This window comes from Microplitis mediator, chromosome 5 (genome assembly GCF_029852145.1).
Source record: "Microplitis mediator isolate UGA2020A chromosome 5, iyMicMedi2.1, whole genome shotgun sequence".
NCBI classification, from domain to species: domain Eukaryota; kingdom Metazoa; phylum Arthropoda; class Insecta; order Hymenoptera; family Braconidae; genus Microplitis; species Microplitis mediator.
The window spans coordinates 26457741-27022759 of NC_079973.1; the positions used below are offsets into that span (position 1 = coordinate 26457741).

At 33.9% G+C, this 565019-nt stretch overlaps 75 protein-coding genes and 4 long non-coding RNA genes across 165 annotated transcripts in view; 39 read left to right on the forward strand and 40 right to left on the reverse strand.

Annotated features, from left to right (window-relative positions):
* The first annotated feature begins 2122 nt into the window (after positions 1 to 2122).
* Positions 2123 to 6683, forward strand: LOC130668021 (NF-kappa-B inhibitor cactus-like). The gene is made up of 3 exons (XM_057470005.1): positions 2123 to 3079; positions 3159 to 3514; positions 6277 to 6683. Exons 1-3 carry the CDS (start codon positions 2592 to 2594, stop codon positions 6669 to 6671), a joined length of 1239 nt encoding a protein of 412 aa, XP_057325988.1. The 5' UTR covers positions 2123 to 2591; the 3' UTR covers positions 6672 to 6683.
* LOC130668022 (uncharacterized) lies at positions 4995 to 13224 on the reverse strand. Of its 2 annotated transcripts, XR_008989944.1 has the most exons (3): positions 9609 to 9698; positions 6157 to 8306; positions 4995 to 5683 (listed from the first exon to the last, which is right to left on the reverse strand). It is a non-coding gene; the product is annotated as an uncharacterized LOC130668022 (long non-coding RNA). The 2 variants fall into 2 exon arrangements; XR_008989945.1 differs by lacking the exons at positions 4995 to 5683; positions 9609 to 9698 and adding an exon at positions 13176 to 13224 and having other exon boundaries at positions 7201 to 8306.
* Positions 9624 to 12258, forward strand: LOC130668020 (stress-induced-phosphoprotein 1). Its single transcript, XM_057470004.1, has 3 exons — positions 9624 to 9761; positions 10044 to 11581; positions 11669 to 12258. The coding sequence occupies exons 1-3, from the start codon at positions 9753 to 9755 to the stop codon at positions 11739 to 11741; spliced, it is 1620 nt and encodes a 539-aa protein (XP_057325987.1). The 5' UTR covers positions 9624 to 9752; the 3' UTR covers positions 11742 to 12258.
* Positions 13225 to 13323: 99 nt separating the features above from the next.
* On the forward strand, positions 13324 to 20721 carry LOC130668016 (ral GTPase-activating protein subunit beta). Of its 6 annotated transcripts, XM_057469989.1 has the most exons (18): positions 13324 to 13486; positions 13717 to 14137; positions 14274 to 14300; positions 14424 to 14638; positions 14717 to 15161; positions 15589 to 15783; positions 15892 to 15993; positions 16086 to 16226; positions 16295 to 16752; positions 16837 to 16987; positions 17074 to 17181; positions 17503 to 17604; positions 17762 to 17902; positions 17979 to 17993; positions 18056 to 18390; positions 18715 to 20098; positions 20173 to 20422; positions 20530 to 20721. In XM_057469989.1, the coding sequence occupies exons 1-18, from the start codon at positions 13451 to 13453 to the stop codon at positions 20645 to 20647; spliced, it is 4644 nt and encodes a 1547-aa protein (XP_057325972.1). In that variant the 5' UTR covers positions 13324 to 13450; the 3' UTR covers positions 20648 to 20721. The 6 variants fall into 6 exon arrangements, with proteins under 6 accessions (XP_057325972.1, XP_057325973.1, XP_057325975.1 ...); XM_057469990.1 differs by lacking the exon at positions 17979 to 17993; XM_057469992.1 differs by lacking the exon at positions 17503 to 17604.
* A 141-nt stretch (positions 20722 to 20862) lies between these two features.
* Positions 20863 to 36898, forward strand: LOC130668018 (multidrug resistance-associated protein 1). Of its 7 annotated transcripts, none has more exons than XM_057470000.1 (14): positions 20863 to 21239; positions 23459 to 23608; positions 24505 to 24804; positions 24895 to 25032; positions 25860 to 26173; positions 26258 to 26278; positions 26360 to 26542; positions 26615 to 28481; positions 28558 to 28777; positions 29532 to 29752; positions 33519 to 33699; positions 33779 to 33887; positions 33973 to 34869; positions 34942 to 36898. In XM_057470000.1, exons 2-14 carry the CDS (start codon positions 23564 to 23566, stop codon positions 35054 to 35056), a joined length of 4611 nt encoding a protein of 1536 aa, XP_057325983.1. In that variant the 5' UTR covers positions 20863 to 21239; positions 23459 to 23563; the 3' UTR covers positions 35057 to 36898. The 7 variants fall into 7 exon arrangements, with proteins under 7 accessions (XP_057325983.1, XP_057325980.1, XP_057325978.1 ...); XM_057469997.1 differs by lacking the exon at positions 20863 to 21239 and adding an exon at positions 22924 to 23253; XM_057469995.1 differs by lacking the exons at positions 20863 to 21239; positions 29532 to 29752 and adding exons at positions 22924 to 23253; positions 30779 to 30999.
* LOC130668019 (putative lipid scramblase CLPTM1) lies at positions 36758 to 39483 on the reverse strand. The gene is made up of 3 exons (XM_057470003.1): positions 39324 to 39483; positions 37901 to 38948; positions 36758 to 37821 (listed from the first exon to the last, which is right to left on the reverse strand). The coding sequence occupies exons 1-3, from the start codon at positions 39438 to 39440 to the stop codon at positions 37067 to 37069; spliced, it is 1920 nt and encodes a 639-aa protein (XP_057325986.1). The 5' UTR covers positions 39441 to 39483; the 3' UTR covers positions 36758 to 37066.
* A 761-nt stretch (positions 39484 to 40244) lies between these two features.
* LOC130668044 (protein mothers against dpp) lies at positions 40245 to 45642 on the forward strand. Of its 4 annotated transcripts, none has more exons than XM_057470033.1 (4): positions 40245 to 40801; positions 40986 to 41079; positions 41324 to 42622; positions 42710 to 45642. In XM_057470033.1, exons 3-4 carry the CDS (start codon positions 41373 to 41375, stop codon positions 42867 to 42869), a joined length of 1410 nt encoding a protein of 469 aa, XP_057326016.1. In that variant the 5' UTR covers positions 40245 to 40801; positions 40986 to 41079; positions 41324 to 41372; the 3' UTR covers positions 42870 to 45642. The 4 variants fall into 4 exon arrangements, with proteins under 4 accessions (XP_057326016.1, XP_057326015.1, XP_057326014.1 ...); XM_057470032.1 differs by having other exon boundaries at positions 40986 to 41023; XM_057470031.1 differs by lacking the exon at positions 40986 to 41079 and having other exon boundaries at positions 40246 to 40801; positions 42710 to 45641.
* Positions 45643 to 49394: 3752 nt separating this feature from the next.
* LOC130668810 (ATP-dependent RNA helicase bel) lies at positions 49395 to 54691 on the reverse strand. Its single transcript, XM_057471284.1, has 4 exons — positions 54308 to 54691; positions 53710 to 53788; positions 51754 to 53601; positions 49395 to 51670 (listed from the first exon to the last, which is right to left on the reverse strand). Exons 1-4 carry the CDS (start codon positions 54350 to 54352, stop codon positions 51564 to 51566), a joined length of 2079 nt encoding a protein of 692 aa, XP_057327267.1. The 5' UTR covers positions 54353 to 54691; the 3' UTR covers positions 49395 to 51563.
* A 319-nt stretch (positions 54692 to 55010) lies between these two features.
* On the reverse strand, positions 55011 to 56906 carry LOC130668811 (60S ribosomal protein L8). The gene is made up of 5 exons (XM_057471285.1): positions 56755 to 56906; positions 56312 to 56458; positions 55975 to 56116; positions 55592 to 55905; positions 55011 to 55247 (listed from the first exon to the last, which is right to left on the reverse strand). Exons 2-5 carry the CDS (start codon positions 56447 to 56449, stop codon positions 55068 to 55070), a joined length of 774 nt encoding a protein of 257 aa, XP_057327268.1. The 5' UTR covers positions 56450 to 56458; positions 56755 to 56906; the 3' UTR covers positions 55011 to 55067.
* On the forward strand, positions 55243 to 55869 carry LOC130668813 (uncharacterized). The gene is made up of 2 exons (XR_008990074.1): positions 55243 to 55389; positions 55490 to 55869. It is a non-coding gene; the product is annotated as an uncharacterized LOC130668813 (long non-coding RNA).
* Positions 56907 to 56964: 58 nt separating the features above from the next.
* LOC130668812 (sugar transporter SWEET1-like) lies at positions 56965 to 59144 on the forward strand. Its single transcript, XM_057471286.1, has 6 exons — positions 56965 to 57186; positions 57505 to 57582; positions 57992 to 58115; positions 58208 to 58363; positions 58449 to 58568; positions 58690 to 59144. Exons 1-6 carry the CDS (start codon positions 57110 to 57112, stop codon positions 58795 to 58797), a joined length of 663 nt encoding a protein of 220 aa, XP_057327269.1. The 5' UTR covers positions 56965 to 57109; the 3' UTR covers positions 58798 to 59144.
* A 440-nt stretch (positions 59145 to 59584) lies between these two features.
* On the reverse strand, positions 59585 to 62374 carry LOC130668814 (uncharacterized). Its single transcript, XM_057471287.1, has 2 exons — positions 62126 to 62374; positions 59585 to 61390 (listed from the first exon to the last, which is right to left on the reverse strand). The coding sequence occupies exon 2, from the start codon at positions 61242 to 61244 to the stop codon at positions 59865 to 59867; it is 1380 nt and encodes a 459-aa protein (XP_057327270.1). The 5' UTR covers positions 61245 to 61390; positions 62126 to 62374; the 3' UTR covers positions 59585 to 59864.
* Positions 62375 to 62602: 228 nt separating this feature from the next.
* LOC130668815 (sugar transporter SWEET1-like) lies at positions 62603 to 64547 on the forward strand. Its single transcript, XM_057471288.1, has 5 exons — positions 62603 to 62880; positions 63291 to 63414; positions 63507 to 63662; positions 63748 to 63867; positions 63989 to 64547. The coding sequence occupies exons 2-5, from the start codon at positions 63295 to 63297 to the stop codon at positions 64094 to 64096; spliced, it is 504 nt and encodes a 167-aa protein (XP_057327271.1). The 5' UTR covers positions 62603 to 62880; positions 63291 to 63294; the 3' UTR covers positions 64097 to 64547.
* Positions 64548 to 67865: 3318 nt separating this feature from the next.
* On the reverse strand, positions 67866 to 68617 carry LOC130668528 (uncharacterized). Its single transcript, XR_008990035.1, has 2 exons — positions 68313 to 68617; positions 67866 to 68242 (listed from the first exon to the last, which is right to left on the reverse strand). It is a non-coding gene; the product is annotated as an uncharacterized LOC130668528 (long non-coding RNA).
* A 3422-nt stretch (positions 68618 to 72039) lies between these two features.
* LOC130669180 (uncharacterized) lies at positions 72040 to 72889 on the forward strand. The gene is made up of 3 exons (XM_057471947.1): positions 72040 to 72293; positions 72374 to 72563; positions 72638 to 72889. The coding sequence occupies exons 1-3, from the start codon at positions 72207 to 72209 to the stop codon at positions 72766 to 72768; spliced, it is 408 nt and encodes a 135-aa protein (XP_057327930.1). The 5' UTR covers positions 72040 to 72206; the 3' UTR covers positions 72769 to 72889.
* LOC130669176 (GATOR complex protein MIOS-B) lies at positions 72889 to 75974 on the reverse strand. Its single transcript, XM_057471938.1, has 3 exons — positions 75641 to 75974; positions 75369 to 75566; positions 72889 to 75305 (listed from the first exon to the last, which is right to left on the reverse strand). Exons 1-3 carry the CDS (start codon positions 75759 to 75761, stop codon positions 73018 to 73020), a joined length of 2607 nt encoding a protein of 868 aa, XP_057327921.1. The 5' UTR covers positions 75762 to 75974; the 3' UTR covers positions 72889 to 73017.
* LOC130669179 (ras-related protein Ral-a) lies at positions 75947 to 79152 on the forward strand. Of its 6 annotated transcripts, none has more exons than XR_008990127.1 (6): positions 75947 to 76085; positions 77211 to 77322; positions 77535 to 77743; positions 77824 to 77998; positions 78654 to 78812; positions 78873 to 79152. XR_008990127.1 is itself a non-coding variant. In XM_057471942.1 (6 exons), the coding sequence occupies exons 2-5, from the start codon at positions 77218 to 77220 to the stop codon at positions 78278 to 78280; spliced, it is 606 nt and encodes a 201-aa protein (XP_057327925.1). In that variant the 5' UTR covers positions 75947 to 76085; positions 77211 to 77217; the 3' UTR covers positions 78654 to 79152. The 6 variants fall into 6 exon arrangements, 5 of the variants coding, with proteins under 5 accessions (XP_057327925.1, XP_057327929.1, XP_057327926.1 ...); XM_057471942.1 differs by adding an exon at positions 78164 to 78280 and having other exon boundaries at positions 78654 to 79152; XM_057471943.1 differs by adding an exon at positions 78164 to 78280 and having other exon boundaries at positions 76060 to 76197; positions 78654 to 79152.
* A 310-nt stretch (positions 79153 to 79462) lies between these two features.
* LOC130669177 (GATOR complex protein WDR24) lies at positions 79463 to 83251 on the reverse strand. The gene is made up of 5 exons (XM_057471939.1): positions 82956 to 83251; positions 82776 to 82892; positions 80886 to 82681; positions 80655 to 80816; positions 79463 to 80564 (listed from the first exon to the last, which is right to left on the reverse strand). Exons 1-5 carry the CDS (start codon positions 83050 to 83052, stop codon positions 80436 to 80438), a joined length of 2301 nt encoding a protein of 766 aa, XP_057327922.1. The 5' UTR covers positions 83053 to 83251; the 3' UTR covers positions 79463 to 80435.
* Positions 83252 to 83443: 192 nt separating this feature from the next.
* LOC130669178 (RIP-like protein) lies at positions 83444 to 84817 on the forward strand. The gene is made up of 3 exons (XM_057471941.1): positions 83444 to 83728; positions 83797 to 84028; positions 84333 to 84817. Exons 1-3 carry the CDS (start codon positions 83636 to 83638, stop codon positions 84668 to 84670), a joined length of 663 nt encoding a protein of 220 aa, XP_057327924.1. The 5' UTR covers positions 83444 to 83635; the 3' UTR covers positions 84671 to 84817.
* A 1407-nt stretch (positions 84818 to 86224) lies between these two features.
* Positions 86225 to 89775, reverse strand: LOC130668257 (ras-related protein M-Ras-like). 4 transcript variants are annotated; one of them, XM_057470452.1, is made up of 4 exons: positions 89366 to 89775; positions 88635 to 88949; positions 88249 to 88565; positions 86225 to 88168 (listed from the first exon to the last, which is right to left on the reverse strand). In XM_057470452.1, the coding sequence occupies exons 2-4, from the start codon at positions 88822 to 88824 to the stop codon at positions 88079 to 88081; spliced, it is 597 nt and encodes a 198-aa protein (XP_057326435.1). In that variant the 5' UTR covers positions 88825 to 88949; positions 89366 to 89775; the 3' UTR covers positions 86225 to 88078. The 4 variants fall into 4 exon arrangements, with proteins under 4 accessions (XP_057326435.1, XP_057326434.1, XP_057326433.1 ...); XM_057470451.1 differs by having other exon boundaries at positions 89084 to 89775; XM_057470450.1 differs by having other exon boundaries at positions 89218 to 89774.
* LOC130667376 (ankyrin-3-like) lies at positions 88909 to 92051 on the reverse strand. Its single transcript, XM_057468886.1, has 3 exons — positions 91452 to 92051; positions 90734 to 91037; positions 88909 to 88949 (listed from the first exon to the last, which is right to left on the reverse strand). The coding sequence occupies exons 1-3, from the start codon at positions 92049 to 92051 to the stop codon at positions 88909 to 88911; spliced, it is 945 nt and encodes a 314-aa protein (XP_057324869.1).
* Positions 92052 to 101809: 9758 nt separating this feature from the next.
* On the forward strand, positions 101810 to 105577 carry LOC130667666 (SNW domain-containing protein 1). The gene is made up of 3 exons (XM_057469423.1): positions 101810 to 102151; positions 102480 to 105001; positions 105088 to 105577. Exons 1-2 carry the CDS (start codon positions 102138 to 102140, stop codon positions 104110 to 104112), a joined length of 1647 nt encoding a protein of 548 aa, XP_057325406.1. The 5' UTR covers positions 101810 to 102137; the 3' UTR covers positions 104113 to 105001; positions 105088 to 105577.
* A 1198-nt stretch (positions 105578 to 106775) lies between these two features.
* LOC130667665 (uncharacterized) lies at positions 106776 to 112904 on the reverse strand. The gene is made up of 4 exons (XM_057469422.1): positions 112767 to 112904; positions 110827 to 111044; positions 109125 to 109282; positions 106776 to 108897 (listed from the first exon to the last, which is right to left on the reverse strand). The coding sequence occupies exons 2-4, from the start codon at positions 110978 to 110980 to the stop codon at positions 107119 to 107121; spliced, it is 2091 nt and encodes a 696-aa protein (XP_057325405.1). The 5' UTR covers positions 110981 to 111044; positions 112767 to 112904; the 3' UTR covers positions 106776 to 107118.
* On the reverse strand, positions 109315 to 110496 carry LOC130667670 (uncharacterized). Its single transcript, XM_057469431.1, has 2 exons — positions 110115 to 110496; positions 109315 to 110038 (listed from the first exon to the last, which is right to left on the reverse strand). The coding sequence occupies exons 1-2, from the start codon at positions 110256 to 110258 to the stop codon at positions 109715 to 109717; spliced, it is 468 nt and encodes a 155-aa protein (XP_057325414.1). The 5' UTR covers positions 110259 to 110496; the 3' UTR covers positions 109315 to 109714.
* LOC130667668 (uncharacterized) lies at positions 110488 to 116741 on the forward strand. Of its 5 annotated transcripts, XM_057469430.1 has the most exons (8): positions 110488 to 110767; positions 112474 to 112803; positions 113474 to 113730; positions 115120 to 115354; positions 115439 to 115648; positions 115712 to 115982; positions 116061 to 116398; positions 116463 to 116741. In XM_057469430.1, exons 3-8 carry the CDS (start codon positions 113718 to 113720, stop codon positions 116590 to 116592), a joined length of 1197 nt encoding a protein of 398 aa, XP_057325413.1. In that variant the 5' UTR covers positions 110488 to 110767; positions 112474 to 112803; positions 113474 to 113717; the 3' UTR covers positions 116593 to 116741. The 5 variants fall into 5 exon arrangements, with proteins under 5 accessions (XP_057325413.1, XP_057325412.1, XP_057325410.1 ...); XM_057469429.1 differs by lacking the exons at positions 110488 to 110767; positions 112474 to 112803 and adding an exon at positions 112984 to 113099; XM_057469427.1 differs by lacking the exons at positions 110488 to 110767; positions 112474 to 112803; positions 113474 to 113730 and having other exon boundaries at positions 114519 to 115354; positions 115715 to 115982.
* Positions 116742 to 116823: 82 nt separating this feature from the next.
* LOC130667667 (26S proteasome non-ATPase regulatory subunit 11) lies at positions 116824 to 118843 on the reverse strand. 2 transcript variants are annotated; one of them, XM_057469425.1, is made up of 5 exons: positions 118702 to 118843; positions 118225 to 118561; positions 117700 to 118094; positions 117292 to 117616; positions 116824 to 117222 (listed from the first exon to the last, which is right to left on the reverse strand). In XM_057469425.1, the coding sequence occupies exons 2-5, from the start codon at positions 118543 to 118545 to the stop codon at positions 116992 to 116994; spliced, it is 1272 nt and encodes a 423-aa protein (XP_057325408.1). In that variant the 5' UTR covers positions 118546 to 118561; positions 118702 to 118843; the 3' UTR covers positions 116824 to 116991. The 2 variants fall into 2 exon arrangements, with proteins under 2 accessions (XP_057325408.1, XP_057325407.1); XM_057469424.1 differs by having other exon boundaries at positions 118763 to 118781.
* A 74-nt stretch (positions 118844 to 118917) lies between these two features.
* LOC130667661 (pre-mRNA-processing factor 6) lies at positions 118918 to 122516 on the forward strand. Its single transcript, XM_057469415.1, has 5 exons — positions 118918 to 119076; positions 119197 to 119256; positions 119331 to 119457; positions 119917 to 122150; positions 122231 to 122516. The coding sequence occupies exons 1-5, from the start codon at positions 118982 to 118984 to the stop codon at positions 122508 to 122510; spliced, it is 2796 nt and encodes a 931-aa protein (XP_057325398.1). The 5' UTR covers positions 118918 to 118981; the 3' UTR covers positions 122511 to 122516.
* Positions 122517 to 122819: 303 nt separating this feature from the next.
* Positions 122820 to 130613, forward strand: LOC130667659 (serine/threonine-protein kinase mTOR). The gene is made up of 3 exons (XM_057469413.1): positions 122820 to 122960; positions 123039 to 130384; positions 130473 to 130613. The coding sequence occupies exons 2-3, from the start codon at positions 123048 to 123050 to the stop codon at positions 130486 to 130488; spliced, it is 7353 nt and encodes a 2450-aa protein (XP_057325396.1). The 5' UTR covers positions 122820 to 122960; positions 123039 to 123047; the 3' UTR covers positions 130489 to 130613.
* A 51-nt stretch (positions 130614 to 130664) lies between these two features.
* On the reverse strand, positions 130665 to 132640 carry LOC130667671 (cytidine deaminase-like). Its single transcript, XM_057469432.1, has 2 exons — positions 132499 to 132640; positions 130665 to 131726 (listed from the first exon to the last, which is right to left on the reverse strand). Exons 1-2 carry the CDS (start codon positions 132533 to 132535, stop codon positions 131323 to 131325), a joined length of 441 nt encoding a protein of 146 aa, XP_057325415.1. The 5' UTR covers positions 132536 to 132640; the 3' UTR covers positions 130665 to 131322.
* On the forward strand, positions 132641 to 136397 carry LOC130667664 (uncharacterized). Of its 4 annotated transcripts, none has more exons than XM_057469420.1 (8): positions 132641 to 132757; positions 133439 to 133498; positions 133572 to 134399; positions 134478 to 134817; positions 134879 to 135101; positions 135162 to 135443; positions 135506 to 135621; positions 135697 to 136397. In XM_057469420.1, exons 3-8 carry the CDS (start codon positions 133637 to 133639, stop codon positions 136079 to 136081), a joined length of 2109 nt encoding a protein of 702 aa, XP_057325403.1. In that variant the 5' UTR covers positions 132641 to 132757; positions 133439 to 133498; positions 133572 to 133636; the 3' UTR covers positions 136082 to 136397. The 4 variants fall into 4 exon arrangements, with proteins under 4 accessions (XP_057325403.1, XP_057325402.1, XP_057325400.1 ...); XM_057469419.1 differs by lacking the exon at positions 132641 to 132757 and adding an exon at positions 132787 to 132880; XM_057469417.1 differs by lacking the exon at positions 132641 to 132757 and adding an exon at positions 132818 to 132992.
* On the reverse strand, positions 136293 to 147203 carry LOC130667662 (protein FAM13B). The gene is made up of 10 exons (XM_057469416.1): positions 146962 to 147203; positions 145399 to 146285; positions 145129 to 145281; positions 144281 to 144668; positions 143919 to 144162; positions 140214 to 140390; positions 140008 to 140146; positions 139672 to 139905; positions 139370 to 139588; positions 136293 to 139236 (listed from the first exon to the last, which is right to left on the reverse strand). The coding sequence occupies exons 3-10, from the start codon at positions 145246 to 145248 to the stop codon at positions 138109 to 138111; spliced, it is 2649 nt and encodes an 882-aa protein (XP_057325399.1). The 5' UTR covers positions 145249 to 145281; positions 145399 to 146285; positions 146962 to 147203; the 3' UTR covers positions 136293 to 138108.
* A 345-nt stretch (positions 147204 to 147548) lies between these two features.
* On the reverse strand, positions 147549 to 152545 carry LOC130667660 (protein argonaute-2-like). The gene is made up of 13 exons (XM_057469414.1): positions 152327 to 152545; positions 151837 to 152213; positions 151586 to 151648; positions 151190 to 151522; positions 150797 to 151121; positions 150368 to 150726; positions 149907 to 150300; positions 149503 to 149842; positions 149338 to 149428; positions 149108 to 149274; positions 148756 to 149029; positions 148496 to 148680; positions 147549 to 148397 (listed from the first exon to the last, which is right to left on the reverse strand). The coding sequence occupies exons 1-13, from the start codon at positions 152334 to 152336 to the stop codon at positions 148301 to 148303; spliced, it is 3015 nt and encodes a 1004-aa protein (XP_057325397.1). The 5' UTR covers positions 152337 to 152545; the 3' UTR covers positions 147549 to 148300.
* A 1291-nt stretch (positions 152546 to 153836) lies between these two features.
* Positions 153837 to 159030, reverse strand: LOC130668521 (protein argonaute-2-like). The gene is made up of 13 exons (XM_057470856.1): positions 158803 to 159030; positions 157851 to 158665; positions 157665 to 157754; positions 157258 to 157590; positions 156857 to 157181; positions 156424 to 156794; positions 155952 to 156342; positions 155308 to 155647; positions 155140 to 155230; positions 154905 to 155068; positions 154551 to 154824; positions 154290 to 154474; positions 153837 to 154217 (listed from the first exon to the last, which is right to left on the reverse strand). Exons 1-13 carry the CDS (start codon positions 158810 to 158812, stop codon positions 154121 to 154123), a joined length of 3486 nt encoding a protein of 1161 aa, XP_057326839.1. The 5' UTR covers positions 158813 to 159030; the 3' UTR covers positions 153837 to 154120.
* A 413-nt stretch (positions 159031 to 159443) lies between these two features.
* LOC130668524 (uncharacterized) lies at positions 159444 to 161004 on the forward strand. The gene is made up of 6 exons (XM_057470859.1): positions 159444 to 159784; positions 159887 to 159967; positions 160047 to 160154; positions 160229 to 160515; positions 160590 to 160791; positions 160865 to 161004. The coding sequence occupies exons 1-6, from the start codon at positions 159724 to 159726 to the stop codon at positions 161002 to 161004; spliced, it is 879 nt and encodes a 292-aa protein (XP_057326842.1). The 5' UTR covers positions 159444 to 159723.
* Positions 161005 to 161080: 76 nt separating this feature from the next.
* On the forward strand, positions 161081 to 162513 carry LOC130668522 (tRNA-specific adenosine deaminase 1). Its single transcript, XM_057470857.1, has 3 exons — positions 161081 to 161793; positions 161866 to 162117; positions 162193 to 162513. Exons 1-3 carry the CDS (start codon positions 161081 to 161083, stop codon positions 162470 to 162472), a joined length of 1245 nt encoding a protein of 414 aa, XP_057326840.1. The 3' UTR covers positions 162473 to 162513.
* Positions 162514 to 162552: 39 nt separating this feature from the next.
* Positions 162553 to 164198, reverse strand: LOC130668523 (RNA 3'-terminal phosphate cyclase-like protein). The gene is made up of 6 exons (XM_057470858.1): positions 163927 to 164198; positions 163609 to 163848; positions 163372 to 163538; positions 162959 to 163284; positions 162784 to 162888; positions 162553 to 162703 (listed from the first exon to the last, which is right to left on the reverse strand). Exons 1-6 carry the CDS (start codon positions 164051 to 164053, stop codon positions 162553 to 162555), a joined length of 1116 nt encoding a protein of 371 aa, XP_057326841.1. The 5' UTR covers positions 164054 to 164198.
* Positions 164199 to 164283: 85 nt separating this feature from the next.
* LOC130668525 (B-cell receptor-associated protein 31) lies at positions 164284 to 166421 on the forward strand. 3 transcript variants are annotated; one of them, XM_057470861.1, is made up of 3 exons: positions 164284 to 164425; positions 165166 to 165460; positions 165878 to 166421. In XM_057470861.1, exons 2-3 carry the CDS (start codon positions 165193 to 165195, stop codon positions 166303 to 166305), a joined length of 696 nt encoding a protein of 231 aa, XP_057326844.1. In that variant the 5' UTR covers positions 164284 to 164425; positions 165166 to 165192; the 3' UTR covers positions 166306 to 166421. The 3 variants fall into 3 exon arrangements, with proteins under 3 accessions (XP_057326844.1, XP_057326843.1, XP_057326845.1); XM_057470860.1 differs by lacking the exon at positions 164284 to 164425 and adding an exon at positions 164438 to 164588; XM_057470862.1 differs by lacking the exon at positions 164284 to 164425 and adding an exon at positions 164618 to 164904.
* A 286-nt stretch (positions 166422 to 166707) lies between these two features.
* LOC130668526 (uncharacterized) lies at positions 166708 to 168094 on the reverse strand. Its single transcript, XM_057470864.1, has 3 exons — positions 167942 to 168094; positions 167251 to 167780; positions 166708 to 167184 (listed from the first exon to the last, which is right to left on the reverse strand). The coding sequence occupies exons 2-3, from the start codon at positions 167762 to 167764 to the stop codon at positions 167009 to 167011; spliced, it is 690 nt and encodes a 229-aa protein (XP_057326847.1). The 5' UTR covers positions 167765 to 167780; positions 167942 to 168094; the 3' UTR covers positions 166708 to 167008.
* LOC130668519 (transcription elongation factor SPT6-like) lies at positions 167971 to 173845 on the reverse strand. The gene is made up of 4 exons (XM_057470853.1): positions 173653 to 173845; positions 173454 to 173544; positions 173104 to 173372; positions 167971 to 173022 (listed from the first exon to the last, which is right to left on the reverse strand). The coding sequence occupies exons 1-4, from the start codon at positions 173689 to 173691 to the stop codon at positions 168772 to 168774; spliced, it is 4650 nt and encodes a 1549-aa protein (XP_057326836.1). The 5' UTR covers positions 173692 to 173845; the 3' UTR covers positions 167971 to 168771.
* Positions 173846 to 173985: 140 nt separating this feature from the next.
* On the forward strand, positions 173986 to 179580 carry LOC130668520 (transcription elongation factor SPT6-like). The gene is made up of 4 exons (XM_057470855.1): positions 173986 to 174185; positions 174292 to 174382; positions 174875 to 175149; positions 175214 to 179580. Exons 1-4 carry the CDS (start codon positions 174156 to 174158, stop codon positions 179399 to 179401), a joined length of 4584 nt encoding a protein of 1527 aa, XP_057326838.1. The 5' UTR covers positions 173986 to 174155; the 3' UTR covers positions 179402 to 179580.
* A 523-nt stretch (positions 179581 to 180103) lies between these two features.
* Positions 180104 to 187380, forward strand: LOC130667776 (transcription elongation factor SPT6). The gene is made up of 5 exons (XM_057469614.1): positions 180104 to 180375; positions 180534 to 180621; positions 181646 to 181965; positions 182177 to 186801; positions 186874 to 187380. Exons 1-5 carry the CDS (start codon positions 180337 to 180339, stop codon positions 187073 to 187075), a joined length of 5274 nt encoding a protein of 1757 aa, XP_057325597.1. The 5' UTR covers positions 180104 to 180336; the 3' UTR covers positions 187076 to 187380.
* Positions 187381 to 188098: 718 nt separating this feature from the next.
* Positions 188099 to 191156, forward strand: LOC130667914 (dentin matrix acidic phosphoprotein 1-like). The gene is made up of 2 exons (XM_057469846.1): positions 188099 to 188330; positions 188403 to 191156. The coding sequence occupies exon 2, from the start codon at positions 188411 to 188413 to the stop codon at positions 190958 to 190960; it is 2550 nt and encodes an 849-aa protein (XP_057325829.1). The 5' UTR covers positions 188099 to 188330; positions 188403 to 188410; the 3' UTR covers positions 190961 to 191156.
* Positions 191157 to 191165: 9 nt separating this feature from the next.
* LOC130667913 (uncharacterized) lies at positions 191166 to 195676 on the reverse strand. The gene is made up of 3 exons (XM_057469844.1): positions 195577 to 195676; positions 195344 to 195496; positions 191166 to 195273 (listed from the first exon to the last, which is right to left on the reverse strand). Exons 2-3 carry the CDS (start codon positions 195359 to 195361, stop codon positions 191302 to 191304), a joined length of 3990 nt encoding a protein of 1329 aa, XP_057325827.1. The 5' UTR covers positions 195362 to 195496; positions 195577 to 195676; the 3' UTR covers positions 191166 to 191301.
* Positions 195677 to 196418: 742 nt separating this feature from the next.
* On the reverse strand, positions 196419 to 200489 carry LOC130668973 (uncharacterized). 2 transcript variants are annotated; one of them, XM_057471579.1, is made up of 7 exons: positions 199994 to 200489; positions 199690 to 199753; positions 199409 to 199607; positions 199228 to 199322; positions 198999 to 199135; positions 198558 to 198926; positions 196419 to 198487 (listed from the first exon to the last, which is right to left on the reverse strand). In XM_057471579.1, the coding sequence occupies exons 2-7, from the start codon at positions 199735 to 199737 to the stop codon at positions 198124 to 198126; spliced, it is 1212 nt and encodes a 403-aa protein (XP_057327562.1). In that variant the 5' UTR covers positions 199738 to 199753; positions 199994 to 200489; the 3' UTR covers positions 196419 to 198123. The 2 variants fall into 2 exon arrangements, with proteins under 2 accessions (XP_057327562.1, XP_057327563.1); XM_057471580.1 differs by having other exon boundaries at positions 198999 to 199099; positions 199994 to 200488.
* Positions 200490 to 200846: 357 nt separating this feature from the next.
* On the forward strand, positions 200847 to 204420 carry LOC130668971 (uncharacterized). 2 transcript variants are annotated; one of them, XM_057471574.1, is made up of 8 exons: positions 200847 to 201426; positions 201493 to 201765; positions 201834 to 202643; positions 202716 to 202884; positions 203043 to 203257; positions 203333 to 203566; positions 203637 to 204010; positions 204103 to 204420. In XM_057471574.1, the coding sequence occupies exons 1-8, from the start codon at positions 201325 to 201327 to the stop codon at positions 204206 to 204208; spliced, it is 2283 nt and encodes a 760-aa protein (XP_057327557.1). In that variant the 5' UTR covers positions 200847 to 201324; the 3' UTR covers positions 204209 to 204420. The 2 variants fall into 2 exon arrangements, with proteins under 2 accessions (XP_057327557.1, XP_057327556.1); XM_057471573.1 differs by having other exon boundaries at positions 200854 to 201426; positions 202716 to 202938.
* A 152-nt stretch (positions 204421 to 204572) lies between these two features.
* On the forward strand, positions 204573 to 208916 carry LOC130668972 (ileal sodium/bile acid cotransporter-like). 3 transcript variants are annotated; one of them, XM_057471576.1, is made up of 7 exons: positions 204573 to 205099; positions 205913 to 206242; positions 206308 to 206517; positions 206882 to 207056; positions 207244 to 207506; positions 207586 to 207772; positions 207852 to 208915. In XM_057471576.1, the coding sequence occupies exons 2-7, from the start codon at positions 205916 to 205918 to the stop codon at positions 208019 to 208021; spliced, it is 1332 nt and encodes a 443-aa protein (XP_057327559.1). In that variant the 5' UTR covers positions 204573 to 205099; positions 205913 to 205915; the 3' UTR covers positions 208022 to 208915. The 3 variants fall into 3 exon arrangements, with proteins under 3 accessions (XP_057327559.1, XP_057327560.1, XP_057327558.1); XM_057471577.1 differs by lacking the exon at positions 204573 to 205099 and adding an exon at positions 205290 to 205486 and having other exon boundaries at positions 207852 to 208916; XM_057471575.1 differs by lacking the exon at positions 204573 to 205099 and adding an exon at positions 205690 to 205808 and having other exon boundaries at positions 207852 to 208916.
* A 2280-nt stretch (positions 208917 to 211196) lies between these two features.
* LOC130668974 (troponin C) lies at positions 211197 to 212822 on the forward strand. The gene is made up of 3 exons (XM_057471581.1): positions 211197 to 211355; positions 212005 to 212425; positions 212541 to 212822. The coding sequence occupies exons 1-3, from the start codon at positions 211353 to 211355 to the stop codon at positions 212567 to 212569; spliced, it is 453 nt and encodes a 150-aa protein (XP_057327564.1). The 5' UTR covers positions 211197 to 211352; the 3' UTR covers positions 212570 to 212822.
* Positions 212576 to 216010, reverse strand: LOC130668970 (hexamerin-like). The gene is made up of 5 exons (XM_057471572.1): positions 215867 to 216010; positions 215162 to 215790; positions 214151 to 215090; positions 213653 to 214075; positions 212576 to 213595 (listed from the first exon to the last, which is right to left on the reverse strand). The coding sequence occupies exons 1-5, from the start codon at positions 215940 to 215942 to the stop codon at positions 212928 to 212930; spliced, it is 2736 nt and encodes a 911-aa protein (XP_057327555.1). The 5' UTR covers positions 215943 to 216010; the 3' UTR covers positions 212576 to 212927.
* A 2401-nt stretch (positions 216011 to 218411) lies between these two features.
* LOC130667595 (mitochondrial Rho GTPase) lies at positions 218412 to 223994 on the forward strand. 4 transcript variants are annotated; one of them, XM_057469265.1, is made up of 11 exons: positions 218412 to 219653; positions 219730 to 220088; positions 220155 to 220196; positions 220615 to 220901; positions 220965 to 221157; positions 221216 to 221482; positions 221564 to 221776; positions 222028 to 222224; positions 222572 to 222610; positions 222900 to 222971; positions 223747 to 223994. In XM_057469265.1, the coding sequence occupies exons 1-11, from the start codon at positions 219455 to 219457 to the stop codon at positions 223871 to 223873; spliced, it is 1995 nt and encodes a 664-aa protein (XP_057325248.1). In that variant the 5' UTR covers positions 218412 to 219454; the 3' UTR covers positions 223874 to 223994. The 4 variants fall into 4 exon arrangements, with proteins under 4 accessions (XP_057325248.1, XP_057325249.1, XP_057325250.1 ...); XM_057469266.1 differs by lacking the exon at positions 222572 to 222610 and having other exon boundaries at positions 218413 to 219653; XM_057469267.1 differs by lacking the exon at positions 222900 to 222971 and having other exon boundaries at positions 218415 to 219653.
* A 758-nt stretch (positions 223995 to 224752) lies between these two features.
* Positions 224753 to 225805, reverse strand: LOC130667604 (coiled-coil-helix-coiled-coil-helix domain-containing protein 2). Its single transcript, XM_057469280.1, has 3 exons — positions 225646 to 225805; positions 225007 to 225383; positions 224753 to 224922 (listed from the first exon to the last, which is right to left on the reverse strand). Exons 1-3 carry the CDS (start codon positions 225684 to 225686, stop codon positions 224915 to 224917), a joined length of 426 nt encoding a protein of 141 aa, XP_057325263.1. The 5' UTR covers positions 225687 to 225805; the 3' UTR covers positions 224753 to 224914.
* A 505-nt stretch (positions 225806 to 226310) lies between these two features.
* Positions 226311 to 229124, forward strand: LOC130667596 (putative ankyrin repeat protein RF_0381). Its single transcript, XM_057469270.1, has one exon. It carries the CDS (start codon positions 226688 to 226690, stop codon positions 228602 to 228604), a length of 1917 nt encoding a protein of 638 aa, XP_057325253.1. The 5' UTR covers positions 226311 to 226687; the 3' UTR covers positions 228605 to 229124.
* Positions 229125 to 230515: 1391 nt separating this feature from the next.
* LOC130667593 (transducin beta-like protein 2) lies at positions 230516 to 258143 on the forward strand. 3 transcript variants are annotated; one of them, XM_057469264.1, is made up of 7 exons: positions 235136 to 236208; positions 240791 to 241021; positions 256340 to 256563; positions 256642 to 256828; positions 256916 to 257101; positions 257445 to 257621; positions 257701 to 258143. In XM_057469264.1, exons 1-7 carry the CDS (start codon positions 236070 to 236072, stop codon positions 257922 to 257924), a joined length of 1368 nt encoding a protein of 455 aa, XP_057325247.1. In that variant the 5' UTR covers positions 235136 to 236069; the 3' UTR covers positions 257925 to 258143. The 3 variants fall into 3 exon arrangements, with proteins under 3 accessions (XP_057325246.1, XP_057325245.1, XP_057325247.1); XM_057469263.1 differs by lacking the exons at positions 235136 to 236208; positions 256340 to 256563; positions 256642 to 256828; ... (1 more) ...; positions 257445 to 257621; positions 257701 to 258143 and adding exons at positions 230516 to 231063; positions 243778 to 246887; XM_057469262.1 differs by lacking the exons at positions 256340 to 256563; positions 256642 to 256828; positions 256916 to 257101; positions 257445 to 257621; positions 257701 to 258143 and adding an exon at positions 243778 to 246886 and having other exon boundaries at positions 235118 to 236208.
* LOC130667597 (mRNA-capping enzyme) lies at positions 253332 to 255603 on the forward strand. Its single transcript, XM_057469271.1, has one exon. The coding sequence runs from the start codon at positions 253557 to 253559 to the stop codon at positions 255321 to 255323; it is 1767 nt and encodes a 588-aa protein (XP_057325254.1). The 5' UTR covers positions 253332 to 253556; the 3' UTR covers positions 255324 to 255603.
* On the reverse strand, positions 257644 to 261101 carry LOC130667599 (uncharacterized). The gene is made up of 6 exons (XM_057469275.1): positions 260677 to 261101; positions 260266 to 260595; positions 259761 to 259952; positions 259361 to 259687; positions 259037 to 259296; positions 257644 to 258502 (listed from the first exon to the last, which is right to left on the reverse strand). The coding sequence occupies exons 1-6, from the start codon at positions 260944 to 260946 to the stop codon at positions 258310 to 258312; spliced, it is 1572 nt and encodes a 523-aa protein (XP_057325258.1). The 5' UTR covers positions 260947 to 261101; the 3' UTR covers positions 257644 to 258309.
* Positions 261102 to 261200: 99 nt separating this feature from the next.
* On the forward strand, positions 261201 to 263270 carry LOC130667600 (acylglycerol kinase, mitochondrial). The gene is made up of 7 exons (XM_057469277.1): positions 261201 to 261372; positions 261464 to 261583; positions 261651 to 262044; positions 262105 to 262220; positions 262486 to 262811; positions 262915 to 263045; positions 263129 to 263270. The coding sequence occupies exons 1-7, from the start codon at positions 261263 to 261265 to the stop codon at positions 263228 to 263230; spliced, it is 1299 nt and encodes a 432-aa protein (XP_057325260.1). The 5' UTR covers positions 261201 to 261262; the 3' UTR covers positions 263231 to 263270.
* Positions 262817 to 270275, reverse strand: LOC130667598 (protein peste-like). Of its 3 annotated transcripts, XM_057469272.1 has the most exons (9): positions 268971 to 269256; positions 267538 to 267708; positions 266204 to 266336; positions 265600 to 265763; positions 265384 to 265525; positions 265118 to 265324; positions 264532 to 265038; positions 264388 to 264461; positions 262817 to 264323 (listed from the first exon to the last, which is right to left on the reverse strand). In XM_057469272.1, exons 1-9 carry the CDS (start codon positions 269027 to 269029, stop codon positions 264059 to 264061), a joined length of 1722 nt encoding a protein of 573 aa, XP_057325255.1. In that variant the 5' UTR covers positions 269030 to 269256; the 3' UTR covers positions 262817 to 264058. The 3 variants fall into 3 exon arrangements, with proteins under 3 accessions (XP_057325255.1, XP_057325257.1, XP_057325256.1); XM_057469274.1 differs by lacking the exons at positions 267538 to 267708; positions 268971 to 269256 and adding an exon at positions 270039 to 270275; XM_057469273.1 differs by lacking the exons at positions 267538 to 267708; positions 268971 to 269256 and adding an exon at positions 266582 to 266809.
* A 481-nt stretch (positions 270276 to 270756) lies between these two features.
* LOC130667602 (intraflagellar transport protein 57 homolog) lies at positions 270757 to 273026 on the reverse strand. Its single transcript, XM_057469278.1, has 7 exons — positions 272720 to 273026; positions 272372 to 272650; positions 272123 to 272288; positions 271956 to 272064; positions 271528 to 271724; positions 271314 to 271458; positions 270757 to 271245 (listed from the first exon to the last, which is right to left on the reverse strand). Exons 1-7 carry the CDS (start codon positions 272875 to 272877, stop codon positions 271076 to 271078), a joined length of 1224 nt encoding a protein of 407 aa, XP_057325261.1. The 5' UTR covers positions 272878 to 273026; the 3' UTR covers positions 270757 to 271075.
* A 99-nt stretch (positions 273027 to 273125) lies between these two features.
* Positions 273126 to 275146, forward strand: LOC130667603 (protein cornichon homolog 4). The gene is made up of 4 exons (XM_057469279.1): positions 273126 to 273374; positions 273587 to 273655; positions 274393 to 274646; positions 274735 to 275146. The coding sequence occupies exons 1-4, from the start codon at positions 273294 to 273296 to the stop codon at positions 274799 to 274801; spliced, it is 471 nt and encodes a 156-aa protein (XP_057325262.1). The 5' UTR covers positions 273126 to 273293; the 3' UTR covers positions 274802 to 275146.
* Positions 275147 to 277094: 1948 nt separating this feature from the next.
* On the forward strand, positions 277095 to 290696 carry LOC130667592 (1-phosphatidylinositol 4,5-bisphosphate phosphodiesterase classes I and II). Of its 4 annotated transcripts, none has more exons than XM_057469258.1 (14): positions 277095 to 277234; positions 277477 to 277623; positions 278338 to 278609; positions 278689 to 278773; positions 280041 to 280461; positions 280610 to 280730; positions 281221 to 281416; positions 281571 to 282920; positions 283031 to 283144; positions 283630 to 283828; positions 283914 to 284133; positions 284210 to 284513; positions 284856 to 285047; positions 285507 to 290696. In XM_057469258.1, exons 1-14 carry the CDS (start codon positions 277130 to 277132, stop codon positions 285627 to 285629), a joined length of 3849 nt encoding a protein of 1282 aa, XP_057325241.1. In that variant the 5' UTR covers positions 277095 to 277129; the 3' UTR covers positions 285630 to 290696. The 4 variants fall into 4 exon arrangements, with proteins under 4 accessions (XP_057325241.1, XP_057325242.1, XP_057325243.1 ...); XM_057469259.1 differs by having other exon boundaries at positions 283031 to 283135; XM_057469260.1 differs by lacking the exon at positions 283031 to 283144.
* Positions 290697 to 293999: 3303 nt separating this feature from the next.
* On the reverse strand, positions 294000 to 295552 carry LOC130668404 (juvenile hormone acid O-methyltransferase). The gene is made up of 5 exons (XM_057470684.1): positions 295432 to 295552; positions 294999 to 295356; positions 294805 to 294937; positions 294592 to 294739; positions 294000 to 294486 (listed from the first exon to the last, which is right to left on the reverse strand). Exons 2-5 carry the CDS (start codon positions 295352 to 295354, stop codon positions 294293 to 294295), a joined length of 831 nt encoding a protein of 276 aa, XP_057326667.1. The 5' UTR covers positions 295355 to 295356; positions 295432 to 295552; the 3' UTR covers positions 294000 to 294292.
* Positions 295553 to 353570: 58018 nt separating this feature from the next.
* LOC130667723 (dachshund homolog 2) lies at positions 353571 to 504071 on the reverse strand. 6 transcript variants are annotated; one of them, XM_057469532.1, is made up of 13 exons: positions 502534 to 504071; positions 476163 to 476222; positions 442092 to 442222; positions 432460 to 432706; positions 430015 to 430074; positions 410493 to 410569; positions 409097 to 409267; positions 406597 to 406824; positions 387315 to 387398; positions 365923 to 366069; positions 364818 to 365117; positions 357857 to 357943; positions 353571 to 356326 (listed from the first exon to the last, which is right to left on the reverse strand). In XM_057469532.1, the coding sequence occupies exons 1-13, from the start codon at positions 503295 to 503297 to the stop codon at positions 356274 to 356276; spliced, it is 2409 nt and encodes an 802-aa protein (XP_057325515.1). In that variant the 5' UTR covers positions 503298 to 504071; the 3' UTR covers positions 353571 to 356273. The 6 variants fall into 6 exon arrangements, with proteins under 6 accessions (XP_057325515.1, XP_057325516.1, XP_057325514.1 ...); XM_057469533.1 differs by having other exon boundaries at positions 432460 to 432688; positions 442092 to 442228; XM_057469531.1 differs by having other exon boundaries at positions 442092 to 442228.
* On the forward strand, positions 394926 to 397317 carry LOC130667726 (uncharacterized). Of its 2 annotated transcripts, XR_008989879.1 has the most exons (3): positions 394926 to 396436; positions 396537 to 396729; positions 397094 to 397317. XR_008989879.1 is itself a non-coding variant. In XM_057469539.1 (2 exons), exons 1-2 carry the CDS (start codon positions 395384 to 395386, stop codon positions 397095 to 397097), a joined length of 1350 nt encoding a protein of 449 aa, XP_057325522.1. In that variant the 5' UTR covers positions 394941 to 395383; the 3' UTR covers positions 397098 to 397317. The 2 variants fall into 2 exon arrangements, 1 of the variants encoding a protein (XP_057325522.1); XM_057469539.1 differs by having other exon boundaries at positions 394941 to 396729.
* Positions 457483 to 460161, forward strand: LOC130667725 (uncharacterized). Of its 2 annotated transcripts, none has more exons than XM_057469538.1 (3): positions 457483 to 459280; positions 459363 to 459573; positions 459938 to 460161. In XM_057469538.1, the coding sequence occupies exons 1-2, from the start codon at positions 457823 to 457825 to the stop codon at positions 459366 to 459368; spliced, it is 1464 nt and encodes a 487-aa protein (XP_057325521.1). In that variant the 5' UTR covers positions 457483 to 457822; the 3' UTR covers positions 459369 to 459573; positions 459938 to 460161. The 2 variants fall into 2 exon arrangements, with proteins under 2 accessions (XP_057325521.1, XP_057325520.1); XM_057469537.1 differs by having other exon boundaries at positions 459381 to 459573.
* A 7443-nt stretch (positions 504072 to 511514) lies between the features above and the next one.
* Positions 511515 to 513489, forward strand: LOC130669175 (5'-AMP-activated protein kinase subunit beta-1). Its single transcript, XM_057471937.1, has 5 exons — positions 511515 to 511899; positions 511980 to 512330; positions 512408 to 512683; positions 512760 to 512987; positions 513058 to 513489. The coding sequence occupies exons 2-5, from the start codon at positions 512136 to 512138 to the stop codon at positions 513202 to 513204; spliced, it is 846 nt and encodes a 281-aa protein (XP_057327920.1). The 5' UTR covers positions 511515 to 511899; positions 511980 to 512135; the 3' UTR covers positions 513205 to 513489.
* Positions 513490 to 513613: 124 nt separating this feature from the next.
* On the reverse strand, positions 513614 to 515548 carry LOC130669172 (pancreatic lipase-related protein 2-like). The gene is made up of 5 exons (XM_057471935.1): positions 514863 to 515548; positions 514547 to 514695; positions 514311 to 514487; positions 513973 to 514248; positions 513614 to 513902 (listed from the first exon to the last, which is right to left on the reverse strand). Exons 1-5 carry the CDS (start codon positions 515099 to 515101, stop codon positions 513670 to 513672), a joined length of 1074 nt encoding a protein of 357 aa, XP_057327918.1. The 5' UTR covers positions 515102 to 515548; the 3' UTR covers positions 513614 to 513669.
* A 127-nt stretch (positions 515549 to 515675) lies between these two features.
* LOC130669171 (F-box only protein 22-like) lies at positions 515676 to 517858 on the reverse strand. Its single transcript, XM_057471934.1, has 5 exons — positions 517398 to 517858; positions 517138 to 517313; positions 516568 to 516904; positions 515920 to 516287; positions 515676 to 515855 (listed from the first exon to the last, which is right to left on the reverse strand). The coding sequence occupies exons 1-5, from the start codon at positions 517553 to 517555 to the stop codon at positions 515773 to 515775; spliced, it is 1122 nt and encodes a 373-aa protein (XP_057327917.1). The 5' UTR covers positions 517556 to 517858; the 3' UTR covers positions 515676 to 515772.
* A 161-nt stretch (positions 517859 to 518019) lies between these two features.
* On the reverse strand, positions 518020 to 520258 carry LOC130669170 (uncharacterized). Its single transcript, XM_057471933.1, has 5 exons — positions 519888 to 520258; positions 519659 to 519831; positions 518977 to 519346; positions 518309 to 518688; positions 518020 to 518230 (listed from the first exon to the last, which is right to left on the reverse strand). Exons 1-5 carry the CDS (start codon positions 520082 to 520084, stop codon positions 518124 to 518126), a joined length of 1227 nt encoding a protein of 408 aa, XP_057327916.1. The 5' UTR covers positions 520085 to 520258; the 3' UTR covers positions 518020 to 518123.
* A 129-nt stretch (positions 520259 to 520387) lies between these two features.
* Positions 520388 to 523627, forward strand: LOC130669169 (zinc finger CCCH domain-containing protein 3). The gene is made up of 6 exons (XM_057471932.1): positions 520388 to 521758; positions 521826 to 521926; positions 522025 to 522208; positions 522276 to 522434; positions 522616 to 522811; positions 522946 to 523627. Exons 1-6 carry the CDS (start codon positions 520620 to 520622, stop codon positions 523444 to 523446), a joined length of 2280 nt encoding a protein of 759 aa, XP_057327915.1. The 5' UTR covers positions 520388 to 520619; the 3' UTR covers positions 523447 to 523627.
* A 1921-nt stretch (positions 523628 to 525548) lies between these two features.
* LOC130669173 (uncharacterized) lies at positions 525549 to 527648 on the reverse strand. Its single transcript, XM_057471936.1, has 5 exons — positions 527107 to 527648; positions 526875 to 527036; positions 526463 to 526670; positions 526211 to 526406; positions 525549 to 525878 (listed from the first exon to the last, which is right to left on the reverse strand). The coding sequence occupies exons 1-5, from the start codon at positions 527287 to 527289 to the stop codon at positions 525686 to 525688; spliced, it is 942 nt and encodes a 313-aa protein (XP_057327919.1). The 5' UTR covers positions 527290 to 527648; the 3' UTR covers positions 525549 to 525685.
* A 1958-nt stretch (positions 527649 to 529606) lies between these two features.
* LOC130668155 (failed axon connections) lies at positions 529607 to 534710 on the reverse strand. The gene is made up of 4 exons (XM_057470285.1): positions 534039 to 534710; positions 531655 to 531993; positions 531389 to 531526; positions 529607 to 531305 (listed from the first exon to the last, which is right to left on the reverse strand). The coding sequence occupies exons 1-4, from the start codon at positions 534378 to 534380 to the stop codon at positions 530949 to 530951; spliced, it is 1176 nt and encodes a 391-aa protein (XP_057326268.1). The 5' UTR covers positions 534381 to 534710; the 3' UTR covers positions 529607 to 530948.
* A 347-nt stretch (positions 534711 to 535057) lies between these two features.
* Positions 535058 to 537579, forward strand: LOC130668154 (transcription initiation factor TFIID subunit 7). Its single transcript, XM_057470284.1, has 7 exons — positions 535058 to 535478; positions 535548 to 535676; positions 535743 to 535823; positions 535909 to 536266; positions 536354 to 536704; positions 537084 to 537253; positions 537438 to 537579. Exons 1-7 carry the CDS (start codon positions 535389 to 535391, stop codon positions 537477 to 537479), a joined length of 1221 nt encoding a protein of 406 aa, XP_057326267.1. The 5' UTR covers positions 535058 to 535388; the 3' UTR covers positions 537480 to 537579.
* LOC130668152 (ecotropic viral integration site 5 ortholog) lies at positions 537279 to 543489 on the reverse strand. 4 transcript variants are annotated; one of them, XM_057470282.1, is made up of 10 exons: positions 543135 to 543462; positions 542588 to 542844; positions 542156 to 542416; positions 541825 to 542089; positions 541384 to 541746; positions 540619 to 541296; positions 540058 to 540540; positions 539889 to 539987; positions 539614 to 539682; positions 538913 to 539052 (listed from the first exon to the last, which is right to left on the reverse strand). In XM_057470282.1, exons 2-9 carry the CDS (start codon positions 542764 to 542766, stop codon positions 539629 to 539631), a joined length of 2382 nt encoding a protein of 793 aa, XP_057326265.1. In that variant the 5' UTR covers positions 542767 to 542844; positions 543135 to 543462; the 3' UTR covers positions 538913 to 539052; positions 539614 to 539628. The 4 variants fall into 4 exon arrangements, with proteins under 4 accessions (XP_057326263.1, XP_057326261.1, XP_057326265.1 ...); XM_057470281.1 differs by having other exon boundaries at positions 538916 to 539052; positions 539633 to 539682; XM_057470280.1 differs by lacking the exon at positions 539614 to 539682 and having other exon boundaries at positions 537279 to 539052; positions 543412 to 543489.
* Positions 543490 to 543885: 396 nt separating this feature from the next.
* LOC130668156 (uncharacterized) lies at positions 543886 to 545168 on the reverse strand. 2 transcript variants are annotated; one of them, XM_057470286.1, is made up of 4 exons: positions 545019 to 545168; positions 544630 to 544740; positions 544286 to 544560; positions 543886 to 544211 (listed from the first exon to the last, which is right to left on the reverse strand). In XM_057470286.1, the coding sequence occupies exons 2-4, from the start codon at positions 544733 to 544735 to the stop codon at positions 543921 to 543923; spliced, it is 672 nt and encodes a 223-aa protein (XP_057326269.1). In that variant the 5' UTR covers positions 544736 to 544740; positions 545019 to 545168; the 3' UTR covers positions 543886 to 543920. The 2 variants fall into 2 exon arrangements, with proteins under 2 accessions (XP_057326269.1, XP_057326270.1); XM_057470287.1 differs by having other exon boundaries at positions 544977 to 545123.
* A 139-nt stretch (positions 545169 to 545307) lies between these two features.
* LOC130668157 (ferritin subunit) lies at positions 545308 to 548273 on the forward strand. Its single transcript, XM_057470289.1, has 5 exons — positions 545308 to 545693; positions 546869 to 546987; positions 547377 to 547538; positions 547731 to 547868; positions 547978 to 548273. Exons 1-5 carry the CDS (start codon positions 545621 to 545623, stop codon positions 548131 to 548133), a joined length of 648 nt encoding a protein of 215 aa, XP_057326272.1. The 5' UTR covers positions 545308 to 545620; the 3' UTR covers positions 548134 to 548273.
* A 244-nt stretch (positions 548274 to 548517) lies between these two features.
* On the reverse strand, positions 548518 to 549938 carry LOC130668158 (60S ribosomal protein L14). 2 transcript variants are annotated; one of them, XM_057470290.1, is made up of 4 exons: positions 549796 to 549938; positions 549231 to 549332; positions 548821 to 549015; positions 548518 to 548725 (listed from the first exon to the last, which is right to left on the reverse strand). In XM_057470290.1, the coding sequence occupies exons 1-4, from the start codon at positions 549796 to 549798 to the stop codon at positions 548555 to 548557; spliced, it is 471 nt and encodes a 156-aa protein (XP_057326273.1). In that variant the 5' UTR covers positions 549799 to 549938; the 3' UTR covers positions 548518 to 548554. The 2 variants fall into 2 exon arrangements, with proteins under 2 accessions (XP_057326273.1, XP_057326274.1); XM_057470291.1 differs by lacking the exon at positions 549796 to 549938 and adding an exon at positions 549608 to 549626.
* Positions 549939 to 550204: 266 nt separating this feature from the next.
* LOC130668151 (nuclear valosin-containing protein-like) lies at positions 550205 to 554564 on the forward strand. The gene is made up of 6 exons (XM_057470277.1): positions 550205 to 550638; positions 550983 to 551192; positions 551362 to 551646; positions 551720 to 553651; positions 553725 to 553946; positions 554177 to 554564. The coding sequence occupies exons 1-6, from the start codon at positions 550483 to 550485 to the stop codon at positions 554303 to 554305; spliced, it is 2934 nt and encodes a 977-aa protein (XP_057326260.1). The 5' UTR covers positions 550205 to 550482; the 3' UTR covers positions 554306 to 554564.
* Positions 554565 to 554566: 2 nt separating this feature from the next.
* On the reverse strand, positions 554567 to 556588 carry LOC130668153 (KIF-binding protein). The gene has a single exon (XM_057470283.1). It carries the CDS (start codon positions 556414 to 556416, stop codon positions 554620 to 554622), a length of 1797 nt encoding a protein of 598 aa, XP_057326266.1. The 5' UTR covers positions 556417 to 556588; the 3' UTR covers positions 554567 to 554619.
* A 1638-nt stretch (positions 556589 to 558226) lies between these two features.
* On the reverse strand, positions 558227 to 559613 carry LOC130668210 (uncharacterized). Its single transcript, XR_008989970.1, has 3 exons — positions 559459 to 559613; positions 558997 to 559125; positions 558227 to 558577 (listed from the first exon to the last, which is right to left on the reverse strand). It is a non-coding gene; the product is annotated as an uncharacterized LOC130668210 (long non-coding RNA).
* Positions 559614 to 563438: 3825 nt separating this feature from the next.
* Positions 563439 to 565019, reverse strand: part of LOC130667613 (microtubule-actin cross-linking factor 1) — a 100158-nt gene continuing 98577 nt past the window's right edge. For all 28 annotated transcript variants that reach the window (XM_057469296.1, XM_057469324.1, XM_057469300.1 and 25 more), the window contains one exon: positions 563439 to 565019. This exon is cut by the window's right edge and continues 283 nt beyond it. The gene's annotated coding sequence lies outside the window, so the exon portion shown is untranslated.

Here is a 565019-nt window from a genome sequence, read left to right on the forward strand (position 1 = left end):
TTAAAAGTCAATAAATTTTTATAAATAAGCGTGTTAACTATATTTTTAATCAATGAGTGTTATGTTTCGGAATTTTTATTATTTTGAAAAAAAAATATAATTAGATAATAGTATTACATAGCGTTTCAAAATTGTATTTATAAATTTTTATTGCAACTTTTAATTGGATTTTTTTAATCAATAAAAATAAATTGCTGATTGTTTCGAGACATTCTTTAAATTGCTCAATCATTGGTGTTAAAATAAAAACGTTAAAAATATTTAGGTTTTTTTGCTTTTTATAATAATAACTTTAATGTAATATTTATATATATATATACATATATATGTATATATATATATATATATGTATGTATATATTTAATTAATTAATAAACGATGTGTTTTATAAATAAAGCTTATCATTCCTAAAATTAATGATGTAAAGTATGTGCGTAATAAGTAGCATACCATAGATAAAATAAAGTCCACGTGTCATTTAAACAGTTGTCCAAATTACACTGTCATAAATTCAAAATTTTTTAGTTCACACAATCATTTTAAATTAAACGTCATATCACCTCATGTGTTTCCCCCGGCATTACAAATATTCTATTTACCAACGGTATCTTAATTCAGGATTTTCCCAGATTATTGTTACGTTTACTTGTTGTCATTCTAAATTTATATAAATATTATTTATATCAATAAATATTTATACATGTATATAAATATACAGCAATAAAATAATAATGAACAAGAAAATCGGAAGAAAGGGTAAAAAAATACAATTAATGATAATTCATTAACGATCTACTCAAAACAGCTCATTCGTAATCGATGCACTCGACGTCATATTTCTTATCGTTATCAAATCATCAGAAGTTTATTGAAAACTTGCTAATAATAATTCGTGTCAATAAAGAATAATCTGCAGTAAAATTCATGATCCTGAAGTCAGTAGACGATTAACAATTTTCGAATTCTTTCCAACAAATCAATTTTAAAAAAATACTGAAAATGTGCGCATGCAGAAAAAACTGTAGGTAGAATTTCAAAAAAAATTTTTTTTGTAATTTATCGTTTTTTTTTAAATTATTACGTCGGCTAACTTCAGTATCATTCAAAATGTAACAGTAAATAATTATAATAATTTAGATTGATAAAAATAAATTCGTAAATCGCCTGGGAAAACTTTTATTCGCCATTGTTTGACTATGTCATTACAGCACTTAGGTAATTGGTTGTTGTAAAGATTATATTGCTCCATATGGCATCCCTTTAAAATGGAGAATACCCTTGGGAAAAATAATGGGGAAACCCATACTTACCCGCAGGTAATATCTCAAACCGTAAAATAATATACATTTAATTCTTTTACCTTCCGTCCTTAGCCCTCAATACTTTTCAAGTGCCATGTGTTCTTCAAACATATACCTGCAGACCTAATTGCAATATATATATATTCGTAATTTTTACATTTTGGGAATAAATGATTATTGAATTTAAAAACCATCAAGTAAAGAGATAAAAATAACGAGTGTGGATGTAGCAGGCATCAGACAAATTTGAAATTATAAATAAATAGAGGAAATAATTTAAAAAAATAATATTTATAAAAAATGCACTTATCAATTTTTAAATTTTTCAAATGCGCACTTTTTTTTTCACGCGCATTTACTCTATTTATTTATAATTTGAAATTCGTCTGATGTCTGCTACATAAAAATATCATCTTGATTAACAAACAATTACCAATTTTCGAATTTTTTTTCCAATAAATTTATAACAAGAAAAAAAAATTAAAATTATGCACATGTCGAAAAATTAAAAAAAAATTAGGTGCAATTTTTTTTAATAATTTATCGTTTTTAAAAAATTCAAAAATTAAAACATATTTGTCATACAGCTTTTGACATAAATTCAAATTCTCATTATCGTTATTATCAAAAATTTACTTAAAATATCTACATATATATTAAATATATAATAGGTTTCTAGTTTACTGTATAATCTAACAATCGGTCTCGAAGTAAAGGCCAAGTCGCTCGGGTTTTTCCCTTGGTTTAAAAAGTTCAAACTCCGTCCGCATGCGCGCTGCTGTCGCTTTCGGGCCTCCATTACAAGCCAGCACGAGATCGCATTCATCCAGTCTGTTGTTGAACAGCAGCAAGTTTGTTTGGTTATGGTAGTATAGAAACCACAAAGTTTTTTTTTATAATTGTGCTTTAATAAATATTATTTTAGCAATTAAAATTAATTGCTTACATTTGTGAAAATCAAATCACAAGAATTTGAATTATTCTTAAATTATTACGAATCGAACGAACTAGATTGCGAAACGCAAATACTTGTGTTGTCTTGCCACTGGTCTTGCATAGGAGCCATTGATATTTGTGTTGAAAATTTGTGCGCGATTTAAAATTTTAAATAATTATTATTATTTACAACAACGAACGAATTAACTGCTGATGATATCGAACGTCATTTTAATTTTAATAGACAATTTAAAATAATTATATATAAATATATATATTTATTTATTTATTAACTATAAAACAAGTGTTTGAGCAATTTATTTATTTTTATTTATTAATAATAATAACATTAAAATGTGGAGACAATCAGGAGCAAAACAGTCAATGGACAAGAATGTTTCAGATAAAGATAAAAAAGTTGGGGAGCAGGACTCCGGAACAGTCGACTCGGGTTTCCTTTCATCTGGAAATATTATTTTGAGTTCTTCAGAGCTCAGCGGTGAGCTTCTGAGCTCATCTATTTCGTCTTACATCGACGAAAAAGAAACTGAGCTTGAATGCGAAGGACAAGAGGACGTGGACGCCCCGTTTTCAAAGTGTCAAGTTGCTGATGAAAAATCAGTTCAAGTTGATAGTGGTCTTGATCTCGGCATCTGCGAAAGTTTGAGTATGGATTTGGAAAAAGTATCTCTGAACCCGCTCCAGGGAAAAACTCTGACACAATCGGAGCCCGCACTTGAGCCCATCGAGGACAAAGAAGAGGATAATGAGGAAAAAAAATCATTTCCGCCCAAGATTCTTCAATGGGAGATGTACTACCAACAAAATAGCGATGGTGATACGTAAGTCTAACGTTGTACTTTATTTAAATTTTATTTTTTATTTTTAATTTTAATAATTTATTTTTTTTTCTATCTACAGACAATTGCACGTGGCAATTATTTTTGGAGGTTTCGAGGATGCTGCATGGAAACTCATTGAAATGGCGCCAGATTCCCGTCTGCTGGACATTCTAAATGACCATGGACAGAGTCCATTACACTTGGCCGTACTTACTAACCAAGTGAGAATTACTAGACGTTTGATTCTTGGGGGCGCAAATCCATCTGTCCGGGACATTGAAGGAAATACTCCACTTCACTTAGCCTGCATAAACGGGGATTTATATTCAGCTTACGCTCTAACTGACCCACTCTCAAACTTCGAGCGTTCTCACCTCGGGCCAAATTGCAAAATTCCTGCTTTACCACAAGATTTAGAACAACGAAACTATAAAGGTACGTCGAGTACTTTCTTTGCCTTTCTATTATTTACAGCCGGAAACATTTATCTCTCAATATCTTTCTTCTTTCCTAATTTTCCTTACCTGAGAGTGACTCAAAAGTATGAAGGATTTAATGCCCCCAAAGGTAGCAGACAATTAACAATTTCCGGATTTTTTTCCTGACAAATCAATTACTAAGAAAACTAAAAACGTGCATCTGTAGAAAATTTTAAGAAGCTCTAGCTGCAATTTTGTAAATATTTTTTTTAATAATTTATCGTTTCTAAAAAAAACTGAAAAATTATCAGACTTCGGCTAACTTGAGTTTCATAAAATTCGCTGATAAAACAAAAATACTAAATATAAATATAAAAACTAATTAAAATTAATATGATAAAATTATAATTGAGGATATAAATTAATAGAGATTGAAAAGTTTTATTTTAGAAATTACACTCACACAATTTAAAAAAAAGAACGTATACGTGTAAGTGTGGGAAATCCCCAAGTCTCCGATGCTTAACGGAATGATGAAACCCAGCGCTCTCATATTTTCGAATCTTCCACGTGTCTTACTGTTGTCAAGTTTATACTTTTAGAGCTGCTCATTATAATAATTATCGTCATCCTTATTATTAAATCTATTGATTATTTTTCGTGTAGAAACAACAATACGCGATGTCGGCAAGAAAAACAAAACAATAATAATAATAAATAAGCCGTGATTAATTTTACTATTCGTATTTTCCTCGTATTTTACGTCACAGTTAGACCTATAACGAATAGTCGTTATCATCTATCAGTTAAATGCCCTAAATAGTCTCATATTATTAACAATATAGATGTCTGGCGGCTTATAATATATATAATAGCTTTGGCTTATCACATTTGCAACCTTCGGACCGCGGAATTTCCACATGCCGTCACTTGGAATAATAATCGAGTTAATTATTTACCAAGAAATCGCCTATTACTGCGTTATTGTCATATTTTATATAAAACAATACGCGCATTGTCATAGTATTTAAGATTTATGTTATGGTAATGAAAACTAGTTGTCAATAATGTGATTGTAGAATAATGTTATATGTATGTATGTATATATATATGTATGTATGTATCTAACAGCAGAGGCAAAGCCAATGCCAATGCCCGGCCTCGATTTCACTTGCTCGTGTTCATATAAGTTACCATATATTTTACTCTCTCAAACTTTAAATGCCAAGGACCCGTTCTTAAGTTCCGTATACATTTTATTCTTCGTATTGACAATTTATTTCTCAGAATTTTATCTCCGATGATTAAAATACTTGATCGCTTCTTTAAATTGAGATTAAATTTCAATGCGTCATGATAAAAACACTTGTTTCTAATCAGTCTCGGATTTTTAAGGCCATCACTTTTTTTTTGGCATATATGTAATGCAGAGTAATTCATTTAAAGATATATATAAATGTATTGTCATTCAAGGCTTGTTTAAATATTTAAATTTTGGTATAAAAATATTTATTCAATGAGTGAAATGAAAAGAGAGAGGATACGCGTGTATGGGAGTTGGGAAAATACGCGATACAAAATTTCTGATGAGGTATTTCGCCCAAGAGTCTCGTCGGCTGGGATTTTCCCCCAGTTAAACGAGCGATACTTAAATACTGTCATAAGAAACTTTGCCATCAGCATTTTATTTATTATTTTTTTTTTATTTTATTTTATTTATTTTTATGATCGTTATTTTTTTTAAGAAAAACGGGATTCATATTTTTTGCTCGTTAATTTAAAATTGTAAAAGTCATCGGTAAAACTTTACTGATATTTTATCTGGTACCAAAAAATGATTTGCGTGAGCTAGTAAAAATGATTGTAAGACCAAGTTATTGAGATTAATTATGAATAGCAAAATAAGTTGTCTGGGCGGTTACATCACGCGACGATGAGACAGACCAGATGTTTTAGACATTTTAAAATACCTGTAGGGTTATTTGCGCCCGCGCTCGTCGGCATTCTCGACTTGGGAAAGCCCCAGCACTAGCGTAGAAGTCGGTGGATCACATATGCTTTTATTGCGTACTCATTTCGTCTCACATCTACTCTTCCTGCTCGCTTTCCAAATTTAACATTCACATATTGTTTCATTTAAAACTTTCTCGACGTCATTTGCATGCTCGGAAGCAATGTTATGAACCTAGAACATCAAATATTTGTAATTTTTTATTTTTTATTGCTCCTTTGTATTCGAAATTTAAGCGCCGTTGCAACGAACGCAATTACAATGTGGTGATGGTTAATTTTAGGATCAACTTTTATTTTCGCGGGCCTAGTTTGGAGCATCAAATACTAGCCAGTCCTCCGACAATGAATCACCACGTCTTCCTAGTTCTATCTATAAACCACCTTAGGCATGCGGCTATTTATAAAAAAAATAAGCGCCAGAAAAAATTCCCCAGCGTGTTAAAATTAGAGTTTTACGTAAATACTGTAGTAGTAATAATATTTAATGTCTATACAAAAATAAATAAGTGTATTAATTAAAGTTATCGTGATTGAAATACTCGTCTGACGATTCGTAGATTTAGAAAAATATTGGACAGAAGCCACGAAACGTAAGAGCCGTGATGTCTTTTCGCGAGAATATGAATGGGTATAGAAATAACTTACCAGCAGACGCCACCAGACACTCATTTAAACTTATTAGTTTTATTTATCCATCATAAAAATACTCAACTGCACTTATAAATGAAAACTCAGCTAAATAAATTATTAACTTTATTTTTTCAGGACAAATGTGCATCCATATCGCCGCCAAAAATGATCACGCAGACATCATGCGATTGTTGTTGCGGCTTGGAGCAAATCTTGAAGCAAGAGAAGGCTTGGGGGGAAAAACGGCGCTTCATATTGCCGTTGAATCCAACTGTCACTCTGTTTTAAATTTTATTTTGAACGAGTGCAGACCCTGTTTCGACACACCGAATTACGCAGGATTAACCGCGTATCAATTGGCTGCGTGTATCAATATGCAATTAGCAAACAAACTCGTACAGTTTGGTGCCGATCCAAAGTACAAGCCTGAATCTGATTCAGACATAAGTGATGATTCGGAAAGTGACGAAGAACTTTACGTGCCAGAGCTTCCAAGACATAGACATCAAGATTGCGGTCTTACTGTATAAGAAAAAAAATATCTACATATATATTATATTGAAGTATTGACCGGGTACACGAAAATACAAATGGTATTGGACCATCAGCCGCCAAAAAAGAGGGCCGGAACTTCTTGGAGGCATACGTATACACAACACACACTTGTTTCAACAGTAGTATACGTGTGCGCACATGGACAATATGATGTAATGATAAGTTCTTTTGTTAAAGTTAATAAAAGAGTTTACATTACTGTAAATTATTAATGACATTTCGTGTTTTTGCGTACATCGGTTACATAAACGATCAGCGTATTACTGGATTTATTATTCAAACAATGATCATCTTTGGCGCCGTGGACACTTAGTAAAAAATCGCTGTAATTTTAAACCAAACAAAATCGTTGAATTCGTTTTTTACTGTCGAGCTGTTTTTTGTTTGCGTTTTATCGCGCAGCGATAATAAATATTTTTTTTTTTTGCTATATATATTCTTAATTGTGGATAAAAGCATTACTACTATAAATAGCCAAGTTTTTATTATTTTTTAATAGATTTATTAATTACTGTGATTTAAAAAAAAAAACTTATCATATTTCTTAATAATTAAATCTATTGTTCTTTGCGTAATTGAGAGTATTCGTTTGTTATATATTTTAATCTATTTAATTATTTTATTTGTGATAATCTCTAGTAATTGGGCACATCCGTATAAAATAATCGTGTGTTCAAGTGCTGGGAATTTTTGTTATTGAATGCTTTTATCCTGTAATGTGAGGAATTTAAAAAAGAAAAAAATAGTGAACAAATGATGAAAATTGTTTTTTCCATTGAAATATGCCGATATGAACTGTAAAAATAACATGAAAATATGTAAAATATTTAAATATTAATTTTATGCCAAAACTAATTTGTTTTACAACAAATTTTTCCTTGTAAATAAAACCCTTAGACGAAGAATCATTAAGTATAATAATATAATAATTATTACTTTATTTTAATAATAAAAAACATGTTTCAAAAATTAATTCTGCATTTATAAATTTTATGCTTAGTATTTAATCCTTAAGGTACGAAGTTATTTTTAAAAATATGTAATCTTTTCCATTACAATGATGCCGCAGATTATTTATTTTAATATTTTGCACAAACATTTTTATTATCTACTTAAGAGCGGACTTAATAAAACCCACGACCAAGAGAATACTCGAGTCCCTTTGAATTTAAAAATTTAAATAAATAAAAATATTATAATTATGAAATGTAATTTAAAAATGTAGAGCAAAGACCTGAGAGGTATTTAAAGCAAAGCTGCGTAATGGTCGCGGAATTCTGGGAAGTTAAAACGACTTATTCCTTTTTGGGGGAGTTTGGTCTACGAGCCATCACACATGTGAGTTTTGAATTATATTTGGATGCTTCAGACACTCACTTTTCTTACTCTCCTCCGTTGGCTGTCTAGCTGGTCAGTAGTGACTGCGCTCACACACTCATACTTGTTATATTTATATATATATATATAAATATACATCTACTATTACTCTCTCTCCTTTCCTTGAAGTCATCAGCGAATCATCTTAATTAATCACTGGCGATGAGCCGCAAACGCGATCTCCTGATGTTAAATCATCATGACGTTCATTGGAATCGCTCGCATCGATGACTCTAAAATAAAATCCACTATATAAGACATATCTATAATTATAGTCACAAAATACACAAGTCTAGACTAATGTGTATGTAAGCCTTTAATCGTATTTCTCTACCGGGTTTTTTTCAGGATAAAAAATATTCAAAAACCCAAAATACCGGATCATACAGGAAAGTACAAAAGATATAATGTATTATAAAATTTAGTGAAACAATTTATGTAATACAATACTCAAACAGGATAATATATATTATAAACTCTACGGGAAATTTTCTCTTTCAAGACACAGTACAATATTTTAAATTGTCTGTTGTTAAACTATTATCTTCGTAGAAAATCCAGATAATAAACTTCAGGATCTTAACTACACTGGCCAGTTTACTTGTTCCAGGTATAAATTCTCATCCCTCATTTGCTAGACCTAAGTACTACTCATCTGTAACTTCCTATAGAAATATAATTCCCATGGGTTCAGAGTTTTCTTTGCTATTCGCTTTCTTTCTATCTACTAAGTACTTGAAAATAAATTTAAAAATGAAATGATTGAGTGTAGCTGACAATTAGCAATTTTTAAATTTTTGAATAAATAAAATGTAAGTACTTGGAATGAGTTTTTAAATAATTGAATATTTAAAACTTTTAAATAATAAATTAAAATTTTTATAAAAAAATACATATTTAGAAAATTCAAAATTCAGTACATGCATTTTTAAAATTTTATTGTTTTAATTATTTAAATTTTTTAATTGTAATTTAAAAATTGTCGTATGTCTGGTGCATTTACACTCATTTGAAAAATCAGTACGCGTATTTTTAAAAATTTCATTATTTTAAATCAATTATTCAAAATTTAAAAAGTGTCTCATGTCTGCTACATTCACATTCACAATTTTAACACATTTTATTTTTAAAAATATATATTTTTAAAATTTTAAAATAATATTTGACAGGTGGTCATATAGCTGCCGCCATTTTGCACTGATGGTAAAGTAAAATTAATTTATTAAATTTTATAAAATATAATTTAAAAAAATTAATTTAATTATAAAGTAGAATAAATAATATAATTTTTAATTAATTGATTAATTATAAATTTTTTTTTTCTAGACAACAATCAAAGACAGTTCTAAAAAAAAAATCAAGATCAACCAGAAAATTATTTATAGATTTACAAAAAAAAATTTTTTCTTGCCAGTGTGTGTATAATTAATGAGGATTATTTTTAAAAAATTTAAATATACATGACATTAAAAATAATAGTCACAGAAAGTGCGAGAAAGAATTCGAATTTAGTTAGCAATTATAGGTGGCGTTACCGAGATGCTTCCAGAGCCTTCTATATCTCCGATGTTGACCACCATGCGAATGAATTGCGACAAAGCATCACGATATCGTGCACAAGTCTGAGTAAATTGCAGTAAATATAACTCTTAGTATCATTTTAACTCAATCCAATAATCATGGACCAGGTAAGAAATATTTAAAAATTTTATTTACATAAAATACCAACTATTCAAACATTTTATTTATTTTATATTCATTTTATTAAACGCCGATAGTGACGTACACGTTTATCTTGGTGTCTTACATTTTGTTTTTATCTCGCACGTTTATCACCTCCCTTTTAATTCATTTGTTAATCAAATTTAAAGTTCAGTATTTTTTAAACAAAAATTCTAAATTTATTTATGAAATTGTGTTGCCGAAAAAAATTAATTTGAGTGTAAATTAAATGGTTGATATTTTTTTAGGTATCGGCGTTAAAGGACAAAGGCAATGCGGCTTTGCAAGAAGGAAAATATGAAGATGCGATTAAATTTTATACAGAAGCGATTGCTCTGGATGGTAAAAACCACGTGCTGTACAGCAACAGATCAGCTGCTCACGCAAAATCGGGTAACTATGAGAAGGCTCTCGAGGATGCTGAGAAAACAGTCTCATTGAAAAGTGACTGGGCGAAAGGGTACTCGAGAAAAGGCAGTGCGTTGGCTTATCTTGGACGTTTGAACGAATCGATAGCCGCTTATGAGACAGGTCTCCAGTTGGATCCCAACAATGCTCAGATAAAAGAGAGTCTAGAAGATTTGAAAGCCCAAAAAGCATCGATGGCCGCCAATCCATTTACTTCTCCAGATGTATTTATGAAGTTACGCAGCGATCCACGGACGAAGGACCTCCTGAATGATCCTGATTATGTAAAACTTCTTACCGAACTCCAAACAAATCCACGAGCTGTTGGATCCAAGCTACAAGACCCACGTGTTCTTACGACCCTGAGTGTTTTGTTGGGCATCAACACCATGGGCGAAGACGAAAGCATGGATGTGGATCCACCTAAACGCGAAGAACCCAAACCAGCACCCAAACCACAGCCGAAAGACGACCCGAGTATACCACCGGAGAAGAGAGAAGCCATAGCGGAAAAACAAAAAGGCAACGACGCTTACAAGAAAAAAGACTTTGAGACAGCTCTCAGTCATTACCATAAAGCTGTTGAACTAGATCCAACTGACATAACTTATTTATTAAATATTGCCGCGGTTTATTTCGAACAAAAAGAGTACCAGAAATGTATCGAGCAGTGCGAAAAAGCGATTGATATCGGTCGCGAAAACCGCGCGGACTTCAAACTTATCGCCAAAGCATTCACGAGAATCGGGCATTCGTACGAGAAAATGAGCAACTGGAGACAGGCTAAAGTTTACTACGAGAAGTCGATGTCAGAACACCGAACTCCCGAGATAAAGACGATTCTCTCTAAATTGGAGCAGAAGATAAAAGAAGAGGAGCGAAAGGCTTACATAGATCCAGTCAAGGCTGAGGAGGAGAAAGAACTGGGCAATCAGAAATTCAAAGACGGTGATTATGCGGCAGCTGTGAAACATTATTCAGAAGCTATCTTGCGTAATCCGGATGACGCAAAGTACTACAGCAATCGTGCCGCATGCTACACAAAACTAGGAGCCTTCGATTTAGGTCTTAAAGATTGCGAGAAGTGCGTTGAGTTGGATCCCAATTTCGTCAAAGGCTGGGTGCGAAAAGGAAAAATTCTTCAGGGTATGCAGCAACACAGAAAAGCATTGAAGGCCTACCAGACTGCTCTTTCATTGGACCCTAACAATGCCGAGGCTTCTGAAGGATATCGCAGCTGTTCGGTGTACTTTGATTCAAATCCAGAGGAAGTTAGAAAACGAGCAATGGCCGATCCCGAGGTTCAGAACATCTTGAGAGACCCAGCGATGCGGTTGATTTTGGAACAAATGCAAAATGATCCAAGGGCTTTGCAAGAGTAAGTTTTTTTACCTTCACCCATCAGCTTCTATTAAATTTCATTAATTTTAATTTATTAATTAATATCTTATTTTTTTATTTCCAGTCATTTAAAGAATCCCGCGATCGCCGAGAAGTTACAAAAACTTCTGGAGTCGGGATTGGTCGCCATTCACTAGTAAAAACATCATCAACTCGTAATTGGATAATGAATATTGAAGAATGCCTACATATAAGCTTGGATAAAATCAATCGCTATTGAGTTAATCATAACTTTTAAAACTTCGATTTTCACGCAATTTTATTTTACCATTTTGTATTTTTTAAAAGTAAAGAAAAGAAAAATGCATAAATATCACATGGTTTACAATAATTATAGTAATAGGCATCGTAAACCACCCGGCAGTGCCTCAAGATTTAAAATAAACGCCAACGAACACCAACACCGCAGCCATTGACAGTTAATAATCATATGTAAATTATCCATTAAAAAAATTATCTCTGCTAAGCAATTTAAAGTTGACTGATTTTCTATTTGAGGCATTCGTGACATTTTCAGCTGCCATTGTTAATATGTTGGTCATATTCTTTTTCTACAGCTCTGTTCCATGATATCACTCATAAAATGTAATGATATATGATAAATGATGTAAAATTTAGAATCCGTAACTAAAATAATATTAATTATAAATAATTCATTATTGTTTTCGTTTATTTTATCAGATTGTAAAGCCGTAATTTAATTATAATAATAATAATAGTTTAATTGAAGACACATTCGATTCATATCAAGTAAAAATTAATTTATTGGTAATAATATTTCACTGGTTCTAGGCAAGGTAAGAGGACTGATACCTGGTCAGGTACGAGTCCCTGATCGAGTACCAGTCCCTGATTGAGTACTAGTTCCTGATCGAATACTAATCTCTAGTCATGTACTAGTTTCTGGCCATGAATTAGTCCCTGATCGAGTACAAGCCCTTAGTCGGGTACTAGTTCCTGGTCATGTACTAGTGTCAGACCGAGTACCAGTCCCTGGTCAAGTACTAGTTCCTGATCGAGTACTAGTCTCTGGTCATGTACTAGTTTCTGACCGAGTACTAGTCCCTGGTCAAGTACTTGTTCCTAATCGAATACTAGTCTCTAGTCATGTACTAGTTTCTGGTCATGAATTAGTCCCTGATCGAGGACAAGTCCCAGATTATGTATTAGTCCTTGAACGGATATGAGTCCCTGATCGGGTTAAATCTTTTACTTTACCAGCATCTTTATAAAAAATTCCACAATATAAATTATAATATAAATTTTTAAAAATGGATGTTAATTTTTTACATAATTAATGTTCTAATAATTGCATTAAAGCAATTAGTTTTAACAAGTTGACAGTTATAAATATTCATGATACTGAAAGTACCAGAGCTCAGTAAATTCAGTAATTTAAATACACAAGTTACCCGTATGTAAAATAATATTTTTAGACCATGCGCAAAAAAATTTCTTAAGTTTTTGATATTTGATATGAAATTTAAAGTTTTTCCCACTAGTATTTTATCTGTTTATTTAAAAAAATACATTTTCCTGACTTCTTTCAGTGTCACAAATATTATACTTACCAACCAAAACATATATACATACATTTAACAAACAAGTATATTTTGAAACTTGAAACAATAAAAAAAAATAATTACTGAGTATTGTTTAGGAAGTACATGGAATAATTAATAATAAATTTAAAAGTAAAGCGTCAGTCGATAAAATAATTTTCGTCAGACATGTAACAGCTGACCGCGTATCAGTCCTTATTTGACAGTTAGGCACGCTGGTCATTTAACCAGACGTCAAAAGTTATATCCTCTTTGATAAATGTTCCACTAGCTCATGATTATCTATGAATTTAGGCGTATTCAACAGAGTTAATCTCAAGGTAATGATTAAATAATCCATATATTTTTATGTAACTCTGGTTATCTGAGTACTTGATAAATTATAACCTCATTAATTGACATTGTCAACAACAATCGATAATAATTACAATTAAAATCCATTTCAATTGTTTGTTTCGCGGTAATTATTATTTAAATATTCAAATATTTGAATATCGAGTGGGTAAGTGACAAAAAAAATGACAGGTGATAAATTTTTATTTAATTTCAGGATTCCGGAGGAGGAATGTATTCAGAATGGGCATCACTGAGTGCTTTGATACAGAGAGGCTCAGACGAGAGCCGGAGTGTCTTGGAAAAGTTGTCGCCAGGAGCTGGACGTGAAGTCGCTCTTCCGGTTGTCAGACAACTGGCCTCCAATTTGGGAATAACTCAGGCTGCGGAACCGAGTCCTCTGACAACAGACAAGGAGGTCCAGTGGTGCATGGAGGTGATATGTTTCGGGCTGTCATTACCTCTGGCTGAACATGACACAGTCAGAGACTGCGTTAATGTTTACTGCGAGTGGCTGTCGGCTTTGTACGCGTCACCAAAGATCTCGGTACCAAAACCCATAGTCGAAGATCCCAATTTCTATGCTAGAAAAATGATCAGTCATTTCCACAATTTGTTTGTCCCCAGGAAAGGTGAAGGTAAGAGACATTTTAATTAATTAATTTTCTTAATTTATCACGTAAATTACTAATCGATGATATTGTAGCCAGTAGACGCACTGATTTTTCGCAATAATTAATCCTCTAACACTATTATTCTTTTCCTTGCCAATAGTCTGGCCCTTTTTATATCAGGATTTAGGTAATTAAATTATTATAAGCTACCTGTAATTACTTTTAATTGCTTTTATAATTATCTGAGCTTTTACTTTGCTAGTAATTAAAATAAACTTGGGGAAATTTTGTTAAATGTTGATACTTTCAGGTGCTGATACAATAAATCGTCAAGCAGTTCTTTGCCATCGGGTACTGAGGACTCTCCAGCAAGTAGCAAGAAGTCCGGGTACTTTGGAAAGTGAAACCTGGGAAAGTTTGTTATTATTTTTAATTGGTATAAATGACGCGTTACTGGCACCACCTGCTGTAAGAGAAGACGCTGGAGAGCAACTTTGCGAAAGAGTTCTTGGTGTTTTACTTGAAGTACTTATTTTTAAAAATTACTTTCCATTCAATCAAGATTGACCATGTCCGGAATTGATAATAATATTCAAATTGTAGGTATGGTTGGTGGCCTGTGAGAAGAATTTCCCGTCTCCTCCGCTGTGGCGAACCCTCAGAGAGTCTTGTCTGCGTTGGCGCCATCGTCTCGCCTTGATAGAGCAGTGGAACCGCGTTTGTTTGGCTTTGACTGCAAAGTTATTGAACATAATGTACGGGCCGAGCTTTCCGGAGTTAAAAATAAGTGAAGAAGATGCACAAGTGGTACCACCGACGATGTCCGATGAGGCGGTAGCGCAAGCATGGTACCGACTGCTACGCACTGTTGGTGACCCAGTGGATTTATGTAGACCAGCTGTCATATCACAGACACAGGCGTTCTTACAGTACGCAATAGCCAGTCCCAATGTTGTCGATCCTTGTCATCATCCGTGTCTTCAAAGTTTACCGCAGATTTTTTTAAAAGCTATCAAAGGAATTGCCGGACAAGTTGATGCATTTCTCGGTAAGAATTTACCCTCAGACAGTATGACAAGTCATGCATAGTTCATGTAATTATTTTTCACCATATCTGCACCGAAAGTTTAAATTCCTGCCCTCTTTGGAGGGAACAAAGTCGTTCTTTTTTCTTGTGATGAGAAAACGAATGACAAAAATTAGCGCCTGCGCCATTCTTCCCACAAACAGGCAAAAGTTTAAACTTCCAGGTGTAGATCTGGTGGAAAATTGTAACGCAGTACGGAGGAAGGCAGGACGTCCCAATAACATACCCGGGTTGGAAAGTCCTATTTTCCTCCTTGATGTGTAATGTACTAATTGTTTCTTTTGGGAAAAAATTCACTCGATTTATCGTATCCAGCTAGAGCACAACTGTCAGAATTCATTTTATATATTAAGGTGGTGGTTGCATGTGTGGTTGGATTTTTTTCTAGGAATATCACAAGCCTGCTGCTGGGAAGAATGTTGCGCAACTAGCAGCAGCACACCAGGATCTAGCATACATGGAGTGGGAGGCGTTGGCGCGGACAGGATTAGCAACAAAGATCAGCCACAGCCGTCGCCTACGCCTCCAACGCAACGGCGCCTTGCCAAGAGTTTCAGCGTCACACCTTCTGCCGTCACTAAGGGTACTCTCAGCTCTTGATCTTCCTTTATCACACATGCACACTCTCTCATTATTCTTTTAAGTTTATTTTAAAATTCCGTAGAATAATAAATTATTTTATTTAAAACAGGAATACCCAAAGCGTCTCTCATTGGATTGACGAGCAGCAGACTTTCTAACACACCGCCCACTATTGCTAATTCTGGACCATCTTCTACGTCAAGCACAGCGTGTATGTTGTCTATAATTTATTATTTAAAGAAGACAAATTTTCATTTAAATTACAGCAGCTTTGATAATAAAATTTTAATGACAATCTTTCAGCCGTGACATCTCTTGGTCACGATGTGAGACCTCCTTTGGCACCAGGTCGACCTAAATGCAATAGCATTCTACATTTATTTGGCGAATGGTTATTCGAAGCGGCTTTTATTGGTACCGAGGGATGGTCACAAAATTTACCGCGTAAGTTTAATAATTAATTTGTCTCTTACTAAAAAAACTACATTATTATTAATGAAAATGAAATGCAGGTTCAAAGCGACCATCATCGGTGCTAGTTGATGGTCCCAGTTCATTGCAAGAGACAATAACTGAAATCCCATCGTCCCTTAGTATCGATCGTTACGAATCCGGTCGAGCGGAAGCTATGGGTGCACTTTGTCGTATTTTCTGTGCAAAAAAAACAGGCGAAGAAATACTACCAGTCTACCTGGCGCGATTTTATCAAGCAATGAACCAGGGTCTCAAAGTCAACGAGCCCCGAGAATGCGGCGAAACTCTAGCGAGTATTCTAACAAACTCCGCAGATCTGTTTCGATTGGATTTAGATGGGATTGAAATACTGGCACCCACAGTTATAAATGCTCTGGAATTAGTTCTGCCTGACAAAGATTTAAAATTAAAGTCAACATCAGTATCAAAAATTGATTTAAGAAGATCGTCAATTCAGTTGCTGATATCAATGCTAGTTTTGCCGATTCATTATCAGGTAAAGTTTAATTATTTTTTACTTACTGCCGATCCTGTCACTGAATCACTCAAAAATATAAATAAAATTAATTATTTTTCAAAGAATCTTCCAATACGTGAACTACCCACGCCTGGAAATATTAATCAAGACAAACCATTAATAACTTTTGGACAACTTAAGCCAAGGCTAATGAACTTATTAATTAATGCTCTGCAAGTAGAGACTGATCCTCTAAACACGCACATGTTACTTGGTAATGTTTTTTTTATCATGAATTTGAATCACTTGTCTTTTTTTTTATCAACAATTAATTGATTAATTAATTAATTAATTAATTAGGTGGATTATTGCTCAGCGTCCAAGACTCTGCAACGGTTGAAGAAGTAGAACAGTCGACAACTCAAGACACGTTGACTAACGAAACTCCGACGAATTTGCTGTCATCTGGTATGTTTTTTAATGTCTTCCCAAAAGCGCTTTGTACATAAAATACAAAAAAATGACCGCTTTAATTTTGAATATTAATAATTTTATTATCGCACCGGAGATCATACTAACAGCATTCGATTGAAGTGTACAGTAATAAGTTTTAAATTCCGGCACTCTTATTAATACCATCGCTTAATTCACAAAAAAAGTTATTATTAAATTGCAATTACAGCTTTTTACTTAATTATTTTATTTATAATTATTTTTATCAATGAATTATTTATAATTTACTTTGGTTGTGCATTTGCGATTGTGATTCATCATCACGCTGCTTGATAGTCAGCAGCGACTCGACCAGTCAGATAAGCATTTCAAGTGATCAACGATCGCTCAGCGAGACTTCTGACGGTGGTACTGTCCAAGAAGAAAGTCCGTCCTTTGGTAAATACTGAATGACAGCACTACTTTTTTTATTTTTATTTTTTATGGTGATTTTGTTAACCGGAAATTGCTTTCTTATTTATTTACTATCCATGTTTTTTTTTTTAAATAATTTAAAAATTATGTTTAATAAAAAAATGTCTGAAATTTGTTACAGATTCAGCTCACGCTCTTTTTTTGAGAGCGACTTATCTAGTATGTCATCGGTTGATCTCATCATGGAAGACAGATCTCAATATTTCTCTAGCCGCTCTCGAGTTACTGTCAGGTCTAGCGCGAACGAAAATACGCGAAACAGGTAACTGTCTAATTATTAATTATTCAAATTAACTTGAGATTATAAATAAAAATGAAATTTGTTTGTATTTGTGCAGCAAGACGATTGACAGGTGCGATATACTAGACCAGGATCAGTTGTTTAAGTAACTAAATAAATAATTTATTATTTTAGACGCCTTGGAATGTAAGAGAGCCGTGAAATGGTTGTGTGACTACATAACTTATCAATGCTGGCGACCACCTCCAGCTCACTCCAAAGATTTGCATTCCTCAATAGTCGCGGCTTTCGGTTGCTTGACGACTTGGCTTACAGCTCACCCCCAATTACTTCAGGACAAAGATTGTCTGACAACTGTTTTCGAGGTCGTGGAACTCGGCATATCAGGATCAAAGAGTGTCGGCAAACCTGGCGAGCCAATCAAAATGAAAGATAAAAAAGAATTGAAACCAGCATCGATGCGAGTACGGGACGCGGCGGATGCGCTTCTTACAGTAATTCTTGAACAGGTAATGAGTTAGTGATCTAAGGCAGAGAAATTGTCTGACAATTGACGTCAACGCCCAATTAGCACAGAGGCAACTTTGAGATGTCAAAACTTCTATCTTATAGATGTCATAAAGCCAAGTGCTACTTGGGCGGTCATTTTTTAAATTTAATGACAGTTCCCGCGCCAAGTTTATTTTTTTCAGAAAATTATTTCATAAAAAATTGACCGCAAATTTTTTGATGTCAATTGACAAGCAATTTCTCGTGATCTAAACATAAAAATGAGGGTAATTTCGCATCACTATAATGAATATATATAATTTATATAAATAAATATATCGCAGGTTGGATATTTTCCTAGTCCATGTGGTGCTCAGTCTCTTTCATCGCTCATAGATGAAATAGTTCTTGTGCAAAAATGTAAAAATAATAACAATGATCGTGTTGGTCGTCAAGCTGCTGTAGAACGTTTCCGATATTTTGTTGCGGAGAATGCAACGATGCTGGCTTTGCTAGAAGAACCACTGGCACATCAAACGGAGCCTCATCCAACAGTAACCGTTTTAATTCGCGGGCCATTTGGTAGACATGCCTGGACGATGCAACTCCGTCATTTACCTAGACATAAATCGGGCGTTCGTAGCATAAATTCTAAACCCGGAAGGCCTTTGCCTTTGTCGGACCCGGCACCTCGCCCGGAGTATAAACCAAAATTTTTCCCTGATAATATTGATCGGATACCGCACTGTAAAATAGATGAATCGATACCTACTCTTGAAGCAGTGATGAATGAAACGGAAGAACTGAGACAACAGCACCAGTTATTTTCACAATTACTGGAGCGACAAATAGAACTTGAGAAGCGACTTAATGAAGAACTTAAATCTAAAAAAGATGATAATTTTAAAGAGTGTGTTCCTCCGGAAAACTGCGAAGAATTTCAAACCGCAAGATTATTTTTGAGTCATTTTGGTTTTTTGAACTTCGAAGCAACTGATGAAAATAGTACTGGAGGATTAATAGCACTAGATCAAATGATTCCAGGTTTTTGCACGGATCTTGAAAATCTTGATCATATAAGTCCAAGAACCTGTGACACAGTTCATATATTTTATGTAAAAGCCGGTCAAAAAAATCCATCGGAAATCCTAGCAAACGTTCAACATCACACTGATGTGTCTCCACATTTTATGGAGCTGCTGAGCTCACTCGGCTGGCCTGTTAGTGTTGCCACGCATGCAGGTTGGACTGGTCACGTCTCAACATCCTGGCGAGTCTCTACGCAATCCAGTAATTCGCGGGCATTGAGTTCCGATCACGGTGGGGCAGTTTTCAATGGGGAGACACATGTTTTATATTGGGCAGACGTGAGTTCAGAGATTGCATTCATCGTGCCTACTGGCTCTGCTCTAACGCACTTACCAGACAACCTAGATGACGTCAGCTACAACAGTGATACCAGTGGTGGACAACCCTGGTATGAAAGAAGCATCAGCGAAGTTACTGCTCGTGTTGGATCCTCCCAGTCTTACGGAACCAGAACGATGTCTCTCGATTTGGAAAAACAGCCGCCAAGTTTAACTGGATCCGGTCCGTCAAGTGTTTCTAGCAATCAAGAACCCACAAGAACTAGGCGGACTGCAAAACATTCTCTTCCTTGGCAAACCGACACCAGAATTATGGTCGTCTGGCTCGAGAGCTTCGAAGATTGTTTCAATTTTCCCATCGGTAATTTAAAATTTCATCAACTCCTGGTTTATTAACTCGACAAATTTCTAACACACAATTTTTAAATCTTACAGCTGAACTTTTACCCTGCACTCACACGGGTCTAGAATCATTCCGAGTTTTGCAACCATCTGATGTCCATGTAATTTTCCTCCAAGCCCTAGGAAACGGATTACTTCGAGTCAAATTACAGGGTCCAGTGTCTAGAATAAATTTAGCGACGCCATTGATCGATGGCATGGTCATATCACGGAGAGTTCTGGGGACTCTAGTACGACAGACGGCTTTAAATATGGGACGTAGAAAAAGGCTTGAGAACGATAGGTAGGATTTTTATTTATTTTTTACAATAATAATAATAATAATAATAATAATAATAATAATAATAGTAAGTAGCAAACAAATAAATTATTTAATTTCCATTGTTTCAGTTATCACCCGCCGCACGTGCGTCGACGATTGAAGATTCAAGACATAGTACAAAAGTATAAAAGAGATTTATCACGGCCCGAGTTACTCACTCTTTTATTCAGTCGGACATCAATATAGATCAAAATATAAATATATGATAATTATAAATATATAAATATATAATATAATCAATTAAAATATTTTTCAATTATTTTTACGTATATTATTGTACTAAAAGCTTTAAAATAATTTAAATCAATTTAAAAAAAAAATTAACGTGTCTTTGATGTCTTTTATATTTTTTTTTATCTATCAATTTATACGATACTGATAAAAATAATTATCTGTAAGTTAATAATAGTGTCAGCTGGCAGTTCTTACACTACTTCAAGATATATATCACCGTTATCAAGATCATTAATCATCATTAGTTGCCGGGTAGTGATGTTGACACCAGAATAAGTGAATATTTAACAATAAAATCCAAACTTTAATTTATTATTTATTGAGTAAGAAAAAAAAAATTAAGTTTTAGTCAAACATCGGTAGATTAAAATGTGTAAATAGTTTAATCTCAATAGCCTTGTTTTGTTACAATAGTGTCAAGATTAATACAAACTTATAGAGACAATTAAAAAAAAAATCTATATATTTAAATTTACGCTACAATTTATAACTTTAGTATTTTATTTGTACTGTGGACTGAGTTAAGAGATAAAAGATATAAATGGTAAGTAAACACGTATATTTTTTTTATTGTAATGCTGGTCATTAATTTATGTAACGAAGCTCGACATGAGACGCAACAATTGGCAATTTAACTGATGATGATCCATCATGCCAATCAATTGTCGTTTCCAGTGTGAACAGCAAATAGACAGATAAAACTTTTTCTGGTGGGAGTTCATGTAATGACAATTATTGTTCTCTTGTCTGTTATCATCACAATAATTACAAAGGAAGGGATTATATCATATAAAATATATAATAATAATAATAATGACTTGTTACAAGTCTACTTAATGACTGCTCATTAAAAGTTACGTCAAAATGACAATTACTATATCAATGTTTTGTAGTATTGTGAAATTATTTTTAAAAAATATGAATATTAATATATAGTAATTAGATAGTAATGTGTAGGGTCAGCTATCTCTTGACATTATTTATTTATTGTCTTTAGTTACTACATATAAATTTTTTAAATTTAAATTATCGTGATCTATTTTTTAAATTTATGACTTATGGGCTGAGGAATTTTAATTACTGATATGTCTGATGAATTTTATAGTAGATAATGATAAATGTGTATATTAATATGAAAGTACAAGTGGTCAATTAAACTTTTATAAATAAATTCTATTATTATATATTTATTACTCTGCTGTAACTTAACTTCCGCGTTAGTGTCATCAGACGGAAACGGAGTATACACGCGTTTTTATACAAGAGGAGTAGATTCAATTGTAAGTGTTCAGTGGAATTAAATTGTATCAGTGGAGAGCATTAGTGTGAATTAAATAACAGCTTGGTAATGATCGAGATAAAGCGTAACGACTGTCAAAGCGATTTTTTTTTAATGTGTAATATAACAGTACACTTTTAAAAATTTTTATTTAAATAAATATAGATTTCGGTAGTTTACATCAATAAGTAAGAGAGTCAAATTTTAAAAAAAGTTTTGACAATTTGTTTATTTAAAAATTTAAATTTTTCCCGCGAATTTTAAATTATCGAGTGCGACAAAAATATTGGAAATTTTCCAAGTATTAAATTAATTATCATATTTAATTATTTGAATTTATGACAGTTTCATATATTTTTTGTCTGTAATCAGCCCACCGTACCCTCAAAAAAGTTTATACTTAAATTTTCAAAATTATGTGATAAGAATTTTTAAAAATTAAGATACTAAAAATAGTTGACATCAAAAAAAAATTTTTTTTTAAATGAACAAGTAAAATAAAAATTGACAAAAATTAACAAATGGATGTCAAAATATTTTTGTGACCGAAAAACAGTCAGATATCTGTCACCCTCAGTATCATTTAAAATTTATGACAGCCTAGAAAAAATAATCCAAGTAAAATGTCAAAGCTAGATAATTAAATATTTAAAATAAAATGAAATATATTTGTTTTATATATTAACCAATCGTAATCTTTCGTCCTTGGCGGGTTTTTATCCTCGACAACTCTCGATTATCATCGTGTGATCGTGATTGTATCTTACATCCAGTGAATTGCTGAACGTGGATCGAGAACGAGAAAACTATACCTACTTGTCAGCTTTTGTATTTCACAGTATCGATATCATATATGTATACATATATATATATATATAAATACCAGTGTTGTGTGGGTAAGGGTATTTGTCATACACTGTTACACCCGGAGTAACTGGACACTCGGCTACTCGGCATTCGGCCATTCGTAAGCAGTAACACCAGCAAGACACATCAGTAGCAATGTCTTCCAATAGTAGAAGACAAAATAATTATTTATCATCATCGTCGTTGTGTTCCAGTGAATGTTACAAATATTAATTTGAGTGAAAAAGGTTACTCGAGGGCAACACAAATAAATTACATATAATAAAGACGCGGGTTTTTTGTCTTGTCTATTTTTTAACGACCGTCTCTCTCACTTGGCCACGCTGACTTTTCACGATACGCCGCCACCGCTGCTGATAGTTTACAGTTTACTTACACTACCTCGATATAGGTTGCGAAATTAAATTACTCTGTGAGTTAACTCATATTATTTAATATTATTTTTTGTGTCATACATATATACATATCACTAATTTAATATTTGTCATTATGACACCGCAAGTTTCTTGTACGAGTCTACGGTTTGCCGGATTAAAAAAACGTGCAGTTTACTTAATTTTAAATTATCATTCATGGCATTATTTTATAAATTATATACATGTATATATTTTTTTTAGTTTGATGGTGAAAGCTATTGGGTTTGCTGCTTGTGAAGAAAACTTGATCAGTTAAATTGTTGATTTATTTATCGGAGAGAACTGGGATAAAGGTTAATCACGAAGATGGAGAATAATTCTATGGACCAGTTTTGCGGCTCTACATTTTGGGTATGATATTTTTTTTTTTTTTTTAATAGTGATTAGATAGAAATATGTAGGATTTTGTCTGCTTTTTTTACTACATAAGTGTGTAAAAAAATTGATAAAAGATTATGGAAATGGTAGAAATTTTATGATGCTAAAAGTAGCAGGCATTTAAAATAAACAGGCAATGATACTGAAGTTAGCAGACGTCTGATAATTTTTGGATTTTCCTTTAGATGGTAAATTTAAAGAAAAAAAATTTGAAAAAATTGCACCTGCAGTTTTTTAAATTTTCTACGTGTGCATATTTTTAGTTTATTTTTTTGCAATTGATTTTTTGAAAAACAAAAATTCAAAAATTTTTAAATTTTTAAATCATCTGTTATGATCCTGAAGTTGGCAGACAATTAAAAATTTTCGAATTTTTGTTTTTCAAAAAATCAATTGCAAAAAAATAAACTAAAAATATGCACACGTAGAAAATTTTAAAAACTACAGGTCCAATTTTTTCAAATAATTTTTTTTTTTATGGTTTATCGTCTAAAAAAAAATCCAAAAATTATTAGACGTCTGCCAACTTCAGAAAATACATGTGGAGAATTTTATAAAATTTTTTTTATTGCAACTTGGTCATTAAAAACTCGTAAAATAATTAGATGTCGGCAACTCTCAGTATTATGAAATTATGAAGAATTTGATTTGTAGACAAATCAGATAAATATTTTGTAATTACCGATGAGTGATTTTATTTAATAACTAAAAAAATAATTTTGTAAAGAATATTTGGACACCAGTTCGGTTTACGACTGCAATAAAATACAGATTATAATTTAATTATAAAATTACAGATCAGTATTGCGGCCCTGAAAGACGTAAATTCTCATAAAATAAAAATAAAAATTTATTAACTTTGTTTTTAGGATTCAAACTTAACTTGGTACACCGAGGACCCAGAGATAACGCCGTGTTTTCAAAAATCGGTGCTGGTATGGGCACCGTGCATATTCCTCTGGGTATTTTCGTTGCTGGAAACGTATTATCTGATAAACAGCAAAAGAAAAAATATTCCTTATACCTGGAAGTTTATTTCCAAAGGAGTACTTACAATTGTTCTTATAGTACTTAGTGTTGTTGATTTAGCAGTAGCGATACATAATAGCAATTATACGACAGTTTTCAATGTTGACTATTACACGCCGTTTATTAAAATCATTACCTTTGTAAGTATTATCAGTCTATCAGAGATAATTGAGCTGGAGTATTGCCGCGTTTACTTGATTCTATAAATAATTAATATTAATTACTTACAGGGTTTAGCATTATTATTGATGCATTACAATAGGAAATGTGGGATGCGAACTTCTGGATTGTTGTTTTTGTTTTGGTTCTTATTGGCCTGTTTTGGTGCCGTACAATTCAGAAGTCTTATCAGGGATTATAATAATCAAGTAAGTAAACAATAAATTTCAATTAATTAAGTAAATAAACAGGTAAAAAATATTTTTTCATTATACCAGCATCAAAACTCAAAGTTTCAGTGTCTCTACGGCCAGTAAAATCAAAACAATTTCAGTCTAATGCCGCAAGAGTATTAGAAAACGCCTAGATCATGAATGTCTTCAGTCAGCGGCAGAAACAAACTTGTTTTGTCCCGAGGGAACAAACAAATAGTATATTACATACCTAGGCCAGTAAAATAAGAAAAGTCTCGGAGCACATGTAATTGTTGGCCGAGGCGAAGCCGAGGCTGACAAACATGTGGTCTGAGGCTTTCTTTTTTACTGGCCAAGGTGCGTATACTATTTTTCTGCTCGACGAAGCCGGGAAGTTGCAACTTCGTTTAGGGCAGCGGCCCGAAAGTTGCCACTTTCCGGCCGGAGGGCAGAAAAAAAGTTTTTGCCTACTGACTGGTACTTGTCATTTTTTTAATAGTAATTTCATACCGTTAATTATATTTACGTAAATGACAGTTCTGTGACTGAGTTTTATAAAAATTTGTGTGAATAATAAATAGTATTTATAATTTCTGCTTAATTATAAATTACAAATGACAATTAACGCTTACGCTGATAGTAGAACTTGTCTCTGACTAGCTGCTGACACTGGAATTTTAAGTTCCAATGCAGGCAATCATGAAAAATCTAGTGTGTGACCCAGGATTGAACACGATTTCAAACTGCGAGTGATGTCAGCCTTCACCCTGGTCTGAAATCGTTTTGTTTCGTCCCCTGTCACACAATATACTAATAAATTAAATTATTTTTGTTTCTCTAAGCCTGAGCTGCCTTACTCTTTTGTATCATACATGATATATTATCCAGTGGTATTGGTATTACTATTGCTCAATTTTCTTGTGGATGCAGAGCCGAAATTTTCGCGATACGGGCAGGTGGAAAGGCCATGTCCGGAGCAAGCTGCGTCGTATCCATCAAGAATATTGTTCGCTTGGTTCGATGCACTGGCGTGGAAGGGTTTCAAAAAGCCCTTGACTACCTCTGACTTGTGGTCAATGAACCCGGAGGATACGGCAGCGGAAATCGTTCCTAAGTTCAATAAATACTGGACGAGAAATATTCAAAAATGCGACAAGTAAGTTTTTATGAATACTTCATCTTTATTATTGTCAAGTATTGTCTTACATTATTAATAAGTGTGTGTGTAATTGCTAACAAGGCTCTGTTGCAATTACTGTAGGTGAGAAAATATTTTTAATTATTTTTTTTTCGGTAATTTATCAGAGATCAGATTAAAATAAAATGACTTTTTTTTAAACAGCCAGGGTACCAAGGCCTCATTTCGCAAAGCCTCGGGCCAGGTCGACTTCGACAGTACCCGGAAGAGAAAAGTCGCGTCTGTTATTATACCTCTATACAAAATATTTGGTCCAACTCTTCTTTTTGGCGGGTTACTTAAATTATCACAGGATATAATGACGTTTATCAGTCCTCTAGTATTAGGGTACGTAATTTATTTATCAAGTAAATTTTAAATAAAAATACAGTACTAATTGTTTTTTAAAAATAATTACAGATTACTTATAAACTTTGTATCAGGAAAAGAAGAAATGTGGAAGGGTTATTTTTATTCCGTTCTTCTTCTGCTAACAGCAATATCTCAAACATTAGTCTTGTCGCAGTACTTCAACCGAATGTTTATCGTGGGCATGAGAATGCGCACAGCCCTTGTCGCGGCTATTTATCGTAAAGCGCTCAGAATGTCAAATGCCGCACGTAAAGAATCAACAGTGGGTGAAATAGTTAATTTGATGTCCGTGGATGCGCAACGATTCATGGACTTGATGCCCTACATCAACATGATCTGGTCAGCGCCTTTGCAAATCGGAGTTGCGCTTTACTTCCTCTGGGGTGAGCTAAATGCTGCTGTTTTTGCTGGTCTAGCTGTCATGATTGTTCTTATTCCAATAAACGCTTTTATCGCCAATAAAGTCAAGACTTTGCAGATAAAACAAATGAAGAGCAAAGACGAGAGAGTCAAACTTATGAATGAAGTATTAAACGGCATTAAAGTACTTAAATTATATGCATGGGAGCCGTCGTTTGAGCAGCAAATTTTGAAAATAAGAAGTAAAGAAATAAAAGTCCTCAAAGAAGCGGCTTACCTCAACGCGGGAACAAGTTTTATATGGTCCTGCGCTCCGTTTTTAGTTTCTTTCGTGTCATTTGCTACCTATGTCTACATTGACCCGGCAAATGTCCTGGACAGCAAGAAAGCTTTTGTGTCTTTGAGTTTATTCAATATCCTGCGGTTCCCGCTGTCGATGCTACCCATGGTAATAAGCAACTTTGTACAGGCGATGGTTTCTATCAAGCGAATAAATGCATACATGAATGGGGAAGAATTAGATCCAAATAACGTTCAACATGATCAGTCAGAATTACACCCATTGATAATTGAGAATGGGACTTTCATCTGGGACTCGGAGACTTCGGACAAGCCTACGTTGAAGAACATAAACCTCCAAGTGCAGCAAGGACAGTTGGTGGCTGTTGTGGGGACAGTTGGATCGGGTAAGAGTTCACTGATATCGGCTTTCCTTGGAGAAATGGAACGAATAAGCGGAAGAGTCAACACCAAAGGATCAATAGCTTACGTTGCTCAGCAAGCATGGATCCAAAACGCAACTTTGCAAGACAATATTTTATTTGGGAAACCCATGGACAAAGCTCTGTATGCCAAAGTAATTGATGCGTGTGCTCTTGGTCTGGATATCAAAATGCTGCCGGCTGGAGATCAAACGGAAATCGGCGAGAAAGGAATAAATTTATCTGGTGGGCAAAAACAAAGAGTTGCTCTTGCTCGGGCTGTTTACACTGACTGCGATATTTATTTTCTTGATGATCCTCTCAGTGCCGTTGACTCTCATGTCGGAAAGCATATTTTTGAAAATGTCATTGGACCCAGTGGTTTGCTAAAAAAAAAGACACGTGTGCTTGTAACTCATGGTATTACTTACTTGCCGGAAATCGATAATATTGTTGTGTTAAAAGACGGCGAGATAACGGAAAGCGGGACATACAAACAGTTGATGGAAAAACGAGGAGCTTTTGCTGATTTTCTTATTCAACATCTTCAAGAAGTTAAGCCTGAGGATGTGCCGGAAACTGAGCTGACGGAAATTAAACAGCAACTTGAGTCGACTATCGGACCAGAAGAACTTCAACAGAAATTAACAAAAGCACGATCTAGATTGTCGATCACTCACAGCGAGTCTGGATCCATTGATCAGAAATCATTGACCGGTTCTTTACACAGACAACAATCCATAGACAGTCAAAAATCGGTTAATATCATGCGCAGTTCTAGCATCAAGGATAATTCACTTACCGTCAAAGCCGGTGAGAAAATAATTGAAGCTGAAAAAACAGAAACCGGAAGTGTAAGTATTTTGTTTAAAAAATCTACAGCTAAATTTAACCAAACGATAATTTAAAAATTTTTTTTCTTTTATTCAGGTAAAATTACGTGTCTACGCTCATTATTTAAAATCAATCGGTTGGTTTTTGTCAATATCGACAATAATAATGAACGCCATTTTCCAATCGTTCAGTATTGGATCAAACATCTGGATCAGTGACTGGTCTAATGACAAGACAGTTGTTGTCAATGGAACAGTTGATGACACTAAAAAACTTACGTATGTCTCTGTGTACGGAGCTCTAGGTCTAGGTCAAGGTATGTAATCTCTCTCAGTATTAACTGGCAGCTAATTTGAATTAATTTAATTTAACAAAAAATAAAAGCAACTATGGTCTCATCGAGGTTCGATTCTGAAGAGCAGTTTCGTTGCCTTTAGTCCAAAAACTCTTATTCCATGGCCGGCATCGCTAGTTGATTTAATTAAAATCTAATTATGATGATCGCAACTCCCATTCTAACGAAAACATACCACAGGAAGCACGATAATTAATAAGCAGACGATAAATATATTTAATAGTCCGTTAAATAATTAACTCGTTTTCTTCCCACTCGAATTAACAATTACGATTAGAGCGAGTGTGGTTTGCTGTGTTTTTGAAGGCGCGGCCAGTATTGTCACTTACATTTATTTTTATTTATTTATTTATTTACTTTAACTGTAGTTTTGATAAATTTATTTACACATACCTCAGTAGTATTGTGGTATATTTTTACAAGTTAATATATTTAATGCAATATGCGCATGTCTATAAATATAAATATATATTCTTGTCATCTTGAATTTTATCCCTTAGGGACGTAGCTCTAGTAGACAACTAATTTGCTGCTTCTTGATATTAAACAGTTGACTCTATGCATGGTCATCTCTAACGGTATATTTTTATATACAATCATTTAAATCTATCACGATATTTATTGACAAAAAAATAATTTATGAAACTTTAAATTCAGGGAAACTAATGGTTACTGTATATATTTTTTTTATTATTATTTTGAAAATGAATTTCAGCGATTTTTGTGCTTGTGGCACAGCTGATTTCGGCTGTTGGCTGTCTGCGAAGCAGTAAAACGCTGCATGATGAATTATTATCTGGCGTACTACGTTTACCTATTGGATTTTTCGATACGACGCCGTCTGGCAGACTATTAAATCGTTTTGGCAAGGACGTTGATGTTGTCGACAATGTATTACCGATGAATCTTAGAACATGGTTACTTTGCCTCGCAGGGGTACGTGAGATTTTTAAAAATTGATCTCACAATAACTCTAAATGCCGTATCACACTTTTTATTTACATTTTTATTTATTTATTTTCGTAAATTCATATTTTTTTATTACACAGAAAAAAATTATTTCTTGGCGCAAGAGAAATTTTTTATTGAGATGAAAACAAAAATTTTCTACGGACCAGAAACATTTTTTCTTGGCTTAAAAAAAATTTTTCCCGCTCTAATAAAATTTTCGTTTTCAACTCATAATGCGACAAATTTCTTAAGGCAATTAAAAATTGTTTTGCGTTAAGAAATCCTTTTTTCTGTGGATAAATTCACAATTTAAAATATTGATACGACGTATCACGGTCCACCAATGAGTACTGTGTTTTGCCGTAGAGTAGATTTTATTATTTTGTTTATTTGTTAACTAATATTATTCGTTTTATTTAGCTAACACATACTTTTATTATTATTATTTGTTTGCATCCTGTTATTTTATTATTTTATTTATCAAATAATACTAGTTGCACCTTCAGCACGGTTAAATCCATACTCCTCATATCAGTCAATTTTTATCATACGTCAATTCATCAGTAGGTACCGGAGTCTAATCACTACCCTGATAGCCACTCTCTTTTAAAAAACTTGCTGTTCATTTTTGTCGGCCAGGTTGACGTCAAGTTCTGCTGTTCCCAGTTTTTACTACTCGAGCTGCAAGTTGACGTAAATCTGCAGCCGTAATAGGAATGCGTTTAATCAGAAAGTCGAGAGAAAAAACTTGAATTTAAAATTTTACTTATAAATTGACTGCAAGTTACCGTCAACTCTTTGCAGTTATCTCATTTCGATTGTAGATTTCCGTCAACTTGCGACAAAATGGCTATCAGGGCAGGTCCCCGTTATCCCCATTTTATCTATAATAATAATAGTGTTGAAAATAAAAATAGTGTAGAGATGAGAGTAAAAAATGACGTCAATTGTTTCAGCAGATCATCAATAATGTTACTCTTTTTCTTTATTTTTTTTTTAAACACTTTCTAGGTATTTTGTCAATCCTTATATCGGTAAATTTGGCAATAGGATCAGTTAGAGCATGCGTTAAAATGTTTCAACAATTATTGGTGCAAGTGCTACGCAATCCTATGTCATTTTTTGACAGCACACCGGCAGGTCGTCTGTTGAATCGGTTTGGTAAAGATACAGACGTCGTTGACAATATTATACCAATTAATCTACGATCTTGGCTAAATTGTTTTTTCTCGGTATGATCTCTCATATCAGCAAAATTTTATATATTTTATTCGTTGCATTTTGAAGCTTTGAAAAATTATATTTTTTTAATAAAGCGCGCATTGATTTTAATGAAAATGCGCTGGGGAAATAAAATGCTTGCGTTGCTTCCTGATTTTGAAAAAAACTACGGATTATATATAAGAAAAAAAAAAAAAATAGAATATCATTAAATCATAACTCATCACAATCATTATGGCGATTTTTTTTTGTTGACTAATCTCTCCAATGGGTTTTTTTTTAAATATTCCAGATTGTACACGCAAAGAAATTTACTTATTGAAATAACAGAAGATGGAGTTGCAAAAAAAATTATTTTAGTTACAAATTCCGATGAAATCAAAATTTTTACTTGATCCTAAAATTCTACACAAGAATCCATTAATTTAAAAAAAAATTAAAATTTCCACAACTCGTCTTCCGTTGCGTCAATAAATTTTTTTCTGCGTGTTATTTTTTGTACTTAACTTGCTAATGCATTATGATGTATGGCTAGTAATTAACAAATTGGTTTAAAAAAAAAAAAAAAAAGAAACGAAAGGACTAAAAGAAGAGTGGATGGTTGTTCTGAAGATGTAGTTATTGTGTTACAGTCCTATCTGTGGTATTCTCATCAATGTTTATATACGTTGGTACCCTGAGATCATCCTCAGCAATGATGCGTGAGGCTCTGCTCAACATAATGCGTGCTCCCAGTTCTTTCTTCGATACAGTACCCACCGGCCGGATACTAAGCCGTTTCAGTGGCGATGTAGACGTCATGGACTCAAAACTACCCTTATCCATTGTACAGTGGCTACCCTGTTGTTTGAGGGTAAGCTTTCATACGCGATCATTATCATGGTCTCATTATGCATAACTAGATCTCATTTATTTTACTTATATATTTTTATTTATTTACATTTTTATCTGTGTTGCATGCCAGTAGTTTTGGTAAAATTATTGCACTTGAGCATGCACTCTCATTTTAAATCAGCTGATGACGGATACAATTATACTCTTTATTATGCCTGATTATTTATCATTTCTAGCCAAGTATCTGCTTAAGTTATCATTTGCTATGAGAGTTTGAACCCTATCTAGTCTTACTGTATTTTTAAAATAATAATTTAACATTTATATCATTTTATTTATTTCCTACGAACTAAACTACAAGTTTCATTATTTTTAACTAATAAAAGTATCACATGGTTTAATTCATTTTGAAATTTTAAGGTCATTCTTAATGACCCCAATTTTTGAAAATATTCAAAGGCTTTAAACTGCCGCCCGTATTTAAATTTTATTAGTTAATTAAAAAATTAATTACAGGATATCATTTAGGAGTTGAATAAATTTGAGTAAAATCTTGATGTCAAATTTCATTTGATCCCTAATTGATGACAACTGAGTAATTTTTTTTCAAATCTAAATTTCGGCGGCAATAAAATTTAAATGCAGTGACGACAATTGAGTCAGTGAATATTTTTTAAAAAATGCGGGGCACTTTCTAAGAATGCACTTGAATAATAATAATAAAAAAAATTAGTGTAATATAACAATAAAAAATTGATATCTACGAAATGCATGGCACAGCAAACTTCACTCCCTTGCCTAGTGGTGGCAATTAATTTAAACTTAACAATTTAAAATTTAAGTACTAGTATAATAATAACATTTAATAAGACGTGATTCAAAAAATGATCGCTGTCACAGTGAGCGGAAAAAAAATTATTGTTAAAATGATGCTGCGGTTAAAATTATTGGCGGCGTCTTGTTGTAGCGGTGACGAGTTTTTTCTGCGATTTGGCTCCACAGCTGGGCTGCTGGCTGGCTGCACGTCAGATGCATCTGGTAATGCTTCGGGGGGTAATGCGTGCATCATTGACCTTCTTTGATACTACTCCTACTGGTCGCATTATCTCCAGATTTGCTAAAGATGTCGACGTGCTGGACACTTCGCTTCCGCAGCAAATTTCTGATAGCTTCTATTGTCTGTTCGAGGTAATTTTACACTAATGAAAAATTCAAATTTCAGTATCAATTGTAGAAACTCAAGTTTTATTTATGGGACATGCAGAAAATTACGATAGTATTTAAATATTATAATTTGTTAGTATAATTGTGTCCGTCTCATTTGGTAGCGGTATTAAAATTATTATTTAAGTGGATTATGCTTGGGCTTAATAATATACTTAAGGCATAAGGTGTTAGATTATAAGTCTCAATAATAATAATTAAGTATTATTTAATTAACTAAGCTACGATAAATATTATTGGTACATGTTGGTGGGCCTTAAGTGTTTTTTGTTCACTTTTTTACATCAGTAATTTATATCAAGCACAGCTTTGCATGTTAATATTACTATTTATTTATTTTCTCATTCATTAAATATTTTACGTAATGGTCTCAATATTTTGCTTTTTCACAGATTAGTTATTTTAAATGGTATCGTTTGTATAATTGCTTTTTTTTTTTTAAATTAATTCTAAATTAACATACGAATTACAGGTGATTGCTACACTTGTAGTAATAAGTTACAGTACTCCGATATTTATATCGGTGATAGTACCTATTGGTGTCATTTATTATTTCATTCAACGTTTTTACGTTGCGACGTCACGTCAATTAAAACGTTTAGAATCAGTATCCAGATCTCCTATTTATTCTCATTTTGGTGAATCCATAACAGGTATTTATTTTATTATTTTTTATAATTAATTATAATAATGCTAATTATTATTATTATTATTATTATTATTATTATTCAGGTGCTCAAACAATACGTGCATTTAATGTACAAGAAAGATTTATCTATGAATCAGAACGTCGAGTTGATTTCAATCAAATTTGTTACTACCCAAGTATTATAAGTAATAGGTACGTTAAAAAATATTTAAAAAAAAAAATACCACTTGTACAATTAGCGCTTTTGATTTATGATTATAAATTTTTTAATTCAAAGATGGCTGGCGGTGAGATTAGAAATGTTGGGCAACATGATAATATTTTTTGCCGCAATATTTTCTGTACTTGGAAGAGACTCATTGAGTCCTGGTCTTGTTGGTCTGTCAATTAGTTACGCACTTCAGATAACGCAGACATTAAATTGGCTCGTGAGAATGACATCAGACGTCGAGACAAATATCGTCGCTGTTGAAAGAATAAAAGAGTACGGAGAGACACCACAGGAAGCCGCATGGGAAATTCCTAGTACGGCTCCACCAAAAGATTGGCCTTCAGAAGGCTGCGTCGAGTTTCGTGACTACAAAGTCCGCTACCGAGAGGGTCTCGATCTTGTGCTCAACGGGATAAGTTTTGCCGTGAACGGCGGCGAGAAGATTGGAATTGTCGGCCGTACCGGAGCCGGCAAATCTTCTTTGACGTTGTCGCTATTCAGAATAATTGAGGCCGCTGGAGGTAAAATATTCATCGACGGCATCGACATATCCGAGCTCGGTCTCCATGCATTGAGATCAAGGCTCACAATTATTCCTCAGGACCCAGTTCTCTTCTCAGGCACTCTGCGTCTCAATTTGGATCCCTTTGACTCACACACTGATGAACAAATTTGGCAGGCGCTCGAACACGCGCACTTGAAAACGTTTGCCAAAACTCTTCCCAATGGACTCATGTACTCGGTGTCCGAGGGCGGGGACAATTTGAGCGTCGGTCAGCGGCAATTAATTTGTTTGGCTAGAGCTCTATTAAGAAAAACTAAAATTCTCATACTGGATGAGGCTACTGCTGCTGTGGATCTAGAGACAGACGATCTTATTCAACAGACTATCAAAGAAGAATTTAAAGACAGTACTGTTCTTACTATTGCTCACAGACTCAATACAATCGTTGATTCGGACAGGTACGGATTTTATTATTTACAAACGATTGAATAATTAATTAATTTAAACTAATTGCCATCTTAATTTTTCAGGGTAATTGTTTTAGATAAAGGAGTTATAACAGAGTTCGATAAACCGGAAGTTTTATTGCAAACACCGACCAGCGCATTTCACAGTATGGCTAAAGACGCCGGAATGGTCGCGTAATTTATCAATAAATTTTAATTAATATTATTTTTTATCATTAAATAAATATTTTTATTCACCAAAAAAACGCACACTCCATTTCTTCAGTGCGTTGGTAACAGATGAGATATTTCACACAGCATATGAAGAAAGTATTAAATTTAAAATACTCGGCGAATTAATTTTAAAAAATATTTAAATCAAAATTGTCATTGTATTTAAATTATAAATTTAACCTCAGCCGTTTAACTTAAATAGGCCAGATTGCTACTTAACCGAAAGTTATTACATTGACTACTGCCAATCTAGTAATTAAAAAAATTAACTACTTAATTAATTAATTAATATTATTGTTTAATAATCTATCACTGAGATTTCAAATAATTAGTCTGTCTTGTTTTTATTATTGTTATCACTTCAATTGTCTTTTATTGCCGACTATGTATAATTTTATATTTATTTATAATTTTTATTTGTATACTTACTTTTTTTTGTAATTTATAATTATCGAAAAAATATCACGAACTAGGGATAGATTGTCATAAATTTGTTTTATTTTTGGTATAATATAAATTATTATTACAATGCACATTTTGCCTTTTATCAAGTGATAAAATAAGAATTTTTAAGTACAATCTAGTAATAATTGAAATTTATGGGCATTCTCAGATAGTGCCTCCACTTTTTAAAATTTTAAATTAAGTGTCAAAATTTTATTAATTAATTAGAAAATAATTTAAGTATTAATTATAAAAATGACAATTTCGCGGACAGAATTTTTAAAAAATTTCTTAGTTTTTATCAAGTAGAAGTTAAACGAAATTTTTTGAATAAATTTAAACCTACAAAATTTGAAAGTTTGAATTTCCCAATTCCCATGATTTTACGGAAATTTATTTAAAAAATTTCCTTCAACTCCAAATTGATGACAACTTTGTAATTTTTTAAAATTCTATCCCAGCGGAATTGCAACTCCGTTGTCTTTTTTTTAATGAATGCTTCCATTTTTTTTTAATTATCTAATAAAATTTTAATATTTTAAAAAGTGAGGGCTGTCTGACAATGGTCTTAATTAACTGAACAAAAAAACTTCAAACGAATTACTATAATAATAATAATAACAATAATATTAGATAATTTTATTTTTAATGTAATTTAAAAAAAAAACGAATGTAGAATTTAATTACTAATTATTATTTACCACGTTATCAAAAGCTTGAAAATAATCTATTACACGTTATATTTTAATTACCTGACATGTAAATCCTTTTATTCAAAGTAGATAAGTTAAGTAGCGATAAAAGAAAAAAAATAAAAAAAATATTTGTACCTAATTATCATGTACTTACCTTTTATGTGGCAAGTACTTTTAATTAATTTATTAAAATAATACACTTCTATATATGAGCTCATATTTTATTTTTCGGTAATAAAAAAATTTTTAAAAAATATATTATTATATAGAAATATATAAGTTTTTAAAATTTAAAAAAAAAACAACCCATTAAACCATTTTTGGAAGCTCATTAATTAATTTAAGATTTTTTTTATACTTTATTGCAATTAAACATCTGACAAAGCGGTTTTAAATTAATTACACTCATTATCATTATTATTATTATTAATATTATTTATTTGTTCTTTAATTAAAAACTTTCAAAACTTTAATTCATTTTTTCTACTTTCAAATCTTGGCTAGTTGTCCGTTTATTTTATTACAGATTTTTTTTTTCTATATATATATATATTTTTATTTGTGTAAAAATCAACGCATTTTTATCTACACGTCGACATTTTTATCCTGGAAATTAATATGTACTCTGGCAGACATATAGAAATATTAATACCGCGGGTTTAATTAAATTGAATTAAAAAAAAAAGTTAATGAAAGAATTAAAAAAAAAATAAATGACGTAATTGATCTAGATTTTGTACTTTGGTACGACAAAGTTATAATGAAAATTAATTATAAAATCTATTTGAATTAATTAATTTAATACGTATTTAAAGAGATTATTATCGTACATAAAATTAATCAGTTTTCTTACTGACTTTATCTTTCGTACTCGCAACAGCGACTTGTTTTTTCGAAGCCTGATCCGCTTCCATTTCGCCCGAGTAACCGAACTCGTTAACTCTCGACAGATCGGTTTTGTAGATCCATCGCTGATATAAAAATATAAAGAAGACTATGTCGTCACGGAAACAACCTAGTCGATACAGCGTCGGCATTTTAATAATGAAAGCAAATATGTCGTCGATGAATGTATTTAAAAATTTGTAGGACAACATGCGCCAGGGAAGATGAGCTACGCTTTTTAATTTGTAATTTATAAATAATTGCGGCGTCATCATTATGAACCCGAATGTCAGCAAGAAACCGTAGAGCATATTGAGTACCCACGAGTACCAGCCTTTGTGCTCTAAATACATCAATGAGTAAATCGCGTATCCGCCGAGAAGAGGATACAGAGCCCAGGATAGATATTTGAAAGCGAGTCTGTCGTATTCTTTGGTCGAGCTCTCGACATATGATCCCTTGTCGCGGAAGGACACGCTGGGAAATATTCCTAGAATTTTTCTGCTCCTGTCTAAACTGATGTCCACGACTTTGTTGATCTTCCAGATTTCAATACACAGTCCGATACCGCAGCTCAGACGGATCAGAGTGTTGGTCTCGTTGTCCAGGACGTAGAGCAGCACGACCAGGGATTGAAAGACGTTGAAAAAGACTGAACGTACTGACAAACCTTCCAATGATTTTCTATTATTCCAGAATTGAATATCTGCAATAAAAAATTTTATAAGTTTATTGTCAAGTTCAAGTCTGATGTATTTTTATTAATACTTAATTTAAATCCTTACCATTTTTAAATGCCAGAAATTCAAAGACGCTGTGCAAAATCGAAACGAAAATGGTCATTCCCAGTAAGTAGGGATTTGTTTCGAGGATTGTTTCTTTCAGAGTGTCCTGATCGCTGTCATCTTCATCAGCGACGTCTCCCATGAACGACGAGGTCCATTTATTCCTCATATTTTGCGCCGAGTACAGCTGCCACTTGAACAGGGACAGTGGCTGGTAAGTGAGTTGCAATTCCAGTTCCTTTACGGTGTCATTTAGCGGCTGATAATCGCGCTGCATGTTCCAAAAATCATTTACATAAATCGGTGGCTTGTAGAACGAGCCTCCCTGTATAAATTCAATGTATTCATTCAATGGAGGCGGAACTTGCCCTGACACCCAGTTGGTTTGATCTGTCACGAGGTTAATTGTTAAATTAGGATGCCAGTGGGACACTATTTCCTGGTCCATCAGCTCGGCTTTTTTTATTTCTTCTTCACTGGCAGTTGTCTGTCCAGTCAATAAATTGTGCCGCTTTTGATATTTTATCTTTTTGAATTTATTTACCATTTTTTTAGTATAGCACACGTGAGTCGCCGAATAAAGTTCTTTCCCATCCTTTGGATTTATCGATTTTCCCGCCTTTGTGGTGTAAATGTGTAAATAAATCGAGCCATTGTTTTTCAGTTGATTCGATGCTTCAAATTTGTGGCTAAAGAAACGAGTGCCGTCATGATTGGGTCCACTTGTCCAGTCGCCGTACACCAAACCCTTTTCTTGCCATATCAGCGCTTTTGAATCTTCAAACGAATTGAAAACTTCCGCCTCGGATAAAAATACATACAAGTCAAATAATGTCCCATTATCGTAGACATTGACTGCTGGATACTTTGGAACAACGCCATCGGTTGTTGCTGCTGATGTCGCAGGATCTGCAGCTGGTCTTCGGAAGAATGACGTGATAAAATATATAATCAATGACCTAATGATAAGTGATTTAAATACTGCTAAGAATGATTCCCATTTTGTTGGTTGATATTTTTGTCTTTGGGCGTCGATTTCAGCATTGATCTGAAATTTAAAAATTTAATTATTCAATTGAATTTTTTTTTAAATAGTCAGTTAAATTTTTAAAGTTTTTAATTGGGGATTTGGGTCATTGTTAAATAGTAGGGAGTGTACCAAAAATATTACTGATATAAATATAGAATTGAGATAAATTTTAGCAGAACAATCTAATTATTTCGTAGAGTAAATATACACGTGTACATAGCGACTAAAAATTATGACACGCAATTGATTACGTGTCCTTCCTAAATCTACAAGGATCAGCTAGACCTTGTGAGCTCATGAGATCATAGCTATCTACCAAGTAAACTATTTAAATTAAATTAATCCATGGGTAATATGAGTAACTGACAAAAACAAAATTTATAAAAAACTTACGTCTCTCTCTGGATTTTCATCTACGACGGCAACTTGGCCGTTTTCTTGTGGATTTTCCATTTCACTTGATACATTTGCTTCTACACGATTATCACCGTCATTCGCGGTGTCCGCCATCTTTAAATCTTTTGAAGTTTACTTTGCGATAAACAGACACTTGGCTCGTCCGTTTGTTAAATTCCTGTCGTCGTGTAAATTAATTTTACCGACTGATGATATTTTTTTTTTTATTTTACATTTTGACTTTCAAACTTTTTTTTTTATAACAAAAAAAAATATTTTATTTAAAAATTATTTGATTTGCAACAAAATGGCGGCAACTAATTCGCAGACTTTTATTTAATTAAAATAATAATTAACCGGATGTAAAATATCTGTCACTTTCAAAAGTTCAATAAGTGTTCAATTTTTAATGATACTGAAGTTAGCCGACGTCTAATGATTTTTGAATTCTTTTTAAAATGATAAATTATGAGTTTTTGACCACGTGAGCCGTGAGCCAGTAAAAAAGAAATCTATGTCACGATTACGAGTAAAATGAATGATAAATTTCAAGGCCACTTGAAATTAATTTTCCAGGTATTTTACTCATCACTTTTCTTACCCGCTAAAATTTTATGAAATTCACATTTTCAAAGTGCGTCAGTACTTTTGTTTGTCTCTTTCCAAGTAGAAATTTCAAATTAATCAGTGCAGCCAACAAAATTTAAAAAGCCATCCATTGAAAATATTTAAAATTATTTCTGACAGGTCAATTTTTCAAATAAATTCAAATACTTAATCATTTTTCAGATTTTAAATCCACAGGGTTCAGTTTTAAAAAAAAATTTTACGAGACGACTAATCGATGTATCGAAGTTCGTAATCGATAGTCGATGTAAAGTAATCGAGTGTCCGCTGAATGGGAGGCGGGGCATGATAATGACTGGTGTGCCAGCCAACAGCAACGAGTACAGATAAAAGCGGAATTGAATTCCACGAGAGTAAGAGAGACAGCATCAAGTTCTTGAAATCATAAATACGGATATGATACATCGCGTCATCGTGATTGTGTATAAGTGTGTTATGTATAAGAAATAAAAGGGAGAGAGAGAGAAAAAAAGGGGAGAGACAAGCTGAGAAGTAGATTGTCAAGTGCAGGCAACACAGTCAGGAGCCAGGTTTTACCGCGTCGTGTACGCAGAATCACACACAACTTACAATTCATACAATTCAATATAACATATAACATATACATATATATACACATATAATATTCTTCCACTTGAAGCTGGTGATGCCAATATCCGCCATAACGTTGAGAAGGACGTAACGCCATAACGAAGCGCTCGAGTGAGAGCAGACAGCAACGCGGGATAAACATTTGTCTAGTGATTATACGACGATGCCGTCGTGAACGACTAGTATTTTTTTTTACTGATCGTCTGTTAATAAAACATTTGATTGGTGTATTTATAAATTACCGTGATTAAAAAAATGTAAGTATTGCTTTTAAATAAATTATTTATTACTGGTTATAAAGTTTCGGGTTCTCGGCGCGAATACTCCAAAGCCCTTAGCGATTGGGTTATGTAGTAAAAAGCGTCAATAAAATATTAAACGTCGATTTTTATTAATATTTATTTTGACTATTTGGTTTTATTGTTGTTATTTTTATTGTAGATTGTGGATAGTAATTATGGTGGGAATAATTATAAATGGTGTGTTGATATATATAGGAAGCCATTGGTAACAAGTACACACTGTTTATCAGCAAGTACTTATGATTTGCGACGCCCCCGTTCTTCTTACTCTGCCATTCACTCTTATTACTTTATGTCCTACCATTTAATTACCTTCGTGTTGCTTATCAATTACTAACTCACGCACTAAAATTATATTTAATTGCTGCTAAAATATACCTTTCGTGGTACCCCTCGTTTTTATGCTAAAAAATACACTCATAGTAATAACAATAATTGCAATAATGATGATAACTAACAATGAATTTATTATTACAGTGGAGCGTAAAAATTCGATACGGAGATTATCAATTGAAGATTGAGGGAAATGGATGATGACGAAGGAACATCAAGCTCTGGGCCAATGTCATCGTTAAATAGTCTCTTTTCTTTTACAAGTCCGGCGGTTAAAAAACTTCTGGGTTGGAAACAGGGTGACGAGGAAGAAAAATGGGCTGAGAAAGCCGTTGACTCGTTGGTTAAAAAATTAAAAAAAAGAAAAGGTGCGATCGAAGAGCTGGAACGTGCTCTGAGTTGTCCTGGTACACCTAGCAAATGTGTAACCATACCTAGAAGTCTTGATGGAAGACTTCAGGTGTCACACCGTAAAGGCTTGCCGCACGTTATCTATTGTCGTGTGTGGAGGTGGCCTGATTTGCAGTCGCACCATGAACTGAAACCCCTGGAACTGTGCCAATATCCATTTTCAGCCAAGCAGAAAGAAGTCTGTATCAACCCTTACCATTATAAACGAGTTGAGAGCCCTGTGTTGCCGCCAGTGTTGGTGCCAAGACACTCGGAATTCGCACCGGGACATTCGTTGCTGCCGTTTCAGCAAATTCAAGACACGACAATGCCACACAATGTATCCTATTCAACAAGTGGATTCAATTCGGGGCCGACTGGTGGGTCTAATATAAATCCTACATCGCCAATGTCCTCAATAAGCTCAGTACCGAGTCCCGGTAGCGCTTCAAATAATCCTCAAAGTCCGTACGGCACAAATGGTTTACCTGAGACACCACCACCGGCTTACTCGCCGCCAGATGACGGTTCACAAACTGGACAATCGCCCCCGCCTGATCCCGCTGCTATGGACACTGGAGGCTCTCCCGAAGTTGATCCCGTTTGCTACCAGGAACCGCCTTACTGGGCATCGATTGCTTACTACGAATTGAATTGCCGCGTCGGTGAAGTCTTTCACTGTCAATCCCACTCTGTGATTGTCGACGGGTTCACCAACCCCAGCAACAACTCTGACCGTTTTTGTCTAGGTCAGCTGTCCAACGTCAATCGTAACTCAACGATAGAAAACACAAGAAGACACATCGGCAAAGGTGTTCATCTTTATTACGTCGGTGGCGAAGTTTACGCCGAGTGTTTATCTGATTCGGCTATTTTTGTACAATCGAGAAATTGTAATCACCATCATGGTTTTCATCCCAGTACAGTCTGCAAAATACCGCCGGGATGTTCACTAAAAATATTTAACAATGCTGAATTTGCACAATTGCTCTCCCAGAGTGTTAATCATGGATTCGAAGCCGTCTACGAGCTCACCAAGATGTGTACAATAAGGTCAGCTTAATTATCATCATCAATAATCAGCAATTACTCTGGTCTTTGACGTAAATCAATAAAATATATTTTTATTATTTATTTTAGAATGTCTTTCGTCAAAGGATGGGGAGCTGAATATCATCGGCAAGATGTTACGTCAACACCTTGTTGGATCGAGGCACATTTACATGGTCCACTGCAGTGGCTAGACAAAGTCCTTACTCAAATGGGCTCCCCTCATAATGCCATAAGTTCCGTGTCGTAAAAAATTATAAATATCAATTACTATAATTGTTTATTATTTTTTTTTTTTTTTTCATTTTTTTTTAAATTACCTTTATCTATACATAATATAAAATTTAATTTAAGTAGAAAAGGAGACTGACTGTCAAAAACAATAATAAATTAGTGTGGTTGGTCTTATTTTCTTAAATATTCTCATGATACAAAGAGATTATTTTATTTGCAATACAGAAAAAACGTGAAATTATCAATTTTTTTTCTTTTTTTTTTTTTTTTTTTAATTACACATCTAATGACATTTTAAAATTTGAATGAAGTGCAAACATGTAGAATTACCGATGGCTAAAGGCGTTCTCAGACATTACCCCCCTCCCCCCAGTTGTCAAAAATATTCAGTGACTTTGAACTGTCAGCCGTAGAAAGATTTTATTAATTAATTAAAAAAAAATTGGAGCGTTAATTGAAAAAAAGGCAACGTGATGACAATTGTCACCGAGTTATAAAATTAAAATACGGTAATGACAGTTGAGTTATTGAATATTTAAAAAAGTGGGGGGCACTGTCTGAAATTACCCTTAAAAAAAATGTACCGATATTATATATTATTATTATTATATTTAAATTTTCAATGAGGAGATAATAGACAGCGTGTGTTCTGTTATTCGATACACCGAACTGAAGCCTTATAACTCATCGAGTTATTAATTGACGTAACAAAAAACATAAAAAACAAAAATAATAATAATAATATTCTCTATTACAATTATATTACTCATAGAAAAGAAATGTTAAATATTTTATTAACAACTTGATCGGCATAACGTTTTATTTTTTTATATAGACGTTATGATATATATATTTATGTGCAATTTAAAACAAGTTACTGTCAGTTTAATGATAACAATAAAATGCTATTGCTATTTTATGAAATAATAACCAGCGTGTAAGTGCGACTGGCGCTAAAAGAAAGTGTTTAAAATGAAAGTATTAAGATATATATTGACGACCATCGGAAAGCTAAATTAATTATGCTTATCAAAACTACTTTCTAAATCATGTTAAATTCAATGTTTATTATTATTACACTGTAAAAAATCGGGAGTAAATTCGGAGTGATTGCGGATTTGTTCTGCTCCGTTGATCGGAGTTCTGGAGTTTTTAGAAAAAAAATCACTCCGCAAATAAAGAGTTTTTTTTTCAACGGAGTAATTTGAATTTTATTTAAATTTGCATCCACTCCGATTCGGAGTTTAAAAATTAAAATGAATTCCGTAGTCGATTTCACTCCAAAAAAATAGAATAAATAAACAGTCATTCGGTCCGCAATCACTCCGGATTTGATCCACGTTCGCTACAAAAATTTTTTGCAGTCATACTCAATAATTATTAAAATCAAAATTAACAGTTTGAAATTTTAATCATCAATTTTTGAACATTTAAATTTTAAAAAATAATTATGAAACTGAAGTTAACCGACCTCTCAAAATTTTTGGATTTTTTTCCTATGATAAATTATAAAAAAAAAAAATATTTGAAAAAATTGCACCTGTAGTTTTTAAAATTTTCTACACATGCATATTTTTATTTTTTATTTTTTAGTAATTGATTTGTTGAAAAAAAATCAAAAAATTATTAATTGTCGGGTAACTTCAATATCATAAATAATTTTGCTTTCCGTATCGGTCGAAAAAAATTTTCGAGCCTTATTGAATATGCCTAAAAATAATCTGACAATATTAATAATATGAGCCTTTGAGAAGCATTATTGATTAGTTAATAATATGCTGTAGCTAAAAATAAAATTAAACAATAAAATAAAATGAATTTTGTCTATTATAAATTTTTTTTATAATAAAAAATCAATGCAAGATGTAAGCAGACGCCGATCTCATAAGAGTTTAACTTTAAACTGCGTCTGATAAATATTAAATATAATCAATTAATTAATTAAATAAAAACCAACAGTTTTTATTACTTTTTTTTTAATTACTTAGCTTTGAATTTTTCTGTCAACTTTTAAACTAAATGGAACATTCTCTATTGTAAACATTGATCATTACTATTATTATGTACTACGATATCGTTTATCTTTATACGTCACAAGTAAAATTAATTAAACATACAAATAGTTAAGCGTTAAAAGAATTTTAAACTAAACAATAAAAGACAAAAAACTGAATTTTTTTTTTTCAAGTGGCAGATTCGTGAGTGTCTACTATTAATTATAAATTCTAATTTGAATTAAAAAATATTGTAATTGTAATTATAATTAAATAAAAAAAGTTTATATATATATAAATATATATTAATATATGTACAAATAAATCAAGTGCCACAACTGATGACGTAATTATTCAGTTACTTGTTGAGAGTAACCGCATGATAAAAAAAAATCGCTTCGATTGTTAAAACGAATTATTAAAGTAAAGAGTGAATTGCTGATATTATAAATATATTAAATAAATATATTATTAGATAAAATAAATTTATATTTGTATTGTGCCTGAAGACGTAAAATAAATTTACGTCAACTTTTGCTTATTGTGATGGCTTACACTGCATTTTTTTAAAGTGATTGAACGTGATTTGTGCTGTTCGTTCAGTGATTTGTGCTATGAATTACTTGTAATGTATATTTTAAAAAATAAATAGATTGTAGACACTCACAGCACACGATTCATTCCACATTACGAGCTGCCTTTTAAAAAAAATTAACGAACACGTGATCGATACTTAAAAATTAACTGTGTAATTAATTAACTGCTCGTAATAGAGAAGTAAATAAATATATTTACACTAATGACATGCCATAATTTTATTTTGAATGAACATCCATTAATTTGATCCAACTGTAATTATTTAAGGCTCGGGAGAATTTACCGAATATCCGGATTTTGGATTTCTAATTAGAGGACATTCATAAAATATGTTGCAAACTTTTATCCTCAGACTCCCCTCACGTCTCTCCCTCCTCGTCACATGTCACATTTTCTGCGACCTCCCCTATCAATAATGCATCACAAATTATAGATCCCCCACATCCTATTATGACTCATATATTCGCAGAAGTATTTATATATTTACATATATGACACGAATGACTTTCCATTATTTTTTTTCAGCTGCGAATGTCAGAATTACATTTTAATAAGACCAATTTTTTTTTGGGGGGATCTATTGGCCTTCAATCCATCGGATGCCTTAATTTTCATCAGGATCGTCGTCAAAGAAATTCTATAGAAAAACGATAGAAAATCTAAACTCAGTGCTCGCTGCTGAGAGAAAATTTTTTTTCCTTCACTTCTACGGGCTCGCGTTCTTCCAGAAGACTTCTCTGATACCCCCGAGGTCTTAAAGTCTCCAAGGGGGCCTTAATTTTAATCAGGATCACCGTCTAAATCATCCGTGGGCACGAAAATGAGTCAAATAAATGCAATTGGTGGTCAAAAAAAATTTATAGGACTTGAATGAAGAAAATCTTACGAGGAAATTTGATTTCTGCATTTCTCCAGAAGCTAAAAAAATCGTTGTGATGACAATAAATTAATAAATCAATAGAAATTCGACACCTTGTTGAGTCCAGCCCAGCGTTCATTTCATTTCTCTACTCACCTGCTACTTAATTCGTTACGTTTCTAATTACTCGAGGATTAGGATTAATAATTAGGTAAAAATATTTATATATTCATTCATCATCATTATTATTTCCTTTATTCTTCGATACCGCGCACGACGTACAGTAATCTGTAGAATTAAATGTTATTTCATTTCCTAAATAATCTTTTTTTGTTTGTCTTTAAAGATTTTACTTTTTTAAACCATTTAAACTAGTGTAGCATTTAAATGTGTATTAAAAGACCGACTGAATGGTACATTCGCCGTTACAGTGATGCTCCTTTAGCGCCACATAATATTCCATTGTAAAAAAAAAAATAATAATAATAATAAATGTTTAAATAATAATATAATAATAATAAAATTTAATACACAAGTGTAATTGTCATCGACCATAATTACATACAGTTAATTAAATATATATATATTTTTTAAATTGATTCAACACGTGCGTGATTTAAATTAAATAAGGATACAGTTTTCCGGTATACGTTTGGAAGCATTATCCAATTATTATATTAATTACTTTAAACCCTTTTAATTATTTACTTAAAACCCTGACAAAGTAACTAGACAATTTTTTTTTATTTTTTCAATATAATTTTTTAGTAATTAATTATTTTTATTTTTTTAATTATCGCACTAAGCGTATCGACGGATTGCACTCGCTGTCGTACACTTTTACGAACGTTAATTATTTTTTTTAAATTTGTTTTTTAGTCTTCTTCAATTGAAGAAATTATTGCCATCCCTTGATTGGAGATTTAGATTTTTTTTTAATACTAGTACACAGACTTGTATTTTTAAATGATAAATTATGAATGAATTTGTTAATTAATAAATAAAATAAAAATGGATTAGCAAAAAAAATGAGTTTAGAGAAATAAATAAAATATTTAACCAGATATGTGTAGTCTGTAAGAGTTTACTACAATTTTTGAGTTAAACTATGGGTTTTAAATTTTTATTTTTAATTTAATTATTATTATTACTCTCCTTTGAGATGATTGCAGTCACAGTTTACTTCATCATTGTTCCTCGGCTGTTGTTAATCATGTTTTATTATATATTAATACGGATTTATGACGAACGCAATTGTGCTATCGAGCCTGCTCGATTTTAAATAAACGTTACAGACACTCAAGTATTTATTACTAAAGTATCTCATAAGATTATTTGTAGGCTCGTTTATTTATTTATTTACTTTAAAATCTATCATACGGCGCATTCATTATTTTAAATGTACTCGGTTATTTATTTCGTCACGTATGACAAGGCTGCTAGTCCGATGAACATTATTGAGGACCAAACATACAACGCAACAATAATATAATTTTTCTGATAATTATTTAAGGGCATTTTCCCACACCCTCCCCCCTTTTTTAAATATTCAATGACGAACTGTCAGAACCGCAGTAAAATTTAATCAATTAATTCAAAAAAAGATAATTTCCGATGTATAGAATTTTAAAAAATTACTGACAGTTTTTACCAATTGGAAGTTGAACGAAATTTGGTAAATAAATTTCCCCCTACAAAATTTCGAATGACAAAATTGACATGAAGAATTTGCTAAAATTTATCTAATAAATTTTGTTCAACTCCTAATTAATAACCGTCAGTAATTTTTTTTCAATTTTTCTCAGCGAAATTGTCCTTTTAATTAACGCTTCAATTTTTTCAAAATTTTAAAACGGTCATGACAATTGAAACCATCAAATATTTTTAAAAAGTGGGAGGCAGTCGGAAAATGTCCTTAAGAACCACACGCACATTTTTTTTCTACTTTTTTTACATTTAATTTATAATATGGATGAATTAAGATAATTATAATTATGACAATAAATACTAGAGTGAAAATAAATATATTTGTTTTTTTTTATTGGATCGTTGAAACCCCCCTAAAAAAGTTTTGATTAATTAATAGAAGTTTACATTAGTTTAGTAATTTTCGTTAATTATCATTATTTCCTAATTATCAGTTCAACAAACACCGAGAAGTTTAGCAATTAATTGTCCACTGACAATGAATTCTTTGCGATAGATTAAATACATCATCAATAAAAACTAATTAGTGTCAACACAATTGAATTGAATTAACAATTAATTATCAAATAATTTGTCATGTATTTTTCTAAAAAAATGGTGATAATAATTATAATAATAATCGATAATATATCGAATTTACGCGTGAGACGTTCGACTCAATAGTATTTCACAACAGTAATTAATTATTAGTAAAAAAAAATAATAAAAAAAGTCTAACAGTAATTTTCGTCGAGTTCTTGCAGCGTGAAAAAATATATACATCGTACAAGAAAGTTGGTGTTTAATTTGCCTCACTAATTTAATTATTAACTTTAATCATTAATTGTTAAAATAATATTTTTTAGTCTTTGCGGAAAAATAAAATCCATTCACAACTTGGTCCACGACTGCTGCTTCTGTCGCTGCACATTCCCACGCCTCACTTACGCGATTGCACTTTAAGTTATAAACTCAGTACACAGTAACAGGTAAAAGTCATAAGACATTGCTATGATTTATAATTACTTTTAAATTTTTTATTTTATTTTATTTAGTCACCTAAAAAGCCGTATCGAGTGCTTTACTCAAAATTTAATAAATTTGAATTTGTACTTTTCTCAGCCAGATTGATAATAATCTAGCGCACATACTATTTTAATTATATTTATTACAATATTTTTATGTATATCAATCACCCTACAAAGAATTCTAATGAACATTATTAACTACACAGAAATATTCATTACTGTTATTACATTATTATTATTATTCTCTTTTTTAATTATAATTTTTAATTTAATTTATTTATTTAAGTATAAACAATGCCCCGAAAACGCCTCATGAGATTTTGGCTGACGAGCTAGAACGTTCAGTCCTCATAAAAAAATCGGACAACAGCCACGTATTTTTTTTCAAATTTCATTTCCTTGATTTATTTATTTATTTTTCGTTTAATTATTTAACTCTGTATTATCATTAACGACTCAATATTCTTCTGTTATCATTTTTAAATTTGTTATCATCAGCCAGCTCCACAATGAACTGTCGAGCTCCATTTTTCGCTCCCCGACATTCAATTTAATTATCAATAAATAATTATTTATCAACTTTTATTATTATTTATCATTACCATCATAATAATAAATTCGTGTGTAGTAAATTGAATGTCACAAGATCGTTTAAATATCACAGTCGTTTTAAAATAACTTTAGTGTTTATTTTATTTTATTATTTTATGTAGTTACGAATATCACTTAATACCTTTTACATTTATTTATAATAATTAATAGGGCATATTTAACTGCTGTGATAATAACAGTTTTATCATAGTAATATTTTATAAAATATTATGTGAACGCGCCTCGATGCCTCGCGTATTTTTTATAAGCGACTCCAAGTTACGTTTTCGGCAGCTCATTATTTTTATTTATTTAATTACTCATTTTAGTTTTTTTTCCTCTAGACTTCTTACTATTCCCGTACTCAAATAATCGCACTCTCGTGATTATCAACTTGTCTATTATTTTATTCCTGTAACTGCAACCGTATTTTTTTCTTCATTTTCATTTTTTTAATAAAATTTATTCGCTATCTCTTCTCAGAAGCTGAATTGTTACCTATCATGCAGGCTAATCATGTGTACGTCTGCGATTTTAAATTCATAAACTGTTTTATTTTCCGTCTAATTATTACCTAAACTAATTAATTTAACACTGATAATTAATTAATTAAATAAGTTACTGTCAATGCGCGAGCGAGTGACAGTTTAAATACTACATGAAAATTTTATTTTATTTATTTTTTCGTTTGTTCTACGGTCTGTTGATTATTTAAGGATACAATAGACTTGGATACTATTTTAAATTTAAAAAAGCACGAGTTTTATTTTAAATATTTATAAACACGTTTATCCTGCAGAGTTTTTTACACTCAATTGTTGTTGGTGTTGTTGTTGTCTTCATTCTTGCCGACTAATGAATGAGCGGTCGCATGACCACAATTATTTTTTTTCACCCTATCCCTTATTTATTCCTCTATTTTTTTTCGCGCGTTTATTTTGTGGGGACGGCAAAACTCAGTACCATTCGTCGACAATTTTTTTAAAATCTTGTGGTTTAAATTGAGATTAAATTAAATAATATTAATTAAAGAAGATAATTTTAATTATAATATTAATAATAATAATAATGATAATTCATTAAATGATCAAGCATGCGTGCAATAAGTCTTCACATAAAAGACTTTAATTACTTTGCATACAGCTGATAAATGCAATTCAATTTAAAACAATTAAGTATTTTTCAATCTAAATTTAGTATTGGAGATTTTAATTTATTCATTTAATTTTTTTTTTTAATTATTTATCATTAATTAAAAGGCACGCTCGCCGTATCATTTTGTGAATGAAATTTTTTTTAATAGCAGAGCCAACGAATCCCGCAGAAATTAATTTTTTTAAAGTGAAAATTCTAAAAAATTCAACTAAATTTTATTTACCTACAGCATTATGTATTTTTTTTTTTGTTTATTCAGAATGGCAATAACGGTTAATGAAATTTGGTTAGTAAGCGGTTTTTTTTCTATGATAATAATTATAATAATAATAGTAATGTGAATTATCGAGTCAACTCTAAAAAAAAGATAAAAAATTGAGTAAACTCGGGTGAATCTATGAAATTTACCTAATAATCAAAAATAAAAAATCCCAATAATTCGTTGACGGTTTAAATGATAATCAAACAGCATACAAATAATTGGGACTTTTATTATCTCGGCTCATTGCGTAGGAACAAAAAGTAGCCGCCGAGTACACTGAGCCACGGTAGTCTTTTTTTAATTTTTTAAAAAATAATATTTGCGCATTTAAACTCGGCATGATACGCAATCAGCGAGTGTGAATGTAATATACGTCAATACACTGTCTTTCATTACGTTTTTTTTGTTTTTTCGAGTACCGCGATGTTTATGTGCCGCTCACTTACATATAGTTGAATTTTCATGTATAATAATTAATTAATTAATAATAATAATAAAGATATTAATAGTAAATAGCGACGAAATTTCTAATAATGATCTACTTTCCCCACCAGTCAGTACCACCGCCACAATTGCCACCATTATTAGCTGTATTGTATGATGAGTTGAAGTTGCCTCCGTATCCGCCACCACCTCCATAGCTCCCTAAAATAATTAAAAGTGTAATTGTAATTTCCATTCTTGTCCATGTCTGGATGAAATAAAATAATAAAAAAAAAAAAACTTACCTCCATAACCACCAGGTCTGCTTGAAGGGCCGTTGCGATTTCCCATTCCGGAACTGGGCTGCTGACGGTAATCTCTAGCACCGAATCCACCGCTGCCGAAGCGAGTGTTCTTGGTAGTTCCACCGGGTCGTCTAGCTCCTCCAGAGTGCTTAGCCTCGGAAAACATGTTGTCGAGCCACGGGGGAAGCTCTTGATTAGCCTCGACTAGCAGTGACACCAAGTCACGTACTAAGTTATGGTTTTTGCTGTTGAAGAAGGAGGTCGCGAGTCCGAGGTTACCCATACGCCCGGTACGACCGATACGGTGAACGTACTCTTCGACGTCACCAGGTAAGTCGAAATTAATGACGTGTTTAACATGAGGAATGTCCAAACCACGTGCGGCGACGGCGGTCGCTACGAGAATCGGGGTCTTGCCACCACGGAATCTACGCAGAGCGTCCTCACGCTCGCGCTGTGATCTGTCACCGTGGATACTTGTCACCGGGTAACCCATTGAGTGGAGAAATTCTTCGAGCATGTCTGCTCCCTTTTTAGTCTCCACGAACACAAGGGTAAGAGATTCCTCGGCGTTTTCATAAGAAGATGCTTGTAATAAGTCTAGTAAATATGATCGCTTGTCGTGCTCTTCCACCCACACGATTTTTTGCGTAATATTCTCGGAGGTGGAGCCGACACGTCCAACAGCGAGGAAAATATAATTACTGAGAAAATCACGAGCGAGCATCTGAATTTCTTTTGGGAACGTCGCTGAGAACATGAGAGTTTGACGTTCACCGGTGCCTGGCATCGTGTCCTCTTCGACGATACGTCGTATTTGTGGCTCGAAACCCATGTCCAACATGCGGTCAGCTTCATCCAGTACGAGGAAACGGCAGTTGTGTAGTCCAATTTTTCCACGGCTGAGCATGTCAGCAAGCCGACCGGGTGTAGCTACAAGCAAGTGACAGCCGCGATCCAGCTCGCGCATCTGATCGGTGATATTGGATCCACCGTAGACGACAGCAGGTCGCATGCGTGAACGATAGGCAAATTTACGAGCCTCATCATAAATTTGAGTTGCTAATTCACGAGTTGGAGCTAATACTAGACCTAGAGGATATTGTTTACGTCGACCACCAGAGGCCTGAGGTGGCGGTGGAAGTGGACCGCACTCATAAATCTGGTTTAATATTGGCACTAAAAATGCCGCAGTCTTGCCGGAGCCGGTTTGGGCGCAGGCCATCACATCACGATGACCAATAATTATTGGTATTGCGTACTTTTGAACCGGAGTTGGTGTATCATAACCAGCCAAGGTAATGCTGTTTCTTATAATTTCTGTCAGCTTGACCTCGCTGAATGATGTGATGTGGGGTGGTATGTTATCACCAGTTGCCTCCACCGGGATATCCTCGTATTTGCTAAAGTTAATACCCGTGTTACCGATTCCAAAGAGCTCTTGCTCGAGTCGTTCGTCTCGGGTGGTGGGAACTGTCCAGTCCACCTCGCCTCTGCCTCCTTTTCCTCCCGAACGATCGGAGTCGTCCTTCCATCTGCCTCCCATTGATCCACCGCGTGAGTCATTTCTGTTGTCCTGCCAGCGGTCGTTTTTCTGTTGCTCGTTCCACCGATCATTTCCCACTGGACGGTCTCGCTCGCCGTATCCACCGGAACGAAAGTCTCGTCCGTTCTCCTGTGGGCGTCTGTTGCGCCCGAAGTTACCGAAATCAACGTCCCGATTGACCCGCACGTCTCTGTAACTGCTACCATGATCTCGGTCACGATCCTGATCGCGTGAATTCCCACGGTCTCTCTCCTGGTAACGCGAATTGGAAGAGGGTTCCTCTCTGCCAGATGTCCCGTTAGCTGTCAATTTGAAAGACAATCGTTAATTTATATTGTCATCTTAATCATTACGACTCTAGTAAATCTATTAATTAATTAATTAATAATCTAATGCTATTGTTGACTCACTAGGTTTATTGCGTAAATGCGGTGGTACGTAGCGACCCCCACTTGGTTGTTGGGAGTCCTGCAAGTCCAGATCAGCTAACTGCAGAAAAAAACAGTGAATGTTTTATTTTCAGTGCTTTCTTAATTGAATTATTAAAATATTACTAATTAGTAACAAATAATAAATAAAATTTGCTATCGCGGTCGTCGTCCCAGATGACGAAAATAAATTTTAAATTATCGCTCAAGGTTGCGACTTGTAAAAAAAAATTCCATCATATTAATCCAAATAATTTTCCAAAGCACGTGTTGCAAAAAAAAATGAGTGAAAAATCACAGCGTGGAGAGCGTGCTCTTCCCGGAATTGATCGCCGCCATTACGCGATTCAGACGTCACGGAAATTTTAAGGTGATTTCCTTAAAAATTTCACAATGCAGATCAATTAATTCATGTCCATTGTGACATTTTTAACGCAACCATTAAGCGAAATAAATTAAAATTCGTCATAATAAAATTTATGAAGAAGCAAATTATTGAAATTAAAACCCAGAGAATGGGGAATGGCGGTTGTGTCAAGTACACAAGATCATACAATGATTTAGCTTTTTTATAACTTACACGCTGCTCTAGACCTGATCCATTTTGGTTGGCTGCATTACTCATATTACTCCGCCTCGTGCGTAGTTATTTTTCGTATCTCTTATTGCGTTAATTCGCTTATTTATTCGTTGTAGCAAACGTAAGATTAACAATTAAATTATTAAACTTAAAACTTCCTATATGCACAAGAGAAATATTTTAAAAGTCTGAGTCTGAGATTTACGAGTACTGATCACACACGCTATCGCTATTCACCCGTCGGCAGGCTTGCCGCTATTCCAACTTCCAACGACACACAAAGGAAGCTTTTGAGGGTAAGGGTACAAATGTCTCTCCAACTATAGATATACAGACACTGCACACAATTATCCTGGTTCGGACAAACGTTTGAGAGCAACTGAGACAGACGACCCCTGCCAGAGTGTCTTTAGTGTATGGGTGATGGTGCTGCTCTGCTGTTGGCCGTAAGTTGCAATAAAACTAAAAATAAAATGGCTGATAGTAGGAAACTCTGAGCAATATGGCCGTCCCACTACTTCCGGGCGGACTAGTTCATTTTGAATACCTTCAATTATTTTTTATTTAAATTTAAATTCAACTTCTGGCGGGTCTTGGAGATGACTGCTTGTATAAAATAATTGACAGCGTAAATTGGACTGGAGGATCAGAAAGGGGTGAAATTATTATTATTTTTTTTTTAAATAAATAAATGAACAATGTGTGATCTTTTTTATTTTTATTTATAATGATAAAGACAATTGACAAGATGGTTAACAGCCTAATCGTCTTTCTTGTTATCAGTTTTTCCTCCTCGTATTCTTCCTGTACGACGAGCAGCAATGAGACCAACTTTACGACCGGCACTTGTTCCACGTTTGACTGTGGATGCTTTACCAATGTGCTGGTGGTTACCTCCTCCGTGAGGATGCTCAACTGGGTTCATAGCAACACCACGAACCTGTAAATGGAAATTTAAATTATTTTAGATCAGTTTCTATAAGAAAATAATTCAATTCCATGGATTTTCATTTTTTAAATCAGTAAAAAAAGTGTCCACATGAAATTCAGGTTTCAAATGTCAAAGCATCATCTAGACTAAAGTATTTCACGTCACTAATTTCAAAAGGAATTTTTTTTTTAATTGCGAATCATAGTGTAGACTTATTCTAAAGCTGAAATTTTTTTTTTTTCAATTTTTAGCCATAAAACGATTGGCAAAAAAAAATTAAACGCCCTTTTGAAATTCGAAACGCGATTTGTTGGGATGATCATCAAAAGTAATTGATGTAAGTAGACAATTACCTTAGGCCAGCAGTTCCTCTTGGCCTTGTACTTGTGGTAAGCACGTCCAGCCTTCAATATCGGTTTGTCAATACGTCCACCACCAGCAACAATACCAACCATGGCTCTGTTGTTGGAGGGAATGACTTTCTTTGCTCCAGATGGTAATTTTACTCGAGTCTTCTTGCTGTCAGGATTGTGGGCAATTACTGTTGCGTAGTTACCGGATGCACGGGCAAGTCGGCCACGATCTCCAGTCTTTTCTTCGAGGTTGCACACGATGGTACCCTCAGGCATGGTGCCAACGGGCATTACGTTCCCGATCTGGAGGGTTGCTGCAGTTTCAATTACCCACGTTAATTAAATGCCATTTAAAATAATTCAATTACTGTGTTTTTTAATACCTTTCTTTCCACAGTATAAGAATTGACCAGTGTACATTCCTTCTGGTGCAATAAACAATTCTTTCCTGGTCTTGAATTTGTAGGGGTCTCTGAAGTGGACCCAAGCCAATGGTGCTCCTCTACCAGGGTCATGAAGAATTTCCTGGTAAAATATAAATTATCTGTTAATAAATTAGCAAATTACTGATTGGAAGATCAGTTAAAATTAATTTTCAACAATTGTCACATCAGAAAGAGCCTCTAAATGATCTTCAAAACCTTTCAGAGATAGGATAATAGAAATCATCATAAACAATTGACTTTAAATTAATTATCAAATAAATATGAGTCAAAATACCTTTACTACACCCTTGATGTATCCATGTTTCTCTGAGTAATCGAGAGATCGGAGTTTAGGTGCACCCTTCCTCCTCTTGGTGTGGGATTTGAATACGGATCCCGCTCCTTTACGTTGAGCGCGAATTACACGACCCATTGTTCAGATCTATAATTAAAAAAAAAAATAAATTTTTAGTAAACTTGTACCTGGACTGAGTTGAAAAAGTTGCGTGACATTGGCACACATCTTGACAACGTGAAATTTATCGTAATTAACCTCAAAATCAAGTCGGATTTTCAAAATCTACACAACTTTAAATAAATGAAATATTTTATGAAAATATTTAATAGAATAAATAACTCGATAATTAATAAAATATGTGGACATAATTTAAAAATAAGAAACAAATTGATCGCGTTATAAATAATGGATTTTAAAAAGCAATATGAGAAAACACGTACCAATGGAGCCGCTCACAAGTAAAAAGAGTCAGAGAACGCGACCGCTGAAAGGGGGCGGTCTCTCGGAAAATATTACGACAACCTGCGCCATCTTGCTGGGATTATTTTAGTTGGCTGTTGGTTGGTAAAGTTGGGAATTTTTAAGATAAAACAGCCGGGGGCTGGATGATGAAATAAATAATTTAATTTAATTGATAGAGAGAGACGGCTGTGGTGGATATGACGGCGAATACAAAACTGGTCTGCTGCTCCCGCATTCACTTGAACGACGTCGACGAGCGAACATTTGCTGCTTATCAACGACTTTAATTCAAATAATTATTATTCAGTCAACTGATCTGCATACATCAACAAAATGGGCTTGGAAGATTACAAAGAACTGGTGGCGAATGTTGCTTCCGTTTGCACTATGGGACACATGCTCTCTGGAACGTAAGATTTTTTACTTTTAAATTCAATTGTCTTACACTTAATTATATTTTTCAAACGCATATCTAATTATCTAATCATGACAAGTCTACTGATACACAATCTGACGTTAATGTCCTTGATAATCCGCATAACTTATTACCGGAAATAATTACTCGGTACTTTGAATTAATTATTTACTCATACTCATATTAATTTTGCCGATTAATTTATCAATTGAACTCCTGACCCCTGCACCCCATTAATTTGAATGAAAGAACAATTAAAATATTTATTTATTATTTGCACTGACTGTCAAATTTATAAATAAATTTTTTGCAGGCTTGTGTGCAAAGACATCTTCAAAAAAGGATCATCTGAGGGATTCGATGCCAAACCTTTCGTCGGTGGTATTGGAATGTAATTATAATTATATTTTAATTTAATATGAGTATAATTACCCAAGTAGCATAGAGACAACTTTAAGATGTCTTTTAAAAGGATGACAAATTTTTTTTGTCTCAGTCACCTTTTCTTGGTATAAATAAGACATGGAAATGTTGATTCTGGAGACAGAGAAAATTTATGTCGTTTTTCCTGTCTTATGTCAATTGAAAAGTCGTTTAGATGACTTATTTTACCACTAGTTGTAATTTACTTTTAGTCGTCACTTGGTCAAGTCTTTCAAGTAGATATTTTTTTATTGGCGCCTTATCGATAAGTCAAAAAACAGCCTAAAAACTGATATCTTATAGATGTCAAAAAGGCAATTGTGCTACTTGGGTACTTTGAGACATTTTTATTGGTACAATTATTTATTTATTTTTAGAGGAATGCTCATGTTTCAATACGCATTCATATTAAATGATCCGGCAATGATCAAGGTCAATATGTTTGGGTTGACGACAAGTATCCTCTACGTAACTGTCTTTTATCTTTATTCTCCAAACAAGGTAACGTAATTAATTAATAAATAAATAAACTATAACTCTAACTATTTGTTTATTATATTTAATTTAAAATTGTGCTGATAATATTTTTATAGACCGCGATGATGAAATTAATAGCCAAGACATTGGGATTAGCATCAATATTCTTAGCCTACGCTAAATTTGAAAACCCAGAGTACATTGAGTTTAGATACGGTCTGTTGACGACAGTATTATTGCTGATGCTCATTGGAACTCCGCTTATGAATCTCGTAAGCACAGATCTAATTACACGCCTTCATATTTATTTTTATTGGTTTGTATTTTATATAATAATATTTGACTTTTGTTTCTTAGGGTCAAGTCATAAAGACCAAGAGCACGGAAATTCTTCCATTTCCACTGATAGCCATGGGGACTGTCGTATCTTTCCTATGGTTACTTTATGGCATCATAATTGATAACGGATTTATTGTCGTAAGTAACTAATTATGATAATGATGATAAGACAACAACAAATACGGCTGATGAAATTTGTTGCTCAATCACTGAGGTATTCAACTATCAGATAAATAAATATTTATTTTTGACTTTACAGTTCCAAAACGTCGTTGGGTTGTTTTTATACATCGTCCAGTTATCGTTGTTTGCTATCTTCCCATCAAAGCCTGCGGAAGTAACTTCTAGCCATTCTAAGAAGGAGTAGAATTATAAATTTTTAATATTTCTTTTAAAAGACGTTTATTTTTTAAACTAAACTAGGTCAATTTGTATGTTACTACACGAGCTGGCCTCGGTTCAAGTTAACTAATAACGAATTTCTTTAAATCTTGTAATGCAATAATGCACGAAGCTATTTTTTATAAAAACAATTTATCAGATGTTATATTAATCAAAAATTTATTCGATATTTTTTATAGAAGCAATTGTGTACATCTAAAAAAATTATAGATTATATTAATCAATTATATTTTTATTGCAATATTTACAATTATATTAATATTTTTAACTGGTCTGTGTAATTATAATCCCTGTAAACTAATTTGTTAATTTGTAATTAAATAAATTTTACTTTATTTTGAATCAAATACTTTAATATTGCAATAGTAAATTTAAATTAACCGCTTAAATTTTACTTGATCATTCAACTATATTCCGGAACTTGTTACGGAGAAACAGCTTCGGTGAACGTGCTGTCAAGTTGAGGATAACATTCGACTATCCAACTGTTGGCTACAACTTTCTCTGAAAATTGATGTCAACATTCCTGCAACTCGCTGGCGTATGCCAATCAATTTTTAGTGGCAAGTTTACATCAAATTGTGTAAAGTATAGATAGGAAGTCAAAAAGGTAATCTAATTAAAAAAACATCGAATTTTATTTTCATTTTTATTAAACATATAATTATACATTATTTATTACAGTTCATCAACTATATATATCAACTATATACCATGTAACTGATAATAAAAAATAATTATATCTGTAGCATATAAAGTATATCATTTATATAATAAAAAAAGCGATTTTCAAACGAAAGTATAATTTTATCTCTCTCGAGATCAATTGAATATAATACTCATGTATATACTCAATAATTAAAGACAGCATTACTTATATCAATGCATAAAAATGGCAATTAGATTTTTATAATAGTTCAAAACTTAAGGTAATAATATTCTTTTAAATTAAAAAATAAAAATATATTTAACTTTATCATAACTTTTTACCTTGGATCGATTTTTTAAATTTTGTTGTGTAAAACGTAAAAATTAATAATGTATAAAAATTTGGTAATTTTTATATAGAATCGGGTCCTTGCTTTTTTTCCATTTCAGATTTGCCTTGAAAATTTTCCACACATCACTTTTATTGAACTTAGATCTTACTTCTAAAATAAGTAAATCATTAAAAAACTCATTTCTAGTTTTTGAAAAAACTTTGTTTCTTATATATCTATCCAGTAGATTATAAATGTATCTCAACATGATATTTTCTTCAGGTTCATCATTATCATCATCCGGAACTTTTTTTTCTGGTGGGACAGTTCCTCTGATGGTATAAACTCTCGGTAGTTTGACGACGTCATTAAGGTGATCGTAAGATTTGTTTGAATTTTTAATTATACGATCAATAGCCGGTAGCAAATAGCTGTGGTGTAAAATTATTATTTCTTCGTTATTATCTTTGAATGCTTCGAACAAATTATTAATGTGCTTAACAACTTTTTTAACATCATAAGATTTTTCAAAAAAACAGTAAAAAAATTCATGTGAATTTTTCATGTCGTTGATTTCTGCTAAGCGTTGTCTCAAATTTTCCGTTGCTCCGATTTTGAATTTATTCTCTAAAGCGAATGTCTTTGAAGTAACAACATAAATGAAACCATCTTTACGTTTACATTCAACTTTTTCTAGAACACGATTCATCCTTGCATTAACATCACGAAGTTCTTTCACTTGAGCTATTGTATTGTGTAGTTCTTGTTGTGCTTCTTGGCTTAGCATTGATATTTTTTTTTTATCTTTTTCCGATTCCTTCAATTTTTTAACGATTTCATCTTTTTCGTAAGAACTGTATATTTTATCCAGTTCGAAATAATACTGTGTAATTTTATTATCACCAAGGATCTTAATAATTTTTTTAAAATCATAAATACTGAGAAAAATTAATGATTTAGAATCACGTATTTTTTGTTTGAATTTCAAATTATTATCATTTAAAAGTTCAATAAATCTCATGCAGGCCTTTTGACCGGATTGAAGATTGTTATCATCTTGATTAAGAAATCCCAGAAATTTTAATATCTTAAAAGAAACATACACATCTTTTTTACCATCCAACGTGTTCCATAACTGAATAAATAATTCGTCAATTTCCAAGTCAAATTCATTTTCTTTTATTAAAAGAGCAGCATTTTTTATCCATGGATTTTGCTTGTATAGTAATAATTTTTTTTTAAATATCTGAACCCTATTATCATTACTATATCTTTCTAATAGGCCATCTAACTCCGTACGAGTAACAAAGTTCTTCTTAAAGATTTTAAACAAATCTCCATACTTGAAATTCATTTGATCAGCAATATAATCTAAACTCAATTCACCTTTTTTATTCAAAGTGATTTGAAAATCATTCATTATCAACCCCATGTTTAAATTTTTGTTAAAAATTTACAAATGAAGACAGATCTTTTCTTCAATATCGTTTCCTTTAGAAAGTTACCATTTGAACGACACTATTTGAATACAGGCTGATGCATCTCTTGTATAACATAAATCTTCGCTTTATCTGCGGTCTGAAAAATATATAAATTAAATTTAGTACTGAAATTAGCATTAATATTCAAATAATTTGTACCACATATCAGTCTGCACTCAAGAATTACTAGCATTCGTATCCCTTTTTTTCAAATATTCAATGACCTTGAGCTCCACGATCGTATCGAAGTGTTATTAATTAATTAATTAGAAAAATAATAGTAAAAATATATAATGGCAGCTAAATTTTTTATTAATTACAATTACGAAAAGAATTTGGATAGTGATTTTTAAAATAGCTCTTGCGACTAAAAATCTAAAGCTAAATGTATTAAGTGATCTTGAATAATTAGAGTTGATGGCTGTGAGATTAAAACTAATTGTAATTATGATTATAATATAAGTTAATTATTGTTTCAAAATAAATATTATTATTATAAATTATATGTAACTTAATAATTGTAGATTTATGATCATATGGAGCAGCAGCTTCTTGATCGATAATTTAAATAAATAAAAAATAATTTAAAAATTCCAAATTGATTGATTTTTTTTTAAATTATGATTATTAATAAAAACATAAATAAATTCGAGCCAAATAAGAAAGATCGCAGGAACTTGAGTTGGCGTGGGACGCATCATATACATATACAAAATTACCATTTGAAAATCTTGGAGTTTAAATAAAATTTTAAATGAAATTAGAAAATTTGAATAACTTCTACATCTTAATAAATAAAATAATTGTTTAAACAAAAAATATTTTTAAGTACCTTTAGATGTAATTTCACCGGGTCAAAAAATTTTTCTTCGTTCTTGCTCAGAAACAAAGGACTCGACAGTTACAACTTCAAATTAAAATGGCAGCATACATTAGTCATTTCACCTATAATGCGCAATTTGTTTTTTCACACATACTTAGATATACTTGATAAGATTAATTTCTGATGAATCGTCAAAAGTATTCCATAAGGCGGGAAAAAATGTCAACCGGTATAAAGATCAATATTATTTAGCTCATAACAAAAACGTAATTAATATTTGAATATTTAATAAATTATACATGCGCATTACGAAATAAAAAATACGATTTTTTTATTTACTCACCAATAATTAAATAACAATTTACTTTTTACAAATAAATTTTTTTAATTGCAACAGTCGGTAATGACGTTCTCCTGTCATATTTATTCATTGGATCCTCTCTGTTTTATTTTTCAAAACATGATACAGTTTGTGGAATTTATGCTATAATCCGTTTTTTTTGTCCACACGAGATTTGGCGGGTTTTTGTTCATCGTAAACAGCACAAATTAATAATTGACTATCAGACAATATATAGAACTATCAAGACTGATATATAGAATACTTGCCGCAAATTATTTCTCAGGACAATCATTTTATATTTTACAAAATACTATTATTTAAAAAAATATAAACAATGGCGAGTGGAAGACTTCATATTGGCGACAAGCATGTAGCGGAGAATGTAAACAAGAATGTGGCGATTGAAGGCTATCTAACCAAGGTATCAATAATTGAATTTTAATGTAATATGAGTACAATTACCCAAGTACCGCAGAGACAACTTTAAGATGTCCTTTAAAAGAATGACAATTTTTTTTTTGTCTCAGTCACTTTTTTTTGGTATAAATAAGACATGGAAATGATGGTTCTGGAAGCAGAGAAAATTTATGTCGTTTTTCCTGTCTTATGTCAATTGAAAAGTCGTTTAAATGACTTATTTTACCACTATTTGTAATTTACTTTTAGTCGTCACTTGGTCAAGTCTTTCAAATAGATATTTTTTTATTGGTGCCTTATCGATATGTCAAAAAACAGCTTAAAAACTGATATCTTATAGATGTCAAAAAGGAAATTGTGCTACTTGGGTACTTTGAGACATTTTTATTGGTACAATTATTTATTTATTTTTAGAGGAATGCTCATGTTTCAATACGCATTCATATTAAATTATCCGGCAATGATCAAGGTCAATATGTTTGGGTTGACGACAAGCATCCTCTACGTAACTGTCTTTTATCTTTATTCTCCAAACAAGGTAACGTCATTAATTAATAAATAAATAAATTATAACTGTAACTATTTGTTTATTATATTTAATTTAAAATTGTACTGATAATATTTTTACAGACCGCGATGATGAAATTAATAGCCAAGACATTGGGATTAGCATCAATACTCTTAGCCTACGCTAAATTTGAAAACCCAGAGTACATTGAATTTAGATACGGTCTGTTGACGACAGTATTATTGCTGATGCTCAATGGAACTCCGCTTATGAATCTCGTAAGCACAGATCTAATTACACGCCTTGATATTTAATTTTATTGCTTTGTATTTTATATAATAATATTTGACTTTTGTTTCTTAGGGTCAAGTCATAAAGACCAAGAGCACGGAAATTCTTCCATTTCCACTGATCGCCATGGGGACTGTCGCATCTTTCCTATGGTTACTTTATGGCATCATAATTAATAACGGATTTATTATCGTAAGTAATTAATTATGATAATGATGATAAGACAACAACAAATACGGCTGATGAAATTTGTTGCTCAATTACTGAGGTATTCAACTATCAGATAAATAAATATTTATTTTTGATTTTACAGTTCCAAAACGTTGTTGGGTTGTTTTTATACATCGTCCAGTTATCTTTGTTTGCTATCTTCCCATCAAAGCCTGCGGAAGTAACTTCTAGCCATTCCAAGAAGAAGTAGAATTATAAATTTTTAATATTTCTTTTAAAAGACGTTTATTTTTTAAACTAAACTAAGTCAATTTGTATGTTACTACACGAGCTGGCCTCGGTTCAAGTTAACTAATAACGAATTTCTTTAAATCTTGTAATGCAATAATGCACGAAGCTATTTTTTATATAAACAATTTATCAGATGTTATATTAATCAATTATATTTTTAACGCAATATTAAAAATTTATTCGATATTTTTTATAGAAGCAATTATGTACATCTAAAAAAATGATAGATTATATTAATCAATTATATTTTTAATGAAATATTTACAATTATATCAATATTTTTAACTGGTCTATGTAATTATTAATCAATGTAAACTAATTAGTTAATTTGTAATTAAATAAATTTTACTTTGTCCCAAGAGGAACATGGAGTATACGGAGTATATGGAGTAACAAATAATAATAATAATAAAAACAAAAAAGGTAATCAAATTAAAAAAACATTTAATTTTATTTTTATTTTTTTTTTCTTAAAATTCTCAAACCCTTGCGACCTTCAACCCACTCTGGAAACACTCTGGGATCATAGTCAGAATGTAAACATTATAAATCCAATATGTTTCCAGAGTGGTTTTGTGCCCTTTTTCCAGAGTGAAACCAAAGTGGTTTCAGAATTGATCCAGAGTAGAGCAAAGTGTCTTTAGAATGGATCCAACGTGAGTCCAGAATGGAATCAAAGTGTTTTCAAAATGGGCTCAAAATGAGTGCAGGATGAAATCAGAGTGTTTTCAAAATTGGCCCAGAGTCGATAAAATTTAAATACTAAGGAATAGAAAAAAATTGGTACATTCTAAACACATAAATCAATAATAATCTACAGAAAAACAATTTTTACCCTAATTTTTTAATTAACTATGCTTTTGTTAATTTTTACTTGTTGAAAGTTTACATAAAAACCCTGATTATTTCTAAACTAAAAACCCCGGATTTTTTTTACTTCTTGAAGCTATTCTTGAAAGGGTTTAGAAGAGATCGCCGGTGAAAAAATAAAAAAATTTCGATTTTATTAACAATCTAAACCATTGAAAAATAAAAAACGTAAATAAAGCAATCAAGAAAATTTATTTTTTTTTATTTTTTTGATTATTTTGTTTTTTTATTGCTGAAAGCTACATAACAATAATTTGAAAAAAATTTTTACTTGCATTGTTTAAATAATTGTTATAAACAAATGCATTGCTAATTAGATTTAATAAAATTTTTTTTTGAGAAAAAACGCTTAATAAAAATAAGGATATTTAAGAAAAAAATCGTTTCTTAAAAAAATTTTTTTTTGCTAAACAGCGCATTTGCTAATTAACAATTTTTTTTTTACTCAATATTGATATTAAGGAACCATAATTTTTTTTAAATCATCATTTATCATGTTCTGTTATATTAGAAAAAAAAATTTTTTCATTCATTTATTATTTGTTAATTAAACAAACTATTTGTTATAAACAAATAAATTTTTACGGAATATTTTTTTTCAAATACTAAAAATAACCTTGCGTTTTTTTTTTGTAGAAAAAATTTTTTTTTCATTTTTTATATAATTTTTTAAATTATTGTACACTTGGACTTGTCGCTACCTTTCTGTTCTTCTTCATTGTTATTAAAATAACTTATTGAAGACACAACTACAACACTTCCTTTTTTATTATCCATTAATCATTAGACAAATTGAGCTTGTAACCGAAGCTCTAATTCAATTGCTTAATGAATTGTGAATAAAAGTAATTTTTATGGCAAATTCGCTTTTTAGCAATAAAAATCATTTTTTAAGAAACAATTGTTTTCTTAAAAATTGTTATTTTCATTAAGTATTTTTATCCCAAAAAAAAATTTTATTAAATCTTATTAACAATGAATTTGTTTATAACAATTATTTAAATAAGGCAAGTAAAAATTTTTTTAAAATTATTGTTGGATAGCTTTTAGCAATAAAAAAACAAAAAAATAAATTTTCTTGATCGCTTTATTCACGTTTTTTATTTTTCAATGCTTTAGATTGTTAATAAAGAAGTAAAAAATCGAAATTTTTTTAATTTTTCTAACGGCGATCTTTTCTAAACCCTTTCAAGAATAGCCCCAAGAAGTAAAAAAAAATCCGGGGGTTTCAGTTTAGATATAATCAGGGTTTTTCTGTGAACTTTCAACAAGAAAAAATTAATTATTAATTAATTAATTATTTGATCTGTTTTTGATGTTTTATAAAAATTTTAAGCTGTTTTTGATCTATTGTTTTAAAAAATAATTGCGTTACGGGCAGACAAAACTAGATTAATTCTTGAACTTTAAAAAATTTTAGTTCTGAAAATTTGCAAGGACTAAACTAGATTATATTATGGACTTGTAATATTTTTATTTACGGGCAATATTTATAAAAAATATATTAAGTTACAGAATTGATTATGTTTTGTTTATTATTTATTTATCGTCTTTTGTTTAAAAATGTCGACAGTTAATGGAAGTTTTGACAGCTTTGACCCGGGTTTTAATGTGAAAGACTTAAGAGAACAATTTGCTGGGAGAAGATATATTGTGAAGGAGGAGAAAGTCACCGGTGCTAAGCAGCAGTGGGAGTAGTTCAGTGCTCGCCACTAGATCGCGCCCAACCTATTATTGTCCTGTTCCTGGTTAGATAGGTGTTTCAGAGTTCTTATATTCTATACTCAAAGATAATTCTAGCACGGGTACTTCTCTATGTAACTATGAAAATAATCAGTAAAAAAATAATCTGATAAATTATATTATATGTCTGATAAGTTTTGATTTTTTTTGAAATGATAAATTATAAAAAAAAAAAAAAATATTTTTAATAATTGCACTTCTAGTAGAAAAAAAAGAATTAAAAAAATTGTTAATTGTCTAATATTGTATAATATTTGCTTATTGTTATTATTTACTTACAATTAAATTAATTCTTTGGTCTTTGGTTTTTAATAAAATATCCATAAAACTATGAGTTTTCGGATTGTCACTAATCAGCCTCAGGAGCCTACACCATCCAATTTCCTTTACAAATCTTCTGTCGTGGCTGATGACGTCGATTGCAGTTGCATCCGCCTCGCAGCCGCATCAAGAGCTTCTTCCAGCTCAACATGTTTCTCGTTTTTACCGCTTATTGCTCTATATGTGTTTTTCGAGTGACTTATACACGGAGGTATTGTCCACTCTTTTTTATTTTTTACATTTAGTTTAAGAGCAGGCGAAACTTTTGCCGTTGGAGATGGTGGTCCACGAGGAATTTCTTGTTGATCCTGAATTTCGGTGGCTCCATCGGGTCAACTTGACCCGAGTAGAAATTTTGACCTGACACTAGCCAGGGCCGGACCCGGCTTTCCTGCTTCGTACCTGACTTGGCATGTAACGCAGATGAGTACTCCGGACCCAATCCGGCATGCCTGGCCCGGGCCCTGTTGGGCGTGCCGGCTATGAAACTGCTCCGGCAAGCCTGGCATAAGCCCTTAGAAATTTATTTGACCAAATTCTTATCGTTACATCGGGAGTTAAAATTACTTTTATAAAAAAAAAACTATTCTCGATCAAAAAGTTTACGTTTTACAAACATTAAGAATTTTTTTCACAAGTATTTCATTTCGCAATAATTAATTTGAAGACTTGCAATAAATTAATTTCTTTAAGGCAATAATACCCCACACGGAAAAATTATATCGGACACGCATATATGCGGCATATATTCAGATTTGCCCGAATATATACGGATATATAATTTTTCCGTGTGAAGAAGCAATTGTGTACATCTAAAAAAATTATAGATTATATTAATCAATTATATTTTTAATGCAATATTTACAATTATATTAATATTTTTAACTGGTCTATGTAATTATTAATCAATGTAAACTAATTTGTTAATTTGTAATTAAATAAATTTTACTTTATTTTAAATCAAATACTTTGATGTTGCAATAGTGAATTTAAATTAACCGCTTATATTTTACTTGATCATTCAACTATATTCCGGAACTTGTTACGGAGAAACAGCTTCGGTGAACGTGCTGTCAAGTTGAAGAAAACATTCGACTATCCAACTGTTGGCTACAACTTTCTCTGAAAATTGATGTCAACATTCCTGCAACTCGTTGGCGTATCTGGGTACCTATCAAAAGAAAGATATCAATTCTGTCGTTTTCTCCCTAGCCACCTTGAAATAATAAAATTTTACTTACCGCGAAATCATGAATATCTCTTCAAATTGCTTAGAGTCAAAAACGACAGATGAGCAGATCCTGATTTATGCTGGAGGCAAACGCTAAGAGGTTCTCTCATAAAGGAAGTCTGTATTTTTTTCAGAGAAATCGAGAGTTTAAGAAATATGTTGCCAGGGAACCTAAACCATAAAATTTATAGAGATATAAGTCGGAGTATAAGTCGAATATATACACTGAGAAAAAATTTCTCTTTGGACAATTAAATTGGTTTTGTTGAATTCTATTAAACTAAAAATTATTTGGGACAACTAAATTTTATTACGTCAATATAATCTATTTTATCATTTTTAACAAATGATTTAATAGACTCTATTTGGTTGACATTAATATTTCTCTCTCTAAGATAATAAAACCATATGGTAGAGTTAAGAAAATATTTATTTAATGGACAACTAAACTATTTTGTAGTGCCAACAAATCTAAATATGAGAGCAAAATATTATTATATTAACTCTAATAAATATTAATTAGACACAAAAAAATATATTCATTTAGAATCCCTGATTAAAAACTCCAATTGAAACCGCTGATTTCCGATTGAATCCGATTGGTTCCGATTGAAATCCGATAGACTTTCAATCGGAATTAATTGGTTTCAATCGGAGTTTTTAATCAGGGATAAATATATTTATTTGTTCGAGATTAATAAATATATATTTGAACCTAATGATTATTGATTTAAAAGTTATGGTGGAGTAGTTCGGTGCTCGCCACTAGATCGCGCCCACCATTTGTGGTGTCCCTGGTAAGATACTTATTTCGGAGTTTTTATATTCCGAGCTTGAAGCATTTATGGGACGAGTCATCCGCTGAAGATTTTTGATAGTAATATACGGGTATACTATATTACATTATGACATTAATGTTTAATATTGATATTTTTCCCGAACATTTTTTGTCATAGTACGAAAAAAAGTACTTGTGAAGGAAATAAATTATTTTTCTAAATATCCATTTATTGAACTGTTGAATAAATATTCTGTCATTTCAAAATAATACTTAATTATTATTAATAACTCATTCTCTATAATGATCGCTCATACATTTCATTATGACTACTTTATAAACACTACAGCTAATCAATTTGATTTTATGCTTGCTAATAAATGCGTAGTTATCTTTACTAAATATTTTATAGTTTCTAATCACTCGTTTTGTTGGTGGATTATAAAAAATTTAGTTAAAACAACCAAATATATGATTGGCAATGGGTAATCAAATTATTTTCTTGTCATAACTAAAATTTAGTTGTCAGGAGAAAATTTTTTTCTCAGTGCAATGATTACATACCTGAGGAATAAAATATCTATAAAAAATTTATTTTTAGAGGTAAATAAAAACAAAATTTCTTACAATATGCTAAATTTTTAACGACAAAGATTTTATATAATTCTAATAAGCGCTTTTAATAAGCCTGTAAATATAGTAATGTTAGTTTATTTCTTTATACATCTTATCTGATCTCAAATGTATATACCAAAAGTATTATTATCGTTACAAAATTTATTTATTTATATATATATATATATAACTACACTAACTACACTCTGCAATCAGCTATTCACTTCACAAGAGGAAGGTCGAGCCTCAAGTTGATCCGATGGAGCCACCGAAATTTAGGATCAAAAAAACAATTCCTCTTGGACCACCATCTCCAACGGCAAGAGTTGCGCCTGCTGTTAAACTCATTGTGAAGAATGAAAAAACGTGGAGAATACCTCCGAGTAAAAGTAGCTCCAAAAAAAAATTTTTAGCAATGAGTGATAATAAAAATGGTAAACTAAAAAAGTTAGAAGAAGTTCTTGCCACAACTGAGATGCAATTAAATCCAAAATCGACGTCAATAAAAAATATTTTCGTACAAATATACCATTCACATGGTTTTAATTATTAAGTAGAGACTCTATAGAGTTTTGATTAGAAATAATTTTTTTTTCAAGTTCAAGTTAAATTTTAAAGATAAATCATTTATTGAACCATTAATAATAAATATTAATGTCTTGATGTAATACATAGTATAAACTATAATACGATACAAAAATGTAATTGTCACTTTGTCAAATGACAGAGTTGCATTGATGCCGAAATTGTCTTTAACTTTGGAATTTAACAGTTCTAAGATATATATCTTGCCAGGGACACTACACAGCGGCTGGGCGCGATCTCGTGGCGAGCATCGAACTACTCCCGCTACTGCTGTCTGGTACCGGTGACTTTCCTCTCCTCCATACATATGTTTTCTCTCAAGAAATTTTTCTATTGGTTTAAGCAATTTTAATTTTTTTATGATTTTTTGCCTTAAACGCAAAATTTAAACATAAATTACACATATACACGCTTGACGGAGAAAAAATTTCTAATTCACACCGCTTAAATTTAATACAATACTTAGTGTAATTTTCACACCACAATTTTTACACAGACATTTACACTACACCGAGTCCAATAATATTTTACAGTGTAGAGAAACTAAAATTTGAAAGACGCATTTAAGTTTTGATAACGTACAAATGAAGAACCTTATTAGCTAAAGGAAAAACTTTTGTCAGCTATTAATATTGATCCTAAAGGTTTTTTAAAATTATCCGATATTTTTGCGAATTATAACTACATCGAAAAAAGTTAACTCGAATCAAGTAAAAATGTTCTTGATTCAAGAACACTTTTTTTTTTTAACGATTCGGAACATCAAAATTTTCTTGCACCAAGTAAATAATTATCTTACAATTTTTATCTTGAATCGAAATTTTTTTTCTCAAGTCAACATATTTTTATGCTTAAATCGAAAATTTTTGTACGACAGTTCAGTTTAAGTATTCCAATTTATCTTAAATAATTTATGTAAATATGTATTTCTATTTTGAAAATATTTTTAACCAGTGAAGTTTTCTAAAAAAATTAAGATAACAAATTTTTTGGAAAAAATAATTTTGCAAAAAAAAATATGTTTGAGAAAAAGTTATGTATAAAAAATTTCGAGTTTTCACTTTATGAACAGTTCGAAGAAAAAAAAAATTGAAAAAAATCAAGGAAGCTTTTTTTTTTTACAAAATGCTGAAACAATTAAATTTCAGACGAAAATTTCGCATTAGTTTGAGTAGGCGTGGGCCGCAATCATATAAATTAGAATACAATTTGAAAATCTTCAATTTTTTCAAAAAATTTTAATGAAATTAGAAAATTTGAATAACTTCTATTAATTGTTTTAAAAAAATATTTTAATGTAATTTTAGCGGCACAAAAAAATTTTCTTTGTTCTTGCTCAGAGACGAAAGACTCTACAGCTTCAACTTCAATTTAAAATGGCGGTATATGTTAGTCACTTCATTTATATTCATTTTGTCTCCCCTTGGATTGACATTTATGCTTCATAAATTAGCAAAATATAAGAACCATAAAAAATATACCATGGCTTTAAGACGGAATTGGGCGGGAAAAAAATCTTAAACGATATTATTTAGTTCATAAGTAAAATGTAATTAATATTTAATAATTTGTATATGTACAGTACAGAAGCTTATAATTTTGAGTTCACTCACCAATAATTAAATAATATAATTTATTTTTTTTAAATAAATAAATGAATTTCTTTAATTGCAACAGTCGATAATAGCGTTCTCACATCATTTATTTTTTTTTTTTTCCTTTCTAAAAGCATGATACAGTTTGTGGAATTTATTCTATAATCCGTTTTTTTGTCCACACGAGATTTGGCGGGTTTTTGTTCATCGTAAACAGCACAAATTAATAATTGACTATCAGACACTGATATATAAAATACTTGCCGCAAATTATTTCTCGGACAATCATTTTATATTTTATAAAATACCATTATTTAAAAAAATATAAACAATGGCGAGTGGAAGACTTCATATTGGCGGCAAGCATGTAGCGGAGAATGTAAACAAAAATGTGGTGATTGAAGGCTATCTAACCAAGGTATCAATAATTAAATTACTTATTATTACAAGTCCTAAATTTCTACATACAATTAACAATACATAACTCTTATCATTCAGCTCGGCAGTGACGGAAAAAATGTCGAGATAACGACATTCGATGAAACAAAAATAAATGTCGCTCTAAATAAGCCGTACTCTGGTGAAGCTTCCGGTATTATGCAGATACTTGGTAATGTTACATCTAAATCAACGATTGCTGCCGAGAGTTACCATCGATTTGCACCTGAAGAAGATGAAAGTGCATTCGGTATTATCACTTACTTATTTATTTATTTATTTACCCGCCAATTATTTATAATTTAAATTTAATTGTTTATCCAGATCCCAAAGACCACACGGATTTCATGACCGTATTGAAAGCTACGGACTTCCAAGACATTTTGGCAAAGTGTAATATCATAGATGATGAAGGCCCAAGTGATAACGCCATGCAGACAGAAGAGTATTACTGAGATAAGATTTTTTCCACCGACTTTTTATTTTTTTTCATGCCCGCATTAATTATTAATTTTGTTCTCCTAAGATATTTATATTAATTAAAGTAATTTTAATAATAATAAAAATAATACTGATTGGAAAAAATGTACAATATATTTTTGGGAATAATTACATAAAAAATTTCAATACAAACTAAATTGCATGATTGTTAATTAGCTAAGATATAAAATTTGTACATTATTTATTTTAAAAAACTACATAATTTATGTCGCGTTGACAAAAACATTAAAAGATGCATCTAGAGAAAAGCAGCGACAGCTACAAGAGGTGACCGGACATTCTGTGTGCTGTCGGAACCAGTGAGTAATATGGTCAGTGTGTCCGCCGTGTCTGCATGTCTGGCACCAGGTGAACCAGCTTCCAAATTCCGTGAGTTTGCTGTCATCGTCGTTTCTTGATGAGATCCCAGCCAATGCCCGGATGCCACTGGGGGTGCCCATGTGCATCAGACAGATGTCACATCTCGGAAGTGGCTTACGGCAGTTCGGACATGATGATATTTTTAATTGGTTTGAATTATTCACGAGTCTACTGAAGGGTCCACGTGTTCGACTGAGATTTTGCATGAATGCTGATATGCTTTTGCCGCAAAAGTTGCATGATATGAAGACTTGCTGAGGTGGTTTGTCGGTGGAGGGCAATCTCATTGCGATATCAAAGTGCGCACGTTGATTCCACATCTTCCAGGCATCCAGCAACTCTCTGTAACTGTCGATCCAAACCTGGACTTGATTTTCCTGCCGGAATTTAACTGGTAATGCACGAATAGCAATGAGACTGCAGCTCTGCACATCACCAGTAATTTCTAGGTAACGGTTCAGCAGCTGAATGCCGTCAGATGTTGCTCCAGTGAGTAGGAAACCCGCCAAATCACCCTCTTCGCTCAATTTAACTGTTAACTTTTTCAAGTACTCACATAATTTACTGTCTGACAAAAACATCAAAGCAAATGCAACTCTGTCTTCCACAGCAACACCATTTTCATTAAGTACATTTTCATATGAGTCATTGTCAGCTGTTAGAAATGCAAAGGTTGCCCTAAGATAAGGATCTGACAATTGAGATCGTGATTTTAAACACAATTCCCGCCACATGCTATTTCTATCTTCTGAAAATCCTGACAGTGCCATTGCTACGATGTGTAAATTTGTAGCCATTGACATTTTGCTGGCACCGCGATTCAAAATATCAATGGCTTGTCTTAAAGATAAATTAAATACAGATATTGCTGTTGCTCGTGCGTACTGTCCTTCTCGTTCGAGCCGCTCGAGAAATAAATTATTGTACGTAGCATTTGAGTCCTTGTCGAATCTCCAGCCGCAAAGCTGGAGGGCTTTGTCGCGATCAGTCGATCGATAAATTTTAGCAGTATGACTCGATCCAATATCAACCCACGGTCGATTTATCAACTCAGACTTCATAAATAATCCGTTGCCGCCATTCTGACCGTCCAGCCTCAAGACTGTTCTTACTCCAGGATGATAATTGTAAATTGACGGGATGATTCCGTCTTCAACTAACGACCTACTTAAACATAACCACTGCCATAAATTTTTTAGCGTTTCGTTTTCTGCTACTTCACCATTTTGCGATAAATCAGGAAGTAATCCGTAATTAGCAAGAGCACGTCGCTTTGTAAGAATAGAAATGTCATCTAGAGATTTATATACATTATCACTGCTTGATATATATTTGAGAGCTTTGGTAGCATGATTCCACACCAAATGAGATCTTGTGGACCAGTTCACGGTGACTCTTTCGTAGACAGTGTAGTCGGTAATTCCTTGGGGGGATATCGTCAGTAGTCTATTGGCATGAGTAGGATGCCAGGAAAAACTGTTGATACCCGTCCAATTGGTACCAGGTGTTGACCAAGGAGTTACCATCCGTTCTAGAGCTCCCGGCTCAGCATCTTCGCCACTTCCGACCCCGCTGTGCTGTATATCATGCAAATATAATACTGCTGAATCTTTCTGCAAAGATCCCAAGAGATTGTGCCGCGTTGGACACCACAGGACTTTGTTTATCTGCCGAGTCTGCGGCAACGTCAGCATCGGCTTCTCGAAGTATCGCGTGTCCCAGATGGTTATTTGATTGTCGACATGAGAAACCAGCTGACAAACATTGTGTGGGTTTACTGCCACACTGTACACGGCCTTTGTAGCTGTGGTATTTACAGTTTTAGCAGAGTCGCGAAAGTCAATTATCTTTAATTGCTTATTATTTACGCCGGCAACCAGGCACCGCGTCTCATTGTTGAACCAAGAAAGTGAATGTGTTGTTTCAGACACTCCAGCCTCTGACAGCGGTCTTATTGACTCCGGTTGATTGACAGTGTGGTGATGGGCACGATCAGTTATCGAAGGGGATTTCAAAACGTCCCACAGCAGAATCGAATGATCTGTACGATATTTATCAAGACCACAGACTATCAGATTCGGGTCGGCCGGATTCCATGCCACTGCGTTACATTGTCTCGCATGTTTCGGTGCTAAAAAATACAACCAGGATTTAAATACTGACACTATTTAAATTTTTTATTTTAAAAACTTACCCAATTCCTTTCCCGTTAAACTGAGGGAGTCGAAAGCCGTTGGCCCAAAAGTTGTCAACACTATTTTCCCATTAGCTTGACCCACTGCCAGCAAAATATCCGGTTCTGATTGCGGATAAATATCAACACACTTAACATAATGATGACTTGAATTTGTTGCCAGTAGCTGGGCTACTGTCGAGTCCGATATTTTGATGCCTAAAAAATGGTGATAAATTAAAAAATAAATTAAAAATTAAATAAATTAATTTTTGACAGCTAGAATTTATTACATGATTGTTTATCATTGTCTTTGAACTCAGCAACTTCATAGAGACATATTTCCGTTCCCCAGGTAATAAATTTATTTGAATGAACTGGCGACCACTGGACTTCCAGCTTTGAGCTGTTCATTATTTAAAATTCAAATCAATTGATACTCAACGCGTGTTCTCTCTCGCAATAAATTGTTATTTTTTTTAATAAAATTACACATGGAATGTAATATTGTTCGGCATATTTATTTTTTTTATTTAGACTCGAGTGCTTACACACACATGTATATTTATATTTATATATATTTCCTGACGAAAGCGCTCTGTGAATCATAGAACAGCCAGCGGCGAAAGAGGGAACCAACCGTATGACGGGTGGCCAGACTCGATTCTGTCCTGAGCCTGAGTCATATAAAAAGTTTATCGTGACTTTTTTACTGTTATTATATTAAATTTTATCAAGGTAATTGTTGTAGAGATAATAAAGTTATTGTTCATAAATAAGTGCCGTAATTTTAAAACAAATAATACCGGGAAAGTGTTCGCTGTCATTGTGTATTTATTATTAATTTGCGGTAAAGGTTAAATTAAATACAAAATTTTTACTCATACATCTCGGTAAATTTATCCGACAACGCGGCACCGCCTTTTTATTATTCATTTTATTGTTTTATTTTATTTCGTCTAAGTATTTTATGTACAAACTCTACGCCCTGAATATTTTCAAATTCCTGACGCTCGTGTTCTTATTTTATTTTTTAAATTTTAAAATTCTCAGTATTAATTAATCATCATCATCATCAACAATTAGCCTACTTTTATTAATCAAACAAATGAAAATTATTTAGAACGCGGTTAGTGTCAGTTTTATCCAACAATTCAAATTAAATTGACGCTGGAATTTAAAAAAATTGTTTTTGTAATTTAACACAAGTACTTTTTATTGGTAACTATTTTTTAAAAATATAAGAGTGAATGCAGCAGAAATCAGACAACATAAATTTTAAATAAGTATATAAATTAATTGAAATAATGAAATTTAAAAAAATGCGTGTACTAATTTTTCTGTGATCTAAATACGCATTTTTAAATTTTTATTCTGCTTAAATTTTATTTATTTATTCAAAAATTAAAAAAATTCCCACTTGTCGGTTACATTTGCACTCATTTTATAAATTCATGTGGAATTAATTAATGATCTTTAAGTTTTGAGGTGTAGATTTCATAATTTTGTTTGTTTTAATAAATTTGAAATTTAAATAAATGAAACTAAAAATAGAGAAACCGCTGAAGAAGTTTAAACAAAAAAATTTCAATTCATTGTGAAAGAAAAAAGTTAAGTACAATAAACAAGTAATCCTACATCATATGGCTTCTTGTTTATGTTGATTCATTCTTGGAGATAGTTCACATTGATTGCGAGACCCGTTATACATCCTCTTGTTTATTTGAATATTTCTTGATGACTTTCATTCTAGCGCGTGGGAAAATTTTGTTGCCGTATAATTATAAATAGATATTAATATTATTGAGTGTGATGGTAAAATTTACAATAAATATTTATATTAATGGTGATATATTTTTTTAGCTAAAAAATGGCGAAAAAACCGGGAGCAGCCCAAGCTTTGCACAAGGTGATAATGGTTGGGAGTGGAGGTGTTGGTAAATCGGCTCTGACACTACAATTTATGTATGATGAGGTTCGTTGCTTTGTATACATATTTTATATATATTTTTTTGTAATTTAAATAATTATGACACTAAAAGTAGCAGACATCAGACAATTTTTTAATTTTATCCACGAGTTACTCGTAAGAAGAATAAAATTTTTGAATATGCGCTCAAATAAATTTTTTAAAAGTCTGCTACTTTCATTATCATGGATAATTAGTAACATATTTTTTTTTAATAGTTCGTAGAAGACTACGAGCCAACGAAAGCTGATTCGTACAGAAAAAAAGTTGTGCTAGACGGCGAAGAAGTACAAATAGATATTTTAGATACCGCTGGTCAAGAAGACTATGCAGCAATCAGGGATAATTATTTTAGAAGTGGTGAGGGTTTCCTGTGTGTGTTTTCTATCACCGAGGATGACAGTTTTCAAGCTACTCAAGAGTTCAGGTATTTTATTTATCAAGTTATTCAAGTGAATTATTATTTTTGAATGTTTGATATAATAAATGTCTTTTATTTTTTTGTAGAGAGCAAATTCTGAGAGTTAAAAACGACGAGAACATTCCTTTTTTATTGGTCGGGAACAAAAGTGATCTTCAGGAAAAAAGAAAAGTTAGTTTGGCTGAAGCTCAAGGAAGGTCTCAGCAATGGGGAGTACCTTACGTGGAAACGAGCGCTAAAACTAGAGAAAATGTTGACAAGGTAAGAAAATTATTTATTTATTTGTTCATTTAAATAAATTAGCTGTTATTTTATTTGTTACCGCTGCTTAAGCATGGGTCTAAATGAATAATTTTATTTAGTTTTACTTACTGCTGTCACTGTGGTAGTTGTCTTAAGAATTAGCATCACTTGCACATTTTCCAGGTATTTTTTGACTTGATGCGTGAAATAAGATCACGTAAAATAGAAGACAAATCTGCGAGTAATGGTCGCGGCAAGGATCGTGCCAAAAGGAAGAAAAAGAAGTGCATTATTCTATAGGTTCGCAGATATATTTTTTTTTATTTTGCGCTTTTGTCATCTTGCTTTGCTTGATGTTTTTATCTTCTGAAAAATAATTACTGTGTGTTAATTTATTACCAAGATAATTATTTGAAAGTAAAACTCCAATCAAAACATCTTTTGTTTTTTAAAATAAAAAATGCAACAAACTAATTGAAGTAACCATTTTTCAAAATTATATCTATCAATCCACCGTAGAAATGGACAATTTTTATTTAAAAAACAAAGTAAAATATTTTTAATTTTTTACCGCCAAAAAAAAAAATGTACGGACTTTCAAATAATTAAAATTAAAAAAATTAACTCAATTGATTTATGTTCGCTTGAGTGCTGATAAAATGATTAATTTCAGGTGTTTTTTGACTTGATGCGCGCAATAGCAGCGCGCAAAGCCCAAGAGAATAAAATCGAGGGTGCCGAGCGTAAAAACAACAAACGATGTTGTGTTATTCTCTAACGAAATGGAGGCAACTTTATAGTTTGTTTATGTTTAAAAACAAAAAAATACAAAGTAGGTTTAATAATTATTATTATAATTATTATAATTATTATTATATAAATATTATTATAGTGTATTTGTACGTCCAACTAAATGCGTTTGTATAACATACCGGCGTTCTCAAACCCCTTACAGTGATAAAGCCTTGATACTATTTTACATCTATGACTGTATCTACAGTATACTCGAGGGACCTACGACACGACTTGATTCTGGATCAAATAAATCTTTAATACATATAAATATATATTATAATACATACAGTCGCTTATTGTTCTCTTACACGCCTTATAATACTACTCGTATTTGTATATTTTTGTTTTTACTTATATTTCTTATATATATTAATTAACATCCAATTGTATTTTGTCTATAAATCACTTGGTTAAGATTTTAAAATAACACAGAGCACCGGTGCTTTGATTAATACGCGCATAAATAAACTTTTCATTGTTATTTTATAATATATTAATTTTTAATTTATGTTACGGCAACTCAATGACGTTTAAATAAATAGCACAAATAATGATAGACGTCATTAAATATTTTCATTACAATTTTTAGAGCTGAAATTAAAAAACAAACTAAATTATTTTTTATTATAATATACATATATTGTATTTAGATAATTTTAATGATAATAATTATTATTTTGAGTATTTAATAATTTACTTTTATATGATAATTAAAAAGACAGTATATATTTAATTATTTTCGTTAATAAATCTTGTTAATTAACAAGTTATGTAAATTAATATAATTGAAATAATAAATAATTTATAAAAAAAACTATATATTTATTTTACCTTTTTAATTTCAGCACTTGACATGTAATGAAAAAAAAATAAAATGTCGAGATTGTAAGCCTATAAATTATTATTGCTATTTTTACACTCACTGCCACTTAATTTTTATGTTGCTTTGCTCTATCAATGAATTAATTATTGATTAATGTTAAAGATTAAAATACTTATCAGTTAATAATAGTTAAATATAAATGAATACTTAACTGCAGCCATGACTGATTATTTTAACTGCAGTTATTTTTTAAAAATAACATTATTTCTGTGATTAACTTTTCCGCAAATGGACATCGTTGAATTTAAATTTTAAAATATAAATAATAATAATTTAATAGAAGATGCTCAAAAGAATTGACTATTGAATATTAATTGATAAAATGTTTGGTTTTATATTTTTGTACTTTAGTAGTTGGTCGCATCTTTTGAGTACTCTTGCAAAAAAAAAAAATAACAATCAAATTAATTGTATAATTTAAATAAAAAAAAGTTTTTATTGTCTAATAATTGGTGCAAAATAATAATTCACTTTGTATAGCTGGCTAGCATTCTTCGGTATTTATATTAATATATACATACATATATATTAGGGGCATGCGAATTGTGTTCGAATCGAATCGACTTACAAATAATTCCAAGTTCGAATCGATTATTTCAATTCAATTCGATACGAATAATTTGTAAGTCTGAACTATTCGCACACCCCTTATATATATATGTATATATATAATTATCCTACTCTTATAAAACTTAACAATAAAAATTGTTTTATGTATAAATGTAAACGTCATGAAATAAAATAATAAAAAAAAATTTTTCTAACTATTTACAGTCGTCAAATATATTCACACATATGACCACATCCTGTTGGACACTGTCGATTATTTTGAAACCATTCTTTCATGTGTTTTATGTGCCCGCCGTGCGTACATCCTTGGCACCAGGTGTACAGTCCTCTGACCACCTGCAAATATTTATGACAGTTGCTAATTAATTTCATTTTCTAGAACTACTGATTAGTTTCAATAAACAAAATAAAATGTTGTATGTTTACCTGATGGCAAATCGAGCATAGAGACAGTTTAGTTTTGTTGCACTGGTCACAGAACCACGTGGTCGGTGGAAAAGCTTTCCCACATGAGGTACAACTCGCGTGGATTGTCGTTGACTGCTGATTTAACTGTGATATTGATGGTATCCAAGCGTTTTGAATAATCTGAACAATTAAATAAAGTAATTTAAAATTTTTATTGGATCGTACTGCAATTGATAATAATTCAAATACCTGAGTAGCCACGTCGTAAAGTTTGAATCTGCCTAGAAGATCAATGTACTCTAGAAACCAGCTCTCCTGGATGGCTGTCGATATATTGAGACCCTTTCTGTTGGACCCCAGGGCCATTAATATTGACACGGAGGTCTGGACATCGCGTATCGACACGTGGTGCATAAGAGCTTCCTCGACGAGGGGCGTGGGGTCGAAAAACTTTGGCTTGGGTACAGAATTTACAATTAGGTGACAGGGTTGATCTTCAACAGTCACCGAACCCGAGTCGTCATTAATATCCGAGGGATTAGAAAATTGTTCGGGCGGCGGTGACCTGTCCTGTATCTCGTGTCTCAGCGGAAACGCTTCCTTGGGCAATGACCAGTCGCTGTCATTTATCGTATTGTCAATATAGTCACCTGTATTGTACTCCAAAGCAAGGGATTCAAACTCAAATTCACCAAAAATAAAATCACTCTTAGGCTTACGTTTGTACCCATTAAGAGATTTTTTATATCCAGTAGAAATATTTGACAGAGGATTCAAATTTTCTGGCATTTCATCGGTTTCAGTCTCGTCGTCTCCACCACTGACGCCACCTAACCCGTCTCCCTGCAGTGACTTGACTTCATTCTCTATGACTGCGTTATTCTGCTCCGTTCCAGTCGCCTTGAGTGTCATCTGGGATATATTCAAAATTTCGTCTTTGTCAGGAATATTCTTGGGCATATTGTCCAGGGGGTCAGCATAAAAGGATTTAATTATTTTCCAAACATAGCAGATGTCAATGCGACCGCCATCTAAAGCAACTTTTGAATTGTGATCACAAATATCACTCAGTCTTCCGTTTAAAATATATCTTTTTGCGCAGTATACAAACCAATTAGACTCTTTAGAAGTATTGAGAGTAAATCTTTGGACAGTACTCAATGCCGAACAAAAATTATCACTACTCGTTTGAGTTTTTCTCATCAAAGTTGTCAAATGTTTTAGTGTTGGTGGGGTGTTGGTATTGACTTTGCTGGCAAACCCAACTTCGCAGTGCGGATTTATGTCAAGTCCCTGAGGATTTGCTTGAGTTGCTGGACGGCTTGCCTCCTGAAAAGCGTGATGGTACAGCGTACAGTCACGACTAGTTGATATAAATGAATGAGGATCTCCTCGCCATGCGATACCAGTCGTCACGTCTTTGTGTTCATTGAAACTCGCAAATGGAATATAAGGTCTGCGAATGTCCCATACATTTATGCTGCTGTCGACGACCAAAGCACAGCTCGCAATGTGATATTTTCTCTGCGGTCTCCATTTAATTCTACCCACAGAAGCAATCGTATGAATGGTGTATTCACAAGTCGGCTTCAACGTCAAGTCCCAAATTTTAATAGTCTTGTCCCGGGAAGCGGTTGCCAGCCACTGGTTCTCCGGGTGCCAATCACACGCGAAAATGGGTCCACTGTGAGCTGTAAAATGTTGGAAATAACGATCCGGACGTCGCATATCCCACTGCTGGACATGTCCGTTCTCAGACACGGCCGCAAATGTGTGCTGCTGGTGCGGAGAAAACTCAACGTCTCTCACAGACTCGGTGTTGCTGTAAAATGTCTTGGTAGCTTCTTTTATACGAATGTCGAAACACTTCATCGTACCATCCTGGGAGCCGGATATCAACCACATCGGCTCTGTCGTGTGGAAGCTTACCTTGTTTACAGTTCTTTTGTGGTCAGTGAACACATGTTCCTGTTTAGAACGTGTCAATCTATTCAAATTCCACAGCACGACTGCTCCATTCGTGGCCGCGGTTGCTATCAAATGATCTAGACATTTGAATTAAATATTTGTAAGTATAAAAGAAAGTATTAATTTTTTTATATTTAAAGTACTTGAAGGTAAATATATATATTTACTTACCATCATTTAAATTCCAAGTGACATCATTGCAGGAAAAATTTAAATTTAGATTTTTACCAACTCGTAAATTATAAATTTCTTCGAACTTGTCATCCAACACCGAGAAGATTTTAAAAACTGAAAATAATAAAATTTCATTTATAATTATTGTTATAATCAAATAAATAATTAATTAAATACCATTTCGTCCAGCAATGACAACTTGTGAATTATCTTTGTTGAGTGCTAGTGCATTGGCTGGACTCTCTTGAGTTATCATCACAGTTTTTGGTGGCATTTTAAAACTTGTATTTTAAAATATTTAAAACACCAAACTTGTATTTTTAATTATCCACATAATTAATTTAAAAGTTATTTAAACTAATTAGTAACCTCACTTTCGTATGTTTTGATCTAGTGTTTACATCCTACATAATTACATGTGCAAAATTTTATATAAATAAATGTAGTGCTGCCTCTTATATTTTTGTCTCTACTAAATATTTTAAATTCTCCCAGTCTAAGCAAAAGAATGCACTTCGGGTACTTCCGGTTTTTACTCCCGCTCGGGTGTTCTTTGTTTCAAATTTCCCCCATTCTTATTGCGCATGCGCAGATTTGAAACAATCAGTAGTGGGAGCGATTTCCGAAGTTTGTTCTCTATCTGGGACGAGTTTACGAAATATTTACCAACAGTTCATTTGTTATCAAATTATATGTTGGGTTACTATTGATTTTGATACAATTCCTGTCCTAGATCATGCGAATTTTATGATCTGACCGTTTGAATTTCTCCAAGTATCTTTATTGAAGCAATTGGTGTTGATATTTGATAAAATTATTGACAGTTGGGATTTTATTTTTTGAATTTGAATTTAAATATGCAGAGTCCTAGAACCAATAGACTAAATAACATTGAAGCTGCTAATAAACTCAGACATGGGTCGCCAAAGTTCCAGCAAGTATTGCGACAGGTTAGTGGGATAAATACGTATTGAGTTTGATGTCTGATAAATATTTAAATTATTTATTTTCAAATCAGAGATGCAGGAAACAAATGCAAGAAAGACGTCATAAATTATTCAACTCCAGAAGACTTGGTCTTGAAGATGATGAATCTGTCAAAGATTCTCTTACTGAAATAGTCAGGCGGGAATTTAGCAGCATGTCATCGATGCTTGATGACAGCTCTGATTCACTCGCTGAATTAATGACATGGCCAGATAATCAAGATGAACTGATGAGTATGGAAGAAGAAATGCTTAAAGAGGAAGGTATGATGATGATTATCACTAGTTATCAATTATTTTGTGTCTTATTTAAATGATACTGAAGTTAGCAGACGTCTGACAGTTTTTGAATTTTTTTAAAAACGATTAACTATAGAAAAAAAATATTTTGAAAAATTGCACCTATAGTTTGTCAAATTTTCTACATGTGTATATTTTTAGTTTTTTTTTTTTGTAATTTATTTGTTGAAAAAAAAATCCGAAAATTTTTAACTGTCTGCTAACTTTAGAATCGTCTTATTTAATTGACTTCAGTATTGATGATTTATTTATTTATTCTGGGTTGTAGAGCAATGGATTATGGAAGAGTTCCATCGTATGCATCAGTACGAAATGGATATGATGGAGACATACTTGGAAGAAATGATGAAGAATGAAATAATATGTCCGATTTGTGAAAAAGACATTGTCACTGAGCACTCTGGTCACTTTGTTTGTCCAACTTGCCAGCTCTGTTTGCCAGCAAAAATTACCATGGAAAGTTTTTACAGCAGCATTAAAAGTCAGGTGGCTAATCATGCCGTGAATTGTAATTTCAAAGCTAGTTTTATGGTTTTTCCGGAAAATAAGGAGCTCAGTCTGTTCTTGACCTGCGAAACTTGTTCATATTGGGGCCTTGTTTTGTAAATATTTATTGTCTATTTAATTTATTTATTTTTTATATAAAAAATTTTCATGGTACCGAGTACTAATTTAATTTCTGTTACAAGTATAGTTTGATAATAATATTAAAATTGTAAATAATCAATAAATTTTGTCATACTGCCAACTCTTCATTTCGACAAATGATTAATTAAATTTTAAAAGCAACAGATAAATTTCTGTAAAATAAAAGTATGTGGGATAAATAAATGAATTAGTTTTGTAAATATTTAATTATTTATTACATTGATTTTGTATGTAGTGTTTACAGTGTCCTGCACAAATGACATTTCAACAAAAAAATATATATAGGATTTTTTATTACAGTAATTTTGCTTTTGAAACGGCGGAGATTTCACTTTTTTTTTACACAAACAATTAATTCTGCGGACAAAACAACAAATTTATTCACTTTATCATAAATTAATTTTAATCATGATAAATTTTATTATTTCCTATTAAATATATCAATTATTTTATATTTCACTTTATTCACATTTTTATTGACTTTATTTTTTTTCTTCATCAAAATCGTGAGTTTTAAATTCTCTAAGTAACAGAAACAAATTTTATTTTACTCATAATTCATTTTATTTATTTTTTTTTTCAGTAACATCTTAATCTGGACGGCAATACAAAAATTTGTTTAATTAATATATTTATTTTAAATTCCAATTATCAACAGCAATTACCTGAACAAAAATTTCACCACTTAATCAATTATAATTTTAAATTTAACAATTAATATCTATAATTCATTGGCTGTGATATTATTTTTTCAATAACCGATACAGTTTATTAGCCAATTAAATTGATATAAATTATCTGAGCGATACTTGATACATTTACACATTATACATACATATAATTATTATTATTATTATTATTATTTTAATAATATTGTAGTACATATCGTTATTATTTATCATAAATATTTTTTGTCATTTGTAATTTTTGTTTAAAAAATATAGGTATATGTGCAACGATAATTTACTATTAATATTTATATTTATATGATTTAAGGGCATTCTCACACAGAAAAAAAAAAAATTTCTTTTCCTAAAAAATTTTTTCTCGTCTTAAGAAAATTTTAGTGTTTATTTCATAATTAAAATTTTATTAATTAATTCAAAAAATTAATGTATTTATTGAAAAGGAACACCGGAGTTAAATTTGTCGCCGAGATATAGATTGAAAAAAAAATAATTTACAATCGTTATCAATTAGGAGTAAAACAAAATTTGGTAAATAAATTTTAGCTTACGAAATTCGACATTAAAATTCCAAAATTGACTTCATAACTATTCATAGATTCACGGAGAAAAATGGAGATTAAAACGTATGAATTTTTATTATTTTGTCGATGAATTTTGAAACAGGAAGTTGAGCCGCCAAAAAAATATTATATATTTAAAACATATTGCCTGAGAATGTCCTTAAATAAATGCGATTACATATATATATATATATATATATATATATATATATATATATATATATATATATATATATATATATATATATATATATATATATATATATATATTTAAATCGCTTAGTTATTTTCGATATCAATTAGAGTTTTTTCAAAATAATTTTGAAGTCGGCAGCTGGCAAATAATTATTATCACAGCTGTGGCTACTGTTAACTTATATGTTTATTTATTGTTTATAATAAATAAATTTAAGCTAAAAAATAATAATAATAATAATTATTATTATTAAAAATACCAATTAAAGAGTGAGATCACAATAATTTAATATTTATTTTCTTTTTTATAATTAAATACTTAAACTTTTTTCTCTCGTTTTATTTCAAGGCAAATTTTTTCTTTTGTTTTTCATTGCCAAATTTCGATGCATAATTTACAGCAAATTTATTATTATTAAATAAGCTATTTTTAATTAAGCATTTTAATTAAGTGAGCCCTGAGTTTCGATGTGCTGACGAATAGGTACTCGAATTTAAATTTCGTTTGTTAATTAATTATAAATTATGTTTAAAATAAAAGTTAAATGGCTGATTTAAAATGCTATTCGTCTTTTATATTTTTTGGAAAAGGCTCACGTGGAACCGTTTATTGTCGCATTCAAACAGTACTTCTAATCTTTTCAGTAAAATTTTTTTAAATTCAATAATTATCGATTTGATAATCGATAATTTTAAACTCATAATACACAAAATTTTCAAATCTGGTTTATATTTTATGAGCGTTGGCATTTATTCACATTTAATAATTTATACAAATATATAATTATGTTGAGAAAATTTAAGTTTGATAAAAACATAATTTTTTTTTAAATTGATAATTAATTAATGACATTTCATTTATAATTTAAATGAAATGTTAAGTCTATGGATAAAATTATTTATTTCTACAACTCGTTTGTGCGTTGAGAATTAATTTAAATAAAAGTCTTTTATTTAAATTAAATATTTATCCGCGGATTACAAAAATATTTATTAATATTAAAGTAAAAATAGAACACATGCAGAAATATATATACATATATATATATAAGGTACCTCAATATGTAGTCCTGTACAAAATAAAATGATTTCTTGTCGCAAAAAATTGTTACTCGACCCAAGAAAATTATTACTAGACCTAATAAATTTTTTGCATCATAAAAAAATTTTCTTGAGCCAAGAAATATTTTTTTTCTGCATAGAACTAAATAATATTAATTAATTATCTAATTAATTTTAACAATCAATTGAAATTTTTTTTTTTTTTTTTTTTTTTTTTTTTACTCTAAAAGACATTTTAAATATTTTTTTTAAAAATCTCTCATTATAAAAATTATTATAGTCATTTTATGACAAAATTTATCATTGAAAAAAGCTTTATATTCATGCGAAAATATTTAATTTCGCTGAATTTATAAACGATCAATTCCACAATGTGTCAATGGTATAAATAGTATCATCGAGATTCGAGATAAAATACTGCAATAAATATACATATACATATATTTAGATGTGCGCTGTCGATCCAATTTAATTTCACTAATTCATTAAAATATTTTAATTTATAAGTTTTTTTTACCAATTAATTTAAAAGGAAACGACTATTGTTATTACAATAGATCGATTATTTAAAAATCTGTAAATATGATCTAGATTTCGTCCATTAGAGTTTGCTTTCAAGTAATGTTGAAATTTAAACAATAATTAATTTTAAAAATCACGTTTTTTTTCATTCAATGACATACTTAAATAATAATCGTAATCAATCGTGGATATTTCTATCAGGCAGTATAGTAATAATGTTTAAAAATACCTTTGCTGAACTTTTAAAATAAAATAAATGAATCCAAGCTGAACAGTAAATAATTTGACTCGTTGATTAAACATACTTAGTACTCAGTATTAAGTATCGTAATTCAGGCTCACAGTACATTGCACTTGCTGGAACGTCGTCGTTTCCGCCGTTTCTTATCAAAGTCCGTGGGTGGCTGGTTCCGTATAATACGTACGACCTAAAGACAAATTAAATAATCATTCCATTAATTCTGATTGAATAAAAAATTTTTATAATATTTTAGTCTTGAACAGTCACCTCATGAAAAGCCGCATCGACATTTAGCGGAGGATCTTTTGCTGATGTTTCAATGTACGGAATACCCAAACGATGCGCCAACTCTCGGCCCTGTTCCTCAGTAACTTTTCTCAAGTGAACAAGATCAACTTTGTTGGCCACCAGCAGCATGGGATAGACATCTCTGTCTTTGACCCGAAGTATCTGAGTATAAAAATTAACAATATTTTCGTACGACTGTTTATCAGTTACGGAGTAAACCAATAAAAAGCCATCTCCTTTTCTCATGTATTGTTCTCTCATTGCACTGAACTCTTCTTGGCCTGCAGTGTCCAGCACTAAAATAAAAATAAAAGTTTAAATATTATTGTTGATATAAATTTAAAGTGAGGGTATAATTTATTTACCATCCAAAATGCACCACTGCTTGTCCACTTCAGTGTGCTGGATGTAGCTGTCCTCGATGGTGGGGTCATAGTCGGTGACAAAGAGCTTTTGGAAAAACTGTATTGTCAAAGCACTTTTTCCGACACCTCCATCTCCAACCACCACCAGCTTGAAGGTCATAAGGTTATCATTGTTAGGAGGCCTCGTCATTCCGCCTCTTTGTTTTCTGCCCCCGCGGCTGCTATTTTCCCTATTCCTGCCTATTCTGATGGCCCTTTATTATCACCAGGTTAATTAAACCTCGACACCCGTAATGTCAAATTCGTTGCTCAGACCTGAAATTAATAAGTAAGATTATTCTACCATGAAATTACAAGATCCAAAATTTTCTACTGCTCCAGAAGACAAAAAAAAAATAAATAAATAAATGGAGTAACTACACATCCAATACAAAGCAAGCCATACGTACACACGTACCACAAAATAAAGCTGACAAATTTTCCGTTGAACATTTTTTTTCGAACCCACAAGATCAAGTACAAAAAAATATCAACACATGACAGAGACTAAGACTTTTTATTTTACTATTGAAGACTGACATACCAAAACTACTTGATAGTGTGTCACTATTTCTCCATCAGTCCTTTCGCTGATTGATGTCCCGTTCCCGATGCTCTGTCAGAACCCGTTGCCCAGCGACAACCGCAGTAGGTATAAAAAAAATTATATTAATAAAATATGACGTCCTTACATGGTGTATCTCAACGCCCTTTCGACATCAATTTCCTCTCCGCTGAACTCTGTCCTCCCTATTTTAACTCTAGCTTCGCCACAAACACCTCCAAGCCTCCTGTCCTCACTCACGAACACTTGCAAATGTGTGCTCTCATGAGTCTCTTCTGGAGCCCTAATTTTTCCTGTCCCTTATTATGTAGACATAGACACTGATAGACACTGCTTACAACTCGAGGCCGCCGCTCATCCCGGCTGTAAATTCTACTTGGTTTTGTCCTTGACCAAGCCGCGGAGAAGGAGAAACTAAAGCACACAATGGTCACAATAGACTGTGGGCTATGGCGATGTTTTTATACTCTGACTCTGGCTACTGTTTTGTCGCTGTTTCCATGCCGGTGGCTCCATCGCGACTTTTTTTTTATTCTCAGAAACCAAAACCAACTTCGTAAATGGTTGGTTTCATTTTTAAACTCGAGAGTAAAGAATAATTTTACTGTTCTCAATAATTAATTAAACAATCGATTTGATTTGAAAAATAATTTAAACTTCTATGATTGTAAAGTTAGCAGTCATCTGACAATTTTAAAAATTTTAAAATAATAAATTGAAATGTTTATAAAATAAAAACAAAAAAACGCATATTGAGACAGTTCAAAATTCAGTACATTTATTTTTTTTAATTTTATTATTTTAATTCTTTAATTGTTTTATATGGAATTGAAAAATTGTCATGTCTGCCATATTTACACTCATGAAATACACACGAAATAAAATAATAAAAATAAATTTTAGATAAATCAATTTTTTTTTCAAGCCCTTCTTAATAAATAAAGCAGTCAGTTAGAAAAAATAATGAGTGGAAATTTGTACGGATGTTAATTAGCTAAACTTAATCTAGCTTTATCGCTACATTTTTTCTGGGTGGCGCTCATGTTAAATTCTCATCACGTGACCGAATTTGACGCTAAAAAGCTGCGTCAAGCGTCAGCCTAAAAAAGCACCTTTAAGGTGCAATATATCTATATATCAGATTCGATAGGAGATGGAAATAACAAAAAATAATTTTTTTATCGTTTTTTTTATTGATGATCAAAAACAAATTTACTTATAAATTCATCACAATCTAAATATGTAACAATTTCTTCGCAACAGTCATATGGTAGTACATTTTTAAATAAAGAATAAACTAACTTATTACATTTTTCTATCGATAAGCTTTTTTTGACGGCATAACATACTTTGCCTTTTAGCTGATTAAAGTACATAAAATATTTTTCTTCGTAATCATCGATACATAACGCTCTAAAGTTTTCGTTTGATGCAAACTTTATTATTTTGTCCATATCAGAAATTACAATATGAAAAAAAGTAATATTACTGTTACCTATTTTCTCACGTTTCATTTCGTCCACGACTCCTTGAATATTGTTTTTAATTTTTTTAATTCTTTCTTCATGTTCTTCCTTTGTAACTTCAAGCCCAGTTGGAATTTTGGTAAGGTCTGCATAACTTAGATCGTCGGCCAACGGCAAACCTATCAAATGTCTCGAATATTTTTCCGCTATCAAGTCGTAAGCAAGTTCTTTACATTCGAGCTTGCGTTTTGTTATATACTCTGTGTCATTGGCAATCTCTGGGAATCCATGTATACGACTTTCTTTAAAAATAGCAGATTCTGCCATCACATCCTTTAAATTATAGAAATTGTAACCGGTATGATACAGAAGATAGTTAACAATTTCTCTGAATCCGTGCAAAATAGAGCGATAGAGAATATCCGACGAAAGGTTTACCGTCTTGCTGCTAGTTCCTGCATCAATTAGTAGTTTGATTATTTCTAATTTTTTATCGACTAAACTATACTGTGACGTACAATAAACTGGATGAAGACGGAGTCGGTTGAAAAATAGGAAATCTGCCGCTTCCTTTTTATAAATAAACTCGTCGTTCGTAAGAGCTCCGTTGTATAATAAGAGCTTAACCATTTCAATATTATGGTCCATTATGGTATCTTGCAATGGAGATAGACCAGCATTACTTAAAATATTTACATCTGCTCCATATTTTAATAATAATTTTGCCATAGGTAAAGAACGACGTACAACTATGTGGTGTAATAAAGTTAAATTTTCATCTGCATATAATGCCGTTCTTGGAATCCATAATGTTCTGATTCTTTTATTAACAGCCATATTTGCGCCATAGTTCAATAACAATTGAGTCATTTTTAAAGAAAGACGATAAACCGTAATATCAATCGGATGAGTATCATTAACGTTTGTTGGAATAACAGAAGCATTATGTTTGAGTAGTAATCTCGCACATTTAAGATTAGCCGATTCGCAAGTGAAGTATAGTGGCGTATATCCGTCTTTACATCTTGCATTCACATGTGCACCATTTCTTATAAGAAAATCCATAATCTTGAGATATCCATGTTCTGTTGCAACGTGAAGAGGAGTCAAACCATGTCTGATACTTGCATTTACATCAGCACCTCTTTCTACAAGTATTCTAACAACTTTAAGCTGCCCTGATCGAACAGCATCGTGAAGTAGGGTGTTCGAAGAACGATCCAATTTTTGGTGTCTTTTTTTAATGACATTTTTTGCCAATAATTCAGCCAGTTTTACATGTTTGCGCCTCACTGCCATTTTAATAAGAATATTATATTCACCACGAAGAATGGGACGTGGTAACATGTTTGCTGATTTCATTAATTTTTTACACTTTTTAGTATCATTTTTGAAAACTGCAGACATTAACTGGCCTCTTGTAGTAGATGACATCTCGATCAATATCTTCTTGATAATTATTGGCGCGAAATAAAAACTCAAATTCCAAAAAAAAATTTGTTGACAATAATTTTTTTTTATCAAGTATGAATAATAGAGGAGAGTTTCAACTGAATCAAAATATTAATTTTCAGCTTCTCAGTAGCTCAAAAAGTTTTACATATATTCAAAAACCACTTAATTTAAAAGATATAACTTTTAAAAAAAACGCACTAAAATATCAATAACTTGAATTCTTCTTATTTTATCACTCAACAATTAATTATTAACTTTTAACGTAATGTGTACGACAGAGGTAATTAATTATACAAGTTTATTGTTTTACGGTAACTGAGCCCACAATATTTTAAAAACCACTTATTCGAAAGACGTCCAACTTTTAAATGATCTCTGAACATCACTGCTACCAGAACACGGACGAGAAGTTCTCCTTCCCAAGCATCAGGTACTGAAGTGATGCTTTGGAAGGGGAACTTTTTCCAGGAAGGGGGTAGGCAAATTTTGGTACCCCTAAAATTTTATAAAAAAAATTTTTTTTTTTTTTTATCTAACTACTATAAATCCGATATATTATCGCATTTTTAGTCCTACGCATGACACCTGGGGTAAAATGGACCAGCCGAAAGTTTTGTAAAAATAATTCTTTCATTTTTTTTATCGTCAAATTAAAAAAAATTTAATGTATTCATCCATTTTTCGGTTGATCCTCTATAGCTGGGGCAAATTCGGCCGCTAAAAACATTCGAAAATAATATTTTATTCTTTAATTGATAAAATTTTTTAAATAATGCGCAAAATAAACTGTAATCTAAAAAACCAAAAAACACGTTTTTTGGGTTCAAAATAATGACAAATAAGAAATATAGAATTATTTTTTTTTATTAAATAACAATTAGTAATTGAGTAGAAACAATTTATTACACATAAAAAACTTAATTTAATGAAATTTGATCAACTTTCAGAAATTTTGTTTTTCAACTTGTCTAAAGGGTACTCCATTTTGCCCGCTAAAAATAAAAATTTTTTTTTTAACGGCAGATTAAAATTTTGTTTGTTTACCTTGAATATCATTAAAAACAAAATGATTTAGCGTATTTTAGTCCTCGAAAATTTAGTATTTTCTTAAGTACCTCCTTTTGCCCCCCCCTTCCCTATATATATATATATATATATATATATATATATATATATATATATATATATAGCAGACATACAATTTATAAATTTTTAGTAAAGAAATAAATAAATTAATTAAAATAATGAATTAAAAAAATGTGCGCAGTGATTTTTCAAATATTCAAATCCGTATATTTTTTATTTTTATTCTGGTTACATTTTGTTTATTTATTTAAAAATTGGAAAATTCCCACTTGTCAGTTGTATTTGCACTCATCACCGATAGGTAAATTTCGAGATATTTTGTATTACAGGTTTTGTAATATCTCATTATTATTAAACATTATCATTCTATTAAAAAGAGATTTTAAAAATTCTTCATTAAAAATTTCTATTTATGCATAAGGATTTATTTTTCTGTAATGTGCGAAGTATCTTTACTAAACTTTGGGATAGTCATATATATTCATAGAAGATCTAATTATCGTTACAGGCATCGGCGCCTTATATCTTAAGTGACTCAAGTAACTTAAGGGTAAAAGTAACTTCACAATACCAAGGATTTAAATGATAGGGGCCGAGTCTGTGCTTGCCATTTACTTATGCCGATTGTTTTCTATTCACACTTCGGGAAAAACCTATCCGTCAACTACTTAAAAAGTTTATTACCCATAATATGTTTTTCTTTGAAGTTTTATCTATCTGTGATCATGTCTTTGTCTATGTCTCATTTTTAGTAATAGGGGCATTTAAATATACGTAAATAAATTCAAAGTAGACAAAACTGCTTACAGATTATAGTAAGCCTGTATATTAAATTTAACTTATTGTAATATTATGAATTTTTCAAGTTAAAATAACGGCGCCAGTGTAAATATTCTGTATCGGTACCGAAAAAAATTCTGAAATTAATGAGTGGATTTTTTTAAAATTTTTTTTTCAAATTATTTACTCTATTTATTTATAATTTTAAAATTGTCTGATGTCTGCTACATTCACACTCATGATTAAAAATCTAATTTGAAATGATTTGAAAATTCTGCATTATTTCATATTGTATTATATCATAAAATTATAATTGGAAATAATTAAAACTCTTGAATGATTTTAAATTAAATCAAATTAGAAAATAATTTCGCAATTTCTGGTCCCTCGGACATCATTCCAAAGATTTCTTAATCAGGGTAGACAATTTAAAATTCAGTACATGCATTTCTAAAATTTTATTATTTTAATTATTTAATTTTTTTATATGTAATTAAAATATTGTCGTATGTCTGCAACATTTACACTCATGTATATCAGCGACGTTTTATATCGGATTTATTAGAGATGAAGGGTTTTTAATAATGAGATAATACAAAACTTGTAATACAAAATATCTTGAACTTCAGCTATCGGTGATGAGCGCGAATACAACTGACAAGTGGGAATGTTCAAATTTTTGAATAAATAAATAAAATGTAACCAGAATGAAAATAAAAAATACGGATTTAAATATTTGAAAAATCAGTGCGCGCATTTTTTTAAATTATTATTTAAATTAATTTATTTATTTCTCTACTTAAAATGTATAAATTGTATGTCTGATATATATATATATACATAGGAGAGGGGAGGGGGGAAAGGGGGTACTTAAGAAAATACTAAATTTTCGAGGACTAAAATACGCTAAATCTTTTTGTTTTTAATGATATTCAAGGTAAACAAACAAAATTTTAATCTGCCGTTGAAAAAAAAAATTTTTATTTTTAGCGGGCAAAATGGAGTACCCTTTAGACAAGTTGAAAAACAAAATTTCTGAAAGTTGATCAAATTTCATTAAATTAAGTTTTTTATGTGTAATAAATTATTTCTCCTCAATTAACTCAATTACTAATTGTTATTTAATAAAAAAAAAACAATTCTATATTTCTTATTTGTCATTATTTTGAACCCAAAAAACGTGTTTTTTGGTTTTTTAGATGACAGTTTATTTTGCGCATTATTTAAAAAATTTTATCAATTAAAAAATAAAATATTATTTTCGAATGTTTTTAGCGGCCGAATTTGCCCCAGCTATAGAGGATCAGCCGAAAAATGGATTAATACATTAAATTTTTTTTAATTTGAAGATAAAACAAATGAAAGAATCATTTTTACAAAATTTTCGGCTGGTCCATTTTACCCCAGGTGTCATGCGTAGGGCTAAAAATGCGATAGTATATCGGATTTATAGTAGTTAGATAAAAAAAAAAAAAATTTTTTTTATAAAATTTTGGGGGAACCAAAATTTGCCTACCCCCTTCCTGGAAAAAGTTCCCCTTCCAAAGCATCACTTCAGTACCTGATGCTTGGGAAGGAGAACTTCTCGTCCGTGTTCTGGTAGCAGTGATGTTCAGAGATCATTTAAAAGTTGGACGTCTTTCGAATAAGTGGTTTTTAAAATATTGTGGGCTCAGTTACCGTAAAACAATAAACTTGTATAATTAATTACCTCTGTCGTACACATTACGTTAAAAGTTAATAATTAATTGTTGAGTGATAAAATAAGAAGAATTCAAGTTATTGATATTTTAGTGCGTTTTTTTTAAAAGTTATATCTTTTAAATTAAGTGGTTTTTGAATATATGTAAAACTTTTTGAGCTACTGAGAAGCTGAAAATTAATATTTTGATTCAGTTGAAACTCTCCTCTATTATTCATACTTGATAAAAAAAAATTATTGTCACCAAATTTTTTTTTGGAATTTGAGTTTTTATTTCGCGCCAATAATTATCAAGAAGATATTGATCGAGATGTCATCTACTACAAGAGGCCAGTTAATGTCTGCAGTTTTCAAAAATGATACTAAAAAGTGTAAAAAATTAATGAAATCAGCAAACATGTTACCACGTCCCATTCTTCGTGGTGAATATAACATTCTTATTAAAATGGCAGTGAGGTGCAAACATGTGAAACTGGCTGAATTATTGGCAAAAAATTCCATTAAAAAAAGACACCACAAATTGGATCGTTCTTCGAACACCCTACTCCACGATGCTGTTCGATTAGGGCTGCTTAAAGTTGTTAGAATACTTGTAGGAAGAGGTGCTGATGTAAATGCAAGTATCAGACATGGATTGACTCCTCTTCACGTTGCATCAGAACATGGATATCTCAAGATTATGGATTTTCTTCTAAGAAATGGTGCACATGTGAATGCAAGATGTAAAGACGGATATACGCCACTACACTTCACTTGCGACTTGAATAATCTTAAATGTGCGAAATTATTACTCAAACATAATGCTTCTGTTATTTCACCAAACGTTGATGATATTCATCCGATTGATATTACGGTGGTTCATCTTTTTTTCAAAATGACTCAATTGTTATTGGACTATGGCGCAAGTATGGCTGTTAATAAAGGACTCAATGGATACCAGTCGTCTGAAATAGGATATGAAGATGAATCTTTTAGTTTATTACACTACACAGTTGTACGTCGTTCTTTACCTATGGCAAAATTATTATCAAAATATGGAGCAGATGTAAATACTTTAAGTAAGGATGGTTTTTCTCCATTGGTGGAAGCCATAATGGACCATAATGTTCAAATGGTTAAGCTCTTATTAAACAACGGGGCTCTTGTGATGTCCTCCGGTTCTGATGGTATTGCGGGAGTACAAAATGTTCTGTATTTAAACCGATTTGGTATGATTCCATTTTATTGTAAGTCACATTATAGCTTGATCGATAAAAAATTAGAAATAATGAAACTAATATGTGATCCAAGAGTTATCAGCAAGGTGTCAGTCCGTACGCCAAATCTTCTCTATCTCTGTATTGAGCGAGGATTCAGAAATATTGTTAACTATCTTCTGTATCATACCCATTTTAATTTCTATAATTTAAAGGATGTGATGGCAGAATCTGCTATTTTTAAAGAAAGTCGTATACATGGATTCCCAGAGATTGCCAATGACACAGAGTATATAACAAAACGCAAGCTCGAATGTAAAGAACTTGCTTACGACTTGATAGCGGAAAAATATTCGAGACATTTGATAGGTTTGCCGTTGGCCGACGATCTAAGTTATGCAGACCTTACCAAAATTCCAACTGGGCTTGAAGTTACAAAGGAAGAACATGAAGAAAGAATTAAAAAAATTAAAAACAATATTCAAGGAGTCTTGGACGAAATGAAACGTGAGAAAATAGGTAACAGTAATATTACTGTTTTTGATATTTTAATTTCTGATAAGGACAAAATAATAAAGTTTGCATCAAACGAAAACTTTAGAGCGTTATGTATCGATGATTACGAAGAAAAATATTTTATGTACTTTATGCAGCTAAAAGGCAAAGTAAGTTATGCCGTTAAAAAAAGCTTATCGATAGAAAAATGTAATAAGTTAGTTTATTCTTTATTTAAAAATGTACTACCATATGAATGTTGCGAAGAAATTGTTAAATATTTAGATTGTGATGAATTTATAAGTTAATTTGTTTTTGATCATCAATAAAACAATCGATAAAAAATATTATTTTTTGTTATTTCCATCTCCTATCGTATCTCATAGATTTATATATATATATATATATATATTAAATAATATCACAATTTTTTAACATCAACGTATCAAATTTTTATTCTGTCAACGATCAATCAAACTTAAATCCCCAATATTTAAGAAATGTTCAAAGGTTTCGGCAGCAGTTTGAAAGTATAAAGTATCGATTTGATTATTTGAGTTAAGTAATGATTCAATCATTGTAATTTCATAATTCGTACAAACGTCAATTTTTGTTCAAATGAATCATTATAAAATAATTGAAGCAACAACTGAGTTGGAGTTCTATTTTGCATTTTTATAATTAATATAGTTATGAGGTTGTTATTTTAACTATGTGACGGTTGCAGTCGCGATCATTAGTTTACTTATAATATTATAATTATCAGTGGAAAATTAAATTTTTAAATTGAATACCAAGAACTCAGCAAAAAACTATCGTAATGAGCTAGCTCATCACCAGTTAAATTCTCTGGAAATCCCAGATATATCTCATAGAAAATATAGACCCAGCTCTCGGTGTTGTAAGAAAAAAAATAGAATTATCGCCAGTTAAATTCTCTGGAAATCCCAAAGACATCCCATAGCAATCCATGAGCTTTTAAATCAAAGAGTAGGAATCAAACCAAAAAGATTTCTAAATGAAATTACTACAAATAAATTTATTGAGGGTCACGGGTCTTTCGAAAGGTCGGGAAAATTTCTTTTTAGAACTAAAAGCTTCGAGGTTTAATTACTATTTTTTTAAATATCCTTTAATTTTTTTGACCAGAGTATTATCAATTAATTAACCACTTAGATTTTACTACAATGATAATAATAATAATAATAATAATAATAATAATAATAATAATAATAATAATAATAATAGTAATAATAATAATAATAATAATAATAATAATAATAATAATAAAAATAATAATAATAATAAAAATTATAATAATAATAATGTTCATTTAAAATGAGTTAGTGTCCAACAAAAAGGACATTCACTGTTAAAACTATATGACCGTAAAGTTAGCCGACACCCGCCATTTTAAAAATGAAAAAGCTTATAACTTGAGAAAAAAAAAAAATTTTTCAATTGACAAAAACCGCCTTGATATCATGAAACGCAGCTGAATATTAGAAAGTTAAAAAAAAAGTAATTTAATTTACGTGTATTTTGAATGGGAAATCTTTAAAATCTAATGGCAAGTACTTAACATTGGAATTAAGAGCTCATATTTGGTGAGAAATTTTTTTTTCGATGAAGATTGCTCAATCTAGGACTCTAATATTTTTTTTCCTCGGGTATTATCGGTTACTTTCGATTGAAAGAGTCTCAGAAATCGCCAGTTAAATTCTCTGGAAATCCCAGAGAAATCCCATAGAAAATATAGACCCAGCACTCGGAGTTTTAACAAAAATAGAATTATCGCAAGTTAAATTCTCTGAAAATCCCATAGAAAATATAGACCCAGCACTCGGAGTTTTAAAAAAAATAGAATTATCACAAGTTAAATTCTCTGGAAATCCCATAGAAATCCCATAGAAAATATAGACCCAGCACTCGGAGTTTTAAAAAAAATAGAATTATCGCAAGTTAAATTTTCTGGAAATCCCAGAGAAATCCCATAGAAATCCCATAGAAAATATAGACCCAGCACTCGGAGTTGTAAAAAAAAATAGAATTATCGCAAGTTAAATTCTCTGGAAATTCCAGAGACATCCCATAGAAATCCCATAGAAAATATAGACCCAGCACTCGGAGTTGTAAAAAAAAATAGAATTATCGCAAGTTAAATTCTCTGGAAATTCCAGAGACATCCCATAGAAATCCCATAGAAAATATAGACCCAGCACTCGGAGTTTTAAAAAAAATAGAATTATCACAAGTTAAATTCTCTGGAAATCCCATAGAAATCCCATAGAAAATATAGACCCAGCACTCGGAGTTTTAAAAAAAATAGAATTATCGCAAGTTAAATTCTCTGGAAATCCCAGAGAAATCCCATAGAAAATATAGACCCAGCACTCGGAGTTGTAAAAAAATAGAATTATCGCAAGTTAAATTCTCTGGAAATTCCAGAGACATCCCATAGAAATCCCATAGAAAATATAGACCCAGCACTTGGAGTTTTAACAAAAATAGAATTATCGCAAGTTAAATTCTCTGGAAATCCCAGAGAAATCCCATAGAAATCCCATAGAAAATATAGACCCAGCACTCGGAGTTTTAAAAAAAATAGAATTATCACAAGTTAAATTCTCTGGAAATCCCATATAAATCCCATAGAAAATATAGACCCAGCACTCGGAGTTTTAAAAAAAATAGAATTATCGCAAGTTAAATTTTCTGGAAATCCCAGAGAAATCCCATAGAAATCCCATAGAAAATATAGACCCAGCACTCGGAGTTGTAAAAAAAAATAGAATTATCGCAAGTTAAATTCTCTGGAAATTCCAGAGACATCCCATAGAAATCCCATAGAAAATATAGACCCAGCACTCGGAGTTTTAAAAAAAATAGAATTATCACAAGTTAAATTCTCTGGAAATCCCATAGAAATCCCATAGAAAATATAGACCCAGCACTCGGAGTTTTAAAAAAAATAGAATTATCGCAAGTTAAATTCTCTGGAAATCCCAGAGAAATCCCATAGAAAATATAGACCCAGCACTCGGAGTTGTAAAAAAATAGAATTATCGCAAGTTAAATTCTCTGGAAATTCCAGAGACATCCCATAGAAATCCCATAGAAAATATAGACCCAGCACTTGGAGTTTTAACAAAAATAGAATTATCGCAAGTTAAATTCTCTGGAAATCCCAGAGAAATCCCATAGAAATCCCATAGAAAATATAGACCCAGCACTCGGAGTTTTAAAAAAAATAGAATTATCACAAGTTAAATTCTCTGGAAATCCCATATAAATCCCATAGAAAATATAGACCCAGCACTCGGAGTTTTAAAAAAAATAGAATTATCGCAAGTTAAATTTTCTGGAAATCCCAGAGAAATCCCATAGAAATCCCATAGAAAATATAGACCCAGCACTCGGAGTTGTAAAAAAAAATAGAATTATCGCAAGTTAAATTCTCTGGAAATCCCAGAGAAATCCCATAGAAAATATAGACCCAGCACTCGGAGTTGTAAAAAAATAGAATTATCGCAAGTTAAATTCTCTGGAAATTCCAGAGACATCCCATAGAAATCCCATAGAAAATATAGACCCAGCACTTGGAGTTTTAACAAAAATAGAATTATCGCAAGTTAAATTCTCTGGAAATCCCAGAGAAATCCCATAGAAAATATAGACCCAGCACTCGGAGTTTTAAAAAAAATAGAATTATCACAAGTTAAATTCTCTGGAAATCCCACAGAAATCCCATAGAAAATATAGACCCAGCACTCGGAGTTTTAAAAAAAATAGAATTATCACAAGTTAAATTCTCTGGAAATCCCATAGAAATCCCATAGAAAATATAGACCCAGCACTCGGAGTTTTAAAAAAAATAGAATTATCACAAGTTAAATTCTCTGGAAATCCCATAGAAATCCCATAGAAAATATAGACCCAGCACTCGGAGTTTTAAAAAAAATAGAATTATCGCAAGTTAAATTCTCTGGAAATCCCAGAGAAATCCCATAGAAAATATAGACCCAGCACTCGGAGTTGTAAAAAAATAGAATTATCGCAAGTTAAATTCTCTGGAAATTCCAGAGACATCCCATAGAAATCCCATAGAAAATATAGACCCAGCACTTGGAGTTTTAACAAAAATAGAATTATCGCAAGTTAAATTCTCTGGAAATCCCAGAGAAATCCCATAGAAAATATAGACCCAGCACTCGGAGTTGTAAAAAAATAGAATTATCGCAAGTTAAATTCTCTGGAAATCCCAGAAATTTAAATGCGCGCCAATTTGTTTTTCAAGTTCACTAATTAATTAACAGGTGGAGGTACCTGAGGCCTCTGAGGACACAACAATGCGAAGGAAGGGGAACTTTCGTCCGCGATCTGGCTGCACTTGTGTGTTGTCCAAAATCCAATATGGCTGATGGTAACAGCCCACTTCTAAGTTGAGTGTTTATTACGTTTTATTACGTTTATTTCTGACCGAGCAAAAAGTCATTCAATTCAATCTATTCCAGCGATTCTGATTTTAAATTGTCATTTATAACCAAACAGCGAATTGTTTTTGATCATCTATCCTATTTTATATTCATATGTATAAAAAGTTGTTCGTCACGTTTTAAAATCTAAAAACAACAAGGAAGTGCGGTTAAGTGTTCAACGCACCACATACGTTATCAACGTATTTTTATAAACAAGAATTTCATTTTGTTGAGAGCCAAAATGTCTTTAACGAGGTTTGTGTTACTTAATCATATGAATCTTTTTTATGATAGTAAAGTTAGCAGACATTTGAAATTAAAAAAAATTTTTTTTAACAGATTAATAATGAAAAAAAAATATTTCTAGAAAAATGCAGATGTCGGAAATTTCATAAACTATACGTGCAATTTTTCAAAATATTTTTTTAATATTCATTTTTTTGTTAAAAAAAATCCAAAAATTTTAAATGTCTGCTAACTTTATTGTCATATCTTTTTTTCCGCACTAGTATTTTAATTTTATAGTCAATTTTATGTTGAGACACACGTACTTATTATTCTTTTTTTTTTTTTTTTTTTTCAGTTTTTTGCCAGCACCCAGTCAAGTGACTTGGGACAGATCTGATGAAGCACGTGAACAAAAACTAAGGCAACGACCTGTATCAGCTTTGGTGAAAGCTTTTGTTACCGCACCACCTTACGGCCAACGAAAAGGATGGATTCCCCGAAATCTCGATGACTATGGAGATGGTGGTGCGTTTCCGGAGATCCACGTTGCCCAGTATCCTCTGGAAATGGGTCAGAAAGGCAAAGAGACATGCAACGCCTTGGCAATTCAGCTCGACGCAGAAGGAAAAATAAAATATGACTTGATCGCTCGGCAAGGTCATTCCAAAGACAAAATTGTCTACAGTAAACTCAGTGATTTGCTACCTTCAGAAATAGCAAATGAAGACGATCCAACCTTGGTACGACCGAGTGAAGAAGAGTTGGAAGAAATTACAGAACGGACAAGGAAAGCCCTGGAGAAAATCACGCAGTCAAAGATCGCTGCTGCTATGCCAGTTCGTTGTGCAGAAAAGCAAGGCCCAGCTCAGTATATTCGATACACTCCGTCTCAGCAAGGGCAATCATTTAACTCGGGAGCCAAGCAACGAGTCATACGGATGGTTGAGGCTCAAGTTGACCCGATGGAGCCACCGAAATTTAGGATCAACAAGAAAATTCCTCGTGGACCACCATCTCCACCAGCACCAGTTTTGCATTCACCTACCCGTAAAGTCACTGTGAAAGAGCAAAAAGAATGGAAAATACCTCCCTGCATAAGTAACTGGAAAAACGCAAAAGGTTACACGATTCCTCTGGATAAACGGTTGGCTGCTGATGGGCGAGGCTTACAACAGGTTCACGTGAACGAAAACTTCGCTAAGCTAGCTGAGGCTCTTTACATTGCCGACAGAAAAGCCCGGGAGGCTGTCGAAATGAGAGCGCAGTTAGAAAAGAAACTGGCTCAGAAAGAAAAGGAGAAGAAGGAAGACCATCTCCGTCAGCTAGCTCAGAAAGCCCGTGAAGAGCGTGCCGGGTTGAAGGCTTCTGCGGCTCTGGAGAAGTCGGAGGAGTCCAAAGAACGGGATCAGCTGCGGCATGAGAGGCACAAGGATCGTGCGCGCGACCGCAATCTTGCCCGTGCGGCTCCTGACAAGCGCTCCAGATTACAACGGGAACGTGAGCGTGATATAAGCGAACAAATCGCTTTGGGAATGCCCGCCAAAAATATAAATACCACCGGTGAGGCTCAATTCGACCAGCGACTATTCAACACCACCAAGGGAATGGACAGCGGATATGGTCATGATGACGAGTACAATATCTACGATAAGCCCTGGAGGGATTCTAATTCACTGGCTAACAATATCTACAGACCTAGTAAAAATATCGATAAAGACAATTACGGTGATGATCTGGAAAAGATTGTAAAGACGAGTAGATTTGTACCAGACAAAGAATTTAGTGGTACTGATCGATCGGCCCAAAGGAGTGGCCCTGTGCAATTCGAGAAGGATGAAGAGGATCCCTTCGGATTGGATCAGTTCTTGACTCAAGCCAAGAGAGCCAGCGGATCAACAACAACACCAAGTGCTTCTGCGACTTCTTCGAAGCGCAAAGACGACAAAGATCGTCCTTCTGTACCATTAAAAAAGAAAAAGAAATATTAATCATAAAAGTAACTAAAACTTACATTACTATAAGTAAATGAAAATTTATTATTAATTAATTTAATAAATCATTATAATTCCATTTTACTACCAACGATTTAATTGTTATGGTTAGCCACTTGAAATAAGGCAGTACGCATTATATAAATGGTAATACTCGTTTATTTTCTGACGTTTAAATTTATATAAATGATAGCAATGTTGATTAATGATCTTAATTATACATACAACAATACCAACATACAGTATCAACATTTATTTCACATAATTGTTTGTACACAAAAATTATTAACTAAAATGAGTCTACGAAAATGGAAAACATTGATTTATTTTTTAAATTTTCACTTTTGGTGCGGCCTTAAAGTTGGACGCTGATAATATTTATTTATTATCATCTAGTTAATTTATAATCAACAAAACCAATAACTTAATATAATTTACCAATATATAATATGATATGTGTTAGTATTTATTTTGACAATTGCACTAAATCCCATCAATTAAAAGTTTGTTAATTTAATAATTATTGATAAATTATCACAATAATAATAATAATAATAATAATATTAATAATAATTATAAAGTATAAATTTTCAGAGATTTTAAATGTTGCCAATTGATTTAATTGTAACATCTGTCAAATAAAATTTATTAAGATAAAGAATGGCCTAAAATTATCATTTCACAAATACACTGATCATAAAAATAAAAGGAGTAATTAATTATCAGCCGAAAATTAAATTTTTTCTTTGGATACCAGTAACTCAGAAAAAAATTATCTTACAAAGCTCCTGGACCTCTCAAATTAAAGAATAGGAATAAAACCAAGAGGGTTTCTACATGAAATTACTAAAAGTAAATTTATTGAAGGTCATTCGCCTTTCGACAGGTAGGAAAATTTTTTAAAAATTTCTTTTTAGAACTAAAAGCATTCAATTTCCATTTTTTAAAATATCCTTTAATTTTTTTGACCAGTGTATCATCAATCAATCAACCACCTAGATCTTACTACAATAATAATAACTAAAATATTCATTTAAAATGAGTCAGTGTCCAACATAAAGGACATTCACCGTTAAAACTATCTACTTGGATGGATTATATGCATCGGGCCACATTGGGCATTTAAATAATACGCAATCATAATTAACATAATTAATAATCACACAAAATTGGCTGGACAATATATACTACTAATAAATATAATAATCAAGTTCCGGTCCACTTGGACGTTTTAATTTTTCACATGCGTACGTCACTTCTCGCTGGATTGAGCAATCGCGTAAATAATTTTTTAGACAACTCGCATGATCTGGACGTATGGCATTCTTACATATTGAAATTAACTTTACTTTTTTACTCTACCCTGTGTCAGTTCTGAACTGAAGCATAAAAAATAATTTAGTTACTAGAATAAATTATTTTTCCTTTCATTTTTATTCATCATATCTTTTGGCATTTAAATCACGCAAGAACTTCTTACCCAGAAAAATAATTATTCTATAATAAATAGTATCGACTAGTTAATTAATTAATTAATTAATATTATAGAATATAGATCGAGTAGTTCAATATGAACTTGTAATTAATACCATTCTGTTATATAACACTAATTATATTTGTTTATTAGTATGCTTATTATTATTATCTTATTTAAAAGATATTGATTATCGTAAAAATTACTAACTACAATTATAATACCGATGTGTAAGTAAACAAATGCAATATTAATTGTAATAATACTATGCGCTAATTGCTAAATAGCTTTTGCGCTTTAAATACATTATTTTTTATCATTAAGGTCATTCTCGAACATTGTCCGCCACTTTTTTTAAATTTTAAATTACTCGACTGCTATAGCCGAATTCAAATTTTTAAAAAAATTTGGAAAAAGGACGACGGAGTTGCAATTGTCGCCGAGATCGAAATTTCAAAAAAATTACTGACAGTTGTTGTCAATTAGGAGTCAAACGAAATTTGTTAAATAAATTTTAGTCTACATAATTTGAAATTTTGAATTATGATGTTGGCATGAAGATTTTACTGAATCGTTCGACTTCCAATTGATAAAAACTAATTAATTTTTTTGACAGTTCGTCATTAAATATTTTCAAAAACTGGGGGTACTGCCTGAGAATGTCCTTAAAGGAGTAAAATTTTTTACAATTTTTTTTAAGGAATAATATCATCCAGTATACAAATTTGAATAATTCGTAGTAAGAAATTGCATATCGTATCCGAAAATATTGATTTGACTTTTTTTTTTTCATTGTATAGTTTGAACAATTCTGTTTCTATGGCAATAATATATCATGAGACATGTACTCAACATATATATATATACTTGAAAAGACATTTCGATTTTTGTTTTCGTGTTCCGTGTCTACTAGATCAAACGAAATGTCATATTTATATCATATGCATACAAATTGTATGTAATGTCTCTACAGTAGGCAGCAAAAATAAATACAAGACTTGCTTTATAAATTTTCTATACATTCTTACATTGATTTCTTTATTCTTATCGTCATATATTTTTAATAATATCCAGCTGTTTATATATTTACTTATTTTTATAGCTTTCTTAAATTGACAACTGACATTGCATCGTTACGGTTTCGAAATCACTTTTCATACATCAATCTCATTTTTTTTTTCTATAGATACATATATATATATACTTTTTTAAAATATTGTATAGCGGATTATATATTTATCATCAAAGTTTTCTCATAAGTCATAAGTATACATTTATTGCCCTTGTTTTATTTGATTATTATTTTATATATTATAAATTTCGTTTACTCGAGTGTATATGACGGTCTCAAATAGGTACTTTTGTTACGTTTTTTTGACGAAAAGAATACGAATAATACTCTGTTCCATTTGGCAAGTAATTTAAAATTTTTTTTACAACCACTATAATTATCAACACTCTAGTTGGTAAATGATGAGGAAACTGTCAGCAAAAACTGTTATTGGTTGATTAGATTACAGTGTGATTGATTAAAAAATATGCGGAGCTAATTGGAGCTTCCAGAGAGATACGGGTCGTGCAAAAACACCAGCAAGACCTTTTTCTTTACCGCCGACCAAAAAAACATAGAGGGGTGCTGGTGTAACAGCTTCACTGGCAGCCATTTTTTCTCTTTGTCTCTCAGCACGGGACGCGCTGACAGCTCTCCTGGATGGAGAACCAAGAGCCAGACTCTTGGGTGGTGCTCTTGGTTTTATTTCCTGCAACTCGAGTAATTCTGCGAAAGTCTGTGAGGCTGATCTGCCCGGAGCATCTTCGAGGACACTGTCAGGTGGACTATTGAGCATTTTTGCAAACTTATCGTCAGTAGCTTCAAGTCCTAAATAATTTGGATTGCAAAATCCGAATTGTCCTTCACGTATCGTTGGCGCGCGTTGTTTAGACTTTTTTCTGTCAGGCCAGTCGTCGTCTGCGAGTGGATCTCCGGGACTTCTTGCTTCTATACTCGCGTAATCCGAGGTTGATTCTTCACCTTCTTCTAGATCCGCGAATCGTACAGACGCTGAAGTAGGAATTTTAGTTGCACAAGGTGTCTTAGGACTCTGTACAGCTTCGTACAGATGAGAACTGTAGCTTTCCCCGCGCGTAGGCTGACAAGCTTGATGAAGTGTTTCGAAGTCGGCTTTTTCTTCAGCGACATCTATAAGTCGCGTGGTCGCTAATCCTTTCTGTTCATCATCGCTGTCTTCGTCAGGATCGACAAACACCAGTCTCGCAGCTTCCACGGGCGTAAGAACAGGCGTAGGCAGAGTCAGAGCACGGAAGTTTGGCACAGAAATAGGCTCGCGAGTCATACGAGCACTTTTAGCTTCATAAGATGAACTTTCAAAGCTGCATCTGTTGGCCTCCGCCAAAGTGCGCTGTCTTCGTCGAGCTAACGCATTAGCACTTCGCGATTTCACCATACCGCTTGATGGTTCTGCTAATTCAGAATCAACCTGCTGGAACGGATAATAAGAATTAACATCTTGCGGACACTCTTCAGTATCTTCCTGGCCACTCAATACCGAATAACTGCATTTGTTAGGATGACTCAGTCTTGAAAGATTTATTTGTGAAAGTTTCGATATTTCTTTGAGGAAACTTGGTCTCGTTGGAGCTTCACATGGTGACACTCGATTGCCACCACTTCCAGACAATGAAAATCTTGTTTTATTGCTACGCAATCTTGGCCGTTGATTATCTTGCATCCCACTGCCTTTGATAACAAGCTCCGAAACAGCAAGAGCAACACTTTCAGCTCTTGGTTGCGGCTTTGGCCCAGGTACAGTCAATCTCTCCCATGTTTCCGTGGCAAAATGAAACCGCCAAAGATCATTAGTCGCCAGTCCATTGGTTTCACCGCCAAATATCAGCATACAACTGGGCAATCTGCATGCAGCATGGCCATGTAGTGCTCCAGGTCCCGGTTTATTCTTCAGCATAGTCCACATTGCTGCCTTAACGTCCCACTTCCAGCAGTCATTTCTTTCCTGCAGATCAGTCATACCCCCGTAAATAAACATCGAGTCGCAGTGCAAAACTGCCGAGTGTTTATGACGCGGTGCTGGACCACATTCACTTGACGATAACAAGTGCCAAGATTCCGTCTCAAAGTGAAACGCCCACAATTCCGGTGAACTACCACGTAAATCTTGATATCCGCCGTAGATTAACATCTGCCCTCGATGCACCAATGCCGTGTGACCTCTTCGTCCTCTCGGCACAGCGCACCCCCTCTGCGCTCGTATTTTTCTCCACAAATTTGTCTAAAAAAAAAAAGTAATCAGCATTACTCCCACTGATATTTTACACCATGAAAATGCGCATTAATAATTAATTAAAACAAATAAAGAAAAAGTAAAAGTTTATAATTGAACAAGGAAGAATTTTATGCGATCTCGAAAGCGTTACAATGATTTTTATTTTCTCTAGCCGTCTTGATAAGTAGCCAAGTGCATATTTTGTAGTAGCTGTTGTAAATTTTAAGTTTTACCTTCACTGTGTAGACCCATAGGGGGGTTTCGGTGCCCGCGGAGAAGCCCAGCTCGCCTCCGAAAACGTATAAACAATCCTTGTATGCTACTGCGCTGTGTTCCTGAAGCGCTGGAGGTCGTTCTCCACTGGGGTGTAGCTCCTCCCATCGACTCTCAGCTGAGAAAACAGATAAAGTGGAAAAACAAAAATAAATTACGTTATTCAGATAATTGACACGTTGCTACGGGGAAGAAACTTAATATATGTCCTGGATGTTAGTCTATATACGTATATATATTTGTGCTAGCTCTCAGGGAAGAAGATTCCCTCTTCATAAAACATTTATCTCTTCTCAACGGGTTCCAAAACGTGCTACCAGACAATAGGGTGTTCTCAGCGAGTACTTTTCTCAGCGGTTGACCTAGTATTTCGCATTAAACGTGCTCTATCTACTTAAACGAACAAACTTTTGATAACTTAGACCACTAAAAATTTTTATTTATCGCACATACATACAAAATTTAATTTTATCTTAAAAAAAAAAATTTATAGCTGTGAGTTTAAGAAATTTATGAAATTTATTTAGTAATTGAATTAATGCTGGCAGTTTCATTTCCGACTGCGTCTTTCGATACGTTTATTTTTATTTTTCTTTCTCTCTAATCGTTTCCTCTTTCTTTTACGTCTTTGTTCAGCCAACCAACGACCCCTGCCACAGTGGGAGCATTTTTTTTTACCGGATTTTCTTTTAGCCACTTTGCCGGTCCGAGTCGGACAGTACCCACATTTACCAACGCAATCTGGGCAGTTACAGCCTGGGGGACGACTGCCGAGACCCACTGATGGAGATCCAATGTCATTCAACTTGTACTTCCCCTTATGATCTCGTTCAAGAATCCCAAACTCCTCGTAAGCTTTGAGAATTTCCGATAACTTTATTTTTGAAATATAAAAGTTAAATATCAAGTAATTTATTTAACTGTAAGTAAATAAAGTTAATATCAAATACCGGTCGCTTAATTAATTCTTCGTCAATACTGAGCCGGGATGAAATGTACTTCAATATTCTTTTGCCGACACAACTTGACTGTTGATTTAAATTATTAATCGCTTGGATTACACTATTAAACGTCTTTACTTTGTCTTTTTCCATTGTTTGAGTATAAAAAAAAATACATGACTCGTAATAATAATTATTATTATTAAAATAACGATTTCAAAAAAAAGGAGATTTAAATATGAATTCAATTGGCGGCAAAGTTGTGAGGATGGTTTGAATAAAAGAGGACGAATTAAATATACAAAACTGAACCATTATTGTAACGCTTAATTTTTCATTACAATTTTAATCCGATCCATCAATTAAAATTTTTTATATACCGACATATGACGTATTGTAATGTTGTGACAGAAAACAAAACAGCGTCAACTGCAGCCACCTGACAACCAATCAAATGTACATGTGTAGTAAATTTGAATCGAACACAGCAAATTCTAGTGTCAATCCCGTGAGATGCGTAATTGGGAATGAGCATCAAGGCAACGAGATGTCAATCAACGGACCGTGATAACGAGAATCCGAATGAGATGTGTTTGCTCGAGGGCATTCAACAGCAGTTCTCATCTGATCATTGAGTACACAGAAGTTAAGTCCTCATCCAAGTATGTGGGAATTTTATACACATATATATACAAATATCATAAATCAAGAGCACACTTACCCAAACTATACCTCCAGAGATCTTTCAGAGGGAGATTTCCATTTCTACCTCCCAGAAGATAAACATGACCTCCAAGTAATGTCGCACTATGTTTACTTCTCGACGGTGGTGCTGGACCATTTTCCGTTCCAGCAGCAGTCACTGAGCACCACATTTTCCCTCCGTTCAATCTTGTCTTCTTGCCGTTGCTCTTGTTCCCGTTCTCGGCTTTTTTTTATCTGAAAAAAAATGAAAGAGGATTTTGTAGTTAATCCGTTCATGCTGAAATTGAGTGGGATTGAAATTCGTTTTAAGGCCAGGATAAGAGTAGCAGTAGACGCCGTCGCCAAGCAACCGTTTCACTCTCCTCGTCGGTGCAGTGATACATCTCCTGCTCTCTTTCTTTCTTTCTTTCTCCCTTCCATCCCCTTATCCTCAGTCATCACTTAAATTACAACATATATGTACCAACTACATACAGGAGTATAAGCTATAAAGCTTGAACCCCTCGTGATTGCATTTACTTTTCACTTGTGGCGCCAAATCTCTTACGTAGGTCGTGGATTGGTCTAGGGTGATTCGGATAAAACGTAAATAATTTTTCATGTGACTGACAGCTATCTATAACACTAGAAAAATATTCGATGTAGTCCCTTTAACTGAGCCATTCTCGTACTATTTGTAATTCCATGTCAGAGGGGTGTCGACAGGACGAGCAGCAAGACCGCAAAAGGGGAGACTGTAGTCTCCAGCCAGTAAATAAAATATCGTTTGTTTCACTTCATATAAATCGTTACTTTTACAATAAACTCTGCTCCAAAAAATAAAAAAAAACGTAATAAAAAATGTACACATATATACGATATTTAAATTCAAATGCGGAAGCAACTCGAGGTCACATTCAATAAGATTTTATAACTCCCTTGTGCGCTCTTGATAGGCTTTATTTTATTCTTTTATCTTTTTTCATTTACCCTCAGCTCTGCTTTGGGAAACACGGAGAGTTTAATAATTTAATTGTTCAGCGGACTGACGCCCGACAATTCAATATATCTATAGAATTAAATAAAAAATTTACATTCCATTGGACTCTATACATTAAACATGTATTTTCGTTTGTCTAAAAAAATCAATGCTGATATTTCTTCGCTAAAAATTTAAATATCATAAATTTATTAATATTCCTCACAGCCGACTGGCTGTCATTCGCATTAATGACTTTCAAGTGACGACAATAAAACGAAAGATGAAAGTGAAGACTTAGAGAGAGAGAGAGAAAAAGTATCAAAGAAAATTAGATTATCATCGATAAAAGCCTTCATTCATCCCCTCTTATATCTTTTAAGCTTTTTTTATTATTTCCTCAGTACACACAACTCAGGCCTGTATACTTGATATGTTATATGTCTATAAAGTATTATACATATGAGTAAAAAGTGTCTGTGTAAAGCTTTAGCTTCGTCCGTATATCCCATTATCCGATGCAACTCGTGACCCACATGTGGGCTGCGATTATTCAGCCAATTAATTGTCTCGACGTGACACTCCAGAGTCATTCTTCCGCCAGCTTCACAATTAAGACGTTCTGTCCTAGTCTGCAGCTTATATATAAAAAAAATAAACCCCATCAGAGTACATGGACATTAATTATTTTATTTTGTATGATAGAGATGCCAGAGGAACAAGGATAGAAGATATATTATGTATGCGGTTGTTGTTACCTCCTACGATGACGGCACAGGCTTAATTCCAACGACGTTCTTGAGGATATATTTTTACGTCGTTGATAAATTAAAGACAAAGATGTGCTGTTTACTTGGTCAACAGTGACGGTGGTAAATAAATAATCAGTGGACTAGTTCAACAAAAGCCTAAAGTGGGACTAAACTAGTAACTTGTACTCATAAATTTATGCAATAAAAATAATAATAATAATAATAATATTTACGTATGAATCTCACCTGCTCATTTGCTGAAGTAAACAAAAGACCCGGGCCGGTAAGTATTTCAGTGGAGCATAACAACAGGAAGTAAATCTCAAATAAATAGAATTACCCAGGTTGTGAAATATTTATCCGGGACAACGGACCCGCTGGATTCAATCAATCGTACTGGACATGACATATTGTCATCACCATCAACACTCACACACACCTCTGCTGATGACATAAGTACTGTACATTTTATTGCTGTCACGTTTCGCGCGTTTGGAGCACACGTACTCACTCACACGTTTGTCGGTTTGTAAACAATCGGTTTGTGGAGCAACGAGGACTCGGATTATTGTCAAACGCGTATGTGAACCCAGATAATTTTTTATGTATGCGGCTTACTTGCGAAGATCCAACTGCGTCTGGGTCGAGCACCTAGAGGCAGCTCTACTTGTCATCATCGGGAACTCGACGCAGGCGCTGTCCTACGAGCCCTCCACCCTCACTTTTTGCCACCACCTGCAACTTTTAAACTGTTCATCCCTCCTGATAATAGCAATGACTTTGATTTTATTTTTTTCCCTACTCATTCATCCAGCAATTCGAGTTATTTATTTCCGCTCCGATCCGGTAATCATTGCACTTAATCATCAGGGCAATCGTCTTTGTTATTTAAGTATAATGATGTGTACTTAAGTATGTAATGTATGATTTTGTTTGTTGATATTTGCTTGCAGATCAATGAGAGAAAGCCGGAAGGACTCGTGGTCCACGAGGAATAGAGTCAAGTGCGTAAGGACGAGAGGACGTTGCCACAAAAAAGGGGAGATTTAATTTTTTTTCAGGGTAACAAGCATGCGCGGGCGTCGGTTGTCATGGTGACAGGATGCAAGAGAACCAGCCGCGCGTGAATACGTATTGATTACTACTTTCATACTCACTTGCTCTTCCATTGGCACACCATCTCCTGTCTCTACTATTATGTTTTGTCAAGGTATTTGATCTTCTCCTATGTACATATATGTACTGACGAGTCTGTTCTATGTACTGTGCTTAGATACATAGTGATGCATCATCTATTATAGAGCTGTATAGGAATATTCCCATAGGAGCCGTTCAACACTTGACAGGTTCCACGCGGTGACAGATCCACACGCGTGTTCAATGAAAAATTTACGGTTACTTGGTTAACTTGGGAAACTGGCAATACCAGCTTCCTGCAGGGAAATAAATAATAAATGATTGCTATCAATTTCAATATAAATATAATTGTCACAGTTTTTTTTCATATTTATTTTATACCTTTTGCCAGAGGATACGCTATTGCTGATGTATGTCGTATGTTGATCCCGTATACTAATCTCGAAGCGTAACTAATCACAGCAGAGGTATTTCATAACTTTCGATTGCTTTTCAGCGGAAGTTTAAAATTAATTTTTGGTTTACAAACTTTTTTTTTACTTATTATTAATTACAATCAGCACAAGGACGAAGTTTCACTATTTAAGTGACATCTTTTAGACAACTGGTCTATTGTTGGCTGGTAAATTTAAGGGAGAGTCCTTGGAGACTCTCGAGGTGATGACATGAGACAGGCGCGGGGATAAATTTGAATCTCTGCTGAGGGGTCCGAGATCTGAGATGTTGCTGTCGTGTCTTACAAATTTCGCTCGCGGGAAAAGTTTCAAGGGGATTGTTACTTTGTATGTTTGTTTGTTGTTGGGTGTAGATGCCCGGTGACAAAAGCACCGAGTGAGCTGCAATTACAATTACTGAGAGAGAATACTCCGTAACGAAGAGAGTTGCTCTATGCGTGACACTCTCGTTTTCACTTGAGCAAATTTCTGTCACACTTTATGAACTGTCGTATACTTTTTATCGTATATTTATAACTTTTTATATTTTTTAAATTATCATCATCATTGTTTTCATAATTTTTAGTTATTAATTTTTAATATAAATTAAATTTAAATGACTTTGCAAATTTACTAATTAAATAATAAGATAATTGCCTTAAGATAAAATTAAACAAAAAGCTATAACGAATTAAATAACTAACGAGCATGCAACCCCGAAGGGCAGAGTGGGTTCCTGTGCAATTGCTCGCGTGTGACTGTACCATATAAATAGTGAAACTCGGGAAATCAGAGAGTCATTCACTCTGAATTTTTTAAACAAACAACATTACGAGATATTAATTTAGTTTTTTTTTATTTTTAAGTTGTGCCGTAACTTTACAATTTTTTTTTATTTACAAATGACTTGAGTTCTTGATTACCATAAAAAAAAAAATATAAGAACAGTAGTAATTAAAAAATAAAAATGATTCGCTTAACGAGACTTTTAATATTTTTTTCCTTGGTGATTTATGAGTCCGGTTCAGTTGCAGTGATATCGGAAAAAAATACACTGGAGCCGCTTAAAGCCTCGCCAGTTGACGAGACATCAAACGAAAAACCGGAAAAGTTTATTTTGCCTTTAGCGGAAGGATCTACTTCTGATTCTGATAGTAAAGTAAACAAACGTGATAAAGCCTCAAAGGATGATAAATTTATGGATGATGATAAAAAAGATAAGAGGACTCACGGAAGATTTAGCGAAAGAGATAAGTCACCTTTGTAAATACAAACAACAATTAATTATTTATTTATTTGGATTTTTTTTTTTGATGAAGATTTTATGAAAATTATTTTTTCTTTAAGACTCAATTGCTGTGGCAGTAGATTCGAATCTCTCGGACGACCTGAGTCGACGTTACAGCCGACTACCAGAGCGACGGATACCAATCGCTACCCAGACCGATTTGGAAATCGTCCGGATGACAGATTCAATAATTGGCAGTCGGTGAGACCGAGCAGTTCTTCAAATTCAAACGGCGGACTCTATGGGAGTTCTGGTAATCAACCTGACAGGTCAGTTAATTATTTATATTATTATTATTTCAATACAGTAATTTATCTTTTAATTATTATCAGAAGATTTGGATCCCGTCCATCATACCACGACTCAGAATACGGAAGACCCGGAAACAGACCGAGCTACGGCTGGGGCTATGGAGGATACGGAGACAGCGGATCTTTTGGAAGTCAGGGGTTCGAATTAAATCACCGTCCAGGTGGAATTTTCTTCTCGGGAAGTAATAGACCCTCGGGTGGTTATGGTATTCATGGAACAGTTGGTGATCAAGATGAATTTCCTGAAGGCATGGCGGGAGGTAAACTGCCAGCTAACATTCAGACCCAGAAAGTAAATATTTATTTTCTAAATGAACCTGGCTGAGAACACAGTGATATTATTGATTGATTTTTTTTTTAAATTATTAAGGCAGTGGCTTTGAAAGCCTTGGCGGGAGTTGCATTGATCGGTGCCGCAGCAGCGTTGGCTGCCAACCCGGCTCTTTTGCCAGTCGGAGTTCTTGCTGCTGGACGTAAGCGAAGATCCGTAGAATCGGACCAGTCAGAGTTCAATCTTCTGCGTTTTCCTGAACAATTTATCCGAGATCGTATTCCTGGAGTGTACGAAGACGACGAAGCCGCTAAAATATTCTGGGAGTCTCCAAAGTGTGTCGCTCGTCTCACTTGCGAAGTTCAGAAGGAATATTTGAAAGCCATTACAAAAGATCCAGGTCTTCGTAAAGACGTTGAACGTCGACTAAAAGAATTGTCAGTATAAATTAAATTAAAATATAAATAATTTAAATGTTAATTATTTTAATTATTCTTTCAGAATTGACAGTGAAATCTTCAGCGCTGACTACGTATACAAAAGTATGAAGATGCTCACTAAAATAGCGCGCAATGCGAATCCCAAAGACGGAAAATGTGAAATATTCACTTGTAATTTTTTCACATCATAATTAATTAATTAAATTGAATTTATTATCAAATAATAATTAAGAATTTTTTATAAAATATATTTAATAAAGTAGTGAAATAAAAGCGAGTTTATATCTCACTGTATATTCATTTATTTTATCAAATAAATTTTCTTATTAATTTTTTCCCTCTGCCAATTATCATACTAATGATTTAATTAATTAATATTTACGATTTATTAATGTAATAAATTCAAATAAAAAGACAATTAAAATGATTACTTATTTTTTTATCAGCCAAACAATGGAAGTTAGTAAAGGGCAAAAAAAAATATGTTCTTTTTACGGATTATCATTATTCAATAAGTATAACTATTAAATTGTTAATCGTAGTAATTATATAATGAATTTAATTAATACAAATTTTAAATATTAAAAAGGCTATGTAAGTTTCTTCGCTTTCTGATAAAGTGTATCCACGACTTTTCCCATACTGTGTATCGTGTCGAGAGCTATTTCGTAAGTTTTATCACGTGGCGCGTCTTCAAATACAATCAGGACTCCTTCTCCTTGATCCAGTACTCCAAGTAATTTTTTATCCAGTATCATTTGAGACAATTTTTTTTCTACTTGAGCAATCGGCAATGCTATACATGTCGCTATGTGAGCAACCTGCATAAATAAATCATTTATTAGTCATACTTTTATATTTATTATCAGATCATCATATTAATAAATTACCTGAACACGAGAATAAGGTTCGACCAATCGGCAAAGATTCTGTTCAAGCATAGTGTCATAAAGTGAACCAAGATGAGCGCGGACGATAGGATCATCCTCCAACTCCTGTCGGTACTCTTTGACGGCTTTTTGAAAATCGGCAAGAGAACGTTTGTGACTGGCCTCGGCCACAGCCTTCATCGCATCTAGATCACGGCCAGCATATTTTACCGCCAGCTTTCCTGACATTATTGACTGGACATCGTCAGGCGTACGGAGCATTATCTTAGACAGCAGCATGTACTTGAGGGTCGTAAGTGCTTTAGGGTTGTCAACACTGTCGTACCTAAAAAAAAAATAAACAATCAAATAATAATTCTATTGATCGTTTCAAATTCTCCAGCCATTTGTTTATTTAAATTTATGTACCCCTCAAACGCCTCGTAGAAATAAGAGTAAGCAGTCTTGAAATCTCGTTCATCGGCAGCATGTAAAATTCCAGATTGTAAATCTAGAGCAGCTTGCATTTTAGGCGGACAATAAATAGCATTCGCGGTTGTTCTTGCGCTGGTCAATGCTGCTCTTGCTTTAGCTAAATTACTCAGAGCATGATAAGTCTTGCTTTCAAGCAACTGTACTTCAACTAACAGTTGTTTGTCATCGAGTTTTTTAAGCTCCTTCAGCAAAGCCGAGCTGAGTTGCAGTGCCTCAGTGTACATTCCAGTGTCGAAATAAAGAGCTATCAATCTCGCTTCCAGCGACTGTCGGAGAAACGTTCTCTTTTCTGTTTTCGCCCATTCTATACACTCTTTGATGAGTTGGACCTAAAAATAAAAGTTCGTCAGCGATGACAATACAACACACCCTTCAAGAGGTTATGATCACCATCATTACTGCTGTGTCATTCAGTAATAATAAAATAAATATAAATAAAATAAATAGAATCCAGCTCACCTCGATTCCTATACTAGCGTCCACGTCCAAGAAAAAGTCAACCAAAGACCTCACGAGTTTAGCAGCCTTGGCCTTGCTGATAAGACTGAGGAAAGGTCTCGTAGCTATTATGAGGTCAGCGAGTTCCTTACCCTTACCCTCTTTTTTGTAGAGCTCGCCCAGCTGAAGGATACCCTGCTCTTTGATACGGATGCTCTCTTCATCGTCTTCTGTCAAACCTATGTCTGGATTTGATACTATTTCATTGAGTAGTGATATTCCCTCGCCACGGTTCGTAAGACAGGCGGCTTGAGCACGCTCAAACAACATTGCACCGGCCATTTCAACTTTTTCAGACCTAACGGATGTATATTTATAAATCGTTATTTTATTTTGTGATTTTAAAAACTTATTGCTACTGTCAGTTTTGTTATTTATATTTATTTATTGTTAAATAATTATCACATAAATTTATTTAAATAAATTAAATTCACTCACTCAGTTGTTATTATTTATAGTTTAACTATCAGACTTTAAATGCTCACTTATAACTGCTTACTTTTGGTCGTTGGTAGTCGAAACCTCTGGCAAAACTCGTGTCATGCTCCTGCTAAAGTCAAATCAGCGTCTAGAAATTTTAAAATAACCCGCTGATGGTAAGAAATAATAAAAAGATGAGTCAAAAGAATGTTCTAGAAAAGCGACCTCTTGGTTGGAAATTCAAAATTTTGTCCCAGGACCATTTTATATTTTTATTATTGAAATTTAATTTTGAAAAATGGCTGCGCCATCCACTTCATTGTCGACTCGAAATAAAAAACATTTTCTTGGTGTACCAGCACCTTTGGGATATGTCGCTGGTGTTGGAAGAGGGTAAATATATTTATTTATTAATTGTATTGTTTTTTTTTTTAAATTATTTATTGTTCATTTAAAAAATGACTAACGAAATCTTGCGTTTAATTCTAACCTTGATTATGTTTTTGTTTTTAGAGCTACTGGATTCACAACACGGTCTGATATTGGACCTGCTCGTGATGCCAATGACGTTTCGTAAGTATATTTTATTATTCATTTTATTTTAGATTTATTTTTAATTATAATTAATTATTTTGTTGTGTTATTAGTGATGACCGACATGCCCCACCAACAAAACGAGCTAAAAAGAAAGAAGAAGAGGAAGAGGATGAAGAAGATCTGAATGATTCAAATTATGATGAATTTTCAGGATATGGAGGATCACTTTTCAGTAAAGTAAATTTATTTTTTTTTTTTAAATTTTATTCATGAATTTTTTACTGATACTCAAGTCCGTCGCCGTCTAATAATTTTTGGATTGTTGTAGAATTGGTAAATTATAGAAAAAAAATTTTGATTTTTTTTTTTTTTATGTCATTGATTTGTTAGAAAAAAAATCCGAAAGTTGTTGATTGTCTTTTAACTATGTACTTGAAGATCGCAATGTTTTTCGCGAAACGAAAATGAAATAATCGAAATGAAAAGGTAAAAATCTACTGGATCTAGATTTCGGAAATGTTTCGCACGTCAGCCGAAAATTGCAGCCTACCCTATTTACTTCTTAAGTCGAATAACATCAATTTTTTTAATTTTCGTTGCACGAAAAACGTTCTGATCTTCAGGTACATTTTTAACTTCAGTATCATAATTTTGTATTTTTCTAATGGATGTTTATAGTCGAAAATTAATTTTTAGGATCCATATGATAAAGATGACGAGGAAGCGGATGCTATATATGAAGCCATTGACAAGCGGATGGACGAAAAGCGCAAGGAGTATCGTGAGAAACGACTAAGAGAAGAGTTGGAACGATATCGTCAAGAACGTCCTAAAATCCAGCAGCAGTTTTCGGACTTGAAGCGGGACTTGATAAATGTCTCGGAGGATGAGTGGAAAAATGTACCTGAAGTTGGAGATTCAAGGAATAGAAAGCAGAGGAATCCCCGGGCGGAAAAATTCACACCTCTGCCCGACTCTGTGCTAGCACGGAATTTGGGTGGTGAGTCTGCGATGAGTATTGACCCAGCTAGTGGTTTGGCTTCGATGATGCCAGGAGTAGCGACACCGGGAATGCTGACTCCCACGGGAGATTTGGATCTTTGTAAAATAGGTCTAGCGAGAAATAAACTGATGCACGTTAAGTTGAGTCAAGTGTCAGACTCTGTAGAAGGACAAACTCATGTTGATCCCAATGGATATTTGACTGATTTGAAAAGTATGATTCCTAGTTACGGCGGTGATATAAATGACATAAAAAAAGCTCGACTTCTTCTTAAATCAATCAGAGAAACAAATCCTAACCATCCACCTGCATGGATTGCTTCAGCACGTCTTGAAGAAGTAACTGGTAAAGTTCAAGCTGCTCGTAATTTAATAATGAAAGGTTGTGAAATGAATCCAACTTCTGAAGACTTGTGGCTAGAGGCAGCACGTCTTCAGCCACCGGACACTGCCAAGGCTGTTATTGCCCAATCAGTGAGACACATTCCTACGTCGGTGAGGATTTGGACAAAAGCTGCGGATCTTGAGACAGAGACAAAGGCAAAAAGAAAAGTTTACAGAAAGGCCTTGGAAAATATACCGAATTCTGTGAGACTCTGGAGGTCGGCGGTGGAACTTGAAGAACCAGAAGATGCTCGTATTTTACTTAGTCGTGCTGTTGAGTGTTGTCCGACTAACGTTGATCTCTGGCTGGCTTTGGCGCGTCTCGAGACCTACGAGAATGCTCGTAAAGTATTGAACAAAGCAAGAGAAAATATTCCAACTGATAGACAGATTTGGACGACTGCTGCTAAATTAGAGGAAGCCAATGGCCACATCCAGATGGTAGACAAAATAATTCAACGTGCTATCGAGTCACTGAAGGCCAATGGCGTTGAGATAAATCGTGAGCACTGGTTCAAAGAAGCCATAGAAGCTGAAAAATCAGGAGCAATACATTGCTGTCAAGTGATTATCAAGTATGTTATTGATTGCAATGTCGAAGAGGAAGACAGAAAGCACACGTGGATGGAGGATGCCGAGATGTGTGCCGAGCAAGGCGCACTGGAGTGTGCACGAGCTGTTTACAGTCTCGCAATAAATCACTTCAAGTCTAAAAAATCTATTTGGCTGAGAGCTGCGCACTTTGAGAGAAACTTAGGGACACGGGAGTCACTGGAAGAGTTATTACAGCGTGCAGTTAAACATTGCCCGCAAAGTGAAATGCTGTGGCTGATGGGCGCTAAATCAAAATGGCTAGCCGGTGATGTAGCATCAGCAAGAGATCTCCTGTCTCTGGCTTTCCAAGCGAACTCAAACTCCGAGCAAATTTGGTTGGCTGCTGTTAAGCTTGAGTCTGAAAACGCCGAGTACGGAAGAGCAAGGCATCTTCTTTCAAAAGCGCGCGCTCAATGTCCTACACGTAAGGTCGTAATGAAGAGCGCCAAGTTGGAGTGGTGTTTAAATAATTTACAAGAAGCGTTGAAGATTCTGAACGAAGGACTTCAAGATTTTGATGACTTCCCTAAATTTTGGTTGATGAAAGGACAGATTGAAGAGCAAATGGGTGATCTAGACAAAGCTTTGGAGACTTATAATCTGGCTATAAAAAAATGCCCCCACTCAGTTCCACTCTGGAGATTGTTGGCTGATCTTGAACGTCGTAAGAATCATATCACCAAGGCAAGGTCTGTTTTGGAGAAGGCGCGATTGAAGAATCCTAAGAATCCCGAGTTGTGGCTGGAGGCTGTCAGGAATGAAATGAAGCCGGGCGGTATCAGAGACATGGCCTACACCTTGATGGCCAAGGGCTTACAAGAATGTCCGAACGCCGGGTTACTCTGGGCTGAAGCGATCTTCATGGAGCCCCGAGCTCAAAGGAAGACCAAGGGTTACGATGCTTTGAAGAAATGTGAGCACGATCCTCACGTTCTTCTTGCAATTTCAAAGTACGTTTTAAATAAATTTACAAATTACTATCTCTTAATTTAATTTTATTTTTTTACTAATTATTTATTTAATGTTACAGGCACATGTGGGCTCAACACAGACTTAGCAAATGTCGCCCCTGGTTCAACAAGGCAGTAAAAATGGACTCTAAATTCGGCGACGTATGGGCATACTTTTACAAATTTGAAGTAACCCACGGTACCCCAGAACAGCAGGAAGAAGTCAAGAAGAGAGCAATCGCCGCGGAACCAACTCACGGCGAGCACTGGTGCAAAGTTTCAAAAGATATTAAAAACTGGTGTCTAAGTATTGAACAAATTCTGTTGCTCGTCGCTAAAAATTTACCAACACCCATTTAATTAAATATATATTTTTATTTTATAATAAAAAATACCCGCAAAATGTAAATGATTCAAATTTAAAAATCTTTTAATTTGTAATTTAAAACAAAGTTTTCTTAATTTAAAAATAAGCTGGGTTCGTTTTCATGAATCTAGTTCTCATGACACACACAAGAGTTGTCATTGTCAATGCGATTGAATGAGGGAATAGGGCGAGTGAGTTTGATTTTGATTTGATACTGCGCCAGTAGCAAAAAAAAAATGCAATTAGACATGTTTGGTTGAAACTAAACGTAAATTTAATAAGACAGTATATTTTAAGACAAACAATTTATGTAATTATTTATAAAATATAAGTATGACAGCCAGTTAAAAGTATTTTCATTGTTGTACAGTAGTCAGTAGTGCCTAACCTCTACTTAACCTCAATCATGGTGTACTTTACTGTCTGAGCAATTTATTTAATTAGTAAGTAATTAAAATGTTCATTTGTTTGTTTGTTAAAAACCCAGTGAATTTATAACTCAATTATTGTTGACAATTTAGACCAGCAAGATGACGTCAAGTTTGGTCCAGCAGTTTGTCCAGCGACTTAAGTCGCGTCACGAAGATGTTCGTAATAAAGCGGCTCGGGACTTGTGTCATTACGTCAAAACAGAGCTACGGGAATCATCGCAAGAAGAGATCACAGCATTTATGGATGAATTTAACCATCACATTATTGAGATGGTAAATGGGTCAGATATGAACGAAAAAAAGGGAGGGATTCTGGCAATTGTTTGTTTGATTGGAGCCGATGTAGGAAACATCAACACGCGGACTATTAGATTTGCTAATTACTTAAGAAGTCTGCTGCCTTCAACTGATGTCGGTGTCATGGAGCTGACAGCCAAGACTGTGGGAAAATTAGCCCTGGTATCCGGTACTTACACTGCTGAGTATGTTGAGTTCGAAGTAAAACGAGCGTTCGAGTGGCTGGGCGGTGACAGGAATGAGGGGAAAAGACACGCGGCTGTTTTGGTGCTTCGCGAGTTGGCTGTTTCGATGCCTACGTATTTTTTCCAGCAGGTAACCCAGTTTTTTGACTTAATATTCAATGCGGTGAGAGATCAAAAGGCTGTAATACGCGAGGGAGCGGTCGAGGCACTGCGTGCTGCTTTGGTAGTGACAGCGCAACGCGAAACAACAAAACAAATGCTAAAGTCCCAGTGGTACAAGCAGTGTTACGATGAAATAGTCGCTGGTTTCGAGGATGTTTACAGCAAAGAAAGAGGATACAATCGCGATGACCGCATTCATGGATCTCTGCTGGTTCTCAATGAGTTATTACGCTGCAGTAATATCCAGTGGGAGAGAGATTACGAGGCTTTGATGGAAAGATTGAATTGCTCGAGTCAGCCGAGTGACAATGACATTCTTGCACTGATGCCTAGACTAAAGACAATTATTGTGTCAAAGTGGTCAGGTTGTCCGTCTGGAGAAAATACTTCTAATCCACAGCATACACTTTACCCGCTGCATGAGTCAGCAGCTTGTCGGCAACTTATGCAAGAGCGGCTTGATGATTTTTACAATGACGTTATGAATCAGCGGCACTCGAAAAATCCTCATATTCAACATGCATTGATGACTCTTCTACCCAGACTTGTCGCTTTTAATACTGATAAATTCAACAAAGAATACCGAAGAGAAACTTTGAATTATTTATTGATGACATTGAGAGGAAGGGAGAAAGATCGTCACGCTGCTTTCATGACTATTGGATTGATAGCAGTCGCTATTGGAGATGCTATTAAAACTTATTTACCTAAAATAATGGAGGTAATTAAAATCAGCTTGCCAGCGAAGGAAACGCCCAGTAAGAAAAGAAGCGCGCCTTTGGAACCCGCAGTATTTATCTGCATCACGTTACTGGGCTACGCTGTCAAGTCGGCAATCAGCGCGGACATTAGAGACCTTTTGGACTCAATGCTGGCCACCGGACTGAGCCCCATACTCACTACGTCATTGCGTGAATTAGCACAAAACGTTCCATCTCTTAAGCCAGATATTTCTCAAGGTTTGTTGCGAATGCTGTCTCAAGTGTTGATGCACAAGCCACTCCGGCATCCAGGAGCGCCTTGGACAGCCACCAGTCCCATAGTCACGCCGCTCAATGAACCGACAGACGTTCCTTCGACTGTTTTAGCTCTGCGTACGCTTGGAACTTTCAACTTTGATGGTAATCCGCTGCTGCAATTTGTCCGCAGGTGTGCGGATCATTTTCTTACTTCAGAGCAGCCGGAAGTGAGACTAGAAGCTGTCAGAACTTGTTCAAGACTTCTGAGACTTGCTTTGAATCAACCTGGACCTACAGTAACTAATACAGTGTCGTCGGTACTTGGAAAACTTCTAGTCGTCGGTATCACTGATACGGACCCAGATGTCAGGATTTCTGTTCTCGCGTCGCTTGATAATTCATTTGATATTCATTTAGCTCAAGCTGAGAGTCTTTCGGCTTTATTTATCGCAATGAATGACGAGATGTTTGAAATTCGTGAGCTAGCGATCAGGACAATTGGTCGGCTGAGCACAATGAACCCGGCGTATGTCATGCCGTCGCTTAGAAAAACTCTTATTCAGTTTCTTACAGAGTTAGAGCACTCGGGAATGGGCCGTAATAAAGAGCAGGCTGCCAGAATGCTAGATCATCTGGTCGTCAGCGCACCAAGACTGATACGACCGTACATGGAACCGATTCTCAAAGTCCTGGTGCCGAAATTGAAAGAGCCAGAACCAAATCCTGGTGTAGTACTGGCTATTCTCCGAGCAGTTGGTGATTTAGCGGAAGTAAATGGCGCAGAGATGCAGCAATGGATGCCAGAGTTGCTATCAATTCTACTGGAAATGTTAGTCGACGCAAGTTCACCAGAAAAACGTGGAGTTGCTCTCTGGGTCCTTGGTCAGCTTGTCGGTAGCACTGGACACGTGGTGAAACCTTACATACAGTATCCATCGCTTCTGGAGGTGCTGATTAACTTTTTGAAGACAGAACAGCAGCCAATAATCCGCCGAGAAACAATTCGTGTCCTGGGGTTACTGGGAGCTTTGGATCCTTACAAACATAAAATGAATCTTGGACAAATTGACAGTCAGCTGGACACTTTGACATCTATGGTGGATTCTAAAAGTGAACTTGAGAATAATCAAGATCTGACTACCAGTGAGATGCTGGTAAATATGTCGTCATCAAGCTTAGAAGAATTTTATCCAGCAATAGCTATCGCAACTCTGATGAGAATAATTCGCGACCCAACGTTGGCTCAACATCACACGATGGTCGTACAGGCAGTGACATTCATCTTCAAGAGTCTTGGTATCAAGTGTGTTCCTTACATATCACAAGTAATGCCAAGTTTCTTAAACGTCGTCCGCACAGCTGACGTAAACTTCCGTGAATATTTATTCCAACAGCTGTCTGTCCTGATCGCGATTGTTAAACAGCACATCAGAAATTACCTCGACGACACCTTCAACTTGATAAAAGAATTCTGGACAATAAACAGCCCTCTGCAGAGCACGCTGATCAATTTGGTACAAAACATTGCCATAGCTCTTGGCGCTGAGTTCAAAGTCTATTTACCTCAGCTGATGCCGCAGATCTTGCGAGTGCTGACTCATGATACCAGCAAAGATCGCTCTGTTACTGTTAAATTACTCGAAGCGCTTCAGACATTCGGCAATAATTTGGATAATTATCTACATCTTGTACTGCCGCCAATTGTCAAACTGTTTCACGCATCGGACTGTACCATTACCGTCAACAAAGTTGCTCTCGAAACTGTCGATCAGTTGGCAGATACACTAGACTTTACAGATTTTGCTTCGAGAATCGTCCATCCATTGGTGAGGACACTGGACCAGTGTCCAGAGCTAAGAAATACTGCTATGGAGACTCTGTGCTCATTGGTAATGCAGCTGGGAAAAAAATATCAGATATTTATTCCACTTGTCCAGAGAGTTATGACCAAGCATAAGATCAGTAATTCGCAGTATGATGTCCTGGTGGATAAAATACTGACAGAAACGTCAGTACCTGACGGAGATGATTATTTACTTATGAGACATCGTCATCCGCGTAATAAAAATCGTGATCTTTCGCTTGCGTCTTCAGACATAACGACAATTAAATATTTGCATGTATCAGCTTCGAATTTACAGAAAGCATGGACTGCAACTCGTCGAGTGTCTAAGGACGACTGGTTAGAGTGGCTAAGAAGTTTATCAATAGGTCTTTTGAAAGAATCACCGTCTCCAGCGTTGAGATCATGTTGGGCACTGGCTCAAACGTACTCCCAATTACCCCGTGATCTTTTTAACGCGGCTTTTGTGTCTTGTTGGACTGAACTCGACGACTCTTATCGCTCGGAGTTGATCCAGACGCTTCAGCAAGCGCTGATGGTACCAGACATTCCGGAAATAACTCAGACGATTCTGAATCTCGCTGAATTTATGGATCATTGTGACAAAGGTCCTCTGCCTATTGATTATAAAATTTTGGGTGAACGTGCGATGAATTGTCGAGCGTACGCTAAAGCTTTACATTACAAAGAAGATGAATTTCATAAGAGCAGAAATGGTGCTGTCTTTGAGTCATTGATATCAATCAATAATAAATTGCAGCAAAAGGAAGCAGCAGAAGGTCTTTTGGAGTACGTGATGAATCAGAATAACCAACAGGACTTGAAAGTACAAGTTCGTTGGTACGAAAAACTTCACAACTGGGACAAGGCTTTGAATCTTTATCGGGAACGATTGGAGACTGATCCAACTGATGTGGAGTCAACGTTAGGAAAAATGCGTTGTCTGGAGGCTTTAGGGGAGTGGGGACAATTGCATGAAGAAGCGACACGTGAATGGTCAAGTCAGATTGACGAAACAAAACAACGAATGGCGCGAATGGCTGCTGCTGCTGCCTGGGGTCTAGGTCAGTGGGAGAGTATGGAAAAATATGTATCTCTAGTACCAAAGGACACTCAGGACGGTGCATTTTATCGCGCCGTCCTGGCGATTCACAACGAAGAGTACAACGTAGCTCATCAGCTGATTGATGCCGCTCGGGATCTCCTTGACACTGAACTGACGGCGATGGCTGGTGAGAGTTATCAACGAGCTTACAATGCCATGGTCGAGGTACAGAAATTAGCAGAGCTTGAAGAAGTTATTCAGTTTAAATTAGTGCCCGAAAGAAGGACAACTATCAAGACCATGTGGTGGGAAAGACTTCAAGGAGGCCAAAGAATTGTCGAAGATTGGCAGAAAATAATTCAAGTTCACACATTGGTGGTGTCACCTCAAGATGACATGTACACTTGGCTAAAATACGCGAGTCTTTGCCGTAAAAGCGGAAGTCTTATGCTCGATCACAAGACCCTGGTTATGCTACTGGGTCAAGATCCATCTCTGACTCCACATGACCCACTTCCTACTACTCATCCTCAAGTGACTTTCGCTTACTGCAAGCACATGTGGGTCGCCAATCAACGGGAGGAAGCTTACAACCAGCTGCGTCTTTTTGTCGTCAATTCTCTCAAATCCAATGGCGGGTCGTCAAGTCAGTCAGAGGAAGAGCACCAGCCACATCAACAAGAAGCGCACAGGCGGCTTCTTGCTCGTTGCTACTTAAAATTAGGCGAGTGGCTCGAGTCACTAGAAGGTATCAATGAGCATTCGATTCCCGCTGTATTGTCTTACTATGCCGCCGCCACTGAGCACGATTCCTCCTGGTACAAAGCATGGCACGCTTTTGCCTACACGAACTTTGAATCTGTATTATTTTACAAACATCAGCAAGGAGAATCTGTACCAGAGACAAATGGACTTGGACTACCACGTGCTCAATCAATACCAAATTCTCAGTACATCTCAAGCTTCACTGTGCCAGCTGTCGAAGGTTTCTTTAAGTCAATAAATCTATCCCATGGTAATTCTCTGCAAGACACTCTGAGATTATTGACTCTGTGGTTCGATTACGGCCAGTGGCCTGAAGTTTACGACGCCATTATCGAGGGAATTCGTATGATTGAAATAAACACTTGGCTGCAAGTTATTCCCCAGTTGATTGCGAGAATAGACACACCCCGAGCACTAGTGAGCCGATGTATACATCACCTACTTATTGACATCGGTAAATCTCATCCTCAAGCTCTGGTTTATCCTCTGACAGTGGCCTCCAAGAGTGCAAGTCTCGCTCGAAAAACAGCTGCCAATAAAATTTTAAAAAATATGTGCGAGCACAGTCCGACGTTGGTGTCCCAGGCGATAATGATCAGTGACGAGCTGATCAGGGTCGCTATTATATGGCACGAGTTGTGGCACGAAGGTCTTGAGGAAGCGAGCAGACTGTACTTTGGTGAGAAAAACGTCACGGGAATGTTCGAGACGCTGGAGCCGCTGCACACGATGCTAGAAAGAGGAGCGCAAACTCTCAAAGAGACCTCCTTTATTCAGGCATACGGACGCGATTTGATGGAAGCACAGGAATGGTGTCATCGGTACAAAGTATCCAACAATGTACGAGATTTAAACCAAGCTTGGGACCTGTACTATCATGTATTCAGAAGAATTTCTCGACAGCTACCGCAGCTGACTAGTCTAGAGCTGCAGTACGTCAGTCCCAAGTTACTTCTCTGTCGAGATCTCGAGTTAGCCGTCCCAGGAAGTTACATTCCAGGTCAACCAGTGGTAAGAATAGCCAGTATTCATAGTTCGATGCAAGTTATTACCAGCAAACAACGGCCGCGGAAGCTCTGCATCAAAGGAAGTAACGGCAAAGATTACATGTTCCTTTTAAAAGGCCACGAAGATCTGAGACAAGATGAACGGGTCATGCAGCTCTTTGGACTAGTCAACACTCTGCTGCTCCATGACCCCGATACATTTAGACGAAACCTAACGATCCAAAGATACGCAGTGATACCTCTGTCAACTAACAGCGGTCTTATTGGCTGGGTGCCTCACTGCGACACACTCCATACTCTTATCCGCGACTACCGGGACAAGAAAAAAATTCTTCTAAACATCGAGCATCGGATTATGCTACGAATGGCTCCTGATTATGACCATTTAATGCTGATGCAGAAAGTCGAAGTGTTTGAACACGCATTGGAGCACACACACGGTGATGATTTATCGCGGTTACTCTGGTTAAAATCACCCTCAAGTGAAGCCTGGTTTGATCGCCGTACCAATTACACACGTTCACTCGCAGTGATGTCAATGGTCGGTTATATTCTAGGTCTAGGAGATCGTCATCCGTCAAATCTGATGTTGGATCGTCTGAGTGGTAAAATTTTACACATTGATTTTGGCGATTGCTTCGAAGTTGCAATGACTCGCGAAAAGTTTCCTGAAAAAATTCCATTCAGACTCACGAGGATGCTGATAAACGCCATGGAAGTCACCGGCATTGAAGGCACATACAGAAGAACCTGCGAATCAGTAATGTCTGTCCTGCATCGGAACAAGGACAGTCTGATGGCCGTACTCGAAGCTTTTGTCTACGATCCTCTGCTCAACTGGAGACTGATTGACAACAATGCGACCAAGAGCAAACGGTCCGACACCCAGAGTATCAATACCAGCTGCAGTCAAGAGCACGGAGACATTCTGGACTCCATGAACTCAACTTTACCTAAAAAAGGCGGCCTTTTGAGTGGCGAGAGCAGCAACGCCGACGTCAACCAGCCCGAGGCTTTGAATAAAAAGGCTCTGGCCATCACCACCAGGGTACGGGACAAATTAACAGGACGTGATTTCTCACACGATGAAACTCTGAGTGTTCAACGGCAAGTTCAGCTGCTTATTCAACAGGCGACTAACAATGAAAATTTGTGTCAATGCTACATCGGATGGTAAGTTCTGTATTTTAATTACAATTGTATTTAATAATACATGCGGCAATAAGTCATTACTGTTATTTAATATCCATTAACGTTTCAGGTGTCCATTCTGGTAAATTGATAATGATGATGTTTTATTATCAATAATACACTTGATGCTTGGTAACAAAAAAAAAGTTATTACTATTATTAAAGCAACGTTAAATTTACTCATGCACTGCAGCGATAATTGCTTACAAAAAAAAATTACCTCAATGCTGTAAATATAAATTTTTTAAAAAATGGGTAAGCCTTCTGTATATAAATTTATTTGTAATTGCATTAAAACAATTAACATTGTAAATTAGTTTATCTGTAATATTAAAAAAAAATTAATAATTAAATAATTTTTATTTAATATCAAATAAAATTAAATGCTTAAATATTGGATTTTATTTTTTTTTTATAAAATATTTTATCATGAAATTATTATGGCATAAATATATTATGCGTGTCTATTAGAGTGGTCGGTAAAAATTAAATTTTTTCAGACGGCCCATAAAAAGCTTCTGTTTAGTGCAAAAATACCTGGGGAATTTGTTTTTTTTTTTTTTGAGTAAAGAACACGTGCCTCAGGAAGATCCAAGTTGATTTTTCGATACAATCGCGGTTTTTTTTTAATATCTCATTAAATATGCAGATTAAAAGAAAAAGTCATAGGGACAATTTTGTAGGAAATTAAATTCTCGACAAAAAAGGTCATATTCATTTTTTTTACAAAACGTATATTTACGAAGATATTTCAAAAAAACTTTTTTAGATCTTATCAGTTGAGCATTGAAAGGATTACGAATGTTTGAAATTACGTTTTTAACGACCACCCTAGTGTATATCATACACAAATATGTATGTCGATTATGTTAAATAATTAGTGAGGAAGATTTAATTTATAAGTGGGACAAAAATGAGTATCAAGGACCGGCTTTATTTAAATGGAACGCCAGTGGCAGTAAATCTTTCACTGACGTCTCCACGACTTTGGTCATCGTTGGGTCTGTTAAATAAACTGGCATGTCACCGAACTCAGCTAATGTTTGCCGACAAACGCCGCAAGGCGAAGTTATCAAATTGTTAATCATCTTCGCGGCGACAGCTATGGCTTTGAATTTAAGTCTTCCATCGGAGATGGCTTTTGAGATCGCTGTGCGTTCAGCACAAATGGATGCTGGGAATGATGAATTTTCTATGTTACATCCTCGTGTTATTGTCCCGTCGTCGCATTTTAATGCTGCGCCTACTTTGAAGTTGCTGTATGGCGAGTACGACATCTTCATGGCTTCGATACTCTCGCGTATTAATTCTTGGGCTTCGTTGTCTATAATATGATTAACATTTTACTATTATTATTATTATTGATAATTATGTCAGGTATCAAGTTCAATATCCCGGATAAGAATCTAAGGGAAAATAGACTTTCAAAAATTCCATACTCCAATAGGTCATTTATACAAAACCGTCCCAGAAATAGAATTTTTAAACGAGTGTGAATGTACTAGACATCAGACAAATTTAAAATTTTAAATAAATGGGGTAAATAATTTAAAAAAAAATGCATTTATTAATTTGAAAATTTTTTAAATGCGCATTTTTTTAAATTTAATTTTATTAATTATTTATGCGATTTATTTATAATTTAAAATTTGTCTGATGTCTGGTACATTCACACTCATATTTTTGAATTTAGTTAATGGCTACTAAAAATTGGTAATTTTTTTTGATGGGTCTAAATGCATTCAAAAATTCAATTCGTAGAAATGAAAACTAGAGTGAAAATTAAGTCCAATAATTAAACTGTGTGACAGCTCATGTTTATTTCATTTTTTTTTGTTTTGTAAAATTTTTTTACATTTTTTAAATTTTGTAAAATTTTTCAAATTGCGGAAGGTGTTAATTAAATAAATAAATTATCTAATTGTTGTGAAATAGATAAGAATAGATAACCTAGTAATAAATAGTTCAATTACTGATTGATAGAAAATTAAAAAAAAATGGCGCGGCAATTTAAACTAATGACATTTAAACGGTGTGTGTGTTGAAGAACTGACACGATGACTTTAAAATAATTATGTTATATAAATAAAAATTACCTAGACTATCGAACTCAATGAATTTTTCAGCCGTCATTTTTGTGAGCAGATAAATATTTTTTTAAAATTTGAATACTGAATTTCTTTTGGTTTATTTTGAATGTTGAACTTGCGGTGACACTTGTGATGACGTAGTTGCAGGAGATGAGTGGATTAGTTTTCGTTGGGAAATGAATTGTGAAGATGTCAAGATGTCGATCTGGATGCGGTGCAAGTGAATGCAATACTGATACAAGTTAGAAAGACTTATATACATGTTGTAAGTTATAAGAGTTTATAAATCGCAGTGGGAAAGCTGCGCAGGTGTAGAGAGGATAAATTTTAATTAAAACTTGGGTGCCACATCAGCTTAAGATTATGAGATTTATAAGATTTATCAGAGGTATACTTATATATATAAATGATAGATCTTGGATTATTATTTAATGATTTGGAGCTGATGACGTTAGAGAAGATTTTAAAAAACGAGACGTGGATTTTGGTGCAAGGAGATTGTAAATATTTTCAATAAAAATAATAAGCGGGAATTTTGAATTATTGATTAGAGATTTGAATTTAAATATTTTATAATTTTTTATTTGTTAAAAATTTATGATCTCTGTACTTTTACTGTAAGATTTTATTCATATTTATTGTAAAATTCAAATATTTATTTTTATAAAAGTTAATTATCGATAGTCGGTTCAAAATGGCGCTGATGTTAAATTTTATTTATTTTTATTACGGATAAAAAATTGTAATTTGATTGTTTGTAAATTTAATTATTTTATTTAAATAAATAAGAAAATAAAGTTAACTTCAGGTTGTAATGGATTATAATTTATGAAAATATTTTTGACATTATGGAAATTATTAATGATTCAATTCAAAATAAATCAAGTAATTTATTTAAATTTTATTATTTATTCTTTTAAATTTAATTTGTAAAAATATTTTACAGGTAAAGTTGCAGAATCTAAAAATATAAACGTAAAAAAATCTAAAGATATAAAATTACAAGGTTAGAAAATTTTATTTATTTATTTATTTATAAAACTAGCAGACAATTTTTAATAGACGGTAAATTTATTTAGAATTGGAGCAACGGCTCAAAGTAGCGGGAAAATCATGTTCTCAAATAAAACATCGCCTGGATTATATGACGATGTTGTTAAAAAATTCTGGTCCATCTGAAATAGAAAGATCACTCATAAAATCTTCAACTGATTCACTTTACAGTCAGAAACGTCAAGATTTTTGTCTACCGGCCAGTGAAGAAGACAATTATCATGACGTTCAAAGTATGGGAGACAGTTATGAGCAAATTGCCAGTGAAATTTGTTCAGTTATCAGTGAAGAAAGAATTTTATCCGCTAGATCATTTCGAGCCAGATCTGATGAGTATTTTTCAGCGAGCAAACAAGAATCCCAGCATATTTTGACAGGAAGAGAAATTAATATTAAAATGATGGAAATTTTGCCTAAGAATGATTTCAATCCCATTGATATCAATAACAGAGAATTCGATTCATTCAGTGAAGATTTTTCTGACAGCACAGAAGAATCAGAACAAGAAGAAGAAGTTGAAAAAATTTTGCCGCCCATTCCTATGATGACTGAACGTAAAAAAAAGTCAGAGTTAAATTATAAATTAAATGGAAGTCGTCCGGAATACTCTCGCCGCCGGAAAATAAAGAAGAAAAATAATTCATGGCGAATATCGAATCGATTAAACTTTCTAGCGAGACCTAAATATCAAATAAAACTTAATGAGAGTTCAAGTCGGATTAAAATGAAGAAACGAAGGACCAGGATGAAAAAAGTTAAATCAAAAAGCGTCGAGTCGAGACGAGCAGTGAGTGAGGTTCAAAAGGAAGCTTCTGAGGAAGAAAACGAATGTTCAATAAATCATTATGAATCAGGTAAACTTTTATTTATGTAAATATTATGATAAATAATAAATAATAACCGTGTGAATTATTTTTATTTTCATAATTAAGTAAATGAACTGAAGGAAGATCCATCAATGTCATTAAATATTGAGCCAGCTGTTGGAAATGTCGAGATAATTGAGAAGTTAAATGAAAAATGGCCAGATGTTGTTGAAATTTATCACAATATTGCTGCGCAAAATATAAGTCCGTCTGCGGTGTCTAGTAAACAACATTTTAAATTAGATATTCAACAGAATTTTAATTCAAAGGATGATAAATATTTTGATGAAGCCACTGAAGAGTTTAAATCACACGAAATTGTTGAACAAAACAGTATCAGGCAAGAAGAATATCTTCGCGTGGACATCAAACAAAATGTCTTCAATCACCAGCACACCCATACTAGGTTACTAAAAAAATTATCAATTGATTGTAAAATATTTTTATGGAAAATTAATAACAAATAGGAACCAAGAGGCATTTAAACATGATGACTGTCAATCAACTCCGATGGACTCCTGGTGCTGCGAATCCTTTTCAGTGAGACGGTATCAGCAACCGACAATCGCTTCCCAGCTGAAGAAAGTCAACAGATGCTACTTCACGACGCGATTCGACATAAAAAATATTCCATTCGTCGTCGGAACTTCGGTCACTCGTAGTCATAATCTGGGATTAAATATTCAGCAAGTAAATCTCCGAGTTTATTTAAATCTCCGTAGCTCAGGTTCTTAAAAAATATTAATGCAGGTTTGGAGTCTTATGAAAAATCGACAGCCGGAAATATTGAATGGAATTAGGCCGGTACTTATTCGCAAAGTCGGTCAGATATTCGGCTCGACAATGAATCCAGGGTCGATGCATGTGGAAAATTGTCATGGTAATGAAGGATCGATTATTTCTTCAAAGCAAACGTTCCGTCAGGAATCAATTGAACATCCAGGCGGTAAAGTTTCATTGAAAAACAAACAATGCGGAGATTCTATTGACGCTGCGCATTTTACCAAAAGCTCATTATTGAGACAACGAGAAGTAATTTTTAAAAAAATAATTTTACTAGTTATTTGTTTGATGATTTATTTGAAATTATTTAGGACCAATTGAAAAAAAGTGATACTCTCATTTCAAAATGTAAAAGTTTTACTAACGACTCGGGAAATGTTCAAAAAGTTTTACTGCGACTGCAGGATCAGTTTGAAGAAATGAACAAGTACGTTAGGGCCATTTACCGGAAGTTCACTAACAAAGTTATGTAATTTAAATTAATACTTATGTTTGCCGACAGGAAGTACGAAAAACTTGAAGGAAAAATAAAGAAACTGAACGACGAAAGTGTCAAGGAAGAATTGAGTAAACTAGAGTCAGAGTTGAATGACAAAGAAGAAGAAATTTACGCCGTAGCTGGTCTGTACACAGAAGTCAGGGCTCTGAAACAGCAGATTAAAATGATGCATCAAAAGAAAAGTCTTCTTTACATAACTACCGAAAGTGCTGGGAAGCCATTGAAAAATTCTTCAATGCTAAGCCGGTCGCGAACTTCATACCCGCTCGAATCTTTTCATCGTCAACAGAGACCCAGGACATCTTGCAGTACAAAACCTCCGACGTCTTCTCGACTTGTGGGCCTCTTGCGTCACATCCAATCTGTCCAGCAGCAGCTAACGACTTAAATTAATCAGAGTTATATTTTTTAAAATAAATTTTTTTTGAGCCAAAGAAATTTTAGATGTCAGCTTTTATTTTTTTGCTGTTTTGATATACAATATACATAAATGTTTATTTTTATGTGTTATTTATATACAAATATTTGAAACACATTTTGTTTTTTAAATAATTAATGATCAAAGTTTACGGGTTTGTTTTTTTTTATTTTATTCGTATTATTATTATTTATAATAATCGTAGTGCAAATTTTAGTTTGCGTTATTTTATGTTTCTCAATTATTCTCTACAGGCAACAATTATTGTATAGGATTTTTTTTTTTAGACAATACAAGTCATTCGCGTTTTTTTTTAAGACTGATTATTTTATTTTATTTACCTAGTGTAATTTTAACGTACGTTAATCTGTTTCTCTTTACTAATTTATATACTAAAATCTATATACTATAATTTTAATATAAATTTAATTAATAATTCATTTTAATTGTTTTTTTTTTTTCGATGAGGATCACTCAAGATATGTTGACAATTTACAACCAATTATTCATTCATAAAATTATATAATTATAAATATATATGATTATAATAATAAAACAATTAAAAAGTTTAAAGTAAATTGCAAATATATAATAGAGCAGCTAAAAAATATTTATATTTTTAATTTATTGTTTTTTTTAAATCAATAAATTAATTATTAATTTTTATTGTAAATAAAAATCACAGCGTTTCAGCTAGTTTGTAAGTACTAAATAGTTTACATATTAATAAGCAATATTTTTATAAAATTTTTTTTTTCTTCCCAAAACTACATCACTACGAATTATTTTCTTTTTTTTCTCAAATTACAAAAGTGTTAGTAGAAAAACCAACAAAAATTTAATAAACAAATTTATAAATTTATAATTAAATGGAAATAATTATTAATATTAAATAAATTTATATTTTCATCCGTTCATGACACAAAATATCTCTCATATCACAGACTAAAGATGCTTTGGTATTAAAAAAAAAAACATGTGAGAACACGTATAAGAAAAAAAAATATTTAATAATAATAATAACTTTAAAAAACAAACAAACAATAAATATATAATTTCATTGTCAAGTTTATATTTTTGAGCATTCATCAACGCACAAGCACTTTCATTCAATGAAATGTGCAGAAAATATCATCATCATAATTATTTATCGTTATATTTAATAATAATATTTATTACTATTAATATTATTTTGTTTTTAAAAAATTTTTTCTTTCAAAGCTCAATAGATTTCTTAAGTATTTTTTTTTCTTTTTATTTTTTTTGTACGTGTTATTCAAGACGATAACAGTTGATAGGATTTCCACGTAATTATTATACAACGTTTGATATATCTTTCATAGATATTTCTACGCAATACAAAATAATCCATCTTTATTATTATTATTATTATTATTTTATTTTTTTTCTCTATATTATTCTCGCTAACGCCGAGCATAATATATAACTATAAATATAGTAATATATATTTATGTTATTGTAATTGTTAATTATTTACATATTTAAACTCCAAAAATAAACGAGAAAAAAATAAGTTTGCGACAAGAGTATATTCCATTTATAAATATCAAAGTGTAACAAATAACGTATACAAACAAATAAATCAATCATTATATATAGATATTTTTTTTTATTTAAATATATATATATGACGTGGAAACGTTATTTTAAAATTTATGAAAATATTTGCCCGTTTTTTTTAAACTTTTTTAATTAATTTTCTTAACCGAAGAACTGATCTAAATTTAAGCCGTCTTTGAATGCAAGTTTCTTTATATAATATACCGTCCAACTTTAAATAAACATCAATAAATAAATAGAATGAAAGCTCAACTTGATCAATAATATCTATGTAAATTAACATGACCTTTGAGGAATATTTTATCAATAATAAAAAAGTTTTTTGTCTGTGAGATCAAATAATAGTAATAATAAACCGTCAACATGATGATTATTCTCATATATATATTATCGATATAAGAACGTTAGAAACTACGTCAAGCAGTTTTTGATAAAAGGGCATCAATAAGTCGCAATTTGGCTTTAGTTTGTTTGTAAGACTCGTAGATTGTAGTGACGTGAGGTCCGCGGTCTTCTCGTTGCATGCGTCGGCCGGCTCTGGCTTCAAATTGAGCTTCAAGTTCCTTCAAAGCTCGTCTGAGACACTTTTTTTCCTCTCTCATGACTCGCTGTTGGGCGATGAGATCTTCTTGGGGAAGAGCGTGGAGACTTTCACCGGGACCACCTCGACTGCCTTCACTGCTGCTGTGCTGGCTGTCGCTGTCAGTGGGCAGTGGATCGGGCGCGTCAATGCAGTCCAAGATTCCGCGATGAGACATGTCAGGTTCACTTGCTCGTCTGTCGCCGTCACCGGCACTTCCAGGAAGAGATGATGATGTAAAGTCCATGGCTTCGTGCTCCAGAATCGTTGCTAGCTCTGAAATGCTGTCTTTGTTTTTGCTGGACCCAGCTCTTATTAGCAGTCTTTTTAACGCGCGGTAACGGTCGTACAGAGTCCGGACGACCGAGCGGTCCTCCTTGGAAACGGGTCTACCGAACGCACCTTCAATCTGTAGCAGAGCTTTCTGAACTGCTGTTTTTTCATCAAGCAATTGCTCGTAGGTCATTTCTTCCAAACTGTCCGGTCGTCCGTACTTGGATCTCTTTTCAGAGAGCTTCCTTTCCACGTCCTTTAACATATCCTCCATCAATATAGCACGAGATTTCTCCGGGCTGTTGTTGTTGTTTATCTGAGTGGCATTATCAAGTGAATTGTTTCGATTAGCAGTCGCTCGTAGCAGCCCGATTGGATCCTCCTTGAGCATTTTGTGTTCTTTACGCAGTTTATTAAGCTCCGAACACAGTCTCTTGATATCACGATTGCTCATCTTGTCCGAATGGCTTGGACGATATCCAAAATTCTCTTCAAACTCGTCCTCGTATTTTTTTATTTTCTTCTTTAATCCGTTTATGTGCTTAGTCAGGGTCTTAAGACCAAGTTCTGTTGGTCCTGGAACACTTGGCGGGACGTCGTTTTCAGAGTAAAATCTACGCGGCAACAATAAAGAATTTCTTGGTGACAACATCGCTTCAACATTATTAGTGTCACCCTCCTCCTCTTCCTCCTGATAATCAAAGACACGATAAAAATAAAATAAAATGATGACTCAGTAACAGAGATAAGTGTAATTTGAAATTTTACACTCACACTCCCACTCACACTCGCACATATACAGCAACATTTTATCTAATACTTACGTCTGTCTGTCTACGCTGAAAGCCCCAATTCGTTGGCACAGGATTGTTCAAATCTTCGTTATCTAGTGAAAGCGGTCGAGCGGGCGATGGCGATCTGCTCGGTCCGCTGCTCAACATTTCAAGAAAACTTTGTCCAGTCCCTTCATTACGACGATTCGAATCCGATATATTTATATATAAATTTGACTCCGGCTCTTCGTTTTCATTTGCATTATTTTCCTGTTCACCAAAAAATTCATCAGTTTAAAGAATGAAATCACAACAAACTAAATTACATCTACAGAAATAAAAGTACAACTCACCTTGCTGGAGTTGAGATCAATCTCCAGACCCTTGTGTGTTTTTTTATGTCTCATTACACGTCTCCCACGAGGGGCAATGCTTCTACTGAACCTCTCAGTGCTTCGTACTCGCTCTACATCACACTCAAGTCGTTCAGCACTGAGCAGAATGTCACAAGGCGAGGGTAATGGTGATGGCTTTGTTGATACCGGGGAAACGTTAGTTCTCTCGTGCAGAGGCAACCCGGTACATCTCTGAAATAAAATTAATAACAGGACGTTAATTTCTTCAATCAACTTCTCACTGCCCCGACTACGCAACAGCATAATTAAATTAAAATAATTCTAATAAATTACCACTCCATGTCCCATGTCTGGATCAGGATAAATAATATGCAAATGCTTATCACTGTTGAAATCTTCGTGACTGCTGACCCTGCGGATTGACTCCACACCATTCGGCGGGCTTTCTAAAATTTGCTCTTCGCTGTTACTCCTAGAAAAAAATAATGGTAATTAATTTAGTTACTTATTTAATTGTTTATCAAATAAAGTCCCAGTACCTTATGAGTTTTCTTTCTTGGCAACAAGATTCGCGACGTTCTTTACGTTTACGCGGTTTCAGCGCGCAAAGCAAACCCGTACTGGTTGACGATGAGTTATTTTTCTCGTCCTTTGGTTTGTTACAGCAAACTTCGCAGTCGTTTGGTATCACTGGATAAGCTGACGAATCCCTAGTGCTGCAAATTTTACTCATTATTACACAACATCTATTTTTAAATTCCAATAATAATTATAATTACATATAATACACTATATATATGAATAATACGTATATTTAAATTACTGGAATTATTTTCCAATCGATAATAAAAAAAAAAATTGTAATTTCATAATAATGTTTGCGGAGAAAAAAAATGAATGTTGTTTAATCAAGTCGATTAGTCATGAGCTCGTGGTTTAAATTAAACTCATTGAGTTTAATTAAAAAAAAATTCAGCGGTACATTTTTGTTTTCACGATAACATTCCGGAAACGCTAGTTAATGTAATTACTCGAATAGAATTAATAACAATAACAAACCCGTGTCAAATAGTGTCGCTTATCAATTATCAAGGACAAATATCAACAACACAACCGGACAATTAATAAAAGGTCAAAATGTAAATTAAAAACGTAATGAATTCATTGACACTATTACAAATTATAAAACACTTAGAATAATCGAAAAACACCAGCAGTACGTCATTACAAGTGTAAAATATTCCACTGGTTGTAAAATTACATGACATTGTAATTTTAATTTTATATTTTTTTATTTATTTTTTATTTATTATTATTGTCATTATTTTATGGTAAAGAAACCGGCCGGCATTTCACGGAGTCATGCATGTTAGCGTAATTATATATTTCACCTCGACAATAAAGTAGCAAACGAGGCGTAAAAAACGTAAATTATTATTTTATTAAATATAAGTATATTATTTTTACAACTTACTTATTATTAACAATAAAAAATGTCATCAATTGATAAATAAATATATCAATATAGCTGAGTCAGACTCTTATGACTTATTATGTGATCATAAAAAGTAACTTTCTTTTCCAATGGAATTCTACTGAAATATTTAATCTCACGGCGGTTCGATGATACATTTATTAATATGACGTTTCTTTTTTTAAAACCTCCGTCGGGCACTTAACTATTTTTTTTCGGAGCGACTAAATTTTTAAAACTGACAGCGGCCGCTATCAGCGGTAATTTAATACCAACAATAAATATATTTGTTGATAGAAAAAAAAATAGTTTTAAAAATAAAGTTGTACAGTGAACGTCAATAAAACGTAACAGTAAGACACAAGTAATGTGTGCATGTGTCTACTGGATAGGATTGAAGTGAAATGCGGCAGGCAGAGTACAAACTGCTTACTGACTCTCCAGCGGTTAAACACGCGAGTCTATATCCGCGTTGGCTTAAAACAACCAAACCGCGGTCGCGATGCTACGGGTACAAGTAGTAGTAGTGTAATTTTGGTCCGGTGTTTCCTATCCTTCTCGCGCATTCTCGCGAGTTCGCGGTTCTCGCGATGTACGGGTATTTAACTGCCCGTACGATGTATCGTCTCTCCTCTCTCTGCCTCCACCTCTACTTGCTCCAATCCACACATAACATAACATAATATAATACTTATATGACAGACGGTGTAGATAAGTGTAGAGCATGTATGGAGTATGTGTTACATTATACCGCCTCGGCGAATAGTACGTTCACATGCTGATGCTAAAGCAAAAGCATCAACCGCAACATGCAAGAAATAGTGTTGAGTCTTTTCTACGTGCCAGGGACGACGCTCGATACCACGACATCATACCATGATACCAGTTACAATGATGATGATGATCATGATGATGATGATGGATATTTTGTTACCCGATTATTGTTTTTTTCCGCCCATTTATATTTACGACCGATCGATCGATCTGAAGTTTTATCCGGCCAGCCGTTAAACTCAACTCTCTCTTCCATGTCATTCCTTTTTAAACTCAACGACTGAACTGACAATGTGTTTACATTGCTGGACGAATGAAATTACATGGCTATAAACTGTCTGATATTGGATATGAGGCTCCAGTAATCCGGTAGCAATACCAGGGAATCAATAATTGTTGATTGATCATACAAACTAGCTGTTAAGTTAATTAAATATCTCGGCAGGTTTAAAACTTGGGCTTGATGCTATTGTTGGTGCTGGTGTCAACATGCTGAGCCTAGACAATCGGCAGTGTATCCACGTAAATTACATGCCAGGGCCGTAACGTTTACTCAAGGATTGACCCTGATCAAGGTCCCATTATACAATGGATCTTAAATCACCAGACGCATTGTATTTTATCGTGATATATCTTATATATGCACTTGATGGATTATTTATTAAACGATCGAGTGACACTGATAATTTATTTGCTGCTGTCTTTAACACTTGTTACTCTGATCATTTTATTATAAGGATGCATGCGCTAGACCGTAATATTATTTACTAAACCGGTTATATTTTATCTATTCTATTTTCCAGCAGAGTGGAAACCTTTTGTAAATACACTCTAAGTGTCTATGGAATTTTTAAATAAGAAAATGTTTTTTTTATAACCGGGATGTAGGAAAATTTTGCAAGGATCGTGATTTATATGGCCGACATACCCAAGGCGAGCGAGTATTATTGTTAATTTCAAGGGTAAATAATTATAAAATAATGTCCAGTTGCTTTAATAATTTTTGTTTATATTTGTAAATAAAAATTGAAGCCACGTGGTCATTTTATTGGTTTGACATTCAGATGAGAAAAATAGATTTTGGCACAAAAACGTATTTTCGACACGTAACGATAATTTTAAATTTTTTTGCGGTAAAAAAAAGATAAAAATACATTTTTTACCCTAGAGAATAATAAGTATTATTTAGGAGCTTGTCAATACTATTTAAATAAATCAGTAATGATAATATTTGTTTGGATTCTATAAATAAGTACAAGAGGAAAAAAAAATATACAAATATATATATATATAGAAAAGTGAATGAACAAGAAATCGAACTGGGCAGACAGCCAAAATAGGCTCGCTCTTTTGCACACTGAGCCTCATATCCAACGGCACAGAGAATACTTTTATTCGAGAAACTGCGCAATTTATAGGTGAAATTTAAATAATTCAACAACGGAAATATTTTATGTACTGACAGATGGAATAGTGGTAATAACTAATTATTCAATGGTGGTTACAGCTGTGCCAACACTTCTACGTCTACAGCAACAGATCATCATCTTCAGCGCAGACTTGGTACATAACTGTTACCGGCGTCAATCTTTGTTACATCTCAGGGTATATTTAGGCTGATAACTCAGTGTATTTGACACTAAAATATTATGAGAAAAGTCTATATTCGAACGTCATCAGCGAAATTGCGTCAGCTTTTAAACTTCAAGTTAGACGCAATAACAAAATTCCATGTAATTTTTTGGTTCGCGTCATTAGCAACGGACATGTATATTAAAATAATATAAATGTTATTGTAAATAAATTTAAAATCGATCACAATCGTACGCTCTGCAATTGGAATGTCGCGATAAGAGAGATCGATGACGTTTTAAATGACATATCGCATTACTTGCAATTGCAATGGAGAAATTCAAATGAAAACAAATAAAGTAAATGGAGTGGAGACACAGACACAAGACAGTAAATATAATTAGTTGAATAATTGATAACCAACCAGTCGGGAAATAGTTTTGAAGCCTCGGTAATTATGTCCCGCAGAAGAGTCGTGGCCGGTGGGACGTGGGGAAGTACGACAGGTGCAAATACGCCGCACACTCCAGAACTTCTGCCATGTCGGGCCTCATAGCTGCTGAGATGGTGGACGAGGTAACCCAGAAGACGATAGTGCGAGGGTGGTAGGCACCGCAGAAGCTGTTGCGTTCTTTCGATCCATACTTCGCGGTGATGTTCATACTCTTCTGCAGTAACAGAAAAAAAAAAAAGTAAAAACGTTTCATTATAAATGGATTGGGTCAATAGAAGAAGAAAAAGTATAAGAAGAGGAAGATTGATGTAGGAATTATACAGTCAGCTTACGTGAGTGAACGTGTAAAAGTCTCGATACGAGTGAAGACGGAACAAGTGGTTGTGGTAACTCTTTCAGGTACTGTCTCAACAGTGTAGCCGCGGTTGAAGGACACGCAGCAGCTTCGAGATCCGCGTCCCCTTTCCTTTCGAATGTTGCTCTGAGCCGTTCAGTAAGTCGTGGACTCCCACCAGACAATCGAAACAACGTCGCACTATCAAACCCATGCTTCTCTATATAGTTACAGAGTCGATGAACAACATAGGGCACTCCTGTGTCTAGATACGACTCCACCAGCTCCAACCGTGCTCCGAAAACTCGGTTACAATTACCATTTCCAACACGTCCCAACAGTGATCCAGTCAGCGCACGTTTAACTCGTGCCAGTCTTGATTCCTCCTTAAATATTTATTTTTATAAGTTAATTATTAATTCAATGATAATTTTAATTCAGCCATCGCTGTTTTAATTAACGAATTTGTTACTTAATATCACGGGTTTATTCACGCGATTTTATTTAAATTATTCTAATTGAACAGTTTATAATTAATACCTCTGCTTTAGTTATTTATTCAGAAGGTTCTCACTAATTATACCAAGCTGACAAAAAATTTATTACATGATTTTTTTAATTCGAACATTAATTTTATTTATTCAATTGGGTCGTCAATAAATTTTTTATTATTTTTTTTTTTTTATTGAGTATCAGATCAATAAATCGCAATGTAAATAAAAATTGGGCAAATGAAAAGTTGATTGGAGACTAATAGAGAGGTACGTTAACCTGAATCGAATCTCAATGACCGGATATTAGGTCACTGAAGTGATTTGCCAATTAATTATTATGTTTTTTATTCACCTTATCGTTACGTCGCGGCTCTATTGAACATGACGGCAAAGTGCCTTGACAAAGAGGATGATGATGGTGTCGATGCTGGTGATTATCCTCTTGGAGAGCTTCTTGCTGCGGACGTCTCATCCCAGTCCGTCTTCCTCGCGACCCGCTGCCGCACTAGTAAATAATAATTTAAAAATTTTAACTTAAACATATAAATATATCACAGACGTCAATTCTATTTTTTTAAACTTTCCAAGGTTAATTGTCTGCAGAAATAGAACAAATACTTACAATGCACTCTCTCGCAGCTCTCCACAGATTGAAGTATAGAAAATTCAGTCTCAGCGCCGTGTTGTCCCGGCAAACGGCTTTAGGGACGAGCAACAAACTCGCCCGTCGTTTGAACAACAAACGGAAGCCCAGCTCCCAAGTATAATTACTATTATTATTAATATTAATCTTATTATTATTACTATTATTTTATAAATAAAAATGTTAATAGTAACTAACGGCAATTAATTATCAATAGTTGATAATTAATGGTAACAACGATGTATAGATGAGTTGTTTCTTCAACAAGCGTGAGGATTTCTTGCTATCAATGGGTATAAAAAAATTACGTATATAATAAGCTTGATGAATTATTATTATCCCGATGAATAAATCGTGGGATGATGTCTGCTATTTATTTTTAAATAAAATTTTTTTATTTCGCTCTTATCGACCAGAAGTACAATTCATGGAGGATTGAAAGGAGCACTGGGTTCATGTCCCTATCACGGCACATCATACAAAAGCTTTGGTTTTACGCTTCCGAGGCGGCGGATATCTCCCTATGGTTGCTTCAAGAAGTGCGTCGACACGAGGCGTAACGTAAGCATCGAGGGTACCACCACCAGTCCCAATTAATGCTCTTGCACCTTCTAGTCTGGCCGAATGCCTCACCACCAGGTAAACCACCACTCCCACCTCCACTATAACCACCACCAGTCACCAGCTACCGGTCACTTTTGTTTCTCGCATCCTCTTCCTCTCACCCACCAGCAACCTCCTTACACCTTCGTCTTCCTCTTGTCCAGCGACTTCCCTCGTATCCTTCAGCTTTTTCCCGAAGCGAGGATGCCAAAAGCCTTTGACTTTTTTAATCCGCCCGCCCCGATGACAACACCTTTATTATTCTGTCAATCATATATCAAAGTCAAATGTCATTAAACTGTATATGTATACGCATATATATGTTGTTTGCCTAGTCATTTAATAATTGACCACCGCTAAGTTATGGTAATAAATCGATACTAGACTCTATACACTACAACTCTATCATCATAAATTATTTAGCGCTCTTAGGGATCTTCATGCCGGTCAGACATTTAAATACGTTTTAATTTCCGGTAATTTTATTAAAACCTGTATTTAATAATAATATTATATTGTTTCTAAACAATTAATAAAAATTAACTGTCACTCAAATTCACTTGACGCCGACATCTTCGGAAGAAAGTTCGAGAATAATTTCCTATAGGAGCTCAGGGTATTTGCATATATATACATACATGTATATATACATATTCATTTAACGAGACAATTAAATTTAACGTTATTTTTATCTTTATAGTTTTAAAGACCGCGAGTTAACACTAGAGTTAACAATCAACTGTAAGATTTAATTTAAAAAAAAAAACTACTGATGGCTGATGACGATTGATAACTCCAAACGTTTTCTGCACGAAATTATTTTATAGTTTGAAATGTAGGTGAATGAAAACTGCAGCAAAAGGTTTGTCATGCGTGAAACGAGCGCCTGAGTAAATAATTACAGTAATTAAGGGATGAAAAATATAAAAATATATATACCTGTGTCCGCTGATGAAATTCATACCAGAGATCTCATGAGTTGGTACACAAATACTGAACTGGACACGTTACGGTATAAATATGTTACGTGATGTAGAATAAACGATCCAAGCTGATGATACGTTTTTTTTATTACACGGGGATGGATGTAAGTACCGATACAATGTATGGGAAAAAAGTTTACCAGCAGCACATTTACCGAGGACGACCGAACGGCCTCGAAACGTCCAAGTGTCGCGACGCAGCTTGCAAACGCGTAGCAATAACTTCCTTTGCGCATGCATCCCCGCAAGAACTAGAAGTAGATCAATAGGCGCGCTCTTACATGCGTCGAAGCACCACCAGGTGAGTTTATTACCTTTGGTACACTTTAAATACGTCTTTAGCAGTAATCTTATTGGTGGTGTCCATCGTAAATTTACGAGTAATGAGCTTACATGCTCATCATGCTCTTATTGCATTAAGACATCGATAGCAAATAAATTTTACTTTTTTTTAACTTTCATGCTCTCTTATTTTAATTATTATGTTTTGTTGGTTCATGAATGAGTTTGTTCATTCATTAAATGTGCCGAGGGGTTCCACTATATATTTTTATTGGAAACTCATCAATACATTTATGGAGAACACGATTTTAAAATTTTTTTTAGCTGCAAAAAATCTTGAGTTTATTTTGAATTTGACTCGGAGCAGATTTTCATTTTGTTTTTTCAAAGCTTAGTTTAATGACACACTAAATAATTTTCGGAGTAGATGCGGATTATATCTGGAGTAAATGCGGAGCGGATGGCTGTAATTATTTTTTCCGCTTGGAGTAAAATTTACTCCTAAAACTCCGAATCGGAGTGAATGTGGGTTTAAATAAAATCTAGGCTCCTCCAAAATCACTCTGCTAAAAAAACAAACTCCCCATTTACTCCCTATGCGGAGTGATTTTTTTTCAAACTCCGGAACTCCGTGGCGGAGTAAATTCGGATTTAAATAAAATTCGTAATCACTCCAAATTCACTCCCGATTTTTTACAGCTTAAAAAATATAAGATTGACAATTTGTACTGATAAAAGTATGTATCACACATTTAAATATATAATATAAAAATATTGATATTAATAAATATAAATATTTGAACTGTAAATATAAATATCTGAAGTATAAACATAATGTCGTAAATGTAAGTGTAAATATAAACGTATATAAAGTTAACGTAAATTGTAAATATAATAATAATAATATATATATCTCGAGTAAATAAGAGTAACAAGACAATCACAATGTAGAGGAATGACGTAAACACTCTCGGCAAACCACCACGCAGATGAGGAATATTGGAGCGAAAGTTTTAAACAAAGAACATGGGATTGTTGTTGAGTAACTCTGGTCTCAAAGTGAGCTTGGTTCTTTGCTCCCGCTCTAGATTATCCATTTGAATAGGGACTCTGTGAAAAAAAAATGAATGAATGCCTATATAATTATACTTGGATGTACTTAGCGAATGAGTTTAAATGTTTGTAATAATTTTGTTTGTTGAACTTACCCGCTAATTAATGCTCGTGCTCGGAAAGCTGCCAAGTGAGCGTAGTAAGTCGGGGCCGGGTAACTCACGGAACGTGTGCAGCGGGAGAACATGTGGCAGAGATAGTAAGTCAGGGTCTCAATGTCATCTTCAGACATTTTATTGTCATCCCAAAGGCAGCGATATTTCGTAGGCCGAGCTGTTCCCTAAAGTTTTAATGGACATAATAATTTTAAGGTATAAATCAAGTCGTGGGTAAGAGTTGAGTTTATTAAAAATACTTGAATGCTGGCGTGGGACACGAGATAAAAGTCAATGTGCGAGGGATGGGTGATCTTGGTGTCGACAATAGTGCCAGCTTGCACATTTCCACCTTTGTCGTCTGAGTTTTTCAAGTCTGTCGGGAACAATCGGATATGGTGACGTTTTTGAACGACCAGGAATGTTATCTTGGGTTCGTATTTATTTGGTTGACCAAAACGTCTGCATGCTGTCTTTATAGCTTGCAATTCAAAATGCATTACCTGAGGAAACTGACCTTCACTTACTCCGTCTCTTTAATTTAAAAGAAAAAAAATAATATTACAAAAAATACCATAGAATTTAATGAAATTTTAAAACGAATTGTTGTACCGGTAAAAGAAAATTTTTTCAGGTCTTTTTTTTCCATTGGACTCAGTAAAAATTTTTAGTTGATCGTAGACGATTTCTTCTAACTGCAGTATTATTTCCTGACGCGATGGCTGTAATCTAATGACGACGTTGTACTTGAATACATCAGAACTTTGACTTGCCGCTACCTAAACAAATTTGGAATTTTTATTTTTAAAAAAAGTTATTAGTAAAATAATTAACTTGATTACCGCAGCTATAGAAGGACTTTGAGCGGATTCGGCTGACGGATGAGTGACGTCAGCGCCGAAAATTATTGTGGGGACTTTCAAGCATTGCGGTCTGAAAGTAAATATTGTCAAGCTTATACCTTCTGAATAATTGTCAGCCGCCAATAATATTGCAACTAATCTTACTTGATCTCAGGAACAAATGAATGATTAACGCCACCTAATTTTGAGTTTATTTTCAGAAGAATATTTCCCGCTGTTGATCTGTCTGAATTTTTGACAATATTGCTCATCGTTTTGTCTTTAAGGCACTGAGTAAGTATGCCGATGTGCAATTCTGCTGTTTGTTTTACTTTAGGATAAATGTCCACAGGAGATTTTGGAATTACAACAATCACTAGTTTCAGCCGATTTTTTTTCTGTTGCTCAAAATAATTTATAAGTTCTCTGGTATCTTGTGCGCTTTCGATTTTCATAATTCTAAAAGGAGCCCGAGGCTTTCCTATTATCATTCCGTTATCTTTTCCTAAAATATTTTAAATATTAATATGCAGTCAAGTAATTAATTATAAATTTCTGTATTAATTTACCGAAGTTTTGCAGCAATGAAACAAATTTTCTGATCTCTTCTTCCTTACAATCCGATGACAGGTTCAAAACAGTCCACGAGTCGTCTGGTATATTTTGAGCTGTCAAAAATTTACCCGCCCGCCAAACACCTTTTTGAACTTTCAAACTTTTTATATCTTTATATTTCAACGAAGGCGGCTCCAGTACACGTGCGTCAACTTTTTCAAGCTGTCCGTTCAAAGAAATTCCAAACTCTCGCATCGTTAAATTATCATTAAAATTCATTGAGTGAAGAACAGATTCAATGCTCGTCATACGTTCTGACGCAGGCTTCGCAGCTTCTTTTATCATTTTGATAGTCTGCTTATCGTTTAATTTTTTATTTGTTATCGAACCAGCAGGAATCGTACATAACTAAGCATTAAAAATATAAAACGATAGTTATTTTAAAAACCGTTGTACAAATAATTGCTGGACTTACTTCTGGCGGAAGTAAAACTTTCTTTTTCTTGGACCCAACCCAAAGACATGGTAAATCAGGGCGCTGAAGTTTGTATCCTTTAGACCGAAGAAAGTAATTAGCAACAGTACATTGCTGTCCATTTTCTATAATAAATTTAGCATCTTTTGCAGGTTGACCTAGACCATTTATTCCAACGGTTCTTTTACTGCTTGGCTTGTTGGGTAGCTGGAATACAACTTTCAGACCTTCGAGATATTTACTGATCTTATTAAAGTTCTTGGTCACCATTTCCGCAGTCAATTCTTTTTTGGGATCACCGCATTGTTCTTTCATTGCATCTAATACACTGACGGACTTTGGAAATGATTTATGAGAAACTGAATAGATGATAAATATGGAATTAGTACTCGAATTTAATTATTAATTAATTAATTAATTAGCAGTCACCATCGACATTGAAGTACGGCTTCCACCCAAGAACAGCCGATTGGAACATTCCGACCCAGAGTTCCATCCCGTTATCTAAATCAAAGGGTTGAGATTGTGGTTGTTGGAAGAATGATCGTCCAATAGGAATCGCGCGAGCATATGGAGCACTTCGGAGGACAACATCAAGGACTTGGATGGACGACTGATCCTTTTCTTTTTCTTTAAATCCTGTAGATACTCTTGGCAGCCACGATAGGTCTACGACGTTAACTTTCTCCATCGTTACTGTTACAGCACAATCTTGATAACCTTCCTCGTCAGCAACTTGTAAAATATGTGTAATCTAACAAATTAAATTAAAACCATAAGAAATATGTTCAGTAGAAATAAAATTTCTAAATTTTTACTTACACTGTGACCAAATGGTAAATCGCCCACGGAATAAGCGTTAGCGCGACCATCAAATGCAGGCCAGTTTTTAGGAAATTTTTCTTCCCGCAATTTATTAAACGCAAGTCTTTTCAATAACTTTGGAGTGTTGGTACTAAATTTTACATCATAATGGGTGGCTGATACTTTAAACTTACTCTCAAAAATAATCTTCACCATGTTAGTAAATACTTCAATGTTCCTGCCTCTGGCTCCAGCTTTACCTGGATTTTTTCTTACAGGTATGAGACTACTCCAATAATTTTTTTCTTTTTCAGTGAAAGACTTCTTTTCAAGGTCACCTGAAGATCCAGCCTGAAAATCGATTCATTGATTTATTAATTATCAAACTATTTACTTACTTCCAACCAGACTTACTTTAGCGCCACTAGACTTGACAGCAGTATCTTCTGGTGATGAAGCAGCCGAAGGTGGCGATGGCTAAAATATAAAAGTTTTAAATTTTTTAAATAATTATCACACCCCTAGCGGTTTTAGATCACCCTGGAAATAGCCTGGAAACACCCTGGGAGTGGAAACACGGTGGAATCACGGTGTTTCCAGGGTGGTTCCAGGGTGATTCAAAACCGCCACTACTCAATAAATTGGAGTATTGACAATCTACAAACTTTTTTTATTTCTTCTTTTGATTCCTCGTCAGCTTTCTCATTCCCTTCTCCACCAGCAGGATTGTCACCTTTTTCTTCCCCACCAACTGCTATTTCTTCGCTAGACTTAGCGGAGCCATCTGAAACTGCAGCAGCACCTGCTTCGCATGAGAGTTGATGAGCTTCTTTAGGTCGAGCCCAAACACCTTGCGGAGGTTCAGGTTCTACTGGAATAGGTAGACCCCAAGTACTTTGTCTCTTCACAGAATTTTTTTTCTTTTTTTCTTGCTTCTGCCAAGGCTGTTGTGATTCGGACTCCTGTTGATCCTGAGATATTCCTTCTTGTTCTTGAAGCGATTCGTTCACTACCTGTCCCTTCTTATCCTTCTTCTTCTTTCCTAAAAATTAAATAAATCATAAATAATAAACAAAAATTCGTACTGCTGTCTGAATGAAAATTTTGTTTATCGCAAGACCATGAAAACTTTTTATAAGGAGAGTCTCTACTTGCCTTTGCCCATGATAAGGTTTTTTTTTATTGCTGTCTATTTAATTGACTAATATTAAATTGTATGAATAAATCGTCAGTTGAATTTACTGTGGAATGAATAAATTTTTCTAGACTATTCTAAACACCACGAACTTCACCGTCGAACTGACGCAATTACTTCGTCAGCTTTTACGGCTCTGCTAACAAAGTCCCGGGTGTCAAAGCACGAACAGGTGAAATTGCATCGTCCTAGATAATAGAGATTACAAATAATGGAAAGATAAATAAATAATGCAAAGCTAAAAAAAATTTTTTTTATTTTACAGGAAAAATAAATGATTTATTAATTTTTGCTATTGAAAGAATTTTCATTGGTTTGTATGATAGTAAATGGCGAATAAATAAATATACTTCTTCATAAAATGTATCAAACGGTGAAAATAGTTAGCTCCAGGTATATTTAAATCGATATTTATTGATCTATAGACGTTAATGCGCAACCGTGCAATTTTTCCAGGAAGTTTGATAACGATCAAACTTACTCTGCGTGTTTGGATTTAAAGATATCGATCCGTGAAAAGTTAATCGAGTAATTAGAAGAAGCGAAACGTGGATGAACATAATATAGTAAAATAAATGAAGAAATAGTTATGGTTATTATATTAACGAAGCCATTAAAAATTGATGGAAGAAAGCGGTTTACAAAAAAAACAGAAAGCAAATGACCCATAGAGCAATTCTTAAACTTCTTGCTTTTTTCGAGCTGTCTGAGCTCAAAGGAATCTTCACCAATCTTCTCTCCGACTAGAGGACATCAAAAGGAACAAAAAATGTTCATATTGTTGGGAGTTATTCCCAACAGGGGAAAAGTTACGGGCTACTGTTCGTAGAAAGACGTAGAGACCGTCATCCTCATTCATCTTCATTTATCCTAATATGGGTCATAGATCAAAAAATAAATTTTTTCCAGGACTTTTTTGGGTATCTCCGACTAGAAGACATCATTAGGAACAGAAAATGTTGATATTGTTGGGAGTTATTCCCAACAAAGGAAAAGTTACGGGCTACTGTTCGGAGAAAGACGTTCAGACCGTCATCCTCATTCATCTTCATTTATCCTCATTTATCCTAATATGGGTCATAGATCAAAAAATAAATTTTTTCCAGGACTTTTTTGGGTATCTCCGACTAGAGGACATCAAAAGGAACAAAAAATGTTTGTATTGCCAGGAGTTATTCCCAACAGGAGAAAAGTTACGGGTCACTCTTCATAGAAATGTATAGACAGTGTGATCTGCCCGCATCTGCCCGACGCCAATAACTTGGAAAATAAATTTTTTCCAGGACTTTTTTGGGTATCTCCGACTAGAGGACATCAATAGAAACAAAAAATGTTTGTATTGTTGGGAGTCATTCCTAACAGAAGAAAAGTTACGGGCCACTCTTTATAAAAATACATGACCGTCACTCTCCCCCATTTTCCTTGCTGTCACGCCATCATACTTGAAACCAAAGATTTTGAAACTACAAGTTTTATTAATATTAATATTTATTGATATCTCTTGATTACATATTTTTTGGTGTACATTTGTGACAAAAATAAAAACAAAATAAAATAATAGATAATGATAAAGAAAAAATAGTAAAATCACCCAATTTTCCTAACAACTTGAGAGCTCAGACAATTATAAATATAATATAAAAATATCTTAAATAAGCAGCTATCAATAGAATATACGATAATATATATCTATAAATATTTAATATAATCATATTATTATAATAACAGTCTCTTAGAATCAGTGGAAGCGGGCATCAAACAAAGAACATGGGGTTGTTGTTGACTAATTCCGGCTTCAAAGTCAGTTTAGTCCTCTGTTCCCTCTCCAGATTGTTCATTTGAATAGGAACTCTGAAAATAATTCATTCAAATAAATAAAAAATCAAATTCAATGATATTGAACAATTTATTTCTACAACTCACCCGCTAATTAATGCTCGTGCTCGGAAAGCTGCCAAGTGAGCGTAGTAAGTTGGGGCTGGGTAGCTCACAGAACGTGTGCAGCGGGAGAACATGTGGCAGAGATAGTAAGTCAGGGTCTCAATATCATCTTCCGACATGTCATTGTCATCCCAGAGGCAACGATATTTAGTAGGCCGAGCTGTTCCCTAAAATTTTAATAAACATAATAATTTTAAAATACAAATCAAGTCGTGAGTAAGTTGAGTTGGTAAAAAAAATTACCTGAATGCTGGCATGGGACACGAGGTAGAAGTCAATGTGTGAGGGATGGGTAATCTTGGTGTCGACGATTGTGCCAGCTTGCACATTTCCACCTCTATCATCTGAATTCCTACCGTCCGCTGGGAACAATCGGATATGGTGACGTTTTTGAACGACCAGGAAAGTTATCTTGGGTTCGTATTTATCCGGTTGACCAAAACGCCTGCATGCGTTCCTCATAGCTTGCAATTCAAAATGCATTACCTGAGGAAACTGGCCTTCACTTACTCCATCTCTGCAATTTTAATTAATAATAAAAAATTAGAGTTACACTTTCAATTAAAATATTTTTGAGATGAAAAATTAGTAACTAACCGGTAGTAGAAAATTTTTTCAGGTCTTCTGCCAGTATTTTTTTTGAAAATATTCAACTGATCGAGGACTATTTCTTCGAGCTGTAAAATAATTTCCTGGCGAGCTGGTTGCAATTTAATTTCAATGTTGTATTTAAATACATCAGCACCTTGACTCGCTGCAACCTAAGCAAATTTCAAATTATTGTAACATAATATCTTTTATTTGTATAATTATTATTAATAATTTCACATACTGCAGCTATAGAAGGAATGTCAGTTGCATCAGGCGACGGGTGGGTGACGTCAGCACCGAAAATAATTGCAGGTACTCTTAAGCACGCAGGTCTGTAATTAAATATCAATAGTTGTAAATATTTTAAAAATTATTAAATTTAAAAAATTAATGATTTTGTCTTACGTACTTTATATCAGAATTGAACGTATGATTTATTCCATTTAACTTGGAATTTATTTTTAAAAGAATATTTCCCGCGGTCGATCTGTCGTTCCGATCGACGCACTTACTTATTGTCTGGTCTTTGACACATTGAGTTAGTATGCCAACTTGCAATTCTGCTTGTTGTTTTACTCGAGCGTAAACGTCCGCAGGGAATGCAGGAATCACGACAACCACGAGTTGCATTTTATTTTTTTTCAGACCATCCAATGTTCGTGAGAGATTGGCGATGTCGCGAGGATTTCGGAACGGCATAACCGCAAATGGGGTGCTTGGATTTCCAATTTCCATTCCATTACTTCTTCCTAATATATTTTAAATTGAATATAAATATTTGAATCATTGACATAATTTATCTGTAGAATAGACGTACCGTTTTTGGCCACCGGGTCCAGTTTCGGACATTCGAAAATTTAAATAAAATGATTTGTAAAATACGAAGTGACTATTCAGGCCATTCTTAAACAGTGTCCTGGATTTTTTGAAAATTTTCATATTAATTGAAAAAAAGACAAAGGACAGAAAAAATTTTAAACGCCCAAAAACGAGCAGTGGCCACAAATGGTACTTCTCCCTATTACTTTATAATTAATAATTATAATACTTTACCAAAATCTTGGAGCATCCTGACAAAATCTCTGAGACAACCTTCATGACAACGCGACAAATTTAAAATAGTCCATGAATTTTCCGGGATGTTTTGAGCTGTCAAAAATTTAGAAGCTCGCCAAACACCTTTTTGAACTCTAACATTTTTGATATCACCATACTGCAGTGCCGGCGGATCTAACACACGTGCATCAACTTTTTCAAGTTGACCATTCAAAGATATACCAAATTCTTGCATTGTTGGATCAGCATTGAAATTAATTGAATGCAGCGCTTCTTCAATTCGTTTTTTACGTTCAGGAGCTGGTTTAGCTGCTTCTTTAATCATCCTACGAGTCTGTTCATCGTTTAATTTTCTGTTTGTAACCGTACCAGCGGCAATTGTGCATAACTATTAATTAAAAATTAAATAAATATTATTTTAATGAACTAAAACTAATGAGATTATTAAAAATAACTGAATAATTATTACTTCGGGGGGAAGTAGAACGTGTTTCTGCCGTGATCCAACCCAAAGACACGGTAATCTTGGATACTGAAGCCGGTATTGTTTAGATCCAGCAAAATAATTAGCAACAGTGCATTGTTGTCCATTGTCCAAAGTAAATACTGCCTCATCTGCTGGTTTATCTAACCCGTTAACTCCAACAGTTCTTCTGGTACTGGGCTTGTTGGGTAACTGGAACACAACTTTCAACCCTTTAAGATATTTTGTTATTTTATCCAAGTTTTGGGCCAAAATATCAGGAGTCAAATCCCGGGGAGGCCCAGTACGACGATCAGCGCATAGATCTTTCATTGCCTCAATTACGCTGATAGATTTAGGGAAGGCTTTGTGCGCAACTGTAAAAAATACACGAAGATTACAATAAATTAACTTATTTATGTTATTAATTGATTCGTACCGTCGACATTGAAGTACGGCTTCCAGCCGAGAACCGCTGATTGGAACATTCCGACCCAGAGCTCCATGCCGTCGCTCAAATTGAAAGCTTGGGATCTTGGTTGCTGGAAGAATGAACGTCCAACGGGGATCGACCGAGTAAATTGGGCGCTACGAAGCACAACATCAAGAACTTGGATCGAAGTCTGATCCTTTTCTTCTTCCCTAAGTCCTGGAGACACTCTTGGTAACCATGACATGTCTATCACGTTCACTTTTTCCATCGTCACTACGACAGGACGCTCTTGCTGACGTTCTTCGTCAAACACTTGCACGGTGTGGGTGATCTGTTAAATTAATTCATAATTTGAGAAATGATGGATATGTAGAATGAAATTTAAAAGTATCTAAGGCGCTACTTACGCTTTTCCCAAAAGGCAAGTCTCCTGCGGAGTAGGCGTTAACGCGACCATCGAATGCCGGCCAATTTTTAGGGAACTTCTCCTCGCGCAATTTATTGAACGCAAGTCTCTTCAAAAATTTCGGCTTGTCGGGATCAAATTTGACGTCGTAGTGAGTAGCATTTACTTTGAATTTGCTGTTGAAAATAATTTGCACCATATTGGTGTAGACTTGAATTCTCCTGCCTTTTGTTCCGGCTTTGAGAGGATCTTTACGGGTAGGTATGAGACTCATCAAACGATTCTTTTCTTTGTCTGTTAAAGACTTTTTATCCAAGCCACCGGGAGATTCTTTCTAAAATTTGCAAAGTTTTTCATTAGTTGATCGGTATTTCAAATGCTTATTACGTATTTCAATAGTAGACTTACTTTAGGAGTTCCTTCGGCTGTACTGCCGCTAGACTTGACGGAAGCAGCATCTCCGCCTGCTGACGAAGCAACTGAAGGTGCCCGTGATGGCTAAAATACAAATTTATAAAAAAAAAAATTCATTAGAATATAGAGTTACTAATGTGCTGATAATTTTAAGATTTCTTTAACTTCTGTTGTACGTACATGGCCACTGTCTGCTTTAGTTCCTGGTTCACCTTTTCCTTGTTCACTTACGCTTATGCGTTCCATAGATTTAGCTATTCCGGCAGTATCTTGTGCTGGAGGTGCTTGTGGGTGAGATAATTGCTGTTGTTGTTGTTGTTGTTGTTGTTTTTGTTGACCCCATGCTGCTGCTGGAGGTGGTTGTTGTTGTTGTTCTTGGGGTCTAGATTGTCCCCATGCACCTTGTCCTCCTTGTTGAGGTCTACCTCCTTGTTGTTGTTGTTGTTCTTGGGGTCTAGATTGTCCCCATGCGCCTTGTCCTCCTTGTTGAGGTCTACCGCCTTGTTGCTGACCTTGTTGAGGTCTTCCTCCTTGGTATTGACCATCTTGTGATCTTCCACCTTGATGCTGACCTTGTTGTCTACCCCCTTGTTGCTGACCTTGTTGTCTACCCCCTTGTTGCTGACCTTGTTGAGGTCTACCACCTTGCTGCTGACCTTGTTGAGGTCTACCCCCTTGCTGCTGACCTTGTTGAGGTCTACCCCCTTGCTGCTGACCTTCTTGAGGTCTACCCCCTTGCTGCTGACCTTGTTGAGGTCTACCCCCTTGCTGCTGACCTTGTTGAGGTCTACCTCCTTGCTGCTGACCTTGTTGAGGTCTACCCCCTTGCTGCTGACCTTGTTGAGGTCTACCTCCTTGCTGCTGACCTTGTTGAGCTCTACCACTTTGATCTTGTTGTTGTCTAGGTTGTTGAGGCTGCTCCTGTCTTTGTGCTGATCCTTGTCCCTGACTGGGTTCACCACCACCTTGTCCTCCTCCCCCTCCCTTCTTTTTTCCTACAAATTAATTAATACACCAATAGTTAACAATAAAAATTGCAATATGTTACTTGTCAATTGCGAATCACAGATTACATTTAAAATATTTCAAAGATGATGCAACATCGATGCTTACAAAATATGTTCGTGCTTACCTTTTCCCATTGCAAATTATTTTAAAAAATTCAACGCTGATTACAATATAAATATATAGATAACCAAATGTATTTTATTTTCAAACAATTATAAATTCTATTTATTTAAATAATATTAACTTTAATTTCTCAATATAAAAATTCAGTGTTAGTTTAGCTCGAGACGCAATTACATTATGGCCTCTTGTTTCGCTGGTTATATACCGAATGGCGTCAACAGTTTTGGAATTTACTGAGTTTCATGAATTGTTTGTCTTGTGTAATGATACAGTCACCACTAAAAATTTTTAATCCCCCAAATATCAACAGAACTTCCAGGTCTTTCTATTGGTCCATGACAGCTCTAAAAAACGATTTCATTGGCACGCTGTCACTTTCTCCAGAGCCTGTCAAAAAATTTTAGCAGCACCTGTACTTGTCAGGATTTTCACTGAAATAATTTTCTCAACCAATACCTAGTGCACTTGAAACGAAATAAATTTGTCATTGGTCCATAAATTGCAATATTGAATGATTACCAACGAACAGTATCTTAAAATTTAAATGTTGCCAATTTTAAAAACCAAAAGTCATCAATTGAAAACTCAAACCACAGGTGCGCTCTGTCTGTCTCTGTCATCATCAACAAATTACAGGTCACCTGTCACTTTATTTAAAAAATTAATTTACATGCCATATTTGTCAATGACTTTAAATTAAATATTAACATTTACTCAAATACTTTATTTGCTCAACCAATGACATTACACCAAATCATTATCATTTATAATGTCAGTAACCTTTAAAACCTCAATTGATAAAAAGTAGATAACAAGTGACATATTTCTAGTTTTAAATAAAATTTTTTAAAAATTTAATAGTAAAGTATCAAGTACTGAGTATTTAAAAATAAATAGTAATTATAATTTTTTAAATTTAAAAATGAATTCCGCAAGTAAATACATTCGCTTGTCAACTGGATTTAATATGCCACTTGTTGGAAGTAAGATTGTGAAAAAAAATATTATTTTATATTTTTTAACACCAACTGTTTAATTACTGATTAATAAATTAATTAATTATAATTATCGCTGATTGATTTTAGTCGGGACTTATAAAACAACAGGGAGAGAAAAAATATACAACGTTCTTGATGAAGCACTGGGTGTTGGCTATCATTCCATAGGTAATTTCAAAAAAATTTCCTGCTAATTGATATTATTCACAAAGTTCGATATATTCAATTATCTTTCTAATTATTGCAGACACAGCAGCAGTTTATAGAAATGAAGAAGATATAGGTTATGCATTAAAAAGTCTATTGAATAAATATGCTCTTGAAAGAGATGATATTTTCATAACTACAAAGCTAGGTAACAATTAAATTTTAAATAATTTTTAACTGGTAGATATTTGTACCGAAAATTTATTTATGAATTTAAATTAGCGCCAAGTGACAACGGAAATCCCCAACGAATAAGAAAAGCTGTTGAAGCATCACTCAAAGCATTGGGAACATCCTACATTGATTTGTACTTGATCCACTGGCCTGGAACTGGAGGAATACCTGAAGATTCAATAGACAACATCAAGTTGAGATCAGTCACCTGGCAGACGCTGATTGATCTGAAGTCTCAGGGATTTTTGCGATCTATTGGAGTCTCTAATTACACTATCAAGCACTTGCAGTTGCTGCTAGAAGATTGTCATGGAGAAAGTCCTGCTGTAAATCAAGTGAGCTACTGCCTGATAGCTTGAATTTTTTAAAAAAAATTTTTTAAGTTGAAAAATTTATTTTACTGCTCAAGGTCGAGTGTCACCCTCATTACAGACAGGAGAAACTCGTGGAGTTTTGTAACAAAACGGGGATTCATGTCCAAGCGTATTCATCACTAGGAACAAGTAATGAAACGACTTTACTGAGTGATCCTATTGTCTGTAGAGTTGCTGAAGAATTAGACGTATCACCAGCACGTGTGTTGTTAAAGTGGGCACTTCAACAAGGAATTGGTAATTAATTTCTTAATAAATTTATTTTTTTTGTATGATTGTAAGTAAAGATTTATTTTTTATTGGCTTGTAGGAATAATACCCAAGGCGACGTCAAAAGAGCACATTCATGATAATTTCAAATTAGATTTTACCATCAATGAGACTCAGATGAAAGCGCTTTGTTCATTACCTCAGAGAAAATATGCCTGGAGCCCAGACAATGTTGTCTAAAAAATAAATTTTTTATTTACTTATATTATAATTAACCGTATTAATTATCTAGTTTTAAGTATAAAATAATTAAAAAATGAATTTTCAAGATAAAATTGCCAAATTATGTATCGATAAGTATAAGTCTTTAAAAAAAACCGGGAAACCGCGTGACAATGAATGGACAGTTTTAGCTGGTGTAGTATTGAAAGATGAGGGTGATAATTTAAAAATAGTCTCATTGGCAACGGGAACAAAATGTCTGGGTTATAAAGAATTGATGAATACTAATTTATATGATATGGGTAGTAGATTAAGTGATTCACATGCAGAAGTACTTACACGACGTGCCTTCATAAGATATTTGTACGATCAAATCGACCAATTACTTTCTTTAAATAAAAGCCAAATTTTTGTGATTAATGATGGATCTATTGAGTTTAAATACGGGGTGTCTTTTCATTTTTACGCAAGTCATACTCCTTGTGGTGATTGTTCAATAATTCCGAAAGAAAAATTTAAAATGCGAGTTGCTGATAACGGAATTGATGATGTTGATGATGATGATGGGAATCCTGTGCCAAAAATTTTAAAATTAAACGATGATGCAAAAGCAGACAATGGAACAATTGTAGAAAATAATTCATTCGTTGATGACATTCATCGGACTGGTGCTAAAATTATTGCCACGGAAGAAAAACAAGACCTTTATTTACCTGGTGTTAATTATCATACCACGGGGCCGTTGAGAACCAAACCCGGACGTGGAGATCGTACTCTAAGTTTGTCTTGTTCAGATAAAATGGCCAAGTAATTAAAAATACTAATTATCGTTTTATTTTATTGGAAGGGTTTTGCCTAGATAATTTTTTTTAAGCACAGGTGGAACTTTGTCGGCATCCAGGGAGCGCTTTTGTCATTATTTATTCCGGTATTGAAACTTGAGACTATTGTTATTGGTAATGGATGCCCGTTTTCAATGGAAGCAATGGAACGCGGTTTGGGCAAAAGGTTCACTGATGAATCCACTTTGCCGAAAATTTATCAGAGTTCTTTGATGTTCATGCATGGGAAAGATGATTACAGAATCAATCCTTGTCCATCTAGTGTTATCTGGTGCTCTACACAAAAACAGTACGACCTTTCTTGTTTAATAGAAAAAAAAAAAATTTATTTTTCTGAAGTGTTGAATATTAAATTTATTTTCAGAGATACTGAAATCGCAGTCGAAGGACGTAAGCAAGGAGCAACTAAAAATAAAAAAGTAAATTACTTGCTTGTGACAAGAAAAAATTTTTTAAAAACTTTTCTTAGTCTTATTGAAAAACACCCGAATTTTAAATCAATACCGAGACATCCGAAAAAAATAACTTATTATGATTGCAAACAGTGGTCTAGTAATTACCAAAAATCGTGGAGTAATTTGAGAGCCAATATTATGAAAACATGGCCGTCAAAACCGATACTGCTTAAAAAATTTACATTGTAACAATTTGTTATCGATTTTAAAATATCTATTTTATTATAAAACTTAAATAAATATTTACATAAAAAAATATCAATTATTTTTTATAATACTCTTCTACTCAAATTGCTGTATCCGATTCCAGTGCAAGTCAAAACCACTTGGTCCAGAGTACTTTCGTCTTCTTGGTCTCTGGCTGGGTCTAATTTGAATACTATCCCGAAGAAGTCTTTCAAGTCACGTAGAAATTGGATTCTAGAAGATGAAATATTTTTTATTGATAGAAATTTAAAATAATTCCAGAAATTTGGGGAAAGATTTTTATTTTTACTTACGTTGCTTGGGATAATGGACCCACTAGCACTTTGGAGACGTCTTTTTTACCGAGTGCCATGAAGAGGATCGCCATTCTTTGGAAAACAGAATCTACACACCCATTCCTAAATAAAAGTAACGAGTCCATAAATTTGTTCCTTACAACAGATGTATTTAAAAAAACAATTTAATCACCTGTAAATTTCATCTAATAATTTCATGGCAGCTTCTTTGCCAATATCTTCAGGATTACATGGCAAAGAATTATTTTTCATGACTGACGAGCATGCTTCGCCACAAAGGAATATTCCAGTAGTAGTTTCAGCAGAGATTGTGATCCCAAAACCAGGAGATTTCCCACCATTGCCTTTCCGACAGTGATCTGTGTGAATGTAAATATCTGGAAGGAATTTCAACAAGACTCCTTTCGCAGACTCCACCATGCGGTTGGCGATAGCTGGAGATACCCGCAGACTGCAAGCTACTCCTCTAATTCTTTTGACCATTCCACTGTCCAACAACTAGATTCAAAAAATAATTCAATAAAAATTTTAATTTCAAATCAATCGCTACTGAGAGTGAATAATTCGCAAAAAAAAATTGCTTACGTGGACAGGCTTCAGAGCGCGATTGACAGGACATGTGAAATGAACTTCACCACCTCCTTCGGGCGCAGCACCTCTTTTAGTGACTTTCAAATCAAGATCACAATCACCGATCACGAATTTCGCGAGTACTGGTAATCCTGCTGCTTTTATTCTATCAACCGATGGGTCTGTCAGAAGCAAATCACAAATCAATAAATTTTTTAAATTTTTAGAGTATAAATTTCATCGTTTTCTTACCTAGAGTATTATTGGTGATTCCTCTCAGTTTAATATTGACAGGATTCTTGCAAAAAGGCGCGAGGATCATGACAGCTTCAAGATAATATCCAATACCTCGTTCTAGATTGCAGTCATGCTCCAATTCACCTCCGACCAACAATCCTGGACTGTAATAAAGACTCGTTCCCGTTTCATTTAAATCTATTTTCGACCCGTTGGTCAATCGGTCCAGCAGTCGTATCAAATTAACTTCATGTGCTGCCAAAAAAAAAATAATTTATCACTCAATAAAATAAATCCTCACCCACAAATAAATAAAAAAATCAAAAAACTAACCTCTCACTCCCGGATCATCATTGGTAGCTCTGATATTATCAATTTTTACCGGTTTCCCAGACAATGTTGATAACAACAACCGTTGTTTCAAATAATTACACCCTTCATATGTGATTCCGTTCTTCATGACTGGATTTTTAATTTAATTACTCAGTTCTTCACGCACGTGGTAAACAAACCACAGACATAACTTTTGAATGCCGCCTATTTTCTGTCCTTGTCTCTCTTCTCTACCTGTCTCTCCTTGAAATCTTCCATTCAATTTTTCATTTCCACCGGACTACACTTGAATATCATTGGCCGAAAATAATCCAATTAAATTTTTACTTGACAGTATCCACAAATAATTGCAGACCACGGGTTTAATTTGCAAAACTACCAATCGGAAGACAATTACGCACTTAATTCACTGAAAAAAAAAATAAATAAATACAAATATTACAATTCTGTGTAAAATCTTTTTTTACTCATCATTATATTCTTCGGTCACGGTGTCTGAGTGAGTATATATATAAGACATAAGTAAAGTACATTACGTGACGTCATTATTTGCAAATTATTTATAAATTGTACATGTATACCGCACTTTGAACAGAATAACTGGACTACCTGCCTACCATCGATTGTAATAACATTTTTAGAACATCATTAAATTAACACACGTGTGTATTAATAAATTTAAATTATATTATTATTATTTTTACCTGCGTTCGTAAAGTATGTCACTTACCAGCAGTCAAAATAAAATATATATAAATATTTTTGCAATTACCGGTTTATAAAAATATAATTTGAGAAATTTATTTTTCATTTTATTTTCACTTCATTATCAGCAAAAAAACACGTATGTCATTATTGACATTATTTCAGAATTCAATTGAGAATTTCATACGATTAACTTTTGTTAAATATATATATGTATATATATGTTGAGTATTTAATTTTTTCATATTCACTGTACTGGTAGCAGGTTACATTGTAAGACAAATTATTGGTATTAATTTTATGATCATGAAGTTGACAGACAATTCAAAATTTTTGGATTTTTTTTTCAAAAAATCAATTGAAAAAAAAAAAAAAATATGCGCATGTAGAAATTTAAAAAAACTGTAGGCGCAATTTTTTAATAATTTATCGTTTTGAAAAAAATCCAAAAATTATTAGACGTCGGCTGACTTGAGTATCATTTAATTTTTTTTATTATCGAGGCGTAATTATAATTATAATTTTTTTTTACAGGTAGCAGATTGATAGCAATCATTAATCATGAGTTTACAGTGGACATTGATCGCTTCATTTTTGTATGCCGAGATATTTATAGTGTTGTTGCTGGTATTGCCGGTAGCATCACCAAAAAGATGGCAGTCATTATTTAAGTCAAGATTTTTACAGAGTCTGAGTAATCAAGCTTCGTTTTACTTCTTTATGCTTCTTGCTATTCTAGTATTGTTTTTACTTGACGCTATCAGGGAGATGAATAAATATTCAAAGTTAGAACATACTGAACATGGTCACCTAGATGCTGAAATGCAAGGTAATTTTATTGATGTCAATTATTATTTATTAGAGTAATTAAGTGGAAAATTAAGCAGAGTCATGATCTAGGATAAATATGTGGCATTGAGATTGCAGGCGCAATCATCGCCTGATTAAATCTCATTACATAAAACATTTGCTAAAATTTATTGATATTCTAATAGACATGACAGTGCTAGCAATTGAAGTGTCGCTGATGTTGATAATAAATTTTGATAATTAAATTTAAATCCTGACTTGATTTAATTTCTTACTTAAAATTTATATTAATCTTTTAAAGATAAATATAACAGTAATTAAAATTTATCAATGACTCATTGTCACTATCAGAAAATATATGATGTCAATTCTGAGCAGGATTTCATCATTTATTTAAAATAAAAATATTAATTTATAATTTTGTATTTTTTTTTAGGAAGCATGCGATTATTCCGAGCCCAGAGAAACTTTTACATTTCCGGGTTTGCCCTATTTTTGAGTTTGGTAATACGACGTCTCGTGCTTCTAATTTCTACACAGGCGACTCTTTTAGCACAGAGTGAAGCAGCTCTGCGCCAGGCCCAGTCAGCAACCACTACCGCAAAAAGTCTATTGTCACAAAAAGGCGAGACAGCACAAAATGACAGCAATGAAGCTCACGACAAACTTGTCACTGATTTGAAGTCTCAAGTGTCCGAGTTATCGCAAAAAAATACTGAGCTCGAGAATGAACTCAAGCGAGAGAAAAGAGATAAAGACGCGCTAAAGTCTCAGGCTGAATCTCTCGCCAAAGAGTACGACCGGCTTACTGGAGAACATGCTAAATTAGTTAAAGCTGAGGGCGGGGATAAAAAAAGTGATTAATTATTAATATGTTACTCGATCAATAATCATTTTCATTGTTTTTAATACTACATACTATTTTTACTTACTCCCAACTGATATATTTTAAATAATTAATTTAATATCTGATACTCATCGCATTATAAATCTTCCCAAGTCATTCATTAAATATTTAAAATTTTATATTTATAATAATACCAATAATTATATTTGCAGCATATTTATTTTAATTGTAACTTGATGATCAAAATAATTATGTTTGTAAATAAATAGGTGGCACGGTTGATAATCATTAATATATATATGTACGAATGGATGATAATAAAAATATAAAGATTTGATTTACATAAAAATAACTGTAATTATTCATAAGAATATGTAGTTATATGCAGAGGAAAAGGGCTGATTGATTTAAAATAATAATTTATGTACTCCATACTTTATCAGATATCATACAAGTTATCAATAATCAGTACAGATTAGCAACAATAATTTAAAATAACATTTGCTCTTTTTATTACTGTACATTTATCAAACTAAACTCAGCATTTATCATCAAAATGAACAATTGAAAATTAATAACGCGAATTATTTAAATAAATAATTTTTTTTTCTATCAAAATTATTACATCATTGAGAACTAGATTTTTTGTTGTCAATCTTTAGACTGGATTTAGTTGTTGATGTCGGCCGCGTAAATAATAATCAGACATGATGTTGGATATTAGCATCTCGCAGCAATAATATTAGCCCGACATTGATCCACGCAACTGCTGAATTCTTCAACTACACTCGCACATTTTAGTATCTCACGCGGATGTTCTTGATAGCATTGAATTACCTTTTTCTTTTTATCACTACAGGGTGCTACTGTTATGTCAATATTAACATTTTTGTTGCCTACAAAAATTACAATTATTATTTATTATTCCCACATAATAAATTATTTAAATAATTAAATTTTACCTGGAGCATTTGCAATTTGTTCCTTGGCACGATTGTACTCATCCTGGAAAACCCTATTAATTTTTTCATACTGCCCATGAAGTTTTTGCAAACGCTGTCTCCAGTAATGATCTAGAACTTGTAGCTCATTTTCTTTTTGATGTAAAACTTTCATGGCCGTCAGCGTGTACTCGGGATACAGCTGACCTGAGTATTCAGGATTTGGCAAGCTTTCGTGACGTGTAGGTAGACTACGTATTGGTGTCACTGGAGCTGGAACTGGAGCAAGAATAGGAGCAGGAGTAGGAGCAACACTTGGAGCTGGTTTAGGAGCAGACTTTACGTGATCATCAACATTATTATGAATAGTATTGTCAGTCCTTGATGATTCCGCTGTCTTTACGTCACCGGCAACATCAGCTGTGACACTTTTCTCGCTGTTTCGTGCCAATCGCTCAACTAAATCTGTTGATATCTGGATAACTCCTTCTTCGTTATTGATTGTGAGCTTACGCGCACTTTGACTGGAGCCCATGCTCCCTATTTCCAACCTGTGTTTGGAAAAAATTTATGTTAATAAATTAATTCAATGGTTTTAATTAAATTAAATTATGAATAATCTGGCACTTGCAATACATCTTCACGTGCACTAATTTATTTATTGAGGTCAAAAAATAAATCGATTTAGATAAATAATTTTATTGGTTATTACCTTTGGATTTATACGTTATTTAATTGTTAAAATATATTTTTATTATAATAATGTTACATAAATTTCATAACACATGCTGAATTTAGAGGTGCTCAGTTACCCAGAATTTATAATAATTTTGGTAAAAAAAGTCAAAAGGTTATTCAGTGGTGACCAACATCTTGAAGATGATCATGATCCGCATTTTTTTTTACTCTCAGCGCCTCTCGCTCGAGATATTCAAACTATTGCGCGCGAAAATAATATTTTTAAATTTTAAATAAAAGAAACTAATTTGATGTTTTAAAAAAATTATTTTATTGGTGAAAATTAAATACAAATTATTTTTATAAACTATTTTATTTAAATATTTATTTTAATTTGCACTTGGGATAATTGATCACTGACCCGTTGATTGATTTCATTTTATTAATAATTGTAATTATTGATATCATTTTATTATTAATTGTATACTTGATTAAAATTATTTCTAAGAACTACTTTATTATGCTTTTACATTACAGCCTTTAGAATGATATTCTAAAACGTTCAATAATTAATTTATAATTGGACGTTATTTTTTGAAACTAAATTAAAAACTAAAATAAACTTCATTTTTAAAAGTTAAATAAAAAAACAATAATCAGATAACTAGAGCGATAGTTAAATGTTTAAATGTGATAAATTTTTTAAATTCAATTTAAAAAAATGCTTGGCTCGTTTTAATTTATCACTTTTTAAAAAATAATAAAATAAAAATTGAATTGTTTTTTAAAAACAAATAAAACTTATTTGGTAAATTTTCAAACAATAATTAACAGTTTATAAATAAATCCAGCTGGCGGATTTTTTTAGTTGTATAAAGTACGAAAACTAGGTACGGCAAGTTTTGGGTGCGATTGATAATCAATGACACTGCCAAAGTCATCGGCACTTATAAGATATCTAATTTTATTATTATTATTGTTGTTGTTGTTGTTGTTGTTGTTGTTGTTGTTGTTGTTATTATTAGTACATTTTTGTAATTCATTTTTGAACCACTTTATAAGATCATGAAGACTTTGAAAATATGTTTTTTGGAAACTAAAACCATCTGGAGTAACTGTGATATGAAGATGATGGCACTGATTGTTAGAAAAATATGACAATAAAAATTTACCAGGATAAATTTTCATTGCCGATATAATGTAAGGAACTTTATTTGAATTTTTTTCTTTTTGTATTTTTAAATATTCCTCGGCTTTGGCTTCTAAGCCATCGATACCAGGTACGAAGTACTTGAAGTCAAGTAACTCAGCGGCATACAAAGCCATGGGGTTGATGTGCCGAGCTATTATTTCATCAAGATCCTCAAACTCTTCATCATCAATCCACAAACTTTTGCCGAGAGAAAAATAACTGTAATTACCCGTCTCTTTTATAGGAATATGCTGATAAATATCATCAGTTACTTTCCAAGTTGCTGATAAATAACCAAGTCCTCTGCTACAAGGTCTTATAATAGCTTCCCCTTGTTTCATAGTCTTCATCATTCGCTCAGCCTCAGCGAAACTGACGTTACGAAATGACGGATGATAAATAACGCGTTTTAATAAAACCTGTTGTTTAGCTTTTTTCTTTTCCTCCTCTATTTTTTTATCCAACTGTTCTGTCTCTGTATCGTAAAACGGGTCCTTCGTTGGACGCAATTCGTTATTCAAATCAAGTAGATCACTTTTTTTTAATGAACACTCAATGAGAAATCTTTCTGTATGAATAAATATCACGCGACACTGAAATGAATTCCCAATGGCAATCATTTTTTCCGGATTGTTAATATAATTATCAGATAAATTTTTAACTGAAATAAATCCATGTAGACCATTCTCTAATCGCAATTTAATGCTTGAGACTGTGGAACAGTTGTCAGTATCAAAGTGTTCCAGAACATTAAATGAGTCAGCAAAGTCATCTTTCAAACAGTGCGGACACTTCCACAGTCCAGTTTCATCATTTTTTACAGGAACTAGTTGATTATCAGACTGATCATCAGCTTTTTTTCTATAAATCATACCAATTACTGTAGCTGACACTAATTTACCGACATAGAGTGTCTGAGGTGTCTCTTTAGTCAGCAAATCGAACAATTCTTCAGCATTCAGAGATTCGTAAGGTGTCCTGGAGTCTTTATATCGACAATTAATTTCCGCCTGTATGTCATAGAGCGTATTAATTTTTTTACCGAAGCCCCGCTTCTCTAACTCTTTTGCAAACGCATCTAAATCCAAGTCCGTAAGCTTTTTTGGGGACTTAAAAATTTCTTCAAGAGCCGCATCTTTATCTTCGTTATCATCGTCGTACTCTAGAGCATCGATCGCCATTTTAACTGCCAGTTTGTAGGTCTCAGGATGAATTCTCGTGCTGTCTAGAATTTGAATATAAGTATCCGAATCATATCTCAGACTATCAGTATCAATTTTAATAAATCCAGCGCAATTAAGAAAAATCTTTGGACCCATATGACACACTGTTACTAATTGCTCTCTACTTGCGAGCTTCTGGTTTGTGTTTTTAATTGTTTTCAACAGCGCATGACTTTTTCGAGCTCCTAATCCACTGACGAACTGCAGTAAATTTTCAGTGTAAGTCCGAGGTTCATTTATATCGACACCCACAGCATTTACTACATTAATAAATTCGGTGTAAAGATGATTAACAAGTTCTTCCTTCGACAGCGAGTTTTGATATGGATGAAACTTCAAGCAGAGTAAGTCTTCATCTGAATTACACAGCTGAGAAAATTCACCCAGAGGATTTTGTATACGTCGTGCTAGTGAAATAGCTTCTCTCAATTGTGGAGGATAATCACGAAATTCAGTGACTCCTCTGGTGTTTGCATAAATTTTAGCAACATTAGTATCAGATATTTCTACTCGTATCAATGGGTAGTCTTCTTCCTCAGACAGGGTGTCAATACACTCAGTGATCTCTTCAGATACCTGAAGAGCTTCTCTAGACTCACCGCCAATCACAACAACATGCGGTTTATTTTTGTTTATAAAGTCTCTTAAAGTCTTGAGCTCTGCTTCTTTAGTAATACTACCAAAATTATTATTATTATTATTATTATTATCATGTCTTTTTTTTAATAAATAAGGCAGCTTCAAAATGTCTTTACACTCGCCGTTGGGAGCAATGATGCACGCGAAGGCTGCTTGAGAATAATCCGGAACGTAAGAAATTCCCATCACGCGGATCCCATCACTCGTATTCCAGACTTCGTCTTCTTTACCAGGAAATTCACATGAGATTGGAGCGACGTTAATCCAATCATGTAGTTTTTTGCAACACGCTTCCATGACAAATGACTTAGCTTCAGCCAAAAGTCTACGACTCAACTCTTTTTTTAAATCTGGTATTACCAAGTGTATGAGAGCATCTTCAACACTGTTGGTGCGTAATTTATTCCACTCGTGAACTACATCACTGTTGTTGTTTTTAACGAACAATAGCTTCATCTCGTCGATGTAGTTGTCGGTGGTGTTGCCTTCAACAATATCACTGAGATGAATTGTAATTAATTTGTCTTGCTCAGCAGTCACCAGTTTCAGCCACTGGTCTCCTACTAGTTCACGTACTGGTTTTTCTTTTAAATACTGCATTGTGTACATCTCATGATTCTCGTCTATTTCTTTGATGCCTTTTTTTGTAGGTCGTACTGTTAACTTAGCGCGCTCCATATAAATTGCACGAACGCACTTTCGAAGAATTGGTTCCCGCGACAATTCAAGTGCCATCATAGCTTGTGCGGCTTTCAAAACTTCATCAGTCGTTTTTAAATTTTTACCAACATAATCTCGCGCTACTTCGTTCGGTTCAATCAACACTTGACCAATTCTGTGATGCTGATAATTCTCTTGTAAATTTTCAGCGAACTCCAGTGGGGAGAGACCAAATTTTTTAGTCAAATTATCCAGTCCAAACTTTTTAAATAAAGCATAGGAACCATTTCTTACCGCCTTTTTGCGAGTTGGTTTTGTTTTAACTTCTTGATCGCTTTCATCAGAAGAAAGATCATCTCGATATTCTCCAGCTCCGCGACCTGTTAAGCGATTCTTCATTTTTTCCTGCCGCTTGGCTTCTTTTTCTTTCCGCTTGACGGCTTCCTGCATCACAGGAATGTCTCGGTTGTAGTACAGCATTAAATGGTGATGAAAATCATTCAACTCTTCGTCGGTTTGTGCATTTGTCAATTGCTCAATATACTTGTCATCAATAACTCTAATGTTGTCGCAAGAATTTTTCATTTTATCCAGCAAATAATCTTTCATATTTTTAAATAAACGAAGTAAATTTTCTTTTCTTTGATTCAATTGACACCATTTTTCATCAAATTCATATACTTTCCACAAATCTTTTATATCCAGCTCTGGAAGAACGTATTCCTTTCGATAAAAAGCTATAAAAGGTACATCAAAATTTTTATTACGAATAAAATCAAGTGCATTTTTTATTTTTTCCACTGTCTCAGGACTTTTCTTTCCAACACCATCAATGTTCTCATTAATGTCTAGTTCAAAAGTTTTACGTAAAATTGTCGGTCGACAGAATGCTTGCTGATAAATCCACAGCGCCTCTTGATCCAGCTCAAAAGAATCATCAGATACTGGAGTAACTGGGATCGAACGTAACTGCATTCTCTCCGGAATGTCTTTACACCGAATTTCCTCATCCTTATCCGTAAAATGTAAACGTTTAAGTTCACTGGGTTCGTAAATATCAAAAATACTTCTTACAGTTTTCTTCTTTCGGTGATTTTTTAGCGGTGATCGTTCTTCATCATAACCCTCGTCTTCATCTGAGTCTTCACTGTCTTGCTTAAATTCGCTGTAGTCAAAATCGAATCCAAATATTTCCTGAGCTTCTTGATAAGCTGCATTCGAGAATAATTTTTCTTTCCCTCTATCAGCAGTTGAGGATAATCCAATATCATCAACGATAAAATCATCAACTCCAGAAGACTCTTCATCACTGCCACTGTCTTCTTTATCACAAACTAGAAGTTCTGTTTTGCGATGATCTTGACTTTCAAGAGGTTTCTGAATGTTTTTATTCTCGTCTTCCTAAAAGAAAAATAATCCGTCATAGGAAATAAAACCAATGCTCGCTAAATCCAACATTACATTAAATAAAAGAATACTTACATCATCAGAATCTTCTCCAAACAATTCATTAGCAATAGCAGATTTGACATCACCTTTACTCTGGACTCTATCATCTCCATCTGATTCACTGTCTGATAATTTTTTCACGCGCTTAAAACTTTTTCTTTTTAAACTGACACCAATATTTTCTTCAATAAGATCATAATCATCATCATCCAATCTGTCATCAAAATCATCATGAATTTTCCGTTTATTTGAATTGTCTTTCAAAGCCTCAGTTTTTTTTCTTTTCCTCACTTTTTTTTTGTCTGAAAAAAATCACCAGCACTCGAAAAAAAATTCTACAAAAACTAAATAATTTTAATTTTAAAAATATGACCACAATTTACCTTCCGGATTTTCATCATCGCTCGATTCAAGTACTTTGCTAATCTTCCGCTTTTTTGAAAACTTGGCTTTTTTTTTATTTTCTGTCTCCATCTTAAAAAAAAATCAGCACGTGCCATATTAATCTTTTAAACCGCGATCCAAGACAAAGAAAAAAAATTTAATTTAAAATTTATAAATAAAAATAAATGTCATCTTTACCTGATTTTTTTTACCACTCGCCTTGACTTTGACCCTCATGTTTTTTAAAATTTATGAAAAATCCTTTTATTTAATTATTTAAAAATCGATGCTCCATTAAAAACATTTAAAACGATTAAAATAAAATGAAGACTTGTGCCGTTGACGGTCGTGACAAACAATAAAAAAAAACTTTAAAACTTTGGTTTGATTTAAAAACTGTCCGTTAATCCTGAGGGCGTTGATTGAGAAATAACTCTGCTCTTACTTCATGCAACATCGCAACAAATAAACAAAACGGCTGGGAAATCTGAAACCTATGAGAGAATATATGTGACCTTGAGGATGTTAAAGAATATTTTTATTATACTCATATATGTATGAAGCACTCAAGACATTACAGTCAATAGTCATCCATTTAAAATAACGAATTTTATGTCGAATCTCTCATTAATATTTTTATTTATTGTTTAATATATTTCCCATTGTTATTTAACCGTTTATTTAATTATTCTACAAAAAAAATGGCCGACTTTATTAATTATACCGCAGAAGTAAGTGAACTAATTAAATTTAACCCCTAATATATTTTGCCGCTAAATTTTTTAATTTATTAATTCAATTATAAATTTTAATTTCAAATATTTAATTGCGTCGTAGGAAATGGAGGCAGAGACTGAGGAAGATGAAGAAATTGTCAGCAGAAAGAGAAAGATGGGGAAAAATTTAGGAAACAGTGACGAGGATGAAAGTATGCGATTCTTTTTTTAATTTATAATTTATGTTGATGAGTGTGAATGTAGCAGACATCAGACAAATTTAAAATTATTAATAAATAGAGTAAATAATTAATAAAATTAAATTTTAAAAAACGCGCATTTGAAAAATTTTTAAATTAATAAGTGCATTTTTTATAAATATTTTTTAAATTATTCCATTTATTTGTAATTTTAAATTTGTCTGATGCCTGCTACGTTCACATGATCCTGAAGTTAGCAGACAATTCAAAATTTTTGAATGTTTTCTTCAATAATTTAATTTAAAAAAAAATAAAACTAAAATATACACAGGTAGAAAATTCAAAAAACTGCAGGTGCAATTTTTTTGAATTTTTTTTTTTTTTAATTTATCGTTTTTAGAAAAATCCAAAAACTATTAGACGTCCGTTGATTTCAGTATCATTACATTCACACTCATTTTGTTTTCGAGTCATTTTTTTTAATTGATGATAATTTATTGATAGATCTTGAAGATAACAGCACAGTAGTGGAAAGTGATGAAGATGATGAGGTTGATGGAGGAAAAAAGAAAAAAAACTACGACAAGGACTTTGACGACCGTCTAGAAGACGACGATTATGACTTAATAGAAGAAAACTTGGGTATCACCGTTGAGCGCAGACGGTTTAAGCGACTGAAGCAGATGCCCACTGGTGGATCTGATGATGAGGACCGTAACGAAGATGTGGAAGTTGAGAAAGAGAACATTGCCAGTGGATTATTCGGTGATGGTGTTGATGTAAGTTCAATTTTTAATTGTTTTACTTAATCTTACAGACTGTAATTGGTATTTTAATTAACAGGTGGGAGAAAGCGCGAGTCGGGAACCAGATGAAGTCTTTGATCTTGATAACAGTTACGCAGGTACTTCTTCAGATGAAGACAATTTCATTGTCGATAATGATGACAGACCGTTACCTAGAAAAAAACGTCATTCTGGTGCCAACTCGGCGTTGGAAGAAGCACAAGAAATTTTTGGCGTTAATTTTGACTACAATGACATCAATCAACATGATGAAGATACTTATGAAGAAGAGGAAGAGTATGAAGAAGCTGATGGTGATTTAACACTGGGCGGTGTATCTACAGGAAGATGGAAAAAGAAACAGAGTAGAAAGTCTACGAGAAACAGTATTTTTCATTTGTATGAACCTAGTGAACTACAACGTTCACATTACACGGATTTGGATCAGGAAATTCGTAGCAAAGACATTCCGGAAAGAATGCAATTACGCTCGACGCCAATTACTCCTGTAGCAGAAGGATCCACTGAACTTGATGAAGAGGCTGAGTGGATATACAAGCGTGCATTCACACAGCCAAAAATTTTGCAACAAGTTACAGATGATTATTCTTGCGGTATGGATGATTTTGGATCCAAAGGTCCAGAAGCAGTGGAAAAAATAAAAAATGCATTAAATTTCATCCGTAATCAACAATTTGAAGTCCCTTTCATAGCTTTTTATAGAAAAGAACAAGTGGAGCCAGAACTGAATATAAATGATTTGTGGAAAATATACAAATTTGATGCCAAGTGGTGTCAACTGTATCAGAGGAAAAATAATCTACTTGCTTTATTTGAGAAGATGCGAAGTTTTCAGTCAGATGAGATTATGAAAGATCCAGAAGCTCCTCTTGCTGACGATATAAGAGTTATCAAGGAAGATGACATCGATCAACTAAAGAGTGTTCAGACTGACGAAGAATTAAAAGACGTTTATAATCATTTCATGCTGTACTACAGCCGTGAACTTCCAGCGATGCACGAAGCCGTGAGACGGAAAGAAAAAGAAGCTAAACGTTTGGAAAAAATAGAGAAGCGTAAACGACAGCTGCTGGAGGCTGAGGAGAATGGTGAAGAGCTACCACCTGAGGATGAAGACGCCGAAGAGCCTGAAGAAAAAGATACACTAAAGCCAGCTGTCAGACGCGGACCTTACGCACTGTATAGACGAGCTGGGCTCAGTAGTTTCGCTAAAAAATTTGGTCTTGCTCCTGAACAATTTGCGGAAAATTTACGAGACAACTATCAGCGTCACGACGTCGACCAAGATTTGGTTGAGCCGAGTGAAGTAGCACGAGATTATCTCGGTAGATTTTTTCAGTCAACTGAGCAAGTTCTGAAGGCTGTCCAACTAATGGTAGCTATCCAACTCTCGCGTGAACCAATCCTACGTAAATCTGTTCGTGAAATGTACATGGAACGGGCAAAGCTGTCAGTGCGACCCACTAAAAAAGGAATTAAAGAGATAGATGAATACCATCCCATCTATACGATGAAGTATTTAAAAGACAAACCGGTCAATGAACTTGTTGATCATATGTGGCTTAAGTTATTGACAGCTGAGACCGACGGTCTGATAAAAATCACACTCAGCGATACTGTTGACGGCACCACCAGTTCTGACTTTATCAGCGAATTTAAACAATTGTACATCAGAGATGAATTTAGTAAAACCGTACAAGAGTGGAATGATCTACGTACTGCTAGTGTGGAACTGGCTTTTAATAAATTCGTGATACCCGATTTGAAAAATGAATTACGAGCAAAAATAACTGGTGAAGCAAAAGAATCTATTATGCAGTCGTGCTGTCGCAAGTTAGCAAATTGGATAAAATTCGCTCCATATACATGCGAATTTTATAGCGTCGAAAATGAAGATGCTGAGACTTGGAATACTAGCAAAGGTATCCGATCAATGGGGATTGCGTACGTTCCTGGTTACTCTCAAGCTGCTTTCGCTTCGATCGTTGCCCCGGATGGCGAGTGTCTTGACTACTTAAAATTGCCTCACTTATTGAAGCGAAAGAATAGTTTCAATGAAAATGAAAAACTTCTCAAAGAAGCCGAATTACTTTGTCTGAAGAATTTTATCAGCCAACACAAGCCTCACATTATTGTAGTAGCCGGGGAGTCCAAAGATGCTCAAACAATTTCATATGATATTAAGGAGTGTCTAACAGCACTTGCTGATGAACAACAGTATCCTGCTATCCAGGTAGAGATATGCGATCCAAATGTCGCTAAAATATTTTCCATGAGTAATAGAGGAGTTGCTGAGTTTCGTGACTACCCGCCACTACTGAGAGAATCTATCTCACTTGCTCGGCGATTGCAAAATCCCCTCGGTGAATTTTCACAGCTGTGTACTCCAGACGAAGACCTGCTGTGTTTAAACTTCCACCCACTTCAAAATCTTCTTTCAAAGGAAGAGCTTTTGGAAGACCTGTACTTAGAATTCATCAACAAAGTAAATGAAGTCGGCATTGATCTCAGCAAAAACCGGATCTACAGTGATACTCTTCTGCAATTTGTTTGTGGACTAGGTCCTAGAAAAAGTCGTGGATTATTAAAAATACTAAAAGACAAAAATAGTAAACTAGAAAATCGAACTCATTTAGTAACTACATGTCATATGGGTCCAAAGGTGTTTATAAATTGTTCTGGATTTTTTAAAATAGACACAACTACTCTTGACGACAGCACAGATGCGTACATTGAAGTATTAGATAGTACAAGAATCCATCCAGAAACTTACGAATGGGCGCGCAAAATGGCTGTCGATGCTCTAGAATACGACGATGAGAATTCACACCCGGCAAGTGCTATTGAAGAAATAATACAAGCTCCCGAGAAGCTATTGGACTTGGACCTTGATGCTTTTGCTGCTGAATTAGAGAAGCAAGGTTACGGAAATAAAACAATTACTCTGTATAGCATCAGAACGGAACTGACTGATCGTTACAAGGATCCGCGAGTGCCCTATGAACCTCCATCTGCTGAAGAGATGTTCACTATGTTAACCAAAGAGACTCCAGAAACATTCTACGTGGGTAAGTTAGTTCACGGCACAGTTACCGGGTTCAGGTTCAAAAAACCCGAAGGTGAACAGTTGGATCAAGCTAATCCTGTTAAAAACGACGAGACTGAACTCTGGCAGTGTCCGTTCTGCTCTAAGAATGATTTTCCCGAATTGGCTGACGTTTGGAATCACTTTGACGAGGGGACTTGCCCTGGAAAAGCTGTTGGTATCAGACTGCGTTTAGAAAATGGACTGTCTGGTTACATTCACGTTAAAAATATATCTGATCAACGTGTGGAAAGTCCCGAGGACAGGGTCCAGATACGACAAGTATTGACATGCCGTGTCACCAAAGTTGATATGGATCATTTTAGTGCTGAGTGTACCAGCAAAAGTAGTGATCTTGCTGATGAAAATAACACATGGCGGCCTGCTAAAGATTCATTCTATGACACAGAAGCTGAAGAGGAAGATAAGAGAGTAGAAGATGAAAGTAAAAAAGATAAACAGCAGACTTATGTAAAACGTGTTATCGTTCATTCTTCATTTTACAACATAAGTTTTGTTGAGGCTGAAAAAATGATGAAGACAATGAAACAAGGAGAAGTTATCATTAGACCTAGTAGCAAAGGGAATGATCATTTATCAGTTACTTGGAAAATTACAGACGACATTTATCAACATATTGATGTACTTGAAGAAAATAAAAGCAATATTTATACACTGGGACGTAGTCTGTTCATCGGGACAGAGAATTTTGAAGATCTCGATGAAATAATTGCCAGGCACATCAACGTGATGGCTGGATATGTAGCAGAAATACTTGAGTTCAAGTATTACAACAGCCAAGTACTTGGTTTTAGGGATAAGGCTGAAAAAATATTGAAAGAACAAAAGACAAATAATCCTAATAGTATTCCTTACATCGTATCAGCTGCCAAAAATCATCCTGGTAAATTTTTACTCTCATATCTTCCTCGGGAAAGATGTTACCACGAGTATATTGCCGTTACATCCCAGGGATTCCAATTTAGGACTGAGACGTTTAATAATCTCAATTCGCTGATACGTTGGTTTAAAAAACACTACAGAGATCCGGTTGTTGATCAGTCTGTTGTTGAACAGTCACAGTCTGAAGAGTTGACACCAAAAGACACTCCATCTGATTTCAGCTGTTTAGCTGCTTAGCATATTTTCAGTTTTCATGTTTACTATTTACAAAAGTATTACTATTATTACTTGAGATTATAATCTATATATTCGTTTCATATAATATATATTTGTACTCGTTTATGATTTATATATTCGTTTATTATATTTCTGGATAAATTAAATTATCTGTTACCATTATATCCAGTTATATATTTTTTCTATTAAAAATTTATTTAAAAAAAAGTCCACGAGTTTTTTTTATTTAATACAAAATTTTTTCTGGAATGCGCTGCAGCATTCAAATAATTTATATAAATATATATATTTTTTTATTTACATTTACGATGATAATAAATAGTCAGCATGTGATTTCAAACGTAATCATGAAGTTTAAATGAGTTCTAAATAAAAACATTGAAACTTAAGTTTTTGAATTTGGCGCCATTGCACGCAGCGCATTTTGGAATGTCTCTTTATAATTAATTTAGTTTTTATTGTTAACTGTAAGAATTTTTGAAGTAAGAAGATGATAGATTAGAAATTATTTCACAAAGATAAGGAAATTTGCTGCAGTGGACATTTGAATTTCGGCGGGAATGGTGGCGCTAGAAGTGAAAAATATTTCTAGAACAAATCGAACCAGAGAAATGGGTTATGGGTAATTTAAATTTTTATCAGTTTCCTGCTTGAATAATTAACATATTTTTTTCCTAAAATCACGGAGGCGTCATTGCCAGGAGTTGATCATCAGTAACTACTTCCAATCCAACAAGAAATGATGGCAAAAAATAAAAATTAGTGTTAGTGATTTGGTGATTTTCTAGTCCACGTTTGGGCACAAGTTTTTAATTATAATTATTTTCAATTTATTTATTTCGAATTGTACATTACCACGTTTTTAAATTATACATATACATATATACATATAAATTTTAATAATTGTAAATATCATATTTAATTATTTGTAAATAATGGCTGATTTTGTGTACTCCGAAGCTGAGGAAAGTGAGGTAAATATTACAGATCATTTTTTTATTTATTTTTTTGTTACATTAAATATTTAAATATATTTTCATAATTTATTATCAATCGATTATGTAATTATTATTGACGTGAAAGTTATTCAAATTTTTTAAATGGAGAGTTTAATTTTTTTGACTTTCAACAGCATGACGACGATGAGGAAGAGCAAATTGATCATGGGCGTAAGAAAAAAGTCAAAAAGACGCTAGACGAAAGTGAAGAAGAAGAAGACGGTAATTTTTATTAATTATTATTTTTTTTTAGTCTTAAATTTGGAGAAATTGATTTTTTCTCCAAAAATCAATTGAATATTTTCAATCATGGAAAAAAAAACTAACCTACATTAATATTTTTTTTTTATCCTTATTGGCCATCATCCCTATTGGGCCACGTGCCACCTACATTAATATTGATGTTTGTAAGATTTTATTTGGCGTTAGTTGTCCTCTTTTAAAGCCATTAAAAAATGTATCAAGTTATACAATAATATCATATTTGATTTGAATTTAATTTTTCCAAATGTGTGTTACTTGTAACGACAAATAATTTTCCGTAAAAATCTTAATTAGGGTAAGAGCACCAGTACCCAGCCACCTCATGTTAAATTATATCTATATATATTTTGAGCCAATGTTGAAGTATATGACCGCCCTCATTAAAAAAAGCGATTTAAAAAGATTTGCAATGTTGAATTCCCATTAGAAGAGGGATTCAAAAGTATTCAAGGTATTCAAAAGCATTAAAAAGTGTTTAAAATTTTTTTTTTCGAATCGTTTTAAATTGCTTTTTTTAATCCGAGCGGCTGGCTACTGGTTAGGAGCTGGGTACTGATGCTTACTCTACTAGGAAATAATTAAAAATAATATTGTCTAGTGTAGTCATGACGCAATATTGGTACTAACGTAAATAAATTTATGTAATGAATAAGGAGTAAATAAATTTTTACATGATAATACTTTAAATTAATCAAATCTATATAAATTCAAAACGTGATACCCTGGTGAAAATTTTTCGGACTTCTGTCTGAAAAACTCAGTTCTAGAGTTCTAAAGACTTTTTCGGACGAAAGTCCGAAAAATTTTCACCAGGGTACTTTTTGAACACACATTTAATTTGAATTGTAATCGGCCATTTTGTTGATAGAAATTGCCAAAAAAACTTGAATTTTTATTCAACTGTAGCTAAAATTTTATATTTAATATTTATTGTAATTAAATTAATGAGAAGTAAAAAATTTGGATGTTTATTGATGCGCAGATGATGAAGATCGGCTGAGAGAAGAGTTGAAAGATTTAATTGACGACAGACCGATTGAGGAAAGTGATGGCGAGGACAGCGATGCTTCCGGTGGCTCAAAAAAACGTAAGAAGAGTGACGATGAAGACTTTGACGACAGACTCGAGGACGACGACTACGATCTTATCGAGGAAAATTTGGGTATTACCGTGGAACGGAAACGGTTCAAAAGACTCAAGCGTATAACGGATGCTGAGTCTGATGACGAAGAAGAGCAAGGCGGCGAAGCTAAAGATGCCATCGCTCAAGAATTATTTACCCATGGCGAAGGCTCTGGTGATGTAAGTATTTTATTTAATGATATTGTTTATTAATTTATTTAGTGTAGTAATTATTGTATGTAATTATTCCGTGCTATCGTATTTTAAAAAATAAAGGACAGAAATGCGGTAGGTTTAAATTAGAATGTTGTGTAACGCTAGCTGATAATTAAGTAATTAATTAATAATGAGAGTAAGATTATTTTGTTAATTTAAATTAATAATTATTTAGGAGGATGAGCGGCGAAGCGAACGAAGCCACAGACCAGAACCTGAGATACTCGAAGGAGAAGGCAGTGAAGGAGAGTACTCAGAAGAGGATGATTTCATTGTTGGTGACGATGACAGACCGATCCATGAGAAAAGACGGAAGAAAAAGCACATTTTTACAGACGCAGCGCTGCAAGAAGCCCAGGACATCTTTGGTGTTGACTTTGACTACGACAACTTTGAAAAGTTCGGTGAAGATGAGTATGAAGAGGAAGAAGACGAAGAGGATGATTATGTTGATGATGAAGGTGGAGAGCGACCTAGAAGACACAAGAAACAGTCTAAGAAAAAACCTTCGAAAAAGACTATATTCGAGGTTTATGAACCTAGTGAACTCAAACGTGGACATTTCACTGACTTGGACAATGAGATACGTAACACAGATATACCTGAGAGAATGCAATTACGTACGATGCCGATTACTCCAGTCCCTGAAGGTTCTGACGAATTGGATCATGAGTCAGAGTGGATTTATCAGCAGGCATTCTGTCGGCCAACAATTTCAAGTCAAGATACAAATTTAAATAATGATATGGATGATGGCGGTGGTAAAGGTCCTCAGACAGTGGGAAAAATAAAAAAAGCATTAGATTTCATGCGCAACCAAAACTTCGAAGTTCCCTTTATATCCTTTTACAGAAAAGAATACGTTCTTCCAGAATTAAATATTAATGATTTATGGAAAGTATACAAGTTTGATGCCAAGTGGTGTCAGTTACGTCAGAGAAAGGAAAATTTACTTCGTTTGTTTGAAAAAATGCGGGACTTTCAATTGGATGAAATTATGAAAAATCCTGATGCCCCACTTCCAGATGACATTAGAGTTATCAAAGACGAAGACATTGAGCGATTGAAAAGTGTGCAGACAAATGAAGAATTGAATGACGTTCATAATCACTTTATGCTTTACTACAGTCATGATATTCCAGCGATGCAAGAATCTGTGCGACGTAAAGAAAAGGAAGCTAGACGGTTAGCGAGAATTCAGAAACGTAAGCAACAGCTTCTGGAGGCTGAAGAAAATGGAGAAGATCCACCACCTGAGGAAGAAAATCCCGATGAGCCAGACGAAGCTGAAGACACTCTTAAGCAAGCTGTAAGAAGTGGACCCTACGCACTTTGTAGACGTGCTGGACTTAACAGCTTTGCCAAAAAGTTTGGTCTCTCCCCTGAACACTTCGCTGAAAATTTGCGAGACAATTATCAACGGCATGAAGTTGATCAAGAGCCAGTTGAACCTAGTGTGGTCGCACAAGATTATATGGGGAAATGTTTCCAATCAACTGATGATGTTTTAAAAGCCGTGCAAGTCATGGTCGCTATTCAGTTGGCACGAGAACCACTCGTGAGAAAATGTGTCCGTGAGATGTATATGGAACGTGCCAAGTTGTCAGTACGACCAACTAAAAAAGGGTTAACTGACATCGATGAGAACCATCCGATCTACACAATGAAATATTTGAAAGATAAGCCCGTTCGCGACCTCGTTGGAGATCAATGGCTCAAGTTGGAAATTGCTGAAAAGGACAAACTTATTGTAATAACGCTCAGTGAAACTTTCGATGGTAATACTAGCAGTAATTACATTGAAGAGATGAAACAGCTTTACATAAGGGATGAATTTTCAAAGAACGTTCAAGACTGGAATGCGTTTCGGGTTGGAAGCGTTGAAATGGCTTTGACCAGATACGTCATTCCGGATTTGAAAAAGGAACTTCGTGCAAATCTTTCGGCTGAATCAAAGGAGTACGTGATGCGGGCTTGTTGTCGGAAAATGTACAACTGGTTAAAAATAGCACCATTCACGTGTGAATTTCCGGATGAAGAAGACGAAGAATGGGACACGAGTAAAGGCGTACGGGTAATGGCAATAGCATACGTTACAGGCATAAATGAAGCTTCCTTTTCTTGCATTGTTTCTCCAGATGGCGAGTGCGCAGATATTTTACGTTTGCCTCATTTGCTGATGAGAAAAAATAGCTACAGAGATGATGAAAAATTTAAAAAAGAAGCTGATTTACTTGCAATAAGAAATTTTATTCGTAAAAATAAACCTCATGTTATTGTTATTGGAGGTGAGTCTAGAGAAGCGCTTATGATATCCACGGATATAAAAGAGTGTTTGACAATATTAGCTGAGGAAGAGCAATATCCAGCAATAAGTGTTGAAATATTAGATAATGATTTAGCTAAAATTTACGCAGCAAGCGAAAAAGGTAAATCTGAATTCCGTGACTATCCGGATTTACTTCGTCAAGCTGTTTCTTTAGCTCGACGACTCCAAGATCCTCTGGTCGAGTTTTCACAACTGTGCACTGCTGATGATGATATCATGTGCTTGAAGTATCATAGTCTTCAAAGCCAGTTATCGGAGGAAGAGTTGATTGAAAATTTGTACTTGGAATTCGTAAACCGAGTGAATGAAGTAGGTGTTGATATAAATAAAGCTGTACAGCAAACTTATTCCGGCAATTTAGTCCAATTTGTGTGTGGTTTGGGACCGCGTAAAGGTCAAGCTCTGATAAAAATGCTCAAGCAAACAAATCAACGTCTTGAAAATCGTACTCAGTTGGTAACAGCCTGTCATATGGGTCCTAAAGTATTTATAAACTGCGCTGGTTTTATTAAAATCGACACTAACAGTCTTGGAGACAGTACAGAGGCTTATGTTGAGGTACTGGACGGCTCAAGAGTACATCCTGAAACATATGAGTGGGCTCGTAAAATGGCTGTCGATGCTCTGGAGTACGACGACGAGGATGCTAATCCAGCTGGTGCATTGGAAGAGATTCTCGAATCACCTGAGAGGCTAAAAGACTTAGATTTGGATGCATTTGCTGAAGAATTAGAGAGACAAGGGTTTGGTAATAAATGTGTTACGCTCTATGACATCAGATCTGAGTTGAATTGTCGTTACAAAGATCTCAGGACACCGTACCAATCTCCAACTCCCGAGCAACTCTTTGACATCCTGACTAAAGAAACACCAGAGACATTTTACATTGGTAAACTTGTATCAGCAACTGTAGTTGGTATCAGTCACAAAAAACCACAAGGTGATCAATTGGATCAAGCTAATCCAGTGCGAAATGACGAAACTGGGCTGTGGCAATGTCCATTTTGTTTGAAAAATGATTTTCCCGAGTTGTCTGAGGTATGGAATCACTTTGATGCTGGTGCGTGTCCTGGTAAAGCAACCGGTGTTAGAATTGTTTTAGATAATCCCAATATATCCGGTTATATTCATATTAAAAATATATCTGACAGTCATGTTGTAAATCCTGAAGAAAGATTGAGAATCCGTCAAACGATACATGTCCGTATTATTAAAATAGAAGTTGATAGATTCAGTACGCAGTGCTCGTGTAAAAGTTCTGATTTAAGTGATAAAAATAATGAGTGGAGACCAACTAAAGATCCATACTACGATACCGAAGCTGAACAGCAGGATACTCAATATGTACAAGATTTCAAGAAGAAGAAACAGCAGCAGACTTATGTTAGAAGAGTTATTGTACATACGTCATTCCATAATGTAAGTTATGATGAATGTGAAAAAATGATGAAAACTCTCAGACAGGGCGAAGTGATAATACGACCCAGTAGCAAAGGATCCGATCATCTAGTGGCCACGTGGAAGGTTACTGATGACATTTATCAGTATATTGACATCAAAGAGGAAGATAAAATAAATGACTTCACTCTAGGACGTCGTTTGATGATTGGCAATAACGAATATGAAGATCTTGATGAAATCATAGCAAGTCACATCAATCCAATGGCTGCTTACGCTGCAGAATTGCTCGATTTCAAGTATTACAAGCGTGGCATCGACGGCATAAAAGAAAAAGCTGAAGAAATACTCAAAGAACAAAAAAGAGAAAACCCCGGGAGTATTCCTTATATTATATCAGCATGTAAAAATCGCCCTGGTAAATTTTTACTATCTTATCTTCCACGAACATCCTGCTCTCACGAGTACATCACAGTTTCGAAAGACGGTTTTCGATACCGATCAGAAACATTTGCGCGTGTCGATAAACTCGTCGGTTGGTTTAAGAAAAATTTCCGTAACCCGATACCAGGTCAAACTACCCCGAGTACTCCACGTGGAGCTGTTACTTCCCGGACACCGTATCATTCTACTCCTGGAGTTGGCAGCATGAATCAAGAAGCAATCCAGCGAGTTGCACAGAATCTTCCACATCATATGTTGCACTCGCTTTCGCAAGTCGCGAACCAGACGCCACACTATCCACCACACACTCCCGGTGCTACTGGTGCTACTGGTTACGGCATGCATACATACCCTAACACTCCATACACGCCTTCAGGTCAGACGCCATTCATGACACCCTACCAAACGCCCCATCACACTCCCCATCATTCCCAGCCAACTCCACGATACGGACAGCAAACTCCCAGCCATCAGTTTGTCCATCCTGGACCACCAGTCAGTCAGAATACTCATCACAGGGCATCCATGTCTCACCGATCCTCTACTTCTTACGGCCAAGGTTCTGAAGAAGAGTGGAAGAAGGCTGCTGAGGACTGGGCGAGACAAAAACAGTCCACACCAAGGGGATCGTAAGTTTAATTTTTATAATAATCATATTTAAATCCTGTAGATCCTATGATTTAATATTTATTTTTATTTAGGACTCCAAGATACGATGACATGAGACAACCATCTCGTGAATATGCAGACACAGGCAGATCAACGCCTCGCAACCGTCATTCATCACATGGTTCAGCACGAACTCCATCATACCGATCACCCCGAGGAACGCCAAACACTAACTCAAGTCCTCGGAGCATGTCGCTCAGCGGTGATGGCACACCTCTTTACGACGAGAGCTAGATATATTTTTAATTATGTTATACAATCGATTATGTATAATTATTATTAATTTAGTTATTTTCTTTGTTTAACGACTAAATAACTAATTTTATTGTATCAATTTTTAATCGAATTTTTTTAGGATCAAACGAACGTAATGTATTTATACATTATTATTTATGTATATTATTATTATAATTATTGAGAATTTTAATTAATATTGATATTAATTTTTAATTTATGTATCTAATATTCATACAACTAATTTTTATTTTTTTTTCTCTACAATAAATATTTTTAATAAATAAATAAATTTATGTCCGTCAACCAAACAATGCTTTTGTTTATTAAACAAACATTTCCTACTTATAAAAATAATTAACAATTATCAAATTTCCGCGGTAATATTGCGCCGCTTTTAAATGACTTCCGAAAAAACTAATTGATTTAACTTTTCAAATTTACCGCGCGTTTCAAAATTACCCACTTTCCTTAAAAACTATTAAAAATTAAAAAATTTACTTACAAAATTTTCTTATTTTACAAAAATCTCCTAATATATCTCAGCTGTCTTCATTTTTTAGTAGATTATTTTAAAACTCTTGCGTTGCTCAAAATCTTCTAGTTTTTATTCCTTCTACCATTACTATGTCCAATATTTGTTTAAATTCTTTGTCCTAAGTCTTTCGTATCTTTTTTTTTTATGGGAGAAAGGGACGAAAATTTTCCCAGTTCAAGTTTATTTTATGGCTCTAGTTGCTAGAGTATCGCTAGCACGTGTTAAATTTTAAAACTCAAGTGGCTGTCCGCAACTTGTTGATTTCCAGATATATATACATATATATAAATACATATGTATATAAATGTGTGTGTGATGCATTTCTATACCTAGAATACCTCCTACGTGTGTCTGTTTTTGACTGTTTGACATCTAGGTCTCGGATTGGTTTATCCATCAAAGAGTAAATACTTCCGCCAATGGGATTCTTAAATTTTGTTTCAGTTTTCTCCCCCTTTGGTAAAATACTCAGCCGACTAAACTCAAACATACCATTGTTCATTTTCTGTTCGAACGCTCAACTGTTTATATTAATCAGCTATCATTAGGATTTATCTCTGCATATTTATTTGTAAACAAACCTGCATACTTAATATATATATTATATATTATAGACACATATAATTCTGTAAAAGGCAGAATAATTTTATTATCCTAGTGGAAATTAAATCTTTATTTATTAAGTTGTCATTCAGCTGCAGTTGATCTGAATCGCAAGTAAATATTTAAATTTAAAAATTATTTAATTAATTAGTGGACAATTGTTATGTATATTTATATTTTTTTTAGTTATCAATATGGAGACCGGGCTGGCAGATACCACCACCATGACATCAGATTCATCAAATCCATCGGAAGAAAGTGATGAAGAAAAATTAATGGGTGAACTCGATAATTTTTACAAAGAAATTGCAAGCATGGAGAGTGATGAGGACACATTTACTTTGAGAGTCAGTGAGGACAGTGGTGTTGAAGATAATCTTGATGACAGTTTTGCTGATAAGAATAATACGGGAGAGTCTAAAGAAGCTGAGTCGTGTGAAATTTCTGGTAGTCGAGCTAAGAAAAGTGATAGGATTTTAAGTGATGATTACTATGATGGTGGTGATGATGATGATGATGATGATGATAATAATAACAATACAGAAAAACCCGATGAAAATGGGCAAGCTCTAGTCGTTGATACCCAAGCCACGGATAGAGAAATACAGAATAATTACGTGGAAAGTTTGAGTGAAAAAGTTTTAGCTGAAAGTAATGAACAGGATGATGATAAAATACGAGATATTTACTTGGAAGGTTTGAATGCTTTCAGTCAAAATGATAACCAGCAAGGGGACAATGAGGTAGATTTTAGTTCGGCGGAAAAACCGCGAACAGTTTCGCAAGATACCAGTGGTGATGATAATCAAGTGAAAGTTAGTGAAAAAAATATTAATTTGACAGACGAACAGTGTGAGAGTTTACAGCCTGAACCTGTCGAAAATTTTGATCTAGAAGATGGCGAGCTAGTTATTAGCCATGAAAGAAGACAGTGTCAGAGTAAGCAGGTTAACGTTAATTCTGATCTAGAAGAAGGTGAAATAGACGAAAACGACAAAGACGAAAATGACATAGAAGTAGAATTCCAATCTCTGCGACATCAGCGAGAAGGTTCTGTTGAGTTGATTGAAGTGCGCAATGAAGTAAACGACAGGTTATTTGGTATCGATGTCAGTGATGTCTCATCCGATATAAGTACAATAGTCTATTCAGATCATGACTCTTGTTATGAATATGGTACGGAGAGTGTATGCCCGACAGAAAATAATTTTTCTACCAGCGACGATGACCCGTGGGAGTTGATAGCGTCCCCGTCAGACGACTGCGTTATTGTAGATGACTGTGTTATTGTAGATGAAATTGAGAGCTTGCCGAAGTCTAATGATAATAATAAGCGCGGAAGTGACCGGCAAGATGAGACTAAGAAAAATGAAGATGATAAAAGAAAGTCTAAGAAAAGGAGACTGTCGGATTCGCCAATTGATTGCAGTTATTTTACAGAAGCTGAAGATGAATCGAGAAGCAGTGAAAATGTCAATGTGGACTACAATGATTTAGTCGGAATTTGTAGCAAAGAAGAGGTCGCAGAGCTGGCTGATAATGAGGCTGACGATGATTACAAGCCGAAAAAAAAAAAAAATTACGCGGGTCGCGAACACAACCATCCACTTTTCCGTGATATTGACGTGGAATTGTGTGAGAGGTTGATGCGAGTTAAAGAACAGGGTACGATTATCATTCGTCCAAGCAGCAAAGGTTCTGATTACCTTAAAATAACCTGGAAAGTAACTGATGATATTTATCAGCACATTAAAATCAAGAAGAAACTTCGCGCGTCTCGAGCAGTCAGATATTATGTAGGCAGTAAAGATTTTGTAGATATTGATGAAGTTGTAAATAAGTACGTTAAGCCAATGGCAGTTAATGCCCGTACGTTGCTTGAGTTCAAGCATTACAAGAGTGGGATCAATGGCGTGAAAGCAACTGCCGAAGAATTACTGACAGCGGAAAAAAAAAAAAATCCCAATGGTATTCCGTATATAGTGACGGCTGTAAAACGATCACCTGGTAAATTTTTGATATCGTATTTGCCTCGAGTTACTTGTTATCATGAGTACATCAAAATAACACCGGAAGGTTTTCGTTTTCGTGATCAACCGTTTGATAATCTTAATGAATTGTTTATATACTTTAAAGCAAACTCAAAAGAAGTTAAAAATGTTTCATTAAAAGATGAAACAGTAACATCTACAACTGCTACTCCACATCCACATATGCCGAGACCACCGACACCACGTCCTCACACACCAAGACCATCAACACCAGGAGCAGAATCACCAGAAATAGATATGACTCCAAGAATTCTGGAAGCTATCCAGGATATTCCGGATGAGAAATTAGATGCAGTTCGTCTTATCCTCGAACGTTTTACTCAGCCTACTCTTGATCCAGCATCAGCAGCAGCAGCAGTTGCTGGTTACGGTCGTAATCCAGCTCCTTTTTTTAACCAGAATCCAGCTCCTGTACCAAGACCACCGCCGCCCAGTATCTACAGTGGATTCCCTCCTTATCAGCCTGTTTACTACCCAACAGTAAATTACTCAGCGTATCCATCAGCATTCAGGCCATACTTGCCCAATACCAATGTGCATTTTAATCCACAACCTGTGCCATATCCAACCGAAAGGAATCACGATCTCTCGGTACTGAATTACGGGAACAGTGAGAGCGTAACTGTCTGCAACACTACGAGTATATACAACAATCCTGGAGATGACTTACCACCACCACCTGGCACAAATTAGCTTCGATTTAAGTAAGACTTGACTTCGAAAACTTTAGGCAGCCAAGTGCAAGTTCCTGATGCTGCCATTGATCTCAATTTATTTTTTTTACGTATCTAGTTAATTTTGTATCTTTATATAACTTAAATAGTATATATTATATATGTTGTCTTCAGTTAAATAAATTCTATATTCTTTCTACTAATTATTATATAAATATATTTTTTATTTTACTTAAATATAAGAAATAAAATCGGCGATATAAATAATCTCCATGGTTAAAAAAATGTATAAACATAATGGCAGTACAATCTAATAATTTAAATAACTTTTTTTTATACTTATATTTATATAATTAAAAATTATTCATCTGAAAAAAATTTATCACGATAAGGAACTGTCCGGTAGCAATAGGAAACTCCTGGAGGAGTTTCATCCGAACTTGACATCTCATCGCTGTCATGCTTCGACTTATTTTTCGACCCGCGTTTATTTTTACTGTCACTGGATCTCGTAGCTCTCTTATTAACACGATCAGGTTTTAATTCACAATAATTTACTACCCTGCGTCTTCGCTTGGACCTCGAGTTCCCGGGATCTTCACCAGGATTACTGGAGTCGCTGCACGGCGATTTAGGATCACGCGATGACTTTCTTTTTGCGCTTCTGAACCTTTGGCTGCGTCTACGATTGTCTGATGACACCCGAGGACTCACTGCTGTCTTGCTGCCAGATTCCTTCTGCGCATTTAAATTATAATTGCTGTTATCTTTTAATTGTTTAGTTTTGATAATTTCCTTTCTCGGCGAAGGGCTGGAACTTTTGTTTTTCGGATCACTTGAATTTTTTTTAACTGCTAGCGAGTTGTCTTTGCTGGTGTTGCGTTTCCTGGACGAATTTTGCGAAGTATCTTTCCTGGAAGTTTCATTAGACGAAGGAAGAATCGAGTCCTGCAAGTGACCTGGACTATAGTAGACGTCATCGCCTTTCATCGATAGTCTTTCGCCTTCCCAGTAACGCAGGGTCTGTACCCTACGACGGCCACGTGAGCTCGTCGGCACACTTGACATGTCTATCGACGCGTTCAATGACTCGGCTGATTGAAATAAACTTGACTCGTCATTTTTTATCTTTCTCCATTTTTCACAGAACGCTGATATCTTGGCAGGGCAGCCATCCATGCAAAGCTTCTGGAGTTCTCGCGGGACCACGTACTTGGCGTTCACTAAATCTCCAGACAGTTCATAAAATTCGTTGTTTATCGTCTCTACTATCCGTGGGGTCACTCTGCGAACTATCACATCAGTTTTATACTTTTTCGAAGTAACATGACCGGCTTCGTTGAGCAGCTTCCCTTCAAAAATAAGCCCGTACTTGGTGTTGGCCATTTTTTTTATATTCGGCATCCAGCAAGTCAGGACTTTAGGATTGTCTTCAGATCCGAATTTTATTCTCGACTGATTCCCTTGCAATTTTTCACATCTCGTGTCCCGGGGATATTTTTCACTGAGATTTTTACCGCGAGCGAGAGCTTCTGATTGTATAGCTTCGGGTGTTTTTAAAGCTGGCACTGGCACTGATACTTTTTCCCTGACATTTTCATCAGTTAGCCGATAAGATTTTTTCATTAATTTATCATCAGTCAATTGCTTATCAACTGACTTGTCGACATTTTTCTTCGGTGACTTGACTTGAAGACACGGAGGAGATTTCATTGAACGAGGGTGCAATTTCATTGATACATTTTCTATACTGACGACGGAAGGTTTTTTAAATTCAGGAATTATTTTGTTTGATGACTCTTGTCTTTCTTCTCTTTTGATAATTTGTGGAGATGCTGCACGCAAAGTTTGCCTGCTTCCGTTTTCTTCATTTTCTTTGTCATCAGTAATCGCCATTTTAGTAGAAACTGTTTGAGAAAATTCCGGTGGATTTTGAACATTTTTCAACAGACTTGGACTAGTTTTAGGATGTTGATGCTGATAGTCATCATTTTTATCAACTTGCTTAAGTTGCTGAAGAGTCGTTCTCTTCAGTATCTCACCAAAGTACTGGGCGTTTGTTTCCTGAAGTACCGGCTTCTTAAATTTATTTCTATTCGTTGCCTCGGTAGTAATTTTATTCGATTCATCTTCGGTGACACTCACACACGAGTCATATTGCGCTGAGTTTTTACTCACTACCGGTTGAAGAACTTTGCCATGTCTGTTATGATCTAGCTGGAGTTTTTGTCGATTGATGCCCTGAGCCCTGCGCTCGTCTTCAGTGAAGCTGGTGCACGAGTCATAGTTGGCAAGAAATCCTGTGATGGTTGAAGCAGATTCAGCTCCCCGACGATCATGGAGATAAGCAGGATATCCTGGAGGCTGTAAGACTGGCCGCGATTCTCTCACCACAATCGGCGGTTGCTGGGTGGGTATCCTTCGGTTGTCGATATTTTTTGAATTGCGCCGAGTTAATTTTTCTTGTTCCGGTTCAACGGCATCGATATTTGTCCTTCGATCATCATACGCAGGACCATTGAAGGCTTTTTTACTTTTATGCGGGAAATTGTCATCTGAATCACTGTCATCATGATTGTAGGGACGCCTACGTCCAACAGACTTCAATATTTTCTGCCGATCGTGCAATCTTTTTCTGGAAACTCGAAGAGATCTTGGTTTCAAAACGCGTCGGCTGTCATAACGCTCATCATTATCATCATCATCATCACTACCACGGTCATACTCATCAGAACTGTCGTAGTCACGATGAGTTAACTTTCTACAAACTGGAGCACGTTTCAAATTGTCTTTAGCATAAAAATTACTTGGTGCTTGACCACCGTTTCGTTCTTTAAGAATTTTATTTGATGCAGCAGATAAACTTTTATTTGCATCAGTCATCGTGTAGGTGGTACCGAAATTCCTTGACGAGTTTCCACTTCTGGGTGGTACAGATGAAAGCTGGTTACTTTCTGCTAGTGGATCATCTACTCCCGCCCGAATTATGGTATTCTTTAAGGAATTGGACATCTTAACAATCCCGTCCAAGTATTCCACGGAATGTTTTTTATTTTTCAACATGATTGAGAAGGCTTTCGCAATATCTGAGCTTTCTTCAGCGCTTGGAGTAAACTGTGCGTTTGAACTATTCAATAAATAATGCGACATCTTACCGAGAAACATATCAATGACATTACGTGACTCATCACTAGAGTCAACAGTCACTTCTTCAGACACTTTTTCTGCTTCACGATTATTATTAGTGGCTCTGGATCCAGATCTAGGGCTTTTGATCAATTGTTTTGGTGCTGACCGAGGTGCAGCTGGAAGAAGCGATTCTCCGGGTTGATGCTCCGGTGATAAATGCTTCGGGTTCACTGGTGATTTAGTCACGAATGACTTTTTACTCGAGTCTTTAGTTTTTTCGATACTTCTTGGAGGTCTTTTACGTGGCCGTAAACGACGCAGAGATTTAGACGGACTGTACACTTCAGTTATTTCGCTTATCAAGTCGTCATCGCTGTCAGTGATTGGTGTCGGCCAGCGAAAATTAATATCGCAACCACCTTCAACAAAACTTTGCCAAATATTATAAACATTTTCCCAATCATCTGGAAACCCGTTGTAAAATTTACCGCGTACATACTCCGGCAGTTCATTTTCCTCGTCGTGAATCCTTCCTTGGAGGCAGTAGATGTTTGAAAAAACAGATCTTACTGTTGTCGCATCGATACGTTGGACTACCGGCTTACTTCGAACAGATCTACCACAATCCAGTTTACCTTTGATAAGTAATTCGCGTTTATCATTCAGAACAACTTTCCACTGTTTGAAAATGCGGTCAGGTTTGTTTAGATCCAAGGTCGAGTGTAAAATACCACATGTTTTTTTGCTAAAATCAGATGGTGTTGGATAATTTATTGACGAAATAATACTAGCATTTGATTCAGTACCAGCTGGATTTATTTTTGTTGGAATGTGAGGGCTCGCTAGTGAATTTCGACGCGACGAATGGGCCAGGATTCCCATTGTCTTTGGTGGCGGCATGATCACACGATCTTCTACAGTATCTGGTGAATTTTTAAAACTTGATGTCGTAATGCTGCCGTGCGACTTTAAATTTTTCGAAATAATATTACGCATATTTGTGCTGGATGAGACAACTTCGCTGCCAATACGAGAGTTTGTTTCTCCAATTGTGTTGTCTAGTAAATTTCCATTGATACTCGAAGCGCCAGATCTTGACTCATTATTTGTATGATCTTTTTCTAGTTCCTTCAATTGCATTTTTTTAATCGTGCGTTCAAGATTTTTGTATCGCTCTTCCATTTGTAAATATCCGAATGTTATCTGAACAAAGAAGGGACTCATCAGCATTTAAAACCAGCCATTAATTATTATTAATTAATTGCTTACTTACATTTGGTGGAGATGACATTTTTTAAAAATATCTTCATTCAAATTAATGATTATTTTATTATGTAGATTTTATATTATTATGTTTTATTTATGTTTATTTATAACCTAACAACGTCACTGATTATCCTTCACATGCTGGTATTTTAAAATAATCCTGTTGATAAGAAATAATAAATTATTAATAATTATCAGTTGCATGACAACAAAAAGTTGCGAAGTTTCAAATTCACTTACAGTAATTAAAGTTTTGTTTTTTTTTTTTTAATAAGTAAATAAATAGAAGCAGCGGCAAAACAAATATTTTTTTTTGTAACGAAAATATCGAGACTTCGAGCTATCGATTACTGGCGGGAAACATAAAAAATTTAAAATCATAAGAAATAAGTTTATGAAAGTGAATGTAGTTGACAATTGTGAATTGAAAAATTTTGAAATAAGTGAATTAAAAGTACATCGAATAAAATTAAAAAAATGCGCATTTATAGAATTTGAAAATCAGTATGTGCATTTTTTAAATTTTTAATTCGTTTACTTGTAATTTAAAATTTGTCTTATATCTGCGATATTCACATGAGTGTGAATGTAGCAGACATCAGACAAATTTAAAATTTTTAATAAATAAAGTAAATAATTAATGAAATAAAATTTTTAAAAAATGCGCATTTAAAAAATTTTCAAATTAATAAGCGCATTTTTTATAAGTGTTATTTTTTAAATTATTTATAATTTTAAATTTGTCTGATGTCTGCTACTTTCACAGTCATATGAAGTTTTAATTTAAAAAGGAGAGGATAATTTTGTGCTGAGAAATTATTTTATTTAATATTTAAAAATTTTAAAATTAAAAAAAAGGACGATCCTAAAGTTAGCAGACAATTAAAAATTTTTTGATTTTTTTTTGGACAATTAAATTTGAATAAAAAAAAAAATTATAAATATGCACATGTAGAAAATTAAAAAAAGTAAAGGCGCAATTTTTTCAAATATTTTTTTTTTATGGTTTATCGTCTAAAAAAAATCCAAAAATTATTAGACGTCTGCTAACTTCAGTATCATAAAAAATGGACATAATTTTTTTCAATATATTTTTATTGTTCATACTTAGTACAAGGAATTCAGTGCAGTATTCAGTATTATATTTAATAATTTTATCACCCATTAAAGCGTACAAGTATTGTACTTTATGATTATAAAGATTTTTATTTGTTTTATAACATTATACATATATATAATGTGTATATATATATGTATAATTTTATAATTAACATGAGGCGTATTTATTGTATACTAATATGTCGATGACTTTATCGTTGGGAATATCATCCATGCAGACCTTTGTGATTATTATTATTAATTATTTAATATCCTGTTTTTTTTGTAGTACGATTGTTTATTATTAAATGACGCTAAAGCTAAAAAAGTTATTTAAAATTTATAATCATCAATCACTGCTTTACGTATTTAGTTTGTTTTATGGTTCATAGAATATTAAATAGAATATATAAAGTATCTTCCAGATCTATAAAGTTTAAAAAAATCAAAACTTCATTATAAAAGTATCATATACATATATAATTATGTAGCAAACGATAGAATAGAACAATAAAATAATTTTAAATGTCAAGAAAAAAATTATCACAATAAGCATCAGTATTTTCCTTCATGGAAGCTGAGATTAATGCCGCTCACATAAAATAAGCGTTTTAAAATGATCAACAAATAAATTTATTTTTAACTGACAGTTAATTAGCATGACAAAAACAATTAAACATTGAACGATGAACAATAAGTATGACTGGATTTGAATTCACAATATTATTAAGCGCCGTGCTTGATACACAATCAATATAAATATGTTAATTTAAAAATTACTAATAAAATTTTTTGTCCTTTAATTTTTATTTAGTTTTATCCTCCAAAGTTATAATGATTTCAGTCTCAATTTCTACTTGTTATATAGCAACTGTCAGAGTATACATTTTTTCTGGTTCTTTTTTTATGTTTTACTTTATTTGTTATCAATTAATTTAATAAATTACTCATTACGGAAAATCTATAAGAGTGTAAATGTACCAGACATCAGACAGATTTAAAATTATAAACAAATGAGTAAATAATAAAAAAAAAAAATTGATAAAAAATGCACTTATTAATTTTTTAATTTTTTAAATGCGCATTTTTTCAAAATTTAATTTTATTAATTATTTACTCGATTTATTAATAATTTAAAATTTGTCTGATGTCTGGTACATTCACACTCAAAATCTATTACAATTAAAATTTAGATTACACCGATTTTAATTCATCTAATACAATATTTGAATACCTTTATAATAACATACCACTTTATTTGATTCTTATATTTTGGTTTCATATTTTTTATACCGAATATTAAATACCGCTATTATGTACTCGTCTATTTATTATGTAATCATGCCCGAGTGTAGCTCATTTTAGTATTGAATAGTTACCAAGCTACGAGATGAAAATCTTATAATTTTTCCGTTAATAATAACAATAATAATAATAATTTAAATATTGTAAATATGCCGCTAGTGAGTTTTTCCATTAAAGGGTTAATATTAATATGACAATCGGTTCTTTTACACGTAATATATAAATATTTAACACGAGGATTCTCATGCGTGGTAACTAAAACACAAAGTCTGCTGTTTAAAGCCACATGTATATCAACATGCATATATGTTTTTATATAATTTTCATGTTAGTAATAATCACCATCATAATGCAAATAATTATTCATCGATTTTTAAAAATGCATTACTGTTTCTTGGACATATGTGCGCCGTCGTTAAAATCCCTTGATTGATCTCTGGAATTTCTATCACGGTAATCACGATGATCGCCTCGCGAGTCTTGTTGCTCTCGACGGTCTCTTTGACGTCCTTGTCCTCGAAATTTGCGATTACCGCTGTCCCTGTAATAGTTACCGCCACCACTACCACCGCCCCCGTTGTGGTATCCCCGGGATGAGCGAGGGTAAAATTGTGGGTAGCAAGGGATCTCGGGTTTTACGTTGCTGTTAAGTAATTCTGGCAGAACAATACGACAGGACATGTCAGGTTCGCTCTCCTCTTTATCTATGCGGTTGCGACGGTGATGTTGTCCTGATTGACGATCGTAACTAGGGGTAAAAAAATTTATTTATTTATTTATTATTAATGATAAATAGACAATATGGAAATAAAATAAACCTGGGACGTCCTCGAGCAGCATTTCGCCAGTAACTTTCACCTTCTAACGGAGGAAATTTATAAGAATTTCTACTGGACTGTCCAGGGTCACCAGATGATCCGCGACTGTGATGACCATTTTCGTTATTTCCTCGTCCTCGTCCATGTCCACTGCGATTCCCGCCAGGGTTTTTAGCTGATGACGCTTTTATCGTTGCTATTTCACGCTGCTGATCTGAATTCTCACGCTGCAATCTCTTTACCAATGACTCTGCATCCTCTAGACGCGCTGCCAGTTCGCTATTTACTGCATTTGTCGTTTCTCCCACTTGTATAGCCGCATCATTGACTTTAAGTTTTTCTTTGTCCTTTGCCGTTTGTTCTAATTTCCTGAATAAAATAACAATAGATTTAACTTAACATTAAATTTCGATTGTATTTCCAACTCGAATTGGTAATTACAATTTCTGCTGCTCAATTATTTCAAGAAGATGGACATTTTGTTTCTTAACGTCACTGAATGATACTCTGAGCTCCTCGAGATCACGTTCAAGAAGTTCAATCTGCAGAGGAGTAACATTGACACTAACTGGGCTTCCCTATCAGACAGACATCGGAATCGTGATCGAATCATCGATGTCTGAAAGTTTATCTTAAAAATAATAAATAAGTAAATAACAGTAATCAGTACCTTAGGTTTCGCAAACCCGTTCGAATTATCTTCTGGTGATGACGGGCTATTTGTACACGCAGTGCCTTTGGTAAATACCAACTGAAATTGTAAATCTAAAAATTCAAATCACCAATAAATTAATTCTATTTCAAAATAAAGTCAATACCTTTATTAATTTATTTATAATTATTTTTTATACCGCGATTTCGTTGCCGCAAAGTCTCCACTTCCTGATGCAAAGCAACGAGAGTTGCTTGATGTTGTTCCTGAAGAAACTTCATATTCTGTTCCAACTGAGGTGTCCTGTCTCCATTAATACCCGCCTGCTGAGATCGCAAGGGCGTTGCAACCCCGTCATTTCTCGCTGGCAAACTCATTAGCTCCGTTGATTTTTTCCCCTACAAAATAAAAAGGAAAAAGAAAACACTCGATAAAAAAAAAATTAAATTATCTCCACAATCAAATTTAAAAGTCACCGACCTGAGAAAATGGCACCGTGGGTAACTTGACTAACACTTTCGACGTCATCTTACGATTTATTTTTCTAAAAATAAAAATATAATTATAAATTAACTGATGATTGATCCGCGATTATCTTTTTGCGACTCAATTCTTGAATAATTTAACACCGCGCAATAACAACTCATCAATATAATTGTCTAGACAACCTATGAGCCAGTCTCATATATTAACTTTACTGCAAAATAATGACTAAGTTTATTAAATCAATAGATAGTAATTATATTAATAAATATAAAATAAATGTTTTAAATAAAGTACGTACGTTAGACGTTTAGAGGTGAGACCGGAACTCGTTGCGAGGTGGCGAACCAAAGTGAGGGAGGAGGGTGAAGAGATACGAGGGCACGATGTCTTGGATTTAATGCCCTCGTTGATGCCTTCCTCCCCTGGGTGGTTCACCCGGTTCAGCCGAGGTAGTCGTCGAGGCCGCGTTATTTACGTCAATTATTCAAATCTCCTTATTGCTCCGCTTTATAGATCAATATAGCGATGATTGACAGACTGACAACTGGAAAATTTTTTTATTTATAAACAGCAAAGTCCGACAACTCGGTACGCAGCGCGTTAAATTTCGCTCAAACTGACACGCCGGCGAAAATCTTCGGAGTTTCTCGAGGGAAGAAAGCCGGCGTAGCCGTCAGTATTGATCGCGGACTCATACCCACAGCATTAAACATTACATAGACTAGACCAACACTCTCCTACCGATGGCATACGAGTATGCCTTTTGCAAACTACACTGACAACCAGTAGCCGGAGACTACTCGGTTGCTCGGTACTCGGTCATTGGTGCTGGTAATTCTACGACCGCACCCACTATATACATCCACGTACATACACTTGTTTTTTTTTTCTTTGTTCACCTGACAATTTTATGTACCTACGTATACATTTACTTTTTTATATCCTATTTTACTTTTTAATATACATGCAATTACAAAAAACGTCTTGTCTTGCTGTAAAACCACCAGGTTGATCATTTTTTTGTGATGCAGAATTTTATTTTTTGAATTTATTTTGAATATCAGACTTTTTTCAGACTTGAATATTTAAATACTTTGATCAAGTCTGAGTAATTATAAATTGTTAAAAAAAAGTAATTAAGAAATTACTGTCGGTAATTTTATTATTAATTACTGTCGACAATTAACATGATTTCAAATTTAAAAAAAAAATCCCGCGCAATTTGATGGAGAAAAAAAATTCAAAAATCGCTAAAATGAGCGGGAATCAATAATTGGTATTTTAAAATAATAAATATATGTAAGGTATCTAAATTCATGTTATAAAAAATATGAGGTAATTATTGAGTAATAAATAATTTTTGAATGAATGCAGCAGCAGCCGGTCGTTCCCCAACGACGCGTAAACAAACGCACTTGCATTTTTCATAATTGGCTGTTTGAATTTAAAAACTGTTAAATTAAAATTGTTTTTAGGAATAAATTAACTTTAATTAAACCCGTTATAATTTATAAAAATATAATAATAACACAATGGATTTTGGTAAACTAAAATAACATATTGTAATAAACAAAAAAAGTTTAAAAAAAAATTATTTATTTTTGATGACAGACATAACCAAAAACGGTCATGTCATCCGTCATCAAATCCATGAAATTTAATTATTTAAATGATAAAAAATCTTGTGAAAATGTCTACACCGATGACGATGATAATGACTTTAATTTCAAGGTATATATTTACTTATTTTTATCTATAATTATATTTTTAATTCAAAATTTTAAATATTTTTTCAAGTACGTGCCTTCAAATCAATTCAAATATATCGTGAAAGATGTACGAAGACAGAGATCGAAAAATGATGAGGAACGAGTCTGGACTTCTTTTGTAAATCAGCAGGAACATCAAGAAGATTATCACCTTAATTGTTATCGGGACGTTGATGCCAAGCAAATTCTACGCGCTAATTTGCAAGAAGTTGATCAAGAGCTCAGGAGGTTTGACGAAGACTCTGAACATACAGAAAGACTGACTACGTGTACAAGTGATGACAAAAGACATGATGACTTGGTAATTATTTATTTATAATTATTTTAAATGATAATTTAATCATCATCAATCATTTTTCCCGCGCTCAGGTTCCTAGAAGTGATAAAAAGTCACTGAAGTTTGATTATGAAGTTGAAAACTATGATGATGATGATGACAATGACTCAGAAAGCAGCAGCACACTGCGGGCTGTACAGAAAGAAGACGAGGATCAGTTGGTCTACGAGCGCTCGCCGGTATCTCAACTGGATTTCAAATCCAAATCAACAAAATTGCGCTACGAGCACACAATAAGACATCGTCATGAACGTCCTTGTACTTTTTATCGTGACTACAATTGCCGTGAATGCAATTCAACTCCTGAATTGACATCACAAAATGAGCGTGATCAATATTCCGTCCATGCCGTACGTATAGACCCAGTGGTAGCTCATAAAATTTTAGGTATTCAAGCTAAAATTTCTGAACTTCTGGATGAAATATCATACCGTCTCTGTCGGATACCCCAACCAGACGGCGATATCGATTTAAAACGACGTCAGCAACGAGTTATGGAGTTCGCAATACGATTTTCACGTAATTATTTGTATGATTTGAGACGTCAAATGTCAGACGTCCAAAGACACGTGAGAGTTATGTCACCCGGTGCTAGACGACCTACTAAACGGGTGCTGTCACTGCACATGCAAGCGTTGGAACAAAAATTATGCTCAATTCATCAATTATTACTCAACGCTTTGAGTGCTTACTGTAAGCACATACCGAGTTCTATTTTAAAAGGACATCCGGGAAAGCTCAAAGAAATTTTACAAGTCGTTATTGATCTGAGAGACGTTTGCTCAAAAATGAATCTCACTGCTGAATTATTCGGTGCTGGCGATACTGCTCCGCTTCCTTTGGTAATTTATTTAAATTTATCGTGATTAAGTCGCTGATGGTCAATGATAATTAACTAAATATTTTAATTGAAGGGTAAAGATACGCAGAAAAGGTGCTATGCTATTTTATCAAAGCTACGTTTGACTTCAGACCACGAATCAGCTTACAATCACACGGCACCGACACTCATTGGCGCATCAACATCCGAAGCTAAAAGACGAAATCGTCTGGACAACCGTAAAAATTATCCAAATCGCTTTAGTATGTACAGCGTTGATTCTAAATATACAAAATGCCTGAGAAATCGACGGCCTGGTATCAGATGATTAATATTTATAGAAAAAAATTGATAAATCATTAGATTATTTGTTTACTGATAAATTATTTATGCGTTGAATTATTATTGAATATGTGTATAGTTACTGTCGGTGTCTATCCAAGAGACAGGAGAACTACTGTCGGCAGATTGCGGTTGAATAATCCTGCCTCGGGTCCAATTGAACCTCATCAAAGTATCCCGATGCAAAAGCCTAGACGTGAAGTACTGAAACGAAGCCGTGTTAGGACTAGAGATTATCAAAAAGAGGATGATATCAGAACTGTGATGGAAATGATGCCAACTGACTCGGAAATTGTATGATAATTTATTTTTTGAAATTAGTATTTTTAGTTTTTTTTAATTACTGATGATAAATATTTCATTTTTTAGGGGAGCCGTGGAATATCATCGCGTATTTGCCACTCGTCAATGTCCAATGTCACCAAAATTAAAAAAAAAAACATAAAGCGGGAAAATGATACGCAAAGTAGGCCACCAACAAAGTCCAGCAACCAGATTGATGTCAATAAAAAAAAATCATCAACAGAAATTGTTATTAAAAATAAACAACTGTCTAGTTTAATTCCAATCATAACGGATTTGATTTCTTTAGCTGCTAAAAAAGTATATGCTCGTTTTTATTTTATATATTTATTTATTGGGATTTTTGTTGATAGTAGAATACAAATTTTAGCAAAAAAATTCATCATTGAAAGAAGCCACGACAATGGAGGCTCTCCTGGAGTTTCTGCACGAATATTTAGCAGAGAAAATGAAAAGCAGTCGGAAATCTTCGATCACGTCGCCCGAGTCCCAGGACAATGGCAGCAAGTCTTCAGAAACTCAACGGACTTCCAAAACCCAGAGTTCTCGTGAATCTGAAAGCGATCGAGAGTCTACAGAATCTGCTCCAAGTGACAATAAAAATTCTGGACTGACTAAACTCAATGTATCCCATGATTCAGCGGATCGGCTCCTCAAGTACCGAGATGAGTACCAACGTCTCTGTAGTTTGAGTCCCATGTACACCAGCAACAGCTTAAACAAACCCTGGGAAGTGGTTTCATGGTAAACCTCATTCTATTAATTAAAATATATCGACTTTATATTAATTTTACCTCATTACATTTTACTAAATTTATTTATCATTTTGATGACAGGATATCTGACAAGCTGATAGACGAGTTGGTTGTAGAAATATCAAAAGAACTTCAAATGGACGATGTCATACAAAAATTATTCGATTTAGAATTCCAAGATTTTTGAAGCCAAAATAATAATTTAAAAAATATTTATTTTTAATCATGGAGATGAATATTTTTATAGAACAATTATCTGTATAAATCGTGTGATACTAAAAATAATTTATTTATTTATTAATACAAGATTTTTTTGGGGAACCAGCGACCGATAAAAATAATTAATAATTAAATGTATAATTTAAATAATTAATACAATTTTAAAACCTTACAGAATTTAAAATTAATCAATTTATTAATTTAAAAAAAAATGAGTTTTTATGGCGAGTTACATAGATGCCGCCACGGAAAATAGTCAAAGTTACGTTACGTGATCGCCTACATATATTTACACATATACATCCTGAATATATGTAAAATAATGATAAAATCAAATCAAGGTTACTGTTACTACCAAGAGGAGCAGCGGTCAAACCATTGTAGGAATTATTTTCGGAGTCAGAAGTCAGGTATTTAGTGTCTATACCACTGACGTATTCTACTCCAGCTAATTCAATACTTACGTATACCTTAAAGGACAAATATATACTATATATATATATATATATACTATGGGTATATTTATATCTCAGTGACGCGGAGCACATGTGCCTATGTGACTAAACGCACGTTTATATATTTTATTATTTTATTTTATTTATTCGTTATATTATTATCGTTATATGCCACCGGCAGTAAAATAACTACTCGTCTATCAGTACTGTATTTACTTAACATTAAAGTGAAATTGCTCCTAAATCCGGTTTCACGCACAAATGTGGATCCACATAAATTTTTTTTTTTAAAACAGTCTATTCCTTTTCTCGAAACTAGCGCACGTGAAAGTATCTCCAGTCAGTGACTTCAAATTTAATGAAACGTGCGTTTTATTTGTCGACAATCATTTTTTTATTTCAAGGTAATTTATAAACTCTTTATTACTTAATATATACATGCAATTATTACCTAATATTGTTTATTATTTTGCAATACTAATTGCAGGTAACGAGTAATTATAATTCCTTAAAAAAAAAACAAGATTTTACGATTAAATTGATGATAATTAGTGTTATCATCCGTCTACTGATTATTTTACTGATTTGTAAAAATTTTTAATGGCCATAGTACTTTGGTTTATCAGCAAGTTATCAAGTTTTGAGTTTTTAATCATTCGAGTGCTTGTCTTTAAATACCACGTCCATGTTAATTTTAAATCAGTTGACTTTTTTTTAAATTTCAGTACCTGGTTTTATTATTTTCTTGCTATTTAAAAGTTCTCAAGTATTTTGTAATTATTTATATTTATGTAAGTCGATATGTTATATATGTAGGGATTTAAAATTAATGATATGAGGAATAAGCGAGAGTGAGTTGCATAAATGATACTCGGCTTAATTATAATAACAATTATTGAGCGTCAAAGTGGATAATTATAAAAGTAAATTAATTTACTAAATCCCATATGTATTTTGAGTATTAATATTTACTTATAAATGAATTAACAATAGAGCCAGTTATTTAAATTATTATGATTGAATGTAATCACGCAACAAGTTAATAAAACTTTAGTCGTTAATGAATATTTAATATTTTAAATTATGATGTCAAAACATTCATATCTCAAATCGGTAGTTGAGTATAATTAATTATTTTTAAATTACTGTCAAAGATAAATTACTGTAATAATATTTTAAAAATATAAATTTTGATGTATTGTCATTTTTAATTTTAGAATATGCTGGCGTACATTGGAATTCTGTTGCTGGGACTGACGAGGATACAAACGACCCAAGCCTGGCAGTTATCTTTTGCAGGGAATCAGTCGGTCAAGCTTCATCTTGATGACGTAATACGTGTCCCATTTGAATTGGTAATTCCTGAGGGAGTTGACAGACCGGGGCTTAAATTTGACATCACTAATACTGACCGTAATATTGTGAGCGTCAGGGAACCATGGGTTGAATCTTTGCCCGCTGGTGCCGATCGCTTCAATGGTTCTTTAAATATTACGGGTCTTTTTCTTGGCAAAGCTGACATTGTCCTAAAAGTCACTGAAAAAGGGGTAGGTATTTTTATAAATTATTATTGTCAGTAATTAAATTAATTACTCAATTTTAATCTTCGCAGAAAACTTATGAGCTGAACAAATTAGAGGTAATTGTCATACGTCCGGAACGTATAATCGATAGATTATTTACTGGAAGTGTTGTAGCTCTTGTGTGCATATTGTATATTAATTTTGGATGCGCTATGGATTGGAACGTGTGTCGTGAGACGATAAGGAAACCTGTCGGGCCAATTATTGGATCGATTTGTCAATTTATAATTATGCCTCTGGTAATTTATTTGTATTTTACACACCTAGGGAGGAAAGTAGGACATTCCAGCCCGCGTAATTGCCTATTCGAGTCAAGGAAGAGGGTGGAAAACACGCAGATTGGGACGTTCTCCTTTCCTCCGTGGTGTATACGATTTTTCATTAGACCTGCACCTGAAAGTTTAAATTTTTACCTGTTTGCGGGAAGGATAGCGCATGCGCTAATTTTTATCATTTTTTTTGTTCTCTCAGAAAAAAAAAGAACGACTTTCTTCCCTCTAAACAGGGCGGGAATTTAAACTTCCGATGTGGGTTTGGTGGGAAATAATTATTCATATTCATTGTTGATAAAATAAATTAATTTTATTGTTTATTGACAAACAGTTGGCGTTTGGTATCGGACAGTTATTGTTCCCTAACAAACCAGAAATGCAAATCGGTATATTTTTTACTGGGATAAGTCCCAGTGGAGGAGCGTCAAACATATGGACTTTGCTTTTGGGTGGAAACCTTCCACTTTCTATCAGCATGACAACTGTATCAACTTTGGCTTCTTTTGGTAATTACATATATACTATTTTTATTCTTTTATCTTCCCATTAATTTTAATTCCGAGCTGTTGAAATATTTTAAATCAAATACATAAATTTAAAGTAAATAGTCTGCGTGGTCTGTCGCAGTTAATTTTTGCAATGACACCACAGCTTTAAATAATAAATTATAAATGTTTTATTTTATTTTATTAGGTACCATGCCACTGTGGATATTTACTCTGGGTAAATATATTTTTGACAAAGGAAATATAAAGATACCTTACAGCAGAATAGCATTTTCAGCTGTAGGTTTAGTACTTCCATTAGGAATTGGATTTTTAATTCAGCGTAAATTCCCACGACTTTGTAAGATAATGGTCCGAATAATGAAACCTTTTTCCGTAATCTTAATTTTATTTATTGTTATTTTCGCCATCGTAACAAACTTATACTTATTCCAATTATTTTCCTGGCAGGTAATTATTTTATATTTAAATCTCAACTAAAGACCGAGTATTTTATTCATAAATTTAAATTCAAATTATTTTTCACCAGATAACTCTAGCAGGAATGGGTTTGCCATGGCTAGGATTCATATGCGGTTTGATAATGATGCTGGTCTTCCGACAACCGCAACCTGACGTTCGTGCTATTGCCATTGAAACCGGAATTCAGAACACCGGAATCGCTATTTTTCTTTTAAAATCCGGTATGCAGCAGCCAGCCGCCGATCTTACCACCGGTAAAAATTTTAATTTTCAATTAATTAATCACTTGCATTCTATTTTTATTCAAATAAATAAATAAATAATTTTTTTTAGTGATTCCTGTGTCTTGTGCCATAATGACGCCGATTCCACTGATGATTTTATGGCTGATAAAAGTTATTTACGACCGCAGAAAAAACAAAGATGAAAAATTATCTGAAAAATTACAACCCGATGGGATGCCTATCGTCATATCAAATTTATCAGCAATACAATCACCATAAACGGCATTGATACTTAAAATAACTGGTAGTAGGGTCCTTTGTAATTAGATATAAATATTATATTTTATTGTTAAAATATAATTACTTAGTTATGCATTAATACGTAAAACAGGCTCCTAATTTTTTTAGGAGCTAAAATATATAAACTCGGCAGCGCCGAGTTGAATATCTTGTTATAAATCGGCAATTCAGTTGAATATCAGCTTTAATTTTTTTTTATAGCCGACTAATGCGTACACAAACATTTTCAATTGAGCCAAATAGTGTTCATTTAAATCAACTGAAGATCTCTAGGTCATCAGTGGTGTTTTGAGATTACGTCACTCCTAACAATAACAATATAATTTTACTGTCCATAGACAATTTAAAAATTCGGTATATTTTTCATTAACTTCCAGTGTACGCATTTTTGAGTTGCCTTTAACTTAACTGATTTTTTTTTACTTTAAATAATAAATTAAGTAACAAATTTAATGGTATTAAATTGGATTATTCCACATGTATTCTAGTCGGATGAACCGAGGTCAGGTTATCAACTAGGCGTCGAATAATCCACCGCTCAAAATTATTATGTCGATTATGAGTGATGATGAATTTTATTGAACGACATTATTTATAAAATTTATTATTTTTTTAATTATTATTTTTAATTCTGCTGTATGTTATGGCATGTGATATTGAATATTAGGACATATTAATATTGTTGTCATTACGTTTATAAGTGTCAAATAATTTCAACTTTTTTTTTATAATATATTAACTGTTAAAACTTTTTTATTTGTTTAAATATAAACAATATTTTTTTATAAATAAAATATTAAAAGTGTCTGTTTAAAAATATGTACAATTGAATTTTATAAATATAAATATGTACAAACAAATAGATTATTAAAATAGGAATACAAATAATTGATACAAAATGCGTTATTTTAATTTTATAACTTTTTCTTTTTATTTTCTTTTATACAAAACCCGATGAAAAAAAATCTGAGCTCGAAAACTTTTGAGCTCTTCTCTGATATCCTGCCAGTGAATTTTTTTTTCATAATTAAGTAAATTTGATTTAAATTAAAAAATATTTTTCCTGTAGAATAAATTTCCCTAAATGTTTAATTTAAAATATTGTGATAACTCTGTAATCCGGATTTCCGTGGTAACAACATTTATTAATGTTTGTATAAAATGGTTAATCATTTTGGAATGTATAAACCTCGAGCAGAGTATAAATTCCAATGTAAAATAAATAGTTTAGTTTATTTATGTTTTGTTACATAAAGACGTTTTCAGAAACTGTCATACTGATTTATTTTTAGTAAGAGTTGTTGATGACGCGTAACGAACTATCCTCAATTGTAATAATAATAATAATATTAATAATAATAACAACAATAATAATGATAATAATAATGTGGGTAAAATATTTAAAACCCACGGGATATTTATTTGCGTATAGTTTTGTGATATGATGGGCTCAAAGCCAATTAAATGCAAAACACTTAACTACAAACATTTAAAAGGACCACAACTGGCTATTAATCATAATAACTTACAGCGAAAGATCTAATGCTGGATCAAAAGGTCAATGAACCTGAATAAATAAATAAATCATCAATGTGTTGACAATGTTACCAGTAAATTTTAAAAATTTATTTATTATTTTTAAACCGCGAAAATTAAAAAAAACCGCCAAGTTAATAATAACAGACATAAGGAAATTATCCAATGGTTATTTAAACATTGCAATCAATTTCAACCTTGAGTAATGTGTGTTTCAGGTCAGCATCTGTTTTTAATAGTAAGGATAATAACCAATGCATCAGCATTAACATCAACAGCGTACAATCTAACTACCGTTGATTAATTATTCACTACAATTCAAATTACTCGTTACAAATCATCGTACATACGTTTGTAATATAAAGTGTGGGTTGCAGATATTTAAATACTCGAAAATTTCGCGGGGATAAAATAACACATCATTATTATTATTGTATTCTGTTAAAGTGGAATGCGCGAAAAGATGAAACAGAGGATAGAGATAGAGATGGAGAAGAAAACACTTCAGTGTTAGCGAATTTAAGTGCACAGAAAAAGGACCATCAGCATATCATCATCTTGCACTGCATTGCATTCTCTTCAAACGACTCGTATCACAGACAAGTCGGTTGCCAGATAATAGTGTTTTTAAAATTTGGCACATGCTGTCCGTTGATGGGTTTCATACTTTTATTAATATATTATATTATATGTATATATTTTTATTGTCGAGGAGAAGAATATCATTATTATAATCCATTTAATCTGAGCAGACAAAGTTTAAAACAAGTCCACGAGTTGGTTTATATCTTCGGGTAAACGAGCCGTTAAACAACGAGCAATCCAATTTTCTCTGCTCCCGTTTGAATTAACACTTATTAATGTCTATTAACATACATTTTATTTGTTACAATTCCATTGTCAAGTGTCTGTTTAATCGAGGGTACATTGGAAGGTCGTCCAATTTTTTAAATTTCGATAAATTATATTCTAAATGTATATAATATTGGTACAAATATATGTATGCGCTCTTTGTAGTATTTAAAATAAATAATAAAAAAAGGCATAGCATTATTGAGCCAAAAATTTTACTGGAAGATAATTTTGTACCGGCCTCATCAACGTTTCAACCCAATTACGCAATTGCTTGCGACACCTTTTTACAAAACCAGAATATGTATAGACTAGTCTGGTCTCTCCTTTATTATTGGAAAAGATGAGACATATTAAATATTTAAGTAATTTATACTTCAATAAAGTATAATATTTGCCAACCAGGAAGTATGTAGGCGGGTTATAATTTTTTAATTTTTTTATTGCCGCGAATAGTTTGAATTTAAAAGTTAAAACGAATATTTATAAAAGCAATCAGTCATGTGCAGCGGAGCTGGTAAATAAAATAAAATAAAATAAATGAAGCTTCCGATGATATTTTTCAAAGTCTAAGGAGTGAAATTGTTAAATTAGTAAGCGGATATAATTAATGAGATTAAAATAAATAGGCGTAATCCATTAGGATGCTGAGGCTATTAAGATTTTTAATAACTATAAAAATATGAGTTTAGTGTCTGTGTATAACTATTGACCTTCTGCCGGCGTGTAAACCTCGGCGGAAACTTATAACATATTTCATTTTTCGTTTCTCTTGTGCGTCGACTATTTTTGTGCAGACTTGTGTGTAATTGGGTAGTGGCTTTCTAGCTGGTTCACCCCACGGGCCTTTATATCTCCCCGAGAAGCTGCAGGTTCGCGTCAGGTAACTTTCGTCCGTTTGCAACGCAAGACATCAATCACCATGGTAAGATTTATTATCGCGACTAATCCCTTTTTATCTTCTGATCTTCTTATTTTTAAAACTCTTATCTCTTTAAATTTACTCATTTATTTTTTTTTTTTTTAGTTTTTTTACTTATCAATTTTTAAAATCTGTGACAAATATTAATGGTGACCAAGTGATATTTTTACTTTTAAGTGAAGTGTGGGGGTGTGCAAATCGTGTACGAATCACATCGAATGATTCGAAAATTTTCTAATTACCCGAAAGTTTTCGAATTATTGGTAACTTTTCAAATTACTCGATTCGAATCGACAAAATTTTGATCAGCTTTCAAATATTCAATTTCGATTTAGTGGAGCGCGTAATTTTTAAAATAATTTTTCGTAGTTTCGTGTCTGAGCTCAACTTACCCCGTATAAAAATTTGAATTATTGGAAAAAATATTACAATTTTAAGTCATTTACAAGAAAATTTTGAATTATTCGTAAATTTTCAAATAATTCGTGAATTTACAAACAATACGGAGAGTTTCGAACTATTCGAAATTTTATGAATTATTTGAATAGTTCGATTCGATACGAATATCTCGTAAAGTCGAACTATTCGCACACCTAGTGGTGTTTTTTAAATTTGAAAAAAATTTATTTATTCTGTTTGTGATAAATTTCAGGAAGAAGATGAACAAAAGACCGCGATAATGCGCAAAGCATTTCAAATGTTTGACACCACCAAGAGCGGCTTCATTGACACCATAAAGATCTCGACGATATTGAACACCATGGGCCAGTTGTTCGACGATGCCGAGCTGAACGCAATCATCGCGGAAAACGATCCCGATAAGGTCGGAAAAGTAAATTTCGACGGGTTCTGTAAAATAGCCGGGAGATTCCTCGAAGAAGAAGACGCCGAGGCGATGCAAGAAGAGTTGAAAGAAGCTTTCCGTCTTTACGACCGTGAAGGAAACGGTTACATCACAACGGCTACGCTTAAAGAAATTCTCGCGGCTCTTGATGACAAGTTAACGAGCTCGGACCTCGATGGTATCATTGCCGAAATTGATACCGATGGCTCTGGCACAGTGGACTTTGACGGTTAGTTTTATTAATAATTAATATTTTTTATGTATATTTATATATAAGGCAATTATATTTAATGAGCTTGTCTTTTTTAAGAACGCGTGACTAAACAATTTAAATTCTATTTCAGAGTTCATGGAGATGATGACTGGTGAATAACTCGTGTTCAAGTTAATCTTCACAAGAATACTAGCACCCACGCAAAAGACAAAATTTAAAACGACAACAGTCAGCTTTGTCATCATAAGAAGAAATTAGATGTTCGCATGCGATTTGATAATTTTCATTATACATTCAATCAGTTCTCCACATCATCATTAACATTATTTAATTACTAATTTTAATAATAATAATAATAATTATTAATTAATAGATAAATAGAATAAAAATATTATTTTCTAGTATCAAATAACGGATAATTTATTTTGAGTATTACCAATTACAAAGTGAGGGCTAACATAAAAAATAGGAAAAGAAGTAATGAAAGTGTGAAAGAAATAAAAAATAATTATTTAGCTTAGTAAGTCATGGGGTGGGTTTCGTGGTGGTGCTCATCTTGGAAATGGCCGTCGTGGTGGTAGACGACGAACTCTGATACCATCATGTTTGGAATGTAGTAGGCGCTTGGAGCAAGAGGTCTGTCCAGTGGGTAACCCAGAGGCTTGTAGTCCAGGGAAACGGCTCCACCGATGATCTCGCTGATGTGCTTGCCTTGGTAGTACTTCTTCAAGTACTCGATGTTGTGCTTGTAGACGTCGTAGCCAGTTGTCTGGTCAGACTGGACTTCGTGGTGCATTCCTTGGTGTGCTTCGGTGTGGACTCCTTGGTGTACTTCTGGGTGGACTTCGTGTTTCACTCCTTGTACGGTACCTCCGACGACGTATGGGTAAACTGCGGCACCGTGTTGGTAGACACCTTCACCTTGGTATACTTTGTGTTGTCCTACGGGTAAGATTTGACCAGCGGGTACTTGGTGTGGGTATTGGTGTTGGTATTGGTATGGTCCTTGTCCTTGCCATTGCTGGTAGACTTGTTGTTGTCCTTGGTATTCTGGGTGGTGGATTCCATGGTATTCTTGGGTTGGCCAATATTTCTCAGAGTGTTGGTGGTAGTGGAAGGGGTAGTATTGTGGGTATTTGTGGTAAAGGTAGTGACCGTAGTAGTAGTGCATTTGTTCAACTGAAACTGAAATTGAAAATAATGAACTTAAGGAAATAATTTTATTAAAATAATGATAATTACCATCTTTGCCGTAAATTCCGTGTTGGTGGTAGTGGGGAACAACATCAAGGGCGTCGTAGAGACCTTGTCCAGATCTTTGTTCTTGGACCCATGGTTGGTAGTGTTGATCATCGACAACGTGGTAATGGGGTTTCTGGTAGGTGCGGTATTGGGCAGGTACGACTGGTCCATACTGAGAGCTGGTGTGTTCAGGAACGCTGATGAAGGCGAGAACCTGGAGTGGGAATCCACCGTAACGACCTTTAGGAATTGATAGTCTGGCGGGGAATCCGAAGATTTGGGATGGCTCAGTAACGTAGAACGGGTTCTGGGAACGAACTGCGCTGTCGATGTATGTCTTGATGTGGTGGACAGTTGGGTAGTCGTGGCTCAAGTGTGGTGCGTGGTGAGAGTCTCTGACGATTACGTTCTTGCCTTCTTGGACTGTAACATTAAATTAGGTGATTAGTTGGTTTATTTGATCTAAAAATAATTATTGATAGTTAGAAATAAACTTACAGTCGTAGACAAATTGGTCAAGTTCAACGAAGTAATGTCTGTGGTGGCTGATGTCGACTAATTTGCCATCGTAGTCGTATTTGGGTGCAAGGTAGACACGTACGACTGCGTTGGTGATGGGTTTCTCGGAGTTGACAACAATCTGGTATTCGTATGGCTTGTGGTTGATTCTCTTAACCTCGGCCTTTACTTTAAGGTTCTCCTGCTCGTTCTTGTTGACCGGTTGGTAAATTCCGTTGTCGAGGTCGACGATTTGGGTGTCGAAGTAGGTATTGAGGTCGGGGAAGATGATTTTGTCGATGGTTACACCAGGAACGATTAGGTCGTTGTATTGGTAAGCTGGAAGAGACTCCTGGTAACGTTGGAATAATTTTATCACACGTTTGTAGAGTTGGTAGAAGGCTGGGTCGCGGACTGATGTCTCATGGAGATCAAGAGCAGATGGAGTGTACTCCCAGATGGTACTGAATTCCGGTGCGTTGCCAAGAAGTTGGTGGACTACGGCCTGGTAGCTGCCGTAGTAACGTGGGTTGATGGATTTTCCGGTACCTTCAATTATTTCTCCGAGGATGTTGAGTCCTTGGGAATGGAAGAGGGATAGGAAAGATTGCTGGGGTGTGATTACGTAGCCGGAGTCAATGGCATCGACAATTCTTTGCTCAAGAGCGTGTGCGTTTCTTACGAGGTCTGCGTAGTAGGGAGTGAGGGTGATTTCGTGAGAGCGACCAGCGAACTGGAGTCCGTTGGTGCAGTACAAGTGTGGGTGGTATGGGGTCTTGATGTGTTCGTAGTCGACTTCATCGATGGGTCCAAGACCATGGGACAGACGTTCTAGGTTGTAGTGAGCCAGAAGTTGTTGGTGGATGTACCAGTAGTGTGATCCACGTCCAATGTGTGATGTGTGGTGGGTTTCACCCTCAACACCATGTACTTTGTAACCCTAAATAAATAATTAAAGGAATCATAAATAAATCGTAACGATTTCTTTCAATGTAGTAATGAAATACTTACTTCAGGGATCATGTAACCAGCGAGTGCGAAGTACGCATGGTAGAGAGCAAGACCAATATCGTGGGTGAAGTAAGAGAGTTGGTGCTCTCCGTGAGGAAGGTAGTCAGTGTAGTTTACTGGGATGACAACTGTCTGTTCAGTCATTGGGTTGTCCATACCGTAGATTCTGACATTCTGGGCTTCGTGGATGACGCGAGCGTCGAAGTAATGCTGAGGTAGGATTTCGTACAGAGCTGGTGGAATAACTCCCTGGGTCTCTGGGTGTTGGAGAAGAGCGGTGATGAATGCCTGGATGAACTGGTGTTCATTTACGTGGATGCGGGCCCAAGCAGCAGTCTTGAAAAATACTGAGTAGTTCTTGGCTCCAAGGAACATACGAGTCAGCAGAGAAACTTCTTTACGAAGTTGGCTGATGGTCAGTGAGAAGGCAGTTCCTCTTGGCTGGACATGTCCATGTTTGACGAGACCGACGTAGTACTCTACTATGTGGGGCTCGCTGTAGTCAGCATAGCTCTGCTCAATGTCGTAGCTTATTCCCAAGTTGTAGACTTGTTTGTCGGGAGTCTGCTGTGTTATGTGCTCCAACAAGTGGATGATGTCTTGCTGTTTTTTCAGGAATTCCTGGTCGGCTGCCGGATAAATTTAAGAAATCAATTAACGAGTTAATTATTATTTATTAATTTATTAATTAATGTTAATGCTTACCAGCATGCTGTCTAAGAGGAGTCGGGATAGCGGCCACTGCAGCCGCGAGGGCTACCAGCAAGAAAAAGATGCGCATTCTGATTCGAAATCAGAAAACTCTTCTGTACCATACTGCCAAAATATTTTCGCTTTTATACCAAATCCATATCGGCGCTTTCGGCCGTATCTTCCTGACCTCCATGAACTTTGTTTGTTGACTTGTTGTTGTTCGAGGGGAGTACACTGTAATAAATATTATTCAACTATCGTCTCTTTCACGCAATCTCAGGTCATCGCTATCAAATATTTATATAGTTGAGGGATGATGTAGTCTAGAATTTTCCTACATCAATAAATCCACTAATTATATTATTTATTTTCCCATTTTACTGTCTCAGTAATTTGTCAACTGGTGCGAAAAAAAAAAAAACAAAAAAATATTGTAATGCTAAAATTAAAAGGTCAATGTACTTTTAGTTTTAAAAAATGTATTACATGATCAAAAATTATATGGATAAGAATTAGCACATCACGTTTGCTGGGTATGATATTTTTAAAAATTATCTTCATTATATATTTTTTTTAATTGCATAATATTTAATATTAGTAACTTATTTCGTCTCTGTCGTTCTGATAAGTTGTATCAACATCTGCAATTAACAAAACCAACACGAAAAAATAAAACGTCACGCTTAAACGAAATAAACAAAATAATTTATTACGTTGATTGTAAACTATTTTTAAATTTTTTATTTTCTTAAAAATTACCGCAAATTATTTTCTTTTTAATTAAATTTTTCATTTAAATTAGAAACGAAAAAATGGAGGCATTTAACGTTTTCTCAAAACCTATGATAAAGATATAGATTTTATTTTTTTGAAATTTTGATTCACAGAAAATTATCATTTCTTCTCCATGAGTGCAAAAGAAGAAAGAGAAGTGACGTTTTCTCTAGAATCTCAGTTAGAATACAAATATCTATGCGACATAATTTACAGGCTTCAAAATTTTATTTTTTTAAATTTTAATCGAATTTTCGAAAGATAATTCAGTTATTTTCTTTGAGTATGAAAAACAGCGATGACGTTTAACCCTCAGCCCAACCTCCAGATGTCTATAAGTTATCTGTAATAATTATAATTTAAAAATAACATTACTTATAACTTATAAGTTTAGTGTATAAATTAATTTTTGACATTTAAAAGACACCTTGAAAAAAAATCAGTCTATCGGTTGACCCTGCGGGCCAGCCCTAAAACTTTCCGCTGTTTTTGAGCTCCTTGAGCTCGAAAACTTTGTCGAGAATACATTTTCGAGATCTAAAATACTTTTGTATGCCGTTCTTTTCGAAAAAAATAGTTTTTTACCATTTTTTCTCCAACGATATCTCTTAAACGAATAAACCGATTGAGACGGTTGAGGTCGCAATCGACGCGTTTTATCAAGTTCTAAAGCTGATCAAATTTTGAGTTCGATTTATCGAGTCGATTTTGAGATATTTCAAAAAACTAAAAAAAAAAAATTTTTTTTAATTCTTTCGACAACGGTTTCTCTTGAACGAATGAACCGATTTTGATGGTTGAGGTGGCATTCGACGCGGCTTATAAAGCTCTCGAGCCCAATCGATTTTGAGATCAATCCATTGAGCACATTAAAAGTTATAAAAAAAAAACATTTTTGACAAAATTTTATTTTTGGAATATCTCTGAACGAGCCCTACCGATCAAGCTCAATTTCTCACAGCTTCAAGATATTGACAAGCCGCGCCGAATGACACCTTAAAGTTCAAAATCGGTTGATCCGTTCAAAAGATACAGGTATTTACATACGTGCGTACGTACATACATACATACATACATGCATACATACACTCGGACATCATCTTGAAATTAGTCAGAATAGTTTCCTAGGACCTCAAAACGTCGACATCTGATGGAAATTTGATTTTCGTAAATTGGACCAAAACCAATAACTTCCCGAATTTTTGAAAATTTACAATTTTCTTAGCGGGAAGTTAAAAATGTTCATTTTTATAACGGAATAAAATTTCAAATTGAATTTAAAAATCAGCTAAAAAATACTTTTCAATTGATTTAGTAAAACAATTATTTTTTAAATTCATAATTTCAAATTCAAAATGTCTTGACCGATAACTTTTAACTTTTACAATAAGATATCTTTTAAATAACTTTACATGAGATATCGCTCTTGGCTATCGTTCAGTTTATCTTCAAGCTGAATGAATTATTTTAAAATCTCATTCTCAATATTTATTCATCAAGTACATGTTAATTAACATTTACAATAATTAACAACACTCTAATCAATGATAATTAGCAGCAGTTGCCCGACTTTCATCATCTTACATCTGCATCAATTTAAAAATATTTTTCCACGCCATAAATTTTGAACGCAATTATTAAAAGTAATAAAATCCTTTCACCGGAAGTAAATTTATTTAAAAAAAAAAAAAATTTTACTTATTTAAAATTAGAATTTTAAAACGCATTTACTTTTCGCGCTAAAAAATTCAAAATCAAAAACTGCGTAGAAAATTCAAAAGATTAAGATTTCGAGTCTTGGTCCTGGACCTGGTGAATAAAATAAATAGCCATTGTAGGATCGATGGATTCGCGCATAATCTAAGTAGAATTTTACAAAAACGGTAGTAGTGTGTGTACTTGACATTATACAACAATTGTCCATCTCTCTCCTTCATCATAATTTATTTTCCTACTTCTCTCTCTCAATTCCTAACCTTGAAATACTCAGACCTCTACCCAGACCAAACTACCCCCTGGATGGTGTGTGAACCCTACCCTAGACTCTACACACTGGCAACGTTGGCCTCTGCCAGTATTCGCAACCACCCACGGTGTTCTCTGCATGTGGGGTGTGTTTTTCTTTCACCTACACATCCATATGTTCATATGTACATATATACAAATATCTATAGTATATGTAACCCGCGGAGATGTGTTGGTTTGATGGCTTTGGTAGCTGCTGAAACTGAGTGCGAGGAAGAACATGACGGGCTGGTAGGTTACCGAAGTAAAGTGAGTGGATAAAATAATAAAGGTTAAAAAAAGGTCAAACTTTTGGGTCGGATAACAGTAAGGGTGATTTTTTTATATGTATATTAAATATATGTGGACGTTTGGATGTTATGTGTAAGTTGATTGATGATATACTGGAATTTAGTGTATGGATGACTGACAATGCTTTGGATTTGCGCGCGTATTTTTCCAAGGTGCGTTTGATTTTGGTGACGAGCTAACAACAGAACAGGGACAACGGGAGTCAAAGGAAAGCATACCCACCACCACCTACACTGCATACACTGGTGCACTAGTTCGTTATCATATATCAGTACCATCATTACATTATACTGCACAGTAGACTAGTATAGAGAATCCAGTTGGTTGGTTGTAAGTTAAAGTAAAAGAGGTTAGATGTGCCGAGGTTAACGAAACAGAGTTTGAGTGAGTGCTCAATACTCCAAGGACAATGGAGTTGAGTGACAAGTAAATAAACCTGGACTTGATACACTTGGAGGTTGATGGGTTGTTGGTTTAGTCACTAGTGCCCGGGGCAGAAAGCTAGGAAGCATGGTCCAGCGACCGGTTGCACCGAGACGTAATGTCAGGATTCTCCTGATTGGTGACCAGGGTGTGGGCAAGACATCGCTGATACTGTCCTTGGTCAGTGAGGAATATGCCGAAGATGTTCCCAAGAAGGCTGAGGAAATTACCATCCCTGCGGACGTAACTCCTGAGCAGGTTCCCACACACATTGTTGATTACTCTGGTGAGTACATGTAACTGTTTATTTTTTTAAAGTTCATTGCTGGAAAATTTATAATTTCTTTTGTTAATAATTTCAGCTACGGAGCAGACAGACGATCAACTGAAGGAAGAAATTCAAAAAGCTCATGTTATTTGTGTGGTGTACGCGGTTGATGATGACGACACGCTTGACAGGGTTGCTAATTACTGGTTACCTCTCATCAGAAAGTGTTCCACCAGCAATAGATGTCCTGTGGTATTGGTTGGAAACAAAATAGATCTAGTTGATTACTCAAATATTGAGGCGTACCACGCGATAATGAAAGAGTTCTCTGAAGTTGAAAGTTGTATTGAGTGTTCAGCCAAAACGCTACAAAATATTTCCGAAATGTTTTATTATGCACAAAAAGCTGTACTTCATCCTACTACGCCACTTTACAATGACAGTACACAAGAAGTAATTATTATTAAATTTATATTTTTATTTTTGTAACTTAAAATTTATTTTATTTTCATTTTACAGCTTACTGAGGAGTGTAAAATTGCTTTACAGAGAATATTTAAAGTAAGGACATTTCATTTTATTTATTATTATTATTAGTGTTGATTCAAATAGAATAGAAATTAATTTTCGACCAATGATGTGATCAACTATTAGCGTAAGCGTAAATTGTCATTTGCAATTTATAACTAAGCAGAAACTATAAATACTATTCATTAATTACACTAATTTTCTAAAACTTAATCACAGTCAGAACTGTCATTTACGTAAACAAAATTGATGGTCTGAAATTACTATCAAACAAATGACAAGTATCAGAATTTAAATAGCGAATGTCTTCAGTCAATGGGTAGAAACGTTATTTGTTTTTTCCAAGGGGTGAAGGCATTCGCAATTTACGCATTTGCTAATATGCTGGATGTAGAAACCCTGAAACTTTGAGTTTTGATGCTGATATAATAAAAAAAAATGATTTATTTAGATTTGTGACTTTGATAATGACGGTTTACTAAATGACATGGAGCTAAATGCGTTCCAACAATCATGTTTTAATACGCCGCTGCAGCCACAAGTACTTGAAGACGTAAAAGCTGTGCTATCAAAAAATATAAACGATGGTACTTGCAACGGGTGTGTTACTATGAAAGGTTTTATGTATTTACAATGTTTATTTATACAACGGGGTAGGAATGAAACAACATGGGCAGCACTGAGAAAATTCGGATACGATAATGAATTACAAATGTCCAAAGAATACATTCATCCACCGTAAGTATTTTAGCATAATTTAATTGATGTATTATTTATTAATTAATTATAATTAAATTACAGCCTTAAAGTACCGCAAGGATGTACGACAGAATTGTCTCACAAGGGGCAGGAATTTTTAACAATATTATTTATGCAGCATGACAGAGATCGTGACGGTGCTCTGTCGCCTTCTGAAATGGAATCATTGTTTTCGCGTTGCGTAACTCCGCCATGGGGAGACGAGTTCAAATATACAGTAGCGACTAATGAAAAGGTTCGTTGGCTGATTTTTATTTTATTAACATATACTGAGCTGGTAATTTTTATCGTAGGGCTGGATAACGTATCAAGGATACATGTGTCAATGGGCACTAATAACACTAACCAATGTACGTAAAACACTTGAATACATGGCGTATCTCGGGTACAATATTTTTAATGATGAATGTCAGACAAGTGCGGTGACTGTTACGAGAGAAAAAAAATTAGATCTCGCTAAAAAGCAATCGAGTCGTAATGTTTACACTTGTCATGTAATTGGACCAAAGAGTAGTGGGAAGACGACACTGTGCAGGAGTTTTGTTGATCCTAAGCTTGAAGTAAGATTTACTAATTTAAATAATTATTTTAATTTGTTTTATTACATAAAGATAACTTATAATTTTTTTTATGATTTGTAGAAATTGACCGATGAGAAAGTTCCATCAAATTCAAATGTCACAGTAAATACTGTGCACGTGTATGGTCAAGAAAAAACAATAATACTGCGAGATATAAATATAATGAACGTTCAAGATGCCTTGACTCCCGCACAAATTCAATGTGATGCAGCAGCACTTGTTTATGATGCAAGTAATCCGAAATCTTTTGAATACATTGCGAGAATTTACATTGTAAGTATTTTTTTTATTTATACCAGGGATGTGCGAAGTTAGAATTTATGAATCATTCGTATCAAATCGAACGAATAATTCCGAAAATTTATTTTGAACAAAAAAATTGTGATTTTTTCCAATAACTCAAATTTTTGTCAGGGTAAGTAGAGACTGATTGAAAAATTTTCAAATTATTCGACTCGCACACCCCGAATTCGTACGTAATTTCAATTTAAAATAAATTTTGATTGGTATTAATATTTTTTTAGAAATATTTTGCCGACAGCAAAATACCTGTATTAATAATAGCCAACAAAAGTGATTTGTCGGAAGTTAAACAAGAGTATTTACTACAACCAGCAAGCTTTTGCAACAAGTACAAGCTGATGCCACCGCAGCCGTACAGTGTTACGCGCACTGTCAGACCTGAAATATTTGTTAAATTAGCAACAATGGCAGCATTTCCGTAAGTATATTTATATTCACACTTAACACCGTTACTATTTATTATTATGAATAAAAAAATTCCTCAATTACGCCACGATTTAATTACTGCCTAAGAATGCCTCGAGATAACTAGATTGCTTTCTTACGGCAATGGAAACAATTGTTCGATTAGTCGTAGATTCGTAAAAGTTACCCCTGAATTTATTTAAATAAAATTTATTTGCTCTTCCCTTAGTACACCAATTTTTTTCTCTTTTCATTGGCTCATAAATTCACCTTTGAATGCCTAAATATTTAGTTTCGCGTTTGAATTTATATTAAATAAAGTAAACAATGAGAAGAAACTAACGGAAATTTCGTGTTTAGCCGCTTTCAAGCAGCGTGGGTATTATTTTACAAACACAGGTTGGTTTAAATTATACACTGTACCGCTAATTTATTTTTTATATATTAGGCACGTTAGTAAACTTACAAGCAATCACTAAAGTAATTGTGTATTAATTTAAAAAAAAGTATAAATAAAATACAATGAATATTTTGTACGCTACTGGCTACTGTACAGGCTTATTAAATTGTTTCTTTAATTTTTGTTTAACAATCACACACCCCATGTCATATATTAATGAATAATTAAAAAATAAAATCATTAATGCGTTGGATGTATCATTGACTCAATGTAACTGACTCTTTTCAGCACTTTTCGACGTATGGTCTACATGTTGCTTGACAATCCTTCACCAAGACAATGGTGGAGTTCTTTTACAAGGTCTCTGTTTGCCTTAATCATTTAAAAACAGACATATATATTAATATTATATATACATTATAAATTTTTATTTGTAATTATAATTCGTGGGTGTGTGGCATGTGCATGCCATCAACTCGTCATTGGTTTTCTTTTATTAAATTCACATTTTATTTCCCAAGCTTACAATTTAATAGAAACAATTATTTTTTACAAGCCTGAACATCGCTTATCAATAAATAATTAAGCGCATTCTCAGACAATACCCCCCAGTTTTTTTAAATATTTAATGACCCTGAACTGTAATGATAATGACCGTATTCTTTTTTATCAATTAATTAAAAAAAAAATTACTGACAGTTATCAATTGGGAGGTAAATAAAATTTGGTAACTCAATTTCAGTAAAATCTTCTGTCACTTTTGAAATTCGAAATTTTGTAGAGGAAAATTTATTTATCGAATTTCGTTTAACTCCCAATTGATAGCATCTGTCAGTAATTTTTTTAAATATCTATATCCCGGTGACAATTGAAAACTGCTGTCATTTTTTCAATTGATGCTTTAATCTTTTTAAATTAATTAATAAAATTTTATTATGCTTATGATTGAGTGATTGAATATTTGAAAAAGTGGGACACTGTCTGACAATGCCCTTAAATAATTAAATGATTTATTTAAAATACCAATTGCTATTCTGTAATAAACAGCACGTTGATTACACAGTGGCGTTAATTTGTTTTATTATTTAAACAAAATGAAAATATTGTGATTTATTGTTTGTTATTGTTATTGCAGACACATGAAACAGTTTGGATTGATGCAAGGAGACTCAGTAGTCTGGTGGAAAGCTGGATTAGGACTTGCAGCAGCAACAGTCGCTGGTTTTATTATGATGAAAGTCTTCAATTCAGAAAAAAGATAGTCTACCATTTATATTTTATTTTATTTTATTTTTTTCCTCGTAATCGTACAGTCACTTGTTTAAAGATACCTTATCCTTAAGCACGCGTTAAGTTAATAAAGTACTCTATTACCCAACGTAACTCTTTTTTAAATTTTACTTTATCCCCAACCCCATCAGTCCGTAAATCATCAACTTACGTTTTAACTTTTAAGTTACAAACTAATGGATTTGTAATAACAATTAATTGTCTACTAAAAATTTATTTATCATTATCCATAAATAAAATACAAGCATATTTTTGTTTGTAAACAAAATGATTGGTACAATTAATTATCTTTTAGATTTCACCTTGATATTGTGTCGAGATAATTGTTCGTTGGTACTTGGTTTTTTTTTTCTTACTAACTCATCTTCATTTTTTTTATCCTTGTTTACGTTGGATTTATTCAGTGATAACATGATTTTTATCAGGACTATTTCAATGCTAACAGGCTTGATAATTTTATTAATTTAATGCACTGAAAAAAATCAGGAGTAAAAAAGATCACTCCGAATATGGAGTAAATTTATTACGGAGTTTGATTTTTCCAGATTAATGATTCCGAAGTGATTTGGATTTTATCTAAATTCAAAATGAGTGTGAATGTAGCAGACATCAGATAAATTTAAAATTATAAATAATTAAAAAAAAAAATATTTATAAAAAATACACTTATTAATTTGAAAATTTTTTACATGCGCATTTTTTTAAAATTTGATGTCTGTTACATTCACACTCATAATTCGAATTGGAGTAAATTTGAATTTGAATAAAATTCGTAATCACTCCCGATTTTTTTCAGTGTCGAGTGCCGATTACCTTTAATTGAAGCAGGAGTAATAACTGATAACTTATGATTAATTTACTCTAAATTTTATTAACATTTTCAAAGTCTAATACAGAACTCGAATTATGATTATTTAATTTAAAATATCATCAGCATTTTAATAACTTGGTTTGTCATATTGTTTATTGAAGATTGATATTGATGTGTCTATTTCCTAAGATTTACTATTGATTTAGATGTCTGTAAAAAACAAATAAAAATATAAAGTTATTGATTGCATTTAAACAGAAGGTGAACGATTGATTTTAATTTAAATATACTGACGATTGGCCATCTTGCACTGGCGTAAAGCCTCGTTGAAGCCGTCGCAGAGAGTGAGATCTGACTGAGTCTGGGCGCACTCCAAGAATTGCTTGACTTCCCAGGCACAGGCGCCTCCGGCTGGTGCTGATCCCTGCTGGGGAACTGCCGCTGGAGCTGCTGGTGCTGCTGCCTCGTTGGAGCCACCACTGAACATTCCAGTCATTGCGTGGCCGATTGTGTGTCCTACAGCTGATCCAATGGCGACTCCTCCAGCGGTAGCTGCCATTTGTCCCATGAGTGATGGCCCCTGAGATGGAGTGGCCATCATTGGCGCTGGTGCTGCAGCTGGAGCGCGTGCTGGCACCTGAGCTGGTGCAGCTCTTGCTGGTGCCCTAACCCTAAAAAATTTTTTACAATAAATATTTTAATCAACTTCTGCATTGAGCAACATGATGAAATTTTTTCTACGTCTAGTTTTTTGAAAATCACTTGTAGGATTTCGTCTATTAGATTTTTGTTCGCGACCATGGACCTTGTAACTGTGACGTAATGAGTCATTTATTAATTTACCAAGAATGAGATCCGTTCATATTTTTTTATAAATTTAAAAAAAATTTTGAAGTCTAAAAATTTTGAATTTTATTTAAATCTGATACTTACGTCCTTGGTGGAGGTCCAGATGCGCGTCCTCGTCGTGGCATTTTGTCTGATTTTATTTAATTTATAAAAACTCAAGTTTACGTACTGACTCTTCTGAATTCTCGTTAAAACTGAGGGCTTACGCACACTTTTACTCAACTTGGTCGATAATGTTGCGTAAGTGTGGGAGAGGATTTCCAAGTGTAGGTTTGAGTCGGCGCAGTTCTTTTTTACCCACAAAGTTCTCGAAATTTCTCTAACCTTAAATATAATTTTTTAAATTCATACTTCACCTGAAGTTTTACAAAAACAATTGACAATTAAATTATTAATTATTAATTTAATTCCTCTGTTATTTTAAATTAATTTGTTAATTTTTTATGATAAATTTTTTAAATAATTTTGTGGACCGGAGGTCGCTAGTGGACATTTTCTGAAAGCGCTTTTTTTGAAAAATATATGCAAGTATTTATATAATTTGTTTATTTATACAGCTGAGAAAAATATAACTTTCTGATGAAAATTTATGAAGAGTGAAATAAGATGTCGCAGTTTGTTGCAACATTTGAAATATAGATAACATATACCACCAACCAATCATGTGATAGTGACGCATTTATATTTTTATTTACTTCGTAATATATTTTGTTCTAAGAATAAAAATAATTATTCAGTTTAAATTCAATTAAATAAAGAACAGACGCTTAAATTTTTTTAAAAATGCGACCTTTCTGTTTACATTCAAATTTTTAATTAATTTTTTACTATAATTTAAATTTAAAAAAAGTGTAATTACGTATAAAAATATAATTTTTCAAATCAGTTTATTAAAATAAATTTCCTTGTTTTTTAAAAATTTCATTCTAACAGAATTTAAATTTTTCCCGCTTGAATTTTAAAATCCGGATATTGTCGCTCAAGTTCGTTAGTCACCGGACTGCTTCGGTTGCCTCCGTATAATTTGAATTAAAAGTTCGTTAAAATATTCTATGGCGTATTCTGAGCGATTTTAAAAATAATTACAAGTGTTTTCAAAGTAATCAGTAAATAATCAAATGTAAAAATGTCAAGTAAAATGAAGAAAGAATGTCATAATAAGAGCTATGATATTATTTGTGACATCCGTCGTGGTGAAACTAACAAAGTAATAGAACAAATAAGAGAACATGGTCTTCAGTACTCGCCATCATGGTTACAAGGTTATGTTTTATTGCGGGAAGCTTTGATAAATAAAAATATAGCGGTAGTTAAGTTCCTGTTATCAAAAAACCCAAGAGTAAACCATCATAACAATCTAGCAACTAATACTCCGCTGCATCTAGCAGTTGTCAATGGGTACAGAAGCATCGTCAAGGAATTGCTGGAACGAGGTGCTGACATAAGAGTCGTAAATTCTCAAGGTAAAACTCCACTTGATCTTGCCGTTGATAAAAAATTCTTATCGATAATTGAATTAATTATTAATAAAAATGTAAATGATGATCTGTCACTTACGTTTTCTAAGTTGGAAGATCATAAATTGTTACATATCGCTGCTAAATCTAGCGTAATTATCGTTAAGAAATTATTAGCTAAAGGTCTTGATGTTGATTCGGTCAGAGATGGAATGACTCCCCTTCATCGCGCGGCTCAGAGTGGCTGCTTGTCGGTTGTCAATTGTCTTATAAATAACAAAGCGGATGTCAATGCCGTATCAACTAATAAAAGTTATCTTGGATACTCAGTTCTTCATTTTGCGACAGATGCTGAAGTTGTTGAGCTGCTCATTAAAAATGGCGCTCGTGTCAATGGAACCCGTAATGAATTATCGCCACTTTGCTGTGCAATAAAAAGGTGCAACGATGACCAAGTTGTCAAAGTTTTGCTGAGCAATGGGGCCAATGTCAATGCTGTAGTAAAAAACAAACTTACAGCACTCCACTGTGCTGTCACTCACAAAAAAGAAGCTGTAGTTGAATTGCTACTAGACCATGGAGCGGACATCAGTGTCAAAGATAACGAAGGTCGCAATATTTTGAATTTTGCGTATGGCTGTTATACGTCATTAAAAATATGGGAGATTCTTGTAAATCATGGAGCTGACGTTAACGCATTAGATGAATCGACAGCAGAGAATAAACAATCGTTACTCCATAAAGCGGTCAAGCACAGGAGAGTTGATTTGATTCAATTTTTAATTGATAATGGCGCTGATCTAGATGCTGTTGATTCCACAGGAGTTACGCCGATATTTTATTCAATAAAAGAGTACTTCCCTTCTCGACTACTTACACTGACGTTACTCCTGGATGCTGGTGCGGATGTAAATTCCAAGGATTTGAAAGGCAGAACTCCACTTCATCTTGCTTGCAAATATCGCCGCGTTGATGAAGCTAAGATTCTTCTTAAATTTGGCGCTGATATAAATGCACTGAGCAATAATAAATATTTACCTGTTCATTATTCCGTATCAAAATTAGTCAATGGTGTAGAAAATGAAACTGAAGTTATGAATATAATAAATTCATTGGATATTATAGATCATATTAATAAGCACGCTGCTCTTCTGAGGACGGCGGGTCTGCCTGTTGGTAAAAAATATCACAAAATGAATGTCGTTAAATGCTCATGCTGCAAAGAGAAGTTTGATTTTATTCGCGATTTTACTAACGAGCTGAAAAATTTAAGGAGTAGTTACATCACTTGCAAAATCACATTTCATGATCTGCTTACTAAAAGCGTCCAAGAGTTAGCTGTCTACAAAAAAAACCCAGCGATAATGAAAGCTATTGAATCTGTTGATATTTTGAAAAATTATCCTTATTACGGGGGTTTAATCAAACGTAATTTATTCGATGCTTCAATCAGAGCTGAGTTAATTAAAAAAGCCAATGAACTTGATGTCTATCGAGTCTTCCCAGAAATTCCGATCGATTGCTCAGATCACATTTTTAAATTTCTCCATAATAAGGATTTTAAAAATCTTATTGATGCTTTGTAAATTATTTTTTTTTTATTTATATAGACTATCAATTGAAATTTGTTACTCGTTGCTGGCGACGATTATTTTTTACTATAATTTACAAAGTTTTATATTTACATATTATTTATTACCAAGTCATGTTTTCTTTATGTTAATTAATTAATATTTAATAATTATTGTCAATTATATATTTTTAATTAAAAGAATCCATTAGTCAAATGATTCTATTAATTAAAATTTTAAAAAGTATTAGCAAGAAAAATTTTACCAAAAAAAATTAGAGCCCTGACGGTTTGAAGTACTGACATATATATTTATAATAAATTTAAATCACTTTTTCTTATTTCTTTAATTAGAAAATTTATAAATAAAAAAATTGTACTGATAAAATTTAGCGACAGTTATAATTAAGTCTTTTATATTTATATATTTATTACGAATTTATGTTTTCAATTATATGTTTCTAATGCAGATTACTAGTAGTTGAATAATGATATCAATTAAAATTAAAACAAAGTATTAAAAAAAAAAAAAAAACTAGTACCTTGACAATTAAATGTGATACTAAAATATAAGAATCTATTAATTTGTTGATATTTGTGATAATTATTCAGTGATTTAAATAAAAAATGTTCAATATTTTAATTAAAGTCTACACAATTATTATTATTATTAGTTTTTCTTATTTTTTAAATAAAAAGTTTAGTAAAAAAAAAAAAAACAAGATGTTTTATCGTGTCTGAAGGCCGACCTTGGCGGTCTCCAAACCAAGGAACGACTACTAAATCGGCAGGTCCTTTCAACAGTGGATCCTTCCCATGCTGCCCATTAAACCGAATATATCTTCATATATATCTCCAGATATCTACACGGGAATCAATACCACCCATGATTACAACGTACGTGCACTCTGCAATTAAAATAAAAATAAAACATTAATACTTCAGCATTGTCATTTATTATGTATCCGTACGAGCGAGACGAGCACTCGTTGCTTCCGTGTCTGATTAGCCTCGACACGACTTACCGAGCGTGTCAACTCGAGGTCCTTAAAACTATCGATTCTTTTTATTTTTTTATTCTAACATTGAATGTTAAATTAAAAATTTATCTCTAGTACATTTGCCTCAGACCTATTATTGTTATGCTTTTATGGAAAAAATTATTGCATCATAACAACAATGAGTTTTTTCGTTTAATTATCAGCGAAATAAAGTCCGCTCTTATTTACCCTCGAGATTTAACAAAACATTTATCATTTATTCATTTTTTCTTTTATCCAGACCGAGTTTCCGATGAATAATCAATCAAAGTGGAGAATAATGAACGCATTGATATTGATGACGCATCAACTTCTTACTGTTCAATCGCGCATCAGTAAACAAGGACATCCGCTAAGAAGAAAATACAATTAAATAAATAAGATAAACTAATTCAACTTTTTAGCTAAAAAATTTTTAAGTTTATTTTTATCGCAAACTTATTATCGGTTTAAAGTCTACATAATTTATATATTTAGTTTGTTTTATCATCAGTCTTGACATTGCGCGCCAATATCATTCTTTTTTTACTGAATCTTCTTTGTCTTCTTCACGACCTACTCTTGTAAACTCGTGCCAAAAAAAATAACCCAGTAACTTAAAATTACATTTTCAGTCTACTCCATAATTTTTAAAGCCATAACATAAACAATTAATTTGTATAAACATAACATCACTTTAAGTCTTTACTATGAGTCAGATTAAATAGAAGCTGATGCATTCGACTCCATACAGCGTTCGTTGCATTACATACATTGTATGCAGCCAAGCAAGCGAGTGAGACAGCATATATATACATATATATTACCCACGAGTTGCTTCTCTCTTTCTAATACGTCATATATTTTATCTCTGTCAGTTGACATGACGCAGAACTTCGCTAGCAGCAACATCAGCACTAGTAAGTCAGCTAACAGCTAGAAGAGCCAGCATCTACGTCGCTGATCGTGTTGCTACAAACTTCTACGTGTACAGTACATACGTCGTCGTATACTACAGTTCTTCTTCTTCTTCTTCTTCTTCTACTTCTTGGTCTGCTTATACATACCCACCACCTCCTATAAAGTTAAACTCAACTGACGTAGTTACGATTCAATGAGTCTTTATCCTCGGCACTGGTACAATAACGTCAACCGACGACGAGTACCCCCAAGAAGAAGAAGACTTGAACCTCGTAAACTTTTTAGTTCAGTTTATCTTGTGTTTTCAACAAATGTGGATCAATCAATGTCACAATCATTATTTGAACACAATAAATTTGAAACACGTGCTCATATACCAGTTACTTGAATAAGTGGAACTATTTCAGATAATTATTTATGTTTTGATAAAAAAATAAGAAGTAATAATTCAAGATATTGTTTTTTTTTCATTATCTAAAAATGATTTTATTGGAGAGTTTGGAGTACAACTGTCCTGGGATTTTTGAAAGCTCAGGTGAGTCATAAATCTTATTCATGATAAAGTGACAGTTCGGTTTAAATTTATAATTAATTATCATTTATAATAATGTATTTTGCATTTTAAATTTATAATTAAGCGGTTTGTTTATTTATTACGACACTTAAAAGCGCGCGTTTGAATACACGTGGCTGCTACTATGATTATTTATTTTTGTAGTTGATAATTTTGCGTCTTCGTTTGGTTAAAAATAATCAGAGCCACTTGAAGATATTTAAATATTTTATTTAAAATATTAATGAATTCAGAAAATACCTTTTAATAATTCGGGTTTACTAACAATGACTCAGTGAGTTGACTAATACTCGATAAAACCGGTGAATCATAAAAAAAGATTGTGATCCGCTTATCGTGATCTAAATTTTGTAATAAAATAAATATTTTTATCAGTTATCAATAACTTAAATATTAAAGGTGTGCTAATTATTATTTTTAGGATTTATAAGAGGTAAATTTGTGATACATATATTTATATATTACATGTGTAGATATGTAATGTTATGTGGTAATTATAATTTTAATGTAACGGGAATAAGACAGGAAATGAAGATAGAGACCCAGTGAAAATTGCGCACTTATTAAATTATGGCGATCTGCCAATGACAAGCTTCAGATCTTTAACTGCTGGTTTTATTTTTTTTAAATCAACCATCGGATTAGAGACCCGCACATACGTAATTTACATGTGGAGAAAAAAATTCAAAACCTGAATTCCCGCGCTTTTAGTTGCTCGTATAAATTAAAAAAAAAATAATTATAATTATCGGGATCAGAAGATCCAGTTTGAACAGATTATTAAATATTTTATCAGTGGCATTAATGCGTACGAGGAAAATAATCTGAGGAATAATGACAATTGTTATCAGAAAATAATTTATTGTTTTTTAAAATTATATTTCTTCACTTGTGTAAATTAACCATTTAAAAAATTCCTTATTATTGTGATTAATATTTTTTAAGACAGCAACTTTCAGTGAGTTTATTAAAATAAAATCTCGATGGCCTTCGTAAATGCAAATATTTATATTTGAATTATTGTATTTTGGATATAGACCTCGAAAAACTCAAAGGCTCGTCTTCGTTTTTAAATTTCTTTATACAAATTTATCGTGTCCTTGTAAAAATATTTATTTTTTTGTTTTTTATTTATTTAAAAAATACTGAACGACATTGCGGTTGCATGAACCCGGGTAAAGTTTCGCGGGGCCAATAACCTTAACGATAAATTTAGAAATATGGTCCACGTTCGATGACTTGGATTGATGCCACAAAGAAAGTAGCCAATATAAAAAGAATATATAAAGATATGTACATTTAATTAAACATGCAATGTATATAAATACATATTTTTAAATATTAATTCTTTGATATTTGTTATCGCGCTTACTTATAGATCTCCAGATAATGAGAACAATGACACCGATTTCGGTTGTGAAATAAATTTTCCCATTACCAAATCCTATATTTGATAAAATTATAATTTCAAAATTTTTTTTTCTATCTATCAAAACAAAATAACAAATAATAATAGTAAAAAATATTAAATACGCATATTGACTGCGTAATTTTCATTTTTATCTTTCCAACTTTATAAATTTTTATGTTTTATTTCCTCTACTTTTTTTTAAATGCGTAGTTTCAATGATACGCATTTTTTTTTATTGCTTATGTTTAATTATATCGTTCATTGTCGTACTTGTCACTTCCTCTGGTGCCATCGAACTCATTTTCACGACCTCGCACTGATAAAATAAACGTAAAAATAATATAAATAAAGAAAAAATGCATGTAAAATAAATATACAAATATATATACAGTAATAATATATAGTAAAACGGGAGCTGATAATTGGTATGAATTATTTCACAAAGCAGAGAGACAATGATATGATTCGCGATCCGCGAGGGTTTGAAACTCTTCCATGTCAATGAATTTTTCGTTTCTTTGACAGTAACAAAGAGCCCACGAGAAAATTATTTAAATACGGTTACAAAAATATACTATACAAAAAAAAAGGATTTCTTGGCGCGAAAAATTTTTTTTCGCTCCAAGAAAACTCTTCGCATTACGAATGGAAGACTAAAATTTTTTTGGAAGAAAAAAACTTTCTTGCGTCAGGAAATTTTTTTTTTCTGCGTACGTCTTGCAGTGGGCGTTTGAATCCGAAAAAAAAAATATATATCTCAAATTTATTGAACGCTTTCATTTTCAAAATATAATTTATAATATTTAAAATAAATAAACTTTAGAAAAAGTCATACCTTTATATTCTAATAATAATGAGATCGCTAGCATTTAAATTAGTTAATCGATAAAATTTGAATAATTATTAATTCAAGATTTATTAATACACTGACATTTAATCGATTTTGAGTATTTAACAGTCGCCCGACGACTTTAGGTATTAATGTTAATAATTAATTAACTCTTTACAGTCAATTACGTCAGGCGCATTAAAGAATGACAGCCTGTGAATATTCCCTTCAATAAAGTAAACAATATATCCATTGATATAATTTAATGAACATATTAATTATATAATTATTGCGTCACCGCTGAATTTATAAATCGTTTATTATTGTTATTTATTAATTGTGCTAGTGATTCATTTTTTTTCTAAGCCCGCGGATAATTGAGGCACTTTGTATATGTATATATTGGGGACGTTACAAAGATTCAAAAGGAGGAAAAGTAACGGGGCGAATAACGGTTCCAAATTTTATTCATCATCCTCATACTTTATTGTAAAAGTATCATGTCTCTTTTTCTCTCGTCCTCAAAGCAAAGGCTCATCCTCTCACGTATTCATTCTTCTCTACATCTAGTTTACTATTTATACAGTTATAAGTAAAGTAGTATCACATATATCACAATCAACAATAACAATAATAAATAATAACACGTTACTCAATTTGTTTTAGAAAAATAATCAACTTAATGACGTAGGCCAATTTTACAAAATAACAACAATTTCATTTTTTTTATTATAATTATCAGTCAAATTTGTTTCGTGTTTGCGTAATTAAGTGTTGATATTACACGTTATTATATCAAGGACTTCACATAAATTATTTACTGTATATATCATATACAAATATATAAAAAAAAGTAAGTAATGATAAAGGCAAAAATAAACTCATAATTGTTTGTAATTTTAGAAGAGTAATTATTTAAGTAATTACTATTGATTCAATAACTTTAAAGAGTTTCATCATTCGTCATTAATTGATAGCGGAAAAATAAAAAATAAACCGGTGATAATTTTTAAGTTTTATCTCGGTCGTTTATTTCCTTCTGTACGTTTTTTTTTCTTTTTTCAATCCTCAATTCTTTTTATTTGTGTTGTTTTGCCTTGAACTACAAATGACGCGTTCAATTGCCGCGGCTTATCCTCAAGAGTTTTCCTGGCGTCGCTTTATGATTCACGTGGTCTTCTAGGAAAATATAACTTTATTCCAGCGACCATAGTCATGACTGATGTGTACTTCCACGTGGTTTTATGTCATACGTCACGTATATATAAATAAATATGTGGATTTAATATTTTATAATAAAGATTACATGATGTGAGGAAGATAAAAACTGAAACCTGAGTCCGCAGATTTGAATGATGATACGGAAAAAATAAATTATAGATACGGAATTCTGTAGATCAATAGTTTTTTAATTACTGGGATAGACCATACATATGATTAGAATTAAATTGATCGTTTTTTCCTTGAAATTATGTGGTACACGTAGACAATTCTATGAGTTTTATTGGACATTTTCAGCACGTGAGGTCCCGCCTTCCCATGTGTGTTTTATAAATCTGTCTTTATTTATTTCCCTGTTTGTAAAACTCGCGTCTCCGTCTGGGTGATAAAAACGCGCGCAACTTTTCAATTCCTCCCGCGCATGCGTTCGGGCGGCGCGCACGCGCGAGCAAACCGCGCATGCGGTCAGAGAGAAATTAATTAGTGGCGGGGAAAATTAAATCGCCGTGTAAATAAAAATGATCGGGGAGCTGGTGGTCAGAGTGGGAGTTTACGTGGGTTTGTAGACCAGTGTACCGGTAGATGATGCTCGTCTGCAAGACGTACAGTCAGAAACTTATAGAAACTCGTCGATGAAAGACGAACAGTGTGCGCCTCTTATAATTCTCATCACCGTTTAATTAAATCACCCGCTAATTTCAAATAATTCTAATAAATAAATAAAACCGTCAGCTTGAGTCATAAAATTCAAAAATTACGGAAATGATAATTTATTTTTGTTTATTTGTTAATCATTCGGACGCGGTAATCGCGGAGAATGCAAGTGATTTTATATTATTTAGTAAGAATAAAAAAACTAAATTACGTTGATATTAAAAGATATATATTTGTAGCGACAATTTAAAAATACAAAAATTAATTTTCCCGGTTTTCGATTTTTGACTTCGGACAAATAAACCAGACTACTGCTTTATCGACGTTTTTAGTCTCGTGTGCGATTAATAAATGCCTATCGGGGATGACCCTCTTGTAAATTTAGTAAGTTTGTGTTTTGGTTAGTGCAGTAAAATAGAGAAAAAAGAGATTATTCGAGACAGAGAGAGAGAAATAGAAGCAGTTAGATTTCAGAGCGTGGAGGAGAGCATCACAGATCGTGGTGTGTCGGTTCGAGGTATCGCCGCGTGAATAAAATACCGGGAGATCACTTAACCCGACGTGTTTCCGCGAGGATAAGTGGCCAAAATTTATAAAATTGTTGTTAAAAATCAATACTTAAATTTTATTATCCTTTGGTTTTTTTCGTTCGTTAAATTTCCACGTGAGTGCTGGATTTTAACCTTAAAAATAAAAGTTTTATAAATATTATTGCGTACGAGTTTGCTAAAAACGGAGTGTAGGAGTTACGTGATTTCAAGTGACGACGGTTTTATTATATACAAATAATATATATTTATAATAAATAGTACGTGTATAAATAAATATACACGTACAGAATAAAACGGAGCGATGGGTGACGCGGTGATTAAAATGTTTATGGGAATTCGCGTAACCGATCCCATGGTTATGGGGACTTTTTTCCTGGGTGCTGCTATTGTTTTAATTGGATTTATCATCGGACGACGTTCTAGGACTTGCGAGAATACAAGTAAGTAATCATTTAAGTCATAATTTTAATTGTTATGGTTATGAGATTAATCAGCACATTGTTAGGACACTGGCTCCGATTCTGCGCAACCTGAAAAACCCGCGAAAATTTTACTATTTTTGATTTACCGGATCACTAAATTATAATCATCGGTTTCACTTTAATTACCCGGTGATGATATTTAAATGATTATCATTTTTTATATTTTAGTCATCGGACACGTAATTTCCCGATGAAATCACTCGGCATTAAGAAAAAAAAAATATTAAGTCAGAAAAAAAACCTTGGAGCGGACAGAAAAGGTTTTTTTTAGTATTAATGTTACTGGGAGCCTCGGTTCGTCTTTCTCGAAGGATTATTCTGCTTTAGCAACCTTTTTTGGCGGCAGCTGCATGAGAAAGCATGAGGCTGCTAAACTGGAGTGAGAGAGAGAGAGAGAGAAAGGAAGAGCGAGACCGAGAACCGGCGTGTCCAAGTGGAATGTGAGCTGAGTGCATGTGTACTGGAGATTTGGCTCCGAACGGAAGTAGTATAGAGAAAACATGAGGGCCCACGTGTATTCCCATGCCCGTTTTCAAATTTTATTTCTTTTTAAATTTACGAACAATGGGATGTCGGGCTGTGTAATTTGAAACTTCGAACTCTTGCGTCGACTACCAACATTATTTATATTTTTTAATCCGAGTTTTATTTCGGAGCTGAAAAAAAAATATAAAATAAGGTATTGATTTACGATATTTGGTTTAATTTGCGTAATAAATATTAAAACTAACGTGTGACAGAAAAACATTAAGAAGTTATACTAGCTAAGCTCCCTCGATTCAACGTAGCGTAAAAATAACTCGCGATGTGTTATATTTATCCTCGTTGCGACTCACACATTGCATCGGGTTGGCTCTTTTACTTCTTCTATTTCATTCGTATTACAGTACCACCAGTAGTTTGAGTAATCCAAGTAAAGGTCTATAGAAAAAAAAACATAAAATAAAAGCAAGTACATAAAAGACACGAGGGCTGTAGAGAAAATTAGCAGCTTACATGTCTGGAGTAAAAATACTATACCCACTGTATGGTAACAGATAAGATATAGAGTACAAAGACTGAAAGTGAATCGACTGTACTTTGGGTGTATTACGTTCAAAGTATTTTTTATTTAAAGTCTAAGTCCAAGTACAGAGCGACAGACTGCTCGCCACGTGGTGCAACTTAAACTTGTATGCATTTGAGAACTTATTTTCAGCGCCCACGTTGTTGCATTTTAAATATCATAAATGTATATCGCTTTACAATTGCTATTGTCGTTGGTTTTGTAAAGAATATGGATGCCTTCAAGTCCATATTGATTCACTTGTTGAAAACGAGTACTGGTAATTAGCCGTCTAATTGTCGGTATTGTTATAGAATTTTTTACCACGGCTTGTACAAAAATACTTTTTTGTCTCCTTTGTTTATTGTTACAACCCATGTACATGTGTATTTGCGATCGTTTTAATGTACAAGTTGACTTTGGCTTTAAATGCTCAACTCAATTGGCCTTCCAGCAGGTCAGGGAGCTAAATGAATCAGCAAGCCTGAAGAAATAACCGTGGAACGGATGAAAAAGATGACGAACCAGAGGAACAAGAGGAAGACGAAGCTAAAGCAAATGCACACGCAAATGAATATAAATATATATTATATTATTTCAAGGCGAAATATCAGTATTTTATTTATTCACACATTTTTGGCGACGATTGCGTTGGCGTCTTGACTTTGTGAATAAATTATTGCTTCACTGAATTTTTATTTATTTACTTTATTTATCTTTGGATTTTTTTATATTTATTTGGGCGTAGGGCGTAAATGGAATGATGACTTTAAATATGTATAATATATATTTAAGCAGGTAGTTTCAATGCTGAGTATAAATTAGCTTTTGGAAACGCCGATTGAATAGAAAATTGGCTTCCTATTGGTTAAATTGTCAATGGAATAAATGTATGTTGGAGGTATCGTCGTAATTAATAAGAGTTTTGAAATATTTGAACATAAATTATGTGGATTTGGTATCACGATTCATGGGATAGATTTTAAATAAAATGGTATTTTCAATTGGTTGTAGAACCCAAGGAACTTGAGTTTCTTATTAATTAATTGAAGATAAAATTTTTCATATTTATTTAAATGATATGCGCCGACAATTGTCAATAAGAGAATGATTAAGAAGTCGTGGATATATTTGTTGTCGTCTGGGTTGTAATTCTGCGGTTGTAAAAACAAAGAGAGCAAAAAACAGTGAAAATTTATGCTTTTACTTTATGATGAGTTAGTAAACAAATGTCATAAAGCGACAGTCTTATCACGATTATTTAACAAATTGTTAAATTATAAACTTCCTAAATAATATTTTTTATCTGTTGAAAAACTTGAAAGATAATTTCTGACTGATAGCATTTATTTTATTTGAATGCTTCCATAATTGCATTGGGTCGTCGTAAAAAATATTGATGCAGGTGCAATTTATTGTCCGCGGTTATGGTTTAATTTAATGAAGTAAACTTTAAAATAATCAGTAATTAATAATTTGCTTACGTAAAAAAAAATATTAATGACGAGCAGATGAAATGCAAGTAAATATTTGCCCCGTCTGATATTTAAAATTTATATAAATAATTTAAGTGCGTCGCAATTTCAATTATCAGTAAAATGTATTTTTAATCCGATGAAATTGAAATAAATTATTCGTTTATTCTTATCAGCACGCTTTTAACCGCGTAATTTTATGAAAAGGGGAAAGAAATAGATAGGATCCATAAAATATTTGATATGTCTACAAATATTATTTTTCCTCGACCTATAAAAAAAATACATATATTTATAAAAAGTAGAGAAATATATTAAAAAGCACTCTGTGTTGCTGATGTTCGAATCGATAGTTACCATAGGTAACTATTTCACAACTTTTATTTTCTCCTTCGTTTTCCACGTGTCCTGAAATTATTGCTGGCGTGTGTGTGTACATACGATCCTGTATCGCTCCTCTTTTCCACACGGACAAAGCTAATATTAGACACATCTATATACTTTACGTATTTATCTAGATGTAGATAGCGATTCTAACTCACGTGACACAATAAAGGCTTCGCTGTATATGCATATCAGTGAATAAAATATGCACATATAATTTGTTGTATTAATTAATAAAAATTTATATACTAATTATTGATTATCACGACTGATAATTTTAAAGATGAAACATTGCACTAATAGTATAGGGGAGGGAGGGGCAAAAGGAGGTACTTAAGAAAATACCAAGTTTTCGAGGACTCAAATACGCTAAATCTTTTTTTTTTTTAATGATATTCAAAGTAAATAGAAGAAATTTTCAGATACCGTTGAAAAAAAAAATTTTTCATTTCTGCGGGCAAAATGGGGTACCCCTAAAAAAGGTAAAAAAAAAAATTTCTGGATTTTAAACGAATTTGATTGAGTTGAATTTTTTTTAAGTAATTTACATGAAGAAAAATTATATTTTACATGTTTATTGAATACAAAAGAAGAAAAAAAAATTTTAATAGTTTTTATCATAAAACGAACGTCATTAATATTTTTCAATTGACAATTGATTTTTGAAAAAGTTTATCAAAAAAAATTCAAAGTAACGCTTAATTATATTTACAGAAGTGATTTTGGAATGTTTAAAAACCATTTAAAATATAAAATTTTTTTTTATCAAATTTTGGGGATACCCTGTTTTGCCCCCCCCCCCCCCTTCCTCTATAACAATAGGGAATAACAAATTTAAATAGTGATTTACTGTCTATTGGAAAATTTCAATGACACCGACAATTATCAGTAAAAATCTAACATCTCTCATTTCTACTAATTACTTAATCCTCTGTAAAATAATATTTGACTTCACACTTGGGAAAATTTTGTTTCTCGCCAAGCTTACAGTATATATTTTAAATTTGGGAAAAACCCATCCTAATTACGTCTGACGACTTCAGGTACTTGGGTCCATTGAAGGACATTGTAGTATAATGAGACCCAAGTAGTTTGTATTTGGTAATGAGTTTGTAATTTAACGATTGTCATCAATGCGAAATGAGTGTGAATACATTCAAAAATTTTGGGTATAGATAGGAGAAAAAAAAGAAGGGGTTGTTAGTCTCACCTTAAAAGTTTTAGGGAATAGATCAGTCTTCAAGTTTGCCCATCACGGACGAAGCTGCGACATTCAAAATATTTCTATAACTTAGCTAACTTTACTACAGTGATCATTGCTTATATATAACTTATAAAGTTCTCACGATTGATAGTTCTCGATACAAATTATTACACAATTTTAATAATAACATCAGGTAATAAAGTGGTTCAACAATAATTTATTTTCTATCGCGAGTATAAATAATTTAACAGTTCAATTCTTCATTAGCAGTATGAACTTTGTCATAGTTTTTTCCAAGTATATTAAATAATCCCACTGAAAGTAACATTTATTTATGAAGATTTGAATTGAATAAATTATCTATTGAATAAATGAGCATATTTGAATATATAATATTATTTTATCTAATAAATTTTTTTATTTGATTTACAGATGAGCCAAAATCTGATGAAAAAATTCAAGAACCTGAAATCCAGAAATCAATCAACACCAACAACGAACGGAATATCGGTGGTCATAAACGTGCGAAGAATAAAAAACGTCGTGAAGCTCAGCAAGAGTTCACTCATTCCTGGGTAGTTGGTACTCTCAAGGGCCATACTGGACCAGTTTTGGACATAAACTTCTCCAGTGACGACAAATTTCTCGCTAGCTGTGCTGAAGGTATTTATAATATTCAAATTCGCTTGCTTGTTATTTTTTTTAAATACGTACACACCACGTGCCCTTAAATTCCTCTATTTACTTTAATAAATCTCACACAGTTTGATGTCCCGTATTCGGACCATTCGATGCATCATTTAGCACTTAGACTAGAGCTTAATTAATTCACAATTTAACTGCGGTTCGCTAAAATTTTATAACATCCCCCTTTTAGCTTTTAGATTGTACTATTAATTTTAATGAGCAACAATTGATATTTAAATGAATTCCTAAAAAATTAATTATTAAAACTGTACCCACACTGAAGTTGATGAAGAAATCGGAAATGTATGATTTATTTACCTAACAAAAATTACTCAATCATGTTAATGACACTCTTTTCGCGCTCTATTTATTCTCGATCTGAATTTTTTAAAATTACCACTGTACTTAAATTGACTTGTTTAATTTCAAATGAAACCATTCCTTGATTAAAAATCAATATTTAGATTTTCCATAAAATGGTTTCATGAATTTTCAATGTACCTGAAGATCGGAACGTTTTTCCCGCAACAAAAATGAAAAAAATCCATGTAATTCGACTATAAGATTTTTGGCTGACTTACCAACATCTGTAAGCGAACATTTCAAAAATCTAGTTATTCCGTAGATTTTTTACTTTCCAATTTTTGTTTTTTTTTTCGTTGCGCAAAAAATGTTCCGATCTTCAGGTACATAATTTTCAATAATTTCCACTTAACAAAATATATAAGTATTTGCCTTATTGTTCTATTTAATAATACCTTCAATGCTAAATGTTTTTTATCTTGTTACCAAGAAGTACACTCTATCTAAAAGATCGTAATAGGCTTCAGAGTAAGTACTTCGGCCATGAAAAAAAAAGTGCATTCAATTGAAATAGAGTTTCTATTTATATAGATATTTTTTGTCAACGATGCATTTAGTTATCGTTATCATCCAATGGCGGTTACGTGATTTTGAATTTAAAAAAGTAAATATGCATAAATAATAATGCATTTGAAATAAATTGTACAGTTAAGAGTATGAAAAAAAAATTCAGTTCATCTTAACCCCTTAAGATCTCTGAACTCGGTGGTTTGGGTCATGAATGCTCACCTCAGCTGTTCATCTTTTAACGAATGACTCTACTACTAGTACTAGTTCTTACATTACATTGCATTACATTAGACGGTCTATACGAGTCCACGGAGAATCGTAATCGTGAGTAACGGTAGTCCAGAGTGGGTTACTGTGGCTCCTTACATTAGTTACACGATAGTACTTTGCTGAGACCCCGTTATCGTAAAGATACGAGGGAATTATTTATACAATAATTTACAGTAATCAAGTGCAATGAAAGCAAGTTTATTTTTAAATTAACTACAAGTACATTTTAATGTCTATGTATTTATACTTAAAAACCAATCGAACATTTATTTGCTTTGAAAATTTTAAATCATGTAGATTTTGCTCCTGTGCATGGTTTAATCTTTTGAAAAAAAACTAAAGCAGCTCAAAAATAGTTTAAATGTATACATTTTTTTTGTAGAATAAAATAATTCTGAGGAAGAAAGTGATTAAACAGAATGATTTAATCGCATTCTTCCTGTTCAATTCCTAAATTACGTACACTGTCGAGACAGAGAGATCATGAGAGATTATGTTGAACACCCGAGAAAACATTTCATTTCCTCACGGGTAAAATGATATATACAGCTAGCTTAGTGTTATTTAGATGGCGAAGAAAAGAAATGAAGGAAAGAGTCACTACTTTTTCTTATTCCTCTTCTTCTTCTACACTACTCTCTCAAACGATGATTTCATAATAATCCAACGGTATCAAACAACCGTGCGAACAGGAATCGTCTCTCCCGTTATCGTACTTTCAACCTCATATTTATCATTTTTTTTTTTTTTTTTGCTGTTAATAAATTTTATAGTCAAAACATGAATCCAGCGACCTTGGCACATGTTTCTAAGGTTATCAGCCTGGTTAAATAAATGTGTGTATGCCATTGCTGAATTTTATAACTTATTAGCAAAAAAACAATTGTCAATGATATCAATCATTTGTTATAAGAACGGCAGTTACATACATACATTTTTTATTCAAACTCTTACACGACCTCTTGAGAGACTTAGTGTATCTACTTGACCTTGTTTATACCTATAATTCTTTTTTTTTTCTTTTTTTTAAATAAATTTTAGCAACAGACATTGACTTTGAGATCGTCACACTTTGGAAAAAAAAAATTAATTTGATCGCTTCATTTTATTAGTCAAAAAAAAACTCGACGAATTTCACATGTCATGTCCCACTTCCTATCATAGATTTCGTTTGAGAACTATTCCTCTAAAAAATTTCGTACTTAACGGGTTATTTTTTACAGAAAAATTCTCCGCGTGTAACGCTGGAATTTTTTAAATGATCTATCTAAATAAAACTAATCCTTTATGTTATTATAATAGTCATTACAAGAGTGCTGAATTAATCATGAGTGAATTTATGTTTTTTTTTTAATACGTAAATAATCAACTTCAAGGTCGGGTACCAAAACAAAAAAATTCTGATGCATGTGTTTTGTATACGTGTGCCTAATTAATAGATTTACTACTATACAAAAAAAATACTTATAAATATATACATACTCTATGTAAATAAAATAAGAAAATTTATAAGAATTCAAAATAATGAAAAAAAAAAATTAAAAATTAAATAGCCAGGTGAATTTATATTTTCTTTGTGTATAATAAAGATTGCAGCCTGTTGCCGAAGGATACGCTGAAGGACAACGCGGACGAAGTGATAAATAGTTCCAGAAAATCATCACCGTCAGTCATTCATTGCGGCAAGAAGACCAGCAAGAAGACCGGCAAGAAAGACACTACAACATCCAGGAAAAAGAACTCCAGTCGTGTCAATAAACCTGCAATGATTAGAAGTTGTAGTAGCGGTGGCAGTAGCATCAGAAGCAGCAACAGCAACAGCATCAGCAGTAATAGCAGCAGTAGCAGCATGGAGTCTGTTTCTTCAATAAATGATCAGACTGTATTGAGTCGCAGACAGAAAAAAAACCGACGTGCATCTGGCGATCCAGATCTCGTGGTTTATAATCGTAATCTTCATCATAATGTCAATTGTCTGAATCTACCGCTCCATCATTATCCGATTCAATATACTCCAAGGTTTGTGGATGATTTTCCGCCACTGATAATGTCGCCATATGAGATCCAAAATCAGGAACTCATACATCAAACAATCCCGAATCACATAAACAACAGCTTTTACGGAACCACTACAGCAAACAGATTGAATTTCATTCCTTTAAGCAAGCCAGTTTCCAATACTTATGCGAAAACTTATCAAATTGTAGGTAATTCAATGAATACAGTTCAGTACTGTAAATATTTCGAGTGTTTGAAGTACATGAGTCACTCTACATTGATATTTAAATTAAAAACTTTGACACACCCGACACATTATTTACAATGTCTGGGTTATTTGTATAAAAATGACCTCAAAAGTACTGGTGTTTCTTTTTTATATACACCTCACCAAGAATTAATACAATACTTTTATGGTCATGCCGAAGAAGAAAGAGAAAAATTCTATTATAGGCGGCGAAAATGTTTGAACGTAAACGCAAAAATTTTCATCCCTAACAGTTTGAATCACAAACCAAAAAGTGCCACAGGCATTAGTAATTCTGTCGAGAGTTCGGATTTGGAGTCAGAGTGTTCTTCAGACAGTGAAAAAAGTGAATCTTCGGCTTCATATTTGCTGTACTCTGATGGAAAAGTCGACCCCATGCTGCTGATTCTGAGTTATTTGGACGCAGTCGACAGAAATAGAAAAAATACTGCCGAACGCGAATGTGTAAGATGTTCCAAAAAATTCTCCATTGATCTATCAACTGGTGAATACAATTCAAAGGAAAAGTGTAGATATCATTGCAATAGTGAAATGGACTTATCCCCGATAAATAACAGCAAAGTGCGTAAATGCTGTCGAAAACCAAGAGATTCGAAAGGATGCATTGAAGCTGATTTTCATATTTGGAGTGGAGTTGAACCAGGCGTCAACGGTCCATTTCACGGGTACATGACTACACAACCTTTGAAATCTTCAGGCAGTAATAGAAGAATGTTTGACGTGGTTGCTTTGGACTGTGAAATGTGCATCACAAGTAATGGTTTTGAACCCACAAGACTTACAGTGGTACAATTAGACGGTTCAACAATCTACGACGCGTTCATCAAGCCGGACCACGAAATAATTGATTATAATACCCAATTTTCGGGTATTCGCGCAGAAGATCTTCAAGGCGCTAGAACACTGCATGACGTTCACCGAGATCTGCAAACATTCATCCATGCAGATACAATTATAATTGGACATGGCTTGGAAAACGATCTCAGAAAGTTGAAAATCTTGCATGAAACCGTACTTGATACTGCATTTATATATCCGCACAGGTATGGGTTTCCAAATAAAACCAAGTTGAAGATTTTAGCAGAAACTGAATTGCACCGAACGATACAAAGCGCCGAACATTGCGCCCACGAAGACGCGCAAGCGGCAATGGATTTGGCACTTAACAAAGTTCTCGAAGACGTGGGAAAACGAAAATAAATAATTTAATTAAAGACTTAATATTAGTGTGTGTACAAGTTAAGTGAAATCTGTGATACATTTATATGTATGTATACTAAAAGTGATGTTTACATTGCCCACCTTTACTTATATATACTTGTCTTCATATTGATGGAGACATTGTAAGCAAGTGTTATTTTATGTCATTTTAAATTCAACTATTCACAGTATTCCATAACTAACAAAATTATTTTCATTTGTTTACTGCGTATTAGATACTCATTTTATTTGTCATCTATCACTTGTCACTCATCAGAGACTTTTGGATGTTTAATGATATTAGTATTGATGAGAGGTATTGTATGTAAATAATTGTATATAAATGTATGACTGTTGCGTGAATGTGGTGATAAATTTAAATGTGATTTTCAATTTGTACAAATTTATCATCTTAATAATCATTATTCGCTCTAGGATTATATTATTTTTCACTCATTCTTATCGGCAGCATAATGTATTTATTTAAATAATTTAAAACTAAACCGTATAAATCACCACACATCAATTCATCGAATATAAAATATTCGAGTTTATTTTTTCTACTGATATACGGAAGTATTTTTCTCTTTATCTCAAAACAATTGTTTTTTTTTTCAATTCAAACGGCTGTGCGCTTCCATGAATCTCATGTTGCGATTATTTAATTGAAAGGTGATTTAAATGAAGAAAAAAATTTAAGAAAAAAGTGTCTTAAAAATATATGACGTATTGATTTATCTTTTTATTGTTTTGTCTTCCGTTGGATTACTCCTGCTTTGACAAAAAGACTTGTTACTTATAAGTTTAAGTACTAGGCTATTATTTATTTTTTCATTGTTTTTAAATTATTGTGTACAAGATCACGCATAAACTTGACCGCAATATTTAAAAATTATCGCGCTACAATAATTAAGATATTATCAAGTGTAGATAATTAATGAACGGTCTATATTGATATTGAAAGTAATGGTTCTTAATTACATATTTTTTAATTAAAACAACACACTTTCACGTTCCACGGAAAAGAATTTTTTAAATTTATCATTTCATAAATTTCAGTCATCGTAATTTATTAAAAATACCTCGGTTTATATATTTTGTATATACAAACGAATGTTGCGTTAAAAATTTAAAAAATTTTTAAGTCAAAGATAAATCAATACAAAACGATATTAATTAGTTGTATTACGTATAAAACTGTACATATAAATCGCTAAGTTATTAATGTAAGATTATTTTTATAATTATTGTATTAAGACTTGATATATTTATAATATAACTGTAATATACAATCATATTAATATACGTTTTTTTACTTAATCTATAAAAAAAAAATGTTTTATTTATCAATCTATACTTAACTATTTATATTTATTTAGTTTTTATTTTAAAATCCTAATTCCCTTGTAAATAAAATCCTAAGTGTGAAATTCATCGAGAGTCAGCTCAGGTGTGACGTATCTCATCGGCCTTTAAAACTGACCTAACCAGCAGTTGTAGAACTTGGTCTGAATCAATTGCAACATAGAATCCATTATAAATGATAATAATTCGCCAAAGTTGGTGAAAACATCAAGAAAAACATGTCTTGAAATTTATTTTCGCAATTGAATTTATACTGCTGAGGACTACGTATGTAATTTTTATATCCTTAAATTGGTGAAGACGCGTTCCCGTCTCTTGTATTTCTTAATTTTTATGTCTTTTAATTTGTCAACATCGTTTCCTCAACTTGAATCAACTTTTTTTTTTTATTTTTTTTGTCTTAATCCTTTTGATTTCTATATAAGTCGTGATTTTAGTCACAGGTGATCTGAAATTATTTTACTACTTTCCTCGAATAAATTAAACGTTCTCTATATACGGGCCGCTAATTTTTGAGATTAACGCCGTGTAGTCACTTAAATTCATTCTATCAACAATTAGTGTTGCATTAATTCGCCTCACACTTTTTTCCGACATTTCAATTTGTAAGAAAAATTTAATATGATTAATTAGAAAAAAAATACGTTGTTTTAAATAAAATTAAATATATACTTACCAAGGAACAATTCTAGATATACTTCGAGTCAGGGACACCAGCAGCTGTTTTTTCTATTTGTTTTTTTTTAGTCAAAGCTGCTACGGTATATTTTACAGGTGACAAATAAATTTATCAGTTATATATTTAATATTCTCAAACAGTTAACTTGGGGAATATTTTACGTTTCTTATCGTTATTTATTAAGATATACAGTTTAAATAAAAGTGATATTCCATGAATTTTATGTATAAGTAATGTAATTTTATAAGTAAATATTTGATAGATCGCTAATAGAATATTTAACGACTATCTTTAAGTATATATTGTTCTTTTTCAATTAACATTAGAGCATTTTTTTATCGTGAGTAATATTTTATTTTAAGGAAATAATGTTTTATATAACAGTAATATACGAACTAGATATATATTTTATTTAAAAGTGTGTTAATCTACTTTTAATAAAGACTACTATTAATTTTTTATAAATTTCTCTATTTACTTATCGCACTTGCCGACAATTTAAATATCCACTTAATAATATTTAGATAAAAATGAAATTTAATTTTTATAAAAAAAACTACCAGGTATTTTACTACATTAAGTTATTCATATTTTTTTTATTCACATGAACAAAAAAATTACTTTTAACTTTTACACTTATATAAACAATAAAATAAAAATAAATGATCGAGCATTAAAAATGGAAATGTTTATTTTTTGTTGCTCAACTTTAAAAAAAAAAAATTTTAACTGAAGATCTGAAATGTGAATTCATCCGTCATGGCCATCGTTCTCCAGGTGAACGAACTTAAAATTTAGCCGAAAACATTAAAACCTAAGATCTATAATTTATAATTTACTTGATCTCCGAAAAAGTAAAATAAATTCGAGCGCAGAGTTGATCTTGATATTAATCTTCAGCGAATCAAGGTTTCCATATAAATTAATTCCTGTGAAAGCGAATAAACTCAGAGGATCTAAAGATTCATTATAAATGACTCATGTGTAGTTATATATCCTCATAAACCCACTCTCGAATTGAATAAAATAAATAAATAAAAAAAAAAACTAAATGGGAAATGAAAAAAGACCACGAGTGTATATTTGTAACTAGGTCTTTAACTGGGGCAGTCAGCCAGTGTCAGTTGATTTTAGAGGTTTACACCCATGTTAAACATAATAATGATAACAACCACAGCAACTCGACTGAACGGATTTAAAACGGTGAAAATACAGCAGTATTATATATATATATATGTACAAGTCGTTACAACTTTCTTTCTTGCTCTCTCGAGCTATCGTCAAAAGCCACAACGAGAACATTTGCCTGGCTTATTGGTCTGTAAACCTATAGAAACGACAAGTTTACGAACTTTCTCCTTGTAGACTGGTCACGAGCTGGAAATCGTCCGACCGCCATCATCTGTATTTAGATTTTTTATCATATTTCTTTAAGGACATTAACACCCACACGTCAAGAGTAATCTCCGTGCATCAGCATTACAACAAAGAAAGATGCGTTTTCATGCCTTCACTCATTTCTCTTTGTAAAAGTTTTATCCGATTGTAAAATCCGCTTAATTGTCGATATTATTTTTTACCGGGTAATTAAATTTTTATAATTAACCAGTAATTAAATCTAAATGTTTTATTTTTTATCTAGCAGGTAACAAATGCCGGGTTTATTTATCACCTCAGTAAATGTTTAGCTACAAAGTCACGTTTAAGTTATTTGTGATAATTTTGTTATCGTAAAGAGAAGCTTATAATATTTTTTTATTCATGTACGTGACCAAGTAATTAACAATGGCATGCTCGATGATACGAAAGTGAAGATTTTAGTTTCGTAATTATAAAACAAACGTCGGCGTATCCAAGTTGACAAGACCTCCTTATACCTTTGATTTCCCAATCGGTTTTAACTGAGACGACCCCTCACCTGGCCACCTACCACGTAATTTTTTTTTTTTTTATGTGCAAATAACTCGAGCCGATACAAGTTGTATTGATGTGTATCGATTAACACACAACTATACAGGCCCGTGTTAAAGCGATTACAAAATATATTACGAGTCTTTAATATAGATTGACATTAGAAATTTTTTTTTAGAAAGCTCATCATCTTTCGAACCTTTGGTTTAACTTTTATTGTTTTTTTATTTTTATTTAAATAATATATAAATTATTTAAAATAACGATGCTGTCATTTGCATGACAAAGCGGATGATCCTGAGATGCCTAAAAAAGTAATCGGTTGCGAAGGTAAAAAAAATAAAACTCATGACACAGTTACTGAAAATTTTAACTCTTTATAATAATAAAAAAGAGAAACAATAAAAATATAAATATATAAGGCCACGTCCAGAGATTTTTAAAAAGCCTCAAGTTGCTTAATTTTTATTTAAGCTGAATATGAATACATGGATTTTAAATTACAATTTTTAAAATTAAACAGAATTAACGTTTTTTATAATAAAAGTGTTTTGTTACGCTTTTTTTTATTTATTTATTTTTTTTTTTTGAGTACAATAAGGAAGCAAAAGAAAACAAAAAAACAAATAATAACAACAATTGAAGAGATGAGTATTGAGAAGAATAAAAAGTGATGACTGTAGTTCTGAGATTGTCCAATCCAGCAGAATGACTCATTAAAGTGATCGAAGCGTTTACAATGACGCTTTCTCTTGGAAACGAGTGACTTCTTCTTGGTTTTTAAATAAATAATTTAAACACTCGATAAACCCCAAGGAATTTCCCTCTGATCGTTACCGCGAACCGAAGAAAATAAGAAAAACTACACTGATAATAATAAATAAAAAGTAATTATTGGGTACTCAGGTACTTTTATTATTTACTTTATTAGTCTTACGACTTATAGAGCCACAGGGGGGCTGCACTCGTTTACTCTCTTTACATACCAAGGCCGTCTATAATAAAACTGGGAGCTCCCATCCGTTAGAGCTCAGCTCTTCTGCTTTAATAAAATTAATAATCAAATAAACCTAGACCCTTTTACTAACTATTTTAAACCCCTATTCATATAAGATATGTGTGTATATGTTTCCACATAACACTATTAATCTACCCCTGATTAAACAACTGAATTCGATCGAATTAAACAGAATTAAATTTTTAATTCTATTTAATTCAGATAAATTCTGTTAATTCGGTACCTAACTTAAAAATGAATTCTGTCTAATTCGGCAAAAAACCAGAATTTGTCAAAATTAAAACGAATTTAAATAATTCTATTCGGTTTAATTCTGATTAATTCGAAAATAATTCTCCAATTTCTGGTTCTGAATCCGAATTGAACTGAATTAAAAACTGAACAAATTTGAAATTTTTAAATCGGTTTTATTCTGTTTGATTCAAATTTAAATTTTCAATTCAGTTGAATTCTGTTTTGCAAAATTCGACAGAATATAACAGAATTGAAATTTTTAATTCGGTCGAATTCATTGTTTAATCAGGGACATTATCAGATAACTTGTACATAGTTATCGCAAGTTCTATTTTCGCAGTACGTTACGAATAATCGATTATAGACTTAGTAGCTCACTGACTTATAATAACATTACTGTCCTTGACTATCCTTAATCTTCAATAAAATAACATCCGATTTAGACAGTTTTGAGTTTAATCCGCAAATTGTTATTTCAAATTCAAGGTATCATTTTATTTCCCGCCTAATAAAAATAATTATTCTTCATCAATTGTAATATTTTTAAATTACATTTACCTTTTATTTATATTGTCGAGGATAAACCAATATACACAATTCATATATGTATATATATATATGCTACAGACAACTTTTTCAAGGCTGTCATTTGTCAAACTCGAGAGGTAATTGACCGAGGTTCAATGCTTGCTCATCTTTATAATTTAATAATTTTTTTTTTAAACTTTATTAATATATGGAGTCTTTATTAACCCAATGATACTTTATTTTAAAAATTTATTTCATTCTACAATGAGCTAAATAAATTATAATTAGCATTAAAAAACGATAATCAGCCTGATAATCTAATCGCGAGAAAATTAACCGATAGATATTCATTTAAAATATATATTAATTCAAAATATTTAAGTTATCTTTGAATATTTTATGGCATGCTTGTGAAATATTATTATTACTATTTACATATTATTTTTATCTAGATAAAAAAAATCACATGTAGTCGTTTATCAAACAAGTTAGTTGTGTATTGATGTCATTCTGGATAATATTAATTTTATCAAATTCAACTCAAGGACAATAATCATTAACGAACTATTCTCTGTAATATTTTCATCACCGCGTATAGTCACGGATTCACTGTCTCATCTTAAATATATATGTATATGATTATAAAAATACATATATAGTATATAAATCTCATAGATTTCATTAATTATAAATTCACAAGTTATATTTAAATGCATTTAATGAAAAATTAATAATGCCAATTACGAAACTTGTCACATTTCATTACCGTTACGTCAACAATATATTAAATTAATAAATATATACTTATATTTATAAATAGATTTTTTTGCATCTGATAGTCGCTCGTAAAACTGCTAAATGTCCAGCGAACCAATAAAAAGTTTTAATAATTATTTATGTTTCAAAGCTATTTGTCTATTTTAGTGTCGATTATATAAAGTTACGTCTTATTCAATCTGCTTTTATGTAATCATAACAATTTATACCTTACAATGTATCTGGTGTGATACATATATGTATAATTTCATATTTTATCTCACTTATACATTATATCAAGGTAAAATAATGCAGAATATAATTATCGCCCAACTTTTAATTCAAAATTTGAATTTTATATTATTTTATTATTAATATATATATATATATATATATATATATATATATATATATACATTTTTTTATTATAATTTCTTATAAGTAATCAATAATAAAAATTAAGAATTCCAGTAATAATTAATAAAATATTCACTTTTATCGACAATTCAAATTCAAATTTTTTCGCGCCACTAATTTCGCCCAACTTTTAACTCAAAATTTGAATTTTATATTTTTTTATTATTATTATTAATATATATATTTATATATTTTTTTATTATAATTTCTTATAAGTAATCAATAATAAAAACTAAGAATTCCATTAATGATTAATAAAATATTCACTTTTATCGATAATTCAAATTCAAATATTTCGCGCCGCTAATTTCGCCCAACTTTTAATTCAAAATTTGAATTTTATATTTTTTTATTATTATTATTCATATATATATTCATATATTATTTTATTATAATTTCTCATAAGTAATCAAAAATAAAAACTAAGAATTCCAGTAATAATTAATAAAATATTCACTTTTATCGATAATTTAAATTCAAATTTTTTCGTGCCACTAATCATAGCGCGAAATTCAAATCACGAGTTAAAATTAAAAAAAAATGTATAATTAAATAAATTTTACTGTAATTACATTCAATTGCGGTTATAAATAAATAAAAATTCCTCGATTATTTATAAGTATCGATTTCGAAACAAAATTTCAAATAAGCGCGCGAAGTTAAATCGTCCGGTTGCGCGCCCGGCGGACGAAATGTAAACTAAAAATAAAAGGTTGTAATTCAACACACTTGATCGCGATTGATCGTAAATGAGAACGAAAAAAAAACCCATCTGTTATTAGGTTAGTCTACCGTCGAACTTTCATTAGCAACACATGCATCACATAACTGTATTTAAATACTTACACTTAAATAAATATATAAATGAGTAACTTGTGATTTTAATTTTAACCTTTTTGGTTTTAAAACAAATATAAATAAAAAAATATAAATATTATAAATAAATAAATTAGTGTAAAAATAGTAATTTAAAAGTTTTAAAAAATAAGTGAATATGTCAAGTGTTAACGGTGAAAGTAGTAAAGGACCAATACCACCAAGGTGGCTTCACTGTCCAAGAAAATCAGTTAAATTAATTCACAATAAATTTATAGCATTCAAAACCCCGTTGTCGACAAATTTTGACGACCAGGTGTCGGAAGAATGCCGTTTCAATGTCGACATGCTCTTTGCCTCACTTAAAAGTGAGCGTTTAAAAATAGGGTTATGGATTGATCTTACAAACACAAACCGTTTCTACGACAAAGATGACGTCGAGGCTTATGGATGTAAATATTTTAAATTACAATGTCGTGGCCACGGTGAAACTCCTTCCCGAGAGCAAACAAAAACATTTGTCGAAATATGTAAAAATTTTATATCCAAGCATCCTCTGGAAATAATTGGAGTTCATTGTACCCACGGTTTTAACCGAACAGGTTTTTTGATAATAAGTTATCTTGTGGAGACTGATCAGTACAACCTCGACGCTGCGCTAAATATATTTGCCGCAGTAAGACCTCCAGGTATTTACAAAGACGATTATATTAAAGAACTTTACCGTAGATATGACGACGGAGATGACGCCCCGGCGGCACCACCTAGACCAGCCTGGTGCCTCGAGTACGATGACGAAGATGTTGATGACGATGTTTACCAGTCTGCCAGCAGTAATCAGTCCCACGGTAAACGGAAGCGGGAGTATGTAAATAAAAATCCAGTCTTCATGGCAGGAGTTCCTGGGGTCGTCGTCCTCAATGACAACGTCAAAGTGTCCGGTATTCAACGACGTGTCCAAGAAATTTGTAGCTGGAACAGTTCCGGTTTCCCCGGCTCTCAGCCTGTCTCCATGGACAGAAACAACATCAACAAATTGAGCGAAAAACCTTATCGCGTGTCATGGAAAGCTGACGGCACCAGGTACATGCTCCTGATTCAGGGTGGCAACGAATTGTTTTTTATTGACCGAGACAACAGCATCTTCCAGGTCTCCGGACTCGCATTCCCGCATGTTCACGACACCACGAGGACTCTCAAAGACACTCTGCTGGACGGGGAGATGGTTATTGACCGGGCTGATGGTAAAGAGTACCCTCGTTACTTAGCCTACGACATTATTATGTACGACGGCAAGGATGTGAGCAAGAAAGCATTTTTTCCTGACCGCTACACCCTCATTGAAAAAGAAGTCATGGGCGGACGTTACCGCGCACTGAGAGAGGGACGTTTACGTCGTGAACGAGAACCTTTTTCCGTAAGGTTGAAACAATTTTGGGACATATCGCAAACAGGCAGTTTGCTGAGTGATAAATTTGCCAAACAACTGGGCCACGAGCCCGATGGACTGATCTTCCAGCCTTCAAAAGAGCGATACGTAGCAGGAGTGTCCGAGGACGTGTTAAAATGGAAACCTCTGTCGCTTAACTCCGTAGATTTTAAATTAAAAATAGTTACCGACTCGGGTCTCGGTATTCTGCCAACAAAAAAAGGTCTTCTGTATGTCGGCGGGCTCTCAGAGCCCTTTGATAAAATTGACAAGCCCAACAAAGCACTGAGGGAGCTCAACAACAAGATCATCGAATGTAAATACGAAAACAACAAGTGGGTCTTCATGCGAGAGAGGACGGACAAGTCATTCCCCAACTCGTATAAAACGGCCATGTCCGTTTGTCAAAGTATCAAGGAGCCTGTAACGACAAAATATCTTCTGGACTACATCGAGCATCACCGGTATCAAGACGACTCAGATCTGATGCCACCACCGGCCAAACGCATGAGATGACAATTTACTAGTTAATTTAATCCGGTTAAATAAATTTGTTTCATTAAAATTTAATTTTATTTTATTTAATTTTATATTTTAATGAGAATTTTGTAAATAATAATAATTATGTGTAATTAAATTTTTAATAATATTTTTATTATTCAATTGTGTACTTCGATTTTGAGTGATGGTTTGAATTTTAGACTTAAATCTTACACATGATGCATCAATCAATTAAAAGTCAACGCTGTCATTAAATTAAATAAAGACTTATATTAATTACATTTAATATTTTTTATTTTACAATCATCTACTCCCTTAATTTTAATTATTAATTTTTTTTTGGCCAGAGTCAAAACTCCTTGTGGATCCAAAATACATAATTTTACATATAGCACACAGAAAAAAATTTTTACTTGATCTAAGAAATTTTTTTCATTATAAATTGGAGTAAAATTTTTTTTGAGGCAAGAAATTTTTTTTTTTCGTTTTTTAATGCAATTAATTATTTTTATCTGTGTATATATATAGTAGTTGAACAATACACTGATTAAAAAGTTGACTTGATTCAAGAGAAAAAATCTCTAACCATTTTGAAGAAAATAATTTTCTGTAGTCCAGAGAAAAAATTCTTGAGCCAAGAAATTATTTTTGGTTTAAGTAAATTTCTCTTGGTTCAAAATTTTTTGAATCAAGTCAACTTTTTTATCAGCGTTGACATAAAATTAATAATTCGATTAGTTTAATCATTCCATTCATCATATCAATCAATTAATTAATTAATTAGCAATAATTTTATTTAAAAAATAATTAAATAAATGTAGGCTGCTGCGTGCAAGTACTAGATAACTTATTCCTTATAATTCCACTAATTAAGAAAAATTTGTCGTATTTCATTCTGTGGCAGTTTGGTAGGATTAGAAAATCACTTAATTAACTAATTAAGCCTTGATACATTTACCTGATGAACGTAAGTTTTGTTGGACGTAAATAAATAAATTTATACTGCAAATTAATAAATTTATTTATTACAGACCGCACGGTCCAGATTTGGTGCACGAAAGACCTGTCGTCAAAGGAACGGAAATCTCTGCGTGTGAATATTGATTACGATTTTGCTACCAATGTCAGAGTTTCTCCTGATGGCAAGGCGTTTATTATCCACAAATCGCAGAGTAATAATGTCGAGGTCTACGGCCTCAGAAAAAAACCAAATGGGTTTTTTGCATCTGCGACACTTGTCCTCGAGTTTCCAAAAGTAAGCTCTTGTTTATCAGCGAACAATTAAACTAAATTATCACTATTATAATATTACTTGATAATTGAATTGTTAAAGCGGCATGAAGAAGACATTGTGGGAATGGAAATAGCATGCAGTGGCCGTTTTATAATGACTTGTGGGAAAACAAATGATTTAATTGTCTGGGATCTCAAGGGAGAAGTTCTTGCTACTATTGATACTTATTTAGGATCGACGCATATGGCGAAAATTTCACCTTGCGGACGATTCGTTGCTGCTTCTGGTAATATGTCTAATAAATATGGGAATAATAATATTGTTTTACAGTCACATGTATAGGAAATTATATATTTTTTATTTACCACAAAAGGTTTCACGCCAGATGTCAAAGTATGGGAAGTTGGATTCACTAAAACAGGAGAATTCAAACAAATTACATCGGCCTTCAATCTCGGTGGTCATTCATCGGGAGTTTATGACTTTGATTTTAATGCCGATTCCAGTTTGATGGCTTCTGTGTCAAAAGATGGCACCTACCGTCTTTATGATACTAAAAGTATGTTTGTTATTTAATATAAATATAAGACAGCACTCAGCCAGTGTCCAGTTTGTCGGTTAATTGTTTATCAGCAAAATCATTTAAAGACCTGATTTATTTTTTACTGATAAGATTTCTCGCTGAACCAGTTTTGTAAAATTAATTATCATTTTTAAAAACTGGACACTGGACTTTACCATTCTGCTGAAAATTTTTTTTTTTGTTATTTTTAAATTATTCTAGACTCTGTTGAAAAAAAAATTTTTTTAAGAGAACTGAGGACCAGCTGATAAATTTTTTTTATCAGTAATTAATAAATTATTTATTTATTGATAATCATTAAACTAAATTTAATTTTCAGTTGAATTTGAAAAAGGCGAAGATCCACATTTTATTTTATCAGGAACTTGGGAGAATGTGACCCCAACTAAAATGGTAATGTCACCAAACGGTGAAGTGATAGTAATTACTCACGGATCATCTTTATCATTTTACTCAGGGATCAGTGGAAAGTTGGACACTACTATCGAAGATATCGGTGGGTATTAATTTCAAATAAATTTTAAATAATTATTATTATTTTATTTAATTAATTAATTAATTTTTTTACAACAAAGGTTTCGTGTCATGCCTAACATTCGACGCGTCCGGAGAGTATCTCCTGGTGGCTGTTGATCGTTTCATTCGAATAATTCGCAACATTCCGGGCTACCGCTCGGCAATCGAGTCAGCGAAACGTAAATTGGAGCAACGTCAGACTTCAGCGACGAAGGAACGACTTGAAAAAGTTATCGCTGACTCGGAAAAATTCCTGAAGTCGATGGGCGAGCGAATTTTATGATAATTTGCTTGACGATGACGCTAATGATTAATTAACTAATTAATGAATTAATCATTAAAATTTTTATACAATTGCTGTGTAAATTTTATAAGTACATTTAATCAGTTTTTTATTTTTGAATCAAACATACGATTGGACGTTTGATAAATTTTCTTACTGATGTTTTGTAAACTAAAATATACTTTTGCAATGTTGTATAAATATGAATGCATACTTTGACACTTTGTTTTAATTATTTAAATAATCTCGAGTGGTAACTGGTACTTTAAATTACTACGAGTAATTTACAAAACAAAACACGGGTTTAATTTACATTTAAGTTATATATACAATTGAATCAGGTATCAAATTATTTTGATTAAATAATATTAGTTGTTAAATTAATTTAAATTTGAATAGCAGCTAAATTGTAAGTTGTTTTTATTTTATTCTGTTTATCCCGGAGGATCAACAGACGACGACAGGCAACACTGGCAGTCATTGCACGATTATCGCCACGTAAAATTTGATAATTCGCCCGTAAACTTACTCGGCGTAAATTATTTGGAGCTACTGGTCTGCCGCCAGCGAATGCGAACCTGAAAAAATTTTTTAGTTTTTTTAGACAAAAGTTTATTGCAATGGAGACATAAAATTTTTTAACATTTTAATGACGTGTCGGTGAAATCACTTATGCGTCATATGTGACATTTTGACCCCAGCGTAAAAAAATTACCGATACTCCAATTTCATATTCAATAAATTCTGGAATATATTTTTTACTTTCACAAAAAATTTAAATTTTGACCCTGTGGAATTTTTTAAACCGAAAAATATTTTTTTAAATTCAAGTACGCGAAGGTTTTTAAATTTTTATAAAAGAAAAAAAATCTGGGTCTTGTGTCAAAGATAAACTTAAAATTTTGCCCCGTACGTAATTTTTCTAAATAAAATCATTCTGAAGGATGAGTGGTGAATTTTTGTAAGAAATAAATTGAAGGTCTCAGTCGGCGCGAAAATTTTTAAAAAATTGATGCAAAATCGCCTGGAGTCAAAATGGCACCCGCGTTATTTAAAATTTCAAAGAATAGAAACAAAAAAATAATAAATATATACAAGGTAAGTAATAATACCTTATTTCCCGTCGAGGTCCACGTAAAACAGAATCAGGAAATGTATTGAGTCTATCACCAGGTGATTTCGAACTGGGACGTACTTTGGCGTACCGTATTTTACTTCTTACAATGATAGGAAGTAACCGTGGCAAAATTTCTTTACTTTCTTCATTGTCTATTGGTCCCAAGTAAGGCAACAATGAGTCGCCATAATGTTCACTTAATAATTTAAGGTCTGGTAATTTATTATTCGATCTCACTAGAGCGTTAACTGAAAGCTATCAATTAAAACAATTAAAATATTTATTAATCAATGACTTTTTAATTAAATAAAATACTCACCGCGACTTGGTGCCACAGTCTCGAACCCGAAGGCGCCTCGTTCAGAAGATTTCCCAACGACATCAGAGGGTCTGACGGCTGAAAAAATACCAGAGGCTGGATCCCCACCAGCAGCTCCAGAGCAGTTATTTTTTTCTTGTTCATTGTACTGCCGGGTTTGTCGTCTTGCGACAGAACGTTTTCTAGCATCGGTAGAAATTTGTCGGCAGTTGCTGGCCACCTGAGCATCAGCTTCAACGCACAAGTCTTGAATAATGTTTCTACGTTTGAATCTATGAAACTTTGCCCCAGTAACAGTTCTAGTAATAATTCTGTCAACTTTTCCACCTGAAATTTTAATTAATAACGATAATTAGAAATTAATTATTTATTTATTGATGTATTTTATAAAAATAAGTACCGAATTTATGTGGTACGGGTATCCAGTTCCAGTGTTTGATGTGATTGCAATAATGAGTTGACACGCACGTGTTGTAACACGTGTGTACTGAGCGTTATTTGAAATCACAGTTGACCTCGCTATCGAAACTAAAATATTTAATATCCCTTCCCCGTCAAAATGACTATTATTTGTACAGTCGTTCAGTAAAACCTGTAAATAAAATAAATAATTAATTAACAACCAAAAGCAAACAAATAAATCTGCAAGATGGACAAATCCACCTGGTCCCCAGTATCCTTAAAAATTATTTTTTATAGATTTCTGTCTCAAAAGCGTGATAAATTTTTTTTTTATTCTTATCAGTCATTAGTAAAATATCAGAATGAGAAGTAAATAAATTTTTCAGCAAAATATCAATCATCAGTTTGATCCTTACTACGGAGTAACAAGTCAGTTAATTAGGGAGCAGAATAAATTGCGATAAATTTTAACATCAGAATGCTGACATTCAAAACCTCTGTACCTGAAATGTTTTTTTGGATCCATTAAATAGAATTTTTAAGGCGCGTTTAGCGTAAGCATGACGAAACTCGGTATTTTTATCCTCCATAAGTTCGTCTTCATCACAGAGAGGTTCGCTGGCTTGCGACAAATTAACCGGTTCCAAAGCAACGCTGGCCACATCAACGACTTCTTCATGTGGTACAAACACTTGGGCTTCTGTGTGGTAGGATGGCATTGGGTCTGGCGACCCGTATACTGGGTCAGCATCACAGAGAGTCGTGATGACAGAGTTGACATCAGAGGAAAGGAGTTTTTTCCTGCAGCTGTGGCTCAGTCTCGTCACACATTTCTGTAAATAAAATTCAGTTTAATTTAGTAAATAAACCAGTCGCGAATAATTAAAAAATATTGACAGTAAGTTCATGCTCACGTGTAAAATTTCTCGCAAGCGGTAGGAAGCATCCTCGGCGAGTTTCTTTGATAACGAGTCAGGAAGAGGGTGAAGGCCCAGCTCCTCGCCGATCGCGGATATCCAGTCAGTGCTCAGTACTGCGTATCTACGCTGGTTATTACCGTTGGTGATACTCGTGCTGTTATTGCTCGTACTCGTGGTTGTTGTTGACGAACTATTATTGTTTTTCGACGCATAGTTGTGATTTGTTGACGATGACAGGTTAGTTTGATGAACTATTTCTTTCATTATTATTAAATAAATTATTTTAACTCAACATAACAACATTTAAACACTCACGGAATTATTTAAATAATTACTTCATTATTATAAACAATTATATTTTTATTTCAACGTTTAGATGATCGTGATCATGAGAAATGTCACATACTATATATGCAGTTGTACATTAACGTAAATTTGTGTTTACTTTAAATATTATCGACTGTTGGATAAAAAACTATTCTGCATTTTTCAAAGACACCTGAAATCTTCATAACCTGAAAAAATTATATACTCTGATTAGATCAAAGTGTAATGATCGGAGTGACATGAAAGCACAAGAATGTCACGTGTAATTAAATTTTTTAACACAATTAAGAATAATTGGAAGAAATCTGTAGTTGGTGCAGCTGCACTATCATATGGAGTTTCTTATGCCAATCAGAGTTATCAGTAAGTGTTTTTTTAAAATAAGATTATTTTTTAGTTGATGAACTTCACTACTCCACTTGTTTATTTACTTAATTATTTATTTATTTTTTAGAGCAAATCTGTTGATGACAGCTTACTGCAAAGAAGCTGTCAAATATGGTGACGAAATTATCCCACCAACTCGAGCACCCCGGCACATTACAATTATTTTGAACCCGGTTGCCAGGAAAAGGTTTGTTAATTAATTAAGTATGATAGTTATTTGGTAATTTATTTTATTGAATTTAATTGTTGTCTAGGAAAGCCAAGAAGTTGTTTGAAAAATACTGCGAGCCGCTATTTCATTTGGCGGGAATATCAGTGACGATTCTCCAAACGGAGAAGGAGAGTCAAGCGAGGCAGTTGATTGAGAACTTGAATACCAGCACAGATGGTATTTTAGTTGCTGGAGGTGATGGCACTTTGCTGGATGTCGTTACCGGGTTGATGAGAAAGTGCAACGGCAGTACATTTTGCGCACAGCAAATTCCTATTGGTATTTTGCCTCTAGGCGAAGCAAACAGAATAGCTAATTCAATTTTTGGTAGCAAACATGATGAGCTACCTCACATACGCCAAATGATTGACGCTTCCATGGCCGCGGTTCGCGGTATCACCAAGTTCATTGATGTCGTTAAAGTTGAACCACTTGAGGTATTTGTTTTTTTAATAAATTATTTGCTGATGATTTTATTGTTCTTTTTATGTTGACAGCAAGACGAGGAGAATTCAATAAAACCAATTTATGCACTAAGTTCTATCGAATTGGGCGCGTGGAGAGACGCTGATTCTAGAAAAAATAAATACTGGTACTGGGGAAACTTGAGAAGGTATTTTAGTTTTTTTAAAAATTATTTACTCATTGGGAACTCGAGTAACTTTAGACCGAGGGTCAAAATTCAATTTAAATCTCATTCTCAAGAAAAAAATTCTTTGAAAAGAATCAGAATTTTTAAAAATTCTCTTATAAATAAATAAAATTTTGATCAGTGAATTAAATTTAATCACCAATTATTTGCTGTCATTTCTCAATAAATTAAACTTCGATTATAAAATAAAAAGAGGACATTTATTTTAGAATAAATTCTGTTGCAGATATGTGACGTATGTATTTAATGGATTTAAAAATGATCTTAATTGGAATTGTAACGCTACAATAAGATACACGGATCCATGTCCCGGTTGCTCAAAATGTTACCAGCAAAACCAGTCACCCGGGCAATCGGATGTTAGATGGTGGCATGTATTTATTCCTAAAAAAATAACCTTTGGCCAGAGTAATCAAGTCGATTACAGTAAAGTCAAAAATGATGACTGTGATAAGTTCAAAGAAACTCATGTTGCAGCAACTGAGCTAAGTTTGGTAACAAATAATTTAAATAATTCACAGTCAGGTCCGCCGGCAGTCAAATTACAAGTCGGTAAGTTATTAGTAAATATTTATTATTAATTATAAACATATTTACAAATACAAATTATAAAAATAATATTAATTAATTAACTAATAAAAATGATTTTTGGAAGGTCCTGAATCCATAAATTACATTGAATTTGTCACTGAAGGATGGAGGCGGATCAAAGGTAAAAAGAAAGTAATAGAAAATATATTTGAGGCTAAAGAAATTGAATTTCTTCCCGACTCAACAGAAGACTCTGTAAGTATACTTACTAATTTAAAAATTTTTTTTAATTAACAAAAGTTAATTACTAAATAAAAAAATATTCTACTTTTTTCCAGAATAAAAAAGAAAATTATTTTTCAATAGACAACGAAGAGTTTGAACTGAGACCGATGAAAATAAAATTAATTCCTAATGCTGTAAAAATATTTTGCCCGTAATACATGTTAACAATTGATATTGTTTATTTTTTAAATTTTATTTTATATATATAATTAATTGAGCTACTCTTTAAATAGACTTTAAATATGGTAAAGTATCACTGCCGTTCCTATTTTATTTAAATATTTGAATCTTTAATGAATTATATAATTTTAATACTTTTAAATCTGCTAACAAGTCTGATTGTTATTAATTTCGAGGCACTTAGTATCACCAATACAAGCTTAACTAACATCAATTAACATTATAAATTATGTCTACATTATTTCTTTCACATCAAAGTATTTTAACAGCTGAATACTTTTCAATATTTTTTAAATTATTTAAACCCACGATTTATTTTTAACTGTTACGGCCGTACTCAAATTACGTAAAAAATTTAAGGCCAGAGGGAGTCAAAGTTTGTTACTGTTAGTGTCTGGGGGAGGGAGTTTCTAATTTTTAAAAGTAAACACAAAACTTAATAATTAAAAAAAAAAATTAATTAAATTTGCCGCGCCGGAATTCGCCTATGGCTAAACGTAATTAATTTAAATAATTAAATACATCATAATCATAACAATAATTTTTCCAATCCACCATAGATTTGTATTACCGGTCTATCAGTCGATAATTATAAATATATTTTAAATATGACCTATTCCAGGATAAAAAAAATTATGTACAATATAGAGGGGGGGAAGGGATGTTTTGATACGAATTGTTAATAAGAAGGTGGGGGTAAAAAAGAGATGCTAAATGTTTACGCAATTTAAGTACGACCCCTTACCTAAAAATGCGATTACTCGCTTTCTTTGTGATAAAAACTATTATTTTATTATTTAAAATCACCCGTTACTTGACGGAGTATTGACTTCCGTTTTGGGAATAAGCCGTTGATTGTCTTCGGAATTTCTGAACCTTTTTATCAAAAGTCCCGTTCCGATGAATGCCAGTAACAATCCAATGCAAGCTATTCCATAAAAGGTCACGTGCCCCAACAATGGCAGAGTCGCAATAAATTTAATTTGTTTTCCATATGATTCAGTCAAATTCGCCTCCTGTTTGAACCACAGCACAGGCATGTAAACACGCGGTATGTCTGTATATATTCTGTAATTAAAATAAAAATAAATTAGCAATCAATAAGTCAACTTATCATCTTAATTTGACTTACGACAAATGTTTGATCGGTTGAATTAATAAATTTAGTTGCAGACGAGCTTTGACTTGTAGCGGGATTCCGAAATTCTAAATAAAAAATTATCAGTTATGCAATTAGATATTTTTTGATAAAGAAATATAATAATTAATTACGTACTGGTTCAACGAGCATAGAAAATTCATGTTTATCTTTCGAGGGACTCAATCCGTCGACGGCGTTGAGATAACTCGGGTCCGCGAGATAAAAATGCGGCAAACTGATAAAAGCGGGAGCGCCAAATTTGCATGATGACACATTGAGCGCACCACTGGGTTGACACTCGACATCCTGACAGTAGCAAGCACGTGATGGTACATCGGTACCATTGTCAAGCATCCTTGCAGTAGAAACATATTTTTTACCGACCAAACCTTCGTGCTCTTGTTGCTCGCTGTAGTCCAGGTTCAGCAGAGTGCAAACGTCTGGCGCGAAAATGTTAACCGACTTGTTTTCAGCATTCGTCGGCCATATGTCACCTAGTGTGCCATTTATTGAGCCACATTCGTGTTTGAATATCTTCGATTTATTGCTGTAATTCCACTGCTGAATTATCCCCGTGTTCCATAAACCTGATGATCCCGTTAGCATGTTGAAGGTTCCATCATAAGTTTCAGAATTGTTCCGCTGTAATTAAAAATTTTAATTTATTTTACTTATCCCTGCAATTAAAATATCTAGTGACAAATTTATTAAATTAACTTACGTTGTAAAACCAACCGAATCTAGAAAATGGTAAATCTTTAGTTACGTTTAATTTGTTAACTAACTCGAGTAATTCATCATGATAACCATCGAATAATAACTCGCGTACTGTCTTAGTAATTGTTTGTGTTTCGTTGAGAATTTTCAGGACACTATTAACTGCAAGTAGTGCAAATAATCCTTTGAATCTTAATTTGTATCCTATTGACTGAAATTATTTGTTTGATTTAAATTACTCATTAATTAAAAAATAAATATGAAACTTACGGCAGCTACTGGATTAATATTTGTTATTTTATCACTTAACGTTCCGTTTGATTTGGATGCTATGAAATGCCAGACACGTTTTTGTTGAAATGTTATCGTGTCATTTTCATTCCACACTTGATTTACTTTATAATCAACTTCACTGTAAGTTAAATTAATTAAGTAAATAAATCATGCAGTAGATTTATAATCAAATGGACGTTTATAAAAAATTACCTGAAAACATAAGGACCCATTTCATTGAAATGAGGTTTGTACTTAGATTTTAATGAAAAGTCTTTGGGGTTCGTCCAATTAAAGAGATAAATTTCTAAGTACATCGGAATAGGTGTTTTTTCCCACATGGTGTAGCTTTGTGATGTTGGAGACAAGACAAGCTCCTGTGGAAATATCGAATGATTTTTATAGACAAAACTTATGATAATTTTATTGTATTATCCCAAGTAGCACACGGTTTTATGACATCTATAAGACGACAATTTGGAGGCTGTTCGATCTGACGATAAGACAAAAAAATGTTGGCGACAAAGCGATCAGAAATTTGTGACCGGACAAATATCTGCTCAAAAGACTTGACATGACGACAAAAAGTAAATTACAAATAATTGTCAAATAAAATGACTTAGGATGGAAACAAGAAGGCGAATTTCCTACGACGTCTAGGATCTCTGGCTGTGATATTTAGTCGTCACCAACATCTGTAGGTCTTGTTGATGTAAAAAAAATTGGCTGACAAAATAAAATTTGTTTTGTCGTTTGAAAGACATCTTAAAGCTGTCTCTGAGCTACTTAGGATTTTATTGATAATATGAGTACTGACTTTAAAAAGTATTTTATAAAAAATGGAATTCCATAGGAAGCCAGCAGTTATCCCAGAACAAATAGCAGCGCAAGCAACCCCGAAGATGATGCCCAATTTAAATCTGGAAATCCCCATTTTTTTGGGCTGCTGTCTGTAACAAAAATAAATACATTTTTTATTAACTAATTAAAATCTACTTGACTTAAATAAAAATTAATAATTAAATTGCGGATTAAAAATTATTTAAAAATGGGCGCGCAAATATTTTATTTGTTTATTTAAAAATAAAAAACTTGTCTGTTGCTGTCACTGTCGGATTTTTTTACTTCTTAATTACTTTGAATATTTGAAATTAATCCTGATTAATTTAAAAAACAAACAATTAAAATTTCTTACAATAAAGGTGTCGTTTCATCTTCTAACCTCGTTGAAACTGATTCAATTGACATATTTACAATAAATTATATACAATAATTATATATATAATTAAATAAAATATTTATCATAACTACGAACTTAAATAATTATAAAAAATATTAGGAAACACTTTTTTTATTAACATAATAATCATTTGAGTGTCTCCATTTTTGAGATAAGACTCCAACTGATACTTTTTACGCACACATCGATGTAGATATACATATATATCTATATATATGTGTGTATACAAACATCGCATGTAATTACACTTGAATTTTTATGTGTCATTCCTCGAAGTTATAAATAATTAAAATTTCTTCTTCGAAATTTAAGTATTTTTAAGAGATTTGATAAGATTAAATAAATGAAACATATATTTATTAATTTCAAATATATATATGAAAAATCTAGTGCGAATGGGTGACCTAATTATCAAAAGTATCTCAGCCCACGATGAAAATAAAAAAGTTTCCTTATTTAATCACATGACCTTGACTTTTCTCTTCTCGTACGTCATATATATGTATATATACACACACACATATATATGAAAACATGTTTACATTGTCATTGGTCAGTTAATTTAAATTTGAATTCCTATTGTTACTCCATTCGTTATTATTTAAAATAAATATATAAATATAAATAAGTACCCGTTATTATTATTTTTATTTTACTTATATAAGTATAATAGTATATATTATATATAATAATATGTTTTCAACAAATAATGTATCATGACTATGATTATTTTTTGTTTTTATTGTTACACAAAAGTCAAAAGGGTCAAAAGTATTTCAAATAAACAAAACTTTAATTGAAATTTCTTTTTTTATTTTTCAAAATTCAAAAATGGCGGTCTTATATTATTTATAATCCTAAATTTATTATATAACTTATAATTATTATTAATAATAATTATTAAGTCTTACCGACTTTGCAATCCACTTTTATTTATTTTATTATCACCAGAATTTTCTAACTTTGTGTCAACAGTCTCTTGATTTTTAAAATCACTTTCGTCATTACGCTGATCATCACTCATTTCACTTGATAATGCAAGTAATTTTTCACTGACTTCAATTATTTCTCCTCTGTACTCGCTATATATTCAATTTTTTTTTTTTTAATAACTGAGTTAAGGAAATGTTCGAAGTTAGTAAGTAATTTTATTTCTTCTATGGACGTAATGAGTAAATATATGGTGCGAAATGACTAATTTTGATGGAATATTTATATTTTAATTTTTGATAAAGGTGATATATACATATATATACTACATTTAGTAAAGATTCCCAATAAGACTAAATTTAAAATCATACGACTTGATTTTTATACCAATGATTAAATTTTATACTTTTTTTCGTATTAAGTTTTAGATAATATTTTTTTTTTATGATAAAATCATTGTATATAATTAAGTATATATATGTATATATGTTTGTGAGTATATATGTATTTTAAATCTGATTAGGACAGCAAACGATTGATAAAATTTAAAAACAAATGTGGAAAATTTAAGTCTTCTCCCAAATTTTATTTATTTTATATCTTATCAGCAATAAAAATAATCATGACAATAATTTATGAACCAGGGGTCTGTGAATAGTTCGAATTATTTGTAAGTTTTCAAATTATTTGAAACTTTTCAAATTGATGGTAAATTTTTGAATTGCAAAATTTTCTTTTGAATGAATTAAAGTTGTAATATTTTTTGAAAAAATTCAAGTTTTTGTCAGAGGTACGTAGAGCTCAGACACGAATCTACGAAAAAATTTCTCCAAATAAAAATTGAATACTTGAAAGCGGATCAGAATTTTCTCGATTCGAATCGAGTAATTTGAAAATTTTTGAATTATTCGTAAGTTTTCGAATTTAAAATCGAATCAAAATTTTCTTTTGAATGAATTAAAGTTGTAATATTTTTTGAAAAAATTCAAATTTTTATCAGAGGTACGTAGAGCTCAGACACGAATCTACGAAAAAATTCTCCCGATAAAAATTGAACACTCGAAAGCTGATCAGAATTTTCTCGATTCGAATCGAGTAATTTGAAAATTTTTGAACTATTCGTAACTTTTCGAATTTAAAATCGAATCGCGAAAATTCGAACATTCCTATTAAAAACTTTAGATTTATTGAAAATTATTTGATAATTTTTTTTTATAAAATTCAATTTTAAAATGAATTTTTTCCATTCCAATTAAAGTTCATGAATATTTCAAATGATTTGATTTGGAAGTCAAATTAAACTGATTCATTGACTTTCATCTCGAATTGTTAGTGCGATGCAATGATGGCGGGAATAAATTTAAAATAAAACAAAAAAGTTCTATTGCAAAAAAAATGACAATAAATATCTCACTGCATCGGTACAAAATCCACGTCATCTTGGTGTTCATTATCCATTTCCCGTTGTATCATTCTTGTAGCGCAAATTAATATATATATACTTATAATAAATATCAAGAAGATAAAATTCCATGAATTATATTGAACTATAGACACCGATAATTACATAAACCCCAATTATTTATCTCACATTACTTAATTTTAAATAAATATCGTTATCTGATTTATTATTTCGCTCCTGATCACTATCTATTTATTATTTTATTGGAGACGTTGATTTGAATTGTAGGTGAAGATATGACTGATGGACTAGGCGATGCTGCGTAATGATTTGCGTGATTTAATTAATACAGAAGATGGTGATAATAATAAAGGACATTGATTTAAATATCAGTCAGCAATCACGCGTACAAAGTTCATAATTATGTCTCATGATCATGAACCTTTTTGATTATTATATTTTATAAAGATTTAATTATAAACATTTAATTAAAAAAAAAAGATTTTTCTATTGATCGAATCATTACTCACTTCTTCAATGACTCAGTTTTCGAAATCCCGTGGGTGGTTTATGATAATGAGTTGTTTTGCTATTCCGTCACTCATTTAATTATACATAATTTATATTTTTATTTATTTTGTAAACAATTTGTTTTATTATACTTTTATAAGTTATTACCATTGGTAATAGTTTCCATTTAAATCTACGTAATAATTATTGGAAATTATATATTTAATACGTAAATTAAATGACCCAGACATTTTTATGTCAAAGGTCGACTAGTCCATTAAATGATAAAATAAAATTGTCATTGATAGAATCTAGATTAATATATAAATTATTATTACGTTGATATAAATAATTATACAACAGTAATTAAAATTAAGTCATAAAATATTAAATAGTGAGAGTTATATTTTATTTATTTTAAGAAGTGAAAGTGTCGAAGAAATTCACGGCTAATGATTTTTATACTTTCCAATCATTATAAAAAATCTATCACTCATAATAATAATTAAAATTACTCCTATAAAATAATTAAAAGTTTTAACGTAAGTTTAAAAATTTAAAAATACTTACTAGTTTTTTTTGCTTGACTACTGTTTTAAAATATTTTTTTTGTATTTGTTAATTAGTATCACTGGTAATTATTTAATTGACAGTACAACTGACGTTCAATGCACTTTTGTACCGCGATTGTTAATTTATTTACTGATATGTAACTTTACAAGGAAAACCGGTACGGTAATAAACTCGATAGCAGAATAATGTATACATATATTTGTATATATATGTATTGTATGAGGCCGTCGCGGTTTAAGCGAACGGACAAGACTGACGGTTAAATATTTAGCTTCACGTGGTATCTATGTACTGGCAGTTCATGCGAGTTTAAAGTAAAAAATCTGGTGGGGAGCTAACAGTTCATGGATCACGTTTTTTAAATAATAAATTTTTACAGTATACTCTTACTCATCCTTTCTTAAATTACATACTCGATGCTTGTATTGATTGCATTACTTTCTAGTAAAAGTAATTAAACAATAAAATTTATCTTTGAACCCGACCATCGAAACTCTTCAACTTGAAGAATTTAATTTTTAAGGTCAACTGATAACGAATTGGTTTATTGAAAAGAGATATTAAAATATATATCACTTAAATAAAGATAAAATTAATTAATTGTACGCGTAAATATTTTTACTTTTTTTTGGGTCAAAGTACTGTAGTTAATTGCGAAGAGATGAATTTTTAGTTGCAATTTAAAGTATAGAATTCAAGTAAAACTTCTTTGCACGAGTTCGGATAAAAGAAATATTCTTTACTAATGATGTCGCGTCATTAGGGAATACATGAATAGACAGAGAGCATCATTGAGTTGAATAAAAATATAGTTGAGATTTTTTTTATTAAAAAAAAAATTGAATAGATTTTTTTGAATATCGTGCAAGAATAATTTATTAAAGTGATGATTAAAATAAATATGTTTTAAATAAAATAATTGTAGGAAGTATTCGGTAATAATTATTTATAAAAGACTAGTTTGTAGGCTGGTTTTACCTGAGTACCAGTTAATAGACGGACGTATTTTTAAAAAAATAAATAATTTAAAATGTTTATTTAATTATTAATGTATTGGTGGTATTGTTCATGTCCTCTTGCATCTGAGCCCTGTCGCGGATTTTCGTACACATCAGCGTGTACTCGAGCACTCCGACCCTCACGTTCATTTCCGCTATCTCGGATTTCAATTTCGTGATGGTTTTCTTAATGTTTATAAGAGGCGCTGGTGATAATTTTTTAAAATTAATGTACGACTATAAAAGACTTTTATAAAATATTTTAAAAACTCACTTCCGTCAGTCATACTGGAGCCACGTTCGTCCATTTCTTTCTTCACTTGCTCTAGTTCATCGGTCAATTTATTTAATGTACGGGTGCGCTCCGTTACTCCGCCGCTTACGTCACGATAATGTTCTTTTATTTTTAATAACTCCTCCTGAAAAATTTTTTTTGTTAATGACAAAGAATTTTTGAGTCTTCTGCAGAGTAAATTTATAAAAATTACTTGAAGAACTCGGAATTCATTTAGAGTAGGCTCCAATTGTTTATTGAGATACATTTCCCGCATTTTTATTTTGTCCAACGTGTTACCGATGTCCGTATGTAATTTATCTAATTGATTCTTTGTACCATTCAAACCAGTTGATATGTTTGCTCTCAGCTGTTTCATCTGTTCTAGATGCGATCTCCAATCTCTGGAATCTAAAATAAAATTTTTCATATCGAAGTTTAAACTAAACGATTTAAATATTACCCACACTTTGAAATTTTTCCCAGTCCCATAATTTTATTTAGAAAAAATACTATGGCCGAAAATAGACCGATTCAATTATCGACCAACTTTCGGCCTGTCAATAAAATTTTACGGCTTCGACGTGATTTCGGTCAAATATTTTTACCCGGGATTTTATTACTTATTTCAAAATAAACTACCAGTTTTTATGGTGACTTTTAGCTGAGGAAGAACACGTTCCAGCTCAAGCTTCCACTCTTCAGCATCTGTTTGAGATTCCAATATATTGTCCGGCTTCTGTACGTCTTCCTAAATTTAAAAAAATACCCAGTATTCAAATAGACAAATATATTTTTATAAAAATTACCATTGTCTTGCCATATAGTTTAGTAATGTCATCAATGTGCAGTATGTCATCATCCTCGTCATCATAATCAGCCATCATTTCTTCCTCAACTTTTTCTAAAATCAACTCAGCCTCATCGTCTTCTATTTCTGGCTCCTGATCCGGCTCATCCGCTGGAATTTCAGCTCTAAAAATAATCAAATATTCATTTTTGTATTTAAATTTTTAAAAAACTAAATATTTAATCCCCAATTTAAAAGTATCACATACTTTTTCCATTTGAACTTCGATACTTTTATCGCCTGGTCAGCCAAATTGTCCAGCACATAAATCGCATGTTCACCAACACCCTGCTTTAATTTATTCGGGGGAAACTCAACTGCGGCTATTTCTTTGACATGATCCAAGATCAATGCTATCGTAGCATTAGGATCGTCTGATTCTTGGGGTTGTTCAAAATTTTTACCAGCTTTCCTTACCAACCAGGCAGCTAACGATGAAAATAAATAAAACTGCTCGCCAGGATTTGTCGGTATCACAAAATAATGCCTGTTTAAATAAATATAAACTTATCAATAAATATACTAAACAAAATAATTAAAATAAATAATAAATTACCTATTGATTGGTTTCATTTTTAATTCTTGAACAAATTCATTGTCATAATTTAATATTTTTAATTTTTCTATCAAATCTTCCATACGTACATTACTAATATATGACGCTGATGGTGCATCATTGTCATCAACAATTATTTTAGCTGAATCACGAAACATATTAATATTAATTATGTCTGGTATATTAATAAATTACTTGAATTTATTTAAAGAAAATAAATGTTTGACATGACATGGACTGTCATCAATTATAATTCATAACAAATTGATAACTTGGTATATAAAATGCATCATAAATCATCATTCGATCACAACAAACCTAGAAATAATAATATTTTAAATGTTGGCAATGATTTGTCTCAATTAAACAGTCGGTACAATCGTCGGCATATTCTTTGATGTTTACTGACGTTAAATAAAATAAGGGTGTAAATGTTAAGTGATGTAATTAAAAAAAAGAAATAAAAAAAATAGCATAGTAAAATAATAAAAATAGTTGTTAGTAGGAAATAATATATATAAATATTTAAAATATATGATTAATATTTGAAAGTTAAAACTTAATCGAGACTAGAATGACTTTTTTACCTGAGGCACTTCTGTTTGCAATCGCGCTTCTGGATACTGGAGCTATACTTTTTTTGCTGGTGTATTTTGTATCCTTTTTTAATTGTTAATTTATTATTCATGATTAATTAGCTATTATTAGTAATTAATTACTTTTTTTCATTGTTTGAATACGAGTTTTTTTAGGTTAATGAGTTAAAAAACTCTGGTGACTTCTAGAGTTTTTTTTATTTATTTTAAATTTTACAAAAGCGCGCGTAGTTTTGAATTTTTAAAATTGGTTTTTCTTAACAAGTTATAGGTAATTGCATTGTCTGATCTTGAGTGTGATTATTTGAATGCACGACAATGCTGTTCGAGATTAAATAAGGTATTGATTTATTATTTATTATTAATTGTTCAAATGAAGTGCGCGGTATTGATAATTCATATATTTATTGACATGATGATAAAATGTATGCATAAGAAAAGGCGGTAGGGTAAAACTGGCTTGAAAAATTTTAAAATATTAATTATTTTGAATAAAAAATTTTCAAATTCAATTATTTGAATAAAATTGTTCTTAATGTGTTTGAAATGCCTGAAATTGGACGGAAAAAAATTGTCCATTTTACCTCCACTTTCCAACTACAAGTAATTAAATTCATACTTACAAGAAATAGATTTTTACTTATAATGAGTAATAAAAAATGGTTTACGTTAATTAATATATGAATTAGAATGAGTGTGAATGTGTACAAATGAGTGCATTTTTTATAAATATTATTTTTTAAATTATTTACTCTATTTATTTACAATTTTAAATTTGTCTGATGTCTGCTACATTTAAGATACCGAAGTTAGCCGTCGTCTAATAATTTTTGGATTTTTTTTAATCAATAAATTATATAAAAAAATTGCACCTTAAGTTTTTTAAATTTTCTACACGTGCATTTTTTTAGTTTTTGTTTTTTCTTAATTGATTTGGTAAAAAAAAAAAAATCAAAAAATTACTAAGTGTCTGCTAACTTCAGGATCTTCTACATTTACCCTCATGAGTTAGAAATACAGCCGACGTTTAATCAAAACAATGAGTTACAAATACTAGTAATTAATTTTTATTTCCAGTGGATAATACCAAAGATATTCGCTCATAGTTTTTTGGATGTTTTGATGCTGATACACGGGCAGTGGTTACTTGCACTAGTAAATCTTCCAATGACCATGTGGCTGTGTTATGAATATTTTACAATACCCCGAGGTAACCTTGGTGTCTTTGATCCTACTGAAATACACAACAGAGGTCAACTAAAAAAACATAATCGAGACTGTATGATTTACCTTGGATATAATCTTATATTCTTTTTCATCTATCTTTACTGGTAAGTTACCTTCACATTAAACTTTATCCTCCCCCTGTAATTAATAATTCCTTGTCATTAATAACACTAAAATTATTTTTAATTACAGCTTGATAATAGCGCTACTGAGAGGCGATCCGATAAACAGAGAAGACGATGATAATGTTCAGTTTTAGAGTAGAGAAATTAATCAAGTTAATACTTTTTATACATTTTTCAAATTAAAACATCACCTTGTCGTCGAAATATCTAAACCACCATATTTGTACTTCATATTTTTCGTGCGTGCATCTACATAAACTAACAAAAATTTACAATTATTTAGGTAGTAAATATATTTAATTTATTCAAATGATAACTAAATGTCATGATACTGAAGTTAGCCGGCGTCTCATAATTTTTTGATTTTTTTTTTAATAATAAATTATAAAAAAAAAAAAGATTTGAAAAAATTGCACCTGTAGTTTTTTAAATTTTCTACATGTGCATTTTTTAAAAATTGATTTGCTGAAAAAAAACAACCGAAAATTACTAATTGTCTGCTAACTTCAGAATAATATAAATGTCTACAATTATAAAATTTGATTTACTAAAAATATTCATACTGATATTGAATAATATTTATATTTCTAGTCCTATTGATTAAATAATATTCATAAATATATATTTTATTTTAAATCCTCAACACGACAAGTTAATTAACTCATAGTCATAATTAATCACAACTTCCCTGGCATTAATTTTATTTATTAACTTTCTATTTAAATCCACTAATTATCATATCAATTAAATATTCAATTTTTTTAACGTCTGGTAAAATGTTAAATGCGAGTGTTACGAAGGTCAGCGAGTTTTAAATAAAGTAAAAAAAAAAACGTTATAAAGTTTAAGTTAATGTTACAGTAAAATTAGATTTCTCCAAGAAATCGATTCCCAGATAATTTAACTCGATGATGATAAGCTTTAGTTTTCTCAAGGACTTATTTAAAAGCGCGCGCGCTTCCATCATTTTTAAATAATCAATTTTTTTTTTTTAAAAACCAACCGCGCGCGCTTATCACAACACGCGCGCCTCCTACCCCTTAAATATAAGCGCGCGCATGCGCAGTCGCTTACTGCGCATGTCAAAAAATGGCGCCGGCGGTACTGTCATGCGCACTCTGCCGCGAATATCTAGTATAACTACAAATATATTTATATACATATATGTACATACATATTCATCTGCATATATATGTATATACGTATATATATACACTATCAATTTTATTTGGCTTATCCTACTTGATCCAGCGTGATATGTGAGCAGGCTCCGTGAAATTACATATTAATTGTACATATACAGTATATATGTATATATATGTCAAAGTCGAGTAGTGACAGTAGTGATTGTTGACAAAGTATATATTCTACCACACGTAGACTTGCGCACGCTGTGTATTTAATTTTTATTGGTGTTGGTATGTAATGTAGTAATGGTTGCTTGTTCACTCGAGCTATCAGGGTAAAGTAGAGTTTTGTGTGTAGGTGAGAGTATCAAGAGGAAACAGAGGAAACGGAGGAAAGAAACTGCTGGTAGTTCTGCCGCGAGTTGCCAGTGCGGGTGACAGTGAACGTCGTGTGTTCGTGTTACGAGCTGGTCAGTCGTATCAGTTTCAGTTGCCCTGAAGATCTATCAGCAGCAGTATCAGGAGCAGCATCACCATCAGTATCATAACAAATATAAACTAGTATCCAGGTGACACGTAACGTCATTTTTAAGTAATAGCTAATAAATAAACGTTAATAAAACGTATAAATATCTTGTACCCATGTACATAGATAAGGTCTAGGTCTAGGTCTAGGTCTAGTCATCGTGTCATCATGACAGTTATCGTCGAGCTTAAAAAGACAGTGGTATTGACGCAGAACTGTGGGGTTTATCGGGTGACTTTGTTGATGGTATAGAGCTTATTTAATTGTCAATGTCCTTCCGGGTTGAGGAGCTGGAGGTACTTACCTCGAAGTCGTCGTTATCGTCCCCGCAAGGGTACTGTCAACACACGATAATAATAAACGAGACAATTGACAAGGCTTTACCCTCATTGTTATTCCACGTCTTGTTGTCATACGAGCTCAAGTTATTTCGACAATTTACCACCGAGAGAAGATAAACTTGATATATTGTTCCGGGAAGTCTCCTGGAGATATTTACGTTGGTATATAAATAAATAAATATATATCAATAAGTAATAACACATCTATTAATATTTTTTAATAATGATAACAATCATGTCAGTGATCAGTTATTTTTAGTAACGCCCTAAGGTTCATTAATTACCTTTATCTACTCACGTGATTACTTACTTGGCATTTTCTATTCACTTTCCCTACTGACCAGTGTAGTTTCCTCGGTCTCCAGGTAACGTCAGTCTTCTGGCACCGAGTTGTCGTCGTTGTTAGGAAATATAACAGCAACGTGATCAGAGTAATCGGGAATAAATCGGGAGTAAATAGACAGCAAGATGATGGCCAACAATAAACAGCCCTCGATAAACGCGGTCCAGACAAAACCCGTGGAGGTTTCGCCGCAGCTGCAAGCCGGAGAGAAATTTATAAAATGGGATGAGGTATTTTTTCATTTTTATTACTACGCAAATATATACTTTTATATTTATCTTACACTCCAATGTTTACTTAACGCTGATAATTCTAATGAACTATTTACATAATTTGCTTGTTCAATATAATTATAATTATCATTTTTATTGTGTAAGAATATATTTATCTAAGCAAATACTCGATTAATGTAATTTATAATTAACTAGTAAAATTATCACTCAAATAAAAAAAATTTTTTATTCAATTGCAGGACTCCGGAGTGGGTACTCCGGTTACGCTGAAAGTTGATGAGTTTGGATTTTACTTATACTGGATCGACCAAAATAACGAAGTAGACATGCTGGACATCGCGGTGATAAGAGACACCAGGACTGGAAAATATGCAAAAGTACCGAAGGTATTTTATCCAACAATTAATATCGTTAATGTTTTTTTAATTACATAACGATAATGAGCATGAATATGGTAGACAATATTTTTATTTTATTATTAATTAACGTCCAGAGTCTCGAGTCTAGACACAACTAAGATAAAAAAAATTACAAAGCTCAGCAGAGACATAATTTAAATGCCAGCTCAGAGTTTTATCAGAGTCGTGATCGCTGCTAATGGGTAACTTACATTAAAGTTACCTGGAATCTCTATAATTATATCGTTATTGCATAGAGACGATGCCGATGACGCACATCACTGTTATGCGACATAATAATTATTGATAAAATTATAAATAGAATATATATTACCTACTTTACCCTTTATTTATTTATTTATTTAATGTACATGTATGTATATACATTTTTTATATATTTATTAATCTTACCTACTTAGACAGTAGGTCACGAGTTTAAATGAATGAGAAAAAGTAATCTTTGAGTTGTTTTACAAGTAAACTACGAGCAACATCCATTGTAATGTCTCTTATTCAGTGTCGAGTTGTCAATTTCAATACAAAACTTGTGACAATGCATTAAGATATTATTTATCAATATATATATATGCATATACTTATTTAATTGTGTAGCTCAATAGTACTTCTTGTATAGGTTTACATAATATGTTTGTTTAGAAATATATATATGTATGTATGTAATAATAAAATATAAATTTATAGGATCCAAAGTTAAAGTCACTAGTGACAATGGGGTCGCAAGACTGCCTAGAGGAAAAAACTTTGACCATCTGCTATGGATCAGACTTCGTTAATGTCCAATTTATAAACTTCTGCACGACAAAAGCGGAAATAGTGCGGCATTGGACAGATCAGTTGCTACAATTGGCGTATAATTTAACTTCACTTAATAGCAGTGTCACTGCATTTTTACAAAAAGCCCACACGAAATTAGTACTGGGCGCTGATAAATCTGGTAAAATTTCAACCAAAAAGTAAGTTGATTTTTTTTAAATTTAGTTTACATTTAAAATTATGATGGAATTTTAATTATGTAAATATTTATTTCAACAGTATAATTAAAATGTTTACGACAAATAAAGAGGACCGAAAACGCGTTGAAAAGGCACTTGATATTTCTTCTCTGCCATCTGCCAAGGTAATATATATATATTTATATACAAGTTTGTAATAATAATAATTATTGTTAATATTTATTTAAAGACTAATTGTTTTATGGCCGGGTAATTAGTCGGATTGGTTTAAAAAAAATATTATGTGTCCGTAGCATGCGTTAATTTTTTTAGTGGCACGCTGCCAAAATTACCATTAACTTTTATATTCGTGCATTAAAATTTTTGAAGGCGACCTTGGGTGCACTAAAGAGCCATATGTGTACTGATATGAGCTTGATGTCTTTTAAAATGTCGTAAATCAAGTCGATGGGACATTTATAGTTATTTAATAAAAATAGATTAATTATAAGATTGCTGAGTAAATATTATTTTTAAAATGTCTGTTTAAATTGTGATTTGAATATATAAATTTTAGTATATACATATACAAGTAATACTGGATTATCTTGGACACGCGCGATGTAGGTATTGTGTAACTTGAATTATAAGTTACAAAACATGCCTGAATACCCTTGAAAATTATCGGTGTTTATAAGCATTACGAGTAATGTCTATTACGTGATGAAAAATATTTTGTCTTTTAAATTTTTTTAAATTACGTTTACATTTTTCTTTAATGTCACTTTGTTTTTATTAAAGACCCTCGTATTGTGTTATATATTTATTTGTTTAAGTATATGTCTGAGTGTAAACTCTACACTGTAAAAAATCGGGGATTACGGATTTTATTTCGGTTGAAATTCACTCGGAGTTTGGGTACGGAGTCAATAGGGAGTTCGTGATCTAGATTTTATTCAAATCCGCATTCACTCCGATTCGGAGTTTCGATATTAAAATAAGTTCTCATTCGGAGTAAATTTTACTCCAAGAGAAATAAATAATAACACGGTCATCTACTCGGGATTTAATCTGCGTTCACTCTGAAAATTTTTTACTTAAGGAGAGATAAAATAATTGTCTAGATATTTAAAAATTTTACCAGCTACAGTGATATATTTTAAAAAATTTTCTCTACTATAATTCGTATAAGAAATAAAATTAAAAAAAAAATAAATAAAAAATTAAACCGGTGAGACTGCACAATATATTTAAGAAGTTAAATACAATTGGCATGACTCCAAATATATATGACGAATAAGTAATGAATTAATTTTATCATCTTCAATATTTTATTTTGACACGTCAGTTATAACTTTAACGAGAATTAAAATATATAAAACCAATGATGCAGACTAATATTTAAAATTATATAATAATAAATGTTATTATTATTTAATTTATCGTTTTCAGACTGACTCGGTCCCGCTGCAAAAGTTTCAATTTAAAGACTTCTACAATTTCTACAAGTCGCTAACCCAGAGGACGGACGTTGACAAAGTCTTTGATGAGATAGTCGGCGGTAACAGCAAACGCCGATTGATGTCAACATCGCAATTTGTTGATTTTCTTAATAAATCACAGCGTGATCCTCGACTCAATGAAATATTATATCCGTACGCGAACGACGCCCGAGCACGAGATATTATCAATCAATACGAACCGGATAAAAATAACGCCAGTCGAGGACAGTTGAGTTCCGATGGCTTTCTTAGGTATTTAATGAGCGAAGATAATCCAATTGTTGCTATGTCAAAGTATGAGCTCGACGACGATATGGATCAACCTCTTGCTCATTATTTTATCAATTCTAGTCACAATACTTATCTCACAGGTAATTTATATTTAATGTCTAGTCGTTAGTTTTAAAAATTACGCACTTTCTTTTAAAAATTTTACGTCAATGACATTTAATATGACGTTAATATGACTAAGTATTTTTAGTATTATTATTATTATTATTATATTTATTTTATTAACAGGCCATCAACTTACGGGAAAAAGTTCCGTGGAAATATACCGGCAGTGTTTACTCTCAGGTTGTCGCTGCGTTGAATTAGATTTCTGGAATGGAAAATTTGACGAGCCTGTAATAGTTCATGGGTAAAAAAAAAGAGAATTATCATTTAAACTTTTAAATTATTTTCGCTTAATATTTTTTCATCGGCTAGTTTATTTACTTTTTTAAATTTAGAGTACGCAGTAAAAAATATTCTGTAGAATTAAAAATTAAATTATCACATAAAAATTATAAATCAATTTTTTTTTTAATCTTTAAAAATTAAAAAATTTCGAACTCTACTGAGTTAAAAAGAAATTAGGAAGTAAAACATAAAACATATTTTTAAAATGTCAATTTGACACAATTGGTCTGTGTAAAAAAAAAATTAGCGGACCATTTCCAACTAATATAAATTTTTATTATTTTTTATTGCATATTTATTAAAGTAGACGGGTTACAAATTCTAATCAATTTAATTTAAATGCAAAAATTAAAATTTCGAATTTTTTTATACGCCCCCATAATTACCGGGGCATTCCCGTATTCGCATCACTTGTAATGCGATATAATTATCTGTATATATTTTATCAGATACACATTTGTGCCTGAAATATGCGCTCGGGATGTAATCGAGGCGATTGCTGAGAGTGCCTTCAAAACATCCGAATTTCCGGTTGTGCTCAGTTTCGAGAATCATTGCAATCCCCGTCAACAGGCTAAGATTGCTCAGTATTGTAGAGAGTATTTTGGTGATATGTTGCTTGACTCTCCCCTCGATTCGCATAAGGTATTGCTAGCTGTAGTTGCTAAAACATATTATTATTATTATTGTATAGTACTCACCTATAATTAGATTTTCAGCTAAACGCCGTAAATAATTCATCTATTTATGTGTCAAGTGTCTGTTTATTTAAATAAATTTTTTTTTATTTGTGCTGTAGCTGTTGCCAGGTCACGTGCTTCCACCGCCGTCGCTGTTGAAGCGCAAGATAATAATAAAGAATAAAAAGAAACACCGTAACCACAAGAAAGACAAGAAGCATCACCACACGGACCAGGCTGCTCAGGGTGTTCAAGTGACTGAGAGCAACGGCGTAAGTCAGCAGGTTGACGGTGAGAATGGACCCCCGCCTGACGTAGTCCCGCAAACTGAAGTTGAAGGCGAGCAGCCGATGGGCAACGGCGTGTCCCACAGTCCGGCGATGCTCCAGCAGCGACAGAGCAGCAAAGACAGCAACCAGGATGATGATGATGACGAAGATGAATCCAGCACCGAGGAAGACGAGTCGAATGTCGAAGACATAAAGCTGAGAATGGATGACAAAGTAGCAGCGACTGACAAAGTCGCATCTACTGCTAAAGAAACCGAAGCTGGTGCTGAAATATCAGCACTCGTAAATTATGTACAGCCAGTGCACTTCAATAGTTTTGAAATTGCTGAAAAAAAAAATCGTATGTATGAAATGTCTTCGTTTGATGAAAAACAAGCGACAACTTTACTTAAAGAAAGACCAGTGGAATTTGTCAACTACAACAAACATCAACTATCTCGTGTGTATCCGGCTGGAACGCGATTCGACTCGAGTAATTTTATGCCTCAAGTATTTTGGAATGCCGGCTGTCAGTTGGTAGCTTTAAATTACCAAACTCTCGATTTAGCTATGCAGCTAAACCTCGGAATCTTCGAGTATAATCAGCGTTGCGGTTATTTGCTGAAGCCAGAATTCATGAGACGTGAAGATCGTCGTCTGGATCCGTTCGCTGAGTCAACAGTCGACGGCATAATTGCAGGGACCGTTCAAATTCACGTGATATCTGGTCAGTTTTTGAGTGACAAGCGTGTGGGCACTTACGTCGAGGTTGATATGTACGGGCTGCCAGCAGACACCGTCCGCAAGAAGTTCAGAACTAAAATAGTACCAAACAACGGTATCAACCCAGTCTACGACGATGAGCCATTTGTATTTAAGAAGGTCGTATTGCCCGAGCTCGCGTCTCTCCGCATCACCGCTTACGAAGAGTCCGGGCGGTTCATTGGCCATCGAGTGCTTCCAGTGGTGGGTCTCTGTCCGGGATACCGACACGTGACTCTGAGAAATGATTGCGGTCAGCCACGTCCTCTGGCCAGTCTCTTTCTCCATGTCATTGTTAAGGACTACGTACCTGACGGATTCAATGACTTTGCCGAGGCCCTTGCCAACCCCATTAAGTATCAATGCGAGTTAGAAAAGAGAGCCAAGCAATTGGAGCGGCTGATGGACATTGATGAGGGATTGGAAGGAGAAACTGACGTAAGTATTTTCTTTATTTCCATTACATTTACTATAGATTTTTATATTTAATTGGGAGTTATTACTAACAATGTGTGTTGGTGTGTTTGTGCTTACTAACATTCTTCTAGGAGAAAGATAAAGATAAGGATAAGGATAAAGACAAAGAAAAAGATAAAGATAAAGACAAAGAAAAAGATAAAATTGTTAGTGGAACAAGTGCTGCTAAACCCGCCGTGAGTTTTGTATGTAGCTTGATATTTATTACTTCTAGTAGTAGTCTACACGGAAAGAACTTCTGTCAACTTCCGTTTATTATCAATGATAATTCCTGAAATGTAAACACTACTAAATGCGCATATGCTAGAAAAAAAATATCTCAAATGTAACTAAGTATAATCTGAGATGATACTGAGTTTAATCCAAAATTCCGGATGTATGCGGTCACCATCTAGGATGGTAACCAGTATAATCTAGCGCTGTATAATTTGATATATTACTAAGTATAATGTAGATACAACTCAGTATAATCTAGACTATACTGCGTACTATCTGAAATTTTGATTTACGTCGTATGTAACTGCGTAGAGTCCGGAATGGTAGTCAGTCCCAGTCAGTCCGTCTTTCTTGTTCTTTCCGTGTAGTTCAGTTTATTTTAATAGTTAGAATTTAATACCTCGACTTTTTTTTTTTTATTGGAAATTATTGAGGTGTAATAATGTCTTTTAAGGACGATACGGCAAAAGCTAAGAGATTACAGTCTTCCGGGGATTTATCTGGTGCACTGCCGGCGTCAGGAAGTCCACAAGGTCGAGCATCATCTGCTGGTTTGGAAGTTCCTGAAACTCCTGATACGGAAGACGGAGTTGGTTCGCCAACAGTTTCTGTTCTCGATGTTTCGTCTACTAAAAGTTCTACTGTAGTTTCAAGTAATTTTTTTATCATTATTTATTGTGGTTTTAGTAAATTGAACAGATAATACGATATTGATATTTTTGGTTTTGTTAAATTTAGTTGGAGAAAACATCGTTGCGGAGAGTTTTGAAAAACTTATGAACAACAAGCTCGTTTTGGAGAAGAGAGGAGAGTTGGACAAGAAACTTGAATCTTTGCGTCGCAAGCACGAGAAAGAACGAGCTCGCCTTCAGCCGGCGAAGAGCTCCGTCGATGGGGAGAAACATAAATCAAAATTTTATACCAACAAATTGGTCAAACGGCTTTCTACCAGAAATATGTAACTATTTTTTTTCTTAGACGTTTTAATTGGGAACTAATAGACAGTCATAATTAATTAACTTTTTTTCTAATAGATTTTCCAGTGACGTCGCTTTTAGCACCGTAAATCTAGCAGAGACGTCGGAGAATCCGGAAGAGGGAGTCGAGGGCGCAGTGGGAGGCCTCCCCAGGAGTCAAAGCGAGCGATTGCTGAACATCTACAAAGAGCAGTTGGATCAAGAAAGAGAACTTCAGGAAAAATACCACGAGATTGTGTATTCGATGGTTGAAAAAGTTATGAAAACATCTCAGACCAATCAAATGAAGACACTCAAGGTTCTTTTGGAAAGAGAAATAAGCAGCGCCATGAGAAGGCTACAAAAATTACGACACTTTGAGGTTTTTATTTTAATTTATATACAGTCGAAATTCATTAACTCGGATTCCATTATCTCGGAACTTCCCCTCAATCTTGACTCCCACTACGAGCTACGCTGTCTCCCACCCGATGCTATACATTTGTATGTTTCTGTATATGGATATATTTGCATGATACATGTGTATGTAAGAGCGCATGTGCCATAGTTAACTTTTTAAGGGAGAAAGGGCATCCGTTAACCAGGAAATCCTAAGAAATTTCCGCTCCTCCGTAGATTAACTGTCCGAGTTAATGGAGTTCGACTATAATCAATTTATAAAAGAAAAAATTATTTTAAAATGAATTATTGTGTTGATTAATAGGTGAAGCAATTAGCGAAAGTACACAAAGATAAGGCGGAGTTTGATCGCATGAAACGAGAAGTCGGCAAGACGACCATTCAAAAGGGAGTTAACGAATGCGGTCGACTGACGACTATTTATGACAGGAAGAAAACAGAGCTAGAGGCCCAGCACGAGGAAGTTCGTCTGAAGCTTGAAGAAGAGAAAACTAGAGTAATGACTTATTAATTTATAAACTTTTATTCCCGCTAAATTTTTTAAAATAAAATCCTCGCTATCAATGAAAATTAATTAGCGTTTAGTGTCGGGTAATTACGGCAATTGAGGGTGGAAATTAATTAAAAATTACTATTGTCCAGTCGAATCGCGTTATAAGTCTGCCTACAGGGCTGTAGGGGAATATAATTCTAAGAATTCCCGTACTCCCACTTCTGCTCAGCAATTGAACGCCGTAACTTACACTTCCCCTACTTTGCAAGCGTGTGAGTGTGTACATGATTATTTTCGTAGTCATAGAGGGGGAATGTCTTCCAAGAAATATAAGTCAGCGGACTTATAACGCGACTGGACTGTATTTGATAACAAAGATCGTTAATTATCCGCGGGTATTTGAAAAATTTAAGTATTTTTGTTCATTTTCTTTACTTATTTATTTATTTTTTTGTTTTTCAGGTAAAGGCGGCGTTACAAGCCGAGTTCACTAGTCGTTCCAAAAAATATGAGAGTAGTGAGCAAGCAGTAACGCCTTCAGGTAGTAAAAGTATTGCCGACACCTTGGGAAGAACACCCAACTGACTCCCCGCTCAGGATCGCGACCAGATCCACGAGCTATATCGCAATCGACCTTTTCACGTCTAGAGTATGTTAAGAGAGACAGATAAGACTTTTTAAAAATATAATACTCCGAGTACGAGTTTTAAATACGGAAATAAATAAATATCGGAGCGACCGAATGACTTTTATGACAAATGACAGGAAATACTGGACGTAAGTACACTGAGGATTAATTTACCTCAGGTATTTTGTATTGTATCTGACAAAAGACTCGCTTTGTCAACAAAGTAAACGTCTTTGCAGTTTTGTGTCTATTACGAGACAGGTATTTTAGAATATAAAAATAAATAGTACACCGTACGGTGAACGACACGTCATCGCTCTTCTCATACTCAATTTATTTTATTTTTATTTTTATTATTATCGATTTTTTTTTTCGTTTTTTTTCAACAGTATTAAAAGAGTACAGATAAATATCCATTACATATATTCAGATAATTATTATTTTTAAATTCAGTATCTCAAGGATTTAATTTAAAATTATCTGACCGTACATTATTCTAAATAAGTGTAAACTTTTTGAAACGATTGCTCTCCATCTTGTTGTTATATACATAAGAGTTATTTATTTATTTTATTCTGACGATATATTAATATATATATACATACATACATCCATACATACAAACACATATTATTAATATTATGATTCTTACAATAAACAATTGGATTTTTTAAAAAATTCAATCCACGTTTCGTAATTTTTAAATACTTGCGCAAATTTGTCTGGCCTATAAAAATAAAAGTAAAAATAAATCGGTTCATTTTTCGGCTATTGTAAAATTTGACTGAAAGTATACATATATATAATATATACATTAAAAAATTTGGAGTGAATTCAGAGAATTCTGGATTTTATTCCACTCCGGATTTTTAATCCGCGTTCACTCGCAAATTTTTTACAGTATATATATTTGAGAAGCCGTAAAATAATAAATAATATTGATAATAATAAAATAAGTCTGGTGTTGTAATAAAATAATAAATAATTTCGAGTAATTACACGAGACGTGGGTCTGATATAAATTTTTTTTCGGTTATAAATATGATAATTAATTAAAATCGTGTAAGGTTTAGCCGTAAATAAAATATCATCTCTTACATGTTTTGGACGGTGATATGATCAATTGGTTTATCGGTAACTTCGAGGAAGACAATCAAAAAAAAATTTTACACGATAAGCATTTAGCGGTAACACTTTTCCCTGTTATTTATAATCTAAATTAATGAATTAATTAAAATTAATGATAATAATTATTGTAATCGAGTCTTTATTAATTGTGAATTTATTTATAGTAATGGGTGATGTGTGGTAATTATTATTTATTTTAAAAGTTAGTCACAAGTTACCAATCGTCTACATAAATATATAACAACATGTATACCTATATATATTTATTGATATAACAATTATAAATAATAAGTGATCAATGTCTTTTAAAAGAAACATTGGATGAGGCGGTTAGATCTAGAGTGTTTTTAAATAAAATAATATATAATTATAATTTTAAATGACCCAAAGTTTTTTTAATGCCAAAAGCACTTTTTAAATAATTCATGTTTGCCGTTACGCTTATTTGTTTCTCGGCAAAATGAATAATAATATATAATATATATGTAATTATTGTACGAGACCTCAATCAAACCGCCAGTCGATGTTGCGATACGCGTTTGTGATAAATAATGGATCTCAATTAAAGCAATCGTATGATTGACAATGAAGTTTAAAATCTACGACTAAGGGGAAAGGATTTTTAATGAATGGACACTACACAGATAAAGATTTTTTGGCGCGAAAAATTTTTTTTCATTATAAATTGAAAACAAAATTTTTATTGTGGCGCGAAAAATTTTCTCAGACCAAATTCTTGTCGAGAAATTTTTTCTGGACCTAAGAAAAATTTTGTTTTCTATTTGTAAGAAAAAATATTTCTTGTGCCGAGAAATTTTTTTTTTCTGTGTAAAATTAATAATAATATTAATAATAATAATTGTAATAATAATAAAATAAACAAAGTACAATGCTTCTATTTCTCACTGAAGTTGCTACAATCGTACGAAAGTCGACTGAACTATTTGCTAATAATATTGTTAGAAAAAATAAATTAGTAATATTTAAAAAAAAAGTAGATTGATATCCGAGACGAGTTTCAATAAATTTATATCGGTGAATAAAATAATTTTAAAAAATTAATGCTCAGTTTTAAATCGAGTTTTAAATAAACTTTATCAGCTAAATGAGCTTACATACATCTGAGCAATAAACTGGACATTAAATGACGATACTGAGTAATTAAATTGTGAAACTTGTATCAATTATACCGATCCCCAAAGTCCATTTAGTCCATTATACTTATACTTAACAAATAACTGCATTTTATAGATAGTAATTGTATTAATTTAATTGTAAAAAAAAGATAAAAAATGCAGGAGAATAAGCGCGAGTTTATTATTTTAAATCGGCGACCAGTCACGTCAAAGTCGCTGTTATTTATTATCATGATTTACTTATTACTCTGTTTGAACACTTCCATATTTATGTCTTCGAATGTTTATAAATAAACGTAATAAATTATAACTCTTAAAAAATAAAAAATTGTAATAATTCCATTTAATTATTTTGTGCATTTAAAATTTTATTCAAATATTTCGCGGGTAATAAAATGTAAATTTTTGTTTGTGTTTATTAATTAAAATTAATTCATTTACTTTCTGGGTTATTTTTTTTTTTTTTGTTAATTAAAAATAATTAAAAAATGGAATTATCCAGTTCTGTTTGTAAAATAAAAAAACGCGCATTTAAAATGCAAATTTTTTTATGAGAATTCTCTCTAAGAGATTTTCCGGATGCATTATAAATACGAGTATAGATCTGAATTTTTTTTAAACTAAAAATTGTGTTCACTAATTTTTTTTTTTGAAAGTAATCTCAGTACTTGCGATTTTTCTTATACATTTTCTTCCATGCCATATACATATACATATATAAATATATTTATACAAATATGTGTATGCATATATCTATATATACACATAGAAATAAATAAATAAATAATTGTAATAATAATAGAGATAATTATATTCGTGTTGATATATTATGTGTTGTTGCTGTTGATGTTGTTAATTACAAATGTAGCGACCAGTAGCTAGACAAATTAAAAAAAAAAAAAAGAAAAAAAAATAGTAATATTTGATATCTTAATCTTATTCGTGTCATAGTCGTCTATAAATTTCCATGCGCTGACTTGCCAGACTTAAAGCGCGTTCCTTAATTATTTATAATTAATTAATTAAGTCTTCCTTGTTGATTGGAAGGAACAAAAGTAAAGCATTGTATTGTAATTTATTTATTTAATGTTTACTGTTAATTAACTTTAAATCAATTATATATTTATTAAATATTTTCTGAATGTCTACACACAAATGTCAGTAATTAATTTTTATCAATGAATTTATGATGTACATATATATATATATACATATATATTTTAATAATTTTAATTGACAAATTTGCTCCTTTACAATTCGTCTATTTTAAATGATATATATTTATAAATATATTGATGGATAAATGGATAATTGTAAGGCTTGTCAGTCGCGTAATTATGCCGCTTTTATTTTTATCTTCTCAATGTACGATTTCATAAATGTCTTTAAATATATTGTATATTGTGATGAAACAAATTTATTATTATTATTATCATAGTGATCCTGAAGTTGGTAGACAATTCATAATTTTTTGATTTTTTTTTTCAACAATTCAATTTAAAAAAAAAAAAAAAAAAAAAATGCACGTGTAGAAAATTTTAAAAACTATAGGTGCAATTTTTTTAATTATTTTTTTTTTTATAACTTGTGTTTTTAAAAAAAATTTGAAAGTTATTAGACGTCGACTAACTCCAGTGTCATTAAAATATGATTCTGAAATTAACAGACAGTAGAAGATTTTCAAATTTTTTTTTCAACAATTTAATTACAAAAAAAATGCACATGTAGAAAATTTAAAAAACTATAGGTGCAATTTTTTAAATTATTTTTTTTTTCATAATTTATGTTTTAAAAAAAAATTTGAAAATTATTAGACGTCGGCTAACTCCAGTATCAATTAAAATAAATTATTGGATGATTGTAATTTAATGATAATAATAATAATTATTATTGTTATTATGATAATAATAATTATGGAGAAATTTGTTTCATCAATGAGTGCCACTGAATGGTAATGATGATAAATTATGCTCACGTGCTTCTAAATTTAATCTCTATTGATAAGACACCAATTAATGTCTTAACTATAAGTATGTAATATTTATAATAATAATTAAGTGTAGTGCAAACGGCCTATTGACTAATCGTAGCTTATTTCGCTTAAATTGTGATTATGTGAAAAAAAATAATAAACGAGAACGTCAACGTTCTCTATATATTTTTTTTCCTCTCAATTATAATTTTGCCATAAATATAAAAATTTGTTAATTAAAACCGGTTTCAATTTCGGCTGGATATTTCGGGTAAATAAAACCAACTTTTTAATTAACAAATTTCGATAATTTAAATATACGTACAAATGTTGACAAAGTTAATAATTTTACAACGATTTCCGGTACCTGGCCGCTGTCAAAACACTCGAGTAAATTATAATATATGAGAGAGTCGAAACCGAACACTAAAATATTTATTATTATTATTTATACTTGAACTGTCACTCGATCGGGCTCGGAATAAATTTTAATTTGTTACTCAATTTATTTAATTAAATTGAGCACAAACTTTTAATCAACTGGTTATTAAAAAACAATAAAAAATGAAGGTTCTTCTTCATGACTCTATGATAGTATCAAAGCTACGAAGTCTCTTTAGCTAATTAACAATATATATAAATAATAAACTTACTCAATATGCATTAATGAGACTCGCACTTTAATCTCATCTAATTCTACCCATTAATTTATTAATTACTCATATATGAACACGTATTAGAGTGATTCGTTTGGAGCTACAATTTTTTTTTTCATTCCCACTGGAAAACATCGTCATAGACAAGGAAAATAAAATTCCCTGCAAGTTTCAGCCCTTAATTTTCAATACTTCATATTTGATTTTGAAATTTCCCATTTAAAATCCATAGGAAAGTTACGATTATTTTTTAAATTCTCTATAACTCAGCCGCATTTTAAGTTATCGGGTTGCCGTCTGCGGCATTTTGTAGAAAATTTAATACTTTTCAAAAGTCTCCTTAGTTATTTTACTCGAACTCTAATTGTTTTGTTCTCTATTGGTTCTGAAAATAATTTTTTTTAATAACAATTTTGGTTTTTACTTGTCATTAACTAAATAACGAAATTCACAGTAAAAGTGCAGATAACGATTTTTTAGGAAATTTCATTCTCTACAAAAAAGGTCCTCTTAGTTAAGTGGCTCAAGTTCTTCGTTCAAGTGATATTTTAGTAATTTTGTAAATAAAATATTTGTCAAAAATTTTTCCAAAGCTCATTAATTTGAATCCTTCTGATTATCATGAATGGATTGAATTAATGATAAGAAAATTACTTACTGTCACTCGGTCGAACTTTTCAAAAAATACTTTAATTACAAAATTAATAATACGAATCACCCTAATATGTACAACTAAAATATAAAGTATGAGTGAATTACGATTAAGAATTTTACAATTACAGCATAAACTTTTTTTTAAAGCTGATGTTTATTTACTGCGGTAATTTAAAAAAATAAATTTGTGACGTCGGTAATTTGTCATTTTTTTTTAGTCACTGACAATAATTTTTGCTGTTCAATATATATGTATATATTATTATTATTTGAAAAATGTCTTCCATTCCTTTGTTTTCAATTAAAATGACATAAAAAGTATATGCATATATTTATAAATATGTTTTTTTTTACATCTTTGTATTGATATAAAAATATATTTATAACGAGGGGATTTTTCCGATCGGATTCATTACATTGATTGAACTTTTATCTTAATTTAGATGTTTACAGTCGACGCTTTAATTATTATTGTTATTATTTATTGTTTATTATTATAATTATATTGTTACATGAAAGGACCGACAATAAGTTAAGCGTTTTACCGTTGAGCGAAGGAATTGCTTTGCTGTGCAGTTATTTTAATAAGTGTCGGTAGAAAAAAAGTAATATTACAAAGAAAAGGATAAAAAAAAGTCTATAATTCAATAAATAAATATGATATATAAATAACACACTGGTTCTCACGTGCTCTGTAGTCACACAGATCTATTTATAATATATATACACTACGTAAATATATGTATACTTTACATTAATTAATTGATTGATTGATTAATTGTAATGTTGATTATTAATTATAAATTCATGTAAGCTTATATATATTTTAAGATGAAAGTACATAATCGTTATATTGTTATGGAAAAAAATATTGAAGGGAGTTAATAATTTGTAATTTTAATTGGGAGTAGGGAGAGATTTTGAGAATTTTATTTTGAAAAAGATTTTATTAATAAATAGTTGATTTTTTTTTTTGGTAATTAATGAGTACTATAAATTTTTAATAATAATTAATCTAGTAATTTTTATTCAAATTTTGAATTCAATTATTTTTATCAAAATTTTGAGTGTGATAATTTTTATTTAAATTTTTAAATTGATGATTTTTGTTTAAATTTTGAATTTAAATATTTTTTTTATATTTTGAGTTTGATAATTTTTATTTAAATTTTTAAATTGATGATTTTTATTTCAATTTTGAATTCAAATATTTTTATCAAAATTTTGAGTTTGATCATTTTTATTTAAATTTTTAAATTGATGATTTTTATTTAAATTATGAATTCAAATATTTTTATCAAAATTTTAAGTTTCGATAATTTTTATTTAAATTTTTAAATTGATGATTTTTATTTCAATTTTGAATTCAAATATTTTTATCAAAATTATGAGTTTGATAATTTTTATTTAAATTTTTGAATTGATGATTTTTATTAAAATTTAAAATTCAAATATTTTTATTAAAATTTAAAATTCAATTATTTTTATTAAAATTTTGAGTATAATGATTTCTATTAGAATTTTGAGTTTGATTACTTTTATAAAAATTTCGAATTGTATAATTTCAAATAAAAATTATGATTAATTATTTTAATCGTAACTATTTATTAATTAAAAATTTTTTATGAGAGTAATTAAAATACGAGCTTAGTATCGATGTGTATAATTTAAAAAAAAAACATACTTATGAAATTATATGAATGAAATTTAAAAAAATAAGAAAAATTGGCATTTTAAAAGTACTTGATAAATACAAAATTTGAAAAATAACTCAATATTCATGCATATAAATTTTTTAAAAAATAATTAAAATTGTAATTAAAAGCTTGTTATTATTTGAAGTACTAATTAGATGCCAATTAGATGCTGGCAGCCTTGTAGATATACAGGCAAGTATATCGATAAGACAAAAGTATATGTGCGAAAATAAAAATAAGTAGTTATCATCCTATAATTTCCTCTGACTCACTTGTGCCTTGCCCTCGAGTATCTCATACTTTTTCCTTATACATTATATGTACGATACTAAAAATTACTCTCTTTGTCGATCTGTTTCTCTATAGGACAGTAACAAGAGTAACTAGATAACTAACACCCATTTTAAATTAAAGATTAGAGTAATTTATAAACAAACATACAAAAAAAAAATAAAAAAAAAACTTGTTCGATGTTCGATGTTTGCTTCTATCGTAAGATTACTCAAGTAAATTATTTTATGAAAATACTTAAATGAGTGCGTAGTCACTAGTAAATTAGTAATTAAATAAAAACATATGGCATGATGTAATTAATTTAGTTAATTATTAAGCGAAGTGTCGGCAAGGCGCGATTTCAATTAAAATTTATAATTTGACCCGAAATTAGGGCTTTTAATTTTTGAATTATTTGCTGTAGACTAGTTTTTTTTTTTAAAGAAATATATATGATATATATGAGCCTGGTTTTTGTGTATGAGAATTTTAAAACGTCTCCAAAGAGATTTAATCAAATTGGTAAATTACAATTAGATAAATATTTAAGTAGATTATTGTACTGTTAGTAATTAGCATAGTCTAGATATTAAATTGTTACCTGCTATATATGGGAATAAAAAGTCATACCATAACTTCTAAATATTATAATTATAATTACCACTACTGTGTACTATGTAAGATAATTAATTACAATGTATATTCAATATTATTACGATGTATTGATAACGAAATATTATATAAATGGCTAAATCATACTGTAAAGTCAAAACTTAGCATTTAAATAAATAATTCACTGTTGTAAAAATTTTATCTCAACAATTATTTATTTTTTTTTACAAATATCCACAAGTCCACCTCCTGTCTGTTAATTTTTTTGACACCCGCGGAAATTGAGATTTTGAAAAAATTTTATTTTTCAATTTTACCGAAAATTAGAAAAAATTTGAATCAACATTTTGGTTTGTAATTTTTTTTCAGCTCTAGAAAAAAATCAGTTCGACTCAAGATTAAAATCAGAAATTCAAGAAAAAAATACAACGAATTTTGACAGCTGTCAAAAAAATCTAGACTCCACACTTTTAAATTAAAAAATTTTTTTATTTACAAAATATTTGGTTTTCTAAAGTAAGCAATTATCAATGCGTATCGATCAAGGACACTGTAACCAGACTTATTTTTATGGCTCTCGAATAATATTTTATGCTCAGCTATTTCTCTCGTCACTTCCATTTTGTACTCGTCCTTCAACTCATCCGGGATTCTGTTAATAAAAGGATTCACTGCAATAATGTGTTCTAAAAATAAAATAAATTAATTCTTATTAAAGCCACCTCATAATTTATTACTCTGTAAAATTCCATAAATAACTAAATAAATAAATAATTAATATTATAATTTACTTTGTAAAATCTCCATACTCTCGAAGACGAAAGTTTTTTCTCTATTACTGCAGTGTAATACTTCAAAGCCGACTTCTTCCAAAGTTTTCTTCATCATAGCTCGCGGATTAGGACAGCTGTGATAAGCCGGAATGTATTTCAATACGTCCTATTTAATTTCATTTTTTTTATTACTAATTAATTTTGTTTTTAACGTCAATATTTTTTTTTTACCTCCATGTAAGGTTTGTAGCGCGGGTTTCTCTGTAACCGTTTGTAAGCATCGAAACCATTATTGTAAGACAAGAACATGACCAGAGCACGTCCTCCAGGTCGAAGAAGCTGGTGAATATTTTTCAAAGCCAGTCTGTAATATTTTCAAAATTTTTACTCCCATTATTTTTCAATCAAAATTTAAGACTAATTACCTCATATTCTGACACCAATGCAGGCAATAAAATGACAGAACGTTGTCATATCTCTCGATTTCCTTGATCGGCAATTCTTCGGCCTCGATATTCAATTTTATAAAAGACAATCTTTCTTCATCCTGATATTTTTTTTTCGCCGAATCGATCATCGACTCCGAAATATCGGCACCGACGACGACACTGTCGGCGGGTAATTTCGGTAAAATTAATTCCTTAGTTATATTTCCGGGGCCGCACCCAATGTCGATGCACTTCCCGTACATTGATGACAATTCATCTGAAAATTCTTCAATAACTTCACTTGCATCTCGCCGTTGTAGTAAAAAACCGTCGATATATTTTTTACTATCCATTACTAAAAAAAAAAAAATAATTCAGAAAAAGAAAAAAAATTATTACTAATGCTGACATTCAAAATTTTTTTTAATACCTAATTATGCAACTGCGCGCCGGAATTTTCGGGAAGGGAAATAATTATCTTGACGTCGTAGTGTCAGAAAAGAAAAAATTTTAACTGATAATTCACTGGCCCGGTCCTCGGTATATATACTGAGCCCCCTCTTATATATTTTAACAATCATTATCATCTACAATACTTTATTTTTGTAGCAACCAAGGACTTGTGTATGAATAACTATTAAAAAATATATACTCAATAGAACTAAAAATATTTTACATACTAGATATTCAACATATCTTACGATCAATTTTTTTTCACGATCATATTTAAATTTAAATTTACTGTTTATAAAAAAATAAACAAATATATTTTTTATCCTCAATTTTATTTAATAAATTATTAAATTCAAAATTTTAATCTGGGTTTAAAAAAATTAATTTAAATAGAAAATGGGTGGGTAATATGGGACGTAATGGAAAAACTAGAATTTGAATTTTCTAAATTGGATAAAAAATTTTTGGATATCGGATTTATTACCGGATTGAACTTATAGAAAATTACTAGCTGAAAAAAAGACCAAATACCGAATTCTCGAAATTAGGTCTGCCAAATTAATGAAATAAATTTTCAATTTAATGCAAAGTAGTCTAGTACTAAGAAGCAAATTCCTGAGTATCGATAAAATATGAAAAAATTAAAAGAAAAAAACATGCATAGGCCTCCTTTAGTCCTGCCCAGCTCCTAATATTGCACTAGGGAATTTCTGTATCCCTTCTATGAGTAATAAAAATTATTATTATTTATTATATTTTGTTTCCGCTTTCTATTGACAATGAAATTAAAAATAAAATAAATTTTTGAGTAAGGTCATATCTCAACTATTTATTTATCTATTTAATCATAAGTGACTATCGCCCTCACCACAGTCAACATTTCTCATAGTGCGGTATCTAATTTGGTCTTAGTCATACATCAAACATTCTCACTTATCTTCTGTAATTCAATTTAATTTCTTAATGCCCTATTCCATTGTACCCGAATAAGTAACAATAAATTAAGCTTCAGTTCCGTAAAAGTACTAATTCAAAATATTAATAAAAAAATTATTTATTTGAACATTAAAATGGCTGTCAAAAATATGAAATAGAAAATGTTTAATACGGTAGTTGGTAAATAAATTAAGGAGGTATTATAAATAAGATAATTGGCATTTATGATAAAATTTATATTTAGACAGAGAGAGAATTTAGTGTACAAACCAAGTGAGTGTGGGTCTGATAAACGACAAGTATGGGCACACTAAAGCATTTTCACCGGATAGGAGAAGTGAGACTGCGATAATCTCGTTTCCACCCAGTAAGTGCATTATAACTCCTGTAGCTGTTCCGGGGGTCAGACCTTATGCGACTTGTGCAATATGTTTGATTAATAATTAGAGCACTTTCCCGGGTATCCTCAACGCTTCCTTCATACCCTTATAGACTCACTTTAGCTTTCATACTTCTCATGCCCGCCCTCCGTTCTCACACTATTTTAAACTATACATTACAAATACAATATAGAATACTAGACTAGTCATGTGCTCTAGGGTGAGCCAAAAAAACCAACCTATCGAATTTACGTCTTAAAAAGGACCTATATATCGAGAAAAAATTATCCCATTGGGCAAAATTTTTTGCTCAATTTTAAAAGGTGTCGGTAGCCATTTAAATAACATGCAAAAAAATTTTTTTAGATTAAAAATATTATAACTTTTGAACCGTGTGAGATAAAAATTCGGCTCTAGAATATTCTTGTATGGCATTAAATTTCTTAAAATAAAGTCCTGGGAGTCGAATTTGTAAACTTGATATTTCGTATACTAACAGGCCATCAAAGTCTAGAGTAAACAGAATCATACAAATTTAAGGCTTTATTATTAAAAATATCAATACTACGAGAAAATTTGTTCTACATGTAGTGCAATGAAATCATCAACAATATCCACGTTGTAACAAATAATATTTTGTTATCGATCACAATAAAAGAAAAGTTTTTGGAAAATCCAAATAAAACCTTAAATTCGTATGATTCTGTTTACTCTAGACTTTGATAGCCTGTTAGTTTACGAAATATCAAGCTTACAAATTCGACTCCCAGGACTTTCTTTTAAAAAATTTAATGCCCTACAAGAATATTCTAGAGCCGAATTTTTGTCTCACATGGTTCAAAAGTTATAATATTTTTAATCAAAAAATTTTTTTGCATGTTATTTAAATGGGAAATTTGAAATGGCCACCGACACCTTTTAAAATTGAGCTAAAAATTTTGCCCAATGGGAGAATTTTTTTCTCGATAGCTTGGTTTTTTTTGGCTCACCCTAATGTGCTCCTTGTACTTTGTCTCTCATATCAATATATATTTACTCATAATGTATTTATACTATTTTTTTTTTTTGATGGTGATATTTAGACGAAACCCACGCGAGTGTTTAATGTTTGCTTAGGATTAGATAATAGATGATGGTCGAGTGACTGTGGGTTAATATAAATAAGTATGGAAACGTTTAGGCGACGGTATATATAAGTGTGGAAGTCAATTCGTCGAGTTGTACATAACACGGTGGGTTCTTCCATTCCATTGTGTTCTATTCTCATGTCTGAGTTGAGGCCGAGTCTTATCTCGCGTTTGCATGTATTTGCTTTTTGGACAGAGGCCCTAATCACGTATGCGTTGGCACACTCTATACATGTGGACGCATTATGTCCCGGTTATGACCCTTTTGCTGATAAATATATTTATATAAACTATTACTATGTTTTATATTTATTCAAATTGTCAATTATTATTTTTATTTAAAATTAGAATACATTTTTTTTTTTTTTGATTCCATTTAATCTTTCGTTATACTCAGCCCGTACTTAAACTCGTATCGTAGCACTAGAGCGGACAGCCACCTTTTCAGAAAAGTAACAAAGAACGCCAGTGGCTCCCGGGAGGCAAAGCTCCACGGGTGCGAGTAGCCGGGAAAGCTCTCTGCGATGTCGACGTAGCGGCGGGATCTCTAGGTGGGGTGGAAAAAAAAGAGAATTTCAAGAGATGGATATATAAAGAGAAAGAGAATGAGAATAAGAAAAGAGGTGAGGGCTGCCGGGGATTTATCCCGTTCGTTCGCGCGAGAACCGCAAGCATCCGATACTCGATCAGCCGGCAATATATCTATAGATCGTACGCCAAGGGAGAAACTTTCCACACAAGCTAAAAAAGTGTCTGAGAAAGATGGATTTTTTTACGTCACAAACATTGATGGATGCTAATTTTCATTGCCCATTAAATCTACACTCTATTTTAATTTTTTTCCTTCCTTTTTCTTTTAAATTTTAATTTAAAAAATTTTATTTAAAATTAATTATGCTAATGAGATTAAATCTAATCAATTGAACCGATGTTTACTTGACTCGTCACTTTCTCCATTTAGTGAGTATAAAATTCACTCGTTAGTCATTTGGAAATTTGCTACTTTAATCGCAGCAATCTAAAGTTACTCCTCGGCGCCATGAATATAGATGACGAATACGGCATCGCCGTGGAAAACAACCACTTCCGGGACACATCCTTCTGACGTTTTAGTCAATGGCACATCTCTCCCCATCCTCGTAACGTCTTTTTAATTGGGTTACCGCAAAGTATATCCTTCTTTTTCTTCCCTACTCCCGGTCTCGGCGCTGCCACTACAAAACTACCACTTCCACTACCAGTACCAGCACCAGCACTACTACTACCCTCCACTTTTTAAACTAATGGGAAAAAGCTTTTTCGAGTCACCGCCGCCGCAGTATTTTCTTTGGATATTTTGTATGATTATATAAACATTAGGTTATTAATTCAATTTTTTTTTCTCTAATACTCACGACAAGAAATTTAATAATGATAATTATTATTTTTAAATATTTTATCGGGTGTAGAAAAAAAACATATGAAATTTATTTATGATATTTAAGCTTGTGAGCTCGAAGGGAAAATATGTAAGAGATATGATGAGAATAGAGAGTATGAAATGGCGTTTTAGAGTCGAATGGGGGAGGCTATTGAACGCTCTGTCAATTATGATAATTTTTATAAGCGAGAGATTAATGAAATACGGCAATATCATATACATTATAAATGTATATGTATATGTATATGTATGTATATTACACGTATGTATACTTGAGTAGAGAAGACGCTGGTGGTTTTGCTGGATATAGAATATAGAAGAGAACTACAAAGATGACGTTCTCGTTTAAATTTTCCCAAGTGTGAATAAATCTAATCGACTAGATCAGAGTTTTCTTCGAACCCTTTGATACTAAAATAAATTATCAATACTTGTAATATTTTTTTTACTTTACCAAAAAAAAAAAAATAAATAAATGAAATATGATTTTTTTTCTTTAAATAAATTGTTGGAGGCGAGTGTTCCCGAAGCGAATGAGTCGTAATTTATTTAGAATTCAAAGGATTTTTTGAGTAATTTTAAAAAATAATGAACTATGAGGAAGTTGGAAACGCGCATAGCAACATTGGATTGCTTGGTAGGTAAATGTTTACTAGATACGTATATAGCGATGCAGACGGCTGGGATTCGTGCCGGAATGTATCGGAAACTGGAAGACGCAGTTGGGTGTTGGTGGGCTGGGAGGGAGAAGGGGGAATCCGTGAGCTGAGGAGAGGAAGTAGTAGGAGAGCTAGAGTCTAGTCGAGTACGATCGGTACTGTACCGAGTACGGAGGAAACTCAAGAGTGGAATATGAAAGTGAGAGAGAGAGGGAGGAGTGTAATAAGAGTTGAGAGATAGACGAACCAGAGAGGGCATTGGTGGAGATAGAAATAGTACAGAGAAGGGAGCAAGAACTGGCGACACAGCCACATCAATAATACATGTCGTCTGCCTTACCCCTCTTCTTCTTCTTCTTCTTCTTCTTCTTCTACTGCTGCTTCTACTTCTTCTTTTACTCCTTCTACTTACACTATTCCGCGCCACCTCGGTATCTTCATCCCATCTTCAAGTTATAACTGGCTCTGACGTCGGTGACCCGACCTCCCCCTCAAAGTTTCGTATTTTTTTTATTTATTTTTACTTTTTTCATTGTACAGTTATTTTAAATTTTTTAAATTTGTCGTTCCATTGTTGCCCAAAATACACCGAATTTTTTTTCTTTATGAATAATTATAAAAAAAAACAGGAATTTATTTTTAATTTTAATTGTAATTCCGGAACTCGAAATTCGAGTGATCGAAAAAGTTGGCTTAATTTTTTTCTGAAGCTTTGATAATTTATATAAAGATATTTTTTTTTTTTTTACAAAATTGCTACGTCACTCTCAAGTCAGACCCTGGGTTTTATTCTTCCCCAGAAAATATAAAAATCCATAGAGTCGCTCGAAGAAAATATCCGTCATTTAAAATGGATGGATTTAGGTGGATATAAAAGTGAGGGAGAGTACTGTGGGGTGGAGAGGTAAGAAAAATATATATAAAAAGAATATATAAAGTGTACTGGTAGTAGATATGGCCGTGGTCGGGCGCTAGCGATACTTTTACTACTGCATTTCAGTTATGGATTTTCAGGCGCGAGTCTAAATAAAATAAAAAAAATCAAGTATTTTTAAAACAACTCAACTTTAAAGTTATCGTGACATTTTTTATACATTTCGTTGGACAAATAATTAATAATATTTTTGAAAATATTTAAAAAATTATTCAAATCAGTAGTAAAAACTTTTATATATCAGCCATCGGACTTGTAATGCCCTAAAGTAAGTCCGCCATTTTATCGGATTCAGGATTCCAGGAATCGAATTGCAGTGGAGTAAAAAAATAAAAAATTTAAACATTAACTCCGAGGAGGAGTCATCCGGGTCCAATGGGTTTGTCGAAATGAAACGGCGGAGCCAATGAGAAGGGAAATAGTAATCGACCAATCGGATAGTTTCGAGTATTTCAATGTAATTGTGAATCCGAAAGCAGGTGAACAGAAATTCTGTAAGCTCGGAGTAGGGATACGTGAGAGTGATACGAACACACAATTCGTCCGTCTGTGGAATCGTCCTGCGCTCTCAGCTCTCAGAGTTTAAATTCGTTTCTCTTACTCTGAACATTATAGTTTCCAGTATTTGCGCATTTCATTGGTCTCTGACTGTCGCATTGGCCAATGGCAATGGGAATGCTCTCGGATAAACGGAGGGATGTGAGTCAGAGTTATGAGAGGGAAGTTGAGTGCAACTGCGACAGACGTAAAGCTCAAGAGAGGGTTGTTTGAGGGAGGTGGAAACGCCCAGGCTGAATCTGAGGGTATTGGCATACATATATATGTATAGAATGGAATAAGAGGATAGAAGAGGGTAAAGGAGCTTGTGGAGAGGGTCTCGCGAGCGTTTCGATCCGAGAATGAGACAGAAATGCTGGAGAAAGAGATAGAAATCCTGGAAGCATCGATGCCACAAGGAGGCGCAGACACTCAGCAACCAAGCACTTAAACCCTCCTCACTCTCCTCTATCCTCTCTTTTACCTCACTTTTACCTCTCTTTTACCTCCCTTATTCTCTTTTTATTCCCCTTCTAACTCAACTCAACATCCCTCTGGGTCTCCCCGGCCCTCCGCCGCACTCTCAATTCCATTCTCTGCTACCTTTTTATCTTCTTACTCTTTCCCTCCCGTGTTTCTTCATGCAACTTCTCTCTCTCTTTCACTTGTACGGCCCATTCTCCGGACGGCAACCTCGGCTGGTTGCTTGGTTCTCTTATAGAAACCACCCCGGAGGCATCGTCGCGCGAGTTGCTGGAATATGAGGATCATTTTTTGTTCCACCAACAGCAGATGCTGCTGCGTTTCATGGGTAAGCTATGGATGAGTGCAACAGCAACAGCAAAGTGCTTCAGAATGAGAACAACTGAATTTAACCCTCTATATGTGGCTAGCTAAGGCACTAGTGGTTTTATGCATTGAAAAATTTTTAAAAGCTTTGTTGTTGTTAAACTTTTTTTTATCTATTTTAATTTTGTTTTACTGACAATCATCTTAATGCACATCCGGAATTTACGCAACAAGATCAGACGCGACCAATGCAACAGAAATTTTATTTCCGGTAGTTTAAAATCTTTATTTTTCAGACATGGCTGAATATCTATGAAGAGTGGCCCGTAACTTTGCTCCTGTTGGTAATAACCCATCACAATATAAACGTTTTTTGTTCATTATGATGTCCTCGAGTAGAAAGGACCCAAAAAAGTCCTAAGAAAAATTTATTTTTTGATTTCAGAGCCATATCAGGATAAGTTAGGATAAATAAAGATAAATGAGGATGAGGCTGATCATGATTTCCTATGAAGAGTGGCCTGTAACTTTGCCCCTGTTGTGAATAACCCATCACAATATAAATGTTTTTTGTTCATTATGATGTCCTCGAGTAGATAGGACCCAAAAAAGTCGTAAGAAAAATTTATTTTTTGAGTTCAGATCCATATGAGGATTAGGTGAAGATGGGTGGAGATGAGGCTCTCCATGTCTTCCTGTGAAGAGTGGCCTGTAACTTTGCTCCTGTTGGGAATAACCCATCACAATATAGACGTTTTTTGTTCATTACGATGTCCTCTAGTAGGAGAAACCATAAAAAGCCCTGAGAAAAATTTATTTTTTGAGTTATCGACGCCGGGCAGATACGGGCAGATGCAGGCAACAATTATTTTTCTACACTTCATGTGCTAGCGTTATTCCAGAAGATTTCTCTGAATATCCTAGAGAAATCTTATACATGGAAAGAAAATTATGAAAACGTTTCTCATAACTTTATAAAAATTATTCCTATACAAGCATAAGAACTATGACCATAAAGATATGGGAATAGTTCCCATTATATTATGGGAACCATCCCTATAATGGTATGGGTACAATTCCTATACTATTATGGGAACTATTCCCGTAATACATAGCGAAAGTTCCCACAATTTTCTTTCCGTGTAGCAGTTTTATGGATTGAAAAATTTAAAAATCTTTGTTGTTGTTTAACTTTTATTTATCCATTTTAATTTTGTTTTACTAACAATCATTTTAATGCACATCCAGAAATTACGCAACAGGATCAGACTCGACCAATGCAAAAAAAATTTTATTTCCAGTAGTGCAAATCTTTATTTTTCAGACATGGCTGAATTTCATCTGAAACCAATTTGTTAATTTTCTGGATTTATGCACGTGTGCAAATAATATTCGGGTTTCATTGTTTGACGTTCGAGATCACGCAATTGTTGTACTGCAAACAAATGATTTAGCGGGATTCAAAACATGTTAATTGACTCATTAAAATTCAAACTATTTTACGAGGACGCATCTCTTTAAATACGCGTTAAATTCATCGTTACATTTATTTATGGTGGCTGTAACGTAAAAAAATAAGGCCATGAATTTTTTTATTTCGCGGATCTAAAATAACAGTCAGGGTTTTTTATAAAATTTTTTTTATCGTAGTGTAGATACTTTTTTATGCATATTGATGTAAGGAAGCTTTGAAGTGAAGAAAATTGTCAGTGAACGTACACGTGGAGAAGCCAGCAGCGAACTGGAAAACTTTTATATCGACAGTTCGTTCTAGGTATTAAGAAGTTAATTATAATTGGAGTGGGGCAAGATCGTAACCAGGTAATGAGCACTTTACTACCGAGAACAAGGCTAGCACTTAATTTTTTTTATACCTTTTATTTCTCAAGCTTTCTAGCCCCAATAAAAAATATTTTCTGTTTCGGCATTCAAACAAAATTTCATTATTTATAAATAAAATCAGGTTGTTTATGTTTTTTTCGTTACTTTTATAATTTAATTTTATCCGAGGGAAAAATATTAATTCGCGGTCATTGCAGTAAGTGGAAGAAGTAATGCTGGATTTTTAAACCCTTTAGTCTAGACCACAAGATCCCGGGCGGCGTTGAGGTGAGATGTCGTATAAAATCACAAGAAAAATTCTTTTAAAAATAAAATTTTTAATAAAAGAGTAAAAAGTAAAGGCGAGTTTCGCGAAAAAATCAAAAGAGAGCTCGCAGTTTTCTCTTTTTCTCTCGTGTCAGTGTATGTGTGGGGGCGGGGGTGTGGGTTGAACAAAAGAAGAAAGAAGTGGACACAAAGAAGAGAGAGAGAGAGCGAGAGGTTAACAATAAAGGCAGTAGGAGTATACGTACCGAGATTTTCAGTATCGCTTTGCCGTGAATAAATTTACCGGTGGCCTTTCGTCCGTCGGTCGGTCCTCCAGCAGCGTTAAGACCGAAAATAAAAGCCTGGGTAGAGAAAAGCGCGTCACCCACCCCCTCGCTCTCTCAGTCTCTCGGTCTCTCTTTGCAGCCGTAGTAGCAGCCCATCTAGCCCCCAGCCTCCGCGGGGGAGGAAGGGGGGGGTGTCACGTCGTGTGAAAAAGGTATAGGAAAAGAGAAGCCATCAGAAAGGATAAAAGAGAAACCATCGCAGACCAAGATAAAAAAATTTTCGCTATAAAGACAAAGCGGGAGAGCGAGATAGTGAGAGGAGAAAAGGTAAAAGTGGCCCAGGGCCGATTCTGCCACCTCTTTTATTTCTTCCCATCTAAAAGCTCCAGTGGAAAAGCTGTGGAAGCAATGACAGATACAAATAAACGATTTAAACTTTAAGTTCCAGCGCAAGCGCGACGATTTCTCCACCGACTCAGTTCTATTTCCCTCTCTGCTAAGACCTCTTGTATATATATATAAATATGTATGTTTTCCTCTCATCTGTAGTCGGCAGTAAAGTTGCATGTGGATGTCTGTATACGTCCTTTACATAAGTCCTCCCGTGGAGTGCCGCGAGACTCGGCCACCCCTTTCCTTGGGTGGAGCTTCGGTGCGTCATCAGACAAACGTACAGACATAGAAACCAATACGCGAGCTGAGGAGCGAGTGAGACCAAGCGAGATATAATTGAGGGAAAGGAGGAATAGAAAAGCACTGAGAGGAAACCGGGAGCCACTCGCGAGAGCACCGACGTCTGCGTACAAACAGTTCGACCTAGCCCACCCGAAGAAACGCCCTGAAGTTACCCCCTTCGCGATCGGAACCTATTCACCTTCCATTTCTCCTTTTCTGTCCTCTTCCTCTTCCTCTACCTTTACCTCTTTCTCCTTCTCCTCCTCCTTCTTCTTCTTCGTCTTCTACTTTTAGTTTTCAAAGTCTGTACTCCCGTTTATCGTCGCGAGAAAATGTACCAGTCCCCAAGGGGTTGAACTTGCTTGCCACCAAATGCAATTGCTTCGAAAAAATTACCATTTTTTATTTATAATTTACTTTAAAATTTTTTATTCATGTAATGTAATTATTTCCAAGGGATTTTTTTTATCGGATTACGAGTTTTTGTTATAAACAATAAAAAAAAAAGAAAATAGTACAACAATGGCTACTGGAATTGTTGAGACGGAGGATGAGTGGAATGAGGGCTGGTGTATACGAACATAGAAGAAGAGAAGACAGAGGGAATGGAGCAGATAGAGGTGGCTTGGAGTCGAGTGCCCGGGGCTGAATCGACCGGGCCACAGCACACCCTCAATCTCCTCCAGACTCTCCTCCGCCGACTTCACCTACAACTACTAGTTCGCTTTTCTCTCTTCTCCTCTTTCTAGCTCTGTCCCACTGCATCTCGCCTCCTTGAAGTTGCAACCATTTCTGCTTTCTGCTCTACTCTTATTTACTTGAACAATTTTTTTTAAAAAAATCCACAAAATAATATCTCGCCGTCGAAAAGTACCTTCGACTCGACTCGAGGGTCCGTGTACATATTTGTACTGACAACGATAAGGATCCAGTGACTCGTGACCGTTAGCTCTCGACTCCTGACTCTCGAGTCGAATTATCAAATCGAAATAACAGAGATGGAATCGGTCCCCCGTAAATCGGATAAGAAAATGAAATTCGTGAGATAACGCGATACAGTTGAGCGAGTAAGTAATCGCAGTAGACCCAGGGCTCTCTGGTTGGACGTAACAGCAAAGTCGGGTGGTGTCCAATCGACCGTTTCATTTAACCAAACAAACCGAGTAGTCGAGGGTGTCTTTCAACGAGACATTCATTCCCCTTGAGTGGCGACAGTGGACTGGGCTGTACACACCTAGCTCTCTTGATACACTCGAGACTCTTGTCTCTGATGTCTTCTCTCTTATATATATCTCTTTACATATACATCAACATCTACCGACATGTATGAATTTATATCTCAACTCTTTATGTATTTTTTTTGCTCTCACCTCTCTTCTAAAATATATTCCCAGAACAAAACCCGTCTCATTCCCATCTCAATCTATATTCGCACGTCCAACACACTCGAGTTTATGAATGCGTGGGGTTAATGAAACTTGTGTGGCAACCAAGGCGTCTGCTTTTACACCACCACCTTTTCTATTCCCTGCAACACTCTTACACCTCTTATGTATTAACTATAGACCAGACACTTGCACGTAAACACTTTTCCGTGGCAACCCAAAGTTGTATCGCGACATTGTCGATACACTGGGAGCGAGTCTCACGGTCCTTTCTGCCTTTTACCTTCACCTTTACCTACGTCTCGGGGTGAAAAAAACAAAACACTGGATACTGGACTGCCCATCCCCAGCACCCGTGTCGTTTTATTTTTAAAAGACCGCCGGACGTGTAAAAGCCCCGGATCTGGGGATGAAAGTGCGGGTTCGTTAGCTCGAAGAAAGTGATAGAGGGCGAGAAAGGCTGAGGGCTTACTATTTTTTATGTCTAGTATTTTTAATTATTTCCCGAGAAATTATTTTTATTTAAGTTTTGAGTAAACTGAGAAACTACGTGAGGTTGAGGTCTATGACCTCTGTACGCTCTCAAGGTTTCTGCATCTAATGTTGCCGAGCTCCTTCCTAGATGTCTCTACCTGCCTTAGTTATAAAATTTTTCTTGCTGAAAACACTCGAGGTGATTTACTTTTTTTTATTTATTTGAAAAACTATCTATAGAAAGGTTTGATTATATATTAAAGGACGTTAGCTCATGGGGTCAAGATGTGTCGTAGTTCCCACGGGGAATATACGCGGGGATCGCGAGCGGAATAAAATGAGTAGAGTAAGGCCATAAAGATTTTTATTCCACGGGTTAACGCGTTATCCTTAAAGTTATGTGTTGCACTAAAGTTGACGGTTCCGCGGGCCCCGGAGACCGGAGTTGAGAGCCGGCTGTCGATAAACCCGAAGCTTCTTTCTAACTTTTAAAATTTCACGGCTCGAAAATGTTGAGACGTATTATCTCGAGTTTTAGTTGTTCTCATAAATAACTAGAAAAACAATAATAATAATAATAATAATAATAATAATAATAATAAAATTTTTAATTAAAAAAACAAACGACAAAATAATGTGAGTCGGATTAGATCTGACAGTATTGATTTTTATCAAACTATTCGTCCCTTAGCATGCGGAATCGAAGAGGGCGCGTGATGACTGGGGGACGCATAAAAGTTTTAGGGAAAGTGTCTATGCAAATATGGGGGTGGAAAAAATTACGGTAAAGTGCTAAACGATCACGGTGGAGATGTTAAGATCTGTTGAGGAAAAATATTGTATCGATGGGAGTGTCGATGTTACGGTACCTTTTTTGGTTACAACCTTATGTCGACTTATAAGCTGACACAATGGCAAAGGGCAAATCGACTAAGAGAGAGACAAAGAAAGATGATAAATAAAAATAAAGAAAATGAGATCAGGATTTTTAGGAGCATGCAAATAAGCTGGATGTGTCTCGGGGGTTCGATTTCCTTTAAAAGTTATTGCTCTTGCGGAATTACCATTTCGGTTGGATGCAATTTTTCTGTTAAATGTTTTCGCACATGTCCTGGTAATTTTACAGCATCTAAGTACGATTAAAATAAAACCTGGGGACGAACAAACGTCGTGGTATCTCTAAATATTTGAAGCAAAAGACCACAGGGAATTAATGAAGCTTTGGGGTGGAATGAAAATGAATATTGATTACCCGGTTGAAAAATAAAAAAAATCGGGCGTCTGACAATAATGGTATCTCTTATCCACAAGCGAGTGGCTTCAAATGTTAAATCAAACTGATATCTTTTTTTAACTTGACATAATAGACTTATACACTCGAGTCTACACTCTGGAGTCTATCACTCTTATATTATTTAATAAATTAAATCTCGACTGAAAGTCCGAAGCCTAAGCTAATGAATAAAAATTATAATTACATTTCTTTACGAAGAGTAGATGCAATGAAAAAAGTTAATCAATCACGTGTAAGAAAGACATTTCTCCCCAGTCTTAACTTGATAACCATTCTAAAGAGAATCTTTAAAAAAATACTCGCCGCAAGTGATTCAGCGAGACCCCATTAACAATATCGAATTTTCACGATAATTACCTCTTAAACACTAAACTTTTTTCCGTACTTTTTTCCTGTGGTAAATCTCATGGGGTAGCGACGGCCTCCGAGGGTTAAAAATCGAGCTGCGAGTTGTTCGGAATCTACAGCCCAGCCAGCCAATGAAAACGATTTACATTCGATTTGCCCCGTGAACAAGTTAAACGTTAAATGTTTGCATATATATCTATCTATATACATGCATACATATATTCTGTACTTTACTCTTTTAGTGTAGTAAGAGAAGGAAAGTTTATCGTAAATGGTTTCTTCCATACAAAGAGAAAGCGAGAAAGAAAGTGAGACAGAGTGGAAAAGCCCATGCATACAAATGGTATGCTAACAAGATACATTTGTCTATGGCAATGGATTCGGCTCAGCTCAGTGGTGTGCCTCTTGCCGTAATATTCGACCGCGTATTGCTTCAGGATACGTTAGCTCTAGGGGAGGTAAACTAGAAGCATCATGAGTTAGGGATGTTACTCTCTCTATACATCATCCCACGTATTTATTCTTTCCATATATATAATATATATAAAATACATATATCGAAGAGCTCGAAAATGTATTCACAACAATTTTTTCGAGCTCGAGGAGCTCGAAAACAGTGGGGAGTTTTAGGGCTGGCTCGCAGGGTCAACCGATAGACTGATTTTTTTTACTTTATTAGCATAAAATGTTTTGATTTTTTACCCAGTAAAATAAAACTCATAAAAGTTCCTAATTTTTTTTTTACTCATGATCACCCGCCAGGCTAAAGAGGATCAGAGAAGATGCCTGTCAATGTATTTTTACGAAACGTGGCCTGTAACTTTTTTTCCGTTAGTGATAATTCCACACAATATAAACGTTTTTTGTTCATTACGATGTCCTTTAGTAGAAGAAACCGCAAAAAGTCGTAACCCGGGGAAAACGATTTAGATCTGACCATATATAATTATATCTGATCAGATCTGATTTGTCAGATCTGGCCAGATCTTTAAATTGTCTCTATCTGACGAGATCTGGACAGATCTGATCAGATATAATTATATGTGGCCAGATCTAAACCTTTTTTCCCGGGATCCCTATTAAAAAAACAAAATTAAATTGCAAAAAAAAAATAATATAGTTTTCATTCGATCCGAAATGTAATCTAACGTATTAGAAACGTTACTTAGAAGAGTTATACATGAATTTGATTGATGAAAAAATCCCGATGACTGCTGGGCTCGAACCTGCATCCTTCAGATCCAAAGTCTTTAACGCTATCCACTGCGCTGCTCCACGTATGTGATCGCGTGAATGTAAATAATCAGATATGAAGAATTTTCATGATTATATCTGAGCAGATATAACAAGATCTGATTATGTTAATTGTTGTATTTAGTTCAGATATAGTTATATCTGGTCAGATCTTACGACATATACGCCGATCTGACTAGATATAATCATGTCTGACAGTTTATCTAGCCTAGATCTAATTATATTTCATTAGATCTGACCGGATATAAACGGTGGTTGGCCAGATATAATAAGATCTGATCATGTGTAATTATTAGTTCTGATCAGATATAAATGATTTGCAAAGATATAATTTTATCTGGTCAGATCTAAATCATTTTCCCCGGGTAACTACTTATATAATCAGATCTGATCGAATCTGATGCTGTTGACAACTTCGATATAGTTATATCTGGCCAGATATGATAAGACCTTTTCATGTCTAATGTATTTTGCAATCCAGATATAGTTATATCTGTTTAGATCTGGCCAGATATGATAAGACCTTTTCATGTCTAATGCATTTTGCAATTCAGATATAGTTATATCTGTTTAGATCTGGCCAGATATGATAAGACCTTTTCATGACTAATGTATTTTGCAATCCAGATATAGTTATAACTGTTTAGATCTGATCAGGTATGACTAGATCTGATCATGTCTAATGAATTTTTTAACTCAGATATAGTTATATCTGTTTAGATCTGATCAGATATGCCTAGATCTGATCATGTCTGATGGATTTTTCAACTCAGATATAGTTATATCTGTTTAGATCTGATCAGATATGACTAGATCTAATCAGATCTGATGTATTTTTCAATTCAGATATAGTTATATCTGTTTAGATCTGATCAGATATAACTAGATCTTATTATATCTCAAATCCCATATCTAACCAGATATAAATAGATCTGATCAGATATAATTAGATCTGACCAGATATAATTATATCTGGTCAGATCTAATCCGTTTTTCCCGGGAAGAAAAATTTATTTTTTGAGTACAGATCCATATGAAGATAAATGAGGATGACACTGTCTATGGCTTTTCATAAAGAGTGGCCTATAACTTTGCCTTTAATGGAAATAACTCCACACAATTTTTTCCTTTACTTTTATGTGCTGGAGTTAATACAGAAGACTTCTCGATTAAAGCTCGAAAACTCGAAAATGAACAGCGGGAAGTTTTGGAGCTGGTCCGCAGGGTCAATCGATAGACAGATTTTTTTTACTGTCTTCGAAAAATTTTGTCTTTGTAAAAAAAATAGTATGCAATTTGATTTCTTTTTTATTAATTTACAATAAAGGAACTCCCACCCGGGGAAAACGATTTAGATCTGACCATATATAATTATATCTGATCAGATCTGATTTGTCAGATCTGGCCAGATCTTTAAATTGTCTCTATCTGACGAGATCTGGACAGATCTGATCAGATATAATTATATGTGGCCAGATCTAAACCTTTTTTCCCGGGATCCCTATTAAAAAAACAAAATTAAATTGCAAAAAAAAAATAATATAGTTTTCATTCGATCCGAAATGTAATCTAACGTATTAGAAACGTTACTTAGAAGAGTTATACATGAATTTGATTGATGAAAAAATCCCGATGACTGCTGGGCTCGAACCTGCATCCTTCAGATCCAAAGTCTTTAACGCTATCCACTGCGCTGCTCCACGTATGTGATCGCGTGAATGTAAATAATCAGATATGAAGAATTTTCATGATTATATCTGAGCAGATATAACAAGATCTGATTATGTTAATTGTTGTATTTAGTTCAGATATAGTTATATCTGGTCAGATCTTACGACATATACGCCGATCTGACTAGATATAATCATGTCTGACAGTTTATCTAGCCTAGATCTAATTATATTTCATTAGATCTGACCGGATATAAACGGTGGTTGGCCAGATATAATAAGATCTGATCATGTGTAATTATTAGTTCTGATCAGATATAAATGATTTGCAAAGATATAATTTTATCTGGTCAGATCTAAATCATTTTCCCCGGGTAACTACTTATATAATCAGATCTGATCGAATCTGATGCTGTTGACAACTTCGATATAGTTATATCTGGCCAGATATGATAAGACCTTTTCATGTCTAATGTATTTTGCAATCCAGATATAGTTATATCTGTTTAGATCTGGCCAGATATGATAAGACCTTTTCATGTCTAATGCATTTTGCAATTCAGATATAGTTATATCTGTTTAGATCTGGCCAGATATGATAAGACCTTTTCATGACTAATGTATTTTGCAATCCAGATATAGTTATAACTGTTTAGATCTGATCAGGTATGACTAGATCTGATCATGTCTAATGAATTTTTTAACTCAGATATAGTTATATCTGTTTAGATCTGATCAGATATGCCTAGATCTGATCATGTCTGATGGATTTTTCAACTCAGATATAGTTATATCTGTTTAGATCTGATCAGATATGACTAGATCTAATCAGATCTGATGTATTTTTCAATTCAGATATAGTTATATCTGTTTAGATCTGATCAGATATAACTAGATCTTATTATATCTCAAATCCCATATCTAACCAGATATAAATAGATCTGATCAGATATAATTAGATCTGACCAGATATAATTATATCTGGTCAGATCTAATCCGTTTTTCCCGGGCAGTGTCAAATTATTTCAGATGTATTTCGATAATTTTTATGATAAAAAATTGAGTATTTGCTTAAATACTCTATCCCCCCTCCTTACCGTCCCTTAGTTATTAAAAAAAAAGGCCCCTTGTTTCTCGATCCTGATTCTGGTCCCACAGTTTTGCTCCCGTTCAGATTTATAGATCGATTATATCGACTCGGTCGTTTATGATGAGGATGACGATCGAGCACAAGAAGCATTTGCATGACGATATATGTTGTTACAGCCGTTACAGGGAGTAAAGATGAGAAATAAGTATTAAGAGTGTATAGAACACGAGCGATCTAACCGGCCATGAATCATACGTCCCAACTGCTCTCTCTATCTCATGGTTTCAAGCGATAATCGTTCTTGATTCTATAATACTACCATGTTACACACTGTCGGCAGTCGGTGTTTAAACTTGTCGTATCTTTTCTTAATAATTTTAACCTCAGTTTTATTCACACGCTCCAAGTTCACGAGCGTTTCTATTTTTTGCCGTATAGTTAAAACTTTAGATTTTTTTTTTTAATCGATTGCTCACTTCCCCGGGGAAAACGATTTAGATCTGACCATATATAATTATATCTGATCAGATCTGATTTGTCAGATCTGGCCAGATCTTTAAATTGTCTCTATCTGACGAGATCTGGACAGATCTGATCAGATATAATTATATGTGGCCAGATCTAAACCTTTTTTCCCGGGATCCCTATTAAAAAAACAAAATTAAATTGCAAAAAAAAAATAATATAGTTTTCATTCGATCCGAAATGTAATCTAACGTATTAGAAACGTTACTTAGAAGAGTTATACATGAATTTGATTGATGAAAAAATCCCGATGACTGCTGGGCTCGAACCTGCATCCTTCAGATCCAAAGTCTTTAACGCTATCCACTGCGCTGCTCCACGTATGTGATCGCGTGAATGTAAATAATCAGATATGAAGAATTTTCATGATTATATCTGAGCAGATATAACAAGATCTGATTATGTTAATTGTTGTATTTAGTTCAGATATAGTTATATCTGGTCAGATCTTACGACATATACGCCGATCTGACTAGATATAATCATGTCTGACAGTTTATCTAGCCTAGATCTAATTATATTTCATTAGATCTGACCGGATATAAACGGTGGTTGGCCAGATATAATAAGATCTGATCATGTGTAATTATTAGTTCTGATCAGATATAAATGATTTGCAAAGATATAATTTTATCTGGTCAGATCTAAATCATTTTCCCCGGGTAACTACTTATATAATCAGATCTGATCGAATCTGATGCTGTTGACAACTTCGATATAGTTATATCTGGCCAGATATGATAAGACCTTTTCATGTCTAATGTATTTTGCAATCCAGATATAGTTATATCTGTTTAGATCTGGCCAGATATGATAAGACCTTTTCATGTCTAATGCATTTTGCAATTCAGATATAGTTATATCTGTTTAGATCTGGCCAGATATGATAAGACCTTTTCATGACTAATGTATTTTGCAATCCAGATATAGTTATAACTGTTTAGATCTGATCAGGTATGACTAGATCTGATCATGTCTAATGAATTTTTTAACTCAGATATAGTTATATCTGTTTAGATCTGATCAGATATGCCTAGATCTGATCATGTCTGATGGATTTTTCAACTCAGATATAGTTATATCTGTTTAGATCTGATCAGATATGACTAGATCTAATCAGATCTGATGTATTTTTCAATTCAGATATAGTTATATCTGTTTAGATCTGATCAGATATAACTAGATCTTATTATATCTCAAATCCCATATCTAACCAGATATAAATAGATCTGATCAGATATAATTAGATCTGACCAGATATAATTATATCTGGTCAGATCTAATCCGTTTTTCCCGGGTCGAGACTGGGAAAGATGTTTTATTAAACTTGCTGGACAGGATATGTTTTTGCACTACAGACTTTATAGCGACAGTTAAAATTTTTTAAAAAATAAGATGCAAAAAGTCGCGTTGCAGTTTAAGCTGTCGGATTTATTATTAAATTTCCTTTGTAGAGTTTTTGATTGGCGTTTAAATTATAAATGAATAACACAAACATGAAGTTTGTCAGCAAGAAGAAGGACAACTCTTTGGATCATTACCAAGAGATTTAATTAAACTCCTAGAGTCTTTGATAATTCTTAATTTTAATAATATCCTAATTGTTGGTGTTTATAGTCGCGATAATTCACAGATTTAATTACAATTTTTTGTTGTCTCGGCAATTTATGGGCGAAAAAAAATAATAAAATTTACGTAAACTAAAAAAGGTCCTTAACAGTTAGTGCAGATCCAGTGATAATTAGTTTGACGTTTTGGTAATGAGTCTTTTGCTTTAGCGGCGATTTTGTTCGATGCAATTTCCGCGGATTTATGTTCTATCGAAAAGTCCCAGTGGAAGGTATAACTGGAGTTGGGCAGAAAGGATAAGAGAGCAAGAGTGCAAGAGTGGTATCGAGCGAGAGTTTTAAGAGAAAAAGACGACGACGTGGAAACGGAAAACCTCGGCCAGTACTATATCCCAACTAGACTCTCAACGAAGAAACGGAGGAACGAACGGACGGGGGCGTCGGTTCTACGAGAAATTAATTTTAACTTTAAATTAAGACTCGAGCCGATACCTGGTTGGTTGGCTTTGTTGCCTTCTTTGCCGTACTACTATATACTTTTGCGGAAGGGAAAGACGGAAAAAGAAGAGGGCGCTGAATCCCGAGCTCTTTCTCTGCTTGAGGATGGGGTAGACAAGTTTTCCCGCTCTTTTGTCTACTGTAAACGAGTATATTGTTATAACGACTTGAGCTGTGCGCTTGTTCGATATCATACTTCAATTATCATCATATTTTTATTCATTTTTTCGTACTTTTATTAATCATTCAAATACACATAAATTTTTTAACAATTTTTTCTTGGTTGAAAAGTGACCGGAAAGAGGCTCAGCTACGCCGAAAAATGGCTGATAGCTAGGCTTCAAAAAACCGAAAATAGGCTGACTTAATTAATTGGTCTTTTTATGAAGAATAATCAAATTTCGGGGTGTTTTCGACCAAATTTCGACCTTTTTCAATAAAATTCTACAGCTCCAGCAAGATTTCGGCCAAATTCAGCCTCTTCGGATAAATATTTGTACCCAGGACTGATTTTCTCAAGCATTTAAGTTGTGATGCTCAGAAATAATATCCACCATGTGTTAAAGACAACTGACACCTCATACAAAAGTTGATAACAGACAATACCGAAGATACGCGTCTTGGTGAACTTTGCCAGCGCAACTTCCGGATAAGCAGCCAAAACTTGAGTGAGGCATGATTAATTAATTAGTAGACCAGTCCGGTACATAGACAAGCTCAGAGAAATGGATTCAGGATAGACGTTAACCTACGTCCTGTCTGGCTTACCAACTTCTACCTATTATAATCCATGTTTTATTAATTACCTCTATGTATACTTATTATTATTAGTATGCAAAGTAAATTTATTATAATACAGACTGCAATTATTAATCCTCGAGATGAAGATAAATTTTTTTGTTTCAGAAGAGGATTTTTATTACGAGTCGAGTGGTCTCTTCATAATGCAGCATTTAAAATACACCAAACATACGTAGAGCCGGAAGATAAAGAATAATAAGAGTACGCCGAGCATAGTAATCCTGAATGGTATCACAGATGATTATCGTCCGGCAAATATGACATGAATGACCACAGGACAATTATAAATCTCGATGGTACTCTCGTATCTCGACTCGATTCCCGAGATCCCTCCGAGTTTGTTCAAGATACGCAAGACTGGACTGTGTGTCCACACTCCACTTAGTTTGATCGGGAGTTGAAATAAAAACTGTACTCAAGTAAGGATTAAAAAGTCTTTTCAGGAAAAAAAAGTATTTTGTTTCTGAGAGATAAGAGATAGGAGAGAATTTGCTATCAAGATATCATGGAGCTGAGTACACGGAGAACAAAGACGTGAATTAAGATACTTAAGGTAAACGAAGACGGGAATAATGTCTTTGACAATAATGTCGTGTGCTACGAACTCTGAGTATCGGATTAGCAAGGGTTAAACCTCGGGATTGTACAAGTTTAGTGAACAAAGTCGAAACCGTCCAAGTAGTATCCTCTTCTCAAGAAGTATCCAAGGAAGCGTAGCAGAACCAAGACCAAGACAAAGACAAAGACGGGGATGGAGAGTGAGAAGAGCAGTACCTTCGATAACTAGAGATCCTATTCTGTGCTTCGACATCGCCAGGAGATTGGTTGTCCGTTCCGGATCCTTGGTAAACTTGGATCTAATACATTAACCCCCCAGCCCCTCGAGCTTTAATTCTTGGGCTCTACGGCGCTGTGCTCGCCAGAGGTGAGACTCCTATACCATCACGTCACTTCAACTCATACAAGCAGTCGAGCGTCTCTCAGTATATAACTTGTGTAAGATAGTCCAAACATCAGGAACAAACATTCGGGGGGTTGAATTCACCCGAGGGAAGTGGATATACTTTAGCTGGAGTTCGCTTTCTCTTTCTCATTGTTTTCCTTATTCTGTCCTTGGCTACTTACTCCTGGTACCCGGGGTTTAGATATAGTTTGACCGTGAGGCTGGGTTACGTCTCGGGACCGTGGCACATCATACATTAACATAATGCTAATTATCTTGCCAGCTCATTAGCGCTGGCAAACTGTCCGACGAAACTCGGCTGCTAGAGATAAGGAGTTTGTCTGTGGAATGGCGCCCACTTGCTCTTATGTATATTAGCTCATATATGTATTGATATATATAAGGGTGGCTCAAAGAAAATTTTTTCTATTCGCTCTCATCTTTTGAAAAGTTTATGTATAGCAAAGACATTTTTTTAAACAAAGTGTGGGCTCAAAAAATTAAGAGATCACTCGAAAATTTTGAAATTCTTATTAGTCGATATTTGGACTCGTTGTGCCCCGGTCTCCTCTTCCCGAATCACTTGAAAATCACTAAAAAGGATTTTATTTTGTTGTAATTAAAATTTTTTTATTTTTTGTATCTTAAACAAAAGACGTTGAAGCTTTTGTTTAAGTAGGACGGCCATCTTGCCTGCACTTGAATTGTTTCGACGTTAATTGAAGCTGTAAGCTTGTCTTGGTCCAACAAGAACCAGCAGAAGGGAAGTGTAAGTGTAAGTTGAAGTTGAAGTTGAAGTAAAAGCGTCCTTGCTTTCTTAACACAGTTATATAAGCTTCGCTCTCGTTCACTTGTCGGTACTCTGGTGATTTTAAATCTGACGTACAGCAAATGTCCCAAATAGTATAACAGTATTGATATTTATTTTTAAAAAAATAAATTAAATAGGTTTTTATAGAGGGAGAGGACATCTGAAGATACTGATGTGAATGCGAGAGAGTTCGTCAGTAAAATATAATTCCCAAGGAGGCCAAGAGCAATCGGCTTGGGCTGTCCGCCGGTTGACATCAAAGAGGGCACGAGGCTTCCGTGTTAATTAGTGTCAGCCGCTATTTGCATATTGATTGAAGAGAACGTGTCGCGAGACGAACGAACTAGAGCCCCTCGGATGCCCGCTCTAATTCGCTGCCCTCTTTTTTCACCCCCTGTCTCTCGTAAATATTTTTTTTTCTCATATCACTTAATTTGCCGTATGTCTACTTAATGATCTTATAAGACAATACAAGTGTCAAACTTATCTGGTTTTGTGACATGACGTGGCATTGAGTTTGCTTGCCACCTCGACCTCAATTTTACTTTGTATTTTAAAGTGTTAAGAAGCTTCTCTGAATTTTAGGTTACTTTACATTTAATTTATTTCAAGATTACAATTTTTTTTACCCACTTTATTTTAATTAAAATTATTTTATCTAGTTCAAGAAATTATTATTGACCATTTTTAAAAAAAAATTATGTCCTGTTAATTTTTTACAGAATTACCCCCACTCTTAAAAAAAATATCTTTAATTTACTCATATCTTGGACTGACCACAAAATTTATATTGTAAATTATTGAAGTAGTTCTTGGCCCTGATTAAACAACTGAATTCGATCGAATTAAACAGAATTAAATTTTTAATTCTATTTAATTCAGATAAATTCTGTTAATTCGGTACCTAACTTAAAAATGAATTCTGTCTAATTCGGCAGGAAAACCAGAATTTGTCCAAATTAAAACGAATTTAAATAATTCTATTCGGTTTAATTCTGATTAATTCGAAAATAATTCTCCAATTTCTGGCTCTGAATCCGAATTAAACTGAATTAAAACGAATTTGAAATTTTTAAATCGGTTTTACTCTGTTTAATTCAAATTCAAATTTTCAATTCAGTTGAATTCTGTTTTGCAGAATTCGACGGAATATAACAGAATTAAAATTTTTAATTCGGTCGAATGCAGCTGTTTAATCAGGGGTAGGATTAAGATAAAAAATGAAGACTAATAAAATTGTGATTTTTACGCCCCAGTATAATTTATAACTTTAAAATATAATTTAATAATAAAAATATTGTAAAATACTTTGGTAAGATACTATGAGGAGAATTTCCAATCAGAATATCCTCTTACATTTTCTCCAAGCTGTGTTGAGCAGACGGAGCGTAAAGTCACCCTCCGTGTCCACCGCATGCCAGAAAGTCTTAACATATGAACGCAAAGTGACTTTGCAGTTTTGACCTTTCTGCATGTCGATGTTGATACATAAAAATATCTGCACGGCTTAAATTAAATCGCTCAACCGGCATGTGCCAGTACCAGTACCGGTCTCAGTGGAAATGGAATTGCTTGTATACATTTTAAAGTAAAAAACATAAATGAGCCGCAGACGATAAGTCAGTGACGGGAGTCGCAAGTGCGAAGGAGTAAGACGAGCTTGGGACAATAGTTTCGAGGGGGTTAAAGTCAGGGTGGAGAAGAGTCTAACAATAGAGTGCAAGTCACTAGGTAAACGAGCCTCGGGAAATTGTTAGAACGCCCCGACGTATCACAGCCTGTTTTGATTTTATACTGCGGTATTTCTGTATACTGCGTTTAGCTTCCAAGGGGTTGATATATTGAGATTTTTAAATTAGGGGAATACTCTTTATATGTGTCCAAGTCATGATTTTATTTATCATGCCCATGACAATCAACTTTTTTTTAAATAAATTAAAAAACATTTTTGTCTTTAATTCCAAGTTTAATTTTTTTTCTAATGGGGAAAAAGTAGCCCGTAAAAAAAAACTTTTGATTTATTCAAAAAAAAGTATTTCTACAGATATTTCTCTTGGATAAAATATCGTCTAATATAAATATTGAATGGGAATAAAAATAGTGGGGAGAATTGAGGCATCTCACGGCTAAAATCGAGCAATATCTCCGGGGCAAAGTGAAGCAGCACAAGTCCGAGGGAGAGAAGTTGTGGGAGATAAAAAAAGTAAGAAAAAGACATATCCCGCGAGATGTGGACACAAATGCCAGTGAAGGATAGCCAGGGGTCAGGGGGCTATCGGAGTACTTTTCATCCCGGTCGGTAGGTGCTTTCTCGTCTCCCATTCCATCAGTGAACCAGCAACATCTATAACACACAACACAACAGTACCTCAAACGGTTTCTGAGGATAGATCGAGCCCCGGAGACCTCGTCGTCCGTCACGAGGAGTCGGACCTCCGGGCTCCCTCGGTCTTGTGCTCTATATTTTTATTGATTTCGATTAGGGCTTCCGAGGATAGGAGGCGAAAAACTCAAATAAAATAGACTAGACAAGACACCTCTCGCATCATGATGAAATATGTTGCCTCGTGTCCTACGGCCATTCATTCATTTTTATCATTTTATATTTATTCCACTATTTTATTTTACCTTTACTCTATTATTTATATTTCCACGATACATATTCGTTAAATATAAATTCAAATATCGTCCCGCCTTTTTTTAAACTTCACCTTTTTATGAATAAAAAAAAAATTGCCGTCGATACATTTGATCTTTGTCGTTTTTTTTTTAGAACAACATGTTCCTACAAAGCGCGTTGTTTGCCTGTGACTAGGACCGACACCTGGATGATGTAGAATGTATACACGAAACTGGTGTGGAGCGAATTGAAGGACGCGCATAAAACGGTAATGCTGTCGTTGGATGGATATCGCGGACGAAAATAAGCAATTGACCTGGGGGATAGGCTGGTACGGGGGTGTATGTGCCACCCAGTGAGTTTATGCTGGGCATAGTCCGCTTCGAGAACCAGCATCAGAACCAGCAGTGGCAGTGGCAGTGGCAGCTCGAACGCCCGAGCCAACAAAACCCGTTGGTTCGGTGGTCCAATATGCGGCTAATTTGCACAACAAATAAAGCTTATACTACGAATTTGCATGTGTTTGAACTGCAGTGTAATTGGGTGCTAGGCTCTCTCTGGCCGTTGTCCGATCTCTCGCCGCACTCGCCTCTCGTCAATCCTGTCACTGTTTTATCCACCCCGGTTACTTTCCACGCTTACATTTGTCTATATATATTTATATACGTGGGTGTGTTCCCTGTCGCGATGAGTACGTCCAATATCGCGGATGGATATCGACGCAGCCCTCTCTCGATTGTCTCTCGTTGTCAAAGAACACTTGGGCGTAACGATTACACCTCGACATTTTAATTTTTGCAATTGTAATAAGACGTCAGTTGAAAAAAGTTTTTTTTTTGACAGTTTTTTCTTGGTTGCAATTTATTTTATTTTACTTTAATTTCATTACTTTTTTTTTCTTCGAAGGAACGCAAGTCGCCATCTTCTACTCAACGTCACCGGCGAAGGCCTTTGGCGACCAAGGGGTCGCCGTCACGCGTCGCTTAAACCCGCAGGTGTTCAACCCTCACACGGTATCGGTTTGATCTCAAACTTGCAAATTCCCGCCATTTTGGATTTTTGTATGTCGGACTGCCATGCGAGGGTAAGAAAAAATTCTTAACTTATTTAAATATTTTTATTCTATTAATCTTTCCAAAAAAAAGTTTTATCGAAATTTCGAATTTTTAAATTGTTCGAAATTTAAATTGTTTTTATTGCCATTAAAAAAAAAACTTGACACAGATTGTATCTGCTGGCATCTAATGAATCTTTCTGATTTGGTAATGAGAATTGTGTTGCTGTAGATGTAGATGTAGATAAAGAGTATGGAGTGCACGGTGAAAAAAAAAAAAATAAAGGCAACTAGTTGGGAAGCTCGTCAACTAGAGACTGCAAACAATAAACAAACGAAACACGTGATATCTTGTTGTATGCGTCTCATGGTTATCATGTGAGCTTCTAATGACGTCATTGCGTCTGTGTACTACTCCATGTCCAAATTGTATATCCTCGTCTCTTTACTCACGTTCTCCGTTTGTCTGGCGTCTCTTTGATGTCCGTTATATACTCTCTGCTGTACTCTGCCCCCGGTATATCTGTATCTACATGAGCTCAACAACTTCACAGAATCTAGTTTGTAGTAACATACATGTAACGGGTTACACACGGCGTGTAGTAGCCTCTACTCTACTGTAATGTACTCACTCACTCACTCCCTCTCTCTTTCTCTTAGTGCGGCGGTGCCAGTGGAATTTCAGTCCACTTGAGTAAGAATTTTCATGCCTCTAGGGGCCCGTGTTTTCCTTCTTTCAAGTGTCGGTTCTCTGATGTGTCTTGAGACTCTCGAGCGCTTAAATTTTCGCTCCTTTATTTCTTTATTTATCTTCCGGGCGTAATTATTAACCAGAGACTCGAGAGTTAAGAGCAGAGACCAGAGCTAAATACGAAAATAGAATAAAATAAAATCACCGGTAAAGAGACGAGTAAATGAAAAAGTAGCGGTGGTGTCTTGGTGAATTTATAGGTGATGAAGCGACTGAAAACAAAGAACTCTATATATAAATATATAGAATAGGTGGGAAAAGATCTAAGAGGTTTTATAAGAATGAATATAACCCTTCTCGTGCTCTAACTCCTCGTGCGCAGAACAATTACATTTTAATTAATATTTCCTAAGAGCCTGAAAAGCCCTCCCGTCGAATTTATGATCGTTTTATCCATTATTAGGGGTGGCTAAGGAGGTCGGTGTGTACGCGACGGCAAAGAATAGACCGGGAGCTTGTGAATCTCCTGGAAAACCCATAACTTGGACTTTACGACTCCTCTCTACAATTCTTACTCCCACTCTCTTGCTCAGCTCTCCGGGTTCAGTCCCTCGATTATTTTCTCTCTCAGAGATATTTTCTCAGATATAAAACAATATCTCAGCCGAATTCCGCAATTATCTGTATTTGATTTAATGCCACTGTTTAATGCTCGCTCTAATCTCACCCTCGCAATTAAGGATCCTCGCGCGCCCATTTTTAAATTTTCAAATAAATCATTTCTCGAATAATTCAATTCAAAATAATCTTGATCTCCATGATGTCAACAGACTCGGCGGAGAGTTTAAGGGTATCAGGTTGTGGAGTTTTTAAGTGCAATACGAATAAGTAGAGATGACGATAAGGGTGAAGTTGTGGTAAGTTTTGTATAACGGTGGTTGGAACGTTAAGTCGTGCAAGCCGTATGGGATTCGCCTGAGGGTATCGGTTGGTCAGGGATTCCTTAGTCTCATCGCTCTCGGGATGGTTTAAACTTGGCAATCCACGACGAGAATGTCTTTGAGTTCCTGCAAGGCATCTACCGGAGAAGCCGTGTCCTTCCGAGTAAACTTCACTCGAGTAGCTTGTACGTAAGCAACTTATACTGACAGCATCCCACGTAGACGAAACAAAGTTCAGGGTGGGTAAGAAGCCGTCTAGATTCTGAAAGACCCAATGGGGGACTAGTGCCCAGAGGATGATGTGACTTTCCTCTTTGGGGGTGACAAAAATTATATTCCGTTGGTCCAAGTATGCCGAGGTTGCCCTCAGTATGTTAAGTATCACCAAGTCTTGGAAATTTATACGTCACGGTCTTAGACAATAGCAAACAATGCGTCTGGCTGATATTGATATTTTATGTCATCAACTTCATTCCTTATCTGATTGTGTCACTTAACACTCGCATTCGTCAAACCAGAGTCATATTGATGACTCGAGTCCAAGGGTGAGACTGTTGACGGCTGTCTCACGAAGTCATCCGACTCTAGTCTAGTGAAATGATGACACCCAATGACGTTGAGTTTTTTGTCCGTTTGATAAATGGACCGGCTACGGTATTTTGTGGAATCTGTTCTAGGGCTCGGACTGCTCTGTTCCAAATAAGATTTCCGGAAAACAGCCTCGGAGGGCAGAGCTTCGGACACTGATTGATAAGCCAGATAATTGTTTCGATAAAAAATAAAACGGGCAGAGTTGTTTCGTATATTTTATTAGTTAATTTAAATAAAAGATAGTAGTTTATACTCTGGTGTGCAAAGTGCCGGACAAAGATGATGGCGAGTGGGAAGGGAAGGAAAGGGAAAGTAAAGTAAAGGAAAGGAAGGAAGTGGTGTAAAAAAATTTTAAAAACATGACGGAAGGAAAAGGCGAATGGTAGGTAGGTGCGATCGAACGACGAATCTGGAATGAATTTATTCATGGCCGCGATGCACGATGGGTGGCGTAGGTGTGGATATAGATGTGGAAGTGAAAGAGCCAGAGACGCGGGGGGTTTAAATGCAAAATTGGCAATACATACGAAATCTCCGGGGTTTCAAGTAAAAAGGGGTGAATATATTACAGCTACGGGAATTAACCCCTTTGAACTTGCTCTGCAATGGAATAATTGGAGGATGCAGTGCAATAATTTTTTTATTTTAACTTTTTTCTTCAGATAAGAGACCGTATTTGTATCGGATATTTTTGCTGACTCGAGGACTTGAGGGTTTAATTGTACTCGAACTCGAGTGAACTGCATTCGAGTGTGAATTTGCGTGCATGGATTATTTATATCCAGCTGATATTTCATTAGAATAATTATATATGTAATTTTTACAAAGTGCAATTGTCAAGTGTAAATGTATGCATAAACATGCAGACATCTTGAGGCCGGGGTTTAATTTATTCCGCGCATGAGATCGAGTTTTCATTTGTGTGTTGATTTCATTATTTTTATTGCGCGAAAGCCTGGAGATGAGATGCATATATGAATGTATGAATGCATGAGAAGTTAGTGAAAAATTTATTGTTGTGGTGATTGAATAAGTGGGGGAGCGCGAGCACGGAATTAAAAAAGTAAATAAAGTTTAACGGCACTCAAATTAAGGCAATCGAGTATCGACAGATTTACATTACTGGATCATGTATCTCACTTTGTAAATCTGCATATCACCAGGCGTTTCCAGTTTAGTAATTAACAAAGTAATTGTAAATGTATGGGATAAAAAATGGTTTGATGAAAAAATAAAAAAAGAGGGAAAAGTTTTGGCAAAAGAGAAACATAAGAGAAGTTTGTTCATCATTAATCATTGCGGCTCTTGAAACATGGATACACAGGTATCAGATTGCCGAACCCCAGTTATTTGCGAAAGGGTTGAATCACCCTACGCTACTGGTCAATTTCCGAGTGATTTTTCTTGCCAACGGTCATTCAGATGACCAGTAAATTTTTAATTATTTTTTTTTTCAAATGTTACTAGTCTCTGTATATTTTTTTATCTCAGATCTAAAAAAGGAAAAATAGGATTTCTTAAATTTTGCCCGAATATTAAAAAAAGTTTTTTTGGTGACAATTAAAAGTTTCTGGTTTTATTTGAGTAGGAATAAAAAATAAAAGCTTTAGATATTTAGAGTCAAAATAATTAACTTTTCCTGCCCCTCCTTTCCTAATTTTTTTTTTTTTTTTGCGTGAGAAAAATTAATAACGATTAAATTTATTTTTTCATGAAAATAAAAATAATTTGAACACAGCGTAAAAAAGGAATTAGCTATGGTTAAGAGCTAAATAATATAAAAGCCTTTTCTCACCACGAGATTCAAAGAATTCGGGCGTAAGTGAGAGCATCGATCACTCGGTGAAACGGTGGCTTTATTCTTTATCGACATACGGCGCGCGCCGAGTTTTTTATATTTTTATTTTTTTATACACGTATATATATTTTTTGTGACTCCCAGAGTTCCTCCGGACGTCAACGGAGCGTGATTGATTTTTCTGCCCACCCCACTTCATCATATTACACATGTTGCTAAAGTCTACGTGATGCCAAGTTCACATTCGTCTCAGATTCTCTCTCAATTCGCCTATTTCGCTATTAAATGTCCCAGCCAATGGCCAAAATCGCCCTTAAAAATTTGCAAATAAACAAAACCAAAAACCCCCAGTTCAATTGCCTGAAAATTTCAATTCACACCTCAGCAGAATCGCCCTCTGTTTATTTTAATATTTTTTTCCCTCGGCAAATCCATTTGATTGATACTCTCTCGAAATTTCTCTGTGCATCGGACAGGTCAGGGTAAATTTGATTTATTATGACGTTTCGGGCAGCAGTAAGCGCATTTCGTAATTAACCACAAACTTAAATCCACCCATTTTAGTTTCAACAATAACGCAGTAGTTAGTTTTAGTGCATAAAATTTTAGATGCCCGAAGCTGAGCAATTTTTGGCAATTACCAAAAAACATCTAATACACCTCGCGGCAAATGATTTCTCATTACAAGTTATAAATCTCGCGATCCATTGAGAAAAGAGTAGACTCATCTGGACGTTAAATGCCGCAGGATATGTCGGGAGCGTAGTAGTCAGACTAGTATACACATTCTGATAATAATAATGTATATATAAATAAATAAATATATTAAAGATATTTCTTGGTCTCCAACGATCGAGCCTCCGAGTCCTCAAAAGGTTTATTGCATTACCTCCCGACCGAGAGACAGTAATTATTCTATCGATCCCGACGATTATCCAGAAAAATTATTTATCAAAAGGGTGCCCGATATTATTATTATTATGATTCGACCCCCTCGATGGGCAAAGGATTGTGTCGTTAAATCACAAGAGCTCGTTATTTTCCAATTATAATGAACAAGGTAATTTTAAGTTAAATATAAAACTCTTGTTCTTTAAGAAATATATATTACATATATATTTTTTTATTGTCATCTACTCTATACTTTAACTGTCATAATGACAAATATATTCAGAATAATAATTTTATGTAAGGCAACAAAATAAGTTAATTGCACTTAATAAATTATTTATTTATAATCCTACAAATTTTTTTTTTTTTATTATTATTGATTTATTAAAAATAATTTTTTTAATGCGGCTGTAAAAGTATTCGCTGAAAAAATTATTATCTTTATGTTCCAACTGGAAATATATATATGTGTTATTTAGCTTTTTCATTAAAAATAATAATCGTAATTATCGCCTGAGCGTAATTTAATTCTTGTATATTTTGAACCAGAGGAAGAGAGAAAAAGGCTGTAAGGGAGAGAAGAGAGTGAGTGGGTCCTTAACTTACACAAAGCGGCTCGAGAGACGAACGAATGACGGTTTGTAAAAAGAATCCTTTGGGTGCATCAAACTGCCTATAATTACAAAGTTCCATAGAAAATTGGGAGCATTAGAATTTTTAAATGGACAGAGTATTGTTTCGTTGCGGGTGATGTAGAATGAGACCGTCGTATATTAAGTATCGGAGTCTGTAACAAATAAATGGAGAAAGTGAGCAGGTTACAAATAAACCCGAGGAGGAAACACCGAATCGGTTATTCGAGTTGAGAGCCCAGTCCTGAGAGCAAGACCAGTTTGATTTATGGCTTTTCGCTTTGGGAGTAAAAAATACGAAATAGTTTTCGGGATGATGATCACACGGAGATAATGGCTCCGATTAAGAATTCGTTCATCGAGAATAGGACCAGCCAACGCATAATATTTAAAGAAACAAAATAAAATAACCGTTTAAAAAATATATCCCATAAACTTTTTTACTTTTTTATTTTAAATAATCCACGGTTTATTTTTTATATCGAATTAAACTGACTCGAGATTGAACAGCAGATCCGTTAAGAAACGAGTCCGAGTAACTATCGCTCATTGTCGTCATCGGTGTTATCAATAGAAACGTTTAAATTTACTTAATAGTCGGCTATTAACATCCTGACGCCATTTTATCGGTATCTGCAGCCATTTTGAATTTATTTTCTCATCCCCGTTCTCGTACTTCAGGTTTTTCATTTCTCCGACTGTTTATTATTTTTTTTTTTAATTTATTTACTGCCTCTGAATAATTATCCGTTATTTTTTTCTAACAGCCTGCCTTTCCATACATAATAGTCTTTAAGAACATTATTCTGCCCTTTTCCGCGCGACTTACATATGTATATACATATGTGTATGTGTATATAAAACGACTGGACTCTGAGGCGTCTCGGAATATTTTAAACGTTACTACTCTCCTTCTCCTTCCTCGCGAACGTATAATTTTGTTGCGTTTAAAACTGTAACCTAACACCATTACTACATTGTATATATATATAAATGTATGTGAAAACAACTTATAAGTGTAATATATTGATCCAACATGCCAGACTGTAAAATTAGACTCGAGGAATTTGACGATGACGTTCTCGTACCAAACACTTATTCAATCCATTTAAACTTCCGGTATTATTTTTCATACTTTTCAAAAAATAACTCGATGTTTATTACTACGAAATAAAATAGAGTCGTCTATTTAACTGCCGAGACAAAAAATATTTAAGGATAAATGTTTGTAGAAATAAATTTTAACTACCGGTTTTTTTTTTGGGAAATCCATTAAAATTTTTTGTTGCTTTTGAACAAATGAATGCAGAGTCGGACGGAAATTGTGGAATAAACTAGTGTGGAATGCGGTGTGTAAATAAATTTTTATAAGTGGAAAGGTAGTTTTGGGTCAGACAAGTAAACGGTGTAAATAAATGGTTAGAAAACGGGTGAGGACAGGGATGGATGGAGGAGAAGGGTTGATCAAGGGCTTGCCAGTGGAGTGTATGGAATGAAATGAGCATGGAGATAGATAGGTTAGGGGTGGAAAGTGGGTGGCAAGTAGAAAGGGACCGAGAAGACGGCAGAGAGTGAAGAGAAGAGAAATCACGGTGCAGAGTGTAGTGAGTGCATGGAGGAAGCAATAACCCGGTTATAACTTGAGAGATTAGGTCCGGATTCGATTACCAGCAAGGTATCAAACCGTTAAACAGTCTCCGTGCTAATCAAAATCAAAGCTCATTACTGACGAAATATAAATTTCTATCTCTTCCTCACACTCTGCACACTTGAGAGTAAGTCTATTCAATTTACTTTAATTATAATCCCTAGGATTCCTCCCCCTCTAACTAAATCACCGAAATTTTGTCAATTAAATATTTTTTTGGGTTCCATGCGTTTTGAGCACCTGACAAAATATCCCCGACAAAATATCTCTGGACAAAATATCCCCAGTTTTGTGTCAGTTTTTTTGGCTTTTTTCACTATTTTTGCTTTCTTTTCATGGGGATATTTTGTCCGGAGATATTTTGTCAGGTGCTCAAAACGCCTGATACCATTTTTTTGAAATTCGAGTCATGGGAGTCTGAAAATTAGTGAATGAATTTTTATTTTTTCGGAGTTTAAATGGCGGGAAAAGAATTAGATTTAAAGATGAGTAAATATTGCAGAATCAAGCTGAGCAGTTGAGCGTGTCAACAACATCATCGGTTTCTCTAAACAACCCTAGCTCGCGTAATGAAGCAATTTACGCGGGCCCGAGGTCAGTGCGACATACGTGTCAGTGTGCAGATGTGAGTGTCTATATATCCAGATGTGGGAGTGTCTGTTGCGTCGCCTATAGCTCCACATATGCTCTATTAACACGGCTCGCCGGGTATTCGCACACTTTAAACCTAATCCGATGATTTATAGATCAATGACTTAAATACTTATCCGTCTCTGCCCGCATTGATTGATTTTAAAATAATCCAGGAAAAAATAAAAAATTCATTTAAAAGTAGTACAGTAATTTAAAAAAATATAAATAGTTATAGACTAGCGTAGCAAGACAATCAGCAGTCGTGGCATGTCAGTAGCTAATGCAGTTAAGGGGAGAAACCGGATCCGGTGGTTTGCCAATTAGGAAGAAGTGGGTGGCTCACTTGTGGTTGGTTGAATATATAAACGTCTGTACTTATCATCTCTCTTCCTCACTCACTCGTTTGTTTAGTTACTATCTTGTTGTCGAGGTTTAATAAACAGTCAGACGATTCGCGTGTTACGTTTCCGCGGTCGAACGTGAATTGTATGCAGGTTGTCGAGTAGTAAACTCACTAGTACTTCTACAGCTAGATCGTGCGCGTATTAGTAAAAATTAATCCTCTTCGTGTATTTAAGACATTAAAGTTATTATATAGATATATATATATATTTATAATAAGATTATTCATATTCAGTACACAGAAAAAAATAATGGCGCAAGAAAAATTTTGCGTTAAGATATCATTTTTTTTTGTGTACACAGTAAATAATTTGAGGAGTGAACGCGGATTAAATCCGGATCGAAATAAAATTTGTAATCACTCCCGATTTTTTACAGTAGCCAACGGCCACTTGATTGCCAATTAAACAATAAAAGTTAGATTACTTTTTATTTACAAATATGATATTAAAAAATATATATATCTGATTTCAATTACTGACTTTTTATGTAAACTGTCTCGTAAACTAGATAACAATCAGAATTGAGTCGTCTTCAAACTAGACGTCCATTAACTGCCGAGATTGAAGTCTCAGATATTATTTTTCTCGTGTAATTAATTTACACAAAAGTAACTCGAGGGTAAAAATAATCTTGATAACTGGGTATATTATATATTAAAATTTAAATAAATGACTACTATTGATATTCATTAGACTAAAATATTCTCGTAATAACTTTTTATTTAACAAAAGCTTCTTTAATAACTTTTCCTCCGAGCTCTCAATCAAATTAAAGATTTTAAGTGCGAGTTCGTTTGCATTAAACTCGCATCAATGTTTGATTTATTCAACGTATCGAGTCGTACAATTTGCTTACCGCCGTAATATATTCTCATAAAAATCTATACTCAAATTATTATTTTTCATGCCAGTAATGATACGCGTAATTAAAATAAGGCATTAAAAAAAAAAAAAAAAGCGGAAACTGGCAAGCCGGAAGGTGTCTAGCTACAAGTAAAATAACTTTCTCCCCTAAGGAAACCGTCACTTGTTCGCATGAATTAACCCACCCAAGTTAAATAAAAAATAACTTATATACATATATATGAAGACTAGTAACGACAAATTATCACGCGAATATTTTCATCAATAAACTTTTGTCTGAAAGTTTTAATAAGAATCTCCGAAGACCAGAGGAAAACCACAGAATTGATAGAACCCTGTAGTGATACTTTTGTTTTCCCTCACGACTAAAACAACTCGAGAGCAGATCCACCAGCACTCGCGTGCTCGCCGCATAACGTAAACAATAGATTATGCTGAAACTAACGTTACAGGTTATAGCGATGGGTAAATGAGTATAGAGCCCACGTAGACCCATGGCATGGTAGCTGCTAGTAGCTGGGAACTCACACCCTCGGTGATATTCGTCCAGCTCGCACATAACAACAAATATATATACATGTGGTATATATATATATATGATATAACAAGAGCCAGCGGATGGAAAGGGTGTGTTACAATGTTGGGCAAACACGCCGGTCTCACTCATCCCGTAGGACCCGCTCGAGCGATCGAGTCCAATGAGATTCTATTGTCTCGAGTAATTAATATTGATTACAATAGGTTATACCTGGTTTGCGTCACCACTCCTATAACGGCGCTTATGTGTGGCTTAAACCGAGCTTCATTCGACGCTAGCTCACGACCACCGATTGTATTAGGATTTCCCAGGTGCTATCTAACTCTCACTCCCTTTTATGTGATATGCTAGACTAGTCGTAGCTTCGGACCTCAATCCAGCCACTGCTGTTGCTTCTGCTGCTTCTGCTGCTGCTGATGATGTTGTTGTCGTTGATATTCGTCTCTAGTTCATTCCATCCCATCCACATCCACATCCTCATACTCCGTGTCATGATTATCGCGTTAACGCCCTTGCTGCTGGATAACAAACATCCTTCAGTCTATGCCTTTCCGCGGATAGGGTGACTAAATAATATTCGAATCTGTCTAGTCATCCTGATACCACATTACGCCTAGCTCGTCATTAAATAATTTATTTTGTAACTCGGTTACTTGGAGGTAAAACGACGTCGAAAAAAAACTTATTTAGAGAAGGAAAGAAACAAATTTGTAAAGATGGTGGTTTATAATCATTGAATCGCACATCACGGATTGAGATCGACGGATCCGCCTGGCCTGCCGGCTTTTTCTTGTCTGTGTTTTTGCATAATGTTTTTTTCGGTTCTGCCAGCATTGCTGGAGATGAGGAGGAGGCAGACGAAGAACAAGAGTAAGCCGATACCGAGTTAATTCGAGCGAATCGACCGGTATACTATTGGGTTACGCCTGAGGATACAATACACTCTCTTGAGATGAGTGTGTGCTGTCTCCGTTTATATTTGTCCGCATCCAATCCTTCCCTTTATATCCTTTCTTACTTATACTATATTTTGTTTTGTTTCATTTTATTTTTTTTTAGTATCGGCGTTTTATTTTTTGGTCTTGCTGGTTTTGTTGGCTGTAAGGGTGGTTTGCGTCGTCAACCTCAACCTCCAGTTTACCTGATATATGTAGATGCCGACTTAACCCGAGCAGAAGTACTTCTCTTGTTACTTAAACAGCACGCGTACGTATTTAACGATTTAATCGCTCTGGATGTTGTGGATTGTATTATATTCTGGGAGATAACGGGCAGCGAAGGAGCAGGTGTGAGGTGACACCTCAAACAGATCAGATATTTCGAGTAATAAATAAATTAAAAATAAAAATAAAAAAATGTGTGGATATTTTTTGTCTGAGTAGACAGATAATAATTTATTTTAAAAGACTTAATTATTTGTATCACGGAAATTTAACAAGAGTGGAACTAATGGATGCATTCCACCCGCAGGTCTGCTGACCTCACTCCGGATCCCGAAACGATTATCCGATTTTTAAGACACAGGATCGGAAATCACTTTCATACGTCACGGAACTCTTGCTGTGGATGGCCCAGGGCCTACTTTTTTCATCATTTAGCTAAAGATTTTATTTATAACCAGGCTAGAATAAAATTGCCAAATAATTGCAATAAAATAATTCCCCAGCCATCAGACGAATTTTTATTTTCGAAACCGAGATAACCTTCATTTATTTAGATCGCTCTGCATAATTTTATAATATTATAGATTCACATTTATAAGCTTTATAAATTCAATATGTTATACGATCCTACCAGGATGAAATCCCGGTTTATTTTAGCGAAAATAAAAAAATATCTCAGGGCCACCTACGTGACGCCCGCATGACATAGATACAATTCAAGGCTTTCATCATTTTAAACTCCCGTTATTTTTATTTTATTTTATACATTTACCCAATAAATTGCCCATCCAATTGCTTTTTAAATTTTCAAATTTTACTTTTTATTTTTCTCTATTTAATTTTTCAACCAAAATTTATTTTTTGTACGCAAAAAATTTTTTTTTTAATCACTGAAAATAAAAAAAAATTCGCAGTGCACCTGCGCGCCCGCATGCGATATTCGAATCCCGATGTAATTTGATAATAAAAAAAAATCTATTGTTTCTATGGGGGGGGGGGGAGTGACAGAGGAAGCTGTTGAAAGAACTTTGTATTGTTTTGTTGTATTTATAATAACAATACTAGTGGTATTGTATATATGATTGTACTCAATATATATCCGAGTCTGGTGTGGATTAAGTGTGTTTAACACGCGATTAATTAATTCGCACTTGGAGTAGTCAGGCGCAGGGGCAATAAGCCCACTCGCAAGATAAGCCCTCGTCACATTCAGTTCTTTCGCTTGACGCGGATAATTTAAAGTTACTTTGCTTAACTTATATTATACTTCTACAGAAGACTTGATCCTTATTCGCATGAGGAAGGCGGCAACACAGTCATAACTCGCTCAGCTCGCGAGATATCGCACACGCGCCCACCCTCAATATCACACCGCATATATATCAACTATTTTTTCTTCACTCGGATGTTATTTTTCTCTTTTATATTTGCGTGAATATTTTGTAAAAGACTAACTTCAACCCTTCGATAATCGGGATTCGAGACGCGAAATCGATCACTTCCACCTCGACAAGTCATTCATCGTCGACTCAAAGTTCCGGCGAATCGTGAAATAGATTCTAGCCAATTTTTATCCGCTCAAGTTTTTCCATTCATGTTAAAAAATTTATTATTTTTTATTGTTATATTAATTAATTTTTTAAAATAAGACAACATTATCTAGTAAATAATGATAATAATTTATTGAAGGAAAAAAAAACCAGAGAAAATATTAAAATAATTTTTATAATAATGAGTAATGACATCAAGGTATAAATAATGAACAATAGCGTACAACTATTTAGCCTGCGGCATCACAAGACAGGAAACAAAAGGCTGAAACTCCCGCTGGGTTTCATTCTTTTATTCTCGATTCTTGCTGAGCTATTATCTCGACTCATCACTGCGTACGCATTTGCGGCTTTCTTCATCACAGTCTCATCGACTTTCTTCGTCAATCATACTCGACAGTTTTCACACCGAACTTAACCACTGAGACCGCAGACTATTTATTTTTTTTTTAATAATAAATAAATTTTTTTTTTTTTTTTTTTTTAAGCAAAATTAATTAAAAATAAAATAATAGGAGAGCCGGGAACAGGAAAGTTGACATATTGAAATATTTGAACCGTCCATGTCCCATAGTAGATTAAACTTGTAGCCGCGATAGGTTATCGCGGAGTTATCTCGAGTCATGCCCTCCCCATTTCCTTCATCATTTATTATTTTTCTTCATCAGCGATAATCGCGAATCGCAAGTATTTACTCACGTGATAATTGCCGGCTGCGTATCTCGAGCCTCGTGATTGAGGAAGCAGGTGACCTCTGATCCCTGAGGGTTGTGACGTGATCGCTGGCCCTTGGCTATTTAGATACGATTTGTCATTAAACATGTAGCATATAATTCTTACCAACAAACGCCAGCCTGATATATATATATATATATATATGTATGTAAATTTTTTTTTTTAATTAAAGAAAAAATATTTATATGCTGGGCAATCTGAGCATGACTGGGCTGGAGTATAAAAAATAAAACAAACAAGAGATCAATTAAAAAAATATTTTTTTATCCATGGGCTTGAGTAAAATGAATATCAGAATACGCTGAGGATGATGAAGATATTTATATATGAGTTGCAGTCATCCCTAATTTTCTCATTGGATTCACATGAGTAAAGATGAGGAGGAGCTTCCTCCTGACCTGGAAAAATTTATCGGTGATCCTTTTCTCGGACACGAATTAAAAAAATAAAAATTGTGGCTTGGAAAAAAATGGGAAAAAATTGGAGATGAACTTTGGAGGAAATTTATTTGAGGAGCCGAGTAGGATGTCAGTAGGTGACAGCCGACAGTGGCGCTGGAGTGTTGGAATAAATATAAATATGAGAAGGAAAAGTATAAGTAGAATAAGAAGATGGTGGGTACAAGGGTTGCTCTTTTCTTCCAGTTCTTTAATGGCTTCCCCGCCTTAAGGTCTTAGTAAGGATGTAAAAGGCTCTTAATGACATCTCGCTCGGTCTAATTTAATTTTTGTGAAAACTGAAGAAACAAGTGAATTAAGTCTCTTGATGCTAATGACATATCGGATTCCTCTTATCCTTTTCGCCCGGAATTTTTTTTCTCAATAAAGGACGGGCTCAAAAAAATCATAAAGTTAAAAAAAAAATTATGACATTAATAAAATAATTTTGTATCATTTTAAAAAAATAAAATTCTCAGCCGGTCCATCTTGATACCACCCCCTTATTATTTATGAAACTCTTGACCACCCCGAATATTTATTATCCTTTAAATAAATACAGTGGGTACATGCGATGAAAAATATCGTAATAATAATAATTAAAAAATATTATTACAGAGCTAAAGAGTATAATTTTCATAAGTCATGATAGGTCAGGGAAAAATGAAAATGTCCAAGGATGAGAGTAACAGCAGAGGCAGAGGAGCATTACGTATATAAAAGTCATTGGCTGATATATATATGGCGTATGTGTAGTCGACCGACAAAGGATTTTAGCTCGAGCGTCCTCTCATTATTTTTTCTCTCATTTAAATATCTTCATTAATATCCCTCGTCGACTTGGGCAGGCAGCGTTGTATACATGCATCTTCTTCAATCCTCGCTCAAACCTCCTACTCGTCCCTCACTCATTCACTTTCTCGCTTACTCATATGTACATATATATACATACCCTCGACGTCGATTTAATTGATCTCGTGAGTAAATTACTCATGAGAGTCAGCGTGTGAAAGACGCGGCGTGTAATGCATCACGTAGATAAAAATCCTTTCAAGTGCACGTACATTTTTGTGAGATTGTCGATTGCCGATGTGCCAACTATACTTCTTTATTATTATTTTATTTTATTTATTTTCAATTACTCGTTATTTATTGTGCCTTTCCCGTCATCCATCCACTTTTACACATATGTATTACATATTTGTATATTTATATATCTTTATATCTGCGTAATAAAATCGATTGGATTTAAAAAAAATTTTATTAAGCTCTCAAATATATCATTACTGCGTGTAATTACAAAACTTAATTATTTCTCAATAATAATAATTATTAGTGTCTAATGAGTAGATTGCGCGTCTGCAAAAAATATAAAAAAATAAAGAGTTTTTGTGTAATTAATTTTATTTTTAAATAATGAAATAATTTTTGGCAAAGTATGAGCAGGTAGCGAGAGAATAATCTGGAGGCAGAGAAAGACGAAAACAAGAGTAAAATGAAATAAAATAAGACTCGGGAATGAAAGAAAAAGGTGGGGGGAGGTGGCCGTGGTAATAATCGCCCAGGACCATTAAACTAAACCGGGAATAATATTATATCGAGCTTATGTAGGGGGATGAGTAGGCGGCGAGCTGAGGACCGTCAGGGGGAGAGAGAAAAAGGTGAGGGAGGGAGAGGGTGAGTGAAAAAAATATCGGGGGATGGTATGTAAGGAGCATGGCGTAGGATAAAAGAAGAGGACGAGTAGATGACGGTCGATCGGAAATCGTTGGAATGGTGGAACGGGGGATGCCGGAGCCGAACCATCTCGTTGCTTTGGCTCCGGCTCTGGCTCTCCGGTATATAGAGTTTGGGTATACAGGGCTCTACTATATACTACACTCTCGCAGGGTTCTCAGAACTAAGTAGATTCGAATTTCGATACGGATGATCGGGCTGAATACAAATTACTCATATATGCCCCAAACTAACTCCTCACTCCATCCTGGCGGGTAATCACACGGTGGCCCGTCTCGTCCTGCCTGCTGCTGATGTTCTCCGTCTCCTGGCAAACCGAAAATGCGTGCTGGACCTAACAGAATATAATGTATTTATATATATATACATATACATTTATTTATTTTTTTTTTCGACTCTTATATTTTTATATATCGAATATAAAACAACCGGCGATCGCCATTCCGGTCGCTTCTTTCTTCTTTTGCTGCCAGAGATCCTTAAAATTTATTTATTATTATGTTTTATATTTTTTTTATTATTTATTTATCCTGGTCCGCTTTCGCTCGTACACTTACACTCGACATTATACAAATTCCACTGGCAAAATGACGTTATAAAATTTCTAAACCAAAATTATCGTAATAATAATTTTATTGCAATCGTGACTAACGACGAAGATCAATATTATTCAATAACTACCTTTGATAAAATAAAAAATATAAAATAAAATTCCTGTAGACGAAGGCGTTCCGACTGTACGGCAAATCCAATCATAATCATAATCATAATCATTGGAACCAGCTCTCGATGGGATTGGTCCGCGGGCCAAAAGAATAATCGTTAGCTCTCACAAAGTGCATCTATTTAAAGTGATTTAAACCAACTCGCGGATCATGACTCAATGGAAGCTGGTAATTGAGTCAAAAATTTAAAAAAAATATCATGGCGCATACTAATGCTGCATACATTGTAGTAATTTATTAATAAATAATTATAAATATAAATACAAAAGTTGCCGAATAAAACCAGAAGGCTCGCGAAATAAGTCGACGGGTGTTTTGTGGTCAGGAAGCTCCGCCCAACAAGACCTCAGACCTCAGAGACTCCTCCCTGCCCTTCGCGAATTCACTCTTTTACTCTTTAAAACAACTTTTGCCCAGCATTTTTCCCCCTCACCGAGGCTCGACAATATATAAATATACCGAGACTCGTATCAACAAAAACACATTCAACTGAGGTACAATCACATGCTCCGATCCTGTTACCAACACACGTATGTTTATATATTTTTTCGGATGTATGTGTGAGTTAAGTTTGGACAAATGTCCGAAGAGAACCTCAGACGTTACTACATTGGTTGTTGCATACGCAGTTCCACCATGTTCGCGTGCTACTGCATTATACTGTGCAAAAATATATGTATATATATATTGAAGAAAAAGTACCGTGGAATAAGAACCCGCCCGGATGATCCGGTTGTTTGAAATTCTCAATCAATATAAGCCAAGATAATTATATTCCTCGAATATATTGTTTTTTATTGTTATTATATTTTTATTATTTTAAATGGAATATTTTTTATAAAAATTGCGGTTGAAAAATTACATCAAATTTAATCGCTTCAATTAGTGCATTAATTTAAAGTATTTAATTACTTGGATGATAGGTAATTATGTGATTAATATATTTCTTATATTGCGCATCACTTTTATCGATTGAGGTAAAATTTTTATTGGAGAACGGGGACGAATTATTGGGAAAGAAAAGAGGGATTTAACGGCTCAGGCGAGGACATCTTTAGGAGCTTCTGCGATTCGAGAGGACATTTATGTAAAACAGAGGGGGTTTGGGTGGGAGGATCGGCTGATATCGAGAGCAGAACTTGAGAGTTTTGGCGAGGAAGATGGAAAAAATATGAATTGAGAGGATCTCGGCTGGGCTTAACTTGAATTCACGATGGCATCGCGAGTTTCTGGGCGCAAGGCGCTAGGGCAGAGTCTCCGATAAGGGCCGTAAAAAATAATGACCGGAAAATTAATCGAATTCGACGTCAGGCCGTCGCTTCGCGTTTACCCGACTCGTCAATTCGGACTCGTATGTTTTTTTTTATTCTTCGATATCTCGATATGAGAATTTATTATTTGGGTAAGAAAAAGATAATTTTTCTTCCAACTTTTGAAATTCCGAAATTTTTGAATGAAATGATTTTGGGCTTCAATGAAAAATCGTTTGTAAGAGTTGTAAAAATTTTGTACTCGACATTACAAGCCAATTAAAATTTTTTCTGCTGTAATTTTTTTTGTCTATGGGCAAAATTATATTTAGCGGGAATCGGATTAGCGCTAAAGGTTTTAAAGTTTCTTTAGTTAAGTTTAAAGGGCGTAATGTTATTTTTTGGCGGTATTAACAGTAATGGACTGAGAAAAGAGATTAATTTAAGTTTAAGAAAGGAAGAATATTATTTAAATGTACTGAATGAGCGAGTTTGCCGAAAAGAGACGAGATGGCTCCGACTGATGGAAATAAAGGGTTGGGTCTGTGAAGGAGTTGCCCGCGATTCAGCAAGACCGAATCACTTAAATGATTAAGAAGAAGGGTTGTTTGTTTAGCAGCTCCGAGTTTCGGGTTAATTCTTCTCCGTTACTCACTCCCTCGACTTCTTTATTATCTTTTCCATCCTTTAAACTCTAAAATAATCCGTTTTGTCAACATCTTAATACGCTTAGCTCATTAACCTCCGATACTTGCATTAGATTTATCATGAAAAATATTAACAGGAGAATAAAATATAAAAAGGCAGCTCGCGAGGTGTTGAAAGATGAACCAGGATTTAACCCGAGGGTTTAGAATTTTATTTAAAAGCATCAAGCTCTGTGATCGTGAATTCTCCCTGCGCTGCGCGAGTTCTCACTTGGGGCACAATATCCACAATATTTGCAGTTTGTTGTACCAACTACTCGCCAGCCAACACACGACGTCGACTTGCTCGAGCAAACATCCCAAGAGATAACGTGCTAAGTATTATAGAATATAATAAGAGAAGAGTACCAGCATTGCACGGGCATCAGCTCACCTCTACTCCAACTTGGCTTGACTCTACTCTCGTACTCTCGTACTCGGGCCTGGGCTCTGTACAACCGCTTATTAGGACGAGACTTTACTCAACTCCGTTTAATATCGCCAACTCTTTCGTAATATTATTATAACACGAATAAACTATAGCTCAATAAAAAATATATGTAAGGTATATTATATATTATATATTATACATTGTATATTTATATAAATATTTTTCACACGTTTCATATTACACTCACCCATGCTCTCTACTCGTGTTCGGCTTTCTCGCGGATTTACCCCCGGGCTATATTTTATTATTATTTTTGTTTTAATTCAATGAGACTGAGCTATAATTTTATCGTTTTTTATTTTAGGATTTTAATCGGAAATTAGGTTGACATGTGTATAATTAGTGTGTGAATTGTGTTCGGAACATAACGAATATTCTTCGGTTAAAATTTCGAATTTTTCGAACTGAGTGTTTTCGGCTCAAATTTCGAAGATAAAATTTTTATTTTACGTGCAGTAAATTTTTTTTTTCAATAGTTTATGAATAATTAGAATTTTTCAAATAATTTTATAATCAAAACATAATTAGAATTTTTTGAATATTCAAAAATTTGAATTATCCGATTTGATTTTAAAATCGAATATTAATATTGAATTCGACCCGAATAATTCATAAGTTCAAATTATCTGCATACCTCCGGCAATTAATTTATTGTCTGAATGTGATACTGAAGTTAGCCGACATTTGATAATTTTTGAATTTTTTTAAAAATGATAAATTATAACGAAAAAAATATTTTTAAAAATCTACCTGTAGACTTTTCAATTTTCTACATGTGCATATTTTTATTTTTTTTTTTTTGCAATTGATTTGCTGAAAAAAAAAAATTCAAAAATTTTTAATTGTCTGCGACTTCAGGATCTTTGTCTGAATGACAAATAAACCGCAGATGGATTCAAAAATATGCGAGACGTGAAAGTTATTAAATTAAAAGCGGTGTCTTATTGTCAAGATGACAGTGATAAACCCGTGCCCGAGTCGCGGGAGGTCTGTTATTTTTTTTCTCATCGACATTGCGAGTGCAGCATACGGAAATTAGCTTTGCCGGGTAAATCTGGTACTTGCTCTTACTCTTAGTAGAGTTTGTTTCTTAGAATAAGAGGCTAGGCCACCTCTTTGAGGAAACATTTATGGGATAGGCCTGCTCGTCTTGTTATTTTTCTCCTCGCGGAGATGCACGCTCGTATCGTTACAGTTTATTATAATATAATTATGTATCCTGGTAAGGTAAAGGATACATCGATGGTTCCAGTGGATAGAAAACGAGCAAAACGTTGAGACTGAGACTGAGACCGAGACCAAGACCAAGACCGAGGACGCGGGACTCCGGACTCTGAATTCCATCTTCGCTAAAAGGAGCAAGAGAAATTTTTTTGTTTCTTGAACAAATACATTGAGTCACGAAGTTGCCGTTATGAGTTTTAAGTCAACCTACGATCAGACTCTCGATTCCCTCCGACCCATACTTCTTTTTTTTCCGAGACTCTTATCAAATTCCTATAGATTTAAATAGCCGACATACTCGTTCGTGACATTTATTTTTTTCCGTCCGTTCAAATAATTATAAATTACATATTTTTATATTTTTATTCATCTAATTATATAGTAAACAAATATTAATTTTTATTACCAATTAAAATATTTATCAGTTAATTATCTCTTGAGAAAAAATCTATTTATGGAGTCTGGGTATGAATATTCAGTAAAAAAAAAATGTCAAGACAAACAACATAATTATAAATAATAAAAAAAAATGAATGTTGGTTGGGGTTGGCGACAATTTATTTGTTGATTAAAAATCGATTGGAATTGAAAATAATTTAAAAATTAATGCAGCCGGAGTAAGGCTTCGTATTAGTCTTCAATACATTGGAAGGTATGATGTCTGGTTATAATAATTCGTCGATATCAGGTGCCTTTAATCACCTTAAATCCACAGTTCTCTGGCACTGGCCTACAGTTTGGTTACCTTCAGGGTTATCTTAATCTTTCGACAGCTGCCCAGCGTCTTCGACGATCATTTTTCGTTTACATATTAAATATATATATATATATTTATCCCTTTCCGTTGTGCCTGATCGATCCTTGTATATTTATATATAAATTCAATACCACATCTGGATGTGGATGCACTTTAAATTCCCAAAATTATAACTTGTAGAGCAGCCAATAATTTTTTAATTTAAACGTACAAACAAACATCGTAAATTTTTATGAACATTTTCAAGTCAACAGTCAAAATTTTTATTGAATTAAATATTTATTATTATTTTTTTTTTTTTGACGTAAATCCGGAGTGAAATAAAATTCGTAATCACTCCCGATTTTTTTTAGTTTACATCTATATCATATGTGTAGTAAATTTTTAGTTTTAGATGCAGAGGAAATGATAGTGAGTTGGCTTGTTGACTCCTCCTTTAATTGCCCACGGGTTTTGATCAAACGTCACTTGGATATAAAAGTCGCGATACCGTTTCCGCCTTCTCTTCACGCGCCACGAGGAAAAATGGATAAGAGTTGTGTGTTGTATATAAATATAAATATATGTATCGTATATTTAATATTGTACATAGAGTGTAGTATAATAGAGCACTGAGTAGAGAGTCGAGAGAGCACTGGCTGTTGTTTCATTTCTTATCGGCATAAAACGGTTTAATGGTTAGTTTATGCAAATTAAGAGAAATGTGTTACCTTACACTTGCTAACATTTTTTTAATCGTCATTAAAAAGTACTTGGGTTGTTTTAATATATTTTTTTTCGTATCAAGAACAAGCTACAGTTTACAAAAATTCATTTATGAGAGGAGGGTTGGGCAGAATGGGATAGTCTAATATTTTGACAAATTTGTTTTTTAATTTTTTGAATCCATGCCACTTTGTATAAAAAAGAATGAAGTGAAAAGTACTTTTTTTGTTCGATTACGTTTGAAGTATTGATGAAAAAAATCAGAACTGGATTGAGACGTCACAATATTGTAAGTAAAAAAAAATTATGAACGCTCGAATTCCCGCGGATGGGGGAAAATCACAGGAGGGGACTAAACGGACCCAAGGGATGAATACTTTTGGGGCTATACCTTAATAGATCGGTGGCTACACAGATACTTGGATTCACGAATCCATCGACTGGTATATAAATTCACCCTATTACGTAACCCACCCTCATATTAATAAAAATTGAAAATTTTTTATTTTAAAAAACCCGCCACTGACTTCTGATTAATAACTTATTTAAATATTGGCTCGATAAATTCAAAGCTCAATAGTTATTTATAAATTGCATATATATCTATAATATTAAACAATAACAAGAACAGCAGAGTTGTAAAATGGCCAGACATTTATATTTAATATCGAGTGATGCCGCGACGTTGTGAAATTCCCTTTGTGACTGTGGGAGGACAATTTCACGGCATTTACCCGCGACAGGACCCAGTCCAGCTGAACGAGCAGAGCAAGGCGAGAGAGAGCCCCAGTTGTCGAGAGTGTTCGTACCGAGTACGAGGCGAGGGCCAGAGTCCACCGCGTTCTGGTCTCCATCACCCTTTAACTATCACTCCAACTCCATTCGCTTTTTTTCCTCCTCACCCTCTCCACCCTCCAGCTTTTCCATTCCCTCTTCACTTTAACGCGCGTCAACTCTTTTTATTGTTACTTAAACTTGTGTACATTTGTTTTTTATCGGAAACAAAAGCGTTATTGCGGAAATAAAATAACATACTAAAAGGAAATAAAAATAAAAACACAAACATAAAAGGTTTTAATTAAATTGCTGACAATTACCAACAACTAGTTATATAAATATTTAATTCCCGGTGATTTTTATAACTTTTTAAATTACTTGAGAGTACAAGGTCATACGTTACAAAACAATGCGTTCACCTCGGCCTTATCTCGGCTTTATTTTTTCTCGCCCGAGTTCACGACTAGAGAAAAAAATAAACCGTCGACACCGAGAAAAAAAAAGAAATATAAAGATTGCAGTAATATAAGACGGTAATTTGTGTAATTGAATTAATTGCACATGCAAATGGGCTTAGTATCGCGTTTTAAACCGCGTACACATCAAAGAGTTCTACGGGATAAAATATAAATATATGAGAGCAGACTCTTTGATGAAGGCCAATTCTATTGTCTGCGGTGCTCTGGACTATTCTATTCTACTCTGGATGATCCACTTGGTAATTGATAGATACCATCGACATCCCTCCCCACGGCCGCGAATTTTTCAGGGCATGCTCTCTATTATATATCCCACATTGCGCCGCTAAAGTATTGGCTCATCGGCAAAAGAATCTCTCCGGCAGACTTGGATCGCCAACAGAAATATATAGGAGGGCTCTAAGAATGACAGGTTACGGGTTAAGATACCGGGTTCGCATGACCCTACTTCCCGGGCCGTGTTATTAGTTAATTCTTACAATCACTGGTCGTCCCTGTGGTTATTCCATTACGCTCTTTCTCCCTCGCTCTCACTCCTGCGGACTATTACTTGCCATACATTCGCGTCGTGTCCCTCCAGCGACACGTTTTTTTACTTTTTCTCCGGCTGCTTCTTTGTTTTTTACCTCAGGTTAACGTACTGCCTTATGCCGGGCTCTTTTATCGACAAGTTCATTAAAGCCTGGTTTTAATTTTTTAAATCGTCATTTTTGTGGTATTGCTCTTGCGGATGCAATTAATTCCTCAAATTTCACAGATTGAATAAATAATAATTATCGTTGTTATTTTTAGTGACGTCTACTTCAACTGCTGGGTAAATGATTTGAGTCGATGCAATTATTTGGCTTTAGATTTTTTTTTTATTGAAGTTTTAAGAGCCGGCGCCTTGGGATCTTGATAACATTTAAAGATCGGTAATGCGGCTTTTAACCCGGCGGCGCCACTCGCGATTATTTTATTTTAAATATTATTATTTTTAAAATCTCTAATGGATTGTGTTGTAGAGAGTTACATGCAAGAATGCAACCCGAACAGCGGTAGTAAGTAGCCAGGGCTGTTGTGTTACACCTCGAGCTCATAACGATCATCATCGACGGATGTGGTCGATGCTGTTTAATCGTATTCTCTGGAAAAATTTTCTTTCGTGAGAACTCTCAGTCGGTTGTGTATTTTCATCAGCGCCCTCGCAACTCTTTCATTTTTTTATTACCTATCTTATTATTATTATTATCAACTTTTTTATTTTATTTTTTACTAATGTCGGGCCATAACACATGAGAGCTCATATGGGAAATTACTGTATTATTTTTTCCTTTTTTTTTAATGGAGTGAAAAAATAAAATAGAAGTAATGGAGGGTAATTTGTAGGCTTATTGTCAATAAAAACCGATTGATTGTGGAGTTTGCTGTATAAATTTTTTATCTAAAGCTTTTTTTGTGTATTTATATTCATAAATTGGATGAAATATTTTATAAAGACTTTAAGAGAGTGAGAGTGACGTCGAATGATATTTTACTAAATTGACTTTACGCTCGGGTGCATCCAGAATAAAATTTTCCCGAGGCTAAATGCGCATTGGATTATGTTGCAATTCGATTACCTTTGCCATTTCAACTTTTCTCAAGGGTCACGACCATTTCAATAAATATATACAAATATTTAAATATATTTATTTATTACATTTAAATTCAAATGGAATTAAATTTTTTTTTTTAATCAAAATTTTTCTCAAATATTATGAACAAAATTTTGTGGTGTCCCATTTTACCCCAGCCTTTCCCATAACTTTAAGAATTATTTTAATTCATAAATTATATATTGCGACCCTTAAGGAATCTCGATTCCAGGGTCGAAAAATTATTAATAAATAAATAAATAAATTTGTTCAAAAGATTCAAATTTTAAATTTAATTTTTTTTGTATCTCAAGATGTTCATTAAAAAAAAATTAATTTTGATTCTTATCAAATTTGGATATTATTTTTTAATAAGTACTTGTATTAATATCTCATTAAATCAAGGTCACCTTACAATCTGCACTGTCATTTAAAAACCCTGTGTAATTTATTGATTAACCAGCCTACAACACGTGTTATTACACACAAAAAAATAATTAAAAATTTACAAACGAACTAATAATCGAGCTCTTACACAAAGATAATTATTTGACAAAAGTATAATAAGGCTCCAGTAATAAAGCAATCATGCGCGTAAGCAGACTTGATATCTCACCTAAAAAGTGTACATCGCGACACTTTAGTTATTCGTATTATCGTTTTCGCGAAGAAGATGCACCGCCCTCTTGCAGATAATCTTTTCCCTCACGTACATAACGAACTGGGTTTCATGGTCCTTTTAATGGGTTCCGAGCCCGACGCTACAGCATCAACATCAGTACCAGTACCAGCACCGCCCTCAGTCCTTTCAATTCCACTGGCTGCTCAGAGTTAACTTACAAGATCCACTTCCACGCACATTTATATATTCATATTTATATTTATATTCATATTCATATTCATATTCATAATACAAGTAGGCAATAATAACACAAGAATAAAGTAACTCTGGATCTTCGTCAACGTTTCCAAGACGAGAGTCGCATACCGTTTAAATTGCAGTAGGCACGCCTGAGGCGAAAGATTTTTGATATTCTTACATGATAAGGCCTCCTTCTGATACGGCTAACGCATTCAATTATTCTACAGCTCACTACATGTAAACTTATGCATGTTAACTAATGTAATACTATATGTAATTATATTCAAGATATTCAGTTACACATGATACTAAACTGATCACACTCTTAAAAATATGTCATTTGACATTTTTTTTTAGAAATTTTTAATTAATATTGATTTTGATAAACGATAATTTAATAAATAAATAAATGGCCATAATAAATAATTTTTTATTAATTGAATTTTAAAAAGATTTAAGAAAACAAATTTTGATTTTTAAAGAAATTATTTTTTTTAATCTTTCAGGTAAAAGACCTAGTATCCGATCAGGGAACTAGTACTCGAACACTCCATGCTATTGTATATCTCTATATTTAAATAACATGAGAAAAAAAATCTTTTATTTTTTTATTTTACTAGCTCGGCATTCGCACCTCATATAAATCAGTCCATAGTATATTCTTATAGAGAATTTAACGCTCTACAAAAAAGATCTCTTATCACTTTTTGATAAATCTATCCGTTCGAAAGTTATTGGAGCTGGAAGTCAAATTTATAATAAATTTCCAGATCTTTTTACTTTTCCAGCAAAACTATCAGACTTATCAAAAAATATTATAAGATCTTTTTTATAGACAATTTTATTCCCTACAAATTATTCTTAATGAAGTTTTTTGAAATTCTGCATCGTTTTCTAGTTATTTTCATTTCATCCGCGACCTGTAAATCTTCAAATTAAGAACTCTTACTTTGACGAGGTCCTTATTTTGGCATTTTCTGAAAGAATTTGCTGGCCATTTGAAGAAATAACAAAAGTCAATTTATTTGAAACACCCTAATATACATACTATATATAGTAAATATACAAATACCTAGATCGAGTACTGGGTCTCTTACCTTAGGCTTCGTTTAAATTCATGATGAGAAAAAATTTTTGTTTAAATTTATATTAGAGATATTTTTAAATCATCTTTGAAAAAAAAAAAAATTAGGAGCTTTTTTTTAAGTTAATGGAAAAAATGCAGAAAAGTTTCTTTTTAATTTTGTTTGTAAAAAAATTGTGTTATATATTTATAATATTTTTTTTTTTTTACAATTATGTGAGAATTATTATATATTATTTAAGAGTAATGTCATAATAGTAAGATAAGTGGTGGCATCCCAAGACGCGTGACGAAAAGTTAGTATTATGAAGTATTAGTTATGTGCGAGTTATGTTTTAACGAAATTACACGGAGCCAGTACGTCCGTGAAATTATAATTGTTTAATCATAATATAAATTTAAAAAATTATCCAAACAACTATTATTATACAAATACTCTTTGTATACAAATAATAATACCAACAATAATAACAATATTTTTCTTTGCATAAATATGAAAAGAAAATGAGCTTAATTTTTTTATACTTTTTTTTTATATTCAAATGTAAAGCGTGAGATTGAAGAGAGCATTGATTTTCGTTTAACCGACTTGTGTGTTGGTATATCTTTTCCGGCCCTAGCTTCGCATCCAGACTAACACAAGGGATGTTTCGTTATTTAAGCAGATTAGCGATAGGGCAGGCCGGAGGGAACGTCTTATGTGTTTCCGATGCGTGGCACACAACTATGAAAATTAATCCTCCTTAAAATTCTCTACAACTTGGAACTTGCTTCTCCTTCTTCTTCATCTTCTTCTTGGTCTACACCCTACTATACGGAGTACAAGAGCACAGAGTTGATAGAACAGAGTCTAGAAAACGGAGCACAGAATCTTGAGTACAGAGTATAGTAGTATAACTTTAAAATTAAACAGAGCTACAAGGGGATGAATTCGTGGATCCCAGAGCCTCGGGCGAGATAAAAATAATCCCAATAAAAACAAAACGGAATGAAGATAATTATTTTTATTTGTTAATTTTTATTTTAGGTGTAGTAAAAAAATGGAAAATAAAAAAAGTTTTAAAGGTTTCGGTGAATCGTTTCCGAGAGACGGGTTAAAAATTCTAATCCAAATTCATGAACTCGAAACGTTTAGCATCGATTAGAGACAACAACTCGACTCGCAATCAAAGGACCCAAACCTTCACAGCCCTCTCACGCGTCTTTATTCTTTATAGCCCGATTGTAAGACAGCTGTAAATCAAAGTACCGAATTTTGTCTGTCTACTGACAGTCTAGACCGCTCATACTATTTTCAGTGTTTTGATCCTACGGTCTGGACTTTTTAGTAGTCCTCAGACCTAGTTGCCTCTAATTACTATCGTGGAAGACCAACTGCCTCTGGCGGTTTATTTTTTAGTTTAAATAATAAGTATTTTTTATAGAAATTTTTATTTTACCCTGATTATTTTTTTTTAATAACGTAATAGCTTTTGGAATTTTTTTTTTATCAATATTCAATTAAATTTAATAATAATTTTAATTAATTAAATTCTTTAATAAAAATTTAGTTAACAATTTTCAATAAAAATAATTTACCATTTAATCATAGTCAATAATAAAAAATGTATCGAGCAATAAAAAAAAATGAAATGAAATTTTTAGGTAAAATAACTCGAGCAAAATATAGAGGTGAGTGCACCGTAAAGGGACACCAGGAATGAATAAGAGTGTCGGATTCCGTATAAGCATGAAACCGGTAATCAAAGTGTCCAGACAAACGAGATGAATCGCCATATGCGAGACGCGTCTCGTCACAACATCGTGTGTCGCCTCTCGAGCACATCCGCGGAGATACGTAATGCCTTTATGCAGAATCGTAAGACAAATTCCAGCTCGTCCTTTCGATGGAAATCGTCTCGGCCTCCGGCAGTCCTCGCAGTCTATCTGTCCTCCTCAATAATTTCCTTTCTCGCTCTCATTATTATTTTTATTTATTTTTATATATATATATTCCTACTATACTTTTGATCGTTATTGCTCCTGGGCACGTCCTGCATTTAAATCGTACGTATCATCCAGAATTAGCCCCGATCCGTCTCTCCTGTCTTATATATGTATATCTTTAATCTCTCAGAAGAAATTACTCTCACGCGTCGCGTGGATTTTTATTCGCCCTCGCGTGTCTTTTTGATTGACGTTACACTTTTTATCGAATCCTTTAAAATAAAACTCTATAAATAGCCATAGAGTTTTACTCCACTAGACTGTTTCTGCTCCTACCCAGCAAATAATTTTAAAAAATCTTAAGACCGCCTGACCCCGTGGGCCAGCCTCAAAACTCCCCACTATTTTCAAGCTCTTGAGATCGACATCGAGTGCCCTCGACATGGATCTGTGGAGGGTCTAAGGCTCAAAAAAATTTTTTTCCTTCTATAATTTCTATTACTTTACATTTTAGAAGCCTCTAAAATAATTCAAGATGATAATCAGAAGTCAAATTGAAAAAAAAAAAAGATCTGATGACTTCCAGCACCAAAACTTGCCGCTTTTTTCGAGTTCAAGAGCTCAAAAATTATAAAAAAAAAAGTTACTATTTCGAGTTCCGTATTTTCATTTATCCGGGCGTGAAAACAAAAATCTATAAACTGTCATAGAGTTTAACTCCACTTGAATGTTTTTTTTCCGTGTGCCCAGAAAATAACGTAAAAAAAAAAAAAAATTCTTGTAATTCCTGCCCATAAATGAATAAATAAACGAATTTAAAGGACTGAAATGTGTTCCTAGTGATTGCAATATAAAATCTGTCCCGCTGTACCGAATCCTGTCAGTCCCTATCTGAGCAGTCAGTATCAGGAGCTGAATAACTAAAGCGGGAACAGTAGCAGCAGCTGATAATATTCAGCTCTCAAGTATTTAAAATTTATTTGCATCAATTAACTCCTCAGATGACGTCGGGTAATTGCATTCCGAGTCGCTGTGAAGGATCGCAGTGTAAATGGAGCACCGATGGCCTTTTTCTCAGCTCGTAGACCCAGAAAACTCTCTAATGATATTATTGTGATATAAAAATAAATATGGATTTAATAAAAGTTATTGTGTTGAGTGCGTACGTGTTTGTGGCGGTAATGATAATAATAACAGTGCTGATAATGGTAATTGATTTGAGCGAAGGGGGTCGAGGTTATCCGTGTATTTAAATACAGAGAAAGAAAAGAGTATGAAAAATAATTCAAGGTTCTCAAGAAGGCACTTCAGGCGCTAATGGCTCACCTAATTACGTTACCGACGAGTGCACATCGCGTCTTCTTCTCTCCGCTCCCACCCAAGAGGAAGCAAGAGTGCCGTGGAATCCTGCGTACATTATATTCCATATCACATATATGTGACTATGCTTTAAATAATATTCTAAATGTATATAAAATAATGACGGTAATAAGAGCTGTCGGATGGCTAGACTACCACTACAAACGCTCGTACTACTTCTTACTGGAGAAGAGAAAATTTTAAGTCTCTCCCATCGCTCAGCTCATGAGATAGATTTAAAAACACACGGCTCATAAAATTACACTATTGCGACTCTAATTAAAATTAGAATTGCATATACTTAGTTTATAATGTGCTTGTTAATATGCATCTGGTTGTAGACCAACGTCGGTTGTATATAAATATAAATATAAATATATGCATAATGTCTGTTAACTCTTTAAGAACTCAACCATTTCATCAGAATTATTAATGTTATTTTTATTATTATTATTTATCGTTATAATTTAATCATTTATTTAACTTTAAAAATTTAATTATGAAAAATTTCTTGTTAGTCGTCTTGCTGTAATTATAATACTTATTAAATATATATATATATTTTTTTTTTTTAATTACTATTTGTAAACGGGTTATTAAATTTTTTTTCATTTTATGAGGAAATTATTTAAATTTATTCGGCGACTCAGTAGAATGGGAAATACATTTTTTTGAAAAATTTTTTTGAATTATTTGGAGTGTGGATTTTTTTCTCAGGCTGTCCATTTTACCCAGCTGAGGTTTACGTGGTAATTAATTAGGAGAAATCGTGATTCCGGTTTGGAAAAAATGTTTATTATTTGATGAGTAAATTAGACGTAATCTGTGATTTTTATTTTTTATTCGGATAAGGGCTGCCAGGAGAGTCGTAGCTTGAGAAAAACGTAATGAGAGTGGAAGTGAAAGGACGATAAAAGATGAAAGGACATTCGAGGACCCTCGTAAGAGTATAAAACAAAATGAAATAAAATAAAAGGAGGAGGAATAATGTAAAAAAAGTAAAAGCATGAAATTAGTTGTACTCGCGAGGTATTAGATGGCAGGAGCCCCGCCGGCACCCTAAATTTTATTCGATAATTATGTAAATTCGGGAATGATTGTCGGGCAATATGTCCTAAGAATAAAAGTCGAGCAATTCGGTTATCTTTATGATTTGAGGGCCAAGTTGAATATTTTTTTTCGCGACAGAAAGATGTTGGGGTTCCCGCAAGTGAGGCCGCAAAGTCAAGCCCTTAATTTGCATCCCGTTCGTTTTTTCTCTCGATCTTCACGCAGATATATAACTCGCTGACAGGGCGACGCGTTTTGCATTTTTACGCCGCTCAAGAGCCTGGTGGTTAGGCCGCCGTGACGGGGGTGGAAATTATTCTTTAAGTCATCGTCAACGCTCTTATATAGTCTACTAGACATTTTATACATTTTTTAAATAATAATTCACATTTTTTTATTACTCCGAAATATTCTTTCTCGTGAAAACTATTTAATTAAAAGGGTAATTTATAATTAATCTTAAGAGTTTCTTTTATGCGCCCGTAAAAATATTTAGGGAAAAAAAAGGTGAAAGTCACCTCCAAGTATTTTTGAATCCAAAAAACTACAGGAGTTTGATTTATTTTTACTGTTATGTGGCTTGAAAAATTTTTTTCATCCCGGAATTTCTATTATTTTACATTTTGAAAGCCTCCAAAATAATTTAAGATGACAATTTGTAGTCAGAATGAAAAAAAAAATACTGAATGACCCATAGAGGAGATGGACATCGAGATGCCCTCGACATCGACATGACATTTTTCAATAAGTTTTTTGGTTTTCAAATTAAAGAAAATTTTATGATCCTGAAGTTAGCAGACAATTAAAAATTTTATTCTGAACAATTAAATTTGAAGAAAAACAGAAACTGAAAAAATGCACATGTAGAAAATTTAAAAAACTACAAGTGCAATTTTTTAAAATATTTTTTTTCTTATAATTTACCGTTTTTTAAAAGATCCAAAAATTATTAGATGTCGGCAAACTTCAGTATCATAAAATTTTATCAAAATTTTAGATTAACAACACAGTAAATTTTTTAATTTTTCCAGCCTCCGAACTTCAAAAATTGAATCTAAATCAGATTAAACATTGAAAAAAAAATAATTCCAAAATCTCAATTTTTTAACGAATTGCAAGTTTTGAACCCGAAAGAAAAAAATTCCGCATGAGCAAAGTTATTAAAAAAATAATTTAAATAATTAATTAAAAATTGATGAATGCAAAATATATGACGCAGAGAATTCAATTAATAAATTTAAAAATAATGTAACAGAATTATAGTTATTTATTAAAATGTATTCAAAGTTAAAAAAGGGTGGAGCTTGTTATGCCGACCAATGAAATATCGTCGCGTGCCTTATGTCGTTACCAAGCCAGCTCAGTAAATTGATAAGAATGCATTACTTCGACACATGACTAACTACAGCAAACCTGAGTAAAAAAAGTACTTACCCCTCACCACACACATAAATATAAACATATATGTCCATATTTTAACTTACTCCTCAAGACAAAGGAAGCACTTTTTAACACTCGTACTTTTTATATCATGTAATTAGTGTAATTATATATAATAATAATAAAAATAATAATAATTATAAATTTCCCTTGAAAGCCAAAAAATATAAATTACATATAATTACCCCCGTAATTACTAATAACATATTTTTTTATTGAATTAAATAATACGCTTGTGGAAAGGTTTAATAATAAGCAAATTAATAAAACACTTTTTTCTTTTTTTTTTTACAATAACAACTATTTATTCATACGTAGTAATGCTGAATTACATGAATACACTTCTAGCCTCGATATTAGATTGTTTATATGTCCAATTGGTGAGTCGTTATCAAGTTCAAAATAAAAATTACAAAAAAAAAATAATTATCATAATAATAATAATAATATTTATTATTTTTATAATATATTTATTTATATTTATATATTATTACACAACTTAATAGCTGACTCATTATTTTATTTATTTATAAATATCAAGAAAAGTTCTAATGCGCTGATGAATTTAAAAATTTCCACTGACAATTTAACTTTATATTTATATATTTATTATTTATTTTATTTGTTACAAAATATTTAAATAAATTATTTAAAATAAATGTGGAAATAATTGGTCGATAAAAATTTATTATATCAGTGGTTAGATTATCGGCACTACAATCAATTATTTATATTTATTTATTTATTATTTGTTATTTCATTTAATAGACTTAGTCTCTACCTAGACGCTACGATTACGTCAACTTTACAACACAAGGGTCTTAAAGGTAAAAGACTGTACAACCTTAAAATAATTCACGTTCGAAGGGAAAGACTTTTTGTTGTTTAGATTTTTATTTTATTTATCAGCCAATTTTTATTTAGAATATTTTACTTTTAGTTTATTATTTAAATTTAACGTGAGATTGCACTCCACCCACTGGAACAAAAGTATTTCACTTCTCGTGATTTGTTTAACGTAATATTAAATACACGTACAATGTATAGTTAAAGTCAATTGTTCGGTAATAGCTAAATGTTTATTTATATAAATAGAAGTCGTTAGAGTCAGGAGGCTACAGTTTATCATTTTTATTGAGTCTACGTATGATACAGTGGGTTTAAGAATTCATTTACTTTTATTTATTTATAATTTAGTAATTAAACGTCCCACATATTTATATATTTGTCAGTACGAGACTAATTTATTTGCCAGCAAGTCTACGACATTTGTCAATCAAATTTTTATTTTATATGGAGAAATTATTCGCGGCTGAAATTTTATGGCTTTACGAAAAAATTTATATCCGGAAATATATGCCGGTAAAACAGCATTCATACGACAATACTGAAGATATAAGTCGGATATATATTTTTTCTAGCCGTAGTACAGTCGGGCCGGACCATGTCGGCCATCTGCAGAAATTTAAATCAACATATCGTAAAATTACGAGATTGTAAAAAATCGGGAGTGATTACAGATTTTATTTAAATCCCAATCCGTCACTCGGAGTTCTGAAGATTTAGAAAAATTTACTCCGCATACGGAGTCAACAGGAGTTTTATTTTTCAGCGAAGTGATTTCGGAGTGATCTGAATTTTATTTAAATCCACATTCACTTCGAACCGGAAGTTCAGTATTGAAATTAAATCCACTTAGGGGTGAATTTTACCTCAAGGAAATTAAATAAATATACAGAAGTTCCGCATTAATTCAGGATTTAATCCGCGTTCACTCCACAAATTTTTCTCAGGATACAGCCATAGTAAAATTGACGTTTATATCACAAATTACTGTAACTATTGTAATTTTTACTGCGGCTATAGTAATTTTCGCAAGTGTTTATCTCAACTTCCGTCAGATGGCCAACATTGGCCGGCTCTACTATAATACCGTAACATTTCAGACGAGAATAATTCCCCGTGCATGAAAGACAATAAATAATAGTTATTAAAATAAATTAAAGCTCTCGTACTGACCGATGAAATGACGTGCGGCAAGAGATTGCCCCCAAGTATTTAAATTTTAATTCGTATGCGACTTGAAATCTCTTGCGTTATAAAAACCTCAATAATTCCGCCAGAGGTTTTTTTATCGCACGTATTTCTATACGACGACTCGATCACTCGTTTCTCCATAAATAATATAAACAATAATTAATCAGTTAATTAATTAATTAAAAAATACGATAAGAGTCAGGAGTAACGAGGGTCGACTAGCATTCGTCGATTACGGACTTAAAAATTATCTACTTACTCTCGCTCATCGATATTGATATTTATTAATAATAATAATAATAATCATTCTTAAATTTATCTATAAGATTCATATCCACACACACAAACACTCACAAGCAGTCTTTATAAATTATTATTTATTTAATTCATATCGTGTCATTATTCTGTTTGCTCTCTCTCTTTTTCACTCCGATGCCGTCAATTTTTTCAAATTTATTAATAATATTTAGTTTTTTATTAGTAATTTATTTAAATGATCGAACGATACGACGAGATTTAACAATCATGTAGTGTAAAATACAATCGCGTCGCTGATATGTAATTAATATACGCTCGCATGACAGTTCATTTATACAGTACACAGTTTTAAATATTTTCTTACAATTAATTTATCATTAGACTTGTTTATTGTTGTTACAACAATAAATACAATAATAACTAATAGCAAATATTTTATATATAATTTACAGTTTTTTATTTTTTTACTTTAAATACGCGAGTATTTAAATTTTTGAATCCTTCCCGCGCCACTGGTCTCTGGTCTCTGGTCTCTGGTCTCTAGTCACTCGGGTGAGTACTTACTCGCAGACATTTTTAAAATATCATGAGTAGACATTTGATATTTTTTAAGAGACGCATTTTAGACTTTACCCGGGAGTGAAGTCGAAATTTTGATTTTTCAATCTGTTGGTAAATTTTTAAGACTGCGCATCCTCTTGGATTTTTTTCTTCTAGGTCGCACTTGTAAAGAGAACAGAGTTCTTGTAGTAACCCGTTCGGGATTCTGTGGATCAGAAAACAAAAAAAATGAAATTAAAAAAAAATTTTTTTAATTTTGTTACAAAAAAGAGGGGAAGGAAATTTATTTTCACCAAATTAGTTATTTCGCATTAGTGTGACGTAATGAAAACATGCATTTGGGGCAAAATGGGCCGTCAAAAAAAATTAAAATAAATAATTTAGGAATAATTTGCTGGTAATCTGAGCGTAAAAAATTAAAGCTGGGCCATTTTGGGGCCTTTGGCTCGTTTATTATTTTTATGATTCTTATAATACTTTGAGAGAATTGTTTTTGATAAAAAATAATAATTTATATGCATGCGTAATTTAAGTGAGTGATGAAGATGGCAAATGTCGAGGGAGCGAATGAGGGAGGGCATAAAAAAAAGACCGAGGCTTCAAGATGAATAAGGACCAGCTGGTTGAATTTTGTTTCGTTTAGCACAAGGCGCCGCTCACTAATTATCCTTCGAGACTGCGTAAGACAGGACGAAGCGCTAAATTAAGACCAAGTATATTGGAGTTTTGCTGGCCGCTGGGATAAGGATTGTCTTGTGTGCAGTATCATCCGCGCCGGACAAAGTAAAGGTGAAAAGATAGAGGGCCAATGTATGGAGGATAACCTGCTAGATATATATAATACATATACATATATATAACGAGTTGTGAGGAAGCTTTGGAGGTGTGCTGCAGAGCAAGACAGGGTGGATCTGCCGGTAAATCGGGACCAGTCAAGTCATCGGGGCCTCGTTCACGGTTTTAGCTTTGAGATCAGCCGACAATCATACTTTTTATTTTTACTCTGTCGTTTATGATTTTAAATACATTTATATAGTCTATATATTTAAAAAAAAAATATAACTCCGGTAATTCAGCAGTTGGGTATTTTTTAATTGATGAGTAAAAATAATTATTCTAAAAGTAAATAAAGTCTGGTGAGTAATATTTAAAATGCGGTATAGCTTTTTGTGGCTAAATTGATATTTTGTTTGAAAACAAACCCGATGAGTATGAATGCAAAATAAAATAAAAAGATGAATGTAAATTAAACAAAAACGCGGTAAACTGGAAGCCACAAAATTCTTTATTACGGGATGCTAAGCATCTTGTGGATAAGAAAAGGTGGAGATGCCAGTAAAGGAGAGAAGGGAGAGAATGAGATTATTTACGATCACGTCGTCATGGCTCTGCCAGTCAAGGCGCCAACGTCAGGGGATTTTTTAGGAGAGGGTATAGATCACTCGCATTTTTCAGCGTTACGTTTGTTTTTGCAGATACAGACTCTTAATTTTAAGATTCACATAAACCATCTTACAAACATACCATTAAATTCATTGCAAATACATAAAGTTAAACTAATTATCATTTTTCGCAAATTCGCGGTTTTATTTCTTCCTAGACCGTAAATAGAATTAAAATTTTTTAATTTAGTTTTGAAGTCTTTTTTAAAGCAAAATTTTGAATTTTCAGTTTAGTTGGTTTGAATAAATGCCGGTAAATAAAATAAATAATAATTATAATATTTAAAATTTACCTTGAAGGGGAGATTTGACTTGATCCCTCTCAGCAGCCTGATGTTGGCGGGACTTCCTCTCCTGCTCAAGCTCCTGGGCGAGTGATTCTGCGACAGAAAAATGATAAAAAAATTTAGTATTGTCTCAAAGAAGTCACTTGTGCTCTGGAAATTGACATGAAAAAAATTAATAAAGTAAAAGAACAAGTGTAAGGATAAAAAAAAATTAAAAAAAAACAATGAAAGGGAAGGTGACTGTTAATTTTCACATGGTCAAACCTTTCACCCTTTCATCCTTTTTACAAAAGGCTTGTATGCCTACTTGTTTTTTTTTTTTTTCTTTTGCGTTCTCTGTTAGAGAGGAGTAATTGCAGTAGCGAGTCGTCACTGAAGGGACGGCGGATCAATGAGTATCCATGCACTCTTTTTCTTCTGTTTAACTGAGTACTGGTATTTCCCACCTGAGAAAACCGAGTTGGTTTTGCGGCGGAGCGGGTCATTGGGGCGTGAAAGCGCAAGGAGGATAAAACGCCCGAGTAATTAGTGGAAAAGCGGTCCCGGCACACACCCCGCGACCCGCGACCCGCTACCCGCGTTCGCGTCGTTCTTCGTGCGGTCGTCGGTGTAAACGGGGATTTGTGTGATGAAATGAAACTAAGGGAATAGTTTAACGGCAGAATGAGAGAGAGAATAACGACAAGTACGACGACAAGCGTCGCAGACGAGAGCTCGGAATATAACGGGTGTAGGCAGGCGTGAACGGACTCTACGGGGAGAAGCCACGGGTTTGCTCACTGAATTCCACAAGGATTAGGGTGAAAACTGGAAAATGTCTCTTTAATGATATTACGTCGAATTAACCATGCCACGGAGGCGTCAACTTTTCTTCTCTTGGGTCATATATTCCCCATTAAATCTCTACGTTATTTACATTACTTTTTACTTTTATTATTATTATTATTTTCATATATTTTTTACCCTTTTTGTACTTCATTTTTATTCATTACATATTTCGCGAATACTTCATTCCTTAAATAACTCTTTCCCCGATATCGGTAACCAATAAAGTTTTTTTAGTTTTTTCCTGTTGTTGCGTTATCTAATTTGATATCGAATATTTTTTATATTAACTAAATTTTTTTTAAAGTATTCAGTAGTTGTAACTTTTGGCTGCATCTCAATTATGAATTTATTTAAATTGCGAAGAATCTAAATTCCAAATAAATTATTTAAGGTCAAATTTTTTCACAAGCGAAATTATTTTTAATCAAAATTTTTTACTAAATTCAAACTTTCATTTGAAAAAAATTTCTGGCCCAGAAAATAATTTTTATTTCAACCGATTAATTTACGAAAAATTTTTTCAGCCTGCGAAGATAAAAGAAAGTGATGATATAAAATTTGATAAGATGTTGGAAGAGATTAGAATTGACACGTTGAATCAGATCAGTAGGCGTGAAACGGCTCGTAGTTTTGGGGTGTCGAGCAATGGTAAAATCCAATTGTAAGGCCATTAAATCCTGGTTAACTGGCAGCTCGTCTTGTCGATGTATATGGAACGGTTAAGCGAGAGAGACGGGACCGAGATTCTATTATGCTTTGAGCAACAATAGCTGAGGGCTGTATGTTCCACCAGAGTAAAGCTACGGTACAGAAAGGGAAGTGCGAATTGTGATGAGACAAAGACTAAGACAGTACACACATTTGGATTTAGCCAACGTAAACGGTTGTTTGCCTTTTCACTCACCCAAATTACCCACTCATAAGCCTCCTAAACGCTGTTCTCACATCGGGCGCGTCCTTCCTTTGTGATACCAAATGACAATTTAACTGCTCGAGCCGACGCCCCGAGCGGAACAGAGACAAAAAAACAAAACGATCCCGCAATCAAACCGATTACGACAGATAGTCAGAAAAATAAAATAAAGTTTTGACTTTTTAGTAGATTTCATAGAAATCTATCTTTTGAATTTGTCATCATGGTGGAATTTTCAAAGAATTTTGCCATAATCTATCATAATTCATCGAGTAGGTTCCAAAAATACCATTGGTTCAAAAGTTTATATATATATGTAATATAACGCGGCATGCTGCGACGATAGCGTCCACAATTTTTAACGGATCTTAATGAAACTTGGCACACTTATTCTATGAACGATTACTACGGTTAAGTTCGAAGATGAGCAAAATCGGTCAACTAGTTTAGAAATGGTGGCCATTTGAAATTCAAAAAATAACGAAAAATCCTACTTTTTCGGCTTTTTTCGAAAATAACTTTTTAACCAGGATATCTATCCTAATTATGTAAAAAGAACTTGATAGCCGATAAAAACAGCTATATTTTCCTTTTTTTATTTTTTGTTTTACGATAATTGTTCCACTTTTCATAAGGGTTCCAAGTCACATAATTGACTCATGTGTTATGGTGATAATGCCATTGCTTATATCTTTGAAAATTTTCATGGGTGATTATTAAATTGTAAATACTTATTCTTTAGATAATTATCTCGATCAAGTTCAAAAATTTATAAGAATCGGTTAAGCATTCGAGAAATGGTGGCAATTTTTAATTTTCTAATAAATGAAAAATGATGTACCTGAAGATCCGAACGTTTTTCACGCAACGAAAATGAAAATAATTGATGAAATTTGTGTCTAAAGGCGAATTTAGGGATAGTGGGGGTGGCCTTTCATTTTGGGTCACGTGCGAAACATTTCCGAAATCTAGATCCTGTAGATTTTTTATTTTTCATTTTTTTTTTCTTATTTTCGTTCCGCAAAAAACGTTCCGATCTTCAGGTACATGAAAAATGCTGTTTTCTGTGTTATTTTTTTCTAAATAACGTTGTAATGGGTACATCTATCATTAACGGTTTGATTGAAGTGAGAAATCTACTTCCATTTCGGATGCCGGCCTTCTTTTTTTTACCTCAGTTGGCTCTTGAACCACCGAAATTGCGTGTTCACTATATGCAATTTAAACTAAACTCCTTTTTGCCCGGTTTTATTTCTCAAGGGTCACAAAAGGACTAGACTAGTCAGCGTTAAGGAAATCCACTCGGATAAAAACTCAAAGCGTGCGATATTTTTTGCCGTAAATAGATTAATAAAGAAAGAGGTTTGCTACTTGTCTTACACCCTGACAAATTGACCGGACAATGAAAACGATTTAAGACCGGTTCGAGCGAATCTCAGTAGTCCCAAGGAATTTATAAATCTTTTCCATTTACTTTTTATTCGACTTTAGTTTATTCATTTCATCTTTTCAGGGTGGAGTCCAATCGATGACTGGCACTTCTACACATAATTAACTCCAGCAGAATCCAGTCAAAGTTAAAAAAAAATGTAAATAAATTTTAAATTATATCTTGAATATGTTTTTTAACCAGTGACATAAATATCAAATGATTTATTATATTTGAATAAAATTTCCAGATGAATTAATGGAGACAAAAGCAATTAAGACGAGTCACTATTGGTTTTAATTTTCGCTCGACTGGGTTATGCAGAGGTCTTGTGTAAAAAAGATAAAGGGGTTCGAAGACGAGGACGAGACCAGAGATATTGCCCCAGACGGGGGGTAAATTTCGTGTAGTGTGCGTTTTTAATTCTCTGATCTTTATGTAAAGCACGGCAAAGCATAAAGTGACTCTCTAAACAAAATATATATATATATGTGTATATATATACATATATATATCTTTGCACACGCTTGACGCTTACTCAAGAGCGTTAAGCCAACCGTGAAATTGTATGAATCGAAATGGGCGCACAAGTGGAGAGACACAAAAAGCTAAAGAATAAGTTTAAGAACAAGAAGAGGAATAATAATAATAATAATAATAATAATAATAATAATGGTAATATAAAAAAGATGAATCCGTGCATGGTATTGCGATGTACAGAACATTACTAAGCTAACTGGAGGTTGCTCTTTCCAATCCGTTCCTGACAGTTCACTCTTTATAATTTCAAATTTCCTTAGGCGGCAGTCCCGTCTCGACTCTCGAGTTTCGATCTCGCCTCTTTTTTCTTCACTAGCTACACGCTTAATTTTTCCATCTAGGGAATTGCCATTTGTACTTTTTACGCATAATTTTTTTTTTTTGAAAATTATCTGCTCCGTTTATATTTATATTTATATATTTTTGTATACAAAAAAAGTAATAATAAATTTTTTATTCAGAGATAATTTTTTAGTTTCAGGGGAGTAAACAGAAATGAAGCCTCAATAATATCCAACCCCTAAAAAATTTTTATTTAACATCTCGGATCCCTATCCCACCCTCGTTACATCTCAGACTCAATTTCGTCCGAATCCTCGGTAGCTTCACGTCCGGGTAACATTTGTTTTTATATGATAATCCTCAAGCCATGTCGGCAGTATTATTATTACGTTGCGTGGGGATCGGAAAAGCGCTGGTGGCTGTAGGTGCCGGTAGCGAGTACCGACTAGGTGCTTCGAAATCCGCTTTTTATTTTTTCTTACTCCCTCGCAGACTCGTGTCTTTTCGCGTTTCCTCTCCCCTTCCCCTCCTCAAGACATGTGTGTTGTAAAAAAAAAGGAGAAGAAAACAAGGGATTGACGAATAAGATGACACCTCATAATCACCAGGACCCTCGTTTTGTCTACACTGTAATTTTTTTTCCCCATATCTATCTGAATTATTTAAATTGAATTTTATTTTAAAAATAATTTCTTACCCACTTGGGGGTTAAAATTTAAATGATAAGAATTTGAAATTTAAAATAAAAGGAATGGGTGGTAAGATGCAGTTTTATTTTTGTTTTGACACCTTCTCAAGCGTACCAGCAATCATTTCAATTCCAAAGAAATTTTCAAAGGCTCCGCCCATGAAATATTAAGCCCGCCCGGCGATTTAGAGTGATTGCGGTCACGAGTTGCCGGCCAGGAGAATATATATAAATGATAGTATAAAGTGTGCGTGCATGTTGAGCCATGTGTGTGCGCGTGTGTTGGCGCGAGTACCTACATAATATTCCCGAGTACAGGTGAGATGTGTGGGTGAGTGGGTGAGTGGATGAGAGTACGTTGAGTGCGCGTGATCCGTAAAACAGAGGCGTAGAGCAACACGACGGATAGGAGAAATAAAAGTTACAAGAGTGTGAGTAAAGGGGACAGAGAAGGAGTGAAGGAAAGACGGTTACGGTCGCTATGAAATTATTGCATATAGTCTGAATATTAAAGCGCTTTAGAGTGGTTCATGTCGTAGTCATAGTCATAGTCGTAGTCGTAGTTGTAGTCTTCTCCTGGTAGGGGTTGACGGTAAATGTCGCGGAATCACTAGAGAGAGCCAGCTGCGGAGACACTCGGGCTTAGTTTGTGTCGGTGGGAAATAGACTGGGATAGAAGCTGTAGAGAAGACAGGTAACGGCAACAGCCGCGGAGGCCGCCGGGGAAATAATACTTGCTAGAGATGTGCATAAACTCTGCATTACATGCCACGGTTCTCATCTCAACATAAATATATCCCCGACTACTGAATAAATTCGGCGACGTAAAACAAGAGAATATTAGCTGGCAATCTTGTTCGTCCTCAACACACAACGCACACACCCACACCTGTATTAGCAGTAACTTTGGCCGGAACTACCACATCCACGTGGTCAATTTTTCCCAAGTTAATTTTGTTGAATCACAGACGGGAGGCAACAGCAGACTGGGGAAATAAGACGAGAGCCACTGCTCCTATAGAATGCATGACTTTAAGACAGCAGCCCTCTGGGGCACCTACTCTGAGGTCTCGGTAAGTGTAAGTACCTACCTCAGACGACAACTACCTTGGCAACGGTTCGGGTCTTTGTTTTGTCTCTGTCCTCACCGTCTAAATCTCAGTTGTTTATTGCAAATGGATTCCGCATGATGACGCTGTTGATGTTGCTGTAGTATAATGCCCCGGTGGTACTGATACAACACCAGCAGTCTACTCTACCCTATTCAAATACGTATTTCCCCGTCAAGTTACTTGCTGAACACACGTATCCTGAGATCGGCCCCTGTCTCGGGCTCGCTGCAGTTCCCGTATGCCCGTATAGTGCCAGAGATGAGTAAAGTAGTGGCGGTGATGGGCTACACATACTGCTGGGGATGTTATTGCCACGAGCGTGATTGCTCTCGCTCCGAGTCTTTCGAATAATTTATTTTCGCGGATATAACAACTACTCCCGGTGGAGTGAGAGTTTATATAGATATAGGTATCCCATGATACAGAGACGTGTAGGAGAGAATATTCGGGACGAGATTTTCTTTATAATTGAAGAGGATCAGTCGGTTCGCGTGGAAGCTCAGAAAAATTGAGTGGAGTCTGATACGCAGATGCGATTAGCACGTGTGAGTTTGTTTGAAAAGGGGTCAAAAGAAGAATAGCAGACGATTCTTTCGATTCGGGCTCTGTTTCTCTTTCTGTTCACTTTTTTTTTTATTCTCTTTCTTCATTCTCTTCTAAATGACTTTTTTATGCCTTTTTAGTTATAGGCTTATTGTGCTGGTATGTATATAATCTAAAAGTAGAGGGTCTTGGCATAAATGGGTGTCACTGTAGATTAGCCGGTGGATCATTACTTTGGATGATGATAGACTTTGAGAGTTAAACACAATGATCAGGGATTAATTTCCCAGTTACATTTATCCATGAACCGCAATTCTATAAACATGTATTTACTCTAGTGTAATATCTACCAGGATGGCAATCAATCATGTCTAATTGTGATCTCTCGGGACCAGGTTAGAATGCCTGGGAGCTATGAGCTATCAAGGCAACCCAACCCGTCACAGCCCTCCGAGAAACGGATAGAGACAGTAATATAGATTTAATAATAAGCGAAAGGCTGCTTCAGAAATAAAGACAAAAAGAGAAACAGAGATAGAGATAGAAATAGAGATGAAGAGGTTGAGTGAGTCTGGATTACGGAACAAGTGATTCAGGGAAAGAAAGGATTTAAGAAGGTGCAAAAGACTTACCTTGGTAATTTTGCCAGAAGGCGGAAGCCTGACCACCGATGAGGTCTAATCCGTAGCCCCAGCCTGGTTTTATTGCATCGGGCGTCGTGGGTTGCTGAGGCGGGCGCGGCACCTGGGACTCTCGATATTGGGACTGTGGCTGCTGTTGCTGCTGCGGTTGCTGATGCGACTGCTGGGATGACTGAGACTGCGAGGACTGCTGCTGCTGCTGCTGCTGCGATGACGATGACTGGGACTGCGAGTGTGCTGGCATCTCGTCACATGGTTCGGTTTTCGTGCGAGTTTCAGCCGTTACATTTTCTGAAAGACAATGAATTATTTAAATAAACTGGAGGCACCTGGTTCGATATGACTATCGTAAGCCCACCCGCGGTGTTGGCAACTAAAACGCGGGACGTCTTGTTTGATTTGAAATTAATATCACGACTTCCTGATCCTGACAGGACTAATCAGCAGCAGTAAAAGCGTAACTGGGAAAAGCACTCGCGAAAGCTAGTGTAAGACAAGCGAGGAAGGAAATACCATCCAACCAACTGTTCTATATGTATATGTATATGTATATGTGTATATATATAACGAAATAAGAGATTTAACTTAAAGGGTTTCGTGTTTGAGTTTTGGTAGTGACAGGGCTGAGTGAGTTTAAAGTTTAAAGAGAAAAGGAATAAATGAGCAACACGAGGGCGATGATAGCAATAACGGAAACGTAAAACTGAGGTGTGTATTAATATAGATTGTTGAGTTAGGATTTGATTGTATTCAAGGGTTGAATTGAGATTACACTATCACGCCGTACTGGTTCGGATAAGTAAGGAATCATATTCTGGCGGGTGTCAGACTGTTTGCTTTGCCTCGGCGAATTAATTAATTTATTCCAAGATCGAGCCAACTTGCCTCGGGCATCTTACGTCCCGAATACCGCTAACCCGCCCGATACACCACCGAGAGAAACTCCTGTCGTTGTAATCAACCCAGTGACGTAAGAAAGTATCCTTATTCTCAGAAGGACACGGTCTTTGTTTGCTAGATCGCTATTCTGATTACACATTTCAAATTTCATATCTAACATTTTATTATTATTATTATTATTATTTTTAGTATTTACCAGCTATCGCTCTGACTTGCTCCGACGTGGCCCCCGTAGCCTTCAGTGCTTCTTCCAACTGCGTGCGTCTCTTTACCTCCAGGTCTAGCTGCTCTTGGAGCCGTTTCCGCGCCCGTCGCTCCTTCTTCAATCGTTTTTGATACAATACTGGAACAAATAAACAAAACATTCATTATTATTATTATTTTAAATAATAATTCGGCTCGATAATTTCAATAAACGATATTCGCTGTTTGAAAATAATTTAAAGCAACGCCTTGTTATGGAAGCTTCAATCAAGTGGATGAGATTAAATCCATGTCCGATGGACAGAACAATAACCGAGAGCACACATAGACCGACTGATGATCAATGCATTGTCCGTCGTTTCGGTTCAGTCTTGTATCGAACCAGTACCAAGACCAGTACAGGCACAAGAACAAAAACAAGAAGCAGTACCTCAACTACTCACAAGAGTCACAAGATACTGCCCGTCAATAGCACATATATAACCCGAGTAGTTCACGCATGTGCTCATGTTACTTGACCGCACAAGAAGACAATCGAAAGAGACTGTAGCCCAGAAGGATCCAGTTGCCCGATGATATGCATCCTTCATACGCGATCGATCTGATCAGAGTTCGGCGGCTTCTTTGAGCTCTCCCTTAGCCTTAATTATTTTCCATCACTCTGATTCACCGTGGCCAGCCTTTGTCCTTATAATCTCTCTGGGTCTTTTACCTCTTTTTGCCCTGACAAATGATCAACTTGATTGAATTGAAAAAAGAACTCGACACTAAATCGAAATAAATAATAAAAATAAACAAACAACAACAACAAGGCAGTGGAATTATTTTTTATCCGGGTTGGCGCTTTTATCATGAGCTTGTAGAAGGACGTGGACTATTTTTATGGAGGATAAATTTCTTGGGCTTGGTCTTGAAGGAGATCATGCAGGGAAGCGACGGTAGCCAGCGTTCACGTGCGAGCCTGCTCGATCTGACAGGAGAAGCTGATTTAAGCGTAGGTGCAACGTCCCTCTGGGCGTCAGAAGTATCTGGTACACTGATGTGTGCACATTCAGCAAAAAAAGGAAGCTATGCTGAAGATTAATACCGCGTCAGGCTCTCCATTGCCGGGAGGACTGGATCTAGATCTGGATCGCAAAAGAGCTGTAAGGAAGAGCAGATAAGCGTCTAGGTGTAGAGTGGAATTGTCCAGAATGCTGATGGTAAGTTGGGAGCCACTGTCACGTGATTGATTCTTGGCAGACAAGGCGCAGACAACCCCTTCTCTCTTTCTGGAGTTTGCCACCATGGCCGTCCCACTCTCGATCTCACTCTACTGGGTTTCTTGGCTGTTTCCATCAGTAATGCCGGCAATCTGCTTCTCTTCTCTTCTCTTATTTTCTCTCCTCTTCTTTCTTCTTTTACTCGTTCAATCATTTCTTTTGTCTGGCTCTCTTTTTCTTTCTCTCTTTCTACCTCCTTCTTGCTTTAATCTTCATCTTTTTCCATCCGAGTTTATTATTTTTCCTGCTTTTTCTTGCCGCTATTCCATAGGTAACTACTCAGAACTCTGCCAGCGAGTCCTCGTGGGACTGTGTTGTGCACGTGAGCAGACCTGGGAGTATGTGCGGACGGAGAGAGAAAGAGTAACTGAGGTGGGTCGGTATATACAGGGGGTACGCAGGGGGACCGCGAGCACAGCACAGCATTATGATGCAAAGATGGCGAGGCGGCGGCACCCTAGAATTAGCCCGAACACTCGCCATTGGCCGGCTGGCAAAACCACTCCTTCGGTAACAACCGACTGCTGCATACATTGCATACTAAGGATATACGTACAACACGCGAAAGACCAAGACCCAGCAAAAGAGAGAGAGAGGGAGAGAGATAGAGAGTCAAAAAGCCAAGTCCGAGCCTCGGAGCGAAAGAGACCGATTTAAATTATTTTATTAAGCGAGAAAAGGACAGAGTCGCTTTAAAGAATAACTCGAGAAGAATTGGCTGGGGACTCACACCCACTTTGCCTCATATCTAATCAAAATAATTCAACTATTACACATCAATTTTATTTTTTTAATCATAAACATTTAGTTAAATAAAATTATTATTGAGCTTTCATAATTTTGTATATTCGATCCTCCCACAAAGAATTTAAGTATCAATCGGCGCCAAATCTCACATTCATCGGAATATGTCCCAATATGGAATTTATCCACTCGACTTATTTTACCTATTCCGTCCTGTTTGTTATTATCAAATGCACAAATTTATTGCACGCGGATAAATATCAAGTGCGTCGTTTGTGTGTCACTGGAGTAATAAATTACCAGACCACCGTGTTCAGTTGGCCAGTAACCGACCGCGAATAAGTCCACCCCCGCGCGAAAACAATTAAGTCACAAGCTATTACTTGAATTGATTACTGATTAATGTTAGTGAGTTGTAAGAAAGAATTAGCGGTCAGTTGTGAAACGAAACCTCCACCAGGACTGTAGATGTTACAGAAAATAAAAGAGTAAGTCAAGGAGGGCGGCTGCGGGGGTGGTCCATTAGATAATGCAGTCAACGCAGAAAAGGTCTCTCTCATCGGACACGTCAAAATACATCAGCTACCGCTGTGCGCTCGGTCAGAAAGCTTTAGCTCTCTTATACGCTCACCAGCGGACTCCCCACGTCGTCCAGCCACCGTCATCATAGCTGTCCTTGCTCTCCTTACTTCTCGGATCGTAGAGGGTCTGATCGTCATTTTCACCGATTATCACACCTCAGTGCTCGCTATTTAGTAATCCGACTCAATACAAATAAACTTGTCAACAAATCTCAATCATTATATTTTTTTTCCTCTCCGATTCAATTTCATCGTTTTCGTAAACTTTTATAGACATGAAGCGCCCGCGTTTATTTAATATGCAAATCCGACTGCGATTGGTTGTAGAAAATCCTCGTCCTGTCGGCAAGTCTCGGTCTTGCCCTCAGTCTGCCCGAAACAATCACAGTCCGTTCCCTAGCCCGCTTGCTGGGGAGCAATGAAGACAGCACTACTGAATCCAATCATGCCTTGAACTAATATTACATCCATATAGACGAAGCTTGTCTTATATACAAAGTCCGTAGTGGCGTATTTGGCACAAGAAGCTACACCATAACCACTAATACTAGTATATAAGTACAAGTACTAGTACTAGTACTAGTACCTTCTCCACCCGCAGACGATATCCACCCTCTGGCTTGATAGTTCGCTATACACCAGCGAAACAGCAATATGATTTACATTTTGCGGTTATATTGACCATTTCCGGCACCTGCAGCAACCTTACGTCTGGCTACTTTCTTTGCTAAATGACCAGGTTCTTCCGGAAAATGAATTAATAATACTTTGCTGATCTTATCCAGTCTCTCCTTGCTTTCCAGAAATTTTACTAAGTACCTATGCTCCAGATTACTTAGCAAAATTACCCTAAAGTCTAGTATCATAAATAAAACCTTGTAATTTTTATCCTTTGTTCCGTCTTGAAGGAAATTAGAAACGGTGATTAGAATTCATAACCTACAGAACAAGGGATTTAGGTGGTGCAATCTGGTGGCAGTGGATCAAGGTAATAAAGGGCTTTGATTGCTAGATTGTGGAGATGAGATACTTGGACACCCACTTCAGAAGCCTTTCTCTCTTGGCAGCATCTGATCTTGGAGACTATCGTGCTTGCTCGTTGTCATTGCGGTCTTGGTTTTGGTTTCGTCTTGGTCTCGGTCTCGGTCTCGGTCTCGGTCTTTGTCATTTGGTGGGACGTAAACGGACAGCATCTGTGCCTCGATGTACACATCCAGGGTCTTCCTCCCTCGGATATATCCATACAAAGCTGTCTGTTGAATAATATTACACTTAACCCGTACCACTCGGATGATTATAGTTGGAGAGCCCAACGTCGATAGTAGTTAGAGCGTGCATCCTGTGTGAATGCTAATTCGCGTGCCAAGCAACAACGCCAGCACCCGAACCAGTCATAGGTTCGTTGTCTGCTGAGTGAGTATTTGTGTCGAGGCGAGATAATTTTGGTTATCATCACAAACAAACAATATCAATAACACTAACAATAACAATAACAATAACAATAACTCTGCTGATGCGTTAAAGTTTAAACAAAAATATGCGTACGTGGATCCAAGATTTAAGGATTGAGGACAAATACAACCCAGCAAAAGTTTGTTTCGACGGAATATCAATTTCGTACGGACAACTTTGCACCCTTAAAGTGTCGGGGCAAACAGCCCTCAATATATTTCCGCTTTGGGTGCCGCTTCCTCCTCGCTCACAGGCCATATGGAAATGGAGATGATGGGATTCAGTCTGTGAGTGGAAACATCCTCGAGAGGGTCAGCCGTATCGTCATCCGCTTTATGCCAAACTGGCTTTACATTTCACTGAGTATTTGCCATTTCAGTGACACACATGCCTGTAGATATGATATATATTGTATTGTGTTATGAAGCCTCCCTGATATCGGATGTAAACTGAAAAGCTTTCGAGTGCTCTCCAGACCCGTAAGATTACATTTCATTGTCTTACACGTGTGTGTGGTCCATCCGCAAAAATACTTTTTACTTTTTATTTTATCTAAAAAAATTTTTTATTTTCACTCACTTTTGTTTCCATCGAGTGAAGGAGGGTTTTTATCTGCAGCATTATACTCGTAAAATTATATGAAAATATTTACTGGTCCTTGCACGTCATTCGAGACAACGGCTCTAGTTACCTGTGTCCGGTTATCTCAAGTGTATCCCGAAACGTAATAGCTGGTAATCCGGGTTAAGTTTCGTACACAGAATTTTCGTCTACGGGAACTTTCTTGCCCCTTTGATTTTTGATTGTCCGTTTGTCTGATGCCAACAAATACTAATCGTACGTTTAACAGTTGTAATAAAAAGTGGGGGAGTTTTATCTGAAAATTTTTTTTTCCTGCTTTATCAGCACAAAGCAGCGGCAGTTTTCGGCAGGACTCCCTCCTTGCCCAGTACCGTACAGAGCAGAACAGTGGAGTATATAAATATATATAGAGCACAGAACGCGTGTTTTATTGGCCGAAAACCAATAGATATCGGGATTATATGCTTCGTCATAGATTGATGAAATGTTTCGGGCGGCAGGGAACCCAGTAGGCAGTAGGATTGCGTACAACAGACTACACACCAAAGGGGAACAATGTTTTTTCATTCGACTGGGATACGTGTATTGTATGGATATGGATATTCATACCAACTCTCGACCCCAATGAGAATTCCAAGTCAAAAATTTTCATCGTGTTTTTAAATCTGTGAGAAATCAATTGACGTAATCGACAAATATTTCTATCATAATGAAATATTTTTTCAGCAATACATTTTTTATTTTTTTTTTACCCATGTTGGAATTTGTTTGGTCCTTTTTTCGCAGTGATCGATAGGAAAAAATAAGAAAAATAAATAAACCGATGAATAATATCGATATCCCAATTTAATATTTTTTTTTTCACTCATTCTCGTTATTTTTTGGCGAGCCATTAAAAAAAATAACCCGGCATTAGCAGCCGTCCCTATTTTATTTTATCGAGTTTTGGGCTACGATTACTTCTACAAGTATTATATATATGTGTAAGATAACCATCGATATAAACCCATGTTTTTTGAGACTACGCATCATCACTTTGTATCGTCTGTCTAGAATCACTATTATATATTATCATCGTCACACATTACCCCTAAAAAATATTAATATGCCCGACCAATTTATTTTATTCACCCAGTACTTTTTTTCTTTACCTAAAACTACATTCCCAATCCACTGGCATTTAATCCGATCCTCCCTTTAATACTCTCCTTCTTCGTCTCCTCACTCTGACGATCACAGAGCTCAGGATAAACAATTTCTCTGTATTACAGCCCAATAAACGTTATTGCCTTGTCGCAGACATCAGCGACACCAGGGAATCGCAGTTCCAATTTTCTCTGAAATGTCTTGTTCAATTTTTTTTATTTTGTCGCTCATGTGGTTGTTGTTGTTTTTGAAAAAAAAGTAAACCTACACATTAAATAAGTGAATAAATGGCGACATAATGTATTTATTCTGTTAAAAGGCGATAGATTTTGTTGAGATACTCGAAAACTACCCCCTAGTGTTTTTTCTGATGGACTGCTCGGGAGATTTAATGGTGATAAGGTGTATGCATCCATGATATTTCATTTTTTTATTTTTCCTTTTTTATATACGTAAATAAAAAAATGTGTAAGTCGTTGACAGAAAAGTGCTGGAAATAAAATAAGGGACAAGATGTGGGGTGTTTATCACGTTTGCGTTTATGTGTCAGGGTCCATGGGAAAGAAAACGTCGTTATTCTCGAGGGATGTCATATGATATTTAATGGTGATTTTTTTTGTCACAGTAATTTATTTTTATAATAATATTTTTATGGATTTTTACTGTTAAATACTCGAGTCAGAAAAGCGCGTCTCTGTTTTTGTTGGAAATTGTCGGGAGAGAAGAAAAGTCCAATTTGCATAAATAGTCGCGAGGAATTTTCTTTTTTAATCTTTATCGAATAGTTGTGTCGCACTTGGTAAGCAGGAAGTGTAGATACGTAAGGAAATTGAAATTGTGGGAGACGAAATTGGCCGAGGAAGTCTTTAAAAATAAAAATAAAAAAATGGAAGCAAAGTGAGAGTGGAATACTGAAGAGCAAGTATATAATGTGTACTGTAGAAATATTATACGGAGGAAATGTAAAGAACGTAGATGAGGAGTTTAAAGCAAAGCACAAGTAGAATATGAGCCAGGGTTACTGCAGTGTACGAATTAAATTCTTAAAGTTCCCTTCTCATGTATGGTGGAAAGTCGCATTCCGCGGGTCCCCGAGGCCACTGGTTTGCCGTTTCCCGTCCTCTCGGTACCTCCACCACCTCCTCGGGGAGCCAATATTAATTCCCATAAATTTCCTTTCAACAACTATATGGATGCCTGCTACTATACTCTTAAAAACCACCCCCGGCATCACCCCAAGTATATTCTCCGGAGCAACTGTTTGCCTTTTAATCCTAGAATATGCAAAGAACTTTATTTTTTTTTTACTTTCTTTTCTCGTTATTATTCTCGAGCTTCCACAGATCAAGTGGCTGAAGAAAAACTGCGGTATGAATTTCTTGGGAAATATTTGTCCTGGAAACGCTATCAAGAATTGCACATTTTTTACTGGCCAGTGAAAGACATGAAAGATGTGTGTGCAGTCGGTGAAAATGACAGAAATTTAAAACGCAGAAAGAGAGTGAGTGAAAGCCTCGGCAAAGAAAATACTAAATGCTGAGTTGTAAAAAGAGAAATGATGTTTAATCGTCAGGTGGACATAGAAAATGTTGGGGAAGCAAAAAAAAATAAGCTCTGGAGACAGAGACTGGATAAAGAAATAGAAAAGGGAAAAAAGTATTTCCTAACCCCGAGTCTTGTTTATACAAAGTAATAGCTCGTGTGTCGCATTGTGGTTACGAGTCAGTTACTTTGCCATTCCCTTTCGTCGCCGACGTTTGCGCCGCACTTTATCACGCCCCGAGATTGCTGCATTAAAGATCCAGCAAAGAGAATTTCAACTGCACCACTCAGCGCATACTCCACCACCCCAACACTCTCTCTCTCTTTTTCTTAAGCTTTTTTGCACTTTCATTTATTCCGAGTTCAAACGGTTTTACTTCATTCACATATGAAAGGATCGCAATTAACCTTGCGTCGACTCTCGAGAATTGTACCGGGATTTAAGTTTCCAGATCTACAGATTCAAACGACACCGCCGCAAGTTATCTCTTTGATTTGTGTTTCTTTTCAATCCCATATCCACACAAAAAATTTTACATATGCATACTCTCCTTACATTTTACTTCTCGTAAACTCTATTTGACACAAAGTATTTATTACCATAAAGTTCGGCATTTTTTATTTGACGCTGACAGAGGGAAGACGGAGTTTGAGACCCCAAGATATCATCTTACCGCAATAACCTCGTACATATTTTTATATATATTTAGAGAGAGATATTTTGTGGCAAAATAGTAAGCGCAGATGGTTAAAGGAGTGCAGAAACAAGAGAAGCCCTTCTAATCGCCCGAGTCGAGATATTTTTGCGGACGTGCAGAATGATTATTCTCAAGGTACAGACGCAATATTAAATATATAACATGATATAACAATAACATCAAGGATCCATTGATGAATAAGTCCGGTGAGCAGTCGTTAAACCAACTGAGAAAGGTTTCTTATAATATGTACCAGGTTATGGCTTCTCGGTGACTGTCGCACAGTAATTCTTCTCCCAGATGTTTTTATTTGTTTTATATTTTTTTTGTGACACTCTAGTGGGACTAGACTGTGAAGTTGTTTCATCACATAAGCTCTAGTTTTATTTAAAAAACCTTTTTCGGTGTAGAGCGAAGCTGTAGAACAGACGAGTGAGTGGTATTTTTTGGGGAATGTTTTGTTCGGAGAGACAGGCCGATATTTTGGGTTGATCGAGTCCGTGTAGCGTGTAGCTTCCACTGCAGTGACTGAGTCTCGATAGCCAATAATTGTGAAGCGAAAGGCGATTTTGGTACATGGTTCCTCTCTTGTGTTTGCATACATACACATCCGCTCTGGTGTTTTAAGGACAGCGACGACGAGGGAAACCAGACAACAGAGATATAGATAGAGAGGGAAGGAGGTAAATTTGTGTACAAGGGGTTGAGAAAATACACGACAAGCTATCATCGCAGCTGGTACTACTACTGCTGCGATATCTCCGTCAAGCAGAACGACCGTTGTGTAATTGTGTCAAAGCAAGTTTCCAAATTTCAATCACCATCGGCGTATTCGCGCTTGCTAGCCTCTTACTCCAGCCATCAGCACACTCCCGTTAAACCCCAGTAAACCACCACCAGCTTCCTCGCTGTCTCTATTCCTCCCTTTTCTCAGCTCTGACAACTCTCGCTGTCCTCTCTGTTGTCTACTGATCGCCGCGAAATCATTCACCCATTATACATTTGCTCTTAAAGGCACCATGGGTTTCACCCTCTATCACAATCACTTCCGACTCTTTGAATACTTATCTCACTCCCACTCATTACCTCTTCCGTATCTTCCTTGTATTCTCTCATCGTTATTAATATTTGCTGACAATTACCGTGGCTTCCCTTGCTATCCACAGTTACCCCTTTAATTCTACTGTCTCAAGACCAAGACACGTTTCAAAGAGAATTTAATTCACAGACTTCTTAATACATAATAATAAAATAGTAATTAAAAATATTTTCTTAGATGATTAATTGAATCATTCAGGTGATTAATCGCTCCACTCTCAACTCCGGAGGTCAACACATCCTTCAAATTCCAATCAATTCCATAACCTCTTCCGGTTATGACAAAAAAAACTTGGGCGTTTCCTTTCGGTCGTCATCAATCTATAACTTTCTCAATATTCCGAATAATTATATTTTTTAACCAGCGCTCTAGCCTCCAAGTCATAAAGTACTTCCGGGTGTAGAAGCTAGAAGGTATTTTCTTCTCATGTTATCTTGTGTTGAAAAGTTCTATCTGCGCCAGGGCGAGCATGAGCGGACTCTATACGAGACGTCAGACAGAGACTTTAATTACAGGGTATTTCACTAGCTGTACTTGTACTATACGTTTACAGGCACCTCGGTTGGCCTAGAGTCAATACGCTGAGGGAAATCTTCCATGTGTCGTTGTCATCGCTATCGGTATAGAGACCAAGAGAGGCTGTGTACTGTAGTGTGTTTTACTCAGCCTTGGGCGTGTTCGATAATAGAGTAAACGGACACTGCGTTTAAGCGCATCCATTGCACAGACAAACTCAGCAGAAAGATGGACGGTGCCCTCGATGACCTCAGGACGCCTTTTGCTCAAGATTTCCACAGACGGCACCTCCAGGTGACTCCGACACTCGGTGTGTGTTTCGAGTTCGCCAACCCGGTGGATCTTACAGAGACTACTCAAATATCCAAAGGATACTGATCACGAGGAAACGATTTCAAAGCTCCAGGCGACTCGACTGATATCCCGATACTTTGCCAAGTATTTATTAATTGGCTATTTATTAAAAACTATTGCGCCGAGAAATTCTTTTTTTTATACTTTTGTAACTAAATATTATCACTTTAGAATTTACTGTTGATTAGTGAGTTTTGGTAAAAAAATTGATTTTTTACATCCAAGGCAGAGTCATAATTTTGAATACACATTTTTTTTTGCAATCGGTCTATGTAAGGCGAGATGGGGTCAAAGTGAGGGAAAATATTGAAAGAATTTCATTGCAAATTATACAATTGGTCCCTGTAACAATCAATAGGCGGGCTTAGATAAAAATTTAAATTCAGTTTCAAAGTGTTTAAAATAAATGAAAAAATTTTTTTTCTATTGTAATGCAGTGGAAACGCGTAAGAAAAATATGATATTGAACAAGAGGTTAATTCATCTGTACGAAATATGTTTTAGTATACAATGAATTAACATATGAGGTGAGGTTGATTTTACTTTATGAATTTTTCAGCGTAGCATAAAATAAAGAGTGAATTTTTAGTGTGTAATACAAAAATGACAGATTATACGACTTTTTTATTTGGCTCGTGAACTCTTTACGAGCATAAGTCAACGCTAAATAATTAAAAAAAGAGTAAAAGATCCAAAGAGAAGAGAAAAATAGCAACAAAGAGTTTGAAAGGATTTAAAAAATAAAAGTTTGTAAATATATTTGCGACCTTCACGCTCAACTTGCGAACAACAAGTTCAAGTAGCATGTGAGTGAAAGCCAATGCAACAAAATAAATAAAAATAAAAAGATTGGACGTGTTTAACAGCAGCTGCGGCGTGTCGGCAAGTGAGTCAAGCGCGAGCGAATTGAATTTCAGAATTTATTGTACCGAGCTTCCGTTTGTACGCGGCCTCTTCTTTGGCCCCAAGCATAAGATAAAGGCTTTACGATGCAGTTGCATACAGACTTTCAGCACATTTATAAACGGGAAAATTAATTGGATACCCCATACCCCACACCAGCAATCGTTATAAGCAACAGCTACCGTATTCAATCACCCGGGCAACTTTGTGTTCCTGAAACCTCCGCAAATTCCTTTTAATACTTTTCGACAATTATCGCGCTCCTGTTTATAAAACCGAGCTCTCAGTTAATCCAAATCCCGTGTACTAGATTGCACATGATATGATATCCTAAAATAATAATTATACTGATGGCGGTAATGAAAGAAAAGGATTGAACAAAGTCAAAATCCCATTGTATGCCAAGACCACAACGGTGCAATGCGGCAGTTGCATCAACTGGAGATAATTAGATTTTGAGTGCACTCTGAGCGGGATGCAGCAGTCGGTAACTGAGTTATCAGTGGACAGGCTGCGTACAATGGCTATCAGAACGGCATCAAACATAACGCATCAATTAACGTGAACAATAACCGAGCTGCGGGAGAACGCGAGAGCCACCAAACAGCGTAAGGGTGATCGAAACTCGGGGGTGTAAGAGAGATAAAGGGTAGGAGATGTAGTAAAAGGTTTCTACTAGATTCTATTAATTTAATAATCGGAATACGTGTGTTGTAAATCGATTCTAACATCCCTCATGCATCCCTGCCTCTTTTCAAATTCCATTTACTTTGACACTTTACCGATCACCATGATAGCAGCCATCATTATCATTATCATTATCACTATGATGATGATGATGATGTTCAAGGCATAAAGCAAAGGATTAACGAAATTAATTGAGTCTTTTGAGGAATGCCGTAGACCATCAATATCGTAATAACAATCATAGTGATAATTGTCATCGCGTGTGGATGATAATCGTCGACAACGTCCCAGAACTAACACACATATTATATTCCCACCCACACATCATATATTGTCGTTCACGATTTAATCGTATTAACGATGATGCTGGAGGTAATACGGACGAGAAACGCGCTGCAGAGTTGTAATGGAAGGCGTCGAACGACGATGAAACATTAATCTCGCGAGCGAGTGGTGTGGCAATATTGCTGATGCTGATGCTGATGCTGATGCCGATGCCGATGCTGGCGCTGGTGTTGGTTGTGATCCCGATGATATTCGGGGCACGAGCATATTATATAAGCTTCTGGTGGTGTCATTAGTTTCCAGCAGCCTCAACATTCTCTCTCTATCTTCATTCCGGGGTTTCCAGTCTCCTATATGTTTATATGTTGTTGTTGTTGGTGTTGTTGTTGTTGCTGTTGTGTGCGAGAAGCGTTAGTGCAGGAGAGCTAACACGCTGGAATAGGAGGAATAGAAGCGTGGACATCAAGTCCAGCGAGATAGCGATATGCGTGTGCATACAGGCGTCTCGAGCACCTCCGCCTTCGCCAGCGGAGGCATCATAATCACCACTGCCATGCGACAGTAGCTCGTCCACTGGAGCTCGTGGGTATGTGTATCCGTCAACATAAACGGTGTATCGATATGCAAAGACCGTGATAATCGATCGACGCATTCCTTGAGACGGAACGACCACGCACGCTTTTAATTCACGCCACAGGGGTCACGTTATAATGCAAAGCTTTTATACCTACATATATATGTATGCGTACATGTAGTCTTCAATAAGAAAAACTGCAGTACTTTTTTTATTTTCCGCAGTTGGAACCTCTTACGCTGCAAATCGCTTTTGTCAAGGAATTCGTCACGCGGTTCGTCTGGGTCTGAAAATACGGCGAATCATTTTATATATATATATGAAACAAGTTTTATTGAGAGGATGATAATTTCGAGGAGCAATAGTATCACGTAGTAGTCATGCATAAATGATGCTGGTGTTGGTGTTGGAGTTGGAGTTGGTATAGAATGGGATGGAGAAGAAGACACAGAAGGATACAGCAAAGCAGTTCGTTTGCCGTCCATCGGATGTCTGAGTGGAAACGATAATGGCTGCTATTAACGAGCCGCGGCGGGTGCCAAGGCACCTGGGCCCAAAATATCACCGCAATTAATGCAATTACAGTTTACAAGTACTCAAGTTGTAGTTGTAGCTGTGAGTTTCTCAAGTGATACTACCACTACTTTACTAATTCAGATCCTGCCAGCCATTACTTTGTTACTTATTTGTGGCTGAAAAAATTTGACACTTAAAATTATTGAATTTTTCATCAAAAGAAATGAATTTTCGGGATCAAATGAACGTAAGGGTTGCCGAGGTTCTGAAATGTCTCCTCCCATTACCGAGTGATGCTCGGGTGTGTCTGGCAGGAGCACGCTCTCGGCGGTTGCGGTCGGCGTAATTACGGAAGGACCCTTAGTTCGCATCGCGCGAAACCGCGAACGTCTTAGCTCTCGGCGTCTTAAGCTCTCGTCATCTCATACTACAGACTAAGATACACATATACACATACATAGATATACTTACTCAACGATTTTCTCATCTAACTCCCTCTAAGGATTCACTTGTTCCCAGTACCCCGGCCATCAGTTACTCAAACTCCTAGGAATTGCCCGAATACCGTAATTGCCCGGATCAAGAGATTTCGTCCGAAACTCGTATAACAACTCACGTATAACATCTTTACTCGAATTCTAGCGCAACAAACTCCAAGTTTCCTCTGATTAAATCCATTACCAAATAATTATAATTTAAAAAAAAATCTAACCCGCTGTTTATAAATATCCCACAGAAATGATAACCAAATTCTGTTAATTTACCAAATTGCGTCTCTACTCCAGAGTTAAACAAACAAATGATGATTGGCTCAAATATCTGGTGATTTGCGGATTAACAGATGACTCAGTTATATTAACGACAGACAACTACCAGCTTAAACGTCCATATAAGCACAGGGATCAAGTAATTACTATCGCGCCATCATCGTCATCATCCAGGAGGCTTCAACTGCACGCATTTTCCCATGTGGTTGTGTTAACATGAGGCATATTGCTTCTCCTCCACTTCACTCTACTCTGTCTCTACAACATACTCTGCTCTCCATAGAATGTCCATCGGAGTTTATTAGATTGCAACAATCATTCTGATGATTACAGCCAAAAACATCATAATCGTTAACGTGGATGTATACGACATCAATGATAGTCATGACTATGGACCATTGCCGGAGTTTATATTGCTGGTGATCAAATCGCGACGCAATTTCGATCACACCAGGGTGCTGCGAATATGTTCCCTTGATATTCGCCGGTCAGTGGCATTTATCATTTAACAGTTTCATGACTTTATCGACCAAAAATATATATGTTGACAATTATTGAATGCCACAATAAAGAAGTAAAAATAGCAGAGGAGAATGAAGGGTATTATTGGTATTAATAAATAAAAGTGATGGATAATGTGATAGAGTAATAATGATAAATATGCTTACGGCATAATTCTGAGGAGTAAGAAGAGTTGAGATGGGGTGAGATGGGGTGAGCGTCTAAAAGCTACTAGGGAGGATCAGGGGTATGAGGGTAAGCCCGTTTACTGCCAATAAGGGAGGCATGCATAATAGAAACCGTCGGGACAGTGGAAACAGAAACACCAGGCGAAGTACCATTCAACCCGAAGCAACATCCAAACAGTACAACCATACGAAAGAGAAGACCGACAGTGAGACAGTGAGACTTAAGGGGATGCTACTTTACGAGGACTTGCAGCAGCATTAAGAGCCTCTTGAAATCCTGCTACCCTTATACTAGTCTCTCTTGCTCTCCTGTATCCGCATTCCTTTCATAAAGTACGTCAGCAAAAATACATTATGCATAATTCATTATTAATTGTTTAATTATTCACGGGAAAATATCTTTCATTTTAGTTTTTATTTAGTTTTTTTTCATCTTCAGAAAACGGCAAGTAAATTCCTTGTAATGTAGGATGCGTTTGTATCAACTTGTATGCTCCAGGCAAATTCTTGTCTCCGTATCGTATTGGCTCGTACATGAAAGCTTTTAGTGCCGGGTATAAACGGTCGCAATTCCCTAAATTTCATCAAAATTCCGTGGATCCCAAAATATAGCAACGAGTCTTGTGACAAAGGTGCCAATGAAATATATGCAAATGTTTTGATTCAGAGAGGGGATGTGTTGTTAAAGTGGGAGGAGAGGATGGGATATGAAGTAATGTAAATAAATGTTAATATCCATGCATGCTGTATTCCCAGTTAGAGCCTGTGCCTGTTGGCGAGCTGGTATTTCTTACATGCTTTGTTTATTATAGTTATCCGACGTTCATTATTATGAAATACGATTCGACGGGCATTCGAGAAGACCTTCTTTGCCCTCGTCTCCACCTCCACCTCTACCTCTACCTCTGCCTCTGCCTCTACTTCCACTTCTACCTCTTCAAGTCCAGGTTTAAAGTTGGCTCTGCACATACGTCGACATCCCACTTTATTTATATCCTTTAAATGGATTTTATTTAAACAATTACTCAATTAAAAAGCTGTAAATTATTTTATAGAGTAATTTTTTCATCGACGCTACGAAAAATTAAAAACTGGAAAAATTTTAATAGCTGATTTAATAAATACTGTAGACTGTAATTTTATTTATAAAACTTTCTTTAACTCGCTTGACTTGTTCCTGAATATTTTTACTTATACCCAACAGGCTGTATTATTTCATTATATTAAAGAGAACGAGAGAAGTAGGAGAGAAAAGATATTGTAGCCAAGCTACCCGTCCAGGGAATATGTATCTATCCGTCTAACCGAGTAATTTAGCCCGTGGCGCAAGAAATACGCCGGGACTTTTTGTATGAATTCATTAGCAATAAGCTCCTATACTATTTACCTAAAAACATTCAGCTTTTTAAAAAAACAACTACTTGGAATAATTATCAGAAGAAAATTATAAATGAGAGTGAGGGGTAGAGAGGAAACTGGGCAGGATGGGCCAATTTCAAAATTTGGTGAAAAAAATTTATTTGATAATTTTGAGGGCTGGGTTGTCACGCGCCTGAATTTTTTTTTTGTTTGTAATGAAAATTGTTGTAAAATGGGCCGTTATGCCCCGAGCTCTGTTATATATGTCATTTAATATTGTGAGACTGATGATAAAAAATAAAATTTATGAACGGAGTAATATATTGTCTGAACGCATTTTTTCTTGAGCCGATTATCTGTTAATACTTGCGAGAGAAAGAGATAACATGCGAGGCGTGTGCAATCTAGTGTATTACCGATGTGCGTCTATTTTTACGTAAGGGGTTGGTGTATCCACGGACGCGTTGCCAACCGTAATACAGCCACCGAGACAACGACAGTACCGAGAGAGTGTGGAAGAGAGAAACACACACATATTGTAAGAGTGTGTGCGAGTGTGCGAATGAGAGCGAGAGTACTGGCGTATACAATGCATAAACGCTCGCCCGAGGGCGCATCAGCGCATTAACAATTATATTACGGAAGCTCACTGTTATGCGCCAGCGAATTCATATACGCGTGCGAAGCTGCCAGAGAGATACCAGAGACGAGAGTCGATGAGAAAACGAGTCTACTCTTACAGCCAGCGCGCCCTCGGGGGCCAAAGGGCGAGCTCAAGGGGTTGTAACGTCACTTGAGAATTGCTCAAAAAATATTTACAACAATCTTTACATGCTCACAATATTTTTTGTTATACAAGGTCGTTCTTAGTTTTCATTTTAAGTGATCAAAGAGTTGACGATAGTCAGCGTTAGGACGAAATAGTTGTTACAGGAGTTGAACCGGGACTTAATTAAACAGCTAGCTTAGTTCACAAAGTGACCGCGTGTGTAGACTTGCGTGTGTTGCTAGAGAGAAAGCTCGAGACGCTGAGACGTGTAAGGGTGGTCAGGTTGTGTGATATTGGACAGAAAGACCAAATTCTGATATGAGTAATGAACAGTTATTTATAAAATTCATGGGTTATGAAAAAACAGTTATTAATATTCAATTTTCGAGGGAGGTTTTAATATAAATGAACTTTTTTATGTTTCCTGGATGTTTACTTCTAGAAAGGAGCTAATTTAGCGGTTACTTTTTTCTGTTGGTAAGCTTTGAAGGCAAGTGCCGCGGTCGGTGGCGACCCCGGGTCATGTTTAAGTGTCGAGGGTGTCATGGAGGACCGCGGAGAGCTACTGCACTACACTAGTTGATGGTGTAACCCTTGGGTGTGTATCAGTGGCGAAGAAAAGAGCCAAAGGGAAAACAAGAGACGTCCTTTTACCCTTGGTGGTGTCGTTATAAAACGACGTACAAGGAATCCCTTTGTAGAGCATACCCAGTTGACGTAAACGCTGCTACATATATATCTACATCTACATACATATCTATATATTTACAGCAACACTCGTCTGTGTCGGTTGGTCTGTCTTTGCTTATTCAATACGCGCTCGTATTCTGATTCACTGAATCTTTGGATACGTATAGAGTTGGCCGCACTGGGCACAATAGACTGGACTAGAGTTGACCATGGGAATGAGTTTGAGTGTGAGTAAAAGTAAGGGTCGGTTGGCTACTGGACTGCGAAAGCAAGTCACAACAGTGGACAAACATTAGGAAGCTTGCTTCGATCTCTTCGTTGTGAGAATGTAAAAAGGGTATCGGTGTTGGTGTTGCTGTTGCTGTTGGCGAATAAGTGACTGAGTGAAAATGAAAGGGGTGAAGGGGTTGCGGGAGTAAAGTGGAATGAGAGTGGGTTTATGACGAGCAACCGTTTATACCCAGTGGACCCTCTTTGTGGCAGTTTAGCGTTTCATGTCCTATTCCGACTCATTGGAAATTAAGGAGTGTACCCGGAGAAAGCGTAAAGGGAAATGGGTTTGGGATAAAAAGAACCCAGTAATGTCTAGTGAGAATGAAATAAAAGGGATTCAAAGAGATATGGATGTAAAAGATACCTTTTGTGTTTCTTCCATAAGACTTTTTTATACTTTCGTAATTAATAATTTAGAAAATAATTGTTGTTGCTGCTGCTGCTGCTGTTATTATTAAATGTACAGGGAATCTTTTAGCGCGACTTAAAATTTAGTTAGCGAGAAAACAAGAGAACAGAATGGGAATCAGAGGGTTGGAGTCCCCTGGGTCCCAATTACACTGACACCCGATCCTGGCATTACCGCCTGGCTAATTCGAGAGGGTGACTCCATGTCCATGTATAAATCTCAGTCTGGTTGATTGTGCAGTTACTGTAGATATATACATCCACATGTCTGTACAGATACTGCGGACAGAGGCGAGGACAGTGGTTGCAGAGGATTAAAGGTGAATGACGTGGTGTCAAGTCGCGGTTTCAATGGAGATAATAAATACTGAAAGTTGAATGTACGATAATTCAAACTTCCTCAACTCAAGCTCGAACTATTGCTGTGTTTATATTTTTTAACGCTGGCTAGCTTACAGCTACACCAGGATACAGTACATAATTTAAGTTTAAAGACTTGACTGGCAAGATAACTTTGAAGTTAAAGGACAAAGTGCATGGCAAAGGATTCCCTTGGAGCGTCTACAAAGTAACAAAATGGTTTAGCTGCTAATTACATCGAAGCCGCAGCTCCTTGTAAACTGTCGATGTTTGCGGAGTTACTGCAACCTGGTGCCTAGTTCAGATGGTTGTTTGCCTGCCTGCCATCTCGATGTGTGTGTTTATGCCTCTATGTCTGACGTTCATTTACCATCTGCCGTTTTACCTCGAGCTTCCGTGGTTTCGTTTACATCCACCGAGCTTTTTGTTGTCAACATCTTATCCAGATATTACTCAGCTTCTCAATGTTAGCGTGAGCTTTTCAACTCAAGGTTTGAGGAATCTTACAAACAAGTCAAGTTCGGCAATAAATATCCGGCTTATGATTTTGTCTGTAAGCTTTTCCTTATTTACTGTTCTTGTAATTGAGAAGGAATTTCTGATGATTTATTCCAAGGCGTTGCCCTCGATTGCGTTCTGTTGATGATTACAATGCACTGGAAATAATCTGGTGACTTGAACCCCAAGATGTAAGACAATAAAATTAAAATAATGAATCCCTCCCACGGAGGGTCGGGCTTTGGAACCTTTAGCGAAATGTCAGTGAATCTGTTTGTGAAAATTTTTCTGCCATTTCAATTGCTCATTCGATTTTATCAATCAAGATGTTAATCTTGATTTATTGATTTTCTATGACGTTTTTATTGGAATTGATGATCGGCATAATTTCAATTACGAGTATTGAAAGGTTCAGGGTGGAGTTGAGAAAAATAACTCGGACAAGACAGCTGACGGTGTCTCTCACTAGACCATTTGTTGAATCAAGGGTTGAATTATTTTTACGAACGTCACTTAACAAATCATAAAATGTAAATGAATTGATTTTAATTATGGAAATTGATTATAAATATGAAGAAGCATTTGGTTTTTTTAAGAACACACAAACCCGTGAAAGTCTAACAGAGTTAGATATGGGGTCGAAGGGTCTCAGTAAGTTTCCGGAGGCTCGGTCATTTCACGTCTAGCTGTCATATTCATGTATTGACACTGAGTCGGTTGACTAATGGACTGGCTGTTGTCCCAAGCTCGTATTACTACCAGGGGCTAGGCTTTTTTTCGCCAAGTTCCTTCTCGCCCGTACCACCAATCCAATGGATCTTATCAAATTTACTTTTTGCGAGGCTATAACTCATCACATCACGAAAAGAAAAAAAAAAAAAACAGTATAAAGTTATATCGGGAAATTAGTAAATGTAGATGTCACGTTTGAAAAGTATCGATTCGTGTTCCATTTTATTTTCTAATCCATTTAAAATAGAAAAGTACAATATAATCTATATTAAATATCTAATAGAAGCCTAATGTCCATCAACGTCATTGCAATTCAATCCGTAACCTTCGGAGGTATTAAGATACAACAAAAAAAAAATAGTGCAGTCATTGTCGAACCATCAGACACTTGTGTTTTTTAAAAATATTTTTTTTATACATCCACCCTCTGGCTTATTTTCACAACGAAACTTTCGGCTCATCGGCTCGATGAATTCATCAAGCCAATAATTCTTTTGTGGCGTTTTAATTCGCGCGACATTACGACACACAAAATCCCATCACCAAAAACCTTTACCCTGTTATATATAACGTTATATATATTTATCTCTTGTTTTTTTTCATTATATTATTTTTTGCTATCGGAAAACACTTGGTGACGTTTGAAAAATGAGTATTTTGTGGCATAGAAATATATATAGCGTTTAAAAAAAAATCTAAAAGTCTCGAGTCATCGATCTCGGATACTGTCGATCCGTTTGTCAACTGCGTTTGCGATATGAGGGAGAAAAAGACTATTCTATGGCTAGTATTACCTCCTACCAGTTATTCCTCACCCTCATATTCGTCCTCATCCTGATACTCATACTCGCTCTAAAAAGTACATATCCACCATCAGCACACTATCACAGCAGCCCCTTTAGGCTCGTGTATCCAACGAGTTATCCGACACGTATTGTCACCAGCCATATTTTATTTACGACTTTGTATTGCGCCCACGCTGAATCTGTAATGCCGCTCCTACAGTCTAGATTCTGCGGACAAGCTATGACACTTGATATTCGAACCGACTATATAACGCGTGGGTTACACCATAAATCTTTTGTTTTGTTTTCGTTTTTACCAAGACGACGTCCTCAAGTCATTTAAGTTTTACGTTTTAGCTGATTGAAGACATCCGGAATGCGACTAAATTATTGGATGAGCGAGTTTCGGGTCCGGAACAAGTTTTGCTCCGAGAGAAGGGTCGAGCTTAAAGCCCTGGTCAAAGGAACCAGCCCATAACACACGAGACAACTATTCTATTACCAACTGACATCCGATACAAAGTTGGTTGAGCGATCACGGCCTTTGGCTCGTTCTGTTCCTTCCTTCCATTACTCTGAGGATCCTAAGTCGCAGAACTGAATAAGGGTGATGTGATGCTGCTACCAAGTACTAGACTACATACAGCCAATAGTTATAGTCATAGTCATGTAGCAATAGTTTGAGGCAAAGCTGCTACTGCTGTAGCATCTCTTAGACGATACGGTGCCGTGGAAAGAGAGAAAACATCAACACTGAATAATAGGATACGCGATAGAGTAGTAGCAGTGTCTCATAGGATGCGGATGCCCAGAGACTTTATAGCTCACAGTGTCTCTACGGCTTCTTGATTTATTACCGAGTTAACCCCCCGAGTACTATGAAACCCGTTCGAGACATTCGATACCCCACACGACTATACTCTTATCCGTCATCCTCGAGTCTCTTCCCAACCCAGTCGATTATTACCTCGCGAATCGAACTTACTGGTCCTCTTCTCTCCGCACGGTTCCATACGCCCTCTCATCATCAGATAACTTTGCGCGTAACGTCTCGAGGATCGATACTTTGGAAACAACTACATCTATATCTAGTATACTCTACTCTGTACTTACTTCTTGTCTTCTGTTCGTCCTGCAGTTGCCGGTCCAGACTGTCCTTGACTTCCCTTTCTCTCAGCACATCCATCTTGAGCTCAGCTGAAAAAAAAAGCAGAAAACAGAAATTAGATCAAGTGACTTTTAAAATTAACAATTTGGTAAAATTAAATCACAGAGAGGGAAAGAGAGACTGGTTAAATTATTAATAAACGAGGGTTACAAGTTAATTTTAAGTTCTGGAGGTCAATATAATTCGACAATAGGGCTGTAGCTGGATGATTGGGTGCGTGTCCAGCTGATCGAACTTGAAAATGTCGAGAATATCGCACGGTTTGCTGGCTTCGTGATTAAATTCAACGATACCCATAACGGAGCTCGCATAGTTACCTCTAATAGAATTATATTAAGACATGGAAATTATACTCGATCTCTTCTTCTTCCTCTAGTTCATGTTCTTGTTGGCTTTCTCTGCAAAGTATCTTAGTGTTCTAGGGAAGTTAGTTGGTACCTTGTAATACGAACGATTTCCATCTCTGTTTCTATCTCTGTCTCTATCTCTATCGCTATCGTTAGTTTGTTATACGTCGGTGCTGTACTTTACTCTGTTCTTGGGTCCCCCAGGGAGCCACCACGCTAAATTAGCCATTTCGAATCTCAGCGAGGGTCGTTAGAAACGACTACAACTACAACTACTTCCTACGAGAACGGTCGAAGGAACGCGAATAATATTTCCGTTGTTCTATTAACTTCAAACTGACTGACGTCAAGTGAAGAAAGCTCCTGTCTTGTAGATTAAAATTTAAGTCAATTAACAATTAACAGGGCTAATTAATTTCAGCTCTGCTAATAATTATTTATTTGACAAAGTAATTAGTATCGAAATAGCTGGATTGGGTTCGGTCCCTGAAATCACTTTGCCCTAGTAAAACTTTATAAAACGTTTCTGGGATCTAAATCAAGCTAATTCGGGTTTGCGGAAAGTTTAAAAATGATAAAAAAATTTACAAGGGTATCATCGGTCTTTTTCTCTCGCCCTATTTTTCCGCTCTCTCGTGTTGGTACGTTTTATCGAGAATTCGCCCTTCCGAGTCCGTCCAACGATCCTCAAATTACGTCCGGGGGTAATGAGCCGTACAACTCGTAACGCACGACATTTTCGCAGCCTATAAGCTTCCCAGTCTCTTTGCTCTATCGCTTATCGGTTTATCAATTTAACAATATACGTCATTTAAGTGCCTTCCATTACCTAAGTATCATTTTTATTACTATTTATTGTTATTGTCATTTTTATTATCATTAAAATAAATCTATAATCATTAACAATTGTTTTTAAAACAAGTATTGCAAGATATTTCATATCTTTTTAGGTATTTTCCATTTTATATTATTTACATGCCTGACAGGTATTTTTGCTATCGAACACCGCCGACCCGCAGGATTAAATAATTAAAAAAAATTTTTGATAGGAAAAAAAATGTATCGATATGTGAAAAATTTATAACGCTATTTGCAAAGTATAAATTTCGGTCCCGCTAACTCCTGAGGGGCGTTATGAGTATTAAATTTGAATACTAACCAGAATATATAAACTTTATCCATGGTCTCGTTATTGCCAATTTCAAACATGTTTCGTTCACTTTGTACGATCGTTTATATTATTATCCATTTCTCTTTACTCAAACTCATCCATCCACAACTACAATCCTTGTAAAAATATAATACATAAATTACAACTCATTAAATTTATCGTCAAAAGTTAAACTATCGATCCGAATTTGTATTTTTAAATTTTTAACGTCACGTAATTTAATTTAATTGTGAAAAAAAATAAAAATGAAGCAAGTAATGTACTGAAGTTTGCGGGAAAAATTATTTAAAATAATGAAAGTGAGAAAAGAATATTGAAATAACGTCTTGAGCATTAAAATTTCAGGGATTAATATCTCGGCATCGCCTCGTTAGACTTAATGCTCCTGGTCCACGGTGGCTCATGTTTAATTTTATTCTGTCGCGACGATGGTATGCACCGTTACGGCACCCTTGTGGCCCAACGTCTTCACTTTCATCTCTCATCTCTTATTTTTATTCTCATTTTCAGTCTCAATCTTGGTCTCATTCTCTGGTTATACTCCTTCTTAATGTTATCACCCCACATCTACTCAGTCATAACATGAAAGTCATAGACATTATTCTTATTTCAATTACGAGCTAGTGGTTACCGCGGTCTCGCGTCATAAACCGTGAATAACTTTTAAGAACTCGGGTAACAAGAGAGTTACATTTAAAAAGGTTTATTTAAGCGACAACTGCCGGTGAGCAAGAGAACCCAATTAATATCCAATGAGTCGTCGATTTGAATAATCCACGTCATCATTAATTACACTTTCCTTCCCCCCCCCACTCTTATCGTCATCGCTGCTTATAAATTGAGTCTACAGTTTCCACAATTCATAGAAGCTGCTGAGCTTTCGGAGCTGTAATTAAATTTAAATGTTAATTCTTATATTCTTTTCAGTGATGATTAATATTAATAAAGTAGATGATTGATTTGCGGTCTTATTGATCGATTTTGATATGGAAGACACAAATATAGACATAGTGATATTGACAGGCAAGGTTGTGTGCATGACATACACTTATAACGTGTGTACAACCTGAGATATTCTCCGTACATATTACCCGAGGGGGTTTACTCCCAGAAACAACAACCGTGTCAATTGCTTCAGGCAACGATCCTCGTTTTCATAGTAAATGTATATTCATTTTTTATTTATTTTTTTTAATAATAATAATAATTTTTTTTTTTAATATTTACCTAATATCGAAATTTCGTATATTTGTCAGTAAATAGATAATTGTAATTAAGATGTTTGGAGGCCGCAGGGGTGTCAGACAAGTCTTTGGGAAGAACGCTAGCATATAGAAGTAAATAAAAAATTTTTTTTTCTCAACACCGAGTCCTGAGTCTACACAGAAAAAAAAAAATTCTCGACTGAAGGTAAATATTTTTGATTCAAGAATATTTTTTTGGAGACCTAAATTTTCTCAGATAAAGTAGAAATCTTCTCCGACCAAGACGAATTTTTTTTAACCAAGACAAATTCTCTTGACTCAAGAAAATCTTGACTTGGTTTCCGAAAACGTTTGTCTTCAAAAATATTTTCTTGACTCAAGATAACTTTTTTTTCTGTGTAGATTTTCTATCAATTTTCAATCGGATTTCTTAGACGGCGATCCTGATCAAAATTTAGGCCTCCGTGAGAAGTTTCGAGGCCTCGGGAGTGCTAGAGTAATAATTAAGTACTGAAATCGAAGTTACTTCTACTAGTCGATTCATTTTCGGATAAGTCTATTTGTTTATTTTTCAAGGATCAGGAAATCTTGAATTGAAAATATTAATAAGTATTTAAAAAATATGAAATTGAGATTAAGAAGACATATAGGCCTAAATATATCATAAATTTCTCAAAGTAATCTGGTATAATCCTAATGTCGTAGTATTTACCTAAGCAAAGGAGGTCTTTACTGTGTACTATATAAGGGGAAGGCGAGTTAGGATATTATTGTTTCTACCCTTTAATGCTATAGTTGAATAACGATTAAGTACTTGGAAGTTTGTAGCAGCCTTTGGGCGCCATTACCTCCCTGATATTTTATTGTCACTCACAGAAATAATCGCCGTCTCTATCGTTAGTTCTAAGCTTTGATATATTTTTCCGCTGCATTCTAGGTGTTTTTAAAACGGCAAGATTAAAAAATGTAGATAGCAGACTCGGGAGAGGTTGGAATAGAATCTGTCGGTTGGCTGATATCGACACTGACATTGATTACCTCTCGATAATTAACGATGCAACGGTGGTAATAATTTCTCAATGTACCGAACCCGCGGGCGGTATAAGGAGACTTACTGCTGTCGGTCTGGAGGACTTGTTTTAATATTGAGATTTGCTGGGAATATATTTTACCAAGTTTCCAAAGTATACAATATTATTATTATTATTATTATTATTATCAGTATGTTGCGGAGAGTTTAGTCGCCGAGATTTGTATATTGTGTTGAGGGTCGCATTATAAGCACCAGTCAATAATTATTCGTCCGGGATTTACTCCCCGCGAGAATAAGGACTTGCGAGTTGTTGTAGCCAGGTTTCCCTCCTCTGGGATTTAAGACGGACTTAGGACTTGTTCCGGTCGCTGACCACTTTGCTTCCCATTAACCATTAACGGATTTCCACAAAATAGGATTAGATATTAGCATCCGCCCAAAGAGCTAAGTTGAAAGTGACTAAGTACAAGTATTTTCAATTCATCTTAGTTACTATTTACGGTTTCCTCATATTTGTTATCGTAATTACTTGAGAAAATATCATGCCAATATTTGTTTATTCATAATTGAGTTATTAAAACAAAAATTTAATTGAGTAATTTATTTTTTCTGGGCCCTTTGTCGGCCACTCTTCGGCTGAAAAAAAAGTCTATTGTTATTTTGACTTGAAATTTTTTTACCCGAGTTACTGAATTTTATTAAAAATATTTTTACTTGAAAAAAAAATGCCTTTTCTCGAGTAATTAAATTATGTGTACTCGCAATATAAATTTGAAATGTTATTGTACATAGAAGGCATAGAGGTAATCACAGTAGCTTTTAACTGATATAACGTAATAAAGAGTTTTGTGAACGTGTCTGCCATCTGCCCGAGTATTCAAACCTGCACGCGTACAAAATACATACGTATTGTCCGCGTGTTTGAATTATCTTTATAAAAAAAAATATAAAGTGCACTTTTATTATATAGAGCCCGCAGATAATATCATTAAAACAAACAAAATGTATAAACATATACTCGGTAGCTTTAATTTAATTCAATTTCACTTCATTCAATTCAATATTCCGTTCGATGATGAAATGAAAATAAAAAAAAAAAAAAAAAGAAAGTCTTAAAAATTTATTCAACACATTTTATGTCAAGTATATATGTATATATATTTCACGGGGATTTAATGTGTTAGACTAATCTCGGAATTTTTGTTGGCACTAAAACGAGGATAAAAATAAAAGGTACGAAATAGCTTTTCGATATCGACAGAGGTCGCGGCACCTTGTGCATCAGCTTGCACAGGTTTTCTATATCCTACACAATATACCTCAGCCTATATCCCAGTCACCGAGTCAGTGAGAGAGCGAGTGAGTGAGTGAGTGAGTGAGTAAGCGAGCGAGCAGAATAAAAGGGCCGAGAGTTTGTTGCTGAGACGAAAGATACCACCGAGAGCCTTTTCACGTTTTGCGATAGCTCGCAGACAAAAAGAGCTTGAATGGGTACGGGTATCCATACACGAGTTATTGGCTGCTCAATAAAAGTCTCAGCCACCCTGAAGAACATATTTTTTTCGATCAGATCTCCTCTTAAATTATTTAATTAAATTTTTCATTTTTTAACTACGGTCTTTACAATATTACTTAAAAACTTTTTACACTCGAGTACAAATAAAGTTTGATAGTAAAATTGATAACGAAGAGTAAACTTAATAATGACAGAACACGACTAAAAAGAGGAAATTCCGTGTGATATATTTAACTCTTTTAATTTGTTACCTTTTCTTTTCTTCATAAACTTTTTTTATTTTTTTTTTATTACGAGCTTAGCTGTTGGCACATAACGAGGTACTGCCACGACGTCAGATCGTTATCGTTATTACGAGTGCAGCTCGTATGCACGTCTGTCCGTCAAGTCTACTCGAGCCATGCGAGCTCTGAATTGTTTGCATACATACAGGAACTTAAGTTGGGGTGCCATGGACTACATACATACATATATACATATATATAGATGCACAAAATACTAGCAAGACGCAATTTATGTAGTACGAGCGTCGCGAGGAAGTATATCGCGTGCGCCGGAAATGGCACGCGTTGTAAAATCGTAGCGACTTATTCTCTACAGTTCCGTTTTATTTATCTTTTTTTTTTTTTTTTTTTTAAATTGTTTTCTCTATCGTTATTTCATTATTTTACTTCTTACACTTTTTTGTAAAACACTCGAGTGATTTTATGATTTAACTGGATCCCTTCCACTTGTCACTCGCTCGTGGTCCGTAATTAACAATTATTTTAATTAGTTGGCATCATATCTCGATCTTTACACTCCGGCGAGTCAACTACTCTCGATACAATACGAAAACAAAAGGATAAATGAAGAAATAAATAAAAGTTTTAAATTAAAGGAGATATAAATGTATGAGAGGAATAGGAAAATAAGGCGAGAGCGCAAACGAACCGGGAGTTATAGACACGCAAATTGTTTTACAGGATAAGTAAAAACGGACGAGGAAATAAACAATCGTATTCCGGTGGATAATTGTTAATAAATTAAATAAGAGTTGTAAGTAATTGCGAGTTTAAATAATTTATACTCATTGAATCCTAATATATATATGTAGTTTCTTTATTTCCTCTCTGCTTTAATGCATTTGTATTATTTTGTTTTTATGTTTTTATTCTTTTTGCTCTCATCCTTACCCGGAGTTTCGCGGTCGTAAATAACTGTCCGGTATAATAAGACATCACCCAAGGATGCCGCGCACCTACACCCCGATACCATCTTTATGGACAAGATAGTCGGAAGTTGTTCTAATTTTTTATATTTATACACTTCTTCTATTTTATAAAATTCAGTACCAATTTTCACTTATTTTGAATCCTAATTAACTTGCGGTTTTCATTTTTATCCGCGGGCTTTACAAAACATCAGGAAGAAAAAAAAATTAGAACTACACTCAAAAAATTAAATGATAGAAATTATCACCTAGTGATGGTAAAATTTTTACTATCAATCCGATAGTAGTAAATATTATCTAGATGATTGAATGAATCATCTAGATCATAATAATATTAATTACAATCCCTGATAGTAACTGTTATCACACTGATGGTAATTTTTACCATCCTGATATTATTCTCTCTATCAAAAAAAATTATAACACCAACTATCGTCGCATTTAAAAACTTTCGAATCATTGTAGATGATTAGAATAAAAAATTTAGGATAAGAAACACAATTACTTAATTTTCTGAGTGTAGATTTTGACTTGTTGTCATATTTTGAACTTTGGGCTCTGCGGAAAAACGAATAGGAAATTTTTTTATTCATTAAAAAAAATATGATACCTTATTTTAATGAAATTTTAGTCGATCGGAAAAACGGACCCTAATTGAGGCCCGGAAAAATTAAGGGGTTAGGGGTAGTCAGAATTTTCAAAAAATCGATTTTTTTTTTTTTGCATTTTCTTAAAGTATAATATTTTAAAAATATTGTGTGAAAATTTGAAGTGAATCCGACAAATTCTTTTCGAGTTATTTAACAATGACCAAAGGACGCTCGGGTGCTACGTGGCATTCGAGTGCAGGTAGCTAGAAACAGCTGCAAGCAACCGACCTTTCGGGTTTCATTGTCATGAATATCTCCCCATTTTAATGTATTTATAATTATATATATATATATATATATATATATATATATATATATATATATATATATATATATATATATATATATTCACAATTTGTAGGTAGTACAAGAACTGAAAAATAATTTTTGGTTGCCAGTATACCTGTAGTCGTTGCACTGATCAGTCGATAGTTTTGTGATAAATTATTTCTCAAGTGAATTAAATTATTAACCATGGGACGTGATTCTAGAAAGGTTTCAAGAGAACTTCGGAGTTCTGAAAAAATTAATAAGTCGCGTTCAGTATAAAGAAAGAATGTTTTTAATCCGAAAACAGCCGAACGTGATGAAAGTATTCAGAGTACATCTTCTAAAAAATTAAAACAAAACACTGAAGATGATGTACCTGAAGACAGCAGTACTGAATTTCGAATAATAAATTTTATTCAGGTATTCACTGCAATTTCTGCTCTTATAAAATGTAAAAAATGTGATGGAAATGTAGTGTTTCAAACAGCAAGTACACGTGGGCTGGGATTCAAAATTGTAGTTGCATGTAATAACTGTGGAAATGAATATATTCCTTCCTGTTCTTTCGTTGGGCATTCTTATGAAATAAACAGACGTTTCATTTTTGTAATGAGAATACTAGGAATAGGATACGAAGGATTGTGCAAGTTTTGCGGCCTGATGGACATGCCGTCTTTTTTAGATAAATCTACGCATACAATTTTACTGAAACAGATTTTGAATTGTAGTAAAGCCGTCGCAGAAACCTTCATGACGAAAGCTGTGAATGAAGAAAAGCAAGCAATGCCAACAACTGAAAATGAAGATATAAATCATCTAACTGTATCGGGAGATGGAACCTGGCAAAAACGGGGATATACATCGTCATTTGGAGTTTCTTCTATAATTGGCTATTTTACTGGAAAGATTCTTGACATAAACATTAAAAGTGCATATTGTAAGCTATGTGAGTATTGGAAAAAAAAAACAAATACTGTTGAGTTCGAGGAATGGTATCAATCGCATGAAGATGTGTGTTCTGCTAATCATCAAGGGTCTTCTGGGAAAATGGAGGTGGATGCGATGGTCGAAATGTTTTCGTATTCTGAAACTAAATATGGAGTTAAGTATGCCAACTATATTGGTGATGGTGACTCCAAGACCTATTCAGGAATTATAAAATCAGATCCTTACGAAAATACAACTGTAAATAAAAAGGAATGTATAGGGCATGTCCAAAAGCGGATGGGGAGTCGATTACGTACGCTGAAGAGTAAACAAAAAGGTCTTGGTGGTCGAGGTAAGCTCACAGGAAAATTAATAGACAAACTAACTGTGTACTATGGTTTAGCAATACGCCGGCATTGTGATTCTATTGAAAATATGAAATCTGCTATAATGGCAACCTTTTATCACTACGGCTCGAGTGATGAAAAACCGAATCATGATATGTGTCCAAAAGGCGAAGAATCTTGGTGCTCTTACCAGCGCGCTGAAGCAAGAGGAGAGCTTGATACCTTTTCTCACGATTATTCTCCTTTACCTTCTGATGTTTTAAAAGCTATCAAGCCTATATACGAAGATCTTAGTAATGAAAATTTACTTTCAAGATGTGTAGGTGGATTCAATCAGAATAATAATGAAAGCTTTAACCAACTAGTATGGAAAATATGTCCAAAAACGGTAAATACTAGTTTTACTATCGTACAAATAGCTGCATACGTTGCTATGTGTATATTTAATGAGGGTATAAATTCATTATTAGTCTTGATGAATACACTAGGACTTAATTGTGGGCCTAATTCTCATCGGTATGCAGAAAGAATGGATGCTGCACGTATCAAAGTAGCAGATAAGCGCGCTAATGATAACACCCGAGAAGGTCGATTGCAACGTAGGCACCAGCAAATCGATATTTTGGAAGCTGCTATGTCGGCTGAAGAGCTATTATATGGTCCAGGAATAGATGACTCAGTGTAAGTTATTAAATAATTCTTATAATTCGACATAAATCCATAGCAAAACTTTAAATGCGTTTTTCTCAAAACTATGTTTTCTGAACTGGTGATCACTGTAACTTAAAAACTGCTCGGTAGATTTCAATAAAATTTATTGTACTTTTGAAATACATTAAAAACTCGTGCCTGATCGAAGGATTTTTTTTTTTTTCAAAAATTTCGATTTTTTTTTAACAATAAACTGTCGGTTTTTTTCTCGAAAATTTGAAAAAAATTTCCTGAGGCCGCCATTTTGTTAATTTCGAAAAAAAAAAAAAAAGCTTCGATCAGGCACAAGATTATCTATTAATAAAACTAATTTTTCTTGTCCGATTGATTTTAGATGAATCTCCAAGGACTTATGATGATCACCGCAAAGGACTTCGGGAGGAACGGGCTCTACAAAAACAGCGATAACTTTTTGAATTATTAATTTTTTTTTTTGAAATTTTCGTGAAGTCAAATCGAAACGTGTTCTAATAAAGCTATGTTTTTATTTTTGTCAAATAAAGTAATTAACTACAAAAAAAAAATTATTGAAAATCATCATTTTTTCATACCCCTGAGTACCCCTAACCCCTTAAAAAAAATCTGTATGTATTTTTATATGCGATTTGAAAAAAAAAATTAACATATAATTTAACTGTTAGAGCGATGCAAAATATTCGAAGCACAACCAGCCAATTAAACAATTTTTTTTACGCACTAATTAACAGACGGTTTGGAATCAAAATACATTAACTTTTCGGTAAAAGAAAGTCTGCTTATATTTATAACGGATCAAAACTTTGTTTTTTTCCTAAGACCTCTTTAGTGAATTACAAATTCATTTTTTTTTTTTTTTTTCTGTTATATTTCTTTATCATTATTATCATGAAGATATCAAACCTACACAGAAAAAACGATTTCTTGGTGTAAAAAATTTTACTCACCCCAAGAAATTTTTTTCTGGTCCCAAGAAAATTATTTTGCCTTCGACTCAAAATACAAAATATTTTTCCCGCCGAGAAATCCTTTTTTCTGCGTACAGGAATAAAAGATTTAAAAAAAAAAATTTGATTAGATATTTATCTAAAATACTTGTTTATCAGTTTGACAAATTTCTCACGGTCTATTTAATCTCGTAAATTACATCCTACACTATTTCTTATCAGACACCCGGTTAATTTGATTAGATTATAGGTTTTATATTTATTCCGATTTTTACAAAGCAAAATAAATCTGTCTCGTTAAATTTAAACGGACGTATGCAGAATCTCTTTCTCGAGAAAGTAAATTTTTACAGACACTGAGCAATTGGTATGAATAATAATAATAATTAAGCAAATTAATAATTGAGTAGTTAAAATGTGTAAGATTTATAAAGAGAAAGTTATAAATTAAAATAATAATAAAAATTTAATTAATTTATTATTATTAAGTGACTTAAATATAAATAGTATTTATGAGTGGGCACAATTACAGAGAACTGCCAGGCATAAATTTTAAAAAAAATCCACCCAATCGTTTATTGCGGTTTTAATTAATTATCCGAGAAACATAAATATATACCAATGTATGTATATTTGTATTTATATTTATGATTTTAAGAGTAATATAAATTAAGTGCACATGAGATTTAAATGGGCAATAAAATTTTTTTAAAATCCAAAACCGAATGACAAATAATTTTAGTCTACATGTAACACAATATTTGTTTGTTTGCACATATTTATATACAATGTACTAAAGGAAAGTCGTTAATGACACACATGAAAGTTAAGTAGAAAATTAAATGGTTGTTTTTTATTGCCGGTAAATTATTATTTTTATTAGAGTCTCGCTGGCACATCGGCTCTCAGTAAAACTAAACATTATCATTTGCGAAGAGTAATCGGTGAAAGGCTTAATTTAAATATTTATATACATTTCCGCGGTAACAGCAACAGCTTATTGATATGATAAATAATAAACAGCGAGCTGGGCATTTAAAGGTCAGTTAATTAAATAATAATTCATGTTCGAGTGAGTGAATTTAATTAAAAGGTCATTGGTCATCGGCAGTGCAATTAATGGAATTCATATGTTTATATATGTGAAATAAGTAAGATTTTAAGGAGTCGGAGAGTTGTAAATGTAATGCAACAAATCTAAAAGTCATTATATTTCAGGGATATCCGAATGAGAACACGGAGTATCTGTTGGTGAAGCCCCGGGGGCTTCTTTTATTGTTAAATAAATAATCAAGCGGTTGTTGTCCGTGTTAGCCATAATTTATTATCCACCCTCGACCAAACGAGCCACTCTCGAGTCTCCTCTCTACACTAGTATATCCATACTCTTAAATTTTCTCATCCTCCCGCCTTCTTATTCTTCGCTTTCTTCTCATCGACTCTTTATTTTTACCTTTCTCACTGCATACGTATCTTTCTCTTGGTCGTAGTCTTAGTCTTTGTCTTTGGCTTTGTTTCTCTCTTCGTCTCGATCTTCCTCTGGTGCAGCTTCCTGTCCCACTTCATCTAGTGCATCGGCCCTCGAGCGCACATTTGCTCGGTGCCTTATGCTAAGAGCCCGTTGGTTTCTTTAATTGACAATCCCGTATAGCTTTCGTGCAAGAGTTAGTCGTGCTCACATACAAGAGGTGGGAACCGACAACAGCAACAACGAGCCTCCTCCTCCTCCTCCTCTCCTCCTTCTTCCGACTCTCCGCTCGCTCGCCAACAAACATCGTATTGTTCTACGCTATTTTTATTTTTATTTCCCGGTCTCGAGCCACCGTGGAATCCACTGTGACACATACCTGCTCGATTTCACCACGTCCAGTTTTAATACTACTTATAACCCACCAGAAAACTTGAACCAGGAATTAACGAGGATAACGAGCATCCTTTTCTCTGCACAATTATCCAGAGTTTAATTTTAAATCAGACCTTGCACTCTGCAGTCTGAGGTCTTTTACACTGAAAAAAATAATCGCTAGCTGCTAGCGATTTTTTTCGTTAGCAGCTAGCGATTTTTAATCGTTAGCTGCAAGCGATTATTTCGCTAGCGGCTAGCGATTTTTTCTTTAGCAGCTAGCGATTAAAAATCGCTTGCTGCAAGCGATTATTTCGCTAGCTGCTAGCGATTTTTTCGCTAGCAGGTAGCGATTAAAAATCGCTTGCTGGAAGCGATTTTTTCGCTAGCTGGAAGCGATTTTTTCTTTAGCAGGGAGCGATTAAAAATCGCTTGCTGGAAGCGATTTTTTCGCTAGCGGGTAGCGATTAAAAATCGCTTGCTGGAAGCGATTTTTTCGCTAGCAGGTAGCGATTAAAAATCGCTTGCTGGAAGCGATTTTTTCTTTAGCAGGGAGCGATTAAAAATACTATTTTTATCAGTTAAATAAATTTATAAATATACATATTCATATATAAATATATATTCATATATATATATATACATATATTCATATATATATATATATATTTTAATGATAAAAACAGTATTTTTAATCGCTCCCTGCTAAAGAAAAAATCGCTTCCAGCAAGCGATTTTTAATCGCTACCCGCTAGCGAAAAAATCGCTTCCAGCAAGCGATTTTTAATCACTCCCTGCTAAAGAAAAAATCGCTTCCAGCTAGCGAAAAAATCGCTTCCAGCAAGCGATTTTTAATCGCTAGCTGCTAAAGAAAAAATCGCTAGCCGTTAGCGAAATAATCGCTTGCAGCTAACGATTAAAAATCGCTAGCTGCTAAAGAAAAAATCGCTAGCCGCTAGCGAAATAATCGCTTGCAGCTAACGATTAAAAATCGCTAGCTGCTAGCGAAAAAAATCGCTAGCAGCTAGCGATTATTTTTTTCAGTGTATCTCAAAAAAATCAATTTAAAAGTATTTTTTAAAAATTCATGCACATGCGCTGTAAAAATAAATATTTAATTTATTAAAAGATTACCTGGACTGACAATAAAAAGTGAAGAAGCCAGTTGCAGTAACTCTCAGTAGCTGAGACATTGTCGGACATGCAGCCGAATTGTCTGACAAAGCCGGACCCTAACCACTAACCCGCATTATTCTATCGACATATGAACGGACATTGCAACTACAGCCCGTATTTTAGATCCTCATATACCGAATACAAAATATGCTTTCATCCATCCTCGGTCTCGGTCTCGGTCTCGGACTCGATCTTGCTCTGGGTCTTAACTTACACAGCGTATGTTAAACACCCACTAATAAAATACGTCTCTCACACACACACTGCGCACACATACTGACAATTTGTTGCGGCGATTCGAAAAGCTTCTGAGTTATAAACGTGTAACGGCGTGTTAAGCACGGGGGGCTCAAGTCTCCGGGCCTCTGGATCTAAAACATACATGCTCGGTCTTTCAGTTAAACTTTAAAATCCAGTTCCAGCCCGAGTCACAAGCCACCGTGAGTTGTATCTCATTCTATTTATGAGATTCATCGGCTCATTTTAGTTTTTTATTCCTCAGTCTATTATTTTTACTTCGGCTCGTTTTCTTCCCTTTCTTTATTTTTGCTCCTGTTGTTCCTCTATGCCATTCTTTTAACAGTCCAGCTCACAGGTAATTAAATATATCTGTGGCTGCGTTAAAGGCCGCCCGATGCTACCTTAACGATTGTCTCTGGGTCAGAGGTCGCGCACGCACACGACGTGGAAATATAGCGCCTAAGGGATTTAAAATAACAAAAAAGACAAGCGGAGAGATAATAATAAAAATAAAGCTCGTGTGTGTAACCTCTTGCGGAGTGTATCTGGGCAAGTGAGCTCTCGCGATCTTACGACTCCCCCGTCCACCCCCTCATCCACCGCACATGAGTTCTTCCAATGCCATGGGAACTATTATGCTTATTAAGGTGGAAAGTAATAAATTATAGCTGGCTAATAATGGGAACCGCGAGCGTAATCGATGTATGCAAAGGAAGTTGTTTGTCTGGTCCGAAACGGCCTCTCTCATGGACAAGTCGCTTTCAATATACATGCACAAATATATATATATATATATATATATATTTATTATTATATATGTGCATTAGCCTCACAGTGCAGAGATGTGTGGATGTGTTTGGTGGTGTATTGATCCCCATATGATGCACAAGATATCGCGCAAGTTCTTTTGTTACTCTCACACGTGCACTACTCGCGCTAATTATTATCAAGTTCAACCCACCGTACGTTGATGGAAGACTGATCATTAATATTTAAGCCGTCACTTTGTGCATAACCTCTTACACACATGTGTCCTCGACCTTTAAATTACGCCCATAAACTTTATTATTTAGTTGATGACTTTTTCTTTCCTTTACTTTGTTTTATTTGATAATTTTCCAGCAGAAATATGGATCCAAGATGATTGGATTTGCGGCGTATAGAGAGATATCGACGGCTGTCGGTTTTTATATGCGAGTGGGCAGAGAAGGGGCTCGGAGGATGCCAGGGGTTACCCATAAATCAATCACCGGTGCAGCGTTTGAGTGCGCGGGTTAATAAAAAAATAAAATGACTTTGAGGATAAGACAGAGAAAGATAAAGATACCTACCACCGGAGGCTCATCCGCTTATGAATACGCATATTATTTTTCTTCGAGACTTCTGTAGGTGGACGGGCGGATGTTTATATCAATATTTCTGTTTGCTCGGCGATCGCCCGACACGTTTATGCCCTCGTCCTTAGACACAATGAAGACTTTAGAGTTTAACTAAAATACCATTTATTATTTATAATTTATAATTTATAAATAAATACCTAAATACGGTGTATTGTTTGCTGGATAAGACAGCAGAAGATTAATTTATCTTATTAGCAAACGAGCAGCTCGTTATCATTGGGATCGCACGATCTCAAAACTCGGGAATAAAACGACGCGGATAGAATTTCTTATCGGTATCATTACACGCCGCTCGTGGCATTGTTGGAGATACCTCTTATCCTCCCTCATTTTATATATTTATAAACAAATATATACATAAGCATGTATCCTGTTCCCATGTATTGAGCCGAGCGCTACCTGAGGTCTCGAGTAATCCAGGCCCAACGCAATGCAACAGCGAGCAGGAACAGTGTCGTCGATGCGATATAATACCAAAAATCCTCAGTGAACCAGTGGGTACTGCCGGAGTCCACCGCAGACTGTGTTGTTATTATCGTAGAGGATAACCGGGGAGCGGAGGAAAGCAAAAGAGAGTATCTTATTCGCTCCTCCTTTGAAAACACTCCAGCTCGGTTCTTATATTCATCTCCACCCTCTCGGCAGTTACTGCCGGCTACAATTTTAATTAACCCGGTACCGAGTAGCCGATCGCGATCGAATCGGGTGCACGATCTACAAGGAATCTACATAAGATCCTCCACTCGCGGCTACAACTCAATCCAGCATATCTTCCTCTCTTTCTCTCCTTCTTTCACTTCTTTCTTCTGCTTCTCCTTCCTCTTGTTCAGTCTTTATTGGTCCTCCCGCGTCGACTCGTTCCCTCTTTGTTGGGAACCTCGTGGGCCTTAACTGGCGCTTCTGATTGCCTCCTCAGTCTTAATACACATTTAGCGTTGTTTAATATAACCCGAGGTAGGCCTCTGCGATCCGTGCAGGCCCTGGCTTATCTCTTGTAGGATCGGAGATAGTGTCTCCTCGGTGGCTCGACGGGATGCGGTCATATTGTCTCCCCGAGAGCTAACTCACCTTGGTCGTGCGGCTGCTGGCAGTCCCGGGAAGGCCCGCAGATTAAGAACCAGAAACAAGTAACAGAGGTTTACGGCCGGAGGGAATTAAAGAGGACAGAGGTGTTGTGTGACTCTTGGAGCCAACTTACTTTACCCTCGTCCTCGTCCTCATCCTTAGACTCAGACTCAGACTCTGCTTGGTCGCAAGTTGTCTTATTTTTACCTCTTACTCGCTATTCGATAAAGTCCACCCGGCGCATGCACAGGGAGAAGAAATAATTAAGGGGTGAATGCTTATGAGACAACCTCTTGGGTTACGTGCACCACAATATTTTTTATTTGTTCTCTTTCCACCGATTTAAGATTTTAATCGCGAAAAATCCGAGATTGTGTTATTTTATTTATTTTTATCGAGTCAATTTGAGTTTTTTGCTGGTAAGAATCTCGAGCTTATTTGATAAAATGTAAAAATAAATAATCTTGAGGATTTACTAAAATAAAATGTGTATAATCTTTTTATAATGGATGATGGATGCTGGATGTGGATTTAGTGTAGCAAACGTATTACGTAATACGATATGACGGGAGATATAAATGAAAAGAAAGGACGGAAAAAAGTAAAATAATAATAATAAAGGCAAGAAGGAGAGAGAGGAGAGAACGGGCGATTGCGATTCCTCAGAAGCTCGTGATCTGGTACATCGAGGATCTTAAAGTAAACCGCAATATCGCGCGGGGGGTCCACGACTGAGACGAATAATGTTGATAATATTCTTCGGCTGTCTCTTGGAGCCGCTCGTATGTGTATATTACATATCTCGTGTGTACTCATACTACATTATATGCAGATTGTTTAATATCGTGTATTGGCTTAGACGCGCGGACTGTGCGCGGACTGTGGCATGTGCGTAGAAGGGCTGAGTACAAGTAACTCGATAGCTAACTATGTAAAACCATCTGGTGTAAAACGAGCTGGCTCGCTTGAGTATTAAATCGGGTCCTCAATTTTTTCATTCACTTCTACTAATCTCTGCATTTTGTGTTTTTTTACTATCACTCACTGACAATGCAGATTTTTCGAGCTCTTGTCTTTCCGTACCCGAAATTTTCAATTTTTTTTTCTACTGCTATTTTCGAAAAATTTATCTGATGCATAGAAAAAATTAAAAAATGACGTCTACTTGAAAAAAAAAAAATAAAAATTTTTTACTTTGACTAAAAAATAAAAATTTTTGATAAATTTTGAAAATTTAAGTTGAAATAAAACTATAGATACTTCAAATAATTAAATTACTTTTTTGGAAAATTTGAAAATTTTGATTTACTCATTTAGAGAAAAAAAGAAATTGAATTTTTCGGTCGTTAAAAAAACGATACCCCCCTTAAAATTTTATGTTTCATGCGAAATAGTTGGTAATTAAATTATCATAATTTATAAGTCACATACTCAAGCAATCGAAAATGTTGACAGCTACTATTTTAAAATTTTGAATCGGAAAAATATTTAAGTAATTAATTAATTTCATTTGCATTTGCTTTAGTATGCAAACCCATTTCTCAAAGTGTATTGTTTACAATGAATTTTTATTATCAACTTTATATCATTTATCATATCAATAATCATAATCATTATTATCATTATCATCATATTTTTTTTTTAATATTAGAATAATTTTAATTAAATAATTACGATCAGATAATAAATAAGTATCTGATTGACTGCTTACATTGCTATTATATATAACATAATTTAGTACAATATAAAAAAAAATTCCTAACGAATCCGTACATGCGACATGTTGCTAATATTTAGTGACTATGGCAACATTTATAACATTGGCTACTTATATTAATATCATTATTATATATACATATATATTAGGGGCCTGTGAATAATTTGAGCTTACAAATTATTCTTATCGAATAACTCGAATCGAATAATTTAAATTTTCAAATAATTCGAATTATTCGCAAGTTTTTGAATTATTTGAAAATTGATCAGAATGTTCTCGATTCGAAAAGTTGCCAATAATTCGGAGATTCAAATTATTCGATTCGATTCGATTCGATTCGATTTGCACATCTCTAATATATATGTATACTTAAAAATAATAATTATAAAACATAAATTTCGTTATCGATCTTGAGAAGCAATGCATCATGTAAAATATATATATATATAAATATATGCCATGACCTTTCAATTAATTATTATTATTAAATATATATATATATATAAAATATTTAGTCGACTGTAAATCATTAGTGTCGTAAATATATGACATTACATGCATTGTTCATTATCGCTCGATCAGAAGATAAAGTACAATGTAAAACAAAATCAACCGCCAAGATCGATATCGAGAGTAAATATATCGTTTACAACATTTTAAATCTTATCGTTAAAATCACTTAAATAACCGGAAGATTCTTATTATTATCAGTATTTTAATCCTCTAATATTTATATATTTATTTATATATTTTATTAACATGCTCATTTAAATAAATTTAAAATGACATCAATTAACGCCAACTTTAAACGATACTATCAAATATCTTATTAACCATTCTCGAGATCAATAAAATTATTAAAAAGATAAAGACCTTCTGCGTCTGTACCAACTCAGAAATTTAATTCTTCAATGCGATCGATAAATGCACAGAATTCTAAAGACGATTTTAAATCGACTGATTGTTAAATGCAAGATAAATATATATATTTATATATGTGTATATTTGTATAGACTCATTGTCAGATTAAAGACCGCGACTATGATACAAAATATAAAATGATAATTATAAAGATTCTATAGTCTTGCGGGAGGTCAAAGATCATCCGCAACACAATCTCTATTTACTGATGATTTACGGGATTGCGATACGATCGATCGACCTCTCGTTCACGTCGATAACGACACTTTTTCTTTTATAATTAAATAATTTGTCATTGTTATAAAGTTCATTTACTGCGAGCTAGCAAAATATAATTTATATGTCGAACTCGACAATCGAGAGATCGATCGGTTAAAACAACCAGTAGACGGTTAATATAATGCGAGTTTAATAGTAATTTAGTTGTTGTTGCAGTAATAATAATAATAATAATAATAAATTAGTGTCTCCTAATGTGATTTTGAGACAGTTGGTAGATAATGAAATTGTGGAGAGCGCCCTCAAGTGTCTTAAGAAAGCCCTGCCACTGACCTTTCTCGTAGTTTATTTGCCGTTCCTGCTGCCGTGCATTGTCTGCGGCGACTTTCAGCAACCCCTGGATATTCCTCAGAAGAGTTTCCGTGCTGGAGACCGAGGGGTCTTGCGCCCCCTGCGACACTGCTACCGCTGCGGAGGCTATTTGGGAGTAGTTCAGTGCCTGTGGTGGACTTTCTGAGCCCGGGGGTGGCAGCGGAAGATTTTCTGGGACGTCTGAGAGATCTGAAAATTATTATTATTATTGTAAATATTTTTTTTTCATGGCGCATGAGCATAAATAAATTTTTAGGATTTATATCAACAGGTGAATTTCGTGCTGGGCTGACATTAAAAAAATATTTAAATGTGTGGGTATGTTAGACATATTAAGGAGGATTAATAAATTGGGCGGGTGTAAACGGCAACAAGGACGTTTTGAAGAAACAGAGGGACCAAAGACTTATGCAAGGTGCGTGTCTTGGAGTCGTAACCCCGGGATTCGCTTGTAACCCTTCACTTGAGCCGAGTTCACTGATTTAGCGTCAACGAAATCGGGTTTCTTAGGCTGCCAGCCGATCTTTAGGACATTTTCGAGAGAACGAATGGCCTGGGTGAGTAAAAAACAAGAGGATTAATAGAGGGATAAGGAGGAGAGAGCCGATAGGACGATTAGTAAGACCGTGCGGGTGGCAATCGAAGCGTCAAAATAAAAGACTCATGTCTTATGGTTATTGCCGAGTGAGTGCTGGTGGACAAGATGTCTGCGTGGGTTCTCAATGCTGCTCCTCTCGTCTCCGAGCGTCACCGCACTAAGTGACCACTCGCGACTCCTTTCGCTGCCCACACCAGCTCCGAGCAGTACGGCCGGGATTCTCGTCTGCCGAGTAGAGAGCAAGAGAGTCCACAAGAACAAAAGTTATTTAATCGACTGAGAAAGAAAACTACTCGGGCCTGTGTGTGCTTTATGGCCAATGATATGTGTATTTATTGTATCGTCTTTTAATTATCAGCGTGCGCACCTACAACGAAACGGCATTCTGTAACTTATTGCCCGACGGGCTCTCTCGCGATCGGATTTAATGCTCGCGCCTTACCACCGATCCGCCGGCACCCTTTTGATACCCACCTCTCGCTCTCGCTCTTTATCTTTTACGGGAAACCATTACAATTATCGGAAAAAAAACTAAATAAATAAATAAAATCCACGCGCGTTTTCTTCAGTTCTTTATATTTAGTATTATAGTGTTGCATTGTTGGCGCTAAAAAAATATGTATATATATTTTTAAAAACTCTTTCTCATACTTACGGTGTTTCTCGCAAAATCAAGCGACTGAGGAATCGGCAAATCAGAATTCGATTCCGAGAAAAATAAAGACGAGAGAAAGAGAATGGCGCGGAGGAGCCGAAAGGGGAGGGGGGTAAGAAGAGAATCCACACGCGGTGGAGGAGACTAAGTCTCATTAAATCAGAACGGCATTCCACGGGTGTGTACACTCCCACGGACATTCGATGGGGTTCTACTTCGATCACCATAGGTAGGATGTACCGGTGCATACAACACGCTGCGAGACACGAGCTAAGATCGCCCCTCCCGGCTCCACCGCAACACGCATCAGACTCCACTACTGGACCAGCTCCTCATACATATCCACATACTTAACATATTATTTTATTTATATCTATATCTATATGTGTAAATATTCCTCGAGCTGATACGAAAAATAAATTTTTCGAATCAAAGTCGGGCGTTTGATTTTTACTTGTCACGAAGATCCGCGTTAATTGGGTCCACCCGAGCTAATCGACAGCAGTCCGCGATACAGCCTACCAGATACCTTTTATTTTCTCGGCAGCGCCACTGAGCCACTAAAGTAAGAAAATAACTATGCTCGTTTGGCAGCGATGATCGATGAGCGGCTTTGACCTGCCAGTCGTTTTACTCACGTACGACTTCAATTTTACACTGATGCTAATGTCGATGTAAGAGTATCGGTCTGCTGATGCTGATGTGGGTGATGTTGTGGTCACCGTCCAAATCGATATAATTATTTTTATGCTCATAAGTAGTCAGATAGCCCGAGTCAAGACTCGAGAAAAAATTTAAAAAGAGTGAGTGAGAGGCTCGGGCTCCAAAGCAAAGCTGATGATGATGGTTGAAACGAGATCGATGTGTTGAACACTTCTCAAGCAAATGTACCTCATATGTGTTGTGTGACGGACGTTTTCTACCATCGATAAAAGATTGCCACTTCTCTTTTGCTAATTGCCCTTCTTCTTCTTCGTTACAATCTCACTCTCGCTCGCTTTCTTTCTTTCTTTCTTTATTTTAAATCCTCAACCGCATTATAACACTACCCGTCGTTCATCACTGTCCAGAATCCGCGATAATTAATCAACGACGCCTTTTAAATTATTTTTTTTTACCCCGACACTAATCAAAACCTGGGTATTTTTTTGACTTTTAACTAAGAGCTGATAGGAAGCATTGTTCGATGATTGGTGATAGATACTGACCTTCGTCTTTCTCGTTGTCGTCTTCCAGGTCGTCGGACAAATTGTCGTCCTCGTCTTCGTCGTCGTGCGAGCGGTGTGACGCAGCCCCTTCGCTTCCCGAGGGCTCGCCGATGCTGCCGCTTCCCGCGGTTTTCGACAAATTCAACACCGGGCTGTGGCCATTCGACGACCCTGCAATTTTAAATTATTAATTTTATTTTTTAAAATAAGTATCAAGTTGATTTAAGTAATGCGAGTGTTTATTTAGTAGATGGATCCAATCTAAATATAAATATACATGTGTCCATAGATATATAATGTATGTGTGTTTAATACAAATGAAAGGTCCACGTCAATTTGATGGATTTTATTTACACGCAACATTCTCCCTATTTTAACAAGTACAAGTCTCGCTGGAATATCTTATATTCCTCTTTCATTTCACCCTTATATATATATATTCTGTACCTCTCAATCCCTAATTTCCCAGCGTATTTGGTATCCAAGAGGATTTTAATCCTGACGTGGATGGATCTGTTTGGCCAGCGCGCTGACGAAAGACCGCATAGGTGACGTATGAGTCTGTGCCCACAATCTTTTAGGATTCGTACGGACGGTGGAAATAAACGGGAATGAAAAGGAGGACAAATAAAAATAAATTACCATAAAATGAATTTATTGGAATAAATAAAAGTAAAAAAAGTCACACGAGAGTCAATCGGAGAAAAATAAACCAACGAAACAAAACTCGACGTCAATGTCTGTAGCAATAAAACTTAACGAAAAAATATATCGCGTAGAAAATGAGAGACATCGAACCGAGATAAAGGGTTCGGCCAGACGGATTAAAATATTACGAGGAATCAGAGAGAAAGGCTCTTTTGCCATGAGGCGAGCCACGGTCCCGAAACCTGATACATCTAAAACTCGCTCCCTTCTTCCTCTTTTATTATTATTCCTTTCTTACTCTAGTGTTGATTTATTTATAATTTATATCATCTCATGTCCATAATACGCACAGCCAAATAGTCTGCGTACTAAAAATTCGTTCCAAGGAACGGAAGAACAAAAGCCGCCCGGAAGAACGACCATCAGTAGAACGACGTCTGCTGAACTTGAGCTAGTCGGTGGAATAGAAGGAAAGAAGAAGAGGACCCGAGTAGGACAAGACCAGAAATATGTCAAGAGGATTTTTATGCATCACCAGGCTTTTATTCTGACCACTCGGCTCTACTATCTTAATTCTTCTGACACACTACTTCCCTCGTTGATCCTGAATCCATCAAATATCTATCTCTATAATCGATTATTGCTGACTTATTGTCAATTAAATGTAAAAAAAAAATATTATTTATATGTCTGCTCGCATACTTGTATTGTGTGTACAGAAAAATGTATGGAGCAAAAGGTTACGTACCATTGTGCGAGCTGAGATCTCTGGGCTTATGATCCAACGCCAGCGCTCGGTCAGCTTCTCCTCGCTCCTCTCTCAGCCTGTAACACACAAACGCACACGACAATTTAATATACATATACATATATATATGATTGTATGTAACGAGGCTTTGGATTGCCGAGTTAATAAATTGCTGATTCGAATGATCGGGCGTGGAAGTTGGGAACAACTTCTCGTCAATTTTATTTATTTATTTATTATTGTTATTGTTGTTATTATAATTATCATTATCATCATCATTGGTTTTATTTTACTGAAAGTTATAATTAAGTAATTATTTTACGTGGTGCGTGGGCTGATAAGTGAGGGTTTTCATGTTGAATCATCTCACGTTCACCATTTTGCCTTTATTTTATCGTTTTCACTCTGTACGGACCTTTTTCTACGTGTATTTAAATAATAATAATAATAATAATAATAATAATAATAATAATAATAATAATAATAATATGGACGAGAGGCTGAGTTTTAAAGTTTAAAAAAGTTTATCAAATATTAAGTTTAAATATATAAGGATAAAATGTTTATAAATTTAATTAATAATGGACATGAAAAGTGAATCTGTATTTATAATTTTGTTGATAACTTTTTGAGGAATATCGCAAGTTTATAAGTCTCGTTATAACTCGGCTTCGAGGGACAAACTAGCCGGATAAAACTTTTAATCTTGTAATTTTTATTTTTATTTTCTCGAGTGACATATTTTTTTTTTTATAAAAAAAGATGAGAGGGTTGTTTAGAAAAGCGCCAGAGAAAATGGTTAAGATTTCTTGGCAACTTTTGTGTACATTAATCCAGTGGTTGTAAATGACAGTGACCCTCGGGTTGAGGCTGAAAAAACAACCCCTGGGTCATAACAATAAAAACCCTTTTTACATTTTATTTTAACTCGAATTCATCCTCGGTCATAATAATTGTACCTTAGCAATAAAACTTTTTTTATTACGAGCTTGTAAAAATGTTATTTAGTATTTATAGCAAAAAATTTTGGGGTAATTTTTATAAAATTTTCCATACAAAGTGAGGAGAAGGTAAAAAAAATTTGGAAAATCCAAAAATGCACGCCTCGAACACTCATATTACAATAAAATAAATTATTAACTTTTTTTTTTAATTACAAAACTTTTAAATAAACATGTAGACATCCGTTGTTTTTTTTTTTTTAATTTAGTTAATTGGATGATAGTTGGCAAGTCGATTTGTCGCAACATAATAAAAAAAAACAAAAAAAATTATCTGATGGTCAAGTGGAGCCTTATAATATCAGCAAAGTTTGATGATAATCATATCTTATAATGATATTAGTAATAAATCTTTGTGCCTACTTATATTTGTGGAGGAAAAATGGCGAATTAAGCTCTAGTAAACATAATCAGTTTTCAGTTTTTAATTGATAATAAATGAAGGAGAAGGACTACAGTAGTGATATTTAAAAGGCATCTATTCTACTAAAATCTGAAACTATTGAAAAAAAATTGGACTGATTAATTGAGTTTTTCGAGAGATATCTTGCTCACACAAGGACATCCCAATTGACGTCCACCTAGTCTCATATTAAATAATTTTTTTCTTATTATAGTGTAGCTAAATAAAATTTTTACTTAAATCCAAATTATTCTTTAGAATTTTCTCAAGACACTGGTATACTTTTTTTTCATAGAAGTGATTTATAAAATCAGTAGAAATGATTAAAGGCAGGAAAATTTGGTTTCCACGACGATTCGATTATAGAGCACAACCTCTCCCGCCATCGCGTCCGAGGCGTGCAAAATAAATAATAATATTTGGAGGATTGGACTGAGGGTTTTTTCGCCTCGAATCGAACCGCGGACCATTAAGTAAGAAGTTAATATCATTAAATATAATATTGGGCGCATCTGGGAGCCGCAGAGCACTTACCCAAGCCGAGAGTAACACCACCGCAGCCCCCTCATTTTACAGAGCATCACGAGAACTCCCGGCTCTTATTATACATAATACTTTTCCAACGCCCTTTCTATATTCCTCCCAGCAGCCCACCCACCCATCTGGCTACCCGGCATTCTGCCGAGCCCCGTTAGCTCTTGGGTTACACAGAACAACCTCGCCGTCGTAGCTCCTACTCCCCGCGCCTTAATTTTTTAATGAGAAAATGCTTTCAAAGAGAAACACCCAAAGAGATACTGTGTCTACCAGCAATAAGTCACAAGCTGATGGCCTCGCGGTCGTTCAAACCGCAAAATAACCTGAGGAAAATTCACAAAAACCATTTTTACTACTTTCCCATTATTTATTTTTTACTTTTCCGCCTTTTCCTCTCATATTTAATTTTTATTTCCGCGCCATTACACTCGCAGCCGCCTCTTGCTTGGATTTTTTTATCACGTTATCAAAATATATAATTTATCAAATATCAGACATTACCACCAATCAGTTACCTCTCAATCCGTCTTGTAAAATATATAAATAATATATATTTATAAGTACATGCGTATTAAACGTCTACTCTTCGTGATATCAACAACTGAAACCCTCAAGTTTGTGTTAATATGCTACGGCTTTCATCATTATATCTTCTCAGTCTCTTTATTCATATATATATATATATATATATAGATACATGTATGTATAAAGAGTAATTAGTGACGCTCATTTTCATATAAAATCTACTGCGAAAAGGCTGCACTGTTATAATATAAAATATTATTTCGTAATTAATTTTCTATTTTAATTATAACATTTTTTTTTCATTATTAAAAAATTTAATTAAATAATTTAAGCTGTAAATTGTTGAGTAAAAATTGAGAACTTTGTTATGAAGCCACGCAACAAGTTACGCTGCCATTAAATATCAAATATGATGTGTAAATATTTATAAACGTACAATACGCGGTCTTTGTTGGGGACACAATGTGTCATGTATTTGGTTAAAATTTGTCTGTCGCGAGGACAAAAATATAAAATCAAACGCACCCTCGTGGCACAGCGAGTCGCGATAATGATGACAACAATTGTAATTTCAGAGAACAAAGGACCGCGGTTATGAATACGAGAGTTATGCCTTTAGATCGCTAGGACACCGTTACAGGCATTTCCAATAAGCGTACAGTTAAATTATATATAAATACACAGAGTGATTTTTTTGTTTAAAAAAAGTAGCGGAATAAAAATTATCAACATTAATTAATAGAGTTGAAAAATTTGTCGCGTCGACTGAAACAATATCCTTCTCATTAGGAGCCCAAGAGCAGTCTCCAGTATCATTAATATCGCTGGTAGCTCGAAGAAACCTCCAAGAGGGAATAATAAACAGCCATGATGTAGTCTGAAGGAATGAGGAAAAGGGTGAGAGTTGTTTTATCTTTATCTCAGTTTTCATCTCGCTCTGCTGTACGGCGGAGACCAGTAACATGATCCAAAGTGACGAAAATTTTACAACTAAGTGTCATTCGAGGCAGAGAAGAGTCTCAAGAACCAGCGTCCTTCAAGACTCTTTACATTATTATTGATAATTGTTTAAGAAGACAGGAAGATTGAATATCAAATTACCCAGTGTCTTTGACAACTTCTCTCTTGTCATCAACTAAACTACTGCGTGATCACTGAAATATCGTCAAACACGCTTACAACATTTATCAAATTGGTCAGCAGCCAAATAAAAATAATAACAACAAAAAATGAGAGAAGGAAGCAAATGCTCCGAGGGGTTCGAAGATTCAATCAGCAAATACCGGGCATTCCATAGACGTCAATAAAGCCAGAAAAGTAAGACATTTATCCGTAAATTAAATCCATTATTTGTTTTTTTATCGAAAATAATAAATTGTAAAATTTATCTGAGCGGGAAGAAAAGTTAATATTTTTATAAAAAATAGGGTACGAAGGATTTGTATAAGATAGCTAACAGATTTCGACATGGACCTCCTGCGGGTAAAAGCGGACTATTTGAATTCCTTGTTTCATCAACTCCCCTCGGTGCAGCCTTGACTAATAGATCTCAGCAGCAGTCATGACACAATCATACGCAGACTACCGTTGCTAACTTGATATCAATCCGCGTAGCCAGGACCCGGTGGAGGAGAAAGTCTGATGCTGTAGAGAGTGTGGATGTCTGTGAGTGTGCTGAAAGTGCCGGTTCTCGCGCCTCCCTGGGGGTAACAAGTCGCTGATAAATGATCCAGCGCCCGGTGTACCGACGATTGAGATTAATTTCGCGGATGTTACATTCGATACTCGGCACGATATTTTAGGCGGGTTTACTCGTCAACAACCACCGGGACGGCTGGGGATGAGGGTGTTTGTAAATAAATAAAAAAACATAATAGCGATCCAAGAAGCTGCGCAGAGTCTATGGCAGAAAACTCGACAGTCATCCAAGAGGGTGAAGACATTGAGAGGAAGGAAGAAAAAAGAGCTAACGGTGGTAACGTGAGCCTTCAATTATGCCGAATAACGTTCAATTATTTGGAATGCAGTGGAGATAGCAAATGAGGGAAGAGAGTCTTTGGACGAGTCACGACTTGTAATGCCGGATGAAATAATTAGGACTCCCCTGGTTTGGCCTCTTTACATATTTTATTTTTTCTCCATCTCTTCATCTCCTTTCCGGGATCTGCTGGCTGATGCTGGGTATTTATGAAATAATCGATCAGACTACACAGCTCCCTTTACTTGGGAACGATGCAGCTAATTATGCAGCATCCAACCCCAGCGATGGAACCCCCGCGGACAGGAAATGAGACTCCCCGAGTTCCGTTGGCTCTGCTGTTGGTATTGCTGATGCTGATGCTGATATTGCTGCCAGTAGTTCTATATCTTTAAGGTATATTTAACACACAAACGACTCGCCGAGATACGGAGTCAAATGTAGTACAGTCAGCGGTGGATTAAGGAGAGTTTCAGCCCAAGACGTTAAACCCAAAGTTTATGTTTCTCAGAGCGACAGCGGTTTAATTAGACTACCAAGACGATGACAACGAGACTACAACGGCCACCATTTTCACCCGCCTGGATACTGACTTGATTGAGCTAAATTGTTTTCTCGAGGCAATATAACCTCCAGCGATAACGGGAATCAAAATGAAGACACTGCATGATTACCTGGAAGACAATAGCAATGAGCCGCTCGAACAATAGATTTGAATAGCTAACTAACGGAGGAGAAGCTCTTCCACCAACGGTAGAAGCAGTTTAGAACCTACTAAATGACGCTTTTTGATACTCATTTAAGCTTATTTCTTGTTTCTTCTCTTATTTACTTATACATGTTTATACTCCCTTTGAATTTTCGGCTGCTCCTTTCGATCTGAATTTTGCACGTTTCTGAAATGAGAACGACGACGCTCAAGAAAGGGTTTGAATTATGAATCAGCTGTGGATATGCTGTGCGATGATGTTTTGTTGCTTTTGCTCGGGATCTGATGGAGAAAGGGCTAGATGGTGGAATGGAAGGAGATACTATCACGACTAGATAATAGATGCTACGGATAGCACAGCATAGAAATATAATAGAGTGAAAAAATATATTTCAATTTTAAGCATTCGATGATCGAAATCTAGACCGCGTGACCGTGACTCGGCAGAAGTACTCATACATAAATTTCAAAATTATTAGATACTTTTCTATTTATGGTTATTTTTTCTTTCGGAGAGGCTGTGATGTGTCGCATGTGGGTTCGGCATTGGCATATGCCTGGAAACGCGTTACGAGAAGATAACGCGACCCCTTTCTATTTCTTCGACCCCAATGGATTTTGTCTCGTTGGGTCGAGCTGCCAGCGCTTGTTGATGTGCACACTGGCTAAATGTAAAATCAACACTACGGAATATGGATATCTGTTGTGATGGCGGTGGGGAAATAGTCTGCAGTTTAAATTTTCTACAATGCCAGGGGAACGAAAAAAAGTGTATTTGAGTATAAATCAGAATCAAGAGAAAATAAAAATCACTTTCCAGCATTGTGGTGAGTACGTGGATGATTCGATTAAGGACTATCGATGGTCGTTATGGAACCCGAGGGACCGAGACATGAGAGCCCGAAAATGTAAAGAGTTTGAGAAGGAGAGATAGAGAGAGAGAAAGAGAAAGGGGGTGGCTTATCGCGGTTCATGGGGATGGTGAGTTGATCTTTTCCATCGAATGTCATCCAACGACGAGGACGACGACGAGGTTTTTACTTTCCCCGAATCCCATTCTGTGAAAGTCGCTTTTTACGGTTCTGCTTCTTTACTATTTTTCTTGATGCTAAAAGCGAAGTGATGCTACACAAAAGCTCCTCAGATAAGGACGTCACATATGACAATATATATTTTATCAGATTTTATATGTTTTTTTTGTACTATTATTATTTCCATGATATTTAATACTTGTGACTAAAATAATGATCATTATTGTTGAGAAATATGACATATGTTTGTTTATGTTTATTACTTTCAGCTATAGAGGCTGTAGTGTACACTCGAGTTATATATGCATGCATGCATGTTATGAATAATTCTATTCCGATTTACCCCTTTGGGTGCCCCCGTAGCCTTGAGGGATGCTTCGAGTCTTAGAGAGTAAGAAAGAGATCGAATGCGGGGTTGGTTTGACTCGTGAGCTTGGGGTTGCGGAACATCGACGATAAGTCTCTCGTGTTCGATCGTTCACTCTCTCTCCCTCGACAATTGTTGCCCCCGAATGCTTAGCCGCCAGGCAAAACGCAAATAAACTCTCAACCCTCCCCCTCCATCAACATCGCGAGCCCCACAGCACGATGGTATTGCTACCAAGTGCAGATTGAAGAAAAATAGACTCCCGACTTTTTGCAACCGATCTAGCTTTCCCTGTAATTTTCTTATTTTATCAACAGCTCTTCAATTTTAAAATACAACACTTATCATTGAGTTGTCGAAATATTGTTATTTCGAATTTAAAACCCTGCCACCGCTCTCTTGAACAAACTTACATCCATATATGTATAATACTTTGGTACAAGAAAGATTTCATGCTCCCCTTTTTCTACTTAACTTTTGTGCCGACACTTTTCTCGACTCTCTCTTATCAGGTTTGCGCAAGAATAGGATTCGAAGACGCTTCCGAAAACCATAACCGTACCGGTAACTGCCACCCTCTGACTGATTCAACTTATTCTTTTCCTCGACACCTTGCGTGTCAACCCTCTCACACCAGCATGCCGAGAAAACGTCTCGATTTTTCTCCAGCAAAATACTCGGAATTATTTTCGATATTTTCACTTTACTCAAAATTGAATACTCGAAAAACTGAATGCCTTTTTGTAGCCATGGGATTCGGTTGGCATTCAGGGAACGCAACCCCTTCGAAAAGTCGAGATATCACGAGAGATGACAGTATCGCACGTTTCACGGCACTTAAAAATACGGATGGTGAATTAATGAAATAAAATACTCGCATTGTATGAGTGCTTTTAACGTTTTCCTGTATATGGAGGCATATATATATCCACCCTCTATCACACTATATACAGATATATCTTTTCATTTTTATCATTTTCCGCCCTCACGTCTCACCTTGCGGCTCGACATCGTTCTCATCAAGCTACGGTTAATTTCTGAACAACCCTTTCCGGGTAGCTCGGGGTAACGAAGAATGTTGAACGAGAGAACGAGAAAGAGGTCGAAAGAGCATTCTGATGTGCCATGGGGAAGTATATTAAGCGACACTTGGAATTACAAATAACAAATTGCAATTTGATTCCCCGTACGCGCGAGGACTCTTCTCATCCCCCACAGGGTTCGGTGAGCCAAGGGCGCAATTTATCATTAGGGACGACTATTTGGTGACATTTCGCTCTGTGGCATTCATATTCTTCTCACACTTTTGCTCCACCATAATTTTCTATCCAGACCAAAAAATAATTTCCACATATAGAATCCTGCTCTGAAGACCCGAGAAAAAATAATTTAACCAAAGGGTCACTCTCAGATTATGCGTGTCCACTATGTAGAATTTCATTTAGACCTACCAAAGGAATTCAAACAGAAAAATGATAGCAAGCAAAGGATATCACGTTGGTACGTGACACGACACCCAGTCCAGCAGAATCTCCTGGGCTGCGTGGATCCCAAATAAACATCTGTGGAATGAGTGCACGTTTATAAACCTGCTGGGGGTTTAGTTAGATTTTGTTTAGTGAAGAGAGAAGGGGAATCAGGGAGCCAGGGAGACAGAGAGGGTGGTAGGAAAGGCGCATCCCCTGAGCAGTATCGATCGCTGACTTTAAAATTCAAAGAGACCGACAATGGCTCTGTGTTCCTTTCTGTTCTCTCGCTCTCTTTACTGTAACTCCCACAGCCCACACCACTCCCCAGACCCCGACTACAGTACACTAGTACGAACAGAACCAACCTCGGTTGATACAATATCATATTCCATTCCTCAGGTTTTCATTGTCTGGGCCTAAAGCCCTGCGCTAATAATAAAAGATTGCTAGCTCACAGTACCTCCTTACTCTCGGTAGCGTAAGGACCGAGTAAAAAGTAAGCGAGACAGAATAGCAATGAGGATGTGAGAAGTGAAGAACCAAGAGAGAAAATGTGTATAAGTCTCGGGGCGACTTCTAAGAGCCTTCCTAACTTTAGTACTACATCATCTTGCCCGATAGCAGACTATAATGCTTCTGTTCGCTGCTGAAAACTTTTGAATTCCACGTGAATTTAATATTCCGAACAACCGTCTAAGTATGTATACCTATAACGTCTCTCCTTCTTTTTTTACCTTTATCATTTTATATGTCTGATCTATTTATACGGTTTCATTCATTTCGGGGATAGCTTTACTTCTCTTGAGCACCTAACCGATGAGCCCATTTGTCATGACATGACTCATGATAATAATTCTTTATCAAGCCTAGAATTTTTATTAGGACTTGTAGCTACTGAGGAACGGCTGGTTATTTATTGAGGGATAAAAGGAATGTTAAAATAATTATTTGCAGTTGGTATTGTTTTTATGTGAGCGAGCTTTAAGCTGGGAAGCACAAAATTACCCTTCTTGCGTATGTCATATATACCCTTTGTGTGTCATAGGAGGCACGTAAATGTAGACGAGTCTTGCTGGAATGAGGACGTTCTATTGACGATCAAGGTACACCTGAGCTTAAATTAAATGTTTAAAGGGATGCGAAATGAAATATTTAGCGATCCAAAGGGGTTTTAAAGTCAGGGGTTTGTTGGATTCAATAAATACTGGTCTTTATTTTGTAGCTTTGACTGCGGGAGGATCTGATGCATAACTTTGGTATGTTATGATGTCAATTGCGTAAAGCAACGTCAGTTTATTTTGTCGGTTTAAATTTAAAAGTCGGGGATCAAGGCCTCTATTGTTTCATTGTCGAGAAGAACAACTCAATGCAATATACTATTTGTGATTACATGTTTGGTAAATTTAACGTCACGTGTGTCAGTGTGTGAGTCGAGCGTGGACTGGAAGGGGTGTTGAAAAACAATTTAATTTACCCTTTTTTCAAAGAATGAAAGTTGAAAAAATAATAATAAAAAAATATATGAGGGTGGGTAGATGCCCGGTGAAAAGAATCGTCAGTCAACTTGGCGTTTATGAAATCCTGAAAATCGTCGATGCGATAGCGAGGGTTAGCTCGAGTGGCAAAAAATTATTTACGTTTTTTTTTTTCTAGTCAAGTTACAGAGACTTTTTAAGCGAAACGAATTGAAACGGTGAATAGAGCTGGTTCGAAAGCTGTGCATTAGCAGGATCTGATATGAAAAGTTTTTATGTTACAGCTTTTTATGTGATGGAAAAAATAAATATTGTAAGGACAATGTTTCATAGAAAAATTTTACTCGAGATTGATAGCAATGGGTTTTAAAAAATAATATAAAAATAAAATGCTCGATTGATCGGTTATTGAATTTTTTTAAATAAAATTCTATTCATATCAATGGAAATTTTTTTTATTTTATATAAATAATATGAAGCTAATTTATTTTATATATTAAACTAAAATTCAAATTTAACACAGAAAAAACCGGCAAAAATGGCGTAGGAAATTTATTTTTTTTTGTATTGAGTCAAATTTTTTTGGGCTACTCTATTTTTCAAAATATGTCATTTAAAAATTTGTTTTATTTTCTTTAAATAAAGAATTTTTACTGACGTAGATTTTTGATCATTGATTTGAATTAAAAAATATTAAAATAAACAATAATTTGTTATCTTCAGTCGCACACTTGTTCTTGTATGTAAGATACGTTGAGAAAAGTTTGAATAAAAAAGGCGAATCCATTTGTCAAGGGGTGCGTACACTCACCCCAACTACTGAGTCAATATACAAGTGAGTGTTTTTGTGTCGCTGGAAATATGTAAAACACCATGTAAGGCACAGTGTGGTAGACCCAAATGCTCACAAGATGGGCCAACATATAAAATAATAAAAGTTACTGTCATTTGTCAGACGTTCATTTTTTCAGTTCAAAAACTTTTTTATTGTTATTTCCTTTTTATTATTATATTTTTTCCCATTTTCCGACGTTCCACAAGTTGGTATGCCACCTCGTAATTTCGTGATGTGCCAGCTGCGACTTTCGACGCAGCTACTTTGTCGAACATTTAGGTTCTCTATACCACTTTCGGGTAAGTAGCTTCCTTAATTTTACGATCTCACTGGATGACGACACAACACACTTACCAAGGATAAGACCAAGTGCCGTAGGAAATTTTAAATAAAAAGACAGAGACAAAAATTCGTAAGCGGGCGGATGGATTTGACTTTGAATTCCCTTCAGAGTTTTGCATATTGCAATAAAATCGTGTCCTCGCTTGATCCTCCGAGTACTTTTTTTTTATTTTTTTCATTTAATTCCCAAAGACGAACATATTGAAACATGATATCAAGTTGACACTTAATTTTATCAACGAGTAAATTTAAATTTAAATTTTTTTATTTTTTCTTTGGACTACTTTTAGATCGACGCGAGGGTCTAAACATTAAAGAGACCCGAGCTAAGAAATGGAATAAAAAAAAAGCAAAGTTAAATCTCACGGTAGAATTGCCACGCGAGTAAAACAGGTAATCTCATTCAACGTTTACGATACAGACGCTAATAAAATAATATCTACAGACGCTTTGGCAATAATATGCCGAAACAAATGTGCCAGACGACTTTTATTAAACTATCACACGAGTACAAGACACAAAAACCCAAAGAATTTTTAAAAAAGGATTATAATATTCCTTTTTTAACATTTCACCCTTTAATCAGCACACACACACATACGTTGATGTACATATGAATTTTATGTATTATATATGCATTAAATAAAATTCTTTAGCCCAACTGACGAAGGGCTTAATGATGGTCGAGAGTTGAGACAGGATAAAATGTTAAATACGAGCACCGAACACCGGGGGCTACCAATAAAATTCACATAAAATAGTCGCTCAAATAAATGCACCTGCTTCGGAATAAGACCGAGACGTACGAGATAACAAGGACACAGTTGACATCAAAATTATACCAGAGACAACTTGGATGTCATAATTTATGGTGACAAATACATTTCCTTAAGACCACATTGCCAATTAGCCATTTCCCCATCGCGCCGATATACATCAAGATCGATTAAAAATATATATAAAGGAAGGGGGCAAAATGGGCTGCCCCCAAAATTTGATATTGATGACAATAACATTGAAGATGGCGCGGTTTTATTCGAATGATTATTATTTTTATTGACTAATAACGTCTACTCGCATTAAACTCTCGAGTTTTAAAATTTCAAACGTCACGTGACAAATGGTTTTTACGTATCGCGCAAAGTGGGAAGGGGTACACTTTGGTTGGTGTTACATATCACGAAAAAGTATAAGCGGGGTAGATGAAAATATAGTGAAGAATAAAATAAAAATAAAAAATGAGCAGGGAAGAGGGATATGTTGTGGGAGAACATCACAGATGCGTCGTGACTGATGGTCCAGTACTTCCAGATGTATACCAACCAGTATATATAGACATAGATATAGATATAGATATGGATATAAATATATGTGTGGGTATCCCTTTTCTCTTTTTATCTAAAACTTGATTCACCGGCGTACTTTTGTTGACGGTTGTTTGTTCAGTTTGCTTGATAAAAATACCGCGGATGCATAAGCCGCGCTCTATATAAAGTATATATCATCAAAAGAATGAAATAAAAAATGACGCGAGAAAACATAACGAGGATAACTTTAAAACACTTTGGGAATGTTTTTATAGTGATGTATACGTGTAAACTTAGTGTCACCTTATGTAAGCTTTCGTCAGATGATTAAGTCTCCCTATAGTCTGCGTTTAAAAAATTTAATATTTTTAAAAAAACACGTGTTTTATTATTTTATATCCGGGCGTAAGTTTAACTCTTGATACATATTTTTTGCTCGGCTGTGGTTTTATAAAACGGCTGTTGATTTACGGGAACCACATTTAAATATTATCGTCCAATAACTCGGGAATTAAATAATTCGTTGAGCGATGAACGATCGAGTCGTTGATGCTATTGCTGGTGGGTATACTTTTCATTAGTCGAGCACTCATCGCGTTGAGAAAATCCGAGACTATGTAAATTGAAGAGGTAACGGTGGTTTTACATATTTCAACAGTGAATCTGTTAAATCGAGAGACAGAAAGATTGTGTGCGTGCATATGTGATTTATATATATATATGTATATGTATGTAGAGATAGAATACGTATACAGCGGCGTGAAAAGTGCAAGCCCAGCGTTTTGTCGAGTGTTTTATGGAAAGCTTTAGAATTGTAGATTTTCTATGCTCCAGCGATTTATGAGAGCGCGTTCGTTGCCTGCAAAAGAGTGTCACTGACTTTCTTATTTCTATCGGTACAATATAATTTAACACCAGACGTATATTATTTAAATTTACCGACTTTTAAATTCCTCATACGGACAAAATGTTTATAATAAAAATCCACCGGGGTTTTTTGTTGAGTTTTTAAACCCGGGCATAATCGTGACGTTCAAAGTGTCAGAAACATTTTTACAATCGTGATAAATAGAATTCTCGAGAGCTGGCGGTACCGAATTACAATTGAAAAACGATTACTCTTTAGTGATGACCAAATTGTTACATCAACAACACTTAGTAATATCATTTGTCACTCCTCCTGGAGGCCTACTTGTCACCAACACAAGTCCCTTATATTTTTTATTAACTGTAATTGATAGACTAAGTCTTGATAAATAAAAAAAATAGAAATAAACAAATTTATTGATGACATTTAGAGTAACGCGTGCCCGGAAACAAAACCACCGGACGTGAAAACGGTAGTTAATTGAAAAGCACCGGAAGCGTAGCCATTAAATAAACGCGGTCAAACATTTCCGTAAATGAGAGCCATTGATATGTCATATATATCGAGCTGTTAAATCGACAGAGACTGAGAGACCGAGTGAGAGATAGGGGAGGGTGGGGCAGAGCGGCCCCCCTAAGCCAATTATTATTTTTTGTGGCTTTCAACCATATGATCACTTTACTTTTGTCCTATTTCGAACAAATTTATGGACATTTTGCCGAAATTCTGAAAAATATTTTTTTTTTTTTTGTGGGGCAGAGCGGCCCCCCTTCAAAAAGTGATAAAAAAAAATTTTTTTTTCGTTTTTTTTTTTTTTAATTGTTTTCATCATTAAGAATGTATTTCTTACTCTTGACAACTATTTTTGGTTTTATATTACTCGAAAAAAATTTTTTAAAGCGTAAAAAATCGTTCACTCTCGATTACCTTAATTACTAATTGTTATTTAATAAAAAAAAAAATATATTCTATAATTTTACTTTATTTCAAAAATTTATCAACTAAAAAAAAAAAATTAATTTTTATAAATTTTTAGTGACCAAATTTGCCTCTTACATAAAGAAACGGCCGAAAAATATGAAAAAATAATTTTTTCGGAAGTTCCGGCTGGTCCATTTTGCCCCAGGTGTTATGCGTAGGGCTAGAAATGTGGAATTATAACAATTTTTTTTTAATTTGACGATAAAAATATGAAAAAATCACTTTTTCAAAATTTTGGGCTTGTCCATTTTGCCCCAAATGTCATGCGTAGGGGTAAAAATGCGCAAACATATCGGATTTATAGTAATTAGTCGAAAAAAAAAAAAATTTTTTTTTGGTCAAAATTTCAGGGGGGCCGCTCTGCCCCATGGGGGCCGCTTTGCCCCACCCTCCCCTATATAGACAAGCACCACTGGTACTTTTGATAATGAACTAATATTTGCGGTGTCCAGAGACATGTGTGTAGGTTAGTGTACGTGTGTGTGCTCAGAGCGATGTATTCCTGAGGATACTACAGAGACCTAGAGTAAATACCGGCACCCAGGTCGGCCCCTCATCTGCCCCAACCTCTTGGCTATGCTCATATGCAGTTCGTGTAGGTGCGTCCAGTGTGTCCACTCGCGGCCGCGTGTTATCAGCGACCCTTGTTCAAATACGCGCTCTACTCCCGAGGCCACAGATCCCACGATCCTCAGCTTCGGTACACATTTGCTCCTACTCCATTTAGTTTTTTCAAAAATTAGTGCAATCATTTGAATAAATTAATTCACGGGAATTCGGTTGGTTGTAATTTATTCCAAGGAAAAATAATTGGGCTTGGAGCTATCAAGTGTGATAATAATGAGCACAAACTCGCGAAATATCCCGCGGAAGGAATATCGCATGTCACACGAGTATAAATAAGTGTTGGCTCCAGATTACTGTACATAAGTATACGATGGGAAAACAGTAGGCGAGAGCTTGTACCTCTTCTTCTTCTGCTTCTTTTGCTTCTTCTTTGTCTAGCTCATGCTGTTCTTCTCTTGACCTCGTACTCGTAGCTAGTGTAGTGTAATATACTAGTGTAGCGTGTATAGAGAACGTCGAAGGGGAACTATTTAATAACAATATATCTTAGCCACCACAATGTTATATTGTGTGTGCTCTATTCTATTCTATTCTATTCCAGACTGCAGACTGTACCTCGGATGATATTCCAGTGCTGAGAAAGACGGAATAAAAGATAGAGACATATATCACTACTAAGAGAGAGCATTGTGTTAACGCGGCAGTTGGTATTTGTTTTGGGGCTGATTTACAAGGATCCGCGATCTTCTTATAATTAAATTCTATCCTCGCACGCCAAAACTTTATAATTATTTTCATAAACTACTTCCTCAGTAAACAAATTATTTAAAATATAGAAAATTTTTTCGGTCAATTAGTTGATGATTAATTGCAACTTGCAGCGTAAATAAATGCGCCGACATTTTAGTGTCAAATTAATGTACCGTAGGCGGTGCTGACAATATTTCTAAGCGAGGAAGTTGTTACATATTTAGAGGCGTAACACATTAGACGTCACTATAACAGCCTATTGACTAATAATGTTTTTAATTAATCATCGTTTTGTCACCTCGAGTAAGCTCGATGCTATTCGAAGCCCGGCCTGTCTCGCTCACTGTCTGCGTTGGGACGTTACGAAGCCGCTTTGTCGCGTGCCCAAGTTTGCTCGGCACCTCGTTATAGACTGACGTCTTATAATAATGTACCTTAGCATAACACGCCCTCCTGTAACCATCTTTCTCTATTTTTATACTCTAGCTTTCACTGCTGCCTCCCATCTCCCGACCCCCGACTCCCAACTGCACTCTCATCACTTTTCCACATGAAAGAAATAATTGACACATTTTTTAATGATCCCACAGTATTTTTATCCTTCTTGCAGACAAATTATTCCCGAGTTTGGATCCCAGTCTCGCATCAGCCAAAACCTCAACTTCCGTGTTGATTTTTTGATAATTTTATTTCGAAACTTGTCAAGAGCAAGGTCACGAGGATCGAAGGATTTAGAAAAAATAAAGTAAAAAAAAGTTAACCCAATTTATTCGTCTGGAGACGTGACCCTTGACGCAATTTTATTCATCACGTTTAACCGATTATTCGCCGGAAAGATTATTTTTTTTCGAGCTAACTTTTTAACGACCAATGGATCAATATTATTTATAAGACGAGAAGACGAGCGATGAGGATCGATGGCAATAATGATAAACGATTCTGAGAAAGGATCCATATAAGAATTGATTGCGATGCCCTTCGACCAGTTATAAAATATTTATACACTTTTTTCAACGTTTGTCTAGGAATATTAAATATATACACATACACATATATACTAGTCTTCCTTAGTCTATCTAACCTACGATAGTTTTCTCGATCACGCAAACAAAATAATTCCCCGGATGTCTGGCATACCAGACGCATTTTTTCTGTCTACTAGACAAAAAAAGTCTATCATAAATAATAATTTAGTGGGTGCGATTAATTGTTTGGTCAATAAAATTAAAATGATAATTTTTTTTTTTTTTTCGAATGAAAATAATTATGAAAATTAGCTTAAGACTGTCGTTAATTATCTGAGGGACGCTGACAAGTCGGAGGCACGTACTAATCAGACTCCCGACTTCGCTCATGCATGCACACACGCACACACATGACACATGTCCATAGGATTTCCATGCATTTGTATGTCTGTATACATAATCATATGATCATGAATCGTCCACGGTGTGTGCTCAAGCGGTTCGTTGCCGACAGTTCGTTTGAACGCAATTAGCACCGACTGATAATCCCTCGTATTATCTATTAATCGATGAATTAATTTTACTTATTAAAATGTCTCTTTAACTACAACACTTACTCCGATTTAATTAACAATTATAAATATTTTAATCAATTATTAAAATCTATTAGGAATTTTTATCTTGAATTTTAAAAAAAATATTTTAATTTTATTTGAATAAAAAAAAAAAAATTTACGAGCATAAAATGATTTTATATTTTACCATAATCGTAATTCATTGCGCAATCACAAAATAAACCGTAAAAAATATTTTTTTATTATACAATTATTTATGTTTTTTATTTTCATTTTAATCATATTTATTTTAGCTGACGCTGGACTTTTATGCTGTTACCGAAGATGTTTAAAGTTTTGTATTTTAAAAATAAGTTGAGAGTGACAAAGAGTTGTGAAAGGAAGAAGCTGAGGAAGATGGAGAAGAGGGAAAGGCTCAATTTTATGAATATTATTTTCCAGCAGATGTCTTTCCCGATAAGACGTCAACGTCGGTGTAATTAATGACGTCTTGAAAAGGCGATAAATATATAGAGCTATAGAGGTGGAGTGGGAGAGGATGTTTTGTGCTAAAGAGTGAGCTGATAAGGAGCCGATGCTGGAAAAGCCAAATGCCGTCGTCACTGGGTTTTGGTACGAGGATAAAACGACAATGCGCGTGAATTATGCCACAATGACTGGGTAGTTTTAAACCCAGGAACTCGACATTAGCGATCTGCCCGAGGGCACTTTGATACACTGACTTTCTATGCCGCACTGCCACCATTAATTTTACTTTACAGACTCAGTGCATTCGCACTGTATGTGAACCCGGGACCGGTTACATGGCACAGAATGTCAAAAGTTTTGCGCTACCGAGCTCTTACCCAATTCAACACTAAAACTTTGTAAATAATTTCGTCAAGATAATTTTGAAATTTATTTAAAGAGTTTGATGTACCAGACAATCGGCTAATGAATGAATTAATTAATAAAAAGAAGAATTTAATTAACTGGATTTCTTTGGCCGCAGATGCGGCAAGAGAGCTCGTAAATAACGGCTGGGAGTCCGTTTGGTTGGCTGGTGGGATCGCGAGCTCTGAATGGATTAGCATAAACAAATCATCTGGATTAAACGGGGCCGCGACTCTACGAAAACCGAGCGAGATGAAGGTCTGTGTGAGTGTGTGTAGAGGGAGAAAGGAATAAGGGAACGAGACAGATTCTCGGAGCATGTTAAATCAAAAGGACAAACAATTAATAACCCGACGCGCGAAGGGCCGGCGATTAATCAGAATTAAACTGTGAGTTAAATACTCGCGGGTATACACTGTGGGTGCTCAGAGTCTGCTGGTAGAGGGTACAGAGTCGGGGCTAAAAGTAAAGGAGCCAAGTGTTGGGAATAAACAAAGGTTTACACATCAGTGTCAGTCGCAACAAGTCCGATTTCGCAGGCTACGGCTACTCGCCATGAATATTCACGGTCTGCTTTTCCCCAGATAGTTTTCTCTTTCTATTCTCCGGTGGGTGGATTGACGAGGAGAGCTCTGGATGGGAGTACTGTGGAGCAGAGTCAAAGGCTGGAATATCACAATACGCGTTTGTCCGGTTGACGAAGTCTGCCAAAGCAAATAGAGAGTAAGCGATGGGGCGAAAGAGAGGGTGTCGCATTTATGTGTGTGTGTGTGAGTGTGTGTACTTTAAACTCTCTGTTGTTCTATATATAATAACAGTGACAAAGAAAGAGTATATAATATGTAAAGAGGGTTGCCAGTGGTCATTGCCTTTGAATTGGAAATAACGTTTCCAGCGGGCAAGTCTCGATTCGAATCCCTCTCCATTATACCGGTCACCTTATCGAAATCGAAATCCTCGTCGTCCCTTACTCGATTTCAATGAAAAATCACCCTCTGATCCGTCGGACAAATTTTTATTTGCCGGGCAATTGAAAAAAATTCACGCTCTCACTGGTGACAAGTCAATTGTGGCAAATTGCTAAATTTCGTTTTAAATAAAAACCCGGGATAAATGTTGTGCGTTACAGGTTCAGTACGTGGACATATTTTGAGTGATGTTTACTGTATGATTTGTCGGCGTGGACGGGACCCCAGTTGGATTTCGGGTTGACAGTAGTTGCCAGCGATGCGAGATAAGCCTCGGATGCGGATGTAGGAGTTGAGTCGTGAGAGTAGAGTATTTCGCGGCAGTCGAATTATTTAATCCCCAAATGATGAACGGGCACGTCGCGACAATGATCTGCGTCGCGTAAAGTGACAAGTGGTTGGGATCATCGGGGTGAACCTCGTGGCAGACGCGTTTAGTTACGTTCAGAGTATAACACTATTCGGATGTGTCCTATACAACTATACCAATCAACGTTTTCATTGAGTGTGTGTGTGCGTGTGTGTATTTGTGTGCAACACTCGCGCAACTGGCGGTCGCGGCGGTTAGGGGTTGAAACGATGAGATCAGTGAGATTGAGAGGAGGAGAACGCACCAACCGTACAAATCATGTTGGCATTACCGCGTCAAGCGAGGACTCAACCCATCACACGCCCGGAAACTCGATGCTGACGGTAATACTGATTTATCGGAAATGCTACGTGGTTTGATGCGTTTGCTGGTGATGCTACCAGTGCCACTGCTACCTTTATCGTGCTCAATGCGTTTTACATTTTTACATAAAACCGGATACAACCCATTTTTCGGTTAATTGGGAATTATGGGACTATCGTGTACACCAAAATTCGATCACTAAAACTCAATTGGAAATTTATTTACCATTTAAATTATCCGCCTACGCTTTTAATCCATCATCAGTTTCATTCATTTTTACCCAATAAAAAATATAAATATACGTTTATTATTTTATTTCTTACCTTTCGAGATGTTTGACGATGTCTTCGTAGGCAGCTCGGCAGTTCTCCCACACGCCCGACCTTAAATTTAAAAAAATATAATTTCTTATTATAACTAATTGTAATTTTTTTTCAACAAGACGCACATTTCAGACCAAATATATCATCAGTCTGAGATGAAAGAATTTAAAAATAAAAATGTTAAAAATATATTTACGACTTGATTAAGAAATCTTTGCATTACTCGAATCAATTGCAAGTCAACTTTCCCAAGCAGGCTTTTGAAGTCGTTGATTAAAAAGACAAGACCAAAGTATCTTTACGCGTTAAAAAAGAACCAACAGAATTTCATTTCCGTTCGTTTTACGCTACATCGTCACATCTTTTTTTTTTTTTATATAAAAAGTTGGTTATTTACTTATAGAATTATCTAAGATGAAAATTAATCAAATGGGTATAATTTAAATCCCTGTACCGTAGGAAGCTCAAGATGGACAAGTGTTTATGTGTGTGTTTATCGACTAGCAAGAGGGCTGGGAGGGTGAAGAAACTAGAAACAAGACAGGGATGGGGTTGCAGTGAATTAATCATATTCCGGTGTTTGTCGTGGCCCCTGCCCCTGTCCCTGTCCCCACCCGCGCCGGCCTAGTCCCTCAAACGTAATCCGTCTTACCTCCTGATCTCTCTCAGGCGTTCCTTTTTCCGCTCGTCCGCGTGTGCCGGCTATAGATTTGCATTTTAATTAAAAGCAAAGCGCTGAAATCATAATGTGAAACGTGCGGTGCACGCCTTCTCCTCATCGTCATCGTCTCCGTCTCCGTCTCTGTCTTCGTATTCGTATTCGTAGTTGTCGTTACTGTATATAAATATATATTTTTGTCTACACCTCACTTAACATTTATTTTAATATCAATTAAACATCAACTCCCGGCGATAAATAATTAATTCAATTATTTATTTTTATATTCATTTAAATGACGTCAAGTAAAGAGTCTGGGTCGGATAACAGTCTCGACAAGTAATCAACTGGTTTTGTGTTATGGATAACAGAAATTTATCTAGAGATTGTAGTTATCGAAAAGGTAAAAATCTATAGAGAATATTAATATATAAATATATATTAAAGCGTTTGTGCAGACTTTAGACTGTAGAGTACAGAGTTTCGAGTGTAGGATGTGGAATGTAACGAAGGGAAGAGAGCAAAGTAAAGGGAAAGGGCCAAAGCAAGAAGTAAAGGGAAACTCAACGGGCTAAAAGGCCTTAACCACAAAATCTTACACAGCGTAGGGTAAATTGAACATGTAAGGATGTAAGATGTTGGAGTTGGTAAGTGGTTGAGGTGAAGATTTTGAATATATTGTCAATACAATGTTGCCAACACGCTCCGAGGTTGTTAATGGCTCACCACAATTTGTCGTTAGTTATTTAGTTGGAGACGGTGGCCGGTAGAGGATGTGGAGGAGCGTTAATTTGAAATGTTAAAGTTGCTTTTGTAAATAATTTAACATAAAAGCAGAAAAAAGGTAATGAGTAAATTGAATTATTGAGATTGCTGTAAGAATTATTGAGATCAAGTGTCAAGTCGCTGCACTTGCTATTGTTACGGCGGAGAGAGACGGAAGATAGACTTAGACTAACCCTCGGAATGTAATTTAAACCTGGGCTGTGTTGAAGGGAAATAAACCAGCGGCTTGGGTAAGACGGAGAAAAGACTGCAGTGGAGTAAAGAAAAGTTAGTGCATAAATAAAGAAGAACCAGCGATAACAAGTAGAAGAAAAAGAGAAGAGATCAAGTAGTGTCGAGACCCCCCGCGATTTCCACGGCTTCACTGTCTTTTTAAATCCTCTTAAACTAGTATTCTTTTGGCCTCGCGAGCTTATACTCTTATTCGTATCACTGCTGCACTCTTTTTCTCTTTCTTTTTCTTAGCATGTGTTTAATATGACTCAACAAGACGCTAAATGGAATCTTTAATGAAATAAATCCAATTTTTATAGTTGGGCAAATGTGTCATCGATAATACTCTGCTACTTTTTTTAGCTTTTACACCAAAATAAAAATACCGAAGAACATGGTCGACTGAGTTTGTTGCAGGGTAATAATTATTTTATAATTTAAATATTACCGAGCATAGGAATAAGTTTTAAGCGACGAACAAGTTTAAAGATACTTATTAAGCAGTAGGATGGGGACAGGTCGTTTGGTCGTTTCATTTCTGTTCTCCCTGCTCGGAAAATTAACTTGCCCTGGTATATAAACGCGAAAGAGGAGCTGAGTTAATGAAAATGTTTCCCGCAGCGGCAGTTCGTCATTTCCGAGATACATCATTAGCAATAAATCGAGGGGTAACACGCCGATTCAATTGTACAAACTTAAGATTTATAAAGCCTAATCATCAACTCTCTTGCCAGCATTTACAAAACTTTTAAATTTATATTAAAAAGTAAAACAACTCAAGTACAAACCTTGCGAGGGCTTCCATGTTGGTCATGTTCGGGTTGACTTTTAGTCCTTGTTCAACACGCGCCTGCACCTGTGCCTGGAGATGGTGCGGCAGGCTCGCAGGCGAAAGAATGGCCGTGTGTCCTGCACCTGGATGTCCTCCGAGCTGCATGTACTGCATGTGACTCAAGTGTGTGGGCGGCTGGTTGTATCCGTTCGCCAGCAACGGTGACTTCTCCAGTCGCGAGACGTCTGCAAACATGAAATCATCTAATTTTAAATTAAATCATCTGCACTCGTCGCTATCCAGGTTGTTAATAAATTTGGATAAAATAAAATAAAATAAAATAGATTTTTTTTTTTTTTGGGTAAAGATTTAAACAAACGGGAATTGAACGTGCGGCTGACGTTACAGAGGAGGATAAAGAGCGCTTTTGTCGGGTTGATGGATCGCTGTCCGCTTAACCAAATATCAATCACAGCGACGTGCAAGTGTGAGCGGATTTACTTGTATAGTAAACTCTATTCATATATATAGAGATGTATATGTATATATATTTTACATATAATCTGCACGTTGATTTCACCGTAGACTAATACACACTATAGCCGTTTGTGTTTGTACACCGACTTAGAGTATACGATACAAAATGTTACTTTCAACCCTCGTGTATCACGACAATAAATCTAATAACATCAAAATATTAACTTTAATTAATTATTGAGTGTAATTTTTTTTTAATTGTAATTTTTAAAAAATAAATTGAGTGAACAGCAACAGATAGAGTAAAATAAAACAGCGGGCGTTAAATCTGAGAGCGATCAATCTTGCAGTGCGACACACAGAGGTTGTGAATCTCTTGCAGTGAAGTGGCAAAGAATCCCCCGTAGTATAATGTATGCTTCGTCACGTTTCCTACCCGAGATGTGACGAGGTCTCATCGACGCTCTTTCGCATCAGCCCCTTGTTGGCTCCACTTTCATTCCATCATCGCTCTCGCGAATATCGTTTGTTATGCCAGCACGAGCAGTTGGTCTCACAACGATAAGTCCTCCGGTTGTCGGTTCCTCTTTCCCGCGGCCCTCAAACTCCTCGAAGATCTCTTTCCAAGTGTTCGTCTCGCATTCCAAGCCACGCTTGGTTCATTCGTCAAAACGTGCTCGCCCTTCCCTCAGTCAACATGACGACAGTTACTCGACTTTTTTCGAGCTTTTTATCTCGACTACCCATCGGAAATAAATCGGAGACATTAGATTTATTACGTCCAATGACAACCGTCAATTACCTTTTCTCGATAAAACCGGAATTATTTTTTAAATTTTTCGGTCAGGCGAAACTTTTAAGCGAAAATATTTATTGCGATAAAAAAAAAAAAGATATTGGCGTAACGCTTGGCAATGACATCCAGTCGGTATCGATTTGGGTATTTCGTTGGTCAGAAATAAATAAATACCAAAGATATATAAAATAAAAGGGAGTGACGTTGGTGAGGAATGAGAGTCGGTCTTTGGATAAAAGGAATAAAGGACACAGGCGAGTGAAGAGAAGGTGCCTATTCATTACAAATTATCTAAATGGCAGTGATTTTGGACGAACCGGCTGGCCGTTTGACGACTAAGTGGTGGGTACCCGAGATTCGAACCCAGCCCCCACTTTCACGTACACACTAATCTTGGAGTCCATATAATGGACTCCAGCACGTGTTCCAATATAATATACTCTCTCTGAAGATATAACACACAGGCCTCAAACACACAAATCACAAATGCACATTAAATATACTCGGGTAAAAAATGTTTGACAACCACTGTTTGGATCAACCGTTGGCCCATGACCGGCCTTAAAATTGGACTTATTACAACTTATAGAGCGCGATTTGAACGCTCCGCTCGATAACATACATTATCTCCAATCCATATGATTTAATGAAATCCCTCTAAACTCTCCACTTAGCCTCGGTCCTTCATCTCTACAATCTCCAACTGATGCACCGAACGCACTCCCTCTCCCTCTCCTCATCTCGACTCTGCTCGTTGAACTCACCGCGGTTATAAAAACAAAATGCAAACCAGAATAAATAAAACAATCAGCGGCCTCATACATACGTACACATAAAATCAAACATTCATTTCATTAATAATTTTTATTTCGTTTTCATTAAGAACCAAAATCATCGTTCTTAGAAAAAACACGGGTCCCTCATCCAATCACCTTGTTGTAGTGGAATGCGAAGGACGATAAAACACAATTTGAGCTAAAGACTGCACTCCAATAACCCTTTCTCGTGTAAGTTGTAGTGCTGCAGCATATCCACCAGCCACATCAAGAGACTCTCGCTGTCTCGACTGACTCACTCGGCCTCTGTCTTTGCCTGTCGTCCAGTTCCTTCGCCTCTGCAGCAATGATTCCACCACACACTCACACACACACACACACACACTTGTGCTCATGTTCTTGTACAAATGTACAGACACGTAAGAGTGTGTGCGCCCTCGCGAACTGATGAGGTGACAACCCATAATTATACAGACCGCTTTCTGTCTGGGCTGACTGCAGTGGCATGCGGAGACCTCGAGGAGACCCACCAACAATCTCTTACTATACCCACCAACTCTTTCTTCTTTACTTGTCTTACTTTTATTATTTATTTTTAATTCTTTTCTCACAAGTATTCATACGTTCGTTTTTCTCGCTCCTCTACATCGCTCTTTTTATTAAATAATCCACCTCGTGAATTTCGTCTCTCTTTATTACACATCAGGTACTAAAGGCATCAGCCGAGCATCTCGTTCTTCCGGGGGATTCTCTGGCTGATATATGCTTGATACTATTACGCGGTGCACAATCGCGTTGCGAGTAAGAATGACGTTGAGAGAAAAACGTCTATCAGCTACTTATTTTTTTTTTCTTGTTTCTGCTTCTTCCTCTTTTTTATTTTTTTTTTTTTTTATTTTATTCTTATATTCTCATTCTTAATTATTCTTTTATAATTACCATCACCTCTCTTTCTAACTCACTCTTGTGCACTCTACCATAAATTAACAAAACACGAGAATAAATTTACGGACAAATGAGATTTTACCAACAAACTAATTTTTATTTCCATCCGTATCAATCTATTGCTTTCGCATAAATTACCGGGAGTCAAAAATTATCTAAAATAAAATTGAGATGAACAAACTCGACTACCAGCGGGTTAAATTGTCAGACAATATTGATCGGTACCTAGTTGTAGTATATACAAATGTATATGTAAATATATATAACACGGGAAACAGAGTTTCGTGCAGCAAAAATCCGGTTTTTCAAGTAATCGCGAGGCCAGGGCCTGCGAACATACAGCGAGCGAAGCCGAACCGAGTAGCCCATCGCATCGTCGAATAGCCGAGAAAGTGAACGAGGCCCAAGGCACATACACAAAGCCCTCGCAACATACATGTAACCACACACGTCTCCCTCTTTCTACCCTCCTCCTAATTTTTCAGTCCTCATTGCATCCGAGCCAGGGTATTGAGACATAGGGACGTTACGACGGATAAATAGAAGCTGGAGCCCGAGCCCGAGCCGCGACCAGCCAATCTTCTGTCCAGAGCAACAATAACGTCTGCAAGACAACAACTCAGTCTCGATGTCCTCTTACTCATTTTTTTATAAACTTTTGAGCCGACTCGCTCTCTCGCGCGACGATTTCGACTCGTGTTATCTCTGTCCATAACTATATTGTTTGTTCTTGGCGAAAAAGTCTCAAAGCTTGGCGTTCTTTCACTTGCTCATACAGCACACCTTACTGGGCATCATCTCAAGGCAGTAAACCCTTTGATATATAGTCGAAGATTTTTAGAGCTCTGTCAGCCACGCCCACAATCAGCCTCAGCATTATTTACACTCTTCGCGGTTCATACTCTGACCAACACCCCACTTTCATCTTCCTCTTGGTTCTCTTCTTCTTTCTTCTTTCTCCTTTGGCTCATCTCTATCCTCCAGGATTCATTTTTTTTTATTATAATACATGTGTGTTCCTTTTATTTTACATTTTTTTGTTATTCCAGGCGATCTAGTCCGTCCCTTCATCGGCTAAAAATTTCCGGCCACCATATTATATTATGAATGCACTATTTTATGAATACCAAATTATTAATACTCGGCATCAATAATATTATATATCGCAAATAAATAAAACAAAGAATAAAAAAATAATAACAAAGCAAACCAATGAGCCGATAGCACAGACCAGATGATCGTTATGCGAACTATTCCAACATAAAATTATACACAGACGTATCGGCCAATGAATTATTTACAAAATTGCTATTTTTATTTCTCCAGCTTATGATTTTGGGTTTCGCCATCATCATCACTTACAATTAGTCCTAAATCCTTTTTTTAAATGTATCCAGCTATTTTTTTTATCCTAGAGAACCGACCATCGGATTAACATTTTAACGTCCAATAAAAAATAATAACGAAAATTTAAACAACAACTCAAATTACCATCAAGTGTCCGGGTTCTTGGGTACTCTCTCCCTTCATTTATTTTATTTTTTCAGACACGCGTACAACATTCACTCAGTATAAACAACAAATGTGTATATGTACAACAAACAGCATTTTACAAAAAATAAAAATCAAACGGCCCAATCTTGACGGCGAATCTCGCTGCATTGGTATCAACAATCAAGATCGGCCGAGGGACTACATCGTTTTTCCGTACCATCTGCTTAACTCAGCATACATAAATATATACATATACATATAGATATACAAATATATGTACCGGGAATTCTGTAGTCCAGTGTCTTAAATGCTGGACTGTCTGTACTCGGTCGATACTTTTTCATCATCGGTATATACGCAAGTCTCACAACCGAGAGATCGGGCAACATCAGTTAATCCAGTACATAAACATTGTATTGTATTTCGCGTAGGGATGCTTCCATTATATCATATTTCGTTATTAATATCTTCTGACTGACTGGTCTTGGCAGCAGGTATATAGTCCGCGTTTTATTCACCGTCGCTTATTGGGAGACTAAAACCGATATGAGCGGCAGACAAGACAGAGAAGAATACTCCGATGCTGACAGACCCAAAAATCACATACCGGTTTAGATATTTTTTCTTTATTTCACTTTGGCCTTTTTTTATTTATTATCAGTTTTATTGAATAAAATAAGACGAAAATATTTATAATCGATGAGGTCTAGCTCCGACCGGTTCTCTGTCATCATTTATACCAGAGCTAGTTTAATTGCCAATAATTGAAAAACGGATAATTACACGGCCAAGACCGTGTATGCTGTTAAATAATGTACATATGTGGAGTACAAGAGTATTTTCATCAAGTTTTTACGGCTGGCAGGTTTATGTCTCTTGATGCGGCATGTGAGTACAACTGTTGAGCGATTTAATGCTCAAACTCGAGACAAACTGTGTTTAGTTGCTGTTGTTGTTGTTGTTGTTGTTGTTGTACTGAATGCAGAATTAAATAGACTAAGACAGCATGGAGAGGAAAAGAGCTGGCTAGAGTACTGGCTACTGATGAGTCAGATGGAGATGAAGTATAAAAGTGTAGTGTGGAGCATAAAGGTGGCCTCACACATAGCTTATACATAATCCCCCGATCGTGAAGCAGCTGCATGCATTGTTTATACGTTTTACGTGATAATTAAAGTAAAGAGCATGTATATATTACTAAATTAAACCGATCTTCACTTATATGGGATACAATGTTATTATTTTTTACGTTGCTCGTTTAAATTTTAAATATTCTTTGCTGGATTTTTTATTGGATTATTTAAACGAAACTTAAATAAATTATTTTATTATTGACGATGTTTTATTTTCGGAGGACTCAGAAAGGGGGTGTGGGTTCCCTGTCCAGGGAAGTGGTGTGAATTACAACGAAAATAATGGAATCAAGTGGAATGAAATGAAAAAAAAAGTTTTTAGCACAAAGCAAAGAACGCGTCGAACTCGACGAGTTAATTGAGCGATACAGGAAAAAGAGTGGGAGCTCGGTGTTTTTATGTTCTCTCGCGAATCGTTGGACCATCAACTCTCCCTCAGGAAGTGCTTACTACAACAGCACACACAACGGAATTAAACGTTTGTTTCAATAGAGAAAAATTGACTGTTTTCAACACCAAAGGATACATGCCATTTAATATTTTTCATTGTTATCACTTCAGTATTTCATACATTTTTTTTTTAATCAGTAAAATGTTTAAGAGTAAAAAAGGTGATTGTAATTGTAATAATAAAATTTGGTTTTGTATCCTATAATTTTTACAAGCTGACGTCTTCATTAGTTTTAAAAGTTTGTTGTTGTTGCAATCTAGTGTTGTGGAAACAAAAGTTTAGCCGACTGATTTACAGACACCGATTGTAAAAGAGAGTAGAGGAAGGTATAGTGGCTGTAAAACCATAACAGTGTTACCAAAATTAAGAGGTTTGGTGCACTGGTTTTATTTTACCGGCACTCTCGTAAAAACAATCAACCGGCGCGCCAGCCCGACACACTAAACTTTGATTGAGGATAAAAAATCATTGTGTAATTTTTTACTCGCTATTATTGCTGTTAATTTTTTTTATATTCAGCGTAATTTAATTGCAGAGTCAACGTCCTAAGCCAAACGACACCTTTTACTACAATAAATTAGACTTGTTTCATATAAATTAATTAATTACTCTAGGGAAAGCTGATAAACACGTGGGTCAACCGCAATTTCGTGACTCGAAACGCATCGTGGTTAGCCGAATTACTCAGTTCCTACTGTTTCACCACAGCAGCTCAGTAGTTGGAGTAGTAACAGCACATCCCTCAACGGCTTCTGACCACAAATCCCTCAACTCCAAAAATAATAAATAAATGCACCGGACTTTTGTTGGCAAAACCAAAATTTTTCATTTATTTAAGCCAAATAACCGGGAAAAAAATATTTACGTTCATTTCAAACAACAAAAACTGTGAAAAGAACACATATTACAATTTAAATGTCAATATTATTTCATCGTCAACACAAGTATTGTGTCGATATTTTTTTTTTGCATTCACCAGCCTACGATCAGCTATTCAGAGCTTCTATGAGTATTCACCCACGTGTAAAATAAATGCAAAACAATTTTGACTCCATTATTCAGCGCGCGATTGCTATGATTTGAATAAAATACTTTTTTTTTTTTTTGTTAAATAAATTTAATTAATTATTTTAGTTAATTTATAAGGTAAAATGTTTATCGATTAATATATTTACTTGCACATAAATTTGATAAATAAATTAATAAATTTATTTATGACCCGATAAAATAATATTTGAAATTAATAATGTGGTTTTAAAAATATTTTTGGAAGCTCCCCGTTTTACTTTAATGTGGAAACAGCATTTGGTATAGTAAACATATACATTTACGGTAAAGTTGAGCCAATAAAAAGCACTCGATTTTTGATACGCTTTATACAATATAATACTCATGTACATACACATAAATAAAAATATATATGTTTGTATATGAGAGCGTGTCAACCGTCAGGCGTTCGCGTGCGTGTGTCGAATCGATTCGCCCGTGTTTACACGGTGCGCGTGAATCGTCCGACCTCGAAATAACCGGCTCACAATCCTCCCTACCTCCCACTCCCCCTCACCCCCTCGTCGTCGTCATCGTCATCCTCCCTGTGGATACACACAACATCAATACAACCAATGTTGATTTTTTTTTATTTTGAAAGCTACTTTATTCGGTATTTATAATCCAATAAGTTACTTATTATTGATAACTTCAATTGAGCTTTCAACAAAACTCTTCTCTGTCCTGTCCACCCTCGTATTTTTTAATTCAACCAAAATAAATATATACATACATATTGTCATTATTATTATTACAGTTTTCACAAGGGGAAAATTTATAACAAACACGGTACCATTTTTCACGACATGTCATAATAATATTTATTTTTCAAAGCATTTCAATTTTTTACCGGCAGTTTTTGATTAACTTTATTAAATGATCATGATATTTTTTTTTGAACCACAACAGTCCGATATTATTCAAAAGATGACTCTGCATTTTCATTTTAATTAACAGTAAAACTCATCCTTTGTCCAATTTAACGAAACCATTCGTCAAAATATTTTAGTAATAGATTCAAAAATATTTAAAAATAATGAAAGTATAAAAAAAAATTTTTTTGTTTCCCTCTCGTGTTTAATTTAATTAGCGTATCGACTGCGGTCGACAATGTAATAAATTTATTATATTTAATTAATAAAATTCAACGGTAACGCAGTACAAATATATTGTTATGTATATATTTGTAGCATAATTTGATATTTATTTGAAATTTAGCATTTTGGCCGCGGCACGGAAACATCAGAAATGTTAACCCATTAATTGTATTATAATCAACCCTCGAAACATATTTCTGAACAAAATTGATGCCGACCACCACATCATGTCCGATTATTTACTCAAACAATTACATTTATATCAAAATTAATACCGAGCACAATGTGGTTAAGTTTGTTGACCACCAGCAACAGCAGCATAAAGGCCTGTGCGCACATTTCCCTCTACTTGTTCTGCAGACTGTTCGTTCGTTCATTCATTCAATTCATATGGATCAAACAAAACAAACGAATGCATTTACATTGGAACGTCGACAGAACAATTACGAGTGTGATATTTCATCCGTTGAACGAGTAAGTGCATTACGTTAAATTGAGATATAAGTGGACAAGTGATAGATGTTTTGTCTCCAATTTCGCTCTGTTCTCATATAATACCTACCAATGGTACTAAAGAGATCCACTGAAATCGGACTGCTGGTTTATTTAGTCTGCACAGAAATACCAATGGTCCGTGTAAAAAAAATCCGTTTTAAAAATATTCCTATAACTCCAAAATTTGAGAGAATTCTGAACTTTGATTTGATCATTTTTGGAACTTTAAAAATATTCAAGTGTAAAAAAATTTTTGAACGAAGTATTTTTCAAGCAAAACTAATTCTATTTGAAAATTTTACTGGTTGGAAGAACAAAAAAAAAAACTTGACACCAATTATGAATTTTTTTGGACTTTTTGTAAGAACTTTTGAAAAACGAGGCCTGGAAGTTCAGAATTCGCAAATTTTTCGAATTTCGATTCACTGTCATGAACTTTTTTTAAATGAGGAGGGGGCCCCTATAGATGTATATATAATATATATATAGAAGGACTGCACGTGAGCAGAGAGACCACCAGAACCACAACCCGCAATAACATAGGAGTGGAATCGCAGTTAATTTGCTCACTCCAAGTGTGTTTGATTCCCCTAATTAATTGATTGCTATATATTGGGTTCATGGTGCAGCAGCATGCATAGATGGTAATAATCAAGTGTGTGCCCTGCGCGTTTATGCATACCCGCGGTGTACTCAGCCTATAGGTATACATTACATACATACATTTAATATCAAACTGCACTAGCAACTCTACCGCTCTACGAATTATGTGCCAACACTCGACGATCTATCCCATTCCCAACTACTTCATTACCGAATCACTCGTTTTCCTGCTTGCGTTTTATAATTAAATTGTTGGGGGTATAAATTAAAAAAATGATTTAATTAATTGGGAATTTAAATAAATGAAGCATAAAAAATAATTGAATAAACTCACCGAGATGGCCGTTCTCGTAGTAGTCGCCATTGTCGAGCCGGTGCTTCTTGAGAGGAGGATGTCCAGCAGCAGCAAGATGACTCGCCGCTAAACTCAGTCCCATAGATGCTCTCTTTGGCGGTCTCCCGGGCCTGGAGCTGCACAGTGGTAGAGAGTTACTGTGGTTAGAGACAACCGTCATCGAGGTAACGATTTACCCCGTCCGCGACTTGTCGATTTTTTTGAGCTCTTACGTCACAAGTCGTATATACTATTTTTGTATATACTCAGTACTTGTGTCACTCACCTGGCGCTCTCGACTTTTGTTAAAATAATCGCTACTAATAATTTTAAAGAAAAAAAAAATTTGTTTGTCGTATGAATGTTTCGAGAACTAGAAAAATTATAAATATTTAAAATACATTGTCAATAATACGTTGCAACATTTAATCAACACCTTTTAAATTTATCTGAGGCAAAAAAGAGCAGCTTAGTCAGTGAATTAAGGTGGCAGCGGTGTCCATTTTTCATACAGGGCCCAGGCGCCAGAGTGGCGCACACTTGGTTATACTTTTTTTTTTTTTGTTTTATTGTTCACACAAACTCTCCTTTAGTGCAACACGCAGATAATTTAAGAGCAAGACAACCAGCCTAAAAAGTTCTCTCTTAAGTTGTTATACCACGGTCAAGGTTCTCATTTCACTCTCAAAGTCACGCTCTAAATCCCGCGTAACATCCCTCAAGCCGATCTACCTTTTTTTAAAACGACTCACTGGAGTCATTAGTGCCCAGTTCATTCATTCATTAAAAAATAACAATAGCAGATGTAATAAAAAATAAAAAAAATAAAATGATTAATGTGTATCATTGTACACCTCGTGTGATTGGTTTCTTTGCTCAGTGATACATGAGAACCGCGTTTGTGTAAGCGGGCAATCTCATAGTAGTCAAGACAGATTTGTAAATCTAATTTTTCATCCTGTCTCTAACCCTCACCAGCTACGCCGGCTCTTACAAACCTTCAGACATTTTTACTTTCTCCCTCTGATTCGTTTTTAAAACTCCTACTCACTTGGCACCCCTTGTACTCACTACTGTTCCCTCCTTCTCCTCCTACTTCACCTTCGTCATCCCATTCTCATTCCATCCCGAGGAACAAAATCTCAACTTGCCGCGATATCGTCCGGATGATTCTCATGACGCGGTCGGTTATGTGCCGTTGATCTCTTAAACCGCTTAGCTTCAGGTTACACCGAAAACAAGAGCGCACTCTCAACTCGCAAAACGATTAGCTTATCGTAATTCTCATTTACTTTGTATACTTTTTACTTTTATTTAAAACCGACTTTGTTGTAATTTTTATTTATTTTTATTGCCCATTTAACTCGACAGATAAATCTCACATATTTATTTACAGATACATTTAAGTGCCAATAAAGATAATTAACAAGCCCGGTGTTAATCAACCGCGAAATTATTCCAGCCTTTTATTAATAAAAATAATATATTTTATTTACTAAAAAAAATTAAAAAGTTCAAGAGTTTAAATAATGGCATGCTGAATATTACAGATCACGAGTATAATTATTCATTTATAATAGTATAATAAAATGCAGTAGATATCTATGTCGATTTCATTGAAATAATTCGTACGTAAGGATTCCAACTGGTTGGAATATTATTCGTTACGCAAATCAGATCTCCGCAATTATACACGCTACATGCTATTAAATTTGCATTCACCGAGGGCTTTGATCGCTCTTATATATTTTTTATACGCGTGTACGGCTGCCAGTGTCTAGATATTAAGATCTAAGTCTCGATATCAAGAGGCGACACACATCGACATCAAAAATTCCATCTTTACATCAATAGAACCGTCTGATCAATTGATACCGTTTAAATTACCGCAAGTGAGTCGCGTTATAAATTACCAGTTGCGTGTGGTATTTGATTTCTTGGTGCCAGGTGCTGAAATCCAGTCTATCGAGGCTTCGATGATTTACCGATCCGACTAAAAGTGAACGATAAACGCGCAATGAAATAATTGGCGCGAAAGTCGAACGACTTTTGAATGCAAGTAATTTGTTTTTGAACCTCCGTATGCATATATTTTATTAATTATGGAATAAAAGAGAGACGGGGCGATCGTTAGCACAGATAGTAATTTTTAAAAGATTAATAGAGAGGAAGTTGGCGGATAGGAGCAACAATATGAGTACAAGAGTACAAGTACTTTCTTACGAGTGGCATATCACAGAGCAGAGGAGCTGGAGGAAAAAGAGGAGAAAAGAATAAAGAAAATATTTTCATCGGGCACGAACGTAAGATAATGACCTACCGCCTAGCCAGAGAGTTTGAATAATTCATAGTTGGCTGCGAAATACATTCCACGGATCGTTAAACTAAGACTCTACTGGGACTTTGATACGCCGTGTGAGAATCATAAACTACTCTGTTGCATTCGCGAATTTGAATTGAACAACAACAAGCATCATTTATCATACGCGCAATAAAATTTAAACCCCAGAGTGGGTACTGTGCCCGGGAAATTGTTGTGTCGGTGCACATGCGGCCTCGAGTGTAATGGAAAAACAATAAGATGAAGAAGAGATTTATTCGATTGCTTAATCCGTTTTTATGTTAATCTCAATCTTTTATTAGATTATTTTATGTGTATATATATTTATGTTTATGTTTGTGTTTTTTAATTTTAGCTCATGAAAGGTGAAAAATATAAAATGCAAGATCACGAGCTCTGGAGTGGTGTGCGCATATACATCGCGCTTTCCACGGAAGCGAGCGCGTAATTAAGACAATTAAGCTACTCGCTATAAATCACACCATGCTCATCTACTCTTGGATACGATATCAGATCAACGATCTACACGCGTTCCAGCGAACGAACGTACCTACGCGCTCCTATGCTACACTCGATTCCTTTTCCAACCTGATTTACGTTCAATAGCTCGTGTTTTTTATTTTTTTTTTCAAATATTATTACCAACATTAACAAACCGAAGGCATTTAAATGGAAGGAAGAAAAATGGCAAGCTAGCTATCTCGACTAATTAGTTGATGAACATGAGCATTTTTTCAGGAATTTAATTCTGGGGGAGTGGAGGAGGTAATTAAGTTATCGAGAGAAGACGAACCTGGAGATAAGGTAACGCGGAATAGAGGAGAAAGACAGAGATCGCGTAAACTGAAACGGGTTTGCTGGCTGCCATAAATTGTCAATTTCGAAGTCAATTTGCCCAGGCTTACCAATCGACTGCCGGTTAATTTCAAGGTGAATTGTGTCCAATATGGGTATATTATTAATGGCTCGTAGAAGGACCGGGGGTTAGGGTGTGCACTTGGCACAGTCGAGGGTTGCAACCCCGTTTTCGCGCATTGAGCGAATCTATTGCTCATAGCAACCGAGTTTAGTTTTAGAGTTTGAGCATTACTCTTTGGAAATGTGTCATAACTGAGATTTAATTCCTCGAGTATCAAAATGCATATACATTTTTTTACAGCCAATAATTAAATAAAAATTTTTTGTAATCGAGGGAGAAAAAAAGGGGGTAAATTGACTCTCTGGGTCAAAATGAACAGTTTAAAAGTTTTTGCCCACGTAATTTTATTAAAATTCCACCGAAAGGTCGTTGCCTTTCAAAAAACATTTTTTATTTCTCGAAATTCAGACAAAGAATGCCAGTGTATGCATTTATTTATCATCAAAAATTTTATCTTAAGACATCCTGCTACTAGTCTTGTGCAAATAGATTTAGTTAAATATTCTCAAAAGGAAGCGGTTTGTTTACTCCCAAAAAAGAAAAAAAAATATAAACATAATTCCGGAAGTTTGATAAATATATGACACAGCTTATAAACTTTGAGTGTATGAAAAAATCAAAAGCGAATGTATTATAAAATTATGTGGGGAATTTTAGCCCTCGCGTGTCATGCTTGATAGAACTTTATCCCCATCATTTCAAATACGCTTCTTTTTTTTTCCCTAAGTCTATTTTTTCTTACTGTAACCATCCATATACTACACATTTTATTATTATTATATTTTTTTATATGACTATTATTGCAGCGTCAGATTTCATAAGAACCTTACAACTGGTAAAATGATACGCTATTTTTGTTATATTACTATTGTTATTGTACTTTTTTATTCCATTGATATTGAAACATTTATATGAATAGATATATGTCGATGTTGATTCTCTTTTTGAATCAATTTTTTACGGCTTATGATTTTTTTCATTTATAAAATTACGTAAATAAATATGTAGTCAACGAACTAAACAAATTTCGCGTTAAGAAAAATAAAATTTTATTACTGTCTTAAAAATTTTCCATAAAATTTCGTCGCATGCAATCCACCTGATAACGACCTCAATTTTTGTCAAGTCTTTTTCCAAAATTACTGCTTTCAAGATCATTATTATTATTATTACTATCACTATTACAGCCCAAACCGTGTTACCCTGGATGCTGGACTTGATGTTTGTCGTAGCAGCCCCTCCGTTCGATTTCCCGGTTTATAAACTCAATTGCCACGGAAATCCAAAATAAAAGCCTATGCCATTTTCCGTGACATCACTCCAGCCACCAGCCGACTGCTATCTTTTGTTATCATTGTTCAGTCCTTCTTTTTCTATATCTAACTATTTTTATCGTTTTATTTAGTTTCATCTTTATTTTCTTTCTACTGACTTTACTCTGTTCTCTGCTCTCTGCTCATGATATTTTCCAAATTATAAATTTTTACGAGGACCTTTTGTCGCCCCTATTTCAACTTTCGTAAGCAATGTGTCCCATCACTCCCACCCACAAAAAAAAACTTTATGCGATTGGATTTCCACGGATTTCACGCGCCAAATAGAAAAAAAAATGTATATATATACAGATTTCATCTTTAAATTTCTAGCTGACTGTCCATAAAACTCCAAAATTTTACTCCGATAACTGTAACATCTGACGTAGCCGGAATTCAAAATAATAAATAAATAAAATAAAAGGTAATTTAAGAATTTGATGGCGTGTATGAAAGGAAATAATATCTTTCGGGTTCGTTTGAGGTTACGGTACTATTAAATATGTGCTTGCTGGCGTTCTTATCCCCCAATATACGAATGCGGGCCGTGTGTACGGAAAAGAATATTTTCTAATAACCACAATGTAAAGCTGGGGTGCCTTACACAAAAGAAATCTTACGAAGAGCAGTCGAATACGCGAGATAGTGGCGGGGGAGTTTAAAGGAAAGGAAAGGAAAAATAAAGAACAAGTATATAAAAATATATGTGTAGAGAAAGCCATAGAGAGAGAGGAAAAGAAAGTCCGTGGGGTAAGGGGGGAGTAAGAGGGTTTTTTTGCAGTGGGTAAGGACTTATCTTAGTAATATTGGATTAAAACTTATGCCTCTCTCGGTCGCAATATGTTATTTTTATTGCTCGTGGCTTTGCATAATATTCGTTGGGGTGGTTTTCCTCATCGCGTCGCGTCTTCGACCGGGCTAATTTTAATTTTTTTATCTTCATACACTATATAGGATACCCAGCCTCTACAACGGGTGTGTAAGCTCGTGGGATTATCAATTTCAACGTAAATTATTTATTTATGCTGCAATTTTATCAATTACATGAAAAACTTTTACAACTACTTTGAAATTTGCTAATTTGGAAGGGCGAAAAAAATTTTTATTTGTGTGTTAGATCGAAATTTGTCCATTTTCACATCACGTGATTCTATTGGAACACATATGGAGTTGTAGGTTATATTTTTCTCTTTAGCCTGAGGCACGTATCAATTTCCACAGAAAAGTTTTCTGGACATGGACAAAAAATATGTGAGAAAGGAGATTTAATACTTATGTCGGGACATGTCTTTATTATTGATACTATAGTGATATTACAAACTACTGGATATCCTTTAGAGTTTTTTTACACGCAATATGGGCATTAAAATTGAAGGATAAAATAAAAAACAGATGTGTACATATATGTACGAGGAAAAGGAAACAAGAATAATTGAACGAGCGATGAATTGCCGGCTCGCACGATGGATAAAAAATATGTGAAGCTTAAAAATAAAAACGTCAGTTCTCGTTCCAGTGGGTTTGAAAAAGAACATATATATTTTTGACATGAAGGATGTCATTTTATGATTTTTATTTGTCTATAGTTTTTTTCGTTTTTATTCAAATTTTTTACGCCGAATTAAATATAATTCCCAATAATGTACACAGTGCAGACACGAGAGACATAAACAAACGCGTTCCAAGCACTCGCACCTAATCCTGTCAATCTCGAGAACGTGGCCTACTCTATACTCTAGACGTGTAATCCTGCCAATTTGTGAGATGAACATATCCGAGGAAAGATTATCTCTATGAGTTTTGTACACTCGCGAGCAATTGCAAAACTTTTATTTATTTTCCTCACACTTTTTTCTCAATAATTGCAAAAAATAAAATTTATAATGACCAAAAAAGTACAAATATTTTAAAATGCATTCGAAATAATTGCCTCTCATTTCAATGGCTCCACGATAAATCCACGAATTTTACGACTCTCGGGATAAATAATAAACCAGAGTACAGTTGGATGCTGAATGGAAAACTGCGGGGTGCAAATGAAAGTAAACTTATACCCGAGTGTCCACTGGTCAGCTCGTCAGACTTTTACGACACGGCCTAACTCTCCCTCTAACAACCCAAACGCATGTCCAAATGTCAGATTCATATGTAATAAACGTTACTAAATCAAGAAACCCGCGACACGAGGGTCAAAACGCTCGCAAATTCGAGATTACTTCAATTTTTTTAATAATTTTCTCATAAACAAAACTTCGAATCATAATCTACCCTAATTATAATTATTATTTATCAAAACTAACTTTCATTATCCTGTAATTTAAAGTTTTGAATTTCTAATACTCAAAATTTTAAAATTAAGTTCAAAAAATCTAGCACTGGGTATACAGTGAGTTTAAAACTCATCATTGAATAAATTTAATCACAAAAAAAATGAAAAGAACGAAACCTTTTATTCCTTCGTTTCTTATTCCGTGTACTCTGTCTCTGTACTCCCGAGTTTAATAACGATAATTAATACCGTAATTAAGTAAAAGCGCCTGAAAGAAAATAACTGTCAATGATACTTAATTTGAAAGTAATAGTATAAAGAAAATAAAATATATTAAAATTTATGGCATCACATAATACATAATATATATATATGAGCGCGTAGGTACTCATCAAGGTGGAGTCGACGATCAAATAACGAGCTTATTCAATTTATTATATTCCAAGCACCGCTCTTTAAATTGTAATTAAATATTAAACGCATCGTGCATTTAACATTTACATGTACACCTGCACAAGTGCAGCCTTCACAAGTCCGCAAGCTGCGTCGCGGTCATTCGATTTAATTTTATTTTGAATCATCAACCCAAAGTATCTCAATTTCAGCTTTTATATCCAGTCACAGCACATATACATAACAAACCTCCGAAAAAATTATATAAACCAAACACACGAGATGGTAATATCGCGTGTTACTTTGCATACTTAGACATGTCCACGTCTTCATAACTGTCATTTACCTCATGCTAAATTGCTAATTACTCGTTCCATATAATTCATAAGTGATGACTCTGCACTAGATTATTTTAAACGTCTTTCTTACGGCTTGCGAGTTCATTTTATCCTTCAACTGTAATAGTGATAATTAAAATTATAATTATAATTACAATTTTAATTATCATTGCAATTATAATTCAACCGTGAGCGTCTATAGTATGGAGTCAGATTGAGTTACACGATAGTAAATAAAATATATAAGAGGAGGTAAAGCATTAGAAATGAACTTGCTGACAAGGAAGTACATTAAGTTCAATTGGATTTATTTATTCCCACGCGCGACATGTACGATCCTTGTCACGTGCGTGCGCAGGCACGCGTGCTAACAAACGCGAGCTGGAACTGGATCATAACGCGTAGCGGTGAAGTATGTAATACTACTATATTGCATGTACTGAGTCTGGGTGTATGCATATACATATATATATGATATCAATGCAGCGATCCTCGCATCGATATATCGCGGACAGGACAAGTCGCTTAGCATAGAGAGCGCGTGGACGTTGTCGGTTTGCGGTTGACCCGTGCCCTGCCGCACTTGGATACCTCTGTGGTTATATGAGCATGCCGACGTTGCTCAACTATTGTTCTCATTCATTCGTCATCTCGCTTGGTTGTTTATTATTTTTTATTATCATTATTATTGTCCGCCTGTCAACCGTAACCGATTCCACTTTGCATTGTTCGGATAAAAAATCACTCGATGAATTTAAAATGGACAAAAAAAATTTAATCATCGATTTTACTCATATTTTTTATTTCATTAATTTTATTACTGTCATTATTATTTATTATTGTTGTGACTTTTTTTTTATTGTACCGCGATATCAGATGGGATAAATTTAAACGCAATAATAAATGATGATAAAATCTTAATGCTTGAGTGCATACACTTTTTTCTTGAGCAGTTGTACGGAGTGAGGATGATGTTTGTGTCGATCATAATTTAAGTGGACGATATATTAATTCAACCGGAAGACGCAACCTGGTTGCAATTGATTTTATTAGTTTCGCGCCCTCGAAGGCGTCCAATCGTAACGAATCAGTCACACAGTTGGTCGTTTAGCTCTCACTTATGTCACTAACATACACATTAATATTCATTTATCTATCCGTACAGTCTACAGATCTCAGCAGTTTCAGACATGAGTCTAAAAATATTAATACTGACACTGAAATCCTTGATGAGTTCCGAGTGTCCATTTTTACAGCATTCAAAAATAACTTCACACCTCGGCAATCAAATTCGCGGGCTTTGAATTAACTAGAGGATTTATTTTCAACCCACTCGCGTATGCACATATGCAGTCATCGAGTTACTGAGTTAATATGAGTACTGATACTGATACTGATGCAGATATTGATATTGATATATGAGTTTATATTGTAGGGAGGTAGGTATCTGTTATAATGACGTTGTTATTGTTGTCATTACGTTTCCATACACACGCATATCCGCATGGATATAATTCGTCGGAGCAATCGGCATTGTAGAAACACGATTATCAGTACAGAGGGATGCTTTCGAGGCCCACACCGGAGTCGCTTTATCTTAATGCCAAAATCAAATCAGCTCGCATGGAATTAGAGATGGCATTACGGGCTCTATCGGATGTGATGGGGCATATGCACTGCTCTGTTCTGCACTACTCTATTCTGCAATATAACCTAACACATAACACACAGTAGCATCAACAGCACACCCTCTGCGAAAACGCAAGCGCACCCTGTCGGCACCCTGTCACAATGCTCATATGTAGTATTATAGAATAGAATATATGCAGAAGGGAAAGCTTCGAGGAGAGAACAATGCAACAGCGAGATGTGTGGGGTGGTAACACGAGACGAACGCGCATATTGGATATGATATTACTGGACAACAATCCACTGGATTCTGCTCCACTCTACCCTACTACTCTATTCTGTCTATCTTTATCGCGTCGACCGCTAAATGACGGAGTTCCTGATGCCCAATGTCAGAACAATTCATCGCAGAATATGCTCACATCTAGACATTACCCCATTGATATTAACCCTCGTTTCTGTTCCTCATAGTTTTTTATATCTATTTTTTAATACTTAATCCCTTGATCTTTATTTACTTTTGGTGATGGAATTAGATAAAAATAAAAGACTGAAAAAATAGTCACGAGCCAATGGATTCATGATTTTTTACATTTAACGGTTCGTTGGCTCCCGATACTTGCGAGCAATCGAGCGTAACTTGCACCCCAAGACCAGGATTGCTGGTCAAAACACGAAATGTAACCCCCGAGGACTCTCGCATTTGTATTTACTGCAGAAAAATGATATAAAAAAAAAAAAGTTAAACTCGAGGAAAAGCCAGACTTGAATTTTTTGAACGGCGCTTCCTTATAAACTAATTTGGCAACCGCCTACTCGTGACTCGGTGCCTCGGTTATATTTCATGCGCTCTTTCAAAACTGCTTACAATTGAATTCTCTCTTTCCATTACCTATCCATTTGTATCAACATTTATATTTACATTTACATTTATATTTGAATAATGGGAAAATAAAGAGTCGAGCGCGAGACAGCGGGGTATAAGTAAAAAGGGAAGAAATAAGTAAAATGAAAATAACAAAAAAGTAAATTTTCGAGTAACAAATGCTATTACATTTTTAAGCGTTTCGTTTTCAAGCCCGCCGGGTCTGTTATACACAGAGTGTATAATATGTATATATCTATATATATGTAGCTGAAGAAAAAGAAAAAATAATGTACAGATGGAGTGAGTGTCTTCGGGGATTCTTTCAGATATTTTCGAGAAGTCGATATAATGGGTTTGTATTAACATTTAGATAAAGCTCACCTTAATATTATTCCAGTGTTTCATCTCCTCCGGGCTTTTATAAACCATTCTCTCGTGTACTATTTTTACCCCCTTTATCCTCGTCATCATCATTATAATCATCATAATCATCTCGACGTGGATCAAAAAAATGTACACGCAGTTTTTATTGATCGCGCCACTAAATCAATTACGCAAATTAATAAAACTGGAAAAGAAAAAATCCTCACTAATGTTTCAAGGATTTTTTGTTGTTCATTAAAAATTTAACAATTTTCCGTTACGTTTAAATTTACATTAGTTTTTTCTACCCTCTAACAATGAATTAGTGAAATTCACTGCGAATCAGTGAATAGTCACTACTTCTACAGCTATAAGTTAATCACTAATTCAACCAGTGATATACTTATAGCTGATTTCCAGTGAATAATCACTCATTCGAAGTGAATTTCACTGATTCATTTTTAGAGAGTAGGGAATAATATTGTCGAGATTCTAATCGCCCGGAAGAAGTTCGAGCGGAACTATATAATGAATCAAAATAGTGTGAAAATTTTTTAGTCTTTTAAATTAATAAAGTGGCCTTGGTTTAATTTGTATTTAATAACAAAAAGTTGTTAAATAACTCAGTTATTATCACTTTCACGGTCCAACAAACGAATAAGGCAGCAATGCACTTTTTCATATTTGGCATACAAGTGTATTTGCAATCGGGATATGTATAAAAACTGTTTATTAATTTTTTTATTTGCTGCCTACAAAACGGATCTAACACCTCCCGTTATGGGTTAGCGCTCTTGTTAATTGAGGATTCAAAAAAAAATTTAAGACTAATTATTGAAAATGTAGGACGGTAGTAAAATATTGTAGAAAATTATTATAACAAGAAATATGAGACCTTATTATTTTGTTTAAATTAAGAATTTACTCATAAAAAGTAGAACAATACACAATCAACACTTTTTTACCGTAGGAAAAGTTGACTTTATTTTAAAAATGATTTTTATAATCAACTTCGAAATCCGAAATTGTACACAGAAAAAAAGGATTTCTTGGCGCAAAAAATTTTTACTTGACCCAAGAAATTTTTTGTATTATAAAGTGAAAACAAAACTTTTCTTGGGATAAGAAAAAATTTTCTCGGAACAAGAAAAAAATTTTTTAGGCGAGAAAAAAATTCTTGAGCCAAGAAAAATTTTTGTCTTCAATTCATAATACAAAATATTTCTTGCACCAAGAAAATTCTTTTTTTCTGTGTAATATCTCTTTTTCGAAAAATTCCCTCGAATTTCTTTAATACGGCTCGAAATCACGTTTTGATAAACTACTAGTCGTGATATAAATAACAATAATGACAATTCGTAGAATAAAATACCGTTCGATTGTCAATTACTTTAGATAAATTTATTGTTTAGTGTAATAGGCTAGAATAAAGTTGATTGCAAAGGGTTTTTTATTAAAATTTAGTTGTAAAAATATATAGATTGTGGGTAAAGATTGTCGTGGGTCAGCTTTTATGAGCAAGGCGTGTCACCATGACTCGTGCGAAGAATTACTTGGGCTGAGCGTTAACCACGGTGATTTATCGGACTTGCATGCGAATCTGAAGAGCGCCAGCTTGAGACACGCACTGTCCCATAACGACTTTAATACTGTTTTAATTTTCTTTATCGCTAATTTTTTTATTTTACATTATCGTTAAGCAAAAAACTAATATCATAATTTGCTCATAGTTTCCGTAATACTTGAGCACTCAATTACGTACCCGAGATAGAAAATATTATTCAGCGATTTAATTTAAGACATTTTGGCAGTATTTTGTAAATGAAAATGTGTATAAATCTAAAGATATAAAAGCTAAACATTTAATAGAAAGTTTAGCAAAGCCCTGGGGTCGCGTTTTACGAGGTAGCATATTTCTGGGTTTCTGGACAAGACAAGACCGAGAATTGTCAGGCCACCCAGAGTGTAAGAGCAGTCAAAATAGCATTAGAAATCATAACGGGTGATTGTCCGTATATACGCGACTAAAGTTATGAAGCAGTTAAAGTCTGTCCCTCTTCTCTTTCTTCGCAAAATTACAGCTATAGAACTCTGTTTTCAGTTATACTACAGCAAGTTATATCTCAGAGAGTCGTTTTCACTGGGCTAGCATTTTCTCAACAACCCTAACTAGCAGTTGCTCCCGTCTTATGGAATAATTTAGATGATTGGACCAAAGGGGACGCATAACCCACTATCCCGGATGTCACTCATTGTTTCAGATATATATTGCAAATATATCTACATGTATATGCGTACATGTTTTGACATTCATACGTATAATTTTATTCTACATATCTCAAACCTGTTCTCGAAACATTCATAGGGAGTTTTTCTTGGTGAATTCGATCCGACACATACCTGTAACAAAAATAAAAAGACACAGGTTAATTCCAGTGAATTATCCAAGATTAAAACGAAAAGTTACAAGACAAATCGATCGATAAATCAGACAGGCATTAGGCTTTATTACACTAACATCAACATATATATGTATTTATTATAGTCTCTTATACACGAACCAAATTATTTATTTTTCGTTCCTCTCACTGATGCGCACTCTCCTCTTTTGATTACGATTTATTCGAATATCGACTCGAGTAAACCTACTAATTTTACTGCTAAATGCTGAATAATGTCTTTTATTACGAGTATATTAATTATTGTAAATGCTGTTTTATTTAATCGATTAATAAATTTGTTTTTCAGATGATACTTTATTGCTGATCCACAGATTCAGATGTTCGTACCTGAGTTAAGGCTGAAATTATTCAATATCCGTAACCCCGTCCAATAAAATAAAATAATCGGTCAATTTTTTTGAGCCTTAAAAAATTTTAATTTTTATGAGTTAATGAATTAATTCAAAAATAAATAAAAGATTGGAAAGTAAAGTAAGCAAGCAAGTAAATCCAGCTAGACTGTATCACCCTCTGACCCTCTAAATAAAATGACCCGAGTGACCGGGACATCGACAGCAATAAACTGTCTCATCCTCGTTCACTTTTCTCCGTAGCAGCGTGTCCATAAAACTTGGAAACAATTGTCTTTTATTGTTTTGTTGTTATTTAATTTTCACATACCCGTTGTCTACCACACGCACACAACTCTGGCATGAGCCCTAAATAATTTACGACTCTCCGATATATCTATATATATTTTTTCCTTTTTTATACACACCTTAAATGCGGGATTTGCGGAAAAACATTTTCCGTATTGTACAGGATATATCAAACCACAGCACTATAATCTTAACACCCTACTTAGTCTGCTCGGGGAAATGAGACTACACGAAGAATTATTGCCACGATAGGTTCCTAGATTTACGATCACAAAGACACGTATTGTTTTCTGGTATTATTAAACTAAATGCTGATATATTTTTAATAAAGAAAAAAAAAATAAATAAATAAATAAAATAAAATAAATCAAAACTAGTTGTCATCTGGTAAATTAAAGACACGTCAATGGATCTCTCTCCCATTAAATAACTTTGTCATGATTGCCTGATGGTAGCTCTATTTTTATATCCGTTCGTATGCAGGAAGTCGTGGCGGCCGTTTTGCACGTTAGGGGACCCAATACCATTGCATACTTTACTCTCTTTTACTAACTGTTATAACTACTAAAAGTCTACATACAATACGTATGTACTCATATATACATTTACATTGATTTATAAACATCTATATATATATATGTCTCCCTTGTTTAACGGTAGCAAGAGCCCAATGAAAAATAATTATTGGCACTAAGTGGACGGTAGTTAACGTGCGAGTGAGGTAACATGTGTGACAGACGAAGCACGATGAGATGTAGTTACAGCAGGAGTTGAGCATTGACGACCACGAGGACGGGTAGAGTAATTCCACACACTCAAATCAATCCTCCTCAAAAAGAGGATGCGGATTCATTGGCTAGATAATTCATCCATTTTTATTGCGTAATCACACACTCATCAGACACTTTTATAAACTCCACCAGGATTTCATCAACTAACGGTCCTTTATTTCTAATAACAAAAAAAAAGCAGATAGAATATTTAGCTTATTTGCATGAGTTTGTAACTCGTCGCCCAGCTCGGCCTTATCATCGTAATCGACAAGTGGTAATAAAATCGCCGGGAATTACTGAAGAAGATGAGATCCCATCTGTTGCCTCGGGCATTAAACATTTACTCTACGCATAAATGTACACGTACATATATTTATTTATACATATATATGTATGTATATTCCGAGGTTGAGTCAGACTCGACACCGAGTAATAAATAAATTCCTTGGGGAAAGAAATGAACATTGTGTTGAACATATAAATAAACGGTTTACGCCTGGGACTTTAACGCGAGTAGATATAGACCCTTTTTCTACTCAACTTTGCTTTATTTACTGTGTCTTAGCTTTATTTTTATACTTCTCGGCCGTAGTCGCCTCGAAACAGTAATATGATCAACGATGACTTTATCTCCTGGCCCCAGTCATCGCCATTGAATTATAGATATCGTAAAACCCAGATCTACAATCAAATGTCTAGTGTTATTTTCTATAATAGTGTTAATCTTTCCATCATCCTCTGAAGCTGGCTCACATAACGGACTATTATGTCTGTTTCTACAAATGCTGTCCACAGATTTAATACTATTTTTATCAGCTATGACGAAATTATAATTGTAACTGCACTTAATCACATACATTAACTCTCTAATAAATATTTCAACATTTCAACCCGTTAACTTTTCTGCAATCTAGATTAAATCGACCAAGATATATCGGCTGAGGCGTAAAAAAAATAATAAGTCACGTTTTTACTGGCATTTATAAGTCAGCGTTAAGGGGTTAGGGGTAGTCAGAATTTTCAAAAAATCGATTTTTTTTTTTTTGCATTTTCTTAAAGTATAATATTTTAAAAATATTGTGTGAAAATTTGAAGTGAATCCGACAAATTCTTTTCGAGTTATTTAACAATGACCAAAGGACGCTCGGGTGCTACGTGGCATTCGAGAGCAGGTAGCTAGAAACAGCTGCAAGCAACCGACTTTTCGGGTTTCATTGTCATGAATATCTCCCCATTTTAATGTATTTATAATTATATATATATATATATATATATATATATATATCCTTCTACATATATTCACAATTTGTAGGTAGTACAAGAACTGAAAAATAATTTTTGGTTGCCAGTATACCTGTAGTCGTTGCACTGATCAGTCGATAGTTTTGTGATAAATTATTTCTCAAGTGAATTAAATTATTAACCATGGGACGTGATTCTAGAAAGGTTTCAAGAGAACTTCGGAGTTCTGAAAAAATTAATAAGTCGCGTTCAGTCAAAAGAAAGAATGTTTTTAATCCGAAAACAGCCGAACGTGATGAAAGTATTCAGAGTACATCTTCTAAAAAATTAAAACAAAACACTGAAGATGATGTACCTGAAGACAGCAGTACTGAATTTCGAATAATAAATTTTATTCAGGTATTCACTGCAATTTCTGCTCTTATAAAATGTAAAAAATGTGATGGAAATGTAGTGTTTCAAACAGCAAGTACACGTGGGCTGGGATTCAAAATTGTAGTTGCATGTAATAACTGTGGAAATGAATATATTCCTTCCTGTTCTTTCGTTGGGCATTCTTATGAAATAAACAGACGTTTCATTTTTGTAATGAGAATACTAGGAATAGGATACGAAGGATTGTGCAAGTTTTGCGGCCTGATGGACATGCCGTCTTTTTTAGATAAATCTACGCATACAATTTTACTGAAACAGATTTTGAATTGTAGTAAAGCCGTCGCAGAAACCTTCATGACGAAAGCTGTGAATGAAGAAAAGCAAGCAATGCCAACAACTGAAAATGAAGATATAAATCATCTAACTGTATCGGGAGATGGAACCTGGCAAAAACGGGGATATACATCGTCATTTGGAGTTTCTTCTATAATTGGCTATTTTACTGGAAAGATTCTTGACATAAACATTAAAAGTGCATATTGTAAGCTATGTGAGTATTGGAAAAAAAAAACAAATACTGTTGAGTTCGAGGAATGGTATCAATCGCATGAAGATGTGTGTTCTGCTAATCATCAAGGGTCTTCTGGGAAAATGGAGGTGGATGCGATGGTCGAAATGTTTTCGTATTCTGAAACTAAATATGGAGTTAAGTATGCCAACTATATTGGTGATGGTGACTCCAAGACCTATTCAGGAATTATAAAATCAGATCCTTACGAAAATACAACTGTAAATAAAAAGGAATGTATAGGGCATGTCCAAAAGCGGATGGGGAGTCGATTACGTACGCTGAAGAGTAAACAAAAAGGTCTTGGTGGTCGAGGTAAGCTCACAGGAAAATTAATAGACAAACTAACTGTGTACTATGGTTTAGCAATACGCCGGCATTGTGATTCTATTGAAAATATGAAATCTGCTATAATGGCAACCTTTTATCACTACGGCTCGAGTGATGAAAAACCGAATCATGATATGTGTCCAAAAGGCGAAGAATCTTGGTGCTCTTACCAGCGCGCTGAAGCAAGAGGAGAGCTTGATACCTTTTCTCACGATTATTCTCCTTTACCTTCTGATGTTTTAAAAGCTATCAAGCCTATATACGAAGATCTTAGTAATGAAAATTTACTTTCAAGATGTGTAGGTGGATTCAATCAGAATAATAATGAAAGCTTTAACCAACTAGTATGGAAAATATGCCCAAAAACGGTAAATACTAGTTTTACTATCGTACAAATAGCTGCATACGTTGCTATGTGTATATTTAATGAGGGTATAAATTCATTATTAGTCTTGATGAATACACTAGGACTTAATTGTGGGCCTAATTCTCATCGGTATGCAGAAAGAATGGATGCTGCACGTATCAAAGTAGCAGATAAGCGCGCTAATGATAACACCCGAGAAGGTCGATTGCAACGTAGGCACCAGCAAATCGATATTTTGGAAGCTGCTATGTCGGCTGAAGAGCTATTATATGGTCCAGGAATAGATGACTCAGTGTAAGTTATTAAATAATTCTTATAATTCGACATAAATCCATAGCAAAACTTTAAATGCGTTTTTCTCAAAACTATGTTTTCTGAACTGGTGATCACTGTAACTTAAAAACTGCTCGGTAGATTTCAATAAAATTTATTGTACTTTTGAAATACATTAAAAACTCGTGCCTGATCGAAGGATTTTTTTTTTTTTTCAAAATTTCGATTTTTTTTTAACAATAAACTGTCGGTTTTTTTCTCGAAAATTTGAAAAAAATTTCCTGAGGCCGCCATTTTGTTAATTTCGAAAAAAAAAAAAAAAGCTTCGATCAGGCACAAGATTATCTATTAATAAAACTAATTTTTCTTGTCCGATTGATTTTAGATGAATCTCCAAGGACTTATGATGATCACCGCAAAGGACTTCGGGAGGAACGGGCTCTACAAAAACAGCGATAACTTTTTGAATTATTAATTTTTTTTTTTGAAATTTTCGTGAAGTCAAATCGAAACGTGTTCTAATAAAGCTATGTTTTTATTTTTGTCAAATAAAGTAATTAACTACAAAAAAAAAATTATTGAAAATCATCATTTTTTCATACCCCTGAGTACCCCTAACCCCTTAAATAAACTAAGCCGCAGATACTTTGATTTTTTGTCCCGAGTCATTAAAGCGCAATTACTTATTTTAAATAACGTCTATTCCTAACAAGACAAGACACTAGACCCTGGTTATGAGAGCCTTGACTGCCAGCTCGTTAGTGTCACATTCAGACTATTTTTTTTCCTTTTTCATTCTCAATTTAATTATTTTATCACAAAGATTGTGACTGCTACGGGAAAAACACTGCGCGAAATAAACCCGCGGCAAATATAACGCGTGCGTGCGAGACTCGGTCTGTTACTTTTAAAGAAACGAGCAATAAAACAAATCTCGTCCGGAAGTGCACAAGAGTTGACACCTGAGTCTTGAGAAAAATTTTAGTTTTTTTTTCTTTTAATGTTCTTTTGAGAAGAGGACGAACTTAAAGACTTTACACTTACAATTGTACTAGTATTTTAACGGAAGCAACAGAGATATCACGCTCTCCCAGGCACAAAAGATCTTTTGTTTTTTTATTCCACACTCCCACTTGGTGTAATCATACCTTTATTTTTTCCTCATTTATTTTCCTGGTTTCAAATCAACGCAAATGATCGTATACCTAAAATCTTAATATTCATTTATGTTAAACCAGGCGTTAGTTTTTTTGACGTGGATTAATTTTATTATCATAAAACTATCGCTTATCAGTAATTTTAAAAACTTGTCTTTTCCCCCTTTATATGTATCGCTGCGCGTTCAAGTACAAATCCACTAGAGAAGTGATATCTACCTCTCTCGGTGTCTGTTTATCGTCCTTTTTATTTAAAGAGAGTCAAAGTAAAGGAACTGTTGTGTCCCCACCGGTTATCCCACGGTGGCGCCACTTAAGACCCGTGTGCTACTGTTTAAATTCCAGATAACTAACATCATATATATATTTATAAATATATGTAACGTATATAGAATATATTTATAAATACATAACAGGAAGTGAGTAATTTAACTTGATTCACGATTCAGAATTGAAAATTAAAAAAAAAAACACTAGTATAATTAAATGTCTTGTATAAATAATTAAAAACATTGTAAATTAATTTCAGGTCATTAATTTTTCATTAATATGTAATAATACTCTTAAGTAGTTTTAATTCTTCTGGTTAACACAGGCGGTGATTAAAAAAAATTAGAATATCATTTCCAATTTAAAAACGAAAAATCATAACGTGTAATCTATACGATGAAGATAGGCTCTGGTATTTAATATATTTTGTCTCATAAATATTGCCCCGAGATTCATCACCACGTCACGTCATGTCGATTTTGTATTTTGTGCCGGACGCAGACACGCAAGAAACCAGCGATCGGTTTGCCGGCATTAATACCTTGTCTCCTTTATATTTTCTTCAGTAGACTGGCTCTCGGTACTGAGCACTCTCCCTTTTTTTAAAATTAAAAATAAAAATACCGTGTAACGCACTTAGCAATGCATGTATGCTCAAATACTACTCTTGGTTTACCTCGTTTTATAAACCCTCAGACAATTACACGCTCGAAGATGAGGATGAGGATGAGGATGAGGATAGAAAGCTGTGCAGCGAAATATCATTTATCGTTTGGCTTTTTCTAGAAAATTTATTTCGCCTCAGCAGCTTAATACACCTCCTTTCTATTCCAGCTGTTTTTTATCTCTCGTGACAAAGCCATTCCTTGTTTCCGCATTGTTCGTATGTTTTTTTAGCTCATTGGTTCTCTTGGTTCAAGTACACACTTGAATGAAAACAACTTTTAGAGTTTGTTTAACTTTACCATCTTTATTGTATACGTTTCTCACGTTTTGTCAATGTAAGCTTATAATTTATCGGACTTGTATACGAAATACTAATTACAGACAGTTAATTAAAATTCTATACTTATTAATTATTAAGATAATATAAATTTATGTAAAAATAAATATCAAATAGGCATTTAATAAAAATAATAATAATGAACATGCTGTCTATGAAAGTTGGATGAAATTACACGTTAGTGGACAACTGGCAATTGAACGAGTATAAACGTGCCAACAGTGTACTGAGGATACTCATTTCCCACATGCACATAGACGTAGATGGACACGTGTGAGTGCCAACACACGAGAGTTGTAAAGATATTATAGGAGTATTACTTGAAATGGGAGTCGTGAGGACTCTTAGATACGAGCAATGTACCCGAGGACCCTCACTGGCTTAATCAACGATCCAAGTGTTTATGATTTTTGTTATTGGGCTCATATTTCCCGTTCATCTTCCTCTGATATTACTTTACTCCCTCTAACTCAGGTTTCTACATGAGGTTAGCGGTGATCTCTTACTTGACACCCCGAGGAGTTTTACCAGAATTTACGCGGGCAACTAACCGCCAGTCGCAGGACATTGGGGTGAAATTGACTTAACTTACGTATCACTGATGGAGCGTGTGTGGGTTAAACACTAAGTCCTGTGTATATAAATCTCCAGTAAATTCTCTACTCGGTCGGCTAGATAAACTGGGAGAAATCCTCGATGTTTCCACGAAGGCGTTAGTTCTACGAGTGTTTGCACTGATATAAGAGTCTACATGGGCATATAATGATAATAATAAAAAATAAAATAAAAAAATGTGTGTCGAGAGAACAAGAAGGAGAGATGAGAGGTACGGAGACATGATTGAGTCATGTCGTCAGGGCAATCGGTTGAATGCCTCGGTAAATATTATCATCTTTATTTTTACCCTCACACGTACGTCCAGTCACAATGCGATGGCAATCGGTCAGCCGCTTCGACAGCCATTACACATGTTGTCCATTCGGTGTTCAAACACCAAGAAAACTCCCGATCTTCTATTGGACATTCCACATTTTTTTTTAAATTTGAAAAAAGAAAAAAAAATTAATCAACAATTTTTTTTTGAATTATCAGGAATATTTTAATTAAAATAATTTATCAAGTATAAACAGTTAATGACTTAATCAAGCGGCTTTAATGAAGACATGGGAGAGGCATTTATAAATAAAAAGATAACTCAATCTTGTTGGGCCGTAAAAAAAGTAAATAGCCGTGAATTTAGTCTGTAACTCAAAGGTCCACTTGGACGTAATATCACTGGTTTGGCTGGCGCATTTTACTGCGATCGTTAGAAAATAAAAAAAAGGGAAAAAAAGTTTAGCTGAAAGAAAAAATAAAAAAAGCTACGTCGGTCAGAGTGGATTTTTATGAGTAGCGTGTTGATATTCTCGCATGACACACTCTGCACACTTTGCTGAGCTTACTTACAATAAACGTACTCTTACATATATTGAGTAAAATAAAAATATAAGGAGAAGAAAAGTACGAGGCCGAGTTAGCCTAACACACCAAGAACAACAACCCCCAGCTCTCACGTGACAGAAGCACTCCAATCAGAAAATATCGTAATCTCTAGACGTTCCGCCTTTACGTAATTCACTCGTGTCCAGGGTAATCGTCGTTGCGTGCGAGCCCTCGAGGTTTGTACACTACTTTCTACTACCCTTCAAGACTACCGCACCGCCATTACCCGCTAGATAACTCCGTGTACACTCAGGAGTATGATAAATCATCAGATTCGTCCTGGTTTAAAACTCCTCGCGTCTAAAGTGGAACACAATAATTAAGACCGAAGACAAGAAAATAAAGACCGTCGCGTTTTAATTCCCGCGTAAGTCAAGGTCAGTTTTGACGAATGCAGAAAGAAACGACCCGGTCACGGGGCCATCACTCAGTGCTGAGTTTTTAAATTTAAATAATAATAATAAAGATAGATAGATAGATAGATATATGTGTGGCTGAGAGTAAGAAATAAAAAATAAGAGAAAGCCAGGAAGGGTCACGCGTTGCCATCAGGACTGACTGACAAGCTGACTTATGCAAATACTCTCGCGTTTGCTCGCGGGGTAATCCGATCGTACATTCTGAAGAGCCTCCTCTACACTTCTCGATGGGATTTAAATTACCTCAAGTTTTACTCCTACCTTTTTCTTCTTCTGCTCCTTCTTCTTCTTCTTCTTCTTCTTCTTCTTCTGTAGCTTCTACTCCTTTAACTTCTCCCCTCATTTTTAAAATCTTTATTTTACTTTTTTCTCATCGTTGCGCGTTAATAATAACCGCGACGACTTTATCGCCTCGACTTGTCTCCCATTGAACGTGCATCCACACACAAATGTACGCCTCGAGCAGCATTATTATTATTATTTTTATTTTATTTTAAAACTTAAAAGTTACTCTCTTAAACGTGACGAATCACTCTAATTACGTTTAGTGCAAGAGACTCGTCAATTTATACTTTTATTATTTATTTTATTTTACCAAGAAAGAGGTAATAATCTATCTTAACGGTTTGTAGATAACACAACAACAATAAAAGTAATTTAAAAGCTGTAGGACAAAATAATATAATTAGTAATACGAGCAATGAAATATGTATGGGTGTGTATGTGTATAAATAGAGTGTCGAGATTAGTTTTAGACGAAAATTCCCCGGTGGTCTAACGACCGGTTCTTAGCATTGGACGATGAATCTCGAGTTAACTAACGGTCCACCCTGGACACTGTAGTTAATTAATTGAAAGGGTCCTGAGAACTGTAGGAGCAGTAGCAGTACCAGTAGCAGTAGCAGTAGCAGAAGCACTAGGTGAGAGACTGGACATGGCAAAGTGGGAGAGAAACTGGTCACCTTCAGCTAATCATAGACCACCGCGGCATGACCAAGTCCCCTTGGCATATCACCCGACTCCTCGTGCGTTTCTCGTTCAATTTCTCTGTAGTACTGAGATCACTGTGTGCTCTGTGCTCTCTGCTTTGCTCTCCTCTGGTTTACTCAGCTCTCAGCTCTCAGCTACAAGGGTGTCTGATTGTAATTACTTTACTCAAGTGCTGTGATTAAAGTTCTCGGATGGCTAGTATGTTCGCTGGCGACGACACACAACTCTAGGCTTCTGTCTATTACTTCTTCCTCTTCCTCTTTCTCTCTGTTGTCACGATGATGATGTACCACTATACTCTATTATACTTTATACACTCCCTGCCTTGCTTATATTAGTCCTCGACCCAACACTTTCGCTCTACTCCTTTACTTTTACGGCACTCCTACGCAGTCGCCCCATTACTACACAAGTGACATGTATAATACGTAATTGTAGACTCACTTACGTTTCTTTTGTCGCAAATTTATTACACATATCACCCTGGCGCCAGTCATAATACTCCTTCCTGACCTCGTTAGTTTAATACTTGTCATTATTTTCATATATTTTCACTGATGTCTAAATTCTATTGGCGAAAACTAATTAATTAATTAATTAAATTTTTTCAGCTGTTTAAAAATTCGATAGAGAAAGCGGATAATTTATATCGCGGGACTGCTAGTAGATTAACTATTAGATGGAAAGAGAAACGGAATATGAAAGTGAATGAGCAGCGAATGGAATATAATAAGAGAGGAGAGATTTTCACGTGAATTTAAACCGTTGAGCTTTTTGACAGCTCATTTCGTCAACATTTCTACGTCCCTCACTCATTCTATGTCTCTATACATATATATTTTCACTTTACTGCACTCGACGATGAATTTCCCACTTGGTTTTCAATGAGAGCAATAATAAATTCTCTCGTCGAATGAAAACGGCGCGTGTCAACGTCGAGGCTTTTAAGGGCGACGAATTTTAAAAGTGGGGATAATTCCCCTGTTTCACTCATTCACTCTCTCTCTCTTATTATTTCACCCCCTTTGTTCAATTTCAAAACTGTCATCAATAGAGTAATTAGTTAAATTATTACCAAATTAAAATTAAAATTAAATGAAAAAAAAGTTTCCTGCCGGCTTTTAAAATCTTGTGGAAAAAATAATATTTTTACCAGATTCCATCATTTGAAATACACGTCATCATATATTTAAATATATATAATTTATTAGCACTCACATGCTAAATACATGAATACAAATGGTTACTTTACAAGTTTATTGTGATGTTTGCAGGCTATTCTGTAAGTTAAGAGTATCGATTTTTTTACAATCCCATATTTTAGCCGGTTCGTTTTCCCTGCATACTTCCTTTGCACAAAACACACACACACACACACAGTTGCAGTTAGCTCGGCAATATCTACACTCACACTCGACCCTCCTTACTTGCTAAAAAATAACAGGTACAGGTGCGATTATGCCAAAGCTGACAAAGAAGTACTGCAAATAAAGTAAATAAAATAAAGCATGCATGCAATGTCGGCTGAAATGTCATTTCTGCAGTGTGGCATTTGCACACTAAGCTCTCCGCTCATGTAAACTGAGAACTCTTATACACGCACCCATCCCTCACCATCATTATTTATACGATTCAAGTGTATGCATCCGTTATTATCATCATTACTATTATTATTACTCTTGTTATTGTCGTTCTGCAAAAGTTGATTTGCTTAAAAAATTTAATCACAAACATGTTATTAGATCTTGCGACAAATTTGAATTTTTGCAACCTAGGAGTAAAAAACTAGATTTTTATCCCAGTACTCCAAAAAAAATTTTTTTAATTTCAATTAATCGAAATTTATTAAATTTGAAATTTTTCAAAGTAAATTTAAATTCCCAAGTCTGAATTTTTCGAAAAAAATTTTTTTACGTTTGATATTTCATTTAAATTAATATAGAAATCATCTACTTGTTAAATTTAATTGAAAATAAAAAAAAATTTTAAGTACACGGAAAAAAAATATTAGTAAATATTACTGAGTAGAACGTAAGAAATTAATAACAGGTGCATTTTTTGACAAGTGTCTTGTAGTTTTTTAAGGTTTAAGTAGTAATTTAAAATAGTCAAACAGTATATTTCAACGATTAACTATGAAACTGAAGTTCCGAACGTTGCTGCCCAACGAAAATTTTTTTTTTTTAACTGTTAATTATAGCAGTTTAAACATTAAAATCATAATTTTACTAACTGAAACGACATTAGTTATTGAACATAACATAAATAATTACAAGTTGAACTACAATTATTGTCAATCATTTTTTTCCGTGTAATTAATATAAAAATGCATTTTTTTTCTCCACGTGCTTATTAACCCCTCGCCTAAATTTTTCGCGTGTTTATCTTGTTACAAATATCTCACGTTACTTTTACAAACTTAACAGTAATTAAGACGATAATGCAACTTAGTAATGGACTTAACTCTTCGTATGTAAACAGTAACCCAATATAGTAACTCATATTCTCCTTATTCATTGTTATTTACTCAAAACCAATTTTATGAATTGATTATTTAAAACATAAATAATAAATAATAAATTTATATATAGACGTGCGTGACGTTCATTCGATCTTGAATCAAAGTGACTGGTCATCCGTTTAACTCCTGCGGTTTATACTCACACATAAACATCACTCATATCATGTCTGTTGTCTATATAATGTAATATATAAATGAGTGCGTGTGTGCACTATCACATAATTCCCAGAGTGACTCACCACGTCATATTATGATACCATTAAAATATTAATGTTATACACTTATCCACTTTTGGTGACTATATATACAGATATATATATATATCGATAACTCTTATAGTTAATATTTTATAAATCCAATAGATATTCTATTAAATTTCTCACTAATTTGAATTAAAAGTGGATACTTCCATTTTAGTAGACGTCATTTTTAGAAAACATCTGGGTCCGGATGATAAAAATTATATCCTGTAGGATAGTCAGCAACACACATACGGTCTTGAGTGTTTAGTAAATTAATGTCGTCAACAAAATATAACCAGCTGCGTACGTAAGACTATTATATATACATATGTATATAGGGTACAGATGAAATGATGTAAATGTGAGTCGTGTCTCTGGAACGTGTCCACGAGGAAAAACATATCAAATAGATAAAATAAATTAAGATGACGTGGTCTCACGTGTGTACTCTACATAACATATGTAGCTAGTATATGTCTTTTGATTAGATAAATTATTAATTTTTAAACCCGCCACTTTAAACAAAATTATTTTTCAGTGATTAAAAACTAATTTAATTACTCAATGCAGCGAAAAAGAAGAAAGTATTTTTTTTTATTATTGACGTTTATTAACAATCTCTTGGATGTAAATTCACTCGGAAAATCCACCCCAGTTTTATATTTTCTCGTCAACAAACGCCTCACTGGAATGTCTTGAGTTAATTTTTTTTTTTCTTCAGCTTCCCCGCGAGAAAAAATGAAGCGTCTCTTATTTTTCCTCGAGTTCGCGACTTAATTAATCGCATAACACGGGGTCTAATGAAATCAGAACTTCAATCCGGCTTTCTCTATCTCTGTTTTTATTTATCTAATTTTTTTTTTCAACTCAGCGTTTTTCCCCATCGAAGCCTTGAAAAAAAAGCCCAAGTATTTTTAAAATATTCCGAGGGATGGGAAGTTGGTATTTATTTTTAATTATGGAATAGCTGGATTTTAAATTTGAAAATACAAATAATTATTTTTTAATCAATAAATAATTTAAATAAATAGTATGCGCGGTGATTTAATGCTGGTATTACTTTTTGATTGTTAAATAAAGACGGAAAATCGTGTTACCAAACACTGCGATGTAAAGCAAATGTTTTAATTTTCCGATCAATAAATAATTAATTGTGGTTACGAGCAGTTGGAAACATGACAAGTAACGTTGATTAATCGGTCTCAACAATTTTAATTAATTTTCCAAAGTGCCCGCGAGCCAATGACGTACCAACACTATAACCGTACGAAATAACTCTATTAAGGTACCAGCAGCAAAGAGCACCGAAGAGAAAGAGACAGACAGAAAGAGAGAGGGAAAGAGATATTTAAAAAGAGAGAGTACATGTAAGGGTTGACCAGTGAAAGCCTTTATCAATACACAAACTCATTCACTTCCACCCACAGACAGCTTCAAAAATGTTAAATTCATTTTCAGAATCTCGATAAAATACTCCCGACCCTCTACTGCTCAGGCTCTCGAGGACCTTTTTACAAAGTCCTTGGAAATAGATCGAGTGCCAGCGGAGAGTCGTCGCGGCAAGTGAAGGGTTGCGCGAAATTTAGTGTTAGTGTGGTGACAGAGAAGAATGAGAGTCAGGGGGAAGGGGTGAAGTGGAGAGTGAGCAAAGGAAAATAACCCAAAGACGGGGATGAAAAAAAAAAAAAGTAAAGGGCTGGTGTTGGATTGCGAGCCAGTCTGTAGCCGCAGTGAAAACCACACCTGACCATTTCTCACGGCGCGTTTAGCGCTTATATTAATATCGTGTCTAACACGATGTCGTTTTATCCTCGACCTAACTCGTTCGGTCGTCCGTTCGTTAAAATAATAAGCGTTCATCGTAAGCAAACCCCTTTTACGCGCGACGTACTCGCGACTAGCCCCGTTGAAAATTACAAAACGCCAAGTACGTTGTTATATATTATAGATATATATATATGTATATACAGAAACAGAGACACAGTCGAGGACGAGGACGAGGACGATGACGATGACACGCCTTTCGCTCTTATATTATTATATCCTTCTCATAAACGATTAAGGGATTGCCTGTAAGAGCTCGTTATATTTCCTGTAAAAAATTTAACCCATGAATAGCACGCTCTTCAAGAGACATCCTCTTATCATTTACTTTTTTAAAAATTAAACTCTTAATACTCGGTATCTTATTTTAATCTCCAATATCACGCTATAATAATAAATATAAAATTATAGATAATTTGTGTTTTTAAAAATAAAAAATACCAATAATTTAATACGTACGTGTATTGAATTCAAATGAACGTCTCTTATTAATTTTTTAATAAAAAAATTTTTAACGTAAATATTTATTATATGAATATTAATCCAAGGAAATATTCCAGCCTCAGGGTTTTTTTTTTTTTTTTTTAATTAATTTTTCAGTATTTTTATTACAATACTAATTGCATTCTTTAATAACAATAATAATTTCAAAAAATACATGGGCTACAAGACTTTTGGTAACCAAAAAATTTTACATACGAAAAAAATGTTTTCTGAATTTTTAATAACGTCAATGCCAGTACGTTTGCCTTTATTGTGCGAAATAAAAAATAAAATAAATGAAAAATTTCAAAAATCAAAGAATAGTATTATAAAAAATTTATATATCGAGTATGAGAATATAGCGAGTGGAATAAAAGCGAATACAATGCCGCGGCTCGCGATATAAACGACGTACACTTTGTAAAGTGAAACTATAACCAAGTTACCAACGTCATTTTATGCATCAGACTCGCCATACTGTAACTGAATTCGATGGGTAACCCAATTATACATCTTTGCCGCGTAGTCTATTTCTCTTTGCCCCTCTCCCAGTTACTACGTATGTGTATCATACCCCTACGATTCGCGAGTGGTGTATGAAAGTCGGTAGAGGGGTAGCACTGATGTATTATATATGACGTTATATGAGTCGTGGAAAAGCTAGACACGTGTGGGATTGGTCGAGCACACATCCACACACACCGACATCGACATTGACATCAACATCAACAACTTTAACTCAACTACAACTACAACTATTGTATTGACTCTCTCCGCTGGCTGTTACTCAGTCAGTGATATAGAGGGAAAATAGCTGCGCATTTAGTCAAGTGCTAGGCCATGAAAACTCGCCGATGAGTACACCATGAAAATTCGATAGCTGCGAATACACTACAGTATATAGATATATATAGAGAGGAAGTAGTGATGGATGCTGGTGAATGGGTAGTGGTGAGCGATGACAGATGAGGGGTGAAAGCCACTGGGTACAAAGCTAGATGGCACTTTATTGCGGCTCCACTCAATCAGAAGTCATAATACATTTACCGCGATCTAATCAAGTCTTGATGAAAGCCCAACTAAATATACATTAATACAATATTATTTCAGGGGCTGGACAAAATATATTATTCAATTGGTCTTCAATAATTAAAGGCCTTTATGATTATTAATTGCAGTGATTAAAAATCCACCCGACAAAAAGTAAGTAATATTTGTATTGGAAGGAATGGGGGCATTCAGATTGAGAGCCGAAGTGGGCTTGGGCGGTTTAGTGGACTTTATCCCTCGAGCTTGGAGCCGGACGGAAAAAGGAATAAAGAAAACTATAAAAAGAAGCGGGCATAATCCGCAGAAATTAAAAATGCCCGAGTTAGGCATTTCAAAGACTGAGTTGGCTATCAAGCTTCGACTGGTGGATCCCCGGCTCCCAGCCCGAGCTTCCATTTACAGAAACCCCATCAAAGGGATTGCGGCATTACACTTTTGAGTTTTAGAGGAGCCTAAGACAAGCTCTGGTGGTTGGAACAGGAAAAAGCATTCGCTGTTTCTGTGTCCGGCGCTGTGATTATGTGAACTGAAAAGGGCCATACTCAACACACCCACACACCCTATTTTATGTGTTGGTGTCTCACTTTCTTCAGTATAATATAAAATACTCGTCAGAGAGTAAAATGGACATTGAGAGTTCTGGTGAATGAGTATTTGTCTCTTTGTGAATAAATAAAATGCATTAAAAAGTTTTACTGTCAAGGGGATGTATGTACATATGATACATTGTCAGTAATGTAAAGGGAACAAAGTGGAAAAATTAGCTGAAAGCTAAATCAAATTGTTCTACTATATTGTTACATGAAATATATATAAATTTTGCTGGATAGATTAAACTTGGATGAATGAACAATTAAACGTTTATAACCGTGTTACAAAGAGCTATAATCAACAATAGTTTAATGCAGCTGGAGGTAAGTTTCGGGCAAGTAATAGAGTGGGCATTTTGAGTTTGGGTTTCCTCGTTGTCCAGGCAAAAGGAACCAAGCTGGTTGTGTACCAGCACCTCCACCCCACACGGAGGAAATCTAAGAGTATATGTTCTTGCCGACGATGGCTAAAGGCGGTGGCTCGTTCCGCGCTCTTCTCGCAAGACTCGGGTGAATTGAATTTGCAAACTTGCAGATTGGATTCCAACTTGCCTATTACAGGGTGCGTCTGTTCCGGTTAAAAGCCGACGGTAGACGGTTACAGAATAACAGGGAGAGAGAAGTAAGTTAAGTGAGGTAAGAGAGGCCAGAATTAATGCCGATACAACCAGAGCTCGAGGATTACTTCATAAGACCACCGAGCTTCTAATGTCTCAGTAATAACTGGTGTAAAAGCGACGCTGTTTTTTAAATTAATACTGAAAACCTGTCTCTTGATGCTTTCATACTTTTCAGTTGGTCAGAATCTTCAGATCAGGTGACTGATAGATTTTTTAATTTTAATGGGATGGGAGAGTACTTTGGGCTTTAAAATGCGCCGAGATGGGACTGAATAAGATGTAAGGATCGTATTGTTGTATTATTTAAATTAGATTCCTTTTGGGAGCTCGCGTTGTTCTGAGACTGGATGCAGAGTCTAAATAATTTTCGTTAGATATAGCCCACACATATATGTAATATGTATACAGAAGAGAAGCCTGAGAATGAGTGGAGAGAAATGCCTTGGGGTGATTGTATATATATATATAAATGTATATGTGTGTAGTGGGTGAGGTGAGTCGAGTTGAGGTAAGATGAGGTTCCAGGGGAGAGACGTTCATTTAACCAGCAATGTATATCAACATCAACAACATACCCGCGACACTAGTATCATTTCTATGTATGTGTGAAGTGAGTAGACTATATGGTACATATATACACACCCGAAAACTTCGACCGGGATTATGTCGCCCTCATGATTCCAGCGACTATGCATCACGACAGACTCAAATTCAAGACTGTGAATTTCTGGTAAGACGAGTGAGTCTGAATTAATTTGCGAGTGGGATAAAAATTTAACGTGAATTCGAGAGAAACAAGGAGAACAAGTCCCGTGGGAGAGAGATCCTGGGTCGGGATGGGATGGGATGGGATGTAGTTTAAGTTGTCTTGGAGTCTTGTTGAGAGAAAGAGATGGTAAATAAGTCTCAGAGAGTAAACGCAATAATTCTGAAGCAAAAGGGGTTACGTGGCATGCGCATAAATGTAGTTATAAATAAATCTAGGAGCTCTTAATGCTCCTTACTTGGGATATATGGAGTGAGGGAAGAAGCAGTGCAATAAAGGATGTTCACAAGCGAGAAATCGAGACGGGAATAAAACAAAAGGGGATGATATTCGCAAACGCGTGTCGAGAGTTTTTACTATTAAATTTCGAAAAATTATTTTCAGCCTTTCGGATGAGAATCAGATGCTTTGATCAATTAATAAAATACCGAGTTAATTTTTTTTAATTATCTGGGCTGCATTAAATTGTCGAAAGAAATAAATTAGGAATGTTTTAATACCAAGGAGTAGATTGAGGATCAATTATGCTGAAAAAATATTCCGAATTCTTCTCACCGAATAAAAAGAAGCTCTTAATTTTCCGCTAATTTTATCCTCATTTGTTATTGCAGAGCGCCAACAAAATTAAAGTCATAGGCAGAGAAAGAGGAAGAGGTTAGAACGAATATAAGGAAAGCACAATGAAGTGAAATGAATTGGGAAAATAGTTGCGAAGGAATTTATCAATTTTCTTTGAGAGATTCTAATTGTACTAATTTGTTTGTCTTGGATCCGGGCTTACTCTCTTGAATCACGGATCAAGGGGAAACAAGATCGGAATTCTATCGTTTAATCTTCGTTCCCTCATACCAACAATCTTGTCTTAGACGATTGGATAAACTTCTGCTCCTTATTTTTATTTAACTTATCCGCCTCTCTCTCTGTTGCCTGTGTAATTTCTGGCTCTCAATTCCTGAGAAGCTCATTCGCGTACCGTTGAATCGCAAGTCGTCCGCGCGTGAAGGAAAACAAGACGACTATCAGTAAGTTTAGCTTGCGATCAGCCCGATGCTTTGCTACTTTTCAACCTTCTGCATCCTCTTATTCTCCTTTTTCTTCTTCTGCCCCCTCCCCACCCTTTGCCTTATTCTCCAATTCATTAATCTGAATTTGCGGGATTTGATTCAGGATTAAAGTGGCGGTAAATTACCCAAAATTCCACATCCATCAAATAAAATCCTTTTAATTACAATATTTAATTAATTTCCAATTCAATAGATTCTAAATTACCAAAAAAATGATATTCTATGAAAAAAAAAGAATTATCTGAAATATATAAATAAAAAAACAATAAAATGATTCTCACGCTTGAAGAAAAAAATATAAAGAGCAATTAAAGTATCAAGTAAAGACTTGTTTATGCATCGTGATAAAGAGTGAGTCACGCACTTATTCCCTCACGAACTACACCATAACATATCATATACATACATATGCATATTATAAAAAAAAAATAATAACAACAATATCAACAGCAACAATAAAATAATGTACAGAGAAAAAGGTACGATGGTTATGCTCGCGGTAGCAACCCCCAGTGGCAATAATACCATTTTAATTGTAACGTCGGTAACATTTGTGTCAGCACGAGAACAAGAACTAGCCCGCGGGCCCGCCCACATCGTGGATATTTATGTGCCAACGTGTCTAATTTATCACAATTTAATATCAACAGACTTATTTGCTAAGTCCTTTCCTCTCTGGTCTTGTTGAAAGAGCAAGTAGATCCGTAGCTACGTACTGAACCCGGCTACTTTCCTCTACTCCTTCTTGTCTTCACACCAAACTCAATTCCCGTCCTCCTTTTATATATATATATACAGTGATATACTGTGTCTTGATATTACACTTTCGCTAAATCCTTAACCGTTAGCGCACGTGCTTGCCCATCTGTCGGAATCCCGTAGTTTCGTCGCCTAATCCGTCCACGTTTTTTTTTTTCATTAAAAAAAATATAATAATGATGATAATGATAAATATATTATCATTAGTTGGTAATAATATACTTAGCGTTATCTTTTCTCGAGTCAAAGCTCAACTAAAATTATATAAATAGCCACAATAATTAATACTAATTAGCATAGGGCAATTAATCATTGATAAAATGGCTAATTTATCTCTGCTATGAATTAGCAGTGTTAAAGAATTAAATTGAATATATTTAGATATGAGAGTACAGCTGAATATTATCTTTAATACATTGTTTATGATAGAATAAAAAATAATTGCTTAATTATGGTGATGAACGGTAGCGTACATTTAAGTTGGGAGGGAGATCTCTCACACGGTGCACGGAAGAGATAAAGTGGAACGTGTGTTTGCTAGGAAACACCACCCTTTTACCAGTGATACACAAAGCGGATGAGAATGAATAACAAAAAAAAAAGAAGAAAAAAAATAGTAACAATAAAAAATGTGATAAAACAAAAAGCGAGAAAGAAGTAAAGAGGAAGTGCGGGGGCGTTTTATATATATGTGATCTCGGTGCGGATCCTCTGTGGATCTAGGGATGATCTGTAAGCGTTCTTGGCCTCGATATCAAAGCGATACAAACAATACGCGGTGGAGATGCTGATGCGATTGTATTATAGCTAGTGGACCGGTGATCTATTGTCTCGTCACGTCCTACCCACTCGTTTCTTTTATCTAGATCCCCAGAGTTCTGTGTCATATCGTGGTATCTGTATCGTATCGAGTGAGCATCCATCGAAAAAGTAGCATGCTCGATAATAAAAATTCGTATATCAAGTATTATATGGAGGGAATGATAAAATTAAGAGAGGGCGGAGAGCCCCCCTCCCCCCGCGATACCTAGTCCCGGTATCTCTTTTGTCTGACTAATGATTTCTTTATTTCACGAGATTTATGCCTGTTAGCACTAGACAGATATATATGCAACGTGTTTAAAACTATTCACACTTGGGCAGATATATATATCGTGTTACCTGATTGACTACTTCCTGCAATCGAACGCTCGATAGTTAAGTATGCCTACACATTAATGTGCATGTGCATGTATGTCTATATATTTATTGGGTATTAAATATTGTTGAGTGATATGTTTGACAATTGAAGCGAGAAAATAAAATCTAGTGGACATAAATTTTTTTTTTTTCGTTATCGATAAGAATAAGTGATTTATATTTAAACATACCATCTATGTGAAATTTTGTTTGTAGCGAGAGAGAAAATGTTACTTGACGGTGATGCATACCTGCAACAAAAATGAAAATAATAAAAAATAATAATGAAAAAATGTTGAGAAATGTTCAATACAAGATTGATGGTAATTTGAATTGTCAAGAAATTGTTATTATATTTTATTATGTTGTATTATTATATTATATATATTTATACGTTTTGAAATAGTATAAAAGCCAGCAATAACTACAGCCAGTTAAACGTTTGTTGGAATAAAATTGCGAGTGAAAGCTAAATTGGTTTTACACGCAGACACGAGAAATAGCCTCAAAGAATTTTAGCTTATGCTGATGAATAAGAATGTAAAAAATAAGAAAAAGAAATAAAAAAATGAGAAAAAAACAAAATATGTATAACCGAGTAGCTCGACAAAATTTATCTTCTTTTCATTCAAATGATTTGCCCTCATCACGCATTTATGTATTCCGTGATATTGCACTTTTTCAACTGCCATATTTTTGTTCTCACTAACCTCAGATTTATACATACATATATTAAGACCCCTAGCGGTTTGTATTAGCCACATAAATTCTATTCAAATAGACATTTTTCCTTGCAGTTATGACGACACAGAGAACCGTAATTAAGCTGTTAGTGTCAGAATTTTTTAAAAATCTGTAACAAATATTATTACCCCCGTGCATAATTGTTTTCACTTTCCCACTAAACACGAGCGAAATGGAGCAAAAAATTTCTGACCGAAGTAATTCACCCTCGACTAGCGTTCAAAAGTTTCAGATAATTGGCCGTAAAGTATTTTTTAATCGTCCGGTAAAAAATCCAATGTCGAGGAACATACTAACGGATCAGTGTATTATCCAGTGCGGGGAGTGTAGGAGGCAATAAAAGAGATAAAAATATTTTAAAAAACGCTATGTTTTCATTCTAAGCGGCTGTTCCCGCGATTTTAATCAACCCCAACACTCTTTGACGCTTCCCCACCTGGACGCACTCCACCCTTGCGATTGAAATTCCTTCGGTTAATTACACAGATTTTCGATCTGCTGATGCATCCCCTCTGGCTCCTTTCGCTCATCACATGGAATTTTTACATTTGCGTTCGATAACTACTGCGTTAAATTTTTACCGGTTCATACTAACGAACCATCATTTTATAAATTATTTACATACATTTCATTTGTGCATCGGGGTATTATTTACATTGGAATATAACTTCAATTCCATTCATTCCGAAACAGAGCATGCCCGTAATTATTTGAAAAATATATTAAATGATGACTACTGTGTATGTCGATCAGTTACATACGATAATTATTTTTGTTTATTCACATTGTTTTCAATGCGTATTGTTAATTGAATGTTATTTGAAACCCTTGCAAACCCTTGTCTGATCAAATACCAATATATATAAATTTATATCATATATATCAGCTGTTTTGATTGACTTGTCTGGTTCATTACTCGGAATAATGCCCTTGCAGTAAAAACTCACAGTCATTTCGGGAATCATGAATTTATTCAACATATATTATATATATTTATCATTAATATACTGAATAATATTTGTAGCGGCGTAAAATAAAGATTAATTACATTTTAATCTGAAAGAAAAAAATTAATCATAATTAATCCAGTTAGATGTAAGAAACAGGAAGCAGAAAAAGTTCACCCTCACGAAAAACTTTAAGCTGAATTTTAAGAATCTAATCTTTTTATGCCGCTGAATGAAAAAGGGTTTTTTTCTCACGTGACACCTGGAACCTTAACAAGCGAGTGAGAAAAAAGAAAAAATTTACTCTGACACCCCCTAAATACTTAATTCCATTCGTTGCTAATTGGACAGGTTTATTAAGGGATGCATATTTCAGATGTCGTTTTTATTATGTCCAATGGGAACGACAGACAGGAATATAACCCCCGAGACTTAATTCTCGTGGAATGTACGCTTTCCACATCTTTTTCCATCGCACGGTATTTTTCTCCACCCGAAAATATAAAAGGAAGAGCACACCAGGGTGGGCTTTAAAAAAAATTAGATTTCAACCCTTCAAAAAATATTAGCACGGAGAAAATAAGAGACTATAACCCTTTTCGCCTGTGGCAAAACGCGTTTCTGAGTATTGTTGAACAGGATTAAAAGCACGAAAGTGTAATTTCTCGGGGTTAAAGAAGAGATTTCGTTTTTTTTTTATTATTATTATTTTATCGAAGAGCACAAAACCACTTTTGTTACATCTTTTCTCCTCGGCAGGCAGGCATTTGACGGTTTTTCATTTCCAAGTTAACAGCAGTATCCCCGCAGAACGCAGATTGCCGAGAGAACGAGATCTAAATTTCGTAACACGAAAACGTAAGCGCAGAGAGACAGTGTATAAATTTTAATAAGCCCCATTCGGGCAACCCTTTGAGCCAACTGAAATGAACGAATTAAAAGTTTGTCTCGTTTCCATCCTCCATCTCTCATACACTCGCTCGGGTTTTTCATCTCCTTAAACTTCTTTTACATCTCCAACTTGTCTTACAAACCCATCGGCACCTTTAGTGGTCTCACGGTTGACATTCCGACTCAGCAATCTCATCCAATAGCCCCGAAAACTTTTGTCGTTTTCTTGCCCGGCGAAATATAACGTTCTCTCACATCTGTACTTCTCGACTCTGCTCACGACTTGAGAAAACTTTCAACGAAAGTATAACAGCCCTAGTATTTCTTGAAAATAATACCTCTCTTGAATAATTCCTGTATCTATATATGTACTATATTCTACACTACACTACTATACTATTCATATTGTACACAGAGTAACACGAAGAAATTTCATCCCTCTGCCTCAAAGTTTATACTCGCTCATAGGACACTCTGTGGTGGGGAGAGGAAGGGGGGCAAGAGGATGGATTTCTAGTCGAGAGTTGAGGAACTTGGTAACTCGGTAACGTGTTCTCGTTAACGTTCGACAGACGACCCCTCGAGTGCATATCGACAGGAGTAAGGAATGAGGAATGATAGCAAGGCGTAACAGAGTATCTTGCTGTATATATATAATGTATAGATATATATGTGTATATTTAGATATGTGAAAGGGAGATAGCAGCAGAGAGAAAGAGAAAAGAGGAATGGGAAAATGTTGGGCACGAGTAACCGAGTAAGATTTCAATTAAAACAACCCCCTGGCACGCGGGTGGATTAGCGATACGAATCCACGAGGATTGTCTTCCCTACGAGAAACTAAGAAACCCTTGGTAGGTTGTGCTGTAGCATAAATATCCATGTTAATTACCTGCGAGAAATGTCATCTTTATTAACGCAATAACTGTTTTAATTTTAAATATTGCGCTATTATCAAATAATTTTATAAAATAATTAAGATTATTAAAGTCTATAAGTTTTATGCAAATGTGATTTTGTCGAAATTTTGTCGGTATTTGATGACAAGACTTTGAATTTAACTGTCATGTGTTTTTAAAATAATTGAGGAAATTTTCACGATACATCAAAGAGTTGATATGGATATGGAGGGAGTGGGGAGTCGAGGAGACACTGAGAAGAGTAGGCTTGAAGACAAGAGAAAGTGGAGAAATGGAATCATACTGCGAAATCATAATTAACGAAATTATGTCAGAGTAACTCGATATAGGCTCTGCTCGATAGGGAAACGGTGAAGTGGTAGGCGGTGGGGGAGGGGGGTTGTGCTTGGACGAAAGGGGTGGCTTATGTCTAAGAAGAGTAGCGAAGGGTTGTTACTGATGTCTGAGCAAATGAGAGTGAGAAAGACATGAAAATGCTTGTACGGAATACACTCACTCACATGCTAGTATGAACAGCGAAATTGAACGCTCACGTAATCTTATACGCCGGTAGGGGGAGAGATTGCGTTGAGCTTGAAAAGGTTTTAATTATAGTTATCGGAATTCGCGTGAAGCTAAACTAAATTACGAGACTTGAATTGTGGTAAGGTAGAGTTTAAAAATAATAATTTAAATTTAAAATTTATATACATTCATTTAAATCATGTAATTATTAAATGTTGTAATTAAATTGTCTGTAATGATATTTTCCATTAATTAATTAGAGGCTTCTAGTTATATTTCTCGCGAAAAGAATATTAAACTGTATAATTACTTGAAACCTATATGCATATTTTTGCTGATAACTATTTTGAAATTTTATTTTATTGCGAAAGTTAAGAAAATTTTTCTGGCTATGTAATTTTTTGTAAATGTATACTCAACATTTATTTTATTTGGATCAAGTAAAAGGTGTTTTTTTCGACACCCCACGGATCTCTCGAATGAAGAATGCGGCGATAGATCTTCACGGGTGCGTGAAATCCCATGTGGGGTGTAGAGTAAGAGAGAAAAAATAAAGATGGAAGTAGTCGAAGAAAAGGGAGAAAAATCCTCGAAATCTCAACAACTTTTACGGTCGAGGGCTCGAGTAAGGGCGTATCGAGTTACACTAGCTAAAATATATATATATCTATACACATATATGTGTATGGATGTATAGACAAAATCTCGATGCAAGTCGATCAAAGAGTTAGGTGAGTAGACATCAGCAGAAGCCGAAAAATTTTCAGTTACTAAATAAGATACATCTGGTTTTTTATTGTATCTCGTGTGATAGACAGAGAGAGCGACAATGTCGGAGCCAAGAGGGCGTTAACTGAACTTTAATGGAGATCTCAGATAATAAGTTTTTTTTTTTGCCGAACGCTGAAAGACCTCTTTGACGGATTACGCCCAAATCGTATCTATCTCTTACGGGATGAAGAAGCAATGCTACCTGAAGAAGCAAAAGAGGATGACGGGTAACCGAACGCTAAGTGTTATTATACCCTAACAGTTTTATCCTCAGCATCATTTCTGATGCATACCTGTAATACTCATCGCATACAAGATTTAAACACCAAGCTTTTTCACTGAGACTATGAAAGTTTACATGCATTAGATGTATTATATATGATTTCAGAATAGATACTGTAATAGAAAAGAATAAAGATACTTTTTCATGATGATGAATGCCGACTTATCTGTTGCACGATCTTCCCTTGTTAAATGTCAAAAGATCATACTTTTTAAGAACACACACATATATATGTATCCTACCTACACAACTTGAGAAAATCATACGGCCATTTATAGATGCCTTCAACTTTAAGTATCTATTTATGTATTCATCTTACATTAAATAGTTGTATTACCTGTTTTAAAAAATAGAATATAACTTTTCGCTGTAATTAAATTCTGTGGAGGAAGTAAAAAAGCCAGCGACACTAATTTTCACAGGAAATATTCTAGGCTGAGGGATGTTCTTTTTTTAAAATTTAGTACATTACATTTCTCCCCTTGTAAAGAGAAAAAAATTTTCTCCCGGTTGGAAAAGCCGGAAAAGAGTGCCGAGTAGGATTTAAAGCTAGAGCTCAACAAGTCGAATAAAAAGCTCATAAATAATAAAGAGAAAAATTCTCGGCCCTTTTTTCTGTTTATTTTTTTCTAGCTTTTTCTTTCCCTTTCATAATATACAATTTAACCTCTTACTCTCATATTATATTGTTGCTCTTTTGCTCATTCGCGGATATAAAATATCCATCCCTCTTATTCTCTCACGACCCTTTTCACAATTCACCCAACCCTGAGTTTGCCCCGCGCGTTTCTGCGAATGTCCCCGCGGACACCTGTTGCACACGATTCTCTACTATCAAACAGAAATATATATATACTCAAAATTGTCGTATTCAGCAACACATACACACATATATATTGTGATAATGTACAGTTGAATACACACAAACAGACGTGAAAATGCTTCCAGTGATAGTCTTTCACGCAAATTTATATTCACAAAGAGAATAATACCAACAAAATCCTAAACGAAAATTATCCCGTTCAATTATATATTTTATATATATACAGGGAGGGTGGTATATATATTTTGCGTGGGTGAGCGAGAAACCGCGAGTAATGTTTTCACATTTGGGTTACAGATTTAATGATAAATCATTCAGTTTAATACTTGGAAATAAAAAAAAAAAAAAAACCAGGAATTAATATTTGTAAGATGTATATAAATAATATTAAAAACACGACAGCGACTTTAACACTCGAACAATGAGTGTTTCTTTGGAGAGCAGCTGTAGATTTGTGATAAGCGGAATCTAGAGAATGCGCTTAATGTATCAGTGAAAGAGTAAGAGAGAGACAGAAAGAGCGAACCTCAAAAGGGGGATATTATACTAGCAGGCTGCTCGTTAATTACAGGATATCACGAGTAGAAATTACGGCCGACGAAAAGCCTAGCTCATTTGTAACACTGTAGGTACTAAATATCAAACACCGTATGAAACATTATACACTACATATAAATACACCTATGAACACCAAACCGTTAGTACTGTACTTATTAATCCGTAAATAAATATTAAATACACACTACTGCCAATATCCTCAAATTTATGGCTCACCCATCTCTGTTTCAATATTTCCCATTAATTTATTTCTCTACGAACTATCCCAGCTATTTTATTTCCATCATCTTTTTGCGAATCAGATATTTCAATCCCACGGAGGACATCAGTCTGTCCCCCTCGTCCTTTTTCTCCGTCCAGACAAATTGAATCCAATAGCTTTCTCCGTAAAAGTCCGCCGAGGATCAATAACTTAATTCCCATGCTTTTTATATTCTTCGCAAAACCGAAATTTTGGCAAATTATTTTTAACAAACACTCACAAGTAATGGGATCGAATTGGATTGAATTTCGTTTAAATTCGCGATTTATTTATGAGGATGCTACCGAAATAGGATAGGATTAACTGTAGATGAAAAATATAGTTAACGATGGTGTCTATACTAGTAAAGGCGAACAATAAGGGTTGTAACATCCCCTTATGCCTTATGTAGTATTTTGAGAGTACAGAACTAGCCGTTACGAAACCCTGGGGGGTTTAATTTAGAGGAGGAGAAGCTTTCTCATTCAACTTGGAACACACATGTATGATACGAAAATTACTAGGAGCTTGTACATGTACTCCAGTTATTACTGTAGTGGTTCGCATCAGTATTACATCATTTATACATACACATGTACATATATATGACCATACATAACTTTTATTTGATAGTATTAGTGTACATTATTTGTAGGATGGATGATTTGAAAATTGTTTCGACAATGGGAGTGCGTTTGAACTTTCCATTATACATTTGTATCAACCCCTCAAGTTTAACTTACGTTCATACAGAATATATATATATTTATATATATTTGAGTCGGTATTGCTTGCATTTGAAAGGCTATACTTAATAAATAAACGGTTTATTGCAGAGTGAATGAAATTTTTATGAAACTTTGTCGAGGAATTCGCTTAGTTTACGTTTTATATTAAACATTTTCCCTTCATCTTGACACTGGGCCGCATCTCTCGCGACTAGTCTATTACAACTTTTTATTACATTTCCATTCCATCTCTCGCGCCGGCTAAAGAAACACAACGCGTAGGTATTACTACTCTCGTCATCGCTTATATAACTCTCACTTTTTATATCAAGTATTAAAAAGAGCTGGATGAAAATTGAAATGAATGCATTTTAAACAGAATTACCCGAGTCTCACTTTGCCCGGGGCTACTCGCTTTCTTTTTCCTCCTGTCGGGAACCTATTATATTTCAATTTTAACATTCATGCATTTTTTTATATTACTTACACCTTCAATCTATCTTTTCATACTTGTTTGTTATTATTATTTTTAAATTTATAAATATAACTAACGCTTTATTATTAACTTATGTGAGATTATTTTAATCCACTGCAAAAACTAAATTGTTTTACATGAACAGAAACATTGTAAGTAATCTCTACTCAATGTTACTTCCAATAACAATAATAATAATAATAATAATAATAATAATAATAATATTTTATCTTGTGTAATTTTAAATAATAAAAATATTTAAAAAGGCTTACGCTTGTAAGCAGTAACAAATTAATAAATTTTCTAGCCCCATTTAAACGGTTGTAATTTTTTACGAGATAGATATTTTGAAATAAAAAAATATTTCATTGCCACAATAATTTAAAAGTTTAAAGTACTTAAAATATTATATTTTTCTAAACTGCGCACATCCGATTGTAATATTTGAAAAAAAATAAAAAAAAAAGTCGCGTCAGCACAGTACTTTTTATTATGTCTGTGCAAGTATAATAATTCATAAATAAAAATAAAATAAAAAATAACGAGGGTTAGAGGTGTATGATTATTTTTCTTTAACTGCTGTACTTTATTTCTCGAGTTGTGTAGGAGAGAACATACGAGCGTGCGTGCTCGTGCATCTGGCTGTAAGCGTCACCCCTGCTTCAATGAACTAACGCATACCGTTTTATATCTCTTCTCTGCCGACAAATTGCGGTCCGCGTTATCTCGCGAACTACTTCCGGTGGTGCGTCGCACACGATCCAGTATGTATATATATGCATATATATTCTCTGTTTATGTTATGCGTACACGGTGCATGCACTCTACTCAACAAAATAAGCATTCCGGCGTCGCGCAATTTGTCAAAGATTAAACAGAAAAAAAAAATAATGAAGTATTTTTTCCTTTGATATTTGATAAAAATAAAAATTCGGTGATTGAAGGGGCGCAACTACTCAGATATATATGTATATATATTTTTGAGCAAATGTTACCGTTCGTAAGTGACACAAATAATTCGTGGATGCGTAAAATCCGTGGGCCTATTTAGGACGATTATCGAGGCGTGATAGTTTGAGAGCATGCGCGAGAGAGACAAGAAATATGTAATGGAAAAATAGAGCGAGAATATATGGTCTCGATTTATAGGGTCGTGTTTATCCGCATTTACCAGCGGCACTGAAGCACAATTGATGTTATACTCATCACATACACGCCCGTCTAAAAGCTAAAGAGAGAGATAAATGTCTACCTCCCGTCGCGACAAACGGGGGCGAGAAGTTGGGCACCTTTTTAAATGCGAAACGACACCCGCCGTGCGATTATACTTTGAAGAATGAGAGGACCCGAGCGTGGCATGGCTTTGAGATATCCCTGCCGACCAAGAAAACCGGTGGCCGTTTTACCTAACGCATCGCTGACAATCTTTAGATCATCCTTCTCTCATTTGTCCCCACATCATCACCCAAATCATCGTCATCATCATCATCCCGTAACATCTCGTCGCAACAAGGGGACTCCAAACGTTAAAAGCTTTCACGATCGAATATCGGCTGCTTAAAAAATATACTCGAGCCCAAAAATGACAGAAGAAAAAAAAATGTATATGTAGTGTATACATGTCATTGTAATTATTGTCATTAAATTATTTCGAGACAATGTATTTAATTTCTCAATTTAGTGAGTGTAATATTCAGAAGCTTCTGAAATTACATAAAAGTTCGCACGCGCGAATGCCGCCATGGTTACATTAACTCATGTATGCATATGTCCAAGTAATACACATATCTATATATAGGTATACATGCAAGCTGCCGGTATATATGCATACGTAATACATGCATATACGTGTAATATCGTTGACATGCAATTCCGGTGCTCGGGGCTGCCGTCGCAGTGACAAACAGGTTTCCAGCATGCACGTCTTCGTCATCCTCCCTGTCGTCGTCGGCATATACAACTAAACGCGTTGCATTTTTACTGTCTTATTCCCCATATTCAGAAGCGCAGAAATCAGAGTATAAAATTTTTTAATTTAAATAAAAAAAAAATTAATTAAATAAAACAAGTAAAATAAATGCAAATATAATTATCCGACTCGACAATTACCGGTTAGGTAAATTGTTAAAAAATGCAGAATCACCTCATTTAACGTACTGTTGAGAGGCCATTGTGTTGGTTTTCATGCCCTGGGATGCATCGTAAGTGATAATAATAATTAAAAAAATTAAACCAGGGATTGAAATGAGAGTTTCTGATAATGATGATAATAATTATTACAATTATAAATATAAATTTATACATATATAAAGAAAGACATCAGTACCGGCACACCGCGACGACGTAAACAACGTCGAGGTGAAACGATAACGGGGATGACGATAAAGACAATAAGTGCGCAAACTCATATTGTTGATAAATATTAAACTTAGGACCGACTCACCTCGTGAGTTGCGTTATCCGTAACACAAGTTATCGCGCATGCGTCTCTAATACTATATCAGATTCCAGCGAGTTGACTGGCGTATAAAATAAAAAACAACATACATATGTAGAATCAACAAGGAACATCAGTTGGTTGTTGTCTTATTCACTGGTAAGAATAATCATAAAACAAGTGTTTTAACGCAGCATTTAAAACGCACCAGGAAAGATTAAATATATATGAGTAAAAAGTCACGCAATTGAGCTTGGAATTTATATAATTGCTAATTAATGGAATTAAATGAAAGAGAGACTGGCTGGCCACCCGTGGATAAGTATCGCACCTCGAGCTGTCGGCGCTTCACGGGATTCCTACATTTATTTTTATTTATTTATTCATTTATATGTTTATTTTCCCGCTGAAGAACAAAACCAACTCAACTTGTCTTGTCGTCGTTCTTGTTACTGTATACAAGTAGAAAGAGCTTCTCGCGACGCGTCGGTGCATGTCACGCGACCCGACGCAGATCTACACGCAATAAAAAAAAAAAAAAATAAAAAGTAAACAGCGAACGTACAACAAAGCGCATACTCATACAATTATTACAAGCAAATAATAATCAGCGATCAATAGAATTATAAAAATAAATTAACGAACTGACTATTCAGTCTAATAATTACCCGGTGGTTTTTTCCCATAATAATAGTCATTGTTTTGGAATGAATATTTTGAATAATTAACAATAAAGAGCAGCTCGATAATTTTACGAGCCTTTGATCGCAACGATCTTGAGAAACTAAAAGACTTTTTATTAATAGACAATTGTGCGTTTTTTACATTAGCGACATTGTCACACGTTACAATTAAAATATTTGAAACAGCGACATCCATTTTTATCCCTCCTTCGAGGACTAGAGGACTCGAGACAAACCCCATCACCCCTTGGATCTATTATATATTTTTATAGAGCAAAGAATTACGGGTGCGTTGCGGTATTGTGTCAGATTCGAGAGGCGGAGACTGCCAAGAGGATGTCTGTAGGTGAATCAGGGGGTTGCGGCGATGGTGAAAAGGTGAACCAGGAGAAGGGGTAAGTTAAAGGGGTTGGACAAGACCGGGGGTTACCGATCGCGTCACGCGCCTCGTGTCATCCAAATAAAAAAATGAAAACACTCATATCCACTCGGAAATCCTTGCAAGAAATATAACATAGTAATAATAATATATAAGTATATATAAATGGAATTTATTGTATTTATTGTCTCATTGTTTCTGCAGCGCACAGACTTTTGTGAGGTAAGAGGGTAATTAGATGGCATTTATAAGCATGTGCGTTTGAAAGGGGCACAAGTATTTTATATGGGTCTTTGGGTGCTGAAGAAGATCGTAAGACGTTACATAAAAGGTTTATTGATATATATATATTTGTATATTAAAGACCGGATACACGCTACTTGAAAGTTAAAATTGTTTGTGTTTGTAATTTGTAACGAATTTTTAGTCCGTCTCATAGACCTGAGAAGTAGAAATAGAAAAAAAAAATTTATAAATTAAATTTGAATAAAAATTGTGTCCCAAGTGATAAATGAGAGAAATGACTCGGCGAATTATAAATAAATTGAAATAATATATTTTTGTGATCGAAATCTTGTGTACTCAGTTAAGTCTGCGAAGTTTATGCGCATATATATATAGTATTTGTATAACTAACTATAAAGTTTATCCCTTTGATATTAAAGTTAAATATCTGACGATCGTATTTGTTGGTATATCTGCCGGTCAGCTGGCCTTTTGTCTAGCTGGTGACGGTGCAAATTCTACCCCCGTGAACCCTGAGGACGAGAGTACGATAGCGAGGACGGTTTTTTTAGCGAATTTAATATTTATACCGAATGACTGATGACTGTAATAAAGAAACGGGGTCGCATTGTTCGACACGTTTGTGTCGTTGATCGATACGACATGCTGCTATGGGAAAAAAAATAAAAAACACTTTTTTTCAGGTACTCCGTCACCCCATGTCCGTCACCGCACTCGGTTCCTATACACTCGACACAAACTCTTGTTTTTTATCCTCCTTTTTCACTTTCTATTGGCCGTACTCGCTCGTTATCCAAGATCTCCCTTTTTAAATATTTTTAACACTCACCATTTAAGTCCTGCCATTACACACAATATAAATTTTGCTACAGTTTAATCTTTTCAATCCACAAATTGTTTAACGAATTGCGTCAACATGAATCAGAAAAGAAAAAAAAAAAACAAAACAAAAGGAAACCTCTTACTCCATTTATCTTTTCTTTAATTTAAATCTCAATTTACTTGTCTCTTTTCATCATTCTTTTCATCTAAAAAAAAAATAAAATCGCTTTGTCAGACCGAAGGCGCCGCGGAAAAAATTTTCACAAGATTAGCGTGAAATTCGAATTGTTTGATGCGTGGTTAATTTAAATAGATGTGTATATTTTATTTATTATAGATCTAGTCTTCGGCTCAAGACAAAGCAAAAAATGATACCTAAATAAAAATTCAAAAATCATTAACAAATCATTAGTTTAAAATATAAAAGGCGTCGGTGATCTTTAAACAAAAAACTGTTAATGATTTTTTTATTTGTTATATATGTATATAGTAGGTGGAGATGTGTAGCCTCAAGCAAATAATTCCATCTCATTCTAAAGTTCTTCTTCTTATGAATAATGTGAGAAGTTTGGCTTATTTTTTCTACTTAAGCCGAACTCCCGCCGCGAGAACAAATCGTCTGAGTTTATTCTTTAAAAATCCATCTCTAAACTAATATTCCCTTTCCTCTATTTCCTTCTCCATTTCCGTAATTATTTCCACCATCCAAACAATGAAAAAAAATACAAAAATACTAAATACAAATGGACATTTGTAAATTTTTACCGTTTAAATTATTTTGAAATATTTATTTGTGGAAATTCTTACAAGACTTCTATCCCATCTAGATCTACACAATATATATGAGATATATAAATACATATATTGGTTAAGAAAACTTGTATAATATTATTTATTGGCAATCGTAAAAATGCGCCTAAACCAATATAATTAAAGGCGCCGATGAGCCAGCAGAACTAACACTCTTAGACAGTATTCCTTGTCTACGTGTACGTATAAAAATATATATGTATATAACAAGTTAAACGCATGCGTGTCATCTGTGAAAACAACGGGTTTAATTGGCGCGTAATATTTATTATAATTTAAAACACGTGTGAGTAAAGCGCCCGTTAAAAGCCAAAGCTTATTCGCAACGAGGAAAAACAATATATAAATATAAATACATAAGTGAATCTTTACTCTTGTTTTACTTTTTAATCCTCTATATAATATAACTAAGAGCTTCGCTCGTGAATCGTTGGTTTAAAGACTTTACGACCTCGTTGTACACGAGATTTATTCTAATTTCTCGGCTTCCTCTTAGATATCTACATATGTTTACTAAAAAATAACCAGAGATAATATAAAACTTACATATGTACCGCTTTATTATATATATAAATAACGTCTGTATAAAATAATAATTAAAATTTTCAATTAACAATTATTTGTTTGTAAGTAATTTAATTTTGAATAATAAATATTTATGTGCACTTTGCACTTAATAAATTAATAATATAAGTAAATATATGTATATCTGTATGTTAATAAATTTTATATTATGGTATATAAATAGTATAGAGAGAATGTTAAAGCATGATGAGAAACACCTCTTGCAGATGAGCAACGCGTCTGCAGTAATTAGAAATATAATATTCGTATTCAGCAATTTAGCATTCCAATTTAAATCAAATATCGCGTAGACGAGATTTAAAAGATTAGAGTGAGAAAATGTGCGAGGCAGTTGTATGTAACAAACGTCAAGAATGGAGATCATCAACGGCAACAGCAACTACAACTCCAACTACAACTACAAAAGGTAAAACTAACGTTGGTGGTGTTTTAGCTGTAGCTGGTTTTACTTTGCTGGGAGTTGCAACGCGAATGCGAGGAGCATTTATACCTGGATGAGAGGCTCTGACAGAGTGAGACCCGCCCACAAAAGTAATCTCGAACTCACCTCTACTCAGCCGATCTGAACAGCCACAGACTCATATCCACACAGGCCCAGACACCAGAGAAAAGAGACTGGAACTGGGACTGACTGAGACGTACACCTGATTCATCAACCAGAAATAAATCGAATAGCAGAGCTAAAAACAAAAGGCGCTAATGCATATAGCCATTGCATTCATGAGTTGGCTCTTAACATATTTTTTTTTTCTGCCCCTCGCATTTCTCTTAATCCCGAGATCATGAGTAACTGCTATACAACATGACCACCAGTTACGCCCAATGAATTATAAATAATAATAACAAATGAATGTTGAGATTTAAAACCAATCATTTAATTTGTTCTATCAATTATTAATCAAGTATGTTTGCTTATTATTTTACATATCTGATCTTGTGGTATTTTTATTGTGATTGGGATTGTGAATGTGAATGTGAATGTGAATGTAAAGGGAATGTGTGCAAGTGTGCTGATGAGAACGTATACATGTATTCAAACTCAGACACTCAGACCAACAAACTTAAGAAGAGAACAGAGGCAGAAGCTTCTCGATCACCCTTAGGCCACTGACTTCTATATCAGCAAGACTTTATTTGAAGCAGCGTTTTCTCATCTCTACGCCTACTACTATTTTAAAACAACCAGCAGTCAGTTACTACCGTGACTTTAACATGATGACAGCTTACTACTTCCTAACCGCATTTGTATAATGAGAGTTGGCTGGTTGATAAATTCAAATAGAGATTAAAAAAATTTTAATTGATGGGTAAAAAAATAATTTGCAAACGTGATACAATTTTTATTCGGAGATATTAAATAATTGCTCGTGGTATTAAAAAATATTCAGACGGTCGAGGTCAGCGTGAACCGGTCCTACCGTTTTCTTCGGCTAGGTCAGTCACTTAAAAATTCTATCCTCATTAAGAAACCTTACGCACTTTCGATTTACGAGCCTGCTAGACTCACACCTTTAGCTGCCCGAGAAGCCCAAATGACAAAACTCTAAACTACTTGGGACAATGGTGCCGAATAATAACTGAGTTGCTGGCAACAATCGTAATAGTTACTCCTTTCTAAAACTCTTTGGTCCATAAGAAAAATAATAATAACAATAATAGAGGAACCAACACACAAGCGAAGAATAAGGGCGAGGAAGAAGAAAGAAACCGAGTGGTACTTGAGCCCAAAGAATGAAACTAACGAACGAAATACCAGTGCCAACAAAACATATCTCTCTTTATCACTCTTTTCATATTTTTTTGGTCCAAGCTTTGGCTTACAGCTTTACCCTCATATTCTCATAACCGGACCACGATCTAAACTCGGGAGCAAGTAAAAGCATCATCAGTATTACAGGGCTGAGCGAGGGTGATCACGTAGATAAAACCATGAGCAAATATGTAATTCAACTCATCGTAAATGCCATATAGCCATTGTTCAATTTTTCTTTGATGTCCAATTGTTAAAACCAAAAAAATCATATTCTACATCAAACATACATGTATATTTCAACTTCGCTACTCCTGTTTACTTTTTATCGTCTCAAATACTAGACGAAGATTAAGTAGACAGAATGCCAGAGGTAAAATCTTTAGCGCAAAGATTAAGATTTCATTTTTTGTAATTCAGCTATCGGCTCCTCTATGAAAAATTGAATTTCAGTATAATCTTGATTTAAATAAAACATCTTCTTCTACCAGAGCAAAATATCAACGGAACGCTGAAGTTTCATTATAAATCTGACATAAATCGCCCATTCGTTGGAGTGTTGCATCATCTCTATACCATCTTAGGATTAATTTAATGTTTAAATAAAAATATATGCATATATCTAGAGAGAAGATCAAGACTTACGCGTGTCTGTAGAATTAATCATCGACGAAAGTAGACACACAAGAAGATATTACATATATTATATATATTTATAGGATAGAGAGCAACTCTGCGGCGGACTACTCAGTTAACGTTAGCATCAGAGCAATTAAGGCGTCTTTTTGCAAGTCTGATTGTTCCTTCGTGTCTGGTGCTTGCTACCCACGTACATAACGTCGTCGTTACGTGTACTTAGCCACCCCATTTCCTCTTGTTACCTTAACTTTATCTCTGTCTAACCGAGAGTAACGTCAAGAAACCTCCTTACTCATTTCTTCACCACGGCAATACATAACCAAATGTGTATCATATCTCCCTCTCTGTCTCTCCCAGCTCTGATAGTCTCTGGATGAGCGCAACACTTATGCGCTAGTAGAGTAAAGCAAAAGCAATATATACTTGGCTGTGTACATAAAGAGTTTGCGTGGAATTAAGCCATGGTTTATGAGCCGTATCACGTGATAATATTAACGATTCGTACGATTAACGTTCTGTAAGAATATTTATCCAAAGGAAGGTACAAGTTATCGCTGAAAAAATTTACCACAATTAAATATCTTGGCATTTTTTATTGCGCGATGATTTAACGTCCAGTTGCTCCCTGATGTTTTTATTTAGCAATGCCTTTTATATATATTTTTTTATATTTATTCACCTCAATAGCTTCTCTAAGCAGCCGTTTAACTGGAATTTATAAATAATAGTACAATAATCGTTTAGTGTCTTGTAAGAATCGATTCCGATTGTCTGTACTCTGTTAGGCCAGCAAAGCGATTGGATTTTAGCTGATGGCTGTATAAAATAATAACAACAGCCCATTGGGATACAACTTTTCATTCATTTCAAAGAGCTATCATCCTCGTCTCGGTTCGCAATCTATATCTGCCATGCACCGGACTAGTCGATTGGTATCGAGCTATAATCGAGAGCGATAAAGACGATTGAGCACGTAGAGGGAATCGAGTACGCGCGAAACCCAAGGATTATATCGCGATCAAGATTATCGTTGTTCCAATCCAACGATTGCCTTCTTTTTGTTCTTTCTGTATTTTAATGCACCATCAGAAAAATATATATATATACATATATATATGTAAAAGTGCTAAAGGAATAAAAAAAACCCTGTCTCTTATTTTTATTTTGGGCTCTTTAACTCATTGATCTTTTTTTAGCATTTAACTAAATGCTACAGACGGATGTATCAATGTCAGAGTATAATAACACCTCGGAAATGTATATGAGAGTATAGTTGTACTCTTTTTACCTCGCCTCAAGTTATGTATGCTTTCTTCCACTCTCTCACTCTTTACCCTTCTCTATTGCTCTCCTGTACTCTGGAGAATAAGAGAGGTCACTCAGTAATTTAAAACAATGATATAATTACATATTGTTTGCGATTATCTCGATTGCTCGAATTATACAAAAGCCGACGAGTACCGCTTGTTATTCTTACGCTGATGCTTTATTTACTACAGAAAATATTCGCAGTCTGCTCTTGCTGTTATATATATATACATATATATCTACACATATTACTCATATACACAATAATCATGCATGGATTTATTCTCACGCATTATATGTTATTGCTTTGATTCTTCCTTAAGGTCGATGCGAATATTTTCAGTCAGCTTTAAATTGCACTACGTCACGCGTACTTAGCAACAAACATTTGCATTTTAATTGTTACTTATTTTAAATAATAATCATGGGTATGCAAGCAGAATAAGAAAAATTACAAAAAAAAAAAATAAATATGAAGCTGAGTAAAAAATTCGGTACAGCCGTTTTTTGTAACGAGTTTAAAAGTCGAGAACAATATAAACTCAGAACACATCAATCTTCTTCACCAATGGCCCAACAAAATCAGAGACCTGCATGGCGCTGCGCTAGTGTAGGAACAGCAGCAGCAGTCGTCGTGAGAATGTTAAAAAAAAAAAAAAGGAGCAATGGCAAGAACAAGTTGAGATATTTTAACCGCAAAAACAGATTGCTTTTATGGGACTCTCTATTTTATAATATCAAAGAACATGTGACGGTTGAGTAAAAGCATAAATGAAAAAAAAAAAAGTGAAAATAATAATAATAAGAAATAAATATATGTATATGAGTATTTATATATAATCTATATTCATAGCTAAGTAAAGTGTGAGGCAGGCACAACGTCAAGGTCGTCATTGAAAGTGCAGAGAAATATCTTGGCGCCGGTTATGGTATGAAAGATAAAAAGAGATAAAGATTGAGAATATATATAAAAGTAGTGGGGCTTTGAAGAAGGAAAGAGTGAAGGATAAGAGGGGAAGGATAAGAGATTATAGCAGTATAGAGGAAGAATAGAAAGAAGAATAAGAAAAGAAGAAGAAGAAGAAGAAGAAGAGGATGGTATATAGTGAAGTGGCATGCGTGCATCACGCGAACGGACCGCACGCGTATAAAGATGGTTTCGGGACGGCTGACTGGTTACTAGCCCCTTCTTGTTCACCGTTCACAGCTAAACTCTCTGTGCAGTGTCTACTCGTCCAACTTGACTCCTCTATATCTAGCTTGTGCTGATCGAGCCTCAACTCTATTGCGGAGGAGTAAAGTTGTAAGTCATGCCAGCAGAGTACTTGCTACCAACCTCTTAACCATTTTCCCCGTACTCCAATCAGAGACGATCCTAGTATGCCTCACTCTACCATCCAACTACGTACAGAGTATGTAATGTTAAGTTTAGATTATTCAGGACTCAAAGACTCGACGTATCGAGTGAGTATATGCTTGGCGGAATAATCATTTACCAGTAGGTATATTTTCCTACTCTGGCTGCTGATGTTCCTGCTGCTACTTTTTGATTGACGCCTCGACGTTACATGTCCAAACTAAAGTACGGCACGCGAACCAAATAAACTCTCCACCCTAACTAACTTATAGACACCCGCACTTGTAGTAATGAGCCGATGGAAAAATACAAACAATGATTGTATGAAATACGACGGGACTTGAGTAACTTATGGAATAATAAACAATCAATGATAATTTATCGATTGATTGATTGAGTGTTTGGTCAATTTTTCAGCATGTGTGCAATGACTAGAAAATATTTTAGTTGTAGCTCTGTTGAAAAGTTTGTAGTTTAATATGTATTGAAACATTTAACAATCAACAAGAGTAGGAGGGTGGAAATGACGTTTGTTACAGTGCGAGTTCGGACGGCTCTGACAGCAACTTAAGAGAGAGCGTTATTGCACTCAGGGAGGTCTCGTGCGTTGTTTAATTACCGTATGTAACGAGTTGAAGTGGCTGATGGCGTGTGCACGAAAGCTTTTCGCATCAGTTTGTTTCTCCTTCTCTCACTCTCACTTAAATGTCATGGAAACTACATCTTGCCTTTGTAATAATACATAAAAGCTCGGCATCGTGATGAGCTACTAATGCCCGAGAAGTATGTCTTACATTACTTGACACCCGCTGACGTTGTCCGCGAATCACTTTATCACACATACTCGACGTTTTTGCACAAACTTTTATTGTAAGACACTTTTCAAGTGTTTTAATCGATTACTCTATTGGTTAATTGTCTACTCAATGACTCTTGTCAAAAGGCGGCTACCTGCCTCATAGGCCATTAAGTGCTCTAACATGTAAGCCATTTTGCCCGCCATTTTGACGTATGCATGACGTTAACGCATAACCTAAATTTGAGACAAGCCAGATACCTAACAATTGTCAGACAATTGACCAGCGGTGATTTTTTGAATTTATTGGCAATTTCCCGCCAACTTGATTTTGCCCAAAAAATTGTTTTATAAAAAATTGACCAAATTGATTTTGCCATCAATTGTCAGTCAATTTCTCGTGATCTGACTAAACACAAAAATGACGGTCATTTCGTATCACTATAGTTAAAACAAATATGACCCGAGTTTATGAATTTAAATTAAGGCTAATATTATTGCGCAGGGTTGAATATTGCGTATAATAAAGGGAATAAATTCAAAATAGCCTCCAAGCATTTAAAGAAAATTGTTGAGGATTTATGAGGAGTAGTATGATGATGATGATGGCAAAGATTGTAATAGCAAGGTGTGAAACATGCCTTTAAATATTAGCTGAGAATCCATGAAATAAAACAGCAACTGGGCCGTCATTTATCATTGTTGCCGGTTGTTACAATTTGAATAATCAGAACGTAATTCAATGCGATAAGATGATTCGAATATTTTTGTACGTTAGTGTGTGGAATAATGTTGCGCCTTTACATATAAATATATACCGATGTGTGAGGAAGAAATTACATACAATAACACCCATTTTGTTGCGGGTGTTTATGTGTGTGTGTATAAAAGTGTTAGAGCCGAGGGATTAACCCAAAAGTCCTCTCGTGTTCTGTTTCCCGTCGATAGGGGTAGTGCTGCGAGGGTGGCAGTGTCCTAGGGAGATGAGGCACCCGACCAGGACCCCGAGTTAACTCTAACATGTCAGCTGTTTTAAATGTGGGTCACTGGTGTCCAAGTCAATCGATTTCCTGTACCTCTTAAAACTTTAAATTCCACTTTTTTTTTATAAATATTTATATGCAGGATGTTTGTATATTTTGACAGCTAATTATTTGATAAGGGGTTATAACAACCGAGAAAATCTGGAAATATAATGAAATCGCGGTTTTTCACGGTTCGTGTAGCAGAGACAAGAGTGTCTTGATGATGGCAAAAGAATCAAGAGAGATAGGGATTAGAACTTGAGGAAAGAATGGTAAGAAGATAGAACGGAAGCTTGGCGCCTATAATACAATGCTTTGGGTTTCCATGACTTGCATCTATATATGTATATATATATATATAGTTAGATTATATCAGATTTAACTTCTAGAAACAGGCATCTAACAGTGGTGATGATTATAAATCCTGTCCATTATTTCGAGTGTCAAGAACTCAGGGAACTAATTTTTCACCCAGACCATTTGTTCTTTTCTTTTCTTTTATTTTTTTCTTTCTTTTATTATTTATTTTATATTTAGAAAAGACAAAAACAATAAAGCTTTGTTCGAAAACAAAATTATTATTTATTTTTACCGATTTCGTGAAAAAACTTGAATTATTTTCTGTTACTTTTATCTTTTTTATCAAACAATTGAAGTGATAGGTTTTATTTCCGGTGTTGATTGCGATTCGAGAAAGTTTTATGACATAGATATATACTTTTCGACGACTAAGATTTGCACCCCAGTGTTGCGATAGCGTTATCGAAGAGTCGCATATTTTCTCATCCCCATGTAATATTTTTTTCCCTCTTGCCAGTGATACTTCTGTACACATACACTACGCAAGACATAAAAAGGAGCCAATAAAAAAGTATAGCTAGATTTTTTCTCTTTACCAACCCCCTCATCTCCACCCTCACAATAAAAATAAAAAATAATAAATATAAAAGTAATATAATACTAGCTAAGAGAAGGAATTAAAATCCGGTAGAACGATGAAAATACTTGTTGTTTGTCTTTGCATTAATTATGTAGAATTAAGAACGCTTGCCACGACGGTCGGATTACTGGCTTTATTATTACTTGTTGGAGATTATTAATTATCAGGAATTATGAAGAGTCTTCTGCAAGTAAGACTGAGAAAAACAGTACACTAAAGAGGGTAAAAACTTAAATATCAGAGAGAAAAAGAAAATAAACTTCCACCCCACTCAGATTTGTGTTTTCAATTAATTTTCTTGAATTAAGAACGCGATCATAAGAAAAGTATTAGAGAGAATGAGAATAAAGTATTCGAGAATACACACAGCCATCACTCTATTATACATCGGCCAGCTCTGTCTTACGTTTCATTGGGCGATTGTACACCGAGAAGGAAAATAATAACCATCACCGATCGATAAAAAAAAAAATATTCATCCGCCTGTCTTTGTTTTCACAGAAGAAGAGTAGATACCTTTAAAACTTTTAGGCGTGGGCATTTATTATTATTTTTCATAGATAAATCATCATCAATTTCATCGATTAGATGAGTCAGTAGCCCGTGATTATCATCGGAGCATCACAATCGTTAACGAGAGACTCAATTATAATTAAACAGGGAAAAAATTAATAAATTAATTATCGTATGCTTTCACTCTAAAACCCACACAGAAAAAATTTATTTCTTAGAGTAAAAAATTTTTACTGGGCCCAAGAAAATTTTTGTTTCCATTTCAAAATGCAAAAAATTTTTTGCGCCAAGAAATCCTTTTTTCTGTGCACAAATATGAAAAGTCCTAATGTATCATTATTATTATCAGATTTATTGTGAAAGAAATAATTTATATAGATACAGATACAGATATTATATTTATGACGTTCAATTGGAGTAAAAAAAATGATAAAGAGGGTGCAGGATGTGTAACTGCGCGCTTATAAATACCATAAAGTGCGCGTATCTGTATCAAGGGGCTAAAACTACTGACAATAGAAGCATATATGGATGTTCATGTACATATATAAATATATGAGCCCCTCATAACCATCATACTTTTGGTGTATCCCCCGCGCAAACCCGTAGGTTATATTATAGGATCTACCAACCACTTGGTTTTAAAAAATCTCGGGGCCAGCTGCCATAACTGATACAATTGCATACTGCCAGTCAGGCAACTATATATATGCGCACATATATATGTATATACAAGCTGTAGATACAAAGCGAAATCACATTTAGGGTTGAGAGCTAGGGCACACCCACCTTGTAATTTTACGGAACAATGATCAAGAAATTCAAAAAAACATATCTTACTATTTAATACCATCTATATTTTTTTTTCAAATAGTAAATCAATAGTAAAAAATAACTGTATTTGGAACAGAGCTAGTACCACTATTATTGAGAAAAAAAGTATCATTAAAGTTATTGCTTTCAGCATTAAATCTCGACATTAGTATTTCTTGTTTCTATTTATTGTAAAAAAGTAACAATGCCAAGTGAGCTGTTACTGTATAGTAACTGAATTCATATATTTTTAGAGCGAACCATTAAATGTTAAATAAAAATTTTCAGAGCGTTTGGCCTGTATAATTATCCATACTTTAAATTATTACATATACTATTATAATAGACAAATTACAATGAATAAAAATAATTATTTTTCACGTTCGCAAATTTTTATTAAGCGTAACACTTTTGATTTATCGATAAATATACATCAAATCCCGGATATACGATTCAGTCATATATTTGCTGCATTTTCTTACAATCGCGGTCACGGGCAATAGCAAAAAACACCGTATTAGCTCTCACATATACACACATTTAACTTTCATCTATTTAATTTATACACATACAATACGTTGGCAAGAATTCATCAAACTAAATAACCGTAAATATTTCTTTATCTCCTCCAATAATCTCAGATATTTTTTATAAAAAATTCGATGACTGTTAATTAAAATATTATCAAGTCTCGAAGTAACCGCGGAAGAAAAATATGGAGTATATAAGAAATGCTCGTGATCATGATCATCACGATCATATATATGAGAAAAAAAATGATAGAATAAAAGCCAGGAAATAAACATTAATAATAAGTTATATATATATTAAATGAGAGAAGTATAAAGCAGTCATATTCTCTGATGCTCCCTATACAGGATTTTATTCAGCGTCTGCAGAGCATTGTTGGGCCCATTACGGCAGCCAATTAATCTATGCACAATTTTATAATTAAACGGCTAATAGCGCATAGAATTACAGCTCAGGGACGCGGACTCCCACGTATTCAGACAAATGGAGATACTTTTACACATGCGCATATAAGCATTAACAAATGTGTATGGAAAAATGTTTCGTGTGCATGCATAAATGTGAGCATGTGAGCGTACAGAGAACAAGTTCGCGTCCCCCTAAATTATAGAAGAATCAGGACGAAGACTATCATAGCGTATTTTTTATTATTACTCGTCTGATTTTTTTCCACATTCAATCCTTTTGTCTTTCACTGTCTGATCAAAGTATGCCAATTATCTTAACGCACGGGCTTTATTGTGCATTTAAGTTTGTTAGGCAAATTAATTAATATAATTGACTTTACTCGTTAACTCGATAGACAAAAGAGGCCGCATTATTATTTTTACCTACACCGACTACACACCCTGACATACGTCTTTAGTGCCATATAATACATCAACCTACTATTTCTATTATATATATATATATATATTATATTCTTAAAATCAAGTAATAAACCAGCGTTCCTACATTATTCTGCTCACAGCGTCATAATTATTTTGTTGATAACTATCGCTCACAAAGATTTCACACTCAACATATATACATATATAGATATCTTTATACTCAATGGATCTTATCTGAGCCGTACATAGCCAGACAATCTCTAATTCGTTCTCTTTTCTCTACTCCGTAAAATGAAATTCGATTCTTTTATAAAAAATAAAATAAATTAAAGAAAAAAAAATGGAGGACATGGAGGAATTAAAAAGATCAAGTTGTAAATCGTTAAGGAAAAAAATTCTCTTAATTATCGCAGCAGTTTGTATGTAACTGGGTACATGTGTTGTCTGTTCCCCTTTGGAATTGAGAGAGAAGCCAAAAGGGTGACTGTTAGTTGTGCAGTGTGGGTGGTACCGGCTGCATATAACTGACAGTCTACAAGTTCGAACACTACTAGTTTCTCTTCATCATTCAATTCAAATTATTTTCACTCCATTTACAGTATGTACTAGTCATTTTCATGTTAGTACTGAAATTATTGGCCATTCGATCACTTAAAAACGATGGTGACAAGTGTACTTGCGAATGGAGTCCCATGATAATTTTGGAACTTCGTCAAATGCCTTTTTTTTCATTTATTTAATTCAGATAAAATGATTTAGAGATGAGATCTAAGTAGTAAAAATGTTATTTGTTATTTAGATCGGACGAACAACGGAGTGATCAGAGAATCAATGAGCACGAGCCGACGGCCCGAGGAACTCTGTTCTGACTGCGACACCGGATTACTCGGATCCCTTATTCTGACATTTATCTCACTCGAATTAAACCTCTCTCGCTTACTCTCCCTTCGTTTTGTCACACTGAATCCGTTTCCGTTGCGAGTGTGATACTCTCTCGACTCTGACTGCACAAGTATTGTCACGAGCCCAGGAAATTTGTGGGAATCACCGAGGAATTTATGGTCACCCAGCATTAACTATCATCAGAAAAATAAATTAAAGACACAACTGTAATTTAAAGCTGAATGTTCACGTCAATGTAACATTTGAAGATAAATATTGTCAGTTTTTGACAGCAGATTTTCATTGTAATTGACAAAATATTCGCGGTTGGTTTTGGGGATCCCCTCGTTCATTCCGTTTACCATTCCGTTTCGTCTGCCATCTGAATCGTGGGTGGGGTAAGCTCGTGATGGGTATAGTACTACTACACTACTACTGCCTCTCGACGTTGTTTGGGGACGATTCATTCGGAGAAACAGCCGTGAAAGGGACACCTGTTGACGCCGAGTAAATTCGAGTCAAAATCCTCAGCCATGATTTAGAGACCAAACCACTAAACGACACATCAACAAACTCTAGTATTTCACCATCAATGGAATTGTGGTCTGTATTATGTATTACACAACAGCCACTAAAATAACTCATTCATTACGCAATTATTCAAACATGAGTACCTACTACATTTATTAATAAGAACATGGACTAATATGATAAATGATAAATTTAAATGATAAATCTTTTGGAGCAACTTGACATTTGAATTTCAGTAGCAATAAGCCAACAACATTAACAACTCTTGATTAAGTCTTAGAGGCGGCGAGAAGTTGCAATTAAAGTATGTATTATTATTTGGCCAGCAGAGAGTAGTAGTAGTACAGGCTGATGGTGAATCAGTTGAGAGAGCCGAAGATGGAGCATTGCCCAGAGGGGACATACCATTATTAATGTACGTGAAGATTCGAGCTTCCGTTTTGTCGGGGCACGAGCGAGCTCAACCGACCAGGAACATAATACATTATAAATGTATGTACATATATATATATATTGAGAACAAGATACGCACACACCATCAGTGGAATATATGGCACAACAAGTGTGGACGTATGAAATGTTAAGAAATGCCCCGAGGGTACTTGGTAGTCTCTTATCATTGGGTTCGATCAACCAGAGTAAACTTTAACTACTTTCAACAGCTCTTTTGCTACGATACGTACCTAGTAAAAGCTAATATATTCAATGGAATGATAGATGCGCGAAGAGATGGATTATAGTAATGGCAATCGGGGTATGGATGTTGATGGAAAAATAAATTATTTAAACACACGACTCACCTGGCGGTGGTGCAGTCCCTGTAGAGCACATCAAAGTCCTTGCAGCTGAGCAACTTGCATCGATTAACACCAGGCTGAATAGCTCCGAGTCCTCGCAGAATCCTGACTTGCTCGACGTTGCACACTAGCGGCACAATATCGAGTCTTTTAAGTTTTGTGTAAACGGTGTGTAGACCACCCACCAAGTGCTTCAAGAACAGCTCAAATGCTTGGGGTAAACACAACATTGTGTCACCAGCAATTATGAATGCCGCGACTTTTTGGCCGCGATAATCGACCAGTTTGCACTCATTCGCCGTAGGGTCACTGGAGCTTATTGGCGGTGGGCTGTTGTATGATCTCGGTGGCAGGACACCGTGATGAGCTGCCATGAATTCAAGTGGCGATCCATGGTGACCACTCAGCATCCCGCCAAGCTGTCCAAGAAGACGTAACTCCGGTGGCGGAAGACCCGGCATCCTTGGTACCATTCCGGGTATTCCACCGGGACCTCCACCAGCAGACAAAGGCGGCGGACTCAAAGGCTGAACTTGGGGAGGTGAACCACGAGTTGGTGAACCCGGGGTTGGCACACCACGATGCTGATGATCGCGTAGATCTCGTGGATGCAATTGATGCGACGGTGGTGGTTGATGCTGTGAACTAAGATGCTGCTGCGACTGTGTGTGCTGGCCCGACGGGCTATGGGGATGCTTTGGACTGCCGGTAACTGGACTGGCACGACTACTGTGCTCAGACGAACTATCCATCGCTCCGTGGTCCATCAGCTATGACAACCGGCTTCCCTTGTACTCGATGATGTACAACAATACACTTTAATAGAGTACGATAGTCGTGGTATATGTATATATATAAATATAAATGGGAACAATAAATATTAGCAGTAGGCCCGAGGCTACACAGGAGCTTCAGAGCTTGAGCTCCCGGGGCCTGACAGAACGCCTCGACGGCCTGCTCAACTTATCTATCACACTACACTTAATAATTATAAAATACTGAGCCAATGTCTCACTGTCACTTGTTTATATTTATATTTATATTTATAATTACAACAATAATAATAATAATAATTTTAAAAAAAGGCGCGATAGCTCTACGGATAATTTGTCTAGATCACTTATTGGCACGACCACGCGGATTACTGTACATGATCATTGGTCAAGTCCTGTCAATCAGGAGACACTTATCAAAGTCCACTTAAAGCTCATGTTAAAAACGTCCACTTTATACTTAATAGTCAATAAATTATATTTAACTTGTTTTGCTACTCCAATATTTTTGAGCTGACGTCAAACAACAATCAACGTGTAACCAAATAGTTGACAATGAAATTACAAAACGCGAATAACACTACAATTAAAAAAATAATAATAATAATTAAAATACACGACGTAAATGTCTCATCGGTACGAGAAGAGCAAACGGAGTAAAAGTAACAACTACGTGTGGCTACGATCCACGGCTGCACGGCGGGTAACGCAGGAACGCGCGTTGCTCCTTCTCAAAGTGGCAAACGTTCTCTCGGTCGAGTTGGGAGTATTTCCCTACCCAGTCACAGATGTAATAAATAAAAACATCAGTGAGAAGCCCCGCTATCGGGGAGGATGGGCGTGATAGTGATGCCCAGGACGTTGTCGGTTGGTCGGGCACATTCCCTGTTAGACTCAACGATTGGCCAAGAGGAGTCGTCACGACACGCCTGCTATTTCTTCCTACGGACGTTGGCAGAACTACCGAATGCCCCCACCAGCAACGGTGGCACCTCCACCACCTTCTTTACAACTACCACCAGAGTAGTATCCCAACAACCGACGGGTTTGCCACCGACGCATACTCACACACGTGGACTAGAGCCAGTAACACAACATTCGCGATCACAGTACGGCGACTCCGAATGAGCGAACCGGTGCCGGCGCAATTCTAAAAGGTGGGGAGGGAGTTTATTCTTTTTCCTTTCTACATCGCACTGCTAAAACTTATTCTTCTCTTTTCTCTTTATACCTCCTTTCTACATCCCCATCAGCTTTTTCTTCCTCTTATACTTCTCTCTGTTGTCCTTGTACTCTTACTCCTAGTCGTAGTCATAGCAGTCATAGTAATAGTCATAGTCGACGTCGTAGAGTTGTCCTCCCATCCTCATCTTCATTCTCCTCAAACTACTACTTCTTTTTTCCATCTTCCTCCTCGCTCACCTCTCTCTCTATATATGTATATATATTTATGCTGTATATATTTCTCTGCTTCGTTGAGCGCCACCGAAGAATGTCGCTGGCGTTTGGAATCGATCGCGACCCGCCTTAGCCTTATTCTATTCCTCGCTCTATACAATAACTCTGATCATGTTCTCTCGCTTCCTTAAACTTCACCAAGCTAGATATACATATACATAACAGCACAAGTATAAGATCCTGATGTCGTACTGTACATACTATTCCCCATCAGCATTACACGCGCGCAGTTATTTCTTACGTGGATTACATGCTCCTACCATCAGCATCAGCCTCATCGCTGTCTGTACTTGTACAAGATCTGGCTCTCATCTTGAATGCACGATAGAAACCTCCATTTCCTCCTTTCCAACATCCTCCAAAGAGCGTTTTCTTATCCCCAAATCCTTATAAAATATAAATTTATATATATGCATGCTAACTCTCGGATAACTTTTGATACTGAGATAAACTTTTAAATGTCCCTGATCGGTGGATAAGAATTTGGGCCGGAAAAAATTACGATCCGACAGAATTAGCAGTAGACGAAGAGTCAGGATGTTTACCTGGTTGCTGACCATCAAGCGAGGCGGCGGTGTATCACAACATACGAGCAGACGAGCCAACAAAATACTACAGCTCGTGTACCCACACGAGGAGGGACGCCGACCGTACGATTATCTTGTCATAGACGAGTTTTAGCAGGGCCGGAGAGTAGGATGATGCCAAGTGCTTCGAGGGGAGCCACCGTTAAACTATCTTTCGGTCGGTCAACCCCTCATCTTTGCCCTCATCGTTCCAGTGACCCAGATATCTGCACGGCTAGTGTGGTGAGAGGGTCTCGTGCGTTGTGTGCTTGTCAAGTTTCACGTTCACACACTCACACACACAAATCCTTATTAAAATATATATATATAACAACGCACGGAACAGCTGATTCCTCGACCTTACACAATTTCCACTGGACCAAAAGGCCCAAAATCAAACGGACGGTCATCAATCTGGAACCCACGGAAATTTTGTTCCATATTTTTTTTTTTAATTTAATTAGACTTCCATAAATACACGTGACGTATTTGACAGATTTTTGTACCTCAACTTCCTCAATTACTGCTTGTTAAAATTACAAAAATGTCTTTTTCAAAATAGTAATATTTTTTTTTTTGGTCATTAAAAATAAGAAAAAAATAAAAAAGGGATCGACAAACGGGTTAAGAGGGCTGGTCAGCGAGAGTAATCAATCAAAAAATTCATGTCACTCATAAAGAGACACAAGACAAGCAACTAAAAATTTAAAAACGCCCCCAATTAGTGTGATACATCAATACAAATTGGCTTTTTAACAAAACTAAAACTAACTCGCACTAAAAAAACCTAAAACCAAAAAAAATATATACCTACCTAAAAATATAATAAGAAAATATGAACAAGATTAACATTTCTTTCACAATATTCAACTCTATATACACCAAATGTAATTCTCTATTCATATCCATCATATATATATATAATACACGAGCAAAGTACACAATAGCTACACAACGTTTCATAAAAAATTTAATATTTTTTATCAAAGTCGCCAAGATCTCCGTGTAATAAAAAGCTCGCATAAATTTATATATTTATTTTTCATTGTTATAATTAAATATTTACTTAGTATCATTATTATAAAAGTCATATCTATGAAAATGTAAAATGAAATAATATATCATACATTAGAGGTAATATACACATTGTATAATGTATGAATGGTGAACATTGGGCGCAACTCGTAAAATATTATATCAAGACCGCAAATCGATAGAGATATCATACACGCGTGTGCAAATGTATGTCTACGTAACACGCAGCCTGAGTGTGTGTACGTACAGCAACACTACCAACAGCATCATCAACCATTTTTCTTCGAATCATTAGCTATTGATACATGTGGATAATACATACATATATATATTTATATTGATATCATATGTATGTAGACTGCAGAGGAGGTAAATACAGAGTGGATGAATTTGGCGGTGGATGGTGTGTATAGGGCATCAGTTTCTCTCAAACTCGGTGTTTATATACCTATTGTACAGTGAGCACATCGGTTTACGAGATACTAATTATCCATGCGCCCTGGTGTGTTATTATAAATAGCCAATCGTTATGGCACACCCACATTCGCTATGTGTTGTGTATGCCTATAATGGCGTGTTATCGGATAAATAAAACAGATAGCCCGAGAGGGTGCAACTCGATTACGCGCAGACACACCACCTCCTTTATCATTATTGTTATTATTATTATTAATATTAGTATACAAATAAACCGAAAACTAGTGACGCAGATACGACATTTTTTAACATAAATCTTTGGCCACTTTACACTCAGCATTCAATTTTGTTAATTTTGTCCGTCAACTTTCATTATTGTCAGACACTTGATTGGTGACAATTGGAACGTAGAAAAAAAGGATTTTTTGGAGCAAGAAATTTTTTGACTTCCATTCATAATGCAAAGAATTTTGTTAAGGCTGGTAAAAATTTATTGCGCCACATAAAAAAAAATTTTTTATATTCTAAATCAAGTTGCAAATTTAACTATTATTGCATTTTTCATTTTTTTTACTCAAAAATTTCTGTATTTGAATAAAGTAGCCAGTAAAATAGATGTTGGTAATGCGGTAAAATGAAAATGAAAATTTTCACCCTCTCTGTATCGAAGTCCACCCCAAACACTTTAAACTATTATTATTATTATTATTGTTATTATTGTTATCTTACGTAGCAATAGCATCAGGAATTTAGTTTCGCGTGATGAAAGGGTGTCGTGCCGGCGGTAGCAGTAGGACCGAGGCTTCTTTAAATACACTTTTCCCATTCCCATAAGTAAAAGTTTGGGGTTGTGAAAATGCGTCTTTAACGAGGACCGCCCGGACTTATCCAAAACCACGCTTATATATTAGTAAAGTTCCTTCGTGTCACATAACGCAAAGCATCAGCCAGGACTAAATACATTAGAAAGCTCATTTTAATATCTTATACAACGTGCAGACAATGAGAGACAATGCTTGGGGAAATATTGCCGGATAAATTTGCCGTCACGACTTGGACGAGGATATTGGCCAAAAAAGCGGCACCGACTTTCACCCAAACTCATGGGAAAGCTTTATATTTAATCAAAGACACCTCATTTTATCGGCCTGTTACAAGTATATACAAGTTATTCTACTCCATTCAACGTTCATACACAGAAAGGAAAAGAGAGAGAGAGAGGAAATAAAAAGATGAAGAAAAATACCCAACAGTTGCCTCCTTTACCCTATTACACAGCCAATACTTTTGCGCCCCGTCGCCGACACATTACGTCGCAAGACAATCACGTTGACACCACGTGATGGATGTTCATTCTCCTTAAAATACAGGCTGGCTGTGTGCCTAGCCGGCTCTCACATGAACTAAAACTCTCTGGCACTTGCCGTAGCCGCTGCTAATGCTGACGCTGCCAGCAACATCTCTTTTTATTCAGCAGTTACCCGCGCCGCAGCCAATAAAGCCTATTGTAAATGCCAACTATTCGAAATATTAGCCGTATTCCCCCATCAGTCTGCACTCTGATGATCATCATGATTATGTCGCTCAGTCATCCGGTTTGACGTCCGCGTAATCCTTTCGTCGTGTGTACTAAAGACGTATTTGCATCGTGAGACAACAACGCACACAAAAAAAATATATATTGTAAAACAATTTTTTAAACAACCTTTCAATCTCATCAATTCATTTAAATTTATTTTAAAATATTTATTTTATTTTATCATGAGGAAGCTTTTTATTATTTTTTTTTTTTTTTATTATTATTTTACCTTTGACGGAATTTTGACGTCTACGTAATGGAATAAGTTAAAGGTTTTAAGTTTAAAGTAAACGAGTTTTTATTCTTTATAAAATTTGTATGCTAGAGTAACGCGAAATTTATTGTTTGTACTGACTTTAATCTCCATTATAATCGCACGTGCGGAGCTACAACGGATATATATACAGCAGCCTCTCCTCAGTTCTCAGAGAGAGGTCTGGGTGATACGCCGGCCAATTTCAAACTCGAATTGTCCGGGGATGATGGATCGGTCTTTTGTAACACGCTGATGATACCTCCACAGATGTAACGTCTACGCACGTTACTCTATGTACCCTTTTTCAGCCTTGAATCACTTGCCAGTCTGACTATCGATTGAACCCATATGCACAACCGTCTTGTTCTACTTTCATTTAACTTTAATTTATTATTTATCCATTTGAGTTTTTTGAATTTAAGAAAATTATGTTTTATTAAATTTATGTATTCAAAAAAAAAAAAAAAAAAATAATAAGCGGGAAAAAAATGAATGAGACAATTTTGAAACAGATGTTACCACTCAATAGATAATTCCAGAAAAGCTTTTACTCCAATCTAATCAATATCATTAAATAACGAATACATTCAATGATTTTAAAAGTTTCACATACTGGGCAAATAGAAACTGATACTGGATAAAATTGTCGAGTTAACATATTTATTCGATAAGATCTGCGGAATATGTATGAAAAAATGTATGGTATCAATACAGTCATTGAAAATCGAGAGCTTTGAAAGCCAGTGCTCGTTTCTGTTTGCTATCGGATTTAACCTCAAGAGAATTCGATAGTGGGAAGAAAAAAAAAATAAAGTAAAGAGGAGAAGTCCAAATTTTCCGACGAAATGTCCTGTATAAATTTATAAATAATAAATTATCATGAAAAAGAAGAGAATGGATAGCTGGCAATAAAGAAAAATAGGAGGAGGTAAAGTGACGTTCTATGTCGCTAAGTCGTAAAACTACGCTGGGTCCAAAGACCTTCTGGCTTATACTTTTTTAAGCCTTCATCTTCCATACTATACAGATAATCATACATCATTTTCCTAGCTAAGTAGTTTTATGATTGAGACTTTTGAAAAGTCTTGAACAACCAATTAGCATCAATTTTTTTTAAATGATAAGTTTTTTACGAGTCAACACTAGGTGGCCAAAATTTTCTTTTCCTGGCAGATAATTCTCCTTGTCAAGCAGTGGATATAAAGTTATTTTCATTCTACCAGCCCTGCATGGCATCTAATCACATCGCTTAGTGTAGATCGAATCGAAGGAACAGTACAGCGTTGTGCTGACATCCCTACCTATCTCATGAGACTTCGGTCTCACTAAATTTTTAATCTCCCAAGACGGGATTTAGATGATTATTACACAGAAAAAAATGAACTATATAAATTTAGAACGACAAGTAATATAATGATAAAGTGATCAGTAAATACTATCATTTTACATAGTAATTTTTCCATTTATAATCAAAACATGAATAATTACAGGATAAGTATGAAAATTTATTGTCTATGCAAAAAAAATTACAATTTGAACTTTAAAAATCGTAAATGATAATTAGAAAATTTTCGACACGTATTATAAAATTTATTATTTGGAATATTAAAATTCCCTATATTGACACCCGGGTTCCGGGTCGTAATTTCAAACAATAATTTTTAAAGTTTATTTTTTTCCGTGTAGAATAACCATATTTTCATCTATTTTTTTTTTTTATTTCAAAATTAATAAAATTTTTATTCAATTGTCGCATTATTTAGATGAATTGTGTCGTTATGTAATTTAAACTCTCATTTTATAATTTTAAAATTTTCAAAAGATTTTCTAGAAAAATATGTTACCCACTATTGTTATCAGTAATCATAATATCCACTCGAAAACAGAAGTTTTTCTATCCAACAGCTGATAGTATTTCAAGTTAACACACAATTTATCATCATCATACTATCAAATACCCTGATAATCAGAGTGACCATAAAAAAATCCAACTAATTTGATTTATTTTACTCATTTCCGACATTGCGAATAGTTAGAAGCCAATTCAAAACCAATCGATTGCGAGAAAAAAAAATTTTTAAAACTTACCTCTGCCCCATTTCCTGCTGTAAGCTGCAATGATATTCTGCTAGATGAGTTTGTTCAGGAACTGGAAGCTATCAGCATCAGCAATTCGCAACACTTTACACTAGCACTGAACACTCAACACTTAACACTCCACAGAGACTTTGCACAATTTAAATTTTACAAACACTGCACATTTCAATTAAACAAATACTATGAGCAATAAATTTTTTTGATGATTCCGCGAATTAAATGTAATACTGCGTCCCGATTTAAATGTAAAGAAGGATCTGGACTACTACTGCCATTGTCGAGATGATACTGACTGCCGCTATTGGACCGTCAGTTGATACAAACCAATCAACTTTGCAATTCATTCTCCCACCCCCACTTTAGCAAACATTTGAACGTCGAACACAGTAACGCCATCTTGGCGCGAAATTTGAAAATTGAAATTTAATAATTTTGTTAAAATTGATTAGTGTTAATAATTATATTAATTAGACTAAAATTTTACTTGAAATTTTGTATTTTCATCAATAATTTATTATTATTCTTATTACTTGAGCGGTAAATTTAAATATTTGAAAAATAACATTCGAAATGGGAGAAAAATTAAAAGTCGTAAATCAAAATAAAATGGCGGCAAAATATCTAAAATATTTAAATAAAACACAAGTGATTAGCGCAAAAATTGTGCTGCTATTACGCTGCACTTGCACAGTTTACTGCTGAGCTGCAGCGCGCATTTTGGAATGCACTTTGAATTGATGGACGTCTCTGCCCTCTGGTGACCGATCACTTGCCAACTTTAAAAAAATTTATACCTCATATCTGCCTGCATTAAATCCACAAAATATTTTTATGTAATGTCAATAAAACTAAATATATCTCTACTCATTAATAAATAAAGTATTTTATAAATAAATTAAATGAGAATAAATTTTCTCAAATAATACTCAGCAACTGGTTTTAAAAATGTCATCATTCTTTACAATTTATCATAATCATCGTACTTGACAATATTTTATTATTAAATTGTAAATTCTCTGTGACGTTTTATATTATCACGCAATCAGCTGATACTCCGGTGGTCTAAATAATTATTTTCATTAAATTAATTATTCCTCACAACAGACAACAATTGTTCATAAAATTAATTACGTCAAAATAATCATAAATATTCACATGTGACTTTTTTTTTACAAATAATTTATCTAGGTAAGTGTTTAATTAAGTAAACTATGATGTAAACAACTTAAGGTAAACAATGTCATCAACTCAACGTAATTTTATTTAAGATTTAAGATTCAATAGCTGGCGTGAGTGTCTACGTGACATTTCCGATAACATTCACCTAGAAAAAAAAATAAAATATATATCTACAGTCAGCATCGTCACTGAGAAACTATTAAATTATTTGTGATAAACGTACGTTTGATAATTAAAAGTTAACGATGGGTAATGCCAGTAGTAATCAGCCAGGTCATCACCATGGCAGTGCAATAACTAAGGACACACATCGACAGAGTAAAGACCATCCGCCCCCTTCGCCTGGTAGAGATGGTCAAGCATTTACATTCTCGAAAAAACCAAACAAAAAATTAGTTTTCCAAACTTCTAACGAGGAGGAAGAGCCATATTTATCAAAGGTTACATTCAATTACTGATATCTGCTTGTAATAATAAAATAAATATAGCCTGTATTTTTTTTCTATGCATTCATTAGGAAGACGATGAAGATCCAGGACGGCCAAGATCAAATACTATCTCCGAAGGCAGTAAAATAGTCGTACAGTCACCGGATCCACCAAAATCCCTACCAACTGTATTTAAATGGGAAGGTGGTGGCAAGGAAGTCTACATCGGCGGTTCATTTACACAGTGGAGGAAAATCCCGATGGTCAACAGTCATGGAGATTTTGTTACGATCATTGATTTACCTCTTGGAGATCATGAGTATAAATTTTACGTCGATGGTGAATGGAAATGTGATCCTACTATCGTAAGTTCCTGGTCTTCATTTAAAATATTTATGATAAAAATTAAGACAATAAAAATTATTTATTTTATGTCAATAGCAAAATGTTGATAATGAAGGAAAGAAAAATAATCTTGTTACTGTAAGAAAGTCAGACTTTGAAGTATTCCAAGCTCTTGCTAAAGACAGTGAAGGAGGTTCAAGTAGCATACAAACGGAATTTTGTCAAGAAGTTCCGGCACAGAAACCTTGGGACAGAGTACCTGGACCACCAGTTTTGCCGCCTCATTTACTCCAAGTCATTTTAAATAAAGACACACCACTATCGGTATGTTTTTTATTGTCTAGATGCTCAATTAATTAATTACTATTATTACTATCAATGATTGGTGTTTTAGTGTGAACCAACACTCTTGCCAGAACCAAATCACGTAATGCTAAATCATCTTTATGCTCTGAGCATAAAAGAAAGCGTAATGGTATTGTCAGCAACTCATCGTTATCGTAAAAAATACGTCACAACTCTGCTGTACAAGCCGATATAAAAATAATAATAATAACAAATATTTTATTGCCATATGTATGATTGATGGACGACAATACGATCACATCGATCTTTGTTGTAGAGAATCATGGTATGATTTTAATTAAGATTTATATTATATTTTATTTTATTTTGTTAGGTATGAGGTCTAATATTTAATCGTTAACAGAAGGAATTTAAGATAAAAAAATTTAACAAGTGAGATTTCTTTTAAAGATTAATTATCAATATTGGCAATTTTATTGTCATAATTATTGTAATTTGATATTTATTTTTCATGTAATCTTATTATGTTTTTGATTCGATATAAATAAGAATAATATATATTTTTTTCTGTAAAAAAAAAATAAATAATAATAATAGAGATCAATTTATAAATTATTTAGTTTATTGATTCATTTTTTATTTTATATTTCTTACAATTAAAAATAAATATTTATATTAGATTAGATTAGATAAAATAGAATCAAACATTATTAGAATTTTGCGAAATAGCAAAAGGTGGGTGTGAACGTGTTCTCAAAAAATAAGTTCCTTTTGCTGACTGATCAACATTTTCTCCCATAAATGCTATTGGAGAATCACTGCAGTCACCCTTTTGATATGCCTCCCAGTCGCTGCATTGTGCTGCTAACAAACCATCTTCAGAAATAATACTTTCTGTATAGTACACGTAAGCTCTGCCATGACTACATGCCTCTGTTGATTTTTATTTATAAAATTACCAGTAAAAATATCAATTAACTAGACTATTTAATATTAATTGAACCTGTAATTTCCGGCATACAGCAGCATCCCGGTTGAACAGCAATACCTCCATTAGGATAAAAATCAACGGTCCCAAGTGGCTGTAGGAATCCCAAAATGCCTCCGCAAGAATGAATGACATCCACGAACTTGGCATCCGTAGCATCTAAACGTCCACTTGCTGGCATTATTGCATGGAAACCTGGCAATGCTGGGTCTAGTCCAGTTACTCGAGCTATTTTTCCAGTTTTTACTGAAGAAGCCGCATTACCAGCAACATGCGCTCCAAGCGAATGTCCTGAATTTATTCAAATACTTGAGCTAATAAACCAGTTCTTATTTAAAATCAATCAGTCTTACCGAGAAAATGTATGTCATCTAAATCAGCTCCAAATACTTGGGACAAGTAGTCAATAAGTTCTCCACAGCGGGCTCCGACTTGGGCCGTATTCTTCATGGGTCCTAAATAGAACGTACTCGATGCCAGCGGTTCCCAGTCGACGAGAATTATATTGTAGTCGTATTTTTTTAAGTAAGCTATAAAAATTACAAGTTAATTTATTTAAAAAATATATTCCAAGTTCAAATATCAATACCATTCTTCAACTTAACGAGCCCATCACTAAGTGCCCTTGACTTCCACCCGTGTGTAATAAATTTGGTTGGACGTTGTGGTGAGTAACCAGAGTTTTTAATTGAATCAGCGTTATCAGTGTACAATACGGAGCCATTTGAAGGACCATACCTTTAATAATAATTTTTTTAAATGTTTATTTATTCAAATAATTGTCTTATCAGAAAACTTGAATAATTAAAAAAACAATCGTTCAATATCTCGACGTCAATGACATCAAAGATTATAAAATGTGAAAGATATCGATTATTTATTTAATTAAATAATAAAAAAATTACTTGGTAAACAACAGAAACGTCACCGCCTCGTCTAGGAATCCCCGATTGACAGGCTCTGGATCGTGTCCCTTCAGAACAGCGACCTGGGGCTGATCGTTGCCATCCGGCATGAAAATCCAATCTTCTCCATACCCATCGTACTTTTCGCGCAACGTACTCTCAGTACTTTGAGCATAAATCAGATTCCATGGTAGCAACAAACCACAAACGAATGAACTCGCAGCGATAAATATTTTCATTATTTCTCTGGATCAAGACTTTGAGACGTAAGATTTAAGCAAACCGATAAAATTTATTTAGCAATTAATCCGTTGAGAAAAAATAATTAACTATTTAATAGTGTAACTAATAGGCATTACTAACAACAACTGATTGAATTATACTGCTCGGTCAGGGTACCTCAATCAGCCATTTATAGTCCAGCGATATCAATACTAATTTAAGTACCCTCTTCAATGGCCCACTTTTATTTTTTTAGACTCTATTATCTCCAGGTTATATTTTTTTATCATTTCATGCGGAAACGCTGCTAAGCAATAAATAGTCTAACCCAGCGGTGGTTTTTTATTTTAAATTATTCATAGGACTTCGGGTCTACACCTAGTTAAGTAAAAACACCACGCGCGATATATATATACGCATATATATCGTGGTATCTTAGCTTATACGTTATTTTGAACGTGTCGTGGACTTTTTCCATGATATTTACCAAACGTTTATTTAAAAACTCATTATCATTTATACCTTAATACCAAGACAAGTTTACTCGTATCTTAAAATGTTTATTTAATAAAATTAATCTTTTAATTAAAATTAATTTTAATATTTATATTTATATTTTTAAATTTAATCTTATAATTATTAAATACTATAAAAAATATAAATAATTGATAATAATTCAAATAAATATTTATTTTCCGTAAGTTAAAATCATAACTGTCGTCGAATACTGATGGTGAATATCAACACAACGTTTTTCTAATTCAGGGTTTTCTAAAATAAATAAATTATTTAATTAATTAATATATTGAGTGAGTGAGTAATTGATAAAACGTACCGAAAACTGATTGTGAACCCAATTCTCCATTACCAAAACTTCCTATTAAAGGTACGGTAGGAAATAAATTTTTAAAAATAGTCGACTCAACATTTTTGGCTTCTCCGTACCAACCGGAACCGCGAGCTACGCAACTGAACATAAATCCAATTGAATGTTTAAGTAATTTAACATCTTTTTTAAATTCTGTTAATTTAATTATCACAGCTTTCTCTGTTTCTTCATCTTGAGTTAAAATAGTCGACCAACTTCGAACGTTGTCACCAGAAATTACAACTCCCATAAAATTTGTATCTGTGAGCTTTGAGCCTGATAGCGAACACGAAAGTTTATTTACTACGCCACCCCATATTGCTATTTTGTTATTTCTGTAAGTAAATAATTTATATGTAACTGACTAAATAATTAATTACTGTAACAATGACAATAAAAGCAACAGACAACTGAAAATTTTTATATTTATCAACAAATTTAAATTAGAATTTGGTAACGAGACCAATAGCGGAACAATAATCAGTTTTTTTTATAAACGAAAATAAATGACGAGTACAAATATAATTTTTTTGTAAACTGAAAAAATTAAAAAATTATCTGACGTCTGCTACATTCATAATCATATTCAATAAATAAATAATTTATATTTCTTACTTGATGAAAGTAGGAACGTCGATGAAAGTAAACGGATTATTATCAATAACGAAAATAATTATACATTTGACATTTGTAATTGTCGGGTTATCGTTGCATATTAAATCAAATAAACTCCGTACATTGGGTATCTCAAAAATATTTTTTTTTAAATCTTTATTTTTTTTTCCCGCGTGGTTGCGTACGAATAAATTAATGTCAACCTCCGGGTCCTCTGGTAAAAATGTGTAACCAACTAAATTCTTAGCGTCTTCATACTCGGTATTATTTACAATCAATCCATGATTTTTAATTGACAAACAAACACACGATGATGGTACATGCGGTGGCAGACATTCTGCAATAATTAAATTAATTTTTAAGTAAAATAATCTACTCGATTTAAATTATTAATGAGTGTGAATGTAGCAGACACAAGACAAATTTAAAATTATAAATAAAGTAAATAATTAATGAAATACAATTTTTAAAAAATTTGGAAATTAATAAGTGCATTTTTTAATTATTTATAATTTTGAATTTGTTTGATGTCTGCTACATTCACACTCGTTAATCATTAACAATAATTACCCGGTACTTTGCAACGAGGTGTAGAAAATAATAAACCGAACATTGGTTTGTTGGTAAGTGTATCGTCAAAATCATTATTCGCACTATCATTGGGTTTGAAATATTTTTTATATGGACCAAAATTCAAAACTACTTTACGTGTCTTAAGTTCACGAAATGCTGCTTCGCGCCAAAGTCTGTAAACAGTTTAATTTATTTATTGACAGCTGACTTACGAATTTCATTTACATAAAAAAATTTCAAAATTTCGCTCAACTTACTTACAAACCTTTGAAGAATTACTAAGTTCCCGTCCAGATAAATGAGAAAAAATATACGGCATTAAATCATATGAACAAGTCACTTTTAAATAATTATTTGCATCAGACAATTCTTTGTCAACATCATCCTGAGCTGTTTTATTTTTCTTCGGAGCCATGTCGTTTTAATTTGAATTAATAAATTTGTATATTTAACGTCAGCGGTTTTCGTGAATTCGAATTTTAAAAAATCATTTAATTTATAATCTACACATTATTGTTTATGTAAATGATGTTTTTATTTATGTAAATGGAGCACATATGATAGATGTTGCAAGTTAGCTTGATTGAGATTTACCATGACAGATGTCGCAGTCATCCTGGAAATACTTTTGAATATCATTCAAATCGCAGGGAGGATCAAGTCACAATAAAAGTGACGAAACGTCAAAAATTTATCAATAATCAGATTCTAGTATTTTTGTCCTCCCTGCGAATTCAATGATACGTAAAATTATTGTTCGGACATGATAAATTTCCATACATAAACTTTTAAATATATCAGTCAGTAATTTTTAATAAATATAATAATTAATATTTATTAAAATCTGTTACAATTAAAACGTATAAAAAATTATTATTATTAAATACTGAAGTCTAAGTAATTGATAATAAATTAATACTTATATATATATATTATTGTATATTTAATTAAGAAATAATTTATTATATACAAGTAATTAGTTTTTAATAACTGGCACCATTACGAGTTTCTCTTCTTGCCGCAATACCATAGGAAAGTATCATAAAAGTCGTTGAAAATTGATGACAAATTCCCTCGCCGTTGTGATTATCTGTGAAATAAATTTTTAAAATTAATTTGAATAATTATTGCGACTCGATTAAATAAAGTGATAAGTAAAAAGATTTACTTCTTAAACTATAAGTTCCGTATTCGCCATTTCCAAAACTTCCTGTCAATGGTATGTCGGGGAAAATACTTTTGAAAATCGACGACTCGACATTCTTACGTCCGAGATAATACTCTGACCCGCGACTGACACAAGCGAACATAAATGCGACAGTATGTTTGAGCAAATCAACTCGTTCTTTTAATTCGGCAAGTTTTGATCTTATGTCTTCGTCAGTTTTATCTTCTTCAGTTAAAATAGTAGACCAGCACCTGACATTGCGTCCTGATATTAACAAACCTAGCCAGAGTGGTTTTGATGTTGTCCTTGTACCGGGTTTACATACTGGCATGACTGATATATCTGTGCAGACTCCACCCCACACGACTTTTACTTTTTTGCTGAAATATTTTTAGAATTTTATCAGTTTAATTTAAATATTGGAAATTATAATTATTTTTTAAGGACATTCTCAAATACTGCGCCCCCACTTTTTGATAATATTTAATAACTGTCAACTGCCATTGAAACCTTCATAGAAAATCTATCATCGCCTAAGAAAATCTATAGGAAATTTGGCAATTATCACCGTCTGAGAAAATACATAGAAAATTTAATCGGGAACTGTGTAATAGACATTCGCTTTCTGAGAATGTCCTTAAATTAAAATAAATAAAAATGAGCATTACTCAAATATGTCAGGTATCATCGGCTCATCCACACACTCAGCAGTTTCATTCATAAATATTATAACACATTTGACTTGTCTAAGACGCCTGGCGGATGTACGAAATGATTGATAGACAGCACCAATAGATGCTCCGTATGACCGCCAAAATGCCGTGCTCACAGATTTAAATCTTCCTCTCTTTTTATTGGTCAGTATCATCGACAACTCATTTGCTGTTATCAAATCAATGTCAACGTCCGGATCGTCTGGTAAAAATGTAAATGCCGAGTAATTTTGTATATTCTCATGTTCTTCATTATTAAGTATCACTCCGTAATTCGATATTGATACACAATAGCTATCTAATGGAAAATGTTTCGAAGCACATTCTGAAAATACAAATTCAAATATTAATATTTATAATTTCAAATTAATAAAGAGCTCAAAAAAAGTAAGAGGATATGGAACTGTAGGTGTTAAAGTAAATTCGTAGTAAGAGCGATAACGAGAGTTAGCGACTTATTTAATTCCCGGGATAAACTGGAGATAACAGAGAGTAAATACGATAGCTGGCGTAACTTTTTGAAAAGTGAATTAAATAAAAAAATGAACTAGATGTTAACATTGATATCAAGCTCAGAATCAATGAACAGTTAAATTAATATCCTTGATAACGAATACGTAAGAAAATATTTAATTACCTGGATATTCACAATCGGATGAGTTAAAAAATAAACCAAGCATCGGTTTATTTGTTAAATAATTCGTAAAATGTGTACTGCTACCACATTGTTTATATAAAGCATCAAAAGCTCCAGCTTTGACAACGACACCTCTTGTGTCCAGTTCACGTTTTGCGACATCCAGCCAAAGTCTGAAAGTAAAAAAATTAACGAACTGAATTTAAAAAATAATTAAATAAATATTTACCTGCAGACTGCTGATGAGTTCCACAGATCTCGGGCTAATAGATAAGAGAATATGGATCTCAAGTTATCATAAGATAATATGGAAATATCTTTCAAAACTTCATCATTTTCTTTATTATATTTTCTCTTTCTCTTTATATTTTTTTTAACTTTGCAGTTATCAGAATTTATTATTTTTTTTTTCACCCGCAATGACATATTTAAATTTCAAATTAAAAAATAAATATAAATTAAATTAAAACAATAAATAAATAAAAATTAAATTAAAAGAATAATATTTTTTATATTTTTAGGTTACAACATGTTTGTTTACATCGACGAGTTATTTTTCCTGCTCCTCTTTTCACTGTCCCAGTTAAATCCTGATAAATATATATCTATACAAATATATGACTTAAAAAAATTCAAGGACATATTAAACATGCGCAGTAAAATGATTGTCAGTAGATGTCGCTGTTTATTTCCGTTTTAAAACAGAAGTATCGAGACTTGTCCATATGATTCATCAAATCAACGTCAGCCATCTTCAGTTTTCCGCTTCTATTTGACACAAAGGACAAAAGTCTCCGTGTCCAGTTCGCATTAACTTCAATTGTGCTTCGTACTTAATAATTACACATATATTTTGGTGATAATAAATCACTAATCAAACTGATGCTGTAATTATTTTAATATTTTTTAAAATATTTTATTTTTTATAAATATTTACAAATACTCGCTGAAGTTCATCAAGATGCCAAGTGAAGTAGAGGAGAAACCTTTTAATATTTACATAAATCCGTCTTTTAATTATCAGCATAAAAATTTCATTCATATTAATCCAAATGTCCAGTTGAATGTCGCTGTTCATTTTAACCCGAAAATGGTAAATTCGTTGTCTGCATCGCAGTTTAATAAAATTAATCAGCAGCAAATCCAACACGTCAGACAATTAAGTCACAATGTACCTAGTGCACACAGAGTACCCATTGTACCTCGTGTACCTGATGTACTTAGTGTTGATTCAAAGCCAAATGTTCAAAAATCAGTTTACGTAAATCCAAAATTAATGCAACAATTAAAGTCTAAAGTACCTGATGTACAGCAACAAACTCCAATGTCTATTTTATCTCCTAGTAAATTTGTTAGCAAACAAACTTTGATATCGATTAATAATCATAATAATTATATTGTTAATAATAATAGAAAATTTTTAAGTAATAATGTTAATAATAAAAGAGTTTTAATAAATAATAATAATAAAAGTTTAAATAATATCAATACTAAAAGTATAAATGTTAAAAAAAGTTCGCCGTCACTGATCTCGATATCAAAGCGTAAATTAATTCGCGTAAAACCGGTTTCTAAATTTGTTTTAAATAATTCACCGGTTAAAAAAATTCCAGTGGTGGTTAAAAAATCACCAGGGAAATTAAACTTGGAGCAAGTTAGGAAAGTAGTGTCGACTAGTCCAGTTATCAAGTCAGTTAGATTAAGTCCTTTGGACCAGGCAGCCAAAAGATTACCATCTGCTACCAAATCACTTAAGCTCAATAATTTGAGTCAATACAAAAAAGTAAATCCACGTGTCGCTACTAAGTCATCCCCAGTTGCTGGGAAATCGCTAAAGCTAAATAATTTGAGTCAATATAAAAAAGTAAATCCACGTGTTGCTACGAAGTCATCCCCAGTGGCTGTGAAATTACCCAAGATCAATAATTTTAGTCAGTATAAAAAAATAAATACGCGTGGTCCGGTTGCGGGTACCAGCAGTAGAGTGAAGAGTAATTTAGGATGCTCGTCTTCGGGTAATAAGTACAAACTTGATAGGACTAAAGTGGAAAAGAAAAAAATAGTTAATAAAAATCGGATTTCCAGGTGTAAACCTGCCAGGTAAATAAAAGTTTAGATTTTTGTTTGTTTTAATTTTTTTTATTTACAGTTTATTTTTTTTTTTTAGGTCTACAAATACGAATTTAATTAAAATTGATGGTGTGATGTATAAGTCATCAAAGTCACAACTTGTTAAGAGCAGTGGCAGTAGTCAATCAACTTTATTGAGTAAAATTAATAGCATTTATTTATTTATTTTTATTCCACTATGATAAATTTTTTCTTACAATTACACATAATAATAATTATTTAATTAATTATTGCAGAGAAATTCAATACTGTCAATCGAAATAGTATAAATAATTATCGTAGCAAAAATATATATAGGCAAATAAAATCTAATAGCAAAATAACAAATTTGAAAAGTATCAGTACAAAAGTTATTGTAAATAAAGATTCGGCAACGACAACTACACTATTGCAAAGATCTAATTACAAAAATTTCCTAAGGTAATTTATATTTTAAAATGTTGAATAACACTAAGACAATTTAAAATTTTTAATTATAATTTTTCAGTAATCGAGTGAAACAAAAATCAATCCAGATTTTGCGACACAAAATGACTAAAAATAATCAACCCTGTTTGCTCTTCCAACGGTTTGGATTCTGCGCTAAATTCAATGAAGGAACTTGTCCTAAAGTACATGACAAAAAACAAGTTGCTCTTTGTAAAAAGTGCGTTTTTTTTTTTTTAATCAGCTGATACAATTTAATTAAATATATATTTAGTAGGGAATTGAATTGAAACGAATTATCCGTCAATTTTCAAATAACTCGAGAATTCACGAATAATTCGAACTATTCGCACACCCTTGATATTCAGGAACTAAAAATTTAAATATTTTATAATCAATAGCTTCCTCCAAGGTAAATGTCTATTAGATAATTGTCGTCTTTCGCATGACGTCGGCCCGGAAAAAATGCCAACATGTAAATATTTTTTGGATGGCTGTTGTGTTCGCGATTCCTGTCAATATCTCCACGTGAAAGTGTCTGCAAATACTCCAATATGTATACCATTTTTACAAGGATACTGTGAAAAGGGTGACCAGGTAATACTTGATAAAATTTATCACAAAAATTTAAACCTTCGATACTTAATTAATTTTTTTTTATTCATACTGAAGTTTACTGTAACACTTGAATATTCATGATATTTTTTCTGTCTCAAATAATTTATCCACAGTGCAAAGAGCGGCATACAAACATCTGTCCGGAGTTCGAAAAAACAGAAAAGTGTTCAAAAGGTAAGAATTGTCCCTATCCTCATAAATCCTCAACGTCAGCACAAAATAAAAAAGTTTATACTAAGAAAAAAGCTAAAGCCATAACCACATTCAATAAGCAACCGGGAATTGATAACGAAAAATCAGATGCTTCTTCGTCTTCCAACGCATTGTCGATACGCGATGATAATAAAAAACGTTATTACGATAACGATGATTGTTTTGACGACACATTAGAGTCCAAAAAGATAAACATATTTAAAAAAATAAAAATAATAAAGTCATATTTGTCTGATTCTGAACAAAATAATCCATCAGTAGCACTTGATTCATCTGTTGTCATTGAAAATAATAGTGTCGCACATCAACAGCAACCAGATAAATCCTCACAGCCTGATAGTATAAATTTTCATTTCAAAAGGCAACCAATTGGACCTTTACCTGCCTATATTCCTATTTGATGACTTACATTTCATTTTACTATATCGGTTACAACTAAAACTACAATTATTTCATTTTTTTTTTTTTTGCTTATTGTAGGTCTTAATTTACTATTATTATTAATTAATTGATAAGTAGGCAACAATTACTATTAATAAGATGTACAAATTTATAAGAAATAAAGAAATTTTTTTAAGTGAGCTTCTAGAGTCTTAATTAAACTCTTTTCCTTAATGACATCTACATATTATTGTTATAATTATTATTATCTATTAATAAATTCATTAGCTTTAAGTCGTTTGCCATTTTTATACGGCGATAATTTGGCTAAATGTTAACAAGTCTATACAGATACTTTTTTTAATACAGAGGAATCAATACAAAAATATATATATATTTATATGGTATACATTAGATTTTTTATATATATTTTTATTTTAATTCCTTCTCTATTTAAATTTAAATATCAAGGGAATGTTTTACTGAAATTATTTATTTCTACGCGATAAAGTGCTTCAAAAATTTCATAGCATGGGTTAATTATTAAAGATTGATTATAAGTAGAAAATTTTATTTATTATTCGTAATCTCACTCGTAACTATCGAAGATAAAAAACCAAGTGGAAAGACTTTTAGTCGGCATCTTATTCTATTAAGTTTGAGATAAAAATTTAAAAACATAAAAAATTTTTTCTCGTTAATTAGATATTCAAAAATTTAATTAAGAAAGATTAGTAAATTTTTTCTCACGCTAGATTTTATTTTTATGATATTAGTAATGAGTAATTTTAATAGATAAAAGTGCAACTTCAGTATAACATCCCTTGTAATCGGTGCCGCGACTAATTACCCGAGGACAAAATCATTTCAACAAAATAACCGATCATCAAAATTTTTTTAAATTTTAAACTTGAAATTTTTATGAGTATAAATGTATCAGACTTCAGATAAATTTAAAATTATAAATAGAGTAAATAATTAAAAAATGCACTGATTAATTTTCAAATTTTTTAAATGCGCGTTTTTTTAAATTTTATTTTTCTAATTATTTACTTTATTTATTAATAATTTTAAATTTCTCTGATATCTGCTACGATCACACTCATAAATTTTTGATGCTCTAAAAAAAAAATTTTTTTAATGCATACCAAGAACTTTTCAAAGTTCTCATGTATAAATTTTCCAGTAATTTTTTTTTTATACATAATTTGTTTATAAAATTTATCGAACTTTATTTTAATTATCATATAAATTAAATGTCATTATGCCACTCGGTTATTTATATTCGTTATTTTATCACCCAGTCATTTTTTATCTTCCAGTAATTTTGTCCTCGGATTAAATGTTACAGAACCCTTATAATCAATAGTCAACATTATAATTATTTGTGCATTAATAAAGCATTCGTTAATTTGAAACAGTGAGAATGAATTATTAAGAACCACTAACCAGTTTAGTTGGAATTGGAAGTTTGAAGATTTCCGTCATTCAAGACGTAGCACATATCACACTAACTTTACTTTTAATCTAAATCATTAAAGATAAATTTAAATAATACTATTTGATATGACTATTCGTATTTAAATACTCCGGTCTAATGGACATTTGACAATTTGTCATACGATTGTACCGTAACATTTCATTTTAATAAAAATCAATTTATTAGATTTTTTTGCTTTTAATTTTTTTTCTTCTATTTGATTTTTTTTTTTTTTTTTTTTTGGAAGAAGTTGGAAGTCCGGGGCCTTTGATTTTAATTTAACTTGGCACCCAATATTGTTGAGATGTATTTGTATTGATCATTGGCAATCAAAGTTATTTGCGCAATTCGCATAATCTTTAAGTTGGCTTTAACATTAATATATATATAGATCTTTTTGTTGTATATTATGTCAAAAAGATTTTCGATTGTTATTATCGTTTAAATAAATCGTTGAGTTTTCGTAGACATGATTATAAATAACTTAATAAATAAATATAATTATTTAAATTAATAATATATAAATATAAAAAAATATTTTTGTATCATTGTTATCTTTAGATTGGTTCGATAAGTCAGTTGTCGATCTTAGATGACAGTAAAATAAAAATTGTGCGTAATACGAAATAAAAATAATGGGTATACATTTGTATACAAAATAAATTTAATTATAAAGTAAAAATAACAAGCTTATAATAAATGATAAAATAAAAATTTATATATTTATCAAGTTATAAGCACGCCAGGAATCGCAGCAGATACCTGACGTGGATTTATAGCTACGTGGACGCAGCGAGGCTAATCGAAGTTGATTCTGTGACGGCTGATCGTGGCTTGACGTCAAGGGAATTGTACAACGGAAATTCACAGCACAAGATAAATTTCATAAATCCAGGTACTTCCGAGTAGATCGCTGACGGTATTGGAATCAACGGTGATGTCGATTGTTTGTATTGTCGATACTCTGCATTACTAATTAAAGAAATAAATATTTTTAGTACTTTTACTTTGAGATCTAACTTGAATTTCCAAGGGTACATGATCTAAATTACATGTTATTGTAATAAATTATTAATTACAACATTTGCATTATCAACTGAATCTATTAATTGAATATCTGCTAATTGAATTTATTACTTAAATAAATTTCCGCAAATCATACACTTGTATTTTAACACAGGTTTTAAATGATTGATTGAGTGTATGATTTGCTGATTAATAATTTACTCGAATAAAATGTAATCTAAATTTAGTATCCTCTGAAATTTAAATGAAATATTATTTTAAATCATAATTATAATTACTCTCGATATCTTTCGTCAGCTGCTCTCTCAAGTAACGGCATTCCCGACAAAAATAGTATAATAAATGTTGTAAAAATAGGCGATGCTATTACAATCCATTCAAATCCTTCAATGACATTTAAGGATATTATAAAAATTCCCCACCAAAGTACTATTTCACCAAAATAATTCGGATGCCTCGATACTCCCCACAGTCCTAAAATATTTATTACCATTATTACTGTACTAAAAAAATAAATAAAAATAATTTACCATCATCACACCATCTTCCATTATTGTGCGGATCCTGCCTGAACGCAAACTTCTGAAGATCAGCGTAAGTTTCAGCGAGCAAACCGATGATAAATAGTCCAGTACCAGCGCTGTCTAGAGTTGTCATGGTTTTAGGTGACAGGGGGAATCTGTGACGTGGTGAATTTATAATCATCACCGGAAGACTTACGATGTAAACCCAAAAAGCCTGTAATTATACCATTATCATTGACATAAATAATACTTAAATAACTACACGAACATGACACCTTCGCCTTTGCTACGGCTTCAAGTGTCAGTCATTGAGTGTATAATCGTGTGAACAGCGTGTCAAAGTTTTAATAAGGGCTTAAGTACTTATACATATGATACTTTACTTTCATCTACATGTTAAAGTTCATCAGCAGCTCACCTGGAAAGTCCAGAAGACAGCAAACCTGATGACGTTACTTCGTCTGTCATCGAATCTTTTATCACGCCCGATTTTCAGTATCCGATAGAGCAGATACGATGACAGTCTTACTCCCCACAGGCAAACAAATATTGTCACCATCAATTGTCTGCTGTCATAAACCTGAAATAATAAATGAATTAAATTTTCATGTGCATTACATAATAATTAATGAGTACAAAAGGCAACGAACCTTTCCCTCCTGGCCCAGAAAAAATGTCAGCAGGGCAATGATAACAAAATTCATTCCTCCAGCGAAATCCGTGACCTTGTCCATTTGAAATGTTGCGGCAATTGAAAAAAATATCAACTGCATTCCGATAGTCACTATAGCACTTACTGCAAGATGATCCTCGTCAAAAATTTCCACAGCCATCGTTGCTTTTAATTAACTTATTTATTTATTTATTTATTAATTAATAAATTATTTAAATCATTTTCACAGTCATTAGATATTTAAAGTTTTGTGATTGTTGAGTAATTGTGTAAATAAACTGATGGAAGAGTAGACGTAATGGTAATTGTTATCGAACTTGGTAGTTTTTTGATTTACAATAAATTTTAGCAGATACAGGAGGATGTCAGTGTAACGCGTAGTTGTCAGTCGGCGAATGAAGGCCTTGCTCTTTTTTTATGATACATAGATATATATAGACATATATAATACAGATATTACTTGACTTTAACACTAAAAGTCAAGTTGCACTTGATGTCGTTGTCTGTTACCTCTTATGCTCATGCTCATATGCTCTCATCCTTATCATTATTGATAAACAGAAATGTTTTGTCTTCTTTCCTGCCAGCTGGCAATGCTTCGTTCTGTTTCTCGATTCATTTTATATTTACGTCGATAAGCTCAGCTCACTTTTTTATCATTTGTTCACTTACTAATTATATAAATAAATATAATTAATTTAAAAATTTAACTAAAAATTATTTTACAACCAAAAAAATATATTCTAAGCCATAGTTCCTAAATAAAAATTTAAATCATCAAACAAATAATTTTTAACATTTACTAGAATTTTAAATGAGTGTGAGTGTAGCAGACATCAGACAAATTTTTAATTATTAATAAGTAGAGTAAATAATTAAGAAAATAAAATTTTAAAAAATGCGCATTTAAAAAATTTTGAAATTATCAAGTGCATTTTTTATAAATATAATTTTTTAAATTATTTACTCTATTTATTTATAATTTTAAATTTGTCTGATGACTGCTACATTAACATGAGTGTGAATAAATAGAATAAATAATTTAGAAAATAATATTTCGAAAAAATGCACTTATTAATTTTTAAATTTTTTGAATGCGTATTTTTTTTTTAATTTTATTTTTTTAATTATTTACCCTTTTTATTTGTAATTTTAAATTTGTCTGATGACTGCTACATTAACACTCATGTAAATGTAGCTGACAATTGGCAATTGTTTGAATTTATGAATAAATAAAATGTAAGTAGAGTAAAAATAAAAAAATGTGTATTTAGATAATTGGAAACTCAGTACGCGCATTTTTTCAAATTCATTATTTTCATATGAATGTGAATGTAGCAGACATCAGACAAATTTAAAATAATTAATAAATAGAGTAAATAATTAATAAAATAAAATTTAAAAAAATGCGCATTTAAAAAATTTTGAAACTGATAAGTGCATTTTTTATAAATTTTTTTTTTAATTATATACTCTATTTATTTATAGTTTTAAATTTGTATGATGTCTGCTACATTCACACTCATTATTTTCATTGATTAATGAATTTATTTATTTAAATATCTACTCCATTCACTCATTCAAAAACAAGGGTATAGAGAAAAAAAGAAAATGAACAAAAAATTTTATTTATAAACACAGTTTATTTTTTTTTGCATGATACAATAAATGATGGTGTAATAATGACAGTGAAATACATAGCACTGAGAGTATAAACCGAAATTCAACTCACATTGAATTATTCTAATGTGTATTATATATTATTCGTTAGACTATTTTGTTTGTATTTCAATTCATTTTTCTCCGTACAGAATGCAAGTCCGATTGAAGCGAGTAGTCATTATTCTCTTTAAAAAAAATTACAATAATAATAATAATAATAATTAATACAATAATAGTAATTAATAATAATAAAGTCTTATGGTATTTCGCAAGTGCCATGTCGAAAAAAGTATATCTTAGAACAAAGTTAATATCAGTTGTTACTTTTTTTAGTATCAAAGACATGGCAGTGTTATTTTATTTAAAAAAACATTCACTAGCTGGCAAACTAAATATTTTAATTGTCATGGTTCTTTAATTAGTTTATTAGTTAGTTAATTTTTTTTAATTATTAAGCATTAATTATCGAGTATAAAAATTATCAAAGTATTGTTTGGTAAGTCAATATATTGAAAAAAAAGTGTTGAAGCTTAATCGTGGATATAAAACACTGCTAAGCTATTGTATGCACCAAAAACATAATTTTTTACATAATGAGATTCGTCATGAATAATAATAATAATAAAATAATAATAATATAAGTCAAGTAATGTATGAAAAAGATGAATTTCATTTTATATAATTATAATTATAATTATAATGAGTCTAATGCTTAATGAATACATCGTAAAAAATATACATATAAAAAAATCTACTGCTAAAAAAAAGGAATGGCGATGACAATGAATAAAATTATTTATTATAAATTGTTATTAATATTTTTTTTTTTTACTTTTTTTATCATTTTTTTTATTTGTTCGATTATAAATGCAACACCGGCATACAAAAGTGAAAGCGTTTTTTTTTCGTTGCGCTTAAAAAATTTTGCATGAGTATCATTTACGTTTTTGTTTTTTATTTATTTTATTTTAAATTTAATTATAATGTACTGAAATGCTTATTGTACTTTAATGACGTCATGGATTTAGTTTTTTAGCTAACACTATTCAATAAATTTTGAATTGATTAGAATATGACGCATGCAATTGATTAATTATACAGTCATTTTATCGTAACTTTTATGTTTTATTATTTATATCACAAATTTATTATGACTTTTATGAATGAATATTTTTTTATTTGTTATTCGAAAAATGACAAATTATCGATACGATATTTTTTTTTTTTATTATAAATTTAAGTTATTATTATTTGTTCGTTTGTTATTATAATTTGAGCTGCTGCACTCATCGTTATTTGCATACGTGTAACGGTACTTATTTTTTTTTTTATTTCATTTCCGTTCATTTTATTTTTCATTTCCACCATCAGCGCATGACTGATTATTGGTCAAAGAGAGCTCTAACTAATAACTATTATTTTATTTTTACTTTTTCATCATTTTTTTTCTCTTCTTTTCTTTATCTTTACTTCATAACAACCCTAATTTATGAGTTTTTTATTTAATTATTTGTTTATTCATCATTAAAATCAATATATATATCATGATAATTATTATTTTTAAAAATGATTGTATCAAAATAATCAAATTGTAACGTAATATCTATCAGATATGAATTGTGTACATTAATAATATTTAGCTTAATTAAAAAAATAAAACTTAAAATCTAAATAATTATTTAAAAAAAGTCATTAAAATTCCAAATGTATGGCAAAATCTATTGCAGTTGTTATATTGCGTGTTTGAATACGATTGATCTATCAGTATCCAAACATTACTACAATAAAATCAAATAAAAGTGAAGATTTAAACGCTTTCTCGTATATAATATTAATATTAATAATAATAATAATAAAGTAAAGTAAAAAAAAATCAATATAAAAAAGATATCAATACTATATATGATTTTTTATATATAATATTTAATATATATTTATATATAAAAATAAAAAAAAATTAAAAAAAAAAAATAATAATAAAAGATATAAGCAGAAATTATATTCCTTCATAATCCTGCTTTCTTATACATATAATTTTCCTATATTCAGCGTCGCATTATATCAATTTCTTTGACTCGTCTTAAACTCCCCTCTCACCGTCATCAATTTAAAATTTTATATGATTTATTGAAGTTTATAAATAAACTTATAAACCATTTATTTTTCCTCTACTCTTTCTTCCTTTTCTTTATTTTCAACTTCCTTATCTTTCTCGGCTTCCTTTTCTTTTTCAACTTTTTCCTCATCACTCTCCTTACCTTCCTTTGAATCTTTCGACTCTTTTTTTTCCTCCTTGCTTTCCTTGGTTTCCTCCTTGGGTGGTTTTGGCAAATGAGTATTCAAATCGAGTGTATTACAAATTTCATCCCAGTCTGGGAAGCATCGTTCCTTCATACGTGAACAGTGTCCAACAAGATTGGGACAGTTGTCTTGCATAAAGTCTCTCAGTGCAAAGGGAACAGACTTTTCAATGTATAGTATTTGCGCAAGATGAGCGAATGCTACGACGTCCAACTGTAGAATTAAACAAAAAACGAATTAAATTTTGAAAAATGAGTAAAAAAATGATGATAAAACTAAACTGAATAAATACTAACAGTTGTAGGCTCATCGCCAAAGAAGAATGGTTTGTCAGCAAGCAATTCAGAGAGAGCTTTAAGATCATCACAACCAAATTGAGTTATTTCTTCATTAGTATGGACTCCCAATCCCTGAGCTTTCACTTTCTTTGCGCACTAGAATAATAATTTATAATAATTAAATTATTTATTATAATTAATTGACCTAATTTATAAGTTCTATAAACGTTAATGCGGTAATTAATATTCATGATTAATCGTAAATAAAATAGTTGAGCCGGTACCTTTCGTGAATAGCTAATCTTAAACAAGAGAGCTAAAATTCCATTGGGCAAACGTGAACCCAAAGCATTTTGTAAATTAACACGATATCCTTTAAGAGTCGCGTCCGTGTTCTTGGCACGCCACGAGGTAACCACCCACACCAGATGATTTTCAATCATTGAGATCATTGCGTGAGATATTATACGTTGTTCATTAGTGAGATTGGCATCCAGGTCTTTGTGGAATTTTTGGCTCAATTCGCGAATTATTATCGTACTGTCTGGTATCTCTGTTCCATCTAATTCGACAAATGGCAGCTGGCCTTTCTTCGAGCGGAATTTCACTTTATGATCGACATTCTGAAATGGAAAAAAAAAAATAATAATAAATATATTAAATAATGATGATAAAATAAATTGGAATATTCCATCTCTTTAATCAATAACTCGAGTAATCCTATCATCAGCGATGAATAAAAAATAACAGCTCCATTAAATATATTTTTATCTCTATATTTTTACAGCGCGTGTGAGAACATAATTGTAAATTACACACGTCCTGTGATTGTTAAATGTGAATAGTTGTATTGAAATTTTGCCATTTAATCGAGAAAAAGAATTTAATTCGCGTATTACAGAGTATGTACCAGAGTACAGAGTGCTCTGTGTGCTGGAAGAGAGAAGGAAGGGTGCGTGGGGGATAAAAGTATATTATATATACATATATATATGTAGTGAGAGAAAGAGAGAAATTGAGGAAGGCCGATGAACCCATGGTAGACAGCTTCCGTTGCTTAGCAACATCCCCGCCACTTTCGGCTCCGGAGTTGCCATCATCGTAGTTGTTATCGTTGTGCTGTGCGCTAGTATTGATCGTGGGGGCACCACTTCGCGACCGCTATGTGCTCCCTCATTCATTTAAGCATCCAAAAAAAAATATAAAAGAAGTAAAAAGAAATAAAAAAGACATTAAAGACTGAGAGGAGAATCCTCTTAAACCCATATAAAATAACTCGCTCAATACAAATTATATAATTAAATAATTAATTTTTATAACCCTCCCTCTCTAGACGATATATTAAATTTAATGTTAACCCAACAAAAGACATGACAAATAATAAAAATCTATGTCTTAAAAATTTATATCTCTATAATTAATTAGTCATTTCTCCATTACGTCACCACTTGGCGTCAATTAATGACAAATGAAATGTAATTTACTAGCATAGCACATATTTTGCTGGTAAGTAAGATGATAATGACCGGGATTATTATTATTATCAACTTGGCGTGGTCATTCATGACTGTACCAAATAAACGTAATTAACTTATTGAATGATTTGTTTTAATAATGATAGAAAGGAGCTTGTTAAAGTTAACAAGCTAAGCTGTTGCCGGCTACATTCGATGAATTAGCGATGAAATATATATCCCATTTAAGATTTAAAATAATCTCTTGAGTTAATTTACAATACGGCGAGCGACAGTCGGCTAACGCGTAAGAAAAAAAATAAAAAAATAAATAAAAGAGAACAGACGTGACTGTTGAGCGAATGAATTGATCATTCAACAAGGGACGTACACTGATTACAGATAATTTAATAATATATGTATTAATATTAAGCAGGACAACACACAAGTAAAGAGATAAATAATTACAATGGTGTTTTATAATGAAGAAAGCGTCACTTGTTGCTCTGAAATAACTCGATTGTTACGACAAGTTGACAGTTTCGTTACATTAAATCCTTAGAACCTACGGATAATGTCAGTAGTAATACTCTCTCTATATATGGCATCAATACATACAATACAATAGCCAACTTTTTTCTTTCGCTCATGGAGGGGATGCAATGCATATACCCAACTTAAATATACATATATATTCCTGTGTATATATAATATCGTACTCTTTAACAAACAGAGCGATGCTTTGTTCTCTCTTGGAGTAAACTTTCTTCAAACGCTCAGCCTGTTTTACATTTTTTAAACAAAACTTTTATTTAGCAATCCGCCGTCAAGCTGCATCATATATGTGTATATATGTGTATATATATAGACGTAGATATGTAATCCTTATGGAATGCTGGATAGAACGGACCTTTCCATAAGGATCTATAAAAAGCTCAGCTCAACTCAACAGCACTCCGAACATATTAAAATGGGAGGGTGACGACGATGCGTCAAGGATGCCTAGCGGGAGGTAAAGTAAGAATGGCGTCCTCTACTCGATCCAATGGCCAAAAATATAATTCGATGTTAGAGCACGTTTTTCGCAACACAAAATATTTAAATACGGAAAAGCTACAAAATTAATTTACCCGTAAATAAAATTAAATTTAAAAAAATCAATAGTAATATCATTGGGTTGCAGAAGTATATAGTAAGTATAGCAAAAAAATTACCTCGTATTTAACATCGTTGAGCCGCAACCATGTTTCGACTTTGAGACAGTAGGGCGACATTGATGGTATCACCGGAGTGCGAGAAAACTGATAAAGATAAACGGTGTCCTTGTCGTAATTGGTTTTATGAACAGACACTGATTTAATGGCGGTTTCATCAGTGGCCGCATTGTCCTCCTTTTTTTCGTTTTCTATTTTTTCCGTGGGCTTTTCATCGTCACCTTGCTGCTGCTTATTATCCGGCGGCGTCTCTTCATTCAATGCTGCTTTCATATCTTTTACTTCCTTATTTTCCTTCTCGCCTACTGCCGTGTTATTTTCAGCTTCCGTTGCCACAGTCATCGTTAATAACTCCTTGCAATTGTAATTATATTTAATCCAACAATATAATATTGTACGTAAATGTTAGTCCTTTTAAATATATATCGATATATTTAAAGCGGATGAAATAATGGAGTAAAACTGCACACCGCACGAAATGTCGCTAGATACTGACTGGCAAATGTTAAAATGCCGAATGCTGAAGCTGAATGTAGTGAACAGAATACTGGAATACTGGATACTGGATTGGATTGAAGTGGACTGGACTGGTCTGGATGTGTGTTCTGTGTGCTGGGGCTGACTGGCTGCGTGCTTGCCGGCCGGTATATTACTCAGCTTCTCAAGTACTACACACCACTACTTATCTGTTGACTCATACATACACACAATTTAATATACATTTAACTCAATACTCACAGAATTCGTACAATGGTGTCGAGATTTAAGTTAACTGTACGCATGCGTGTGCGCCACACCCCATAGCATGTCCGCCATTTCTGTGTTAAATTTATGTTGGGGGGTTTGTGCGACGCCCGAATGGCATAAGGAAGAACGGCGATACCCGATGCTGCTGCTGCTGCTTGATGCTTTCTTCCACCACCACTCGCTTCTCTGTGTCTGTAAATATATATAAATGTATGAGCGGTTGACTATACCAGTGCTACAGTGTGTGGGTTTGCTTGCCTGAGTGGAGGAGAAGGACAAAGAATGATCGAAATGACCTCGATGCATGCGGCGCCAACCGGACATCCCGAGTAAGAAAAAAGATGCATTCGTTTCATTGTAAAAATAATAATAATAATATCTGGACGGTGATGATACATCCAAGTGTGCCAAGTTGCCAACCTTTGTGAAGAAGCGTCGTTTTGCTCCACGCCTGCCACGTTTGCTAAATAAATAACTAAATTTTAATTTATTGAGTTATCTGGTGTTGTAGCTGGTAAAAGAGATAGACACAAACATAACCTACACTTGTTGATCCAGTTGATGAGTTATATACTTTGATCTCCAGGTAATTAAAAAATAAAAATGCATAGACACAATCAAGAGTATAACAAAAATCGTTCGAATGAACCGCAAGTTGAACTGGAAAGTCAGTTCATATTACGACTTCCAGAGGTAATTATTTATTTACTTTTTATTATTTTTTTTAATGGGTAAATATTATTTATGCTGACAATTTTCTAGGAACCAGCGAAAGTCTTAAGAGAAGTCTTGCAGTCGGGGATGCCGCTCAAAGATCGCTTGAGCATTAAAATTGAAAATGACATGAGATATGGAGAAGTTAGGTTTGACCACTGGCTGTTACATGCTAAGGTAATTTTTTTATTTCATTAGTTGCGTAGGTGGAGATATTTATATAATTTTATTAAATGTACTTAGGTTGTAGATTTGCCGACAGTTGTCGAGTCTTTGAAGACAATTGACAATAAGAGTTTTTACAAGACAGCTGATATTTGTCAGGTATGATTTTATTAATGGAGTAAAAGAGATGTACTTGTAGTTGATGAGGTTCAGTTGATTAAACGAGACGGTATTTAAATTTTAGACTGTAATTTGTAAAGAGGAAGACGATCATACGACAGATGATGAGTCACCGGTGAGACAAAAGAAAAAAGATCCGAACAAGGTTGATAGAAAATTCTTATGGCCTCATGGTTTGACGCCGCCGACAAAAAATATACGGAGACGGCGTTTTAGAAAGACACTGAAGAAAAAGTATGTCGAAGCTCCTGAGATTGAGAAAGAGGTCAAAAGGTTGTTGAGAGTTGACAACGATGCAGCTAATGTTAAGTGGGAAGTTATCTGTGAGGATGAAGACAGCACGAAGCCTAATAAAATATCTAATTCGGGTACTGTAAAAGGTAAACGAGATGCTAATGGATCATCGCAGAATGTTGATGTTGGTAAGTTATTAATTCATTAATTAATTATATTGTTTTATTCATTAGTCTTGACCAAGATAGTTAATCATATTTAAATTTATTTTTCAGCTGAGCACGACATATTCGGAGAAGCTGTCAGCGATAGTGAGGATGAGGACGAAGAGACAAACATCAATGTCATGGAGCTGGATGAAACCAGCCGTCTGTCTGCTGACAGTCGTGTCTCAGACTCAAATTCAATGCAAGTCGGTTTCTCAGAACGTTCTGGACAGGACACCAACACATGCAGCCAATTGCTTACCGAATTCAGCAAAGATATGTTCCCCTCGCAGACTTCTGATGAACAGGACAACAAATCTAGTGTTGAAGGAGTTCAAAAAGTACCCAAGATTGAAGACTTTCATTCAGAATACATTATTCCTGATGACTCTGAGACACCATCAATGTCTTCCAACAAAGGTACACTATTATTTTTTATTAATTATACTCTATTATTTATTTACTTTCATTCCAGACGTTAAATGACACTTTCATTAGATTAAATAATTATATATAGTATTTAAGTATTTTTTAATGAGTCATTAAAAATCTCGGGCATGATACTGATGACTAATTATACGAGAATTTATTACAGAATAAAAGTGGTCATTCATTACTTTGTAGAACAATTTAATTTAAATTGATAAATAATTTCTTTAGATAATTACAGAAACTCATTAAAGTTAATAAATTTATTACTCCGTCTGTGATAAAATTATCGTTAAAAAAAAACATTTTTTTTATTTTAATATCATACATAAATTATTGATAATAGTAATAAGTGTTATAAACATCGCAGGTTCACTATCATCGCGTTTAGTCACGCTCCACAACGAACTAGCGGAAATACGTCAACGTAAACAGCAGCAGGAAGCTGAAATAGCAAATATTGATAATCTTAAATTACGTCAGAGATTCCAAGAGATCCTCGACAATCTCGGAATACAGGAAGAGCAGAAAGTGCAAGAGGTAAAAATAATTAACACTTTTTAAATTATTTTTTATTATAATTATATTATTAATTTTTCGTTAAAAAAGCTTGTCAACCCTTCATCTACATTATTATATTATTAATTTATTATGTTAGATGACAATACATTTAATGAGATGTTAATTAACTCTTGTTTTATTTTATTACTTTTTTTTTTTCCAGATCCAAGAATTAGAACTGGCGAGTAAGTACGCGATTGAATAATACTCATGTGCACTGATGAGATGAATAATGATGACAAATAATCAACTACTTGACGTAATAAATACATTTGTATATATATATATAATAATAATAATAATTGAATACCAAAACAAAAAGTTACATTAATTAATTAATAAAAATTTTTTTTCTCACTACTCTTACAATTTTTATTTAGTCTTTTTTTCATTTAAAGATTCATGTCTACTTGCAACAACTATTTTTCATCAATAAATAAACGGGTCTAGGTATTTAACTATATATATATTTGTTTTATACTCATCTATTTAAATAGACAATAAAAATGATAAATATAATAGCTTTCAAATAAAAATACTGTAAGTAATTTATAAAATATCGGAAGATGGTTAAATGAGCACATAATTAATTGCCGTTAGTTTCTTTCATATTTTTTTCTTGTTTTTTAAATTTAAATATAAATCGATAAACAATTAATTGGCCCCTTTTTTAAAAAGGATAGTTAAATTATTTAAATATAATATAGAATGTATTTGAATTTATATTTTATATAATATATTATTTATATGTATGTATATATAAAAAACTTCATTTAAATGCAATTGACATTGTATAACAAAATGTCTAACGAACTATAATTATCGTTTAAAACAATAGAATTAAAAGAAAAAAAACAATAATAATATAAAATAAAATAATTTCAATAATAATATTTTTTAAGTATCCCAATCACTAGGTTCAGTTATCGAATTTTGTTCGTCAAATTTTTAAAATTATTTGTTGCAATTAAATTTTTTTTTCGTTACGCTAAAAACACTAAGTGCCGTTGATACAATACTTGGTATTGTGTGCCATATACACGCGTCCTATTAAGTTTTAATAATTAAAGACATTCTTAGACATTACCCCCCAGTTTTTTTAAAAATATTTAATGATCTTGAACTGTCATAATTGTATTAACATTTTATTAATTAATTAAAAAAAAGTTAAAGCATCAGTGGAAAAAAAAGACACCGCAATTACAATTGTCATCAATTAGGAGTCAAACGAAATTTGGCAAATAAATTTCAGTAAAATCTTCATGTCAATATAATTTGAAATTTCAAATTTCGTATGCTAAAATTTATTTACCAAATTTGGTTTGACTCCTAATTGATGACAACTGTAAGTAATATTTTTCAAATTCTATATCTCTGGGACAATTATCCGTCACTAAGTTGTCCTTTTTTCAATCAACCCTTCAATTTTTTTTTAGTTAATTAATAAAATTTTAATAATGTTACGACAGTTGAAAATCATTGAATATTTTTAAAAAGTGGTTAGGAAGGGTGGCACTGTTTAAGAATGCCCTTAAACTATACTAACATCAAAGTATACAATTACTATCTTTGATGTTAAATATGTTCGTAATAATAATATTAAATCTTAAAAATTAATTTCTCGGTGAATCGGATATCGTGATATTATTAAGTTGATCTTGAAGACAAATTCGTAGATCACGTTCATCAAATTCGCTGTCAGTATCAATGCTAGTATTTCTTCCAATTTGTTCTGTTGAACCTGTCCATTGATATTTACTATTCTTCAATCTCATGATCTGTCATTAATAAATAATTGTTAGTATCAATAATTAAAAATCTATCAATTAGACTTTGTAATGATCAATGAAGACATTAAGCATTTAAATAAATAAAAATAAAATACCTTCTACAGGATAAATTACATACATCGCACTCGTTATTATAAACTATATTTTTACCAACCAATTAAATTTATAAATAAAAATAATAGTATATATTTAAAACATCAAAGCCACATGCTTTACTTAGCTCGTTAAATATATCAGCTATCAATCACAAACGCTACTTATTTATATAGATTTAAATTAAATAAAAAACTTCTAAAAACATGCTACAATTTCTCAATGCTCCGATATAAATAATTATCTAATTTACGAATTTATTAATTAACAAAACTAGTTATTTATATAAGTAATTTTTCACAGAATACAAAAAACCTTAAAAAAAAAAGAAAAAATAAGTAATGTACAAGACTAAAAAATAGTATTTATAGTTTAACTACCAATGAAATAATAAATAAAGTAATTACTATTGATAAGTAACATCGAAAATTGATATATTGTCAAAAGAACACGTACTCGATAGATTTAAACTTACTCGAGCCACCGCCAAGGCTCTGTCTCTGGACTGGTTATTGGCGTGGGAAACTATAAATTTAAAGATAAAAACAACAATAAAATTTTAATATTTTCAGCGGATATTATCCAACGAATGCGATGTATAGTTGACGCCACGACGCTTTATTAATATTAATAAATAAACAAATAAATATAAACGAGTAACCAATTTTTCAATTGATTTAATTTAGTATCGATAGTTAACGTATAAAAAAAAAAATAATAAAAATAATTACCTCTGCCTTCAATTCAGCAACTTTGTCTTGCAAATCGCGTACTCGATCACTGTCATCTAGATTACTTCTCAATTCTCCTTCCGCGTACATTTCCTCGTTCTAATAAAAAAACAAATTAGAGATAAATCCTGTGCTAAATGATTTTTTTTTTTTTTATATTGATAGCTACCTTCAATTCGAGCAGAGAAATTTTTTGTGTTAATTCAGCGACATGTTGAGCGTGTTCAGCGTCTCTGATACGAGCCATCATCGCGTCGTCTTTCATTTTCGACTCCAAGTCGGAATATTTATGCATCTGCTCACGCAGTTTACTCGTCAATTCTTTTATTTTAGCCAATGATATTTCCAATTCTTCGCGTATCAATTTTTCACCCTCATCCTGACGACGAAGCTGATTTGTCGCGACTTGGACTTGGGTTTCAAGCTCCATAACTTTTAGCCTCAATTCTTTAACTTCACTGAGAACAACCATTTCACGTACGCGCGTTGACATTAAATCTTCTTCTAATTTTTGTATTTCGTGGCCGCGGTTTTCCCAGAATAGTAATTTTTTTGGTGTAGAGTCAGCAGCAGGTGCCGATTGAGCTGATCGGTGTTCTTGTAGATGACGTTGCCATGCAGTACTCAGTTCGCCAACTCTTTGTCTAAGATCCTACAATAAATAACAATAATTAAATTTATAAATTAAAAAAAAAAAAAGGTTAAAGTATCACTTTAAATAAATAATAACCTTCAGTGATAAATTAGCTTCAGCTTCTCTAAGTTTAACAGCTATCAATTCCTCTTGCAAATGCGCAACAGAATTATCCGGCGTTGATTCACGTAACGTTTTTTTGTCTTGTTCCAATTCCTGTATCCTTCCTCTCAAATCCCTGATGGTCGCGTCTTTTTCAGCTTCATGCAGCCTCACACGCACTAGCTCTTGCTGTAAACACTCAACCATTTCTTCTTTTTGCGACAATGCCTCTTGTTTCATACTCATTTCATCAATAGACGACTGTTTCGACGACATATTTTCTTCCAATAGCATCGATAATGATCTCAATTCCTCGTGAGCCTGCTCCAGTTGATGGCTTGTCTCAAGATGAGTGTGTCTCAAAGCCGCAAGTTCTCTCTGCACTACAAAAGTTGTTTCCTCCTCCTCGGCACGCGATACTTGACCCCTAACGAGTCTGTCCGCCAATTCAGCAGACTCAGCTTCCAATAACTCGGTTCTCTGTCTCAGTAATCGATTTTCTGCTCTCAGCCTCCGCAACTCGACCATTTCCTCCTGTTCCTTCATTTTCAATACCGTGTAGTCTTTTTCTAACTTTTTCATTCGCTTTGGATTTATTTTCATTCCATACGCCAAATTTAACAGCCCGTCGGGATCGTTTTCAGCTCTACCTGGCAATTCTTTCTGGAAAAACTATTGAGAAAAAAAAAAGAATTCAAATAAAATATAAATATTAATTTTTTATCTCATCAATTAAAGATGAAAAAAATAAATCCGTACCTTTAACATCCCTTCCATATCTAAACTGAGTAAATCATCTTTACCAAGATCTAACATCGCCAACGCGACTTTAAAAATAATATCCATTCCTTCCATTAAAAAAACATCAAAAATACGACAAGCGAGTGGTAGACTCAATGCCGTTGTAAATAATGTAAGAAACCATGAAGAAGCATACATTGATGTATGAAAACTTTGAGCTGTAAAGTGAGCTGATAATTCGGGGTACGTGTCTGTTACTAAGTGTTCTAATTGATACATGCAGACACCTAGTTCAGCCATACTCGGCTTAAACATATCTCTGAGACGGTATTCCTGCATCAGAGCTACTAGCACAGCGAAAGCTTCTTCTTCAGGCATTTGCTGCAAAAAATTATTCCATTTAAATTATCTTAAGCTAATTAATAATAATTAAAATAAAAACAAGTATTGAGATTCTACCTGCATTAGCAGTAAACCAACAATGAAACCAGATCCTTGACAATACCCGACTTCGCGATCATGAAGACTGTACGCCTTCATAACATTAAATAAACTCTCCTGTCCAAGTCCATCTTTCTCTTTAAAAAATTCGTGCTCCGGATATGTTCGTGCAATGTCTCTTCTAATTATTCTCTCGCATGCTGATGTCGATTTAATGTATTCGGCAAATTGTTTTTTAACAGGTGAATCATGCGCTCCACACAACAATTGCCATACAATACCTCTGCAATAATTATTGTTATTAATATAAATTAATTTAAATTAAATTAACCGGGAGCTTTAATGTTACCTAAAGTGATGTGGTATTCCTTGCTTGACTAATTCTTTTATAACATCTTTATGTTTTCTCCAGTAATTTTCCCAGTCGGCGACTATGTGACCCCATCGTTTCCACACGTCAACCTCCCCGTCAGTCGGGGTGTGGCGTCGGGCCGCGGTCTCATCTTCTCCGCTAGAACCCGACGCCGGGGTCGCCTGAAATGATTCTGAGCTCTTTCTGCTGTGATTACTTTGTAATGAGTTACATGATTTTACATCTGATTCAATCAGCCTAAAATTTAAAAAAATACTTAATTACTGACTGAAGATTTATTTTTAATTTGTAGAGTTAAATATTTCAACAAATCGATGGTAGTTATTTTTTATTCAAGATCACTGGAGATGTTGATTGACAATCTTGGCTTTAAATAATTTAAAATTGTAAATAAATGATAATTAGTACCTGTTAGCTTCTTCCAGCTTTCCTAAAAGCGCCAGCTCGTCGGTAGATATAATTTTATTATCGGAACTCACTTTTTTAAAATTTAAATCCAATTCAAATGCTGATAGAATGATGATGGCTTTTAAGCCAAACTTCCAGTTTGATTTTATTGATAAATTATTTATCAAATTTATACTCATCTGTCGCTCATATTTGCTTACTAAATATCCTCATATAAATAATAATATATAAGGTAAAGCAATTTATTTTATTAGATTCTGAAATTTAAAAAAATTCCACATAAACATCACCAGTAACTCCAATCTGTCACTGCAACACCGAGATAATAAAAACGTAATCACTTAATCTCATATATTATCAATTACTAATAGCAGGTTATATTAATTTTAAATAATTAACACATTAATTAGCTTACAACAATACTCTCAATAGTTAAAAAATAAAAAAAAAAAAAAATGAAAAACATTATTAAATATTTTTATCTCAGAAACTGAGTAACAGTAATTTTGACAGCTGTCTTATAAATTGTACACGTCAAATTACTCACCTTCTATGTTAAAAAATTATCCACACAAGTGTGAATATATAAAAAAAAATATATACATATATATCTATGTAATCTAACAATAATAATAAATTAACAATTACTGGCTAGTATCACTTGGTGTTCTATTTAGACGATAATTAAACTCAATTGAATTATATATTTTGGTTATTAAATATGTATAAATATATATTTTAAATAAATTATATCACTGTTTTTCTTTGTAATATAAGAACGTAAGTAATGTGTACAGAGTTAAGTGAAAAGAGGGGGAGGATACCTTTCCAACGTCTCCAACGTTTCCAACTCTGGAATGTGAATGACAACGGTAACCGCCATATTGAAGTTACAAATATATACATACATACATGTGTACACATATATGTATGTATACATCTATATATCCACTTTCGCAATTAGTAATTTATCTAGTAAAATAAAATGTAATTCAAAACAAAAATTTCTCTCAAGTGAATTTAAAAAAAATCCTTATCTTTATTTTCACCAAAGTCTTAATTGATAATAAAAAAAAAAAACAAAGTTAATTTTTATTAATTAAAGATTTATATTTGATAATTATAATTATATTTACTCTATACAATGATTATTACATATGTAAGAAAAAAAACTAATATAATTTTTATTGATAATAAAGAATAGATTAAATATAATTTGAATCATTTACTGATAAGACAGTAATTAAAAGTTATTTTTTTAAATAGCTTTTATTGCAGCTATTTTTTTCTCTTTGTTAAGATGAACTGTAATGAATAATTATAAAGAAAAAAATTACAAAGTTTTTTTCAAGTATTCATCGAACAAGAATACTGATAATGTAGCGTCGTTATCAGAGAGAAGAGTTTTCAAATCATTGGTGTGTCCTGACAATGTTCTTACGGTTTCAGCTTGAGACTCCATGAACTTTTCTTCCATGTAATGAGCCACTGAAGCATCGAACTTTGGATGATGTCCAGCTTGTTCATTTATACGAATAGCTTCTTTGGCCATTTGTTTTTCGGTGTCCAAAGCTTTGGCCAAGCTGCTCAACTCTGAAACCTCAACCACGCGGTGTTCTTTGCCCTGAAATTTAGTAATCATGCAATTAATTTATTGAATAGGCGATCGAGTTGATAAAGTTCTGAATAAATAAATACATTTTTCTCGAATCTTGGGGCCTGATTGAAGTTCATTTTACCACCGCGTTTGGTGATGAATTTAATAACATCAATGGCATTGTCCCAAGCTCTATCAGACAATTTCCGGTAAAGCCCTTTGAATCCTTCACGGTTTACTCCATAATTACCGAAGTGCGTTGACATAAGTAAGTACTCGAAACTTGTTTCAATGTTTGCGTTGGCGTATTTTTGCAAATCAACCAACAATTGATCAATTCCTCCATACTTTGCGTTACAATTAGCCATCATTCCATCTATTCGAATAAATTACTCATGTATATTCAAATAAATAAATATAAATAATAATAATAACAAATTATTACCAGTAAGTGGACGAGAATTACAAGCAGCTTCAATATCATTGTAACAAAATTCACCAGAGCAAACGCTTATCAAAAGCACTCCAATTAGTACTCCAAACTTCATCATGATTCCTAAGTAAAAAAAAATAACAACCAATAAAATTAATTATTTATTACAATTACAATTGACTTGATTTTATTTTTACCATCTAGTCAATCAAAAAAACAATGATAGATATATTTTTATCAATGATTCATCAAGAAAAATAGCTCATGTCTTTTATCATGAACAAAAGTTTAAATAAATAAATCTGCGCATTAAGTGAGCAAAGTGCTGGTATTCAAACAATCAGCTGATGTCAACTTACCAATACAATAATTAAATTTAAATTACGATGACCAATACTTACAATTGTTTAAAGATAATCGCAACAATAAATTCAATTGAGTAAATTATTTGGTTCAGACGCTTTTACTGACGAATTACGACTGAATTTGCTGTCCTTCCTCACGAGTTGCCTTTGAGATTCGAGAACCGACAGCGCTTGCTTCATAAACTCGATGTATCTAGACCACGCATGCGCTGATATTATTTATCTATATTATCTGCACATATATATAGATATACACACATATAAATTGATGTGTATTGTACAGTTTATACAGAGTTACATACGACGTTACTTGCAGACATCAGACATTACTGTGGAGACCGTTGTTACTTTGAGATAATAATCATCGCGCTTTGTTTATCAAGTGGCCAATGGCCAACTAATTCTGCTCAGCTCATTGATATTTGTTGCCTGAAATTTAGTAACGAAGAGCCTTCTATACCAGTGTGTATAAAGGTTCCTTCGACATCAGAAGAGAAGAGAAGAGAAAGGAGATACTTGGAAAAAAAAAACTAAAAAATACCTTTTGAAATTATCGCCATTTGGTATACTCTTAAACTACCAACAAGTTATTGCGACTAATTCGTAACTGCGTTATAATTAATATTTGAATTGTCATCATGAAGGTTTTATGTGCTTTTATTGTTGCACTAGGTTGCATTGGTGCATCCTTTGGTGATGGAATAATGAAATGTGAGTATTTTCTTTTAATTATTTTTTTTATTTAAATATCAATATCAATTATAATTATGAATATCAAATTGACTTTTATTTTCTTTTAATTCTAGGAAAAAATTTCTAATGACTCATGATCATACTATTTTATTTTATTATATTTATTTATTTTATAAGAATTTTATTTACTGACTAGGTGGTTTTGTTTTATTTATGCGATTATTTTGCAATTGATCTTAATGCAATTGGGTTAGCAAAGTATAGTACGCTAACAATAATTAACATTCTTTATTTTATTATTTTATTTTATTTATTCAAATTTATATTTTCATTGCAACAGATAAATTAATAATCGCAAGTGATGACAATAAAAAAATAATAATAATTGTCTTTCTCGAATTGATAACAATGAGATAGGAAATGGCATTTATTGTTCTTTGTAATGCGAAAGTCATCGCAAATAAAATATATTCTGAATAAATATATGAGTAATAAAATTTAAAAATAACAATCAATTAGACAAAAAACTTTTAGCTCTCTATTAATGATAAAAACTAAATTACTTTTGGTCAGATTAAAAAGATATGGAGATTAATTGATAATACATTATGACGATCAAACAAAAGAATATTAATCCCGCTAAAAATTAAAAATTATAATTAATTTACCTACTGATTAATAAATCAGTTGTTTGCTTTTATCTTTCTTTTTTTTTTAACTTTCGCGCTTTAATTATAAACAATAAAAATTACACTCGTTATATAAAACCCGGGTTTGTTTTTTAATTACAATGGCCTGTTTGATTATCAATAAAATTAATCTAAGTGATATCATTTTTTTTTACAAGTGGGCGTTAATTTCTAACAACATAAAACTCCAAAGGTCATAAAGCTTATCAAATTTTACGTTATTTGTTCATAATTATTTATAAATTATCTTCATACAATTAAAAAATACTTAGTAATAAAATATATAAATTCAAATGATAAAGAATATCTATACAATTACGTATTACATCCTTTAGACTTTTTATTACTCATGGTTGAGTCAATAGTCATAATAATAATTCACTATGTCGCCCTTAGTTATTCATTTAGATGATAATGATTCTTTAGTCATTAATGACAATAATAGCCAGACAATACAGCAGACCAACAATGAAATTAAATAATAAATGTATTATTTATTTATAGGTACATTAAGACCAGGAGATTTTCCCTTCGAATGGCGTGACATGGTTGATCCATGTATCAAAGAACTAGAAGCTCAAGTTAAAACAGAAATAGAGGCTTCTATGACTTACTTAGCTATGGTATAATAAATATTTATTATTTAAATAGTTAATTATCAAATCGATCGCGGTTGCGTTTTTATTGTACTGGAGTACTGGACATGACGTCTGGTACTAGACCGCATGATGCGAAGGTTTGCCTGGGACTTACCAATCAGCATTGTCTACAATATATATGTATTTATTATATATTATGGATTGATTGATGTCGAGTCTTTAAATTTTACAAACGATACTTATATAGTCGCACTAGTCTTGTAAATTTCCTGCGGCTAAAGTAGAGTCATTTTTTTTTTTTATTTAAATAGTAAACTTTCTTTAACATCTCGACGAAATAATTACCGGTTATACATAATCACTTTTAATTATTTAATTTTATAAATGATAATAAATATAAAATTTTATGTTAGGGTGCTCACTTCTCTCAAGATACAGTCAATCGTCCAGGATTTGCATCATTTTTCTTCGACAGCGCAAAAGAAGAACGTGAACATGCTATAAAAATAATCGAGTACTTGTTGATGCGTGGACAACTGACCAGTGACGCAAGCAAACTTCTTAAATTCCCACTGGTGAGTTACTAAAATAGACATATATATTTTTATTTGTAATGGCAATGTATTTTTGTACATCCTCATTAATAAGTAAAGTTATTGCTATTGAAATGAGTAATACTGAGCTTGTTTGTCAGTCTATTATTCAATTGTCATTATCATTATTACAAATTGAACTAAATCTTTTCCTGCCTTCTGTCTGTTTAATAGAAACCAATTGCCGAGGAATGGATTAATGGAGTAAAAGCTCTTACTGAAGCGCTTCGTTTGGAGACACGTGTCACTCGCAGTATCAGGAAAATAATCGAAATATGTGAAAAGCCGGCTGATAACTTCAATGATTATCATGTAAGATCATGTCATAGTTTATCGAACTTCTTTTTGACCTAATTGACATGCAATTAAAGGATGTCTTATCTAATAATATTCATTATTTTTTTTATTTTCTACATCTTAGCTCGTGGACTGGTTGACTGGAGACTTCTTAGAAGAGCAGTACAAAGGCCAACGTGACCTCGCTGGCAAGATTTCAACACTCGACAAGATGATGGATAGCCATGGTCCACTGGGTGAATTCTTGTTTGACAAGAAATTATTGAATGGAGAGTTGTAAATTCCATTCAGTCAATTAATATTAATTGATATCAATTAATATACTTAATTAAAAAAAAAAGAACAATTTTAATATTTAGTAGATCATACGTAATTATATACTATAATTATTCTTTGTAATTTTTCCTTTAATTTTTTTTTTATAAAAATATTATCTGTAAAAATATATTTGTTGAGTATGTATGATCAAAGTTTATGATGTAATTACTGTATAATCATTGTCTAATTTACGAATGTATATCATTCTTTAATAAAAAATAATTCTATCATAAATTTATAGTATTAAATTTTATTTGTTAGGTTTAATTACCTTGTTTTTTTCTTATCGTATTTACTTAATTTTAATTACAATTAATGACAGGTTAAGAAATTAAATAAATAGTAATTAGTTTTAATAAGATTTATTTGAAGTATTTATTAATCTACTTCTTGGATTTCTTTTCAGTTTTTTTGGAGTCTTTAGCTGCTGGTGCTCCTTTTTTAGATTTCTTCGTTGCTTTCTTCAATCGGTAGAAAGCATCCGTTCTGAATTTGTTGCGCATTTGGCGCGCCTTCCTCAATTTGAAACGATCGAAATCGCTGAGCGTCAATCGCTAAATAACAAAGACGTATTTATAAATAAATTTGTTATTTAAAGAGTCATAGTTATTTATAAAGAATCGCGACAATCAACTGATGCGCGTTATACCTTCGCTTTAGCAGCGGCTTTTTTAGCCCAAACAGTTTCGCTCCATTTTTTGTCTAGATCGGCGGCTTCCCAGGCCTTACGGACAACGCGGGTTGATCCAGTAAATGGGAATTTCAACTGGAATTTGGTGAGATGAAGTTCGCTCAATCTCATTTGACCCCTTGGGATTTTTGACTGAGGTCCATCGACTAAAACCTTAAAAAAAACAAAGGCTAAGTTAATTATTTTGAATTTTTAAAATAATAAATGTATATATTTTATATTTTTTATGTCAGATAATGTTTTTGGCATCAGTAATACATCAGCCGGCAATTCCTATCAAGAACAAAGGTTCATCATGAATTTAATTAATTATAAATGAATCTATAATTATTATTGATAATTAAAAATATAAATTATAAATTTCTTACTCTGTTTTGGTCAATAACGTCCACAATTGTGACCAATTTTCCCTGGTTGGGGCCATCATTCACAAGGCACACACGGCCTGTCTGCACAAATCGTTCAAACGGCTGTAAAAAAAATCAATTAATTAATTAATTAAAATATATCCATACATACAATAGCATATATATATTTATTCATCACTTAAAGCAACCGTACAAGAAACTACAGACGCCAATCCTAACCTCGTTAAAATTCAACTTACAAAAAAAAATTTTTTCAAACTTTGCGCCCGAAAATTCAATTAAAAATTAGAAGTTTAAATTTAAATAATAATTACAATTATTTATTTTATTATATAATTGATATAAATATCAAATATAAATACAACGCAATTTTCTACCATGTGCTCGTGTCACGGCTGCAACATTAACGCAGGTTACAAAACTCAATGTACAAATTTACCCTCAGAGAAATTATTTTTACTACACTAATAATCACGGCCTAATTCTATGATTAATTTTTTATAAAAAACTAATTATTTGAACGATTAAATTATTAAAAATGACTAAAAAAATATCGTATACGTACCATAGTTTGCTGGTTCGCGATGGAAAAGGACCACGAGAGCTCTCGCAGCAGGCAACTCCGACAAGCGCGCCATCTTTGTTCAAAATAACAATTTCAAATATTCAAATTTTCGTAATTTCCCTCAAAGAAATAACTTTTGCTTATTATATATTTTTTATAAATTTTCCATTACTCTGGTTTAAATTATTTCAAATTTTTAATTAAACTTTAAATGTTTTTTTTCAACCACCAGCTTCCGGAACCGGAAGCCCATCAATAGCAGGTGCACTAATTTTCCGCCAATGAACATGGACACAATTTAATGCTGTTCTTTACATATAAACAGCACCAAATATTTTCTCTCCTTTTTTAATAGACATATTTATGTATATACATACATTGACACATACGTATACAATAAATGTGTGAGTCGCGTATGAACAAATAAAAATCGCCGGTGAATATTTCATAGCCGGTTAGTGGTTTAGTGTAAACTCCTTACACCATTAGTTATATTAACATAAAATATAAATTTATGTATTTATAAACAAATACTATATAAATAATGCTGTAATTACAGTATACTGTCAGTAAATACTATTGGGTAATAATTTATAAAAATTTATAAATCACGTGGTAAAAATAATTTAAAAATCCGTAACGTCATATATCTATACATATATATACGTATATTTTTATGATTTAAACATGAATAAAATGAGAAAGTTTAATTCATCAATTGACATAATACCGCTACAGGGAGTAAGTAACGAAGATATTATGAATCCAATGGGTAATAAAAATCAAATGGATGATCAAATGCGCATACAACGCGATCCTCAAATAATATCTCGCGTACAAATGGTAATTTTATATATCATTTTATTTATAACCTAACATTTTAGCGTTGGCATTTGTTTTAATTTTTAAATATTATATTTACTTTGTAGAAAAAAAACAATTAGTTTGAATGTACCCGACATCAGACAAATTTAAAATTATAAATAAATAGAGTAAATAATTTAAAAAATAATATTCATAGAAAATGCACTTATTAATTTTAAAATTTAAAAATTTTATTTTATCAATTATTTACTCTATTTATCAGTAATTAAAAATTTGTCTGGTGTCTGCTACATTCACATCCATAAAAAAACACTTTAGTGAATGTTTTTATTTATTATTGTTGTTGTTTTTTTTTTTTTTAGTACTTATATGAAAATGAAGATAAGGTTTATATTGATGTTAATGAAATGGCTGATAGCTTGCAAAGAAAATATCGCGATTACCGCACAAAAAAACGCTCAGCATTCCGAGCTTTGGTGCGTCGTGCCTACGATGAGATTACCGAGAGTTTTTCAAAGAAATCTGACTCGTTATCACGACAAGACGATTATGACGATGAAGTTGAGATAGAGGTACATATATATCATGGTTTTGTTTAATAAAAAAGTGTAGATGAGTAAACGAGTATCAACAGTAACCTGAGCACTTGTTTATTGTATTTAGTTATTGCACTGTATGAAAAATGTAAGAACTGAAAGTATTGGTGATGTTAATTTTTGAGGTTTGCTTATTTTATTTTAGTCAGACACGCCGGGAAACGATACGTTGGGCAGAGAACTTATAAAAATGTATAAGAAGTCGGTTGATGAGATGAATGGAAATTCCAGTGACAAAGAATTGATTGACATCAGCAGTGATGATGATTCGGAAAAAATAGAAGACATTGCTCCGGAAAAAAGTCAACAGTTTGCTGTGAGTGCGCAATCTTCGACTAAGTCAGCATCGAAAAGCTCAGCTGGCACTAAGCAAAAGTCTGCAAAGTCAGAGCGAAACGAAGCTAAGAAAGAAGAAGTTAATCATCAAAAAGTAATTATTTATATTTGTAGTTGTGTTTATGGAAGATGTAGATAATTAATAATTTACTGTTGTGATTTTACAGCCTGTAGATCCTGTAGCGCCGGAGGCCAAGCCATCAGTGTCAGATAAATCAAGGAAACGGCCACGAGAAAAAACAGTTGATGGAAGTCCTGTGGGGATATTGAAGAAAAAGAAAGAAAGTACGGTGCAAGTGGAGACTAGAATAAAGTTCTCAGATATTGGCGGTAACAAAAAGGTACTGGAAGATGTCTGTAGATTATTAGTCCATATAAAGCATCCTGAGATATTCAAACAACTGGGAATATCACCGCCAAGAGGATTTTTGCTTCACGGTCCGCCAGGATGTGGGAAATCACTGATGGCCCATGCTATCGCTGGTGAATTAGACATTCCTTTGATAAAAGTTGCAGCACCTGAATTAGTGGGTGGTGTTTCTGGAGAAAGTGAATCTCGTATTAGAGAATTGTTTGAACGTGCAGTAGCAACAGCACCTTGTGTATTATTTTTAGATGAAATAGACGCTATGGCGCCACATCGTGCTACTGCACAAAAAGAAATGGAACGGCGTATGGTTGCTCAACTACTTACCTGTCTCGATGACTTGGGTTCTAAGGAAAATGGCGATAAAGTCCTGGTACTGGGTGCTACTAATCGACCAGAATCAATGGATCCAGCTTTAAGACGAGCTGGTAGATTTGATCGTGAAGTATCACTTGGTATTCCTGATAAAGAATCACGTATCTGTATATTAAAAGTTCATGCTGCCAAATTAACTTTAGCTCCAGATGTAGATATCACGACAATAGCATCCCTCACTCCGGGATTCGTTGGCGCAGATCTGGTGGCACTTTTGCGAGAAGCTGCTGTTGCTGCTGTTGACAGAGTTTTCAAAGCTCTTAAAAATAAAAGCAAAGTTGAAGAGCCGGATAATTCAGCGGCTGAAAAATCAACCGATAAGCCGGTTGATCCACCAGCTGAAAAAGAAATTGAGAAACCTGCTGATAAGCCAGCTGATAAAGAAGCTGATAAACCAGTTAATGAAGCAGATGTTTTGGATACAGAACAAGACAATAATAAAATGACAGTTTCACCTGTTGAGGCAGAAACTGAACCTGATAAAGATAATCAAACTACTGCAACTCCTTCAGAAATAATTACACCTGATGAAGTAAATATGTCATCACCAGTTAATAATATTGTGGACGCAACTCTACCTCTAGCTAACGGAAGTATAACAACTGACAAACCAAAAACACCAGAACCAATTAATTCAAACTTTGGTGACTTGGAAGATTTATTGCAATTACTCCATAATAAAAATCCATTGTCACCAGAAAGTTTAGCCGATTTGCGAATAGAAAATGCTGATTTTGAAGTTGCTTATCGTTCTGTTCAACCTTCATCAAAACGTGAAGGTTTTGCTACAGTACCTGATGTTACTTGGGATGATATTGGATCCTTGAAAGAAATAAGGGAGGAATTACAAATGGCGATACTTGCACCAGTAAAACATTCCGATAATTTTGCTGCCTTTGGTCTGATGGCACCCACGGGAGTTCTACTCTGTGGTCCACCCGGATGTGGAAAAACTTTATTGGCCAAAGCCATAGCCAATGAAGCGGAAGTTAATTTCATTTCTGTTAAAGGGCCAGAGCTGCTGAATATGTATGTGGGTGAAAGCGAGAAAGCTGTCCGACAATGTTTCATTAGAGCTAGAAATTCAGCGCCATGTGTGATATTTTTCGATGAACTCGATGCACTCTGTCCAAAAAGAACAGAAGGCGACAGTTCAGCCACATCCCGTGTTGTCAATCAAGTACTTACCGAAATGGACGGTATTGAGGGTAGAAAAGGCGTTTACTTGATGGCTGCTACCAACAGACCAGACATCATTGACCCCGCCGTCATGAGACCCGGTAGATTTGATAAAATTCTTTACGTCGGTCTCCCGACCCCACTTGACAGAGTTGACATTTTAAAAGCTTTGACTAAGGTATTAAAAATTAATTATCTATAAAAATTAATTTAATTTTTATAAACTTATATTTAAATTATTTTTGTCTTAGAATGGAACACGGCCAAAGTTTGCGGATGACGTTGATCTTGATGCCATTGGAAGAAGTGAAAATTGTGACGGATACACTGGAGCTGATTTAGCTTCTTTAGTAAGAGAGGCTGGTATTGAGGCATTAAGAGAATCAATGACTAATGATTCTGGACTTACTCAAGTTTCAATGAGACACTTTAATTCTGCATTCAATAAAATTCGTCCTTCAGTGCATGAAAAGGTTTATTATTTTTTATAAAATATACAATAATAATCTCACAAATATTACAGCTATCAGAGCAAGGCCGCCTCAATACTAAAGTCCCAAAAAAAATTTTAATTTAAAAATAGACTTCAGTATTGAGGGAATCTTGCTCTGATGAAGCGAACTAGTCCTCGCCTAAGCTCAGATGCAATTAAATTTTTAAAAAAATCTAAACCATCGTCTAATTTATTTATTTTAAATTACAGGAAGTCAAGCATTACGAAAAGTTACAAAAACTCTATGGTATTAAGAAACCATTAGTAGAACCGACGCCAATGGAAACTCCAGTTGATACACCAATGATAGATTCATCGATGGAGGCCATGGAAACGTGAAAATAAGTTTTGTCTTAAAACTGTACATCATTTATTATTATTATTTTTATTATTATTATTATTATTATTAATATTATTTTTCTTTAACAATATTAGTTTTTTGACGTTTCACAAAATATTCATCTTACATTTATTATATAATTAATGCTTATTCATTAAAATTTTTTACATAAAAAAAAAAACGTTAAGATTATATCACATATGTGTGCGACTTAAGCACGGTAGAAAGCTGAATGATGTGTTTGAACACTGTATTGATGAAAAACAACAAAAAAAAAAAAAAGAAAAAAAATAAACGACAAAAAAAGTGTTTTTTATGGTGCCGATAGCGTTTGCTTGAGTTTATTTAATTTAAGCGGCAATAAATTTGCTAGATCTTTACAAACATTCAATTCTGTTTTCATAAACTCCGCGGCTTGAGGGTGAGTATTGCAGTAGTTGACAAAAAAGTTGTAGGCGTTGATGCTGTTCATAATATTTTCAATTTGGGCATTTTTGTCGGGAGTTATTAATTTATTGTAGAGAGTCCCGAGGTGAAAGTAAGCGAACAATGCAGGACGAACCATTTCCTCGGGAAATTCTTTGGGTGGCGGTGATGACTCGGACTCTTTAAGTGAATCTAGAAAACTTTGGTAATATTTAATTGCTGATCTACTCAATTGATTTATTTTAGTCAAAGCGTGTGGTGTAGGCCGATCATCAGAGCTACGGAGTTTGTCTAATTTAATATCCAGTATCGCGGAATAAGTTTCGCCGAGTTCGATCCAAAGCTGCCGACATTCAGACTGATAATAACGTGGATTCAATTCTTTAATAACATGTTCGAGTATATCCACTCTTCGTTTGTGCATTTTAGCCTGACGGTCTTCATTCTCCTCGAAAAATGTCAGATATTTGTAAGCCTGGGACATGTCCTGCATGATGTGGACGTAATCCGACGCATGGGTCTCCAAAGCATAGAATTTTTTAGCTTGATCCAGCCATTGCTGAACATTGAGAAACACTTTCTTAGCATCATTGAAGTCTAGTAAATATTGATCAGTTATTTGTTCAGCGATCGACTGAATCGGTTCTTCAAGTTTCTTAAACTTCATGCTCTCGAGCGTTTCAATGTCCACCGAATCTTCAGCTTTGTTGTCGTCTTTGGGAGCTTTTTCATCGTCAATGTTGTCAGCAAGTTCAATCAAGCGATCTCGCGACATACTCATCAATAAAATTCCATACTTGGCCCAGCATCTGGCTACATCAGCACTCCGATGACGAAACTGCTCCCATTTAGCGGCTTTAAGTTCTTCATTACTATTTTCACCAACATCATCAACCAAAGAGTTCTCGTATAGTTTCAAAATATGCGAAGCTGCTGCTAGATGATGACGTGCTTGCGAAAAATGTTTGCGCTCCATAAAAAACTGGGACAATGTCGCTGCATTTAGAGCCCAATCAATGTAATCAAGATCGTCTAGCTCCAGCTGCCTCTGCAGAGTCATGTGACAGTAGAAGGCAGCACGCTGATGGTCTTTACAAATACCGTAAATCTGTGCAATGTAATACAGAGTAAGTGTATGTAATTTTTCTAAAACATTTTTAGGTGTCGGTTCTTCGCTGTTGTCGATACCAAATAATTCAGACATACCCCGGGGTTCACATGCCGGGTCAATGCTCTTGAAATCCTGGTAAACTTTTTCGGATTTTTCAACAAATGCTTTAGACTTTTCATACTCACTCCATTGAAACCAAATAATTCCCAGCTGATTGAAAGCGCTGAGAGAAGGCAGAATACACTCAGGTTCCAACTCATGGCCCTTCAATATTTCAATTGAACGCATCAAGTTTTCCTCGGCATCTTTCAATTCCTCGTTGTCAATTAAAATAATTCCTATATTCAACCAAACTATTGACAGCATCGCTATTATATTTATGTCTTGCTCGACAGAATTATTTATCACATTTTCAAGCTTCATTTGCATTTCTTTCAATATACTCACGGCTTTATTTTTAGTTTGACAATCAGGTCCCTCGGGATTATCATCTTGCGGTTCGTCAAGTAATTTTCTAACCTTTAAATACTTTTCTCTTAGGTCATCAACTATTTCTTTATTAACACTCACCATTTTTTAAATCACAAACTCAATTAAATTTTTAATAATTAAGTAAAACAATTAATAGATTATTGGTAATTTGAATTTAACAACAAAAAGTTTTTTAAAAACTCGAGTATTTGTTTTTTTATATTAATTTTGTCTAAGGAGTTGTCAAAGTTTTTTTTTTTCACATGAAAACTTGACGCACGCGCATTTTTTATGACACAATAAAATTTATCAGCAAATAAATTTAAAAAAAAATAGTGAAATATTATTTTTATTATTATTAAAATTTATAATAATATTTAAAATTCTGCTGTCAAATTTATAAATTTACAAATTCAAAATTAATGGGAACGAAAATCGCACTAAGAATTTGAATCTTTACGCGCGTAAATTTTCAAATTATTTTTTCAAATAAATACATCATTTATTTATAAAAAGTAATTAAAAATGTCTGATGTCTACTATATATTTTGCAATATCATATTTTATTTATTATATACAGACGGTGGTTTTATCAAATAATGAAATTTATCAAAAAATCATTCATTTCAGTATAAATAACATTTTTAGCTGTCACAGGTGCTTGTATCTATATATTATACTAAATGTTACCCGCCCGCTTTGCTGGGCATTTTGTCATATTAGATGACTTTATATTTTATTTTGATTATTGATATCAATATCCTAGCATTAACCGTTCAAACATTCGTAAATATACGTATTCTCTCGCACTTTCCTATGTAAAAAAAAGTTGTAAGTGGTAAAACAGGTAGGAGTAAATTGTCAATATATAGAAAATTTTTAATTATATCGTCGTTGATTTTCGTAACTAATATTCATTTTAAATATTAATATTGAAGATCTTATTATTAGGTCGTCGCAAATCACCAAAGAGGTTGACTATTATAAAAAAAAGTTTATAACTCCATTTCTTTTCTCGTCCCTGATTAATCCTTCAGCACCCGCGTTAGAACACCGTAAAACATTACCCGCGTGATGAGAAAAAGTCTCACGCTTCGGCGCATCGTAAATTTTAAGTCAAATAAAACAAAAATATTATGCACTTTCCCGATTATGACGTAATTATAATTTATTTGAATATTTCGCTTGTTTTTATTTTTAAATTTTCTATAATGTACTTGTTTTTTAATTTTTAATTTTGTAAGTAATGACAGACTTAACGGCTGAAAAAAACGGCGGTGATTGCCGAAAAGATTCGGAACTGCCCGAACTGAGCCAAACCGTCTTAATTTTTATGCCTTACTTTACTCGCGTGATGAGAAAAAGTCTCATTGCTTTTTAAAATAAATCTTTTAAAAATATTTTTTATGTTCGAAATAATTTTTAAATTTCAAAATCATAAGAAGCATAAAATTTCATTAAGATAAAAAAAATTTCACTAGGTCATTCCATTTGAAATTACTTTGAAAAAAATATTTGAAGGCAAGTGTGAGAAAAAAAATCATAGCGCGGGTGCTGAAGGGTTAAACAAAACGATTCACTCAATGTTAAATGTAGATCTATATAGTATTAAAATTGAATCATTTCTTGACATTTCTTTCAATCAGGGGTATCGTAGGTTCTATTTATTTCAAATATTGTCTGTAAGCCTCTTGACCGCGTAGTTTTTTTGTAAAAATCTTGTTAGTTGACAGCATTATCATTATAATAATTACCTATATGTCGAAACAAGTAGATTGCCACACATTTAAATGTAATGGAAAACTAATGACCTGATTCGGTATTTAAATGAGAATAAAGACATTAAATTCATTTTGTAATTAACGTAGATTGTGTTTAAAAGAAAAAAAATAATTCAATTTAAAACATAGCATATATATATATTTTAATATTTATTGATAAAAATTATAAGTTATCACATTTTATTGAAACATCTCCAAAATGTGAAACTCAACATGTTAACAAATTATATATAAATTTTTATAATGGATTAATGAAAGTTGACCATAATTAGTGAATATTAACTAATTTGTAGTGAGAAGTATGTCAGATATTGGAAATAATGATGTACTTTTCACTGCAATTAGCGAATTTTCACGAATTCGTTTTATCGGTCCATAGGTAGCGTATTGTTTTGACATTCACCAGTACTTCCGATTTGCTCATCGTCAATCAGACACTCAAAACCTTCACAACATGGTGCTGAACCCGTAAAACGACTACACTGTAATGTTTAAAAAATAAAATACATATGAGTATTTAAGAATAAGCGTATCTTGTGAAAAAATGGACATACATATTCTTACATGCTGATTATTACTGATTAAGAAATATGATTTTATATGTCAAGCTATGGTCATAATTTAATTAAGCGCATGATATAATAATCATCACCCAATAAAACTATATAAACATATGTTCAGTAAAAAAATGATTTCGTAAAATTTTATAGAATTTTTTATAATTTCATTTTGCTCTTGAAAGTAATCAGTATATAAAATTAAAAAAAAAAAATTTTTCTGAGTGAAATCAAACTTTATAGTATTCACTCAAGACCAGGATTCTACATTGACTATTTTTATAATATATTTGAAAATATAAATGATAATATTTTAGAAAATATAGTTATGATTTGTAACTTACGTCTTCACCTGCCTCGACACATTGGTTTTCTTCGTCGAAGGCAAAAGTGACCACAGCCAACAGACCAACAGCAAACAGAATCAGTAAAAATCTTAGAGACATCTTTTAATTTTCGCTTGAAATATCGAACTGGTAATAAAAATAATCAGTCTAAAGAATTTTTCAAGCGCAATTTATTTTGAATAATTAAATATTAATTAATGCAAGATTGTCTACAATACATCAGTTTAACGAAAGATCAATCAATGAAAATAATTAGAAATTAATTGTTATAGATTTGTCACAAAAATGATATTTGAATCTTTGATTAAGAAAAATGATTCGATTCATGCTGAGTGTATATCTATATATCTATATATTACCAAATTCAAATTGTTTTAAATCGTTTCAAATCATTTTTTAAAATCAGGGATCACAAGATGCTTCAGTTATTTATCAATATTGGTTTTATAAAATACTTACCGAGAAACAATTGGTAAGTTGGTGTAATTTGTTAAAAAATAATAAGCGAGAAATTACAACTTTGAAAGTTTTTCATGAAGTGGTCAAGTTAAAAGACGATCTTTATATATGTATAGGGCATATGTATACCGTGTTGATCAGCCTTGAAAAAATTCCTTAACAAAAGGTATTGTTTTTCAAATGCTTATCAAAAATTCTTAATGATTTGGGTCCGAACCAATCAAATTCATCGGCGTGTCAACTTAATCTTAATGTGGTCTCCGATAAATACTAGACGAGTCGTGATATTCTTGTATGAGTCAGAAATCACAACAATAAATATTTTTTTTACGTTGTAGGGAAAAAAACAATAAGTTCGTTTTTTACTGAAGCCTTTTAAAAAAAATGTCATATTTTTTAAATTAATTTTAATCATATTTTTTTTTGTATAATTGCCCTGATTAAAAAAAATGATTAAAAAGTATTTAAAATGATTTGTTTTTTAATCATTTTAAATACTTTTTAATCCTTCAAATCATTTCTAATCCTGTCTCTTATGGACATTCAACGTGTGAAATCATTTTTAATCATTTTTTTTAATCAGGGTGCAATCAAATATGCTCATATTGGGTATTCATTACGACTCGTAATTTTCCCTCAAAAAATGATAAATAAATAAATAAAATAAAAAAAATTCCACACTATTTTTATTACTTAAACTTAACTATATTTTTTTAGTATCTCTTGCAATATTCTTTGTTGTAGCTCACGAAAAGTCGTGTGAATATGAATCATAGATCGTGTAAAAAATAATAAATAAAAATTACAAGTTAAACAATAAAAGTTTAAAAAATAATGAGTGGTAATGTAGCAGACATCAGACAAATTTAAAATTATTAATAAAAAAAGTAAATAATTAATAATACAAAATTAAAAAAAAAATGCGCATTTAAAAAATTTTGAAATTAATAAGTGCATTTTTTATAAATATTATTTTCTAAATTATTTACTCTATTTATTAATAATTTTAAATTCGTCTGATGTCTGCTACATCACCACTCATTATTTTTTAAACTTTTATTGTTTAACTTGTAATTTTTATTTATTATTATTTACACGACCTATGATTCATATTCACACGACTTTTCTTGAGCTAAAATAAAAAATTATAAATTTTTTTATTTATTTAAATTATAAATAAATAGAGTAAATAATTAATAATATAAAATTAAAAAAAAATGCGCATTTAAAAAATTTTGAAATTAATAAGTGCATTTTTTATAAATACTATTTTCTAAATTATTTACTCTATTTATTTATAATTTAAAATTTGCCTGATGTCTGCTACATTCACACTCGTAGACAATTGCGTTTTACCGTTTTTATAAACTTTTTTTTTGTAGTTTACACAAATAATGTTTTTATTCTAAATGTAGTAATGTAAAATAGCTGCAGAATTACGAAATCCCTAAAATAAAAATGATTCTTATTGAGGGCTGGTTTTAAAAATAGAATAAATGAATTATTTATCATGTTTCAGTAATAAAATAAAAATGTAAATATATCAATTACGACCCTAAAGAAGTCTTGAATCTTGTCGTACTGACGCTTGAGTTATTCTACTGGCTCTTGCATGATTATTGCGCAATTGTCCGAAAGACAGAGAATCCGGAAATCGTCGTTTTAAAATTTATTTACAAGATCTTATAAGAAGTCGATTTTTAAACTTTTCCTTTAATACTAGAAAAAAAAAATATGTCGGGATTCAAATTGAGTAGGATACTCAGCAGCGGCCTCGAAACCTAGAAAAATTGAATAAAACCAATAATCGCAATAATAATTACAGTATTTTCTAAAATTATTTAACAATGTGACCTATGACATCTTTTTTTCCTGTTTTCTAAAATAAATGCCTTAAATTTGTACAGCACTTGGGCCTTATGACGTCAAAGATGTCCTGTGATGGAAACAGGTACTCAAGATCATGAAAATCCACTAGCAACTGGTTTATTTTTCCTTTAATATGATATATATATATATATATATATATATATATATATATATATATATATATATATATATATATATTAAATTTACCCTTTAAAGTCTCTTTTAAAAAAAATCTGGGCGTCAGTTGGCCCCGCAAGCCAGCCCCAAAACTTGCCGCGGTTTTCGAGCTCGAAAATCCTATTGCAGGACCTAGATCTCGAAGCTTTTGCCGCCGAGTTAGAGAGACAAGGCTTTGGAAATAAAATTACGACTCTCTATGATGTCACAGCTGAATTAGCTGACCGTTATAAAGATCCACGAGTGCCCTATGTATCTCCATCTCCTAGGAACTGTTTACTCTATTAACTCTTATAACTCTGATATTCTATGGGATGTCTCTGGGATTTCCAGCGAATTTAACTGGAGATAATTCTGTTTTTTTTTTTTTACAACGATATCTCTAAACGAATAATTCGATTGAGACGGTTGAGGTTTTATCAAGTTCTAAAGCTGCTCAAAATTTGAATTCGATTTAACGAGTCGTTTTTGAGATATTTCAGAAAAAATAAAAAAAATTGTTTTTTTTAATTCTTTCGACAACGGTTTCTTTTGAACGAATGAACCGATTTTGATGGTTGATGTGGTATTCGACGCAGCTTATAAAGCTCTAGAGCTTAGTTCATTAAGGAATCAATCCATAGAGCACATTAAAAGTTATCCAAAAAATGAATTTTTGAAAAAATTTTATTTTTGGAATATCTCTGAACGAGCCCTACCGATCAAGCTCAATTTTCTTACAGCTTCAAGATATTGACAAGCTGCGTCGAATGACACTTCAAAGTTCAAAATCGGTTCATCCGTTCAAAAGATACAGGTATTTACATACGTACATACATACATACATACACTCGGACATCATCTTGAAATTAGTCAGAATAGCTTCCTAGAACCTCAAAACTTCGACATCTGATGAAAATTCGATTTTCGTAAATCGGACCGAAACCAATAACTTCCCGAATTTTTGAAAATTTACAATTTTCTTAGCGGGAAGTTAAAAAAAAAAATTAGAGTCCTAGACTCTCGACAGAACCATGTCGAGGGGTATGTAGAGGGGTTGGACTCTTTGGGTCCATCTGATATTTTTTTTCTCATATTTCCTTCTGGTTGTTATTCGAGGTGATTTCTGAGGCTCTTTCAATGGAAAATAATAGAAAATACCGGAAGAATAAAAAAATTAGGGTCCTAGACTCTCGACAGAACCATGTCGAGGGGTATGTAGAGGGGTTGGACACTTTGGGTCCATCTGATATTTTTTTTCTCATATTTCCTTCTGGTTGTTATTCGAGGTGATTTCTGAGGCTCTTTCGATGGAAAATAATAGAAAATACCGGAAGAATAAAAAAATTAGGGTCCTAGACTCTCGACAGAACTATGTCGAGGGGTATGTAGAGGGGTTGGACTCTTTGGGTCCATCTGATATTTTTTTTCTCATATTTCTTCTGGTTGTTATTCGAGGTGATTTCTGAGGCTCTTTCAATGGAAAAAGTCTAAGGTAAGTACATTTTTAAATAAAGTGTCAGGTTATTAAAAAATTTTCAAAAAATTTCTGTCAAAAGGAAATCAAACTTGTAATCTAGTAGGCGGCAAGAGAATTTTAGTTTCTCAAAATGGACTCGCTGGTTAATTTCTCATGATTGTCATTAAATTTCGCTATTTAGAAATGGGGACAATAATTAAAGTTGCAGTTTTTAAAAAAATCTGGTTCTGAAGTATAAATTTTCGACTCAGACTGAACTTAATTTCACTGCCGTGGTTAAATAAATTAAAAATAAATATTTTTATACAATTGGTTTAAATATATATCTATATGTATATTTTCACAGCGTATTAGAAACGATACATAATTTTACAATAAGGCAAAACATAAATCTTTTTATAACAATGTTAATACATTAATCGTATTAGAAAAATTAATAAGTAAAAATGAGGAATTTTTTTTATTTATATATTTATTATATTAGTTGCATTTTTTAATAATTAATATAAAAGAATTATAAATGTCTTTTAAATATTTTTTTCTTCATTAATTAACGATTACGAGGCATCACCTCAGACTTATTTGTTTTATTCACTTTTTTTTTATTTTCTCGCACTTAATTTATTATGTTCTTCGCAGTTTTTTAAAAACTTACAAAATATCTAATTAAAAAAAAAAATTAAATCAACAAAAAATATCAGTTTACATTTGTGCCACATAAATGTAAAACTAACTTTGATTTTTTTTCATTTTTCCTACACTTCCGCCAGAATAATAAATATTCTACCCCTATCTCTCATACAATTTATTTATTAATCAGCGGATTTTTTAATTATTCAAACAAGAGAACAAACCAATATTTACATAATACGTTCTCTCTTCATTATCTTTTACTCAATTCTCTTTTCAATAATAATTATAATTATAATAATAATTTTCAAATAAATATTTCACGATTGAGCATTTGCATTTTTTTAAAAAGAAAAAAACACTAGAAAAAATAAAAAATAAACAATAAATTTTAATTGCAAATGTTCTAGTCCATCGTGACAGCAAAGAATCAAAAATAAAAAGTACACTAGTAATAATAATTATAATAATTTTTTGTTAATATCTAAACACTTATACATCCTAGCCCTTAATTTTTAGGACAATTTGTATTATTACATTTTATTAAAAAAAAAATAATAAAACATTAAACTTAAGCGCAACCTCGCGTATTAATTGAACTTTTTTTTTATCAGATCATGAGTGTTCCAATAAAAAATTAATATGTAATAGTATTAATTTTCTTACAATAAAAATTACAGATGTCTACGCGCGGGTCTGCCCTTTGATGTTTTTTTCCCCGAACCGGATCAGTACCCTCGCGTAGAAAATCTCTTTTTAAAGTTACAATTAAATTTAAATATAATTTTTAATACATAAAAAAAAATTAGGAACAAAGTTTTAGTATAAAGATTAAACAAATAATTATTTTAAGTAAACGTAAATTAATTACATAATTAAATATTTAATAAGTGATAATTATAAATATTACTTATGTAAATGGCATTCAAATGTGTAATGAGACTGTTTTTTTTTTGTTTGTACGAACTAATTTCGTTTGGTAACGAAAATTCGGTACTATTAGGAACACTTGTTAGTTTGTTTAAAAATTTATATTTTAATTAACTGACTTAAGTTCATCTCTGTGACCAATAAATCATATTATACAATAGTTTATTTATTTATAAATCTGTTGTCACTTAGTAACGTTAAACTTTTATAATTTCGTCAAACGAGGCTCAATAATAATTAATATGCAAGTTAGTTTATATATTTTAATAAACTTGCTTGATAAATAGAAATTTTAATAATCTTTTTAATTATTTTCACTACATTTAAATATGTTAATTCTATTTTTCGATATTTTTTTTTAAATTACGTTTTAAATATTTTTTTTAGTTTTTATTTTTTTTAGACAATGTAGACAATTTATTAGCGATGCTCTTATTAATTACTGGCATTGCGTTTGATTAAAAACAGTATGAAAAGCTCGATCAAAGATAATCTA

Coding starts and splice junctions, on each gene's coding strand:
- LOC130668021 (XM_057470005.1), top strand. CDS start 2,592: ATGTGGAGACAATCAGGAGCAAAACAGTCAATGGACAAGAATGTTTCA. Junction 3,080..3,158: donor CAAAATAGCGATGGTGATAC/GTAAGTCTAACG, acceptor TTCTATCTACAG/ACAATTGCACGTGGCAATTA. Junction 3,515..6,276: donor AGAACAACGAAACTATAAAG/GTACGTCGAGTA, acceptor TTATTTTTTCAG/GACAAATGTGCATCCATATC.
- LOC130668020 (XM_057470004.1), top strand. Junction 11,582..11,668: donor GATCCAAGGGCTTTGCAAGA/GTAAGTTTTTTT, acceptor TTTTATTTCCAG/TCATTTAAAGAATCCCGCGA.
- LOC130668016 (XM_057469989.1), top strand. CDS start 13,451: ATGAATTTAGGCGTATTCAACAGAGTTAATCTCAAG. Junction 16,753..16,836: donor TTTTGCCGATTCATTATCAG/GTAAAGTTTAAT, acceptor TATTTTTCAAAG/AATCTTCCAATACGTGAACT. Junction 17,605..17,761: donor AGAAGAAAGTCCGTCCTTTG/GTAAATACTGAA, acceptor AATTTGTTACAG/ATTCAGCTCACGCTCTTTTT.
- LOC130668018 (XM_057470002.1), top strand. CDS start 23,564: ATGGAGAATAATTCTATGGACCAGTTTTGCGGCTCTACATTTTGG. Junction 24,805..24,894: donor TTATTAAAATCATTACCTTT/GTAAGTATTATC, acceptor AATTACTTACAG/GGTTTAGCATTATTATTGAT. Junction 28,778..29,531: donor AGCTCTAGGTCTAGGTCAAG/GTATGTAATCTC, acceptor AATGAATTTCAG/CGATTTTTGTGCTTGTGGCA.
- LOC130668019 (XM_057470003.1), bottom strand. CDS start 39,440: ATGGCGGACACCGCGAATGACGGTGATAATCGTGTAGAAGCAAATGTA. Junction 38,949..39,323: donor ATGAAAATCCAGAGAGAGAC/GTAAGTTTTTTA, acceptor TTTAAATTTCAG/ATCAATGCTGAAATCGACGC. Junction 37,822..37,900: donor ATTTCTGGCATTTAAAAATG/GTAAGGATTTAA, acceptor TTTTTATTGCAG/ATATTCAATTCTGGAATAAT.
- LOC130668044 (XM_057470033.1), top strand. CDS start 41,373: ATGGATGATGACGAAGGAACATCAAGCTCTGGGCCAATGTCATCGTTA. Junction 42,623..42,709: donor ACCAAGATGTGTACAATAAG/GTCAGCTTAATT, acceptor TATTTATTTTAG/AATGTCTTTCGTCAAAGGAT.
- LOC130668810 (XM_057471284.1), bottom strand. CDS start 54,352: ATGAGTAATGCAGCCAACCAAAATGGATCAGGTCTAGAGCAGCGT. Junction 53,789..54,307: donor GATCAGGTCTAGAGCAGCGT/GTAAGTTATAAA, acceptor TTTTTTCTGCAG/TTAGCTGATCTGGACTTGCA. Junction 53,602..53,709: donor GCATTTACGCAATAAACCTA/GTGAGTCAACAA, acceptor TCAAATTGACAG/CTAACGGGACATCTGGCAGA.
- LOC130668811 (XM_057471285.1), bottom strand. CDS start 56,449: ATGGGTCGTGTAATTCGCGCTCAACGTAAAGGAGCGGGATCCGTATTC. Junction 55,906..55,974: donor CTTATACTGTGGAAAGAAAG/GTATTAAAAAAC, acceptor TTGAAACTGCAG/CAACCCTCCAGATCGGGAAC. Junction 55,248..55,591: donor AGAGGAACTGCTGGCCTAAG/GTAATTGTCTAC, acceptor TTCCATTTACAG/GTTCGTGGTGTTGCTATGAA.
- LOC130668812 (XM_057471286.1), top strand. CDS start 57,110: ATGGGCTTGGAAGATTACAAAGAACTGGTGGCGAATGTTGCTTCCGTT. Junction 58,116..58,207: donor ATCTTTATTCTCCAAACAAG/GTAACGTAATTA, acceptor ATATTTTTATAG/ACCGCGATGATGAAATTAAT. Junction 58,364..58,448: donor GAACTCCGCTTATGAATCTC/GTAAGCACAGAT, acceptor TTTGTTTCTTAG/GGTCAAGTCATAAAGACCAA.
- LOC130668814 (XM_057471287.1), bottom strand. CDS start 61,244: ATGGGGTTGATAATGAATGATTTTCAAATCACTTTGAATAAAAAAGGT.
- LOC130668815 (XM_057471288.1), top strand. CDS start 63,295: ATGCTCATGTTTCAATACGCATTCATATTAAATTATCCGGCAATGATC. Junction 63,415..63,506: donor ATCTTTATTCTCCAAACAAG/GTAACGTCATTA, acceptor ATATTTTTACAG/ACCGCGATGATGAAATTAAT. Junction 63,663..63,747: donor GAACTCCGCTTATGAATCTC/GTAAGCACAGAT, acceptor TTTGTTTCTTAG/GGTCAAGTCATAAAGACCAA.
- LOC130669180 (XM_057471947.1), top strand. CDS start 72,207: ATGGCGAGTGGAAGACTTCATATTGGCGGCAAGCATGTAGCGGAGAAT. Junction 72,294..72,373: donor TTGAAGGCTATCTAACCAAG/GTATCAATAATT, acceptor CTTATCATTCAG/CTCGGCAGTGACGGAAAAAA. Junction 72,564..72,637: donor AGAAGATGAAAGTGCATTCG/GTATTATCACTT, acceptor TTGTTTATCCAG/ATCCCAAAGACCACACGGAT.
- LOC130669176 (XM_057471938.1), bottom strand. CDS start 75,761: ATGAACAGCTCAAAGCTGGAAGTCCAGTGGTCGCCAGTTCATTCAAAT. Junction 75,567..75,640: donor AGACAATGATAAACAATCAT/GTAATAAATTCT, acceptor ACCATTTTTTAG/GCATCAAAATATCGGACTCG. Junction 75,306..75,368: donor TTTAACGGGAAAGGAATTGG/GTAAGTTTTTAA, acceptor TGTATTTTTTAG/CACCGAAACATGCGAGACAA.
- LOC130669179 (XM_057471942.1), top strand. CDS start 77,218: ATGGCGAAAAAACCGGGAGCAGCCCAAGCTTTGCACAAGGTGATAATG. Junction 77,323..77,534: donor TACAATTTATGTATGATGAG/GTTCGTTGCTTT, acceptor TTTTTTTAATAG/TTCGTAGAAGACTACGAGCC. Junction 77,999..78,163: donor CTAGAGAAAATGTTGACAAG/GTAAGAAAATTA, acceptor CACATTTTCCAG/GTATTTTTTGACTTGATGCG.
- LOC130669177 (XM_057471939.1), bottom strand. CDS start 83,052: ATGCCACCAAAAACTGTGATGATAACTCAAGAGAGTCCAGCCAATGCA. Junction 82,893..82,955: donor TGTCATTGCTGGACGAAATG/GTATTTAATTAA, acceptor TATTATTTTCAG/TTTTTAAAATCTTCTCGGTG. Junction 82,682..82,775: donor CACTTGGAATTTAAATGATG/GTAAGTAAATAT, acceptor TCAAATGTCTAG/ATCATTTGATAGCAACCGCG.
- LOC130669178 (XM_057471941.1), top strand. CDS start 83,636: ATGCAGAGTCCTAGAACCAATAGACTAAATAACATTGAAGCTGCTAAT. Junction 83,729..83,796: donor TCCAGCAAGTATTGCGACAG/GTTAGTGGGATA, acceptor TTTTCAAATCAG/AGATGCAGGAAACAAATGCA. Junction 84,029..84,332: donor AGAAATGCTTAAAGAGGAAG/GTATGATGATGA, acceptor TCTGGGTTGTAG/AGCAATGGATTATGGAAGAG.
- LOC130668257 (XM_057470452.1), bottom strand. CDS start 88,824: ATGACGAGGCCTCCTAACAATGATAACCTTATGACCTTCAAGCTGGTG. Junction 88,566..88,634: donor GCAGTGGTGCATTTTGGATG/GTAAATAAATTA, acceptor TTTTTATTTTAG/TGCTGGACACTGCAGGCCAA. Junction 88,169..88,248: donor TCGATGCGGCTTTTCATGAG/GTGACTGTTCAA, acceptor ATTTGTCTTTAG/GTCGTACGTATTATACGGAA.
- LOC130667376 (XM_057468886.1), bottom strand. CDS start 92,051: ATGTTACCACGTCCCATTCTTCGTGGTGAATATAATATTCTTATTAAA. Junction 91,038..91,451: donor CTTTATTACACCACATAGTT/GTACGTCGTTCT, acceptor TATAATTTAAAG/GATGTGATGGCAGAATCTGC. Junction 88,950..90,733: donor AATGAAACGTGAGAAAATAG/GTAACAGTAATA, acceptor TATTAATTTCAG/GTCTGAGCAACGAATTTGAC.
- LOC130667670 (XM_057469431.1), bottom strand. CDS start 110,258: ATGGAAAAAGACAAAGTAAAGACGTTTAATAGTGTAATCCAAGCGATT. Junction 110,039..110,114: donor AAGAATTAATTAAGCGACCG/GTATTTGATATT, acceptor TCAAAAATAAAG/TTATCGGAAATTCTCAAAGC.
- LOC130667665 (XM_057469422.1), bottom strand. CDS start 110,980: ATGTGGTGCTCAGTGACTGCTGCTGGAACGGAAAATGGTCCAGCACCA. Junction 109,283..110,826: donor TCTCTGGAGGTATAGTTTGG/GTAAGTGTGCTC, acceptor CTGTTTTCTCAG/CTGAGAGTCGATGGGAGGAG. Junction 108,898..109,124: donor TATGGGTCTACACAGTGAAG/GTAAAACTTAAA, acceptor TTTTTTTTTTAG/ACAAATTTGTGGAGAAAAAT.
- LOC130667668 (XM_057469426.1), top strand. CDS start 115,059: ATGATTCGCTTAACGAGACTTTTAATATTTTTTTCCTTGGTGATTTAT. Junction 115,649..115,711: donor TCTGGTAATCAACCTGACAG/GTCAGTTAATTA, acceptor AATTATTATCAG/AAGATTTGGATCCCGTCCAT. Junction 115,983..116,060: donor CTAACATTCAGACCCAGAAA/GTAAATATTTAT, acceptor TAAATTATTAAG/GCAGTGGCTTTGAAAGCCTT.
- LOC130667667 (XM_057469425.1), bottom strand. CDS start 118,545: ATGGCCGGTGCAATGTTGTTTGAGCGTGCTCAAGCCGCCTGTCTTACG. Junction 117,617..117,699: donor TTCTACGAGGCGTTTGAGGG/GTACATAAATTT, acceptor TTTTTTTTTTAG/GTACGACAGTGTTGACAACC. Junction 117,223..117,291: donor AACCTTATTCTCGTGTTCAG/GTAATTTATTAA, acceptor TTATTTATGCAG/GTTGCTCACATAGCGACATG.
- LOC130667661 (XM_057469415.1), top strand. CDS start 118,982: ATGGCTGCGCCATCCACTTCATTGTCGACTCGAAATAAAAAACATTTT. Junction 119,257..119,330: donor CGTGATGCCAATGACGTTTC/GTAAGTATATTT, acceptor TTGTGTTATTAG/TGATGACCGACATGCCCCAC. Junction 119,458..119,916: donor GAGGATCACTTTTCAGTAAA/GTAAATTTATTT, acceptor ATTAATTTTTAG/GATCCATATGATAAAGATGA.
- LOC130667659 (XM_057469413.1), top strand. CDS start 123,048: ATGACGTCAAGTTTGGTCCAGCAGTTTGTCCAGCGACTTAAGTCGCGT.
- LOC130667671 (XM_057469432.1), bottom strand. CDS start 132,535: ATGACGGCTGAAAAATTCATTGAGTTCGATAGTCTAG. Junction 131,727..132,498: donor CATTGAGTTCGATAGTCTAG/GTAATTTTTATT, acceptor ATCATATTATAG/ACAACGAAGCCCAAGAATTA.
- LOC130667664 (XM_057469417.1), top strand. CDS start 132,899: ATGATAGATCTTGGATTATTATTTAATGATTTGGAGCTGATGACGTTA. Junction 132,993..133,438: donor GATTTTGGTGCAAGGAGATT/GTAAATATTTTC, acceptor AATATTTTACAG/GTAAAGTTGCAGAATCTAAA. Junction 135,622..135,696: donor CAGTTTGAAGAAATGAACAA/GTACGTTAGGGC, acceptor GTTTGCCGACAG/GAAGTACGAAAAACTTGAAG.
- LOC130667662 (XM_057469416.1), bottom strand. CDS start 145,248: ATGAGACGTCCGCAGCAAGAAGCTCTCCAAGAGGATAATCACCAGCAT. Junction 144,163..144,280: donor ACTTTTACACGTTCACTCAC/GTAAGCTGACTG, acceptor CTGTTACTGCAG/AAGAGTATGAACATCACCGC. Junction 140,391..143,918: donor TCAAAACTATTTCCCGACTG/GTTGGTTATCAA, acceptor TAAAATTTGCAG/CACTAGGGATTCGTCAGCTT.
- LOC130667660 (XM_057469414.1), bottom strand. Junction 149,843..149,906: donor TTCATTGCTGCAAAACTTCG/GTAAATTAATAC, acceptor AAAATATTTTAG/GAAAAGATAACGGAATGATA. Junction 148,681..148,755: donor TGTCCCACGCCAGCATTCAA/GTATTTTTAATA, acceptor TTAAAACTTTAG/GGAACAGCTCGGCCTACGAA.
- LOC130668521 (XM_057470856.1), bottom strand. Junction 157,182..157,257: donor ACTTGCCTTTTGGGAAAAGC/GTAAGTAGCGCC, acceptor TTAATTTAACAG/ATCACCCACACCGTGCAAGT. Junction 155,648..155,951: donor CAGGATGCTCCAAGATTTTG/GTAAAGTATTAT, acceptor AAAATATATTAG/GAAGAAGTAATGGAATGGAA.
- LOC130668524 (XM_057470859.1), top strand. CDS start 159,724: ATGAATTCCGCAAGTAAATACATTCGCTTGTCAACTGGATTTAATATG. Junction 159,785..159,886: donor TAATATGCCACTTGTTGGAA/GTAAGATTGTGA, acceptor GATTGATTTTAG/TCGGGACTTATAAAACAACA. Junction 160,155..160,228: donor TTTCATAACTACAAAGCTAG/GTAACAATTAAA, acceptor AATTTAAATTAG/CGCCAAGTGACAACGGAAAT.
- LOC130668522 (XM_057470857.1), top strand. CDS start 161,081: ATGAATTTTCAAGATAAAATTGCCAAATTATGTATCGATAAGTATAAG. Junction 161,794..161,865: donor TGTTCAGATAAAATGGCCAA/GTAATTAAAAAT, acceptor TTTTAAGCACAG/GTGGAACTTTGTCGGCATCC. Junction 162,118..162,192: donor TGGTGCTCTACACAAAAACA/GTACGACCTTTC, acceptor ATTTATTTTCAG/AGATACTGAAATCGCAGTCG.
- LOC130668523 (XM_057470858.1), bottom strand. CDS start 164,053: ATGAAGAACGGAATCACATATGAAGGGTGTAATTATTTGAAACAACGG. Junction 163,539..163,608: donor AATCACCAATAATACTCTAG/GTAAGAAAACGA, acceptor TGCTTCTGACAG/ACCCATCGGTTGATAGAATA. Junction 163,285..163,371: donor GCGCTCTGAAGCCTGTCCAC/GTAAGCAATTTT, acceptor TTTTGAATCTAG/TTGTTGGACAGTGGAATGGT.
- LOC130668525 (XM_057470861.1), top strand. CDS start 165,193: ATGAGTTTACAGTGGACATTGATCGCTTCATTTTTGTATGCCGAGATA. Junction 165,461..165,877: donor CCTAGATGCTGAAATGCAAG/GTAATTTTATTG, acceptor ATTTTTTTTTAG/GAAGCATGCGATTATTCCGA.
- LOC130668526 (XM_057470864.1), bottom strand. CDS start 167,764: ATGGGCTCCAGTCAAAGTGCGCGTAAGCTCACAATCAATAACGAAGAA. Junction 167,185..167,250: donor ACAAATTGCAAATGCTCCAG/GTAAAATTTAAT, acceptor TAATTTTTGTAG/GCAACAAAAATGTTAATATT.
- LOC130668519 (XM_057470853.1), bottom strand. CDS start 173,691: ATGAGGGTCAAAGTCAAGGCGAGTGGTAAAAAAAATCAG. Junction 173,373..173,453: donor CGATGATGAAAATCCGGAAG/GTAAATTGTGGT, acceptor GATTTTTTTCAG/ACAAAAAAAAAGTGAGGAAA. Junction 173,023..173,103: donor TTGGAGAAGATTCTGATGAT/GTAAGTATTCTT, acceptor TTTTTCTTTTAG/GAAGACGAGAATAAAAACAT.
- LOC130668520 (XM_057470855.1), top strand. CDS start 174,156: ATGGCCGACTTTATTAATTATACCGCAGAA. Junction 174,186..174,291: donor TTATTAATTATACCGCAGAA/GTAAGTGAACTA, acceptor ATTGCGTCGTAG/GAAATGGAGGCAGAGACTGA. Junction 174,383..174,874: donor AAACAGTGACGAGGATGAAA/GTATGCGATTCT, acceptor ATTTATTGATAG/ATCTTGAAGATAACAGCACA.
- LOC130667776 (XM_057469614.1), top strand. CDS start 180,337: ATGGCTGATTTTGTGTACTCCGAAGCTGAGGAAAGTGAG. Junction 181,966..182,176: donor ATGGCGAAGGCTCTGGTGAT/GTAAGTATTTTA, acceptor ATAATTATTTAG/GAGGATGAGCGGCGAAGCGA. Junction 186,802..186,873: donor CAGTCCACACCAAGGGGATC/GTAAGTTTAATT, acceptor ATTTTTATTTAG/GACTCCAAGATACGATGACA.
- LOC130667914 (XM_057469846.1), top strand. CDS start 188,411: ATGGAGACCGGGCTGGCAGATACCACCACCATGACATCAGATTCATCA.
- LOC130668973 (XM_057471579.1), bottom strand. CDS start 199,737: ATGACGTCGAAAGTGTTAGTCAAGTTACCCACGGTGCCATTTTCTCAG. Junction 199,608..199,689: donor CCACGGTGCCATTTTCTCAG/GTCGGTGACTTT, acceptor TTTATTTTGTAG/GGGAAAAAATCAACGGAGCT. Junction 199,136..199,227: donor ACGGGTTTGCGAAACCTAAG/GTACTGATTACT, acceptor TCTGTCTGATAG/GGAAGCCCAGTTAGTGTCAA.
- LOC130668971 (XM_057471573.1), top strand. CDS start 201,325: ATGTCATCCGTCATCAAATCCATGAAATTTAATTATTTAAATGATAAA. Junction 202,939..203,042: donor CCTGAGAAATCGACGGCCTG/GTATCAGATGAT, acceptor ATATGTGTATAG/TTACTGTCGGTGTCTATCCA. Junction 203,567..203,636: donor TTTCTTTAGCTGCTAAAAAA/GTATATGCTCGT, acceptor TACAAATTTTAG/CAAAAAAATTCATCATTGAA.
- LOC130668972 (XM_057471575.1), top strand. CDS start 205,779: ATGATGTCAAAACATTCATATCTCAAATCG. Junction 207,057..207,243: donor ATCAACTTTGGCTTCTTTTG/GTAATTACATAT, acceptor TTATTTTATTAG/GTACCATGCCACTGTGGATA. Junction 207,507..207,585: donor TCCAATTATTTTCCTGGCAG/GTAATTATTTTA, acceptor ATTTTTCACCAG/ATAACTCTAGCAGGAATGGG.
- LOC130668974 (XM_057471581.1), top strand. Junction 212,426..212,540: donor TGGCACAGTGGACTTTGACG/GTTAGTTTTATT, acceptor ATTCTATTTCAG/AGTTCATGGAGATGATGACT.
- LOC130668970 (XM_057471572.1), bottom strand. CDS start 215,942: ATGCGCATCTTTTTCTTGCTGGTAGCCCTCGCGGCTGCAGTGGCCGCT. Junction 215,791..215,866: donor TCCTCTTAGACAGCATGCTG/GTAAGCATTAAC, acceptor TTTATCCGGCAG/CCGACCAGGAATTCCTGAAA. Junction 214,076..214,150: donor TGACCAATTTGTCTACGACT/GTAAGTTTATTT, acceptor TTAATGTTACAG/TCCAAGAAGGCAAGAACGTA.
- LOC130667595 (XM_057469265.1), top strand. CDS start 219,455: ATGGTCCAGCGACCGGTTGCACCGAGACGTAATGTCAGGATTCTCCTG. Junction 220,902..220,964: donor AAAGAATACATTCATCCACC/GTAAGTATTTTA, acceptor ATTAAATTACAG/CCTTAAAGTACCGCAAGGAT. Junction 221,483..221,563: donor TTGTTGATCCTAAGCTTGAA/GTAAGATTTACT, acceptor TATGATTTGTAG/AAATTGACCGATGAGAAAGT.
- LOC130667604 (XM_057469280.1), bottom strand. CDS start 225,686: ATGCCACGACGAGGACGCGCATCTGGACCTCCACCAAGGAC. Junction 225,384..225,645: donor TCTGGACCTCCACCAAGGAC/GTAAGTATCAGA, acceptor AAAATTTTTTAG/GGTTAGGGCACCAGCAAGAG.
- LOC130667596 (XM_057469270.1), top strand. CDS start 226,688: ATGTCAAGTAAAATGAAGAAAGAATGTCATAATAAGAGCTATGATATT.
- LOC130667593 (XM_057469262.1), top strand. CDS start 236,070: ATGGGTGACGCGGTGATTAAAATGTTTATGGGAATTCGCGTAACCGAT. Junction 236,209..240,790: donor TAGGACTTGCGAGAATACAA/GTAAGTAATCAT, acceptor TTTGATTTACAG/ATGAGCCAAAATCTGATGAA. Junction 241,022..243,777: donor TCTCGCTAGCTGTGCTGAAG/GTATTTATAATA, acceptor TGTATAATAAAG/ATTGCAGCCTGTTGCCGAAG.
- LOC130667597 (XM_057469271.1), top strand. CDS start 253,557: ATGTCAAGTGTTAACGGTGAAAGTAGTAAAGGACCAATACCACCAAGG.
- LOC130667599 (XM_057469275.1), bottom strand. CDS start 260,946: ATGAAAGAAATAGTTCATCAAACTAACCTGTCATCGTCAACAAATCAC. Junction 259,297..259,360: donor GACTGTGGCACCAAGTCGCG/GTGAGTATTTTA, acceptor TTTAATTGATAG/CTTTCAGTTAACGCTCTAGT. Junction 258,503..259,036: donor GGACCTCGACGGGAAATAAG/GTATTATTACTT, acceptor AAATTTTTTCAG/GTTCGCATTCGCTGGCGGCA.
- LOC130667600 (XM_057469277.1), top strand. CDS start 261,263: ATGTCACGTGTAATTAAATTTTTTAACACAATTAAGAATAATTGGAAG. Junction 261,373..261,463: donor TATGCCAATCAGAGTTATCA/GTAAGTGTTTTT, acceptor TTTATTTTTTAG/AGCAAATCTGTTGATGACAG. Junction 262,812..262,914: donor GGCAGTCAAATTACAAGTCG/GTAAGTTATTAG, acceptor GATTTTTGGAAG/GTCCTGAATCCATAAATTAC.
- LOC130667598 (XM_057469272.1), bottom strand. CDS start 269,029: ATGATACAACGGGAAATGGATAATGAACACCAAGATGACGTGGATTTT. Junction 265,764..266,203: donor TTTATAAAATACTTTTTAAA/GTCAGTACTCAT, acceptor ATATTTCCACAG/GAGCTTGTCTTGTCTCCAAC. Junction 265,039..265,117: donor GATTCGGTTGGTTTTACAAC/GTAAGTTAATTT, acceptor TTTTAATTACAG/CGGAACAATTCTGAAACTTA.
- LOC130667602 (XM_057469278.1), bottom strand. CDS start 272,877: ATGTTTCGTGATTCAGCTAAAATAATTGTTGATGACAATGATGCACCA. Junction 272,289..272,371: donor TCGAAGTTCAAATGGAAAAA/GTATGTGATACT, acceptor GATTATTTTTAG/AGCTGAAATTCCAGCGGATG. Junction 271,459..271,527: donor ATGAATTCCGAGTTCTTCAA/GTAATTTTTATA, acceptor AAAATTTTTCAG/GAGGAGTTATTAAAAATAAA.
- LOC130667603 (XM_057469279.1), top strand. CDS start 273,294: ATGACTTTTTTACCTGAGGCACTTCTGTTTGCAATCGCGCTTCTGGAT. Junction 273,375..273,586: donor TTTTTTTGCTGGTGTATTTT/GTATCCTTTTTT, acceptor AACAAGTTATAG/GTAATTGCATTGTCTGATCT. Junction 273,656..274,392: donor GCTGTTCGAGATTAAATAAG/GTATTGATTTAT, acceptor TTTTATTTCCAG/TGGATAATACCAAAGATATT.
- LOC130667592 (XM_057469258.1), top strand. CDS start 277,130: ATGATGGCCAACAATAAACAGCCCTCGATAAACGCGGTCCAGACAAAA. Junction 278,610..278,688: donor GGTAAAATTTCAACCAAAAA/GTAAGTTGATTT, acceptor TTATTTCAACAG/TATAATTAAAATGTTTACGA. Junction 280,462..280,609: donor TCACAATACTTATCTCACAG/GTAATTTATATT, acceptor TTTTATTAACAG/GCCATCAACTTACGGGAAAA.
- LOC130668404 (XM_057470684.1), bottom strand. CDS start 295,354: ATGGATAGTAAAAAATATATCGACGGTTTTTTACTACAACGGCGAGAT. Junction 294,938..294,998: donor CATTGGTGTCAGAATATGAG/GTAATTAGTCTT, acceptor AAAATATTACAG/ACTGGCTTTGAAAAATATTC. Junction 294,487..294,591: donor GAGTATGGAGATTTTACAAA/GTAAATTATAAT, acceptor TTTTATTTTTAG/AACACATTATTGCAGTGAAT.
- LOC130667726 (XM_057469539.1), top strand. CDS start 395,384: ATGAGAATACTAGGAATAGGATACGAAGGATTGTGCAAGTTTTGCGGC.
- LOC130667725 (XM_057469537.1), top strand. CDS start 457,823: ATGGGACGTGATTCTAGAAAGGTTTCAAGAGAACTTCGGAGTTCTGAA. Junction 459,281..459,380: donor GGAAAATATGCCCAAAAACG/GTAAATACTAGT, acceptor TGAATACACTAG/GACTTAATTGTGGGCCTAAT.
- LOC130667723 (XM_057469531.1), bottom strand. CDS start 503,297: ATGGACCACGGAGCGATGGATAGTTCGTCTGAGCACAGTAGTCGTGCC. Junction 410,570..430,014: donor ATCGTCAAACATCTCGAAAG/GTAAGAAATAAA, acceptor TGTGTGTTACAG/GCTGAGAGAGGAGCGAGGAG. Junction 365,118..365,922: donor GCAAGTCAGAGCGATAGCTG/GTAAATACTAAA, acceptor ATTGTCTTTCAG/AAAATGTAACGGCTGAAACT.
- LOC130669175 (XM_057471937.1), top strand. CDS start 512,136: ATGGGTAATGCCAGTAGTAATCAGCCAGGTCATCACCATGGCAGTGCA. Junction 512,331..512,407: donor AAGAGCCATATTTATCAAAG/GTTACATTCAAT, acceptor TGCATTCATTAG/GAAGACGATGAAGATCCAGG. Junction 512,988..513,057: donor ATAAAGACACACCACTATCG/GTATGTTTTTTA, acceptor TTGGTGTTTTAG/TGTGAACCAACACTCTTGCC.
- LOC130669172 (XM_057471935.1), bottom strand. CDS start 515,101: ATGAAAATATTTATCGCTGCGAGTTCATTCGTTTGTGGTTTGTTGCTA. Junction 514,696..514,862: donor ACGTTTCTGTTGTTTACCAA/GTAATTTTTTTA, acceptor TTATTATTAAAG/GTATGGTCCTTCAAATGGCT. Junction 514,488..514,546: donor GCTCGTTAAGTTGAAGAATG/GTATTGATATTT, acceptor TAATTTTTATAG/CTTACTTAAAAAAATACGAC.
- LOC130669171 (XM_057471934.1), bottom strand. CDS start 517,555: ATGGCTCCGAAGAAAAATAAAACAGCTCAGGATGATGTTGACAAAGAA. Junction 516,905..517,137: donor ACCTCGTTGCAAAGTACCGG/GTAATTATTGTT, acceptor TAATTATTGCAG/AATGTCTGCCACCGCATGTA. Junction 516,288..516,567: donor GACGTTCCTACTTTCATCAA/GTAAGAAATATA, acceptor ATTTACTTACAG/AAATAACAAAATAGCAATAT.
- LOC130669170 (XM_057471933.1), bottom strand. CDS start 520,084: ATGTCATTGCGGGTGAAAAAAAAAATAATAAATTCTGATAACTGCAAA. Junction 519,832..519,887: donor AACTCATCAGCAGTCTGCAG/GTAAATATTTAT, acceptor TTTTACTTTCAG/ACTTTGGCTGGATGTCGCAA. Junction 518,231..518,308: donor CGGAACTTATAGTTTAAGAA/GTAAATCTTTTT, acceptor TTTATTTCACAG/ATAATCACAACGGCGAGGGA.
- LOC130669169 (XM_057471932.1), top strand. CDS start 520,620: ATGCCAAGTGAAGTAGAGGAGAAACCTTTTAATATTTACATAAATCCG. Junction 522,209..522,275: donor AATTACAAAAATTTCCTAAG/GTAATTTATATT, acceptor ATAATTTTTCAG/TAATCGAGTGAAACAAAAAT. Junction 522,812..522,945: donor ACTGTGAAAAGGGTGACCAG/GTAATACTTGAT, acceptor ATTTATCCACAG/TGCAAAGAGCGGCATACAAA.
- LOC130669173 (XM_057471936.1), bottom strand. CDS start 527,289: ATGGCTGTGGAAATTTTTGACGAGGATCATCTTGCAGTAAGTGCTATA. Junction 527,037..527,106: donor TTCTGGGCCAGGAGGGAAAG/GTTCGTTGCCTT, acceptor TTATTATTTCAG/GTTTATGACAGCAGACAATT. Junction 526,671..526,874: donor CTGTCTTCTGGACTTTCCAG/GTGAGCTGCTGA, acceptor GTATAATTACAG/GCTTTTTGGGTTTACATCGT.
- LOC130668155 (XM_057470285.1), bottom strand. CDS start 534,380: ATGACTGTGGCAACGGAAGCTGAAAATAACACGGCAGTAGGCGAGAAG. Junction 531,527..531,654: donor AGATTAGCTATTCACGAAAG/GTACCGGCTCAA, acceptor TTATTATTCTAG/TGCGCAAAGAAAGTGAAAGC. Junction 531,306..531,388: donor TTGGCGATGAGCCTACAACT/GTTAGTATTTAT, acceptor TTAATTCTACAG/TTGGACGTCGTAGCATTCGC.
- LOC130668154 (XM_057470284.1), top strand. CDS start 535,389: ATGCATAGACACAATCAAGAGTATAACAAAAATCGTTCGAATGAACCG. Junction 535,479..535,547: donor TCATATTACGACTTCCAGAG/GTAATTATTTAT, acceptor ACAATTTTCTAG/GAACCAGCGAAAGTCTTAAG. Junction 535,677..535,742: donor ACTGGCTGTTACATGCTAAG/GTAATTTTTTTA, acceptor AAATGTACTTAG/GTTGTAGATTTGCCGACAGT.
- LOC130668152 (XM_057470280.1), bottom strand. CDS start 542,766: ATGAGTATAAATTTGATAAATAATTTATCAATAAAATCAAACTGGAAG. Junction 541,297..541,383: donor ATATGGAAGGGATGTTAAAG/GTACGGATTTAT, acceptor TTTTCTCAATAG/TTTTTCCAGAAAGAATTGCC. Junction 540,541..540,618: donor AAGCTAATTTATCACTGAAG/GTTATTATTTAT, acceptor TATTTATTGTAG/GATCTTAGACAAAGAGTTGG.
- LOC130668156 (XM_057470286.1), bottom strand. CDS start 544,735: ATGATGAAGTTTGGAGTACTAATTGGAGTGCTTTTGATAAGCGTTTGC. Junction 544,561..544,629: donor TAATTCTCGTCCACTTACTG/GTAATAATTTGT, acceptor TTATTCGAATAG/ATGGAATGATGGCTAATTGT. Junction 544,212..544,285: donor CCCCAAGATTCGAGAAAAAT/GTATTTATTTAT, acceptor ACTAAATTTCAG/GGCAAAGAACACCGCGTGGT.
- LOC130668157 (XM_057470289.1), top strand. CDS start 545,621: ATGAAGGTTTTATGTGCTTTTATTGTTGCACTAGGTTGCATTGGTGCA. Junction 545,694..546,868: donor TGGTGATGGAATAATGAAAT/GTGAGTATTTTC, acceptor ATTTATTTATAG/GTACATTAAGACCAGGAGAT. Junction 547,539..547,730: donor AACTTCTTAAATTCCCACTG/GTGAGTTACTAA, acceptor TCTGTTTAATAG/AAACCAATTGCCGAGGAATG.
- LOC130668158 (XM_057470290.1), bottom strand. Junction 549,016..549,230: donor ACGTTATTGACCAAAACAGA/GTAAGAAATTTA, acceptor GTTTTTTTTAAG/GTTTTAGTCGATGGACCTCA. Junction 548,726..548,820: donor AAGCCGCTGCTAAAGCGAAG/GTATAACGCGCA, acceptor TTTGTTATTTAG/CGATTGACGCTCAGCGATTT.
- LOC130668151 (XM_057470277.1), top strand. CDS start 550,483: ATGAATAAAATGAGAAAGTTTAATTCATCAATTGACATAATACCGCTA. Junction 553,652..553,724: donor TTTTAAAAGCTTTGACTAAG/GTATTAAAAATT, acceptor TTTTTGTCTTAG/AATGGAACACGGCCAAAGTT. Junction 553,947..554,176: donor GTCCTTCAGTGCATGAAAAG/GTTTATTATTTT, acceptor TTTAAATTACAG/GAAGTCAAGCATTACGAAAA.
- LOC130668153 (XM_057470283.1), bottom strand. CDS start 556,416: ATGGTGAGTGTTAATAAAGAAATAGTTGATGACCTAAGAGAAAAGTAT.